Below are 477,671 nucleotides of genomic sequence, written 5' to 3' on the forward strand. Positions count from 1 at the left end.
CAGGAACTCTCTTTTAGAGGCTCATAGCCTAGCTACTCCAGAGACTGAGACCTGAAAACTGAAGTTCAAAGCCAACCTGGAAAAAAAAGAGTCCATGAGACTCTTATCTACAACTAAACACCAAAAAAGCCAGAAGTGTCTAGGGAAGGGAAAGAAAAATGAGGGTGTAAGATATCACAAGAAATGTATTAACTGCCTTAGTATGTACCCCCTTTGCACAATACCTTGTCAATAAAATTTAATTTAAAAAAAAAGCCAGAAGTGGAGTTATGGCTCACGTGGTATAGAGCTAGCCTTGGAAATTAATTAATTAATTAATGGACAGCACCCAGGCCCTGAGTTCAAGTCTCAGAATTGGCACAAAATGCAACCACCAAAAAAAAAAAAGGTCATTGTAAGAGTCTATGAGGCTGAGACTACTAAGAGAAAATCATCACTTAAGGGGTCTAGATGGTGAATATCTTAATCTGGATTTTCATAACAAAACACTATAGACTTAATGACTTAAACAACAGAAGTGCATTTTCTGACAGTTCTGGAAGCTGGAAGTCTATTATAAGAGTACCAACATGGTTAGATTCTGGTAAGGACTCACTTTCTAATTTGCAAGTAGCAGGTATCCTCAGATAGCAGACAGACAGACAGATAAAAAGAGAGAGAATTTTTCTTATTAAAGCCTGTCCTCCTGGTACTGGTGGCTCATACCTATAATCCTAGCTACTCAGGAGGCTGAGATCCAGAGTATCTTGGCTCAGTGTCAGCCTGTACAGAAAAGTTTAAGAGTCTCCTTTTCCAAAATAACCAGTAAAAAAAAAAAAAAAAAAAGCTGGGCTGGAAGTATGGCTCGGGTGGAAGAGTGCTACCAGCCAAGCAAATGAGCCAAGCAATCACGAGGCCCTGAGTCCAAACCCTGTACCAGCAAAATACAATAAAACATTCACATAGCCTATCCAATAGGATTAGGTGCGCACCCATAATACACCATTTAATGTCAATTACTTCCTGAAAGGCATACCTCTACAGAGACGTGCAAATCACACAGGGGTTAGCACTCTACCACTTGAATCACAGTGACTCTTCTGACTTTTTCTATATATGTGATGCTGAGGAATCGAACCTAAGCAAACACCCCCCCACTAGTCCTTGTTCCCAGCCCCTTAAGTTATAACTTATAGTTATAATGTTATAAGTTATCACTGTTAAAAGGTTCCCTGGAAGTAGACAGTGAGAAACAGCTGGGCAGGAACTGTTATGGGACTGTGAGAGTTCAGGTCTGACAAGTTGGAGAAGCCACTAAAAAGACTGAATGGGAGTGGTGAGCTAGGCCAGCTCATAATCTGCTAGTCTGAGTTTAAACCTGGCAAGCATGACTAGTTGGGCAAGTTTGAGGTTGCTTTCATTTCACCTTTTTGGGCAAACTGCAAGTAAGCAATATGATAGTTAGGGAAATGAGAGGGGAAAAAAAAAAAAAAGCAAGTGGATAGATTGTGGAGTCTGTTGGAATTGTGACCAAAGTTCAAGGGTCAGCACAGCCTCTTGCAAGTCTAATCCTCAGCTTACTGCTTTTCAGGCTAGGGACTCCAGAGTGTCTTAAGTTCTTCGGCTATGGCAGTTCCTTGCTGTGCCATAGGCACACATTTAAATATTTGTGTTCTTACTGCCCCTCTACCTGTATTATGCTCATCCATCACATATCCTAAGTTATGAGTTCCGTGGAAAAACAACACTAACAGAGGAGACAAATGTTAGGGAAGGAATTGTCAGCAGCAGCAGATGCAGTAGAGGTCAAGACTGAAGGGCTGAAAATTTCTAAGGCGATTGACAACCATGTATGTAGGGTTCCAAGCTTATGTTCCCACAGTTATTTTCACTCCCATCAAATAGAATACAAATGTTTATTTTAGTATCTCTGCTTGATTTTAAATTAGATTGTAGCACATTTTGCTACTCTTGTAGGCAAAGTGTTAACAAAGTCTGTTTTTAGATTTTTAAACAGTTTGGGATAAAAGAACTCCACAAGTACATGCTCTGTGTCATTGTAGAAAAACTTGATTACTGTGTGTGCCCTCCGGCCTTACCTACTGCTAAGGGTAAATGCAATACCTATAGCCATCCTTCAATCCATGATTAGAAGAAAGTCTGTGTTCTTCCTCTGAGAATCTTTGCCCAAAAGATTCCAAATAGGATTGGGGAAATCGAGGCAATGGGAAATGTGAAGTGGGAGGAAGGGCTCTGAGTAGTCAGACCTGTATCTCTTTGGCTTATATCTACTGCTTTTTATTACTTTTTTGAGGGGGTTGTTCCTGAGGCTTGAACATCAGGACCTACGCACTGTCCCTGAGCTTCCTTTGCACAAGGCTAGAGCTCTACCACTTGAGCCACAGCTCTAGTTCTGGGTTTTATTGGGGTGGGGGTTGGTAGTTGATTGGAGATAACAGTCTCACAGATTTTCCTACCTGGGCTGGCCTGGAACCTTAACCGTCAGATCTCAGCCTTCTGAATAGCTAAGATTACAGGTGTGATTCTCCAACACCTGACACATTCACTGCTTTTGCTCTGTTTCTGCCCTGAAATGCTTTCTTGTAAGGAAAAAAAAAAAAGTCAACATATTACTCAGAAAGTAAAATTGCACTAATGTATACGTACTGTTTTGTAAGGCAAATTTTTCTCTCCTTTTCTTCTTTTAAATTACATGTAACCTATACAAATAGAATACCAAGACTGAAATCTACTAGATTAGTTTTCATGCTGGGAAGTATGTTGATTGATTAGATTTTTGTCACTGTGATAAAAGACCTGACATAAACAACTTAAGGAGAGGAATTTTTGTTTGTTTGTTTTTTGCAAGTCCTGAAGCTTGAACTCTGTCCCAGGCTTCATTTTGCTCAAGGCTAGCACTCAACCACTTAAGCCACAACACTACTTCTGCCTTTTTCTATGTATGTGGTGCTGGGGAATCGAACCCAGAGCTTCATGTATACAAGGCGAGCACTTTACCACTAGGCCATATTCCCAGTCCAAGGAGAGGAATTTATTTATTTATTTATTTATTTTTATTTTTGTGTGCTGGTCCTGGGGCTGGAACCCAAGGCTTGGGCACTGTCTCTAAGCTTATTTTGCTCAAAGCTAACACTCTGTCACTCCAGCTACAGCTTCACTTCTGGTTTGAGCTTGATAAGGCAACTCTACTGCTTGAGCCATATCTCCAACCCTTTTTGCTCAAGTTATATTTGAGATTGGGATCTTGATTTGTTTTGTTTTGTTTTGTTTTTGTTGCCAGTCCTGGGGCATGGACTCAGGGCCTGAGCACTGTCCTTGGCTTCTTTTTGCTCAAGGCTAGCACTCTACCACTTGAGCCACAGCGCCACTTCCGGCTTTTTTCTACATATGTGGTGCTGAGGAACCAAACCCCGGGTTTCATGTATACAAGGCGAGCACTTTACCACTAGGCCATATTCCCAGCCCCTGGATCTTGATTTTTATCCCTGGGCCACAATATTCCTATTTATGCTCCCATCTTTCCTGGTATGACAGGCATTCATCAGTACCTCCAACTATTGATTGAGATGGGAGTCGTTCTCAATTTTTTTTTTTCTAGGCTGGCTTTGAACTTTAATCCTCCTAAATTCTGTCTCCTGGATAGCTAGGATTACAGGCATGAACCACCAGTGCTAGAGTCCCTTTTTTCCCCTGTGAGTTCAGAGTAGAAGCAGCCATAACCCTGTAATTTTTGTATTCTACATGCTTACAAAATGGGCATCACATGGATGATAAAGTCCGCTGCCAACTTGAGCAGTAACCAGACCCAGTTGGACCACAGCTGCAGTCGCCTCTGAGTGGCTTGGAATGGTAAGTAGATCTTAAGGAGAGACTTAGAAAGCCCCACATGAGCTAAATGCATGAGTGGAATCTCTCCTCTCCAAGTTCACACTTCCATCCCCTTGGCCTGCAATGGTTAGAGTCTTGCTGACTCCTCAAGGTGTCCTTCAAGGCAGTTTTCCTATCATCCAAGTGCCTTCTTGCCTTCTTTGTAACATCTCTAGTCTTGTCAGCAGTCACACTTTTTTTTTTCTTTCTCTTTTTTTCCTTTTTTATGCCAGTACTAGGGCTTCAACTCAGGGCCTGGCACTGTCCTTTTCTCTCGATTGGCACTCTACCACTTGAGCCACACCTCCGTTTCTGGCTTTTTGCTTGGAGATAAGTGTCTCAGGGACTTTCCTGCTCTAGCTGGCTTTTAAACTCGCAGTCCTCAGATCCCCACCTTCTGTGTAGCTAGGATTACAAGCATGACTTACAGGCACATGCCACACTTGCTTTGATCTCAATTTCACACTTTTTTTTTCCTGAGCAAACTACAAGTCCCAGACTTTTCTGCTCTACTTTTTGCTCACAGTTCTCATTTATAAATTTGGCTAATGCAGCTAGCAAATCCCATGTCACAGCCTGAATTACGGACTGCCTTAAATCTTCCTCTGTCAAATAAATTCATTAGTCTTCTTTAAAATTGGCTTTCCACAAAGGCTTAGGGCATGGACAAAATGTAGACAAGTTCTTTGCCATGATATAACACAAAGGACCTCTAGTGCAGTTCCCAACAGAGTCTTCATTCCCACAGGAAACCTCATGAGCCTGGCCATTACTGTCCATATTCTATCAACTTTCTGATCTTCTGAGTTTCAATCAGAATCAAATATTAAACCAACTTGTGGCATTCTAAGCATTTTCCAAACCATTTCTCCAAGTTTTTCCAAAAACAAGTCGAAAGGCTTCTGAAACACACATCCAGGTAGTTAAAGCAACAACTTTACTCTTGGTACCAATTTTTTGATTGTCAAACTTTTGATTGTTGTAACAAAATACCTCATGGCAGCCAAGACAAGACATAAAGGAAGCAAAAGGAGCTCCAGTGGCGCAATCGGTTAGCGCGCGGTACTTATAAAGGAAGCCAAAGATGTATATACCTTATATATACCTGCTATCCCAACAGTTGGGAGGCTGAGGTAGGAGGATAATGAGTTCCAGGCCAGGCCAGGTACACCTTATATGCCCTACTTTTTTTTTTTTTTTTGCTAGTCCTGGGGCTTGAACTCAGTGTCTGAGCACTGTCCCTGGCCTCCTTTTGCTCAAGGCTAACACTCTACCACTTGAGTCACAGCACCACTCTCCGGCTTTTTCTCTTTATATGATGCTGAGGAATTGAACCCAGGGTTTCATGAATGCTAGGCAAGCACTCTACCACTAAGCCATATTCTCAGCCCCATGCCCTACTTTTTATATTTAGTCTTGTATACAACTTTTCTATATTAAAAAATTTCCTGGGGCTGGGAGTATGGCCTAGTGGCAAGAGTGCTTGCCTCCTACACATGAAGCTCTCAGTTCGATTCCCCAGCACCACATATATGGAAAACGGCCAGAGGGGGCGCTGTGGGCTCAAGTGGCAGAGTGCTAGCCTTGAGCAAGAAGAGGCCAGGGACAGTGCTCAGGCCCTGAGTCCAAGGCCCAGGACTGGCCAAAAAAAAAATTTCCTCATCACTATAACAAAACATAGCATCCCATCCCATGAAGATATTATTTAGTTAGTCCTCTAATATTGCCACCTTTAAATTTGTTATATTCCTAATATTAAAAAATATGCAATTATATACATCTTTGTAAATATACCTTTGAGCAGGTTCATAATGTTTTCTCTAGGATTACAATGGCTAAGGCAATGAGGGTGCATATTTCCAAAGCTTTGAACTGACTGCCAAACTCTCCCCTAGAATTTATCCAATTAATATAACTCCATCAGTGGGTGTTCGTTTTAATGTACAAATCAGATTGCTACTGAAAATTTTGGGGAAAAAGTTGTAGGTTCAGCTGGGAAGGTGGCTCAGTGGTGGAGTGCTTGCCTAGTGTGCATGAAGCCCTGGGTTCAATTCCTCAATACCACATAAACAGAAAAGCTGGAAGAGGCACTGTGGCTCAAGTGGTAGAGTGCTAACCTTGAACAAAAGAAGCTCAGGAACAGTGCCCAGGCCCTGAGTTCAAGCCCCAGGGCTGACAAATATATACATGGGTTTAAGTATAGAAAAGCAGAGAAGATTCAGAAACAAGATTATCATAGTCATTTAGAGTCTTAAGTAGAGTTTGAGCTTGCTAGGGTCTTCAGAATGAACTGTGAAAACATCTAAAAATGCAAGTGGTTTCCTCAGTCTTTAAAGCAAATGCCATGCAAGGAAATAATTTTCATTTTCATGACTAAGTACTTAACAGCTTGCAGTGCTAATTAAGGATAATTATTTTTATGTTCACAAATAGTACAGTACTGCCAATTATTGAAAACTCTGGCTGATGAAAATTCCAGTTCACATACAAGAACATAAGTTACTAGAGTTCCTACAATTTTCAGAAAACTCTTAGTGTGTCATAGTGCTTTGAGTTTCTATTACATTCTTTTATATGTGTTATTTCACATCAAATAATTTTGTTTTGCTAGTTTTGATCATTTTGTTCAAGCTATGATATTGATATTTGAGGTTATTATTTTGTTTCTTGGTACATTTTATTTTTGTGCTGGTACTTGTTGTAGGAAGTAGAGCTGACTCCATCTTGATTAGGGAAACATGGTAGCAAATGTTGGGGGGAGTAGAGCTGACTCCATCTTGATTAAGGAAACATGGTAACAAGTGTTAAAATAAAGTTAAATATTAGATCAACCTGACCTCAAAATTCTGCTTCTGTAAATGGCTCACGTAACTTGTTGGTTGCTCTGTGCCATGCTTTTTCCTTTATAAACCCCAGCTGAGGACTGTTAGGGGTCGCAGTTTCAGCTCCAGAGTCTGTGCTGCATCCCTGGCCGTCAGTTTGCTTTTTGCTTCCTCAACAAATGCATCTTTTTGCCTGGCACTGTCTCTGAGTGGTGGACTCTTGGAGGGACGTGGAATTTCCTCCCTCAAACCCCGAACCCGTAACAGTGCTGGGGCTTGAACTCAAGGCCTTGCACTCTCATTCTGCTCTTTTGCTCAAGGCTGGTACTCTTATCACTTGAGCCAAACCTCCACTTCTGCCTTTCTGCTGGGGATAAGAATCTCACAGACTTTTCTGCCTAGTTGGGCTTCTAACCATGGTCTTCAAATCTCAGACTCCTGAGTAGCTAGGATTTCAGGAGTGAGCCACCAGCACTCAGCTCCTCTCTCATTCTTTATTACTAAATTATTTATTTCCCTGTCAGAAGTAGAATGATAGGGCAGGTGTATTGTGAGGTCTTTTGACCCAGGCAAGTAAGAATTGATGGTCTAGATGATTCAAAATCTCCCTTTCCCAACTCTAAGTTGCTTGACTAGGCTTAAGTGGTGGTTAACTAGCACCAAAGGTTGAAAAATTATTGTCTACAAGATGATGAGATGTTTGGTGGGAGGAATGAGCTGAAAGCAATCTTGAGGGAAGGAGACAGGGAGGATTAAAGATGTATCCCCTTTTCCTCCCAACTCTCAGTTTTTAAAACACTGGTTTTGTGTGACAGAAGAACATATGTCAGACTCTGTTTAACACTAGTAGGGCTAAGAAGTCTGAGCAAAATCCAACTAAATATGAACAGAGCTGTGTTTAGAACTGGATTAACACTTTTCTGTATGGGACCTGAGCTACCCAGCCAATGCTGGCAGATTCATAATACTCCTGATTTGAATATGAAAGACAAGCAGGAAGGAGGAGTGAGAGCTTCTCACATGAGTAACTGTCCAAGAAAATAGAGACATCTATACAACTGGTTCTAGCAATTGGCTCAAAGCTTCTTATTTTCCCATCAAGCCCCCAGGAAGCCGTGCTTTTAAAATGTATGGGATTTACCACAGCTTAAGGGAGGATATAGGAGTCTGATTTCTGCCAGCCAGCCTTGCATTTCAACAGGGATTCTGTAATGTTACCAGCCTGAGAAAGACCTGGATGACCACGGGTCAGTACATTTCCATTCCCTTATGAAGAAAAAGACGATAAAAGGGGCTAATCAGTCCTACAGATTCTGCTCGCATTTCTACTGCCAAGAGTAGCATGGTTACTCACCAACAGACACTAGAAACACCCACACGCTGAGACATGTACAGTCAGGCATTTGTTAGGCTTAATAAGCTTGCCATTTTCATTCATCTTGGACCCTGGTTCAAGTATTCAGCAGCACCAGAATTGGGCTCACTTCAACAACAGAATTTTATGTGCAACCCTAAATCAGTCCTAAGTTACAGACAATTACACTCCATTCACGACAAAGTTCCAGTACCTTTTCTCCATACGTCCTCTGAAGTGAGACTAATACCTATGAAGGTCCCTGGTAAAGGTAGAAAAGAATATACCATGATAGAGGAGGAAAGGAAAGAGGTAAAGAGAGCAAACAAAGAGAAACAGTGAGAAGAGAAAATCTAAAATGAATGAAACATTTTTAAAGATAAATGCAGGTACATGCTTGCAATTCCAGCTATGAGGAAGGCAGACATGGGAGAATCAGCCTTGGCAAAACGAACCTTAGTAAGACCTTGTCTCAAAAAAAAAAAAAAAAAACCCACAATACTTGTAATCCTAGTTATATGAGAGGCTGACGTAGGAAGGTTGCAGAGTAAGACAGACAGGCCCAGACAAAAGCACAAGCCCCTATTTGAAAAATAACTAAAGCAAAAAATGGCTGGAGTTGTGGCATAAGTGATAGAACTCTTGCCAAGTAAGCATAAGGCCTTGAGTTCAAATCCCATTACTACTACCACTACTAATAGTAATAATAAATCATCTTACTTATTGAAGTACTGAGTTTTCAGATTATATTATATGCCTCTGTGTACTGAATACAGTTCTAAGAAGATAATATTCTGTAGAGAACAAAAGAGATTAAAAACGCTCCCTTCTTGGAACTTGCATTTCAGTAGGGAAAATCCTATTTAGTTCAGTCTCAACTGAACATGATGGCATGTGCCTCGAATCCTAGCATTTGGGAGGCTGACACAGGAGGATATTGAGTTCAAGTCCAGCCTAAGCTACATAATGACACTTTGGCTCAGAAAAAAAAATAAGGGTTGAGGGTAAAACTCGAGTGTAAAGGTGCCTGCTGACTAAGTATGAGACCCTTATTTGTGAGTTCAAACCCAACTACTGCCAAAAACACAAAAACAACAAAAAGGAGAAGTTTCAGTCCTTGCCTCAAACCTCCAACATAAAGGTTTAGAAGGGGCTGGGAATATGGCCTAGTGGCAAGAGTGCTTGCCCCGTATACATGAAGCCCTGGGTTCGATTCCTCAGCACCACATATATAGAAATTGGCCAGAAGTGGCGCTGTGGCTCAAGTGGTAGAGTGCTAGCCTTGAGCAAAAGGAAGCCAGGGACAGTGCTGAGGCCCTGAGTCCAAGGGACAGTGCTGAGGCCCTGAGTCCAAGGCTCAGGACTGGCAAAAAAAAAATAACAAAAAACAAAATAAAGGTTTAGAAGGTCTGCTCCATAACCCACCCACTAAAAACTGACACGTGTTTCAGGAAATATCTTCCTACATTATGTCAAAGAGAGTGGCAATTCTGTGCAATCGCAACCCGGGGCTTGCTCCTAACCTCCGCTGTGTCGGTGGGTAGGATGAGGCCCGAGTCGCAACTCACCTGAATAAAGCCTTGCCTTGCTTTTGCAAAAAAAAAAAAAAAGAGAGAGAGAGAATGGCAATTCAGACTGCTAACAGTCTTTCTAAATAGAAATCTAGTAATTTTTTGCTTTAATAAATAAATTACATATTGGGAATAAATAATGTTCATTTTTACAGGTAACTTATTTTTCCCAGTCTATTGCGTGAAAGGGATTAAAACAATAATCTAAAAAAATGAACCAGATATGGCTGAATCCCTTACCAGAACCAATTATATTAATAGATACCACTTATTGAGAATTTAACTATTTGCTTCATAAAAACTCCTCCATGGTTTAATACAAGTGATGAACTCATTGCTTATGATTCTGTGGCCAGGAAGCTATGTTCTGGTCTGATATAGACTCATTCAGTCTGGGAGAGACTGTAGTCTGATAATGGGCTCTAGGACCCTGGTACCCTCATGTCTCTTTCTTCAGGTGATCTCTCATTATACAACAGTCTACTCTCAGGCCCAACATTTAGGAGGCAGACGCAGCAAGATCCAAAGTTCAAAGCCAGCCTTGGTTACATTATCAGATTCTGTCTTAAAAAAATAACAAAAGACTGGGTTTCTTTCCATGGTGGCAAGAACAGTACAAAAGAGCAAATGTGGAGGCTGGTAGGCCTCTCATGATTTACACTTAGAACTGTCCAATGACACATTTCTGTCACATTCTCTGGGTCAAATCAAGTCCTAAACCTATCCCAGATCCCACCTCTGGTCATCAGGAGTACAAGTAATCACTGACATGAGAAGAATTATTGGAAATCATTTTTGTAGGTCACTTTCCTCATTTGCCAGGTGTAGAAACTTTACCTTAGCCCAGTGAATCTGCACAGTAATTTTCACAGTAGCCATTTTCATCTGTACCTTATAATCAAGGAAAATTACTTCCTGAAAGGCTAAACATTCTTCTGTAAGTAGGAGGCAGATCTAGGACTAGATATGAGCTGCCTTGAGAGTTCCAGTTCACAACACTTCTTCAACATGAAGGTCAGTAAAGTGAGAGTTGTAGGACTGCATGTTCTTTTCTCTCTGAGGGAAGCAGGTTCTGAGATCCATGGATTCAACCAAGCACAGATAGAAAAGATTCAAAAAATGTGGTCTACGCTAAAAATGTACAGACATTGTGTTCATTATTACATAAGATTACTTACAGGCTGGGAATGTGGCTTAGTGGTAGAGTGCTTACCTGTCACACATGAAGCTCTGGGTTTGATTCCTCAGCACCACATAAACAGAAAAGGCTGGAAGTGGCGCTGTGGCTCAAGTGATAGAGTACGAGCCTTGAGCAAAAAGAAGCCAGGGACAGTGCTCGGGCTCTGAGTTCAAGCCCCGGGACTGGCAAAAAAAAAAAAGATTACTTACATAAGATTCATGTTGTTTTAGGTCCTATAATCCAACAAAGATTTAAAGTAGAGCCCTGGGGCAAGACTCAAGTGGTAAAGTACCTGCCTCACAAGCTCTCAGCCCAAAAGACAATTCAACCCAGAAGACAAATAATAGAGTATATAATATTTACACAATATCAGAGAAGAGTTTCTTTGCAAATAAATACAGTACGTAAATAATGCATCGTATTCAAAGACTTAAGTATCTTTGAAGTTTGATGTCTGCAGTGTGTCCTTGAATGAATCTTCAGCAAATCTAGAGTGACTGTCAGATTACTATTGTTTCGGGTATCTAAGTTAGTCTGCCCTGTGTCAAGCAGTTCTAGAGTCCCAAGACTCTGCTCTCCATGGATATGGCTTCCCAATACACTGGGCCCTCTTTACGTAACTTCATAATCTCCCTCACTGCTGACTCTGTTTCTGATTGCTTTTTGCCTCTGATGACATGGTACTATTCCAGTGACCATGACTGAGGGATCCTGCCCCATTGTTGACCCTGACTTCCTGCTCCTTTTTGTGGCTGCCACTTCACACTAGAACTGGACCTGGTGAGTCGACATTCTCTCTTGCCCGTGCCCTTTCTGTTCTTCGACAACAAAGGGAGGAGAGAAAAGAAGCTTCCTAGGCTTAGGACATTTGCTGGATTTGTTTCCAGTGCTAACAGTTCTTTTTTATGTTTTCTGTGCTTGGATAAGAGCTGAGCTGCATTTTAACATAAATAACCACTAGGGGGCAGGGATGTTTTGCTATCCAACTCATTACCTTTCCTCCCGTGGTGATCCCAATGTCAGGGAAGATGGAGTTCCTTTCCAAGTAAATGAATTGCGTTTAAATCAATATGAAATCAAAGAAGAACTAATAAAATTCACATTTCTCCTCCTGAAAATTCACTGTGTTGTCACTAATTCCATCCCCAGCTCTCACAGGGGTTATATTACTAAAGCAGTTTTACAGCCTTGGGCTTGAAAGAGCATGGGAAAAGTAAATAAGCCAGCATTTGTTTAGTGTACAGCCAAAGCTGATTGTTTTTTCTCTCTCGTTGTTAACACTCAACAGGACAAAGGTCCTTTGGGTTTAGGGTTCATGGACTCTCAGGCTATCATTTCATTAATAGGATTGTAGACACAGCTCTCATTTCCCAATGAGGTCCCAAAAGGTTTTCTTGAAGGAGATGGAATTTCAGCAGTTTATTAAGAGAGAAGCAGGTGTAGGCGCATCCCTTCTTTCAATTACATCCCCACAGGAATCCAACCTGCCAAGTGGGATCCTCTCTTAACAGGATTAGTAGGTATGCAAAAGGAAGAAGGCATAGAAGGGAGGCCAGAAGTATAATTTAAAAAAAAACAACAAAAACCCTCCTCTTACCATGTGAAGGATCAAGAAATGCTATCTATCATGGGTGGAACAAAAAGTTGCCTAATGTTAAGCTTTAAATGTAGCATCCACTTAAACTTTACAAAGGCAAATTTAATGTAGAGAAAGAAACTACACTGGGTTGTAATTGCAATGGCAGGAAAAGGAATGAGGAATAGGTGGTAATGTTAACAAGCTAACCCTAAAGGAAAACATAAAATCCACAGAAATCTTTCAGTTAAAAATTGAAAAAGTGGGGCTGGGGATATAGCCTAGTGGCAAGAGTGCCTGCCTCGGATACACGAGGCCCTAGGTTCGATTCCCCAGCACCACATATACAGAAAACGGCCAGAAGCGGCGCTGGGGCTCAAGTGGCAGAGTGCTAGCCTTGAGCAGGAAGAAGCCAGGGACAGTGCTCAGGCCCTGAGTCCAAGGCCCAGGACTGGCCAAAAAAAATTGAAAAAGTGGGGGCTGGGAATATGGCCTAGTGGCAAGCGTGCTTGCCTAGTATACATGAGGCCCTGGGTTCAATTCCCCAGCACCACATATACAGAAAATGGCCAGAAGTGGCGCTGTGGCTCAAGTTGGCAGAGCACTGGCCTTGAGCAAAGAGAAGCCATGGACAGTGCTCAGGGCCTGAGTTCAAGCCCCAGGACTGGCGTGGGGAAAAAAAAAATTCAAAAAGTGGGCTGGGAATATGGCCTAGTAGCAAGAGTGCTCGCCTCGAATACATGAGGCGCTAGGTTCGATTCCTCAGCACCACATATATAGAAAAGGCCAGAAGTAACTCTATGGCTCAAGTTGGCAGAGCACTGGCCTTGAGCAAAGAGAAGCCATGGACAGTGCTCAGGCCCTGAGTTCAAACCCCAGGACTGGCCAAAAAAAAAAAAATGAAAAAGAAAGAATCCTACCAGCACATTATTTGAAGGTATGGACTAGAATCAAGTGAATTAAAAACACAAATAGATAAAAGAGGAGACAAAGGGCTAGACATTAGACTTTCTAGCCAGATCTTGGTTTACATCTAAACTGGACTGGGTTGGAGTGCTGTTTTTTGGTGACAGGAGCCCAGTATGCAAGAAGCCATGAATTCAATCCCAGCACCATCAGTAAAGAAGGAGCAGAGTACCAGTGGTTCACACCTGCAATCCTATCTACTCAGAAGGCTGAGATCTGAGGATGGCCAGCCAGGAGGGCTGGGAATATGACCTAGTGATAGAGTGCTTGCCTCACATACATGAAGCCCTGGGTTCAATTCCCCAGCACCACATATATAGAAAAAGCTGGAAGGGGCTGGGGATTTGGCCTAGTGGCAAGAGACCTTGCCTCGTATACATGAGGCCCTGGGTTCAATTCCCCAGCACCACATATACAGAAAACGGCCAGAAGTGGCGCTGTGGCTCAAGTGGCAGAGTGCTAGCCTTGAGCAAAAGGAAGCCAGGGACAGTGCTCAGGCCCTGAGTCCAGGGCCCAGGACTGGCCAAAAAAAAAAAGAAAAAGCTGGAAGTGGAGCTGTGGCTCAAGTGGTAGAGTGCTAGCTTTGAGCAAAAATGAAGCCAGGGACAGTGCTCGGCCCCTGAGTTCAAGCCCCAGGACTGGCAACAAACCAAACAAAGCCAGGACAAGAAAGTCTGTGAGACTCTTATCTCCAACTAACCACAAAAAGCCAGAAGTGGATCTGTGGCTCAAGTAGCAGAGTGCCATCCTTAAAGGAAAAAGGTGAGAGACAAAGCTCAGAGTTCAAAGAGAAGGAAAAAGAGAAAAGGTGGGGGGAGAGCAAGAGGGGAAGAGAGAGTGGGAAGAGAGAGAGAGAGACAGAGAGAGACAGAGAGAGAGACAGAGACAGAGAGCAGGCAGCCAGGAAGGCAGGAAGGACTGGAAGAAAGAGAGAGAAAAAGAAAGATGACAAACAGGATATTTGTTAAAAACAGATCTAAGTTCATTGAAACAGGTATCACTGAGTTTTTAATTTGTGTCACTGTATCTTATGTGATTTATGCAATTTAAATATTTGCACTACTATAAGTTGGAAAGAAATCAACTACTTGTCCCAAATTGGCATGTTCTAGAAAGGATCCATTTTAGTTACTCTCCCCACACTTCCTCTCCTCCCCTTCCCACTCTCCCCCTCCCTCCTCCTTTTTTTTTTTTTTTTGGTGCCAGTCCTGGGGCTTGAACTTGGGGCCTGGGCACTATCCCTGAGCCCTTTTACTCAAAGCTAGAACTATACTACTTGAGCCATAGTTTCACTTCTGACTTTTTGTGGTTAATTGGAGGCAAGAGGACTTTTCCTGCCCTGGCTGGCTTCAAACCATGACCCTCAGATCTCAGCCTCCTGGAGTAGCTAGGATGACAGGCATGAGCCCAGCCAGGCTCTTCTAATACAATAAACTACTATTTCTGTACAATAACCAAGAACCCTAAAAGCCAAATGTGTTCAGTTTTATTTCCTTGTGTCATTTTGGCCCAAGGAAGGCATGCACCTACTACCAAAATGTGGCTATTGGGCTGGGGATATAGCCTAGTGGCAAGAGTGCCTGCCTCGGATACACGAGGCCCTAGGTTCGATTCCCCAGCACCACATATACAGAAAACGGCCAGAAGCGGCGCTGTGGCTCAAGTGGCAGAGTGCTAGCCTTGAGCGGGAAGAAGCCAGGGACAGTGCTCAGGCCCTGAGTCCAAGGCCCAGGACTGGCCAAAAAAAAAAAAAAAAAAATGTGGCTATTGTAGAGCAGCAAATCTATATATTCAGATTCATAAACTCACCATTCTTTATCTTTCCAAGCCCATGTCTAATCCATCAGCAATAATAGCTAATCTCTCGAAACACACCATAACCAGACAACTCTTGCCATATCTAACACTAATACCCTCCTCATCTCCCATGCGAGCCTCTGAAATAGCCCAGTACTGTAACTATTTCCAACCCTGCTCCAAGCCCTTCTTCAGGCAGCTTCCAGAGTTGTCCTTTTTAATTATAAAATACAATGTCATTTGTAAAACATTGGCCTATCAGAGGTATTGATCCACAAGTCTTCTGCCTCTGTCTCATTCATGCCTCCCTGGCCTCACTGGCCTGATAGCTATCCCTAGATTCTTTGTGTGTGTGTGTGTGTGTGTGTGTGTGTGTGTGTGTGTGTGTGTGTGTGTGTGTTTTGCCAGTCCTGGGCTTGGACTCAGGGCCTGAGCACTGTCCCTGGCTTCTTTTTGCTCAAGGCTAGCACTCTGCCACTTGAGCCGCAGCGCCACTTCTGGCCATTTTCTGTATATGTGGTGCTGGGGAATCTAACCGAGGGCTTCATGTATAAGAGGCAAGCACTCTTGCCACTAGGCCATATCCCCAGCCCCCTAGATTCTTTTGAGCATGATGCTGTAATACCTTCTTCCAGGTACTTCAAAGAGGCCTTGTCGCCTATGTCTCCAGAAATTTCTACATTCTTCCACACTGACCTTGCTCAGGTTTTCCTCATAAGGCTTAGGAATGCTGTGTATGTTTAGTGTATTCGTTATATTTTTATTAGAATATAGGTCAGATATTTCAAGGATTCTAGTTTCACTGCTGTATACCCAGAACCTAAAAAAAAAATACCTGACAGATAATGCGTGACATGTAATGCTCAATAATTTTGTTGCTTAAATGACAAATCTAACGTGATACTACTGGTGGGTAATAAGTGTTAGAATCATACTTCCCCTAAGAATGAGACGTGTTTATGGCACATTATTTTATAAAATGTGAAGTATCCATTAGATACGCATTAAATAACACTAAGTCCAGTGGAAAGAACATTTTCTTTTAGATATTTTAGTCCTTCTCATTAGGTCAAAGTCTTATTTACTGCTAGTTTTCCTCTAATACTTGATAATTTATCTGTAATAGACCATATATAGGAAAAACAACTATTTTTATAAGTAATATCTTTTGAGACTTAATAATTTTGTTTTCATACTAAATATTTATTTTGTTGGTGGTGATCAAACCCATGTAAGTACCACTGGGTTATGCTGGTGCCTGGCAACATATTAATATAATTTAAATTTCCCAACAACTCTAAGAGGGAAATAAAATTCTGCAGATGAAGAAAATGTAAATTAATTTCTCATGAGATCAAATATTCCTCTTACCTTTATCGAGATAAAATTCACATAGATATGCCACTTTAAATGTTTAATATGTATAATTCTATGCTTCTTAGTGTAATTGCTATCATGTACTCATCCTTACTAATTCCAGAACATTATTATCTCCTTCACAAAACTCATACCTTTTGCTAGAATTTCTCAATTCCTCCCAACCAATCGACCACTAATCTACTTTCTGTCTCTGAATGTTGGCCTATTTGAGGAATTATATACGAATGATCATGTACATGATTTTTTTTTTTACTACTTTCACTTCACATGTTTCCAAGATTCATCTATGTAATAGCATTGCTCTGTACTTCGGTACTTCCCATGACTGAATATTACTCTATGGTATGGGTATATCACATTCGTTGACCATTCATCAGATTGTAGACATTGGGCTGCTTTGACTTTAGGGCTATATGAATAATGCTACTGGGCTCCTTTGAGTACAAGTGTTTTGTTTTTGTTTTTGGCCAGTTCTGGGGCTTGGACTCAGGGCCTGAGCACTGTCCCTGGCTTCTTCTTGCTCAAGGCTAGCACTCTGCCACTTGAGCCACAGCACCACTTCTGGCCGTTTTCTGTATATGTGGTGCTGGGGAATTGAACCCAGGGCCTCATGTATACGAGGCAAGCACTCTTGCCACTAGGCCATATCCCCAGCCCTGAGTACAAGTTTTTGTTTGAACATTCTTCTGTTTCTCCTGAGTATAGGCCTCCTAGAACTGCAGGGTATATAGAAAAATTTGGGTAATACTAAATACCCTTACCACCAATGCTGTATGAGTGTTCTATTGCTGCATATACTCATTTAAAACTCACTTAAATTTGGAAATACTTAATTTCTGCTTTTTTAATTTAGCAGTTCAAATAGGTACCACGTTGTGTTCATTTACATTTAATGACTACTAATACTGAACAACTTTTCATGTGCTTACTAGCCATTTGAGTGTCTTAGAGAAATGTCTTTGCCTTTTTGTTGTTGTTGTAGTGAGAATTGAATGGACCTTGTGCTCACTAGGTATGCAATCTACAACTTGAACCACACCTGGGTTGTATTTGTTTTTGTCTTTGCCTATTTGTATGTGGGTCTTGAACTAAGAGCCAGAGCTCTTTCCCACAGCTTTTTGCATTCCAGGCTGGCACTCTTCCAGTTGAGGTACAGGTTCACCTTGGCTTTTTGGAAGTTAAATGGACTTTCTAGCCAAGTCTGGCTAAGAACTGGGATCCTCTCACCTCAGCCTCCTGAGTAACTTGTCTAAAAGTTAGGCTAGTCTCTGCCTAGTGTATAAATGGGATGTCTTGTTGTTGTTATAAAATTTCTTAAAAAAAAAAAAAAAAGCTGGTTAAGTGCTGGTTGCTCACACCTGTAATCCTAGCGACTCAGGAGGCCAAGATCTGAGGACCAAGGTTTAAAGCCAGTCCAGGGAGCTAAGTTCATGAGACTCTTATCTCTGATTAACGGAAGAAAAAGCTGGAAGTGGCACAGTGGCTCAAGTGGTAGAAAATGCTAGCCTTGAACAACAGGAGCTCAGGGACAGCACCCAGCCCCAGAGTTCAAGCAGAAAAAAAAAAAAAGCTAACTTTGAAGCTATAGGAAAAAAATTAAGTAAACGATGGTGCAAAAATGGCAAAAGCAATATAAAAGTCATAAAATAGGGATTGTGTGTGTGTGTGTGTGTGTGTGTGTGTGTGTGTTTGCCCGCATGGGCCAATCCTGGGGCTTAAATACAGGGCCTGGGTGCTGACCCTGAGCTTTTGTGTTCAAAGCTAGCCCTCTACTGTAAGGTTTATTAAAGTAGGTAGCCAATGAAGAAGAACACACGCTTATTCAGGCAGGAGAGAAAAGTTTATTCCTTATTCCCGAACTGCTGGCCTGTGGCCTAGATGAAGCATGGCCAAAGATAAAGGCTGAACCACCGCAGGCCCTGGCCTCACCTAGGGCAGGGCCGGGGAGGTGCGGCCAGGTGCGGCGAGGTGCGGGGAGGTGGTTGCCTCCAGGTGTGCCAGTTACCTAGGTACTGGGCAGGTACTGGGCAGAGACTTAAACTGGGGGTGGGGGGTGGGGGGTGGGGGGATCTGCATGGAGCCCTCCTGGGGGTGGACCTTACATCTACCAATTGAGCCTCAGCGCCTCTCCCAGCTTTTTTAGGGAGGGAGGTGGGGTGGGGGGGTGGGGGATGGCGTGTGGGAGGGATGTTTAATTGGAGATAATAAAGTCCCTCATGGACTCTAATTTGATCAACACTAGGAGTTAAGAGCAAGAACTCTCTAAAGTGGCATCCTCTGGGTTCAAGGCCCCATCTCCACGTCTAAATTGCAACCTATGTCATCTGAGGCGAGGAAGAAATATTTTTCATCTCTCGGAGGCACCGCTTTTTCTGGCTTTCAAAGGCGAGCCGGCCTCACGGGGCCTCACCACGGTGGAAGCAAAAGAGACTCGAGGATCTCGGGAAAACGCTTACCCCGCCCCGGGCATCACTAAGCACTCCACAGGCGTCACCATAGCTACCGCTGGGCGCGGCAACGCGCTTCACCATAGCTCCGGGCGGAGGGGGGGCACCGCGGCGCGGCCGGGCGGCTCTTCCGCCCAGCGGCTCTTCCGTCCAGCTCGCCGCCCCCCGCTCGCCCGCCCGCCCGCCTGCCTGCCTCACCGCAGCTCCACGCGCAGGCTCCGCCCCTTACGACCTGGTCGCGGAGCCCGTCCGCCCCCCCCACCCCAGCGACGGATTTCCGGTTTCGTCATCGGCTGCCTCGCTTCCGCTTCCGGGCAGAGGAGCTGGCTTCCGGTGGCGTGACCTGACTGCGCTGAGCCGGCGGGTGCTGGCGGCCGGTAAGCGGGCGGCGGTCGGGGGTGGCGGGAGGGAGGCGCTGCGGTCGTCTAGGGCGGGAATCGGAGTTCGGGAGTCTACCCGGGTGGGTCCCGCGGCGGAGCCCGTCCCGTCGTCTGTCCCTGGTCTGCACCTGCTCGGCGGGCCTCCTGTGGCCGCGGGTCCCGCGCGGGAGGCGGGGCCGAGGCGCTTGGGCGACTCGGTGCCCCGGCGCCGCCGCGCTCGGATCCCGGGCCGCACGCCGCCTCGCTGGCGTCGGCTGGCGTCTCGGGCCGGTGGGGGCCGGCTTCACCGTGCCAGCGAGCTCCTTCGGGACAGGAAGTGACTTCCTAGAGTTAGACGCCGATGCCAGTCCCTGGAACCGCCCCCCCCCCCCACGTTGGGTCCTCCACAAACGGAAGTTGTTTTCACATTCTAACTCTTTGATAACCGGATGAAAGCAGAGGACCCCCCCCCCCCTCCAATCTCCTTAACCCCTTCCCTGCCCCACTCAACACACCAGACCTGGTTGAGGACCTTCGTTTACTATTTCAGAGGTCTTTCCGGATGCCCCACGGAATGTAGCTGTTGGATAGTAGGTTGTGTTCACTGTCCACATGAAGAAGTTACATAGGCTACAGTATTTAAGTTGCTTTGCGGTGTAGGTGTTTGAATTCAGCGCCTGATACTTTCGACGCTGCCTGAGGCTACTCAGTGGCTTTCAGTCCTGTTTTTCACTAGTTATTTTTAGGATAGGATAGGGGCTGGAGTCCAAACTGCGATCCTTCCACTTTGTTTGGGCTTCCTGTCATTGCTAGGATCAGCAGGGTCCACAGCTTCCCTTCGGTGGAAATGTGGCGAGTCTCTACTTTTCTGGACTGCACCCAGTGCTCCTACTTTGAGCCACAAACCCTGGGTTGACAAGCAAGACCATTGTAGCCGACTATGAATTAAGAATGGATCTGGAAGAACTTTTCTGCTCAGGTCAGCCTCTAACTTTCCAGTTAGGTTTTTTTTTTTTTTAATTTTAATCACTGGTCCAGCACTACGCTACTCCCACTTAAATCCCTCAACAACTTTAGGAGAAGATTATTTAATTCCCATTTTCAGGTTTGGAAGAATTATCTTGCTTTAGGTTGCTCAACCTTATATGAGTAGTAGAGGCAAGAATTCAAACCAATATCTATCTGAAACGCCAAAGCCCTGTTTTCTAAAGTGCTAGATAAAAGGGAAATATTCAGAAATGTCTTTCAGTATTCTAGCATCCTCTTTATTGTTAAATGGTATAGTTATGAAATGGTTTTTTTTTAATCAACATGAATGAGTTCAAACCAAATACTGCATTCATGGAAATATTCCTCTATTTGTCTCCTCCTTTTTATTTATAGTACATATGGTGCTTGTTTTAGTAATGCCATATTTTACAACCTGCATTCTGCCTTCATTTATTTAATGTTGTGATTTTGATGTATACTTAATAAGGTGTGTTGACCATGTGTGTGTGTGTTTCCTTGTTTTTGTTCTCCAAAACAGGTGTTTTCATTATAAATGAAATAAATGATAATGTTTTAGTTTTTTTCTTTTCTGTATTACTTTTATAGAAATTGTGTTTGGGATCGTGAAAATATTGCAACATGGCTGATGTTAAAGAAGCTATTAACCAACTTGTGAACGTGAATCTTCATGTGAACCAGAGATCTGTACCGGTGACAGAAACTGATGTCAGAAGTGAGTCTGAACATCTCCACGTCACTATTGGAGCCACTGTACCAACTGGCTTTGAGCAAACAGCTGCAGATGAAGTGAGAGAGAAATTGGGGTCATCATGCAAAATCAGCAAGGACCGGGGCAAGATTTATTTTGACATTGCAGTGGAAAGCCTTGCTCAGGTTTGAAGTAATATTTAAAATTAGTAATTTTACACTTAAAAAAAATTTTAGGGGCTGGGAATATGGCTTAGTTAGTGGTAGAGTGCTTGCCTAGCATGCACGAAGCCCTGGGTTGGTTCCTCAGCACCACATAAACAGAAAAAAGCAGAAGGGGCACTGTGGCTCAAGAGGTAGAGTGCTAGCCTTGAGAGAAGCCAGGGACCATGCTCAGGCCCTGAGTCCAAGCCCCAGGACTGGCAAAAATAAATAAATAAATAAAAATTAAAACGCCAGTACTGAGGCCTGAACTCATAGCCTCAAGCTCTTAGCTTTTCCACTCCAGGCTGACACTCTACTTCTTGGAACCACGACTCTACTCTTGCTTTTTACTGAATAACTAGAGATGAAAGGTATCTTGGATTTGTTTGTCCCTCCAGGGCTAGCTTCATATATCAGCCTGCTGAATAACGATTACAGATGTGAGCCACCAGCACCCAGCTTTGCTTACACTTACTTTCTAGTTTACAGGTCCCTATGAGATTCAGTTTGCTTTGCTCCAAATCAAGTGATAAAATTACTGCTTTTTATTGTTACTGGGTGGTGATTTGTAATTTTGACTACTTACTATCTTTAAGTAGTTATACAAAGGAGTGTCAGTTTATGAGTACAACATAGCTTGATCAATGTCACCCCCTTCCATGAATCTCCCCCATCTGTCTCAACCCTACCTAACCCTACAAGTCACCTGCTTCCCTTTGTACATATGTACATTGAATATTATGACTCCATTCTCCCACCTTTCCCTTCTCCATTCATCTGCCCCTCTCCCTTTGACCTTACCTCCCCCTGACAAAACATATCTCAGCTTCTTAGTATTCATTTTGTTGATGCAAGCTTGACCACATTTTTAAGTTTGCATGCATTTATAATATGCATGTATTAAACAAAACAAATTTTATAAATACACTTTGTAAATATGCTTTCATTTGCTGTATTTTAGAGGTGTGTGTATGCATGTATGTACATGTGCCTATTGTGTTTACTGGAGCTAAAACTCAGAACCTGAGCTCTATCCCTTTTTTCCTCAAGGCTGGCACTGCATACCACTTGAGCCATACCTCCACATCTTGCTTTTTGCTGGTTTGTTGTAGACTGTCTCGTTGAGTTTCTGGCTTTGCTGCACTTTTTTGGAAAGTTTTTTTTTTTGTTTCTTTGCCAGTCCTGGGGCTTGAATTCAGGGCCTGAGCATTGTCCCTGGCTTCTTCCTGCTCAAGGCTAGTACACTACCACTTGAGCAACAGTGCTACTTCCAACTTTTTTCTATATATGTGGTGCTGAGGAATTGAACCCAGGGCTTCATGTATGTGAGGCAAGCACTTTACCAGTAGGCCATATTCCCAGACCCCTGGAAAGTTTTTAAATGCAGGTATTAGGTACTTTAAAACTATTGTGCCTAGCGAGGCTCCAGTGGCTCATGCCTGAAATCCTTGCTACTCAGGAGGCTGAGATCTAAAAGATTTGGATTTAAAGCCAGCATATGCAGAAAAGTCCCTGAGATTCCAGAACAGAAAGCAAAAAGCCTACCTGGAAGAACAGCTTGAGTGATAGAGCACCAGCTGGGCTAGTAAGCCTCACATGTGAGGGAGGCCCTGAGTTCAGACCACAGTACTGTGTAGGTGTCGCTGCTGGGGACCATTGGAGTCCTAGCATTGGGGAAGCTCAGGACAGAGGACTATGAGTGTGAGTTCAAAGCTATCCTGGGCTACATAGAGACATCCCAGGCCAGCTGGAGCTACACAGTGAGCACCCTTCTTAAACCGGCAACAACAAAAACTCTTCTACTTATATAGCTTTGGATAGCTTGTTTTTTTTCAGAAATTGTTTCTAACTTTATTTTTTCCTTCCCAGGTTCATTGTCTGAGATCAGTTGATAACTTGTTTGTGGTGGTTCAAGAATTTAAAGATTACCAGTTCAAAAATACAAAGGTGAGCTCTTCCAAATATGATGGTTGATATTTAGACGTCCGTTCCAAAAAAGTTTATTTCTACTTTTCATAATCTGCCTGTCATGTATTATTATTAGTAATAGTAGTAGTTTTAGCCAGGTCTGGGGCTTGAACTCTGAGCCCTAGGCATTTCCCTGAGCTCTTCTGCTCAAGGCTAGTACTCTATCACTTGAGCCACAGTGCCATTTCTGGCTTTTTCTGTTTATGTGATACAGCCTTCAGCATACTAGGCAAGCACTCTACCACTAAGCCACATTCCCAGCCTATTATTATTATTACTTTTTAGCATGCTGGGGATCAAACTCGTGACCTCTGCCCCTATTTTTATAATAAATACTGGCTGGCTCTTAAAATCTCGAGACTTCTATCACTAAGTCCCAAAGTTTGCTTTAAAAAGTCAATTTTGAGTGAGATGCTGGTGGTTATACCTACAATCCTAACTACCTGGAAGGCTAATTTTTTGCCAGCCAGGGCAGAAAAGTGCATGAGACTCTTATCTCCAATTAATTCAGCAAAAAGCCAGAAGCAGACGTATGGCTCAAGAGTAGAGCTCCAGCTTTGAGCGAAGAAGCCAAGCAAGAGCAGGCTCTAGGTTCAAATACTCATTTACAAGAAAAAAGCAGTTTTGTTTTGCTTATGAGGTTAGTTTTAAATTTCTTTGCTGACAGATATATGTGGTTCCAAAATAGAATTGCTTCCAGAATATAGCTAAAGAACAATGGTGCTTTCTGTGCTTTCTCACCATGCTGCTTTGCTATAGCTTTCCTTTCTTCTCTAGCTTCATTTAAATAAAGCCAGCATAATATTTAAATATTCCTTCAGTTGTTAGGACAACAGTTTTATGTCCAATATGTTTTGTTTTATGTCCTAAATAAATATTCAGCTGCTGCTGACGGTTGAAAATAGATCGCAGTATGGCTTTTAAGGTTTTGGGTTTTTTTAATTCCTTTTTAACCATGTTGCCAGAATCAAATGCTTAAGTTTGTTTCTATCATTGTTATGAATTCTCTCTCTTTTTTATGTTATTTTACTTATTTATTTTTTGTGTTGGTCCTGGGACTTGAGCTCAGGCCCTGAGTTTCTTTTGCCCAAAGCTAGCACTTTACCACTTGAGCCACAGCTCTATCTGCCAGCTTTTTGGTAGTTTTTTTTCTTGACGATAATAGTCTCGTGGATTTTTTTTCTAACTGGGCCAGCTTTGAACTATCATCCTCAGATGTCAGCTTCCTGAACAGGATTACAGGTGTGAGCCACTGGTACCTGACCCCATTGTATTTTTTTTTTGTTTTGCCAGTCCTGGGGCTTGGACTTAGGGCCTGAGCACTGTCCCTGGCTTCTTTTTGCTCAAGGCTAGCACTCTGCCACTTCAGCCACAGCGCCACTTCTGGCCATTTTCTGCATATGTGGTGCTGGGGAATTGAACCCAGGGCCTCATGTATACAAGGCAAGCACTCTTGCCACTAGGCCATATCCCCAGCCCCCCATTGTATTTTTTTAATGTCATTATATTGTGGCAAATTTTCTAGTCACTGTTCTTTCTATACTATTTATTTCCTCTTCATATTTTTCCCTTTTCCCTTTTATTGCTTTCATGTAGTCTCTGTGTTGATAACTTGTAATTGCTCATCCTTGAGCGAAGGGGCTTCTCCATCCTCCTTTGTGCAAGAGGTTCTTATGGTGGGAAAATCATAAAGGTACCCTAGACCAGCAGAAAACCTGCCTGATCTGACCTGACATGTGTTTGTGGGTAAATGGGTTACTTTTATCTTCTTTTTTTTAAAAAATAAGCTCTATTCAATTATTTCCATATCATGGAATGAATTCTTTTTACTTTTCCCCAGCCATAAGGGATCACCAACTTTAGTTATTCACAAAGTAGACCACATTTGCTCATTGTATCTAGTCAGATTCAACTAATTAGATAAAAAAAAAATTGAAAAAGTTTTTATCTTGTAGTGAATATGTATAGACTTTTTATTGTCATCAGTCTCTAAATAATACAGTATAACAGCTGTTTTCATAACATTTACATTGTATAAGTATAAATGATCTAGAAATGACATGAAAGTCAGCAGGTTTTAGTATCTAAGGGGGTTTCTGTAACCCCAGTACTGCAGAAATAAAAACAACACTTAGACTTTCCTTGCAAAGGATAGGACAGCTCTTTTTCTCTTCCTCATCAACAGGCTGTTTCCAGAAAATATGTAATATGTCTTTGAGAATCCTTATTTACCTTTCATTTCTCTCCCCTGCTATAGCTTGGTACAAAGGAGATCCAGGGAAGTTCCCTTCATTAACCTATATTTACTTTCCTTCTGTTGTAAACAAAGTTAGTCTGCTGCCTGCTTTATAAACAGTCTTTATACTTGAGAGCTGTAGGCCTCCTCCCTCTCTATGTCTTCCTGCATTTCTGTTTGACTTTTTTTTGTTGGGGGGATGTCATGGGGCTTGGTTGGACTCAGGACCTAGCCACTGTCCCTGAGCTTCTTCGTTCAAGGCTAGTTAGTGCTCTACCATTTCGAGCCAGAGTCCTGCTTCCAATTTTCTGGTACTTAATTGGAGATAAGAGTCATGGCCTAGTGGCAAGAGTGCTTGCCTCGTATACATGAGGCGCTGTGGCTCAAGTGGCAGAGTGCTAGCCTTGAGCAAAAAGAAGCCAGGGACAGTGCTCAGGCCCTGAGTTCACGGCCTAGGACTGGCCAAAAAAAAAAAAAAAGAGTCTTATGAGCTTCTTGCCTGGGCTGGCATTGAAACCATGATCCTCAGATTTTCAGCCTCCTGAATAGCTAGGATTTCATGCGTGAGCCACTGATGTCCAGCTTGACTTGTGTTATACTTGGGAATCCTTATGTTATAATTCAAGGTTACAAATATCACATCAGTTCAGCTAAGATACAGTTGCTATTTCTGTTTTTATTTTCTTTTAAAGTAGTTTCTGAAGAAAAGGGTGATGCCAGTGTTAGCCCATCATGTTTATGTAGGTGCCTTTTATAGGAAAGTTATTTGTAAATAAAACTGAATTAGCTAATCCTAAAGTTTCTTACTATTTCAGCAGGTTTCAAGTAGTAGCAAAGCCTTTACTTCCATTACTAAGTCTCATATCTATCAGTTAGTTGACTCCAACTGGGTACAGAGAACCACTGTGCTCTCCTTTGTGAATAACCCTGAAGTTAACTGATCCCTTGAGGCTAATGAAAAGTAAAGGTTGAAATAAAACTTTCCGTCTCGTGGAACTGGTTTTTTTTTTGGCCAGTCCTGGGGCCTGGACTCAGGGCCTGAGCACTGTCCCTGGCTTCTTTTTTGCTCAAGGCTAGCACTCTACCACTTGAGCCACAGCGCCACTTCTGGCCATTTTCTGTATATGTGGTGCTGGGCAATTGAACCCAGGGCCTCATGTATAAGAGGCAAGCACGCTTGCCACTAGGCCATATCCCCAGCCCCGTGGAACTGGTTTTGTCAGTATACATTAATAAGGGTTAAAGCACTGTTAATAAAATAGGAAAAGAGTGACTTAGACTTTTGAGCAGGCTTCTCAGAAAATATACCTTTGTAGTTGCTATTAAGTAATATGCAAGGGGTTTGCATGTTACTTAAATTACTCATATTACCATATGAACAGCAAATATAGAGATCAGAAATGAGACAGAATGATCTTGAATTGATGTAAGAGAAATAGGCCAGAATCATATTCCATTGAACTTTTGGGGAATTTAGATTGTCTGTGTGTAGTGGGAATCTCTCAAAGGGCTTAAGCTTGGGGAATCATCACTACATTTACCTTTCAAAAAGATGGCTATACTATTTAAAATTTAGAGATACGTTTTTAACTGTTTAAGGCTCTTTTCCTATAAGATATCTTTGCTTTCTCTAGGTTTATGATTTTCCATACATGGGCAGTCACTGCAGTATTTGGGGAGGGATGCCATCTGGTAACCCTATCCTATTGGTTAATAGAACTACATGCCCTGACAGCGCAGTTGGCCAGTATCCACCTGCCTGCCTCAAGGTGTACTTTGACTTTACTAATAATTCCTTGGTTTAAAAAAAAAATCCTGTTTTTAAGGTAGTTAATACATATACATACCCCAAATTAAAAAAATACAAAAAGAATTCTGTCAGTGAAGTGGAGGTTGTCCTCTTTTTCTCTTCTCTTTCATTCACCTAATTCTTTTCCTCAGGATTGTTTCTCACAAATTAAGTTTCTTTACTACTTTTTGGCTTCTTGCAGCTTAAAATTTTTTTTAATTCAATTTATTTATTAATTGAACACAAATTTTTTGACAAGGTGTTGTACAAAAAGGGTACAGTTACATAGTAGGGCAGTGTGTACATTTCTTATGATATCTTTCGCCCTGTTTTTCTATCCCTTCTCTAGGTCAGGTAGACATATATACAATATACAATGTATCAAAAACATATACAGTAGGGGCTGGGGATATGGCCTAGTGGCAAGAGTGCCTGCCTCATATACATGAGGCCCTGGGTTTGATTCCCCAGCACCACATATACAGAAAATGGCCAGAAGGGGCGCTGTAGCTCAAGTGGCAGAGTGCTAGCCTTGAGCAAAAAAAAAAAGCCAGGGACAGTGCTCAGGCCCTGAGTTTAAGCCCCAGGACTGGCCAAAAAAAAAAAAAAAACCATATACAGTAGCCATGTGGCCACGCCCAAGAAAGTTCGCCTAGGGCTTTAAATGCAATGTCGATATTAGACAATATGTCGACAGTAATCTTACATGAACGTACATACATAGCTTTTGAGCTATTGTATTCCCCTGAGAGGTCAATTTTTGACCTTTATGTGTTGAGTAATTGTTTGGTTTTAGTTACATACTGTTGGGTCGCTGCCCCAATCCTGTGGGAAATACTATTTGACAAACAAGTTTTTGGTTTCACAGACTTGGTCTCTACTGTCTCTCCATCTCCCTTTGTTAACAGTCATATATCAGGGAGATCATGCCCCTTTGTTTTCTGTGTTCTAGGCTTGTCTCGTTCAACATTATTTGTTCGAGTTCTGACCATTTCCCTGGGAATAACAATATTTCACCATTCCTAATCACTATGTAGTATTCCATTGTGTATAGGTACCATATTTTTTTGATCCATTCGTCTGTGGAGGGGCATCTGGGTTGTTTCCATATTTTGGCTATTGTGAGTTGTACCGTGATAAACATGGAAGTACAAATGTCTTTTTGATATCTTGGGGTTTGCTGTTTAGGATAGATGCCTAGGAGTGGTATGGCTGGGTCATAGGGTAGGTCTATATTGAGCTTTTTGAGAAACCTCCATACTGTTCTCCAAAGTGGTTGTACTAATTTGCACTCCCACCAACAATGGAGAAGGGTTCCTCTTTCCCCGCACCCTCTCCAGCATTTGTTGTTGCCTGAGTTCAGAGTATAGGCCATTCTGGGCTGGGGATATGGCCTAGTGGCAAGAGTGCTTGCCTCGTATACAGGAGGTCCTAGGTTCAATTCCCCAGCACCACATATACAGAAAATGGCCAGAAGTGGTGCTGTGGCTCAAGTGGCAGAATGCTAGCCTTGAGCAAAAACAAGCCAAGGACAGTGCTCAGGGCCTGAGTCCAAAGCCCAGGACTGGCCAAAAAAAAAAAAAAAAAAAACAACAGAGTATAGGCCATTCAAACTGGGGTGAGGTGGTATCTCAGGGTTGTTTTTATTTGCATTTCCTTTACTACCAGGGATGTTGAGCATTTCCTCATGTGTTTCTTTGCCATTTTTATATCTTCTCTTGTGAAGCCTCTCTTTAGCTCCTTTGCGCATTTCCTAGTAGGTTTATTGGGCTTGGAGGGGCTTAGTTTTTTGAGTTCTCTGTAGATGACAGATATCAGGCCTTTGTCTGTTGCTGTGCTGGTAAATATCCTTTCCCATATCGTTGGCTGTCTTTCTATTTTGGTGGCCATGTCCTTAGCTGTGCAGAAACTTTTTAAATTGTAGTAGTCCCATTTGTCGAGTCTTTCCCCTATTTGTTGTGCCCCTGGGACTCTATTCAGGAAGTTCCTTCCTGTGCCTATAAGTTCTAGCGTCTTTCCTACTCTGTCCTTCAGTAGTTTCAAGGATTCAGCTCTGATATTGAGGTCCTTGATCCATTTTGAGTTGATCTTGGTGCATGGTGATAGGCTTGGGTCTACTTTGAGTTTTCTCTTGCAGCTTAAATTTTTATCTTAGTTATATTTCTGATCTTTCTGTCAGATTCCTCATAACTCTGAATATACCCTAATTTGTCATTGAAACTTGTGTTTTCTTTTTTCTTTTTTGGCCAGTCCTGGGGCTTAGACTCTGGGCCTAGCACTGTCCCTGGCTTCTTTTTGCTCAAGGCTAGCACCCTGCCACTTGAGCCACAGCGCCACTTCTGGCCATTTTCTGTATATGTGGTGCTGGGGAATCGAACCCAGGGCCTCATGTATATGAGGCAGGCACTCTTGCCACTAGGCCATATCCCCAGCCCATGAAACTTGTGTTTTCTTAATTGCAGACATTTTATTTACTTCAGTAAATGGACTAGCACATTTTATAACTAAAACAAAAGCAAGGCTTTATTGGTTCAGATAGAGTTGTGAAAATAGGTTTTATTTTCTGTCCCTTACAGGAAGAAGTTCTAAAGGATTTTGAAGATTTGGCTGGCAAACTTCCATGGTCAGACCCTTTAAAAGTATGGGAACTTAACGCCAGTTTCAAGAAAAAAAAAACAAAACGCAAGAAGATAAATCAGAATTCAAGTAAAAGGAAGATGATTGATAATGGACAAGGAGACAAATTAGATGAGAATGATGTTAAGAAAGAGTTTTCTGACAATATGATAGGTTCGCACATCTTGGACTATTATGAAAATCCTGCCATTAAAGAAGAGATAATAACATTAGTGGGTGAGGACTTGGCATCTTGCAAAGATGAGGCTGATGAAAGCTCAAAAGAAACCGAGCCCCGAGTGCTGAAGTTCAGAGTCACGTGCAGCAGGGCAGGAGAGAAGCATTGCTTTACCTCAAATGAGGCTGCAAGAGATTTTGGAGGCGCTATTCAAGATTATTTTAAGTGGAAGGCTGACATGACCAACTTTGATGTGGAGGTAAGTACAGTCTGATGATTCAAGAACCACTATGAGGGACAATTAACTGGGACAATTGTAGGATGGGGTTAAGAATAGCATGGGCCAACAGACAGACATGCACATTTTAATTCTACAACTGTGTAACACTGGACAAGATTATCTTTCTGACCTTCTGTTTGAAATGGAGTCATTTAAAGCTATACTGAGGATATTGAGGTAAGACATTTGTAGTATGCTAAGTGTTCAACACATGGGAGCTTTTTTATTTTTTTATTTTTCTTGGGACAAGGTCTGACTTGGTAGCTCAGGCCACCCTGAAACCTTTGGCCTTTCTGCTTTAGCCTCTAAAGTGCTATGATTACATTGAAGGCATATATTGCCATGCTCAGTAAAAGATAAAGAAGATGACTGTTCTACACTTATTTATGGTGGTGCCAGTTATTAAACCCAGGTGCCAGTTATTAAACCCACTCCACAACTGATCTATATACACAGTCCTCTAAATCATCATCTGGTACTTTTTTCTATATTATATAGACTTTCAGGTTATAAAATTGCAGTGGCTCAAGTGGTAGTGTGCTAGCCTTGAAGCAAAAGAAGTTCAAGAACAGTGCACAGGCCCTGAGTTTAAAAGCTCCAGGACTGGCAAAAAAAAAACCCAAAACTTTTAATTCACTTAGAATTAAAACACTTGAGGGCTGGGGATATGGCCTAGTGGCAAGAGCGCTTGCCTCGTATACTTCAAGCCCTGGGTTCGATTCCCCAGCACCACATATATAGAAAATGGCCAGAAGTGGCGCTGTGGCTCAAGTGGCAGAGTGCTAGCCTTGAGCAAAAAGAAGCCAGGGACAGTGCTCAGGCCCTGAGTCCAAGCCCCAGGACTGGCCAAAAAACACTTGAAAATTGATTGCAACTAAAATATGATATACATTTTCAAAATAAACCTCAGCCTCAAGTCAGGATATCAGTGCTTATCCTCACTCTAGGACTGGCAGTCCTTTAAGATTCTGCTGTATTATCAAATCCAGATACCTCTTACTAGCATGCTCCTTTTCCTTGTGACTACTCATGTGATTGATGTGGGTAAGAGATAGTGAAATCTCTAAACCTCTTACATAAAAGTCCCTAGTAGCTGACATTTTTTTTTTTAACCAAGAAGTCAATTTCTATTGCTCTTAGGACATTTAAATGAGACAAGTCATTTGCTCTCTGTAGACATTTTTCCCCTTTGTCAGCTCAGAACAGTTCCTATCCCTTTTTTCTCATACAGCTTCCATGGGAATGATAATATGCCAACTAGGACAGTGATGTCCAAAAGTTAGTGAGGTGACTCAGAGGACAGAATGTAGAGTCCTGCTGTTTGCATTTAAATCTCAACTTGGGTGACCGGGCAAGTGAGCTGATATATTGTGTCTCAAGCTCTTTATCTATAAAGGAGTTAGTACTTACCTCCAAAGGAGTTAGTTTGAAATGGGGTCACTAGTGTAAAATAGAACAGTGCCTTGCATGTAGGAGTGTCAACTGCTGCTACTACTAGTAATCGTGAGGAAATGTTAGGTAAAAGACTGGGGAGTGTTGTACTTTTTAAATAGTTTGTGTGTTAGGAAAACTGGGACCAAAAAAAAAAAAAAAGCTGTATACCTCAGACATTCCTCAAATGAGTCAGATTTTTTAAAATCCTATAGAATATGACATGTGAACAAGTGCTTAAAATTTTTAAAGTAAATTTCACATATATAGAAAAACAAAAACCAAGTAAAAACCCAGCCATTAATGTCTCACTTCCTAAATGAAAAGGTGGAGAACAGGAAGATCACGGCTCCAAGCTCACTCTGGCAAGCCTATGCTAGACCCCATTTCAGAATGAAATACAGGGTAGCCTGTGAATCTGTCTCAGATTGTGCAGGAAATAAATAGCATGCCTCTCTAGGCTGGTTCACCCTGTCTCAAAAATTACAACAGCTGTCAGGCATCAGTGGCTTGTAATCCTAGTAACGTACAGCATTAAGATCCAGAGGACCATGGTTGGAAGCCAGGTCAGGCAGAAAAGTCCAAGACTTCCCAGAACAACTAGCAAAAAGCCTAGAGGCATGTCTCAAGTGATAAGAGCATCAGTATCAGTTGGGCAAACATGAGGCTCTGAGTTCAAAGTCCAGTACCAGCAAAAAATAAACCAGAGGGGCTGGGAATGTGGCCTAGTAGTAATGTGCTTGCCTAGCATGCATGAAGCCCTGGGTTCGATTCCTTAGCACCACATAAACAGAAAAAGCTGGAAGTGGCACTGTGGCCCAAGTGGCAGAAGGCAGCAAAAGAAGCCAGGGACAGTGCTCAGGCCCTGAGTTCAAGCCCCAGGACTGGCAAAAATAAACCAGAGCAAAAGGGCTAGAGGAGTGGCTCAAGCAGTTCCTATCAAGCACAAGCCCTCTGTTCATACCCCAGGACTGCCACAGACAATGCAAAACAAAAGAAAACCCTAAAGCATTTGTGGCATGGTGGTAGCAGTGGGTTAATTAGGGGAAAGGGCATATTTAAAAGTATATTGTGGGGCCAGGGATATGGCCTAGTGGCAAGAGCGCTTGCCTCGTATACAGGAAGCCCTGGGTTCCATTCCCCAGCACCGCATACATAGAAAATGGCCAGAAGTGGCGCTGTGGCTCAAGTGGTAGAGTGCTAGCCTTGAGCAAAAAGAAGCCAGGGACAGTGCTCAGGCTCTGAGTCCAAGCCCCAGGACTGGCAAAAAAAAAAAAAAAAGCATATTGTGAGCCAGGCACTGCTGACTCATGCCTGCAATCCTAGCTACTCCGGAGGCTGAGATCTGATTATTCAAAGCCAGCACCTGCAGAAAAGTCCCCAAGAAACTCTTAGCCAATTAACTACTCCAAAACCAGAAGTGGAGCTGTGGTTCAAAGTTGTAGAGCACTAGCCTTGAGCAAAAGAGTTCAGGGACAGCGCGCGCGCACACACACGAGAAGTACATTGTAGTAGTGGACTTCTGCTACTTCTGTAGGTTTGAAATTGTTTCCGTTATAAATTTAAAAAACCCTACAAACCTGTAAAATGTGTTTTATAAAAATTGCAGGATAATCTGGTTTTAGCCAGTTTACAAATAAAGTGAATTAAAAGAATAAAATAAGCTGGGCATCAATGGCAGATGCCTATAATCCTAGCTACTCAAGAAACTGAGATCTGAGGATTGTAGCCTGAGCCAGCCAGGCAGGAAAGTCCATGAAACTTGTCTCCAATAACCAAAAAGCCAAAAGTGGAACTGTGACCTAAGTGGTAGTGCTAGCTTTGAGCACAAAAGCTCAGAGACAGTTCCTAGGTCCCAAGCCCCAGGGCTGACACACACAGAGAAAATAAATAGATTTTAAGGGCATAAGGTGTGACTCAAATGGTGGAGCAACTGTTAAGAATAAGGCCCTGAGTTCAAATTCTAGTACCCACAGAAACAGAATAGGTTTTAAAATTGAATGAAAAGTATATAGGTGGTGATTAGATTAGTGACTGCTTTGGATGAGTACTGTCTATATTCTGATAATACTCTATAGGAGTAGTTACACAGTCTCACTGAGCTGAACACTTAGAAGATGGGTACTAATTAGATGCCAGTGTGCCTCAAAAGAGTACACAGTGGTACACACCTATAATCCCAGCACTTCGTTGACCATGAGGATTTCAAGTTCAGCCTCGGCTTTTAAGTGAGTTCAAGGCCAACTTGGGCCACAAAGTGAGAGCTTGTCTCAAACAAGTCTTAGCACTAAGTGCAGTTTGAACATTCCGAATCTTCAATCTTGTTTAACTTGATTATAGGTTCTCTTGAATATTCATGATAATGAAGTCATTGTCGGTATTGCATTGACTGAAGAGAGTCTCCACCGCAGAAATATTACACATTTTGGACCTACAACACTTCGATCAACTCTTGCCTATGGGATGCTCAGGTGAAAGAATGCATTTTTGCTGCCCTAATTAATATGGCACTTTGCATTGAATTTACTTTTTTTTTTGTCATAGGGCTTGAACTGAGGGCTTGAACTAGGTGCTGTCCCTGAGTTTTTTAGCTCTAGGACAGCACTCTACCTCTTTGGGCCACAGCACCACTTCTGCATTTTTGGTGGTTAATTGGAGATAAGAGTCTCATGGACTTTTCTGCCTAGTCTGGCTTTGAATTATGATCCTCAGATCTCAGCCTCCTGAGTAGCTAGGATTACAGCGTGACCCACTGGCACCCAGCTTGAATTTTTCTATTTAACGTATTATTTTAGAATTTAGTGTATCACAAAACTAAAAAGCTACTAATTATTTTCCCTATATCCAATATTTCAGAACTGTAGATTGGTGTTCCTTCATACTAGTAAGAGTTCTTTAATCTTGGAGCCTTATGAATTGTTATTGTAGAATTCTAAGCTTTTGATTATTTTCATGTTGGCTATTTTTTTTCTTTATTCCTCTAGGCTCTGTGCACCTCTACCCACTGATATAATAGTTGATCCAATGTGTGGAACGGGGGCAATACCAATAGAGGTAATAACATTTCTGTGTTTATTTTCTGATCAGATGATACATCCATAATGTTTCTAGACCTGATGTGTAAATTAGACAAACTAGCAAGGTTGAATTAGTGAACCTGAGTTTTAAAAGAATTAGAAGAGTAAAGTTAGAACTTTTGTGCAAAGAATATGACCATTTATTTCACAAAGCCAAGTGTCATAGAACTAGCATCTCTGTCTGTATTAAAGAGTAGGTGGAAAAGGAGTTTCCTTTCTACAGGAGGTAAACTGTTCATTGAACAGCAAAAGATAATTGAGCTATAAGCATGAGCTTGAGGGTAGTTTCATCTCTATATAGTGAAATTATGCTTTTTAGTCTAGGTAGGTTCCTGGGAGAGCAAGTGTAGTTGTTAAAGGGGAGAACTTCTGAGGTGTAGCTCAGTAGTAAAATGTTTGGGCTAGTATGCAAGAGGCTGTGGTTTGATTCATATAGCACTGAAGGGGAAAAAAGTTGTGAATATTTTTTTTATAAAGTTTAACAAGTCTGCACACCAAATGATGTTACATAGTTTTTAAAATTACTGTGGCATCAAGGAGACTCATTAAAAACCACATAAAACCAAGCAAGAAATGGAAAGATATTTTCTAATGAAAGAACATTTGGTAGAGTTTCAGTGAATCAGTGTCATCTTTGCATTTACAAATGATTTAGAGAGGGAACTAACAGTAAAATCCCTTAAATTTGGGTGAAATGGTAAGTTCTTCCACAAAGCTAGTGACAAAAAACTATAGGGAGATTACATAAATTCTTTTGAGTAGGCAGAAACTGGACAGCTGAGCAGGTCCAAAGCAATCCACAAAAGGACAAATAATCCAGACTCAAATAATCCAAATTCAAGTGGGAAATTATGTAGGCTACATGATTATGTTCTGCTAGTAACAGCGTTTAAAGAGACCTACGCAGAGAATACCTAGGTGTGATCAAGAAGAATGCTAGGGACAGAGCAGAATACCATCTTGCATTCAGCTGTGGGGTGTGTATGAAATGTTAAGTAAGGCCACTGCATGCCAAGCAGAGACAACAGATAATGAGACTCAAAGAAGGCTAAGAAAAAAAGAGAGCCATTTTTGGGCAAAAATAAAGGTGAAGGCACCCACACAGGAAAGCCTAAACTGGTATATAGTAAGATGAATAAAATTGTGAGTGAAATAGATGGTAGATATCCACCTTCCGCTGAGCACTGGGACCAAAATTAAGTGTTTTTAGAGTACCCCAGCTGCCTTTAGCAAAGCAACTACCCTACCCTCAGGCCAACACCCAGACCACCACTCCAGCTTCAGAAGGCACTGCTCTAGCAAGCACTTTGTTTTTGTACCAGACTTTTGCTACCATAGAAGCATTTCCACCCAGGCCACAGCAAAGCCAATTGGGCCCACAGAGGACATGGAATTGGTATAATGAGTCACAGGTCCTTCATTTTCATAACAGACTGTAGCATGGTTGGTGCTTTCTCCTTTTTGGTGATTTAACCAGCCCTTCTCAACTTATTTTGTAAATTGGTGAGATATTACCTCCCCATCCCCTTGTTCCCTCCCTCATGCCTACAAAATCAAATTTCAACAAAGCCTTTTTCTCAAGTGGCATCTATCTTTATTGAGCTAGTTAACACTTGAGACTCAGAACCCTAAAGGAACTTTTCTTGTCTCTCCGTGATTTCTACATGATAGAGCAAAAAGGAGGACTCCATTTACCTAGTGAGAGCAGTGGGGCTTCAGAAGTAGAGTATTGCATAGCAAGCATAAGGCCCTGAATTCACTCCAGTATACACACACACACACACAAATTAAACTTAGAAGTACTATAAAAGTACGTGCTGGGAGTCAATTGCTTGAGACGTTCATTAAATTCTGTGAGTTCCTTTTTCATCCCTCCCTACTCAAATGTAGCATACTTCATCATTCCTTTTGTTGGAAGTCATTGTTATAGATTCGAGCATGTCATTACTCTAAATGGACAAAATAAAAAGCACTGTATTCATGGTTGGGAGATGCATTCCTACCACTTTGTCAGTTTTCCTAATAGAAACCTATTAATCAGCACAAATCATTGTTCAGATTTCAGATTGTATGTCGTGTCATTCCAGAAATATGTCACAGCTTGGTATTTTCTGCTGATGTGTTTCTGACTTAAAATCCTTTCAGGGAACCAGTTGCTGGTGTCTCACCCCTGTACTCCTAGATACTCAGGAGCCTGAGCGCTCAGGATCAAGGTTCAAAGTCAGACTAGGCAGGAAAGTCAATGAGACTCTGTCTTCAATTAGTCACCTAAAAGCCTGAAATGGAGCTATCACTGTAGTGGTAGAACACCAGAAAAAAGGCTAAGTGACAGCACCTGGGCCCTGGGTTCGAAGCTCTAGTACCAGGATACACACACAAACTCACAATCTTTTCACTGGTATCTTCATTATCATTCAGACGTATTCTATTATAAAATGCTAAAATATTCCAGTAGATCAGATTGTATGAACTAGCACAAACCACAAGGATGTGGGTTTGGTTAAATTTGGTTAGATTTTTTAAACCATAAGCACTAAATGCTTTTAGTATAACAAACATTGCTGGGTGATAGACTGGATCTGTCCTTTGAGTTGCTAGATTAGTTTAAAGGCAGACGGGCATACACACAGTGAAAGCTGGAAAGGTACAGTGGCAGAAGCTGTACAGAATACTTTCAGAGGACAGACCTGAGGTCGCTTGAGAAGCTGGGATTGGTGACTATGTGACATTTACCAACTGAGCCGGCAGAGAAAAAACAGCAAGGCAAGTTACAAAGTTGGCATCATGCATAGTTTCATTTTTTTTGTTGGTTGGTTGTGGGGCTTGAACTTAGGGCCTAGGCACCGTCCTTGAGTCCTTTTTGCTCAAGGCTAGTGCTCTACCACTTTGAGCCACAGCTCCACTTCTGGTTTTCCGGTGGATAATTGGAGATGAGTTTCATGGACTTTCTGTCCAGGCTGGCTTTGAACCACGATCCTCAGATCTCAGCCTCCTGAATAGCTAGGATTACAGGCGTAAGCCACCAGGGCCCAGCTCCCTTTTATAATTTAGCTTGTTTGGTGTTTTTTGTTTGTTTGTTTTTGTTCTTTTGGTGTTTTTTTTTTAACTTGTTTTAATTAATACTCTTTCTATTTCAGGGAGCTACTGAGTGGTATAACTGTTACCATATTGCTGGTGATAACAATCCACTGGCTGTGAAAAGAGCAGCAAATAACATCTCATCTTTATTGACCAAGAACCAAATTAAAGAAGGGTAAAAACTTAACAGGTTTTTGTAGCATTTGTTAGATAATAACTTTTCATGCCGACTTAACATCATAAATGTATAGTAAGATTCCATTTCAATTTAAGGTTTTGAAAATAATAGGTTTGTGTTTTGTTTTGTTTTTGCCAGTCCTGGGGCTGTAGGAGTAGGTAGTGCTCAGCAGATTTGCTGAGTCTTACAGATGTTCTATATTCTGAATACAGCTCACCATTGACCCTAGAAGATCCAGAAGTGGCTCCTTCCACAGTAATGTGAGGTTTATGTTTTTAAGTAGTAGCCAGTTTGGGTTTTGTATTTTAATAAACCTGTTTTATTCAAATACTCTTATTTATTGTACATGCTATGCCTCATACCATTTTATGTTAAAATTCACTGTCTTGTCTATGCTCATATTGTTTGTCCCTATTTTGGTTAGGTTCATACTGTTTCTCCCTATTTTGGCCTAGTGCTTTGTTCTCTCTTACACTATTTATCCCTCAGTTTTATTCTGTGTAGATTTTTTAATATTTATTTCACATTAGCGTTTTGGGTTTTCTTCCTAAAAGTTTTAGGTAATATTGTTAATTAATTCTTTTAATGATAAAAGTTCCTATACTCAAGCTTTATTGTTTTGTTTTGTCCCAAGTATTTGGGAGGTTTTAATTTTTTTTTTTTTTTTTTTTTTGGCCAGTCCTGGGCCTTGGACTCAGGGCCTGAGCACTGTCCCTGGCTTCTTCCAGCTCAAGGCTAGCACTCTGCCACTTGAGCCACAGCGCCGCTTCTGGCCGTTTTCTGTATATGTGGTACTGGGGAATCGAACCTAGGGCCTCATGTATCCGAGGCAGGCACTCTTGCCACTAGGCTATATCCCCAGCCCCTCGGGTTTTAATTTTTTAAAAAACATTTTATTGTAATATACGTCTGTGATGTATTTCACATTTATTGATTTTTGTTTTTGTTTTTGTTTTTGGCCAGTCCTGGGCCTTGGACTCGGGGCCTGAGCACTGTCCCTGGCTTCTTCCCGCTCAAGGCTAGCACTCTGCCACCTGAGCCACAGCGCCCCTTCTGGCTGTTTTCCATATATGTGGTGCTGGGGAATCGAACCGAGAGCTTCATGTGTAGGAGGCAAGCACTCTTGCCACTAGGCCATATTCCCAGCCCCGATGTTTTTTGTTTTGTTTTGTTTTTGTTGCCAGTCCTGGGGTATAGACTCAGGGCCTGAGCCCTGTCCTTGGCTTCTTTTTGCTCAAGGCTAGCACTCTACCACTTGAGCCACAGCACCACTTCCGGCTTTTTTCTATATATGTGGTGCTGAGGAATCGAACCCAGGGCTTCATGAATACGAGGCGAGCACTTTACAACAAGGCCATATTCCCAGCCCCTATTGATGTTTTTTTGAGGCCTACTATATGACCAGTTTTTTCTTAACTACATAAATTTTTTTCCTAGCTTCTAAATATTCTATCTTAATTATTCAAATCTTCACTGTCATGTTTTGTTGATTTGCCTCATACTATGTTTATTAATTTAAGGGTAGCTTTTAGTGCTTCTTGGCTTTTTATTTATTTATTTTTATTTTTTGGCCAGTCCTGGGGCTTGAACTCAGGGTTTGAGCACTGTCCCTGGCTTCTTTTTGCTCAAAGCTAGCACTCTGCCACTTGAGCCACAGCACCACTTCCGGCCGTTTTCTGTGTATGTGGTGCTGGGGAATCGAACCCAGGGCCTCATGTATACGAGGCAAGCGCTCTTGCCACTAGGCCATATCCCTAGCCCTTGGCTTTTTATTTTTAGTGTTTGATTTATATATTTTTATTATTACGTTTTATTGTTATACTTTTAGCACCTGTGTTTACAGTTTTCAGTATACTGATTGCCTTTATTGTTTTTGGTGCCAGTATTGAGATTTAGAATTGAGCACCAGGCCAATTGATCTATCATTTCAGTAGTCATGCCTTCAGTACTTTCTGCTTATTTCTTGGATAGGGTCTTAAACTTTCTTCCCAGGCAGGTATGGACCAAAATTCAGTACCTCCTACCCCTGTCTCCTGTTTAGGTAGGCTTATGTGCATTCATCACCAAGCCTGGCTTCTATGAGAATAGGGTCTCACTAACCTTTTTGAATGGATTGCCCACAGACTTGATCCTGCTATCTCCACCTCACAAGTAGCTGGGATTCGAAGTATAAATCACTACACCTAGCTTGAATTTTTTTTTGAACAGTTCATGATTAAATACCTTAACAAGAGATTTATGCTTATAGTCTTCAGCCTATAATTTTTAGATTACATAGTATTGCTTCTGCCTTGTTTCTTAAAGTTCACTTTAAGGGAGATGTTAAAATCTTTTACATTATTATATCCATTCTGTCTTCTGTCATACTCTCAATAGTTTTCTTTCCTGGTTTTTTAAATATAGTGTGGCACATATACTTCTTTTTCTAATTTCAAAACAACTTAGTTATACATGTACCAGTTTTTTTCCTTCTTTTTTTTTGGTTGTAGGGCTTGAATTCAGGGCCTGGGCATTGTCCTTGAGCTTTTGTGCTCAAGGCTAGTCTTCTTACTATGTTGAGCCACAGCTCCACTTCTGGTTTTGTGGTGATTAATTGGAGTTCAGAGTCTCACTGACTTACTTTACGGCCTAGGCTGGCTTTGAACCGTGATCTTCAGATCTTAATCTGAGTAGCTAGGATTACTAGCATGAGTGATAAGCACCCAATCAAGTTTTTATTTCTTTAGGTTTCCTGTTTATACTAGATAAATCACCACACTTTGTCCATCAGGTATGTCACTTCATAACCTTGTGGGTTTTTTTTTCCCAGTTTAATCAATAACCTCCTGCATTTTAAATTTATGCTTCAGTGCTGTAAAGTTCTCTTAAGTTTTAGGTTTTTTTTTTTGGTCATGGGGCTTGAACTCTGGGCCTGGGCACTGTCCCTGAGCTCTTCAGTACAAGGCTACCCCTCTACCAGTTGAACCACAGCACCACTTCTGATTTTCTGGTGGTTAATTGGAGATGAGTCTCACAGATTTGAACAGTGATCCTCAGATCTCAGCCTCCTGAACAGCTATGACATGAGCCACTTGTGCCCGGCTTAAAGTTTTTTTCTTAAAAGCTCATTTTCTCTTAATTTGTAGACATAGATGTCTACATCTTTTGAAAACCATTTGTAACCATTTTTAAATTTACTTGACTTTCCATCTCAGTCATTTGTAAGTTTTTACTTGTGACCACATTTTCTTCCTACATGCTACTCTTAAAATTCTGACCTAAGGGGGTAGGGATATGGCCTAGTGGCAAGAGTGCCTGCCTCTCATATACATGAGGCCCTGGGTTCAATTCCTCAGCACCACATATACAGAAAATATACAGCGCCAGAAGTGGCGCTGTGGCTCAAGTGGCAGAGTGCTAGCCTTGAGCAAAAAGAAGCCAGGGACAGTGCTCAGGCCCTGAGTCCAAGCCCCAGGACTGGCCAAAAAATAAAAATAAAAATTCTGACCTAAGTTGATGTTCTCACTATTATTCTTAGCATCTTATACATTTCTATAGCAGTGTGCTCATAAGTCTTTTTAAACATTCCCTACTTCAGAATGTCTTGAAGTACCTCTCCTTTGTCCTCACAGGAAACCATCCTGGGGCCTGCCCATTGATGCCATTCAATGGGATATCTGTAATCTCCCATTGAGAACTGGCTCTGTGGATATCATTGTAACAGATATGCCATTTGGAAAAAGGTAGGAAATGGGATAAATGTTTTATTTTACCTGTTTGGCTTTTTTTGGAGAGAAAAAAAAACTTAGGCTCTTTTTTAAAACTTAGAGTACTGAATAATTTTAACAATAATGAACTCATCCAATTGTTTCTTGTGAGAATTCTGGAATACAGAACTGCATTCTCACCTGTGACAGGAGTTTCATTTCAACATTACCTATAATTTCCTAGCCCATTGCTGAATTACTTACCATATATCACATAAAAAGACAGGAAGACTTGATTGTTTCTTAAATGATTTCTACTCACTGGTTTGTATACAGTTTAAGTGCTACAATTTTGAGAACAAGCTATAGTTATCTAAAAAAAAATTTTTTTTGTCATGGGGCTTGAACTCAGATCCTTGGCGCTGTCCTTGAGCTCAAGGCTAGTAGTGCTCTATCACTTTGAGCCACAGTGCCACTTCCAGTTCTCTGGTGGTTAATTGGAGATAAGTCTCATGGACTTTCCTGCCCAGGCTGGCTTCGAATCTTCATCTTCAGATCTTAGTATCCTGAATAGCTAGGAGTACAGGTCTGAGTTGACAGTGCCTGGCTTTAGAAAAAAATTTCCTTTTCCTTTACATCAAAATTATAAACAGTTTACTAATTCTCAGTTTTTTCACTGAGATAAAATGGCAAAGCTCTGCTTCTAAAAGGTACCTTTTCAATGCCTCATGATGCACCAGATGTGGTTTTCATTTATTTGGAACAATAAGTAGTTAATTTGTTGGTCTTTTATAGGATGGGCTCCAAGAAGAGAAACTGGAATCTTTACCCAGCTTGCCTGCAGGAGATGAGCCGTGTCTGTAGACCAGGGACAGGCCGAGCAGTACTACTTACTCAGGATAAGAAGTGCTTTACCAAGGTGCTATACATTAGTGTAAAACTCTTAAAAATACAAGTGCCTAGACCTGTAAAGGATTTGTTTTCTCCCCCCTTGTCTTTTATTATTATTTTCTGCTAGTCCTGGGCCTTGGACTCAGGGCCTGAGCACTGTCCCTGGCTTCTTTTTGCTCAAGGCTAGTAAGTACTCTGCCACTTGAGCCACTTCTGGCCATTTTCTGCATATGTGGTGCTGGGGAATCGAACCCAGGGCCTCATGTATATGAGGCAGGCACTCTTGCCACCAGGCCATATCCCCAGCACCCCCCCCCCCCCAATCTTTTAAACTAAGATCACAGGCTGATTTAGAAACAGATGTCAGGCTAACTGCTTTTGTTTTGTTTGTACACAGGCATTATCTGGAATGGGACATGTGTGGCGAAAGGTTCATACAGTATGGGTCAACATAGGAGGTCTTCATGCTGCAGTTTATCTCCTAAAACGTACAACTCAAGCTTTTGTACATCCTTCAGAAAATGAGAAAGAGGAACTTCTTAGTAAAGCAAAGAATGAAGGTGATTAATACATTTGTACTTCAGAACACTGAATATGTCAGCATGAAGAGCTTCTTTGAAAGAAAAACAGAAGAGCAGAATGAAGCATTATTTCATCTCTTGAAGTTTACAAGATGAAATCTCTTAAGATCTATAGCAAGGTTTATTATCATTTGCCTTAAAAATTAAAATGTCTACTGATACAAGAACTAAGGGCTAGGATTTATTAAAGAAATTACATAGATATTTTATAGGATAGTTCTATTTGTAAATACTAGCAGCAATACTGGTAAATGAGTTATAGAACCAACAAGTTAACAGTTTTCCTTCAGCGAAGTATGCTGTATTTCAGACCGAATGGGAGCCTGTTGTGAACATGTTAAAAAAAAATGCTTGGGGCATGGCGGAACTGAGAGCTCTTCTCTAGGAAGCCTTGAACTTCAGAGCACTGCAAAAATAAAATCTTAGTTTGGGAGCCATATAGATTATTTGTTATTCATTGAGCTTGGAACTTTATAAACTTTCTCTTTTACCACTGCACTGTTTCTATGCTCAGATTCAAATTCAAAATACTTGCTTTCCCAAGGACATGCCTCTTGTTTTTACACTACAAAAGCATAGTAGTGAAGAATGACCAATAGTTCGCCACCACTGCCTTGAGTCAAGGAGCTAATTTTACAGCTGTCTTTTCACCATTAATGCACATGTCAGCACAACAACTTTTCAGGATAAACTACAAAATTAAAACACATTTCACACTTTTTTGTATGCATTTATTACCAAACTCATAGACAAGGTATTTGCTTAGTGATGGTGCCCAACAAACAAATCAGAACAGATAAAGCCATGTCTATACATTCATCCATTTGTAAGAAAGGCAAAAGTGCACTTTTACATATGAATTAAGAGTTCCAGGTCTACACACAAATCTTTAACATTATAGTTCTTTTGCTTTTCATCTGACAGAAACTCAGCACTATGAACCAAATGGCTTAAGTTTCTCAACTATTATGCCTGTTTTTCCAACCAATGTAATGTAGTGCTTTACCCTATAAATTCCTTCAGTAGCCTTTTTCTAGGTTGAAACTATTGGCTTTTTGTCCTTTCCAGGAAATACTAAAATGACTATAGAACATAACCTGCACTAACACTACTTGGCACTCTTTCCTATTGCTTAAGTGATGCTAAGTTAAACTTTCTTAAACCAAAGAGTCTTCATACTTTCATTCCAGTTTCTCTGGCCAATCTTGTATAGTATTTTTAAATGTAGACGGTCTAAAAAAGGATGAGCAAAGCAGCCTTATCACTAACTGGCTGGCTACCCAATGAAGATTATAATAGATGTAATTAATCTAATCCACTTTGATATAGTGGACCATCAGAAAAAAGGAACAGGTTTTAATCCAAATGCTATCTAGTTTCGGGTTTTGAATTCATTAGAAATTCCTTGAAAATGTTACTACTCAATGTATACACTGGAGTCAGAAGACCCACTAAATGGTCTTTTGGCCTGGTGGTTATCTGTATTCTCTTGGGGTACAAGTGCTCTGACCATTGTTTGCTTCTCTTTTTTCTCACAAAGACTCCCTGCCTCCCTAAATTGGCCTTGCTTTGCAGATCTTGTAACATTTTGGTAATGTCCAGCCAGACCTTGGTCACAAGTATGACCTTCAAAAAGCTATGTCCTATTCATTCTTTCAAGTCTGGGCCAGAATATTTTCTCATCTGTTTTTTTTTGTTTGTTTGTTTTAGAGCTGAAAAGGTTTCCTTTTCTTGTTGGGCACACTGGTGATCTGCATCTATTCTGGGCTTGGTGGTAGGGAACGTCAGTGGACACGGCCCCTAGCCCCGGGGGATGGTGAATTTTCCTGTGACCACAGCTGCATCTTCTAGTCATCTGTTTTTACCCTGTTAGAGGATATTAACAATAAACATCCTATCAGCTCAGGTATAAAACCTGGGTTTTTCTGAAAATTTCTAACCCGTTTGTAAGATGAGCATGAACAAATCTAGTTTTGCCTGCCCCCACTGGAAATGACAGGCAAATTATCTGCTGTTTAGAGGGCAAAAGAAAGTCTCCTAAGTTCTTTTTACATTGTTCTGTCTCCTCTGGTTTTTGGGTTGAATCCTGGCCATCTTGTACCTCAGTCTGTGTAATATGAGGAGGAAATAGGCAGGATAAGTGATCCCCGTGCTTCTCTTTGGGGCCCTCCCCTTTCTCTTAAAAGGAAACAAATATAATCTTGTCATTGTAACTCGGAAAGGGCATAATCTTTCTCTTCCTGTTTGGACAAGGTCATTTCACTGACAGTCTGGCACAACACTATCCTCATCTGAGCCAAATTTAGGTTAAAAAAAAAAAAACTTCAGCAAACTGGATCTTTAGGCCATATAAAACAAGCAATACAGGGGTGGGAAGGTGGCTTAGTGGTAAAGTGCTTGCCTAGCATGCATAAAGCCTTGGGTTTCATTCCTCAGTACCACATAACAAAAAGCTGGAAGTGGCGCTGTGGCTCAAGTGGTAGAGCCTTGAGTAAATGAAGCTCTCTAGAGACAGTGAACAGGCTCTGAGTTCAAGCCCCAGGAATGGAAAAAAAAAAAAAAAAAAAGCAATATTAGCTGGGTGCTGGTGAGATCTGAGAATTGAAGATCAAAACCAGTCTGAGCAGGAAAGTCCATGAGGTTCTTATCTCTGGCTACCCTGCCAGAAAACTGTAAGTGGAGCTGTGGATCAAGAGCCCAGGGACAGTTCCTAAGCTCTGGGGAGTCAAAGCCCCCCAACTCGCCTCCCACCTCATGCCCCCAAAAAACAATATTTGGATCATCTCATTTTTGGTTCAGGAATCATGCTCCCCCACATCAACATTCTCCCCTCAGTGGACTATAGAATATCATGGGATCTCCCTTGGCTCTTTCCTTGGTTTTCCTAGACCTATAGTAAATTTCCCATTCTCAGTAGGTCTCCTCTCCTTTGACTATCCTGTGCACTCACAGAAGGCCTAACTGGAGGTTTCTTAGACACCCTGAAACTCATTTGGTCCATGTCTGGCAATTTCTCTTGCAGGAGAAGGAAACAACTCAGAATTCAGGTTGTGTCCAGGACACACCTCAGTCATATTCAACCTCCAAAATACCCATTCTTCAAGGACGTACTTGAGTCCAGTTTTCCTACCCTAGCTCACACAATAAGTTGCCTGGTGTGGAGATGCCTGCTTTTTCCTCCCTGTTGTTCCTGGTGCCTTCAGGAACTCTGTTTCATGCAGGAAGTTGCCTGGTTGCCGACGTGCCTGCTTTTATCCTTCCTGTGTCATTCCTGCTGCCTTCAGGAACGCTGTCAAGAATGGAAGGTCATGAGTAAAAAAAACTTACGGAGAAGTATGTCTTCTAAAACATCATACCACTAGGTAAACAAACAAAACCAAGAAAACTCTACCTTTAAAGCCAAATACCAGACTCCTGCATTTGTTATCTAACAGTCTTCTATAATTAAGATCGGCTTGAAACAGTCAAAACTAGTCTTATCCCTGTGATCTTAGACCCTATCATAGTCTGTCAACAGTTGTAAACCATAATTATATAGTTATGCCAAACCTCCATTCACCAAAAAAGGAGTAAAGCTTGCCTAGTTCAAATGTTGCAAATTAAAAATTTTAAAACCTCAAGCACAGCTTTCACCAACTTTCTCATGCAAGTATAAAAATAATTTGTCCTAGAAGTACAGGAAAGAGTATGTATGGCACCACTACAGAGATGGAAAAAGGGTTTACTTAAATAAACCCAAAGGAAGAAAAACGTAAGAAAAGGAATACTGCAATGCTGACTACATGAAATCCAGGGAAGAGCCACTGGTGGACTATGTATTCAAGAGTCTAACAAGCAGTTTACTCCATGAATAGAAAATTAGGAAACCTAGGTCACTCCTATAACCTGCAAAGCATTACCTATTGCTCTTCATCTCTCAAAATGTTTTCCATTCATTCAGGGTTTTTGTTTGGAGAAAAAAACAATTGAAAAACTTAGGGACACAGGAAAAGGGACATTCTATCACAAGACTTAGTAACTATTTCCACTAAATAGCTAGGCAACTAATTTGCATATTGAATGGGTGTAGACAACTATTCTAAGGACCTAATCTAACATTTTAAATTAAATATCACTCCTAATGTCTTTTATAAAGGTGTAACTAAAAGTTGATGACATAAAAAATACTTCAGTATTAAGTAGACTGATTTATAGTTCCACTATGGGCTCCTCTCCTAATTTGTCTCCCAAAATAAAAATTTTCAGGACTGAAATTTAGGGTTGGAGTTTATTAACATCAAGTATATAGTCCATTTCCTCATCAAACTTGTCAGATTTCATTAAACACCCCTCATGGTTTAATGAAATTGTATCTTCCTCTTTTGAAATACAAACTAACATCTTGTTAACACTACTGTTGAAGGCAAATTCGCTTTAGTGGTGGTCTGTTTGATTTAGCTTTCAGGTAAGGATAGCTGAAGTATTGAAATGAAAAAAAAATAGATTGGAGACATGGTTCAGGTAGAAAAGCACTTGCCTATAAAGTGCCAAGCCTACAACTTCAAACTCTAGCACTGTTCCACTGAATAAAGAATAAAAAGCTGGGTACCAGTAATCTTACTCAATAGGCTGAGATCTGAGGGTAAAGCTTTGAAGCCAGCCCTGATAGAAAAGCCTCTGACTCGTCGATTAACCACCAAAAAAGCTGAAATAGGGCTGTGGTTCAAGTGGTAGAGCACTAGTTTTCAGCACTTAGTGCCCAGGCCCTAAGTTCAAGCCCCAGGATGAACACAAAAATAGTTGCTTAAATGAGACAGGTCCAATTTTTATTTTGCCAATGCTCAGTATAAGAGGAGATTATCAATGTTCATTCTAGGTATTCTGTAATCCATAATGCAAATTTGCATTTACTGCTATATTATCTGCCACATGTCCATGCTGAAACAATACAAAATGGAGCACAAAGCATATAAAGTGTGTGAACGTTATCATAGAGACATTTACATTTCACTCAAGTGTGCTATGTGTGAAGCAATAGAAGGAGCTTAGCAGTACAAGACTCAACAAGAGACTATGCCCTCAGCAAGTTCAGCATAAACACATTATGGCAGCAGCAACACAAAATGTACTGAATCGAGTACAACTGCTTAAAGGGGTCAGGAGGAGTAATGGCAAATTTTGAATATTAAGATCTAGCTCATGGGATAATAGGCCATGGAAGGCAAGATTGGAGGGAAATGAAATTTCCACCTTAAGGAAGATAAGGAGCAGCAAAGATGTATCAATTCCGGAAGGAACCACGCTAAAATTATATGACATCACTAGATGAGTTCAGCAATCAATCCTACTTGTAAGCTAAGAGGTAACAGTTGAGAGTGTATATGTGGAAAGTAATTAGCTGAGAACATGACACTGAGGTTATCAGTGTTGTGGCTGGAACTTGTAATTATTACAACACAGCAGGTAGGTTGGGAGGCCAGCCCAAGCCAAAGGAAAAAAGTCCCAATATCTCAATTCAAGCAATTAAAAATTTTAGGACCAGGAATGTGGCTTAGTGGTAGAGTGCTTGCCTAACAGGCATGAAGCCCTTGGTTTGATTCCTCAGTACCATATAAACAGAGAAAGCCGGAAGTGGCACCTGCAGCTCAAGTGGTAGAGTGCTAAGCAAAAAAAAAAGAAAGAAAGAAAAAGCTCAGGGACAGAGCCCAAACCCAGAGCCCCAGGACTGGCATAAAGAAAAAAAAAAAATCTTGCCTCATATCACATAAACACAAAAGGCTGGAAGTAGTGCTGTGACTCAAGTGGTAAAGAGCTGTAACCTTGAGCTTTGCTCAGGGATAGTCCCCAGGCCCTGAGTTCAAGCCCCAGGACTAGCAGAAAAGAAAAATGAAAGCATGAAGAGGTGGTGGTATGGCTCAAGCAGTAAAATGCTTACCTGGCAAGTATAAGTTCAAACCCAGTACCATAAAAGGGGGGGGGCAGTGGGAAGAAAACTGGGGTTCACCTGGGATGTTGGTGGATATCTAGAATTCAGCTGTAGTCCCAACTGGGAGGTTATCAGGAGAATCAATCATGCACACTGCACAACACAGTAAAATCCTGTCTCCAAAAAAAAAAATTGAGGTTACCCCACTGAGGGTCCTTTTGCATCATTCATAAGAATGGAATTCAGTCAGCAATTAGGAATCTTCACCTGCCATTTCATGATTTTTTTAACTTTAGGGCTCATGATGGCAACACGTACAATCAGAGAAAATGATATGTCAGAGTTTGGAGGCTGTTATAGAAGAAACTGAACTCAGTTACACAGATTGATAAGAACAGAAATAAAAGGCTCAAGTAAAAGGTATTCAGAAAAGAAAGGGACATGCTGTTGAACTCTGCATTCAATTGCCTATCTTTGGAAATGAAAGAGGACTAGGACCCCAGCGCCAAAAGGAGAAGATGAAAACCCAGGTAAAAGCTAAGGAAAGTTCACTAAAGAGGAATAAAAGCACTGCTAGGCAACAATGAGGCCCCTGTTCAAGCCTCCATTTGTGGTAGAACTAATCTGTCTGGTTTCGTGACTCACCAGGCTACAGGAGATCAGGAGAAAAGAGAATGTGAGAGCAATGTCTAGGGATGGGAGGAGCCAGTAAAACAAATGAGTAATGGGGCCAAGGTACAAGTGAGAGTGCAGAAGTGACTGTTGGAATGCAGAGGGAGGAGGAAAGTGGAGGGCGGGAAGCTTTGGCTTCTCAAACAAAGGCTAAAATCTCGTGACTCAACTTGGGTTTGCTTTGGTGGTGTAGCCGGGGGGCCCTAAAGCCTAAGACTCTTTATCAGGCCTTTATTTGCTGGAAAATAAAGGATCCTAAGAAATAGCTACATAAAATTAGCCCCAGGTGAACGCCCTAGGCTCCATCTCCTCCCCATTACACTTCCTTCCCCATACATAGGCAAATCGAGGCTAGTTTCTCAGCCCGACGAAAGTCTTACACCTGCTCACGGAGGCAGGACAACGCCCAGGAACCAGTTTACAGCCCTGAAACCGGGGTCGAAAAGAATCCCACCAATAAAACCGAGGAGCGCAGGCTGGGGTCTCGGGAGGCGGGGAGACCTTCCCGGCCCGGCACTGCGGCACTCCCCTCCCCCTGCGGAGCAGGGTGCGGCCCGGCCCGCCCCCGACGCCGCGGCTCCCTGCGGACCGCGGCGGCCTCGCGCCCACCTTCGGAGGGCGAGCACCGCCCGCCCCCATCCCAGCCCCACACCGATCTCCGTCCCTTCGCCCGCCCCCACGGAGGCCCAGAGCCGGTCGGTCTAGTCCGGCTCCTCGAGCGACGGGGAGAGCCCGGGGCGGAGCCACGGCCGCCACTACCCATAAGCCCGGGCCGACAGCCGCCCCCGCCTCCGGCGCGCGCTTCCTGCCACGTTGCGCAGAGGCGCCAGGCCAGACACTGCGGCGCTGGGCCTCGGGGAGGGCCGCACCAATGACCGCCTCCCCGCCGCCGGCCGGCCGGCCCGCGCAGCCGATTCGCTCGTTTGGGATTCGAGCCAATAGCAAAGATCCGTTCTCTGGGCCTCGGGAGCCAATCAGACGCCGAAGCCGAGCTGGCGGCGGGTAAAACGACGCCCCAGAAGGAAGGGAAGGGGCGGGAGGGCGTCCGCGCGGGAGCCACTTTCACTGACCCTCCCCTCTTCCCCCCCCTCCCCTCTACACTCCCCCACCCCTGCGCCCCCGCAGGCGGCCGGCCGCGCCCGCCCGTCCAGTTCCCCCCCCCAACACACCTACCCACCCGCCCCACCCAGGGGGCAAAGTGAGAATCGCCCCGCGGCTGCGCACTCCAGGGGCTGTAACTGACAGGCACTCTACTCCAACCAAAGCGCGCCATTTGTGTTTTCACACACGGCGGGAGGAAAAGCAACCAATCAGCGACGAGAGACAAGCCGGAAGCGCCCCTCCCACTGCGGGAGCAATGGCTCCGTCCGGTTTGAAGCCCTTTTCCGCTCCCTTCTCCCTCCCCCTCCGGTTGCCGCAGGGCGGGCCGCCCGCACGGTCGCCGGTTCCCAACGTCCCCTCCCAGCCTTACAAGCGATACGCTCCGGTACCCCGCCGACGAAAGCGAACCCGCCACCCACCGCCGGTCCACCTCAGCCACCCCAACCTACCCACCCCCCCAACCCACCGGACCTCCCTCCCGCCAGAGCCCCGATCCCCTACCTAGCCGAAGCTCTCTGAGGAGCTGGAGCCCCAGAGCACAGCCTCTTCTCTAGGCGGCCCCGGCGGCTTCCGCTGATTGGCGGCGAGCTGGCCAATGGTTGGGGGGCAGTGGGCGGAGGGGCCAATGGCGCGGCAGCGGGAGGCGTGTCCCGGGTGCCCCTGGCGCCGGCGTTGGGAATCCCCGTGCGGTCAGTGGCGTTTCCGCTCGGGCAGCGGGCTGAGTGAGCTGCCGCCGCCGCTGCCGCCGCCGCCGCCGGGGGAGGGGCGGCCGCCGCCCGCCTGCGCTCAGAGACTCACGCAGCCCCAGTCCCGCCAGTCCGCCAACACAGTAGTGCCGGCCCCCCTCCTTCCCTGGCCCTTCCCCCTCCCCGCCTTTGGCTCGCTCCGCCTTTCTGCCCCCCACCCCCACCTCACGGGTACGGGCCATTCCCGGCCAGGAAACGCCGTGGCGCCGCGTTGGGCCTAACTCGAGTCTTGCTGCCTCCCGGGGAGTGCCGTGCGCCGCAGCCCGGGCCCCAGGCCCCGGCAGCGCCTGGGACAAGGTAAGGGTCCGACAGGAGAGAGACCCCGACCCTCACGCCCGGGCCTCGAGGGAGGAAGGGTCACCTCCTCTGGTCTCTGTGCGCCCGCTCTCCGAGGGACGTGGGGCCTGGCCTTCCCCAGGCTCGGGGCAGGAAAGATGCTGCCCCTTTCCAGCCCCTCCACACCGTCGCACCGCTCTGTGCTAGGGAGAAAGGCTCCTTGTGTGATCCAGTCGACCCCACTACCCTTTCCACGTCTTTTCCTGGGTCAGGACGCTCCCCTCCCCCCACGCCTCTTCACCCCTTTTCCTGGGGGAAACTGCCTACTCCACGTTTACCTTTCACTCGAGGTTAGGCCTCTCGGTGCCCTGCTCTCAAAATACACGGGCATACTTCATGTTTTCCTCCGTCCCCAGCCACCCCCACCCGGGTTCTGGCTGCCCTGTGACAACTCTGATCTCTCCTGAGGGTCTCCAGGTCTCCCCGCCTCAGTCTTGGGAACGACTTCCCCCCTCTCCTTCTCGGATTCCCATCTCAGATGGCTCCTGCTTTTCCCACACCAAAAATTACCTTCGCCACCCCCCACCTCCCCCCCCCCCGCCCCACCAATCTCACATTCTTGAGCTCCCCGTGGCGTTTGCCCAAGTATCTGAGATATCCCTGTTGAATTTGTTGGGTTCCAGCCTGGAACTGAGCCATATTTGATCGCTTTCCCTGCCTTGGGCGTGGAGAGCGATCTTGTGAGAGAACGTCTTAAAAAGGCAGAAAATTTTTTATCCTTTATGAATTCTCCTTGCTTCTGCGTGCAAGCCCTGATATGAAGTGGACAGTGGTGAGAAAAAGCCCCGGTTTAAGGAGGTGAATCGCACGAGAGGGAAAGTTTTAACTGCTGAGAAATCCCCTTCTATGCTAATTTATTCTATAGAGTTCCTTAGCCTGCCTCACTCCTTGGGAATAAGCGGTCTTTTCTCCTGCAATGGGGACTGATGCTGCAGCCAGCTCTGCTGGTCTGGGTCAGGGGTGCGTGTATGACCTGCATTTTCTGCTTTCTCATGTTACTTGTGCAATGTGTTCACCAGTAACTCCTTTCTTGCCCAGAGCTCTGGATTACACTGGGCTTTGTCTATACCTGAAGTTATTTCTCCAATCTTCCCTGTGTTCCTAGTACTGAAAGAATCCCCAGGCTCCCTTGCTGTTTTCCTTCCTCCTTTGATTAAGTTGTTTTTAGGTGGCATATTTGTGACCAAGGTCATATTTACGTTTCTTCCTAGGGCATATGTTACATAGCTGTACTTTTTATTTGAAAGGAAGATCCAGATGAGTTGAGTCTTAGAAGATTCAGGAGAATGTGAGCCACGGATTTTTTTAAAGTATTTTTGACTGTTAATTTTATATTAGTATATTAATAAAGTGGCTGAGGAAAAGTTATAAGGTAATTTTAAATGTGTGGAATCTGAGCTAAATCTAAAGCAGGAAATACATAAGCAGAGGTTTCTGGGCCTTTTGGAGGACACAGGGGGGGAAAAATTACTGGGTTTCTTCCAGTTTTCTCAGGAGGATCATTAGTTTTCTTCTGTAGCCAAAAATGTTGGCCTGTTATGGGATTGGAGTCTTTAAGCTTTATTCAATCTGTCATTCTGTGTGGAAAAATGAATTATGTTCGTTAGTAGGACATGACACAAAGCTCTTGTCCCTAGCTGCACATTTAAATTTGACTGTTTAGTGCCTTCTAAACACTACAGCTTAATCTTTCACTCTGAAATTGCTGGCTTCATTAAAATGAGTGTTTGAAATCTAGTAAACGTTTTTGGGTTGTTGTTGTTTTTTTTCCCCCTAGCAAAAGATCCACATTTAAAGGGGTGACCTTAGGATTGTTTCTAAAAGCATTATTCCAACTCTCCTAGCATGGAGCACTGGTCTAAAAAAAAAATAGTGTAAGGAGTGGGGGTTGGGTAGAGAGAAGGTTGTTCCTGTGTTGGATCATAGGGGTGAGTATACCCAGGCAGCAGCAGCTGCTGGCTCTGGAGCTCTGGTTGCTACGTGAGAAGCTTGAGTAGCGCTGGCTGCCGTCTCCAGGGAAGGACAGCAGTGCAGCGTCCATTAATGCTGTTGGCTGCAGGGAGCTGCACTGAGAGGCCATGGCTGCTTCAGGACGAGGAAACCTGAGAATTTTCAAGGCTGAACTAGTTTGCCTTTTATTGGTGGGGAGAGCAGAATTACCAATTCATAGCCTTCTATCAAGTTAGGGATATCAGTAATGGAAACTGATGATTTCAGTTAAAGACTTGGGGGGAGGGTTGGTAGAGTTTTGGTTTTTATATCTGGTTTTTATTGTGAGGGATTTTTTTTTTCGGGGGGGTGGGGGGGGTAGGACTAAAAGTTTCATTTGAATCAATTTAAAGCTAAAGAAAGTAAAATGTAAAAATCTTCCTGAGAACCAGATGAAGAGGACACACACACACCCCTAGCATGTTTAGTTCTAAAAGAAATTGTTGCCTCAATTTTTATTTTTTGATACTATGTGTCCTATATTGGGCCATATTTTACCTTATTGAATAGAAGTTTGGTTGTGTGTGTTTGTGTGTGTGTGTGTGTTGCATGTAGTCTCCTGGTCACAAAGATGTATCTTTGGCTATAAGCCATCAGAAATAACAGTACAACCCAGACACAATTTTCAGCAATTGATTGAATCTATTTCACAATGTTGAAGGCAACCTTCCTCTCATTGGGTTGTGGTCTCCCATGACCTACAATCCTTGAATGTTAGCATTATTGCTTAAACTGAGTAGTCCGTCAAACATGGAAGTACTTGAAGGAGAACCACCACCCACCCATATAACACCACCATTGGAGGCCGTACCTGTGACACATATGCCCAGGGTGTTATTTTTCCCCAGGACTCCATGGATGAAACATCTACCTTTTTTCCCCTCAAAAATTTTTTTTTAATTTTCCATACATTTTGCTTAAATCCTACGAGCATCTGTAATTTGTAGTGTGACTAGTAATTTGTGGCAAGGAACCAAAAAAACAATGGAAAGCATTTTGTCTTTCACAAATATAAACATACTGTTTTCCTAGGGATAAAAGCAGAACTATAAAACAGAACCTGTAATGAATAATATTTTAAGTTGGTTCTCATTTTTATTACTATTACATATATAAGAGGCCATGTATACTTTCATTCTGATGGGTATACTGATAGTACACAATACAAATTTTTGTTGAGATTACTATGTAATAAAGAGATTACATTGCACAACACTTTTGAACTTTAATTTCCTATTTTTTAAAATAGTTGTGCTCTGAAGAAAGCCATTTTCTGAAGAACCATTGAAACCCTCTTCATAGATTAATTGAATTAATTATTTGAATTTGTTACATCTTTTGATAGTGTTTCGTGTGCAGGGACTTTACTTTCTGAAATTGTCCTGGCCATTTTGAGAAGAATGGCTATTTAATTTTTGCCTTTAAATGAGAAAGTCATAGTACAAATTCTAATGTGCAGATAATCCACTTTTTTGGTAGTCTTGAGCTCTACCTCAGACTCATGCACAGTAGGCAAGTGCTCTCATTGAGCTACAACCCCGGCCTTACAGATAACCACTTATTCCTCTCTATTGAAGTAACTTCAGAATAAAATATTACTATGTAATTCAGCTGAGCACTAGTAATTTATCACTTTCATTTGAAATTAGAAGGCCTAGCAGTGAGTTTTGTATATGAAAGTTGTTTCAAGTATAAAAACTGAAATTTCTTGACAGACATGACTTAAAATATAAGTTAACTTAGATTCTTGAAAGATGTCTGGCATGATGTGTATTTAATAATACAACTGGTAGACATTTATAATTTGATTAATAGATCACTTCAGAGGCACTCCTAAGAAAATAAATGTAGTATACTTATGAATGGAGTTGATACTATGTTGCACTCTTCCTTGCTACCAGAAATTCCAAAGTACTTGGTCAAATGGCATTTTAACCTTTCACTTTATGATTGACTTTTCTACTGGTTAAGATTCATTAATGGTAAAGACTTTCACTTATCTGTACATATGTGGTTAAATGACTTAGCCTTTTGAAATGTTTCCTATTGTATGTTACAAATTGGTTAAAGAGTTTCCAGTAACTTTGAGGAATGGTCCTGTTAGAAAGTATCACTAGAAAATTCTTATTCTGATAGAATGTGTTCAAAGTCTTAACACTTACTGAAAGGATCTGTGAAATAAAGAAACAGTGAAGGCTAAGTCTCAGACTACTTTATTGTGCTCTTAGTAAGCAAGAAAATTTCTAATCCCATCCTGCCTCACTCACTTTTTCCATCATATTGATTTTCTTTGCTAAGCACCTAGGGAATGTCTTACTTTAAGTATCTTTGATAGGAAGACAGAAGAAGTGAATTTTCTGCTTTTTAGAATTTTTGAATTTTGCTAGCCAGTTTTGTTTGGTGTGTGCCTGTAGCTTTGTTTTTCTCTGTGCCCTTGTCTTCCTTGTAGTATGAGAATTGTCAGAGTTTGGGTGGTAAATTGAAGTAATAATCATCTTCCTGGTCATGCTATATATACACACACCCAGGGCTAGGAATGCCTTTTGGCCTATATTGTGAATCACAACGCAGAAGCAGGTATAGGAACTTTTGTACATAGCTGTTTTGTACCTAAGAAATCAAGTTTTTTTTTTTTTTAATTTGTATTACCTGGAAAGAGAAAATACTGAATTCCTTGTTGCTGTGAGAAATAGATAGAAGCAAGGGAGGAGCCAGAGACCTCTGCAGCAGGATTTGGTGTGAGTAGGAAAGGAAGATTTTTGTTTCAAATTGCCAGCTGCTTATGTCAGACTGACTCCCTTATTATGCCTCCAGTGGGCCTGTCAATATGGCCAAACAGCAAGATAAGTGCGGGGCAGGACAAAGGGCTCTTTGCACAGCAGGGAGGCAGTGTTGGTGGGGGAGGGGCGGGAGGTAGGAAAGGCTGGGGAGGAAGGAGCTTCTTGGGAGACTATCCACTTGGCATACAATTTAAAAAATCATTTTTCATTCCCACTTGTGTAGGATTTATACAAAACACTGCTAACTCCAAATTTCATGTGACTCACAATATATGGTAGGAACCCCATTTTTTCTTCTAAAGAAAAATAAAGCCTTGTTTTGGTTAAAATATGTCTCATAACCCCCCCTCCCACCCTTACCATCCTAAATACAAGTCACCTCCTGAGTAGACTTAAGTCAAGAGCATTTGGCAGCCAAATTCTATTAAGAAATGAAAATTAATATTCTGTCTGAATAAAACTCCTATTTTAATAAACTGTGTATTTGGGTTGAGATTCAACATATATGTTTTCTTTTGTAAAATAGTCTCATCTCCAATTTTAGTAAGAGAACACTATCGTGCATTTATGTCAGGCCACTGTCATGTGAAATGCTTACTGAAGAAAAACTACTTGACTGTTTCAGGGTTATCCCTACTTCCTATGGAACCTCTCCCGCCATTTTTTAGTTTAAGTTCAACTCCAGTGTGTTTGTGTTATACCCCCAGAAAGTTACTAGAGTTGAAGGTGCTCTGTCAGTTATCCAGCCCTCTAAAGCAAAATCATGAAATATTTCCAAATCCCAGGTTCTGTTGAAGTTTTCATTAAAATGTTAACAATATGAATAACATTTTAGCAACTTTTAAAATAAAAATATCCCTATGCTAGTTTTTAAGTAAACAATTGAATTCACAAATTGGATAGAAATTACTTCGATTACTAAAGGATTTTTCTTCCATAAGAAAAACATACCTTTTATAAGAAAAGAAAGCATATCTCTTATATGCTTGATATATTTTAAAGAATTTGAATTTTAGTCATAATTAGCTTGAACTCAGTTTCTAAGAGCACATCTGTTGATTGAATGAGATGTATTACAATGGTACTAAACCCGCCTTGAAGTTTTCCCTTTAGTATGAAAAAGTAAATGAAACTGGAATGCCAATTTCTGTTTATGGTTTAACAAAGAGGACACTGTTTTAAGCTTAACAAATATCCAAAACACTACTTTTAATATATATATATATACATTGTACCATTAAGCAAACTTGACCAGTTACTTTTTATAGAAGATAAGGGTTACCAACTTAACGTTGAGTGTTAACCTACTTGACATTATGTATAATGTATAGTATAAAAGTTTCTCATGAGTAAAATAGCAAGAACATTAATATGAAATTTAGTAAACTAAATTATATATTGCTACAGAAATTTAGAGTAGTCATTTCACCTGTATCATTTCCACAGATTTGTAGGACTAAAAAAAAAAATCATTTGGTTCAAGAGGCTGTCTCTGTTTAGACAATATTGCTAGCATTAGGATAACATTCTTGTTACTCGTCCCAAATAACTAGAAAACTCTAAACCATGGATGACTTCTATTGCTTCTATGGCTTCTATTGCCAAATCCTGCTAGAGGCCCTAAAAAATTCTTGCCAAAGAGAAGAGGACCACATCTTGATCCCAAAGGTTTTCATAACGTGACTCCCCAAACAGCTAAATTTATTTTCAATAATACCTGCCCAGCGGTAGGATAGAATAGAGCTAAAACACAAATACTGTACTTCATCTTGCCTGTGCAGCTGCTCTACCTTATTTCCTGCTATTATTATCTCACTACGCCTCTTCCCAGCAAAAAAGAAACTAGGACAAAGGGGGAAAATTGAATGGGCTACTGTGATTTTTATTATGGTTAAGTTGTGGATTTGTGTGTGTGTTTAAATATAAAGCTCATTTGGCCTGTTCTTAAAAGTCTGTAGCAATAGAGAGGGATTTTTATAACTTTGGTGGCCTTTACTTTCTTGATAAGCTATTTCAGATTCTAAGCCTTAAAGAAAGCTTTTTAAGCATACTTAATTTTCATTAGCTGTTCACACAAGTCATTATCCCACCAGATCCCACTGTTTTTAGCTTGAAGAAAGATGAAATACCTTCTATAGATATTTGCAATTTGTATTGGAAAATACTAACTTGGGTTTATTTGGGTTTGTGACTAAAATAAGATTCAAAACATTAAAGTTTTATATTTGGCCCCTTTACCTTAATGGAAATGAAGTTAATTATCTGTTTGATATACTTTGTGCCTCTGAGTTCTTCAAGCTATATAATTTGGGTTCTTTAAGCCTTCTTAATCCAACACCACCCTCAAAACAAGAAATGTGGGGTTGTTTTTGTTGTTGTTGTTGTTTGCCAGTTCTGGGGCTTTTTGTTCAAGACTAGCACTCTACATCTTGAGCCACAGTGCCACTTCCAGCTTTTTCTGTTTATGTGGTGCTGAGGAATCAAACCCATGGCTTCATGCATGCTAGGCAAGCGCTCTACTGCTAAGCTACATTCCCAGCCCCAAGAAATGTATCTTTATCTTCTTGTTGTTATTGTCTTCTGACACAGACTTTCCCCTCCCCACTGAAATGAAAACTCAAAGCCCAGTAATCTAATAAGGTATGTGCACAGCTGAATACAGTAAGATGATTATTTCACAATTCTTAGATACTGTGATCTGATTAGGACCTGGTATCTTGTTAGTATATTCAATAATGTTGATATGTTAAGATTAGTACAAATCACAAAGGTTCATTATTTTTCTGAGGGGGATTGTTGTTGTGCTCCTCCCCGTGTCTGGTTTTTTTTTTCCCCTGCCCTGTTATGATCTTTGGCCCATACTGAAAATTTCTGTTTTCTGCTATTAACCTCAGTGCATGCCTCAACACATACAATTTGTACTTTCATACACTTTTATAGCTTCTGTGAAGGTGGTTGATCTGCAGTTAATAATCAACTGTTGGGCACTCTTAATATTCAAGTAAAGCTTTAGTTTAGAAGGACCTGTTGACAATTAGACCACCGCTTCATATAGTTATATTTTGCTTCATGTGGGTTGTCAAGAGTTGGTTGATTCTGAGAAACCAGAAAAGGAATAACCACAATTAGGGTTATTTTAAAACTAAATGTGGATATGTTCACTGGTGCCTCATGCCTACAATCCTAGTTACTCAGGAGACTGAGGTCTTTGAATAGAGGTTCAAAGCCATCCCAGGCTCACAAGCCTGCAAGACCCCAGTTAACCAGCAAAAAGCCACAAGTGAAGGTGTGGATGGCACAAGTGGTAGCACAAAAATGTGGGGTGAGAGCACAAGGCCCAGAGGGAGTTCAGGCCCCAGAACAGATGTACACACATATTTATTATAACATTTGGGGTTTAATAAAGGTGCTACTTTTGTGGGTAGCAGTTCTGAGCATTGAACTTCCTCACTGCTTTACTCATGTTAGTCAAGCACTCTACCACTGAGCTACACCTACAGCCCTAAACCTCCTAAAACAGAACAGAAAAGAGGTTTGAGCTAGTGAGATTACTTACATGTTGGATGTAGCACTAGATTGCTGTATGAATAAAATTTTCCTTTCTCAATTTTTGTGATACAGTTTAGCCACGAAAGTAAAATACGTTGTCATGGCCATGGCCTGAAAAATGTTAGCTAGAATGCCTTAAAAAAAAAGAAAGAAAGAAAGAAAGAAAAAGAAGAGGTCTAAAGAAAATGCTGGAGCAAATCTAAAATTTGATGTTCCTTTTAAAATATATTCTTTTTAGAAAAGTTAGTATTTATAGCAAGCAAAATTCAAGTGCATAGCTTAATAATAACATCAAGTTGGGTTGGGATGTAGCTCAGTGGCAAAGAGCTTGCCTAGCAAGTGCAAAGTCCTGGGTTCGAACCCCAGTACCAAAAAAGAAAGGCAAAAAATAAATAAATAACACCAAGTTGATGGTGTCAGGGTGCATTTTTGGATGAGACTAAATTTAGAGATCCTATATACCAAACTTACATATTAAGTATTTGTGCTGTTTTTATAGAAAAAGTTTATCCATTACTTTAAAAACAAAACAGCCCAAAATATTTGCAGATCATGTGGCAGAGCACGTAAGTTGTAATAAACCTAGATAGTAACTTAAAAATGAAATTGGTGGTAACATCATATATGGATCTCAAGTTACTGTAACCAAAATATTTAAAACAGTGCTAACTCTCAGGCTCTTAATTTGGATTCTTAGGTTTGGCTGATCTGTCCCAAATGTTTTTACTTCTCTCTTCCTTATTCAATCTCTAGGAAGTTACAATTTAAAGTGTTGCTAGGAATAATGTATCAGTTCACAAATTGAGTAGAAGTCTAGCTGGGCCATGTGTGTGGGAAGTCCATGGGAAGATGTGGTTTTTTTTTTGTTTGTTTTTTTTTTGGCCAGTCCTGGGCCTTGGACTCAGGGCCTGAGCACTGTCCCTGGCTTCTTCCCGCTCAAGGCTAGCACTCTGCCACTTGAGCCACAGCGCCGCTTCTGGCCGTTTTCTGTATATGTGGTGCTGGGGAATCGAACCTAGCGCCTCGTGTATCCGAGGCAGGCACTGTTGCCACTAGGCTATATCCCCAGCCCGGAAGATGTGTTTTTTGAGAAGCAAGATTCAGTTGGTGTCACCTTCTCATAATTTTTAGGAATAGTTGCTATCAAAAGGGTAGAAATTTGCATAGTGCATAAAGCAACAAGAAGTGGACACATTACACTTTATAAAGAGTCCATGTGTGCCAGCCAAGAGAGATGAAAAGTAATTTTTGTGTCATACCTTCGTTGTGTTTTATAATACTACTAACATGTTTCTATGGAAAATATTTACCCAAAGAATTGATCTTTGTGAAAATGATTTTCAAGTGAGTCTTGTTTGGTTAGCAATTGTATGTATCTTAGTTTTCCTGGGGCAGCCCTGCTTTATACCTAATATCCTAGCATAGTTAGCAATTGCACTCCTTTCACTCTCAAAAACGGTCACTGATTGGACTGTAAATTGTAGAGGGAACTTGAGGCTCCACCTAACAACCCAATTTTTATTCCTAGCATTCTGTTTTTGTTTTTGCCAGTCCTGGGCCTTGGACTCAGGGCCTGAGCACTGTCCCTGGCTTCTTTTTGCTCAAGGCTAGCACTCTGCCACTTGAGTCACAGCACCACTTCTGGCTTTTTCTATATATGTGGTGCTGAGGACTCCAGCCCAGAGCTTCATGTAAGCAAGGCAAGCAGGCACTCTACCACTAGGCCACATTCCCAGCCAGCGTTCTGATTCTAAAGTCAATTGTATGCTAGGATTTTTATTTATTCACCCCATCCCTTATTTCCAAATAAGCAGTTTTAGAATGCCTTTTCTTTTTTGTAAGTAGCATGAAAATGGGTAGAGATGGGTTGATTGATCTTTTAATACATTTGCCTATATTGGGGCTTGAACTCAAGGCTGGCACTCTGACAAGCCACTTCTCCATTTATTTAAATTGTTTAAATAGAAAAATCCAACTACAACAAAATAGAAAATAATGACTTACCTTGGCTCGTATTATAAAGTTCTACTAGTTTAAAATATTAAATTTGAGTCAGGGTCAAGTCTGTACTTGTATCTACTAGGGAGTTGGCAGTGAGATCTGGGGATCATGGTTTGAGGCCAGTTGAGCTTAAGCATTTCAGAGACTCCATCTTAAACAATAGTTGAGTGAGGTGGTGTAAGCCTATTGCCCAGCTGTAGGGAAGCACAGTTGATGGGTGCTGTTAAACTCCTGTCATCCCCAGTAATCTGGGGAAGCACAAGTGGTATCACAGCCCTCATAGCTCCTGAGCCTAAAATAAGAACACCCCCCCCCAACACACACACCTCAAGAATGACCAACACAAAGGGGGCTAGAGGAATGGTGGAGTACCTGAAACTCCTGTACTGCAAAAAAAAAAAAAAAAAAAAATCCTTTTGAAGAACAGTGGTTGAGCATGTGCTTTAGCACACCAAGACCCTGGATTCAGTATCTGGGGAAAAAAAAATGGATAGGATAGGATCCTACGCTAGATTTATTAAAAACTGCATTGTTTAATACATTCTACTATTATTAGATGACCTCTCTCTATGTATATGTCATGTAAATTAGTGGTTAGATAGATTGCAAGCATACGGTTTTTTTTGTTGTTGTTGTTTTGGCCAGTCCTGGGCCTTGGACTCAGGGCATGAGCACCATCCCTGGCTTCTTCCCGCTCAAGGCTAACACTCTACCACCTGAGCCACAGCGCCCCTTCTGGCCGCTTTCCATATATGTGGTGCTGGGGAATCGAACCGAGAGCTTCATGTGTAGGAGGCAAGCACTTTTGCCACTAGGCCATATCCCCAGCCCCAAGCATACTGTTTTAATAGTATTGTATACTACCATTGCATTTCGTGATGTTTACCCAGTGATATGTCATGTTAAGCAACTATTGATATTTGTTGTATACGTCAGACTTTGTGGTCTTAAAAATGGAAGATTCCAAGCATGAGACCTTGAGTTCAAAATCCCAAAGAGCTTTTGTTTGTGTCTATTGAGGTTTAAATTATTAATTTTAAAATCGGTAATATCCTGTTAACAACGTGGTTTTTATTTTTATTTTTTATTTTATTTTATTTTTTTTGCCAGTCCTGGGGCTTGGACTCAGGGCCTGAGCACTGTACCTGGCTTCTTTTTGCTCAAGGCTAGCACTCTGCCACTTGAGCCACAGCGCCACTTCTGGCCATTTTCTGTATATGTGGTGCTGGGGAATTGAACCCAGGGCCTCATGTATACAAGGTTAGCACTCTTGCCACTAGGCCATATCCCCAGCCTAACAACGTGGTTTTTAATTTTAAAAAAAATCACTGCATTGTTTTTTAAGTGACCCTTGTTATATATTTATGTAAATCAACACCTAGCTTAAGAGATTACACAGATGCTTTTTCAAACTTGCTTCTGCCTGTAGTTTGTTGTGGTATATGTTGTTTTAGTTGAAAACTAAAGAAAATCTGGACTTGCCTAGATAATGTAACTGGAAAAGAAGACCTCACATGCCCCTCTGAAAGAATCTAGAGGAATTAGGAGTTCTCAAGCCACACTTAGAAAATTACTTGCTGGGTGACATTGTCCAAAAGGAAATGCACTCATTACTTGACTTCTGTCACAGTAACCCCTCTGAACATCACACTGTTTGTAGAATAACAATAAAAAAAGAAATCACTGGCCTAAATCCATTCTTTTCCTTTGCACTTGTGAATTGTTATCTTAGCACTTCATTTATTATCTGGATTATTGCCCCTTGTTTACTGTTTGACTACTCTTTAAGTTATTGTTTAAATATAGAGTTAATTGTTTAAATATAAAGCAAGATAAGTGTTTTTCCCTCTTATTTACCAGTTTGAAAATAATAGATTGATAATTTAGTAACTTCCAGAGGTAATTAGTGTAGTGTTATGTGTGTTCATGGTTTTTGTGTTGTTGTTTGCCAGTACTGGGGCTTGAACTCAGGGCCTGGGCACTGTCCCTGAGCTTCTTTTGCTCAATGCTAGCCCTCTATCAGTTGAGTAATAGCGCCACTTCTTTTTCTGTTTATGTGGTACTGAGGAATCGAACCCCCCAGGGCTTCCATGCATGCTATAGGCAAGCACTCTACCACTAAGCCATACTCCCATGGCTACTGGCTAAGTCCTTTTGATTCATTCTGAATATTCTTCTCAGTTGTTTGTTTCCTTGCTTTCTAGTACAATAAGATGTTGCAGGATCATTTTGTAACCCAAACCTGGAATTGACCATCTCAGCAATTTCTTGTTACTCTTTACTTGGTTTTTTTATTTGAAACTGATTATCCTTCTCTTAATGGTCTTTACCTGCCAGAGTCTGGATGCTAGAAATGGTTTTTAGTCTTTCACTGGCCCTTATTTCTAAGCATTTTCAATGGTTAAGGCCTAAGAATGCTGCCCTTTTTAAAAACAATTATTGCCTGGTGCCTGTGGCTGTTGATTTAGTATGTTCAGTATAAAATAAGAAACATATTTTCTAGTGTGTCTCAAAATGCTAGATCATGTTTGTCTCTGGTGATTTTGTCAGTATTTGGGACCCTCATGAGCTACTTGTAAAAGCATTAATTAACGTTTCCTGAATGGTTTACTCTTAGGCCTGAAATTTAGATGTTATATGGAAAAGATGGCATCTTTTATAAATTTTAAGTAATCTTAAGTCTCTTAAAATCTTAAAACTTAAATCTGTTTTATTCTTGCTAACTAGCAACTTAAAATTACAATATATTTCAACAGTATGTCACATTCTAATATGTAATGTGGGCTTAAAACAGCAGATTAGAATATGTCAAATGGTAAAGAAATGGTGATTAATTGGAATTTCAAATTTAATTCTTTGGCCTACTACAATAATGTTTTACTAATAAAATTGTTATGACTGTTACATGAGCTAATGCATTTAAAATGATTAGAAATAGTGGTTGATTAAAAAAATAAGCATCCAGTAGATATTAGCTTCCAAAATTGGAAGTTGGTGTTGTTTATGAATATTTGATCAGTACTTTAAACTCCATGTAAATCTTAGAATAAATAAGGTTCCTCTGCTATAAATAGCACCTAATTTCCATTACTTCATTGGTTATATGCAAAAAACTAATTATTAACAAAGGAGTGATTGGTGCCAAGCTGAAATTTGAGATGTGTATATGTGTGGGAGTATAGGGGTTGAGCTCTTTTAGAACATGGAACATTTTAGATCTTAAGCTTTTTTTGGTTGTAGGCAAGTGCTCTACCACTGAGTTCTATACCCTTAATCCTTAATTTGAGCTCAATCTGTTGCTCACTTCTTTATCCTTCTGCCTCCCTTATGCTGAGATTACAGGCATGCCCCATCATATGCTGAGAGGCCACTTAATATTAAAATTTTAGTAAAGGAGTTTTAAAGAAACAACACTTCAGTTTTCAAACATTAGAAATTTAGAATACTTTTGGGCATCATGTATGTTGTCATGGGATTAACATCTACCTGTTAAGGTGTCTTCAGATAAAGATAAGAGAGACCAGGTTGTTCGTGATTGATGGTAGGTTTGTTTATTATGGATTTTTGTGGTGTTAGGGGTTGAATTCAGGGTTTTGCCTTGTTTTTGTTTTTGTTATTGTTTTTTTAATATTGGGGATTCAGGGCTATGTGCTTGCTAGGCAACTACTCTACCACTTTACATATCCTCAACCAGTATTTTATTATTTTTAATAGTTTTGAGATTAATGACATTGAAGAGTGCTCAAAATGGATTTAGATTGGATGATACTGTTTTAAATATGGTAATGAGAGTTGTAGGAAAGGGCTAATGGCAGACCCTCCTTCTCCCCCACTAAAAAGAAGGCTAAGATTGGAAATGATCACACCTGTAATCCTAAATACTCAGGAGGCTGAGATTTGCGGATCATGATTCAAAACCAGCCTGTGCAGGAAAGTCTATGAGACACATCTCTGATGAGCCACCAGGAAACTGGAAGTGGCACTGTGGCTCAAAGTAGCCTTGAACAAAAGCCCCATGACCAACCAGAAAAGGAGAAATGGTATTTTCTGGGATTTAGAATGGAATGGTGGTAATAATTGAGAAAAGATTGGAATTTATATTTGTTGAATAAAGTTCTGTATACAATTTTAGATTTGTTATATTTGAAATTTTTCATAAGAGAAAGTTTTAAATTATTTTAACAATATAAGTGTTGAAAGACTTTGCTATGGTTTGTCATGGAAGGCTATAGTAGTGACAAGCATATTTTAGTCCCTTCCTGTTGGTATTACTTGTCCTCTGAGTTCCTTTCCCTTTTTTTCCCATAATGTATTATCTATCAACAGAGAAAAAAAATTAAGTGGCCTACCTAAATAATTTTTCTATTTCATTAAGTAGTCATGTAAGGATATTACAATTCTATGTGCCAGATTATGAGAACAATGCATCTTGACCAATATCACCTCTTGTATATTTTAAATAAATTCTATTATTTTAAATAATTTTGAAATGATTTTTGGAAGATTGAGGAAGGAAAATGACTCAGAAAAGTTGTACCTTAAAAAGATAAAAATATCAGATCCATGCCAGTCAAGTTTTAGGAAAGAAAATTAAGCAGAGTATTTAAGTATGAGCTATTTTATTCTGCACTATTAGCAAATCTTAATGTTAACAGCATGTTAACATAACTGTAGGTTCCTTTTTTTTTTTTTTTTTTGCCAGTCCTGAGCCTTGGACTCAGGTCCTGAGCACTGTCCCTGGCTTCTCTTTGCTCAAGGCTAGCACACTGCCACTTGAGCCACAGCGCCACTTCTGGCCGTTTTCTTTCTTTCTTTCTTTCTTTCTTTTTTTTTTTTTTGCCAGTCCTGGGGCTTGAACTCAGGGCCTGAGCACTGTCCCTGGCTTCTTTTTGCTCAAGGCTAGCACTCTGCCACTTGAGCCACAGCGCCACTTCTGGCCGTTTTCTATATATGTGGCGGTGAGGAATCGAACCCAGGGCTTCATGTATACGAGGCAAGCACTCTTGCCACTAGGCCATATTCCCAGCCCTCTGGCCGTTTTCTATGTATGTGGTGCTGAGGAATTGAACCCAGGGCTTCATGTATATGAGTCTAGCACTCTTGCCACTAGGCCATATTCCCGGCCCTATAGGTTCCTTTTTTCTACTTGATAAATTGTCTTGGAAGTAAGAAAGTGCTATTTTGTCAGTATCCTGAGCTAATTATTTGAGTGTTCCTTAATAACACAAACGTTTTATCCCAAATACAGATAAAATATTTGCTGCATTTGGATCAGAAATTAGCATCTGTTTTGTTGTTGTTTTTTTCAAATACTTTTTTGTGTTAAAGTCTCCTGAAAAAGTCTGAATATTTTCAGCTGGTCTGGGAAAAGAGCTGGATCCTATACCAAGCCACTAGCTAACCAGGGATAACCATTTCAAAGACTGCATTTTACTCAGTAACCTGTAGCAAGAGGTTTTTTTGCTTAGCAAAACTTACCCATATGTTGATGTTCCTATGAGTTCTCATCTTCCATTACTAATACTACTTAAATTACAAATTCTGTTATATTGTACTCAATATCATTCATGATGCTTTACTTGAATAGTAGATATTGTTACTGGTATTCATTTGTTTGACCATACTTTGGGCTTGTTTTACAGTAACTGGACTTTAGGATACAATTTGCATTCCCAAGAATACAAGGAATTGTAACAAATTGGATAAGAAATGTACACACTGGACTGGGAATGTGGCCTAGTGGCAAGAGTGCTTGTCTCATATACATGAAGCCCTGGGTTCAATTCCTCAGCACCACATATATAGAAAAGGCCAGAAGTGGCACTGTGGCTCAAGTGGCAGAGTGCTAGCCTTGAGCAAAGAGAAGCCAGGGACAGTGCTCTGGCCCTGAGTCCATGCCCCAGAACTGGCCAAAAAAAAGAAAGAAAGAAAGAAATGTACGCACTGCCCTACATATGATGAAACTGTAACCGCTCTGTACATCACTCTTGACAATATGACAATAAAGAAATGAAAAAAAATTACCAAACTAAAAGAAAAATTGTATCAAGAACTCATGGTACAAAAATAATTATTTGCCATGATTTTGAGTCTGTGTGTTCACTTATCTGTATATGTATGTGTGTATGCATGTACACACATGCGTGTACCAGTACTGGAGCTTAAACTCAGGACTTGGGCCTGGACACTATCCTTACATTTTTTCCGACTTAAGGCTCACACCATATCACTTGAGCCACACCTTCATTTCCAGCTTTTTGATAGTTAATTGGAGATAAAATTCAGAAACAGAAAGTCTCACAGACTTCCTGCTCCAGCTGGCTTCAAACCATAATCCTCAAACTCTAATCCGGCAGAGCTAGGATTACAGGCATGAACCACCAGTGCTAACCTTGCAATAAGTTTTAAAAACTTTGAGTGATTGAAACCTTTTTATGTAACTACAGCTGTATAATTTTCAAACCTAAACATTACTCAGCAAGTCTAGCAGTTAATGAATTGCATAAGCTCTTTATCCATGTGAACTTTTGCAAAAGAATGATGACCTTTGATTCTCTACCACTAGCCATCTAGCAGTAAGATAAGCAGGTCCATTTATATATTCTTATCACTAACTGTTATATTAAATAAGGGGGAAACTAAATAAATAAGGGACAGGGCCAGTTATACTCAGGTTTGAATTTGCTATACCATAGTCCAGGGAAGGGGAGATTAAATAACATTATATATGAATTAGTTGTTGGTTTAAAGCCAGGTAAGGAACATGAGTTCACTACAGAGTTTCCTCTAATTTTATACTTATTTAAAATTTCTCAAAATAAAGGTAGGTTTTTCATTATGAAAAACAATACCAGACATGGTAAATGCTGTAGACAGAATTTTAAGAGAGAAAATGGGTTAATAGCTAATAAAGGAGGAGTTTGAACTACCCAGTAAATATTAAGGTAGTCATTGAAGATTTCTAATTAAGGGGGAATGGCTAAAGATCAAAGTTATGTTCTATGAGGGTTATCTAATAGAATAGATTGGAGAGTTGAGGCTCAGAGTGAAACCATCTTCATTGCTATAATGTAACTTTTTTTTTTACTTTGTATTTTTTACTTTTTAAAAAAATTGTTATAGAGGTGATATACAGAGGGGTTACAGTTATATAAGTCAGGCAATGAATACATTTATTTTGGCACAGTGTCTCCCCTTACTATAGTGCAACTTTAAAATCATAAGGAGATGAGGAGTATTTGAGTGCACTGCTAGATTCTGGCTAACGGTGGTATGTGCGAACCTGAAACCCAGCACCTGGAAGACTGAGTGAGGCAGGATCACAAGTGCAAGCCAGGCTGAGCTGCACAGTACAAACCTATGTCAAACAAAACAAAGCTTAAATAAATAAAAGTCTGCGAAACATTTCACATGAAAGGAATAGCTCTGTATCTAGGCTTTCAGCCAGGAGCTAGTGTCAGCACAACGAAAAGGAGAGTGTACACCCACATCTCTTTGGGCTAGAGCATATTATACCATAGGGGTATTTGAGTATCGTGGAGTATACCAAATGAATTTGTACATGTATACAAGCTAAGTCAAGATTTTGGCCCTTTCAATAAATCAGTACACAGGGACCCTCTTACTGTTTTTAGGTTTATGGTTTTCTCGGAGGTGATTAAAAAGGAAGCATCGTATTTCATATTCCTGAGTTAAAACTTCTAGGACAGTTTTGATAGTCTTAGAAAAAGAAGGGCCCAGATCTTCTCTTTTACTTGCATCTTCAGTCAGAATTCTACTGATGCCGGCTAGATTACAGATAGCTAGAATAATTGGTTGGATTTTCTTGTTATTTGGTCTTGGTTTGTTACTAGAAGAAGAAATAACTACCTCAAGGGACAACTATAGGAAAATACTTTGATTATGGAATACTGTTTCATGTAGGTCTTATTATGAAGATCTCCGCATACTCTGGGGCAAAGCAACTGAGTTACCTAGTTATTGTAAGTTTAGAGGACAGTAGAAATTCCAAATACTGATGGTATTAAAAGTGAATCATGGGCTGGGAATATGGCCTAGAGGCAAGAGTGTTTGCATCGTATACATGAAGCCCTGGGTTCAATTCCCCAGCACCACATATATAGAAAACGGCCAGAAGTGGCACTGTGTCTCAAGTGGCAGAGTCTAGCCTTGAGCAGAAAGAAGCCAGGGACAGTGCTTAGGCCCTGAGTTCAAGCCCCAGGACCAGCAAAAAAAAAAAGAAAAAAAAAGTGAATCACATATTGTTGAGAATTTGTAGAGTATTTTCATTGAGGGATTATCTTTTTTTTTTTTTTTGGCCAGTCCTGGGGCTTGGACTCAGGGCCTGAGCACTGTCCCTGGCTTCTTTTTGCTCAAGGCTAGCACTCTGCCACTTGAGCCACAGCGCCACTTCTGGCCATTTTCTGTATATGTGGTGCTGGGGAATCGAACCCAGGGCCTCATGTATATGAGGCAGGCACTCTTGCCACTAGGCCATATCCCCAGCCCCGAGGGATTATCTTTTAAATACAACTTTACACATTTGCGCGCACACATTTAATTTCTCAAAGGGGAACTACTAGAATGGTATTAATAAGTTTACAGATGATAAACCATCATCCAGAAAGTTAAAAACCTTTTTACATTTCCACAAACATTTGAAGATTTTTCTACTTTTTTTTTTGCCAGTCCTGGGGCTTGGACTCAGGGCCTGAGCATTGTCCCGATTTCTTTTTGCTCAAGGCTAGCACTCTACCTCTTGAGCCACAGCGCCACTTCCAACTTTTTCTGTTTATGTGATGCTGAAGAATCGAACCCAGGGCTTTATGCATGCTAGGCCACATTCCCAGCCTTCCTTTCTGTTGTTTTGTTTTGTTTTTTATGTGCTTGCAATGTTTACATTATCTTATAACAAGGTATTTAGAAATAGATGTTGATAATAGCAATTAACAATGGGGGAGCTATTTGTCCGTACTAGAATGACTAAGTTTGAGTGTCTTCCCTTCAGAATAAGAATTCTGAATAAAATCTCTGCTAGGAATCATAGAACGTGTATGATTAAGTTCTTTTTCCCACCATATTTTGAGGCATCTTCCTGTCCATTTACCTTTATTCTTAAAAATGTTTCTTGGAGATCAATGATAAGGTTTATCTAAACAGCTTAAGAGATTTATCAGGGAACTTGTTTCTAGAGATTGAGTATGGGAATAACTAAAGCAAGAAAGGTCTGGGAACATGGTTAAAGTGGCAGAGTTTCACAAAGGCCTCAGTACTGCCAAACAAATAAATAAATATTATTTCTGTAACAGACTACTTTCACCAGCAACTATGGAGTAGGTTAAAATCTTAGTTTTGTTTCTGGTTTTATAGGGTGGATGTTTCTTTCCTTTCCAAATTTGACTTAATTTTAACTCATATTTCAGGATTTCTTATCCTTCACAGTAGTAAAAATGCAGTACTTGGCACATAGGCAAAGCTAAAGAGTTTGGAAATCACCTGCCCTCTCATACTTTGGATAAAAGAAGGATTTTGAATATCACTTAGCCTAGTTTTTACATTTATAGTAGTTCATAATTGTTATTGAATGAATGATAAATGAAGGAGATGGGCAAACTTATGTAGTAAATACCCCCAAACACTCAAAAACTTTGCTCATTGTTACACCAGTTAATGATAAGTGCGTGTGTGTGTGTGTGTGTGTGTGTGTGTGTAAGTAATCCCAGATACTCGGGAGGCATAGGAGGAGTGCATCATTCAGAGGCAAAAAGAAATGGATGTAGGAATTGAGAGCTCTAGAGAGGATTACTAAAATTGTGGCAATATTTTTAAGTTAAATTCTAAGTTATGACTGTTATGACGGATATAATCATTGGTGCTCAAATTATGTCTCAATACTCTGGTAATATTGTTGCTGTCAGGAAAATGGACATTGTAAATAACTTTGTCTTCCTAACTAACTCGGTCTTCCTAACTAAGCAAGAATATGTAATAAATTACAATTCCTTTTTTCTATTTCATGGCATAGTTTTAGAAATTTAAAATATACCTTTCACTCTGAATTAATGTGTTTATGTTTACTTTGATATCTCATAATTGAGTGCTAAATTCCAAGCAGTTTCTTACTTCAGAGAAACCACTACCTCTCAAAAGCTTTACTGACACTGAGAAAAATGAGTATTCATTTAAAATATAAAGACCTTAAGTTGGGGGTAAAGACCCTTAATTCCAGCAATTGGAAAGCTGAAGCAGGAAGATTTCTAGTTTAAGGCCAGCATGGGCTATATATAGCAAGACCTTGTCTCCAATTAAGAAAGGGTAGGGGAGGAGAAAATACGAATATGTATATTCACCTAGGTTTTATCAAAGACTAAAACTGAAGAAGATTTGACATTGTGGTAGTTTATACAGTGGATGAGAGATTGCATCTTGGCTGAGTTGCTGTCTGCTTAGGCTGTTAACAATTGTTTCTCTGGCAGCAGATCTTGTTCATCAGGATTGCATCATTTCTGGGAGAACTGCCAAGGTCCACAGCCTCAGTACAAAGACTGTGTGAAGCATATGAGGCCTGTTCTCTTTCTGAAGCAGCACTCCTCTTCCTGCCAGTCCTCTTCACAGGATTACTGAAGCAGACTTGTTCTGAATTTCTTTCACTGGATTGGCCATTTACTAGACTGTTATCTCCCACCTGCTTCCGGCTCACCTGTCTGATGCAATTTCTTCTGAAATCTCAGTTGGAGTTGTTCTTCAAACAGCGGTCTTAGAGTGACTAGACAAATTGTAGTCTCAGTCTTTCAGCAATTCATAAAGAGAAAATACTGTCTAAATGGTAGAGATTCTTGGATTGGGAATGTGGCTTAGTGGTAGAGTGCTTGCCTAGCATACATGAATGAAGCCATAAGTTCCATTCCTCAGTATCACATAAACAGAAAAGGCCAGAAGTGGTACTTTGGCTCAAGTGGTAGATTGCTAGCCTTGGGCAAAAGAAGCTCAGGGACAGTGCCCAGGCCCTGAGTTCAAGTCCCAGGATTAGCAAAAAAGAATAATAGAGATTCTTGGCCTCCTAAGTCCAATGTAAAAGACAGGATAATTACAAACTTTCTGGCATATAATATGCGATACACTTCCCAAGAAACTAAAAGAAATTTTACAATGTGCTCTTTTGGAAGATAGGCTGATTCTTATTTATGAATCTAGAAATGATTAACATTCTGTCAATCATTAAAAAGAAAATAAAATTCTGGTGCATTCATTTCCCCCCTACCGTACACACTCATACTTTTTTTTCTTCTTGTCCTTTCTCTCTGCTTATTTACTATTTCTAAAGGATTCTGCTGCTTCTTCCTTTATTTCTTTCCTTTACTGTTACTTTATACCTTAAAAAAATAACTTTGGGTATAATTTTTCTAAAGACTAGCTTATTTTTCACTTTTTAAGAAATTCCATAAAACAAAATGAAGTTAATATCTACTGTGTTTGCTAACTTGAGTTCCATTCCCAGCTCTTTTATATTTATAATACAATGATACATTAGGCATTAATGGGAAATTCTGGCTGATAGTAGTCTTGACCTTTTGGAGAAAACACTAAGAATTTAAGGCATACTGATCATTTTCTCCTAAGAAAAATTCTTGATTATTTTCATTTTTCTAGAATACAAAATAAATTAAAGCTCCCTTTCCATTCATAAATGTTGGACAAGACCTTGTCTGCATGAAAACAAAATTTGACGTTTGCTTTTTAAAAAAATGTTCGTGCCTCTAATCCTAGCTACTCAAGAGGCTGAGATCTCAGGATCATGATTCAAAGCCAGCCTGGTCAGGATAGTCCATGAGACTCTTATCTCCAATTAACCACTAAAAAGGCAGAAGTGGCACTATGTCTCAAAGTGGTAGAATGCTAGCCTTGAGCAAATAAAGCTCCAGGACAGCTCTGTAGCCCTGAGTTCAAGCCCCAGGACTTGCACCAAAAAGTCTGAAATTGGAAGTGGTTCAGTGAAGAAAACCTTCCTAGAAGAAGAAGGGGGAAAAATACTACTCTCCCCACCCCCCCCCCAAAAAAAGGAATAATAAGCAAAGGAAACATAAAAGCACCCCTTGAGAAATGGGAGGTCTTTTTATTTGAAGAAAAGAGAGGCATTAGCCAACGTAAGTATTTACCCCTTCTTAAAAGTAATTTTCCTCCTCGCCCTTTATAGAAAATAGAACATGTAAGCTGTATTAAGGATTAAAATTGTTTTATTAAATGGAGAATAAGGTAGTTGACAAAACAGTATAAATCAGAAATAAGATTAAAATATTTGTAATTCCATTATATGTTATTTCCTAATGTACTAATTTATGTCTCAACTTTTTCTAGGTCTTCAGAGGTACTGACAGATAACTTTGGGGCACTTCATATTCAGAGGTGTATGTAAAGGTGACTGACCCAAATTCTTTTAATATATTTTATTTTTTACATTTAATGAATGCTGAAATCATATTGCTGTAATTGTAATCACAATTCACTCAACAGTTCTTTCTTATACCCCCTTTTATTTTTTAAGCATAGTAATGGCTACTGGAACTACATAAACTGTAGTGTCATTTTGTTTTATAAAAATAGAATATTAAAATATTGCATATAAACTGTTAAAGGTTGTTCAGTTAATATTGGGATAGATATATTTTACACAATTATGTATGAGAAGTTTGAATTTGTTATCAGAATTAAGAAACTTCTGGGCACTGGTAGCTAATGCCTGTAATCCTTGCTACTCGGGGCTAAGATCTGAGGATCACACTTCGAAGCCAGCCCCAGCAGGAAAATCAATGGAACTCTTATCTCTAATTAACCACAAAAAGCTAGAAGTGGACCTGTGGCTTGGGGAGTAGAGCCCTAGCTTGAGTAGGGATGCTCAGAGACAGTGCGTAAGCCCAGAGTTCAAGCCACAGGACCAGCAAAGGAAAAAAAAAAGACAAAAGAAATCTTATCATTACAAAAGCATTATTAATAATATGACCTGCTTGACCTATCAGAAGAATGGCAGGCTTATCTGAAACTAGACAAAATGGATTTGGAAGAATTTATAAAAGAGAAATTCTTAACTTTTTTATGTGTTTGTTTAAGCAATAGAAAGGAGGCTTTAGATTGCAGTGTTGGCAAATTTGAGATTTTCAGAATTCTAGTACCTCTGTTCTATCTCCTAACATGAGTTTTTCTTAAAGTTTCTTTAAGGTTATTTGTGAACTTGTGCAAAACAACTAGTATATCTCTTCATTCATGAGACTGGATTTCATTTTGTAGCTCAGTTGTCTCAAGCCCAAATCCTCTTGCCTCAGTATGTTAAGTGCTGGGATTATAGGCAATGTGGCACCATGCCTATCTCACGTCTAACACTCTACCACCTGAGCCACAGCACCACTTCCAACTTTTTCTTTGTATGTGGTACTAAGGAATTGAACCCAGAGTTTCATGCATGCAAGGCAAGCACTCTACCGCTAAGCCACCTTCCCAGCCCTACGGGGCAGGGGGGTGGGGGTCAGGATTAGCTATCAAATTATGTTTAAGTCTCTACATTTAATATTGTAGATCAGAAACATTGACTACTTTGCATTTCAGTCCTCAGTCTAGCTAAGTCACCTCCAAATGGGTAGGAATAGGTGTGGGGAATCCTAGGTCCATTGATAAAGATCGTTCAAAAAGTGACAAAAGGTAATAAGAACCAGTTGTAAACAGTCAAATACAATTAGCACATTGGTTTCTTCTTCCAGATTTAATTTGGGAGAAATACTATTTATGAGTGCTGGCAGGATTTGGTTTATCAGTGGCCTTGGCAGAAAATTTGAAGACTTGTTAAGGAGTTTAAGCTAGGGTATTTCTGATCCTGAATCGTTGAATTTATTGGATAAGCCTAGACTAATACAGTTTTCATTGAGCTGGCAAATCATTGCTTTCCTTTGAGGGAAAGTGAGTATAATTTATAGCTATTGTGCTTTGTGGAAGATTAGTAATAGTATATAATGAATGTAGAATTTATTATTCTTTAGAATTCAAAAATACAGAAAAGCGATTCTTAGATTTGGAATAGATGTAAAGTCTTATCTTGTTACTAGCTCTTTTCCTTGTCTGGCAGGATTCCTCATGTCCATATCATGTTGGCTGAGGCTCTGCAGCTCACCCCCACTCTTAGAGTGGTCAGTCTCCATTAACTGGACCCCGTGATTTCCATTCTCTGCTGTGTTGGACGTCATGAGCATTGCAGTCCCTCTGGGAGTAACTACACCAGATACATCCTACTCAGATATGGCTGCTGGATCAGAGTAAGTGGTAATCCCTGGTACACTACCAATTTTGTGTGCAAACAGTTTTCTTGTGGGTAGTAATAAGATATACAGTATGTTCTTGACCAAAGCCCATCCCACTATAAATGACATTAGACCTTTGCCCCTTTTCTCCCAGAGAATCTGGAAAGAGAATTATAAGTGGGGGGAAGAAGCTTTTAGAGAAGGATTTCTGGGTAAATTAGTAATAGAATCAAAGTTGCAAAGTAGTGATTACATTTTTCTTTTGTGTTCATGAATGGGAAAATTGAAATTAAGTAGGTGTCACTACCTGCTTCTATAGAGTTATGAATATTCTGATAGAGAGAGATAAGGAGATTTTCTTTCCAACTGATTTTCTTTGAAGGCCTCTTCCTAAGTACTTCTCATTGTTTTAAAGTAAAGGGGCTAAAACTTTTATGGGCAGATTGCTTAGATCTTCTGACTTTGGGGATAGAAAACATAAAGAGCAGTGCCAAACTGTATTTTATAATACTCATTGCCTAGAAAGAGGACCTTCAAAATCAGTGGTACCAAACTTTTTTTTCCTCTAAGAGCAGCATTAGGAATTCATTTTGTCAAAAATTCCAATCCCTAAAATAGACTCTTCAATTCTTGAAAAATGTAAAATAGCAAATGACAATGAAGGTAGGCCTTCATTATACAACTCTATATATTAATCCGTCTTTAAAATTTAGCCTTTTGTATCCCTTTTTTAAGTTGTCCAAGATTCCCCCTGCTCACAGATTCCCCCTCTTGTCCTTTTACCTCCCTTGTACCCAATCTTCCTTGCTTACAGAAAGGAAGTGGAAGCCCCCTACCTTTCAAGACGAAGTGGCACTACACCAGGATGTGAAAGTCCAGCGAAAGAGACCCAAGGGGCCTAGGGGGCAGCACAGCCCCAGAAGCCAAGTCTATTCCAGGCAGTACCAGGGATTAGGGTCTGGGCTGGAAAAATCCTGGTGTTTTGAATATGTTCAGGTCCAGTTCAGACTCTTGATCCCACAGCCACTTCTTGAGTGAGGTGGGTGTTGCTCTAATTCCCCTGTTTCTCTTGCCATTTTCATAGTCCCTGGGGGTTCTTCCCCCTTCAGCAAAGCAAAGCATCTGTACCAGAATTCTGGGTTGAACGGCATCCTTTATTAATAGGGCTTCTTTCTTAAAACTGAAACTATTATTAAAGAGCATGTGTATTTCTTCATAAGGCCACCTATTCACCATTACTTGTTTATTGGGTTCCTTGAACAATACTTAAAATAAAGCTACCCTAGGAAATAATGTATAATATTCTGGGGTAGTCTGAAACTGAGAAGAGTTTTCAAGCTTATCTCCATATTAAAATGAAGAGGGAGGGTGGGGAGATGGGGAGGGAAGAGTGACTTTATATTTCATTTAAGGCTATTTTTATTTTCTTGTATTGTTTGCATGACAAAGAAATTCAGTTAAACCATTAGCTGAGACTTCCAAGAATATAAATATTTACCCAAATAGATTACTTAAAAGTTTTCCTGCATTAGTATATATCCCAGTTGTATAGTGTTTATAGGTATTCATAAAGTCAGATATTTATCTGCTATGACCTAATGACAAGAAGACATATTAACATTTGTAAGACATTTCAATAGAGATTAAACCAATACGTATAAAATCAGTAAGAGAAGATCCAAAGCAGTTACTCTTAAAATTAGTATCTTTCCCAGTTAGTCTAGAGATAACTGACCATAAATGTTGCTAGGGAATCTAGGAATGGCTACAGAAGTGAAAATACTTCTGGTGTGCAGATTTGATTACACTGCCACATCCTAGGAGTTTCTGAACATTTTCTTCCATTATTTCCATAAATATACTGTAGTCATAACTAATTTCTGTTATTCTTTTGGTAGTTGTATAAAAGAAGAGACTGTCAATTGTTAGCTTATGTAATTACACTTTTCAGTGCTTCATCATGCCTATTCCCCTATTCTTAGCACATCTAAAGTTAAACTGCTCTTAAGAGCAACATATTTGATCAAGTAGAGCCCAGACCATACCTCATGGTATTTTAAATCTGATAGCAACAACATGCAATCTTCATTTTTTGATACTTGTAAGGAAACATAATAAAAGAAAGCTGTTTCTGGACTTACAACTCTGCCCTGAGAGTTTTAGTCATTTAAGAGGTGGCATTATAACATATTATATACTGTACTTTAAACACAATTGATGGAGTTTATCCGTTGTGAACCTGGTTTTCGCTGTTATGTGCCCAACTCTTACACAATTCATAGGAAAAAAGGATACAGTTATGTGTATAAATTGATTGTCTAATAAAGACATGTAACCTTAGTACTCCTTTTGTTGTTTTGTTTTTGTAGTGATGGGGATCCAACAAATGTGGGTCCTCACACCTGCTTGGGCAAGCACTCTAACTACATCCCCAGTTTCTCCTACTAATAATTTTTAATCCATATTTTAACATAGGTGAAAAATCAATGTATGTAGGGACTCCTATAGTTAGCTGTTAATATCTGTATAGTCAGAGTAGGCATGCATGGCAATGTGTTAAATGCTGTGCTTGACTAGATAATATTGAGCAGTAGGTTAGCCTGTTAACCTCCACAATATACATTTTATTTTTATTCCCTAGACTTGCACATGAAGTGCATATGTTCATATTTACCCAGTTTGGAGATGGGTAAGATATAATCAACATAGTTCCATCTCCATGGCCATCTTCTATCTCATGAAACTTTCCTTTTTCCCACCACCCCCAAGAGGGGAAAAATAACATGAACAGCTGTCACATTTCACCCCATGTGTTTAATGGTACAAAATCTCCTAAATAAAACATGTATAGCTGTTTAGAATATTTGTTTACCTAGTAATGCACCCAGTACATTAACTGTATAAATCCATTACTGTTTTTAACTATCCATCATAGAAGCTAAATTCTATCTTCATTTTATTAATGCTTGTCTACTTTTGGTTTCATTTAGGAAACCCCACCTGTTGCCTAAGACTCAGAGTTGATTGCCTCTCAGTGAGCCATGTTCAGATCATGTCTTTTTTCAAGAATACTGACCTGCATTCTTGATGTATCGTCCCCCACAGTTCCCATCTTACAGACACTATTAAATAATAAATGCATGCACTTCACTATTAGAGAATACTTTCCTATGTCTAAAATTCTTCTTCACCTAGAAATTACCTTTGCTGTTATTAATAAGATCCCTTCTCACAGTTTTGGAGCATAAAACTGGGTGAGTTGGATATGTACCTCAGAATTTTCATTTACCACACATTTATCAGTTGATGTGCTATATTGACTTGCACATTTTATTCCTGCCAAGTGCTGTAGGTAGTAAATCTTGAAGCAGGAAAAGCATTATTTGAAACAATATGTCTTATTTGATTCCCTAAAAGACCTAATGATCTTTAAGGCTGAATTATGCTAGTACTTGGAGTTTCTGTTTTAGTTTCTGTAAATTAGAACAAATCCATTTTTAGTTCTGCCAAGTCATACAATTAACATTCTTAATTATTTTTCAAAACATCCCCAAATCCATTTGACAATAGAGTTGAAGTTCTTTCTTCCAACAAAGCCTAAATTTTTATCTTTGACCATGTATGCCTTTTTATTAGCAAGCAAAGGCTTCTATGGAATGTACACACTTAAGTCCATTTATATTTCTTTTGTGTTAATACATTTTGCCTGAATAGTTTGTTTTCCTAAAGATACAGATTCTATACTAAGCTTTTTATTAATCTTGGTTAATAAAAGGTCTCAAATAATTTCTACTAAGGATAAAATATAGTGCAAAGTGCCCAGGCTTGCGAGTCAGACGTATTTGAAACCTTGGCTCTGTCAGTGTATCACCTTGGGGGGAGGGGGGAATCATGCAATCCTAACACCTCACTTTCCCCCTTTATAAAAATGGGGTACTGTTCACCATGTCTAATGGTTGCAGAAATTAAATGAATTATATGTAAAACATATGGCAAGTGATTTACACTAATAGCTGCTACTACCATCACTGTGTCACTAAACTAAGATAAGTTCCAAGCTCAGTTTTTATTATTTTAAGTCCTATGGTATTACCATGCAGCTGTTAAATAATTATATCCTTGATATGCTTGCATGTCATTGGTGGAAGGTGTGTGAAGGTGTTTGGGGGTTCATCGAGATGAGAGGTGTGATAAATATAAGATGCCATTGTTTTTACCTGTACTTTCTTCAGGGTATCCTGTCTTGGTAGTGAATGGAAGAGGGCCTGGTCCCTGGGGCAGTGCAGAAGGCACTTTCATCATCTCACTCACTGCAAATGTCATGTGAGGTTTCATGGAAGTATTAAGAGATCCAATTAAGAAGAATAGTTCTGAGTCTAAACCAGCCCAGAGTGGCTTCTCTAGGGGAAACTCCCCGCTCAGCTGGTACGTTTGTGTTTGTCATTAGGGACACCTTGTATCCCAGGTGCCTGCCTTGAGACATCTGCCTGTACTGGCTTCATGTTACACACAAATCCACATCAGTAACACTCCTGTTATTTATAGGCTTAGTTATGTTAATCAGATTGTTTCAGTGAGTTCTTACTCGAGTGGCTGGTGGTTGTGGAAAGAAAAGGGGTTAGGTGGGAAGTGAACTGTTAAGTTGCAAGGGAAGATTAGGTGTTATGCTATCATGCATTGCTTTTCGCCTTTGTGCAGCCCTGAATCTGTGGAGGCTAGTCCAGCAGTTAATGAGAAGAGCGTGTATTCCACTCATAATTATGGGACCACTCAGAGGCTGGGGTGTCGAGGACTGCCTTATGCTGTGAGTATGCATTTGTTTCTCTCCAGAGCAGTGATCTTCTTGGAGTGTAATCCATTCTTATACATTGTGACTTTCTTGAAATGTTTATATGCAGCATGACGAAGTTACCCCTTTTGCACTTCCCTGCCTCCAGCGGACGTCTAGCCCTGCATCATTGTTCTTGTTTTTATGTCCCAGTTGACCTTGGCATTTTGTTTTATCACTTTCCTGGTTGAAGCCAAAAAAACAAAGGGTACTACTTTCTTCTTTCTTTCCATATGTACCATACTTTAGGGGAGAGAGGGGCCAGTGTTTGGACACTGTTGATTTAAAAAATCTTATTTTCAGGATCATAATTACGGAGCCCCTCCTCCTCCGACACCTCCTGCTTCTCCCCCTGTCCAGACGATCATCCCTCGTTCTGACCTGAATGGCCTGCCGTCGCCCGTAGAGGAACGCTGTGGAGACAGCCCGAACTCTGAAGGAGAGACTGTCCCTACCTGGTGTCCTTGTGGTCTTTCTCAGGATGGCTTCCTTCTCAACTGTGACAAGTGCAGGTAAGATCCTGTTTCATCTAAACTCAAGCCTGGGTTGATGGGATTAGGGTTTCTTATTAGTAGGGAAAAGCTCAAAGTATTCTTTCTTGTGTTTGTTAATGTAGATGATTCCTTAGTGCTCCTTGGCTCGAATTCTCTGCACTAGGTGAGAATTGCTGACAACAAGGAATGAGAGATTGATGTTAAAGCTATTGAATTTGATATGAAATTTAATGTCCTGGAAACATTTGGTAGGTGGGAGGGAGGGGGTAGTATATGCAGAGATACTTCTCCCGTGTGTGTTATGATGTGCTGCATGCTGTTGGAAGGACTACTTTAAGTTTATTTTCCCTCTTTAGGGGAATGAGCAGGGGGAAGGTTATTAGACTTCATCGGCGGAAGCAGGACAACATATCAGGTGAGCTTAAGATGGCTAAGCCTACGTTTTGACATGTAAATGTTTTGTGGTTGAATATTCTCTTAAGTTGGAATCCCTGTTATAAGTTCTATGGTCTCCAGGTGTTTTCATGGAGAGAAGTCCTTTCAAGACTACTGTATAGTTCTTGGTGAATTAAACATAGGTGGAAACAACAGCTTAGTCCTGTAGCAAGCCAGGTTTTCTTTGTGAGCACCAAAACTACAAGAAAAAATAAATCCTTTTCCTTTGTATTATGTATCTCAGATTGTTATATTTTAAGGCAATAGAGCTTGGGAACTAGATACAAGGGAAGAGTTTGATGTAATGTAGAGCACAGTTTATATGCTTAATGCCAGTAACAGAAGGAGTCTTGTTTTCTTAAGAAAGGTGGGTATATGTATTTACAGATGATAAAGTTAATGGAAATAAAGTGATGTTAGGACAGTTTTGAGAGTGTTAGTCCCTGAACTGTGAAATCACCCTCTTTTTAGGTGGGGATAGCAGTGCAACAGAAAGCTGGGATGAGGAGCTTTCTCCTTCCACTGTGTTGTATACAGCAACACAGCACACACCTACAAGCATCACCTTAACTGTTAGAAGAACCAAACCCAAGAAGCGGAAAAAGAGTCCAGAAAAGGGTCGTGCAGCACCAAAGACGAAGAAAATCAAGGTATGGAGAGTAAGAAAAATCTAAAAATAGAAATATGTCTGGAATAATTCAAATTTTGGAGTAAGAATGCTTTTTCTCGAGGCATGACTCAGCAGTAGAGTGCCTATCTAGCAACTGTGAGGCCCTGAGTTCAAACCCCAGGACCACCAAAAAGAAAAGAATGTAATTCAAATGTTTAAAGCTTGAAGGGCTTACTTACAAAAATGAGCTGTGTTAGTGTGCATGTAGACCTGTATCTCTTCTGCCGCACCATACCATTACCAATGGCTTTTTTAAGTTTCTTCTGCTCCAACTCCCATCCCAGGTATGAAATTCTAGCCCTGTCTATATGTCTTATGTTGTAGCCTTGACTCTCAGCTTCTATTCTTACAGCAGTTCCCACCACTCAGTTCAAAGCCATCTGATGATACTCTTCTGGTTACATGCCTACCTGTGTCATTGGGTCAATAGGTTTTTTCTTCTTTCTAAAAAGCAAGACAAAAATCAGGAAACATCTCTTGTGAATGGTCTCAGCTTCTCTAGTGTCATGGTCACTTTTCTGTATTCTCAACTAAAGAGTCTGGAGGAGAAACCTCTTCTGTTTGATGTTCTTTCTTCCCCATCACAGCAACTTTGTTGCTCTTAGGTGACTTGCCCACCCCTTCTAAAGGGGAATGGTCTTTGTTTCCTTCTTCACTTGAAACTGGTAAATCTGCAATTTAAGGTTTTAAAATACTTTTTCTCGTAATGTCAGAGGTACCTGTAGGATTTCAGTTGTGCATGCTTTTTTTCTTGTGTTATCTAGCTCTATCACAGAACATATGAAGGTTAGAGTTCATTGGCCTTGAGCTGTCTGTATTCTTGGTAATAGTTTGGGGGAGTTCTTTTGGATTTGTTATGTAGAGAAAAGGGGACAGAATAGAACACTCGTTTATCACTTAGTTTTAATCTGAGGTAGATATAACTGTCATTCTTGGTACCAAGTTTTGTTTTGTTCTACTTGTTTTCCTCTTTGGGATAGGCATTTCGAGAGGGATCCCGGAAGTCCTTGCGGATGAAGGTAAGGGGTTAATCTTCCCTGATGCTGTGTTTTACTTCACTGTGATCTTGGATTTTGGTCAGCTTCTTTCCTGATGATGGTCTGGGAATCTTGGAGTCTGCTTTTCATTACTTTGTAATTGTTGCCATTCAGTTTTCATGGAGCTTTTTTCCAAAGTAGCTTTTCTTGACCATTTTCTGGAATGTTTTCCTTTTATATAATCAGCCTTAATTTATTGGGTTTTTTTGTTAGCTGCTTTTTGGTGAGGGGATAAGTGATATTTTGTCACACAAAATGAGGTGGATGTGTTTTGTTGCGTTGGTTGGGCTTACGCTCAGGAGTGAAGGTTTTCTGGTAACAGTATAGGATGTCTTGTTCACTCCATCCTAGCATCATGTGGGCTTTTCACCACCAGTTAAAAAGGTAACTCATTAGCAGAAAGTTGTATTATTGATAAGAATTGGCCCTATTGGAATTAAACTTTTTCCTGGAATATCTATTTGGTGGATGTAATGTTTGCATGTTTCTTCCATTATCAAATAAAAAGGCTTATAAGGCATGATTTTATAAAGAAGTTGGAGAATAGTAAAATTGGATGCAATATTTTAAAGGGACTTTTAGGTACTAGTAAATGAGAATGATTTGCTAAAAGATTTGATTATACTATCTGATGTCTTCTAGATAGACAGGCAGCATACCTCACAAAGCATTACTCAAGAGTTTGGAAGCCTTTGTTAGAATTGAGTTCTAGTTTAGTTCTGTAAGCATTCATGCAATAGTGGGCTTTTTGCAGTTGGCAGTTATACGGTATAAACATTAAAAGTTCTGAGTGAGAATTACCTTTATTAGGAGTACTTATGTATTTATGACTAATGTAATCAATCATAAGTAGCATTTTATCCGATCTGAAGGCCTCACCTGTGCAGGTAGGAAACTTAAATCATAATGTATCAGAGGTCTGGGTTATGTTTTAGAATATAACTTAAACATTGCTTCTTTAGACCTTGCAACTTCCAAGTATCCAAATATGCTTTAAGTATCCCTAACATTTTATCTCATTTGCTAAAGAGAGGGGCCCTTGTGTAGATTTGTGGTGTGGCTGTAGATTTGATCCCAGCTACAAAGCAAATTACTATAACTTTCTTTCAGGAGGTTCAAAACCTCTCGAAAGCTTATCAGCTGGCTGTCCCAGAAAGCTGCATAAATTCCATATTTTCCTCACAGTTTGGGGAAGGTGACAGACTGTTAACATTAAGATAAAGTAAAAATAATCTATGATTTTATTTTTGATGTTATAATTCTAAGTTGAATTATAAATTTTGTGCTAATAGAACTTCAGCAAAGATCTAGTTAGGAGTTATAAGGGTGGGGACATTTTGTCATTTGTATATTTAATATCAAAGTCAAGTTTTTTCCTATTAGAGACTTGACTCCATTGACATTTTGGACAGACTAATTCTGTGGACTGTCCTTTGGAAAGTAAGATACTTAGCAACATCTCTGGCCATCAACCCACTAGGTATAATAAAACATACATGCACAGTTGCAGTTCAGCTATGTATACTATTACAGAATGTCTCCAGAGGGCAAGTTGACCCCAGTTGAGAACCACTACTCTAGAACTACTAGTAAGGAACGTCCCTAGTGCCTGTGTGATGACAGAATAGCAGAATAAATAAAGAAAATCAGAGTAGTGAACAATGCCTACAAAATAGGGTAAGTTTAATAAGTCGCAGTGATTGATAATCCAATGCTTAAAGCTAGAAGTACTGTTTAGGCACTCCTAATCCCCAATCTTAAAAGCAGTCCCTTAACTCGAGTTTTATACTGTTCATTCACTCAGCTGCTACTGCATACAACAAGCTGTTCATTATATATTGGTTTTAGATGCTTCTTAGACTTCTTTACTTTTCTGTCTTTTTGTACTTGATGAAAAGTGCAGAAGATGTGATTCTGAAGAGAAAAACAAAAGGCATATATTATAATGGGCACGAGTGTTTTCTATTTTATTTCATTATGCTTAATGAAATTTTAATGTGGACATAAATTTTCAGGTAGCTTTGGTTACTGTAATGTCTTCCTTCTAGTCATCACTAGTACATTTGTCATTCCTATCAGTGTGTTAGTTTTCTGACACGTATCAGGCTTAAGCTGTATCTAGCTCCAAGCACAGGATATTGTTGCTTTGATTTTTTTTTTCTTGGCATTGTTGCTATAGAGGACAATGGTTTTCCTGTAGGGCTGTAGGACCTCTCAGATAATTTCTACATTCCCTCTACATACTTTCCTCTTATGTACCTCTTGAGATAATTTAGAATATCATGGTATAAATAATTGAAGATAAAATCCTCAAGGATATACTCCCAAGTAATTTTTTCTCTTGAGTAGTATGATAATGAAGAAATGTTACTTTGATAATGAAAATAATAAGTATACAAAAATAAAGCCCTTCCTGAGAATAGTAAAACAAACTAGACTATCACACTTAACAAAAGTGAGTTATTAAGTTGAAAATAAATGTTTTGAAATTTAAAAATATGGTAATTTGAGGTTTCTGAACTTTAGCTTTTTATGAAGATTTTCTTAGAAACTTAAATCAGTCTTTGGGTTAAAAGCAAAATTTGATTTTTTTTTTATCATAAAATCAGTAATGGGATGAAATAATGGCCTAGATTAATTTTCTTGCTTTGTAATAAGTGGGAAAGTTGAGTTTCCCCATTTAAGTTGTTCAGGCACTCACAGTTCATTGGTGATGAAACTGATAGAAACCACATCACCTAACTGCTCTTACACTACTCCCAATGCCTCGTGGGGGAACATGTTTTCTCTATGTCTTCCCTTCCTTGGTATACATGGATTCTACTAACCTACATACTTTTGATCTCTGCAGAATTCTCCCTCTGAAGCACAGAATTTAGATGAGAATACAACTGAGGGCTGGGAAAATCGAATAAGACTATGGACTGATCAGTATGAAGAGGCCTTCACTAATCAATACAGTGCAGATGTACAAAACGCCCTTGAACAACATCTGCATTCTAACAAGGAATTTGTGGGCAAACCTGCTATTTTAGACACTATTAATAAGACTGAATTGGCCTGTAATAATACAGTTATTGGTTCCCAGATGCAGGTAAGGACCAAAGGGTTAAATACTAAAACTAAGTGGTAGAGATTTAGAACCTAGGAAGAGAGGGTATGAATTGGACTTGCTGTGTCTTTCAAATGTATAGAATCTTAAAATAACAAATGAACTAACTAATGACTATCTTCAGCCAAAAACTGGCTATGTTCACTTGAGAATATTTAGATATGCATATTTTTAAGCTGCTTTCATTAAGCAAAAGTAGATAAATTAAGTTGGAACATAGCCTAGGTAGGAATTATGAAAGATTTTTAGAAAGCTAAACTCATTCTTGATTAGTTTCATAGAGCCACAGAAACCTTTACCATGTGTTTTTATTTGATCTTTTCTTGTCTTTTCTGGGGTGGCAGGTTCAGTAGATGGAGTTTCTACAAAAATTGAGCTTCTATCAATTTCAAAATTTTCTGGTCGTCAAGCTAAATAACATAACTTATAAAACCCACAAATGTTGGTGCCTTTTTGACAATTATGAACTATTTCAAGTGTCTCCTAAGCTGCTGTTGGTATCTAATGTAACATGTTGGTGTTATTCAGTTACAGCTGGGAAGAGTCACTCGTGTTCAGAAGCATCGCAAAATCCTGAGGGCTGCAAGAGATCTGGCTTTGGATACTCTTATAATAGAGTATCGTGGGAAAGTCATGTTACGGCAGCAATTTGAGGTCAATGGGCATTTCTTCAAAAAGTAAGCATCATTCATGAGCACTGAGGGCTAACCTGGTTCTGACTAGTATTGCTATAAATATCCTGGTTGATAAGCCACTCTTGGGAAAAAGCTAACAACTCAAATAAGCTTATATATCTTCTCTTATTTGTAGGAAGTGCAAATAAATCTGCTAATTGTTCACTGTATAAAGTGACAATGACTCCTTTCCAAATGTAGCATTCTTTGCTCTATACATGTTTTTTTTTAATCAAAAGCAGAAATGCATCAAGTTTAGGCATTGCAAAAGATTGCTGCTGCTTCTGTCAGCATTTGTATCATTTGTAGAGACATTGGGGTGGCTTTTTCATTTATCAAGAATTACAGGAATTTTAATTATATCCCTAGACCATATCCCTTTGTGCTCTTCTACTCAAAATTCAATGGTGTAGAGATGTGTGTGGATGCCCGTACTTTCGGTAATGATGCTCGGTTCATCAGAAGATCATGTACCCCAAATGCAGAGGTAAGATATCTGTAGTAACTTCTCTTTCAATGGAACCACCCAAGGACAAGTTTATGAAGAAACAATCTGAGAATTGCACCCAAATAAAGGTCTGTAGTTAATAGTTACAATGTTTCAATGAAAGAGATAGAATGCAAGGAATGAAATTTCTGTAGAGAAGGCAGAAATGGGAAAGATCAGGCAAACATTTGCTGAGAACCACAGCTAACTCATTAAGAAGTCAATAAGTTTATGTTAAAGAAATGATATTTTGGTTCACTTTTTAGGTTTTAGAAAAACTATTGTAAGAGATATTCTGGACATTTCTAGAGTTTGTTACCCAGTGCAGCCACATCAAATTCTTTATCAAGAGCTTTATTTATAAGCTAATGATTTTAAATTATTTTACAGAGCTAGAAACAACTTTTAAGATGTAAAGCAAGGGCACTGAGATCTGAGGCTCTTGTTTCAAAGCCAGCCAAGGCAAGAAAGTCTGTGAGACTCTTACCTTCAGTTTTAACCACAGAAACTGAAGTCGAGCTGTGGCTTAAATGGTAGAGTGCTAGCCTTGAACACAAAAGTGGAGGGACAGCGCCCAAACCCTGTGTCCAAGCCCTAGGACTAGCCCCCAGAAAAAGATGTAAAGGCAGTGTTTTTACCCTGGTTTCAAATATCTCTTTTATAAGAAGTCTTACAGATTTAGAAGTTCTCACTATGTAATAATTTCATGGGGGAATTGGAGTTAATAGTATATTGTAACTAAATCAGGAAAAAATTACTTGAATAAAGGGGTTCTTTTCCCTTTCATGGAAAAATGGCCTTTGTTTGTACAGGTAAGACACATGATTGCAGATGGGATGATTCATCTGTGTATCTATGCTGTATCTGCCATCACCAAGGATGCTGAGGTCACCATTGCATTCGATTATGAGTATAGTAACTGGTAAGACTTTATAAATCTTAACTAACATGAGTACATTAAGCTTTTCAACACTATATAACATTTGTACCCATTCTTAATTATTCTGTTTTCTTTGCTCAATCTTTTTATGCATGAGTAATTTTTTCCCCTAAAGATTGTGAAGGAAAAAGAAAAACAAGCACGATTTTCTTTTAAGAAGCTTAAGCACATTGTATGATACTACTTACAAGTCTCCTCATAAAGATATTGGGTAGCTGGGAAAATGACTTAGGGGTAGATTGCTTGCCTAGCGTGCATGAAGCCCTGGATTCAGTTCCTCAGTATCACATAAACAGAAAAAACTGGAAGTGGCTCAGGTGGGAAAAGAAGCTCAGGGACAGTGCCAAGGCCCTGACTATCAAAAGTATTCATAACGGAAGTATTGCTGTGGCTCAAGGAGTAGAGTTGATAGCCTTGAGCAACAGAAACTCAGTTATAGCTCCCAGACCCAGAGTTCAAGCCCAGGACTGGCCAAAAAAAAAAGGATTCATAAGGACTCTGTAATGCTTTGTTTCACCTATTCAAAGATTCATTGGGATGAACGATTAATATACCAGATATTGAACCAGGCACTTTTGGTTGTTGTTTTTTTGTTTTGTTTTGTTTTGTTTGGAGCAGTAATTATAAAGTGGACTGTGCATGTCACAAGGGAAACCGGAATTGTCCTATTCAGAAAAGGAATCCTAATGCTGCCGAATTGCCACTCCCACCCCCTCCAATCCTACCCACCATCGGAGCAGAGACCCGACGTAGAAAAGCACGACGGAAAGAGCTGGAAATGGAACAGCAGAATGAAGCTCCAGAGGAAAATAATGACCAGCAGCCTCAAGAAGTTCCAGAAAAAGTAAACGTATCCAGTGATCATGAGGTAATTTCTCCTAGTCAAAATGTTACGGTCTCAGTCCTCTCCAAATGAAGTAACTTCTAATTTGTCACATGTTTTAGAGAATCTATAATAATATTTAGTGGTTTTTATATCAATGAAACTGTCCATTTTCTTTTTGTAATACCAAGAACATGTTTCAATAGCTCAGTATACATGACTTGCCTGGTAGTGAGATGAAGCAACTGGGTCTTCCATTCGCAGCCTAGGGGGGAAAAAAATCTGTTAACTTTTTGGATTTAAGTCCAGTGAATGAAGGTAGGGTTATTATCTTTGCTTACCATGTAGCCTTACATGAATAACACTTCAAAAGTACTGAAAGCAGTTTCTAGGAAGTCATAAGCTACCAGAATAAAGCAGATTACTTTTTCTCAGGTTTTAATAATGCACCATGATATTGCATCTATCTTAAAGGAAGTAGACAATCCAGAAGAAAAAACAGAAGAGAAAGAAGAGGTTATTGATGACCCGGAAAACCCAGCTCATAGCAGGAGGGTAAGTATCATCCAACATCCCTTTGCTTCTTTTGAGTCCTGCTACCTACAGGATGTGAGCCTTTCTCTTCTTTTGAGTTTCCATCATCTCTTTTATCTAATTTGGAGGTCACAGTTTAGGCTTTTTCCATAAACTAGATTTTATTTCTTTTCCTTGATTTGTGTTTTGATTTTTAAAAAATAAAAGTCAGCTTTCTGTTGCTCTGACAAAATACCAACTTAAATACAAAGGCTTACTGTGGCTCACAGTTTGAGAAGTTGGTGTCCGTAGTTTACAGGCTCAAACTTAATTCTATAGTGACTTACTTCCTCCAAAGTAGCCCCTATTTCCTGTTGATTTCCTCCAGTTCTCAATACTGCTTCCACCTGGGGACCTGGGGATCAGGTTTTCAAACATGAGTAAACCTTTAGGGTACAATCTAGTCCCTAATCATAGCACCCTCTCAATTATGTCGATTAAAATACTTAAGTTTTTAAACTCTGATATACAGAAGAAAATTGGTTTTGTTGTCTTTTTAAAAAAAAGTTTAAGTAGCTGGCCTAGTTTTTAATCTCTTGTTCTCAACAATGTGCATCATTTTTTGGTAATTAAATGAGTACATCAATGATACTTCTGAAATGGCAGCTTCTGCTTTTTTTTTTCCTAGACCCGGGAGGATAGGAAGGTTGAAGCCATCATGCATGCTTTCGAAAATTTAGAAAAAAGAAAGAAACGGCGGGATCAGCCCTTGGAGCAGAGCAGTTCTGACATTGAAATTACTACCACCACCTCAGAGACTCCTACTGGAGAAGAGACAAAACCTGAGGCCCCCGAATCTGAAATTAGCAACCCTGTTTCAAACATTGCCACCCCAAGCACCCCTCAAACTATTGGTGTGAATACCCGGAGATCTTCTCAAGCAGCGGTAAGAAAAAGATTCTAGAATTTAGGCATCCTTATCTTTGCTAATGCCAGTTACCTACTTTTGAAATAGTTAAAATCAGGGATATGTGGCTTTGGTCTGTTAAAACACACTACTTAAAGCCATTTAAGGTTTTTATCAATAATTTGTGGGGTTCAGTCATATTTGATTGACTAGGCATCTTCAGACTAGCATAGAACTTTAGTATTGTTTCTGCCTAATAAACTGTTAGTGAAATTGTAGAAATCATTTAGTTTCTGACTTTGTGATAACTCTTGGGTTCAATCCATACTACCAACAAACAAATATCTTTTTTTTTTTTTTTTTGTCATGGTTCTTTGTATAGCCCTGTTATGTACCTGACCTTTCTTAGGATAGGCCATCTTTTTCTTCCCTTCCCAGACCATGAATCTAGCCTTAAGTTAAAATAGCTCACTATCTGGAAACGAAACACAAAGAATATTGTTCCCTACTAATAGCCCCAACATTAGGTAGCTATCTTTAGCTGACCTAGAAATAACCCAGATATTAATCAATAGCCTCATTAGCTGACTTAAATCTGTAATTTATCTTTATTCATTTTAAATGACTGGTTCTAATTTTTTTTTTTACCAGTAGGCATTCAGAATGTGTATGTAATATAGGTAAGAAACCTGATTGTAAACATTTAACCCTGATACTGTTACAGGATGTTGCTGCAGAAAAACCAGTCCCCAAACCACCTCCAGCAAAGCCTTCTAGGCCCCGACCGAAGAGTCGAATTTCTCGGTACCGGAGCAGTTCAGCCCAAAGACTAAAGCGCCAGAAGCAGGCCAGTGCACAACAGGCAGAATTATCACAAGCTGCATTGGAAGAAGGAGGAAATAATAGCTCAGTAACTCCTACTGAGGCTGGAAGTATAGAGAGTTCAGGAGAAAACAGACAGTTACCAGGCACTGACCCAACTGTGGTAACAATTACCGGATCCCATGTCAACCGTGCTGTAACTAAGTACCCAAAAACCAAAAAGGTAAGTCACAAATATATTTTTGTAAGTCTAGTCTGGCAAGGACAGTTTTAGCTAAAACAAGATGACTGCAGAAAATGTAATCTCTGTGTGTGGAGATTGAAAGTTTTAGATAAAATGTATTGGTTAAGACTTTGTCCATTATACTACTTTTTGTCATTGTTGTTGGGCAGAGCCTAAAGCACTGATAGCAAGAATTATTCCTCTGAGTGGGCATGGACAGGGTACAGGATGGTATGCTTGCGTTCTGAATGCCCAATTCATCCTCACTGCAGCTGCTTGTATCTGTCCTAGTTTCTAAATGAGGTTTGTCTTTGTGGTCTACAGTCCTGCCTCTGGCTGTTATATCTTCAGCATTAACTAACAGTCTCTTCTTTTTTTCTTTCTTTTAACCTTAGTATCTAGTTACAGAATGGTTGAATGACAAAGCAGAGAAGCAAGAGTGCCCTGTGGAGTGTCCTTTACGAATCACCACAGATCCAACTGTACTGGCCACAACCCTGAACATGTTACCGGGTCTTATTCATTCCCCGTTAATTTGCACCACCCCAAAACACTACATTCGCTTTGGCTCACCTTTTATGCCTGAGAGGCGTCGAAGGCCCCTTCTGCCTGATGGCGCATTCAGCTCCTGTAAGAAGGTATGTCTGTGTATATGTGTGGGTATCTGGGTTTGTTTGTTTGTTTGTTTGAGGTGGGGTTTTTTGTATTGTTTGTTCATTTGTTTTAACCTAGGGTGCCTATATATAGTTGTGATATCTAACCCGTTCTCTAGATACCTGTATGAGTTTATAATGAGTTAATCGCTCAACATGAACACTGGTACATCAGTAGCCAGTATGACCAAGGGGGGATGGTAAACTGAAGTTTCGGTGTTAAAATTTGTGAGTACTATCTGTTGTCTCTTCTGAGAACCCTTGAAGATACTGGGTGAGAGCACACAGCAGTTGCTGACCAAGTAGGAAGGGATATGTTTTGTGTATGCTCTTGTGATACTGGTTAACATGTCCATTGGTGACTATTGTGAGAGATTGGGCCCCTAGGTACTCTACCACTGTTGTATAAGTAAAACTTTGTAAAAATTGTTTTAAAGTAATTCAATTACTACTATCACTTGAAGATTAGAGGAAAGGCCCTACTGTAATTTGCATAATTCCTGTTTCTTGATCAGATGATAGAGAATATAGAACCTACTATTAAAAAAAATTCTCTGTCTCTCTCGTTCTCTCTGTCTCATTTAACCTCTTTTTAGTTATTTAGTGGTTTTGAATCCAGTGGCAGTAGTGTTTGTTGATGGTTTTTGGAATGTACTTTCTTAATTCCCAGAAGTCCTCAGTATTTTCCAAAGGTGTCCCTCAAGAGTAGATCACTTCTTAGGTCTATAATGTCCTTTCAGTGGTGTTAGAGTATAGCACACCCTTTCCTTTGGTCTTCCTTTGAGGTAGAGTTCTGTTCCCTGGAACATCCTTTTCTCTTATCCTCAGATCGGGATTCAGGCTGCCTTCCTCAGTGTCTGCCATTGCCCTCCTCCACTGGCATCACGTACATGAGGATGCTGCATGTAGATTATTTGATGTGATGAAGTCTCCAACTCCAGGCAGGTCTTCCCTGACTCCAACAAACTTAAAGCTTTTCTCTTTCCCCAAAGAACAGAAATCATTTCTTGGGGGTTTGGGAGGCATGAAAGGTGAGCCAAAGTGATACGGGCTATGGATGGGAGGAGGGCAACAGGAATATCTGTGTAAATGAAAGGCACTGCTGCTGCCTCAGCAGCATACAAAGCAAAGTCTTCTCTTACCTAACTAAGTATTTGAATTACTTGTTGGGTTTATTTGGGAAAACTCCCATGTGTTCAAATCTTTAAAGAAAGAGTTTATAGATAATGCAGAAATGTGAGTTACTTTCAGGTATCAGAAGTAAAACAATAAAAACTGTATTTATAAAACAAAATAGAATCAGGCACTGGTGGCTCCCACCTGTAATCCTAACTACTCAGGAAACTAAGATCTATGGGTCACAGTTTGAAGCCAATCCAGGCAGGAAAGCCCCTGAGACTCTCATCTCCAATTAATCACCAAAAAACTGGAAGTAGAGCTGTGACTCAAGTGGTAGAGCATTATCCTTGAGCAAAACAGCTCAGGGACGGAGCTCAGGCTCTGAAGTAGTGGCACCGAAAAAAAAAAAAAAAGATAAAAGAAAAATTGCACCAGTGGCTCACGCCTGTAATCCTAGCTACTCTAGAAGTGGAGATCTGAGGATCCTGGTTCCAAGCCAGCCCAGGCAATAAAGTTTATGAGATTCTTATAATCACAGAAAAGGCTGGAAGTGGCCCTGTGACTCAAGTGGTAGAATGCTAGTCTTGGAACAAAAGAACTCAAGGACAGCCCACAGTCCCAGAGTTCAAGCACCAGAACTGACAAAAAGAAAAAAATCTGCAAAGCCATTTTCGAAAGGCAATTTATCTCAGGAATGAAGAAACTGGGGGACTATCTTGTACCAAGTCACTTAGACTGACTAGATCTGAGAAAAAAACAAAAAACTTTGTGTGTTGAAAAAATTTTTATTTGGGGCTGGGAATATGGCCTAGTAGCAAGAGTGCTTGCCTTGTATACATGAAGCCCTGGGTTTGATTCCCCAGCACCACATGTGGCACTGTGGCTCAAGTGGCAGAGTGCTGGCCTTAAGCAAAAAGAAGCCAGGGACAGTGCTCAGGCCCCAAGTCCAAGCCCCAGGACTGGCAAAAAAAAGAAACACTGTATTTGATTTTTTTTTTTTTTTTAATAAATGAAAGTAGTTTCACTAGTATAGTGGTTCACATCTATAATCCCATCACTTGGGGTTTGAACTAGGATGAGCATTCATGACCAACCTGGACTACATAGTCCCTTCCTTGAAAAAAAGAAAAAGGAAGAAAAGAAAACTTAGTAATTTGAGAGATCTTGTCTCTAATATGGCATGCAAAACCGAAAATCTGTCTTCCTGCTATTGTTCGGGTCTTCGTTAAGAATCATCTTAAATACATGTTGAAAATTAGAAAGGATGTAGACTGGGGCTTTAGTCTAAAGGAAGAACAGGTTGAGAGATGGCAAAAAATATATGAAAGAAGCTTTTCTGTTTGACTGCTCATAGTAGTAGATTCTGAAGCATTTTATTGCGCCAGTAGAATTCTAGTCTTTGAGAAGGGGTGCCAATAATTTAGTATGTTTCTTGTTGTAACTATGAATTAACCTCTTAAAATGTTTTCTTGATAATTCTGGCGCTTAGTCATGAGCTTCTTGTTCCCATCTTGCTTTTCCAACTAGTGGAGATCTAGGAAAAACAAAAACATGTTTAGGGTTGTCACTTGAGGTTCCACAGAAAATCCATTCTTTGAACTCTTTTTACCTGGTTTTGGTTTAGGACTTCTATCTGTAGTTTGTCTTCGTTATCTCCATTGGCAACAGAAATCCCATTTAACTCAAGTCCCTATTCTCCATATATATCTGAACACTTTATTTAGTCTGTTTCAGTACTAGACTTTGCAAGTAGTAGACAAGCACTGTTACCACTGAACTATATAGATGCTCAGCCCTCATCTTTATACGCTTAAGTATTTTATGTATGTCATGATTGGTCTTGATATACTGAACTTCCTTATTATTTCAATTAAATCTTAATATTCGTAAGTTTGGATCTTTTTTTTTTTTTTCCTTTGTCAGTACTCAGGTTCTCCTGCTTGCTAGACAAGTGCTCTACCACCTAAGTCATGTCCCTAGCCCTGGACCTCAGTTCTTTATACTTTAATCTCTGTTTTAGTATTTGTTGAAAACAAATCCCGAATGTGCTATGTAACATTTATATGAGCAGAATAAATAAATTACATCTTTCAGCTAGAAATTAACATCAGTTTTTTCCTGGGTGGGAATGCGGAACAGTTAATTTTAGGTCAATTAGAAAAGATTTGCCCACTTCAAGGTGTAAGGATATTTCCATTACGCAACCAAATTCTGAAAACCCCTCAAAGTATATGTTAGACAAATAAATAGAGCAGGATAAGGTGCTCTCCATAGAACTAAACAATATGATATTCCTACTAATAGGTCATTGGTCTGTCTCTAATTAAAGGATAGAGGACTCATAAATTAAAATCAATATAAGACAAATTTAAGTTTTATCTGTACATTTGTTTATATAAATTTATAAAGGAAATTTTATTAATATCCCTGAAATGTCAAAATTGAGTCATAGTTTCCAAAAACAATTTCATGGTTTTGTCTTTTTTTAGATTTTTCTTTCAACACTTAATTTAGAACAGAAGCATATATAAACAGCCATGAAGCCGATCAGTCATGTGTTCCGGTGTTTTGTATGTGTAATGCAGTCTCCTAGGCACATATCTTAGAAGCACTGTGCTTTGCACTGATATTTTGGTAAATACACTGAAGGGTTATTAATCTGTGAGTCTTTAAACCGACCACTAATAGCTAAAAGTAAACTGCAGATTTGCTGTGCTTCTAGTACTGTGCTGTCAGCTTCCATTACATTATCTCACTTTGTCTTCAGGACAGCTTCATGCAGTTGAGATTATTGGCCATAGTTTGTAGGTTCAGAAGCTTTGCTTCAGAAAGGTTTTATTACTTGCCCAGACTGAGACACCTCGTAATGTAGTAGAGCCATGTTTCAATCCAGCTTTTTGGATTCTAAAAGCTGTATTACTCTCTTAATGTTTTGCATAATGGTACCCTTCCAGTCATTTTCATCCATCCATGAGCCTCCCAAAACATCCCTCTTCATGTTAAGGGGTGACTCAAGGAGTAGAGCACGACTTAATCAGACCTAATAAGTATAAAACTCCAAGATCCCCAGAGTTCAAAACCCCTCTCTACCTCCAAGCCATCAATAAATACATGAAACCAAAACTTTTCACTTAAATACTGTTTCAGAGAAGGGAGAACTGCTGTCATAATTTTAGTAACTAAGTCTATGCATAAGTTGAACAGATGATCAGGACAAGAGGGTTTTAAATTATTTTATAGGAGTTATTGGAAGCTCTTAGATGCAAAAATACATTCATGTTACCTTTTCTGAAAATGATTCCTAGTCGGGCCCCATCCCAGGCACTGCAAAATAAATCACTATGGTGCTGATAGTTCACACCTGTAATCCTTGCTACTCAGGAGGCTGAGATCTGAGGATCATGGTTCAAAGCCAGCCCTTGGCAGGAAAGTCCTTGAGACTCTTATCTCCAATTAACCACCAGAAAACTAGAAGTAGTGCTGTGGCTCAAGTGGTAGAGCTCTAGCCTTGAGCTGAAGAACTCAGGGACAGTACCCACAACCTACCAAAAAGAAAAAGAAAAAAATGATTCCTGAAATGTTATTAAATTCTGCAACCAGACAACCAGGCTTTTGATTATGCCCATTATATTTATAACCTTAAAACCAACTGTGGGGCTAGGAATATGCTTGCCTCATATGCATGAAACCCTGGGTTCGATTCCTCAGCACCACATATATAGAAAACGGCCAGAAGTGGCGCTTTGACTCAAGTGGCAGAGTGCTAGCCTTGAGCAAAAAGAAGCCAGGGACAGTGCTAAGGCCTTTAGTTCAAGCCCCAGGACTGGCAAAAAAAAACAAAACAAAAAACCTGTGGCAATGTCTTATTGCTGCAGTGCCCCTTTTCTGGTTTGATGTTCCTGTTTTGTAGTCATTAGCTACAGAATGTAAATTCTTTGGTGGTTGTATCCATTTGACAATGGGTATATATGTATATATATATATATGCATATACATATATATGTATATGTATGTATTTGTGTTTGTATGTATAATAGTTTTTGTTGGAGGAAATCTTGGCGACCTCAAGTTGTCATTTGCTTTGAGAAGAAATACTATGTCTGTTTAACAACATTTAACATTTTCAGCATTTTGTCTTTCTAGGCCTAATTTTTCCCATCTATGAAATTAATGTTTGAACAAGATGGCCTCAAAGGTCTCTTCCTAGCTCTAATGATCTATGCTTCTGACACTTCATCTTTATATCAGTGTTCTGTATTGGAGACAGTTCCTTTTCTGTCTTGGCTTTTCAGAGACCTGGTCATATATTAGAATATTATTGTGATTCAAATGACCCTTGATACTCTTTTTCTAATGTACCCATTCATTCTTGTCTCTTCCCATTTATATATTCTTTTTTAATTTGACAGGCCATAATGACATTAACATGATTTTTCTTGGTAAAATTACCCTGAATTGCCTCCTGAGTTTCGAAGAGAGAAAAAACTCTCCTAGGATTGCTTTCTTTGGTGAAGAAAATTACTTACCTGTAATACATGTTCTCTAGAGATGTCAACTTATAATAATTCAGCTTTACTCTTCCCATTTTGGGGAGGGCTTAACTCAGAAATTGATGTTTATCAAAATTCGATCTGTCTTATGTCAGGGCAGGAGAGCCACAGAATGGTGTGCAACCTACAACTGTGTATCTTAAGAGAACACAATTACAGGTAAGAAATTTCCTCCACAGGATGCATCATTTTACTATCATAAGTTTTGTAGACTTACAAGCTCACATAAATTTGTATCTCATCAATTTAGATTTCAGTATTCACTACCAAAAATTATAACTGATTACTTAGGTCTTTTTGGTTTTTATTTTGTTTTGATTTCTGCAAAGGGTCATTGTGATTTGCATTATTCATGCATAATTTAATCAAGCTTCTTGATAGGGGAAAGAAGTTCGTATTATATTCCACCTGAGAGTAAATTATAATCTTTTGTTATCTATAGTGAAGAGCTATTTTTTACTCCCATCCAATATCTTCTGTGAATCTTTTACTACTTCTGACATCCCCAGCAGAGGACAAATCTTAAAGAGGTCTTTATCTTTCTTGTTAGGGACATTTACTTACTAGTTTTATTGTATATGACCAGTCTCTCAAATAAATGCTAAAATTTTCTTCTTTACTTCTTCCTGTTTATCTTTTCCTAACCAGTATGAAAGTTAAATCATAATCTTTTTTGTTTTGTTTTGGTGTTTTTTATTGAGGTCTCAGTATGTGTGATCCTGACTTTTTCAGGACTCTGCCTGGTAGAAGGAATTGATGAGGCGATGTTTTAATGTGTTGAAATACAACCCTTGACCGTGGCCCTGAATGAATGTGTTGGATTGCATTTCTCACCAGTCGTTGTGTATTGAATGACCTGGTTGGTGCTTTTTTAAAATAGGTATACTAAATAGTTTGAAATGGTCATTGATAATTCTCTGGGGCTTTTTCCCCCCATTATAGCGCTGGATAAAGCAAGCCTTGGAAGAAGGGATGACTCAAACATCATCTGTACCCCAAGAGAGTAGAACTCCGCACCTATACCAAAGTAATGAGAATAGTAATTCTTCTAGTATCTGTAAAGACAATGCAGGTATGTATCTAAACCCCTTCTAATACATGAGCAACACTGTTTTGAGGACCTCATTTTAAAAATTCAGTGTTGGTACTCTAATATGAAAAAGCAGTAGTGTGTTCTCTAAGTAGTTCTACTTTCCATCTATCTTTACAGAGGAAGAGAAAGATCTCAAGTCAGGGATCAGTTTTCCCAGGACGACAAGAAGGAACTAGACAGTGTACAGATAACAACAGAAATGGTTATTTAAAAGGTTAGATATGTTTAAAGTAGTAAGTTTAGGAAATCTGTATTCACATTTATAAGTGGGGTTAAGAGAAAGTCGTGGACTATTAATATTCAGCAAAGCATTAAGATTTGTAAGTTGACAGGTCACCAGTGGCTCATACCTACAGTCCTAGCAACTCAGGAGGCTGAGGTCTGAGGATCATGGTTCAAAGCCAACCTGGGCAAGAAAGTCTATGAGATTCTTGATCTCCACTTAACTACCAGAAAAAAAGGAAGTGGCACTGTAGCTCAAGTGGTAGAGTGCAAGTGCTGGCCTTGAGCTGAAGAGCTCAGGGACCAGAGTCCAGGTCTCATGACCGACCAAAAAAAAGAGAGAGAGAGAAAAGATTTCTAAGTGGTTTTATGAGGCGGCTCCTGATTACAAGGACTGAAAGTAAATGAAATAAATGAGAAATCATTACTAATAGATGGTTTTCTAGAAAACCTTGTCCCAGCTCCAAATCTAATTTAAAATCCTTACTCTTGACTCACATCTAGAATTCTCACTCCTCAGAAGGCTGAGATTAAAGGTTCATAATTCCAAGCCGGTCAAGGCAGGAATGTCTGAAAGATCTTACCTCCAAAATCACCTATAGAAAGCTGGTATGGAGACATCATTCAGGTGATGAAGTACTAGCCAAATATATGTGAGTTGAGCAAACCATAAGGTCCTAAGTTCAAGTCCAAGACTAGGCCAAAAAAAAAAATTAAAGTCCTCATGAATTTTTAAAGCAGATGACTATTAAAAAATCTCCTGATCTATTCACTTAAATGGTGACCCGAAGGGTTTCTAATTGATACCATTTCTTTCAAAACTAGGGCCTCTGTGTAGTCCAGGCTTGCCTGAATCACGATACTTCTGCCTCTCAGCCTCTTGAATGCTGAGATTTACAAATGTACTGTGCCACACTGCTGATACCATCTTAATTTATTTGGGGAAAGCATTTTTTACCAGTGTTTTCCCTTTCAATATTAGCTTTGAAAAAGCACTTGCTTTTTAGCAAGTAGTAAGAGTAAGTTTGGGAGGTGGGCATGCTGTGATTTCTATATGTTTATTTATAAATCAGCTTTCTAAATACTAAAACAAAACAAAAATTTTAATAAGACGTTGAAGCTCATACATGACTACAACTATCATGCTACTACCTCAGATATTCATAAAAACCACTTCACTGTATTTGTTAACTTGCTCAGTAATTATAAACTTAAATTTAGGAAACTTTTCTAGTAACATCTGCTTTATATTAAAGCTCTGCTTTTGTTCTGATAACATTTTTCTCTTTTCTGAAGATTTTATTTGGTGAAATAGTGTGCTACCACTTTTTAAATTATTAACTTAGTTTCTCTTTCTAGATTGGATTATGTTCTATAAGTTCATGTGCATCTACACCCCTAGGATAATAAAATCCAGTGAAACAATTTGTTTAAAATACTCTGCTTATCAAAGATGAAAGAGATTGGGCTGGGGATATAGCCTAGTGGCAAGAGTGCCTGCCTCGGATACACGAGGCCCTAGGTTCGATTCCCCAGCACCACATATACAGAAAACGGCCAGAAGCAGCGCTGTGGCTCAAGTGGCAGAGTGCTAGCCTTGAGCGGGAAGAAGCCAGGGACAGTGCTCAGGCCCTGAGTCCAAGGCCCAGGACTGGCCAAAAAAAAAAAAAAAAGATGAAAGAGATAGAGTTCGTCAAGATCAACATAGTCAGGTGCCTGTGGCTCACACCTCTAATTCTAGGTACTCAAGAGGCTGAGATCTGAGGATTGCAGTTCAAAGCCAACATGGGCAGGAAAGTCCTTAACATTCTTAATCTCCAATTATCCACCAGAAAACCAGAAATGACACTGTAGCTCGAAGTGTTAGAGCTCTGGCCTTGAGCAGAAGAGCTCAAAGACAGCAGCCAGGCACTGAGTTCAAGCCCCATAACCAACAAAAAAAAAAAAAAAAAAAGAGGAGAAGAAGAAGACAAACATAAATCCAGGCCACTCTTGTGGCTCACATGAGTAGTCCTAACTATGCAGGAGGGTGAGATCTGAGGAATATGGCTCAAAGCCAGCCCAAGTAGAAAAATCCCAAGATACTTCATCTCCAGTTATTCAGCCAAAAACCTGGATTGGAGGAATACCAAAAGTTGAACCCAGCTATGAACCAGCAAAATCCAGTCAAGAACCCTGATACTGTCATACACACACACAAATATAGAACAAAAGCAATCCTGTACTGAGGGGCTGGGAATATGGCTTAGTGGCAAGAGTGCTTGCCTCATATACATGAAGCCCTGGGTTCGATTCCTCACTGCCACATATATAGAAAACGGCCAGAAGTGGCACTGTGGCTCAAGTGGCAGAGTGCTAGCCTTGAGCAAAAAGAAGCCAGGGACAGTGCTCAGGCCCTGAGTCCAAGGCCAGGAATGGCAAAAAAAAAAAAGGAAAAGAAAAAGTAATCCCGTACTGGGGACATAGTGAAAGACTCCTTGCCTGATATGTACAAAGGCCTGACTTCATCCCTAGTACCACAAAGAAGGAAAAAAGAAAAGAAAAAGAAATGCTTTCTTGGCAAGGGTGCCTCACACCTATAATCCTAGCTACTCAGGAAGCTGAGATCTCAGGATCTCAGCCAGCCCAAGCAGGAAAGTCTGTGAGACTCTTACCCTAGTTAACCACCACAAAACTAGAAGTGGAGCTGAGCTGTAGTAGAGTACTAACCTTGAGCCAAGAGCTCAGGGACACTGCCTGGGCCCCAAGTACTAGCCCACCAACAACAACCGAAAAAAAAGAATGAAGTATTTGGGACAAATTGCCATCAATACTATCAATTCACAGGTAACTTCTAAAGTGTAGTTGGAATGGGTTTGCTGATTGGACTTTTTATATGTCTTTCTTCCATGTAGGTGGTATATAGTCATGATTGGAGAAGAGACATTTTATAGTGTTTCATGTCTAGGGAAAGTACCTTTGTTACTACATGCCCTTATTGGAATGGAATTGAAATAGTCACGAACTAAATTGAGCTTCTGCACTAGTCTATCAAGCAATGAGAAACATTCACAGGATACACTTGCCCTTAAGTATCAACATAAACACAAGGGTGACATTTAATGAACAAATTAAGTAGTAATCAGATGAGTGACTTATATTGGTGAGAGATAGTATAAATCCTGAGGAATTATTTTGTTAATTTTCTGTTGTTTTTTTCAAGAATACCAAGGAGATAATAATCTCCAACAGTTGTTACAGTAGAAAAAAATCAGAGGGCTGGGAATATGGCCTGCTGGTAAAGTGCTTGCCTCATATATATGAAGCCCTGGATTCAGTTCCTCAGCACCACATATTTAAAAAAGGCCAGAAGTGGCACTGTGGCTCAAGTGGTAGAGTGCTAGCTAGCCTTGAGCAAAAAGAAGCCAGGGACAGTGCTTAGGCCCTGAGTTCAAGCACCAGGACTGGCAAAAAATAAATAAATAAATGAATGAATGAATGAGACCTTAATTTGTGTACCCACTCTACCATTTACTAACTATATGATATTAAGATATCTAAGTTTCACTTGTAAAATGAGAGCAATATTTGCTTTATTATGTCAATAAGACTTAACAGTGTGTTCAATACACACTAAAAGTGCTCAGTAAAATATCAGGCCCATAATAGAAGAGTATTCTGTCATGTATGAGTACTAATCTAATGAGTATAATCATAGCTACACAGAAGGTAAAAATCTGAGGAATATGGTTCAAAGCCAACCTGAGCAGGAAAATCAAATTATCTCCAATTAACCAGCAAAAGGATCGCAGTGGAGGTGTGGTTCAAGTGTTAGAGTGCTAGTCTTGAGTGGAAATCTAAGGGACCGCATATATGCCCTGAGTTCAAGCCCAAGTGTTTGGACATAAACAAAAGAAGTATGAATACTAGCAATAATAAAGAATCTAAATTTCTAGTCAGGGAACATACATCCCAGCACTTTAGAAGCTAACACCAGAGGATCTCAAATTTGAGGCCAGCCTATTCTGTAACAAAAAAAAAGTGAATAAAAATATTTTCAATTCCTAATTGTATAGAAATAAAGAGGTCAATACCTTTGAAGTAGAGAATGGACATAGGTTCATTTTCATTATTTGTAGATAATATGCACATATCCCTAGGAGCACCTCAAAAAATAAACTGGTATAATTAGAATTGTTATTACCAATAGTTAAATGACATCACTAGATAGCAGGTGAATATACAAAGCCCAGAGTTCAATTCCCAGTATTGTCACCACCACCCCCCCAAAAAAATGAATGAATGAATTAGATCTTTTGTCAAAGCAAATTGTAGATCCATTGAATTTATTAGTCTACTTTTATTCATATGGGGTTTTTTTTGCAGTTGTGGGAATTAAATCCAGTGTCTCAAGCTTATTAGGTTATTGCTCTACCACTTCAGTCAAACCAATCCTTTTTTGTTGTTGTTAAGCAATATTAACCATGTTTCTCTGACTATATGGTCTCTGAGTTACTATCCTGAGAAAAGAATTTTTGTTTGCAGTAAACATGGCAGAATACTAATCCCTACTAGTAATTTGGTTAGATATATCATGTGCTTTAAAGACATTTATAGTTCTAAACCTAGTACTTGTTCTTCTTGGTGCATATCTATCACACAAAAAGATACATAGAAACATTTTTAGCCAAGTACCAGTGGCTCATTGCCTATAATGCTGTCTACTCAGAAGCCTGAGATCTGAGGATCACAATTTATAGTCAGTGGGGAAGGAAAGCCCATGAGACTCTTATATCTCCAGTTAACCACCAAAAAACCATACCCAGACCAGTACCAAAAAAAAGTATCCAATTCAAAATTATTTTTCAATGTACAGGGTTTGTTTTTTTAATCCTTGAATTCACTCAGAATGTCAGTGAGTGATAAAATTTGTAACTTAAGCCACAATATTGACATACTTTTTATATAAATATAATTTTATCGCTATTAAGGTATTGTACAGAAGGGTTACAATTTCTTCAACATTGAATGTTTCTTTTTCTTTTTTGTCAGTTCTGGGGCTTGAACTCAGGACCTGGATGCTGTCCCTGAGCCTTTTTGCTTGTGGCTAGCATTCTACCACTTTGAGCCATAGCTCCACTTATGGTTTTTAGGTGGTTAGAGATAAGAGTCTCAAGCCCTTTCCTGCTCAGGCTGGCTTTGAACTGCAATTCTCAGATCTTAGCCTCCTGAGCAGTTAGGATTACACTGTGGACCACCACCTCCCAACGAGTACATTTCTTTTTTGGAGGGGGGAGAGTGTCACCCTTTCCTTTGCTTTCCTTCAGTTTTCCCCTCCCATTTCTGCCTACTATGTAACCATAGTGAATTCTGTGTATAGTGTATCTGAATAGCATGATTGCATTATTACCCTTCCTCCCCTCCCTTTCTGTGTCTCCTTTCCCTCCCCACCCCACCCCACCCCCCAAAAAAACAACAACACAAAGACATGTTTCCATTTCCTGGAATTTGTTTTGTTGAACAGTGTTTTGTTTTGTTTTTGCCAGTTCCGGGGGCTTGAACTCAGGGCCTGATCACTGTCCCTGGCTTCTTTTTTTGTTTGTTCAAGGTTAGCATTCTACCACTTGAGCCACAGTGCCACTTCTGGCTTTTTCTGTGTATGTGGTACTGAGGAATTGAACCCAGGGCTTCATGTATGCTAGACAAGCACTCTACCACTAGGCCACATTCCTAGCCCCTGAATAGTATTTTAAATGTTCAGAGAAGTTATACCTTTGGGTTCCTTCCCTAAGGGTATATCCTCCTTTGGTCTGACTGTGCATATGCATAAAGTACTGTATAGGTTAGCATGTCCAGTTATATATGAGAGAATATAACTACCACTTTTCTCTGTGAACTTGGATTACCTCTATTAGCACAGTTTGTTCTAGGTCCATCCATTTCCCTGCAAATGACATAATCTTATTCGTTATAACAGATAAGTAAAATTCCATTTTAAAAATGCCACTTTTTATTGATCTACTCATCTGTTATAGGGCATTTGGACTGTTTCCATAATTTGGCTATTATGAATGAACATGGATGTGCAAATGTCTTTATGGCATCCTGGCTTGTAACATTCTGGGTAGATGCCCAAGAGTGGTATGACTGGTTTGTAGGGAAGTTCTGTGTTTGTTTTTTATGCCTAGAGATGTTAAGTGCTTCCACATGTGCCCCTCTGCCATTGTTTTTCTGAGAAGTCTCTTTGGCTCCTTTGCCCATTTATTGTTAACTTTTTGAGCTTCTTGTGCATTTTGGATATTAGGCCTTTGGGGGATGTATTGCTTGTAAAGATTTTTCTCCTAGTCTGTTGGCTGTCTTTGCTGTGTAGAAACTTTTTATTTTGATGTCAAGTCTCTCCCCTATTTACTGTGTCCCTGAGACTTGAAAAAGTTCTACCTATGCCTATAAGTCCTAATGATAAAAGGGAAAGGGTTTTTTCTTTCCTTTTTTTTTCTTCTTTTGCCCATTATGGGGCTTAAACTCAGAGCCAGGACCCTGCCCCTGAGCCCCTCTTTTGCTCAAGGCTAGTGCTCTACCACTTTGAGCCACAGCTCCATTACTGGCTTTCTGGGGGGGCTAATTGAAGATAAGTCTCACGGACTTTTCGGCATGGGCTGCCTGGCTTCAAACCGTAATCCTCAGATCTCAGCCACCTGAGTAGCTAGGATTACAGGTATGAGCCACCCCTGCCCAGCTGAAAGGGTCTTTCTTAAGACATGTTTTTGACGCTGCTGGGAATTGAACTCCATATCTCATGCTTGCTTTGCAAGTCCATGTGCTTTATAACTTTTCAGGTAGGGTGTGCTGCTTTTGCCTCGGAGGCCTCAGATTGAGATTCTCCTATCTCTGCCTCCAGAGCAGCTAGGATTACAGACATGCACATCACACCTGGTCCTGTAAGAGTCTTGACCTCCTCTAAACATTATTTTTATACTGCTATCTTATTTAATGTACATTTCACAATTTGAGCAGTGTATTATTATCACCATCTTAAAAGTGAAAAACAAAAAAACAGGTTCAGTTGTTTTTGCCACTTGTGCCGTGTCACACAAGCAAGGTAAAGTCGGGAGTGGATGTTAGAAGAATCCATGTGAAAGCTGCCACTTCCTGTCTCCCCACAAGAGGAGCTCAGGCGCTGGGGAGGGGCTGATGTGAACTGTGGAGGCAGCCAGCATGCACCCAGGCCTCCCGAAACACCCTTTACAGATGCTTGGTGTGGGTTGCAGCCTGTCTGCCTCCTCACAGACCATCTGACCTTTGTCCCACTCCATCTTTTTCACTCCCTCTGGTCTTGTCTGTGAGTCAGTCCCCGACACACATTCCAGACACCTGTTGTCAGTCTCCATGTTATCCTATGGTTTGTCCACTTCATCTTCGTGCTTTACTAATCTTTTAGTGATATTTATTCATTGCTGTGTTACTTTGACTTTGATTTTCTTCTCAAGTAGTATGCTTCCCTTTAGATGCTTGAAGTGCTATTTTAATGTTCATGAATTCCTTTAGTAAGTTCCCTGATTGATTTTACTGCCTTAAAATTAGTTCTGTTTTCAGGGGGCTGGGAATGTGGCTTAGCAGTAGAGTGCTTGCCTAGCATGCCTAGCATGGGTTTGATTTCTCAGCACCATATAAACAGAAAAAGGTGGAAGTGGCGCTGTGGCTCAAGTGGTAGAGTGCTAGCTTTGAGCAGAAAGAAGCCAGGGACAGTGCTCAGGCCCTGAGACCAAGCCGCAGGAAAGTTCTGGGTTTGTTTGTTTTAAGTCCAGAGTTTTCGCAATAATGTGTCTAGAGGTATTTCTTTTCCGGTCCTGTCTGAGGGGCATTTTGTATGCCTCTATCAGATGGTTGAGATTCTCTTTCTTGAGCTGGGAAGTTTCCTGTTACGATTTTGTTGAATATGTACTAAATGCCTCTAGTTTTTTGTTTCATTTTGTTTTTTGCCAATCCTGGGGCTTGAACTCAGGGCCCAGGCATTGTTTCTGAGCTTCTTTTGCTCAAAACAAGCACTCTACCACTAGAGGCACAGTGCCATCTCCAGCTTTTCTGTTTATGTGGTATTGAATAATCGAACCCAGGGCTTCATGCATGCTAAGCCACATTCCCAGCCCCTGCCTTTCTTTATTTTTTAGTTCTTCTCCCTCATCTATCCCAATTACGCGTAGATTTGATCCTTTGGCCAAATCTGCTAATTCTTGAATGTCCCTTTGCCATGTTGTTATTTTTTTCCTTGCCTTTGACTTTCCTCTGCTTTATCTTCTGCTGCTGATACCATTTTCAACTTCTTTTGTGTCTTGTCTATGCTTTCAGCTGTGCTTTGTAATAGGGAGATAGAGCCTTTTGTATTTTCAAACTCCCTGTTGATTTCTTTTTCTCATGATCTTTATTGACGATTTTATAGGGTTTATCTTCTTGTTAATATCGACTTTCATTTCCTTCACTGAAATATTTAAAGTTTCTGTCTTCTTATTGATGTTGTCTTGGATGGTCCTGCATTTTCTTCATCGTTTTCTCTTTGTACTCCAGGTGTTCCTGGATCTGCTCTTTCATTTCATTGACTAATTTTTTCATCGTTGCTTTAATTATTCTTTTGTTTTTCCTCTCCTTCGTTTTCACTACAGTTTCCCCTGACTGGTTAGTTTTTGAAGTTGTCTTGACTGTTCATGAATTTCATGATCTTTCAGGATAATTTAATGCATCTTCATTCAGGGTTTGTAGAATTGGTTCAGTTTAGGTGTTAAGTTTAATCATGATGGGATGCAGTTTACTGGTACCTACTGAGAGCTGTGCCTACTGGTCTCGTGGAGCAAGGTACAGGAAGTTGATTAAGTCCCTGAAGGGCACTCTGCCCCATGGCGTCTCACACAAGAGGAAAAGACAGTGGATTGGTTCCCTGCCAGGCACTGTCCCCGTTGGTGTCCTGTGCAGTGATGCATGAGAGATTCACTAGGACACTGCTGCTTGCTGTGCCCGCTGGTGGCTCACACTGGGAGCAGGGCATGAACAGTTTGATGCGTCCTTGCCATTCACTATGACTGGCAGTGTCCCACCCAAAGAGATGGATGCAGTTGAGTGGATCCCTGCCAGCCCCCGTGCCAGTGGTGTCCCACACAGAGTGTCGGGGACAATCTGTTGGCATTTGGTTGAGTACCCTTTCCTGGGGGATGTGGGGCGCTGCTGAAAGGGTGTGGGGGCTCACTTGGACACTGGCCTAGGCAGCTGTGGCAGGCTCGAGAAGGGTTTCGGGCCAGACACTCTCCATTCCCAGCATTAGAAGTCCTGTAGCAGCCGTGTAGTGATGCTTTGTTTCTGGCAGTGGCAGCCCCATGCGGCTGCAGCCAAGGGGCAGGGGCTTCAGACACTCACTGCTGCCCAGTCCTTTCCCAGGCTAGTCGTGTAACGGCCACTTCTCCCCCACATACTTTTGATAATTACCGTGTATAGTGTATGTATGTAGTATTTATATGTATATATTACATATTGTGTATGTTTTATTTATATGTATAGTAGAGTATTTTTATTCTTCGGGGATTTATCTGAGCTTGCTTAGCATGTAAGACGCCCTGGGTTCATTTTCCAGCATCACAGAACAATGAATTATTGATTATTTTATCAAATTGGCTAAGCCTCTTAAAACATTGTAGCACTTCTTGTGAATTAGATTGGTGATTTTAATTAACACTTTGAGTCTGTATGAATACTAAGAATAATTATGATGACCAGTTCTCTTGGAAATGTATAAAATGATTTAACATTGGAAAATGGGTTAATGTAATTTGTTTCTTAGCATGTCAGATGAGGAAGAGAATGTAATAGTTTGGTGGCTGTTGTAATTTTAATAGAATAGCGTACTTTGAACTGAATTGTCCAAAAGAAGGTAGCAGTTATCTTCCTTGTGAAGTTCACTAACCCTTAAAATAGATTATTGTCAAGTTATCCCACTGTCACTATCATTACTTATTTTTTACTTGTTAGCCGAGGGGACTTTCTCCCCAACTCTTCCCCCCACCACCAACAAAAGCATAGATACTAATAAAAAGAATTATGTAAAGCCAAGCATGGCGGTATACACCTGTATTTCTAGCATTCAGGAGAGAGGTAGGAAGACCATAAGTTCCTCACCGGCCTGAGCTACACAGAGAAACCATGTGTGTGATGTACACTTATTTGATTCTTCTAGAAAAGGTAAGAGAAATGACAACAAAGACCTCATAGTGTAGCTCTTATACAAAATAAAACATTTTCTTAAGTTCATATTCAGATAGCATCAGTGGAGAAATGTGTCCTGTTCTCAGCAGAGAGAGGAGAGATAGGGACAGACACATTAGAAAGACTACAAAATCGTGAAAAGTTAATCTAATTAGCAGTATAGCATTTCAGTGAAGAGGCCTGTAAATCAAGGCTGAAGTAACAAGATCATGCCAGTGAGTTCCCCAGATTACTCATGAATTTCTTAAAACATCAAGATCTCAAGGGTTTGGGGGTTTTTTGGAGGGGAGGGGTGTTTTGTTGGTGTGGTATACACATGACTAATGGTTACTACGCTACATTAACATGAAAGTATATATTTAGAAATGCCAAAATATTGGGGAGCAATTAATATATCTAGAACAGCCCTAATAGTTTCATAAAATGTTGGTACTGCCTGGCATTTGGGTAGATACCTATTATGCAGCCTAAGCTACAAAGTGAGACCCTAAAATATGTCCTTACTGATACTATATTTCATGGTAAACTGACAGGCTAATATTTATACATAACCCAAATGTATTTAAGAACCTGATAAAATAGCTGATATTTTAAATTGTTGGTGATGGGATGATAATCCTATAACAACTAAAGATTTACAAAGAAAATGACATATGAATAGCAAAGAGTAGTCACTACCATATGCCTAAAATGTCAGCACTTGAAACTTTTGGACTAGACAATGCGACAGACGCCTATAACCCCAGCTACCCTGAAGATGGAAGATGGGGAGCATGCTTCAAGGCCATTTCGAACAAAAGCCCAAGATGTGATCTGAGGAACATAAGGAAAAGAGCTGGGGTAAAAGCAGAAAGTACCAGGCCCTGAGTTCACTCCCCTGTGCCGTGTTCCCAGAAAGAACGTATCCTAGTACTACAATATGTTACTTTTGAATTAAAATCTAAATTAGTGTTAGTGGTTAGTGATCTAACTCAGAGTGCTTTCTCTGGTTTTAGGGTAAAGTGTAAGTCCTCTGATTTCAATCCCTAGCACCACAAAAAGAAATACAAATTTATTAATAAAATTTAAACCTCTAATAAACTAAAAATAGGCTGGTGTTTTGTAGTGTTTTGTAAAATAGCATAGTTAAATATAAAATTTAGAGGCAGAGAGCAAATTGGGAGAGTTTATGTGTCAGTTTGGTTGTTGTGTTTGTTTTTATTTCTTCATTTCAATGCCAGGCCTGTGGCTTGAGCTAAGGATATGGCGGTTGTCCTTGAGCTTAACACTTGAGCCATAGCTCAACTTCTAGCTTTTTGGCGGTCAACTGAAGAGCCTCACAGATGCCTGTGAGCTTTGAATGACAATCCGTAAATCTCAGCCTCCTGAGTAGCTAGGATTACAGACATTAGCCACTGGCCCCCAGCTTGTTTGTAATGTTGTGTGTTTGTGATTGACTGGGGCTTGAATTCTGGCCCCATTGCACTCTGGCTCAGCTTTTTTGCTTACTGCGGTAACTCTGCTACTTGAGCCAAGCTTCCCCTTTTTTTCCTTCTTTTTTAACACTGGACTTTGAACTCAGGGCCTCATGCTCTTGCTTAGCTTTTTTTGTCTGCCCAGGCTAGCTTCAAACTTCTGTCCTCGGATTTCAGTTGCTGTGATTACAAGCCTGAGCCATTGTACCTGGCGAGTTTTTGTTTACTAACTGCAGGCCTGGGTGCCAGTGGCTCACACCTGTAATCCCAGCTATTCAGGAGGCTGAGATCTGAGGATTGTTGGTTCAAAGCCAGCCCAAGCAGAAAAGTCTGTGAGAACACTATTATCTCCAGTTAACCACTCAAAAATTATAAGTGGAGCTGTGGCTCAAAGTGGTCGAATGCACCTTTAGCAAAAGAGCGTAGGAACAGCACCAGGCCCTGAGTTGAACAACAAAAAGTCTGACAATTCTGTCTATCTGGACAGATCCTCTTATCTTGGCTCCTTGATACCTCAGCCTCCTGATTATTTAGGATTAAAAGCAGGAGCCACACGGGCCAGGCCAGACTATTGATAACATTGTTTAGCAACACTCATTAGGTATATTCCTTATAAATGAATAAAAAGATTAACATATTGGTAGAATGTAGTCTAATATAGGCAGGCGGTTCACACAAGAATCAGTACATAGCTGGATGCTGTCAGCTTGCTCCTGTAATATTCTCAGGAGGCTGCAATCTAAGTTTCAAAGCCCGCCCAGACAGAAAAGTCCATGAGATTTATCTGCAATTAGCAGCAGAAAAGTTGGAACTAGAGGTGAAACCAAGAGCATGAGGCTCTGAGTTCAAGCCCCACTACCAGCGTACGCGCACAAACACACACACCCCAAAAAGTGAATACATTCATAATCAGTCCTAAAAAAACAGTAGAGCAAGTATAGAAATATGTAGAAGCAACTTTTTTGTCATTAGAATATATAGGAAAAAATTAAAATACTTACATACTGGTTAAACTTTGGTAATATTAATTCCATGCTTCCATTTAAAAAGTGAATTATAAGTCAGGTGCTGTGGGATACACCTGCATTCCCAACACTCAGGAGGCTGAGGCAGGAGAATTCTAGATTTGAAGCTAGCTTCTACTGTATTGCTAGTTCAAAGCAAGCTAAGGCTACCAAAACAAGTCACTGCCTTAAAAACTAGAATACACACACACACACAGTGTATAGTATATCATGGGCTCTTATTCATTGTCAGCAATTTTTTTTTTTTCATGAATGTGTGACAGTCCTGGCTTGAAATCAGGGCCTTGTTATTGTCCCTGGATTTCTTCCTCAAAGCTGGCACTCTACCACTTGAGCCACAGATTTACCTCCAGGTTTGGGGTGGTTAATTGGAGAAAAGAGTTTCGTGGACTTTCCTGGATTTGAACCATAGTCTTCAGATCTCAGCCTCTGGAGTGGTTAGGATTACAGGTGCAAACCACCAGTGCCCAGCTGTCAGCTATTCTTGCATGTATTTCTGAGAGAATGTTACTGAGCACTGTAGATAAGACTGAGAGTCAATGAGGTCAATGTCATGTCATTCTAGAAAGAAGTCTACATAAAAATACACTTGGAGATGTGAAAATAGATTATAATGAAGTCCATTAAATCTTTTAAAAGGAGAGAGATAAGAGTATTATAAACAGGGTGAGTTTGACCAAAGTACATAAAATATACAAAAGAAAAGGTTGCTGGCCCACAGAACTTATCAGGTTGAATGGATTATTCTAGGAAGTCCTCAGCAAATCTATGTGAAATATCGTCCACATACATTGCCTTGTGGGTCAGTGTTCACTATGCTCTAGTGATGATGAACTTAATTATTTAATTGATGTTAATAATTACAGTTTTGGGGCTGGGGATATGGCCTAGTGGCAAGAGTGCCTCGTATACATGAGGCCCTGGGTTCGATTCCCCAGCACCACATATACAGAAAATGGCCAGAAGGGGTGCTGTGGCTCAAGTGGCAGAGTGCTAGCCTTGAGCAAGAAGAAGCCAGGGACAGTGCTCAGGCCCTGAGTACGAGCCCCAGGACTGGCCAAAAAATTAATTAATTAATTAATTAATTAAAAGAAAAAGAAAAACAAAAAAAATAATTACAGTTTTGAACTTATCAGGACAAAAGTACATAGGAGTTAGAGTGTCTTTTTCTTTACATACTATAGAGTCCTCCCTTTTAACATAGAAGGGATAATAATGGGTTTGTTCAAATTAAATCATATTAGTACAGTATTTTTCCTTGAAAGTGTCATGGACTTCTCTGCCCAGGCTGGTTTCAAACGTTGATCCCACATCTCAGCCTCCTGGGTTGCTAGGATTACAGGCGTGAACCACCAGTGCCCTGCTCGAAGTTTGTATTTGGCTCTTGGATAGAGAATATCTTCTCAGGCATCAGTTATTAGAAATGACAGGTTCCTTTGGAGTTTCTCTGAGACACAGTGCTTTGAGAATTATTTTCAGTGTAGTAACTAATTTCTTCCGTCTTTTGGTTTGGTTAAAGAGATAGAAGGTATGCACCATTAGACATTAGCAATTTAATGGTTTTAATATAGCCTGTCATTAAGCTGTGATTCAACTCTCATTCAACATTTGTATTTCCCAGATTTGTTGAGCCCATTAAAGAAATGGAAGTCTCGCTATTTGATGGAGCAGAATGTCACCAAGTTACTGCGGCCTTTGTCTCCAGTCACACCTCCTCCTCCCAGTTCAGGCTCAAAGAGCCCCCAACTGACCACCCCTGGCCAGGCTCACCCAGGAGAAGAAGAGTGTCGAAATGGATATAGCCTCATGTTCTCGCCAATCACGTCTCTTACTACTGCTAGCCACTGCAACACTCCTCTGCAGTTTGAGGTGATTTGGGTTTTGTTGTTGGGAGTGCCAGATAGAAACATTATCATTTGTACCTCCTCATTTCAAATACCTTTTCATCTCAGATATCTCTTTCCTGTCTTCCTTCCCATCTCACCACAAGAGTGGGAAACTTCAGGGTCAGTGTGGCCTCTTTGCCTAGTAGCCTCTCATCTTGGCAATCCCTGTATTTTCCCTAGTTAGGAACAGTGTTAGCGGACCTCACTCATCTGACTTCGGCGAGCAGTCAATCCCTACATGTCCTTATTTTTAGGTAGTAAACATGCTGAATCTTTGTCTTTACTGAATATGTTGGTCAAAAGAGGCTACTAAGGCACCTGTGGGTAACCCATTAGTGATACCAGCCTGAGAGCTCAGAGTATACTGATAGATTATCTTTTCTGTGTCTAGGCCTTTAAATGAGTGCAGCATCTTTCACAGGTTGTTCGGTATTTTGATTGTGGCCTCAGGGAGCAGAGGTTTGTTGAGGTACTTAAGATGAATGTGGGGGTTTTGTTTGTTTGCTTGTCTGTTTGTATTCCCCACTGTGTTAAGAATGAGAAATAGGCAAGAATCTAGCAAGGCAAACTTATTATCTATCAGTTTGGATTGTTAGAAATTATTACTTTAGTACTCATGTTTGGGTGACATTTTAATAGAATTCGTGTGTATTAACAAATTCATCCAGTCAGATGCATTTGCATCTGTAATCCAAGGTTATTTATGAGGTGGGAATTGCAATTCAAGGCCAACCTAGGCCAAAAAAGAAATTTGGCAATGCCCTGTCATAACCAAAGCCTGGCCAGTGTCATGCACCTATATATCATCAATGCAAAGAAGCCCAAACAGGAGGATCACAGTACAGGCTGGCCTAAGCATAAAGCAAGACCTTATCTTGGAAAAATAACCAACAAGCGAGGAGCTTGCACAGTAGCCGAAGTGCTTAGGACACTTGCCTAACAAATGTAAGACCCTTCAGTTCAGACCCATTTATTGCCAAAAGAAAAATCGATTACAAGTTGCTTTAAGTTGTGATTTAATTAAATAGACGCTCTTCTCAGTAGAATTTGTTCTGACCACTCAAAACAACCCAGCATTTAGCTGGGATGGCTTATGCTTGTAATCCTAGTTACTGAGGAGACTGAGATCCAAAGGATCATAACTTGAAGCCAGTCCTGGCAGAAAAGTCTGAGTCACTATCTCCATTATAACAAACAAAAGCCAGGCTGGAGCTATGGCTCAAGTGGTAAGAGCACCAGTAAAGCAAGTAGAAGGCACGAAGTTCAAATTCCAGTACTAACATTAAAAATACCTAAGTAAGAAAGAAACTAGAAGCAACACTAATAAGAGAGCTGCATGTTCTGTACAAAACTCTAGACATACATACTTGATTTCTGCATAGAAAAACAACCTTCCGGTTACCTAGGGAAATAACTTTGTCATAGTCTTTATGGTATTCTTTTTTCTTTTTAATTTAATTTTATTGTCAAGGTGATATACAGAGGGGTTACGGTTACATACGAAACTGTAGTAGTGAGTACAGTTCTTGTTAAACTTGTTGCCCCCTACCTCATTTTTCTCCCACGTTCCCTCCCCCCTCCTACCCACCCCCCCTTTTTTTTGTTTTTCAGTATAATTTTATTGTTACTGTTTGTTACTGTTATTAAGATGTTATACAGAGAGGTTGCCATTTCATAAGTCAAGTAAATGAGTACATTTCTTTTTGGACAGTGTCCCCCTTTCACTTTCCACTCCAGCCCTATCTACTGTATACTGTGGTATTCTTTTTAGCCAAATAATTTTGATTAACTGTGAAACGCTATACAAGGTTTTTAAAAGAAAACTGTCATTGTAATGACAATCCAAACACATTCATAGCATGCCAGATGGAGAAGAAGTTTATTCCACTATTGTAAACTTGTGATTTAAGGAAATGTGACCTTTTTCATCTAATAAAGAACCTCATCTCGTTATCGCCATTCTAATAGCCACACTTTTCTCTATATTCCAGTACAGAAAGATAGATAGCAAGCCTTTTTTTTCTCAAATCCACAACTCAGAGGAATGTCAAAAGGGTGTCAGAAGTAAATACCAGCTTCATATGAGGAATGATTTCTTTATAAAACCAGTCCTGGGCTGAACTCAGGCTTTGGGCACTGTCCCTGAGCTTTTTGCTCAAGGCTAACAGTCTACCACTTGAGCCACAGCACCACTTACAGCTTTCTCTGTTTATGTGGTACTGAATCAAACCCAAGGTTTCATGCATGCTAGGCAAGCATTGTTCCGTTAAGCCACATTCCCAGCCCCTGAAGAATATATTTTAATAGCAAAATATATTTAGAATATTGAGATACCTTCAGTGTTAAGTGTCAGGAGGTACACAGAGGAAAGCAAAATCTTCTGCAGGGGAAAGCATCTAGAAGAAGATACAACATTGACCAAACAGACAAAGTTATTCTCTCCTTTTCACCAGCATAACTCCTCCCTTCTCTTCCTGCTCTCAGTTCCATACTCAGCTCTGTCTGACACAAAGCATGAAGCAAGCACCATTCTCTTGCTCTGCTGAAGCAGCCCATTAATCCTACCCTGGCATGGTCTGCCACCAGGCAACAGTGGCATATTGCACACATTTGGAATCCTCCCCTTACCTCAGCCCTTTTCACATTCTTCGCATGTTGTCATTCTTACCTCTCCATGAAGAGCTCACTGTCCAGTCACTGTTTGTTAGGCACATGTTGCCTCAGGTAAAAGTTCTACCCTCTGTAGGCCTAAGGCACTCGCAAGTATACATACACATGCTTTTTTGTTTTTGCTTACCTATGTTCCCAAAAGTAGCAGTGTATGTTAGTCAAAAGAACCATGATAGGGGCTGGGGATATAGCCTAGTGGCAAGAGTGCCTGCCTCGGATACACGAGGCCCTAGGTTCGATTCCCCAGCACCACATATACAGAAAACGGCCAGAAGTGGCGCTGTGGCTCAAGTGGCAGAGTGCTAGCCTTGAGCGGGAAGAAGCCAGGGACAGTGCTCAGGCCCTGAGTCCAAGGCCCAGGACTGGCCAAAAAAAAAAAAAAAAAGAACCATGATAGAAGTGCTCAGTTTCAGTTACATTGTGCCAAGAGTCACATCCAGCTTGTGAATATGGATTCTCTCATTTGCACTTACTGTAACTGATTCATGAAGGTTTGGCCATCTCCTCCTTCGCTTTGTCAGTCCCCCAGCATGCTGAGTTATCTTCCAAAATAACTTAATGGTCTGAAACATGTAAGAGAATGAAGACATGCTGACCAGCAGAAGGATGTGGCTTGAAGGAACAGGGGTAACCTTCAATAACAAATACTGTAGGCTGCTAAACCTTCATCTACAAATAAGGAAATGTGACACTAAGCTTTCACCTAACCTTTCCTGGTTTATGCTTGAAATGTTTACTTACAGCATGAAATATTATAATCAATTTAACCTAAAATGCTTTCAAGACAATTAGGAAGCATTTTAACAAGTCATTCTGTCCACTGAGATGAGTTCTGCAGTTAAGCATTTCTCCAATGCATTCTTAATCCAACCCACCAACAAAAGTTGTGGCTAACATCTATGCTTGCTTTTGTTTTTGTTTGCTTTGTTTTGCTTCTTGACTTGGAGTAGATGAATAACAAGATGCTTTTCCCTCCTCTAGAACATATCCTCCCCTGAGAGTTCCCCTGCGCATAGGCCCGAGTCCCTGTCACCCGAGGTAGTTATCACACCATCTCAATCACACTTGGAGGCTGAGTGTGCGTGAGTGTGTGCCTGAGTGTGTGGGAGGGTTGGGGCTCTGAGAGAATCGGGTAATGGGCTGGAGGGTGGCCAATTAGTCCCTGAAAGATGAACGAACCTTCCTGTGTAACATTGGATTATGGACGTAGACAGAGGAAATAAGGTTTGTTTCTGTTGTTAACTGGGGAAGGGGCGGCTGAAGAGTTCTATGAAAGAAGGAATGGAATCTAGAAGTCAAGTTAGGCCGTTAAATATGTGAGTCTTTAACAAAAGGAAAGTTGAGGTAGGAGCTATCTTCTAGCATTAATTGGGCAGCTTACAGTGGTAGAGTTGGGCAGGGACTCAGGTCTTGTTTCAGGGTTAATGTGACAACTCTGTAACTGATGTTCTGACTTTGGTTGATAGATTGACCAACTTCTTCATGAACGCAAATCACTCTGCCTCACAGCTTTCCTATATTTCTGCTTCTTCATAGGTCTGACATATTAGAAAATTAAATCAGTCCATGGCTTTTGTGTCACACTCCTCCCTCTGTTCTGCAGTGGCTTGGTTATTTATTTATTTTTGGCCAGTCCTGGGCTTTGGACTCAGGGCCTGAGCACTGTCCCTGGCTTCTTTTTGCTCAAGGCTAGCACTCTGCCACTTGAGCCACAGCGCCACTTCTGGCCCTTTTTTGTATATGTGGTGCTGGGGAATTAAACCCAGGACCTCGTCTATATGAGGCGAGCATTGTTGCCACTAGGCCATATCCCCAGCCCTGGCTTGGTTATTTATAGTTGTACAATAAATAATATATCTTAGAATATCAACTGAGTACTACTGCTATGAAAATGCTAAATGCACACTTTAGCCCTGTGACTTGGATAAATATAGGAATTATTAATCCTGTTAATAATCTACATAGAATTTTTTCCTCTTGAAGAGAATGTTATAGTCTCCTTACCCTTCAGGAATTAATTGAACTTAAACTTCACTCACTTTTAACTTAAAATATATCTGTGTATGTACATGTATGTATATAGCACCATATATATAATGTCAAATATACATATAGATAGTCATATATATGTATATATGACTAAACTCCATGAGAAATCACCAAATTCTCTGTCAGTTGGATTTTATAAATCACTGTACCATAAACTTTAAACCGGGGTGAGTGTTCTTCCTTCTAATAGCTTACTAGAGATTTTCCAATCTTACTAGGAAAGTACAGCTCATTTTCTTCTTAGCATCAGTTGATTGATATGGTGTGGTATTTGTGTTTCTGGTACCGGCTTTGTAGTCTGGCTACAGTTGTCCTAGTAGTGGAAAAATCTCAGTTATGTTGTAATGATAACCAAATAGTAGGTGAAGTTCTAGTCTTGCAATTTCAGCATTTCACATGCTCTTCAGTGATGGGCAATAGTGGTCTTGTGATATGTGGGTACACTGGAAAGGATAAAGAGAATTGAATGGCCAGAAAGTTGTATGAACAACACACCTATTTCACAGTGGGAGTGAGCGAAGAACTGGTTGGTTGGTGTCTTTAATACCATTCTCTTTTACTGAACCAGTACTTTCCTTTCCATCTACCTTCTGTTTGTTTGTTGTTTTTTTTCCACCCTTTTTCTCTTCCACCTTCCATCAATATTAACCTGGATGTAAATAATTTCAGAAGCCAGTTATCCTAAGATCCCTGGGGTGTATTGTGTATGGGGCACAGGTAAATCCCTGATTATACCACCAGCCCCTTAGTATAGGTTCAGGGTGACTCAACATCCTGGTAAAAGGCCAAGCAGGCAATTAGTCACCTAATTCTGACTCCCCAATATTCTCATCCAGAAAGACATTAGAGCATTTTGGGAAATTGGCTGGGATTCTTTAGTAATCTGGCCATAATTATATACACTGTTGCTATATGGGACTTTCACAGATGTTAATGACTTTTCTCTCCTCTACTTCCATCCCTTTTACCTTTCCTTGTTCACCTTTGCCCCTCTTGCCCCTCCCTTTTCCTCCTCTGACTTTCTCCTTTCTCCCCTGCCCCTTGTCTCCGTTGATTTTTATTCTGCAGCTTTGTCACCGAAAAGACCTGGATTTGACAAAAGTAGGATATAATGACTCCAACACTAACAGCTGTGCTGACCGGCCTTCCCTGCTTAACTCGGGTCACTCCGACCTGGCTCCTCACCCCTCTCTTGGGCCCACCTCAGAGACTGGCTTCCCAAGCAGGAGTGGCGATGGGTCTCAAAGTCTCGTGAGGAACTCAGACCAGGCATTTCGGACAGAGTTCAACTTGATGTATGCCTACTCCCCTTTGAACTCTATGCCTCGAGCAGATGGATTGTATAGGGGGTCTCCCCTAGTAGGGGATAGGAAGCCTTTGCATTTGGACGGTGGATATTGTTCCCCTGCAGAAGGGTTTTCTAGCAGATATGAACATGGCTTTATGAAAGACCTCTCTCGTGGATCCATGTCACCTGGTGGTGAACGCGCCTGTGACGGAGTTCCATCCACCCCCCAGAACCCACCACAGAGGAAAAAGGTGAGTGCTGTGTAACGTGGACTCCCTCTTATTTTTTTCTTTTCCTTTTTTTTTTTTTTTTTGCCAGTCCTGGGGCTTGAACTCAAGGCCTAAGTACTGTCCCTGGCTTCTTTTTGCTCCAAGCTACCACTCTGCCACTTGAGTTATAGCACCACTTCTGGCTTTTTCTCTTCATGTTGTGCTGAAGAATCAAACCCAGGGCTAGGCAAGCACTCTACCACTAAGCCACATTCCCAGCCCATTGACCCCCCTCTTGAAGAACATTAACCAAATAAGAGATAACACCTTAGTCTTAGCCATGTGCAGTGAGAATCAGACTTTTAATAGAGTTTGGTGGGTTCTGTAAATAACCATCAGGGCAAAGATGTGTCTCAATGTTAGATAGACCTTTTGTACAGCATACTTAAAGCCTTGGATTCAAATCCTAGCACTACCCAAAGAAAGAAAATAAATAACCAACCAGGCGTGATGATGTATACCTATAAATAATCCTAGCATTCAAGTGTTGAGGCAGGAAGTGTACAAGACAAGCCTGGGCTATGTAGTTCAGCTCTCAAAGCTGGTAATCCTAGCTCCTCAAGAGGCTGAGATCTGAGGATCACAGTTCAAAGCCAGCTCAGGCAGAAAAGTCCCCATGAGACTCTTATCTCCAATTAACCACTCAAAAACTGGAAGTGGAGCTGTTACTCAAAGTGTTAGAGCCCAGGGACAGCATCCAGGCCCTGAATTCAAGTCCTACAACACCCTCCCCCCCAAAAAAAAAAAAAATGGAGGCAGCCGGGCACTGGTGACTCTTGCTAGTTAGTTTCTCAGGAGCTTGAGGGATATGATTCAAAGCCAGCCTAAGCTATGAGATTCTTTTTTTTTTTTTGTACACATTTAGTTTTATTGTAACAAAGCAACTTGTACACTTTTAACATTTGAAACTGAGCATTATCTTTCCTTTCCAGTGAAAACAAAAGAAAATTTAAAAATAAATGAACAAAATTACAATAGAAAATGTCAATTCCGAATAAGATCCTACAGGGTCTGCTGATTCTCCCGTAGTGGCGTGGCTCTCAAGTCATCATTAGGAGAGAATTTTATTTTAAAAGTGTCATCTTAAACTGCAAGGATGTCGGTTAAGCATCACAATTACACATGCCAAAGGAGAAGCCATGTTGTCTAAATGCCCACTTAACCCACCCAAACATCTCAAACCCACCCTTTCAGGCCATGAGATTCTTATCTCCAATTAGCCACCAAAAAGCCAGAAATGGAGCTGTGGCTCAGGTAGGTAGAGCAGTAGACTTGAGCACAAAAGCTCAGGGACAGTGGTAGAGTGCTTGCCTAGCACTCATGAAGCCCTGGGTTCAATTCCTCAGCACCACATAAACAGAAAAGGCCAAAAGTGGCACTAGGGCTCAAGTGGTAGAGTGCTAGCCTTGAGCAAAAGTTGCTTAGGGACAGTGCCCAGGCCCAGTCCAGTCCCCATGGCTGGCATGAGGGAAAAAAACAGATCAGGGACAGCTTCAGGCATTGAGTTCAAGTTCCAGAACTAGCACCCTAAAAAACAAAATTGGTGGACAAGAGAGTGCATTTTGTCTCCACAATAATCCTGTAATGTAGGGAAGTAAGTCATTAACTCCAGTGATGTTGGATGCTTTCGAGTTGTTTATACATGCTAAGAACATCTTAGCTGAGGACCCTTGACTTCAGGAGGCATCAGGCAGCCAGCAGATGAGAAGTATGTTACAGTGGAGAATAAATCTGCGATGCTTTACTAGGTAGGTAGTAGGAATGCAGCGTGGTGTAAACAGCTGAGGATGACTATTGTGCCAGGCAAAAAGAGAGCGAGATACAGGAGGGAAGTACGTTGTGAGGTGGGCAGAGTCTGGCCTTGGAGAGCTTGCTAATTGTCAGGCTTCTAAGTTGACCTATCCTAGACATCACAAAGTCCCAAGGGTGTGTGTGTGTGTGTATTTTTTTTTTTTTTTTTTGGCCAGTCCTGGGGCTTCTTTTTGCTCAAGGCTAGCACTCTGCCACTTGAGCCACAGCGCCCCTTCTGGCCATTTTCTGTATATGTGGTGCTGGGGAATTGAACCCAGGGCCTCATGTATACGAGGCAAGCACTCTTGCCACTAGGCCATATCCCCAGCCCGAGAGAGAGGAGATTTTGAAACCTACCTCTAGGGATTTCCAGGAAATGAACCTGGGAGGGCCTGCATGATGTTCTGTGCCTTTAATCTCCCAGCATTTGGGAGGCAGAGAGAAGAAAATCTTGAATTTGAGACCAAACAAAGGGCTTCCTAAAAAAGAGCTTCTCTTCTTTCTCCATTCCTCGAGTGCTGTTTCTTTTCCTTTCCAGGTATCCCTGCTGGAGTACCGCAAACGGAAACAAGAAGCCAAGGAGAATTCTGGAGGGGGCGGTGACTCCACACAGAGCAAAAGCAAGTCTGCAGGAGCTGGGCAGGGCAGCAGTAACTCTGTTTCTGAAACTGGTGCCCATGGTGTTCAGGGATCCTCCGCTCGAGTCCCAACCTCCCCCCACAGAAAGTTCTCCCCATCTCATTCCTCCATGTCACACTCGGAGGCAGTAAGCCCGTCAGATTCCAGGGGCACCTCTTCATCTCACTGCAGACCTCAAGAGAATATCAGCAGTAGGTGGTAAGTTTTAAGTTGAAGAAGGAAGTACACATCTAAGGTGGTTGACCATTTTATCTGTCACATGTTAGAAATAGCCTGAGAGAGCTAGGCAACAATGTAGGCTGTTCTCAGCTGATTTAGTGGAATGGGCCACATCCTCCAACCTTTCCAGAAGCAAAGGATTACCAGCAAGCTTGCAGTTCAAACAACATGTTTGTAGCTGCCCAAGGGCTATTATATTTGGTGGACACTCAGTCATCCTCTCTGGGCTGGAGACATGGTTCAGTGGTAGGTTTTCAAGTTTCACTTGAATTAGCAACAGATTTCTCTGTTTCCTGCAGCGAGCATAAACAGAGTGATGAAACAGTCTTCTCGGACTTGTCTGATTTAGAAGAGGTCATAAATAATACTAGAAGCAAGTTCTGAGTACCAAATGAGTAAAACATAGAATGAAACAGAAGTACAATGATCTTGAACAGAATACAAGTCTTGGGAAGAAGAGTCTTGGCTCAAATTATATTCACTAGACTAGGAAACGTTTATCAAGCTACAGCTTAGGTATCAGGCGCATCATTTCACAGACAGGATTTAGCATTTCAACATGGAAACTAATGAGCCAAAAAGCTATGTGATAGCATGAGATCCTGAGTTCAAGCCCCAGTACTAGCACCAAAAAAAAAAAAATAATCAATTGAAATTAACTTGGAAGATGGTGTGCCAGTCTAGGGCTTGAAATCAGAGTTTGGGTACTTGTCCTTGAGCTTTTATTCTCAAGGCTAGCATTCTACCACTTGTGCCACAACTCCACTTCTGGCTTTCTTGGTAGTTAATTGGAGGTAAGAGTCTCAGATTTTTCTCTCTGGGCTGCCTTTGAACTACAATCCTCAAGTCTCAGCTTCCTGAATGTCTAAGATTATAGCAAGAGCCACTTGGGCCTGGCAACAATGCCTTGCTTTACAGGTCCTGAAGAATATGGTGTTTGAGGATGTCGCAAGAGGGTATACTGTATAATCTTTATCACATCCTACTTTGTTTCAGACTCTTGGCTCTTCCGTCCTGTGGTTTAAACTTGTTAACACCTGGTACCTTTGCAGGATGGTTCCCACGTCAGTAGAACGACTCCGAGAAGGAGGAAGTATCCCTAAGGTCCTCCGAAGCAGTGTGAGAGTGGTCCAGAAGGGAGAGCCTTCTCCCACCTGGGAGAGTAACACCACAGAGAAAGACTCAGGTGAGCCCACGGCCCTCTGGCAAGCAGGTTTGGGGGTGCATGAGCTAGGGGCCACGTGACTCACATCAGAGGCTGAGGTAAGAAGAGCCCATTTCTGATGCACTTGGGCTTTGCTGTATGCTAGGTTCCAGCTCAGTGTTGTTCTTTGAGGCTACAAGTAAGATATAGCATTGCTTGCTGTCTGTCTGCTCTTTTTTCCCAAGGGATACCTTTCTATAAAATTCATCTCTCCAAAGCCCTGGAGCTCCACCTCAATGAAGGATGAAGAGAAAGAAGGAAAGGAAAATGAGATCAGGCATTTAGAACGTAGCAGATTTTTAACCACTCCTTTTCCCCTCCTGGCATGCTGCGTTCACTCAGTTTGTCACAAAGAGAGCAGCATGGGTTGGTGATGGTGTTGGTCACTTGAATGAACAAGGGCTATTTCTGGTTCTGAGAAGCCAGGTTGATTTTATAATACCTTCCAGACCCTGCAGATGGAGAAGGCTCAGAAACATTGAGCTCAGCGCTCTCTAAAGGAACCACCGTTTACAGCCCTTCCAGATACAGCTACCAGGTGAGTCAAGGGCTTGTGGACTCAACCCTAGCACCTTAACCGGAGTTCTGATGTTCTGTCACCCTACTCATTGTATGCCTTTGAGATGCTGGCATTACCTATAGTTTCCGGAGACTTGGAATTAAGTTATCACCTGCTTACCCTCAGGCAGATCATACTTGAAAAGTCAAATTAAGGCGATCACTGCCCCAGCATTCTTTTAGAAAGAAAAGAAAATGCAGAAGGAGGAAAATGGGATATTATAAAGACTTGCACACTGTTGAAGAGACCTATTCATCTCCTTATGCTTTCCTCCCAACCCTTTGTAGCTCCTGCAGTGTGATAGTCCACGGACAGAATCACAAAGCCTCCTCCAGCAGAGCTCCTCCCCCTTTAGAGGACATCCCACCCAATCTCCAGGATACAGTTATCGAACTACTGCACTGAGACCTGGAAACCCCCCCTCACAGGGTTCTTCGGAATCATCCCTCTCCTCCACCTCGTACCCCAGCCCAGCCCACCCTGTGTCCACAGACTCCATGGCCCCATTTACGGGGACACCAGGGTATTACAGCAGCCAGCCACATTCTGGAAACAGCACTGGCAGCAATCTTCCAAGGAGGAGCTGTCCTTCTAGTGCTGCTAGCCCTACCTTACAGGGCCCCTCAGACTCACCAACCTCAGACTCAGTTTCTCAGTCCAGCACAGGAACTCTGAGTTCCACCTCCTTTCCTCAGAACTCTAGGTCGTCATTGCCATCTGACTTACGGACGATCAGTCTGCCCAGTGCTGGGCAGTCAGCTGCCTGCCAGGCCTCCAGGGTACCTGCGGTTTCCAATTCACAGCACTACCCGCACCGTGGGAGTGGGAGTGTGCACCAGTACCGACTCCAGCCCCTGCAAGGCTCCGGAGTCAAGACTCAGACGGGACTTTCCTAGGGCTTCTGGATATGGGCAAACAGAACTGAACAAGCCCATAGCTGCTTCCTTCCAGCTGCCTCTGGAACCTAGGCCGAGCATATTGCTGGTGAAGGGGGTTGCAAGATGCCAGAGGATTGGGTCTGGTCTGCAAGAAACAAGACTTGTGGTCGCGACTGGCCTCTGGCCTTGGAGAACCATGTAAATCTTGTCTGACGCAGAGACTATAAAGAAGTTTCTCCCTGCTGTTAAGGGTACATTGTTGACAAGCAAATGGTGTTTCGGTTAGTAACGGTTCTAAGTGCAATGAGTTGTGTTGAAGCCTCTGTCTCCCATCCTTGCCTGTAGCCCATAGTCACTTGTGCAGTGAGGACATCTTTTTAAATAAATAATAAGAAAAAAATTCCTTTCAAAAGAAAAAATATTGAAAAGAGCCAATCTCAAAGCCCCAAGCCATTTGAGTAGTGTTAGGGTTTTATGCACTTGACAACAAAAGGTAGGTATATAAATGTCACCGTAAGACGACCATTCCAGAAGCAGGTGCATGTCCGAGGCATGTCCAGCAAGCATACTCCCTACCTTTGTCATAAAATCACCAGGGAAGAGCTCTTGCCTGGAGAGTAAAGCCTGGAGCTTGCTCTGATTGAAGGGTGCTTGGCTCTCTGGAGATCTCATGGTCAGTTCTTGGTTATTTGGGAGCAGATTATCTGAGTAGATTGAGGCCCGGCTGTTACCACCCGACTCTTCCTTCTCAAGCCATTTCAGAGTTTCGTAACCCATGAATTAAGCAGAGAAAAGTGGAATGAGAAACGAGGTGGTCCCATTGTGTTCACTGCGTTCCTACTCACCAGCTCGGGAGAGAAGATTTAATGAGAGAGGTCAGAGTGGTCTGGGAATGTTTGGAGTTTCATTTCTTTACTCCCAATGAATCAGGACTTAACAATCTCATGAGTAAGACTGCCTCCCTAATTGGGGAGTGTGCACTCGTGGCTGCAGGGTAAGAGTGGGCATATAGGTCTGTAGAGTGGCACCGACAGGACTGTGATTGTGTGTGGGCCTGCCCCACGTTTCTTTGGGGGGATGCGTCTGTAAGAGTGGGCCGGTGAGAGAGTTCCCAAGCCCCACCCATGCCCCTGACACTGCTCTGGATGAGGGATGAGAACAGACTGGCTTCTCCCCATCAGTGCGTTGTGCCTGTTGTACACCCCTGGAGGAGCCCTGGAGCCAGCCCAGGCGGGGTACACAATCTTTTTAAATTCCATATGGTTGCCAGCTTCTTTCTTTCACTTGTTTACTGTAATATCCGGCGTGTTTTTATTTATCTGATTTTGTATTCAGTTATAACCATGGTAGGGGTAGTGACTCTATGACAGGTGTAAACCCTGGTGCTGCAGTGGACCTTACTTCTTTTCTTTTGGACAAGACAATACTGTGAGTCTCCCTTCTACTTTCTCATTTGTTTTCTCCTTTTATCCCAAGCCTCTTGCATCCCCTTTTCTATCCTGTCCTACCACTATCATATGCACAGCCTTCTCTCTTTGTGTGTGACTGTTACAAAATTTCACTTTTCAAAATTGAAATCAGGTGTTTGCTCAAATGAGGGGAGATGTTATTATTTTATGCTGAGACCTCAGCAGAGTATCTTTCTTTTTTGTTTCCCCCACAAACCCATCAGTCTGGGAGAGCGTTGGGAGTAGAAATCATGTTGCCTGGGATGCCGGTTTCTTTGTATATTATATAAAACGTATGTAAATGTCTCTCCATTTGGGCTGGGGTTTGCATTCTCCCCTTGGCTGTTAGCCGAGGGGAGAGGCCAGCGGGCAGGCGGCCCTCACCCTGCCTGGCACGTGCAGAGACCCCAGCCACTCTGTGTGGGCAGGGTGCTGTCAAGACCAGACCTCTGGGGGGGGTGGGGGCGGGGGGAGGGGGACTCTTGGAAGGAAAGAAGTATCACTTCTTTCTCACGTGGAGTGTTTACACCTTGCTGTAACATTTGAACTTTCACAAGAGATGTAATAATTTTGATAATAAAATTCTTAACCATAATCATCATCAAGTTGAAAACTTCTTTGTTCACTCTGTGGCCTTACCTCGTTTGATTTTCCTGATGCTCTCTTTACGTGACCAAGGGTAAAGTGGACCTGTGTTCAGAATATACCCCTTTGGGACATCCGTAGTGAGATCACTAATACAGCTTAATCCTCCTTTGCTCTTGCCTTTTGATTAAGATCAAGCCAGTGTGAGGTCCAAAATTGAAAACATTTGACCTTTGAAAGCCGACTTGAACTCCAGTGATGTGGCTGACCGGCCTCATTCATTCAGCAATTCTTAATTGGACTTTCTCATTCAAAAACTGGGTCACACTAGGCACCTATAATCTGGAGCTTCAACTTGGGGCCTGGGCTCTACCCCCGAGCCTCCCACTTGAGCCACCTCGCCACTCCCGGCATTTTCTGTGTATGTGCCGAGGAATCGAATCCAGGGCTTCATGCATGCAAGGCAAGCACTCTACCGCTAAGCCCCTTATATTTATGAACCCATTGAGCTTTGTTAAGCTGTGCTAATCTAATGTTGGAAAGGGACACAAGACCCGGGCACAAATATCCCTGCTCATTTTTGTGTTCAGTTCTCCAACTTACAGATACCCTCATTGTCATTGCTGCTTGGCATATCTGGAATCAGGATGGTGCATCACAGTGCCAACAGAAGCTAGGCTGGTAACGAGGCCATGCCCTCTGCATAAATGTTCCTGTAGTCGAGTTAGCTAGCTTGTGACACTTCTCTGGCTCCTCATTGCTCTGCTCCTCTTCAGTGGCTCCATCCTGGTGGTTCTTGGGAGACACGTTGAAGATGATAATGGTAGTCAGTGCCACCACCAAGGTGCTACAGATGTTGCATTTGCTGACGATGATCTTCCCATCATCAAGGTATAGAGAGGGTATATCTCCATAGCCCACAAGACCAGCAGATAGATAGGGAGGCTGAGGTCTGAGAATTGCCACTGTTTAAAGCCAGCCTGGGCAGGAAAGTCCCTGAGAGCATCCGAAAACCAAAAGTGCAGCTGTAGCTCAAAGCGATAGTGTGCCAGCCTTGAGCAAGAGCTCAAGAGATAGCTCCCAGGCCCTGAGTTCAAGCCCCACAAAGGGAAAGAGAAATGAAGACTAACTTGCACGATTAGTTCTGTGTGGCTAGAAAACCAGAACTTCACTACTTGCGGGTGAATCAAGATAAAAATGGATTGTCTTGGGACCAGTTGGTCTCCCTGAAAGGGCTTGTCCTTTTAATAAGACAAATGAGTACACAGGAAAAATAAACATCTACAAACACTTTTAGTTATCAGTGAATAAAAATCACTGTATACTGTTGCTGGGAATATAAACTCGTACAGCCACTCTGGAAGTCAGTATGGGACCTCCAGTGAGCTTTATGATCTTGCCATACCACTATTGAGCATACAGCCAAAGGAGCATAAGTCAATATACAAGAAAGATAACCTGCATATTCGTATTTATTACCATGTTCACAATAACCAAATGAGTCAGCCAAGGTGCCCAACAGCAGGTGAATGGATACAGATGATGTGGTACAAATACACACCTTAGAAGGTTACACAGCCATAAAGAAAAATGAAGTCATGTCATTTGCAGGAAAATAGATGGAACTGGAGTACATCATGTTGAGTAAGATAAACCAAACAAAAAATTACATATAAAACATTTTGGTTTATATACCAAAGCTAAATGTAAACTATATTAATGGACATACACACATATATACTTAATATACATGAGTTTATATCCATGCACATGCATAAACATGGAACATGTTTCTATGGAACACCTCAGAGGGGGAGAGATAAATGGGGGGAACTGGCTTACAGTGGCTCACACCCATATTCCTAGCTGCTCAGGAGACAGATCCTCAGACCTCAGTTCAAAGCCAATTAACCACCCAAAACTTGAAGTAGAGGTATGGATCAGATGGTCAAGTGCCAGCCTTGAGCACAAAAGATAGATGAAGGTCTGGGAATATGGCTTAGCGGTAGAGTGCTTGCCTAGCATGCATGAAGCCCTGGGTTTGGTTCCTCAGCACCACAGAAACAGAAAAGGTTGGATGTGGTGCTGTGGCTCAAGTGGCAGAGTGCTAGCCTTGGGCAAAAAGAAGCCAGGGACAGTGCTCAGGCCCTGAGTTCAAGCCCCAGGACTGGCAAAAAACAACAACACCAAGCACAAGTATTTTTACTAATTGTACCAGTGGTGGCATGTCTGAGGACTTTGATGTGGGACAAAACAAAACTCATGATGATGCAAAACCATTTAATGTAAACCAACTGAACAACTCATGGGGGGAGGGGAGGGGGGAATGGGGGAGGAGGTAACAAACAGTACAAGAAATGTATCCAAGGGCTGGGGATATGGCTTAGTGGCAAGAGTGCTTGCCTCGTATACATGAGGCCCTGGGTTCAATTCCTCAGCACCACATATACAGAAAATGGCCAGAAGTGGCGCTGTGGCTCAAGTGGCAGAGTGCTAGCCTTGAGCAAAAAGAAGCCAGGGACAGTGCTCAGGCCCTGAGTCCAAGCCCCAGGACTGGCCAAAAAAAAAAAGAAATGTATCCAAGGCCTAACGTATGAAACTGTAACCTCTCTGTACATCACTTTGACAATAAGAAAAAAAAAAAGTTTTAAGGACTCAAAAAACCCCAAAAAACTCATGATGAGGCCTTGAGATTCAGTGTAGAGGAAAAGGAGATTGAAATGCTAACACAGAAGAGATTTAGCCGAAGCCCTGTGTGGATATTAACTCAGAGTATTCAATGACTGACAGAGATCCCTCATCTGTCTGCAGTGTGTGGCTTAGTACTTTAGGAAAACAATTTATTTTTGTAAACTACTAAGTATGGAGAAACTAAGTGTGGCATTTATTTTGCCTTTCTTATATGAATATAGGCTACGAGCTAGCTTGAGCAAATTAAGTTTCCCTTTATTGAAGAAACGAATGGAGACCAACAGGACGGGAGCATCGCGATCTTTCAGCCCCTAATGGGTTCAAATCATGTAAGCATTTATCATCATCAGTTACTGACAACACAGAAATAGAATTTATGTATTTCTTGGGCAACAAAAAGCTGTGACGCAGTCATTAAAATGTGTGTTGCACACTAACTTGAATCTGACTAAGCAACAGATCCAGTCACCGATTTGCGTGAAACAGAGAATAGAGAAACGTACTCAGCTACCCCACAACAGTGAAGTGAGCGCAGCTCTGCACTGGGGAGCACGACTTCCCAAGAACAGCATGCAAGCAGAGAAAGTGGGGTAAGACGTGTTCTAAATGTCACATAAATAGTTGAGAAGTGATTACCATAACCACCAAGATAGTGGAATTCTTAGCAATTAATGCAGGTAGTTGGCAGCACTTGAAGGATGTGGGGAATGGCAGGCAAGATCTTTTTTTTACGGCAGTAAGGAAGGTGATTTATAATTAAGTCAACTGTGGGTTTGGGGGTGCGGGGGGGTGTTCTGTGTATGCGCCAGTCCTATGGCTTAAACTCAAGGCCTGGATGCTGTCCCTAAGCTGTTTTGCGCAAGGCTAGTGCTCTACCACTTTGAGCCACAGCTCCACTTGTGGTTTCTGTGTAGAGTCTCGTGGTATTTCCTGCTGGGGCTGGCTTCCAACTGTGATCCTTAGATCTCAGCCTCCTGAGTAGCAAGGATGACAGGTGTGAGCCGCCAGCATGGGACTATGCTTTATGCTGTTCTCTGTATTTGTGTTATGTTTAAACAAGAAGAAGGACCTGCCTGGGCACTGGACGTAGGCCTGCGATGGTCCAGGGAGCGCCTGCGTGGTTTATTTTTGTATGCCTCGAGCCTTAGCAGCACCTAACCGGAGCGGACATGGAATGAACGCGTTGCTGAGTGATTCCATGACCTTTGCCTCCAGCCCACTCAGGCGGGTGGCACTGCTGCCTCTTCTGCTTCAGCACCTAACCAGTGTCCACCCTGCGGGGTGGAGGGGGCCCGGAGCCCGCAGCCAGAAGGCTGTCCCTCTGCCCTGCCTAAGGAAACAAACTTTCACTGCGGCCGGCCTCAGACTCCCATCTTCCTCCGTGACCTCGGCCTCCCCAGCAGCTGGGGTCACGATACGTTCTGCCCCATCGCTCCCATCTTATTTCGGAGGCGAGGTCTCGCAGCCGTTTGCCTAGGTCAGCCCGGAACTGTGCTCCTGCTATTTCGGCCTCCCGAGGAGCTGGGACTATACGGATGCACCATCCCACCTGGCTGCAATGTCTGTCTGATCTTCCAGTTCCCCGGGGCGGGCTGGCGCCCGGCTCTGGCCGCACTTCTTCTTCAGTCTGCTCTTCGGTTGCTCTTGCTGCCACCGCCTGTTAACATTTGGAACGCTCCCCTGCGCTTCCCTGGGCGGTCGGCACGGTTGTACGGGGAGAGCCCTCCCGTCTGTCTTTGCGTCTGTCTTTGCGGAGGGCCGTTCCCGCGGTTGAGGGAAGAGGGGGCCCCCTGGGTGGCGTGGTCTTGCCGGCTCACCGTGTTCATTACTTCTTCCTGACCCCCTTCTCTCTGGTTGGGTTTGGGATCCTCAGTCCTTACCCCGGCTCACCCCACACACCTCCCCAGCCCGAGCTCCAGCAGTGGCCTCTGGCGGTGGACACAGGCCTCCCTGTGACCAGTTCACCTTCCCTTTGAACACTCAAATCCGCCACACCTGAGCCTCCTGCCATAGCCTTCTGGCTCTTCCACACCTCCTGCCTCGGTCTCCCGAGTCCTGGGGTTCACAGCTGTGCAGCCACCAGGCCCGGTTTTGGTTGTTGTTGTTGTTGTTGTTTTAACACCATAGTAAAAATAAACTCTCATTAAGCCACGAGAGTAGGATCCTTGCTAAGAGGCAGCAGCGCCCATCGCCCTGGGGCCCGACTCAGACCCCCCCCCCCCAGCAGCGCCCATCGCCCTGGGGCCCGACTCAGACCCCCCCCCCCCAGCAGCGCCCATCGCCCTGGGGCCCGACTCAGACCCCCCCCCCCCCCAGCAGCACCCATCGCCCTGGGGCCCGACTCAGACCCCCCCCCCAGCAGCGCCCATCGCCCTGGGGCCCGACTCAGACCCCCCCCCCCCAGCAGCGCCCATCGCCCTGGGGCCCGACTCAGAGGCAGCAGCCAGCACAGATGTTACAAAGTGTTTCTTTATTTGAATGTCATTCCACCTGCACTGAAGCTCAAATCCAGCAGCAGCAGAAAAGGGTCAGGACCAAAATAAAGGTTACCAAATTGAACAATGAACAGCAAGGACACGTTCAGACAGAACTTACCAATGGGAACAGACGACACCAACTACCCTAACGTCACAGCACAGGCCCGCGGAGGTCTGTCGGTCAGAGCCCTGGGGAAGGACGGGACCCCCCCCCCCCAAAGCTAGCCCTGAGCCCGGCAGCGGCCCACCTTTTCCAAAGGGCAGGCTTCCCTTCCCCCGTCCCCCGGGGCTGCTCCGGCACCTCAGAAGGCCGGGGGGACTCCCACAAGCTGCCATCTCGACTTCTCCAGGGCTGAAAAGGGTGCTGGGCCTCCCGGTGACCTCATCCCTCAGGCCCCCAAAGAGGACTTCCCACACCCCAAGGCCCAGACTACCGCAGTGAGCAGCCCACGGGCCCCTCTAGGTCATGGCTGCTCTCCGCAACCAGGGGCAGAGAAGAGGGCAGCCAGGCCTGCAGCGTCAAGACCTAAATCCCCAAGGCCCTGGCTGGCACCCGAGGGCTCTCTGGGATCACAAAGAGCTATGTCTTCCCCGCCTGTCTCCCCAAGGGGCTAAAGCCAGGTCGCCTGCCCGGATGAGGATGAAGGCAGCCCCCCCCTCGCCCCGAGCTTGGGCTGGGCCAGGCCTCCTCTGTTCCCCAGCATCGCCTCAGGGACTGAGCTGCGGGCTGGTCCCCGCTCCTTCCACCTCCGACCTCCGACCTCCGACCTCCGTCCCTTCCCCATGCTGTCCCGGGGCTCCCCCAGACGGCAGCCCACCCAACCCTGCTTTCCTAACCCTCCACTCCCGGGGTGTGCCTCCAGGCCCCCGGCTGGGTGGGTGGCTCCCGGACTCGCCCCCCCGCCCCCGGGGTGAGGGCTAACCTCTGCACCGCAGCAGATGGGCCCGTCCCCCCTCTCGCTCCAGAGCAGTCCTGTGGCGGGCGGGCTCCTCTCTCCAGCCCCCTTCCCGAGCACACGGCCTCTCCCCTCCTCCTTCGCCCTCTGCCTCCCGGTACCCTCGGCCCCCACATCTTCCTCGTCTCCCCCCAGCTCTCCGCTGGCTCCCCCGTTCCTGGGGCCCCGCCCTCCCCCTCCAGCACAGGGCTTTTCCTGACTCCTGCCCCCCCACTCCTCCCCACCCCCACCTCTGTCCGGCCACCTCCCCCAGGCGGGGGAGTGGGGGCGGCTTCTGTGCTGTGGCTTCAGGTGGAGACAGGTGAGGGGGGCTCAGAGCTTCACCCCAAGGAGCGAGCGGAAGAGGCGGGGTCAGGGCGCCCCCCGGGACCCAGTGCCTGCTTCCAGTTAGGGTGCAGACAGGGCAGCAGGCGGGGGTGGGGAGGAGGCTGGCGGAGGCCGGGTCTGGGCTGACACGAGGGCCTGGCGGGCGGGCGGCAGGCGGGACCGGCCATCGGAGGGAATGAGCTGCCGCCCCTTGCCTGGGCGCCGACGGGGCCTGTCCAGGCCCGAGGGGGGCTCGCAAGGCTAGACGGCTCTGCCACCCAATCCACCCGTGCCCCTCACTCGCTCCCGTCCAGGGAGGAGGGAGAAACTCCCCAGGGGGAGAGGAGGCAACACACACACACACACACACATATGCACGCGCACACACACTTGCACACATACACACACACACACACACACACACGCCTCAGCTCCAAGCACTGCTCATTAGGCTGCAGACCTGGGCACATGGTGAGGTGACAGGTAGACAGGGCGGGGGGGAGGGGGAGAGGGGGTGACAAGGTGGGGACAGAGTAACAAGGCCTGGGGGCGGGGACAGGGGGTACCCTGTTCAGAGGTGACCTGCAAGTTCAAGTTATGCAGAAAAGTATCAAAGAGGCAAGACAGTCTCTGCCACAGGCAGAGGCCCAGGTGCAGGAAGCAGGAGAGGGGGGGAAAGGGGGAGGCAGCCCCCCCCCAGCAAGGCCCCTCTCCCCAACCCCCAACAGGACCAAGAAGTCTGTGCTGTACAAAACGGGCCGGGCAAGGGCGCCGTCACCGGCGAACGCGCCCGCCGCGCCCGCTCCGCCGCCCCGCCGCCTCCGTCCTCCATCTCTGGGGCGCCCGGGGCCCCGGTCCACAGCTGGCAGGAAGAGCCTGGGCTTGCTCCCTCAGCCCAGCTCTGATTCCTTTGGAAAGGTCCAGAAGAGGCTGGAGCCGGGGCGGAAGAGGCTGAGGGGGCTGGTGGCGCCTGGAGTTCTGTGGCAGGTGGGCGGCCCCGTCGGCAGCAAAACAAAAGAAACAACAACAAAAACCAGTAGGAAAGAGTCTGGCCCACCCAGGGCCGTGTCTTGAAGAAGTTTCCGTGAGAGACGGGGCTGGGGGAGGCAAGGACGCAGCGGGCCATGGCCCCTCATCTGCAGGTGGCTCCAGCCGGTCTAGAGAGGACAAGGGGGGCCCAAGGGACTGGGGCGGGGGGTCGTAGGGGGAGAAACCTGGTTCCCCCTTAGGTCAAATTGAGGCAGGGCTGGCTCAGGCCTCCCAGGGTCTGGGGCCTTTCTCCCACCCCCACCCCCCCAGGCTGCAGACGGGCCCTGTGTTCTCGTGAAAGGCTGCGGGTCCTCGCCGGCCTTCCACGCGTGGTCAGCCGGAGATCAGGGTCTTCCCTCAGACCTGAGTGTAGGGGTGAGAGGGCAGCAGACAGGAAACACTGAGGTCAGGCCAATTCCTGGGCTGCGATCCTGGCCTTAGGGTCCCTGGGAGTGAGTGACAGGGCAGGGCAGGACTCCCCATCCAGAGACGTCGCCGCCTGGTCGCAGCACAGAGCTTACTGTAGTGCCCACAAAATCTAAGGGAGAGAGAGAGAGAGAGAGAGAGAGAGAACTGGAGAATCAGAGGCAGCCAGGGCAGCGGGGAGACGTGGGCGACGAGAGGCTGGGGGGTCGGCCCTGGGCATGCCAGGCACCCTCCTCCAGTAGACCTGAACCCAGAGCCCCAGATTTCCACCTCCAAGGTAGCGAGGATTACAGACATTGCCCTGCAGGGACACAGAACAGCCCCGGTGTTGCACTTCTGGAAGCTACCACCAGAGGGCAGACCCTGACCTCACACCAGGACCATAGAAAACAAGTTTGAGGGGCTGGGAATATGGCCTAGTGGTAGAGTGTTTGCCTCCTATACATGAAGCCCTGGATTTGATTCCTCAGCACCACATATACAGAAAATGCCAGAAGTGGCGCTGTGGCTCAAGTGGCAGAGTGCTAGCCTTGAGCAAAAAAGAAGCCAGGTGGGCTGGGGATATGGCCTAGTGGCAAGAGTGCTTGTCTCGTATACATGAGGCTCCGGGTTCAATTCCCCAGCACCACATATATAGAAAATGGCCAGAAGTGGCGCTGTGGCTCAAGTGGCAGAGTGCTAGCCTTGAGCAAAAAGAAGCCAGGGACAGTGCTCAGGCCCTGAGTCCAGTCCCCAGGACTGGCCAAAAAACAAAACAAAACAAAAAAAAAGAAGCCAGGGACAGTGCTCAGGCCTTGAGTCCAAGGCTCAGGACTTGAAGAAAAAAAAAAAAAAAAGATAACAAGTTTGAGGGGCTCTTCTCAGAAGGAATCTCTACAGACAAGTTAGCAGGCCAGCATCTAAGAAGGGTCCTAAAGAGGGGACTCAAAATCTTTAGCCTCACTGGGCTGAGACAGCTAGTCAGGACATTTGGTGCTGCGTTCAAATGCTGACTCTACCAGTTAGGTAAGCTTGGGCAAGTTACTGGGCTTCCCTGACCCTGGGCTTTCATTCTCATTTCTGAAGTAGTGTCTGTGAGAGAACCACATTTCATGAAGTGCAGGAAACTGAAACACAAGGCTAAGTTGTGTTGAAGCTCAGTCTGCCAGCTGGGCGCCGGTGGCTCACACCTGCAATCTTAGCTACTCAGGAGGCTGAGATCGGAGGACCATGGTTTGAAGCCAGTCAGGGCAGGAAAGTCCATGAGACTCTTAGCTCCAATTAACCACCAAAAAGCCGGAAGCGAGCTATGGCTCCAATGGTAGAGCAGCAGCCTTGAGAAAAACAAAAAACAGCTAAGAGACAGCAGCAGGCCCTGAATTCAAGCCCCCAGGACCAGCACACATGCACAAAAAAGTCGCCTGCTTCCAAATTAGGTAATACCGTGCATGTATTATCTCATCTAATCCTCATGACCATTATTCCCGTGATGGGTGAGGATGGAATCCAAAGGATTAGCAACATTAATGTAAAAAAAAGAAAAAGCTAAACAGATCCTGCGCGTACTCTTAGCTCAAGGAAGATGTGACTTTGAAAGTCTTGGCTCCCATTCTCAGGAAAGAAGGCACACCCAGACAACCAGGGCCACAACTGGAAGGGCTCCTGGCTCCAGGAGGGCTGGGTCCGTGGGTGAGAACTCCCCTTCAGGAAGCTCAGTTGGTACTGTTTTTAGCCTGTAATTCTTCTTCTGGAGACCCCAAGAAAACCCTGAGGGTGTTGTTTTGTGGTGTGTGTGTGTGTGTGTGTGTGTGTGTGTGACAGAGAGAGAGAGAGAGTAGAAGGAAAATGTTAGCAGCAGTGTCAGGAACAGTAAAGACGCAGGAGAAGAGATAAACTCATCCCTCCATCTTGGACGAGAATGTGCGCATGCGTGCAGGGAAGGGCCTGTTAACAGCCGTGAGCCCTGTCGCTCTGAACTCCTGCTTACACTGGGTCTTGTTTTTGTCTTGAGACAAGGTCTCATGATGGGGGTTCAGGCTGGTTTCAAATCCAAGATCCTCCTGCCTCAGCCTCCCAACTGCTGGGATTACACATGGGTGTCACCACACCTGGCCTTAAATTGTTTATTGTGTTTTACTGCTACTCCCTCTAATGTAAACGCTGGTGACATTGCATGCTGAACTAAACACCTGGGATTGGGATCGTGCAAGAACTATAGCTCTCAGCTGGCCGTGGTGGTGCTCGCCTATGAGCCCAGCACTTGGGAGGCGGAAGTCTTTCATCCAAAGCCAGCCTGAGCTGCTTAGCAAAACCCATTCCCTTACCCTTTGCATTTCTTATTATTCCTGTGTTCCTTTTTGTTGTTGTTGTTTTGCCAGTCCTGGGCCTTGAACTCAGGGCCTGAGCACTGTCCCTGGCTTCTTTTTGCTCAAGGCTAGCACTTTGCCACTTGAGCCACAGCGCCACTTCTGGCTTTTTTCTATATACGTGGTGCTGGGGAATCGAACCCGGGGCTTCATGTATACAAGGCGAGCGCTCTTTGCCACTAGGCCATATCCCCAGCCCTGTGTTCTTAAAATCGAGTACCATGTGTAGACATTACACTGCTCAGGCTTGCTTGGCTTTGCGCTTAATAGAGATGATGGATGATATGGTCTGTGTGGCTGAAGTGGCAGAGAGCCTGAAGGTTAAACCCCACTACAAAAGAAAGAAAGAAAGAAAGCTGCCAAGTTTATTCCAGGGGAGTGCGGCTTGAATGCTGGGGCCCGGGTGCTGGGCGGCAGGAAGGGGCTGGGAGAGATTCCCGTCGCTGTGACTGGGCGAGCGCAACTCCACGCTCTTCTCTCAGTGCTATTTCCCAGGCTCGTGCGCCCGTTTGCCCGGCCGGGGAAATGAGTGGTGTGACCCCACCACCATCAGCCTGCCCACAGGGCCCCCCACACTGCTGTTCGATGTCCTAGCCCGCCCCACCCCCATTCCTGGACACGGCTCAGGGCTGTCATTTCTCTAATTTGGGGACCGTTCTCCAGTCATTTCCACAGAGCCCCCACAGGCTGCAAGCTGTCGGGTGTCTGCATCCCCTGGGGCCTGACACCACCGCCCCCCCCCCAAGCAGGCTCCTCGGCCCTCGGGCGCCCCCCCCAGCCACCCCCCCAACTCGCCTTTGTTCTCCGGCTTGAGCTCCTCCTGCAGCAGGTCCGTTTGCCGGTTGCCCAGCACGAAGGCGAGGAAGGAGAGGATGAGCGCGTTGAGGATGCCGATGATGGCCAGGATGTACGCCCAGCGCACCGAACAGTCCCCCAGGGAGTACTTCCCCGTCTTGGCCCCACACATGTCCCGGATGGTCTCGGCGTCCCAGCCGTCGGGGAAGATCATGCAGCCCAGAACAAGGCACAGAGCTGGGCACAGCAGCGGGGCCACCGCCGCAGGCGGGAAGGAAGAGAAGGGAAGGTTACTCCCCAGGCCTGGGGCGCCCTGCCGACCTCCAGCAGCGCGGGGCCCCCTGGGTGTGTGGGGAGGTGCTGCCCGGCCCCCAGGCCCAGTGCCAGCTCCCCACAGTGCCGGGGCCTGGCCTGTGTTCCAGTGCGGCTCCTCTCCCTCCTCCCCCCTCCCAGTGCCTGCCTCTGCTCCCGTGGGGCTCCCCGCCCCCTCAGGATGGAGGAGTCAACAGGGGCAGAGCCCTACGGGAAGGTGGGCCGGGCCAGCTAGACTCTAGAGTGGGAGCGTGGAGAAGCAAGTACCGAGTCCCCCCCCCACCCCAAGCCCCCAGGCTGCAGGTGCGAATCGAAACGGCAGGCGCCAGTGGGTATTTAAATTCCTCTCAGGCCTGGAGAAGTCAGTCCTGGGGCCTTGGGCATTGTAAGAAAAGAGGAGCCTGCAGAAAAGTCTAGACCATCCGTGCCCCCCACATACCCCTGAAGACCCTCCAGAACCCAGATGGAGAGGGCATAAGGGTCAAAGGCCGACGGCGGGGAGGGGAGGGCATCAAGCAGACCCTGCCCCCTCCTGGGGCATCCCCGGGACCTTGCTGAAGGGCTCCAAGCCTCCAGGGGGTGGGGGCTTGGGGAAGAGGCTGGGCAGGGGACACACTGCCCCTCCCTCCCCTCCCCCGCTTCCCCTCCTGGGGGTCCGAGTGGCTGGGCCAGCTGCAATTTGTCTTCACTCCCGCCTGGAGCATTCCTGTCTCCATGGAAACCACGCCTGCACCCCAGCGCTCCCCACCTTGCGGCTCCGTCACTGCAGGCAGCCTTCCCTGCAATCCCAGCACTGGGCTCTCCGCGAGCCTGGCGCCCATCTTCCCTTCCCCACTCCCTGGGGCCCTCCCCTCCCGTCTACCCCCCCACCCCCAGGTCTCTCCTGTCCTCCCTCCCCTCCCGTCTCCCCCCCCCAGGTCTCTCCTGTCCTCCCTCCCCTCCCGTCTCCCCCCCCCCCCAGGTCTCTCCTGTCCTCCCTCCCCTCCCGTCTCCCCCCCCCCCAGGTCTCTCCTGTCCTTCCTTTCTCCTCTGCCGCTGCAGCCCACTCAGCTTCCACCCTCCCTTTCCTCTCTCAGCGCTTAGCATTCATTTTGCAGGCCTCTTCTCCAGGGCTTTTTTTCCCCTCAATCTCCACGTCCCCCCCCCCACCCCTCTTCCCTCTCCTCTCCCCTCTTCTGAGGTCCTTTCTGTGGCCCGCGTGGTGCGGTTTTGCGGGTGCGCTGGGGCCCGGGCTGGGGAGGAGCGAAGCACCGCGGACACACAGACACCGTGGCCGCGCGAGTCCCCGAGAGCCCCGGGGATCCCACAGGGACGTGGGAGCGGAACGAGGCGGCGGACACGGCCGGGACCCTGCTCTGCCTCCTGGGCTCCGCAGGGGCTCAGAGGGCGGCAATGGAGCCCTCGAGGCCGCTGCGGGAGCGGAGGACACCCAAAAGTCAAACAAGCGCAGAGAAGCCCCCCCCCCCCCCCGCCCGCGCCGTTCCTTGGTCAGGAGGAGAAGAGGCCACCGGGAGAAGGGCTGCTTCCCACCTGCTGCGCGGGGCGCCCACTCCGGAGCCCCACTCCCAGGCTTTAGGGGAATTCGCAGTTGGCTGAGGAGCAGGGGCCACGGAGGCACACCCACCCACCAGGGCGGCCATGTGTCTCAGCCCCCGTGGGAGGGGCTGCGAGGGGGGCCACCCCGGATATTCTGGGATGGGAAGCACCCTGGCAGACCTCTGCTCACCAGCACAACATGGCCAGACACTGACAGGGCTCCCCGAGGTGTCACTACCCCCGGCTGAGAACCCCGGGGAGTAGGGGCGCCTGGGGAGGGGGCTTCTCCACCCCAGATCTTCCCATTCCACTGACCGCCCCTGCACCGGTGACCCGCATGCGGTACAGCAAAATCCGGATGAATTCTTTCAGCACGGGGCCGACTAGCCAGGCACATACTGGGTTCCACCCCCGGCACCGCATTGGCAGTAGGAAAACTATGGGATAAAGTTGTTTAAATAGTCTTGAGCCGAGTGCCCATGGCTGACACCTGTCATCCTAGCTACTTGGGAGACTGAAATCTGAGGATCACAGTTCAAAGCCAGCCCAGGCAGGAAAGTCCGGGAGACTCTTATCTCCAATGAGCCACCAGAAAACTGGAAGTGGCGCTGTGGCTCAGGTGGTGGAGCGCTAGCCTTGAGCTGAAGAGCTCAGGGACAACGCCCGGGCCCAGAGTTCAAGCCCCACCACCGACAAGAACAGCAGCAGCACCGAAGCTGAGCATCGTCACACATGCCCCAGCACTAGACAGGTGGAAACGAGAGGATCAAGAGTTTGAGGCCAGCAGGGAGGGAAGTCGGGAGGGGGAAAACTGGGAGAGAATGAGGGATGGGGTGACAATGTTCAATGTACTCACTACCTGGCCCATTTAGCTGTCACCCCTCTGCTCATCACCTTTACAATAATTTATTTCTTAAAGTGTGAGGCCAGCGTGGACTACACAGCAAACAAAAACAGTACCGAGAACTAACAGCCAGCAACGGACATTACTCATCGCATTGCTTCCTATTTTGAAAATCCACAAGATTGAGCCATGTCATTCACAGGTGAGGACCCTGAGCCTCAGGGAAATTTATTCCTATCTTACCCAGTATCACACAGATAGCAAGCGCTTAGTTCATATTTAGGAGCGCTGTTCTTAAAGTACCTTTCTAGCAAGTGTGGGGCTCTGAATTCAAACCCCATTTGGGGGGGGGGAAAAAAGCAAATTTAAATCACTTCCAAAGGAAAGGAAAGAAGGGTCGAGTGCCTTAAATAGTCAGACACCCCAAAGGAAATGACAATGAAATGAAAACAACGTTCTTAGACTCTAGCTAAAGATCCCTCCACCCTCCCAGGGCCGGGAGCCTGAGGGCGATCTGAAAGGTGCCCGAGGGTGGGAGGAATTGAGATTCCTTAGCACCAAGCTGACACTTTTCCCTGAAGTGATGAAGAACGTGGGAAGGAAGCCAGGTGCTCGGCAGGGCGGGGCGGAGGCCTCCCTGCCTGGGTTCTTCTACCTTTGGGAGAGGCCTCCACAGAGGCGAAGCCCGTTGGGCTCTCCAGGCCTCGGGTCCTCTCCCCGGAACAGCCGGCTCTGCCTGTCCCTTCCCTCAAGCAGGGGGGAGAATCCCATGAGAGATGAGGCGCAGGGCGGGAATTCCACCCGGCGAGCGTGGGGCGTGACGGTGGCACTCGGCCTCTTCTCAGCTTCTCCTCTAGTGACCCCCCCCCCAACCCGCATGTGCACTCAGAGGAGGGGGCGCAGGCCCTGCCGGCACCAGTGTCTACAACAGAAGCCTGAGCGGCATCTAGCATGGGGCAATTCCGTAAGCCACGATGGCGTACAGTACCCACGCTAAGGAACAGTATCGAGCCGTTATCATGAACCGGGTCCAAGTGAATATGGTGTCAGGGAACATCTAAGCTATTTCAGGAACTAAAAAGAACATCATCAGTGTACAAAATAATGGACTATGAACCCATCTTCTTTTTCTTTCTTGTGGTGCTAAGGGATTGAACCCAGGCTACTATGCTGGCTAGATCCTGCGTCTTTAACTCACAGCCTGGGCGCTGCTCCTGAGCCTCCCCGCCTCCCCCGCCCCCCCCCCAGACTACTTCTTTACCACTTAAGCCATAGCTTCACTTCTGGCTTCTTGGTGATTCATTGAAGATAAGCATCTCCCAGACTTTCTTACCCAGGCTGGCTTCAAATGGTGATCCTTAGATCTCACCCTCCTGAGCAGTTAGGATTAAGGTGTGAGCCACCAGCTCTTGACTCCAAGTTTTCTTTTCCTTCTTTCTTTCCCTCCTTCCTTCCTTCCTCCCTTCCTTCCTCCCTCCCTCCCTTCCTTCCTTCCTTCCTTCCACCCTTACCTTCCTTTTTTGTTTTTTTGTGCCCATCCTGGGACTTGAACTCAGGGCCTGGGCACTGTCCCTGAATTTTTTGCTCAAGACCAGCACTCTACTACTTGAGTCACAGCTCCATTTCTGACTTTTTAGTGGTTACTTGGAGTCTCAGACTTTCCTGCCCAGGCTGGTTTCAAATTGCCATCCTCAGATCTCAGCCTCTTAGGTAGCTAGGATAAGCCATGGCTCCCAGCCCTTCCTTCCTTCTTTCCTTGAACAAAGGATCTCACACACGGTGAACAAATGTTCAGCCACTTGAGCTGCACCCTCTACGCTTTTGTTTACATTTTGTTTTTTGTTTGTTTTATGTGTGTTTTATTTTGCTTTTTGCTTTTTGTTTTATTTTTTTTTTTGGTGCTGGACCTTGAGCTTGAACTCAGGCTTGGGTGCTATCCCCTAAGCTGCTCTTCTGCTCAAGGCTAGTGCTCTACCGCTTGAGCCACAGCTCCATTTCCACTTTTTTGGTGGTTAATTGGAGATAAGGGTTTCAGGAACTTTCTTGCCCGGGGTTGCCTTTGAACCATGATCCTCAGATCTCAGCCTCCTGAGTACCTAGGATTACAGGCGTGAGTCACCCGCGCCCGGCCTTTATGTTGTTTTTGAAACAGGGTCTCATTGACTTTGCCTGGGCTAACCAACCTTAAACTCAAGATCCTCTACCCCTGCTTCAAAGTAACAAGCACTACAGGTGTGACTACCATGCCTGGCTCCAAAACCCAACTTTCAGAACCCTCCATAAACCAAACCTAATGAGTTTTCAGGCTCACCCCACTTGATCCCACTTCTCAGCCTTTCTTTCCTCTTCACACAGACCGTCAAAATTTGGAGCCAAAAATATTTGATTCAGCCCATATAACTAAAAACTGAATCCAGGACCTTATTAATGCTAGGCAAGAGTCTAACATTGAGCTACATCCTCCTTCCTGTGATCCTAGCTACTCAGGAGGCTGAGATCTGAGGATCACGGTTCAAAGCCAGCTTGGGCAGAAAGGTTCCCATGCGACTCTTATCTCCAATTAACCACAAGTTGCACTGTGGCTCAAAGTGGTAGAGTGCTAGCCTTCAGAAAAAGAGTTCAGGGACAGTGCCCAGGATTTGAGTTCAAGCCCCGCAACTGACAAAACAAAAAGTAAAAGAATTTAAGGCCCGGTGTCTGGCATATATGCCTGCAATTCTCGCTATGAAGGAAACGGCAATGAAAGGATGGAAGTCTGAATCAGTCCCTGAACAAAAGCTAAAAACCTTACCTGAAAAATAACTAAAGCAAAAATGACTTAAGATGTAGTTCAAGTCTAAATTCAAACCCCAGTACCAGAGGAAGAGGGATGGCTCAAGCGATAGAGCGTTTGCCCACTAGGCACAGAGCTCTGAGTTCAATTCCTGGAACTGAAAGAAAAATCCATAGAAAAAGTCCAAAGACAACTTAAGTCAGATGCTGGTGGTTTGTCCTTGTAACCCTTGTAACCTTGTAACTTAGAAGGTTTAAATCCAGAGGACTATGGTTCAAAGCCAACCTGGGCAGAAAAGTTTACCAGCAAAAGGCTAAGCTAGAAACATGGCTCAAGTTGTAAAGCATCAGCAAAGCAAGCAAGCCAAGTGAATTACAGACCCTGAATTCAAACTCCAGCACTTCCAATTTTTTTTAAAAAACTGGGAAATAATATGTATAACTCCTATCACAAAGGGCTCACTTTCTTAATATATAGAGATCTTAACGTCAAAAAGGAAAAATTATAATTGACTTGTTAACAATATTCTTGAAATGACAGCTCTATAGAAAAATCTATATAAAAGCTGCTCAACCTCATTCATAAGAAGGAAAGTTAAATAAATACTATAGGACTGAGAGCTGAGGCTTCACCCACTAGATTTGGGGGGGAAAAATAAAGTATTTGATAACACAGTTGGCAAGGATGTGGAGAAAGGGGAACTATCACACTAGCTGGAGAGAAAGTAACTTTTATCATCTCTGTGGGGGGCACTGTTTGCAGATCTGTCACATCATCTGTCAATTATACCATTTCATCCAGCAACTCCTCCATGAGACTTTGTTCTATCCTATACTTGTATATGTGCCAAATTATATGTTATTCAACAAATCCTTATAGCAACATATTATAAATAAATTTTTTATTTTTCACTTTTTGAAGTTTATTTTATTGTAAAGGTGATGTACAGAGGGGTTACAGTTACATTGAATCAATATTAACTAAGCTGTATGCATTAATATAAAAGCTTTTAAATCTGTTAAGAAAGAGGCATTTTTTAATGTTCTAAAACAGAACAATCTCCAAGATGTATTATTGAATAAAAGAACAAGTCACAGAAACAAGTGTTTATGATATTATCTTTTATGGTAGCTTTGATATTGGGTCTCAATTGGATGTGGGCAGAATTTAATAGCTCACTTTCTTTACTTTTTTTTTTTTTTTGCCAGTCCTGGGCCTCGAACTCAGGGCCTGAGCACTGTCCCTGGCTTCTTTTTGCTCAAGGCTAGCACTCTGCCACTTGAGCCACAGCGCCACTTCTGGCCGTTTTCTATATATGTGGTGCTGAGAAATCGAACCTAGGGCTTCATGTATACGAAGTAAGCACTCTTGCCACTAGGCCACGTTCCAAGCCAATAGCTCACTTTTCTATGTGTATGATGGTCCCGGGGCCTGAACTCTGGGCCTCATACTATCACTTAACTTTTAAGTTTGAACACTTACTCTACCACTTGAGCCACAACACCACGTCTGGCTTTTTCTGTGTTTGTGGTACTGAGGAATCGAACCCAAAGCTTCAAGCATGCTAGACAAACACTCTACCACTAAGCCATATTCCCAGCCCTCTCACTTAAGTTTTAGGCCCAAGGTTAGTGCTGTACCGCTTGAGCAGCACCTCTACTTCTGGCTTTTGGCGGATTAATTGGAGATAAGAGTCTCTCAGATTTATCTGCTCTAGCTGGCTTCAAACCAGGACCCTCAGCTCTCAGGCTGCTGAGCAGCTAGGATCACAGGCCTGACCACGTTATCAAGTGCCCAGTTTAGTGATGCATTTCTGATAACAGTGTGGCAAAAGTGGTGGTGAGCGGTGTCTGTGGGCCTGTGACAGCCTGTCCACAAAACGAAGTGGAAGGACTCACACTCCCAGATGTAAAAACTACCTGCAATGTAGCAATAACCAGGGAAGTCTGGCACTGCCTGCCACAAATCTGTCTCACTGCCACAGAGCGGAGCTCAGAACTGGATCCAGGTGAGTCCAGTCAAGTGATTTTTTTTTTTTTTTTTTTTTTGGCCAGTCCTGGGCCTTGGACTCAGGGCCTGAGCACTGTCCCTGGCTTCTTCCCGCTCAAGGCTAGCACTCTGCCACTTGAGCCACAGCGCCGCTTCTGGCCATTTTCTATATATGTGGTGCTGAGGAGTCGAACCTAGGGCCTCATGTATATGAGGCAGGCACTCTTGCCACTAGGCTATATCCCCAGCCCCAGTCAAGTGATTTTTGACAAGGATAAACCATGATGTTTTCAATAGAGGGTAACTGGAGTCAGGCATGATGATCATGCCTGTAAATCCCAGTATTGGATTGCTGAGGAAGGAGGATCAAAAGTTCAAGGCTAGCCTGGGCTACACTGCAAGATCCTGTCTCCAAGAAGCCAAAAGTAAAAACAAAAAACCAAGTGGTGCTTAGCCAAGTGGGTAGCCACATGCAGAACAATAGCACATACCATAGTCAAAAATTAACTCAAGAGGCTGGAAGTGCCCCCTGGTGGTAGAGCACGTGTCTAGCATGTGCTCCTTCCCTCCAAAATAATCAACTCCAAATGGACCCAAGACTTAGCTAAATACAGGACCCCAAACTACAAAAGCCTTAGAAGAAAACAGAGAAGTAAATCATAGTGCTTTTGGATTTGGCAGTGTATTCATAGGCCACTCCAGCTATAGGCCACAAGGAAAAAAAATAGGTAAATTGGACTTTGCATAAAGTTAAAACTTGTACTTCAAGGATACTATCAAGAAAAGTAAAGGACTTCATTGGATATAACGGTATTGTTTGCAATCCTATAGTTGACAGGCCAGAATATATATTTTTTTAAATACTTACAATTTAATAATAAGACAATCACAATGGACTCTCCCCCACATTTACAATTAATGTATGATCATTTTAAAAACCAACAATTATTTGCCACGCATCAAGTCTAAAGTCCTTCTTGTGTCTTAGAAAGTCTCATGACCCAGCTCCTACATAACCACCAGTCCTCACTTCTGCCCTTCCTGGACTAGTGACTTAGCATCCCCCAAATCCAGGGTACCCCCACTTCCATGCCTTTTACCTTATCATGGCCTTGACCTGGTTTGCATTTCTCTTTTTCTGCTCATCCTCTAAGAGTCAGCTCAAACGTCGCTGCTCTTTGTGGAAGACTTCCCTGGCTGTCCTTAGCTGTGTGAGAAGTTCACTTCACACCCCAGAACACCCCGTGTGTGATTCAGTCATCTCGTGTGTCATACAGTGAGGATCTGGCTTGCTTCCCCACCCTCTCGTTAGACTGAGCACACACAGACTTAAGATCCCCCAAGGCTAGCACAGGAGACCTTCTGTAAAGGGTCACCACAAGAATTGAGATTGGGAGGATTGTGATTTGAGGCCAGTCATAGGCAGAAAAGTCTGCAAGATTCCATCTCAACAGAAAAAGCCGGTCATGGTGGTACATTTTAGCTACAGTGAGAAGCCCCAAATAGGCAGACAGCAATCCAAGAACATCAGGAGGTGAGACTCAAAAATATTAATCAAGCTGGGGGGAGTGGGTCAAATGGAAGAGCACCTGCCCAGAACTCAGGACACCCTGAGCTCAGGAAGCCCTGAGTTCAAATTCCAGTACACAAACAACAATAACACCTTCAAGCCAGACACCAGTGGCTCATGCAGTAATCCTAGCTACACAGGAGGCTGAGATCTGAGGATTGTAGTTGAACCAGCCCAGGCAGACAAATCTGAGAAACTCACAACCAGTTAATCAGTAGCAAAAAGCAGAAACTAGTTAGTAGAATACCAGGTATAAACAAAAAAACAAACACACACACACACACACACACACAACCAAAAGCCAAGTGAGATCTTGAGGCCCCGAGTTCAAGGCCCAGTACCAGCACAAGACAAAAACAATAATCAGCACAAAAAAAGGGACTAGAGATGTGGCTCGGCAGTAGTAGAGCACCCTCTAGCCCAAAGTTGGACTTGAGCTTCAGTCTCTGCTCCTGTCAAGAACCTCTTCTGGGTAAACCTCACCCAGCCTGCCAGTAACAGTTGGAACTGGAGCTTTCAGCTCTCACTTGTCATCTGTGTGTTTACTTCCGGGGCTTTTCTTCAGAGATGCACTTGGACTTTCACTGAGTTTCAGCTCCATGTGTGACCTTGAGCAAGTCGTGTGAACAGACGAAGGTTAGAGGACACGATGAATGTAAAGACATCAAGAAGCCGGTACACTGCACACACTCAACGAGGGAAGGGGCATCGGGATAAGCCCTCAGATGCGCAGCCCTCGTTCCGGTCATCTCTCCCGGCCTCTCTTCAACATCCTGCGCGGTCCTCACCATCCATCCTCCTAACACAGCCAAGGTCTTGGGCTTGGAGTTACAGGAGTGGGCTACAATCGCGGCTCCACCACTGACTACCTCTGTGACCTTGCACAAATGATGCTCTCCTCCTCAAGACTCAGGGTTCTGGTCTGTATCATAAGAATAACGTTATTGGGGCCACACAAGATCATGATGAGGATTGAGCCATATGATATATGGATTACATGCTCAGAAGGTTAACCATTTTTTTTCTTGTGGAGTAGAAACAGAGTAGCTGTTCAAAACCGGGCCTCCTTGACGTGGCCCCAGACATCCATGGCTCCCCCTGAATCTCCTCTCCTGGCTCTGTATGGATGCCACACTCAAGGCAGACATGGCTTCCCCTCCCCACCCATGATGCCCCTCTCCATTCAGAACGCTCTCCCTGCCCGCGCAGCCTCCCACCTGCCACAGCCAAGCTACCTCGGTGCCTCTGGATGTTCACAACACTAACAACCCAGCATGCATCACGGCTCAGCCTTGGGGGGGAGGGAGGGGGGTTCCACCTGCAGGCGGCTCTCCCACGGTTCCCCTCTAACAGTCATCACGCATGATCTGCTCTGCAGGAGTTGACCTTTATCCATGCTGAATTCACGTGCTGTTCCAGAGACGGGCACATGGCACAGGCAATAAAGTTCTCATGATTCATTAAGATGTGGACACTTGGCAAAAGCTGGGTCAGTAAGAATCAGCCCTAGAACTTTTCTTGGAATCATACTTTTTCCACAGCTGAAGTGATATAAATTCAGGGCTGCCAGTGCCCTGATGTGTCACCTTCAAGAGGGAAGTAGACTGAAAATGAGCCAATAAAGAGGAACCAAGAAATATATAGCAAGCGAGTGTCTGTGGCTCATGCCTGTAATCCCAGCTACTCAGGAGACATATCTGATGGTCATAGATGGAAGCCAGTCTGCACAGACAAATCTGAGAGGCTCTTAGCTCCAACCAGCCAGTAAAAAGCCTGAAGCAGAGCTGTGGCTCAAATGGTAGAGTGCCAACCTTGAGCAAAAAAAGCTGAATGAGAATGAAAGGGCCTGACTGAGTTCTAGCTCCAGTACTGGGACATACCCCCCCCCACACACACACACGAAGAAAAGAAAAGGTTTGAGGCATGGCTCAGGTGGTAGAGCACCAATCAATGAGTACAAGTGTCGGATATAAAGTTTGAGTCCCAGTCTCAGACAAAAAAAAAAAAAAAAAGAAAAGGAAAGAGCCATATTCTTCATAGTATTATTGGGTCCAACCATGCCTGACTTGCAAATTATATGAGCCAAGAAACCCAGTGCTCTTTATTTTAATATATTCAGGTAGTGTGAGTTGAGTTTCTGTCACTCATCTCTTCAAGACTGCTGACAAACATAGTGACCCAACTGGACAGCAAGCCTTGTCAGACTGCACTTCATCCATGCCAGCCTCTCAGCGATGCTGTCTTGGGTAGCTCAGTACTGTAGCACCTAACACAGGGATGACCCAAGAGCACGTAAGAAATAAAGACATATAAATACCTCCCAGCGGTCCAATGTTGACAGAACCAAAGTTCCCAAGAACAAAACCCTATGACAGGCACTTGGCCTTCTATATGACACAAACAAATCCCTCCGCTGCTCTGCAGTCCCTCTAGACATGACAGGCCGCTCACTTTCCGAACGGAACTATCGAGGGTCCCCACAGGGCTGAAAGAGATATTTTGAGTCAAGTAATCTAACCACTCTGGCATTCCCAGAGGAGGAAACAGACTTAAACAAACAACAACAACAAAAAAAGGTCTTATTGAGCCCTGTGCTGAGAGACAAAGATAGAATCAGGCAAGAACTTCCCACCTATGACAGGCAGTCCAGACCTCTGGCCTCTGGCCTTCCACTCTCCCAGAGAGCTCAAATATCCTCGAGTAAAATGCACTAAACTGGGCTGGGGATATGGCCTAGTGGCAAGAGTGCCTGCCTCGGATACACGAGGCCCTAGGTTCGATTCCCCAGCACCACATATACGGAAAACGGCCAGAAGCGGCGCTGTGGCTCAAGTGGTGGAGTGCTGGCCTTGAGCGGGAAGAAGCCAGGGACAGAGCTCAGGCCCTGAGTCCAAGGCCCAGGACTGGCGCCAAAAAAAAAAAAAAAAAAAAATGCACTAAACTTCTCAAGCCTGCCAACTTCCCCCCGAGCCCCAGGGGAGAGGCAGGAACACCAGGGAGATGGCTTCCCTGAGTCAGGGGTCACGAAGCCCAGCATTAGACCTGATGGCAGTGTGACTGGAGAAGCTCATACTCCTCTGTCTAAGACATAGGAAGGTAAGTGGAGGTGAAGGAATCATCGCTAGGACCCCTGAATTTTGCTGATCATGTGGAGGCTACCAGACAGTTAATCAAATCCCAAGATTAAACAACCCCACAGGGATTACAGAGAATTTAAAGGCCAAGAGATCAGGATCTCATCTGCAGACACCAAATTACAGTTGATGAACTGGGGGGAGGGGTCCAGCTAAGCCTATACTCTTTCCAGTTTGCCTTGGGGAGAAAGAAAAACAAAAAACAATGGGAACACACAATATCATTTCTCTGGGTACAACTGAAAACCATGGAGTCATAGCTCATACCCCCCAGATCTCCTTCTGTGCACTCTACAAAGAGTCTACAAGACCCACATCTAAGTTGAGTGGGGTGAGATGGATTTGAAACAGGACATTAGAATGTTCACATCTGGAGGTACCTTTCCTTCCTTATAGTAACTCTTTTAGAATTTTGGAGCGCTCTTCCAATGGGGCAGTGGGTCTCCCCTGCATTTGTAAAGGCCCCTCTTGGGGAGGCAGACCAGCCCTGTGGCCTTGTCCGCACACCTTGGCTGTCATCCCAAGTGCCATTCCCAATTTGATCACTCATCGTGTTCTCAACATGTGACCCTGAGCAACAGCAAGCCATTTCCAAAAATCACATTCCTCCTTTAAAAGATGGAGGCTTCCCATCAACAGAGATGCTCAAATTCCCTGCAGCGCTCTGAGTAGTGGAATCGCCAGGAAGTGATACCACACCTCCTCCGGGAGTCTCTTTGGGAGGGTTAAACACTTGTTGAGTATTCTGAGGTGCTTAGCATGAAAAGAAAAACATCTCAGATGCACGTATCAGATTTTCTCTTCTCCTTCTCATCCCCGGAGGGCTCCCCTTTTTCTTGGCCTCCACCCGTCTTTCGCCCCGCTGGCCTCCCTCTCCCCGTGTCTGCAATTAGGCAAGTGCCCAGGATGCTGCGTCTTCAAAATCAAGAATTCTTCAATCGAAAAATGGGCGGGGGCAGGGGACTCTAATGGATCCTGGAAAACTGTCTCAGCATTTCTCATTCCCCAAAGGTCCTTCTCTGAATCTGAGGAAAAGATGACTAAGTCTGAGACAAACATTCTGGAAGATCTAAGTGACTCCTTCCCATTGGGCATGGCCTGAGGCCCTGGGAAGGGTGGAGACCTCCACCTCCTAGGCCCCCTCGGCCAGGTGCTGCCAAGCCATGCACTGGGTGGACACCAATAGCTTCCTCCACCCTTGCTGCAAGACTCAGTACAGATGCATTCCTCGGTCCTGTTGTTGAGATCCAGCCTGATGTTTTACAGATGAGGGACCCAAGCTTCAAGAAAGTAAAGTGAACACCCAAGTTGCGTATGTTAGAGGTCCAAGTCATTCCGTGTGTGTGTGTGAGAGAGTGTGTTTCAGTATAACAGGAATTGATTACACTTAATTAAGCTCATCGATTACATTCAGAACAACATCTCCACAAAGATGGCTAACCGAGACCCTCCATGAGACTCCCAGAACGCTCACCCAACAACGAATGCACAGGGACCTACATGTCCAGGTCCCAGGCTACACACACACACACACACACACTCAAGGTGTCTCTCTGTCATTGAGTCTCAACCACAGCTCCCCAAAGCGCTGCCCCGGGCTGGCCAAGGAGTAGGACCCCACAGAGGAGAAGCCTCTTCCTCCGACTCCGAGGATTCTCCCCGTCTCCAGCGCCTTTTCCTGGGGGGCTGCGAGCGCGCCCCTTCCCTACCTGCCAGGAGCTGCATCCAGGCGCAGATCTTGTAGACCGTGGCGGTGTTGCAGAAGAAGAAAAGCGCGAAGCAGGTGATGCAGCCGAGGATCAGGACCATGGACAGCAGCACGAAGAAGGCGGCCGCCTTGAAGGCGCCGGACGGGATGGTGCTGAAGTCGGTGAAGGAGCCCCGGCAGGTGAGCTCGCGGCCCGCCAGCCCGGTGCCCACGCAGTAGTGGAAGAGGCCGAAGTAGCCGGGCTTGGGGGTGCTCACGCTGTCACCCACCCAGTAGGGCTGGATGAAGACCACCACGTTGATGATGGCGAAGCAGATGGTGAAGATGGCCCACAGCACGCCGATGGCCCGCGAGTTCCGCATGTAGTGCTCGTGGTAGAGCTTGGAGGCCTCCTGCGAGGGCAGCATGGTGCCCGGGGGCGGGGCGGGCGGCTGGCAGCGGGGGGGCCGCCGGCCCGGGACCCGCCGACCGCCGGGACCACCGAGACCGACCTGGGGCCGCCGGGAGCTGGGGACGGACGCACGCGAGAAGCCGCCCTGAGTCCCGGCACCGGCGAGGGCGGGGCCTGGGGCGGAGCTGGGGGCCGGGGGGCTGGCGCGGGGGCGCCCCGAGGGGGGCCCGGGGGACCGGCCACGACCTCCGGGGGGTGGGTGGGGGTGGGGGCGGGGGGGACGACTAGGCAAGGGCCGGGAGGAAGTTGGGGGTCAGGGGTGAGGCTGTGGGGGGCTGGAGAGTGCTCGCGGGAGTTGGAAGGGGGCTGGCGGCGGCCGGGGCGCGGGGCGCGGGGCCCGGGTGGAGGCCGGGGGCGGGGGCGCGGGGTCGGGTTCGGAGGGGGCGGCCGCGAGGCCGGGGGCCGGGCGGGGGCGCGCGCACCCCGGGCACGGCGGCCGAGTTAGGGGCTGAGGTGGCCGGGTCCGGACCCGGGGAGGGGCGCGGGCGCCCCGCACGCCCGGGGCTGGGTGCCGGCTGGGTGGGGAGGGGGCTTCGTGGGCGCCGGGGATACGCGGGGAGCAGCGGGGCGCGGCCGGGGGCCTCGGGCCGCGGTGGGCAGAGGCGGGCGCCCCGGGGCGCCGGGAGCGGCCGGGGCCGGGTGGGGGTGTCCGCCCTGCGCCCAGGCCGGATGCGCGCGGAGGCTGCGTCCGGATGGGGAGCGGCGCGGGGAGACCCACCTGGGCCCGGTCCGGAGCGGCAGGTCCGGGGCAGGCACGGCCTAGGCGCCGGGGCTCGGCGCGCGGAGCGGCGGCGGCTGCCTGGGCCCGGGCGGCGGCGGCGGCGGCCTCCGCGCGGCCTCCATCTTGCTCGGGCTCTCCCGGCGCGCGCTCCCGGGGCGAGGCGCGCGCTCGGGCCCGGCGCGCGCGCGGGGGCTGGGCGCGTCCCCGCGGGCCGGCAGGCCGAGCCGGGCCGACCGGGGCCGGGGCGCTTCAGCCCCGGGACCCTCCCCGGGAGCACCCGGGATTCCGGGGTTCGCCGCTTCCAGCCCGAGCTCGGGTCCCCACCAGGCCCATGGGAATGGAGAGTGGAGCGGGGACCCCACCTGACCCTGGGGGAACCGAACAGCTTCCGGACGACTGGGCCGTGGAGGTGTTGCCGGGTCCCAGAGTCTCCCCCCCCTCGGGGATCCCCCTCCCCGGGAGAGGGGACCCCCCCATTCCCACCCACCACCCCAAAAGAACCTTAGCGGCCAGCTCCTGAGCTGAGGATTCCTGGGCCGCCGGTGCGCGCAGCTGGGCCTGGGGGTCGGGACCAGGTGAGCACGGGGGGGGGGGGGGGAGTGGGGGTCGGGAGGGCGGGGGAGGCCGAGGGGGGGGACCCCCGGAGACGAGTGGCTCCCTCCCGCCGCAGCTCCCCGGGAACCGCGTGGAGCCCCTTTTTTTCCTTCTGGGGACTCACCTGTGGCCGAGGCTCAGTCCAGATGAGCGGGGGTCCGGCCGGCCGTGTCTGTGACCTCGCTCTCGTGCCTTCCACACCTTGGCTGCTGCTTCATCTACGGTGTGAGCAAATGGAGCCCCTCACTTCACCCGCGTGGATGTTTGTGCGTGGAAATAACCTGTTAGTGAGTTCCCAGACGCTGCACGCGCACAGGCAGGTCTGCCAAAACTTGTATCTCGCCGAGAAAACAGAGTCACGTAAGATTGCCTCGTGTCTTTTTCTTAGAGTATGACATTACTGGGGAAACCCGCTTCTTTTTAAGAAATAGTGGTGACAAGCCAGGCCCCGGTGGCCCAGGCCTGTCATCCTAACTGCTCAGGAGGCTGAGACCTGAGGATCGTGGTTTGAAGCCAGCCCTGGCAGGAAAGTCCCTGAGACTCGTATCTCCAATAAACTACTCAGAAAAAGTCAGAAATGGCCCTGCGGATCAAGTGGTAGAGTGCTAGCCTTGAGCAAAGTGCCCAGGCCCTGAGTTCAAGCCCCAGGACTGGCAAAAATAAAAGTTAATTAATCTTCAGGTAGTTGTACAAAGCGGTTTCAATTTAACGTGTCCATTTATGTGTACCATGCAGTTTTTTAAAAAATTAATTAATTTATTGTCAAAGTGATGTACAGAGGGGTTACAGTTTCATAATAAGGCAGTGCATACATAAGGCAGTGCATACATTTCTTTTTTTCTGTTTCTTTTTGGCCAGTCCTGGGCCTTGGACTCAGGGCCTGAGCACTGTCCCTGGCTTCTTTTTGCTCAAGGCTACCACTCTACCACTTGAGCCACAGCACCACTTCTGGCCGTTTTCTATATATGTGGTGCTGGGGAATCAAACCCAGGGCTTCATGTATACAAGGCAAGCACTCTTACCACTAGACCATATTCCCAGCCCTACATTTCTTATCCAACTTGTTACCTCTTCCCTCATTTCCCCTCCACATGCCCCGCATCCCCCCACTGACATGAGTTGTACAGTTGGTTTACAATATATAGTTTTGTAAGCATTGCTGTTGCATTGGTTTGTACTTTATCTTTTGTCTCTCCATTTTGATATTCCTTCCCTTCCCTAGCTCCAATACACATGTATACTATATTCAGGGTACCAAAGTCAGTTACAGTGACATCAGGGGTAAATCCATGAGGAAAAAAAACAAAAGAAAAAGGCATGTTTTCACATGGTATGTTGAAAATAACACCAACAATGATAAACCACTTGTTTCCATATCTTGGAGTTCATTTCGCATAGCATCATCATATGTATTCATTTGAACACAGCTATTGACCTACTGTGATCTTCTGCTAGGACTATTCTAGACCTGCACTAATTATTCCCAATGAGGGAAACCATAGAGTCTATGTTTCTTTGGGTTTGGCTCACTTCACTTAGTACAATTTTTTCCAAGTCCTTCCATTTCCTTATGAATGGGGCAATGTCATTCTTTCTGATAGAGGTGTAGAATTCCATTATGTATAGGTACCACATTTTCCTGATCCATTCCTCTACTGAGGGGCATCTGGGGTGGTTCCATTACCATGCATCTTTATCAGTCTCCTCTCCCACCATTGGCTCCCCACTGTCTGCCCTGTGCTGGGGTTTTTGAAATAAAAAAAATGTGTGGCCTAGTGGCAAGAGTGCTTGCCTCGTATACATGAAGCCCTGGGTTCGATTCCCCAGCACCACATATACAGAAAACGGCCAGAAGTGGCGCCGTGGCTCAAGTGGCAGGGTGCTAGCCTTGAGCAAAAAGAAGCCAGGGACAGTGCTCAGGCCCTGAGTCCAAGGCCCAGGACTGGCCAAAAAAAAAAAAAAGAAATAAAAGAATGTCTGAGTGAGTGAGCTACTCCTTATGTACTAAAACCAAAGACAATAATCTGAGGCCCATCTTCGCCATATGGTATAACTGCTCTTTTCCCACTCAGTGCTGTCACTCCGCCACTTAAGCCATACCTTCGCTTTTTGCTGGATAATTGGAGATGTGTCCCTCAGATTTGTGTGCCCAAGCTAGCTTCAAACTGTGATCTTCAGATCTCAGCCTCCTGAGTATCTAGAATTACAGGTGTGAGCCATGAGGCACCTAGCTTATGTGTTTATTCTTCTGTCAGCACCTCACTATCTTGAGGAAGAAATTACTTCATCCTTTTAAATCTTAACATGATAAGTTGTTGCTTGTGTGCAGATGTTTCATTGCATGTGAAATGTGGTCTGTTACATATCATCATCTTTCCCATTTAAGATCATGGGAATAAGGATTCCTTCAGGCAGGTCTGTTTCCACAGAGCATTTCTTTTCCTTCCTTCCTTCCTTCCTTCCTTCTTTCCTTCCTTCCTTCCTTCCTTCCTCCCTCCCTCCCTCTCTCCCTCCCTTCTTTCCTTCCTTTCTTCCTTTCTTTCTTTTGTGCAGGTCTTGGGGCTTCAACTCAGGCCTGGTCACTCTCCCTGAGCTTTTTTGCCCAAGGATAGCACTCTGCCACTTGAGCCACAGATCCACTTCTAGCTCTTTTGGTGGAGATATTATTATATTATTGGAGATAAGAGTCCCATGGACTTTCCGGCCTCAGCTGACTTCAAACCATAATCCTCAGATCTCAGCTTCTTGAGGAGTTAGGATTACAGGTGTGAGCCACTGGCTCAGAGCATTGATTTCTAACATAGATTACTGGTGGTAAGCAGGAAGTACCTAAATCTTATTTCTATCATTTATGTCTTCCCTTGTATTTTAAAAACATGCATAATTAACAGAAGAGCAGAAATACCCCTGCACAGAAATGGATACGACACTCTTCCATTTTTGCTATCATTGTTGACTATTTTCAGTTGCATCTTCTATTTAAAGCCCCTTAATGTGTAATGGTTTAGTTGGGCTTATTGAGGTATAATTTAGCTACAGTAAAACACACTTATTCAGCACTGAGAAACATACACAATTGTGTAACCACTGTAATTAAGATTGGAACAATTCCGGCATCTCATACTCCCCACTGTCTCTTTGAAGTTGTGTCTGCCTTCCACCTCAAGACCTGGGACACTATTTATTTGTTTCCTACCATTTAAACAATGTCATATAAATGACAAATGTTAATGTGAACCCTTTTTAGTCACTTGGCTAATGTATTTGGAGTTCAGCCATGCTGTATTACTGGTTGGTTCCCCCCCCCCTTTATTTTAGTAATACTGGGGTTTGAATTCAATATCTCACTTACTCTTGTACTTGAGTCATGCCTCCAGTCCCATTTTTCACTGGATTTTTTGTGGGTATGCCAATCCTGGGCTTGACCTCAGGGCCTGGGAACTGTCTCTTAGCTTTTTTGCTCGAGGCTAGCACTCTATCACTTAAATCATAGCTCTAATTTGGCAGTTGCTTCTTCTTCTTCTTCTTCTTCTTCTTCTTCTTCTTCTTCTTCTTCTTCTTCTTCTTCTTTCTCTTGTGGTAGTTAATTGGAGATAAGAGTCATGGATTTTTCTGGACAGGAGTCACTGATGCCCAGCCTGGCTTGTTTGTTGAGATGAAGTCTTCATAACTGTTTGCCCATCCTGGCCTGAAACTTCAATCCTCCCAAGCTCTACTTCTTGAATAACTGGGATTCTAGGCATGAGCCCCTGAGACTGGCCTATTGCAACCATTGTAATAAGTGTTTTAGCCTTTACCTCTAGCAAGAAACCAATTTCCTTCATAAGGAAAAGAACAAAGGAAGCCAAGCTGACATCTGTAATCCTAGCTGCTCACGAGGTCGAGGTCACAAGGATCACAGTCAGTCTCAGCAGGACAAAAAGTTCACAAGATCTCATCTGAGTCAAAACAAAATTGGGTCTGGGGGTACACACCTGTCATACCAGCTATGTGGAACTAGAAGATTCCATGCCAGCCTAGGCAGAGATGAAAGATTCTATTTGAAAAATAACTAAGGCAAAAGACTGGAGGCATTGCTCCAAGGCCCAAAGAAACCCTAGTAGTACCAGGAAAGAAAGAAAAAAAGAGAGGGAGGAAGGGAGGGAGGGAGAGGAAGACAGGAAGTAATGAAAGAACAAAGGAAGGGAGGAAGGAAGGCAGGCAGGCAAACCAGGTATTGGTGGCTCATGCCTATAATCTTAGCTACTCAGGAGGCTGAGATCTGAGGATCATGGTTTGAAGCCAGCCCAGGCAAGAAAGTCAATGAGACTCTTATCTCCATTTAACCAGCAAAAAGTTAGAAGTGGAGTTGTGCCTCATGTTGTAGAGCACTACTAACCTTGTGCAATCAAAACTCAGGGATATCACCTAGTCAAACCTCAGGACAAGCATGAAAAAAAGAAAGGGAGCAGGGAGAAGGAAGGGAGGGAGGAGGGAGAGAAGAAGAAATGAAAAAGAAAGGCAGAAATAAGAAAGGCAAGAGAAGAAAGGAAGAAAGAGAAAGGAGAGGAAAACATTTGTTTTTGCCTGCCTTGCATTGAGTCCTTAAAATACATTATTGCCACCGGGCACTGTGGCTCACACCTGTAGTCCTAGATACTTAGTAGGCTGAAATCTGAGGATCATGATTCAAAGCCAGCCTAGTCAAGAAAGTTCATGAGACTCTTATCTCCAAAAAGCCAGAAGGGAAGCTATGGCTCAATTGGTAGACTACTAGCCATGAGCAAAAAAAAAGATCAGGGACAGTGGCAGACCTTGAGTTTAAGCCCCAGGGCTAGCATTAAAATAAATATGTAAAAACATTATAGACTTTAATTCCTTCAACGATTCAGTAAAATAGATGTCAGTGGCCCCATTGAGACTCAGGGAACAGCACTAAGCTCAGAATCACATAGCCTGGAAGCAAGCCCAGCCAGGTCTGTCTGACCCTGGGGTCCGGGCCCTTTGTAGGAAGCCATTCTGCATCACAGCAGTCTCCCTGAGTAGCTAGAATTACAAGTGTGTACCACCACAACTGGTTGTACCCTGAGTCCTTTACGGAAGCAGCTAAGTAGAGCTTTGTGATTGTTGTTACAAACAGCTTTACTTCATGTTACTTATATAATCTGTGTGACAAAATACTCAAGAAAAACAACTTAAGGAAGGAGGAATTCATTTGACTCACAGTTTCAGAGGTTTCTGCGCATATCAGACGACTTGGTTGTTTCTTTTTTCTTTTTTTTTTTTTTTTTTTTGGCCAGTCCTGGGCCTTGGACTCAGGGCCTGAGCACTGTCCCTGGCTTCTTCCCGCTCAAGGCTAGCATTCTGCCACTTGAGCCACAGCGCCGCTTCTGGCCGTTTTCTGTATATGTGGTGCTGGGGAATCGAACCTAGGGCCTCGTGTATCCGAGGCAGGTACTCTTGCCACTAGGCTATATCCCCAGCCCCTCTTGGTTGTTTCTTGGTTGTTGCGGCAGAACATCATGGTGGAAGCCAGGAAGGAGAAGCAGGGGAGGGAGGGAAAAGAAGACAGGGAGGAAGAGGTAGTAGGCTTCTTCCATTCAGGTCCCAAGCCTGTGGGATGGTACCACCCGTACATCCATACTGCAGGGGAGTCTTCTTCCCTTCGTTCATCTTCCCTAGAACCCTCCTCCTCCTCCTCCTCCTCCTCCTCCTCTTCTTTGGATATGAGGCTTGAACTCAGGGCCTGGACGCTGTCCTGGAGCTCTTTTGCTCAAGGTGAGTGCTCTACCACTGCACCACTTCTGGTTTTTGAGTGATTCATTGGAGATTAGGGTCTCATGGGGACTTTTCTGCCTGGGCTGGCTTCGAACCGCAATCCTTAGATCTCAGCCTCCTGAGCAGCCAGGATGACAGGCGTGAGCCACTGGCGCCCAGTGAACGTGTTCTGAAAGACACATGCAGAGGCGTGCTTTCCTCATCTCCTAGAAGCCTCTCAACCTGATCAAGTGGACAAGACAGACCATAATGCTGGGCGAGTGGGCCCGTGCCTTCCTATTATCCCAGCGCATGGGAGACAAGGCAGGAGGACCAAGGGTTTCATGCCATCCTGGGACACCTAGAGAGACCTTGTCTTAACAATAGAAAAGAAAAAACAAAACAGTACAGCTGACTCACACCTATAATCCTAGCCACTCGGGAGGCTCACACCTGGAGAATTACAAGTCCTATCCAGCTCAGACCGAAAAATCTTCAAGGCCACCATATCTAATTAACTGGCAAAAAAAAGTCAGGGCTGGAGGCATGAATCATGTGGTAGAGCGCCAGCTGTGAGCAAGCCAGCCAAGTGGGCTCAAGGCCCTGAGTTGAAGAATGGGACTGGGAGGAAAAGAGCCAGGAGAAATATGGCAGGATTTTGCAGGAACTATTGCGTGAGGAGCAGGGCCAGGAAGCAGAGAGCTGACCCGGAGTCCCTGGGCACAGCCCCTGGGGTGGCTACACAGCCCAATTTGCTGTCAGTTGGATAAGGGTCCTCCAAGGGTCATAACTGAAGGCTTGGTCCTCAGTCCATAGCCCTCAGTGGAAGATTACGGAACCTTTAAGAGGTGGGGCCTATGGGAGGTAATAGGCTATCGGAAAGATTGTAGCATTCTGGTCTCCTCTTCTAGTCTCCTTTTCTTCCCCCCCCACCCCCCCACTTGGTTTCATTTTTCTTTCTTTTTGTGAAATTTAATTCTACTGCCAAGGTGATGTGCAGAGGGGTTACAGTTCCATATGTAAGGTAGTGAGTATATTTCTTGTTATCCCTCCCTCATTTTTCTCCCACCTTCCCTTCCCCCCAGTCCCCACCCCCCTGAGTTGTACAGTTAATTTCCAGCATATTGTCTTGTGAGTGTCGCTGTTGCATTGGTTTGCCCCTTATCCTATGTCTCACCATTTTGATGTTCCCCTCCCCATCCTAATTCAGATAAATGTATATACAATACCCAGGGCACCAAACTCAAATACAGTGACAACGGGGATAAACCATAGGAAAGAAAAATGAGAGAAAAACGAAGTAATTTCACATAGTACGTTAAAAATAACAGCCACAACGAAAAACCTCTTGTTTCCATATCTTGGAGTTTATTTCGCTTAGCATTATCTTATGTGACCATATGTACATAGCTACTGAGCTATTGTGATCATCTGCTAGGACAATCCTAGACATATACTAATTATTACCAATGAGGGAAACCATAGAGTTTATGTTTCTTTGGGTCTGGCTCACTTTACTTAAGTCCACTTTACAAGTCCTTCCATTTCCTTACGAATGGGGTGATGTCATTCTTTCTGATGGAAGCACTTATGTATATATACCACATTTTCTTAATTCTGGAATCCTCTCTTTTTTTTTTTTTCTGCTTCTTGCCAGGAGGAAGGGGCTTCTTCTGGAAAATTCTCCCACCATGATGTGCTGTTTCTCAGCAGACCCAGACATTATGGGTTAGCCAAAGGACTGAAGTCGCCAAAATTGTGAGCCAAGATGAACCTTTCCTCTTTGTAAATTGATTATGTCAGGGTTGTTTTGTTGTTTTGCAGTGATGGAGAGTGGAGTTTAACACTGTAGAGCTAAGGTGATGGAGTTCATTTGGGTATGCCACCAATCTTGTCTTCCCTTTATACTACCCCACTAGTATATTTAGGCCAATTTTTTTTCAAGTAAAAAGATGGATTTATTGGGGAAGTATAAAGTATACTGACTGGCCAGGGTCACCGCCCAGACTCCGGAGCTGGGACCCCGCGCCCCGGGCCATGCTAGGGGTCGAGTTATAAAGACAAACACCACATAGGCCACCAAATTTTAATGAGTGAGTTTCTGTCTAGTGTGCATGTGTTCAAGCCATACATCAAAATCCCCTGGGAGCCCCAGGAATGTGCAAGGCTCTTGGCCTGCGGTGGGGATCAATAATCTATCCTTATCGTATATATGCTTACCTGAACTAAGGAAGGGAAAGAAAAATGAGGAAGGGTTTAACAAATATGACAAGAAATGTACTTACTACCTTATTATGTAACTGTACCCCCTTTGTACATCACCTTGTCAATAAAATTTAATTTAAAAAAAAAGAATCTATCCTTGTAATCAGATGTTATTGGCTCACGCTTGTAATCCTAGCTAATCAGAATGCTGGGGTCTGCCAGCCCAGGCAGACAAAGCCAAGAGACTCTAACCTGCAATTAAACCAGCAAAAAGCTAGAAGTAGGGCCATGGCTCAAATGGTAGATTGTTAGCCTTGAATGAAAAAGCTAAGGGACAGACAGCATCCAGTTCAAGGCCCAGTAAGGCATGAAAGCGCACACACGCACACGCATGTATGCATGCATGCATGCAAAATCCGTCCTTTAAGCAGTCTTATGTCAATTTCATACAAGCATCCGTGTTCCAAAACAAGAAAACTCTTCTCAAGCTGGGTGCTGGTAGTTCCTGTTTGTAATTTTAGCTACTCAGGAGGCTGAAATCGGAGGATCGTGGTTAGAAGTCATCCAGGGCTAAAATGTCCCTGAGACTCTTATCTCCAACGAACCACCAACAAAGTGGAAGTGGAGGTGTGACTCAAGCGGCAGAGAATTAGCTTGGACTTAAAAAGCCGAGCCACAAAGCCCTGAGTTCAAGTCCCAGAACTGGCGTGCACACAACCCCCTACCCCCCCCACCCCTTTTTCATTTATCTATCGTGCATTGAACCTCCCCTAAGTGCTGGATTCTTCCCCTAAGGCAGATGCTGAGAGGAGGGAGAGGGAGGAGGGAGGATCTCTGCAGCCCAGGCCCCACACAGGACTCGTCACGGGACTGAAGAATGTCTGGCGCATACGTGAACCAAGATCCCCACCCAGTTAGCACTCACACCGGGGCAACGTGGCCCTGGGCAAGGAGCGTGGTTGCAGGGCTCAGCCTGCCTGGTTACAGAGACTGCCCAGCTCCTGCCTGCCTTGGTCCTCGCTCTGCCCCCTCCTCCTTGCCCTGGTGTCCCTCAACGCAAGCCAGAGTCATTACACTAAGGAGCAAATGAGTTTCCATATAAACCTGCTCCACATGATGCCTGGCATCCAAGGACATTCGAGACACCAGTGTGAGCGCTTAGTGTGGTGAGTCCTCTGTGCCTAGTTTCACCAGCTGCCCATTACATTGCCAGCCTCCTGCTAACTGATTTGCCGACATCACCGCCGCGTCCTCCACAGGCCTGCCCTGTGATTATTGTCCCACTCAGTGGGGGGGGGGGGGGAGAGGGGAGGCAGACCCAGGGGACGTAAATTGCCCATCATTTGATATTGATGAAGCCAAATCACTGCCTCCAGGGCTGTGTGGTAGCAGCAATTTTCAACCTGGAGTCTCAGAAATGCAGCCTTGGGCGCCCCCACCCCAACAGAATCAGAAACTCAGAGGGGAGCCCCAGCATCTTCCATTTTAATTAGCCCTGTAGGTGTCTGATTGAGATCTGATTCAAACCCCAAGATTAAGAAGTTGGGTGAATAGAGAAACAACAAGCTACGTTCCTCCTGCCCTCCTGCCTAGCAAGGATACACCAACGGACTGCCTCTGCACATTTTCAAAGCGAACCACAAGGCCCAGCGTGTGTTCTTGTGTTCAGGACCCACTGGCTCTAAGTCAAGAATCCCCTCCCACAAAGATGTTTAATCAATTCACAAGTATCGTTTATACCATGATGTCGGGGGGCAAGGCAGGGGCATAGAGCCTGTTCATGTTCAGGAAGCTTCCTCTCCGAAGCCTGTCCTTGGGGGATTTTATGCAGGTATCATTTTGTAGGCATGATCACTTAAGCTGTGGGCCATTGGTGACCAACTTATCCTTGACCTCTTCCCTCCCTGGAGCCTGTGAGAGGACACTGCAAGACCCAAACCACCCATCCTGCTCTGATTTTCCTGGTGACCAGCCCCAGTCCTGAAGCTACTACTTAAGAGCTGCCATCCACAAGTCAGCTCATCAGTATACAAAGAGACCGTTAAGGCTTTAGCAATTTCAAGATTTTAGTAGCTCTGTGGCCAGGAAACTGGGGCAAAGACCAAATATATATTTCACCATCTCTCTAGCCCTGTGGTGGAAGACTGGAGCAGTTCCAGCCAAAACTAATGATCTGTACTTCCATAAAGATTGTCAGAGGCTGGGAAGGTGGCTTAGTGGTAGAGTGCTTGCCTAGCATGCATGAAGCCTTGGGTTTGATTTCTCAGTACCACATAAACAGAAAAAGGCAGGTGTGGCACTGTAGCTCAAGTGGTAGAGTATTAGCCTTGCACAAAAAGAAGCTCAAGGACTGTGCCCAGGCCCTGAGTTCAAGTTCCAGGACTGGGAAAAAGGAAGAAGTTCAAAGTAAACAAAATGAATTTAGCAATCACATTGCTGATGACTAATATGTTAATTTTTTTCTTTTTCAGTTGTGAAGCTTGAACTCAGGGCTTGGGCACTATCTCTGATCTCTTTTTCTCAAGACTTGTGCTCTACCACTTTGAGCTACAGCATTACTTCCAGTTTTCTAGTGGTTAATTGGAGAGTAAAGTCTCATGGACTTTCCTGACTGGGCTGGCTTTGAACCGTGATCTTCAGATCTCAGCCTCCTGAGAGGCTAGAACTACAGGTGTGAGCCTATAGCACCCAGCAATAATATGTTAATCTTGGTGATCATCTTGGTATTATTACTCAAAAACAAACTCATATAGTAAGATATACTAACGATCTCAGGATATGAGATTTTCAGGATGAAATAAATGCACAGGTTAAAATAAAATCATAGGTTACTGAAAAGGTATTCTTGAAATATTGATATTATGCTGTCAAAGGAAAGAAATTAGAGTAATTCAGTTAAAGGTCTTGATTGACACTTTCTCTCTCTCTCTCTCTCTCTCTCTCTCTCTCTCTCTCTCTCTCTCTCTCTCTTCCTCCTTTATGCCAGTACTGGAGCTTGAACTCAGGGCCTGGGCACTGTCCCTTAGCTTTTTTACTCAAGGCTGATGCTCTACCACTTGAGCCACACCTCCACTTCCAGCTTTTTGCTGCCTAATTGGGATGAAAGTCTCATAGACTTTCCTGCCCAGGCGGGCTTCCCACTTAGATCTTTGGATCTCAGTCTACTCAGTAGCTGGGATTCCAGGTAAGAGCCGCCCGCAAGCACCCTGTGATGTCCTGTGACACAAATGCCCCTCCTGCACCAGCCTCTAGAGGGAAGGGTGCCGTCAGAACTGTACAGGGGAGAGAGAAACAAGTAAGACATTCAGGAAAAATGTTTGCAAGACTCCATCTCAACCAATAGCCAGGCATGATGGAACATTCCTGCAGTGCCAGCTACAGCAGGAAGTTAAATAGGGGTTCAATCCTGGCTGGCCCAGACTAAAAGGGAGAGTCTTCGCAGAAAGAACCAGAGCAAAAAGGGCTCAAGTACAAATGCAGCAGTGGTACTCACTAGACGCCACGTGAAAAGTGATCTGCACAATTTGTGAGTGAAAACAGGGTGGAAAAACTGGGAGAGAGCAAGGGAAGGGGCAACACTGTCCAAAAAGAAGTGCACTCATTACCTGACTTATCTAACTGTAACCCTCTGTACATCACCTTCAAAGGTCCAAGTAAGCCGGGTGCTGGTGGCCCACGCCTGTCATCCTAGCTACTCAGGAGGCCGAGATCTGAGGATCATGGTTTGAAGCCAGGAAAGTCCATGAGACTCATCTCCAACGAACTCCTCAGAAAAAGCCGGAAGTAGCACTGTGGCTCAAGTGGTAGAGTGCTGGCCTTGAGCACAAAGAGGCTCAGGGACAGCACCCAGGCCCTGATTTGAAGCCCCGGGACTGGCAAAATAAGTAAATAAAATTAAAGTAACAAGAGTGCTTGCCTAGAGTATGTACGTCCGAAGTTCAAACCCCAAAGCCACCTCACTTCCCAAAAAGGGTGAAGAGGCAAGCCACAGAATGACCAAAGCACTTTGTAATGTATGTATTTCTATTTCAATTCATATCCAGAATGTCCAAATGTCTTCTCCAAACCAGTAAAAACAAATCCTAACAAGTCCGTAGAAAAGGGGGCAAAGGGCACTCACAAGAAAAGGTATCTTCAAAGTAGCAATAGATGTAGCAAAAGGTGATTAACTTCATGAATCAGGGATATGCCAATTAAAACCGACATGAACTCTGCTGAAGGAGCCAGATGCAGAAAGCACACATTGTACGATTCTGTTTATAGACGTGTCTGGTGACAGAAAGCAAATCACTGGTTGCAGGGAACAGGGAGGAGAGGGGTTGACCGAGGGGACCGGAGGGAACTTTCTGTGGGGAAGTGATACAGATGTTTCATAGCGTGATTGTGGGCGTGATTTTATAATTTGGCAACATTCATCACATGTACGAAGTGGGTGCATTCTATTGCATGTACTCTGTATATCAATAAAGCCGTTTCTGGCTGGGTGTGGTGGTACATGCCTGTAGTTCCAGCTACTTGGGAGGCTGAGGCAAGAGATGGTATGGTCTCGAAGTTCAAGGCCAGTCAGGGCAACAGTGAGACCCTATCTCTGAAATTAAGAAGATCAAAAAGAATAAAAGTTGAAAAGAGTAAAATTGATGGTGTGGGGGGGGGGTGCGCACAGACACGGGCACGTGTGTGCTGGTTCTGGAGGTGCTACACTCAGGGCTTGGGCTCTTTCCCTGAGCTTTGATACTCCAGGCTAGCGTTCTGCCTGCTACTTGAACCACAGCTCCACTTCTAACTTTGTGGTGGATGATTGCAGGGAGATAAAGGCTTCAAGAGCTTTCTTGTCACACTTGTTCACTGTGATCTTCAGATCTCAGTTTCTTGAGTAGCCAGGATTACACTCATGAGTCACTGGCACCCTGCTAACATTGATTTTTAAAGAGCTCCATAGGGGCTGGGAACATGGCCTAGTGGCAGGAGTGCTTGCCTTGTTTGTATACATGAAGCCCTAGGTTTGATTCCTCAGCACCACACATATAGAAAAGGCCAGAAGTGCCGCTGTGGCTCAAGTGGCAGAGTGCTTAGCCTTGAGCAAAAAGAAGCCAGGGACAGTGGCTGGGAATATGGCCTAGTGGCAAGAGTGCTTGCCTCCTATACATGAAGCCCTAGGTTCAATTCCCCAGCACCACATATATAGAAAAGGCCAGAAGCGGCACTGTGGCTCAAGTGGCAGAGTGCTAGCCTTGAGTAAAAAGAAGCCAGGGACAGTGGTGCTCAGGCCCTGAGTCAAAGGCCCAGGACTGGCAATAAATAAATAAATAAATAAAATAAAACTCCCCACGATGGAAAGGAGGCAGAGCCTCTGAAACTCTCATATGCTGCAGAGAAGTTATTTATTTATTTAGTCAGTCTTGGGCTAGCACTCAAGGCCTGGGTGCTGTCCCTGAGCTCTTTTGATCAAGGCTAGCTTGCTATCATTTGAGCCACAGCACCACTTCAGGTTTTTTTCTGAGTAGTGTATTGGAGATAAGAGTTTCACACCAGTGCTGGTGGCTCACATCTATAATCCTAGCTATTCTGGAGGTTGAGATCTGAGGATCGTAGTTTGAAGCCAGCCTGGGCAGAAAAGTCTCTGTGAGACTATCTCCAATTAATCACTCAAAAACAGAAAGTAGCACAGTGGCTCAAGGGGTAGAACACTAGCCTTGAGCACAAAGAGGCTCAAAGACAGGTCCTGAATTCAAGCCCTATAATTGGGGGTGGGGTTGGGGGGAATCTTATGGACTTTCCTGTCTGGGCTGGCTTTGAAGTGTACTCCTCAGCAACTTCCTAAGTAGCTGAGATTACAAGCATGAACCACCAATGCCTAGGTTGTAAAATTATATTTATACTGACCCTGTCAATTCTACCCAGCTATATGTATATATGCCGGAGAAATGTCTGCGTAGGCTTGCCAAAAAAAAAATCTACTACGTAATTCAAAGTTGCACTATTCTAATAGCATAAAGTGGAAATATTTACTATATATATGATTTATTTAATGGAACAGCAACAAGAATAAAGAACTACTATTCTATTATGCAGAAACATAGACATTATGTTGAGAGGAAATGGCCAATAAAATAAAGTGTATATTGTTGGAGTTTAAAACCAGGTGAGACTCATCTCTAGAGTTAGAAGTCAAGAGAGTGATCTCCTGGTTAGGAGGTTGGGCAGTGATAGAATTGGCAGGTGTTGCCATTTGTACATTTTGGCCTCGTTAATCTTGTAAGTAAATGAGGTTTTCTTGTTTGGGGGTATATTGTAGTTTGATTTTGAATTTTGTCTTGTTATGCCTAGATTTCTGGTCCCCAAAGACCACCAAGGAGCCGATACCGATGCAAATGCAGGAGAGTCTTTACTGCAAGCTCAAGCCTGGACTCTAAACCGTCACCGACACAGCGGATCTGGATTGAGAGCCCCGACCCTCAGATAGACAGGGTTTTTGTTGTGATTACAACAGGGGCAGGGTATTTCCAACTTGGCAGATACTTGATTGGATGGCATTTAGCAAGCAAGCCTTGTCCTATTTCTATTGGCTACCTACCCTTTCAGTTATCTATTTTGGCTTTGATATCGGGAACTGGCCTCGATATCAGGAATTGACAACAGGTGGTCACGTAGCACTGATGCAGGGTGTTAGTGCAGGGGGTAGAGCAAGTCACAAATGGGTTAAGCAAGCCGTTTACAGAAGCAGAATATTGCGGTCAGGCTGACCTAGTACCAACTTTATTTTAACAATTGCGGCCATGTTTTCCCATTACCACTAAGCAAGCTTGAGCAGGCTAAAACAATCCAGTACTCAATCATAAGTAAACCAACCTGACAGTTACCATGGCATTTTTACTACTATTATGGTTATTTCTATAGTCTATGACTATGATCATTTTTACTGTCCATTACCATGGTTGCTACCCAGGTACAGAGGGGAACAAGGGCTCCCTACATTTTTAAATGTCAAACTACAAGAAACTAGTCTCACGGGTGGGGGTGCAGCCCTCTAGCATGGAGTCATCTCCAGGGTTTAGAAGCCGTTATAATTTTAACACTAAAACTTATGTTTAGTTACTCCAGTTTTCAGGTGAGCCCGAACAGTTTTGTTTCCTTAAAGACAGGGTCTCAGTGTGTACCTCAAGCTGGCCTCAAGCTCTCAATCTTCTTTCTTCATCCTCTCTACTGTTGAGATTTACAGCTGCATAGGTATGTACTATGCCTGCCAGTAGATGGGCATTCTAAATAGGATTAATGTGACTATGATTTGACAACACTACACTTTGAGCTTTACATCTTGTGTAACAGCCAACTGGCTGGCTGATAATCATGATTTTTGTTGTTGTTGGGCACTGTCCCCAAGCGATTCAGCTCCAGGTTAGCTCTCTACCACTTGAGCCACAACGCCACTTCTAGTTTTCTGGTGGTTAATTGGAGATAAGTGTCTCATGGACTTTACTGCCTGGGCTGGCTTTGAACCATGATCCTCAGATCTCAGCCTCTTAGGTAGCTAGAATTACAGGCACACAGCTGATGTTTTGTTTTGAGACCATGGTCTCACTATGTAATCCACGCTGGCCTCAAATCCCATATCCACCTGCCACTCAAATGCTAAGATTACAGGTATGAACCACCATACCAATTTATTTATTTTTTTGTCTTTTTCTATGCCAGTACTGGGGCTTGGACTTAAGGTCTGGGTGATGTCCCTTAGCTTTATCTGCTCAGGGCTGTCCCTCTATTTCCACTTCCAGTTTTTTGGTGGCTAATATGTGTCTCAGGGACTTTCCTGCTTGGGCTGGCATTGCACTGAAATCCCTAGATCTCAGTCTCCTGAGTAACTAGGATCACAGGCGTGAGCCACCAGCTCCAGCCCATAGTTACCTTGGACAACTGACTGATAGCTAAATGGACCACAGCACTTATACACAGTAGTTGACATCCTAGACTTTCTCCTCTACAAACTGACATTTTTGAGACAATATCTATAAATTGTACTACAGTACAATTTAAATGTATATTTATAGTACTATTGTACTATAAATCCCAGTGACTCCAGACTGCCAATGGAGACATCTCAACTCTATAAGTAGTCATGAGGAAAAGGCGCCAATGATTGGATCATCGGAGCTCTGACCTCATTATCTACAGACCAGTGATGGGTTCATAATTTGATGGGCATTTGGAAGGTAATGGGTCAGTGAGGGGAGTGGGCATTTGGGAACCTTCCCTTGGGAGCTATGTCTTGTCCTTGATGCCTTCCTCTCCCTGGCCTCTGTGATGTGAACAGCTTTGTTCTACCATGAGTACCTTACTGTGATGCTCTGCCTCTCACCAAGACCCTAAAACCACAGAGCCCAAGGACCCTGGCCTGAAACCCTACAACTGGGGGCCAAGGAAAACATGTCCTCCTTTCACTTGACTTTCTCGTGGCAAGGGAAAGGTAAAAGACACCAGACGCTCTGCCCTGGTGAGGAAAGTCCTTTAATGCATTGTTCCCAGCGGACGGCAACCCGGACCTGCTGGCATGTCCTCTTGAGAGGCTGGCCTCTGAGCCCCGGGAGCAATGTCCTCTGTGCACATCATCTTTGGTTCCTTATTAGTACCTTTGGCTCAAGTGATTTTCCTTTGTGTGTCGTGCAATAAACAGGTCCCTTCAGAAACTATCTTTGTCTCATGGTTTATCAGTTGATTAAAGAATAAAAGACTCTTATCCCCTCCCTTCCTCTCCCTCACAAAGTAACAGAATCATTGAAATGAATTTTTCACCTGGTATTGAGGAACAGTGTAATCAGCAGGTGGTGGTTTCCAGAGTACCTTAATAAAAATGTTTATCAAAAGTGCTTATCAAAAGTAACTTCAACTGTGATACAGTCTGAGAAAAATGCACCGCAGATCGGTTATTAGGATCACTCGTGAAGGATGGACCCTGGCCTTATTCTCCCAAGTCAAGCTCACTCACCTGCTTGCCTGTAGGCAAAGCAGCTGTCCTAGGCTCAGCTGAAAGTCCTGTCACCCCAGGTGGTGCATTCCACTGTGGGCCTGGCTGAGGACGCCACCCTCCATCCCCTACAGACCATAGCCCATTTTTTCCCCCTAATTTTCTGCTTCCTTGTTAAGCCCTGTATAAGGCCACCCCAAAACCCAGTCCCTCACACAACCTCCAAACCCCAGGGAAGGTCTGTGCTCCTCACTAGCAATAAGCAGCCCTTGCCTGTTGAGATTGAGTCTAGCCTGTTCCTTTTCCCTTCTCCTCCATTTTCCTAACGATATTAAAGAAAGGTATCAATCTTGTTAGGGTTGTTAAATAGCCTTGTGAATATATATGTGTACATATATATTTTTTTCCTTTTTCCTTTTGGGGCTGGTCCTGGAACTTGAACTCAGGACCTTGCACTCTTTTTTTTCCCTTCAAGCCGGGCACTCCACCACTTAACCCACATTGAACATTTTGCTGGTTAACTGGAAAGAAGAGAGTCATAAGAGTCTCCTACTCTGCTGGCTTTGAACCAGGATCCTCAGATCTCAGCCTCCTCAGGAGCTAGGATTACACAGGTGTGAGCCACCAGCCACCTGGCTTTTTAATTTTATTTATTTATTTTTACTTTTTCCCTAGTCTGTTAGAGACAGATACTTAAGCATTCACAGATGACATAACGTGGTGCTGGGGATTTGATTTAAAATAATTCCTTGGGCTGGGCAGGCTCGATTAAAGAGGAGCGAAGGGCGTACCGTAATAAGCCCCCGTCCCACGTCGTCGTCATTGCCACAGCCCACCGTGGAAGCCAGGGCGGACACAGAGAGCCACGTGGAAAATGGAGGCCCTCAGAGAGGGGAGAGGCCTGTGGAGAGGCCTGCGGACTGGAGAAGCCTGTGGAAAGGAAGAAAGGAAAGAAACTCGCCCTCTGGAGGCTGCAACTGCTCCCAGCTCTGGGGTAGCCCCCGGGGCAAGGCAATTGCAAACTGGCTAATAAAACCCATTCCTCACCTTGAACAGTGCTCGGTGCCCAGGATACAAGAGCACGGTTGATTGTTGTTGAAAACAGCCCTTAAGTGCATAGGCGTGGGACCATGAAACTATCATTTCCACTTCGGTGCGCGTTTAAAATAGTCTGCTAAAAAGGAACAGGGAGTAAGGCTATTAAAAAGGGACGGGAGTAAGGTTGATGGTGTAATGCACAGGACTGCAGTGGCCAGGAGCCCTGGAAAAGCGCTTTTGGAAACGCTGTCTTGCAACTCGTTCCTGTGGTTCAGGGGTTGCAAGCACTAAGTGATCGCCTCCCCCTCTGTGCAGTGGTTGATTCCACTCTCCCTCGGGTTCTTCGCGATGGTGCCTTCCTACTAAGTTCCCTCGCTGCCCCCTCCCGCCGGCAGCCCCAATGGTTTAGCCCGGCTTCCCCCGGGGAAACCCCGAGGGGCGGAGCGCGGGTGTCTGCCAGAGGCGGCGTCCCCCTCCGCGAGTCCACTTGGATCGTTCCGCGTCAGGGGGGGCGGGCCGGCTTTCGTGGGCAGGGCGCAGCCCCGGGCTCTGATTGGCCAAGTCCGGAGTAAACATCCGGCGGGGTGGGGCGGGGCCGGAAGTTGGAGAAGAAGGCGGCGGCTGAGGCGGTTCGGGAGCTTGAAGAGTCGGAGTCGGTGCCGCCGGGTGCCATGGGCCGGGCTGAGGCGCCTTGAGGGGCCGCGAGGCTGGGCCATGGCCGGCGCTAGGGCCGCCGCCGCCGCCGCCTCGGCGGGGAGCGCTGCCTCCTCGGGCAACCCACCGCCGCCGGAGCCGGGGCTGGGGGAGCTGCTGGAGGAGTTCTCCCGGACGCAGTACCGGGCTAAGGACGGCGGCGGGACGAGCGGCTCCAAGGTGAGCCCCGAGGGGCGCCGGGTGGGTACCCCGGGCCGGCCGAGGTCCGGAGGCAGAGGAGCGGGGTGGGACTGCCCGGCTCCGCAAGGGGCGAGAAGGGGCTGCTCCCGGGTGGACGCGTGGGGCTCCGAACCCAGGGAAGGAGGGTGGGAGGGGTCAGGGTTCCAGGAGGGATTTGCCCCTTTGGTTTGCCACCGGGGCTGGCGAGGTCGCGGGTCAGAGTTGAGGAGTGAGGTACAAGGCCCCGTAGAACAGGGCGAGAGGGAGATTGTATCCTGCTTCGAGTGCCGAGTGGTGGTGTCGGGACGAAACACCCCGAATCTAAGTGAAAACAGGGTGAGGGCAGGTGGAAGGGGCCGGGGGGTAGTGGGGCAGATCGGCGCCTGGACGAACCCGAGCGGGTCGCCTCCTTATAAGGTCCCCAGCGTGACTTGGGGCCAGCCCTCCCCTTTGCTCCACCCCGCAGGAAGACCGTTCACGCTCGCTCACTCTGCCTCTCTGTTCCTTTATCAAAAGTTCTCGATTCCTCTTTTCCCTCCCACTCCCTCGCGATTTCCGCCAGGCATCTATAATCACCTGACCAGCTGGGTATCTGGCCTAGGAAAACCCACCCAAGCGCTGGCTGGTGGTGAAATGGGAATCTCACTGATCCTGCCTTCTCTCCTTCCCACGTGGGTTTGGCAACTTTCATCAGATCCGCTTTCCAGTGGGACTCTCTTCCATCCTCGGCCGCAAAAGTTTTGATTTGGCTGGGACATACTGTAGGTGGTATCTGCCAGTCTTTGTAACTCAGGGAAGGGAGATGTCATTAAGGAAAGTGCTTCCTCGTTTTCCAATTAACCTAGTGTTTTTCAGAGCATCAGGTGGGTTACTTGTTGATTTTTTTTTTAAGAGATTCGGACTAGGAATGTGGCTTAGTGGTAGAATGCTTTCTTTCACATGCATGAAGCCCTGGGTTCAATTCTTTAGCACCACCTAAACAAAGTGCCAGAAGTGGTGCTGTGGCTCTCAAGTGGTAGAGCACTAGCCTGGAATAAAAAGAAGCCCAGGAACATTGTTCAGGCCCTGAGTTCAAGCCCCACGACTAGCAAAAACACACACACACACACACACCCCAAAAAGATTCCTTGGTCCTATTAAGTCTAAGTTAGAATTTCTGGGAAGGGGAACCTAGGACTGGCACTTTTTTGCACTACTGGGGTTCAGTTTTAGGGGGAACTATGCCTTCTATTTTATAAGCAGATGGTGTGTAAGATGGTTTTTACTGATTGCACTGACAAGAGCCTCAGGGTACTAGACAGAGATTAGGGGATAAGGAAGAGCCTACTGTCAAAGGAACATGATGGATTATTGCAAGTTACACAACCTACAGTAAGAGTAAGGGTTCTGTTTTGGTTTTGAGACAGTGTCTTACTGTTTAGCCCAGCCTGTCCTCAAACTGAGGATCCTCCTGTCTCAGCCTCCCAAGTGCTGGGAGGACAGATGTATGCCCGTGTATGCAACAAGAGTTGTTGTATTTTATAGGTTATCCACTCATTTGAAGTTAATGAAAGCTATAATCCATCTGGACGCCAATGACTCACACCTGTAATCCTTGCTACTCAGGAGGCTGAGATCTGAGGGTCACGGTTCAGAGCTATCCTGAGCAGACAAACCTGAGAGATTTTTTTTTTAATCTCCAGTTACCCAGAAAAAAGTTTGGAAGTGTGGGTGAGATTTGAGTGGTAGAGTGACAGCCTTGAGTGAAAAAGCCAAGTAAGAGCCAAGTAATAGCAAGAGGCCCTGAGATCAAGGTCTAATATTGGCACAAAAAAATGCTGAACACAGCGTGACCTGCAATGTGGAAGTTACTCAGGGTCCTTCTTGAAGCATATCACATGGGGTGTGATGGGCCTGCTACCCAGATTCATGTCTCTTCATAGCATTGAGTAATAATCACAGAGGCACATGTCAATCCTAGTTGACCTCTCCAGGTTAGGGGCTGCTTAATTCTCAAGTTCAGAACACAGGAATCTTTACACTCAAGTGTTCTCCTCTGTACAGGTTGATCGCATTGAAAAAAGATGTCTAGAACTGTTTGGCCAAGACTACTGTTTCAGCGTGATTCCAAATGTGAATGGGGATATCTGCGGCCACTACCCCCGGCACATCGTGTTCCTGGAGTATGAGAGTTCTGAGAAGGAGAAAGACACGTGAGCATCATGAGCCAAGACGCTCTCCCACCGCTGGGCAGGGTAGATTCACTTTCCCCAGGTGCTAACAGGGTTTGATGAGCTAGGATGCCAAGGTGACCTGACATAGGATGAGCACTGGGGAGTCACTACTCCTACTCCTCAGTTCATTGCCGGAAGACCGCTGACTCCAGTTTACCTCTCTGAGCAATCTTAGTGGGTTGGGTGTTTTTTTTATTTGCTTGTTTGTTTTTTATGGTGTGTGTGTGTGTGTGTGTGTGTGTGTGTGAGAGAGAGAGAGAGAGAGAGAGAATGAATGTATATGGAAGGTATCCTGTGTGTCTAAAGTCACACTGCTTGAGTTTACATCCTGACTACCCCATTTTCTGGCTGAGCAAGTTATTGAAACTCTCTGTCCTTAGTTTTTCTCATGTATAATTTCCTGCTTCATCTTAATTAATGCTTGCAACAACTAGTTAAAATTCTAGGTGGCGGGGCTGGGAATATGGCCTAGTGGCAAGAACGCTTGCCTCCTACACATGAAGCTCTCGGTTCGATTCCCTGGCACCACATATATGGAAAACGGCCAGAAGGGGCGCTGTGGCTCAGGTGGCAGAGTGCTAGCCTTGAGCGGGAAGAAGCCAGGGATGGTGTTCAGGCCCTGAGTCCAAGGCCCAGGACTGGCCAAAAAAAAAAAAAAAAAAAAAATTCTAGGTGGCTAGTTCAGTGCCTATTGCTAAATGGTGCTAATATATGCCATGTTTGTTAGAAATAAGAGCTACCTTTTTATTCCGAGTCTACATAATAGCTGATACCAGAGCAGATACTAAGCACCTGATACAACAGGTAGTCCATAAGTAGTCAGTAAAGGGACAACTGATCAAGCATTGAGGCTCCAGCAGCATTTTTTTTTGTTATTGTTGTTGGCTTGTTTTGAGACAAGATCTTAGCTATGTAGCCTTCAGGCTGACCTCAAAATGTCTCAGCCTCTCTAGGAGGCTGAGATTACAGGCATGCACCATTTAGTTATCAACAAGACCCTATCTCAAAATTGGTCAGCTCAAGCAATGCAATAATACCGTATCAAAAAGAGAAGTGGGGCCGGGGGTGGGTGGGGAAGAGAAGGAAAGAAAGCAAAAAGAGAAGCTGGAAGCTGGGTGTGGTGGTGGTGGTGGATGCCTGTAATCCCAGCACTTAGGAGGTAGATGCAGGAGGAGTGGGAGTTCCAGGCCAGCCGGGCTACAGAGTGATTATAGGCAAGTACCACCTCAGTTTAGAGTCATGATCATCAGGCCAAATACATGAGGACTGTGTGGGTGTTACTGTTTTTGAGCACTCATTAAGGTTATAGATTCTCGGCTAATTCTCCTGGGTCTTCAGAACCAGAATTTCCAGAATCTACGTTCTCAGCTCCCTAGCTCATCTAAGCAGCTGCAGGTCACTGGGAGCCAGAGAAGACTTAGGAGCAGAGGAACAACCTAACTAACTCTGAAGAGTTAGAGGGGAAAGCCTTGTTTTCCTTATCTGAAGTGTAGATAGGTCTCTAAAACAAAAGGGGCTTGCGGGACTGGGAATGTGGCTTAGTGGTAGAGTGTTTGCTTAGCATGCATGAAGTCCTGGGTTTGATTCCTTAGCACCACATTAACAGAAAAAGCTGGAAATGGTGCTGTGGCTCAAGTGGTAGAGTGCTAGCCCCTGAGTCCAAAGTCCCAGGACTCCCCCCACACACACACAAAGTGCCTTATGAGCTGGGTGCCCGTGACTCACTCACTCCTGTAATATTAGCTATTCAAGAGGCTGAGATCTGAAGATTATGATTTGAAGCCAGCCCCGGCAGAAAAGGCCCAGTGAGGCTATTATCTCCAACTAACCACTCAAAAAGAACTCAAGGACAGCATCCAGGCCCTGAGTTATTAAAGCCCCATGATTGACAAAATAAAAGTGCCTTGTGAGGTCATGCTGGGATTCCCTAAAAAATGAATGAATTAAAGATTATATGGAGGGTGGAGACATGGAAAAATAATTTTTATTTGTATAAGTTTAGTGTGTATTTGCAGACATAAATATATAAGCCTATATTCACTCAAACGCTCTCTGCTTAGCACTACAATAAAAAATTGTAAGAACAAATGGTAATAAAAATAGGAACTAGTTAGAAAACAGAGGTGGAGTTATTGGGGGTTTTGGGGAAGGGGAAGCCATAGGACTTGAACTCAAGGCCTGGGCACTCTCCCTGGTCTTTTGTAAAAGCTCAAGACCAGGGCTGGGAATATAGCCAGTGGTAAAGTGCTCGTCTCGTATACATGAAGCCCTGGGTTCGATTCCTCAGCACCACATATACAGAAAAAGCCGTAAGTGGCACAGTGGCTCAAGTGGCGGAGTGCTAGCCTTGAGCAAAAAGAAGCCAGGGACAGTGCTCAGGCCCTGAGTTCAAACTCCAGGACTGGCAAAAACACACAACAAAAAAAGCTCAAGACCACCACTCAACCACTTGAGCCACAGCTCCATTTTCAGCTTTTTGGTAGTTAGAGATGAGAGTCTCACAGACTTTCCTGCCTGGTGTGGCTTCAGAGATCCTCAGATCTCAGCCTCCTGAGATGCCTGTCTTGCCTCCCTTCTTACTGGTTTAATTACTTGCACCACTGGGAAAAATTTCCCCTCAAAACTTTTCTGCTTCTTGTTTCTCTTACTACCAGTAGCTCTCACTGACAGGGGGAGGCTTTTGCTAAGGGCTGGTTGGTGAATCTTTGAGCAGGACCTTTCATTTAGGGAAATGTGATTTGGCATGGGTGGGGCCTACTGGAGCTCATTTCCAAGCTGACTCTAGGAGTTCCCCTTTCAAACCCAGCAGCCCACTGCGACACCATGCAGTATCACACATAGCTTCTGTTTCCTCTCCTTCCCTGCCCTGTGACTGGACTGTTAAAGGTTAGGATGTCTTAGAGCCATGTCTACCACGACCATGTCAGTGCCAGACTTTGAAGTCAGGCCCCATTTTACCACGTGAACGCCATTTTACCACACGAACCACACTTTACCAGGCGAACCTGAGATAAGCAGGCCCTGTGAGCAGACCCAGGACAAGCCCATTAGGGCCCAGTCAGTCTAGAACTCTAACCGCTGGGAATGCTTAACTCTGACCACCCCTAGAATCGAACCCTGAGCCAATCAGATTTGTACCTGTATCCTAATCTTGCTTGCTTGAACACCTAATTGTTGTAACTTTGTTCTTTGCCTTTATAAGCCCTGTGTAATCACAGCTCAGGGCTCCCTCCTAACCTCTGCTGTGTCGGTGGGTAGGACGAGGCCCGAGTTGCAGCTTGCTTAAATAAAGCCTTGCCTTGCTTTTGCATTTCGGAATGTTTGAGTCTCGGTGGTCTTCTTGGTGGTGGTTTTGCGACTTGGCACAATACCATGTCAGTGCATTCCCTTATAGATCTCAGAAATGGCCCTGTGATTTCCAAAAGGGTTCAGGGGACCACAGATCTTACTCTGAAAATAAAGTGCTCTGGACACTCTAGACATAACCAGTGTTCAGCTTCCTGTGCAGCTCTGCCTTTTATTTACCATGTCTTCATTTGAGCTCATTAAAAAAAAAATCACACCTATCATAAATATTATGAAATCAGAATTCTGTTTGTGTGTACATGTGTGTACACACAGGCATTGGGACTTGAACTCAGGGCCTCCTGCTTTTGCTCAGCTTTTTTAGTCATGACAGACTACCACTTGAGCCACAATTTAGATTTTAATACTTAGGATTAGCACATTTTTCTTTCCTGAAAAATTTAATATACCAGTGACCTGAAATTTAGGAACTGATAGCATTCATTAAATTTCCAGTAAGTTTGTTGTTTTTGTTGTTGTTCATTTATCTTATAACCATAGTGGTGCTTGGATTCAGGGTCTTGAGCTCTTGTTTGTTTTTTTGCTCAAGGCTGATGTACGCTACCAATTGAGCCACACCTCCACTTCTTCCCAGTGAGTATTTTGTTGTTAGTGGTGATGGACATGGGGCTTGAACTCATGGCCTGGGTGCTGAACCTGAGCTCTTTTGCTCAAGGCTTGAAGTACTCAACCACTTTGAGCCACAGTGCCTCTTCCTGGTATTCTGGTGGTTAATTGGAGATAATAGTCTCATGGGGACTATTCTGCCCAGATTGGCTTTGAACTTCAGTCCTCAGATCTCAGTTTTCTGAGTAGATAGGATTACAGGCATGAGCCATCCGCACTCAGCCCAGTGGGTATTTGCATATATATTTTCAGACCTCATTTGGGGTCTATATGGACAAACACACATAGATGGAGTTCCTACTGGGAAGCCATACTGACCTGCTCTTGCCTGTGTGTTAGGTTTCAGAGTACTGTGCAAGTGGGCAAGCTGCAAGACCTCATCTACCGCAGCAAGATGGCCAGGTGCAGAGGACGGTTTGTTTGCCCAGTGATCCTGTTCAAAGGCAAGGTAAGGGTGTCCCCACAGCTTCATGCTCTAAGACCTGTTTGGACTTCATGCCCAGTATAGAGTTGTTTAGTTCTCTACTAGCCAAGGATCAGTAGTTGGTTCTTGGGTTTCTAGTGTTATGGGAAACAGACCATAGAAAACAGACGATGGTTTCTGCGAGGTAGGGGCGATTCATACCAGGGTACCCAGTTTTCCAATTCAGATCCTGGCTTCGGTACTTCCTGCCTGAGCATGGCCTTAGTTCACTGAGGAATAAAGTGGGAAGAATTTTATCTACATCAAAGGCTTACAAAATAAAATCTTTTTTCATTCTCTCTTTTTTTTTTTTTGGGTGGGGGGGTTGGTTGGTCGTGGGGCTAGAACTCTGGACCTGGCTGCTGCCCCTGAGTTCTTCAGCTCAAGGCTAGCACTCTGCCACTTGAGCCACAGCGTCACCTCTGGTTTTCTGGTGGTTAATTGGAGATGAGTTTCATGGATTTTCCTGCCCAGACTGGCTTTAAACCGTGATTCTCAGATCTGAGTGTCCTGAGAAGCTAGGATTATAGGCCTAAGCCACTGGGCACCTGTCTCTTTTTTCATTCTTCTAATCATTAAGTATTTATTAAACATAATAATCTATGCTAGGCATTGTTTCAGACATTGAGAAATAGCAGCATGTGAGGCAGACAAAAATCCTTCCTCTAGTGGAGCTTATTATTTTAGTATAGCTACTGTTGTTTTGTTTTGGGTTTTTTTTTTGTGGGTTTTTTTTGCCAGTCCTGGGGCTTGGACTCAGGGCCTGAGCACTGTCCCTGGCTTCTTTTTGCTCAAGGCTAGCACTCTACCACTTGAGCCACAGCGCCACTTCTGACTTTGTCCGTTTATGTGGTGCTGAAGAATTGAACCCAGGTCTTCATGCATGCTAGGCAAGCACTCTACCACTAAGCCATATTCCCAACCTTAGTATAGCTACTGTTGAGATAACTCCCTAATATGACTTTACTTTATCCATTTTGTCATCTTTTGGTATAAGGGATATTCCTTTAACATTAAAGGAAACATGGGTTCAGAGTAGTTGAACAACTTGCCTAAGTTAACTTTGCACAGCAAAACAGAGCTGGGATTTAAGCCAAGTGTGGGGGTCTGTAATCCCAGCAATTGGGAGGCAGAGTTAGGAGTATTGTGAATTCTAGATTAGCCTGGAATACATAGCAAGATCCTCTCCAAAAAAAAAGAATGAGAGAGCAGAGTTGAAGCTGTCTCTAACACTATGCTTTAGTTAAGGGTCACCTGTTACGGTGTAAGAATTACCGCAGAAGGCAGCAGTATGGACTGCTGGCTTGACCTGTTGTCTGCAGAAAGCTGACATGGCCTGAGAGTGCTGGAGAGCAAGCATGATGCCAATGGGCACAAAAGTGTACGGGAGAGGCACCAGGAGGCCTCCACAGCTAGTGAAGTGGGGGCGTGTCATCGTATCACCGTAGGTGACGGAGGAGGCGAGATACTTCCAGGGTGTTTCAGTTTGCCATGAAAGCCCTTGTGATTTTCGAGCAGTGAAATCCAGGAGGGAGGTGAGCAGGAGTGTAGCCTGCTTAGCAGGTATCTGAGTGTTGTGCAGCCTACAGTTGCAGTCACCCAGCTTGGATGGTGAAGGACAGAAGGGAAGAGAGGCTGAATATTGGCTCAGCCCCTGGTGTGCCTGCCTGCTTGCCTGCCTGCCTGCTTTCTTTCTTTCTTTCTTTCTTTCTTTCTTTCTTTCTTTCTTTCTTTCTTTCTTTCTTTCTTTCTTTCTTTCTTTCTTTTTCTTTCTTTCTTTCTTTATCTCTCTCTCTCTCTTCCTTTTTTTTTTGTCCTTTTTGGTACTGGGGATCGAACCCAGGACATTGCACTTGCTAGGCAAGCGCTTTGCCACTGAGCTACATCCTAGCCCATGCCTTTCTTTTGTAAAGGAGGACAACCAGGAAAGGCAAGGTAGGAAAGGAGACTGTTGAAGGCTTTTTGGGGGTACTTTTTGGTGAAAGTATGTTGAGATGCTAAGTTTCCAAATCTTCCTGTTCACACTTTGTGAAGTTTTCAAGTTCCTAGAGCACAGTGCTTGTCCTTAGAAATCGCATAAGAGGGCTGGGGATATGGCCTAGTGGCAAGAGTGCCTGCCTCATATACATGAGGCCCTGGGTTCGATTCCCCAGCACCACATATACAGAAAATGGCCAGAAGTGGCGCTGTGGCTCAAGTGGCAGAGTGCTAGCCTTGAGCAAAAAGAAGCCAGGGACAGTGCTCAGGCCCTGAGTCCAAGCCCCAGGACTGGCCAAAAAAAAAAAGAAATCGCACAAGAGTGCTGGGAATATGGCCTAGTGGTAGAGTATTTGCCTTGCAAAAAGAAGCCAGGGACAGTGCTCAGGTACTGAGTCCAGGCCCCAGGACTGGCTCCCCCCAAATATCGCACAAGAAATATTAGAATGTTTTGCCCAAGAGTGTTTCACAGATTAGCAGTTCGAGGATGGACTTGTGAAAAGCTCTCCTTGTCAAATCGGAACAAGAACTATTACTTTTTTTTTTCTTTTGTCAGTCATGGGGCTTGAACCTTGGGCCTGTGCACTGTCCCTGAGCTCTTGAACTCAAAGCTAGTGCCGTACCACTTGAGCCACAGCGCCACTTCTGGCTTTTTCTGTTTATGTGGTACTAAGGAATTGAACCCAGGCCTTCATGCATGCTAGGCAAGCATTCGCCCACTAAGCCACCTTCTCTGACCAGATCAAGAGTTTGAGGTCAGTCTGAGCTATATACTTAGACCATGTCAAAAATAAAGTGTTGGGTGGGGGGAGAGGGAGAGCCAGGTATTTGTGGCTTATGCCTGTAATCCTAGCTACTTAGCAGGCTGAGTGAGATACGAAGGATTGTGATTCAAAACCAGACCAGGCAGAAAAGTTTGAGACTTTGCCTCCTAAAATAAACCTAGCAAGAAAGGACTAGGAGCATGGCTCAAGAGGTAGAACACCAGTCAAGCAAGCTGAGCTCTGTGAACCCTCCCTAGTACCTCCGGGGGAAAAAAGGAGGGCTAATGATGTGGCTCAAGTAGTAGAGCCCTTCTTTTTTTTTTTTTTTGGCTGGTCCTGGGCCTTGGACTCAGGGCCTGAGCACTGTCCCTGGCTTCTTTTTGCTCAAGGCTAGCGGGCTAGCACTCTGCCACTTGAGCCACAGCGCCACTTCTGGCCATTTTCTGTATACGTGGTGCTGGGGAATTGAACCTAGGGCTTCATGTATGGGAGGCAAGCACTCTTGCCACTAGGCCATATCCCCAGCCCCTGTAGAGCCCTTCTTTAGCAAAGGATAGACACTGTTTCAGTCCCTAGTACCACCAAACTCTTTATCTTCCCCCAGTTCTTTCTGTTGTCTTACGTAGAAAAAGTAAAGTACATAGCAGGTTTAGAAGACTATACATGTAGACAAGCACATGCATGTGCACACAAACACAATTGGTTTCTTGGTAGGATTGGGGACATATTTGAGACTATGTAGCCCAAGCCTGCCTAAAACTTACTTTGTAGCTCAGGATGCCTTCCTCAGCCTGTCCAGTCATAGGATCTCAGGTGTGTACCATCCACCACACCCATCTAAGTAACAATTTTTAAGTAATTACATATTGCTAATATTTTGAATGTTGGGGTTAAGTAATATATTTCACTGAACATTTAAAACTTTGGCCAGGCATCCATGGCTCATGCCTATAATCTTAGCCACTCAGGAAGCTGAGATCTAAAGGCTCACATTCAGAGCCATCCCAGGCAAAAAGTCTGTAAGAGACCTTCTCTAATTAACCAGATAGGAGATAAGGCCTAAGTGGTAAAGCACCAGCTGTGTGGTGGAAGCAAGCTGAACAAAAGTGAGAGGCCCTGAGAGTTCAAGCCCTGGTATCAGCAAAACATTGATTAGCTAATTAGTTAAAATTTATAGTTCTAAAGGGTATGATATACTCCTATACCATTTTCTCTTAGTGTTTCTTTGTAGCCTTTGGTGTCACATAGACACTAGAAAGTATACTGAGGTTTGAACGCAGGCCCTATGTTTACTAGGCTTGTGCTCAACCCTTGAGCCATGCCCTCAGCCCTGTATGTGTCTTTTAGGCAATTGAAATGTGGGACAGTTCATCTTTGTTTCCTCCTTTAAGACATAAGAATCAGAGATCATTCACTTTTATTTACTTATTTCCTCGTTTTCTGCATACTAGGGATTGGACTCTGGGCTTTACCACTGGGCTACACCCCCCAGTCCACTTGTATTCTGTGTGCCAAGTTGGTCACAAGATTGGCAGATCCTGCTGAGGTGCTTCCACATATGGAATTGGAGTCATTCATAATTCGGTAACAGGAGAACATTTGGAGTGAGCCTTGCTAAGCTATAGAAGCAATGAATTACAATGTAGAGCACCAAGGCTGAGGAGCAGGTGTTGAGAGTTAGAATCAGTGATGGGGTTAGCCCTTTTGCCAGGCATTACCTGGGATCTTCTTGAAGAGTTTCATCTCCTAGTTGGGAACTTGGTCACTCATTCTTGTTTATTCAACTATAAATACATCTTTCCTAGTCCATCAAGACTCTGGGTTTAATCTGTAGCAGTGAAAACAAATAATCCCACACTAGTGCTTTGAACATAGGACCCCAGGCTTTCTGTGCAGGTGCCCTATCTCTAAGCCTTGCCATCAACCCTTTATTGCACTGTTTTGTTGAGATTTTTGTTTTTGGTGTAGTACTAGGGCTTAAATTCAGGGCATTGAGCTCTTGCTTAGATTTTTCACTTATAACTGGCATTCTGTCACTTGAGCCACACCTCCACTCCAGCTTTTTTGCTGGTTAATTAGAGATAGAGACATGTGGAGTTTTCTGCTAGGCTGGCTTCAAACTGCAATCTTCAGATCTTATCCTCCAGCTAGAATTACAGATGTGAGCCACTGGGTGTCCACCTAGGTTCACTGGTTATTTTTGGTCCCGCGCCCTGGACTGCAATCCTTCTGTTTATACTTTATGCAGTAAAGTACACATTTCCTTGGCCAGTCTGGGCCGCCCTCCACTCACGTGCTAATAAAGGACGTGCCTGTGGGGGAAAAAAAAAAGTACACATTGCTACATCCTACTTCTTCTCTTGAGATGGAGCCTAAAAGCTTTTTTTCCTGGGCTGGCCTGGAACCAAGATTCTCCTAATCTCAACATTCTGTGTGTCTAGGGTGACAGGCATGGCTACTCTGCTCAGCCATTGGTCGGGGAGAATGTCATAAATTTTTTGGCTAGGCTGGACTTAAACCTTGGTTCTCCTGATCTTAGCCTCTCAAGTTGCTAGAATTATAGTCATAAGCTACTGTGCCTAGCTGATCATTCCTTTTGAAAAAAAGGTCCAAAATGCAGCTGGACCCTGTGGCTCACACCTGTAATCCTCAGGAGGCTGAGATCTAAGGATCACAAATCAAGCCCAGCCTGCACAGAAAAGTCCACGAGACTCCTATCTCCTCTAATTAATCACTAAAAAAATGCTGCAAGTAGAGCTGTGGCTCAAGTGGTAGAATTCTATCCTTGAGCAAAAAAGCTTAGGGACAGCACCTAGACCTGGGTTCAAGCCCCAGGACCGGTACACACACAGAGAAAACCTGAATTATTTCTCCCTTAATTGTTCCCTTTGCCAGGCACTAGTGACCCATACTTAAATCCTAGCTACTCAGGAGGCTGAGATATGACAGTTGTGGCTTGAAACCGGCCCAGGCTGAAAAGCCCATGATACTGTTGTCTCCAGCTAATCAGCAAAAAGCCAGAAATGGAAATGTGACTTAAGGAAGTGTTAAGGGTGCCAGCCTTGAGGGGGAAAAGCTGAGCAAGAGCACAAGGCAAGCCCCAACACCAGCAACCCCTCCCCCCCCAAAAAAATGTGCTTCCTGAATCTCAGCTAAAACATTGCCACTTGGGATTTGTAGCAACTTCAGCTTCTCCTTGATTGTTTTCCTTTTCTCCATCTGTGAGCTGGCAGTGGTGGCTGGTGATGCCCCATCCTCCTTGTGCGCTTGTGAGAGTTCACTGAGGTGATGGTGCTACTTTGTCAGTACCATGCCCTACATGTGGCACCTGTGTGCCACCACAAATTTTGTCCACCACTTTTTAGTAACAATCAAATGCTCAGATTTGGGGGAGAGACTCTTCGGCTAATGGTGGATTAAGTGTTAAGCACCCATTAGACTGGCTGCAGTCGTGTCTGTGCTTGGACGTGCACTGAGGCCAAAGCTCCAGCAGTGCCAGGTGTGCCTCAGCTCTGCGTGCATCAGAAAACTGCCTGACTCTGAAAACACTGTTTGTCTTCCAGCATATTTGCAGGTCGGCCACTCTGGCTGGATGGGGGGAGCTGTACGGACGCTCTGGCTACAACTATTTATTCTCAGGTGAATATTGAGCAGCTTTCTCTGGGACTAAGAATGAGAACCTGGGGGCTGGGGATATAGCCTAGTGGCAAGAGTGCCTGCCTCGGATACACGAGGCCCTAGGTTCGATTCCCCAGCACCACATATACAGAAAACGGCCAGAAGCGGCGCTGTGGCTCAAGTGGCAGAGTGCTAGCCTTGAGCAGGAAGAAGCCAGGGACAGTGCTCAGGCCCGGAGTCCAAGCCCCAGGACTGGCCAAAAAAAAAAAAAAGAATGAGAACCTGGTCTTGGAGAGAAGTCCACGGCCACGGTGGCATTGGTGGAGGGTACAAGCAGCCTGGGTGGGATCAGGGCATCCCTGTCAGCAGGAGCCAGGAGACAAGAGTTCCCTTGAGAAGTCGAGAGGACTGCCATACTTAAGGCCTAGGATGCTGAAGGAAACATGAGGCATGTCTTGGGGTGGGGGGAGTGCTGGGACAGTGGCCCTGGGGGAATCTCCTGGCGGCTGGCCTCCGTGCTGATAGACTGGTTTCTCCGGCAGGGGGTGTAGATGATGCCTGGGCTGATGTGGAGGACGTCACTGAGGAGGATGGCACTCTCCGGTCAGTGCTGGGCTGCTGTGGGCAGGGATTGGGTTGGGGGTGGAGTGTGCCAATAGCCTAATGGATCCTGGTAGTTTGCCGTCATCAGGGTGCAGGCAAGTGGATTGGCTCTTCGTGCCTATCTCCCAAGTTTATGCTCAGGAAGTAGTGCCGCAGAAATCTGTCTAGCAGCCTCATCCCAACACTGACTGTTGAATACCTGGGCAGTCTGCAGGCAGAAGGAAGGCACATCAGGACCTCAGGGGGCCTCTGGATCCTACAGGCCCAAGATAGTGCCCCGATGTCTACATTCGCTTTAAAGTGTACATTGGATAGCTAGGATGCTAACTCCCAACCTAAGACTGAGGTATTGGGTGAAAGCCTAGGAGACTTAATCTCTCTCATCTGCATGATTGGTGTCACAGAAAGAGCTTGATGTAGCCAGGTGCCAGTGGCTTATGCCTGTAATCCTAGCTACTCAGGAGATTGAGATCTGAGGATTGTGATTCTAAGTCAACCTGGGCAGGAAAGACTGAGATTCTTATCCCCAGTAAACTACCAAAAATAAATCAGGAAGTGGTTCTATGGCTCAGTAGAGCACTAGCCTTGAGCAAAAGCAGCTCAGGTCAGCACCCAGGCCCTACATTCGAGGCCCAGGACAGGCACTAAAAAAAAAAAAAGAAAGAAAAAGCTTGATACAAAACAGTGTTATGAGCCCCTTTAACACTTTCTTCATCACATTTGTGCTGGAGATTGAACCCAGGGTCCTATACATGCTAAGCAAGCACTGTACCAATGATCCATAGCCCCACCCCAATTGTGTCAGCCCCTTTAAAGAAAGGAAATGGGCTGGTTTACAATTCTATACCCTTCCCATTTTTTTTTTTTCCTTTTTGCCAGTCCTGGGGACTGAACTCAGGGCTTGAGCACTGTCCCTGAGCTTCTTTTGCACAAGGCTACCACTTGAGCCACAGCACCACTTCCAGCTTTTTCTGTTTATGTGGTACTGCGTAATTGAACCCAGGGCTTCATGAATGTTAGGCAGGCATTCTATTGCTAAGCCACATTCCCAGCCCCCAAATGGTTTTCAAAACCAACACTAGGGTATTTTTCAAAGCTCCTTTGTGTGGTTGGTGTCACATGGAAGATCTTTTTTTTTTTTTTTTTTGGCCAGTCCTGGGCCTTGGACTCAGGGCCTGAGCACTGTCCCTGGCTTCTTCCCACTCAAGGCTAGCACTCTGCCACTTGAGCCACAGCGCCGCTTCTGGCTGTTTTTTCTGTATATGTGGTGCTGGGGAATCGAACCTAGGGCCTCGTGTATCCGAGGCAGGCACTCTTGCCACTAGGCTATATCCCCAGCCCACACATGGAAGATCTTTAACCTGAGTTGGGCATCTCTGGAATGCACCCTAGTAAGACCAGCTGCCCAAATCATGGCTCAGAGCATGATAGGATGTCTTACTGTGCTTGGGTTCTGCCACTTACTCTCAAAGCAGTGGTGCTGGCTTGCGCTTAAGAGTGGTTGGTTGGGGCTGGGAATGTGGCTTAGTGGTAAAGTGCTTGCCTAGCATGCACAAAGCCCTGGGTTCGATTCCTCTGCACCACATACACAGAAAAAGCCAGAGTGGTGCTGTGGCTCAAGAGGTAGAGTGCTGACAACAAATAAGTAATTATTAAAAAAGGGGGGTGGGTAGGCTGGGAATATGGCCTAGTGGCAAGAGTGCTTGCCTCGTATACATGAAGCCCTAGGTTCGATTCCTCAGCACCACATATATTAAAAATGGCCAGAAGTGGCGCTGTGGCTCAAGTGGCAGAGTGCTAGCCTTGAGCAGGAAGAAGCCAGGGAGAGTGCCCAGGCCCTGAGTCCAAACCCCAGGACTGGCAAAAAAAAAAAAGAATGTTTGGTTCTTCCCTCTCAGTCAGGTGACCACTGCCAGGTTATCTTCTGCAGCATATGCGGTTCTTCATGGAGACTGCTAGAAATGTCCAAGCATGGACATTTAAAGAAAAACACTTATCTGGGTGCTGGTGCCTCACACCTGAAATCCTGGCTTCTCAAGAGGCTGAGATCTGAGGATCATGGATCAAAATTAGCCCATGCAGAAAAGTCTTGATGAGACTCTTGAGCTCCAATTAACCACTTAAACACCGGATGTGGAACTGTGGCTCAAAGTGGTAGAGCACTAGCCTTGAGCAAAAGAGTTCAGGCACAGCACCTGAGTTCAAGCCACACAACTGCCCCAAAAGAAATCATTATGACAGCGTTTTCTTCCTACTGCTACCTATATCTATGTGGTGATCAATACCTATGTCTTCGTGGCTGATCAAAGGTAGCCTAGGGATTAGAACAATTTTATATCTTGACCCAGGTGCTGGTGGCTCATACCTGTAATCCTAGCTACTCAGGACACTGGGATTTGAGGACTGATACTTAGAGCCAGCCCTGGCAGGGAAAGCCTGTGAGACTTTCTATCTAATTAACCACCAGAAAACTGGAAGTGGCCCTGTTATTCAAAGTAGTAGTACAGCACCATCATTGAGCAAGAAGAGCTCAGTGACAGTGCCCAGGAACCAAATTCCAGGTTTGTCACCACCACCACCAAAAAATATTTTATTTTTCTCCTTGCCTCATAGGCCTACTAAGTAGAGGGAAATATAGAACTCTTAAAAAGTCTGTCGGGGGAGCTGGGTGTGTGGCTTAGCAGTAGAGTGCTTGCTTAGCATGCATGAAGCCCTGGGTTCAATTCCTCAGTACCATATAAACAGAAAAAGCCAGAAGTGGAGATGTGGCTCAAGTGGTAGAGTGCTAACCTTGAGCAAAAAGAACCTCAAGGACAGTGTCCAGGCCCTGAGTTCAAGCCCCAGGCAAGGACTAGCCAAAAAAAAAAAAAATTCTGTCCAAGAATTTCAATCTGTTATAAGTAATGCATGTGGCTAAAAATGGTCCTAAGGGGATGGGAGGGGGTGCCACAGAGTGGAGAGTAGCTTTAATGAGAGCTCAGAGACTCTATCAGCCACCAGCTAATGCTTTTTAGAACTGAGATTATCTTGAGTCTTCTGGCTTAATGTCAAGTCATGCCAGAAATCCCTCACCCGTTCCTACTGGAAATTGTGCTCTTCTTTGAAGTGTCCCAGAGATAGGGCTAATCTCTTAGAAAGTCACCTTCCCTCCCCACTACCTCACTCCCTATGCTCCTGGAGAAGAGTAATAAAAAGTTCTTGACAATGACTGCTGTCCTTTTCTGAAGGTGCTTCCCACCGCAGACTCCACATGCGGTTTAACTTTTCCCTCCGGCTCTGTGTTTCAGAAGTGGTGATGTGCACCTTTTTGATAAAGTCAGAGGCTATGATATTAGGCTGCTTCGGTATTTGTCAGTCAAGTACATCTGTGACCTGATGGTGGAGAACAAGAAGGTGAAGTTTGGTATGAAGTAAGTACAGGGTACCCACCCTGGAATGGGTTGGAGGTGGGGGGGAGTGCGTAGGGTTTTAGGGAACATAGCAGGGTTGTAGGGAACATACAGCTGTGTACTGGGCTTGTTCAAGGCCTGTCAGTGTGTCCTCTGCTGTGTCTTCAGATAGTCCTGAAGGGACTGAAGCACAAAGAGGCTATATAACTAACTCTAGGCTGCACAGTAGCAGCAGTGGATGTCAGGAGACTATAGCCAGTACCCTGCTGCCTCCCTTTAAACACTTTTACCCCCCTTTCCCATCTCAAAATTCTATGCCATTCCTAACACATGAGAATTTCTTCTAAGACAGAACCAACAACAGTGTTCCTGGTTTTGGTTCAGTGACTACTGTTACATAAAAATAACACATAAGGACTAGATAAATCTGTATATACTAATAAAAAGCTTAAAAACTGGAATCTGGGTTAGGGTAACAAACTTGTAGGGACTTTCTCTTTTGAGTAATATTTAATTTTCTTGAAAGATTGCCTTAGACTCAAGGGTGGTTGGGGGAGGGAGGAAATGAGAGAAAAAGAGGGGACAGATGATAGTGAGAAAAGGAAAGAAATGTACATACCACCCAACCCAAAAGAAATTGTTTTATTGTTAATGTTCAGAGAGTTGATAAGCTTTGTAGAGTAGAATGACGATGTCCATCGTTGGGAAGGTACACATACTGTGAAATGTATGTAGTTAGTCTCAGTAAAGGGGGGAGAAGGTTGCCTTAGAAAGTAGGACATAATGAGGCTAAAGTCAGAGCTCAGCCTGCTGTAGATATCTTTCCTGTGCCCTTCCTCCTTTTGTCAGGGTGGTCCCCAGTGCCTCTCAGGGGCTGTTTGTCTGCTCTGTGTAGAAATGGCCTCTGTGGCTCTCAGAGAATCACAGTAGAGCAGAGTTCCCCCAGAGGCCCCCATTTAAGTCATCTCATTAATTGGATCCTCCTCACTCCCCTTCCCAGGGTCAGAGTGACGGCACCGCATGTGTTTGTGGGTGCATATTGACAGTGGTCCTCCAATTTCAAGTTCCAGTTGAGTCTTGCTGTAGTGAAAAAGACCTGTGTCATTTGAGATGTTGGAGTAGGAGAAAGAGAAGTTAGAATTCTCCATTGTCCAAAAATAAGCACTGTTAAGGGAAGTTATTCTTATGTCTGAGCGATAGTTTTGTTTTTGTTTTTAGCAGAATGCATCATTTAAACATTCATTTGGGGAAGTGTGTGCGTGTGTGTGTGTGTGTGTGTGTGTGTGTGTGTGTGTGTTGAGATGCTCTAGCACCTTGTGTTCCTGTCTTAACAGTGTAACCTCCTCTGAGAAGGTGGACAAAGCCCAGCGCTATGCCGACTTCACTCTCCTCTCCATCCCGTATCCAGGTAGGAAGGCATTTTCTAGTCAAGTGACAGGCTCCTTAGCCTGGGAGACCTAGGGTCTAGGAGCAAGCCTATGCTCTAGTTAGCATGGACACTGGGGCTCCGGTTACTAGGTGCTCACTCTATAGGTGGAATGGCGTCTTGGAAGGGCCTTTCAACTTGAGGTTCCAAGGACTGAGAACTCTCACTGACACTCAGCCACAACCTTGAGCAAATTTTACCTCTCCAAGCCTCAAGTTTCCTCAGGAACAGTCGGAACTTGGAAAGCCTTAGCTCAGGGTTTTGTTGTGAAGATGAAATCGTGTTCATGCTGCTCTGGTCCATGTGTTGTGAGCCTTCGTGTGTGTCTTGCACTGATGAAGGATTTTGTGGACATTGATCCCAGAAGCTGTTCTGGGAGTGAAAGAAAATGTAATTTATGTCCCCAGCGACTGTACAGTGTTGCAGAGTGCTCTGATGGCCACTTAGCAGTGGATCGGCATACCCAAGTGCATGGGGCCTATGGCCAGACTCCTTTCTTGGAGCTGTGGTAGTCCTGCACAGTGCTCCAGCCCTCAGTCACCCCTGCCTGCTTGGCAGTGCCAGGCTTTGCTGGCCACAGCAGGAGGTGTACTTAACCTCTCCTGTTTCTCAGCACCAGCATCTGCCTTCAGTCTTGGCTTAGACATCATCTCCTCAGTGTTAGAGCCACAAAGCCCAACAGCAAGGGCAGGCTGGTGATAGCCTCATTGAGAACTCCAAGTCTTCCAGCACCTTGTAGGACAGAGTGTCCTTATCAGACAAGCTGATGGTATTCAGACCCACCTCCTGTGTGAACTGGCACCCTTACAGTGGCCTCCATCTTAGTCTTTTGTCCCCCTCCTCCGCCAGCTCAGTGTTTGATGTCCTATAGAGCTGGACTTAAAGTCATGTGTCCTTGAAAATTCCCTCAGCCCTTTTGAGCATCATTTCATCCATTATAACCTAAGGATAGTGACACTTAGGTAGGCAGACACTATACCAGCATGCCAAGATTTAACTTTAACAAGAGCTCTGTAAATAATGGCCTATTAAGGAATTGATGGATGAAAGATTCTCTTGCCTAAGAATATCCTGGGATAGCTGGGCAGTTGAGCTTCAGACCTAGCATCTGACTCCTTTGAGAGACCAGAACAGGAGAGGGCAGGTGGAGCACAGACTCAACTGAAGTGTGCTGCCAAAGGAGCCAGTATTTGCTGTCTTTGCCTATATTTCAGTCCAAGTAGGAGTGATTAGAATAGTTTTACTGTAAGTACCACTGCTATATTGGAATACTAACTCAATGTCCTTGATGCTGCAGTTTAACAAGTTGTTACCAGATTCCCCCTATGGTAACACTTTGACCATATTATTGTCCTAATAGTCCATCAATTAGGCTGTAATCCTGCTGATTTAGGATCGAAGATGTTTGTGGTGATGTGTCTAACAGCAAACCAGGGATGTGTTTTCACTAGACAGAATGAGGACTAAGTAAACAATGGTACTTTCTCCGTAGAATGAATATGATGTAATTGTAAAACAGTGCTCAAGATGATGAGCAGGATGTAAGATTTCTTTTTAGTACATTCCCATTACATGAAGGAAAAGGTAGCTACAAAATTTAGCAGAAAAGATGCCAAAATGTTATGATCTGTCTGATCTGTCCCATTCTCCGCCCCGACCCCCCCCCCCCCCAAGTCATGGAGCTTAAACTCCGGATCTGGGCACTGCCCCCTGAGCTCTTCAGCTCAAGGTTAGTGCTCTAGCACTTGAGCCACAGCGCCACTTCTAGTTTTCTGGTGGTTAATTGAAGATAAGAGTCTCATAGATTTTCCTGCCCCGGCTGGCTTTGAACCACGATCCTCAGATCTCAGCCTTCTGAGTAGCTAGGATTACAGGTGTGAGCCACCAGTGCCTGGCCATCCCTAATTTTTTTTTTTTTTTTTTTGCCAGTCTGGGGCCTTGGACTCAGGGCCTGAGCACTGTCCCTGGCTTCTTCCCGCTCAAGGCTAGCACTCTGCCACCTGAGCCACAGCGCCCCTTCTGGCCGTTTTCCACATATGTGGTGCTGGGGAATCGAACCGAGAGCTTCATGTGTAGGAGGCAAGCACTCTTGCCACTAGGCCATATTTCCAGCCCCTAATTTTTTAATGTATTTCATCTGATGGTTGTATGTGTTGGGGAGTGTCCAAAAGTTGTAAAAGCAAAACTGGAAGTAGAAAGAGCCATCATATAAGGAAGACAGGGAGACACATTTTTGTGTGGTTGTGCTAGGATTTGAACTCAAGGCCTTACACTAGGTAGGCGGACACTATACCACAGGAGCCATCCTCCACTTCTGCAGAAGCATCTTTTACTTGACTTTTTGCTTTTTACTTTTTTACTTGACTTCTACTTTTTCATGCCCATATTACTTTATAAAAAGGAAAAGCAAATTACCATTATCCCAATGAAGTCATGGAATGGCTTTGATGTCATATAAGGACATGAGTTGAGCCCTGTAAGTACCTTGAAGCCCAGACAGGAACTGTGACGCTATCAGTTCTAGCCCTAAGTAGGGCTTTGATGAAATGAGAAGTGTTCCCTAGTACTTCCTGCAGGCACCAAAATAGATGGGGCCAAACCCTGCCCCACAGTCGGGTTTCCTTCTGAATGAGCTGCTGCCATCACCTCCTTTTCTCCCCTCTCTGGTCTGCTGATGGGTTCTGAAGCCTGTTCTAGTAGTAGCATCGAGCACTGTTGTGGGTACTGGGTCTCTTTGCAGAAAGTGATCAGTTTCTGTGCCATGAGTGTGTCAGAACTCAGCCTGCAGAATTAACCAGCAGCCAGGGTTCAGAGAAGCAGCCTTTCACTGGGCCCTACGATTTCATTGATAGTTCCTCTCAACCTGGGCTCAGATGCTCAAGAGCTCAGTCTGGTATTTATAATTTTTCTTTCTCCTGGTGAAGCACCCTAGAAATAGGCTAAAGTGTTGTGTGACTGAAGATGTGTTTCCTGACTTGTCATTCAGTAGCAAGGCTGGCAGGTAGAGCGCAGGGAATGCAAGACTGCAGGGCCCATAGAGGGGGGATGTCTCCTCTCCACAGGGACCTTCCCTGAGGCAGGGGACTTCATTCACTGCTCAAACACACGCTTGGCCTGTAATCCCTTCTATAGAATTGAGACAGTGGTTTTCTTGCCTTCTGGGACCTCACTAGACCTTTGGCCAAAGCCCTGTGCTCTCAAGTCTGGATGGGCCCTTGTTGAGGAATTGAGAACAACTGTAAGGAAGCTGCCCCCCAGGTGCCCTCCCCTGCCCTGTGGCTTGACACTGAAGGAGCTGCTGACAACCCCACCACCACCACCCCCCGTCCCTGGGTTGTTCCTTATGCTGTGGTCACTACACAAAGACCGGTCATGGTCCTGGGGTGAAAGGCTTATCTCTGTCAACAAAACAGTTGATGGAGCCATGGAACTCGTGTTGCGGTGGTGGTCTGGTGATTGCAGTGTGCTGCCATTTGAGTGCTCCCTGTTAAATGTGTATTACTCTATTTTAGCCTTAAGCAACCATCCCGCAAGTAAGAAAGACCAGGCTTAGTGATGATGCAGCTTGTTCTCTGTCACAGGGCAAGGAGAAGGCCGAGATGTAAAGCTTGGAAGGGCTTCTCGAGCCCTCTTCCCTCCGCCCTCCCTCCCTCTGTTCCCTAGGACTCAGCCTGCTTGAGTTTCTCAGGAATTTTTAGTGAATGATGTGGGAAATACCTTTTGCCTGCTCACCTGGTGGAGGCAGTACCTCATGAGCACGTGTTGGATTGTAGGTATTGTCTACCACCTCTCCAGTAAGTTAGGAGTTCAGTCCTTGCTGAAACTATGAGGTTAGCATTACTGCGCTCCTGTTAATGTGAAGACCAATCCTCTGTAACTCGTGGTTGCTGAAAGTGTTGAGAGTACCACTGTGAGCCATGCTTTTTTTTTTTTTTTTTGGCCAGTCCTGGGCCTTGGACTCAGGGCCTGAGCACTGTCCCTGGCTTCTTCCCGCTCAAGGCTAGCAGCACTCTGCCACTTGAGCCACAGCGCCGCTTCTGGCCGTTTTCTGTATATGTGGTGCTGGGGAATCGAACCTAGGGCCTCGTGTATCCGAGTCAGGCACTCTTGCCACTAGGCTATATCCCCAGCCCCTGAGCCATGCTTTTGCACACTGAGGCTGACACTCAAGCTATTGGAACTAAGAACCCCTGCGAGTGGTGGGAAGTGACCAGAGCCCAGGGAGCGCAGATGGAACAGTGGGGCCAGGTGATAACTTGGGGCAAGTATGTAGCTTGGGATCCAGAGGTTACCAAGGACTTGCTCTTTGCTTCTTTCTGCCATTGCTCCTGCTAGGTGGCCTTAACCTTGTCTGGGGCAGCAGTGTGATTGTGTATATAAGCTGCTGGCCCCTTAGTCCTTCAGGACCAGGGCTGTGGACTGGCCAGGGGTGAGTCTTAGCCTTTGCAGTAGGACATAGGGTATCCTAACTCTGCCTTCTTTTCCAGGCTGTGAATTTTTCAAAGAATATAAAGACCGGGATTACATGGCGGAAGGGCTCATATTTAACTGGAAGCAGGTATGAGCAGCAATATTTAACCTGTGTTTCTTTGTGAAAGGAGACTAAGGAAGACAACTAGCTACATCTCTTTGAGGGAAAATAACTACCATTTTCCTTTATTTCCTTGCCTAAAGTAGTCTCATGATTTCTTTTTCTTCTTGTCTATACCGTTAGATTCTTAAAATACATGCTTTGGGCTGGGCATCAGTGGCTTACACCTGTAATCAGTTATTCAGGAGGCCAAGATCTGAGGATTGCCGCGATCTAGAGCCAGCCCAGGCAGGAAAGTCTGTGAGATTTTTACATTCAGTTAACCAACAAAAAGCCAGAAGTGGATCTGTGGCTCAAGTAGTAGGGCACTCATCTTGAGCAAAAAAGCTCCAGGATGGCACCCAGGCCCTGAGTTCAAGCCCTAGGACCAGCACAAAACAAAAACCAAAAAATACATGCTTTGTTCTTCCTGTCCCCTTTTTAGTTTGTGTGTGCTCGTGTTTTAGCTTTGTTTGTTTGAGACAGGGTCTCCCTCTAGCTCAGGCTGGCCTGGAATTCATGGTCCTCCAGTTTCTGTCTCCTGACTGCTGAAATTACAGGTGTGTCACCACACCCTGTTCCTCTTCCTTTTTAATGTCTGCCGTTGTGTAAGATAATTTTTCAGGGTCAAGGTAGGAAAAGTTCTTCCTCTTCTTCAGCTCACTTCCTGCATAGAGTGAGATCAGCATTGTGTTTGTTCTCTAATCAACAAAGCAGGTACAGGGAGCCTGCTGAAGGCTGGGTGCAGATGGATCTTGCTTATTACAGCAGCAAACACTACTCACTCGCAGTGGTCTGGTTACTTTGATTTTCAAGCTCTCAGCCCCAGAATAGCCCAAGCAGCTAGGCTGGAGAAGGCAAGCACTGTGGAAAGAGAACCTGCCTGTGGTAGCCACAGCTTCCGAGCTGTGACCTGTCACTAGAGCTTCTGCTAGTGGTCAGTCTACATCTCACAGTATCCTTCTGTTCCCAGGACTACGTCGATGCCCCATTGAGTATTCCCGACTTCCTGACTCACTCTCTGAACATTGATTGGAGCCAGTATCAGGTGAGGGCCTGATCAAGCAGGCCAGGAGGGTGGTGGGACACCAGGGGACTCTGGATCATGAGACTTTGATGCAGGCTTGGTACTGTGATCTCTCTCTTCCCCCCCTCCTTCTCCCTCTTTTTTCCCTCTCTTCCCCTCCCCTCCTTCCTCTTCTCTATCTTTCTTACTTCTTGCCTTTTGGCCCAGAACGTCAGCTTTTTGAATGTGATTCATTCAAGGATTTTCTTCCACCAGGGGGTTCTCTTTGCAGGGGATCGCATGAAGCCTACTTCATGACTTATTTCATTTTTCCTTTCAAGTTTGTGTCCTGCCCAAGAAAGTGCAGAGCTGTCTGACCTCATTTGATTATAGAAACTTTAAAATTATAATTCCATTGTGTTTTCTCCTGTCACTGTCTACCACGGGAGGGCCCTGTTGTACTGAATACATCCGTATATTTGTCCTACAGGCTTCCAGTGGTCTCTCTTGCCACTTATTCAAACAAGACAAGTAGCCTTATTCCTACCCCCTTCCTCACTTCCTGTTCTCTTTGCTTGGCTGCCAACTCTCAGCTTCCTCAGTTTCTGAATCTACACCCCCCCACACACACACATCTATTATGGAATTTTCCACTGATTCTGTGACCTCCAAGAGGATTGGGGGACCCATGGTTTATGTATGCATCTCCAGCACAGAAACAGGAATAGAGCCTAGAGCTTGAATAGCCAAGATTTTCCTCTGTCTCATCTGAACAACTCCCACACAACCTTGAGGTTTCCTTTGCTCAGAGAGGCAAGGCAAACCTACATTTGACAGCTTCTCCCTCTTCCCCCCAAGGGGGGAAGATATACTTATTATTATGATTATTATTATTTGCCAGTCCTGGGGCTTGAACTCAGGGACTGGTCACTGTCCCTGAACTTCTTTTGCTAAAGGCTAGTACTCTACCACTTGAGCCACAGTGCCACTTCTGGCTTTTTCTGTGTATGTGATACTGAGGAATGGAACCCAGGGCTTAATGCATGCTAGGCAAGCACTCTACCACTAAGCCACCTTCCCAGCCCCAACTTATTTATCTTATCTCTGTGTATTCAACCCTAATCACAGGATGGGTGCTCTGCAGCTATTGAGTAAGTGCAGAAGAGTAATGTCAGGCCCCCCCTGCAATGGTATTCTGAAAGAAGTACTAAGGGGAGAGCAGACCAGTGGTGTATTTGGGTTGGGTCTGGAGGCGTGGTGCAGAAACATACCTGTCCACTGGTCTCACATCCCAGGCTGTGCCTAGACAAAAAATCTCCAGAGGAACCTACAGGCCATGTCTTAGTCTGTTGTGTGTAGAGGTCTCAGCTAGACCCTGCCCTAAGCTACCCTCTGGTCCCTAAAACACCATTGTTTTTTCATTATGCAAGTACAATCTGAGGAACTACTTACCAAATAAGGTCTAACTATGAGCCCCAACATGGTCAGTTCTTGAGAGGCTCTGTGGCTTTGGGCAGAGGACCTCACTTCTCTCCTAAAAGTGGGGTTGGCAGCTCCTATTCTAGGCCCTAACAGGATCCCTAGGTACAGGTGTTCTCTGAATAAAAGTGCCAGGCAGGGTTTCATGAGGTATGGGCCACTGGCTAGAGTTTATTATGTCTTAGAATAATAATAAACACTGATAAAATTGCAGTCACTTTGGAGGTAGGCTTCCTCCCCTAAGGCCACCTCTTCAGTTTTGCCCAGCTGACTGGTCATCTTGAGCCAGGTACAGGCTCTGCCCTCCCCTGCCACACAGTATTGGGGTTTCAAGACCTCAGTCTTCATCTTCCTGGGTATTTTGTCTATTGTCCACTGCAGGTACCTCCTCTCAAGACATCTATACTTGGGAGTTTTGAGTCAGGTCTCTATGATCCACGCAAGTGTCAGTTATGTCAGTTATGCAGCCTGCTGTCCAAAATGATGTCAGGGTGGGCCACCGTTTATCCAGGTGCTCAGACCTGATGCTCTCTCTCCATCACCAAGCCCCAATAGTTCTCTGAATCTCTGCCCCTGGGAAACTCTCCAGTCTTTACCTCCATCCATCTCTGTGTACTGGCTTGTCCAGGCCATCACTTCAGTGCACCTCCCATGTGGACATGAGCCACATTGAGGAGTAAATGAAAATTGTGAACATAATGTGCTAATAGGAGAGCCTTGCAAATAACACTCAGAGGACAAAGCAGGCCACCTCTGTCACCCTGCCTTAAAACCCACAGTGGAGCTGGGCACTGGTGCCTCACGCCTGCAATTGTAGCTACTTAGGAGGCTGAGATCTGATGATTGAGGTTTGAATCCAGATTGGACAGAAAAATCTGAGAGATTCACTTCCAATAAACTAAACAAAAAGTGGAGTTGTGGCTTGTGGTTGAGTGCCAGCTTTGAGCGGAAAAAGCCAAAAGCAGAGCACCAGGCCCCAAGTTCAGGCTCTAGTATACACATACTCCTAACGTTCATTCGTATTCTCTCTCTCTCTCTCTCTCTCTCTCTCTCTCTCTCTCCCCCCCTCCCTCTCTCCCTCTCTCTCCCCTCTCCCTCCCCCTCTCTCCCTCTCTCCCTCCCTCTCCCTCTCTCCCTCCCTCTCTCCCTCTCCATATATATATATGGATATATATATCCTCCATGATCCCCAGCATATATTCCAAAAAGTACCTGGTAGACTTGCCAGCTCCATGCAGTTTTTTTGTTTTTGTTTTTGTTTTTGGCCAGTCCTGGGCCTTGGACTCAGGGCCTGAGCATTGTCCCTGGCTTCTTCCCGCTCAAGGCTAGCACTCTGCCACCTGAGCCACAGCGCCCCTTCTGGCCATTTTCCATATATGTGGTGCTGGGAATTGAACCGAGAGCTTCATGTGTAGGAGGCAAGCGCTCTTGCCACTAGGCCATATTCCCAGCCCAACTCCATGCAGTTTTGACTGTCCTGTTTGGACATCCTGGTCCTTTGCCAGATACACTGAAAGGCCTCTTTCCAACTCTTTGGAGAAAAAGTGCATTCCCCAAATTGGCACATGCTATTTTCTCCACCATAAGCATGTGTCTCCATCTACTTATATGCCCATCCACCAGTACTAAAGATCCCTTTCTGATGGTCCCCACTAATCAAGCTAGGCTCCCCAATTAATCACAGCAGCATTGGGTCACTTTGTCTTTTACTGCTATGACCCTGTAAAACGGCTAGAGTCTTCCTATTCACCATCTTGTCCCTAGCACCAGGCCCCCAAGAGCACACAGTGTGCTGCCCCTGAAAGGGGTTGGATAGATAGATGGCTGAATGGTGATGGGAATGTGTGCCTTGCCAGAACAGCCCCCTAGCCTTCCCCAGGGAGAGGCACCAACTTGTCACATGCGCATCATATAGAAAACAATCCGGGCCCCTGAAACGAAGGTAGGCGTTTGCTAGGCAGGAGAACAAGTGCCACAAGGGTAGAACGGAACCTAAGTATAATGTTTGTCCTGCTCTGCTTCCAGAGGCTTCATGAACATGGAGGATGAGTGGCAGGAAGTTTGAGCTCTCCCCAGGCCTTCCTGAGAAGTCCCTCAAACTTGTTTTTCACTCTGTGTTGTAGCAAAAGTCCCTACAGTGTAGCATATGACTAAAGATGTGGACTTATTTTCATTCCTCAGCTTGGCAGTGTGACCTTGGGCTGTCTCTCCATCACCCTCCCTGTCCTGTGGCTCCTGTCCCCAGCCCTAGGAATGTGCTTTCTCTCTCTGATTATAGGCACCTCCTTCAGAGCTGCCCGGCTTGCTGGCATTCCATAAATCCAACCTTGATCCCTGCCCCTCCCTGGCTGCTATGCTTCTCCTCAGCCTGCCCACCCTTCACTGGACTTCTGCTGGGAGGCTTCTGCCCCCACCCCTTCCGCTTCTCCCTATTCCTTGAATCCCTGCTTTGATGATAGATGTCTCTTGGCAGTGGTGTGCCTCCCATATCAAGCTCCACGCATTCAGAGACCCTTCAGCAGCTCTCTGGAGCTACTGAAAAGTGGGTCACAACTCTCTGGGGGTGCAGGAGGGTCAGGTAAATGAGCCTGCTTGAATTCCTGGGAAAACCATTGCAATTACAGGTACTGCCTTCCCCTCCCCTCCGGGAAGTGCTCTCTTACTGGCATGCCCAGCCCTCTGCACACAGCCCAGAAAGCTGATAGGCAGTTGTGTCTATAGAGAGCAGAGGCTGTCCCCAGCCAGGGAAAAGGGCTCTGCAGAACTGGGTCAGGCCCCTCCGTGGAATCCCAGATTCAGAGTAGGTTGCTTCACAGGGCTTGGTCTAGACCTCTCACTTGGGCTTAGAACAGGTTTTTCTTATTTCCTATTTCCCACCTCATGTAAGTCTCTTGTCTAAAAGATTTTTATCTGCCAAATAGACTGCATTTAATATTCATAAAAAATATATAATCTGGCATTGTGGTGCATGTCTATAACCTCAGCACTGATGAGGCTGAGGCAAGGGAATTACAAGTTTGAGGTCAGCCTGGGTTACATGGCAAGACCCTGCCCCCCCACCCCCCCAAAAAAGGAAAGAAGAAAGGTAGTGATGAGCAATGAAAAGTACCTCATACCTTTGCTCAAGAAGCTGAGGTCTGACTGTCCATTCAAAGCCAGCCCAGGAAGGAAAGTCCTTGAGACTCTTATCAAAAAAGCTAGATTAGGGCTGAGAATGTGAGAGTGCTTGCCTAGCGTACATGAAGCCCTGGGTTCGAGTCCTCTGCACCACATACACAGAAAAGGCTGGAAGTGGCTCAAGTGGTAGAGTGCTAGCCTTGAGCAAAAAGAAGCCAGGGACAGTGCTCAGGCCCTGAGTTCAAGCCCCAGGACTGGCCCAAATAAGGAAATAGATTAGCGAAGCATGGCTCAAGTGGTAGAGCACCAGATAGGAGCAAAAAAGCCAAATGAGAGCACAAGGCCTTGAATTCAAACTTTGTTATTGATAACACACAAAGTGTTAGAAAGTTTGGTGCTTTAGTTGGTTTCTGTGATGTGAAGATTGCAAGGAGAGGCAGAAAGGTCTCCTGGGGCCAGTGAGTCTCTGGAGAGTGTCTTAGGTTAGCTGAGGTTTGAGAGCAAAATCCTCGTCTCTGGCCCCAGAATAAGGCTTATCGATTTTATTTTTGGTGTTGGGGATAGAACCCAGGGGCTTGTCCATGCACAAATATATGCTCAACCACTGAGCTCTACCTCCAACCAACATTTTAGTTAGTTGGCAGCCCCTGCTGCTGTGGAGCTTTGTGACCCTTCTCTCTCCTGAGTGCTTGGATTAAAGGCCTGTGTCACCATCCCAGGCCAGCATTTTGTTTTCAGAATACTTTAAATTCCAAAATTTAAATCCCATGCATTCTTAACATTTATTCCTAGATCCCTTTTCTCTCTTTTGCCCCACAGAGCTGGGACCTGGTGCAACAAACACAAAACTACCTGAAACTGCTGCTTTCTATAGTTAACAGCGATGGTGAGTCTGTCTGTCCCCGAGCCCTCCCACCAGAGCAACACTAGGCAGGGACCTGGGGCAGGGCCATCTAAAGTTACACTGTGGGAGCGAGATGCCTTCCCTGAAGCCACAAGGACTGCCACCAAGAGAAGCTGCTGCAGCCAAGGCAGCTCCCACCAAGCCAGCACCCATTTGTGGGGCGAGGCTGGAGAAGAGAGGGCAGCAGGGAGGTTAGGTAGCCAGCATGGCGATGCTTCCCTTCTCATCAGTCCTATCTGCTTCTTCCCTGGGCGCCGTTGGTGGTGTGCAAGCAGATGACAGTGGATTGCTGGTGCACTGTATCTCAGGCTGGGATCGGACCCCGCTCTTCATCTCTCTCCTGCGCCTTTCCTTGTGGGCTGTGAGTATGGCTGGCCCTTGGGACCAGGGGGTGTTCAGGAGGCCCTGCTAAGCTCCACCCCTAGGGTACCTTCGGAGCACCTCCAGGGGGCAGAGATCTGGGGTGAGGGAGCCACTTGCAGGTGTCGTGTTGACCCCTGGTCTTAGGGTTCTTTGCCAGCCCGTGCCATCAGCGAGTCTGTGGATGGGGGGCACTCCCAGGGTGAGAAAGCTTATGGTGGGAAGGCAGCTCTCTGGTCTCTTCCAGGATGGGCTTATCCACATGTCCCTGAAGCCTGCTGAGATCCTCTACCTGACTGTGGCCTATGACTGGTTCCTCTTTGGGTAAGCCTTTGTGGGAAACCAGGACTTTGGGTGGCTGCCATGTCAGGGTCACAAGTAAGAAAAGAGTTTGCTCCCCTATCCCTTGGGAAGGACAGATAACTGACAAGCCTCGCCTGATACTGTGTGTCTTTGGTGTCCAGGTCTCCCTTCCTTCATTGTAGTACGGTTCCCTTTGACTTATGCATTCTCCTTTTTCAGGCACATGTTGGTAGATCGGCTCAGCAAAGGAGAGGAGGTGAGTGCCTCTTACAGGTTGTGAGCACGGCTCAGGGCTGGTGGAAGGACAGAAGGATGGACTGTCTGGGTGACACGCTGTGGGAGCTGCACCCAGTATGGTGGGAGAAACAGGAGCACAGAGCTCCCATCTGGGCCTCGGGGTCCTCCTGCACCACAGAGCCAGCCCTGGGCACCGAGCAGTTACCAAGCTGTCTAGGACCCCTCTGGACACTTCTCTTCCTTCTTTCCTGTGACCTGGTTTTCTATGCTCAGCTCTCACACCCATGAGCAGGTCCTTTTTGTGCCCCTCACAGCTAAAGCACAGAAGCACTTCTGACCTTCTGCTCCTTCTCAGCCCCAAGGCCACCCGTGCACCCATGGTCCTGGCTCGCTCCTTGCTGCTGAACTGCATCCACACCCTTTGCTGTCCTTCCTCTTTGCTGTGCCCGGCATCTTCTCACGCTGCTTCCAAATCTTTGCCTGCCTGATATGCTTGTTTCCCCAGCACACAGACCTGGAGTTGAGCCCAAGGATATCTGTCCCTACTTGTCCTGCCGCGGTGACCTTGAATGGCCTATTTTGAGTCTCTGACACCTCACTGAGGGACCCAGGTGCTCAGCATGGGAGTTGTTCCTCTTCCGTATCCCCACCCCAGCTCTGTGAAGCGTCTTTCTTCTCTCTCATCTTCCTGAGCCGGTCCCCTTCCTGGGCATCTTATCTCACACCTCCTCCTTCTGTTGCTGCTCAGCTGTTCCTCTCTCTTCCAAATCTCTTCTTCTGAGCACTTATCGCATCTGCCAGGACTGCGGAGCTTATAAGCCTGGTCCTCAGAGGCCTCTGTGAACTGTCAGAGACAGCAAGCAACTTTGGCATTAAAATTTGGGCAGAGAGTCTCTTTGTAGCCTCTTGTTTGGGGATTTTGCTGTTTCAGGACACTCTGTCCTCCACCTCATCTCCCTTGTTCCCCAGAGCAGACCAGATGCCACCTTCAGAGACTTGGAGCTGTGATAGAGTTGAGCTGAGTGGGGTCAGAGTTCCCGCCCTGAGTCCCTCACCATGTGCAAGAGTCTCTGTAGCTGATCCCCAGGGTGGGGGCTTTTCTCTCACTTCCCCAGACCTAGACAATGACCTGCAAAGCAGCAGACTAAAACGAGGTCTGTTAAGCAGCTTTGCTAGCTACCCTGCCTTTGAGCTTCACAGAGCACATTAGCACATTAAAGACTGAAAGTCCTTAATTTTATGTAATGCAACATTTTCATACTGACCTAACTTGAGCAATCCTCTGCTCTTTCTGAGAAAATTGGGGCCCTGTAGGATACCCAGTAGGTGCTTCTATGAACCAAGGGGTTTGTGGGGATTACGAGAGGCTTTTGTAGACCACACAGATGGAAGCCTTGAGTATACAGCCTGGAGTCCATTGGCCTGGGGCACTGGCTGGGGAGTTCCTCATGGCAGGCAGCGTGCCCACCTCCCAAGCTAAGAGGTGTGGCCCTGAGTTCAAACCCCAGTACTGCTAAAGACCTGGTCCTCACAGTTCTTGAGCAGGGCAGACACTAAGCCAAATAATGGCTACCTCCACTCCAGTTCTCTTGATCTTGTTTCTGAGTGACCTCTGCCATGCAATCCCTTTTCCTTTACTGTATGCTTTCTTGTCGTCAATCCCTGGTCTCAAGATCTCTGGGATCCCTGCTGCCCTCTGCCAGCTTCACTCCCTGGGCTGCTAATCTGTGGTCTTCATCCTTTAGGACAGGTTGAGAATGTGTATTGAATGTGAAGAGGGCTTGGAAATTCTGACCTGGGCTCTCATTTCCTTCCTCCTTTACCCCAGCCCAGCCCAACAGCATCTATCTACCAGACCCTGCTGAGCTTCCTCCAACCCCTACACCATTCCTGGGCCAGAATATCCAATAGAGTACCTTCAAGGCGGCTCCTTCTCTGGCAGAGAGATTTACCAGGACAACCAGCTTTCCACTGTTGGGAGTTCTGCCACCTCAGTCTTTCTCTCTGGGGAAGGTTGTCTTATTGTATATTGTTTTTTGTCCCTTTAGATTTTTTTCTTCTGCTTCAATTTTTTGAAGCATATCACCTCCGAGGAGTTCTCTGCACTGAAAACCCAAAGGTAAGCAAAGGCCTACTCTACAGCAGGTGAGTCATCACTTCTACCTGCCCAAAGTCTCTGGCACTCTCTCCCTCCTTCCCTCCCTCAGAGGCCAGGCCAAGCATCCCTGCTGGGGGTCCTTGGGCCAAGGGGGCAATGAGTGATCTCTAGTGAGAAAGAGAGCAGGCATGATACTGCAGGGAGAACTATTTTAGAACCCAGACCCCCAAGGACTTGAGAGTTTTTGCTTGCCTTCCTACCCAAGGCTTCTAGCACATTGGGCCAGACTTGTGTTCTCACAGGCCAAGCTGGTAAAGAGGAGGTGGGGGTGCCAACTTCAGAAGTCATTTATGTATGTGGCATACAGAAACAGAATGGAACCCAGACAGGCCTACCTCTAGGTAGCACCTCCTCTGAGTTGCCAGGGAGTCGAAGCTATCCTCCAGGATGGGCAGGGTTGGAGATTGGGAACAGAGGAAACCCCAGCTAGCACTGAGATTCCCTGCTTGGGTTCTTGCTCCAGGAGGAAGAGTTTGCCAGCCCGGGATGCAGGCTTCACCGTGGAAGATATCTGCATGCTGAGTGAGTCCATGGCCCCAGCGGGCTCCCCACCTCAGCACAGCTTTCTGAGTGTAGCCCACGCCGGCGCTGGCCCGCTGGCGTGGAAGAGGTGGGGGACTGGTGATGGGAGAGAACAATGTGCTGACCTGCGGCACGTTATGGCTTCTTTCAGGACGAAAAGACCGAGGCAGTACCACCAGCCTGGGCAGTGACTTCTCGCTGGTCATGGAGAGCTCTCCAGGGGCCTTGGGGAGCTTCACCTATGAGGCTGTGGAGTTGGTCCCGGCAGGAGCACAGACTCAGGCAGCTTGGTGAGGAGCCAGACTGGGATAGAGCTTACAGCTGTGGCGCAGGGCCATCAGCCCCAGGGAACCAGGCTGGAGCCCCAGGAACAAAGGGGCCCTTGACAGAAGGCCCAAGAGCACAGCTCTATCTCCTGCTGTCTGCACGGCCCTCGGAGGCCAGCCATCTGGTTGATGAAGGGCACTGCATGGTGGCCCAGGAGCATAAAGGGTCTGGCCTCCCGTGGGACCAAGAAGCAGCGGCCAGGTCTCGGAGGCTGCTGGCAGAGGAGCTCCCTGTACTCTGTGCCTGGGGGGAGGGGGAAGGCAACTTAGAAAAAGGCAACAGAATGTGAAATGATGGTTAATAACTGGGAACACCGTTGAGGAGTCCCTCCGTGGAGAATGTAATGGAATCGGAGGCCCTAATGTCTTTCTCCTGAGACAAATAGCAGTTTGCCAGCATTTGCAGAAAGGGAAGCAAGGAGTTACTATTATCCTAAGAATTCTTTTCTGGCATATAGTCTGAGGTTGGTGGGCCAGTGTAATTTGGATGCCACAGTCCCTCCATAAAGTTCCAGCCCTTGATGCCTGGGCCTTGGAGCCCTCTGCCTGTGGCATCTTCCCGGTAGACAGAAGGCAGGCCCTGGGCCCCCGTGCTGGGTCCTTCTGGGGTTCCAGCTGACAGTCCTACTCTTCCACCTCAGGAGGAAGAGCTGCTCATCCTCCCCACAGAGTGTGCTCTGGAACCGGCCACAGCCCTCGGAAGACCGCCTACCTTCCCACCCTGGGCTAGCTGAAGCCAAGTCTTCCAGCTCCTCATCCTCAAACCATTCTGACAACTTTTTCAGGATGGGCAGCAGTCCCCTGGAGGTTCCCAGACCCAGGTGAGGAGCCCCAGGGCCCCTGCTGGGGAAGTAGGTAACCTTCCGGCTTCCAAGGATGGAGGTAGGGCTCCTGCACCTGAGCTGGTGTCTCTAGCCATATCCTAGGTGGGATTCCTTGTTATGTGGCCTGCTGGGTTGTGAACCCAGTAAAGAAGCTGCCAGGTCCGCTGTTTGGAGGATGGGTTAATGCTGGAACACAAAGCCAGGGCTGATCTGTAGAGAAGTTTGAGAGTCCTTCCCGCAGCCCTGCCCAGTACAGGGGAATCAAGGAGTCTAGTGATTGTACTGTGGCACACTGGGAGTCAGGGCTGCCTCCGTGTGCTTCCTGCCCTCTGGGTACCGCATTGTGATGGAAGAATCAAAATAGATGGCTCTGAGTCCCTCTGGTTCTCACATTCCACGTCCACATTGGTAGGATAGAGCTAGTCACATGAGACTGTGGGGAACCACCGCATCCCTACACACCTGGAAACGCAGCACCTCAGCCAGAATGTGTAGGAGTGTGGCCAAGCAAGCTGGTTAAAATTGAGCATTAGGCCACAGACTTAGGAGTGGAGGATGGTCTGATCCTTAGGGCAGCATTTCCCGGCTGACCATACCACTTTTTCCATTTCACATCTGCAAGGAAAGAATCCTATGGATCACTGTGCTTTCTCACACTTTGAGAACATCTTGTCCTTCTGGAAAGAACAAAGCCGTTTGTGGCTTCCAAGATCCTCAGAGAATTCCAGGGTGTAAGGAGCATGGGTTCTGGGGTCCATCCCAGGTTGCAGCATAGCTCTGCCATGTAATGTTCATGTAACTTTGGGCTCATTCCTCCCCAGTAATAGACCTATTACAAAGAAAGACTTTCCAGAACTTCGGGAATCCTCTTCCTTGCTCTGGACAAAAGCAGGGAGTGAAGGAAGAAGGGCCAGATCATCCTCCATGGGGAGACAGGGCAGGTGAGCTGTAGGTATGCAGGAACTCCAGCTGCAATGGCCAGTCTGGGTCCTGTGCACTCCCCCCTGCAGGTGATTGTCCCAGTGCTGTCTGTGAGTACCAGAGCTGAGTCTGTTAAACCAAGATCAGGAGACTTCTGCCCCACAGGGGGTGTGGTAAATGCAGCTGACCAGGGACAGTGCCAGGCAGACAAACCCACATCCCTGTGCACCCTGCCTCGCCTCTTCCTCTGCACACCTGGCTCTCCTTGGGGCTGCTCAGGGGCTGCGGTGATGCTGTGGGACGCTTACTTTTCTGGCCTGTGACTGTCGCTCCGGGGTTCCTACCTCCTTTTCTCCCTGTGAAGTGTTGCCGGGCAAAGGGAGGAAAAGAAGAGTCCTCTTATCTCCTGAGCCCTGCCCCAGTCCAGTGGTGACAACGGCTGGGCACTCCCACGCTGCCCTTCGTGGGTACCCTTTCCCACACCCCACCTGGGCAGCCTCCCTTTCTTGCCTCAGATCCCACTTCCCAGGCCTAGGAAGTCCTCTCGTGAATGGTGTTTTTGCCTCCTTTGGGTAACTCGGGCTTGTGGTTGGTCTAGTCTTGACCACCAAGGCACCTCCTTCTGAGGCTGAGAAAAGTTAGGGGATCCACCTAGCCTCAAAGCACTGCACCTTGGGCTAGGCAGAGGCTGGCATAGCTGGACCCTTAAAGATAAGGCATGGGGCCTTGCTGTGAGGTGTCTGGTGGTTCTGCTCTATTCTGGGAGTGCCTGCCTAGAGTCCAGCCAACCAGATTCTTCTGAGTTTGATGTGTTTGCCAGAGGTTTTGAAAGACTAGATTATTCTGATTTGGAGCAGTCTAATTATGTATTTCTATTAACATTCAACTTAATTTAGTCTCTTTTATCTTTAAGTTCCTGAGGGATCCAGCCATTAGCAGCTCTGCCTCTTAGTAGCCAATCAGGTCTTTAATGTGGCAGGAAGCACTGTACGGAAATCAGCCCCTTGGGAAAGCCACCTGGGCCGGCCATAGGTCCCTCCCAGCCTTTGTGCTCTGGGTTTTCTATGCTCCACATGCCGCCAGCCTCTCTCTTGAAGCTGGACTCCCCTGTGCACAGACCCTGTGCGGTGTTGCCAGGCTGGGAGGGAAGTTCCATGGAGCCCCGGTGCCACCTCCCTCGCAGGAAGGACAGGTGGCTCTTCAGTACCATTCGCCACCGCTAAAGCATCACCGACAGAGCTGGCAGGTGCCCTGAGCTCATGTGCTCCCCCAGCTCTGACTAGGAAGTCACTCTGCTCCCGCTCGGCGTGGCCTCGGTCTCTGCTCTGGAGTCAGACCTCTTGTAGGGCAAAGGGGATTGCTTGCGCAGCAGCAGCCGTGCCCGAGGAGGATGCTGCCACCGCTGAGCTCAGCTTGAAGCCAAGGCTGCCTGCAGAGCAGATGAACTTGGCTGAGGGTGCCCAGCAGCCTGGTTGAATAGCTAAGTAGCAACACAGGAACCAACCGCCACTGCTCAGTTAGCTGCTCCCCCAGCCACTGCCACCTGCTAACTGCCTCATTAGAAGCAGGGAGTTCTGTCCCAGGCTGCCTTTCTTCCCCCCCGCCCTCCACTCCTGGGGCTTGAACTCTGGGCCTGGGCGCTGTTGCTGAGCTTTTGTGCTCAAGGCTAGTGCTCTACCACTTGAGTCACAGCTCTACTTCTGGAGGTAAGAGTCTCATGGACTTCCCTACCTAGAACTGAGACTCCTCAGATCTCAGCCTCCTGCGTAGCTAGGATTACTGCCGGCATGAGCCGCCAGCACCCAGGGTGTCTTTATGAGGCAGAGAAGCCGGCTCCTCTGTACAATATACACTTCCTGCCCCCTACCCGATTGTTCTGTGCTGGGGCCCCTGCCCCAGGCAAGCTGAGAAGCAGCTGGTGACATAGGAAACTGGAAGACCGAAGTCCTCAAGTAGAGGACGAGGTATGTGCTCGGGCTGTGATGGAGAGCCAGGCCTCATGCCTGGTACTGTCCACATCCACTCAGGCCTGGTGTGGGGCTGTTGTTGGGAAGCATCCTTCGGGAACTGTGCCAGTTGGCTCTGGGAAGGATTGATTTGGATTTGGTGACATACAGATCCCCTAAAAGCCTCATGTCACTCCAGTAACAATTCCTTTCATGACTTTATGCATGTCACTTGATGAATTTGGGTCTCTACTTTTTGTTTTTTGTTGTTTTTCACCAGTTCTGGTGCCTGAACTCAGGGCTTGGGCACTGCCCCTGAACTTCTTTTGCTCAAGGCTAGCACTCTACTACGTAAGCCACAGCACCACTTCCAGTTTTTTTCTGTGGTATCGAGGAATTGAACCCAGGGCTTAATGCATACTAGGCAAGCACTGTACCACTAAGCCACATTCCCAGCCCCTGGGTCCCCACTTTCTAATGTGTGTAATCAGAGACCTAAGATAGGCAAATTCAGGGTCCATCTTAACTCTGTATTTTCAAGTCTTCTACTGCAGACTGGCTGGCTGAGATACTTTGAAATGAAAGTACCAGAAAACACACCCAAAACTAGTTCAAGCTAGTTTAAGAGAAAGATATGGAAGAGTCCAACCGTCATGTGTAGTCTGATTCAGGTTCTCACTCCATTTCCCTGTGGTCGTCCTCTCCTCCTACCTTCTTCCCCGTGCCTGCTTGGTCTTCTGGCCATCTTCCTTCCTTGTGGCCAAACTGCTGTCAGCAGCTCCTGGGCAAATTTAGCAAGGCACTCTCTCTCAAAAACAAAAGAGTTGGAGAATGTAACTCAAGTGATACTATACAAGCCTACAACTGGTTGGAGGGAGCATCACTCTGTTCCTTGCTTTCACCTTCCCAACTGCCAGCCCCTCAGCACTGGTCATTAGAGACTGTTTCCTAGTCTCTGTAGTTTGATCCACAGGAGAAACTGTGGAGCCAGTCTCTGCCTCTAGGGGGTTTGGGCTGGCTGAGGGCCCAGCCCGGCCTGGAAGAAGCCCAGGGCAGGCTTCTCCTAGGAAGCTGTCTCTTTGATTTACAGACTGCCTGAGCCCAGCCAAGTTTCTCCATCTAGAAACAAGGAAGCCCTGCTCTGTCGGCCCTTAGAGGCTTCCTTCAGGTAGCAGACTGTGTCCTGTTCTCCACCCTAATGGTGCCATCACAGACCTTGAAGAGCGTAGGACAGTGATGAATGTGGCCAGTCTTTATGTCACAGGGGGTTCCAGTTCATCACAGCTTTAACGTAAGAATCCATCTGTTCTCCCTCATCTCAAGGTGGTTCTGTTTCAGGACAAATCTGCAATCAGACTTGAGTTTACCAAGCTCTTGCTCATTGGCTGTTGGACCTCAAGCAAGTGTTATAACTGGCGTCTTGGCTGCCACTTCCCTGTGTGCAGCAGGATGGTTAAGGATCACGGGGCGGGGTGGAGGGGGTGTCTATCCTAGGAGGTCTCGATGCCAGCCAGCTGGGTAGGCCAGGGTCAGTGAGTGTTTGCTCTGGAACCCTGCTAGGGCCCCTTCCACTGTTGTACATAATAGTCACACATCAAAGACAATGCACTCTGGGGATCAGGACCTGCAGTAGGTGATGGAAGCCCTTTGCCTGGTTCCTCCCTGTCCTCTCCCGACCTCCAGGCTGCTTGCTGTCCAGGCTGCTGCTGGGCAGAGGAGAGGGGCTGGCTGTGAGGAGGGAGGAGGTGGCAGCCCATAGAGTCCCAGCACAGCCTTCCTCCCTCAGACCTCCATCAGAAAAAGGCGTGAGGAAGCTGTCTGGTTGCCTGCCTGATTCATCCCTTCCCTCTGGGCATAGCCCATGCGTGTGCTGAGTGATGATTCTGAATACAAACTCTGGGCCCTAGAAGGCCCTGCAGAGGAAGGGGGACCTCGGGGCTGCCATCCACTTACTCTTCAATCTAGGTCACCACCCTTCACAGTTCCCAAGAGGCCTGTCCTCCCTCCCCTCGGATCAGATCTCGGCCTTAGGTTCTGCACTTCTCACCCTGCACATCTGCATGTCAGGAAGAATGGGGGCCCCGGGCCCAGCCTCCAGCCTTGCTCCCTCCTCGGGCTGCGTCAGCCACCAGGGCGAGCACGTCTTGCTCCAGGCTTTGGATCTCACTCACCTCTTCTCCCTGCTTTGCGTTGGTTCTTTTGCTTCTCTATTCTGCTCTACAGAGCACTATCTTTGTATCCAGGTGGACCTTACAGTCTCTTCTTTCTCGGGTACTACTAACCCGGCTTTGTTGGCACTTGTGAACGAAGTGGTTGGCTTGTAGATGCCCTGACAGAACCTTGCAGACACGGCCCAGTGCCACTGTGTCCCCCGCAGGCCTCCCTGTCAGGCACATGACTGACTGCATCATCTCCCCTCTCTCTCTTCTCTGCCCCAGATCAGTGGACCATCCCCTGCCCGGATCCTCTCTCTCCACAGACTTTGGCAGCTGGCAGATGGTAACAGGCTGTGGCAGTATTCAGGAACGGGCTGTCCTGCACACAGACTCCTCTCTCCCTTTCAGCTTCCCGGATGAGCTCCCTAACAGTTGTCTGTAAGTGTCTTGCTGGAGGAGGCAGGATGCTCCCCTGCTCCTGTCACGAGCCAGCGAGCAGGCCGGACTGGTCAGGAGCAAGGCAGAGGCCAACCCCAGGGAACCTTGGGGTCCCTGCTTGCAGCTTGCTGGACTTCCCATGGTGCCAAGGATGCTATGGGCCGCTGAGGAACTGCATTAGGGTTCACGTTCACTCTTCCCAGCCTCCAAAACCATCTAGTGTGTCAGGTGTGCCCTGAGGGAAAGCTGGCTGGACTGTAACTATAGAAGGTTCTATTTCTGTACAAGGCTTTGCCTGACATGAGAATCCTTTGAAGGCAGAACAGTGGGGGTAGCAAGGTAGGTGTGTATGATGGAGGTTATAGCCAGAGTGGCGCTCGGCCCTGGTCTGTGCTTCTGAGCAGAACCAACGGCGACTTCCCTGCCCCCTCCTCACACACTCACCTTGTGTGCCACTTTTGCCTCTGAGCAGGAAAAAGAATTGGATGACAATTCTAGATTGCATGACGGAAAAAATCCTTTCTCCCAGGCTCCACATCTGGGCTGCCAGATCTTGTAGGATGTAGACATTGATGTGAGCCGCTGCCCCCTGCCCGGTGCTGTTTTACAGATGTCAGGGCCCCCTCTGGTGACTTGGGAACAGGGCTTGATCCCCACATGCGCCCAGCGGCAAGCTTCTCTCAGCTCCACACCGAGGGCTGGAGACCACCCCTGCCACCTGCACCCGGCTCGTACCCGTGAGCGCTGTCAGTCGGGAAGCAAGGTTCCTCGGGTAGGTGGGTGGTCAGCCAAAGGCAGGCGGGGGCAGCCAGACCTTGCCGCTGGGAAGTCACCAAAGTGTCTCTGAGCCGACTGTGCCCGCACCGCCCCTGACTAGGCATCTACATCTGAAGCAAGAGAGCTTGGATTTTCAAAGAACAAAACCCATCTTGGACTTCTCACTAGGAATTTCCTGTTGAGCCAGAATGTCCCGAGAGCCATCTGAGAGCAGCACAGACTTCCCTGCCCTCTGTCAGCTTCCCTTCCCCCAGCTGGAAGCTGTGGCAGTGCCTGCCTCCGGTCACCCAGTCCAGACCCTGCAAATTGGGCCTCAGAGGTGACCATCTAGGTCTGGGAAGTTTGTAGGGAACAGCTGTGTAGTCCGTCTCAAGCCTCCAAGATGGTGGGTTGGGGTTCTGTCAGTTCTTGGTGAAGTCCCCCTCTGGCTTCATTAGCAGGGAAACTTAGTCCTAGCTACTCTGCCCACCAGCTGTCTTGAGATCTCAGCCTTGACTTCCCCAGACCTCTTAGCCCAACTCTGGATAGGGAATGGCACTCCGTTAGCTCTGTTGCCTGCTGTCTGGGCTCCGGTTTTCTATCTCCGGCTGGGTTGGTCTCTGTCCCTTCTCCTTCCATCATCCCCGGGGTGGGAGGCAGTAAGAACACGTGTGTAGACCTGTAGGTGTCCATTTCTTCACTCAGGCTGGAAGCTGAGGGACACACTCATGGTGCCAGCTCAAATGAAACCTAATAGAAAGTGAAGTTGCGGGGCCATGTGTCTTCCCCAAACACGGCAGGGACTTCAGGGCCACTCTCACGGCAGAGGAATCCCACACCAGCTCATTTTTGGTGCTGCTGCGGGAGCTGTTGGACTTCCCTTTACTCGAGCCTGCAGCTTCTCTCTGCTTCCCAGATCACTCCCGCTGACATACTTCCTGGGCTCCTGCCTGGCCTCTCCATGCTTACCCTGGTCCTCAGACCTCCATCTGCTCACCTATACCCTGGGCTTGGGAATGTGGCTGTGGCTGTCAGATTACCAGGGATCGTTTTGGGGGTGTGGAGGAGTTTGGAGCGGGTTAGTGGTCCTGGCTGCTCCTAGTGCCGAAGTGGATGAGAATTGGGGGCCCATCCACAGCCCTGGGAGGACCTCCAGCAGCGAATAGGAGACCTCATGCCAGGAATGACCTTGAGTCCACAGTGGGTGGGGCTGGCACCTCGGGCCTTATTTAATTTAAAATTATTTAGTTCCAGTCGTGGTGCTTGAACTCAAGGCCTAGGCACTATCCCTTGGCCTTTTTGCTCAAGTGGTGCTCTACCTCTTGAGCCACAGCTCCACCTCTGGCTGTTTGGTGATTAATTGGAGATGAGTCACATAACCTTGATCCTCCAATCTTAGCCTCCTGAGTAGCTAGGATTACAAGCATGTACTAGTCGCCCAACTTCAGGCCTTGCTATCAGCCAGCCTCGTATGGACTTGAAAAAGCATGAGTTTTTATGCTTCTTTGTCCATAATGCCAGATGAGGGGAGAAGAGAGGCTTCTATCAGTGTCCAGAAAGGCCAGGAATGGAGAAAGTATCAGCACACGTCCCCTGGAAAAGCCGACACCCTTGTCTTACCAGCAACCACAGGGTCAGGTGTAGCTAAGCCAGATGGTTTGCACCGAGAGCCCTGGGCTCTGCAGGCCAGAGCTTCCTCCCAAATAGTATCAGGTCCCCGCTTCAAGAAGGCTGAGTCCTGTTTCCAGATGCAGGGGCTTATTGGCAGGCATGGGGCGGGGGGGCTTGAACTGTAGCTTATACCTGAGGAATGGAAGCCAATAACGATTGCTTCCTCCCTCCACACCACCACAGAGATAGGCATTTTCACAACAAAGTTCAGGTCAGTGCTCCCTAACAGTTACTATCCTTGCTGAGTGCTAGAGATTCATGCCTATAGTCCTAGCTACTCAGGAAGCTGTGAAGAGGCTTGAGGTTCAAAGCCAGCCTGGTCAGGAAAGTCCGTAAGATTCTTAATTTCAGTTAATCACAGAAAAGAAAATGGAAGTAGAACTGTGACTTAAGTGGTGGAGCCCTAGCTTTAAGCAAAAGAAGCTTAGGGATAGTGCCCAAGCACTGAGTTCGAGCCCCAGGACTGGTGCGTGTGCGTGGTGGGGTGTTGGACCCTGTCTGGTCTAAAGCATTCATTTGCTCTCGCCCCTTTCTCATAGGCTCGCAGCCCTGAGCGATCGGGAGACGCGGCTGCAGGAGGTGCGCTCAGCCTTCCTGGCCGCGTACAGCCGCACCGTGGGGCTCCGGGCAGCAGCGCCCAGCCCCTCCGGTGCCATTGGGGGTCTGCTGGAACAGTTTGTCCGCGGTGTCGGGCTCCGGGGCACCAGCACCACCACCTTGTGAAGCGGCCAGCCCAAAGCTTCCTGCTCCTCTCTCAGCTGAGCCTTAGCGGAATCAAAGCCATGCCTAGCCAAGGGGTACTTGGAGTTCCGGGCAAGCCTCACACCCCCCTCTCCACTGTGCACATGGCTGCCCCAAGGCTGAGCAGGGCTCAGGACAGGGTTTTCTGACCCCGGCCTCCTGACTGGTCACCGCCGCCCCTGGTCACTGCCTCTTCCTACCCCACTCCGCGGAAGTCCATCAACTCAGAACGGGCGGGGCTTCCCTGGGGCCGGCGGAGGCTCTGACCTGCAGGAGCCCCCCCCCCCCCCCCATTCCTACTTCCCGGCGAGGAGGGGTCATCTGCACTGAGAATGAGGCGACTTGACACCAATCACAAAATAAAGCCAAGGTCTTTTGGAACTGCCTTTCTTACGCTTTCTCATTTGGTTACTCTCCAGCCACTTGACGTGTTCTCATCCTTGTGCTGGATGAAGGGGGGGGTTGGTGGGGCAAGAGGGGGCCTGGACTGAGAAGGTCGTTAGAAAGTCGGCTCTGTCCTTCACGAGCTTTGAAGGTGGCCACGCACTCCCGAAGCTGCGGTGGGAGGGGCGTCCACAGACTGGGGGGACCCTCGGTGGCCCCGTCACCTGTGGGTCTGCAGATTCCAGGACCGCCTGCGGCCTTCACTTGCCAGATGGAGGAACTTCATCTCTAACAGTGAGGAGCCTGCGCCCCGCTCCCCCCGGGGTGATGGGCCTGGCATTGGGTCTGGGAAGCAGTAGTTGGAGAGAAGGGCCAGAAGCTGCGCTTGGACACTGGGGCGTGAGCAGGCCGCATTGGGGGTGTCTAAAGGCCTCCAGGGAGGCTGCGCACTGGTGGCTCACACCGGTCATCCTGGAGCCTGGGAAGGCTTGAGAGTTTTTTTTGAAGCCATCCCGGGCAGACAAATCCTTAAGACTCCAGCTAACAAGCAAAAAGCCAGAAAGAGGTGTGGCTCAAGTGGCAAAGCTGCCAGCCTTGAGCGAAAAAGCTAAGTGCCCAGGCCCTGAGTTCAAGCCCCAGTCCTGGAACACACACACACACACACACACACACACACAGAGTCTTCAAAAGCCTGAGCAAGGTCTTCATCAATGGCCACTGATTTATTTCTCCTGTTGTTGGATTGCTGAGGATCTCCCAAAAGGCAGGTGTTCCGGGCCTCTCTCGGTGGGAGACAGCCCAGAGATGCTGGGAAACTTGCCCAGGGTCACCGGCCGACTGGAGCTGGGCAGGTAGAGACCCAGGTAAGGCAGGACCGGGGAGAGGGGAGGCCGCGGCCCCGACACCACCCCCCAGGTTAAGCCAGGCATTTCCGAGCCTCGGATTCCCGCCCTGCGGCGGAGTTGGGGAGGGGGGGTGTCCGGGTGAGGTCCCCAGCCCGCTGCAGCCTGCACGGGAGGGGCGGGGGCCGCCCGCGGGGCCGGGCGGGGCTGTGCTGCCATCTGAAGCCGCTGCCGGCGGCCGCACCGCCCCAGTCGGCCGGGCGGGCGGGCGGGCGGGCGGCGCGGCGGAGCCGGCGGGGCTGGAGGAGCCGCCCCTAGCCCGGCGGCCCCTCCACCAGCCATGTCTCTCGGCGGAGCCTCGGAGCGCAGCGTCCCGGCCACCAAGATCGAAATCACCGTGTCCTGCCGGTGAGCGGGCCGCGCCGCGCCGGGGGGATCCGCGGACGGGGCTGGACCGGGTCGCTGGCGGGGTCCGGGAGGGGGGTCTGCCCGGTCCGTCCGCGGCCCCCGGGGGGAGCTGGGCCCCGGGACGAGGAAGTTGTGGAGCCAGCCCCTTCCCACCGGGCACGGGGCACGGATGCATCCGGCCGGCCGGCCGGGGGTCCGCGCGGAGGCTTCCGGCGCTGTGCACGGTGCCGTCGCCGCCGCGGGACGACCCCTCCTCCCCCCCACACACACCGGGGGGGCCGGGGGGTCAGGCCGGGGGCCCTGGGGCCCCGCACGACCCCGGGGCGGGCAGCGCGCGCGCGCGCGCGGCGGGCTCCGGAACGGCCGCGCTCCGTGTCGCTTTCCCCAGGAGCCTGCTGGACCTGGACACCTTCTCCAAGTCGGACCCCAGTAAGCGGGCCGGGCGGGCGGGTGGGGTCGGGGCGCCCTGGGGCGCCGCCCGCCCTGACGCCCTCCCCGGCCCCCTGCAGTGGTGGTGCTTTACACCCAGAGCCGGGCCAGCCAGGAGTGGCGGGAGGTGAGTGCGCGGCCGCCTGGCCCCCGGGGTCCCCCCCCACGCCTGGCCCCCGGGGTCCTCCGCCTGTCTCCGAGCTCTCGAGGTCCCCCGCCTGTCCACGGGGTCCCCCACCTATCCCCGAGCTCCCGGAGCCCCCCCCCCCGCCTGCCCCCGGAGTCCCCCGCCTGTCCCAGCGCTCCGGGGTCCCTGACTATCTCCCTGGGCCCCCCACCTGTCCCCCAGGGTCCCCCGCCTGTCCCCGGGGTCCCCCACCTGTCCCCGGGGTCCCCCACCTGTCCCCGGGGTCCCCCACCTGTCCCCCGCCCCGGGATGACTCTCCTCGTCTCCCCACACGCCGCCCAGTTCGGCAGGACCGAGGTGATCGACAACACGCTCAACCCCGACTTCCTGCGCAAATTCGTCCTGGACTATTTCTTTGAGGAAAAGCAAAATCTGCGCTTCGATGTGTGAGGCCCCGCCCAGAAATGTGCCTTAGCCCCGCCCCCCGCCCTGGAGGGGCCCGGGATCCTGGTGACCACGCCCCCCGGCCCAGCTCGGCCCCAATCAGAAGGGCTCCACTTAGTCCCAGCCCCGCCCCACGCCCGGGCGAGCTCCGCCCCCCGGCGGCACCCAGCGCGCCCACCTCCCCGGCAGGTGCCCCCCTCCTTCCCCTCGAGGGCCAAGGCTCCCCTCCCCACACCCTCGCAGGGCCGGACTCCTTCCCCGCCTCTCCCCCACCCCGTCCCACCCCATGCTGGTTCGACTCTCTCCCCAGGTACAACGTCGATTCCAAAACCAACATCTCCAAACCGGTAAGCAAGCGGCCCCTTGTGGGCCGTCTGTGCCCACCCAGGTGCCCAGGTGTCCCCAACAACCTCCCCAGAACTCCACCCACCCCACCCCACCCCACCTCTCCAGGCCCCCAGCCCGCACTCCCCGGCCTCTCCTGCTTGCGCCCTTCCTCATGACTTCTCTTCCTTCTTGGCCACCGCTGGGACCTGCAGAAGGTGAGGCTGAGTGAAGGGGGGGCCGGATGGGGGGGGACAGTGTGGTGAGCCCCAGAAGCGGAGCTGGCCCGGGGACAGGGCAGAGGCGCTGCCGGACCAGGGCTGGGCCGGCCGGGCCCTCCTCTCCTCTCCACCCCGGGGCCTCACCGACTGTGTGTCCTGGCGCAGGATTTCCTGGGACAGGCCTTCCTGGCCCTAGGAGAGGTGATCGGAGGCCAGGGCAGCCGTGTGGAGCGACCTCTCACGTGAGCTGAAAGGGAAGGGATGGAGGGGGGGAAGGGGGGGCCCTCCAAGATTTTCCCTCCCAAAGATGGTGCTGTCCTGTATCAGTGGAGGTTGGGACTAGCACTGGTCAGGAGCCTGCCCTATGGCCCAAGACCCCCTGGGAGAAAGCTGGATCTCTAGGGTTTGCTCAAGGCCATCTCAGGCTGGGCAAGTCCCCATCTTGTCGCTCGTTCTTAAGTCTCACCGAACCTTTCGGGTCCACTTCCAAGCCCTAGTCCATGGGGAAGCTTTTAGGAACTAAACCAAATTCTCTGGCATGGCCATGACATTCCTCACAAACCACATTAGCCCGTTCTAGACACCTGTTCCAGGCATCAGGGAGCCACCTATTCTACCACCTGTACTGAGGCGGTACTCGGGTTCAAGGAGCCCGAGTTGAAGGGGTGTACATACAAAGCCCCGTCTCCCACACCCCCCCCCCACAACCTCCAGGAGCTAGTGTGTTATTCAACGGGATGGTCAGGAAGCACTCAGAGGCCGGCTTCACCGAGGGGGGAGGAGCACGCTGCAGGCAGAGCACAGCTCCTTTGAGAGATGGCAGGGGGGTGAGGTTGGAGGAAGGAGAATTACCAGTGAGGGCCTTGTAGCCGCTGGGGACTTGAGCTTTTACTCTGATGGGGGTCAAGGCGGAGGTCTCAGGCGAGGAGTGACCATACTGACTGCCGTGGGAACAAAACAAACCAAGGTAGAAGCAAGGAGCAATTAGAAGGTTAATAGAGTCCGGAATGACGGTGCTTGTCTGTAATCCCAACTACTTGGAGGGATTGAGGTTCCAAGCCACCCCTGCCAGAAGTTTTTGAGACCTTAACTCCAAAGCTAGCCAGTGTGATGGAATATGCCTACGGTCTCCGCTATCAGGAGGTGAAGGTAGAAGGATCTTGCTCTAAGCCAGATCTGACCCTGCCTGCAAACAAAAGCCAAAGGACTAGAAGATGTGGCTCAGATGATAAAGCACTTGCCTAGCAATCAGGAGGCTGTGAGTTCAATTCTGAGTCTACAGAAAAAGGTTATTATCCACTGCCACTGCACAGGTAGCATGCTATAAAGGAGTGGAGAAGTGGTCATTTCTGGATATATTTGGAAGGAGGAGCTGACAGGTTCCTGACAGAGTGGCTGAGTGAGAGAGAAATAGAGCAGCTGCTGTAGAGATCAAGGCCTTTGGCTTGAGAAACAGGAAGGAGAATTGTGCCACCAGTCTAAATGATCTTACAGGCTCACGTCTGAAATCCTAGCTACTTCAGGAGGCTAAGAATTGAGGATCCTAGTTCAAAACCAGCCCCAGCATAAGACTATTATCTCTAATTAACCACCATAAAGCCAAAAGTGGAATTGTGACTGAAGTGGTACAGCACCAGCCTTTAGCAAAAAAATAAAAAAAGTTCAGTGATAACACCTAGGCCAAACCCCAGTTCAAACCCCAGTACTGGCATGTACATGTGCACACACACACACACACACGTACACACACACACACGCAATGGAGGAGCTACCTGGGAGAAGGACTCACTTAGCAGTTAAGTCTGAATTTCTTACGTTCTATCATATGTCAAAGGGATGTATCAAAAAAACAGTAAGATACATGAGATATAGATGCTGAGGTGTTTTTCTGAGGCCTAGAGACTTTTTCTTTCTTGTTATCTTCTTAAAGGACACAGCTATTATTAGTGCTTTCTGTTGTTTTCTGAAAACATACACTGATGAACAAGTGTGGGAGTTTTATGTTTACCTTCTAAGTCTTGCAAGGCTAAAGATATTCTTCTTAATGTCAGCCATGATGGCAATCACTGTACAAAAGATCACCCACCCTCACAAAAATGGCCACATTACAACAAAAAAATTGTGGACTTTTTCTTTTAAGAATACAAAAGGGGGCTGGGAATATGGCCTAGTGGCAAGAGTGCTTGCCTTGTATACATACATGAAGCCCTGGGTTCAATTCCCCAGCACCACATATATAGAAAATGGCCAGAAGTGGCGCTGTGGCTCAAGTGGCAGAGTGCTAGCCTTGAGCAAAAAGAAGCCAGGGACAGTGCTCAGGCCCTGAGTCCCAAGCCCCAAGACTGGCAAAAGAATACAAAAGTTTCCAGGTGTGGTGCTATACACCTATAACCCCAGCACTGAGGACGCAGGGGCAGGATGAATCATAAGTTTAAGGCCAACCTAGGCTACACAGAAAGACAGTCTCAAAAAGATGACGCAGGCATAGAGCGGTAGCTCAGTGTTACAGCACATGTTCACCATGTGCAAGGCTGTGGGTTCAATCTCAAGACAGCAAAACACAGATGATCAACAGATAGAAAAATAAATGGATAATCTCCCTGCTTTTTTTGCTGGCGCTTTACCACTTGAATATCCAGTTTGGCATTTTGCTGGCTTGTTGGAGATGGAGTCTCTTGGACTTTTTCTGCCTAGGCAGGCTTGAAACCTCAATCATCAGATCTCTGTTTCCAGAGGAGCTAGGTGTGAGCCATGGGCTCCCAGCTTGTAATTTATTGGGTTTTTTTGTTTGTTTGTTTTTGCCAGTCTTGAGGCTTGAACTCAGGGCCTGAGCACTGTCCCTGAGCTGCTTCTGTTCAAGGTCAGCGCTCTACCACTTGAGCCACAGCGCTACTTCTGGCTTTTTCTGTGTATGTGGCACTGAAGAATCGAACCCAGGGCTTCATGCGTGCTAGGCAAGCACTCTACCACTCAGCCACCTTCCCAGCCTGTCTTCCTGTCACTGGCTGCGTGAGGGTGGAGGGGGCGTGGCAATGCCACGGAGCACATCTGTGAGGGTGGAGGGGGCGTGGCAATGCCACAGAGCACATCTGTGAGGGTGGAGGGAGGCGTGGCAATGCCACGGAGCACATCTGGTGAGCTAGAGGCCGTGGGCTGAGCAGCAGCGTGGCTCCCGGGCAGTGTGCAGGACCTTCACAAGTCTGTGGCTATGCATTTGAAAGCAAGGCCCAGTTCACACGAGGGTGTGCTTTCCTCTGGCCATGTTCAGGAGCTGTGGGCCATAGGGGTGAGATCGCATCTTCACTATGTGAAGCCCGGGCTGGCCTGGAACTTCTGATCCATCTGCCTCAAACTCCACAATCCCCAGATTACAGGCATGTCCCACCACTCCTGGCCCTTTGCCTAAATAACCAAATTTCACAAGCTTCAGAAGGCACAGACCTACCCACACTGGCCTCTTGCCTTGGGTCTGAACAGACTCCTGCCTACTGGCTTTGACATTCCACTCCCCCCGGGAAGCTCGCTGAGGGCTGGCAGCGTTGGAAAATCATGGCGGCGCCAGGGTCTGCAGTGAAGGATACACCTGTCATACCTAGAATGTTTACAGTTGCTCTTTCTTCTAATCATTGTGCTCCACCAAAGCCTTTCATGGGTAGTCTTGATTCCCATTTCATGGAGAAGAAAACCAAGTACCTTGCTGGGGGTCACACGGCTTGAAAAATCATCCAATCCAGTCTGAGTCCACTCGTTCTAAATTGCCTTTGTCACCCTAGCGTGAGGAGATTTCCTCTAGCCCCCTCCCAAGTCAACACTGGACCATTCTCCACTGGTACAGAAGGGGGCCCGCATACAGGACGGTCAATACATAGCCAACTGAGTCCCCGGGTCCACCCCACCCCCAGATTGGCTGCTCCAGCCCTTGTTGCCTAATTCCCCCCTCTTCTGCTTCCAGGGGTGTGCCAGGCAAGAAGTGTGGGACCATTCTGCTGACCGCAGAGGAGCTCAGCAATTGTCGGGTGAGTACGGGGCACCTGCTAGACTCAGGAGCTCCCTTCTCCCTCCCAGACTCCCTTCAGGGGGCCAGAGAAAGGCTGGGGGAAGTCTGGCTTTCAACACACTCGCTCTCCGTGCCTAGGACATTGCCACCATGCAGCTGTGTGCAAACAAGCTCGACAAGAAGGACTTCTTTGGGAAATCAGACCCCTTCCTCGTGTTCTACAGGAGCAATGAGGATGGCACGTGAGTCGTGCCCCGTGCCCCGCAGGCTACATATGCAGCCCATGCCTAGCCTGGGGGATCTTGGGACTCTACCAGAGTTGGGCTTCTGGGAGTGTGGCTTAGCCGTAGCGCTCGCCTAGCAGGCATGAAGCCCTGGCTTCCACTGCTCAGCACCACATACACAGAAAAGGTGGGAAGTGGCACGGTGGCTCAAGTGGTAGAGCGCCAGCCTTGAGCAAAAGCTCAGGGACAGTGCCCAGGCCCTGAGTTCAAACCCTAGGGCTAACAAAACAACCACAACCAAAGGGTCGGGCTGTCTACCTCTGTCCCAGTCCTCCCTCCAGGTAAGTTCCAATCTCGGGCTCCCTTCCAGGTTCACCATCTGCCACAAGACAGAGGTTGTGAAGAACACGCTGAACCCCGTGTGGCAGCCGTTCAGCATCCCGGTGCGGGCGCTGTGCAACGGAGACTATGACAGGTCTGCTTCAGGACCAGCCGCGGGGGAAGGGCCCCAGGGCGGCGGGGGTGGGGGTGGGGGGGCAAAGGTTGAACCTAGGCGAATGCATGTCTAAAAGGATCACTAGAAGTCGGGCACTGGGGGCTGGGAAGGTGGCTTAGTGGTCGTGTGCTTGCCTAGCACGCAGGAAGCCCTGGGTTCGATTCCTCAGCACCACATACACAGAAAAGGCCAGAAGTGGCGCTGTGGCTCAAGTGGTGGAGCGCTATCTAGCCTTAAGCATGGAAAGGCTCAGGGATAGAGCCCAGGCCCTGAATTCAAGGTCCAGGATGGGTGAAAGAAAGAAAGAGAAAAAGTTGGGCGCTGGTGGCTCACATCTATAATCCTAGCTACTCAGGAGGCTGAGATCTGAGGATCACAGTTTGAAGCCAGCCCAGAAAAGAAAGTCTATGAGACTCTTCTAATTAAACACCTGAAAGCCAGAAGAGGCGCTGTGACTCAAAGTGGTAGAGGACTGGCCTTGAGCACAAGAGCTCAAGGAGAGCATTCGGGCCCCAGGACTGACGAATAAATGAAGAATGAATAGATAAATAAACATCAGCTCCATCACTTACTAACTGCAATCTTAGCCACATTACCTTGGCTGTCCTTCCCTCCCTCCTTCCTTCCTTCTTTCCTTCCTCTCTTCTCTTCCTCTTTTCTCTTCTTCCTTCTTTCTCTTTTTCTTCCATATCTGATTCCTCATCCAAAAGTATCACTAATAGTACTTACTCCTTTTTTTTTTTGCCAGTCCTGCGGCTTCCACTCAGGGCCTGGGCACTGTCCCTAAGCTTCTTTTGCTCAAGGCTTGTGCTCTACCACCTGAGCCACGGGCACCACTTCCAGCTTTTTCTGTGTATGTGGTACTGAGGAATCGAACCCAGGGCTTCATGCATGCTAGGCAAGCACTCGACCACTAAGCCCCATTCCTAGCCCTAGTACTTACTCTTATAGAGTGAAATTGCTAAATTAAATGAGATAATCTTTGGAAGCGCTGAGAAAAAAATATCTGGAATAGAAAGGTCAATAGATGGTAGAAGAGTCATAGCTCTGATGGCAATGGGAATGAATAGAAGGAGGAGACAGGTACAGGCTGGACCATTGAATAAAAAGATGGAAGGAGGAAGGTTGAAAAATGAACCGGGAGATGGAAGGGAGGATGACCAGGGTTTGGTGCAAATGCCTCTAGGATTTATTATGCATGGTGGAGCCTGTGTTTATCTTGCATATTTCAGAACAGTGAAGATCGACGTATACGACTGGGATCGAGATGGAAGGTAGAACTGCCCCCATACATCCCCTTCTCCTGTACTTAACCTAGATACCTCCCCGTAAGTCTGGCACACTCACTAGGAACCCCCAAAACGCCTGGGGGACCGAGGGAGATGGTCGGTGCCTGGGGCTGGGCACCGCCATCCCGAGTCCCCCCCAGCACTAGCTGCTGCCTCCTTACAGCCACGACTTCATCGGCGAGTTCACCACCAGCTACCGGGAGCTGAGCAAGGCCCAGAATCAGTTCACCGTGTATGAGGTGAGAGCCCCAGCCCGGCCCGGCTGGCCCGCCGGGGGAGCCCGGACTCCGGCCTCCCGCCATGGCTGTCGCCCTCCTCCGCTCAGGTACTGAACCCTCGGAAGAAATGTAAGAAGAAGAAGTACGTCAACTCGGGAACCGTGAGTGCTCCCCAGAGCCCTGGCCTCCCTGTCCTCCCCCTTCTGCCCCCGCGACCAATACCTGACCGTGGGGGGAGGGGAGACAGCGGTACACATCGCCTGGCTACGGGAATGGCGGGCAGCAGGTGGCACTGTGGACATCGTTCTTTGCCCTTTTTTATTATTATTATTAAACTTTCACCTAGGAAAGATTTTTATAGAATTAAAAAAAAGACAACCTTAAGTTGCATTGCAAATGTAATATAGGTTCCAATTCCAAAGGCATTGCTGCCTTCCAGCTTCCCCTTCCAGAACTAAACGTGGTAGGCCGGACTGGCATCGAAGTAGAGTCCCGGGCCTCAGGCCGTAAGCCTCTCTCCCTGCGGCTGCCCCTCCCAAAGCGGCGGGGCGGCCTCCTCTGTCCCGCAGGTGACGCTGCTGTCCTTCTCTGTGGACTCCGAATTCACTTTTGTGGATTACATCAAGGGAGGGTTAGTCACAGACCCAGCGCTGACGGCCCAGCAGTGGGCTCTGTGTGCGTGTGTGTGTGTGTGTGTGTGTGTGTGTGTGTGTGTGTGTGTGTGTCCAGTCATAATCTGGGTGCTGTCCCTTAGCATTGTTACTTAAGACTAGCACTCTACCACTTGAGCTACAGTTCTACTTCTGGCTTTCTTTTTGGTGGTGAATTGAGAATGAGTCCCATAAACGCTTTTGCCCAGGCTGGCTTTGAACCACAGTCCTCAGATCTCAAGTCTCCTGAGTTGCTAGAATGACAGGTGTGTTCTACCAGCACCTGACTCACCTTTCTTATTTATCAAAGGTGTATAAAGCGCAAAATGTCATGGCTCTTGGTTCTCTTTATAGGGCTGCCTTCTAGCCCCCGCCCCCCCAAGATGGCTGCCGGACCAGTCGTCTTCAATGGTGGCCTCAGCGACCTGAATGGGGCCCAGATAAACGTTATGGCTGGAGCTGGGCACCGGTGGCTCACGCCTGTAATCACAGTTACTCAGGAGGCTGAGATCTGAGAATCATGGTTCAAAGCCAGCCCAGGCAGAAAAGCCTGTGAGACTCATATATCCAATTAACCACCAGAAAACCTGAAGTGGCACTGTGGCTCAAAGTGGTAGAGCTGAAGAACTCAGGGACAGCGCCCAGGCCCAGAGTTCAAGCCCCACAATGGACAAAAAAAAAAAAAAAAAGTTATGGCTAGGAGCTGGGTATATATAGCCAGTGGTAGAGCATGCACTCAATACCTTCAAGGTGCTAGACCCAATCCCAGCGCGCACACACACACATACACACACACACACACACACACACACACACACACACACACACACACACACACACAAAGTTATAGGTCGACAGGAAGGAGAGATCAAGAGAAATGGAAAGCAAAGCAGACTCTAATGGACATTTTTGCTTGGTAGTGTAGAGGCAGGCAGGCAAACTGCTTCTCTGCACCTTCCTTTTCCCCTGTGAAGAATGGAGATTTGAATGACTACTGCAGGGCTACAAAAAGGGTTAAGCGACCCATGATGCACTTGTCACAAGGTGGCATTTCATTCCTATCCCAACTGTGGCCTGCGCACCCGCAGTGTCAGCATCACTCGGGACATCCGTCCGTCCACCTAAACTGCCTGGATCAGAACCTACAAGTTAGCATGAGCTGTAGGTGGTGTGGATGCACATTTGTGTTTGAGAAATACTGTTGTCACCGCAACTGATCCCTCCCGACGCAAGCCATGTCCTTCCCCAACAGGACACAGCTGAACTTCACCGTGGCGATTGACTTCACAGCTTCCAATGGTGAGGAATGGATGGGGCATGGGGGGGTGGGGAGGTGGTTTCGGCGGAAGGGTGCTAAGGAATGCCTATCAGGGAATAAGGGTTTCCCACCCCAAGAAGCCCACATTTATGTAATGCCCCGCCAGGATGGTTCAGGTAGGAGAGAGAGACCATTGAGCGTAAGATGGAGGAGATAGATAAATCAAGCCAGGTGGAAAGGATAGGTAACTCAACTGGCAGAAGAGTAAGCAGATTTGGGAGAGAATGGGGTATTAGGAGAGGTGGGCAAGTGAACAGGAGGTAAAAAAGCAGTGGGTGAGCGGGTGAATACAATAGACTGGATAAGCAGATGCATGGATGGTGTGTTGGCAGACAGCTATTCTAAGTTGAGGAAATAACAGATAAGTAGGCAGAGGAACAGATCAGTGGACAAGAGAATTGGGCCTATATGAGAACAGATAAGCAAGTGGGTGAATGGAATGGACAGGGATGGCTGGCTGGATAAAATGATGTGACTATACAGATGGAGAGAAAAGGAAGATAAGTGGTGGATGGGTGGGTGGATGGCTTAATTCTTTTTTTTTTTTTTTGGCCAGTCCTGGGGCTTGGACTCAGGGCCTGAGCACTGTCCCTGGCTTCTTCTTGCTCAAGGCTAGCACTCTGCCACTTGAGCCACAGCGCCACTTCTGGCCATTTTCTGTATATGTGGTGCTGGGGAATCGAACCCAGGGCCTCATGTATACGAGGCAAGCACTCTTGCCACTAGGCCATATCCCCAGGCCCTGGATGGCTTAATTCTTAAGAGAATGTAGATAGGAAAAGAGATGGATGGGTAGATTGAAAACGGATTTATGGCCGGGTGAATGGGTAGATGGACATGTGGGTAAATGGTTAAGTGAGAGAACACATGGGTGGAGGGGAGATAAATGGATAGATGGCTGGATACATACAAGGAGAAGGAAATGAATGACCGTGTGGGTGATCAGGTGACCACAAGGCTGGGGCTCCTGTGTCCCTACAGGGAATCCCCTGCAGCCCACCTCCCTGCACTACGTGAGTCCCTACCAGCTCAGCGCCTACGCCATGGCCCTCAAGGCGGTGGGGGAGATCATCCAGGACTATGACAGTGACAAGCTCTTCCCAGCCTATGGCTTTGGGGCCAAGCTGCCCCCCGAGGGGAGGATCTCTCACCAGTTTCCCCTGGTACGGTCTGCCCCCCACCCACAACAGGACGGACGGGTTTCCCTTTCAAGGGCTACCAAGGGCAGCAAGCGGCGAGAGGGGGCACCGTGGGCTCCGAGGGAAGCTGGAAGGGACAGGAGGGGGATGGAAGGAGCGAGCTGGGATCAGAGCATTCCCGGGCGTTACCCTGCATGGCTCAGCTTGGCAGGACTCTTTCTCTTCCACAGAACAACAACGACGAGGACCCCAACTGCGCGGGCATCGAGGGCGTGCTGGAGAGTTATTTCCAGAGCCTGCGCACCGTGCAGCTCTACGGGCCCACCTACTTTGCTCCTGTCATCAATCAGGTGGCCAGGTATGGAGAGTGGGGGGAATTATCCCCAAAGGACAGTCCAGTCCACTATGGGTGGACTCGGGTCTAGCCACGCTCTGGTACTTAATACCAGGGAGGGCGTCAACCAGCTGCCCACTGGGAGAGACAGTCCAGCCTCCAGACAGCCTTGAGTTTCCATAAGAGAGAGAAGAGGGCACTGGTGGCTCCCACCTGTAATCCTCGCTACTCAGGAGGTTGAGATCCAAGGATTGCGGTTCAAAGCCCGCCCAGAGAGACAAATCTGTGAGGCTCTTATCACCAGTTAACAAGCAAAAATCCAGAAGTGGTGATGTGGCTCAAGTGGTAGAGCACCAGCCTTGAGCAGAAAAGCCAAGTGAGACACAAACCCCAGTACTTGTGCACACACGCACACACACACATGCACAGAATACACACACGCATACACACAAAGTAGTGAAATTGACTGGCACACAGTATAAACATATATATGGATGTAACAACAGAATTCCTCCCTCTAATCCTAGACCTGAGGATCAAAACCAGACAGGGCAGGAAAGTCCGTGAGACCCGAATCTCCAGTTCACCACACAAAACAAGCCAGAAATATAGTTGAGGATCCAGTGGTCAAGAGAGCACTAGCCTTGAGTACAAAGGCGCAGGGTTAGTGCTCAGGCTCAGAGTTCGAGCCCCAAGTTACTCTGAGAGTAACTCTGGATATAAAAGGAATCCTTGACAAGCTTTCCTTATATATCCATAAAATAGAGTCAGATTTCATGTAGCATGTCACTGCTGGTTTTTTATTACTATAAAATATATATTATATCACATATGATTATATATAATATTTATTCTAAGTAATCATATACAATTATATTATTATAATTATTATTCCATTGTACACACTGGTTTCACTGTGACACTTCTATACATTCATACAACATATCGACATCACCCCCTCTTTCTTCTCCCTTCTCCCCTTCTTAAAGTAGTATCAGCGGGTGTCCCTTCTCTATTTTCATGTATGTTCATCAAGTACCTTGACCACATTCACCCCGATCACCCTCCTGCTGTTACCCCCACAAGCTCCAGTTTCACTTTCTGGTCACTCATTTTTTTTGTGTGTGTATATTAACTGAACCAAGGGTTTTCAACATGATATTTCACACATGCATCATATAATATGTTTTATGTTTTATTTATTTATTTTGGCCAGTCCTGGGACTTGAACTCAGGGCCTGAGCACTGTCCCTGGCTTCTTTTTGCTCAAGGCTAGCACTCTGCCACTTGAGCCACAGCGCCCCTTCTGGCTTTTTCTGCTTATGTGGTACTGAGTTGAACCTAGGGCTTCATGAATGCTATGCAAGCACTTTACCACTAAGCCACATTCCGAGACCTATAAGCTTTTTTTTTTTCTTGGTTGTTATTGCTATTAAACATTCGTGTGTGTGCATGCATGTGTGTGCTAGTGCCAGTCCCGGGGCTTGAACTCAGGGCCTACGCATTGTTTCTGGGCTTTTCTTGGTCAAGGCTTGTACTTTACCACTTGAACCATAGCTATACTTTCAGCTTTTTGCTAGCTAACTGGAGATAAAGAGTCTCACAGATTTTTCTGCCCTGTCTGGCTTGGAACAGTGATCTTCGGATCTCAGCCTACTGAATAGCTAGTATTGTAGGTATGAGCCACTGGTGCCTGGTTTTAAATCTATCCAGCTATCTATCTATCTATCTATCTATCTATCTATCTATCTATCTATCTATCTATCTACCTATCTACCTACCTATCTATCTAGTCTTTCTTTCTATCTAGCTACCAATTTACCCACCTACCTACTTGTCATCTGCCTTTAACAATCTAATCTTTGACAACTGTACTTATTTATTCACACAATAAAAGTCCTGTGAGGGGGCTGGGATGTAGCTCAGTGGCAAAGCACTTGCCTAGCTAGTGCAATGTCCTGGGTTTGATCTCCAGTGCCTCCCCCCCCCCCAAAAAAAAGACAAGAAAAAATTCCGTGAGGGTTGTATATCATGAGAATGGACTCTAGAACTAAACTACCTAAAATAAATTGATACACTGATTCTGCCATATGCTAGCTGTGTGGATTAGGCCAACACAACCTCTCTGTGCCTGTCTCTTCATTTGTAAAATGAGAATAATAGAAACAACATCTGTATCACAAGATTGTGGTTGGAGCCAGCACTGGTGGTTCACGCCTATAATCCTAGCTACTCAGGAGGCTGGAGTCTAAGGATCATGGTTTGAAGCCAGCCCGGGCAGGAAAGTCCATGAGACTCTTATCTCCATTTACCAGAAAACCGGAAGTGGTGCTGTGGCTCAAAGTGGTAAAGGGGCTAGCCTTGAACACAGAGAGGCTCAGGGACAGTGCCCAGGCCCTGAGTTCAAGCCCATCACACACACACACACACACACACACACACACACACACACAAAAAGATTGTGACTTGTGTCAACACAAGACTAGCATGTAGAGTTGAACCTACCACATCCTAAGTCATGCGAGGTTAGCTATTCCTGTCACTGTTGTCATCATTGTCGCTATTTCGAGACCATCTGCATGTGCTGGTTCTTTGTTGGGACCCTGGAGACTCACAGATCAATAAGACCTCATTCCTGCCCCTGGGGGCTCTTGCCTTTTTGCCTGCGACAAAGACAGAAGTATAAATAAATCATGACCTTCTGTAGGCCAGCTCTTCCCAGACTTTTCTAGCAAGTTGCCTACCAGCAAAGGCGAGAGACTCCATCCCTCTGAGGGAACCTGAGGGCACAACAGAAAGCAGCTAGGCTAAGAACATCTTTGAAGTCTCCATAGTTGATCCTACAAACCCATGCAGATTTTCTCTTCTTCCCACTATGTTTTCTTTTAATTTTTTTTGTGCCCCTCATGGGGCTTGAACTCAGGGCCTGGGCACTGTCCCTGAGATTTTTTGCTCAAGGCTAGCGTTTTTGCTCTACCACCTGAGCCATAGCCCCACTCTGGCTGGCTAATTTGGAGATGTGAGTCTCATGGACTTTCCTGCCCAGACAGGCTTTGAACTGCAATCCTCAGACCTCAGCCTCCTGAGTAGCTAGGGTTACAGGTATAAGCCACTGGTGCCCAGGACTGCTTTAAAAAACATCTTATAGATGTTGTACGTGTAGTTATTGCCATCTAGCTTCACCTATGAGAAGATGAAGCACAGTGGATTCATCCTTGGGCTCCCCTCACTTCCTCCAGTGTGAGAATCCTCTAGGAGGTGCAGCTAGCCCAGGTCTGTGCACAGGGCTGTATTCCACAGGCTGGAAGGCCCGGGCCTGCTGTAGATGGAGGGAGGGTGCCGAGGCTGGGAGAAAAACCAGCAAGTCAGTGGACCGCGGCGGATCTGACTGGACAGTGCAGGAGAATCCAGAAAGAAGCCAGGTGTGCACAGCAGTGGGAGCAAGCCTTTTGTCTCTGTTGACTGAGAGCAGCTTTGAACTCAGGCTTCATAGCCCCAAGGCTGCTGCTTAATGTCTCATACGAAAACAAGCTGGGCACCAGTGGCTCATTGCCTATAGTCCTAGCTATTCCTGAGGCTGAGAACTGAGGATCACTGTTCGAAGCCAGCACAGGGAGAAAAGCCAGAGAGAGAGACTTTTATCTCCAATTAACTTTTTTAAAAAAAAGTCGCTGGGTGCCAGTGGCTCACGCCTGTGATCCCAGCTACTCAGGAGGAGGCTGAGATGTGAGGATGATGGTTCGAAGCCAGCCTGAGCAGAAACGTCCCCATGAGACTCTTATCTCCAATGAACCACTCAAAAACTGGAAGTGGCACTGTGGCTCAAAGTGGTAGAGCGCTAGCCTTAAGCAAAAGAGCTCAGGGACAGCACTCAGGCCCCAAGTTCAAGTCCCAGGTCTGACAAAAATAAAGTCAGAAGTGGAGTGGTGGCTCAAATGGTAGAGCACTACCCTTGAGCAAAAACACTCAGGGACAGTGCCCAGGCCCTGAGGTCAAGCCCCGGAACTGGCCAGAAAAAAAAAAAAAGGAATAAAGAAGCTGGGTGGCAGTATCTCACGTCTGTAATTCTAGCTACATCTATTCTAGGCTGAGGTTGAGGTTGGAAGCCAGCCAGGCAGATAAATCCGAGAGACTCTCATCTCTAATTACCAAAAAGCCAGAAGTGGAGCTGTGGCTCGATGTATGCAAAACCTAGACAACAGCGCAAGGTCCTAGGTTTGACTCCAGTTCCAACACACACACACACACACACACACACACACACACACACACACGAATGAAAGAGTACTGTCTGCCCGTCTCATAGAGAGGCAGGGAGGATTACACTAGACCACCGCCTCCAGCGCGCAGGGACGATTGTGTTTCTTACAGTGTAGAGGCACAGGGCACAGCCCGGCCTCCCCACACGGGTCACCAGCTCCTCGGCGAACTTCCCGGATCTCAGTGGCAGCACCGGGAAGCCAAGGTGGACCTCCCGGGCTCCCAAGCCTTCCCCCACTCCAACGGCTCCCCCTGACACACGCATCAGGATCGGCCCTCACCCACCCGCCCAGCCTCAGCTCTCCTCGGTCGTTCCTCTCACGTGACTCCCACAACACCCTTGCCTCTGCACCTTTCAGGAACACCGTCCTCCTTGACCTTCCCATCCCTGCTGGAACCCCACCCACCAGTCGCCTGGCTAAATGCCACTCCCTTTTCCAAGTCTCCATTAGCCGTCGCTTTCTCGGCGCCCTAACCTCAGCGTTCCCCTGTGTGCGAGCGTCTGTCCCCCGAGGACGACGGCCTGTCCCTTGCTCCGTACTCAGCGCCCAGCTTGCTGCGGCACGTAGCGGATGTACGGGGACAGTTTGCGAAATGAGTGAGTTGTGAGAGTAAGTTCTAGGCCAGGAAGATGGGGCCAGAATCCAAGAAAGAGGCAGGAGCTGCTGAGCAGGATCCAAAGGATCCTGACCAACTCCCATCCTGAGCCCGGGGTAGACTGGGTCAGAACGATCTGGTTCTGCTCGCTCACCGTTGCCCTGGGGATTTCGGAGAGCACTGTCTAGTAGGCCCTTCAACCGTCATGGAAACGGTCTGTCTTGGGACTGGAATTCAGGAGACCACGGTCTGCTACTGCCTGCACCCTTCCTACCTTGTTTTCCTGAAATGCAAAATTGAGGGACCATGTGCGTGCACGCGTGCGTTCATACCGGAGTTTGAACTCGGGACCTCGTGCTCTGGCTTGGCTTTTTCACCCAAGGCTGGTGATCTACCACTTGAGCCACACCTCCACTTGGACTTTTAGCTGGTGAATTGGAGATAAGTGTCACAGACTTCCCGCCTGGGCTGGTTTTGAACCCTGATTCTCTAGGATCAGCTAGGATTCAGGCATAGTAACACCTGGTAGCCCAGTATCTAGCTTCAAACGTCACTCCCTTCAAGAAACCTTCCCCGCGGTCACGGTCACGCGCGGCTCTCGGTGGTCATTTCCCACTGCTCCTTGTGATCTTTGGGCTCATCTCAGCAGGAGGGCTTGCTTTTCCCTCCTCCATGTCCGCAGTACCCACCCTAGAAAGTGCTGGATGAGTGTTAGGTCAGAGATGGCAGAGGGGCCAGCGCAAGGTGTGGGGGAGCAGCCAGGGCCGCAGAGGCCTCGGGTCTGCCCACAGCCTGCACTGGCTGCGGAAGGAAGCGACGGCCCCTGTGCTTTCAGCCAGCTGCCCACCTCGTTCTCCCATGCAGGGCAGCAGCCAAGATCTCTGACGGTTCCCAGTACTATGTTCTGCTCATCATCACGGATGGGGTCATCTCGGACATGACGCAGACCAAAGAGGCCATCGTCAGCGTGAGTCTGGGGAGGGACGCTCGGGGGCTGTGGAGAGAGGGCTGTCGGGCTGGCCATTCCAAGCCAGTGGCAACTGCTGTTTCTAGAGAGTTGGCATTTGCCCTGATTCTCCAAGGGTTGCACTGCAGGAGAGGAGCGCTGAGCTCAGAGAAGGCCGATCTTGTATTATGGGCAGGAAGCAGGCCTATCTTGTGTACCAGTGGGAGACCTTTTAAAAATTATCCTCGAGGCTGGGAGTGTTGCTTAGTGGGAGAGTGCTTGCTTAGCATGCATGAAGCCCTGGGTTCGATTCCTCAGCACCACCTATGTAGACAAAGCCAGAAGTGGCGCTGTGGCTCAAGAGGTAGAGTGCTAGCCTTGAGGAAAAGGAGCTCAGGGACAGTGTCCAGGCCCTGAGTTCAAGCCTCAGGACTGGCAAATTAATTAATTAATTAAAATAAAAATTATACTTGAGTCAGTAAATGTTCTGCTCTAGAAGACACTGTTTATCCTTCCACATTGCTTGATAGATACACATCTTTCAAAAGAATAGTCTGCGCTGCATGCCTGTAGCTCACACTTATAATCCTGGCTATTTAGGAGGCTGAGATCTGAGGATCATGGTTCAAAGCCATCTTAGGCAGGAAAGTCTGTGAGACTCTTATCTCCAATTAACCACCAGAAAGCCAGAAGTGGAGCTAGGGCTCAAATGGCCGAGTGCTAGCCTTGAGCACAAAAGCTCAGGAACGAGGCCCAGGCCCAGAGTTCAAGCTTAAGTACAGCCTGGAACAAAGACAACTGGGGACTGCTCACAAGATGTACACCCGACACACAGAAAGGATTCCAAGCCACCTCTTTTGTCACAGCTGCTCACCCCAATCCTTCCCCTCTTCCCACAGGCCTCCTCGCTGCCCATGTCCATCATTATTGTTGGTGTGGGACCGGCTATGTTTGAGGGTGAGTAGAATGGAGGGGACTAGGAACTGGGGAGAACGGGAGGGGACTGGGCACTCGGGCCTACCGCACAAGGTCAGGGTGGACAGACATCCCTGTGGGAATCCTGAGTAAGTGACACACCTCCGACCCGTTTCCTCTTCAGAACCAAAGCTCATGATACCAGAACTTTCCCCTTGTCAGATTTCTAGGAGGGCAGATTTACTAGTATTGACATAGGTAATTCCACAATACGAGTATCTGTAGGCATTCGCATGGTGGCTCTGGAGAGGAGCTAAGACGCGGGGGTGGGGGGGGGACGGCAGGGGTTGGGGAGGCCAGTCAATCCAGGTGTCTTTCCTGCAGCAATGGAAGAACTGGATGGAGATGATGTACGTGTGTCCTCCAGGGGGCGCTATGCAGAGCGGGACATTGTTCAGGTAGGCCTGACGCGGGGGAGGAGGGAGAGGCTAAGTAGCCGCGGCCCTCACTTACTTTCCCCGTCCTTCCTCATTCATTTGGCAAGGTTGCTTCTGCTTGGTGGCTCTAAGGTAGAGATCTCCAAGGTCCCTGCCCTCTAGTGGAGGCAACGGGTAATGGACAATCACAGCTAAACACCCGCTGTGTTTATGCTAGGGCCAATGCCACTCTAAGTGCAGCCAATAGTAGGGAACCTACCTTGGAGATCGGGGGAGGCTTCTGTGAGGAAGTGACCTGTGAGCTGAGTCCTGAAGGAGTTCTAAATCTCACAGGCAGAGAAGTGGCCTGTGAGAAGGCCCAGGGGCTCCAAGCAGGGTAGCGGATCTACTGAGCTAGAGGAAGGAGCCTTGACAGTGCTTTCAAAGGACTTTACAAGAATGGACAAGACTGTCAGACTTGCATGTTCAAGGAATCTGTCTGCTTCCTGGAGGGAAGCTTCCAGAAAGGCAGGAGGAAAATCATAAAGAGCATGGGGTAAGAGTGGCATGTGTTTACGATTATACTGAAATGTACTGGAAGACAAAGGAGAAGTCTAGCAACATTTTTAAAAAGACTACTGTGGGGCTGGGAATGTGGCTTAATGGTAGAGTGCTTGCCTAGCACGCACAGAAACCCTGGGTTCGATTCCTCAGCACCACATACACAGAAAAGGCCAGAAGTGGTATTGTGACCCAAGTGGTAGAGTGCTAGCCTTGAACAAAAGAAGCTCAGGGACCGTGCTCAGGCCCTGAGTTCAAGCCCCAGGACTAGCCAAAAAAACCAAAACGCAACTTAGCAATACGCACCTACGGATGACGTCGGCAGGAGTATTTCAGTGGACTGCACAAAGCGGGCGGAATAAAACAAATCCAGAGATGAGGGGAGAGGACAGTGCAGTACTTAGAAAGCGATGTGGAGGATTAAAGGCGAATCCTCCCCGCTACGCCTTCGCCTGACCTAGGGCTCACAGCTTCCCGTCTGGGTCTGTCCTAGTTCGTCCCATTCCGAGACTACGTCGACCGATCCGGGAACCAGGTTCTGAGCATGGCCCGACTGGCCAAGGACGTGCTGGCCGAGATCCCCGAGCAGCTTCTGTCCTACATGCGGACGCGGGACATCCAGCCTCGGCCCCCACCCCCCGCCAACCCCAGCCCCACCGCGGGTCCAGGCCAGCCGTGAGGAGTCCACCCATTCAACACCTCGCCATCTGCTTGTTTGCTCACCCCCTGCTGACAGCCAGCGGCGCCCCCCCGGAGCTCTGGGCCCCCCTGGGAGGGCAGTCCAGTGATCAGTGCTGGCTGGCGACGAGTCCACCCGGCCCACAGCGCAAGGGCCGGGCACTGTCACCGCCTCCTTGCCTTCATGCCAACAATAAAGCTGATCTTTACGCCGCCTCTGTGTCATGGGTCTCGGGAGAAAAAGACTAGGAAGACCACGAGAGCCACACTACGAGGGCGTGAGAAAGGAAAGGCTTCTGCGGGGTTACACACTCATCCAAGCACTTCGTCATGCAAGGCAAACATTTTTTAAATAATAAGAAATAGTGTGTGTGTGTGTGTGTGTGTGTGTGTGTGTATGTATGTGAGATTCTCAGGAGACAGATATATAACTTTCATCAGATTCTCACAAGGATTCCTGACCTGAGAAGAAATTGGCTTTATCAGAAAAAAAAAGGGGGGGGAGGCTGGGAATGTGGCTTTGGAATAGAGTGCTTGCCTAGCATGCATGAAGACCTGGGTTCAATTCCTCGGTACCACATACACAGAAAAGGCCAGATCTCAGCCTCCTGAGTAGCTAGGATCACTGGTGTGAGCCACTGGGGCCCCACAGAGTTGTGATTTTGCATTTCCTTTATGGCAGGGATGATGAGCATTTCCCCTCGTGTTCCATTGCCATTCTTGCCTCCTCTTCTGAGAAGTCTCTCCTTAGCTCCTTTGACCGTTTAGTGACTGGTTTATTAATTTGGGGTGGGGTTAGTTTCAGGAGCTCTTTGTATATTTTGGATATTAGCCCTTTGTCTGATATACTGCTGGTAAAGATCGTCTAGTCTGTTGACTGTCTTTCTAGTTTAGTAACTATGTCCTTTGCTATGCAGAAACATTTTATTTTGTTTTTTGCCTTTCCTGGGGCTTGGACTCAGGGCCTGAGCAGTGTCCCTGGCTTCTTTGTGCTCAAGGCTAGTACTCTACCACTTGAGCCACAGTGCCACTTCTGGCTTTTTCTATATATGTGGTGCTGAGGAATCGAACCCAGGGCTTCATGCATGCTAGGCAAGCACTCTACCACTAGGCCATATTCCCAGCCCCAACCTTTTTATTTTTGTTTTTGTTTTTGTTTTTTTTTTGTTGGCCAGTTCTGGGCCTTGAACTCAGGGCCTGAGCACTGTCCCTGGCTTCTTTTTGCTCAAGGCTAGCACTCTGCCACAGCACCACTTCTGGCCGTTTTCTGTATATGTGGTGCTGGGGAATTGAACCCAGGGCCTCATGTATACGGGGCAAGCACTCTTGCCACTAGGCCATATCCCCAGCCCCAACCTTTTTATTTTGATGTGATCCCATTTGTCAAGTCTATCTCCTATCTGCTGTGCCCCTGGGACTCTTTCAAAGTTTCTGCCTATGAGTTCTAGTGTTTCTCCTACTCCTTCTCATAGTAATTTCCAAGTTTCACATGTGACTTATTCCGAATTTTTATTTATTTATTTATTTATTTATTTATTTATTTATTTGGCCAGTCCTGGGGCTTGGACTCAGGGCCTGAGCACCGTCCCTGGCTTCTTCCCGCTCAAGGCTAGCACTCTGCCACTTGAGCCACAGCGCCCCTTCTGGCCGTTTTCCATATATGTGGTGCTGGGGAATCGAACTGAGAGCTTCATGTGTAGGAGGCAAGCGCTCTTGCCACTAGGCCATATTCCCAGCCCTTATTCCGAATTTTTAAAGTGAGCGTAATGGCTAGCATCTTCACTATGTACCCAACACTGTTATGTAAAATGTGCATTTTAGGATGTTGAATGCAAAGTTTGCATTAAGATGTAATAGGAGCTTGTACAGTCTAAGGACAAAAGTGTTCAAGCACTGTTGAGCAAGCATACCTTCCTGGCACCTACATTCTCAGCCACCCTCCCCCAAAACTGACAACAGTTTTTGAGTTTTACAAAAAAGGGAGAAACAATGTAACTTGTGGGCGAGAGAAAAACTGGAAGAGAGCAAAGGAAGGAGTGATATCATCATCCAAAAAGAAATGTGCTCATTACCTGACTTAAACAGTAAGCCCGACTGGGAATGTGGCTTAGTGGTCGAGTTCTTGCCTAGCACACACGAAGCCCTGGGTTCGATTCCTCAGCACCACATACACAGAAAAAGCGGGAAGCGGCGCTGTGGCTCAAGTGGCAGAGTGCTAGCCTTGAGCAAAAAGAAGCCAGGGACAGTGCTCAGGCCCTGAGTTCAAGCCCCGGGGCTGGCAAAATTAAACAAGGAAGAATTTAGCAACTCGCCTCAGTAACATAGCCGGTGAATGTGCAATCCAGAGACATTTTCCCACTTTGCCATCGCCTTTCTCAACCTTGCTGCGTTCTCCCAGCCCACAGGCTCCTAGGTGTGGAGCCCCACCATCAAACCTCCCCTCACGCTGCTGCTTCCCCAGCTCGGCCTTTCCCTCGCTTTCCGGGCCGGCTTTCCCGTCCGTAGCGCGGCTCGCCCGGCTGCTGGCCGGCCCACATTGTCCTGACTGGGCCCCGGCTTTCCCGGTAGCCCCGCCCCGTCGCGGCCGGCCCCGCCCCTCCCACAGCCCCGCCCCCGGCGCTCCAGCGCCAGGCCCCGCCCCCGGCCCCGCCCCCCGGGCCCGGCCCCGGCCCCGCCCCAGCTCGCCGCCTGCCTTCGAGACGCAGGCCGGGTCCCCCCACCTCAGCCTGGGCGCCGGCGGGGAGGGGGGGCGGGGAGGAAGTAGGAGGGAAGAGGCGGAGGGGGAGGGGAGAAGGGCGGGCTCTGCACGCCCAGCCCCGCGCTCGCACTCTGCGCCCGCAGATTCGCCACAAACGGCCGGAGGACGCGGGACCTCGAGTGCCGTCGCCTCGGACCCCGGGAGCTCGGCGGTGCGATGGAGGTGCTGGGCGCGTTCCGTGGGGCGTCTGGGGCCGCGCCGAGCGCCGAGCAGGGCCGCTCGCGCCTCCGCGGGCGGGCGGGGGTCCGTGGCGAAAGTGCTTCCGGGCAGCGCCGCGGCGTCGCGTTTACCTGCGCCGCCGCCGCCGCCTCCGCCGCTGCCGCCGCCGCCGCCGCCGCTGCCTTCTCCGCGACGGTCCCCGCCGCCGTCCCCGCGCCGCCTCGGCAGCCCCCATTGTTCCGGCGGCGCCGGGCCCCAGCCCGGGCCACCTCGGGGCGGACCAGACGGGCGGCGGCCGACGGAGCGTAGACGCTGGGGCGCCGGCGCGACCGGGAGCGGCCGGGGTCAGCGCGGGAATTCCGGGCAGCGGGGCCCGAGCGTGGGGCGGCCGGGCCCGCCGCGGCGAGCGCCGCCGTCTCCGGAGTGGGGGCACACCCCCGCCTCCGCCTTCCCGCCCCGTCTTTTCCCGCCGGCCTCCCCGAGCGGGGTGGGAGCCCCGGCGGGCGCCCCGGCGATGAACCCCGACTGGAGGCGGCCGGTGAGTGGGGGGCCGGGGGCCGGCGGGAGGGCCGGGAAGGGTCGGCTGCCTCGGCGGGGCGCCCGGGGCCGGCCTCCCCGGGGCCTGCCTGCCTCCCTCCCCGCCCCGCGGGAGCCCTCGGGGCGTCCGCGCCGGGCCGCCGTCCCCGGCAACCGCGGGCCCCCCGGGGCCGGCGGCGGGAGCGCTCGGAGCCTCCTTTAACTTTCCAACTTTGTGACAAAGGGGAAGCGGCGGGGCGGCTCGGCTCGGGCCCGGGTCCCCCCCTCCGCCCCCCGCGCTCTGGAGTCGGGGGCTCGCCCTGGGGCCTCGGCCGCCCGGCCCCGGCGGGCATCCCCGGAGCCCCGGCGCCTCCCTGGGAATCGGGGCCGCGGAGCCTGAGGCGCAGCGGTCACCCGGGACCCCGCTCCGGGGAGCGGCGCTTGTTTGTGTCTCTGGTTGGCTCGTGTTGGAAGGCTGAGCTGCGGGCGGTGGGCGGCGTGCGGAGAGGAGTTGGAGGTGTAGCTTTAGTCAGGGTCGTGGGAGCCGGGGGGTGGCCGACTCGCCCGCTTCAGCCCCCCGGGGGAGAGAGGCCGGGAAGGCTCGGCGTTTTCTCTGGAGCTCCGGCCGCTCCTTTCCTGCGAGGGTGCCAAGCTCCTTCTTGAAATCGACTAGGCCAAGAGAAACTGGGCCAGTCCCTGGCCAACTAGGCGTCGTGGGGGTTGAGGCCATCTGCTACCTTTTCTCACCCAGGCACGTTGGGAAGGAAACGGGCCTGGAGCTGATCCTGCCTAGATGGTCACGTACTTGTTTGTGTCCTTAGAGCCTGGCTCCTGGTAGGTACTCCCTTAGTATTTCAGGAAAAGGCAAATGGGGAACGCTGATGTTCTTTTGTGGTCCTCAGCTAAGTGACCTCAGTTTTTCTTTGGGCCTACATCTCTATCCAAAATCTGAAGTCCCCAGAAAGACCTCAGAAAATGACTGATTCTGTAATCCAGTGATTTCTGGAGTCCAGGACTAAATCACTGACTACTAGTTAAAGCTTCTACATGGGTTGATGATGGCCTTCACCCCATTCTTCTCAACCCCCGGAATCTGGAGATTCCCTCATTCAGTTATTCATGCAACAGGGTTTTCATTCATTTGTTAGGAACCAGGTGTTCGATGCATGGCTAAGTACTGGGGAGACAGAAATGGACAGACAGCTCTGGTGTCTATGGCACAGCCCTTAAGTCTGGAGGGAGGAGACAAAGAATTCCAGTGTGGCAAATGTGCTTGTAGGAGTGTCAGAGGAGTCATAACAGAAATCTTTCCGAGAATGAGTGGCAGCCCACCAGTCAGAGAGAATATCCACAGACAAAGTACTGTAACTAGCGAGAAGAATCTAGGAAGACAAGGGCCAGACAGTGAAAGGAGTGTTGTCATAGAGAATGTAGACTGTATCCTAAAGAAACTGAATGGCCAGGAGGCTTTCAGTCTGAAGATGGGAGTGAACATTGCTACTTTGTAGAAACATATCACCTCACATGATATGAGATTGGGATAAAGAAGCTGGACTTAGAGCAGAGTGACCAAGAGGTCTAGAGGGCCCAGACCAAGGCCCCTGGTAGAGTAGATGGCACTGCAGGTGCTATAAAGGTATGGCTTGGAAGTAGAGCTATGGCTCAAGTGGTAGCCTTGAGCACAAAAGCTCAGGGACAGTGCCCAGGCCCTGAGTTCAAGCCCCAGGACTGGCACAAAAAAAGCAAAAAAGTAGATTGGCCAGAGGTTGGTGAGCCTTGTGGAGAAGGAAGGTGAGAGAGCGGGACCTGTGGTGTAGAAAGTGGGAACTCTTTCTCAGCCTGTGCTAACTGGTCTGTGCCTTCCAGATGTGACAGCATGGGGGTGGACTTTGATGTGAAGACTTTCTGCCACAATTTGCGGGCAACTAAGCCTCCGTACGAGTGCCCTGTGGAGACCTGCCGCAAAGTATACAAGAGCTACAGTGGTATTGAGTACCACCTGTACCACTACGACCATGACAACCCACCACCCCCACAACAGACGCCCCTCCGCAAGCACAAGAAGAAGGGTCGCCAGTCACGCCCAGCCAACAAGCAGTCACCCAGCCCCTCGGAGGTATCTCAGTCACCAGGCCGCGAGGTGATGAGTTACGCACAGGCCCAGCGCATGGTAGAGGTAGACCTGCATGGCCGAGTCCATCGTATCAGCATCTTTGACAACCTGGATGTGGTGTCCGAGGATGAGGAAGCCCCCGAGGAGGCCCCTGAGAACGGCAGCAACAAGGAGAACACAGAGACACCTGCAGCTACGCCCAAGTCTGGCAAGCACAAGAACAAGGAGAAACGGAAGGACTCCAACCACCATCACCACCACAATGCTCCAGCCAGCACCGCTCCAAAGCTGCCGGAGGTGGTGTACCGGGAGCTGGAGCAGGACACCCCCGATGCCCCGCCCCGGCCTACTTCCTACTACCGGTAAGGCCACCCCTACCTCCCACCACCCGAGAACTGGTCGCGTAGGCCTCTAGAGCCTGAGAGCCAAGTAGATAGGAGAGCGGCAGGGATAAAGGATAGCACTGTCTTGCCAGGACAGTGAAAAGAACTGGCCCTCTGTGGAGGATGGCACTTAGCCCACACTGCCACGTGCCAGGTCCTGCATTCACCGCTGTTCAGTCACTCCCTCACTTCGTTCTCCCAGCTTCTAGGCAGGTATTGTTCTCCTTGCACAGATGAGGAAGCCATGGTCCAGAAAGTGTGCAGAGCTGTGGAAAGTCACAGGCCCGTAGATAGCTGGGCTGGAACTCAGAGCCAGTCCCCTCTGGCTCCAGAGATGTGCTCTCTCACTGCCCCCAAAGAGCACCTTCCTCATTGTGTGGCCTTGGGAATCGCAGCCAGAGACCCCATCTGCAGACCGGGCGGAATACTTTCCTGCCTCCCTAAAGGAGGAAGAGTGGTCACCCACTTGGCTGTAAGTCTGCAGACGCTATTCCCCCACTATTTGTTCTGTGACGTATCTTCTGTCTTCTAGTGTGCTTAAGCAGTAGTCCCATTGCCTATGTTTTATACTTCGCCAATGGCCCTTTGTTTCATTTAGTTTTGACTTTGTAGCTCATTCCTTCTAAAATCTTTTTTTTTTTAATTTTTATTGTCAAACTGATGTACAGAGAGGTTACAGTTTCATACATTAGGCATTGGATACATTTCTTGTACTGTTTGTTACCTCCTCCATCCTTCTAAAATCTCGATCACGGTAACTCCTATTTAAAAGACACAGGCATAGTAAGGCTTAAATTGCTTTAGCATAAGGTAAAAGAAGTGGCGGGGGAGCAGTGTGGTGGTGAAACTACATTCAGAAATCCCAGCTGAAGGAGGGCAAGAAGCTGAGGATTTTATTGTTATTATGAAGGTGTTGTACAAAGAGGTTACCGTTTCATAAGGCAGGTAATGAGGGCATTTCTTGTTGGGATAATGCTGCCCCTTCTTTTGCTTTCCTGCCATTTCCCCCTCCCATCCCTGTGCACAAGTTACACAGCTTATTGAAACCTCCTTCTTAGAGCCTTGGCCTCCAAGGAAAAGAGAAGATTCCAATGATTTAGTTGAGTAGTTTTTTTGTCCCTTGGTCAGAAGTTCCGATGTTTGAAGAGGATGTGTCATAAAGGTTCTCAGGTAAAAAGCAGGGTATTAGTTGGTTTGGTTTTGTTTTTTGCACCAGTCCTGAGGGTTGGAGGTACTGGGGCCTGGTTAGCACTCTACCACTTGAGCCATAGTTCCACTTCAGCTCTTCGGTAGTTAGAATCTCAGAGCTGGGAATGTCGCTTAGTGATAGAGTGCTTGCCTAGATGCATGAAACCCTGAGTTCAATTCCTCAATACCACACAAATAGAAAGGCCAGAAGTGGTGCTGTGGTACAAGTGGTAGAGTGCTGGCCTTGAGCAAAAGAGCTCAGGGACAGTGCCCAGGCCCTGATTTCAAGCCCCAAGACTGGCCAAAAAAGAGAGAGAGAGAGAGAGAATCTCAGCCTCCTGAGTAGCTAGGATTACAAATGGGAGCCACCATTGCCTGGCTTATGAAGTTGCTTTTACCAAATGTATATGATGTTATGACATCTCAGTTCCCTAAAAGCAGATAGATGTATAGGAACTTGGTGATAAGTGTGTTTCCTCTTCCTGTCTTCCCCACTCAAGTCTTCCTCTTCCTCTCTTTTTGCATCTGTTCAGCCCTGTTTAGTTTTCTACCAACTCTTTTCGGTTAGCATCATGCCCATTCTCCCATACCCCAAACATGGATCCTTTTTGGGCATCTGGTTCCTTTTAATGACTCTTTAGTGCTCCCAGCTTATTTATCTCCTTCTTCTTGTTCCCTCCACTCAGATTCAGTCTTCCCTCCTGGGGAGAAGCTCTGTTCTCAGGGGAGCAGGTCTTAGCTGGTGTGTTGCAGTTAGTTGGAGGGGTGTTGTATGGAATTACCACTGCTAGCAAAATTCTCCAAGTTTTGAAAATGCTTTACTTCATAAATTTGAGCTCACTTTTTGTTGTGTGCATTCTAATATGCTTCCTTAAGGGGGAGGAGAAAGTGACATGCTAGCTGGAGTGTCAAGAATTGTACGTGACACTCAGCCTACCTAATCTATGTCACAGCCTGTAATCTGGAATCCTGCGGGGTATGTTATACACCGTCACCTAAGGTCATGTGTGTCGTGGCAGAGGAAAGGGTGAGGCGTGGTACTCGAGAGTGGTGCAAGTCCTGGAAGGATGCAAACAGTTGACGCCAGTGCTGAGTCACACCGTTGCTCGGAGCACAGGTTGCCCTCGCCCTGGGGAAGGGGTGAAGGGCCGGGAGGAAGCTGCTTCCTGCAGACGCCTCCTTCTGTCTCCTCCTGCCACCCACATGCCTTCCAAATGAGCAACACTGAGCACTTGTATGTGGGGTGCAGACTCAATCCTGGTCCCTACCCTGTCGTGGAGGAGTTAGACACACACACACACACACACACACACACACACACACACACACACAGCCATACTGCAAGGCAAGGCAGGACAGGTCTATATGGAAGCTGATAACAAGGCTAATGTTTACTGAATACTGTTCCACACTAAGTACTTAGATTAAATCATTTCATGCTCACAAAGCAGTGTGAAATTGGTTGGCATTTGCCACTAACACTGTGCAGCTGATGAAAACGAGGCCCAGAGAACCTCAGCTCACGTACCTGCTGTCAGTCATAGATGACCCGGAGCCTCTGTATACATGGCCGGCTCAGCCCATTTCCCTCACGGCAAGTGGAGGGTAGGGACAAGAACTACATTTTGCTGGTGCCGGCTCTGTGCCACTTGTTTGAGGCTGTTTTTGTGATGCCATTTGATCCTGGAAGCATCTCTCGAAGTAGGTGACATTATCCCCGCGCTGTCAGTAAACAGGCTCAGAGACTGGCAGTGCTGTTTTAAAGATCACGAAGTGGCAGAGTCAGGATTTACATCCAGGTTAGAAGTTGAATTCCTGTGCTTCCGTTGCAGTTAGGAGTCCAGACGCCTAGGGCATGGCTAGCCTGTGGCTGCCACATTGTGTCGCAGCTGCCTGAAGCAGCCTTCTCCTCTGGGCCTGTTTCTGTATGAGTGGTGTAGGGTGGCGATGAGCTGTGTGAGGGCTGGAGATCAGATGCGGTGAAAAAGAGCATTGACTCCGTGGAAACTTGGTTTAATGCTTCGATTATAGTAACTGCTCATTGATTCTTGGCTATTACGATGGCTATCCCCCAGTGCTGTTCAGAAAACCAGCATAGTGCCTGAAGGTGGAGGGCGCCCTGAGCTGGTACCGACTGTGCTGAAACAGTGTGTGTGTGTGTGTGTGTGTAACTTGACAGTGGGAGATAGCCGCCTGTCACGTGGCCCTCAGCTGCCACACTGCCTGCTTTTCGGAGCCCGGCAGGCAGCGTCATGTGGCAGCTGTGGTGGCCGGCCTGAGTTCACGTGCGGCTCTGCTGCTTTCTCACCAGTAAGGTGGGCCAGCCTGAGGGCTCCTTTCCTCCGAGCTGCAAATGGCCATGGCACCTGTGGAAGCTGGGGTGGAGGCGAGGGAGGGGAGAAGTGGCGGCCGTGTGGTGCTGAGCCCTCGTGTGCACTGCAGGTACATCGAGAAGTCTGCGGAGGAGCTGGATGAGGAAGTGGAGTACGACATGGATGAGGAGGACTACATCTGGTTAGATATCATGAACGAGCGGCGGAAGACGGAGGGTGTGAGTCCCATCCCCCAGGAGATCTTTGAGTACCTCATGGACCGGCTGGAGAAGGAGTCCTACTTTGAAAGTCACAACAAAGGGGACCCCAATGCACTAGTGGACGAAGATGCCGTCTGCTGCATCTGCAACGATGGCGAGTGCCAGAACAGCAACGTCATCCTCTTCTGTGACATGTGCAACCTGGCCGTGCACCAGGAGTGCTACGGCGTCCCCTACATTCCCGAGGGCCAGTGGCTGTGCCGCCGCTGCCTGCAGTCACCCTCTCGAGCCGTAGACTGTGCTCTGTGCCCCAACAAGGGCGGTGCCTTCAAGCAGACCGATGACGGGCGCTGGGCCCACGTGGTGTGTGCTCTGTGGATCCCTGAGGTCTGCTTCGCCAACACGGTCTTCCTAGAGCCTATTGACAGCATCGAACATATCCCCCCAGCCCGCTGGAAGCTCACCTGCTACATTTGCAAACAGCGGGGCTCCGGGGCCTGCATCCAGTGCCACAAGGCCAACTGCTACACAGCCTTCCACGTGACATGTGCCCAGCAGGCAGGCCTCTACATGAAAATGGAGCCTGTCCGGGAGACAGGCGCCAATGGCACCTCCTTCAGTGTCCGCAAGACAGCCTACTGCGACATCCACACCCCCCCAGGCTCTGCGCGCCGCCTGCCCGCCCTGTCCCACAGCGAAGGGGATGAGGATGAGGATGAAGAGGAAGATGAGGGTAAAGGCTGGAGCTCAGAGAAGGTCAAGAAGGCCAAGGCGAAGTCCCGGATCAAGATGAAGAAAGCCAGGAAGATCTTGGCGGAGAAGCGGGCAGCCGCACCTGTGGTGTCGGTGCCGTGCATCCCACCACACAGGTATGTGGGGAGCGGCGAGCCAGTCAGGCGACGGGGAAGGAGCTCTGGAGAGGGGCTGCCGGGTTCTGGAGTGGAGTGGCAAGGCTGGGTTGTGTTCTTCCTATAAGAAGCTGCATTGAAGTAAAATTAAACTTTAAAAAGGTCATTATTATTACTTCTTTTTTCGTTTTTGCCAGTCCTGGGGCTTGAACTCAAGGCCTGAGCACTGTCCCTGGCTTCTTTGTGCTCAAGGCTAGCACTCTACCACTTGAGCCACAGCGCCACTTCTGGCTTTTTCTGTATATGTGGTATTGAGGAATCGAACCCAGGGCTTCATGTATGCGAGGCAAGCACTCTACCACTAGGCTATAGTCCCAACCTAAAAAAGTATTTTAAGTAAGTCACCGACTTTGACCTAGGAGCTTGAGCTTTTACTTGGCAGACCTAACATATGTTTTGAACCCCGTTCATTTTGACAGTGTGGTTTAAGTTAAGAAGGAAGGATGGAACAGCCACAATGGGGGGAAAAACAAACAGGTCTGATTATGGAAGAGAAACAAAATGGAATGTGGAGAAGACAAGGCTCAAGAATTGTGGCGAAGCTGGCAGGGTAGTCCTGTGGAAGAGGCATGCTTAGCATGTGCAAGGCCCTGGGTTCGGTGTCAAGCACCACCGCCCTCCAAAAGAATGGAATGTGAGCTGCTCTTCATTTGGGCTGTGCTCATGTCATGGTTAAGTCTTGTGCTATTTAGTAGATTCCCCCTAAGTTTCTTCTGTAGCTGTAATTTAGCTCATTTGATCTTAGCCACAAAGTAAAGTACACATACTTTACCATGACACCTTCAAAGGCACAGTCAGAGTGGGGGATCCCAGGGTCATATAGTTCCCTAGGCTGCAGTGACCACTACTGACCAGCATACAGGGCTGCAGACCTGACTCAGTGTTGAGAGCTTGGCACCATTCTGCTTTAAGGCCCCCCCTTCCCTGTTTGTCCCCATTAAGGAACTATCATTGGCCACAGATCCTTTTTCGGACAATCAAGACACAAAAGGTTCTTTTCTTTGTCCCTATCTCCCAGACTCAGTAAAATCACCAACCGTCTGACCATCCAGAGGAAGAGCCAGTTCATGCAGAGGCTACACAGCTACTGGACACTGAAGCGCCAGTCGCGGAACGGGGTCCCACTGTTGAGGCGCCTGCAGACACACCTACAGTCTCAGAGGAACTGTGACCAAGTTGGGGTACTGTGTCCCAATTCCCTGTGGACTATGGGAACCAGTGCCAAAATGATGAGGGCTGAGCCTCGGAGTTGTTGGGGCTTATGATATTTCTTCCTTAAGCTAGCCTTCAAATGGGGCTCAGATTGAAATCGTAATACATGTATCAGCTTAGTGGAAAGGTATTATTCCTATGTGTTCATTCATTTAACAAACACACTGAGCATTTACTCGTTGCCACATCCTGGAGACACACAGCTTGAGGAGCTACCAATAAATTCTGTGCTCTCCTTTGACTTGACCTGCTCTTGACCCAAGTTCCCAGGACAATCTTCCTCTCCTCTGGGCTGCCCTCGGGCTTTCAATTCATTTCCTGTTCCCCCTTTTTGCTTCTGCAGAGAGATTCTGAGGATAAGAACTGGGCCCTTAAAGAACAGCTCAAGTCCTGGCAGCGGCTCCGGCATGACCTAGAGCGAGCTCGGCTGCTGGTAGAACTGATCCGAAAGCGGGAGAAACTCAAGAGGGAGACGGTGAGAGTTCCTGGGCCAGCCCTGGTTTCAGAGCAGAGCATAGACATCAGAGGAGGGAGAGCATGTGTCCCAGGTGGCCCTGTGCCCGGTGCTGTCAGGTCTCCAGGAAGCAGCCTATTGCAAGAGGGTGCACAGAACCCTGGCAGGTAACCGTGGCGGCACAGGCTAGGAGCCAGAGAGGAGGCCAGGAACTGCGGGACATTTTCCTGCAGAGGGTAGACAGACCTGAGGGAGCACCCCCAACCTTGAGGGTGAAAATGAAGGCAAGTGTCTCAGCCAGCTGGAATCATCTCTTCAGACCTCTTTGCCAAGAGACTGGCCCGGGCCTGGCTCTGGCTGATCAAGTCTTTCCTTGTGTGTATCAGATCAAGGTCCAGCAGATTGCCATGGAGATGCAGCTGACACCTTTCCTCATCCTCCTTCGCAAAACCTTGGAGCAGCTCCAAGAGAAGGACACAGGCAACATCTTCAGCGAGCCGGTCCCTCTGTCTGAGGTAACCGAATTGGACGAAGTAAGAATCCCTTCCCCTCGCTCCGTCTTCTTTCTGTTCCTCTCCCAGTTGGACCCCTGCTGCAGGTCTGGGCCAGGGACTAGGTGGGGCCCTTGAGGAGAGGGGCTGGTGGCTCTGGGGCAGGAGGAACTGGAGCCACATGTATCACCTGGACTCTGTCTTGTCCCTGTCCCACCCCAAGGCCCAGAATGGGAGGCAGTCTGCATTCCTTCCCCAGAGGCAGGGCCTGAGTCTGCCAAATGAATAATCCCAGGGCAGGAAGACACTTTCGGGGTGCTGAACCCTAGAACGGAGACTTAAGAGGCTCAGCACCTAAAGAACCAGCTCTGAAGCCCTAGGTCCTGACTGGCAGACCCTTCTCTCTGAAAGGTATAAAATGAGAGGCCTGAGGCGGTGCCTCTTGTACGTTTTAACACTGAGTATAAAGAGCAGCAGGAATGCAGGTGGTGTTATTTCTAGAGAAGTCCCCTGGCCACTTAATTACTGAAGCCTCCCATGGTTCTAGGAGGCCGACTTGCTGTACTTTCATTATCCACCTTCAGGAGGAGAAAACAAGGCCCAGACAGGTTTAGAAACTTGCCAAGGTCACCCAGCTTGTGACTGGCAAAGTGAAGACTGGAAGCTGGCTTTCCTTTCCCCTGTGCTTCATGCCTGCCTCTAACTGGTGGGAGGAGGTTGCCAAATGCATCTTGGGGGGGTGTTAGGAGCAGGATTCAGGGAATGAGGACATAGCTCCACTTAAGATATGCCCACCCTGCTCTCCTAGGTACCTGACTACCTTGACCACATCAAAAAGCCCATGGACTTTTTCACCATGAAGCAAAACCTGGAGGCATACCGCTACCTGAACTTTGATGACTTTGAGGAGGACTTCAACCTCATCGTCAGCAACTGCCTCAAGTATAACGCCAAGGACACCATCTTCTACAGGGCAGCAGTGCGGCTCCGGGAGCAGGGCGGCGCTGTGCTCCGCCAGGCCCGGCGGCAGGCAGAAAAAATGGGCATTGACTTTGAGACGGGCATGCACATCCCCCACAGCCTGCCTGGAGACGATGCCCCGCGCCACACTGAAGATGGTGGGTGATGAGTCACACGCGCACACACACACACACACACACACACACACGCATAGGTAGAGGCCAGTGCCGGGGATGCACAGCTTTCCAAAAGGCCCCTCCTGGGAGCAGGCACCGTAGGCAGGGAACAGCAGGCTATTCCCAGGGAAGTCACCCAAGAAGCCAGACTGAATGGATCACAGATCCTGCCATTCTGCATCTGGGTGCTGCTATTTCACTGATACTTATTCCTGGTGAGAAACTGAGGGAGAAAGCGTGGGTTGCTTGCTGCCTGCTTAGGTCCAAGGGGCCGCATGGGCTGCCGTGAGTCTGACTTTTCCCTCAACCCTTGCCACAGCAGAGGAAGAGCGGCTGACCCTGCTGGAGAGCCAGAAGCACCTGCCGGTGGAGGACCAGCTGAAGCTGCTGCTGGAGCGGCTGGACGAAGTCAATGCCAGCAAGCAGAGTGTGGGCCGCTCCCGGCGCGCAAAAATGATCAAGAAAGAGATGACGGCCTTGCGGCGGAAACTGGCCCACCAGCGGGAAACTGGCCGGGACGGGTCCGAGCGGCACGGCCCCTCCGGCAGAGGCAGTCTGACACCCCACCCAGCAGTCTGTGACAAAGACGGCCAGACAGACAGTGCGGCGGAGGAGAGCAGCAGCCAGGAGACAAGCAAAGGTCTGAACCCCATCACGAGATAGACGACAGAACACCTCAGACTTGGGCTCTGCCATCCCTGGGCAGAGGTCCTTCCTGTAAGCTAGCTGCACTTTCTCCCTCATCCCCCATCAGGGGCCTCTTAGCCGCCTCCTCTGGCTGTTTGTAAGAGTCACTGTCTGAACTCCATGCCGCGCCCGCCCCCCCCCCCCCCCATCTCCCCACCTAGCTGGAGTAATGGCCTCCATCCCCACATCCTGCCCTGGACATCGGCCCCTCTCACATCAGGCCCTCACCAACTCTCCTTCTCTCCTTCTCTGCTCCAGGCCTGGGTCCCAACATGTCCTCAACCCCCGCACATGAGGTGGGCAGGAGAACCTCAGTTCTGTTCTCCAAAAAGAACCCGAAGACAGCTGGACCGCCCAAGAGGCCGGGCCGCCCCCCAAAAAACCGGGAGAGCCAGATGACCCCCAGCCACGGAGGCAGTCCTGTGGGGCCCCCCCAGCTCCCCATCATGGGCTCCCTGCGTCAGCGCAAGCGGGGTAGGAGCCCCCGGCCCAGTTCGAGCTCAGACAGCGACAGTGATAAGTCCACAGAAGACCCCCCAATGGGTGAGCCCCACCATCACCCAGCCCCACCCCAAGAGTGAGCAGAGCTGCCATTCTTCCCAGCATACTTCGGGCCACCCTCTCATCTTCCCATAAAAGAAACAGCTAGAAGTACCCTCAGCCATTCTTGGAATTCCATCCCCTCTTTCTTAGTTGGGAAAACAGGCCCAGACACTATGACCCGTCTAGACTTCTGTCCAGGGCCCCCTCTATTGTATCACTTCACCTCTTCTCTTCTCGCCTTCCTTGGGGAATCTCCTGCTGTGTAAGCCATTTGTGTTTGAAGGCCAGTAGCTGCCAAGGGAAGCGAGGGGTGGGGCAGGGCTGCGCACGGGCGTGGTGGTAGACACTGCCCAGTGCTCCTGCCAAGGATGGAGGACCCAAGCCCTCAGCCCCCCTCCCCCCTTTGTTAGCTCTGCTCTACATCTTCCTGACCGGTTTTCTTTCCTCCTCCCCCTCCTCCATCCAAGACTTACCAGCCAATGGCTTCAGCAGTGGAAACCAGCCAGTGAAGAAGAGCTTCCTGGTGTACCGCAATGACTGCAACCTTCCCCGGAGCAGCTCGGACTCCGAGTCCAGCAGCAGCAGCAGTAGCAGCGCCGCCTCAGACCGGACCAGGTACCAGCATTCTCCATCCACATCAAAGCGAGCTCATGGGGTGCCTCCCAGGGGCCACGGCCCCCTCCACATTTCTCTGTTCCCGTGGGGGAGGGAGCCTGGCAGCCGCCTCTGTCTAGACTAAGGTGCTTAAGCCTCAAGGTCTCTGCGAGATAAATGGGATAGGTCAGCAAAGAGAACTCTCTTGGATTAAGTTCATAGTTTGGAACTGCCTCATGGCATGGATTTGCCCTACAGATGGAGCTGGTCTGGCCAGCAAGGTATTTTATTTTTTGCTTTTTAATGATAGGCCACGTGAAATTTCTAGTCTTTATGCTCTTTAAAAATGAGAGAATCTGAGTCCACTTAGATGCCAGTGGCTCTCATGCCTGTAATGCTAGCTATTTGAAAGGTCAGGATCAGAGATGTTGCCGTTTGGGGCCATGTCAAGGGTAAAAGGTTTGTGAGGAAACCACCCCACCCCCGACCCCCGAACTAATAACTGGGCATGGTGGTATATAAGCTAGTGGAAGGCTAAAATCAGTAAGATCATGGTTCTAGATCATGGTTCTAGTCCAGCTCTGACAGAAAAGTCAACAAGACCCTCCTTTCAATAGAATTGGGGTGTGGTAGCACATGTATATCATCCTAGCTAGTGCAGGAAGCAGAAAACGGGCATAGCTGTGGTCCAAGTGGTGGAGCGCTAGCCTTGAGCAAAAAAGCTCAGTCCCTAAAACTGGCACCCCCTGCCCTGCCCCCAACACATACACCAAAAAAAAAAAAGAAAAGAAAATAGGGCTATGTAGTCCAGGTATGGGCCTGGGAAAGAAGTAAGACCTCTCTCAAGAATAAGCAGTGCTACAAAAGGGCTGGAGGTATCCAGTAACACACTTGACTAGCAAGCACAAGGCCCTGATTCAAATACCAGTACCACCAAAAGAGAAGGAAGAGGGAAAGGGGAATCTGGTCAGTATCACCTTTAGACAGGCATGCTTTCCCTCATTACTGAAGCTTCAGCTCCTGTCGGCCCAACCACCACCCTAGCCCCTGAGCGTGTGTGTGTGTGAACTTCTTCACACAAGTTTCTGCTTTCCAAAAGCCCAGAGCTTGGGAGTGTAAAGAGGAGAAAAGATACTACTGTGCCATCCCCATCCTTTGTTTTGCTTCCTTCAAATTGAATTCCCGTCATCTTGTCCACCACAGCACAACACCCTCCAAACAAGGCCGGGGTAAGCCCTCCTTCTCTCGGGGGACATTCCCAGAGGACAGCAGTGAAGACACCTCAGGCACTGAGAATGAGGCCTACTCCGTGGGCACTGGCCGCGGCGTGGGCCACAGCAGTAAGTACTCTCCCTCGCAGCCAGGGGTGCTAGGCACCCGGCGTCAGGGCCTTGCCAGCTCTCTAGCTGCTGATCCGCCCCCTCTCTCCCATTCCTGCCAAGTGGTGAGGAAGAGTCTGAGCCGGGGAGCTGGCTGGCTGTCCGAGGATGAGGACTCCCCACTGGACGCTCTGGACCTCGTGTGGGCCAAATGCCGGGGGTATCCATCCTACCCAGCACTGGTAGGCTTCTGCTTCCCTTGTTCTGCTCCTTGCTCTCCCACCCCAGCTTGTCTCCGCTTAGCTGCGGAGCACAGGGTTCCTTAGCAGATAAATGGTGGACAGATGCAGCTTGAGTTCCCCAGAGAGCTCCCCAGCTTCTGCAGCTCCCTTTACTTTCTCTTGGCTCTGTGGGCCCCGATGTAATTCAGCCCGAGAGGCAACTGCGGGTCAGCATTACAGCGCTGTTGTACAATGTTCCCTGTCCCCACTAGCTTCACAGTCTCACGGTTCCTGGATAGGGTAAGGGTATGCTTTGTGGAGGAAGGGAGCTGACCCAAACTGGGCTTGTGTTGTCCCCTCAGATCATCGATCCAAAAATGCCCCGAGAAGGTATGTTCCACCATGGGGTTCCCATCCCTGTGCCCCCCCTGGAGGTGTTGAAACTTGGGGAGCAGATGACCCAGGAAGCCCGAGAGCATCTCTACCTCGTTCTCTTCTTTGATAACAAGCGAACCTGGTAAGGAAGGGGGGGTCATGTGGTATAACTCGCAGTCACAGATGCAATCCTGAGTGGTTTGAGGGTGGGCTAAAGAAACTCCAGCCACAGAGCAGGCCGTGGTGGAGCCGTGGGGAGGGAGGGAGAACAGATCTTGAGCAAAGGGATTGTGTTGGCCACGAGCCTTAGTAGGCTGAGTGGGCACTGATGCAAAAGTTGTTGCTAGGGACCAAAGGGCCAGTGACAGTGACAAACCCACATGGCTTCTTTTGCCCCTTCTTCTGTGGTGACAAGATGATATAAAGTAGGCATAAACATGAAGCTGTAGATCCCTGCTCTGTCACATCTGCATGTGTAGTCTTTTTGTTAATAGCCCACAGAAGACAGTGAGGTTTGTCTGCGGCCTATGGGACAGGGCACCAATTTCTGCTTAAGTCAGAGCTCTGCCTTCTTACATGGAGATCCTAGTTTAAACTGTAGGCTCGGCTAATGCTCTCACAGCTGTCAGCAGTCTCTTGAGGAATGGGATTTGGGTCTTTTTATTGTAGAATTCAAACACCCCCCCCCCATTTTTGTGCCAGTACTGGGGCCTGAACTCAGGGCCTTATGCTCTTGCATAGCTTTCTCACTAGTGACTGGTGCTATGCCACTTGAGCCACCCTTCCAGTTCTTCCTGTTGGAGCTATTTGCTGGTTCTTTGGCGGCACTAGTCTCCGGTTTAGCTGCCCAGGCTGGTGCGGCAGCATGATTCTCAGATTGCAGCCTCACAAGTAGCTACAACTATAGATATGAGCCACCCTTGCCCAGCTCTTCATTTTTTTAGATAGTGTCTTGTACTTTTTGCCCAGGGCTGGTTTCAGGACCATGTAGCATCATTGCTAACTTACTGAGTTGAAAAGGGGGTTTTGCCTTCTCCATTGTTGGTGGGAGTGCAAATTAGTACAACCACTTTGGAGAACAGTATGGAGGTTTCTCAAAAAGCTCAATATAGACCTACCCTATGACCCAGCCATACCACTCCTAGGCATCTATTGTAAACAGCAAGTCCCAAGATATCAAAAAGACATTTGTTCTTCCATGTTTATCACGGCACAATTCACAATAGCCAAAATATGGAAACAACCCAGATGCCCCTCCACAGAAGAATGGATCCAAAAAATATGGTACCTATACACAATGGAATACTACATAGCGATTAGGAATGGTGAAATATTGTTATTCGCAGGGAAATGGTCAGAACTTGAACAAATAATGTTGAGCGAGACAAGCCTAGAACACAGAAAACAAAGGGGCATGATCTCCCTGATATATGACTGTTAAGAAAGGGAGACGGAGAGACAGTAGAGACCAGGTCTGTTAAACCAAAAACTGCTTGTCAAATAGTATTTCCTAAAGGATTGGGGGAGCGACCCAACAGTATGTAACTAAAACCAAACAACTACTCAACATATAAAGGTCAAAAATTGACCTCTCAGTGGAATACAATAGTTCAAAAGCTATGTATGTATGTGCATGTAAGACTACTGTTGACATATTGTCTAATATCGACATTACATTTAAAGCCCTAGGCGAATTTTCTTTGGCGTAGGCCACGTGGCTACTGTATATGTTCTTAATACATTGTATATTGTATATATGTCTACCTGACCTAGAGAAGGGAAAGAAAAACAGGGCGTAAGATATCACAAGAAATGTACACACTGCCCTACTATGTAACTGTACCCTTTTTGCACAACACCTTGTCAAAAAAAATTTGTGTTCAATTAATAAATAAATTTAAAAACTAGGCAAAAAAAGGGGGGGGGGGGTTTGCTAAGTTTGCCTAGGACTTCATACCAGTCCTCCTGACCTCTGCCTCCCAAGTAGTTGGGATTAGAGGTGTGCATTATCATGGCCAGCCAGGGCTGTCTCTTAATCTCCAAGAGGTCCTGACCAGTTACTGGAACCCAGGAGGTATGAGTGAATGCTTGCTGTCTCTCAGATCATTTATTTGCTCTTCACTTTGTCCTATAGGCAGTGGTTGCCCAGGACTAAGCTGGTTCCTCTTGGTGTGAACCAGGACCTAGACAAAGAGAAGATGCTGGAGGGCCGCAAGTCCAACATCCGCAAGTCTGTGCAGATCGCCTACCATAGGGCCCTGCAGCACCGCAGCAAGGTGCAGGGGGAGCAGAGCAGTGAGACCAGCGACAGCGACTGACCTTGCCCAGCAGAACGCAACCGCCAGTGCCCTAGGACCTCTCTTTCCCTTGCTGCTCACTGTCCTGGAGTGGCTCCAGCCTCTGCACTGACTCATTCCTGGTCTTGGGGCCAGTCTCAGGGGAAGCTGGGTTGGGGGAGGTCCCTCCTGCCCTGAGTGCAGCTGGACTGTACGGAACACTCCAAGCGCCTGTGGCAACTTAGTGCAAGGAGAGGGGAGGTCCCACAGGTCAGAAAGCGCTCCAGAGATCGTGGCCTTGCAAGCTAGATGGTGGGCCAAGGTTAGGACACTGCGTAAAACAGGACCTGCCACCACCTCTGCCTGCTCGTGCTAGGAGCATCTGTAACTGCCTAGAGGCCTAAGGCCCCTGCAGGCAGTGAGGTGAGCGGGCATCTACCCAGCATAGCAGTGGGATTGATGTCTGTCGAGCCCAGAAGAGGGGCACTAGGTGACCTCTCCCAAGCTGTTGTATATACTGTAATTATTGGAGAATTTAAATTATTCTCATTTGTAACTGCGTTTCCGGGTCGCGCCAGAGTCATTTGGTACTAAAAAGACAGGGGCTTGCCCCTACCTCCCTTCTCTTTCCCATAGATTGCCCTACCTTTCAAGCTGGTTTGTATTTATTTCAAAGGAAAATATATTGATTCTTAGAAAATAAAGTCTATTTACAACTCTGTTCTTATACCAGGGCAAAGGGATTCCGAGGAAGGGAGGGAGGTTCTATACCAGGAATGGTGTGTAATTGGGCCAGAGTGGTTCCTGGCCCCTGGGCCTGCTAGTTACAAGACACAGCAGGCAGATAGTAGGAACGTTCCCATTCCCAGTGTACTTCAAAAGCAGCATGTCCTGGGCTCTAAGCACCTTTAGACACCGTTTTGTCTGTACAATATCAATGGGTAGGTAAATAACAAGCTGGTTGTTTCCAGATTTGGAGGCTTCGAAAAATTAAGTGCACCTGCCTGTGTCCCCGCCACTAAGAAGCCTTAGTCCTAGGATTGAGCTCAGCTCCAGGTCTGGAAAGTTGCCTGTGGCTCTTCAGTGTGGCGAACCACCAAGCAGGGTCCACTGCTGCTTCCTTTCTGGACCATTCGCCTTTGTCTTTGCCAGAAGCAAGGCCCAGGTGCATCAGTTGCAAAGCTGGTACCCTGCCCCTCCTTAAAGCACCGGGGACCAAGGTAGGGGGGGTACAGGGTAGCTTTCCTTCCCCATCTTTGGCACCTTTGCCAACTCCAGCAGCTTGAAGGGATGCCACCTGTGGGTGGTGTTCCTTGGGTGACAGCCAGAGAATGACAAGATGGCCCCAAGCCTTGCAGCCAGTGGGGAATCAGCTGCAGAGGACGCCCTTGACGAGCCTGGGCCTAGATGCCCCCAGTCACTGCTGCACGGAGCCCCGCTTCTAACCTCCTCGCTGCTTGCTCGTTGGAAACTTACTTCGCCGGGCTACCCAGGGCAGGGAAGTCCATGGCACTTTTTTTCCTTTTGGGAGGGTAGGGGAGGGGGGCAGTCCTGGGGCTTGAACTCAGGGCCTGAGCACTGTCCCTGGCTTCCTTTGGCTCAAGGCTAGCACTCTGCCACTTAAGCCAACAGCGCCCCATCCGGGTTTTTGTTTGTGTGGTGCGGAGGAATCGAACCCCAGGGCTGGGTGCGCGCTGGGCAAGCGCTCCACACCACCTTCCCGGCCCACCCCGGGACACACTTATCTCCAGTTAACTACCAGGAGCCATTTCTCCGTGCCGCGGCCGGCAAGTGGAGTCCTCCCGCAGCGGGCCGCCTTCTCGGAGGTCCCCGGGCCTGGCCGGGGAGAAGCCCCACGCGGGGGAAAGGGGCGGCGGCCGGGCTGGAAGCTCCGGAGACGCGAGGCCCGGGGCCGGAGCCCCGCCCACCGCCGCGCTCCCGAGCCAGGAGCCCCACTTCCGGTCCCCGGGCCCGCGGCGCTCCGGCGGCCTCTGGTTGGTGCTGCGCCCTCACCTCCTCCTCGGATTGGCTCCCTCTCGCCGCACTTCCGGTCACGGGAAAGCGGAAGGACGGGCTCGCGCTCCCTCTAAAAGCTTCCGCCACGGTGGAGCCGCGGAGCGCGCGCCCAGGTTCCGGGGCGGGAGAGGCCGAGGGAGCGGCGGGCCGCTCGCGGGACGGGGGAGGAGGACCCACGCTCAGGCTCGCGGCCCTGCACGCGGGGGGCTTAGGCAGCGGCGGGGGGGCGTGCGCCGCCGTCCCTTCCGCCTGGCGGCCCATGAGGCACCGGACTCTGGCCTCCAGCCCGACCCTCTGGGCCTCCATCCCGTGCCCACGCTCCGAGCTGCGCCTGGACCTGGTGTTAGCCTCTGGACAGTCCTTCCGGTGGGTGACCGTCGGGGACCCCCTTCTCGGGGGTCTGGCGCGACTCCCCCACCCCCTCCCAGGGCTGCAAAGGAGAGAGCTGGGGATGGATGCTGGACGGGAGGGTCAGCCCGGGGGGGCCAGCCTGCTGCCCCTGTGTAAAGGAGAGGTACCCAGTGCGGGGCCGTCAGCACCGGGCGATAAAACCACTGAAAAGGAAAACCACTCTCAGTTTGTAATTAGTAAATCCGTTCTGCGAATGGGGCATCTGTAAGCCTGGAGGTGTACCCCCAAAGGGAGCACGAAAGGAAACCGGTGTTTAGTTGTGTCCGTCTGCACCCGGGTGCCCAGGTGGAGGGAGCATAGCCCTGCACACTGGAGTGGCGTGCTGGGGAGCAGAGTATGGACCCTGACTCAGACGGAAGAGGGGCTCCACTGCACTGTGTACCGAGAAGACGAAGGCAGGGGTGGCAGGCCGACTCTGGAGGAGCTGAGGACCATCCGAGAGTACTTCCAGCTGGATGTCAGCTTGGCTCAGCTGTACAGCCATTGGAGTTCTGTGGACCCTCACTTCCAAAAGGTGGCTCAGAAATTCCAAGGTGAGTGCAAGACCTGGGCAGAGGTTGGGGTTCTAGTGCATTAGCTATTTCTCTATCATGAAAGGCTTCACTGTCTGTAAAATGGAGGTTGTGTATACCACATAGTATCTTGAGGATTAAAGGACCTAATAAATGTTAATATGTATATATTATTCCTGGTACATTGTAATCTTTTTCCTAGGTGCTGTCCCTGAGCTTTTTCTGCTCAAGGCTAGCGCTGTACCACTTTGAGCCACATCTCACTTCCCATTTTGGGGGTGGTTAATTGGAGATAAGAGTCTCTTGGGCTTTCCTACCCAGGCTGGATCCATAGATCTTGAACTCCTGAGTAGCTAGGATGACAGGCACAAGCCACCCACACCTGGATCGTTATTGGTGTTCTTATTCTGTGTGGCCTGATATCGGTGACTCTATCCTGTAAACAGAAAGACAACATCTGCCATTTGACTGGAAATGTTAACAAAGAACAGTATGTAAATCCCTACCTTTATGGTGCTTTTAGGTTGTGTGCGTGTATCTGTCTATCGTGTGCATGCCAGTATTGGGGCTTGAACTCAGAACATGGGTGCTGTGCCTTAGCTTTTTCTTTCAAGGCTCATGCTCCACCACTTGAGCCACACCTCCGCTTCTGGCCATTTGCTGATTAATTGGACTTCTCTGCCCATCTTGGCTTGGAACCACAATCCTCAAATCTCAGCCTCCAGAGTAGCTATGAGTCACCAGCATCTGGCTCATTGGGGTTTATTGGTGATATGGGGTGGTAACCCTGACCTTCCCGGGTGCTGTGAGAAATGAGCGCTCTAGTGTTCCCTAGAGCCTTAAAGCCTAGGATCTGTTACAAGGGTGGGAGAAAGTCACTTCCAACAGCAGCTGCTTCCAACCTTGCCCAGGCGTGCGACTGCTGCGACAGGACCCCACTGAGTGCCTTTTCTCCTTCATCTGTTCTTCCAACAACAACATTGCCCGCATCACTGGCATGGTGGAGAGACTGTGCCAGTCCTTAGGACCCCGGCTCATCCAGCTTGATGATGTTGCCTACCATGGCTTCCCCGGCCTGCAGGCCTTGGCGGGTGAGTAGGTGAACCTCCTAGCTCCAGCCTGTTTTGAACAGGGAGAACTGTTTGATTCTCCTCCAGTCACCATCTCCCACCTTAAGGTTTCCTACCTTCCCAAACACGTCCCCATCCAGAACTGTCCCTTCTAAACAGATCAGCCCTAGTTTTACCTCATCCTCCTTACGAATCCCTGAAATGTCAGCACCACACTAGCCTGGGATGCTTGTTAGTAGACTCAGTACCTCCTTAGAGAAATATCTATACACAGTGTTCTGCACTTGGGGGTTCAGAGCGTGCATTCCGGAGATAAGACTTCCAGATGTGTCCTGCGTCTGTCGCTGGGGCACATTATTGAGTATGTCTGTACTCTAGTTGTACATCTGTGTGTACAGATAATGGGATAATCCTAGCACCTATCAAAGTTGTCATGAGGAGTCGGGCACTGGTGGCTCACGCCCGTAATCCCAGTTATTTTCAGGAGGCTGAGATCTGAGGATTGCTGTTTGAATCCAGCCTGGACAGGAAAGTCCATGAGCCTCTTTATCTCCAATAACCACCAGGAAACCAGACACAAAGCTGTGGCTCAAAGTGGAAGAGCTCTATCCTTGAGCAGAAAGAGACAGTGCCTGGGCCCTGAGTTTAAGTCCTACAACTGACCAAAAAACAAAACAAAACAAAAACAAAACTGGTCTTGAGTCTCCACTCTTAGCTTAGTAGTCATGAGATCCCCAAGAATTCATTCAGCCCTCTATACTTTCCTTGACATGTCTGTAAAATGGGAAAGAATGGTGAATAAAGCGGCCGGGACGTATAGAGCGCAATAGGTTAAGAGCATAGATAGGCATTTGGTATCCCAGACCTGGGGGCAAAGCGTCCCATCTTGAGTCTCTTCTAAGTCCTCCCCCCCCCTTTCTCCATGTGTAAAATGGTAAAAAGAAGCTCAGCCAGGTCCTCAAGAACATGAAGCAGGATACACGCGGCTAAGGGGCGCTACCAGTGCGTCCAGCGCAACGGCCGCCGCTGTCTTTATGAGCTTTCTTTTTGTTTGTTTATCGTGAGTGTGAACATTCTTGAGAAACTCTGAAGAACTGAAGTGGGGAACAGCCCCCCCTCCCCGAGCAGGGAGTCTTTCTCGGTCACTGTAGTCCACGTGAGTGGGTGCTCAGAGCAGAGCACCCACCCGTACGAGTGGCCCTGAGGGACGTTGAGGACCGGCCAGAGCTTCCACGAAGCAGCCTGGGGACGGAGAGCAGCTGGGGACGGAGAGCCGCTGGGGACGGAGAGCAGCTGAGGACCCCCGCCCCCGCCCTCCTGTCCCTCCCGCAGGCTCGGGGGTCGAGGCCCGCCTCAGGAAGCTGGGCCTGGGCTACCGCGCGCGCTACGTGTGTGCCAGCGCCCGGGCCGTCCTGGAGGAGCGCGGCGGGCGGGCCTGGCTGCAGCGGCTTCGAGGGGCCCCCTACGAGGAAGCTCACGAGGCCCTCCGGGCCCTGCCTGGGGTGGGCGCCAAGGTGAGGCTCCAGGGAGGGAGGCTCCGACGAGCGGGAAGGAGGCCTGGCTTCGTTTGTTGCTGCTGTTGTTGTTGTTGTTTCGCCAGGCCTGGGGCTTGAACTCAGGGCCCGAGCACTGTCCGTGAGCTTCTTTTGCTCAAGGCCACTTGGGGCCTTTTCTGGATATGTGGCGCTGAGGACTCGAACCCAGGGCTTGGCTGGCCCCGACGCCCTCCCTGTTTGCTTGTTGAAGGTGGCTGACTGCGTCTGCCTGATGGCCCTGGACAAGCCCCAGGCCGTGCCCGTGGATGTCCACGTGTGGCAGATTGCCCGGCGCGACTACGGCTGGCGCCCCACCACGTCGCGGGCCAAGGGCCCAAGCCCCCAAGCTAACGAGGAACTGGGTGAGGAGGGAGGGGGGCTGGGCATGGCTCCCACCCTCCTGGCCACCGTTCCCCCGAGCCCCCCTCCACCCTCCCCCGTGGGTGTGGTGCAGGTGGGGCCGCGTGCTGTAACCACTTGTGATTTAGGAAACTTTCTCCGGAGACGGTGGGGACCTTACGCTGGCTGGGCTCAAGCAGTGAGTGTGCCTCAGTTTCCCCTCCTCTCTCGCAGAGACCCTGACACCCTTCCTCAGCCCCGACCCAGCTCCACGAACCTCCCATTCCACCACTCTCCGGGGGACCCTAAAGGAGTCTGCGGCCACCCCAGCCCTGACCTCGTGACTCTGGTCCCCATCCCACCCCCAGCCGTGACCCTGCTGGAGCCCCTCCCCCACACGAGCCCTCCCCCGCACAGGTGCTGTTCAGCGCCGACCTGCGCCAGCCCCGCCGGGCTGCAGAGCCGCCGGCAAAGCGCCGCAGAGCGTCCAGAGACACACGAATTCCCAGCAACGCCGGCGGCGCACGCCCGTCGCCCTAGCCACTCAGGAGGCCGAGATCCGAGGATGCCGGTTCAAAGCCAGCCTGGGCGGCAAAGTCCATGAGGCTCTCATCTCCACCAGAAAACCAGGAGTGACCCCGTGGCTGGAGCGGTAGAGCGCTAGCCTGGAGCCGAAGAGCTCAGTGACGGCGCCCAGGCCCAGTTCAAGCCCCGACACCTCCTCTCCAAGCTCCCACTGCCGTCTCCCCCGTTTGCCTTGTCTCCTGTTGGGGAAGGGGCCCCGCAAGGAGAGCACGGACTCCTGGAGGCCACGGGGCTGACTGTGGTTTTATCTTCTTACCTTTATTACAAGAAGGAACAATAAAATAGAAACATTTGTATGGAAAATGCAGTGAGGGGGAAGGGGGGGGGTTCGGCGGGATGGGCCCGGGATGGGGGGGGGGGCGGGCTGCCTTCCACCCTAGAGCTGGGGGGGCAGCGTGGGGGGCACTTCCTGGCTGGGGTCCACACAGCAGTCTCGACAGCAGCAGCCAGCCACGGGGCCTGCGTGGAAGCCGGGGACAGCGTGGGCTCGGGGCGGTGGGGGGGGGGTGGGCCCCTCCACTCCGGGCCGCGCTCCCTCCCGGGCCCTCCCCGCGCCCCTCACCTGCGGCGGTGGGGGTGAGCAGCTCCCCGTGGCTGGCCGGGTGGCCCAGCCCCTCCTGGCTCGTGCCCAGCTGCAGCCTCCGCATGTGCCGCACCACGGCCGTGGCGTTGAACGCTTGCTGCGGACACGGGGCGCCCTGACGCGGCGGCTCGGGGGCCCGGGGCGGCAGGGGGGCGTCCGCGGTGCCCCGCGAGCCCCTCCAGGCCGCCACCGCGCTCTCGGCCGCGGCGGGCGCGTGGTCGTGGGGAGCCGCGTGTTAACACTTGTCGGTTTATAACCTTATGCGCGCGCAGACACGCAGCTCGCGCGTAGACAGCACGCGTTGCGCCGCGCCTTGCACGCGGTTCTGAGCACTGTGCGTGCTCATTCGGTATTTCTCAAACTGCGCGGTAGGCACCGTTAATGCCACGCACTCCAGGGAAGGACACAGAGGCCGAGAGAGGCGCCCGTGTGTCTCTCCACCTTCCATCTTTACCTCCTCTGACCGGTCCCTACGGGGCCCTCTAGCCCGTTACCCTGTGCAGGGTCCTGGCTTCCTCCTGAGGCCTTCCCGGCAAGTCGAACCCAGGGCTTCACGCATGCTAGGCAAGTACTCCCACTGAGCCACACTCCCAGCCCCCCCACGAGACCCGTTAGAACGTAGTGGCAGTCTATCATACAGACCACCGAGGGCCCGTGATGGGGGGCCGGGGGGAAGGAGTCCATGGAGACTGGGCCCCAAGCTGGAAACGCTGCTCACCTTCCACTTGCTCTTGGCAAAGTTCTTCTTGATCTGCTCGCTCACGGACTGGTGGATATTCTTATCCAGGGCCGTGTCTCCCGCAATCCTAGGTTGGGATGGTGGAGGGTTACCCAGAGGGCAGTCTTGGGGATGCCACGCCCCAGGGGGGTGGGGGGGCGGGGAGGCCGGGGGGGCGGGTCTCACCACGGGTGCTGCAAGGCCTGCTCACAGGTGAACCTCTTCTCCGGGTCCTTCTCCATCAAGTGCCGGATGAAATCTTTGGCTGCACAAAAGCAAAGTCGGCATGATGGTGCCAGTGGGCGGCCCCAAGCTGTCCCTCCCTCCGTTCCGGCCTGGCACCAGAGCAAGACAGAGGCCAGATCTGTCCATCTGCCACCCTACCCCACCTCGGAGGCCCTCCCAGCTCAGCCCTCAGGCTGTCTTAAAGATACGTTCATGGGGGCTCCTCTCCTGGTGGGTTGCTATTACCTACTAAGGGATACAGTGAAGACTGCATGAATGCCTACAAGTCTATCAGTCTGGGGGCCCAGTGGAGGGAATCGAGGTAGCCGTGTCTGATCTCAGACCACCCCTCGTCTGGGGCCAGGGAATCTGCTAGAAGGGAGACGGTAGGGAGATACTACAGACAAGAGGCAAGCTGGTGAGACAGGACCCCAAGGGAAGAAGGCAAATACCAGAGTCGGAGATGTCATCCCAGTAAGGAGAGTCAAACTCGTACTCGGCCTTCAGGATCTGTTCGAAGAGTTTGGCGTCGTTCTCGTCATAGAAGGGGGGGTAGCCGCAGAGCCTGGGCAGGGAAAGACCTGTGCTTGCTGACACCCCCACAGCTCTGGGGTGACGCGTGGGCAGTCCCAGGGACTGGGCAGGACCCACAGGAAGGGGCTTCCTCTGTAGATTCCCCCCTCCCTCCTGCCCCTCTCCTGCCTGTGGCCCTGGTCCTTCCAGCCCTTCCCCGGGGGCCTCCCGCCCTGCAGTCCTCTGGGCCCTGGCACTTGATATTCTCTGCGGAACCCTTCTTCCTCCTCCACGTAGGGTGCCAGTCAAGTGTCACCCCATCTCTCCTTCTGCCCCACTTCTCTTTATAGCCAGTCCTGGGGCTTGAACTCAGGGCTTGGGTGCTATCCCTGTGCCTCTTTGTGTTCAAGGCTAGCGCTCTACCACTTGAGCCACAGCGCCACTTCCAGTTTTCTGGTGGCTAATTGGAGCTAAGAGCCTCACGGACGTTCTTTCCCAGGTTGGCTTTGACCCACGATTCTCACATCTCAGCCTTCTGAGTAGCTAGGATTACTAGCCTGAGCCACGGGCTCGTGTTTAGACTCAGGGGTAGTCTATATTTAGGCTAATGTTTAGATTTCTTGTCAATTCCGTCTCCCCAGCTCGGCTGCCAGTTCCCCAAGGGCAGGTCCTCCTTGTTCTCTGCTAACTGTAGTGCTTGGCACAGTGCCTCAAAGCCTTTCCACGGGAGGAAGGGATGTTGGTAATTAATAAGTGGATGCTGGTGTGGATGGGAACAGGGGAGGAGCAGAGGGAGGCAGGACAGGGGCTGGCTGGGGAGGAGCAGAGGGAGGCAGGAGAGGGGCCGGCGCCGCTTACAGGATGTAGGCTATGACTCCGATGGACCAGCAGTCCACCGCCTTGCTGTAGGGCTTCTGGGCCAGGACCTCAGGGGCTGTGGAAGGAAGGGGGACATCTTGGTGGTAAACTCCCCCTTTTGCAAGTCCGAGCCCCCTCCCTGCCCCTCGATCCCAGCCCCCCGGGGCGCTCCGCACCCACGTATCCGGGGGTCCCGCAGGCCGTGGAGAGCACGCTGCCTGGATCCTCCATCTTGGAGAGGCCGAAGTCGGAGATCATGATCTTCGAGTCCTCGTCCAGGCTGTAGTAGAGGAGGTTCTCTGGCTAGGAGGGAGGGAAGGGGGAGGGAGAGATGACCGGAGTCACCTGAGAACAAGTGGAACCTCACTCCTCCACCTCCATCCCCACCCCACCCCCCCAAAAAAAAAAGCCCCATCGCTGCCAGCCATCTAAGACAATCAGGGAAGTCGGGGCAGCCCCTGGGGGCGGGCTGGGTGATGTCAGCCCTGCCACGTTCCCGGCCGGGCCAGTGTGAGCAGCCCTCTGTAGGGACAGGAAGGCCCGGTGACCCCCTGACCAGGTCAGCCTTGCCCCTGGGCTCCGCTCCCGGATGGGAATGAGGTGTTCCAGACACTGCGCACCCCGACCTCGGCCGGCAGTGTCGGGTCTGCTCCCCATGCGAGTTCTCTACACACTGCAAGTGTGACATTTACTATCAAAGATACAGAACATTAATGGGGGGGGGGGCGGTGTCACATGACAGCGCCACTCCCATTCCTGTCTTCAGCTAGCTGAAACTGGCACAGAAGGAGGCGGCTTAGGGGCCAGAGGTCTATTTTGCTCAGTGGGGGAGAAGAGTTACTGAAGGTCAGACTGCAGGGTTTGCAGAGGGCCCTGCCCCAGAGCCCCCCCCCCCCAAAAGCCCCACCTTGAGGTCTCGGTGGACAATGCCCAGGTCGTGCAGGTACTTGACCGCGTCCAGCACCTGGAAGATGAGCCGGCTGGCATCCCGCTCCGTGTAGAACCCCTTCTCCACGATTCGGTCAAACAGCTCCCCGCCTGACACCCTACGGCGGGGCGGGGCGGGGCGGGAAGGCGAGGTCAGGCCACAGGGGCAGCCTGGGAGGTGGGAGGAGGGGCGGGGCCACACACCCGGGACACCTGACTGGCCACCAGGTGGGGGGGGAGGGGGAGGGCAGGAGGGGCGGGGCTGCTCACAGCTGCATGATGAGGTAGAGGTGGCCCCTACTCTCATAGATGTCGTCCAGGGCTACAATGTTGGGGTGCTTGATCCTGGAAGGAGAACGAGGGGATTCAGAGCCAGGACAACCGAGCCACTTCCCCGTTGCTTGCGACCAAGAACCTTGAGCCCATTTGCCAGGATTTATTACAAATTCTTGGAAGGCAAGGAGGCAGAGGGGCGAGCACTGGGCTCCGAGCCCAAAGCCTGCCTCCGCCATATGTTCTCTGGGAACGCGGGAGGATCGATGGCTTCTAGGCAGGGCTGGCGCTTGGGTGTTGTGTTGTGGTGTCGGGGTTTGAATTTAGGGGCCGGCACTTGCTAGGCAGACGCCGTACCGCATCCCCGGCCCCTGGCTTTCTTGTTCTGGGGATGCTTGGGTTTGAGGCCCACCCCAGCCCCGAGGGAGGAAGACGGGGCTGTCAGCTTCCCCCCAGGATGTGCGCTCTCCAGAGCTCTGCCCTGCTCCCGAAAGCCCCGTCCGAGTGCCAAGTGCAAGCTCTTATCCCCACTCGACAGTGAGCACTGTGAGGCTCGGACAGCTTAAACGGTCCCTCCAAAGCGGGAGGAAAGGAAGGGCGGGAGCCGCGTGCCCGCGTGGCCCACGCACTTGTGCAGGACGGCGATCTCGTTCTCCATGCTGCCCTCTTTGCCTTCCAGGGCCTTCTTGGCGATGCACTTGATGGCCACCAGCTTCTGAGTCCTCTTATCTTCCGCAAGGATCACCTCGGAAAAGGCCCCCCTGTGGGAAGAGGAGTCTCGGGTGTTTCCCCTCTTCCGTGGATCATGAGGCTACCCCTGACCCCAGAGGTGATGGTGACCGGGGCCCCGTCAGTCTGTTGAGAACCAGGCAAGCAGCACTATAAGAATGAAGAGCCGGGGGCTGGGAATATGGCCTAGTGGTAGAGCGCTCGTCTCGTGAGGATGAAGAGCCGGTCCTGCCACGCTGCTAGAATGTAAGCCTGCAACAGGTGGCAGTCATTTTTGTCACCCCTTGAGAAGAGCCTGCCTGAGACCAAAGACAACGCAAAGGACAGCAGACCTGACCGTCTGATAACGTGACCCCTTTTGGGCTCTTGGATCCGAGCAGGCCTAAAGTCTGCCCCTGAGATTTCCAATTATGTACCGTCCATGGAAACTTCATTCCTTATTTCTGCAGAGGTCAACTGGAGTCCCGGCTCTTGAATACCCCTTTAGAACCTCGCAAACCCTTCGGCAGTACCTGAGGACGTTTGCGAAGTGCAGGATTTGAGACCCCACTCTATTCTAACGAGGTCCTTGGGTGATCTGTATGTTCCCTAAAGTTTACAAGATCCTGATTCGGGGTGTCCTCTCTACACCCGCTTCTCCTGAGGGAATAAGAAGTCATCAGTCACGGAAGGCCCGTCCCACGCTGACGCGCCTGTCATCAGGGTAACGAGGAGCCGCAGCAGTGGCGTCACTGGCTTCGTTTTGCCTTTCCCGGTGACTGTGCTGAATGGCAAACGTCCTCTAAGTCGTGTGTGCGTGTGTGTGTGTGTGTGTGTGTGTGTGTGTACGTGCCTCGCTGGTCTTGAGGCTTGAACTCAAGGCCTGGGTGCTGTCCCTGAGCCTTTTTTGCTCAAGGCTAGCAGCGCTCTTACCACTTGAGCCACAGCTCCATCTCCAGCTTTTTTGGTGGTTAATTGGAGATGAGTTTCATGGACTTTCTTGCCAGCCTGAATTGTTTTATATTTTATTTATATAGGCTATTTTTTTTCCAGTTAATTAGAGGTAAAAGTCTCACAGACTTTCCTGCCTGAGCTGGCTTCAAACCACAATCCCAAGTAGCTAGGCTCACAGGAGTGAGCCACCAGCGCCTTGTCTGCTCTAAGTCATTTTTTTTTTTTTTTGGCCAGTCCTGGGGCTTGAACTCAGGGCCTGAGCACTGTCCCTGGCTTCTTCTTGCTCAAGGCTAGTGCTCTACCTCTTGAGCCACAGCCCCACTTCAGCTTTTTCTCTATATATGTGGTGCTGAGGAATCGAACCCAGGGCTTCACGTGTGTGAGGCGAGCGCTCTACCACTAGGCCACATTCCCAGCCCCTGCTCTCAGTCTTAAGTGTCTTCCTGTGTCCCTTGGAGTCACATCTGGCCTCCCTAACCTGGCTGTCAAGGCCCTACGGGGACTTTTCTACCCCATCTCTAGCCTCTTTTTCTACTCTGGACCACAAAGATGCCTCCCTCAACACTCAACCTCTCCCCGCTCAGGAGTGGTCACAGGGGCCGGGCTGGCCAATCAAACTACCCTCATCCCCCCCCACCCCCCAGACTCCACTTCTTCCCGCCCAGGCCTCCCCTCTGGACCTTTGCCTACTACCTCTCCTGCTGCAAGGTCCCTCTCCACACGTGCACACCTACGCATCCGTCCAGCCCTAGATCTAATGCCCTTCCCCAACAGAGTGCCCCCAGACAGAAGCCACAGCGAGCCTCCACAGAGCCTTCGTCCCCAACCTTAACTAGCACAGCACACCCCCTCTTCTCCCTTTCCATGGCTCTGTCTCTTTTGCACGTCGAGGACCAATTAGAGGCACAGAAGCCAGGTGTGGGTAACATCTGAATTCTCAGCGTCTGGGGGGCCCCCTCGCTGCTTCCAGACCTAAGCCGGAGCAGCGAGCTCTTGGATCAATGATCGACCCTCCCTGCTCCTTGACTTCCAGCTCCTCATTAGGAACTCGTGGCGATACAAGAACAGCCCGTGTCCACCCATGAAAAGCGGGGCCCGTGTGGGCCCCAGCAGGGCTTCCTCAGTGCCTGTAAGAAACAGGAATCGTGCATCAACTAGCCACAGGAAGCACCAGCCCAGCCGTCCGGGCCCAGGAGTGGCGGGGCTCTTCCCAGTTCCACCCCCAACCCGGACAGCACTGCACCCCGAGACTCACGTGCCCAGAACATCTCGGAAGTCGTAAATGTCCCTGATGTCCTCTGCCTGCTTCCAGCTAGGGCCGTCCACTGCCCCGGGCATGGTCCACTGCCCCCCGGCCACAGCCAGGGCTCCTGGGAGGCAAACAAAGAGAGAGAAACTCAGCGAGCTCTAGCCTTCTCTCCGGGACTTGATCGCTAGGCCTCGGTCCGTGATTCAGCCCGCGTTTATTCATTGCTTCCTTCATGGGTGCAGTCATCCAACATTCATTCATTCACCGGTCATCCGCTCATTGAGTAACATCACAGAGAAAAATCTTTCATGGCAGCAGCAGAATTCTTGAGCAAAGCCATGCATTCCTTCGTTGCTTTGCTCGTCGCCCTCTTCGCAGCCCCCCTCTCCGGGTTTACATACCCAAGGAAACACCGGGGAGACGGGGAAACCCAGAGCAGCTCATAGGAAGAAGCCCAGGGCCCGGAAGCAGCCACCTCGCAGCGCCGCTCTGGAAATGGCCGGGATGTCTCCTCTCCCTCCTCCTCCCTGCCTTGGCCTCTCAGAAATCAGGTTTCCGGCAGTCTGGGCTTCCAGCAATATCTCAGCCATGTTTTTAAATAGCTCCTTCCCACTGTTACCAAGGCAACAGCAGCCACAGCTGGAGTTCCCCAGACCTCTCCCTCCTAACTCCCCATGTGGGTCCCACCCTGTCCGTCCCCTCCCGGCCTCCCCTCGTCCTGCCCGGCTTGGACCTTCCCTCCGCCGGGGCCTCTACTATCACCAAATGGGAAATGGGGAGATGACCCTGGGTATGGGTGGACCGGGGTCCAGGGACACTCAGCTGCCCCCCGCCAGGGGCTCCGGCTCAGGTTGCCACGCAGGGTGGTCTGTGACCGTCCTTCCGGCAGGCAGCCGGGCTGGGGCCGCCCAGAAACCAGTCCCTCGGCCACCCCAGGATCGCAGGGAGTGAAGCCAGCATGGAGTGCAGCCCAGCGGCTGGGGGTGCGCTCCTTCCTTCCCGCTTCCCTCTGTGGACGGCGGGGACGGCGTCCTGACCCCAGGGCAGTGCTCCACCCTGACCCCAGTGCGGTGCTCCACCCTGACCCCAGTGCGGTGCTCCACCCTGACCCCAGGGCGGTGCTCCACCCTGACCCCAGTGCGGTGCTCCATCCTGACCCCAGTGCGGTGCTCCACCCTGACCCCAGTGCGGTGCTCCATCCTGACCCCAGTGCGGTGCTCCACCCTGACCCCAGTGCAGTGCTCCGTGGGACTTGTTCCCAGGGGCCCCTCACTGCCCATCCCAGGAGCAGAAACAGCCAAGAAAGGAGCCTGCCGGGTAAGCGCCAGAGGCCGACCCTTCTTCAGCCCACCCGGACAACTGCACAGATGCCGCCAGTCCCCATACCTGGCACCAAATACCCCACCCAGCCTCTCCTACCCCCAGAACCCAAACTGCCCCGGCCCAGATCCCGCCCATCTGCGTCCAGATGCCCTGACACCGGCTTACACACCCATGAACGCACACGTGCAAACACCTTCCCTCCGGCGCCCTCACACCTTAACCCCGGCTCGTCCACCCCAACGCCCCCCCCCCACCCCCAGACTCAGACCACTCTTCACCACAAAACACAGCAGCAGAGCTGGTGCTGTGGCTCAGGGGTAGAGCACCTGCGCGGCAAGTGCAAGGCCCCGAGTTCAATCCCCAGCACCACACAAAAAATGTTACCCTACTGGAGGTGCCGCTCGGAGTGCAGAGCCGCGCCTGGCTTACCAGATCACCTGCACGCCTTCCCATAGAGCGGGCGTCGAGACGCGCCTCGTACGCCCCCCCAGCTCCTGGGCCCCCCCCCCAGGCTGCAGACTCCCTCAGCACACAGCTCAACACCCCAGCTCCAGCTTGCGGACCTGAGGGCCAGACACCCCCCCCCCAGCACCCCCCCCAGACACCCGTGTGCAACGGAACAGATTCCCAGCCATCCCCTGGCACGCCCTCAGACCAGAGCGCCCCTATATCTGAACCACACACCTGAACGAGGGCACCCCAGGTACCCGCATCTCCAAAAGCCCACGCCCTCCAGCTCCCGGCCCGCCCGCCGATGCGCAGACACCCCCAACGCCGGCTTCTACACCCACCCGTGAAGTCCCCCGCCCTTGCAGGACACCTGCTGGGCTGGGGCAGAATAGGGGGGGTGACAGGCCCGGCTGGCCCAGCCCTCCCGGGGCTCCCCTGCCGCCCCGGGGGGGGGGGCGGGCGCTACCTGCGCTGCCCCGCCGCGGGACTGGTGCGAGGCCCCGGGTGGCTGGCGCGCCCTGGCCGCTCCCTCGCTCGGTGGCCGGCTCCGCTCTCCACCCGGCTGGGCTCCGGCTCGGTCTCTCCTCCGCCCGCCCGCCCGCAAGCCCGCGGCTCTGATGTCAACGGAGGCGGAGCCTGCGGCAGCCGGGCCCGGGGGAGGGAAGGCTCGCGCCCCGCCCGGGGACAGGGCTGGGGGAACCGGGTACCCCAGGCATGATGCCAGCTTCCTGCCCCCGGAGGGACACATGAGGTCCAGGGAGAAGCTGGTCATGTGTGCGTGTGTGTGTGTGTGTGTCTGTCCATCCTGGGGCTTGAATTCAGGGCCTGGGTGTTGTCCCTGAACTTTTCTGATCGACACTGGTGCTCTACCCCTTGAGCCACAGCTCCACTTGTGGCTTTTGGGCGGCTCATTGGAGATAAGTCTCATGGATTTTCCTACCCCGGCTGGCTTTGCACCAAGACCCCCAGATCTCACCCCTTCCGGAGTAGCTAGGATCACAGGTGTGAGCCACCAGCACGGGGCTGCAAGCAGGATTTGAACCCACGTGTCTCCTGAAAGAAACTGGCCCGTTACACCCTGTGCGGAGAGACTGAGCTCCAGGGAGGGCGGTGTTAAATCCAGATCCTAAAGGAAGCAGGGCAAAGTGGACCAAGGTCCCATGTGCCTGGGTGGCTGCCAGGGGCCCTTGGTGTGTGTGTGGGGGGGGAGAACGGGCTGGAGGAGGGGGGTGATGAAGCCAGATCCCAGAGCCGCAGGCACGGGGCCAAGGACCTGACAGAGGGCAGCTTATGCAAGGCTACTCGGGGCTGGGCAGGGGGAGAGCTCACCAACAGGGACGGGGCCGCCCTGGGGCTGCTAGGAGGCCCCTCTCCTCACCTGGCGGGGGGGGGGGGGTCTTGCTTGGGATCCTGGCCTCTCCCTCCAAGAGTCCCGCACTTTCCAGCTAGAGAGAGCCAGGGGACCTTCCTGTCCCACCCACACCGCCCCCCCCCCCCCAGCAAGCTGGTTTCTACTAGCTTTGTTTGCCCTCCCTTGTTATAGGAGGGTCGGTGTTTATGCCTGTTTCCCAGCACAAGATGGCCGGGGTTCCTGGAACATCCTCCCAGCATGGCAATATGGACGACTGGTAGAATTCTCCTGAGAGATCTATGAGGCCATGGACGCGAGGTGCTTAGAGCACTGTCGCTCAAAACACAGCAGTGAGACTCCACATCAACCCCGGCTCAAAGAAAGGACCTTATTTGGCCAGAGATGGGTGGGATCTCAGCATGACAGCATACAGTCTCGCTCGAGTCCATAGGCTGGAGTGGAAACCCTCGGGGTTCAGGTGGAGCACCTGTTCCCTCCCCCCCCCCCCCCCGCCCCGAAGGGTTTTCCCCACAGACCCTGTCTTTCCCTGTGACAACTCTTGTGGAAGGATGACAAGGTAACCTCTCTCTGTCCTGCTGAGGATCTGTGCAACGTCTCTGTTCTGTGTTGCCATTGGACTGCTTTTAAGTCTTTCTGAGCCCACCCAGGCTTTTTCTTTTTGTTGTTCTTGTTGTGGTTGGTTGTGGGGCTTGAACTCTGGGCCTGAGCGCTATCCCTGAGCTTTTCAGCTCAAGAGAAGTGTTCTACCACATTGAGCCACGGCGCCACTCCCGGTGTTCTTTTTTTTTTTTTTTGGCCAGTCCTGGGCCTTGGACTCAGGGCCTGAGCACTGTCCCTGGCTTCTTCCCGCTCAAGGCTAGCACTCTGCCACTTGAGCCACAGCGCCGCTTCTGGCCGGTTTCTGTATATGTGGTGCTGGGGAATCGAACCTAGGGCCTCGTGTATCCGAGGCAGGCACTCTTGCCACTAGGCTATATCCCCAGCCCGGTGTTCTGGTGGTTCATTGAAGATAAGGGTCTCCATGGGCTTTCCTGCCTGGGCTGGCTTTCTTCAGATCTCAGCCTCCCGAGTAGCTAGGATGACAGGCGTGAGCCAGTGCCCAATGTGCTCGCTCTCTCTCTCTTTCTCTCTCTCTCTCTGATAGTAGGGATCAACCCTGATGCCTTGCATATGCTAGGCAAGCATTCCACCACTGAGCTACAGCCCCCAGTCTTGGTTTGGGGGGACAGAGTCTTGCTATGTAGCCCAGGCTGCCCTCCGTTTTGAGATCCTCCTGGTGCTGGGATTATGGACATGCCCTACCTCACTTTTTTTTTTTTTTTTTTTAAGATGGGATCTCACTGTTTTGCCTAGGCTGGTTGGTCTTGAACTGAGCTCAAATGATTCTCCTGCTCCCTCCCACTCCCAAGTACCCTGTAAAAATATTTCTACTAAACAAGGAGTACATGATCACTGTAGGAAAATTATATAAAATAGTCAAATCACAAAAAACGTTCCTTTCTTGCACTCGCCTTCAAGTGAAGGAATCTGACCTGTGCCAAGTAACCGAATCCCAGACTGAAGCAGCTCCAGCAGAGGGGAATTTATGGTTCGCCAAAGCTGGCCCAGGAGGGAGGGAAGACAAGGACCCGGGGCTTGGAGACCCGAGCCATGCACAGAGGAGCTGCCTGCCTTCTCTCCAGGCCTGTGCCCAGCAGCCTCAGGGAAGCGGCGGTGGCGGGGGGGGGGGGGGGGTGGGGGGGGGGGGGAGGGGAGGGAGACACTTTTGGCATATTATCTTCCCAAGACGCATACACTTGCAGTGGGCAAATTTCAGGGTGCTAACCCAAAACGAGTCAAGGAAAATAAACAGACACAGAAAAAGGAAATCACCGTCTCCTTTGTTTTCAAAAAGACGACCAGCTAGGTGAGATATGTCCATCATTTTCCCCTCGCCCGCAGTTCTGGTAACAGAAGCCCCGTCACTACATACCCCGCCAGCAGCTCTTGAATCTGATGGAAGCATAAGCCATTGGAAGAACAGGTGGTTCTCATAATTAAGGAAAAACAACGAAATTATGCAGAAAGGATAGATTATTTTTTTTTGTATGTGCTGGTCCTGGAGCTTGAACTCCGTGCTTAGGCGTTGTCCCTGAGCTATTACGTTCTCAAGGCTTGTGCTCTACCACTTGAGCCACAGCTCTACTTCCAGTTTACTGTTGAGGGGAGTTATTTGGGGATTAAGAGTCTCATGTATTGGCTTCAAACCACAATCCTCACATTGTGTATTCCTGAGCAGCTAGGATTCTAGGCATGAGCCACCAGCACATGGCCAAATTAAAGTATAAAACATAAAAAAAATTCTTTAGCTTCTGTTGCTTAACAGAAATTTAAAAAGTTTAAACTTACCCTACTCCAAAATCATGGATTATAATGAAGATAAACTTCAGGGTAAAGAAACATTTACTAGACAATGGGTTAATACTTTTATTATGTAAGCAGCACATAAAATTTATAATAAGCTAAGAACCCAATAAATAATCAAAGGACACAGATGAGAGAGGCAGTAAGCCTAGGACATTTTCTGTTTCACTTGTAATAGAAGAAGTACAAATCAAAAGAAGAGGTCGTTGACAGACTTCCAAATCTGAAGCTTAAAAAGCTGGTAACAGGGCTGGGAATGTGGCTTAGCGGTAGGGTGCTCGCCTCGCATGCATGAAGCCCTGGGTTCGATTCCTCAGCACCACAGAAAAAACCCAGAAGTGGCGCTGTGGCTCAAGTGGTAGAGCGTTAGTCTTGAGCAAAAAGAAGCCAGGGACAGTGCTCAGGCCCTGAGTCCAAGGCCCAGGACTGCACCACCCCCCCCCCCAAATAAAAAATCTCACAGTTTCCTACCTGGGCTGGCTTCAAATCATGATCCTCAGATCTCAGCCTCCTGAGTAGCTAGGCTTACAGGCGTGAGCCACAGGCACTTAGCAAGAGTACATTTCTTGGTTGGGGGTCATGGTTCAAATGATAGAGTGCCTACCTAGCAAGCAAGAGGCTCTGAGTTCAAACCTTGGTACTACCAAAAAAAGAGAGAGAGAGAGAGAGAGAGAGAGAGAAGGAGAGATCACAAGATCTCTGAGAGAAAGCATTGTAATAGCTGGGCGTTGGTCTGTGAGATTTTTTTTTTTCTTTTTTGCCAGTCCTGGGCCTTGAACTCAGAGCCTGAGCACTGTCCCTGGCTTCTTTTTGCTCAAGGCTAGCACTCTGCCACCTGAGCCACAGTGCCACTTTTGGCCATTTTCTGTATATGTGGTGCTGAGAACTCGAACCCAGGGCTTCATGTATAGGAGGCAAGCACTCTTGCCACTAGGCCATATTCCCAGCCCCTCTGTGAGACTCTTTGTTTGTTTGTTTGTTTTTTTGGCCAGTCCTGGGCCTTGGACTCAGGGCCTGAGCACTGTCCCTGGCTTCTTTTTGCTCAAGGCTAGCATTCTGCCACTTGAGCCACAGTGCCACTTCTGGCCGTTTTCTATATATGTGGTGCTAGGGAATCGAACCCAGGGCCTCATGTATACGAGGCAAGTGCTCTTGCCACTAGGCCATATCCCCAGCCCTCTGTGAGACTCTTATCTCCAAGTAACCACCAGAAAACTGGAAAGTGGCCCTATGGCTCAAGTACTAGAGCTCCAACCTTGAGCAGAAGAACTCAGGGGCAGCCCCAAGCCCTGAGTTCAAGCCCCAAGATTCATCAAAAACAAAATAAATAAAAAATACCTAAGATTTTCTTTTTTGAACAATGTCACCTTCCCTCACTCTCTCCCAGTTCTTCCCTCTTATTTGTTTATTGGTATGTGATCTTACTGTGTTGCCAGCGCTGGCGCCAAAATCCAGGGTTCAAGCAAGGCTTCTGTTTGTTGTTGTTTGTTTGTTTGCTTTTTTCCCCCACTTCTGGGGCTTGAACTCAGGGCCTGAGCACTGTCCTGAGCTTCATTTTGCTCAAGGCCAGCACTTTACCACTTGAACCACAGCGCCACTTCCAGCCTTTTCTGTATATGAGATGCTGAGGAATCGAACCCAGGGCTTCACGCATGCTAGGCAAGCTCTCTACCACTAAGCCACATTCTCAGTCCCACAGTGCTTCTTCCTGCCTCCGCCTCCTGCGTAGCTGGGGCCACAGGCATGCGCCATTCCACCTGCCTCGAAGCGCATGTCCACCAGCTGAACCAGTTTCTGATTCTGTACGTTCCAGGCCCGGGAGCTCTCCTTTGTATTAAGCTCCTTTTGAGAACCATGGTCCTGAGAGTCAAGTCCTGCTCTTCCGTGTCTCCCCCTGCCTAGCCCCACCCTACTTTCCAGCTCCTTCCCTCCTTCCCTCCCCCTGCTCTCCTGAAACACCCAAGTTCTCACCTCTCTCCAAGCCGACCAGCTGTTCACACCTCCCCAACCACAGCTCCTTTTGTCTGGAATGTCATCCGCCTGGAACCTTCCTCCTGGAGGCTTGTCTCCCCTAGGCAGGGGAAGGGAAGTCCCCCGGGCTCCAGGGCCCCGTGGCCCGAGTTTACTCTTCCATTGTGACTCTGCTGCCTGGGTTTGGATTGTGTCGGAGCCCCGCTCGCTTCGGCACTCAGAGTAAGCGAGAGAAGAGTGAGGGGGGAAAGGCCCGTGGTGGAGTCACAGCCGGGGAGGTGCATTTCTGAGTGCCTGGGGGGGGGGGTGTCTCTGCGGGTCAGGCCCTCGCCCCCTGCCCCGGCTCAGCTGCAGGCGCCTGGGACAGAAGGAGCAATGGCAGGCTGGCTGGCTGCCTCCCAGGTCCCACACGGCCTGGGGGGGGGGGGGCTCCTCACCTTGCATACAGGTGGGGAGCGTCACCCCAGACCTTTAAGTCCTGGAGCGTACCCACCTTCTCCTCTCACCGTTCTACCCCGCTCCCGCTGCCGTCCAGATAATCGGGCCTGGCCGGTGTGGAAACGGGGGGCTAATGAGCAGAGAGGGGGCTGCAAGCTGCGCTGCTAGGGGTGGCGGCGGAGGGTGGGTGCTGCCCCAGTGCCAGCATGACTGACTATTCCTGCAAGTTGCAATGGGCCCCGGGCCCCCGGGAGTTCTGTAAGGGAGAGGCTGCACCTCCCAGTCAAAAGGCCTGAGTTCGAATGCCGCCTCAACTACCCATCCGTTTGACCGAACGCCGCCTCCTGAGAGCCTGGGTTGTTCTTGTCTGTGGATGGAGCCCCGCGGGCCCTTCCCCTGGGCTCTTGGAAGGCGGGGTCGTTTAACCAGGTTACCACAGTACTGGGGAGCTGGCTAACTTCCACTGCGCGCTGAGCGGCACGGACACAGCTGCAGCTGCTGTCTCATTGGTGGCCTCTCTCTGGGGACAGCCAATCAGTGCAGCCCCAGCAGCAGCAGCAGCCCGCCCCTGCACTCTCTGGCTGGAGGCAGGGCCTCAGGCTGCCCCCGGCTCACGTGACTCTACTCTCTTCCCAAAATACACTTGAAAAACTTTTCAAGTGCCACTCTTGTTGGGGGTGGGGGGGTGGGGGGGCATAACCCCAAAGCCCGGGCTCTGTCCCTGAGCCTTCTTGCTTGAGCCACAGCTCTACTTCCGGTTTGAACCCAGGCTAGCTTCAAGCCACCGTCCTCAAGACCTCAGCATCCCCAGGAGCCCGGATTACAGGCCCCCAGCCACTGACGCCCGGCCCAAATACACTCTTCTTAGTCACGTCTTTGTTTTTTAATTTGTAAATGACTGAACTTCAAAGCAAACTAGCCTAAGCTAAAAAAAACCTCCCGTGGGCTACTATAACTGCAAAGTCTACGGGAAGATCTTGTGGCTTCAGGCACGGCTGGATCCAGGCCCCTGGCTTCATCATTAGGAAGGTTTCCCTCTCCACATGCTGGCTTTGTTTGTCCGAGCCGGCACATTCTCCCATGTGGGAGGAAAGGAGTTCCCGGGTTTACCATCTAAACGGAAGTAAAACTGCCCTCCTAAGAGCAGTTCTAAGTGGGGCCTCAGAGTGGCCCTGTTGTTTGTCACGTGACCATTCATTCCCCGGGGACATTTGTCCAGCTTAGTTTGACAGTGACAGTCTCATAAGAGGCACATGTGATGGGGGATGTATCCCACAGAGAGGTATCATCATTCTTTATGGCTCAGCCATTGCATGCTTCTTCTCCCCCCCTACCTTGCCCCCGTAAGTTGTGAATGACAGGGTCTGAGACCCATCTAGGATGAAGCGGAGGCACAGGAAAGCATCCGTTTGCCTGTAGCCCGCAGGCTGACTGTAGGAAGCCCTCGCTGGCTCTCCTGTCTTCTTCCTCTCCTGGCTCCCGTCTGGTGGGCTCCACCCTCTCTCTGCTGCCTTGGGTTTGGTGGGGCAGCAGATGCTAATAGGAAGTCATCTGTGGTCCGGTGGGCTCCACCCTCTCTCTGCTGCCTTGGGTTTGGTGGGGCAGCAGATGCTAATAGGAAGTCATCTGTGGTCCCAAGCCATCTTCACTGTTTCCAGGACTGGGGAAAGAGCGTCCTCTTCTGGGAGGTCACAGCGGAACAGCTGGCTCTGGTTCTCTCCAGTGCCGGGCAAAAACGAGGAAGCCTGTGGCTTGGTCCCTTCCTGCCAGCCACCCAGAGCGAGGGAAGCTGTGGCGGCCTGCCTATTAGGTGTGGTGACTCCGATCTGTAACCCGGCACTCAGGAGGCTAAAGGAGGATCAGAAGTTAGAGTCCAGGCTGGGTATGTGGCTTAGCTGTAGAGTGTTTGCCAAGCATGCATGAAGCCCTGGGTTCGATTCCCCGGCACCACGTACACAGAAAAAGGCAGAAGTGGCGCTGTGGCTCAAGTGGCAGAGTGCTAGCCTTGAGCAAAAAGAAGCCAGGGACAGTGCTCAGGCCCTGAGTCCAAGGCCCAGGACTGGCCAAAAAAAAAAAAGAGGCCAGCCCAGACGAAGTACATAGTCAGGTCCAGTCTTTAAACAAAAAGCTAGCTGAGTGGGTGGCTGGAGTGGGGAAGCGCCCGCCCAGCAAACGCAAGGCTCCCCAGCCAAACCCCGCAGGGCACCCGAGAAGGAGCTGTGTGCTGTGGACGGCGCTCACGCTCCCCGGCCCCGCCAGCTCCGCGCGTCACCCCGCGGATGGAGGGGTACCCTCCCCCCCACCCCCCCAGCCCCCTCCCGGCCCACGGGGACACTCACAGACACCCGCATACAGGCTGTTTTGTGAAAAACCACAGCAGTCACTTTATTCTTGAGTTTGCACTTTACAAAACCACAAGGGAGAAGTGTTTGAGGGGAACAGAGAGGGGTGAGGGGCGGAGGGGGGTGTGGGGGGGGATGAAGAGGACCCAGGAACGAAGCCCCTCTCGCCCCATCTCGGGGCCCAGGCCGGCCCCACGGGGCTCCTCGTGTCCGGGCTGCACAGGGCGAGGCCGGAAGAACGCAGCGGAGGGCTCAGCCCTCGGGAGACCGGCACCATTGGATGGGCAGCGGTCCAAGGCTTCCGGCCCCCAAAGCAGGAAGTGGGGTTCCCCCCTCCCCGCGCCCTGCCGGGGAAGGCAGCCGGGCGGGCCGAGGGCTACCCATCCAGCAGCTTCAGAATGCTCTCCCGCTCCTTCAGGGTCTTCCAGGCCTGGTCCTTCTCCTTCTTGGTCGGGGTCCGCTTCTTCTGCCGGGCAGCCATGATCTTGCGAAAGGCGTCCATGACCTCATTGTCCGCCATGCGGACCCGCTGCCGCAGCTCCTGCCGGCTCACCTCCTCCTTCGCCAGCCTGTGGGGGCCGGCCACCAAAGCCACGCGGTCACTCGCCCCGAGCGGGGACCCTCCCTCCTCCGGACCGAGCCCCCCCCCCCCCCCGACTGGCATTCCCTCGGGCCCTTTCACAGGGTCCCCATCAGAGCGCACCCTGAGCTGGGCGCTGCCGCTCCTCAGTGCTCCACTGACAGGAGCGGGGCGGTCGCCCGAGCGTGTCACCCCAGCTACTGGGGCAGAGGGGCTGGGGGAGGCGGGCGCGGACTCCGTCCCAGTCAAGGAGTGGGCGCCCCGGGGCGCCCGGGGGGGCGGGGGCTCACCTCAGCAGGTCGTGCTTCTTGGTGCGGTTGTGCGCGCTGAGCGCCTTCAGCTCGGCCTGCCGCTTGCGCAGCTCCGCCAGGACCTCGTCCTCCGAGTCCTCGGCCGGCCGGTCCTCAGACTCCAGCAGGCCCTGCGCGATCAGCTCCTCCTTGATGCGGCTCTCCAGGGACTTGGTGTGGGGCACGCTGTGGGCGAGCCTTAGCTGCAGGGGCGGCCGCGCGGGGGGGGGGGGGGGGGGGGGGTCCCCGCCCTTCCCTTCCAGAACGCCTCTCTGCCATACGTACGCGTGTTCTAGGTATTCAGTGCCACCTTTTGCTAGACAGCCCCACTTTACTCCCCTTCATTTACACTTTTAAACATTTCAAGTAAAAACAGGATTATCCCATCAGGATCAGGCCACAGTGAGCCTTTTCCCCCCGTTTGGTACTCTTACTGTGGACACATCTTTTCCTGTTAAATACACTGATGACTGATTAACAAGCTGGCGTCACGCCATCATGGGAGTTAGGGCACCTGAGCACACTGAGCCCCCACGGGCGGACGCGCAGGCTGTTCCCAGGAGCGCGAGGAACAGGCCTGGGCCGAGCCTGCGTGCGGAAGGGCTGGGCCAGCCTCCACGCGAGACCGCTGCTCCTTCCCACGCTCTCCTCAGCTCCCGCCGAGGCGGGCCGGGCCCCGAGGTGCAGACCCGACGCCACTCACCTGAAGGGCTTGTTCTGATTGCGAGGGGAGGTGCTGGCCCCGTCGGCCCCTGATTCTTTCCCAGACATGTCCGGAATGGGGGAGTCCTCCATAGGGGAAATAATATTCTCCTACAAGACCAGAGATGGGGCAAAGGAAGGAAGAGCGAGAGCATTCCCCTCCATTTCCTGCTCCTCTGTTTTATTTCCCACATGTGGACAAGGTATTACAATGTATCTCTCCCCTCCATCACCTTCTCTGCCTCCCTTCCCCCTCCCCAAAGGGTTTCCACAGGCTTACTTCCTTTTCATAGCTGTGAATAATCGATGTGGACCCCTTTCACTGCCCCCCCACCCCCCCATCCCCCAGGCCCAGAGTCCATTTCTCCTTCCTACCACCTCCCGAGGCCCCTATCCAATTTAAAAAAAAAATTTAATTTACTTTATTGTTGTCAACGGATTTTTTTTTGTTTGTATCTCCCATCCCACCTCTTCTGGGAAGCCTTTCCAAGAAGTTTAGATCCCGGTAGACATTCTCCCCCTTTTTGGTACCGATACCACAAGAAGAGGCCACAGAGGAGCGACAGGAATGCTCAGTGGAGGTCCCCGCGTGGGGCGGGGCGGTAAGGCGAGGCGTCATGGTGGGATCACTCCCCATCAATGCGGGCGTGGGGGGGGGGAAGGGACTGGGGGGGGAGAGGGGCTGGGGGGAGGGGCTGGGGCTGACCGCGCTCACCTCCACCAGGGCCTGCAGGAGGCGCTGCGTCAGGGCGCCAAAGGGGCACCCGTCTTCCGGCTGCTCGTGCTGGGCCTCCGACTTCTTCAGCAGGGCGTCCACATCTGAAGCAGGCAGGGGAGAGGGGGGCGGGTGGGCTGACGTTCTGGGGACTCAGCCCCTGGCCTGGAGTGGACGGGAAGGTGAGGGGCCTACCTTTAGTGTCCAGCTCGGTCAGAGGCCCCATGAGGCCTTTCTTCTTGTCAGCCACCGCGGCCGCCCGCGCCCCGTCCTTCTGCTCCTCCAGCAGGTCCTCCTGGGCCCAGCGCTGGGAGTAATGCTTTCCTAGGGGCGGGATCTGCGGAAGGAGGATCACTTGGCCCTGGGTGCCTAACAACGGCCAGACGCAGCAGAGGGGAGGCTCTCCTTGCACTTGGCATTGCCAATGCGCTTCTCATCCAGTCTCTCTGCGCGTCTGTGCGAGTGTGTGCAAGTGTGTGCGTGCACATGTGCACAAGCCCAGTGCCGCGGCTCCATGGGGGAAGCGCTTGCCTAGCACTCCTAGGCCCTATGTTGGATGCTCAGCACAAAAAAGAAGAAAACAGCACTGGTGACCCACGTCTATAATCCTAGTTACTCAGGACACTTTGAGACCTGGAGGACTGGAGTTCAAAGTCAAGTCAGTGAGATTCCACCCTTAATTAACAAGCAAAATGCTAGACTGGAGGTGTGGTTCAAGTGACAAAGTGCCCGGCCTGAGCAAGAAACTCAAGTCAAAGAACAAAGTTGCAAGCTCAAACCCCCATGTGGGCGCATGTGTGGGCGTGCACGCGCACGCGCACACACACACAACCATACACAAGCTGGGGGCAGTGGTACCCACCCATAGTTCTAGTTACTAGGGAGGTTGAGGCAGTAGGATCACTTGGTCCCTGGGCTTTGAGGACCACCTGAACAAACACCAGGAGTGCCCACCTCTTAAAAAGATGAAAATTAGCCGGGCACCAGTGGCTCACACCTGTAATCCTAGCTAATCAGGAAGCTGAGATCTGAGGATTGTGGTTCGAAGACAGCTCTGGCAGGAAACTCGTGAGACACTTTATCTCCAATAAGCTACTCAGAAAAAGCCGGAAGTGGTGCTGTAGCTCAAGTGATAAGAGCACCAGCCTTGAGTACAAAGAGGCTCAGCAACAGCGCTCAGAGTTCAAGCTCCAGGATGGGTGAAATAAATAAACTTCCTGAACTCAGGAAACTTAACTCAAAGGCAGGTATTCTACTACCAAAGCCATACCTTCAAGCTCAATATGCACATATATATATGTTTAAGGTCCACTCCTACGTATTTCTATTTTCTCCTCCATTCTTTGTTATTATACCCATGACGTGTCTATACATTGATTTTATCAGTGCAGACTTACACAATTCATTCTGGTGTGTGTTTGTGTGTGTGTGTGTGTCCCTTTATATATTAAAAAAAGAATGAGAACAGGTGCCTTAGAGGCCTATACACAGGAAGAGAAGGGGGAGAGGGCTTGAGCAAGGCAGAGGGCGGGAGGTGAGGGGCCAGGGCGGAGGTCAGTGAGGGAGAAGCCAGGAGGAGGTGGTACCAGCAGGAAGCAGAGTTTGAGGCTGGGTGGGTGGACGGGCAATGGGGCGGGCAGGAGGTGGGGTCTGTGGGGGTTTCTACCTTGTAATGCTCTGCCTCATCCTCGGGGGGCTTCAGAAGCTCCTCTAGCGTGCGCACCTCCTCACTGGTGATGTCGGCACAGTAAGGCTCCACAGAAGCCCAGAACCTGTGGGGAGAAGCAGATCCTGAGAGGGAATCCATGCAGTTCCACACTCAGTCCTGGGCCCCAGAAAGCCTTCATCACCAGGATCCCAAGGCCCTCCCGCCCCCCCGCCCCGCCTTCTGTGTTCTCTGGCCCACCACCTGTTGGGGGCATCGTTCTTTGGGATCCGTGGCACATCAATTGGGTCGTCAGTGAATTCATATTCCTGGATCTTGGGCTGGAGGTTTTTGGATTTGGGTCGGCCGGGGCCGGGGCCTGGCCCGTGTCCCTTCCCTTCCAGTTTCTGCTTCTTGGGCTTCCCATGTTTGGGGGGAGCTCCAAGCTCATGGTCTCGACCCAGCTTCAGAAATCGGCGGTCACCTTTCTTATCCTGCCAGTCAGTGAGGATCTGAAATTTACAGAGATTTCTCCAGTGAATAAATTAGGATCTGCAATCCAGATTTGTTTTGTTTTCCCCCCAGCTTCGTTTTTACTTAGCAAACTCCTACTCACCCTTCAAAACCCAGCTCCTTTTCCCACATGACTTTATTCACATACATTCCACCTCCCTATTTACTTGTTTGCACTCTGATTTAACACACAAGCTAGTCATATACAGTTCACCAGGAAGGTCATATAAATGACCACAAGCCAGTGCCTGTCAGCACTGGGAAAATCTGCTGGGAATGACTTTTTAGGTGAAGTCAAACAGGCCTCCCAGCAAGCCTTCGTTTTTATTTTTAGTGGGTCATAGGGCTTGAACTCAGGCCCTGGGTACTGTTCCTGAGCTCCTTTGAGTATTAGCTGAAGTCTTACACTCTACTACTTGAGCCCTAGCTCCACTTCCAGCTTTTTCTGTGATTGATTGGAGATGGTCTCACAGACTTTTCCGCCCAGGCTGGCTTTGAACCGCAATCCTCAGATCTCAGCCTCCTGAGTAGCTAGGATTATAGGCGTGAACCATGTGTGCCCAGCTTAAGCCTTCATTTTCAACATCATCCAGATAGCTAGCAAGCCTGCTGGGTACAAGTTAGCAAGATTTTTGGGTGCTAGAATGTAACTCATTGTGCCTCAGCCCTCCTCAGAACACTCCCATGGATCCCTACCCCAGGAAGCTAATGGTCTAGGCCTATGACCCGGCACGCAAGGCTCGGGAGTTCACAGTGACTAATAACAGTTGTATCAACAAATAACATTTGAAGTGCTTACTTAGTGTCAGACGCACTTTGCTGAGCCTTTGTGAAAATTCTCCTCTAATTCTCACAGTGGTTCTAGGGTAGGGCCTGTAATTTGGCTCGTTTTGCTGATAGGGAAACTAAGCTTAGAGAGAACAAGGTACTTTCTTCAAGTCACATGGGAAAGAAATAGCAACACTAGCAAGTGCTGAAGTTAAGATTCCCATCCAGGTCTCTCCATTCTCTATGTTGTCAAATCCCTAATGGCCAAAATTGTCCTGATTTACGTCTCTCTACTGACTAAGAGCATGTCGGTGGCAGGAGTGGAGAAAAACTCTTGTGATTGGTGAGGTCTGTCCATATTCGGGAGTATTTTACAAACTAGGCTCAGTCCTTCTGCTTACGCAGATGGGGCTAACTTAATGACTAATACCCTAACTTCAAAGTCCATCTCCGGCGATGTCCCCTCTCTGGGGCATCACCTGGGTTTCGGCCTCCAGCACCCGCAGGCGGCGGCTTGCAGAAGACAGCAGCGTCTCGAGCTCCAGCTGCAGAGTGTCCAGCTCCTCGATCCCAATGCCATCGTCCTCCGAGCGGGCTAGCACCGCTGTGTAGCGGGGACAGACCTTCAGGTGGTCCACAGACTTGAAGTCGTGGAACTGCAATGGGCAGTCCTTCAGCTCACTCATGGCCCAGGAGATGAGACCTCGTGGAGCTGGAGAGGGCCACAGAGGGGACAGCATGAGAAAAACCCCAGGGTGTCTTCAAGGTGGAGCAGCCTCAGCCCGGAAGCCATATTGGAGGAGCCTCACTGACAAAGTCTGAGGGCAAAGCTCCTACTTGGAGAGGACTCACTGGGTACCACGCTGGGGCAGAGCTTATGTCACTGGATTCCTCACCCAACCCCGAAAGCAGGAGCCACTCAGATCTCCACCTTACAAAGAAGGAAGTGCAAGCGCGGGGTAGGTGTGAGCCTAAGCTCCCAGGGTGCAATCTGAACGCGGGGGGTCTGGTCTCCCGCAGCCCCGACTCCCAAGGTATCACTGTGCAAGACGCTCCCCTTCCCATCTCCTGGTTTCTGCTGGGGCCTGGCGCTTCCAAGCCTCCCGTCCCGCCAGGGTCCTCAGGGCGCCCCAGCGTGTCACCCCATCTCACCACACCCCGTCTTCTCCCCCCTTCCCGAGGAGGTTTGGAACACGCGCTGCCCAGACAGAAAGAAGTAGGTCAAGCCCGTCCTCTCCCCACGCGCCCCGAGCGAACACGTTACCCCACCTGCCGCGGCCGTGTTCCCCTACGCAAGGTGGGGGCGAGAGACGGATGGGTGGGTCTGTCTGTCTGTCTGTCTTTCCCCTGCCAAGTGCGAGTCTGTAAACTGGGGGTGAGGACGCGTACCTACCTCCCCGGGATGTTCTGAGGATCAGGAGCTGACGCTCCGCCCGAGCCCAGGGGGACTGGCTTGGTGGCCGACCCCCACCCCGCGCGGGCGGCCCCCCGCGTCCCGCCTCCGGGGTCTCCGTCCTCCAGAGCCCCCAACGCGGCCCCCGGGCCTCCGACGGGCCCACCCCCCCCACCCCCCAGCCGCGGAGGGGGCGGGGAGTTCGGGTCGACGGGAGCAACCTCCCCGGAACTGGCTGATGGGCGGGCCCCCCGCGGCTGACTGACCCGGGGGCCGGGGGTGGGGTGGGGGTGGGGAGCCCGGCGAGCCTGCGGGCCCCGGGCTTGACGGCGGAGGGGGGGGGGCGAGGGCGACGGGCCCGGGGCTCAGCCGAGGGAGGGATGGGGGGGGGCGGCGGCGCCGAGCCCCCGGGGCGGCGGGCAGGCGGGGCCCGGAGAAAGGCCGTGAGTGCACACCGGAAGGAACGTGGGCCTCGGCGGCCTCCACTTGTCCTAATTTGGTGCCCAGCCTGAGGTCGGGTTGTACTATCGCGCGAGTGGGGGGGGGCGCGGAGGCGGAAGCGGTCCATGCTCGACGGCGCAAGCCCCAGGTGGATAGGTGGGCATCGGGGAAGCCATGGCACAGCTCGCCGCGGCAGGGCTTTCGAAACCCCAGAACGGCCCCAGCGTAGAGCGGGGCCGAGGAGCCCGGGCCGCTGGGGCTCGCCTCCTCCCCCCCCCCGCGCTGGGAACGCGGATGGTACCGCCCGGAAGTCAGGGCGGGGACTGCGGCTGCGCCGCTCGCCTAAGGTCAGGCGCCGCGGGGCCGGCGACTTCCGTACTTCCGCTTTCCGGCCCAGCCAGCCAGCGCCCGCGATGGTGAGAGCGCCGGGGCCCGCGGCGGGGACCCCCCGGCCCCTCCTTCCGTCCTGCCGCGCGGTTGTGGGTTTCGGGGAGCCGTTGCTTGCTTCGGAGGCCCGTGGCCGTGGCGGGGGGGGGGGGTCCCGTGGGGGTGGGGGTGGGGGGGAGCACGGCGAGGGTGGGGCAGGGAGACTCGCCGGGTCGGGGCCGGGCCTGCGGTCGGGCGCTTGGCAGGCGGGGAGGGGGACCGAGTAGCCCTGAAGCCGAGCAGCCGGGGAGATGGGGCTCTCGGTGCTCTGGCCGTGCCTCGGAGGCCCGTGGGGAGCCCCGTCGCCTGTACCCGGAGCCGGGACCTCACCCCCGAACACACCCCCTTCCCCTCTGGCTTCTCCACCCTGCGGTTCCCGGGGGCGAGCGCCCGCCGGTGGTGTTTATCCTGGGGTGGGCGCGCGTACGTCCTGCCTGGGCTTCTGCTGCGGCGAGGGGACCCGGTGCTGGTCCTTCCCGTCCCGGGAGCGCCCCCCGTCCGAGCTCGCGCGCTGGCCGGGACCCCCCAGCTCTCGGTGCTTTCCCCCGGGGGATCCTTATCCGGCCTTGGAGGCGCCGGGGACGCCTCCGTCCGCCTCATCAGCTCCCTGGGAAGGTTCGCGAGGCCGTCCCGACGCATCGTAAAACTATGGACATGGCTCGGAAGTCCTCTCCCTTTCGAAAACTTGTCTTCGCTATTACTGAGTTGCATGCCTCCCTTTGAAACCTGGCATTGTCCTTTTGAACTGGTTGAGGACAGGCCTTAACGGTTTTAAAGCTTGTAAGTTTATCGAGCTGGGTTTGGTGTTGTTGTTGGTTGTTTGGGTTTTTTGCTTTTTGGTTTTTTGTCTTTTCTTTTTTGGTACTGGGGATTGGATTTAGGATGTTGCACTTGCTATTAAGTAGGTGCTTTGCCACTGAGCTACATCCCAGCCCCTTTGAGCCTGTTGTCTTTTATGCTTGAAAGGGCAAGTGTCGGCCACATACAATTTAGATTTCTTGTTTTTGTGCCGCTACTGGGACTTGAACTGAGGGCCTGCGCACTGTCCCTTAGCTTTTTCCCTGCTCAAGGCTACCAATTGAGTCACAGCTTCATTTCCGGTCTTTTGCTGGCTGATTGGAGATAAGAGTGTCTCGGACTTTTTCTGCCTCAGGCTAGCCTCAAATCACAATCCTCTATTTCAGCTTCCGGAGTATCTAGGATTACAGGTGACGCTTTGCTCACTTTTAGGTCTGTTATGAATGAATGTTGTCAAAAAACAGTCATGTAACCACTACTTAGGCTCGGGACACATTGCCCTGAAGTTTTCTCCGGTCTCTTTGTAACCCATCCACTCCTGACCCCTTGCAACCCAATCTGCCACTAATTTTTCCTTTATAATTTTATCTTTTCCACTAGATCAAGGAAAAGGGAATGCCCAGCCAGCCCTTGGATCTTCTAAGGCCCTTGAAATCATTTGGTTGGAATAGACTCATGTGCTGCTTCTCTAGACCACTGTCCACAGCCATCTGCCCGTATGGATAATTCTGTGTGGCTGAGAACAATGTAAATGGCTCTTGACAGAGAAAAGGTTCTCTACCTCTGAGTGGATGGACTTGGTCAGTCCATCCATATAATGTTTTTATTTTTGTGTTGCCAAGGATCAAGTCTAGGGCGTCTTACAAGCTAGGCAAGCATGATACTTCTGAACCATATGAGCATACCAGTTTGTTGCTTTTTTTCCCCCATTTTGCATCAGTTGCCAGTCTAGCCCCTCTGACTGAATATCCTCTTTGCTGCCCCTGCATCGACAGTTCTTGTAAAAAAAAAAAAAAAACAACACTTGTATGTCTCACTTCCCTCTCCAATCCAGTCTTCAGAGAGCCACTATGCAGCCTTGGTGACGGAACTTCCTCCTCAGAAAGCCCCCAGGTTTCTTATCGTGTTAGGAAAAAAGAAAGCTGCTAACTCAGTATCCTGACATTCTAGGTAACCCATAATCTTACTCCAGCCCGCCATCACAGCCTCCCCTCATCTGTACAATCTAAAATGCTTCTTGGGTACATAAACTTTGTATTCATACTCCCTCTGGAATGCTTAATACCCTTTTGTTAGGGTATTAAGTAAGTTAATTCATGTGTTTCTTTCTGTAGAGCATTTAGTAGGAAACACTAAGTTAGATACTAAGCTAGCTGCAAGCTATGTAACTGAATAAAATAAACTTTGTGAATAAAATAGATGTGGCCTATAGGGGCTGGGAATATGGCCTAGTGGCAAGATCGCTTGCCTCCTACACATGAAGCTCTCGGTTCGATTCCCCAGCACCACATATATGGAAAACAGCCAGAAGGGGCGCTGTGGCTCAGGTGGCAGAGTGCTAGCCTTGAGCGGGAAGAAGCCAGGGATGGTGCTCAGGCCCTGAGTCCAAGGCCCAGGACTGGCCAAAAAAAAAAAAAAAAAAAGATGTGGCCTATAGACCGTGAGCTTTACAGTCTAGTGAGGAATCACTTTACAAACGACATGAAGGATATGTCACTGTAAATTAGAATACATGCAGTGAAGGGAGAAGTCAAGAAACACTTCTGAGAAAGGAAGAGGCCTTCCCTAATAAGCTAAGCTTTGGAGGGTTGACTTCAGTGAAGAGGGAGGAAAGCCTGCAGACAATTCAGCCTGTGTTAATTAAGTCTTAAGTTGAGAAAGAACCTGATTAATATAACTGACCAGTGTACTTGAAGCTGACCCTCTCCACTGAGAATGTCCTCCTTCTACTTTGTCTCCTGAAATCATCCTGATCCTGTTTCCTCAACACCAATTTCTTCGTTCGGTATAGGTTACTTCTAATTTTTTTACACTTCATCCCTCCTTAGACTATATCCCCTACACAAGTGAGCTATTTGTGCGTGGAGACGGTCTTTGAATTTGCACATCACTCACTCCGAGGCAAACAGTAGACTTGCGTACACTTTTAGCATAGCAGATGGCAGACCCTCAACTGTGTGCCTGTTCAGACAGGCACATGTGGCTCAGCCTCGGCGCCTTTGACATTCAAGGCTGAGTAATTCTTGTGCATGGTAGGATGTTTAGCGGCCTGTCTGACCTCCATCCACTGTATGTAAGCACATCTCCCCCTAATCACGACAATCAGACACGTGTTTGACCCATTGTCAAGCACCGCCTGGCAGGAATCGCTTCCTGTTGCGAACCACCACTTGAGACCAGACGGAAAGGCACCTTGAAGACGCAGGCTCTTGCGTGCACTTGGGAGCCTGGGTAGTACGTGGCTCTCTGGGAGCTAGAGTGGGAGAACTTGGGGGTTTGGTGAGGCGAGTTCTGACCCTCCCCACCGCTTGGTTTATTCCGGCAGACTGCCACTCTCCGCCCCTACCTGAGTGCCGTGCGGGCCACGCTGCAGGCTGCCCTCTGCCTGGAGAATTTCTCCTCTCAGGTTGTGGAAAGACACAACAAGCCAGAAGTGGAAGTCAGGTAGGAAAGTAAAAGGTCTGCGTGGGGGATGAGGGGTGCCGCGCACTGGGGTGACCGGTTTAGAGGGTGCCGTGACCTTGGAATTGTCAGCCTGGCTTCGGTGGACATGTTTTGTCTGGCTGCAGACGGACAGTGGTTTTCAACTTGAAGTGCGGAAAGTGGAGCCATGGGTTGGTGAGGGATGGGCCGTGGGAGGAGAGGAGTGTGTTGAGAGGAGAAGGTGTATTGAGCTGTTCCTCAAGTGTCTGCCATGGAATTGAAGCCACTGGCTCATCACAAAGAAAATTCAGTTATCTGAGACGCCATCGAACTTAAGGACCAAAGCTTTTTTTTTTTTTTTTTTTTACTTTTTTCGGTGGTACCTGGGGTTTAACTTGGCCTACCACCGGAGCCTTCCTCCAGGGCTCTCCTTTGAAATTTAACCTGGGCCAGGCCCATGGCTCTCACCTGTTATCACAGTGCCCAGCACTTGAGGCTGAGGCAGAAGTATAACAATTTAGGATCAGACTGAGCTATGCACAGAGACCCTGTACCAAAGGGTCTTTCTTGCCTAGGTTGGCTTTGAACCTCAATCTCCCGATCTCAGCCTCCTGAGTAGCTAGGCCTACAGGCACAAGCCACCAGCACCAGCCACCAAAAATATGTAAAGTAAATAAAAAGTAAAATTTAAAGGACTGTGTGTGTCTGCGTGTGTGTCTGTGTACACGCGTGCGCATGCACACCCATACTGGGGCTTGGACTCAGGGCCTCACCCTCTCTTTTTGCTTCTTTTACTCAAAGTTGTCACTTTACCTCTTGAACCACAGCTCCACTTTCAGCTTTTTTGCTAGTTAATTGGTGATAAGAGTCTGAGGCTTTTCTTCCCTGGGCTGGCTTTGAACTGGGATCCTCAGATCTCAGCCTTTCCCCCTCCCTCCAGTCTGGGGCTTGAACTCAGGCCTTGGGCACTGTCCCTGAACTCTTTTGTTCAAGGCTAGTGCTCTACCAATTTGAGCCACAGCTCCACTTCCGGTTCTCTGGTTGTTAATTAGAGATAAGAGTCTCCTAGTCTGGCACTGGTGGCTCATGCCTGTAATCTTAGCTACTCAGGAGGCTGAGATCTGAGAATCATGGCTAGAAGCCAGCCCAGGCAGAAGAAATCTGTGACACTTATCTCCAATTAACTAGCAAAAATAAATAAATAAAAATGCTGGAAGTGGAGGTATGCCTTAAGTGGTAGAGAGTAACAGCTTTGAGCACAAAAGCTCAGGGACAGCACCCAGGCCCTGAGTTCAAGCTCTACAACTGACCAAAACAATGAGTCACACAGACCTTCCTGCCCTGGTTGGCTTTGAACTGCGATCCTATCCTCAAGAGCTCAGTCTCCTCAGGAGCTAGGATTACAAGGGTGAGCCACCAGCACCTGGCTCTCTATACTTGGATGTCTTTCAGCGCTCACATGTGAAATAGGGTTCACCTATTTCACAGAAAAGGAGATGAGAGGGTCTGGGAATATGGCCTAGTGGCAAGAGCGCTTGCCTCCTATACATGAAGCCCTGGGTTCAATTCCCCAGCACCATATATACAGAAAAGGCCAGAAGTGGCACTGTGGCTCAAGTGGCAGAGTGCTAGCCTTGAGCAAAAAGAAGCCGGGGACAGTGCTCAGGCCCTGGGTTCAAGCTCCAGGACTGGCAAAAAAAAGGAGATGAGATTTCTAAAAGGGTTACATACCAAGGAATGTGGGACAGAAGTGGACAGATTTCACTCTGACTCTAGAGTGTGTGCTATTTTTGGCTGGAGAAAATATTCCCTGGCCTTCATATTGGAGGACCTGTGCTGGGAATCTTCTATTTCTTAGACTCTGACTTTGTGATTTCAGGAGTAGCAAAGAGCTCCTATTACAACCTGTTACCATCAGCAGGAATGAGAAGGAAAAGGTTCTGATTGAGGGCTCCATCAATTCTGTTCGGGTCAGCATCGCTGTGAAACAGGTGAGTAGCCTTGAAGAAGGTCTGGAGTTCAGAGCTCCATCTACACTAGGGAAGACAGGCAGTGCCCCGGAGCCAGTTTAACACCAGGTCATAGATCCATTCCTAAGCGTAATAAGTTCCAGCACATATTCGGTAGACCTGGGTTCTGAAACCACCACTTAATATAAAGAAGAAATTGCTAGCCAGCTGCCGGTGACTCGCGCCTAAAATCCAAGCTCCTTGGGAATCTGAGGTGGGGGGATTCCCATTCAAGGTCAGCCTTTGCAGAAAAGTGGCAAGACTGCTCAACTGAGAGCTAGGCACAGTAGCTCACACTGGCCCTCCTAGCTACCACAGGAAGCCCAGATAGGAAAATCGTGGCCTGGGGGCACACCTAGGCAGGAAATAAGATCCCTTCCATTACAAAAATAACCAAGACAGGGTTCTGGGTCAAGTGGTAGAACACCTGCCTAGCAAGTATGAGGCCCTGAGTTCAAATCATAGCACCAATGAAAATAATTCTAAAAATAAATAACCAAGACAGGATGTGTTAGCTCATGCCTATAATCCTAGCTACTCAGGAGACAATGATGATCCCAGAGGATCACAGTTCAAATCCTGTCTGGGAAGAAAAAATTACTTCAGCCATGTATATAATTTATTTTATTTATTTACATTTTTGCCAGGACTGGGACTTTAACTCTGGGCCTGTGCTCTGTCCCTGGGCTTCTTTTGCTCAAGTTTAGTGCTCTTACCACTAGAGTCACAGGACTACTTCCTGCTTTCTCTATGCTTCATTGGAGATTTTTAAGAATCTCATGGACTTTCCTGCCCAGGCTGGCTTTGAACTATGATCCTTAGATCTCAGCTTCCTGAGTAGCTTGGGTTATCGGCATAAGCCACTAGTACCAGCCTTAATTTATTTTAATTAGGTATTTATTTATTTATTTATTGGTGCTAGTATAGACTTGAGCTTCGTGCTCTAGTTCTTACTTAGCTTTTTCATTCACAGTTGGCATTACCATTTGAAGCACACTGATGTCTCTAGATTTTTGCTGGCTAATTGGAGATAAGAATCTCAAGTCTTGGGCTGGGAATATGGCCTAGTGGCAAGAGTGCTTGCCTCTCCTACACATGAGGCTCTCGGTTCCATTCCCCAGCACCACATATATGGAAAACGGCCAGAAGGGGCGCTGTGGCTCAAGTGTCGAGTGTTAGCCTTGAGCGGGAGGAAGCCAGGGACGGTGCTCAGGCCCTGAGTCCAAGGCCCAGGACTGGCCCCCCCCCCCCCCCCAAAAAAAAAAAAAGAATCTCAAGTCTTGGCCTCGTGGCAAGAGTGCTTGCCTCATATGCATGAACCCCGGGTTCGATTCCTCAGCACTACATACATAGAAAACGGCCAGAAGGGGCGCTGTGGCTCAAGTGGTAAAGTACTAGCCTTGAGCGAAAAGAAGCCAGGGACAGTGCTCAGGCTCTGAGTTCAAGTCCCATGACTGGCCAAAAAAAAAAAAAACCACAAAAACTCAAATCTCTTAGATTTGTCTGCCTGGGCTAGCTTACAGCTGTGATCCTAAGACCTCAGGTTCTTTAGTAGCCAGGATTATAGATAGGAGCCACTGGTACTGTGCTATCTGATAACAGTTTTTAAGTTTCACTCTTGGAAAAAATCTGTATTGGTACTTGTATTCTTGGCTTTTTTGCTCACATTTGGAGCTCTATCATTTGACCATTCCCCAGTACAGCTTTTTTGCTTGTCATTGAAGATAAATTGTCTTGTGGACTTTCTACCCCAACAGGCTTCAAACTGAGATCACCAGAACTCAGCCTCCTGATTAGCTCAGATTACAGGCTGGAGCCACAAGTACTCTGCTGATTTATTTTCTTTTACTTAAATTTGAAAAGAAACTCTTAAACCATATATGGAAAAACAGTTACCACTTGCCACAATAGAGGAGGACTCTAAAAGTAAACAGTGTTACTAAATTCAGACTAGATACTATTTACTACAGGAAGTTCCAATCCTGAAGCCTAAGAGAGGAGTTTGTTTCTTTTTAATTTGTTATTATAAAGATAATGATGTACAAATGAGTTACATTAAGTCAGTAAGGAGTACATTTCTTTTTGCACAGTGTCATCCCTTCCCTCCTTTATGAGGGAAGATTAACAAGTATCTGGAGACAGGGAGGACATCCAGTTCTCTGCTGCAGAATGGTTTTAGAACTATTGAGTTTAAAAGAAGGGAGAACGTTCGGGGTGGTCTGTTCAGCATGGCTGTGTCTACTCTGCACTAGTGACACAAGAATGGTAAAGGCAGCCTCCGTACAGTGCGCCTGAAAGACCCCTGGGGAGGGAGCGAGGGGGGACTGCGATGATGCCCATGGACTTAGGGGCGATGGAAAGTAGGCCGTGCGTGCTCACTTCCTGGCCAGAGCTGCTGCCTCCTGTGAGCCGGGGAGGGGGAGGGCTGGGCCAAGCGGTCACAAGCCCAGCTGTGGAAGCGCCAGCTTTTTCTCCTTCCTTCTCCCCAGGCTGATGAGATTGAGAAGATTTTATGCCATAAGTTCATGCGCTTTATGATGATGCGAGCAGAGAACTTCTTCATCCTACGAAGGAAACCAGTAGAGGTAATACCAGCCAACTGTGTGTTTATCCCTGCGATTCTGTCACGGCCTGGGGTGTGTGTGTGTGCGTGTGCGTGTGCGTGTGTGTGTGTGTCAGTCCTGGGACTTGAACTCAGGAACTGGGCTCTGTCCCTTAGCGTTTCACTCAGAAGGCAAGCAGTCTCCCACCTGAGCCGTAGTTCTACTTCCTGCCTTTGTCAGTTATTTGGATATAAGAGTCTGGCTTTCCTCCTCAGACCTCAGCCTCCTGAGTAGCTTGGATTACAGTCACGAGCCACTCGTTCTCAGCTGAGATTTGTTTTTCTCCCCGTTTCTAAGGCCTGAATTCAGGGCCTGAGCTTCATTTTGCTCAAGGCAAGTGCACTACCACTTGATCACAGTGCCGCTTAGGTCTTGCTCCAGCTCCAGACCAAGTGGGCTGCTGGCTGAAGGGCGCGTTCCTTGGGAGAAAGCCACCGCCAGCTGGGAACACATGATGAGGCCCGCTGCAGTGTTCCCTGTGGCAATTCTCACTTGTTCCCTGCTCCCCATCGCTTTCTTCTGTAGGGTTATGACATCAGTTTTCTCATCACCAACTTCCACACGGAGCAGATGTACAAACACAAGTTGGTGGACTTTGTGATCCACTTCATGGAGGAGATCGACAAGGAGATCAGTGAGATGAAGCTGTCAGTCAACGCCCGTGCGCGCATTGTGGCTGAGGAGTTCCTCAAGAACGTAAGTTGGGCCCTGGGCCCTGGGAACGCCCCCAGTCCCAGCTACTCAGGAGGCTGAGATCTGAGGATCACCGTTCAAAGCCAGCCTAGGCAGGAAAGTCCATGAGGCTTTTCAATAAACTACTCAAAAAAGTGGTGCTGGGGTTCAAGTGGTAGAGTGCTAGCCTGGACCAAAAAGAAGCTCAGAGACAGCTCCCCGGCCCAGAGTTCAAACCCCACCCTGGCAAAAAAAAAAAAGAAAAAGAAAAGAAAGGAAGAAAACAAAAAAAGTCAGTCATCCCTTACAGCTTTCCTGAGTTAGGAGGCGAGTTTCACATCCGCCCTGAAGAGCAGTACTCTCATGTCCTGAGGTCCATAGGACCTCTGGGGAACAGCGGGTCGGCCAGCTGCTGTAGAGGTTCCCCTTTAAGCCGCTGGGTATCTGGATGCCGTTCACCTATTAATTTCTCTGTCTTAAAATGTCTGTGACACCAGACACTGCTTACTCACGCCTGTCCTCCTAGCTACTCAGGAGGCTGAGATCTGAGAGGATCGCAGTTCAAAGCCAGCTTGGGTTAAAGTGTGTGAGACCCTATCTCCAATTAACCACCAGAAAACCAGAAGTGGAGCTGTATTCAAAGTGGAAGAGTGCTAGCCTTGAGTAAAAAAGCTCAGATAACAGTGGCTGGGAATGTGGCCTAGCGGTAGAGTGCTTGCCTTGCATGCATGAAGCCCTGGGTTCGATTCCTCAGCACCACATGAGCAGGAAAAACCAGAAGTGGTGTTGTGTCTCAAGAGCTAGAGTGCTAGCCTAGAGCAAAAGCAGCTCAGGGACAGTGCCTAGGCCTTGAGTTCAGGCTCCACAATTGACTAAAAGAAAAATGTCCATGACCGGCGCCATGAGGCACATGAAATACACTGTGAATCTTTTGGGAATGTGGAGTAGATAATCATCGTGTCATTCCATATCCAAAACAGACTTAAGTATTCTCTTCAGTGTCTGTTTCTCAGGCTTATTCATTTCTTTCACTTATTTCCTTCCCGTCACTGTAATGGCTTCCAGCTTCCAATTCCCTCTTAGATTGTTTATGCTCTCTACCCAGAGGACCGCAGGCCTCTGCAAGGAGGACTTGTTTATACCGAGGGACTGACGGCAGACTTGTTCTTGTTTAGATAGTCAGGACATGACTCTTTCTTTTTTCCTTCTTCCAAAACAACCTTTGGTTTGTTGACACATTCCACTCTGAGCTGACTGTGTCCCTGGATGGTAGGTTTGGTGTTTATTGCTACCAATATACAAGCAGCCCTGGAGGAGCCCAAATTCCTAAATACGGAATCCACCCACTTCCCTGGGGCCTAATTATACTGAGTTAGTGTGCCGGGCACCGTGCTGTGTGCTGGGACAGGCTCGCCTAGAGGAGGATGGTGTTAATCATTATCTCAGAGCAGCTGAGCAGTCCGTGCCGTTTGCTATGAAGGTGTAGCGCCTGGTGCCTACTGAGCCTCCCATGACTGGTGGAAGGCCAGGGCACTAGGAAGCCACCCAAGGGTGTTTTTTTTGTTGTTTGGTTTTTTTTGGGGTCAGTCCTGGGCTTGGACTCAGGGCCTGAGCACTGTCCCTGGCTTCTTTTTGCTCCAGGCTAGCACTCTGCCCCTTGAGCCACAGCGCCACCTCTGGCCGTTTTCTGTATATGTGGTGCTGAGGAATTGCACGTAGGGCTTCACGTATAGGATGGGAGCACTTTGCCACCAGGCCACATTCCCAGCCCGAAGGGTGGTTTTAATTCAGCATTTTGACTGCATTCAGTCCTTAACTGTTGGGTCCCAGCCTCTGTTGTAGTGTCAGGGCTGTTCCGGGCACCATGGGGAGATGAGGGCAGAAAACGCTTCTAAGGCTTGTTGGGGCAACCCCCGGAGCTCAGCGTGTGACATCAGATCCTGATTCCTCTCCTCTTGGCCAGCGCAGTCCTCGAGCCCCTTGGATGCGAGCCCCCTGCACACCCGACGAAGCCAGATTTGACCCAGCAAACGGGGCAGTGTCAGGGAGCTGTGGGGACGCCCCCGGCCCCTAGCTTTTCTGTTCTTGTCTATGACATAGGTTCCTGCCAAAGTCTAGCTGGATTTAAGAATGTGCCTCAGCCCCCCTCCCCCGCCCCCACAGACCTGAGCGGAGGGGTGGCTGTCAGGTCAGCCCACCTTCTCCGAGCAGGCCCACGGGGACACACTAGTAACCGTCACCCCCCGCTGCTTGGCTCTCTTTGCAGTTTTGAACCATCTGGCTGGATCTCACGGCCTCCCCTCAGCCTCCCTGTGTGTGTCTGCGTGTTTCTGCGAAGGCGTGCGTCCTGGAGTCACATCCTGGAGCGGCGGCGGCGGCAGCAGGGAGCCTGGTTGGGTGGGCACAGATGCGGGAGGGGGTGGTGTGCTTGCTAGCTGGGCAAGAAGCGGGCAGTGGACCTCTCCTGGGGCCACGCGTGCCTGGTCAGGCTGGCTTCTGATGTTCAGTCCCCTGGGCTGGGACAGGTTTTTTTTTAATGTTCTGAAACTTAAACTCTGTGCTTGTAGGAGAATGTAACCTTTTTGTCTCTCTCTTTTTTTTAAACAAATAATCTCCACCTCCAGTGGCTATGACTGGTCCCAGTGATTGTACCTTACTGGTCGCTGTGGGTCTGGGCGGGCCTGGAGCCAGAAGGCGACCTTTTTGTCTCCCTGTGTCACCCTGGTGGGGAGGGAGGGAGGTTCCAGACTCGCCTCTCTCCTTCGCTCTCCTGTTTCGAAGCCTCCCTGGGCGCACGAGCGGGATCCTCTGCCAGTTCCTGGGCTTTGCCTGAAGATAAGATGATCACCCAGCAGTGGTTGGGGACAAGGGCTGAACCCACGATGACCAGCCATGCCTGGGAGCTGGGGCCCCAAAGCTAGGCCGCCTCCGGCTGCCGGGCCCCTTGGGTGCCCTTGCAGCCCGAGAGGTGCCAGGCTCGCCTTGCCTGTCAGTGCAGTGCCTGTGCTAGAGGCGGAGAGGTGAGTCCTCCAGAGCTCCTGGCCAGCTCTCCAGCCCGCTCCGCCTCCTCCGCTCCCATGCGCGCGCTCTCTTCTGAGTCTCGTGGATCCTCCTTCCCCGATTAAAGTTTCTTTATGCCCCTTTGGGGCCGCATGAGGTCTGTGCTCTGTATGGATACATGAGAAGGGGGGCTGGGCTTCCTCGTTCCATCACCCCAACACACACACACACACACCACCCCCCCGCAGAGGGCCCCAGCCCCGAGACCACAGCTCAGGCACCGTCGGTTCTGAAAACGGCCACACAGCTTTGGTGCTCTTCACATAGTGACATCTGGCCCAGAAGGCAGCCTCAGAGAGAGATCCCATCTAGGATAGAGAAGCTGAGGTTCCACGGGACGTAGTAGGAGCCTGGGCTTCAAAAGATAGTCACTACCCACATGGAGCTTTTTATTTTATTTTTTTGATGCCAGTCCTGGAGCTTGAACTCAGGGACTGGACACTGTCCCTGGCTTCTTTTTCTCAAGGCTAGCACTCTCCCCACTTGAGCCACAGCGCCCCTTCTCGCTTTTTCTGAATAGTTCATTGAAGAGTCTCACAGACTTTCCTACCCATACTGGCTTCAAATGGTGATCCTCAAGATTTCAGCCTCTTAAGTACCTAGGATTACAGACATGAGCCACCAGTACCTGGCAATGGGTAGCTATTTAAATCAAACTTTAAACTTATCGTCCTACTGTTGACATTTCAAGTTGTTTTTTTCTTCCCGTTTGCAGGGCTTGAACTCTGGGCCTGGGCACTGTCCCTGGCCTCTTCACCTTACCACTTGAGCCACAGTGCCACTTCCAGCCTTTTCTGTTTAGGTGGTACTAAGGAATGGAGCCCAGGGCTTCATGCATGCTAGGCAAGCACTCTTAACACTTAAGCCACATTCCCAGCCCCTGCCTCAGTTTCTTAATCTGTAAATCAGAGATTAATGTAAAGTACAACAGCCCTCAGCCCTGTATCTAGGCTGTTCAACTTCCAGTGTGCTAAGTGTTAGTGGTGACAGGGACCTATAAAAGAACTAGGTAGGTAAATAGGTGCACCGAAAGGTTTCCTATTCGCTGTCGGGAGTTTGCAGGCCAGGGGCCCTAAGGGTTTCTTTCAGGGAGCGCTGGCTTGTGAGCCGAGTTTTCCCAAGTTTCCCTCATGCAGCCAGCTGGGTCTACTGAAGAGAAGTTCAAGTGAGGAGGAGCTGGGGTGGGGACGGCTTGAACAGCTCCTGGCCCCTTTGTGACACTACCTCTGTGACCTGGCCCTGCTGAACTAGTTGTGCCCTCTGGTGCGAGTGGCTGTGTTGCAGCTTTGCAAGGAATGTTAAAGGTGCTCATGGCCAAGCTGCACAACCCCAAGGGAATGACATCCAGTCGCTCAGCCCTTTCCGGACAGCATTGTTTGGGTGAGCAAACTAGAACCCTGGTTTGCCATAGATTTACCTTCCAGCATCCTAAGTCCTAAAATCAGATTTGCAGGCTGACCACGGAGTGAGTGTTGAGGCATCTCAGGCGTCTCCTGAAACATACCCTCTTGGGAAGCGCAGTTGCTGCCATCTGGCAGGTGGGAAAGTTCATCTCAGATTGGCTGGATAGGCCATTCGCCTTTTTTGTGTATATGTCCCTGTCCTGGGACTTGAACTCAGCCTTCTCAAAGCTAATGCTCCACCACTTGAACCACAACTCCACTTCTGGATTTTTTTTTTTTAAGTTTGTTGAAGATAAGAATCTCATGGACTGGGGCTGGGGATATGGCCTATTGGCAAGAGCGCTTGCCTCGTATACTTGAAGCCCTGGGTTCGATTCCCCAGCACCACATATACAGAAAATGGCCAGAAGTGGCGCTGTGACTCAAGTGGCAGAGTGCTAGCCTTGAGCAAAAAGAAGCCAGGGACAGTGCTCAGGCCCAGGACTGGCAAAAAAAAAAAAAAAAAAAAAAAAGAATCTCATGGACTTTCCTGCCTGGGCTGGCTTCGAACCATGATCTTCAGATCTCAGCCTCCTGAGTAGCTAGGATTACTGGTGTGAGCCACTTTGCTCAGCTAATGCTGGGTTCTTGGACAGGTTCTGGGTTCTTTTCCCTTATACTCTGCTTGAATAGGCAGTGCGAGAGTTTGCCTATCAAACTGCCTGTGTTAGGTTCTTACAGACCTCTGGGTGATGGAGTAATGTTTGTGGGGCCCTGGCATCTGGAGCAGGCTGTGTTCTGAGATTTGAGGCAAAGTATTTAACTGCCTTAGATTCTTCCTCTTTGTGTGAGTGCACTGGTCCTGGGGCTTGAACTCGGGGCTCAGGCACCATCCCTGAACTTTCTTGCTAACACTCTACTGCAGCTCCACTTGTATAGCTCTTTGGGTGCATGATTGGACATGAGTCTCATGAAAGCCTGCCCCGGCTGGCTTTCAACCTTGATCCTCAGATCTCAGCCTCTTGGAGAGCTAGGATTACAGGTGGAAACCACCAGAGCTAGGCTCCTCTGATTTATTATTTATTTATTTATTTATTTTTGCCAGTCCTGGGCCTTGGACTCAGGGCCTGAGCACTGTCCCTGGCTTCTTCCCACTCAAGGCTAGCACTCTGCCACCTGAGCCACAGCACCCCTTCTGGCCATTTTCCATATATGTGGTGCTGGGGAATCGAACCCAGGGCTTCATATATACGAGGCAAGCACTATTGCCACTAGGCCATATTCCCAGCCCCAGGCTCCTCTGATTTATACGAGGCAAGCATTCTTCTTCTTTTTTTTTTTTTGCCCAGTCCTGGGGCTTGGACTCAGGGCCTGAGCACTGTCCCTGGCTTCTTTTTGCTCAGGGCTAGCACTCTGCCACCTGAGCCACAGCGCCCCTTCTGGGCGTTTTCTGTATATATGGTGCTGAGGAATTGAACCCAGGGCTTCATGTATAGGAGGCAAGCACTCTTGCCGCTAAGCCATAGCCCCAGCCCCGGCTCCTCTGATTAGTGAATAGGGCTGGGAATATGGCCTAGTGGCCAGAGTGCTTGTCTTGAGGTTAGTGAATGGTCTTGGCCTAGGGACAGCAGCAGAATCATTCAGATATATTACATCGGTCCCGCAGTTGACTCAAATTATTTGATTCTCCCAAGTTTGGGGAGAGGGGAGCCCGTGGGTATGGCCTGAACTTATCTATCCCCTTGGACCTGGGTCCCCACCTGATGCTTTGTCCGGCTCTCCCCATCAGCGGCCTGAATGGACCACCCCTCAGCGGGCCGGGCTCCGGGGCAGCTCCTGACTTCCTTTGCACGCAGCCCTTCTTGTTTCTGTTGTTGTTTCTTGGCTGTTTTGTTTTCCCCATGCTGGGGCTGGGGCTGTGAAGTCCGTCTGGGCAGGAAGCCCGCCGGTCTGCCCCGGTCCAGGCTGGAGGCCCCAGACCGGTGCGCGGTGACCCTGGGGCCCCAGGGCGCTGCCCACGGAACGGCTGACCACCGGCCCTCGGTGTCCAGCCCGGAGCCGGGGCCCCGGGGGCCCTCGGGCGTTCGCGGGGTCCTCGGCCGCTCGGGGAGTGGGCGCGGGGGGGGGGGGAATGGTTTCCCCGGCGACAGCAAACAGAGGGCGGGGCCGGGGCCGGGCCGGAGGAGGAGGAGGAGGCCCGCGTTGCGAGCGAGGCCGGGCGGAGGCGGCGGGCCGCGGAGCCGCGAGTGCGAGGGGCGCATGCGGGGCTCTGGCGCCACGCTGCTCCTGAGCGCGGGGGATTTGCGGCCCGCGCCGCCCAGCTCGGCCGCCTGCTACGGCCCGGAGGGCGGCCCGGGGTGCGAGTGGCCGCCGCCGCCGCCGCCGCCGGGCCTGCGCGCCCGCAGTCCCGCCCCGTTGCCCTGGGCGCCCGGCCCCGAGTTCCCGCCGCCCGGGAGCCTGCCATGGCCGGCCCCCGCTCCCGCCGAGCCCGAGGCGGTCCGCGCCCGCAGCCCCGCCGGCGTGCGCCGCCTCCCCGCGAGGCCCGCCGGTCCCCGGGGCGCCGGGCACGCCCAGCCCTTGGCCCCCTACATCCAGGAGCCGGATGACCTCCCGCCGCCGCCGCCGCAGCCCGGCGGTGAGGCCCGGAGGGGCGGGCGGCCCGGTGGGGGCGGGGCGGGGGGCGGGCGGCCGGGGAGGGGGCGGGCAGAGGGGCGGGCGCCGGAGCCGCCAGCCTCCCGCCCCGGCCCGCGTCTCCTTGCAGGTTCCCTTTTCTGGCAAGGCTTCTCCAAGGCTTCTCACCACATGGGCCGGCTCAGAAATGCCAAGATCCACGTGGAGAGGGCTGTCAAGGTCGGAGGGGGCCGCGGGGGCGCGAGCGTGTGTGCGTGTGTGTGCACGGGCATAGGTGTGTGTGCGTGTGTGCGTGTGCGTGTCCGTTCCTCACCACCCCGCACCGCACCCATAGCTCTCCCCCAGCCGCTCCCCGCCCACCTTCCCGCCCCACTCCACCTGTCCGGTGACCCCTCCTCCCTCCCCAGCCCGGCCTCTGAAGGGTCTTGGCATCGTGGAGGTCCCTGGGCCCCTTTCCCCCCCCCCCACCCCCGCCTCGGGCGGGCTTCTGAGTCGAGGTGTCTCTGAACCTCGCTCTGATTTGCCTTCCTACCCCTCAGCTACTCAAGCCGGAGACCTGCCACTTCTTTCTTTAGCCCCTTGTCTAATCCCATCCATGCATCCCTGCCTCTAAAAAAACGAATCTTAACCCTGGCGCCTTCTCCCCAGTTCTGGGGAGAACTCCAAACGCAGGGCCTGGGTGCTGTTGCTGAGCTTTTCCACTCCATGCGGGCGCTCTGCCACTTGAGACACAGCTCTGCTTCTGGCACTCTGGCGGTTAATTGGAGATCAGAGTCTTAAAGACTTTCCTACTCAGGCTGGCTTTGAACGGTGATCTTCTGAGATTGCAGGTGTGAGCCAGCGGTTTCTGGCCTCACAACAGCTTTCAGGCGTTCAGCCACTACCTGTCCCCTACTGTATTCTCTATTAGCAGCAAGCTAGACTTCTAAACCTCCAGCCATGGACCGCCTCACCTAGACTTGGTTGCTTTGTGCAAGTCCTTGAATAAAACCCAAGTCCACGTTTCAGGACTGTACGCCCTACCTGGCTTGTCGTCCCCATTCCGCTCACCCTGGCCGCCTTTCAGTTCCTTCTGGCCTCCGCCCACCCTCTGCCCCTTTACGCATCGTAATCCCTTTTGCCTGGCCTGGACTTCCCCAGTCTGCCTTGTGTCTGGCATCTAGGCAATGCTAACCGAACAAGTCCCCGTCTCCCGCTTTATAGCAGAAGAAGATATTCATGATTCAAGGCCGCTACCCAGTGATCCGGTGTCTCCTGCGCCAGAGGGGCTGGGTGGAAAAGAAGATGATCCACCACACTGGCACTGCCCTGCCCATGCCCCAGAAGGATCTGGATAGCTCAGCCATGGGTGACAGCGATACCACAGAGGACGGTGAGCAGCTCCCTTCCTGACCAGAAGCTGCCCCCTCCCAAGTCATCTCCTGTGATCCCACCGCTTCGGGGCGGAGGCCCTGTGGGCCCCTGGATTCTCACCAGGTCTCGCCTGGTCTCTGCGTCCACAGACGATGAAGAGGAGAACGAGGAGCTGCAGTCCCCAGGCCTGTTCAACTTGGATGGTTTTCTGCAATTTAACGACCTAGACGGGACACACGCGTTGATGGTGAGGCCCCTGGGCGCCAGGGTGCGGCAGGGGGCTGACACGGGGCTCTCTACTCAGAGCGAGAGCACCCACGCCCAGCTGGGCAGCCTCACGTCCTCTGGGCCTTAGTTTCCCCATCTGTATAAAAGCCCTTAAGGCCAGAGTTGAGGACTCAGTTGGGCGCCGACAAGACTGGCGCTTTTTCCGTGTAAGGCGCTGCTGCTCTCTTTGCTAGGCAAGTGGAGAAGGCTTAGGCCTCTTGTGGCGCTGTGGACACGCGTGGCGTGCCCGTTTGCTTGGGCTCAGAGCTTGCCACCACCCAGACCAAGCGGAACTTGGCGAAATCTCGTGCTCCATTTCAAAAAATTAACTTGGAAAATTAATCTTTGAACTCTTAGTTCTTTAATGGAGTTAGTATCTAAATTATCTCCAATGAACCACCGGAAAACTGGAATTGACACTGTGGTTCCAAAAGCAGAAGAGCTCAAGGACAGCACCCAGGCCCTGAGTTCAAGCCCCATGACCAACAACAACAACAAAAAAACCCATGTAGAACGGGTCCCGGCTCCTGGGGCTGGTGGTGGTGAACAGTAAGCAGGATGGAGAGATGGGGCCCACAAGAGCCTCTGTGCCAGGCACTGTGCCCTCAGCTGGCACTGGGCAGGTCATGATGGCCATGGCTAAAGCAAGGTGTGAAGCTGTGTCCTTCCGTTGTGCATCTCAGTGTCTACTGAAGGCGGAAGACCAGCCTGCTCTCCCGCTCCCAGCCCGTGCTCTTCCCTGGGGGAGACATGGCTTTTCTTGCTTTGTGCCAAGATGGTGTGGGGTCCAGAGGAGGCCTTGGAAGCCTCTCCTTCCTGCCCAGCAGGGTGGAGAAACACTGCCCACAGCGCCCTCCCTGACTCGGTCCTCTCTCCTCCCTAGTCCCGCATGGTTCGGAACCAGGTCCCCTACCTCATTTGGACCACGAGGCGGGACGTTTTGGACTGTCGCTTCCTCTCCAAGGATCAGATGATCAATCACTATGCCCGGGCTGGCTCCTTCACCACGAAGGTGAGTCCCGGGGAGGGGCTCCAACCCCAGCCCTTGGGCTGCCAGCCCCGCCCTCTGCCCTGCGTACAGGAGGCGTAGGATTCAGTGAGACTCAGACAGACAGGCTTAGGTTGGAAGTCTACTCCTGCACAATATCTAGTATGTGTACACATGACTAAGTGAGCGCCGGGATTCAAATGTCATCTTGCCAAAAAAAAAAATAATAATAATACCAAGCCCACATCAGTGACGGAGCAAGGAGCTGGGAAATGGGTTCAATTCACTTGCTTGTCTCCTGGGCAGAGCAGCGCTAGCTGATGGCTTCATTCTGACCTTACCTGAGTTTCTTTCTTTTCGTTTTAATTAAAATAATTAAATTTTAAGGCTGGGAATATGGCCTAGTGGTAAAGTGCTCGCCTCATATACATGAAGCCCTGGGTTCGATTCCTCAGCAGCACATATGTAGAAAAAGCCGGAAGTGGCGCTGTGGCTCAAGTGGTAGGGTGCTAGCCTTGAGCAAAAAGAAGCCAGGGGCAGTGCTCAGGCCCTGAGTTCAAGCCCCAGGACTGGCAAAACAAACATAAGTAATAGTAAGTCTTATTGTAAAGGTGATGTACAGAGAGTTTAGTTACCTAACTTGAACTCAGAACCTAGGTGCTTTCCATTAGCTTTTTCTGCTCAAGACTGGCATCCTACTACTTGAGCCACAGCTCCACTTACGGCTTTCTGGTGGTTGATTGGAGTTGTCTCGCTCAGCTTTATCTTTGTGGGCTAGCTTCTCACCGTGACCCTCACATCTCAGCCTCCTAGCTAATGTTATAGGCAGGAGCTGCTGGCATCCAGTGCTTACCTGGTTTCTTAGCAAGTGGTGTCTCCTCTCCTTGCTTCCCTTGCCTCATCTTCAGAGAAGACGACCAGTAAGGCTTCCCTTGGAAAGTTCCTAATTGGGCCTGTCATTATATTACTGGTGTGTGCGTGGAGGGCTTCCCGGAGGAAGCAGGTCTTTGCAGTTATGAAAGATGGATGCTGAAATATGAGGGTCATTCTCTGTAGAGAGGAGCTCCCAGACACGCATGGGGACAGTTAGGGACACTGCCACCCTCCAAGGGGCTGGAGGCGCTCAGCATGTGAGCAGGGCCTTCCGGACTGTGTGGACTGGCGCTCTGGTGGGAGAGGAGCTTGGCAGCCTCTGGGCTCGCCCTTCCGGGCCCTCTCAGCGGCTGACTCCGCAGGTGGGCCTGTGTCTCAACCTTCGCAACTTGCTGTGGTTTGATGAGGCCGATGCCGACTCCTTCTTCCCACGCTGCTACCGCTTGGGGGCTGAAGACGAGAAGAAAGCCTTCATAGGTAAGAAGCCTCTCAGCTTCCCAGCAGATTTCCTTCCCTTCCCCTCCTTGATTGGCCTCCAGGGAAGATCAGGAAGCTTGGTGTATGTTGTAGAGCAGGCTCTAAAAGTTCAATCCGCTTGGAGTCCACAATCAGTTTCAGGCCCATCGTGAGCCCCCTTGGCTAGATGGGGCTCTAGGTTCCCAAAGCAGAGTAGGTTCAGAAGTGGAATCCATACCAGGATTATCGATACCAGGAGTAAAAATTATATTCCAAATTTGAAATCGATTTTGGGCCCAGAGCTGGTTCCTAGACTGTCTCAAAAGTGGATAAGGGTGAGAAGAAATGAGAAAATGGGTCCAGGCCAGATTCTGAAGACAGAATCTGTGCCAAGTCTGGCCACATGGTGGGTCTGACTACAGCGAGACTGAAGCCGGCTTCTAGAGCCAGGGTGGAGTCAGCTTCCAGATCCAGAGTGGGGCGAGTCATGGTCAGGTTCCAGAACCAGCGCAGGCCTCTAGCCTAGGGGCTGAGCAGGGTATCCCCTGCTTCGGGAGCAGAGGACTTTTGGCTGACAGCTGCCCGCAACGTTCTCAAGCTGGTGGTGAAGTCTGAATGGAGCTCATACTCTGCTCAGGAAGAGGAGGCAAAGGCCCCAGGTGAGTGCTGTGCTCCTTCTTAACCCCACCTGTGTGCTCCCAGCATTCACCCAGCTGTTCTCCACATCTGTGGACAACCCACACCCATAGGACCAGTCAGCACCCCTTTCTGCCAACCTGCCCAAATACACCTGCCCTCCTATCTGTGGACTCATCTGCTCATCCACGCACCTACTGACCAGTCCAGCCAGCCACCCACCCACCCGCCCCGCATCTATCCTTTCTTCTATCCATATTCACCTCCTTCAGTCTCTTCATCCTCCCTTCCTCCCTACATCTGTCCCCCTACCCACGTTTCTGTCCTGGCTGCCACCTGTCTGTGCCCCAGACCACACATGCATTCTGTGCTAGCCTCTCTCACACCTGTTGTCCTACCATTTCTTTCTCCTCCTCCTCTTTCTCCTCCTCCTCCTCCTCCTTTTCCTTCTTCTTCCTTGCCAGTCCTGGGGCTTGGACTCAGGGCCTGAGCACTGGCCCTGGCTTCCTTTTGCTCAAGGCTAGCACTCTGCCAACTTGAGCCACAGCGCCACTTCTGGCCATTTTCTGTATACATGGTGCTGGGGAGTCGAACCCAGGGCTTCAGGTATACGAGGCGAGCACTCTTGCCACTAGGCCATACTCCCAGCCCCCTTCCTACCATTTCTTTTTTTTTTTGGCCAGTCCTGGGCCTTGGACTCAGGGCCTGAGCACTGTCCCTGGCTTCTTCCCGCTCAAGGCTAGCACTCTGCCACTTGAGCCACAGCGCCGCTTCTGGCCGTTTTCTGTATATGTGGTGCTGGGGAATCGAACCTAGGGCCTCGTGTATCCGAGGCAGGCACGCTTGCCACTAGGCTATATCCCCAGCCCCCTTCCTACCATTTCTTAATGCCTCAGTCCTGGTGGGGCCGAGCGTGTAAGTGACATGGCTCATCTCTGGTCTCTGAGGAGTTGCCAGCTTACAGGTGTCCTGGGGACCCCTCCCACCTGAGCATGAGGAACACGGGGTACGGAGGGGCCACAGGAACCCTCAGCACGTTTGTCCTTTCTCTCTCTGGACTTAGCTCCTAAGCAACTCCCGTCATCTAAGCGTTCTTCAGCCAGGGGTCTGAGAGGGAAGTGGCAGCTGTAGGGGAAGGAGGAAGATCCTCAGGCAGACTGTCTGTTTCTGTCTCCTGGCCTAGGGGTGTTGGTCACAAGGAAGACTGTTGTGAGCCAGGTTCAGGAGCCCTGTGTGTCCAAAGGCCCTGCAATTAGGCTTCTAGGATGGCAGGTCCCGGGGGGAGGGTTTAGGGTCTCTGTTGGATAAAGTTTGGGACTATTGCAGATGTTGGGAGGGTGTCAGGGCCATAGATGTGCACCCCGTCCTTGAGGGCTCCGTATGTGATGCGCACTCTCAGTGTATGTCAGGACCTGTGATCTAGCAGCACGTATCTAGGTGACCGCGTTGCTTGAGGACTGTCAGCGTCTCATCAGGGTTCTGAGGTGGCTCTGGAGCTCCGCAGGCTCAGATGCTAGAAGCCGCGTCAGGCTCACCAAGGCGGAGGTTCCGGCTGCATTTTAGGCAGGAGCTCAGACTCCTGGGCTGAAGATGCCTTGGGGACTTTGGGCGGAGCCTCGGGAGGGCGCCGGGCGCGGGGCTCGGGTTGCCGGCCTCAGGTAAGTGGCTCCCATCCCTGGCCTGGACGCGGGATGCTGAAAGGCCCTTCCCTCCCCTCTGCAGGAGACAAGGAGCCTAAGAAACCGGAAAGAAAGCCGGCGCTGCCGGTGACCTCAGAGTTTGTGGACGAGGCTCTGTGTGCGTGCGAGGAGCATCTCAGCATCCTGGCCCACAGGGACATTGATAAGGAAGTGGAGGCGCCGCTCTACCTCAGCCCCGAGGGCTGGTCCCTCTTCCTCCAGCGCTACTACCAGATCGTCCAGTGAGTACCGGAGCTGGGCCATGGCTGCGGGCAGAGACCTGAGTGCGGGCCTCTCTACCTAGCTCAGGCCTTATTTATTCCCTCTCTTAAAAAAAAAAAATGCTTTTTCAATCAGTCCTGGGGCTTGAACTCAGGGCCTGAGCACTGTCCCCGGCTTCCATTTACCCAAGGCTAGCACTCTGCCACTTGAGCCACAGCTCTCCTTTGGCTTTTTGAGTAGTTATTGGAGGTGTCTCATGGACTTTTCCTGCCCAGGCTGGCTTTGAGCTATGATCCTCAAATCTCAGTTGCCCAGAATTATAGGCGTGAGCCACCAGTGCCCAACTTCTACTTTTTAAAAGCAAAGTCTATGTTTTGCCTTTGTAAAGGCCTTTGTAAAGGTTCATGTTCCACAAAAACTTGGCTAAGTATAAAAATAACAAATACACTTAAAAAAAACAAAAAGACTGTCTGTGTCTCTAACAGCACCAACATGACACTTTGAGAGCCCCTTCCAGGCAGGCTGAGCAGATACTCAGTGCCATGATCATGGGGAAGCTCATTAGGGTGTAGGTGTGGGGATTCCCAGGAGGCCTTGCTGAGCCCCCTCCCTCTGGCTATCCCTGTTCCTGGGGCTCCCCCTCGCAAAAGGGAGAAAAAGGGCTGGGAATGTGGCTTGGCGGTAGAGAGCTTGCCTAGCATGCGTGAAGCCCTGAGTTCCATGCCTCAGCACCACATACACAGACAAGGCCTCCCCCCCCCCGCCCCCACCCCGGCTCTGCCCTGTCTAAACGTTCCCACCGTCTCCTCACAGCCAGGGGGCCCAGCTCAAGCACCTGGACACTCAGGTCCAGCGCTGCGAGGATGTCCTGCAGCAGCTGCGGGCTCTGGTACCCCAGGTAGACATGGAGGGGGACCGCAACATCTGGATCGTGAAGCCAGGAGCCAAGTCCCGTGGACGAGGTGGGAGTCAGCCCCTGCTTCCCGCACCAGCACCCACGACGACTGTACAGCCCCTTCCGGAGTGTAGAAAGAGCCCTAGTGCTGGGCTTAGGCACGCGCGCGTGCCGCCAGGCGGGGTGTACACTCTTTGGTTCCCTCCCTCTCTTTTTGTGGCACTGGGGTTTTAAACGTGTGGCACTTGTTTGGCAGGCACTCTTAACCACCGAGTCATGCCTCCAAGCCCCTTGTTCCATTTAAAATGTTGCCCATAAATGTCTTCTCAATCAAACAAAAAAAAAATATTTAATTAGAAATTTCAAGTTCCGAGAGGGTTCTGGTTGGGAGTGAAGTCTGGCAGTTGGGTGAGAACGAGGGCTTATGATGGACGCCCCCCCCCCCCCAGTCCCCCCGACCCTCACCCTTCCCCCAGCCCCCGGCCCTCGTCTGACGGGGCCCCTGCCATCCCGTCCATCCCGTCTCCCGCAGGCATCGTGTGCCTGGACCACCTGGAGGACATCCTGAAGCTGGTGGACAGCAACTCCATGATGATCAAGGACGGCAAGTGGGTGGTGCAGAAGTACATCGAGCGGCCCCTGCTCATCTTCGGCACCAAGTTTGACCTGCGACAGTGGTTCCTGGTCACCGACTGGAACCCACTCACCGTGTGGTTCTACCGCGACAGTTACATCCGCTTCTCCACGCAGCCCTTCTCCCTCAAGAACCTGGACAAGTGAGTGCCCTCTTCCCCGAGCCGGCGCCCGCAGGCTGGCGGTTACAGAGCGAGGAGTCCTGCTGCGGTGCTGGGCTGCGCACACAGACGCGGGGGGGGGGGGGGCGGGCAGGGCTTGCCCCATCCCCCCCCACATCCTCCATCCTGTGGCTGCTTATCAGAGTGCCCGCCGGGGCTGACTGCTGTTCCAGGCCCTTGGCTCCGGTGGTGAACAAAGCACCATCTCAGCTCTCAAGCGCTTATATCCACCAAAACGCTGTGGGCTCGGGCCTGTAATCCTAGCTACCCCGGAGGCAGAGAGCTGAGGATCCCAGTGTGGAAACAGCCCAGGCACAAAAGTCCATGAGACTCCAATTAACCACCAAAAAGCTGGAAGTGGAGCCGTGGCTCAAGTGGTAGAGTGCCAGCCTTGAGCAGAAAAGCTCAGGGACAGCGCCTAGACCCTGAGTTTCAGCCCCAAGACCCGCATGAAGAAAAACAAAACCAAAAAGCCCCTCAAACCCTAAGCCGGAGGAAACACGGGCAAAGAGCACAATGCATCAAATCATCTAATAGGTGAGAGGGTGATTTGTAGTATGAGAACCAGTCTAGAGCTGGGTAAATGCACGTGAGAAATTTAAGAAGACAAAGGCAAGGTGTGTTGTTAACTCTAGGGGTTGAACTTCCCTTGTTGAGCCCTGGGTCAAGGCTGGTGCTCTACCACCTGGGCCACAGCTCCTCTTCTGCCTTTTTTTTTAATTGGGCATGGGGCTTGAACTCAGGGCCTTGAGCTCTTTTGCTCTACCACTTTGAGCCGCAGCTCTACTTACAGTTTCCTGGTGGTTAACTGGAGATAAGAGTCTCACCAACTTTCCTGCCTGGGCTGGCTTTGAACCACGATCCTCAGGTCTGTCTCCTGAGTAGCTAGGATGACAGACGCGAGCCACCAGCACCCGGCTCGGCCGTGGGACTCTAGCGGAGGGACTGGAGCGGGCCTCTTGCACACCTCACCACCTAAGCAGGGGAAGGGCTCGCTGGACGAGGTCCGAAGCGCTCGGTATTAGCGCCCCCTCGTTAGCGTGCTCAGGGTGGTCCCGAGATAGGATCGGCTTGGCTCTTGCGAAGTGTGGGAGCCAGTCCTCTTCCCAGGCGCCCCATCTCAGCCGCCTGAGCCAGGGAGGCCCCGCTTGGGTGGAGGACACTCGGCCTGAGCCTTGGCTTCCCCTCTGCCCTAGCTCCGTGCACTTGTGCAACAATTCCATCCAGAAACACCTGGAGACCTCCTGCCATCGGCACCCGATGCTGCCCGCGGACAACATGTGGTCCAGCCAGACGTTCCAGGACCACCTGCAGGAGCTGGGCGCCCCCGACGCCTGGTCCGGCGTCATCGTGCCCGGGATGAAGGCGGCCGTGATCCACGCGCTCCAGACCTCTCAGGACACCGTGCAGGGCCGCAAGGCCAGCTTCGAGCTGTACGGCGCGGACTTTGTGTTTGGCGAGGACTTCCAGCCCTGGCTGATCGAGATCAACGCCAGCCCCACCATGGCGCCTTCCACGGCCATCACCGCGCGGCTCTGTGCCGGCGTGCAAGCCGACACCCTGCGCGTGGTCATCGACCGGCGGCTGGACCGCAACTGTGACACGGGCGCGTTCGAGCTCATCTACAAGCAGGTGAGGTGGTGCACCCCACGTCGGGGCCCGGCGGGTCCGCTGTAGGGCAGGGAGCCCCATCATAAAGCACAAGGCTCAGCTGTCAGACTCCTCCTACCATACCCCTGATTAGGTCTGTGCCTTGCCTTTAAAGCAAGAGTTAGCACCTCGTTCTTGGGGTGTGGAGACACAAGTTTTAGCTATTTATTATTTATTGATGTACCATTTATTGACTTAAGCAGGTGGCTAGGATGGTCAGGACAAATGCCAGAGACTACCAAGTGGTGGCTGCTATTGCTATTATTACTATGGGTAATAGTGGTATTTATTTTGCTCATCTTGTTCTAAAAGAGATTTTAGTCTTCCAACATAGGATAGATTCAGAGTTTTAAAAATCATAGACTTGGAGCCTTGATTCTGGTGGTTCACATCTGTAATCTTAGCTACTCCAAAGGCTGCAATTTGAAGACAGCCCAAGAGACTCCAGTGAACTACCAAAAACAGGTTGGAAGTCCAGCTGTAGCTCAAGTGGTAGAGCACTTGCCTTAAGCATAAAAGCTCAACCCTGGGTACTGAGTTCAAGCCTCAGGACAAGCACTCAAAACAAAACAAAAAAAAATAATCAAAAACCTAATTTTAAGGATTTTCTGAGTTCTGGAAGTAATTTATTGTGGCAATTTAATTATCTTCCAGTTAAGATTCTGATCCTGCCCTAGTTTGGGGTCAGGGAGGGAAAGTGCCGATCGTATAAATGAAGTGGCCTTGGTTAAAGTTCCTGATTGTTCCACAGGTTAGCTTCACAAAATGTGTTGGCCCATGCTGGTGGCTTATGCCTGTAATCCTAGCTACTCAGGAGGCTGAATGACCGTTCAAAGACAGCCTAGGCAGAAAAGTCCCTGAGATTATTCTCTAATCAACCCCCGGAAAGGCAGAAGTGGCGCTGTGGCTAAAAGTGTTAGAGCGCTGGCCAGGAGGGAAAAAGCGCAGGAACAGCACCCAGTCCCTGAGTTCAAGACCCACGACCGACTACAAAAAAATGTATTGTTGTTTTCTTTTCCCCCCTCATGTCCGCTGATGTCTTTCGTTATTGATTGGCTTGGGGGTTTCTAGGCCAGTGTGATGAAGCTGCACGCCTTCCCTGGCGGCTGGCACAGCCCACTGCTTTCTCTCCATGCCGATCTTCTCAAGGGACCTGCCGTGCTTTGTAGAACTGCCCCACATTCGGGGTTTATCTGATTGCTTCCTGTGGTGGTGTTTCACTTGCTTTTCTGCCGTTCTGAATGCCCTGTACACTAGAAGTTAGGTCAAACAGCTTGAGGCGGTTCAGGTTAAACACTCTACTGGCAAAAACACCTCCGAGGGGACTTGAGTACCGCCTGACGTCACGGGCACATCCTGTGAGTGCCGCCCCGTCAGTGATGTGGGCTCAGGGGGCTCCCACCAGGATCCGGTCATCAGACGTTGCAGCCTCCCCTTTTGCAATAACGTACTTGTGTGTTTGTGTCTTTAATAACACGACAGCACGGCATGGGTACGTAATTCATAAGAAAGGGAGCTTCGCAAGCGGCAGAGCGCTAGCCTTGAGCAAAAAGAAGCCAGGGACAGCGCCCCGGCCCCGAGTCCACGCCCCAGGACTGGCGACAAAAACAAAACAAATCAACAAAAGAGAGCTTCGTCGTCGTGGTTCACGGCTGCGGCGGTGCCGTCTGTGGCCTTGCCGCCCAAGTCCTGAGGTTGGCACAGGGACGCGGAGGCGCTGGGGGATCGGCGCTCTACCGCTCCAGCCATAGCGCCACTTCTGGCTCCCCGCCTCTCCCCCCGCCCCGCCCCCTGCTTAACCGGCGAGGAGGCTCATGGACTTTCCTGGCCAGCCTGGCTTCAAACTGCAGTGGTCAGATTTCAACCCCCTGAGTAGCTAGGATTACGGGTGAGAGCCGCCAGCGCCCAGCTCGCTGTCCCTCTTTTCACAAAGCCACTGGGCTTCGGTCACGGGCCTCTGCCCTGATGTTTTTATCTGGTGCTGATCACATCGTCTCCTAAAGGCCCCCCCTGTCACACCTGGCGCTGGACGGTGTGCATAGCACGGGTTACCTGTTTGCGGGGCGTTGAGGGGAGGGGAGGTTGGAGGGGGCAGTGCTGGGGTTTGTACTCGGGGCTTTGCGCTCACCAGGCCGATGTTCTACCACTTGAACCACACCATAGCCCTTTTCCTTTCTTTTCTTTCTATGTTTTTTTTTTTTTACTATCCAGTTTTTTTTTTTTTTTTTTTTTTTTTTTTTTTTGCCAGTCCTGGGCCTTGGACTCAGGGCCTGAGCACTGTCCCTGGCTTCTTTTTGCTCAAGGCTAGCACTCTGCCACTTGAGCCACAGTGCCGCTTCTGGCCGTTTTCTGCATATGTGGTGCTGGGGAATCGAACCTAGGGCCTCGTGTATCTGAGGCAGGCACTCTTGCCACTAGGCTATATCCCCAGCCCCTACTATCCAGTTTTGATTCTTATTCCGTAGTATTTGAGTTGCCAGCTAGTACATTTTGAATCCTTTGGTTCATTCTCCCTTGGTGAGATGAGACTCTCCTGAGCTCTCCGCGATGATTGTGAACCGAGGCTGGCCAGGAGCTCTGCTAGCTGGATTTCTAGCAAGCTCCAAGTGATTCTGCTGTGCAGATGGACAGGGCTGGCCCCGCTCTAGGCAGTCCTTCCCCCATGAGGGAGCTGTCCGGGAGCATGGCTGGAATTTCCCTGCTCCTCTGGGCCACCGACCCCTAGGGCCCTGTGACTCTCTAGTAGTTTCCTTAGCGGATAAAGGGGGGGCTTCCTATCTCTCGGCCTAGACATGGCTCTTGGCCTGACCCATCCCAAAGAGAGTTAACACCCTTATCGATCGGAACTGACTCTTGCCTCCATGCCCCGAGTCCTGCCAGAGCCAGGGCACTGTCTGAGTGGGCCTCGTCTGTTCCCCGCAGCCTGCCGTGGAGGTGCCCCAGTACGTGGGCATCCAGCTGGTGGTGGAGGGCTCTACCATCAAGAAGCCGCTCTCGGTGTATCATCGGCGGATGGGGGCCCGCCCAGCACTCCCTCATCTGCTGACTCAGCGAAGCCCCGGGGAAGGCAAGAATTCAGGGACCCCTACCCACAGGTCAGCTTCTAGGAAAATTGCTGGGGCCAAGAGCAGCCTGGGGCACAGTGAGAAGCCAAGCTCCACTGCTACCACCACGGTGCCCGGAAAGGGGAAGAAAGGCAAGGCCAAAAGTGCCGCGGGCCGGGTCGGCCCCGCCCTCCGCAAGTGGAAGCCCTCCCGGCACCAGGGCCGGGCGCGATTCCACTCACAACCTTTGCCAGCGGGCGCGGGCCACGCCACCCGCTGAGCGTCTGAACAAACCCAGCCCCGGGGGTAGACCGTTCCCCCCAGATACCCTCCCAACTACAGGATTTGCCCTCCCACCAAAGACACACACCACCCCCCCAGCAAGTAAAAGCCATTACTCACAAAGGATTTTTTAGGTTTATTGCCAAATGCATACTGTCCCCACCCAAAGCTGCCACCGGGCAGCAAGATGGCGGACTGAAACCCAGGCGTCTCCAGCCTCTGCCGCGGCTCTGCTCCGCCTTTGCCGCTCTGCAGAGGGCGTGCCCAGCGCAGCCCCTAAGTCTCTCGCCCAGCAGAGCCCGAGCAGCCCTCACAACCACCCAGTAAGGTGGCTGCTCTTGTCCCCGTTTTCCAGCCGAGGTAGCAGAAAGTATCAGGAAGTTGCCCCTGGTTGCGCAGCTCAGAAGGGACCATGCAGAGATGCAGGCCCAGGTCTGTCGGGCTCCACACCCTCCACTCTTCCCTGCAGAGGAGGAACCGGGGAGGCTCCCCCCCACCTCTTCTTTTCCCACCCTCTTCTCCTCCCCCACCCCAGTCAGCCTGGGGCCCTTCCCCGGCCCTCACCGCGTTCCTTGCTCCCGCAGCCCCCCCCCACCTGCCCAGCCTCCACAGCGAGGCCTGGCTGCCTTCCCCCTGTGTGCTCCGACCCCACGCCGGGGTCCTCAGACTGCAGCACAAGCAGCTGGCGGGCTCTAAGGTCCTGTCGACTACAGGCAAGGCCTTGATGAGACTACCCACGGCCAAGGTGCTGATGTCCTTCCCACCCGCCCCTGACTTCAAGGTGACACCCAGCATCCTGAAGCCAAGAAAGGTGGGCCATGAACTCACTCATACCCCACGGTGGGCGTGGGGGGGCGTCGCGCTGAGCACTGGGGACAGGGTCGGAGAGCACAGAGGGCCCCCACCCCCACCCCCGTAGGCAGCCGGTGACTCTCAGAGGCCCCTCCCGAGACAGATCCCTGATCGTCTCTCCCTCTCCCCCTTCTTTCGCACCGAGGCCCGTGGTCCTCAACGCCTTCGAACCCCCCATTGTGGAAGTGTCTTGTGGCCTCTGTCCTTTGAAGTTGGACCTCTTCCTGGCCACCACAGGAAGGTCATGTCCAAAGGCAAGTTCGAGGCCAGACTCTCCAACAAACCCAAGGCTGAGGCATACCCTCTGGAGAGTCCCAGCCTCTCCTGTACCTGTACCCCTTGCTTTTACATTCTGTAGGCCGGTGGGGGGGGCATGGGCGATCTGAAGCTCTAGAGACACCCCTGTTCTGCACCCCACCACCCCGTCCCGGAACCCCGCACCAAATAAAAAGCAGTGACTGATGTATTCCAGGCCTGGCTCCACTGCTGGTGGAGGAAGAAGAGCGAGTGGGCGCCGCCCCTCCACCCCAAGGTGCAGAGGACTCTCCCAGGCAGCGAGGCCCTGAGTCCACGCCCAGAGGCAGACCCAGCTTCCTGGGCAGGACAGCGGGGGGCAGGGGGGGGACCCTCACTGTACAGATGAGGAAATATCCCCTTTGGAAAAGGTGATGCGGCTTGCCCAAAACCTCGGGGCAGCAAGCGGAAGGCCAGGCGCGCGGTCACAACCGCCCGCCACCGCCGCCACCGGAGCCCCAGCCCCGGAGGCCGAGCCGGGCTGGACGTGGGAAGGGCGTGGAAAGGGGAAAGAGACGCCTTTGTCTAGAGCCCAGCCCTTCTCCAGAGGGCGTAGGCCTGTCCCTTCTTCCAGAAGGGACCAAAGCCACCTACGAGTGCGTGCAATCTCCAGTGAGCCACAACCCTGTGAAGAAGTCTGCCCTTCCCTGGTGTGGTGTGTGTGAGAGATGGTGGTCCTCTAGAAACTGTCACCCGTGAAGCGTGTCCTTACTTGGAAAATCTTGTGCAAATGTTATTAAATTGACATCTCAAAATGAGACTGTCTGGGGTCCTCTGTGGGGGTGGTTAAGTCCAGGGACACCCATGTTGGTCACGACGGCACCCCGGAGGACTGGGAATTAAATGAGGCCCGTGAGTAGGAATCATACACATTTGTTTCATGTAAGGCTGACGCGGCGGGGCCCACACGAATGAAGACCCGGGACGGAGCTTCGTCCAGCACGGGGCCGGACAGAGAGAAGTTCATGAAGCAGCTAAGTTGAGGGGAGTGTTTCCATGCAGTGATTTTTTTTTTCAGCTGTGGGGCTTGAACTCTGGGCCGGGGCACTGCCCCTGAGCTCTTCAGCTCAAGGCTAGCACTCTACCACTTGAGCCACAGCACTACTTCAGGTTGGTTCATTGGAGATAGAGTCTCATGGACTTTCCTGCCTGAGGTGGCTTTGAACTGCGATCCTCAGATCTCAGCCTCCTGGGTAGCTAGGATGACAGGAGTGAGCCACGGGCACCAGGCTTGCAGTGATTTATTTTGCAGCGTTGGAGATGACTGAGCTTTACTGCCAGCCCTCACGTTCATTTCAGTAAGGTCTGCAGTCATTGTTGACTTTTTCCTTTTTGGTGGTTCTGTCTGCGGTTTGAACTCAGGACCTCACTCTTACTCCCTGAGACTCTGCCATCTGAGCCATGCCCCTGGCCTGAGTTTGGACTTCTCATCTTTGCACATGAGTGGGGTCTTTCCACTTCTGCATCTTTCCCAGGGAGTCTTACCTTTGGAAAACAGCACAGCCAGGTTGTAGTCCCAGAGCTGGGAGGCTGAGGTCACATCCTGGGCTGACTGTCAATGTGAACTACAGAGTTCAGTCCTCTGTGTGTGTGTGTGTTCCTACACATGTATGTGTATGTGTTCCTATATGCATGTGTATATATGTATGTGATGTATGTGTGTGTGTATATATTTTTATATACATATATTTGGAAGGGGGATGAGGTGGTGAGAAAAAAACAGCACAAGGGTCAAAGTGATTCTTTTCTTTGTGCTAGTGCTGAGGCTTCAACTTAGTGACCCATGCTCTTGCTTGGCTTTTCTTGTTTTGGTGCAGTATCTACTATTTGAACCATGCTCTAGGCTGGCATTTTGACAGATAATTGGAGTTACAGTCTTCTTTGCTGCCCTGACTTCAAACCACTATCCTTATGTCTCAGGCTCCTAAAGAGCTGGTATTACAGGCATGAGCCACCAGTGCCCAGGCCAAAGTTACTTTGTTGTTGTGTCCATCATCTCTATCTTTGCCAGTGTGCCAGAAAGTGCTGTGTGTGTGTGTGTGTGCGCGCGTGTGCACGTGTGCGCTGGTCCGGAGCTTCTCAGGGCCTGGGTATTGTCCCTGAGCTTTTTGCTCAAGAGCCACAGCTCCACCCCTGGCCTTATTGGGGGCGGGGGGGGGGAAGGTGTTGTTTATTGGAGCTGAGTCTCATGATTTCCCTGCCCAGGCTGGCTTTGAACTACCAGCCTCCTGAGTAGGTAGGATTATAGGTACAGGCAGGCGTGAGCCAGGGGCAGAGGCTGGGAATGTAGCTCAGTGGTGAAACACTTAGCATGCAGGAAGCCCTGCATTCCACTCCCTCCCCCCGCCCCCCACAGAATCTAGCAGCCCTCGGCGGACTGCTACTCCCACCTGGGTTTTGAACCTCAGGCCTTCTGAAGTGTGAGAACTCCTGTTGTTCTAAGCCACTCAGGTAGGTTGTAGCAGTTTGTTCCCACAGTTTACGGAAATGAATATGCTAGGAGACTGGTCAGAGGCACGCTTACCCACACGGGAAACTTAACAAAGCAAGGCCGCGCTGGCAGCTCACACCTGTAATCCTAGCAACTCAGCACAGGCAAAAAGGCTGAGGGCTGATCCTAACAGAAAAGGCCGGGGAGAGCGGCACAGGCATCTCATGTCAGCTTTGCAGGAGGCAGAAGTGGGGGTCATGGTCCAGACTAGTGGCGTAACAGCTCATGATAGACCACGTGCCCAGCGAGCTTCAAGTCAAGTCCAAACCCCAGTACAGCGCCCCTCCCCCCTCAGTGAAGCGGCGGTGTGGCTCGGTGGTAGGGTGCTTGCCTAGCGTGTTTGAGGCCTTGGGTTTGATCCCTAGCACCGGAAGAAAAAAGGAAGCCAAGAATTCTCGCATGACACGGCTAAACGGAAATGCCCTGGGTGCTTGCTCAGACTGCTGCGCTGCAGGTACAGCTCAGGTGGTGTGTTCTCGTGCAGACCCGAGGTCCCGTGTCTACCCCAGCACCACAGATGGACAGACAGTGCAGGTGGGAGGGAGGGTCTCAACTCCCCGAGGGGGAGGGGCTTCTCGTGGGTCAGGGTCAGGTTGATTCTATTTTGGAGGGGTGGTTCTGGAAATCACTTTGAGTACGGGAGGTTCTAGGCCACTTTTGTCTTTCTGATACATTTCACTCTGTGTATGTTTGCCCCGTGTGTGTGTACGGTACCCAGGGCCTTGCACATATTAAGCTACACTGTAGGCTCAATTTGTTTTTGTTTTTTTGCCAGTCATGGGGCTTGAACTTAAAGGCCTGGGCACTGTCCCTGAGATTTTTCACTCAAGGCTAGTGCTCTACCATTTTTGAGCCACAACGCCACTTCTGGTTTTCTGTTGACTAATTGGAGAGAAGTTTCCCAGACTTTCCTGCCCAGGCTGGCTTTGAACCACGATACTGAGATCTCAGCCTTTTGAGTAGCTAGGATTACAGATGTGAGCCACTGGCACTGGTAGGCAAATCATTTCAGTTTTTTTTTTTTTTTGCCAGTCTCCTGGGGCTTTGACTCAGGGCCTGAGCACTGTCCCTGGCTTCTTTTTGCTCAAGGCTAGCACTCTGCCACTTGAGCCACAGCGCCCCTTCTGGCTTTTTCTATATATGTGGTGCTGAGGAATCGAACCCAGGGTTTCATGTATGCGAGGCAAGCACCCTACCGCTAGGCCATATCTCTACTTGGATGATATACCTAGTCCATTTCCAAGATAAATCCAGCATGGTGGCCGGGAGCAGGGGAAATGTCGGGTCCAGGGCACAATGACTTGTGGGTACGACGTCAGCTGTGGAAGATGCAAGTTCAGGAGGTGGGCATGGTACTGGCTGCACACTGGAAAGTCACAATCTAAGCACACTTCATGCCACGCGGACCAGGGGTGCAGTGTACCCCTGCAGTCCCAGCTACTCAGGAAGGTTAGGCAGTAAGGCTTCTCGAGCCCAAGAGCTGAGGAGGAAAAAATGAGCCGGCACTGGTAACTCCCACCTATCATCCCAGCTACTCGGGAGCCTGAGATCTGAGGATGGCAGTTCAAAGCCAGCTCCAGCACGAGAGTGTGTAAGATACCTATCTCCAATTAAACACCAAAAAACAAAAACCAGAATTGGAACTGTGGCTCAAGCGGAAGAACACTAGCTATCAGCAACAAAACTCAGCACCCAGACCCTGACTTCAAGCCCCGGGACTGGCACCAAAAGAAGAAGAAAAAAACACAGGTGAAAATGGCCAGATTTCAAAGGAAGCCAAGAGCTGCAAACTGCAGGCCACGGTAAACCTCTGTTTACCAGCAAGTCCTCTGAAGCAGACCCTGAGGTAGGAATTTTTATTATCTCAAGTCGAGAGAGGAGTCCCTTCCCCAGCGGACGCAGCGAGCGCGGCCTGGCCGGGACTTGGTCTCAGGGTCCCCCGATTTGGGGCCTAAGACACAAACCACGCGGCGCTGACCCCGGGCTCCCCTCTGCACGGCAAGGCGGGGACACGTGGAGGAAGGGCGGCTACTCGGGGAGCCCCAGGCACTGCAGGGTCCTGGAGAAGTAGGGGGGCAGGGGAGCCAGGAGCTCCCCGGGGGCCCCCCTGCGGCTGGTGCTGGGGAGGAGAAGCCGGTGCAGGTGGAGGTGCAGAGGCAGGCGGGTGGCCTGGGCGGGGGTGAGGCGCAGGAGGCCGAGGAGGGCGTCGTCCAGGACCTGCACAGAAGCACAGCAGCTAGAGGGGACGCAAGGCCAGCGCCTCCTCCCCTGCTGCAGCTGTTTCGTGCACGCGCGCGCACACACGCACACTGGCTGAGCACACTTGTTGGGAATTCCCCAAATCGCTTTTCTCCTGGGCGCACAGCGAGGCTCCACGTCCGACCCCTCGTGCAGCTTGGCGAGGTCACGTGATGACACCTCTAGTCCCAGATGTGGGCGCTGGCAGGTGTAAGGACCCTGCCTACCACACACACCACCGGACTTGAGGCGGGGGGGGGGGGGGGGGCAGGCGTAGAGAGGGCTTTTGGAAGTCAGTCCCTTCAGGGTTCTCACTGGCCCGCGCCACACGGCTAGAGAGGGGTACAGAGTGCAGGAAGCCAGGGGGGCACCCCGCTCCCCACCCCACGCGGGAAGGAGGCGGGCGCGCGGGCCCGCCGGGCACCTGTGTCCGGGGCCTGGCGTCGGCTGGCAGGAGGAAGCGCTGGCCGAGGACGGTGCCCACCCGCGCGGCGTACGCGTGGTCCCCCAGCACCGGGCACAGCTGCAGCATCAGGTGCACCTGCAGCTGACACGGGAACCCTGGGCGGCAGAAGACAGGGCGTGGGGGGGGGCCCTGCTCCTCCCCTCGGGAGACCCCCCTCCCTTCCCAGAGGGGCGGGGGGGGGGCATGGGACAGTCAGAAGGGTGAGATGGGTGGCAGTGGCTCAGCGGGGCTGAGTCGGGAGCGTCCCCTGAAGCCGTGGGGCCTGCCAGGGGTCCCCTAGTCTGCTGCCGAGGCCCCAGAGGCTGGCCAGGACTCGGACCCACCTGTCAGTGGCTGCAGCTGGACCAGGGCACAGCCAGAGCCCGTAGCCATCACCCGGAAGTGGCTGAGGGTCCTCTTGACACCTTCCACAATGTCCTTTCGGGATGGGGACTTGACCGGAACCACCTGCGGTGCCAGCCAAGCGGGAACCGCACATCTTAAGAGCCGCACCCGGACCTGCGCTAGGGCTGCAGCCTCCCCCCCCACCCCAAGTCCCTCTGCAGACTCCTCTGGAAGGTCACAGGACTGGAGAGCCCCTTCCCCGCCCGGCTCACCCGGCTGACGTCATCAGTGTGAACCAGGGCCAGGGCCACGCAGATCTTCCCCTCGGAGGGGGTGGGGATGCCATCAGTGACGGCCCTGAGAAAAAGGCAGGAGAGATCACAGGGTGGCCTGCGGGGACACCCCCCCCCCCGCCGCGGCCCCCACTCCCCTCACCAGTAGGTGGCTGTGGGTCTCTGGGCCTTCCTGCAGTGGGAAAAGTACTTCTGCAGGCGGCTGGCTGTCTCGGGACAACTGGAGAGGAGCACGAGCCCCGAGGGCTCCCTGCAAGTGGGAATAAACCACGAAACACCCTGCGAGCCGGCTCACAGGATGGAACCTCTAGGAGCTGGACGCGGACGTCTGAGGATCCTGGTTCAAAGGCACCCCAGACAGAAAAGACCCCATCTCCAAATCAGCTAGCAAAAAAAAGCTGAAGTGGAGATACGGCTCAAGTGGTAGAGCTCCAGACTTGAGTGAAAAAGCTAAGCAAGAACATGAGGCCCTGAGTTCCAGCCCCCCCCCCCCCAAATACCCTCAGGAAGGAAAACTGTCCCACTTAAGACCAAACAGTAACACCAGAACTACACCCCAGCCCTCCTGAGGAACCAGTAAGGCTTCCCTTCCTCAGCCAACAAGATTAGGTCATTCATTCTACTACTAATTTTGCCCTAGCCCCCAGAGAGCTCATGCCCAAATGTCACAGCAACGATCAGCTGCTAAGTGTGTACCAGGGGCCAGGCGTGCAACCATGAATTTTTACGTACAGTAGCTGTGGGTCATTTCCCTCCCTAATCACTCACTCACTTCCCAGGTGCCCGGACCACTTGGAGCGGCCCAGTCCCCAGCGCCTGGCTCAGCTCAGGCAGCACAGACTGCAATGTCAGCTCTCCAGGTTTTCCTAGATGAGAGGAAAGAAGAGCATTTGCTCCGGGGGGGGGGGGGTTCCAGAGCTTCCTCCCCACCGCACCCCTCCCTTGGAAACAGCATCTTTCATTCATTACACACCCCTTACCTGACACTGGCAGTCCCGGGGGCTTGTTCAGCGTCACTAGAGGCCCTGAAACATCAGCAAAAGCAACAGTAAACCTCTATGAACTGACAAAGCACCTTCCCTTCCATCTCACCCCCTGACCCCACGGTGAACCCCAACCTCACACGAGCCCAGCTCACTGCCACCACGGAGCCTTTGCACTCTTGTTTCCTGTGCCCTCCCCCCCCCCACACACACACACCCCACAGTCACAGCGAAAGATCGCTAGGAAGGCTTCTTCCCGGGTGAACACGAAGCTGCTCCCGCCAAGCGGGTGGCGGACGGCGGGGCCGCCTGGGGCCGAGCGCCCGGTCTGGGGAGATGGATGCTCCTCCTAACGCGCCCTCCCGCCCGGACTCGGCTGAGAGTTCACGACCCGAGTCGTCGTCGAGCACTTCTCCGAGCCGGGGGGGACCCGGGCGGCCCGCGCGTGTGCACCGGGGCGGCGCACGGCCCCGACCCCAGCCGGGGGCTCCGAGCCCGGCGCGCCCCTCACCTTCCCGGTGCAGCTGCGCCGCCCGCAGCGCGTCCAGCAGCTCCTCCCGCCCGAGGCCGCCCGGCCGCGGCCACCCCGGGGCCCCCGAGGGATCCGAGCCGCGGGGCTGCGGCTGCCGCCTGGAGAAAGGTGGGCGAAGCGACAATGGAGTGTGTGTGGTGGTGATGGTGGGGGGGGGGGGGGGTGTCTCGGGTGTCGGACGGCCCGGTCCACCCCGGACCCCGCCCGCCCGGGGAGGTCCAAACACTGGGGCTCGGCTGGGTCTCCCCCCCACCCTCCCCACCCCCCCGGTCACGGCGCGGGGCGCGGGGGCTGCTCTCGGGCCCCACCGCACCGCAGGGTGGGAAACCGACGAGCGCATCGCCGGGATCCCTCACAGGCCACGCGAGGCCTCCTACACCCGGGCCGGGCCGGGGCGGCGGTGATTACCGGGCCCGGGCGTCGCAGCCGGCGTGCCGGGGCCGCGAGCAGACCCCCAGTCCCCGGCGCCATCCCCCCGAGACGCGGCCCCACACCCGGAAGCCTCCCATCTCCGGAACCGGGACAGTGCGCACGCGCCCGGAAGGGCGCCCCCCCCCCGTTCTGACTAGCGGCGCGCTGATTGGCCAGGCCGGCTGTCACTCGGCCTGCTGAGCGGGCGGGGCTCCGCCGTGGGTAGTTGGGACTTTGCCTGCGGCCCGGAACGAAAAGGCGCAAACTCGTGCTCGTGCTCGTGGGGAAACTGAGGCAGCGGGCTTTCTTCCCGGCGGAGTACTCGTCTTCGGAGGAAGCCGGGACCCGAGGTCGAGGCTTCGGCCGAGTTGGCCTTCCGCTTCTCGCGAGTTCCGGACTCAGGGCCGCCGGCGTGCACGATTTCGTAAAGCCAAGTAAGTGGACTAGAAAAAGTAATCCCACGCCCTTCGGCCCGGTAAACCGCCGCGGAAGCCCGACGGGGGCCCCATCCGGCCGCGGGCGGAGCGCCGGGGCCGCCCCGAGTGCCTCCCAGGTGGGGTCTGCCAAAACAAAGAGCAGCCTCGCGGCCGGGACGCGGCCCTGGGCCGAGGCCGGCGGGCGGGCGGGGGGGACCCACGCGCCCCTGCACATTGTCCCCGGCGCCGGGGGTGTCACGCCCTGGCCGCCCCGGGGCGGAAGCCCAGCTCCGTGCGTCCGGGACCCCGCCGGCCCGAAGTTCGGGGTGGTGGTGGGGAGGGGGGGGAGAGGAGGGGGGAGGCGTTGCGGGGCGCTCGGCGCCGCCGGCCTCGTGAGGAGAGCGAGACAGGAAGCCCGGGAGTCGGAATCCGCCGGGCCGGCCCCGGCCACCGAGGCGGCGCTCGGACCCCGCTCCCCTCCACGAGGGGAGAAAGCACGGGGAGGCGGTGTGTGTTGCCAGACCCGGGACCCGGGGAGTCCGTCAGGGAAGAAGGCGACGAGATCAAAGCTGTTGGCTGGAGGCCCGGCCCAGACAGTAGAGTGCGCCTGGCGAGCACAAAGCCCCGAGTTCAAACCCCAGCACCGTCCCTCCCACAGACAGGCATAATAAAAAAAAGAGAAAGAAAAAGTGCGATGTTGTGGGGAAAAGAGAGAGAGACCGTGAACAAAATGGATTCTTTGCCACTGCTATGTAAAGATCACGTGCAATGCAAAGCTGGGCCTGGTGGGGCAGGACTGCCACCCTCGCACCCAGCCAGCGGGTCCAGACCATCTCAGGCTCACACCTGTAATCCTAGCTACCGGGGAGGCTGAGATCTGAGGGTCACGGTTTGAAGCCAGCCGGGGCGGGAGGGTCGGTGAGAATCTTATCTTCAGTAAACTGTCCCAGAAAAGCCGGAAGTAGAGCTGTGTGGCTCAAGTGGTGGGATGCTATCCTTGAGCAAAAGAAGTTCAGGAACAGCGCTCAGGCCCTGAGTTATGACAGCCCCAGGGTCAGCACCCACACAAACACCTGCTAAGTACCCGTAGCTCACACCTGTAATCCTAGCTACTCGGGAGACCGAGATCTGAGAATATAGTTTAAAGCCAGCCCAGGCAGGAAAGTGCATGATGTGGCCTGAAATGGTAGAGTGCCCAGGTCCCGAGTTCCCAAGTGCCAGGACAACAACACAACCTCACAACACAACCTCCCCCTCACCCCCAAAAAAAAAATCTAGCAAAAGAGAAAAACCCTGTGTCTAGTAGTAACACAAGAATGGCCTGTAGCAAGTTCTAGGGATGCTTTAAAGAAGATGCACCTCTAAGGAGGGGAGGGAGGCACAGGCAAGAGATGGGGATTTCAAGCTGGCAAAGTTCTCAAAGCCTTAATCTTTATAAAAAACAAACAAAAAAAAGGGGGGGAGCTGGGAATATGGCCTAGTGGCAACAGCACTTGCCTCCTGTACATGAAGCCCTGGGTTCGATTCCCCAGCACCACATATATAGAAAACGGCCAGAAGTGGAGCTGTGGCTCAAGTTGGCAGAGTGCTAGCCTTGAGCAAAAAGGAAGCCAGGGACAGTGCTCAGGCCCTGAGTCCAAGCCCCAGGACTGGGGAAAAAAAAAAAAAAAAAAAAAAAACTGGCCCTGGTAGATAGCTAATACCTGCAATCCTAGCTACTCGGGAGGCTGAGATCTTAGGATCCCTGTTCAAAGCCAGCCAGGGCAATAAAGTCCGTGAGATTCTTATCTCCAATTAACCACCAGAAAACCCGAAGTGGTGGTGAGAGACAGTGCCCAAGACCAACAAAACAAAACAAAAAGTGGGGAGAGGAGGGTTAAAGTTATTCCAGAGGTCTTTGACTTCAGTCCTCAGTATTTGGGGGTAGGGAGGGAGCATAGGTCTTTTAAGTTGGTGTGAATCAGTCTCAATGTATTAAGTATTGATGTGTGTTAAGTAGTGATAATAGAATGTGTGTGAAACATATACATACACGCATACTCTCACTTTTTCCTCTTATAGGCTTCAAAACCACATGACACATAAACGATTTGTTTGTAAATTATTAAGGTTCAGGATTTTTTAGTGTAGAGTTTCTTGGTGCTGAAGAAGGAATCCGGGGCCAATACTCTACTGCTGAGCTGCACCCACAGCCCTGGTTAGAGCAACAGAAAAATTGACTAAGAAGGTGTGATGGTTAATGTTGCCAACTTGATTGGTTTGAAAGCTTAGGAGAGCATGCTTCTTGAGTTGTCAGATCTTGAGGACTCCAACCTAACAAGTGAATAGATCCATTATAAAATCTGTATTTTGTTTTTGGGTGTTTTTTTTTTTTGTTATTAGTCCTGGGCCTTGAGCTCAGGGCCTGAGCACTGTCCCTAGCTTCTGGCTAGCACTCTACCACAGCGCCCCTTCTGGCTGTTTCCTATATATATGTGGTACTGGGGAATCGAACCCAGGGCTTCATGTATACGAGGCAAGCGCTCTTGCCACTAGGCCATATTCCCAGCCCTGTATTTTGTTTCTTCCGTTGCATTTTGGTGGTGGTTCTGGGGTCTGAAACTCTGGGCCTGATCTTACTGGGGAAGCCTTCTGCCCCTTTAGCCACGCCCCCAGCCGGCAATCCCTAATTTGCATAAAATCCGGAGGTGGAACCAAGGAAGCTGGGCTTTGATTGGAAGAAGTGAGTCACGTGGGTGCGCTCTCGCGGACTATATATGGGCCTAGGCCCTTCCGCTTTGGCCTCGTCTGCTTCCTGTCCGGCCGTGGCGAGCGCTGCGCTGCCGGGCGCTCCCCGCCATGATGGCGTGAAGCCGTGAGCCCGATTAGCCCTTCCTCCTCTGTGCGGCCCTGTGGCTACCCACCCCCACGACCGAGGGGAAGATGATTGTAAACACTGTGGTTGACCCGTTTTTGCAGGCTTGACACCCCGCTGGTGGCGACGAGGGCGGGCCCGGAGTCATGAGCGACAGCGGCGAGCGGATGTTCGACGACGACGAGCGGGAATCCCGCTCGGCTTCCGGAAGTGGAAGCGCCCCGGCCCCCCGGAAGGCGGCGGGCCGCTCCCCAGCCAGGTCCCGCTCCCGCTCCCAGTCCCGGCCTCGGTGCCCGCGGGGCTCCCGGCGGCGCTTCTCCAGGTCGCGGTCCCCGCCCCGCTCCCGCCAGCGATCCGGAGGCAGGGACTACAGTCGGGACCGCGGGAGGCGGCGCAGCCCCAGCCGCTCCCCGTCGCCGTCCTCGCAGCGCCGCCACGGCGGGAATCGGGAGGACCCCGACCCCAACTGCTGCCTCGGCGTGTTCGGCCTGAGCCTGTACACCACCGAGAGGGATCTGAGGGAGGTGTTCTCCAAGTACGGCGCCATCGCCGACGTCTCCGTGGTGTACGACCAGCAGTCCGGGCGGTCCCGGGGCTTCGCCTTCGTGTACTTCGAAAGCGTGGACGACGCCAAGGAGGCCAAGGAGCGCGCCAACGGGATGGAGCTCGACGGGCGGAGGATCCGAGTGGATTTCTCCATCACGAAGAGACCGCATACCCCAACCCCGGGGATTTACATGGGAAGACCCACCTACGGCGGCTACCGGCGCTGGGATTATTACGACCGAGGCTACGATCGCGGCTCTGACGATCGAGAATACTACGGCAGCAGAGAATACTACGGCAGATCGTACCGGGGCGGGGGGTGGAGAGGCCAAGACCGGGAGCCCGTCTACCGGAGGCGGTCGCCTTCTCCCTACTATGCCCACGGCAGGTACACCTCGCGGTCCAGGTCTCCGTCCTACTCGCCCCCGCGCTACTGAAGCACCGAGGAGAAGACTTTCTGGAACCTGCCGTAGAGCTGCGGAATCTTGGGACAGTTTTGTTGTTGGGTTTTTTGTTGTTTTTTTTTTAATCGTCTCCCGTTTGAAAAGTGAACAGCGCTTAGTGAAGTTAGTAGGGAAATAACTGCTTTTGGTGGAAGGGAAAGGCTCTTTTCATTCTGCGTTTGTGTGCTTCGCTGCTTGCTTTGTTTAAAGTTTAGCGTTTTCAGAAAAGTCTGGTTTGCATGTTTTTGTTTTCTTTTACTTTGCTGAGAGATTTGTTGTACAAACTTAATGTAAAATGTTTTTCTACTAAGTCCTGGATCTTCTCAACATTGTGGCCTGTGTGTAAATACGCAACCAAAAGGCAAAAAGCCAGGACGAATCGTTCCTTTCTTTCTAGCATATCGATGCCTAGCACAAACTATTCACAGAAAATTGTCAGTAGGAAATTCAAAGACAGAAATGCCCCGTTTTCCTCCAGCACATAACTGTACCATATTTAACATACCTGGAAATAAGTTTTAAAAATATGCTCTGTAGCCTTTATTATTTTTTTCTCTGTAACTCTGTACTGCTAGTATTGGAACTAAAAATCTTTTCAATACAGCAAATGCTTAATGCTTATGTAAAAGTGGGTCTGTGAGTCTAATCTGTACATAGGGCGAGGAACAATATGAGAAATATGGATCAAGATCATATGCCTTAAAAGGGCAGGGGTTTGGGTTTGCTTTGGTTTGGTTTTCTTTTTTTCTTCTTTGGCCAGTCCTGGGTTTGAACTGGGGACTTGCTCAAAGGCAAGCATTCTACCACTTGAGCCACAGCTCCACCTCACTTGGGGCTCTTTTGACTAGCTTATTGGGGATGAGTCTCATGGGGACTTTTCTGCCTGGGCTGGCTTCAAACTGCAATCCTCAGATCTTAGCCCCCTGAGTAGCTAGGATTATAGGTGTGAACCACTAACACCTGAGTCAAAAGGGCTGATTACCAAAGCTAGTGTTATTCTAACTAGTTTCCCCAAGTAACATTTCACCACATGTGCACTTACTTGTTCCTCAATTCTTAGACTACATGGAAAAGGCTTGCTTTAAGACTTGGTTTTTGGGTTTTTTTTGGCAATACTGGAGTTTGAACTCCATTTCATGCTTGCTAGTCAGGCACTCATTACTGAGCCATGGCGCCATTCCTTTATTTAACTGGCTACTTTTAAGAGGCAAGCACTCTTGCCACTAGGCCATATTCCCAGCCCCACTTTAACTGGCTACTTTTGAGATTAAGGTCTTGTTCGTGCCTGGCACCATGATCCTATTTTCCCCTTCTTACCAAGCTAGAATGAGAGGTGGGTACCACCACACCCAGCTTCTTTGCATTGAGATAAGGGTCTCAAAGACTTCCTCACAGACAGTAGCCAAAATGCTCCCAGGTCTCATCCTAGCTTGGAGGACAGGTGTGCTCTACCATGCCCAGCCATTCACTGAGAAGGGCTTTCAAGTATATGATCAGGTTGGTCTCAAATTGCGATCCTACCAATCTCAGCCTCTCAAGGAGCTAGGATTATAAAGATTAGTCACTGGCACTTAGTTTGTGTGCTTTTAATTGTAGATTTGGGGGCTAGGGATATATATCTTAATGGTAGAGTGCTGCCTAGTTTTCATAAGGACTTAGCTTCAATCCCCACAACCACAAAGGAAAGGAACCATAGATTAAACTTGTTTATTTTTGCCAATCCTAGGGCTTGAACTCAGGGCCTGGGGCACTGTCCCTTTTTCTGTGTATGTGGTACTAAGGAATCAAACCCAGGGCTTCATGCGTGCTAGACAGGCACTCTACACCTAAGCCACATTCCTAGTCCTCAATTTTTTAGATGCACAGATATGGGAGGATGGTAAAACTTTTGACGACAATGTAAGTGGTTTCTTTTTATGAGGGATGGTAGTAGAGTTGTGACTCAGTGCCTTGAGCTTGCTGGGCAAGTGCTCTGCTTGGTGAACCACACCTCAGCCTTGCAAGTGATTTTGAGGCTCCACCTTGAGGGTGGGACAGCTTTGTCAGGTGCCTTGGCATTTTAGAATCCTGAAGACCCGCTGTATACCCCATGACCAGCTAGAGCAAAGACCAAGGTGTCTTAGCTGCAGCACCCCCCTCCGGCCCCTGGAAAGGCCCTTTTCCTATTTGGACCAGCCGCTGGGCCTGCCGAGGCTCTGCCTCCTTTGCTCTTGGGCATTTTCCCTCCCTACTTCATGCCGGCCCATCATCCCTGAGTCTACCCCAGGGTGACCGCTCACTCCCTTGGGCCGCCATTTGTGGAAGAAAAGGAAGAACTCTATTTTCCCTGGGCTGACAGGGCCCAGCGTCAGCACACACGCCTTGGTCAGTCACCACAGGCTCATTAGGGAACCTCCTGGCCTGAGGTAGAGTGGTCCTGAGGCAGAATAACCAGCTTGTATCACACACTCACACACACAAACACAGGAGCTGCTACGCCACAGCTTCTGCAGGGATAGGGCAGGAATGAAGCAAACATCGTGCCCTCTGGCCCGAAGACCTGCCGAGCCAGTCTCCAGCAACACCTGTAAGTGCAGGACAGTGGAGAATAGAAGGGAACTAACTCGGCTGGGTGCCAGTGGCTCATGCTGGAGTAATCTTAGCTACTCAGGAGGCTGAGATATGGGAATGATGGTGAAAAACCAGCCAAGACCAGAAAGTCTGAAATGCAGCACAAAGCCACAAGTGTTCCACAGCTGGGCTTGGCTGCAGGCAATAGCTTTCCAGACGAACTTGGGCAACCCAGCCCTTTGTCTCAGCATTAACTGAGGCCAAATAGGCTTTATAGTAAGAGTTATGAAATAATATAATTTTTGAAATTGAGGATTGCAAAGCACAGCCACCTACAATGCCAGCCTCTCGTGCGGCTTGTGTGAGCTGGCAGTTGATGAAAAATGCCAGCTTGCACTGATTAGATACTAATCCTCTTTGGAGCTCACTTTGTTTGTGAAGTGCTAGGCTAGCACTCTATCACTGGTAATAGCTCACTTTATAGTCTTGAGGTCCAGAAATCTGTGCATGAAAGGTAAACTGTCTAGCAAACTAATATGGGCATTGGTTAGTGGCCTTGTAGCTTGACTGGTATTTTCCCACCAAAATATAAATTGTGTTATTACAGATTGTGACACTGAAGTTGAGTACTGGTGACTCACACCTGTAATCCTAACTACTCCCAAGGCTGAGATCTGAGAACACTGGTTTAAAGTGAACCCAGGCAGGAAAGTGTCTCCAGTTCACCACCAAAAGGCTGGAAGTAGAGCTGTGATTCAAGCGGTAGAGCACTTGGGTTGGGGGCAAAAGCTCAGGGATAGGCCAGGTGCTGGGGACTCAACGCCTATCATCCTAGCTACGCAGGAGGCTGAGATCTGAGGGTCACAATTCAAAGTTAGCCCAGGCAGGAGAGCGTAAGACTCACCTCCAAGGGGCTGGGAATATGGCCTAGTGGTAAAGTGCTTGCCTCATATACATGAAGCCCTGGGTTCGATTCCTCAGCACCACATATATAGAAAAAAGCCGGAAGTGGCTCCGTGGCTCAAGAGGTAGAGTGCTAGCCTTGAGCAAAAGAAAGCCAGGGACAGTGCTCAGGCCCTGAGTCCAAGCCCCAGGACTTAACAACAAAAACAAAACAAACAACAACAAAAAAGACTCACCTCCAATAAGCCACCAAAAAGCCAGAAGTGGAGCTGTAGCTCAAGTGGTAGAGCACTAGCCTTGAGCAAAAAAAAGCTCAGGTATAGCACCCAGTCCCTGAGTTCAAACCAAAGTCCCTGCCAAAAACAACAACACTGTATTGGGAAAGTAAATTAGTCTACCTGATAGGCAAGTTTCATTTGGAATTGGCACTTGTGTTGATTATACCCTGCTCAGATCTCTTAATTCAGTTTTTCTTTTTTCAACAAACTTTTTTTTTTTTTGCCAGTCCTGGGCCTGAGCACAGGCCTGCCTCTGGCTTCTTTTTGCTCAAGGCTAGCACTCTACTGCTAAGCCACATTCCCAACCCAAACTTCTAAAATCAGCTTCAACTCGCTCTCCTTGTGGAAAAAGTACTATTTCCTTTATTTATTTTTTTTTTTTTTACTTTTTGCCAGTCCTGGGGACTGGAGTCAGGGCTTGAACACTGTCCCTGGCTTCTTTTTGCTCAAGGCTAGCACTCTGCCACTTGAGCCACAGCGCCACTTCTGGCCATTTTCTATATATGTGGTGCTGGGGAATCGAACCCAAGGCTTCATGTATAATGAGGCAAGCACTCTTGCCACTAGGCCATATCCCCAGCCCTACTATTTCCTTTAATAGGGAATGATTTGAGCACAGATTCCTCTCTCCCTGAGTCCTATGCTCAGAGAATACAAAGGAGCCGGGTACTAGTGGCTCACGCCTGTAATCCTAGCTACTCTGGAAGCTGAGATCTGAGGATTGCAGTTCAGAGCCAGCCTGGGCAGGAGAGTCTGTGGGATATCTCCAGTGAACCACCAGAAAACTGGAAGTGGCTCTTTGGCTCAAAGTGGTAGAATGCTAGCTTTCAGCAAAAGAGCGTAAGGACAGTGCCCAGGCCTGGAGTTCAAGCCCCAGGACAGGGAGAAAAAATACGAGAGATGTATCAGCACTAATAATTTATTGCAAACTCCAGTATCATGCATTCTTGGCTCAACGAGTCACGTGAGCATTCTGGGTAGAGAGCAGGAAGGACAGAGCGGAACGAAAGGACTGCACGTGAACGTGACGTAGCTTGCCAGTGGCCAACCTTGATCAGCTTAGCGACCTGAAGCCGGAAGGAAGGAACTGGGTCAGGTCAGGAACTAGAATTTCAGCAGTAAGGCCGCCCAGGTTCCGGGCCTGCCTTCTGCCTGCACGGTCCGGTGCGGTGAGGCAGGCGTGGGGAGGTGAGCTGTTCAGCTGCCGGGCTTGTGGGTGCTCCCAGCGAGCCGAGCACAGGGTGCCGGCTCAGGTCTCGGCCGGGGCAGGCCTCCCGGGCGCTGGGCCTTCAGGGTAGTATCTTCAGACAGGCGGGGATGAGGGAGGGCGCCTTGGCGGGCTGCCCCTCTTCCGTGGCATCCAGGAACTGTTGCATGTACGTGGAGGTGCCCAGCAGCATGTGGCCTGTGGCCTGCATGCTGAAGAGCACCCAGCGAATCACTTCCCTGGGAGAAACCACCACACGGGTCAGGAAGATGGGGAATAACCCTTCTTGTGCCCCCTCCAATGCTGCCTTCCCAGGGCCGTGCCAGCCTGCCGGAAATGGGGTCGCACTGGCCTTTCTCAGCGATACAGTCTCAATACCACTGAGATTTTGTTTTGTTTTGTTTTTTTGCCAGTCCTGGAGCTTGAACTCAGAGCCTGGGCACTGTGCTTGAGCTTCTTTTGCTGAAGGCCAGCGCTCTACCACTTGAGCCACAGCGCCACTTCTGGCTTTTTCTGTGTATGTGGTGCTGGGGAATCGAACCCAGGGCTTCATGCATGCTAGGTGAGCACTCTACTGCTAAGCCACATTCCCAGCCCTGGTTTTTGGTGTTTTGTGGTTTTTTTAGGTACCAGTACTGAAGTTTGAATTCAAGGGCCTCATGCTCAGAGCCAGCACTCCACCACTTGAGCCACAGTTCTACTTCTAGCTTTTTGCTGGTTAATTGGAGGTAAGAATCTCATGAACTTTCATGCTCAGGCTGGCTTTGAACTGTGTGATCCTTGAACCTCAGCTCCCTGAGTAGCTAGGATCACAGGTACACATTACCAATCACTACCCTGCCAAGGCCTTTTATGTTCTTCAGGCCAATCAGAGTAACTTCCTAGCATGGTCTTTCCCTTCGTGACCCTGTCCCAGAAAGACTGTCTGCTCCATGGGAAGTAACAGCGGCTCTGCCTTGGCTTCCTTCCCCGGCCCATCCCAGCTCATCCCTGGCTACTCACTTCACGATGCGCTTGGCCCGGTAGCAGTGGAGATCGTAGGACAGGGAGTAGGTGTCATAGAGGGTCGCCTTCACGTTCAGGCAGCCAATGAAGTCCTGCGGATGCAGCTTGTACAGGTCAAAGGTGATGCGGGCCACATCCATCTTCTTACTCGGCTTGTGAGAGCGGGCGAGTTGGTACCTAGTCCCCTGTGGCCAGACACACGTGTGATTAATAGCACTCGGTGATTTCCAGGCTCGAAGTGTTTCCTGTACACAGGTGAGAGCTCACCTTCTCTGACCGGGGCTGCCATTTCTGCCCCTTTTGGAGGAGCATGAATACTGTGTCCCCTGCCAGGGCTTGGAAATAGTCTTCTGTCTCTACCAAGGTGCCATCTTCCTCCAGCACCAGGGAGAAGGGCTTGCCTTTCAGCTTGAAGACGTCCCGGACCTGGAGAGTCAGATTCGAGAGGATTTGGCTATCCCCATGGGACTACAGAGCTGTTATGGGGGACCCAACCACCCCACATCACTTCAGCTGCCAGGCAAAGGTCAGGAGCCCTGGAACCCATAGGATGGCACTGGACCCCAGCTGTTTATTGTGTGACCCCTACCCCGCCCTTCTCTAGTGTCGCTTAGTACCAAGAGAGCCTGCTGATAACCCAACAGTCCTTTGCAGCTTTTTAATTTATTGGGTGTTGATGTCTCACACCTGTAATCCTAGCTGCTCAGGAAGCTGAGATCTGAGGATTGTGATTCAAATCCTCCTAGGCAGAGATAGAAAGTTCATAGGACTCTTATTTCTAGTTAATCATCTCAAAACTGGAAGTCCAGGCTGAGTTTAAACTCCACTACAAGAAAGGGGGGAGAGAGGAAAAGAGCGAGAGAGGGAGGAAGGAGAGAGAAAGAAAAAGTAGAGAAGAAGGAAGGAGGGAGGGAGGGAAGGAGGGAAGGAAGGAAGGAAGGAAAAGAAAAGAAAGCTAAATGCAAGTGTGTGGCCTGGGTTCAAGCCCCAGTACTGGCACACGCACACATAAAAAAACTTGTACAAGGGCTGGGGATATGGCCTAGTGGCAAGAGAGCTTGCCTCGTATACATGAGGCCCTGGGTTCGATTCCCCAGCACCACATATACAGAAAATGGACAGAAGTGGCGCTGTGGCTCAAGTGGCAGAGTGCTAGCCTTGAGCAAAAAGAAGCCAGGGACAGTGCTCAGGCCCTGAGTCCAAGCCCCAGGACTGGCCAAAAAAAAAAAAAAAAAACTTGTACAAATCCAGGCACCAGTGGCTCACACCTGTAATCCTAGCTACTAATGCGGCTGAGCTCTGAGGATCGTGGTTTGAAGCCAGCCCGAGCAGGAAAGTCCATGAGACTCTGATCTCCAATTAATCACAGAAAAAGCCAGAAGTGGCGCTGTGGCTCAAGTAGTAGAGTGCTAGCCTTGAGCAAAAGAAGCTCAGGGGGACTGGGGATATGGCCTAGTGGCAAGAGTGCTTGCCTCGTATACATGAGGCCCTGGGTTCGATTCCCCAGCACCACATATACAGAAAATGGCCAGAAGTGGTGCTGTGGCTCAAGTGGCAGAGTGCTAGCCTTGAGCAAGAAGAAGCCAGGGACAGTGCTCAGGCCCTGAGTCTAAGCCCCAGGACTGGCAAAAAAAAAAAAAAAAAAAAAAAAGAAGCTCAGGGGCCAGCAGCAATCCCCAGAACACACACACACACACACACACACACACACACACAAAGTTGTGCAACCAGAACCACTACCTAATTTTGCAATATTTTCATCACCCCCAAAAGAAACACTGTGCCCATAAGCAATCAAATTTTGCGTCTCCCATTTTCTCTCCAATGGCAACCTACGTCTACCATCCGTATGGATTTGCAGAACAAAAGGCAAAGAGAACACCAGTGCTGAGTGGAAAGACATCTCACTGGTCACGTCCAGCACTAGTAAGTGACCTTCCTCTCACTAGAGAGGCCAGGGTCTTCCTCGCCTTCCTCTGCTTCCCACATGGGACGGCTGGGAGCTGACCCCAGGACGGGACCCTCGGACCCTGTAGCGCCCGGGCACACAGGGCCTGGGAGGTGCGGGCGGCGCAGGGCCAGCTCCCCGCGGACGCTCACCTTGCAGAGGAGATCCTCCAAGCTGTGGGCCGTGACGCCTTTGCGCACCTTCCGATCGGCTGTGCTCACTCGGCAGGGCCGGGCCGGTGCCCGGGCCTCCGCGCTGTGTTCCGACAGCAGCTGCTGGGTCACCACCGCCGTGCTCACTGCCACGTGCCTGGGTGGCGTTTGAAACGTCAGCCCCCCTCGCACACCGGGCTGGCTTTATTCTGGGCCTCCTCTGCCCACCACGCATGCTCTGGAGAGCCTGACTCAGAGCCTGCCCTGGTGATGGCGTGCAAGTCACCTGGGAACGTAGCTCCCATACAGATTCTCCTTCAGTACTTCTGGGCAGGGCTTGGGGTGGGGTGGCGGGGGTACGTATCAAGCACCACAAGTGATGAGACCCACCTGTACCCCCATACCCACTTCCTCTCATAGTCTTGTTTATATCACCTGCAAAGTAGGGTATTTGGGGGCGCCGGTGGCTCACACTTATAACCCTAGGTACTTAGGAAGCTGAGATCTGAGGATCACGGTTCAAAGCCAGCCCAGGCAGGAAAGCCTGTGAGATTCTTCGTGTGTGTGTGTGTGTGTGTGTGTGTGTGTGTGTGTGTGTGTGTTCTGGGCCCTGTCCCTGAGCTTTTGTGCTCCCGGTTAGAACTCTAGCCCATGAGCCATAGCTCTATTTCTGGCTGGTTTTGGTGCATAATTGAACAGTCTCACAAACTTTCCTGCCTTGGTTAGCTTTGAACCTTGATCCTCAGCTCTCAGCTTCCTCAGTGGCAAGGATTACAGATGTGAGCCACCAGACTCTGGCTTCCATGAATCAATCTCTCTCTCTCCACAAAGACACACACACAGACACACACACACACACACACACACACACACACACACACACACACCATTCATCCAGCAAGAGGGGGAGCGGGTAGCCGAAGGAGCAGAGAGAACCTGGAAGTTGGATTCAGACAAACCCAAGCTTTTGGCTCTGTTACAGCTGCTCAAGGTGACTGCGTGCTCCGCTCCGTGCCTCCGTTTCCCTGTCTATTCACTCGGTCCCATCATTCCCGTTTCCCGGAGGATCAGGGCTGAAAGCAGCCAGCGCAGAAGCCCCTGCCCCTTCCTGCTCCAGGCGTGGAGATGGGTGGGGAAGGGGCAGGGTTCACTTCCCGCGGGAAAAGTCGGATTATGGAGGCCTCACTCCAGACCGCCCGGACCAGAGTCCCAAGGTGTGAGAAAGTCCAAGCACCTGCTCAGAGGTCTCCCCTCCCCGCTGCCCTTGCCCCCCTCACCTGTACAAGGACTTAGGGGACAGAAGGCTCAGGGACTTCATGGCATAGTCCATCCTTCTCAGCTGGACCGTATTGGACCTGGGAGGGAGGCAGGCAGAACTGGTCAGGGTGGGAAGGGAAGGGGGCACTGTCTGTTTGGCCTGTCTAGCAAGCTCCTGACTGCTGGTCTCCCTCCCGGTCACCCTCAGCCCCTCAGCTCTTTTCCGCTCCCCCTCCCCCCATGCCAACCAGGAGTGAGCTGGAGCACCCCCCCCCCCCCCCGCTCCCACCCCCCGCTCAGGGCTCACGCTCGGTCCCACTCACTCCATGTTCCTCTGCCGCTGGCGCCGGTCACACTGAGTGACTTCTGAGTCCAGCCGAGGAGGCCCTGCCCCCCCCCCCCCCCCCCCCGTCCCTGGGGGCAGAGTCCACTTCCCGCTGGCAGGAGGTGAGGCCCGCCCCAGACGTCGGAGCCTGAACCTCCCCTCTGCCATGGGTCCTTGAGCACCCAAGCCCTACCAGCCCAGAGACCCCTCTGGGATGACCAACGCGCTGCAGGTCAGTGCTCCCCGCTACGAGACGCCATCGACGGCGTGTGGCCGTTGAGCATGGGAACTGTCCTAGTAAAGAGGACTACAAAGCTGGCTGGGCGATGTTCTCAAATTTGAGCTGATTGAAATAGCCGTGGTGACCGCGTGCAGGGGGCTCATGCCCGTAACCCTTGCTACTCAGGAGGCTGAGACCTGAGGATCTTAGTTCTAAGCCAGCTCAGACAGAAAAACCTGTAAGACTCTTATTTCTAATTAACCGCCTCAAAAAGCCAGAAGTGGAGCTGTGGCTCAAGTGGTCGAGTGCCAGCCTTCCCTGGAAAAGCTAAGGGGCAGTGCCTAGGCTCTGAGTACGAGCCCCAGTACACAGGTAGACAGACAGACAGACAGACAGACAGACAGACAGACACACGTAAGCATGGTGGCGTTTGGCTCCCAGCACCCACACTGGACCGCATGGGACTGGCAGGAAACCCCAGCTCTCCCCTGCTACCATTTTTTTTTTTTTCCTCTCTGAAATCTCCAAGTCACGCAGAGGCCGGAGCTCCGCACCGCCAGTTGCCTCCACCTTGCTCTGCCTCGGGGTTCAAAGTTTGCTGCTGCAAAGCCCGGTCACAGCCTCTGCCTCCTTGCAAAAAGCTCTTCAGAGGATGTGCAGAAGGACGGAGCCGTCCTGCCTGCCTCGCCCAGGGCCTGGAGCCTGGAAGCGGTGAACGCGGAACGGGAGCCCCTCACTAGTCAGGTAGAACCACCGCTCCCCTCTCACAACGAGGCTCAGCCCAGGCAGCCCCCACAGAGGTCCTCTTCCCCTCCTGGCATGCCCCCTGCTTGGGGTTCACTCATTCTTCATTCCTCGCCTTGCCACACCTGCTCTCTAGGACCCGAAGCAGCACCCCAGCTCCTCACCTCCCCCTCACGGCCTCCTTGCAATAGTGCGGAGCCAGCGCCAGCCCTGGCCTCCCTCCTGCCATTATATTCCAGCTCCATAAAGCCACTCCCCTGGCCTCCAGCCCCAGCTGGGGAAAAGAGCAGCGGGCCGGGGGCTCCCCCGGGAAGGGCAGGCCGGCCTGCCTTCCAGAAAGGCCTGAAAGGAGGGAAGAAGGCAGATTTCCACAGCTGGGCAAAGGGCCACGGCCCACCGGGGTATCAGGCGAGAGGGCACAGAACGCAGCCCTTGCTGGCGCTGGTGTGGGTTGCCTGGCCTCTGGGGCCCTAGCATTTCTCAGCTGTATGAGGGGCAGGCTGATTCCTGGAATTTCTTTTTTTTTTTTTAACTGTTGAGAGAGAGAGAGAGAGAGAGAGAGAGAGAGAGAGAGAGAGAGAGAGAGAGAGAGAGAAAGAGAGAGAGAGAGAGAGAGAGATGCTAGTTCTAGGGCTTGAACTCAGGGCCTGGGAGCTGTCTCCGAGCTTTATCGCCCAAAGCTAGAAGTCTATCTACTACTTGAGCCACATCTACTTCCAGATTTTTGGTGGTTAATTGGAGATAATCGTCTCTTGAACTTTCCTGCCTTGGCTGGGTTCTAACCTTGCTCCTGAGATCTCAGCCTCCTCAGTAGCTAGGATGATAGGTGTGAGCCACCGGTGCCTGTTTTATATGCAGTTATAGTGAGAATTAGTGATAATCATAGTAAAGCCTTGGGACTGAGGATATGGCCTAGTGGCAACAGTGCTTGCCTCATATACATGAAGCCCTGGGTTCCAGTCCTCAGCACCACATATACAGAAAATGGCCAGAAGTGGCGCTGTGGCTCAAGTGGCAGAGTGCTAGCCTTGAGCAAAAAGAAGCCAGGGACAGTGCTCAGGCCCTGAGTTCAAGCCCCGGGACTGGCAAGAAAAAAAAAAAAAGTCTTTCCAGCTCAGACAACATGGAGGTGATTATTTGTATTATTGATTATATATTTAATGAATAATAGCAGAGACTAAGGCACACATACTTAAGAGAAATGAAAACTTGCATCTACATATCTATTTTGGTAATCGTCACACAATCCTGTAAGTATAAAAAAAACTTGAACTGTACATTTGAGTAGTTAGGTAATTTTTATTTTTTATCAGTCATAGAGCTTCCCTGAGCTATTGCTCAAGGCTAGTGCTCTACCACTTGGAGCCACAGTGCCACTTCCAGTTTTTCCTGGCTGGTTAGGTGAATTATATGTTATACGAGTTATAGCTTAGCTGGGTGCTGGTGGCTCACACCTGTAATCCTAGCTATTCAAGAGGCTGAGAACGGAGGATCACAGTTCAAAGCCAGCCTGGGCAGGAAAGTCTGTGAGACCCTTAACTCAATAAACCTCTCAGAAAAAGCCAGAAGTGGTGCTGTTGCTCAAGTGGTAGAGCACTAGCCTTGAACACAAAGAGGCTCAGGGGCAACATTCAGGCCCTGAGCTCAAGCCCCAGAATAGGCAAATAAAAATAAAACAAGGATTATTATAGAAAATGGCTGGAGAGAGAAACTGGCCTGGATTTAGCTTTGATACAGGTACCATCCAAGGAAAACACAGATTCAGTGCACAGCATTTGAGAAAGGAACCAGCAGGCCGAAGTGACAGGAGCCTAAGTAGCTTAAGCTTTCAGGCTGACCAGGAGCTAGGAGGAAAGTGCAGCAAAACACTTCAGGGAAGAAACACTGGGGAAAGGGTCACCCCTCCCCTGGACATTCATGCCTCAACACTTATTGAACATTCCGTGTGTACATGCTGTCCCATGACAGACAGACCAACGGATGACTCAGAACAGGCTAGCCCTGATTGATAAAGTGCATCACCCAAGGTAGGCACAGAAATCATGAAGATAAGCCACACCTTTGGCTCATGCCAGTAATCCTGGCTACTCAGGACGTTGAGATCTGAGGATCATGGTTCAAAACTAGCCCTGGGGGCTAGGAATATGGCCTAGTGGTAAGAGTGCTTGCCTCGCGTACATGAAGCCCTTGGTTCGATTACCCTGCACCACATATATAGAAAACGGCCAGAAGTGGCGCTGTGGCTCAAGTGGCAGAGTGCTAGCCTTGACCAAAAAGAAGCCAGGACAGTGCTTGGACCCTGAGTCCAACCTCCAGGACTGGCAACAACAACAAAAAACTAGCCCTGGCTGCTGAGTGCTGGTGGCTCATGCTTGAAATCCTAGCTACTCAGGAGGCTGAGATATGAGGATGGTGGTTCAAAGCCAGCCAGGGCAGGAAAGTCCATGAGATTCTTATCTCCAGTTAACCAACCAAAAACCCCAAAGTGCTGCTGTGGCTAAAATGGTAGAGTACTAGCCTTGAGCTGAAGAGCTCAGGAACAGCCCCCATGCCCAGAGTTCAACCCGGGGGGGTGGGAGTGGGAGTGGACTTGGGGTGGGGGGAATCTAGCCCTGGCAGAAAAGTCTTAGAGACTTTTATCTCCAATTAACCAGTAAAAAACTAGACACGGAGCTGTGTTTTAAGCAGTAGAGCAACTTCCTAGAGCAAAAAAGCTAAAGGATCACCAGGCACCAGTGGGTCACACCTGGAGTCCTAACTGCTCAGGAGGCTGAGGATCAAGGGTTCAAAGGCAGCCCAGGAAGGGAAGTCCATGAGACTTTACCACTTGAGCCACAGCGCCACTTGTGGCTTTTTTCTGTTGATGTGATACTGAGGAACTGAACCACGCTAGGCAAGCACTCTACTAGTAAGCCACATTGCCAGTCTCCAAGCGAACTTGAACGCACTTCAGTCACTCTGAGGTTGTTCAGTTCTTCTAACAGTGGAAACCATCATCCACTCGTAGAGTTGTCATCATCCCTAGCAACCTCTGTACTCATTAAACACACTCCCCACTACTCACCGCACTCCTCCCCACCATTCTACCTCTTTTCCTTTACAGATATTTGGATTTATTTTTATTTTTCCTTTCGTGGCCTTTCCAAGGAGCCCAGTCCACTGGTCTCGCAGGCTTCCGGAGTTGGGGCTTGAGGTTTCTCCTCCCCGCTGGGACTGGGCGGGGCCGCGAGGGCCAGGGCGCGTGCGCGGGGACGTGACCAACGAGTCGGTCCTCCAGAGACAGAGAGGCCGGAAGTGCGCTTCCAGCGCCCGCGGCCGCTGGGTAGCGAGCTGGGCTGAGGCGGCGCGCGGGTCCCCGGCGGGCTCGGCGGTGTGCGGGCGGGCGGGCGCGGGCCGGCACGGCGGCCTCCGGGGCTCGGATCCGGCACCACCCACCATGGCGTCTCGGGCAGGCCCGCGAGCGGCCGGCACCGACGGCAGCGACTTCCAGCATCGGGAGCGCGTGGCCATGCACTACCAGATGAGGTGAGGTGAGGAGCGAGGCGTGCGGCCGAGGCCTCGGGGCTGGGCCCGCCTGGGCTCGGTGGCCTGGTCCGGGGTCCGGGATCCGCGATCCGGGGTCCGGGGTCCAGGTCTGCCCCGTTCCCCGGGCCTTGCCCTCCGCCAGCCCCGCGCACCGCCCGGTCCCCTCCTCCCCGCCCCCCCCCCCCGCCCCGGCTCACACCTCGACTCTCCCCGCACCTTATTAAAGGACCCGGGGGAAATCACGTTCGGGGAAGCCCGGTAGGCCCGAGAGACAGGATCCAAACCCAGGACTAATTTACAAACATGTACGTGAGCACTTAAGAGGTGGTAGAAGAAAAAAAGTCGGACCCTGTCATCCAAGAACTTGATGAAGTCTAGAGGTGACATTTGTTTTTTTCTGTTTTCCACCTCTTTGAAAATGAGCATTTTAAAATAAAAAAATTAAAGAATTTCCTTTGTTAAATCCATTGAGTTCTCCCAGAATGTCCTTAGCGTCTTTCCAGAGTTTTGAAGAATGACGTGCTCTTTGGGGTTTCATTTCTTTCTTTTTATTTATTTTTGTCAGTCACGGGGCTTGAACTCGCCCTGGGCGCTGTCCCTGAGCTCTTTTCTGCTCTAGGCTGGCTGGCGCACTACCGCTTTGAACCGCAGGGCCACTTTCGGTTTTTCTGGTGGTTAATGGGTGATAAGTGCTCAAAGTGGTAAAGCGCCGGCCTTAAGCAGAAAAGCTCAAGGACAGTGCCCACGCCCAGGCCTCTCAACCAATTAAAAACAAACAAACAAGTTTTTTCAGTTTTATGCCTCTTTACCACCCCCCCCACGTGCTTTTGCCCTACTCAACCACTTGGTGCCCCGCTTATGCTTTTGTTTGTGCATGCTATTGTCCGCAGAGAATGACCATCTTCCTTCAGCCTTGAGAACCTAACTGAAATAGTCTCCTCCCGGATAACCTTCTGTGCTGTTTTTTTCCCTCTTGATTCCTTGTGCCCAGCCTCTGACAGAGTCTGTGCCATTCAAACTTGTATCCAGTACAGTTGCCTGGCATATGGAAGGACTTGAATGAAAGGTGCTTCTCCCTGTGCTTTGCCCCACAGTGTGACTCTCAAGTATGAAATCAAGAAGCTGATCTACGTGCATCTGGTCCTATGGCTGCTGCTGGTTGCCAAGATGAGCGTGGGACACCTGAGGCTCTTGTCACATGATCAGGTGGCCATCCCTTACCAGTGGGGAGTACCCGTATTTGCTGAGCATTGCGCCCTCTCTCTTGGGCCTGCTCTCTTTCCCTCGTAACAATATCAGCTATCTGGTGCTCTCCATGATCAGCGTGGGGCTCTTTTCCATTGCTCCCCTCATTTATGGCAGCATGGAGATGTTCCCCGCCGCACAGCAACTCTACCGCCATGGCAAGGCCTACCGCTTCCTCTTTGGTTTTTCTGCTGTCTCTGTCATGTACCTGGTATTGGTGCTGGCAGTCCAAGTGCATGCCTGGCAGCTGTACTACAGCAAGAAACTTCTAGACTCTTGGTTCACCAGCACACAAGAGAAGAAGCGCAAATGAAAGCTGCCTGATGGCCTGCTCTGGGGTGGAGCCTGGGCCCCCCCCACCCCCCCCCCCCCTTGAGCGGAGTGAGGTGGGGGAACTGTTCCCAGTCTCTCCTGGTGATTTGGGCAGCTGTCATGTTGGTGCCTAGTGAAGACTAGGCTCACATTTTGGCCTAGAGTTCCGTTGCCATCTGCGGAAGTGCAAGAATATATTTAAATTATTTCTGATTCAGCAGCTGGGTGACCTACTGCCATGCATTGAAGTTAAGGCCGTTGGGTGTTTCCTTTAAGACTGAGCCTCATCCTTGCCTCCTTTGGTCATTATCCCCATGTCTATTTCTCACCTCTTTACCACCCAGATGTCAGGAAGTAAGGAACAAATTAATTCTGCTCCAGTCTATTAGCAAGAAACACTTCAGAGATTGCGCCCCCTGCAGGCTGTGCTCTCCACTGCAAAGCATTAAGAGAAACTCAATAAAGTTCCTCAGACTGCCCTGTCCACCCTGTGCCTGTATTTGGGATTTGTTGGTGTGAAAAGTGTGTCGTGTGGTGACCTTAGACACTTGGAAATGAGTATCAAGTTCCCCACGAAACATGACAGTGACCACAGAAGAAGGACGGGGCATGGGGAACCTTAGTTCTACCCATCTCCACAACCCTCCTGACGATGGGCCTGGCATTTAACCTCCCCACCCACCACATGGTCTATTCATCTGGCTTGGGTCATAGCCTCTTTTAGTTGGATATTTGTGTTTAACAGTCACTTATATTCTTAAACCTGTATTGTAAAATAGAAAAGAATTTTAGAGTAGCTCTGAGATACTTTCGGAGATTTCAGGCCACGGTTGCTTAGCCTGTTGCTCTTGGGCCTGTGGGTACTGCAGCAAGACCCCTGTAGATTCTTGGTTCACTGGCGTGTAAACATGGGAGGAGCATGTGCAGAGGAAGCTGCCGCTCCCCCTCCCCCTCCCCCATGGAGTTCAGAAAGTTGGGAGGCCAGGCACTGGTGGCTCACGCCTGTAATCCTAGCTACTCAAGAGGCTAAGATCTGAGGATCACGATTCGAACCCAGCCTGAGCAAAAGACTCATCTTCAGTAAACTACTCAGAAAAACTCAGAAGTGGCTCTGTTGCTCAGGGACAGCACCCAAACCCTAAGTTCAGGCCCAGGACTAGCAATAAGAAGTGTGTGTGGGGGGAGGATAGGGTTCCACTATTCCTTCCTAGGGTCAGCCACTAGTAACTTATACTAGGCCTCACCTCTTCAAGGTTCCACCACCTCCCAGTGGCCTGCAACCCAGCCTTGAACACGCATTTAGGAGGAAATTCTCGGGAAATGTGCTGTAAAAGTAAAACAACCAAGGAACATAAGTTGTGGAACAAATTAGACTTGAGGGCTGACCAGGTGCTGGTGACTCACGCCTGGAGTCCTAGAAACTCGGCAGGCTGAGAGCTGAAAATCACAGTTCCAAACCAATCTGGGCAGGGAAGTGAGACTAGTGGGGGGGGGGAGCTAAAAGTGAAGGTGTGGCTTAGGTGGTAGAGAGGAGCAACAACCTTAAGCAAAAAAGCTCAGGGACCCGGCGCAACCCCTGAGTTCAAGCCCTGGTACCAGTATACACACGATAAAAGAAAAATCTGATGAAATAGATGTCCTTTCATATCTAGAACTCTGACAATGCTTTTCGGCATGAAAGATGTGTCATTGGATGATAGCCAGATAGTTAATTGCCTAGTTCTACCCTTGCCGTGGTTGTAGTGATTTTGCTTATACTGCCCCTCCGGTCTACTGGCAGAAGTTGTAGCTGCAGAACATTGGGTAGATGTCCTGTCGACCATCTCAAATTCACTGTCCCAAACTTAAACTTTGCCTTGTGCCTCTGATTGTTCCTCTGTGTCTGTTCAAGTGTGGCTGTAGATTACCAACCATTATCCATGTCTTTGAAAAACCTGAATGCTTTCATCTCTTTCCAGCTTGCTACCACATTGAGCCACAGCTCCACTTCTGGTTTTCTGGTAGTTAGAGATAAGAGTCTCACAGACTTTCCTGCCTGGCCTGGCTTTGTGTTTTTTTTGTTTTGTTTTTTTGTTGTTGTTTTTTGCCAGTCCTGGGGCTTGAACTCAGGGCCTGAGCACTGTCCCTGGCTTCCTTTTTGCTCAAGGCTAGCACTCTGACACTTGAGCCACAGCGCCACCTCTGGCCATTTTCTATATATGTGGTGCTGGGGAATCGAACCCAGGGCTTCATGTATATGAATCAAGCACTCTTGCCACTAGGCCATATTCCCAGCCCCAGAAGGGAGATCTTGGATCTCAGCCTCCTGGGTAGCTAGGATTACAACGTGAACCACCAGTGCTCCCCAAGTCCTCCCTTTCCTATGTGCTCATTTTCTTTTTTCTTTTTTGTTGGCTGTGGGGCTTGAACTCAGGGATTAGGCACTGTCCCCGAGCTCTTTTGCCAAATGCTAGAGCTCTCCCATTTTGAGCCATAGCCATACTTCTTGTTTTTTAGTGATTCATTAGAGATAAAAGTCTCTTGGGGACTTTTCTGCCTGAGTGGCTTTGAACCATGATCCTCAGATTTCAGCCTCCTGAATAGCTAGAATTACAGGCGTGAGCTACTGTACCTGGTATCCTTTCTACTTTTCATTTCTGCTTCTAGACCTTAACAAGGTTCAGGGTGAGAGTCCCCTCGGAGGATATAGAGGTTCTAGAATAGTATCATTGCTTGCTTCATGGCTTCCACACTTTAAAAACGGTCATGATTTGTACAGATGAGAGCTAGGTGAAGTCTGGGGAAAGGCTCTTTAACCCAGTCTTGGTGTGGCCTCCTCCCTTTCAGATCTACCGGAAATGCTTGCAGAGATGGACTTCAGGGCCGGAGAACAGGGGGGAGGGAGCCCTGGCTGGTGGCACTGAGTTGCTCCCTGGGCTACAGACTTTGACCTTGACCAAATCACTTTCCTCACTGATTTCCTTATCTCTCTAAATAAAATGGAAACAATAATTCTCACCTACCTGCCTCATAAGGTCCCGGTCATCCGAAGAATCAAACACTGGAAGCGCTTTGTGAATGAACATGAATCAGATGAACTACTTAGATAACGAACTGTTTCCTGAGCACCTGTTTCATGACTGCTACTGCTGGGCATTGGAGCAACACAAACAACAAGAAAGTCTTTGGTTTTTCTTTATCACACTCAAGCCAGATGGTATTTTTTAGGACAAAGAGTGGGAAGGGCCCTTCAGACCCTGGACCCGAAGACTTAGGAGTAGAAATGGCCAAAAAGAATGCTGTGGGACAGGCTACTGAAGGGTGGGCAGGATGGAGTGGCAGAGGGGCACTAGCCTTCTCTAGATGTCCTGGCCTGGTGGAGTGTCCCCAAATTTCCTTCCACCGTGGCCATCCCCCAAGGGGAGGGTGAAGAAGCGGAAATGTTCCACGGGGGAGGAAGCTGTGGAATGTGGCCAGGGTCTCCACCAGGCAAGAGCCTTGTCAGCCTTTTTCCTGCACCGGAAACCGCAGGAAACCAGGTCAGTGTGCGTGGCTCACTCTCTGCTCCAGGGCTCGGCTATGAGTTTTGGGGTTTCCTAAGCAGGCTGCACCCATGAACGGGGGTTTGAAGCTGACGACCCCTTTGCATCAACCCTTTGCCCAGGAGAACCAGAACAGGCTAAATGGGGGTTGGGGGGCTGAATCAGCCAGCTGGAGATAGGGACTAGGGTGCAAGCAGGAGCATGGGAGGTTTATGTACTTAAATTTATTTCCTTTAAATGGTGCACCAGTCCCTGGATAGAGAAGTGTTTCAGAGCTGGGTTAATTGTCTAGGTGAGGGGATGATGTTATTTCTAAGGGGAACCCAAGTTCTATCCCTGTGAGTGGGGAGGGGGTCAGATCTGTAGAGTGTTTCAGGACTGGGATGGGTTAAGTAATGGTTGCACCTCCCCAACTTGGTGCCGGTCCCTTTCCTGTCATTTCTCCCCACCAGAGCAAAAGAGCCCCTTGCCTTTTAGGTCCCTTAGTCCCACCCCCCCACCCCCCCCAGCCCCGTGCCAAAGGAATGTAGCCTGGCCTGCTGGTTAGGTGAAAGGAGGAGCCTGCGGGCAGGGCGGGGCCAGGACAGGATTAGGCAATTGCTCACCTTCTCATTCTGGCTGCCACTCAGCCGGGAGCTGCTGCCCACTTGCAGGCTGCCCTGGTCCTGTAAGGCCCATGGGGAATCCCCAGACTGGCAGCCCCGCTCCTGCTACTCGTTGGCCTCTCCGTCTCTGCTGGGATTGGCTGCCTTTACCGGCTGTCTACTGGCCTGGAATGAGGTACGGGGCCCCTGCTGGGTGGGGACACCTGCTTCAGGGCACAGCTCTCCATTCCTCTCCACAAGAACAGAAAGAGCCGGGTGGCGCTGGGGCTCAAGTGGTAGAGTGCTAGCCTTGAGCAAAAGAAAGCTCAGGGACAGTGCCCAGGCCCTGAGTTCAAGCCCCAGGACTGGCAAAAAGAAAAAAATAAGTTGGCAGTTTTGCTGGGGCTTCAGTGTGTATTCAAGAGACTAAGATCTGAGGATCACAGTTCAGAGCCAACCAGAAAAGTCTGTGAGACTCTCATCTCTAGTAGACTCTCATCTCTAGTTAATCACAAAAAAAAAGCAAGCAGTGGCACTGCTTCTTAAGTGGTAGAGTGCTAGCCTTAAGTAAAAGAAGCTTAGGGACAGTGTCCAGGCCCTGAGTTTAAGCCTCAGGACTGGCACCAAAATAAATAAGTTGGCAGTTTCTAAGCTTTCCCTGTTAGATATAATGCTACAGGGGCTGGGAATGTGGCTTAGTGGTGGAGTGCTTGCCTAGCACACATGAAGCCCTGGGTTCGATTCCTCAGAACCACATAAAGCCAGAAGTGATGGTATGGCTCAAGTGGCAGAGTGCTAGCCTTGAGCACAGAGAGGCTCAGGGACAGTGCCCAGGCCCTGAGTCCAAGCCCCAGGACTGGCAGAAAGAAAGGAAGGGAGGCAGGGAGGGAGGAAGAAAGAGAAAGAAGGAAAGAAAGCTACAATGCATACCTGCATGCCTTTATATGTAAGGGAATGGGTGCATATATTGCTTTAAATTTTATCATACATCATTATTGTCCTTGACATAAAATGATCTTCCACTCGCATCTCCTGATAGGGCGGAGGAGGCCTTGAAGGATTGGTAGGAAATATGTCCTCCCCTGTCCAGGCCTTTGGCGGGGCTTTTCCTTTCTTTTTTTTTTATCTGAATGCAGTTCACTGACAAGCCAGAGTTATGCCACCACAACCAGTGTGCAGCAGGGTGGAGCACCTGATGCCCCCCATGACACCAGCAGGAGTGGCCCCCTCTCGATGTGGTTGGCGAGGGGTACCGCGTGGGCGGGCGGCTCCTGATGCAGCCTTTTCTACCTCCTGGTGCAGAAATCCAAAAAGTCTGGCAAGGTCAAGTTCTATCAGAAACCCAGGGTGCCAGCAATGCCCCTCCCTGCCGATACCAGCCGCACCCCGTGTTCCCACCTCTCATTTCATTCTTCAGCTACGCCAGGGAGGCTGAAAAGGTGCAGACGGCACATTAAGGGAAACGGAGGCCCGCGGAGGTTGAATGACTTGCCTGCGGTTCCTCGGGCTCCAGTGGCAGAAATGGAAACTAGGCGTCCTGATCCCTGGCCTAAGGCCACCTTTGTTCTACCCCGACAGAGAAAGCACCGTCACATTTCCACTCCACAAGGCCCCAACCTTCAGCTCCACAAGATGCGGCGATCTCCTTTGAACTGCTGCCCGCGGCGGCACTATACGGGTGGCCGTTTCACCAGGCCCAAAGGCCAGTGCGTCTCTGTCCCCAGTGGGCCCTGGATGCCCGGGCAGGGAATGCTTCTGCAATGGCACGCCTCTGCAAAAAGCCAGATCCCTTCCGGGGCATGCGTGTTCCTCCTCACCCCCCCCCCATCCAATCCCCCTGGCTCCACAGAGAGCACCCCAGCAGATGGCCAGAGTGCAGAGCCAGAGGAAACCTCGAGTGTGTGGGCCACGTTCCCCGCGCCCTCCCGCCCAGCCTGGGCGTTTCCTCAGGTGTGTCTTTTTCTCTTCCTTTGCGGCTTCATCTGTAGACAGTTGTGTCCGGGGAGGCTGGGACTGCAGATCTGCCCTATGAACTCCTTCTGCCCCGCCCGGGCACAGAGGCGAGCCGGGGAAAATGTGGGGATGCACCAGTAGGTCAGGTTTGGAAACACCTAGGCAGGCCTGGCATGTGCGCGACCCTGGTTAGATCTCCAAACCCAAAGCCAAAGGGCTGGGGCTGCCCAGACGCTTAGGAAGCCTGGTGCAGCTGGGGTGAGGGGCCGGCCCGACACAGCGCCTCAGGGTGTCCCCCCCCACCCCCACCCCGAGGCCCAGCTCTTCCTGGACCAGGCCTGGCTTCAGCCCGCAGAGGCAGAATACATAGATAGCCACCATCATGGCGTGTTCTGCAATGTCCAAATTCTATATGCGCCCCAAACCTTCCCCTCCCCACCCCTGCCTAGACCTCCATTGTCGTCCTCACAAGACTGAAGTGCTTAGCTTAGAGTTCCACAGCCTACAGAAAAGAGGCGGAGGCCTTGTTACCTGGTGCCTCGTACGACTGCCCGGGCGGACACGGGTGGGCACTTGGGCAGTCCACACCGAGGGGCAACCCGGAGCTCTGGGCACTTGGAAATGGCTGGGAACAGAGGCCAGGAAAATCATAACGGAGGAGGAGTGTGGACTTCCCGGTTTCCTCGCTGGCTGCTCTCTCCTCAGCTCCCCAGTTCCTCCACATCCTCGCCCACAACCCTACACTGCTTCCCCTCGGTGTCCTGCCAGCCCAAGCAGCGGCACCACAGCGAGCCAGAGCCGCCGTACGTGTTAGGTCTGAGCAGTGCAGGGAAAGCCTTTCCCCTGCCCTCCAGCAGGCTTTCCTGTGGAGCTATGGCTCAAGAGCACCAGCCTTGAGCACAAAAATTCAGGGACAGCTGAGGCCTAGTGGTAGAGTGCTCACCTTTCATACGTGAAGTGCTGGGTTCCATTCCTCAGCACCACATATATAGAAAAGGCCAGAAGCGGCGCTGTGGCTCAAGTGGCAGAGTGCTAGCCTTGAGCAAAAGGAAGCCAGGGACAGTGCTCAGGCCCTGAGTTCAAGCCCCAGGACTGGCAACAACAACAACAAAAACAAAGTTCAGGGGCAGCACCCAGGGCAAAATGAAAGAGAAAAAAGAGGCTCTCCAAGTAGGAATTGTGCTGCGCTGATGCCCTGGGCGGGGACGGCATGATGGACGGCATGACGGAGCTGGGACAGGGCTCAGGGCTCAGCCTGTGATTGTGCCACCTGCCAGATGGCTAGGACTTGTGGGACTCAGTGCGCGTTACTGACGACAGCCAGCACAGCCAAATGGTCATGGCCCTGACGCTCCGCTGCCCGCTGAGGCTGGAGGCTTCCCTCTGCCAGAGGTTCGACCCGCATGCCCCCGTGAAGAGCTCCCCAATGCCGCTGCTCGGGAATCAGAAGGCATGAGGATAGCCCCCCCACCCCGTGGGCAGCGTTGGGGGCCACAGATCTTAGCCCACTCTGACTCCCCTCTCCCTGACAGTGGTATGCGTTGGAGAAGGTGGACTTGCACCCCCAGCTCTGCTTCAAGGCACAGACACGGGCAAGAGGGAGGAGAAAATGGACGACGGTGCCTGGAACTTGCTGACTTGCCCTTGTTTTGTATTTTTCAGTTCTCATTTGAAAACAGCAGCCATGTGGAATGCCCCCACCAGAGTGGTGAGCCCCTTCCCCTCCATTTCACTACCCCTGTCCTACTAAGCCCACCCCTGCCCCCACCCTCACCTCCCGTCCACTACAGCCCGCCACAATCACTGCCCCCACACAGGGTCTCTGGCCTCCTGGAATGGGAACATGGACACCCAGGCCCAGCGGCTGATTCGCCACTTCTCCTCGAGGACACAGGCCTCCTTCAGTGCCACCTGGAGCCACCCAGGCTCGGAGCTGGACACCTTGGTGGCCCCTGGGTACAGTGTCAGCCAGGTACGGCTAGCCAGGGCTGGGCCCTGGTCTCATTGGTCAGAACATGGCCCAAATCCCTTTGTCACCTCTGGGAGACACATGGTTCTGTCATCTGCTTAATGCATTTGCTTCGTCAGCTTTTGTGCATCTGGTCACCTGGCCGTCCGCGAGGCCCCAGCTGGCACAGTTGGCTACGTCTTTCAGGGCCTCAGCTAAGAGGGATACCAGAGGCTCGAGACTGACCTTCTCCATCCAGCTGTGCTGCGTATTGTAGAAGGCTGTCTTCCCTGAGCCCAGCTGTCCTCTGCCTCCTTTCCTGCCTCCTTAAGGCATCTGGGCAGAAATCCCCTCACTTGAGGAGGACGGCACCAAGGAGCTGCACTGTACTTTGGAGACTTTACCCTGTTCCACAGTCTAAGAACAGAACAGATTGGCTGACAGACTCTTCTGAGTATCTACATAAAAACCCCAAGCAGGTGTACCGCAAAACCATGGCACAAGCTGATTAAGCTGGAGTAGGTCTTTGCAGTTCCTACCTAAATGTTCACCTGCTGCTTGTCAATATTTTTGAATCCTAGAAGGCTCCCAAGCAGCGTTAACAGACTTCAGACTTCAGACCAAGTCATGAGGGGTAACCTAACCTCTGAGACTTAAATCTGTTGACTTGCTTGGTCTATGAGCTGGGAAGACTTCATCGAATTCAGCCACGAAGCTGGCTGGCGAGTGATGTCTGATACAGGCCACGGATATTAAGTAGAAGATAGAGGGTGCTTCTCAAGGATGGAGACTGGGCAACACCCTGTAAGTCTTCAGAACACTTGGGTGGGGGGGCCAGATTCCATCTGCGGGCTCAGCAGTTAATTCAGCAGTCTCTTCTGCCCGTGCTGTGTTAGGATTGTGGGAGATGCAAGAAAAGCATGTAGCAGTCAGGAGTTCACAATCCAATAATAGGTTCCCCATGTACAACTGAAGAAACTAAGGTGTGTGTGTGTGTGTGTGTACACACCCGTGCATGTGTGTACAGAAAGCGTTGAGATGTGGGGGAAGGAAGATCAGAGGGGACTGGAGGGGCTGGGAAAGGCTTCTCGTCCACGATGGCCCTTGGCCACAAGCCTGTGTGTAGGATGGCGGCGGGGCGGGGCGGGGCGGGGTTAGGCCCAGTCATGTTTGCCCGTGTGGGGACAGTCCTGCTCTTTGTTCCTACAGACTCAGGGCTCGGGCCCAGTGACACTAGACCTCATCATTCCTTTCCCGAGGCCGGGGGGGCGGGGGGGCTGTGTCCCGGTAAGGAAGCCCCCTCGTTCTGCACACATTCTTCTGACTTCTCCACAGGCAGCACGCGGGGGAAAATAGATTCTGCATCAATCTCTGGCTGACGAACATGTGTTATAAGCTGGAATTTGCTGTCTCCGTTTACACACGTTATTAAACTGCACTCCTAGGTTCTGGAAAATGAGGAGACCTAGAGCTTGTGTCCACTTGGGGGCGTGGGGACAATGGTCCGGCCCTCCATGCTTCCGCTGCCCGGTGCGCGCCAGGCCAATGCGTGCCCCTCGGGCAGCTCAGGCCAGCTGTGAGCTTCTCGTGTGTCCTTGCCACCCTTGGCCTTTTCTATGCCAAGCACACAGTCGCAGCTGGAAGATGTGGGGTCCCCTCCTCTCCATGCTCCCCACCCCCCCAGGCGTTTTTGGTTCAGCCTCCCAAGAGGAGGGGACGCTCTGGCTCACGGGTGGGGGCTCTGTCTCCTCGGGTGTGGAGATCCGACGTGCCGTTGGCTTGGAAGCACGGGTTGTGTCCCAGTGGTGAGTTCCTGGGCCAGGGGGAAGAGGGAGGAGGAGCGTTGAGAAGCCGGGAGTGGGCTCACCCTGCGCCCCTCAGCCCCTCACAGACGCCTGGGGCTCCTGACACTGGCACTGGTGGTGGGCCTCGCCATCCCACTGGGCGTTGGTCTCACCTTCATCGGCTGGCGCCTGGGATAACCTCCAAGCCTCCCTCCTACCCGCCCCCCACAGCCTGGGCTGGACCTGGGTGGGGAGGGGGGCTGCGTGCCAGGGAGAAGCTGGGTGGGGGGTGGCTTTGTTTGTTTTTGTGGCGCTGCGGTTTGAACCCCAGGACCTTGCACCTTCACAGGCCTCGCTCGCTCGGGGCTCCACATCTTTTTTTTTTTTTTTTTTTTTTGGCCAGTCCTGGGCCTTGGACTCAGGGCCTGAGCACTGTCCCTGGCTTCTTCCCGCTCAAGGCTAGCACTCTGCCACTTGAGCCACAGCGCCGCTTCTGGCCGTTTTCTGTATATGTGGTGCTGGGAAATCGAACCTAGGGCCTCGTGTATCCGAGGCAGGCACTCTTGCCACTAGGCTATATCCCCAGCCCCGGGGCTCCACATCTTGAGCCGCACCCCCAGCCTGGCTTTGTGGAGGATGGTGAGACTCTCATGGGTTTTTCTGCCTCCTCTGGCTTCAAACTTCCATTCACCAGATGGCAGCTCCTGGGTAGCCAGGGTTACAGGCATGAATCACCCCGTGTTGAACTCCTTCTCCATCATCTGGCATCAATTTCCTGAGGGCTGGGATTACGGGCATGGGTCACCACACCCAGCTTTAGAGAGGGTTTTCTCCACAAAGGAAAGGAGCTTTGACCCCGGTTGACCACAAGGACAAAGGTGGGGCAGGAGACCATGATTCAGAAAGATGAATAAAGGCCAATGTAATAACTGAAGGAACACGTGTACTTTCTGGTGTGGCTGGGCTGTGCGGTTGGGAGAGGGTCAGCAGAGCCTGTCTGGAGAGTGTTCTGGATCAGCTCATAGGCCAGCCCCCCCCCCCACCCCCCTACACCTGTCACATTCTCACCAGCCATGCCTGCAACCGGGAAGGCGCTGCCTTGCCGTCTCCCAGGTCCTAAGGGAAACGGTTCAGGTCAGCCAGGTGACACGCCCATCCTCTGACCACTAGGCACGGCATGGGCGAAGGGCCTTGGTCTGCCTGCCACCAAACTGGCCCCTCTCCAGCGGCTTCCACACTTGAGCCTAGGCCGGTGGCGGAAAGTCCACTGGGGCTCTGCCCTTAGAGCTGTGCCCCACGGGGAGTCACTGAGGCCCAGGGGTGCGGGTGAACCGGTCCTGAGGTGCTGGGTAAAGTCCCCGGGATTCGGGCCTGCGTGTAAGGGTCACACGGGAGTGGGAAGCCTCAGGTCCTGGACACCCAGAGCCCTGGGGGGGGGGGTCTTCCACACTGAGTAAGAACTCCCTCCCTCAGCCTGGATGCTGGCTGCCCGCCCCAGCCCCTCCCAGCCAGGTGTCAGCAGGAGGAGGGGAGGCGGAGGCTTCTGGCTGCCGGGCCTGGGCCTGGCCCGGGTGGGAGGGACCGGGCGGGAGGGACCGGGCGTGGGACGGGAAGAGCCAGCTGCCAGCTAGGAATCAAACCGAAAGTGCTCAGTGCTCCGGCTGGAAGTGGGCCGGGAGTCTGGGCTCCCAGGAGTGGGGAACACAAGCTCTCCCCGGCACCGAGATCCCAGAGGCAGATTCCAGCCCCCATCAGTGCCCACCGACACCGGGCTGGGTGGGGGCAGGTGGGCAGGGTCTGCCGCACCCATGGGGGGGCAGGACAGGGCCTCAGGCCTGGGTGCTGCCTAGCACCTGGAAAATGCCCGTGCCCTGGTTCCTGCTGTCCTTGGCACTGGGCCGAAGCCCGGGGGCTGTGGCTCTGGAGAGGCTTGTGGGGTCTCAGGACACAGCCCGCTGTTCTCCGGTGAGTCTGGGGGCCTGGGGGAGCCCGGGAAGGCGCTGTGGCCCATCCCAATCCTAACCTGGCTCCTGTCACTGCCACCACCTACGGAGGAACTGCCCGGGCTGGTTCTCCAGGTGCTGAGGAGGGCAGAGAAGATGGGGAAGGGGTGGAGGGAGGGGTGCGACTTTGGCAGATTGCGGGGGGGGGGGCATAAACTCTCCTTTCCCTCCTTCCCAGGGCCTCTCATGCCACCTCTGGGGTGAGTACTGTTACTTTTGAGAGAGAACATGGCCGATTGGCAAAGGGAGGGGAGGGGAGCTGGCGGGACCCACCCACCCCTCCCTCGTCCGCCCACCCTCAGCCCGGGAAGAGCCACGCTCGCTCCCTGGCCCTCTGGGGGTGGGTGGGGGGCAGGCAGTGTGGGTTCTGAGCGGCCCCCCCCTTCCCGTGGCAGGTGGCGATGTGCTCTGCCTGCCGGGGAGCGTGGAGCGGACGCCGGGCCCGGTGCTGGAGCCCGCGCACCTGCGCACCGAGCCGGTGCTGCGGTGCCGCGGGGACACCGACTGTGCCCTCTGCGTGCGCGTGGCCGTGCGCCTGGCCGTGCGTGGTGAGTGCGAGCGCGCGGTGGGCGGGCGTGAGCCCCGGGATTCTGCCGGGCAGGGTGGAGCAAGCACACTGGCCAAAGGCTGCCCGGCCCTGCGTGTCCTCTCCCAGGCCGCACCCCGAAGGGCACCCAGCGGGGGGGGGGGGGGGGCTGACCTGGGCCTCGACCTCCCATCCTTCCAGGGCACCGGCAGGAACCTGACGATGAGGAAGAATCTGGAGGAGCCCCTGGCGTGGAGCCCGGGGAGTCTAGGAACGGTGAGGGGAGGGAGCCGGCTCACCTGCCCCGTCGGGGCCTCGCCTGTGGCCTGGCTGACCCCCGCCCGCCGCTCGCAGCCCCTCTCCAGGCCCACGTGGTGCTCTCCTTCCAGTCCTACCCCACGGCCCGCTGCGTCCTGCTGGAGGTGCGCGTGCCCGCCGCCCTGGCCCGGGCTGGCCGGTCCGTGGTGAGTCCCTCTGCCCTGCTAGGGAGGAAATCTGCAAGGCACAGGGCCACGAGCGCGCTGTGGCTCCGTGCCGGCCGCTCCGTCCTTCGTGCTACCCCACTGGTGAGAAACCAGCAAGCAGCTCGGTGTGTTTAGCGATGGGCACTGTGGCGTTTGGGGGTGCCGATGGTGCTGGGGGCGGAACTCAGCCTGGTGCATGCTGGGGAAGAAATCTAAGACGGAGCTACATCCCTAGCCCTTGCTTTTGTGTTTTATGCTGGTCCTAAGCCTTGAACTCAGGCCCTAGGTGCTGTTTCTGGGCTCCTCTTGCTCGAGGCTCCCACTCTAGCACCTGAGCCACAGCGCCGCTTCTGGCTTCTTCTGTGATTAATTGGAGAGGAGAGTTTCATGGACTTCCCTGCCTGGGCTGGCTTTGAACCGTGACCCTCAGATCTCAGCCTCCTGAGTAGTTAGGATTACAGGCGTGAGCCGCCAGTGCCTGGCGAGCCCTTGCTGAAGAGGCAAATTCTACAAGACCAGCTGCTCCTTATGGCTGCTTTTGTTTTGTTTTGTTTTTGGTCAAAGACCAGGCCTTGGACTTGATATCTAATGATTTTGCTCATTGGCTGGCACTCTGCCACCCGAGCCACGCCTCCAACCCCGCATTATGACTTTCACAAGTCATATACCTTTTTACACACTTGTCATCTGCTGTGTAATTTCCTTTGTGAAATGCTGTTGTCACCGCTCTAAATAAAGGGAGGTCAGGGGGAGGGGCGCCGGGTTCGCTCATGGAGTCCCAGGCCGAGAGTGGGCATCCCTGCCTTGTTCCTGACTTTAGGGAAAGTGGTTTTAGGTTTTCCCCATTCAGTATAATGTTGGCTGTTGGTCTGTCGTGGATAGGCTTTATTATTTTAAGGAATGTTCCTTCTATTCCTAGCTTCTGCAGAGCTGTTGACATGAATGGTCGGTGTGTTATGTCGAAGGCCTTTTCTGCGTCTTTGAGATGATTATGTGGTTCTTGTATTTGGCTCTGTTGATGTGGTGAATTATATTTATTGATTGGCATATATCAAACTTGCATCTGTGAAATGAAGCCTGCTAGGTCATAACGTGTGATTTTTTTTTTATTTGTTTCTGGATCCTGTTGCCTAGAAGGGTGCATTTCTTTCTGGACCATGTCACCCATCCCTCACTCTCTTCCAGTTTTTCCCTCCTACCCTCACTCACAGGTGTTCATTTCTACATAGTACCTAGTGCGTACCACTGCTGCATTTGTTCACCCTTTGTCCCTCGATTACTGTGCCCCCCCACCCTACTAAAGACAGACCAAACAAACAAGACAAAAAAAAAAACCAAAAAACAAAAATAGCAACAAAGAAAAATATTTCTTGTTTTCATTTTCTGGAGTTAATTTCTCCCACCCCCTCCTTTTGCTCTTTCTGTGTATATATATTTCTGTGTATATATATATATATATATATATATATATATACACATATATATTTCTGTATATATATATAAATATATTGCTGGTTTCTGGGGCTTGAACTCAAGGCCTGGGCACCATCCCTGGCTTCCTTTTGCTCAAGGCTAGCACTCTACCACTTGAGCCATAGCGCCACTTCTGGCTTTTTCTATATATGTGGTGCTGAGGAATCGAACCCAGGCTTCATGTATACGAGGTGAGAACTTTACCACTAGGCCACATTCCCAACTCTCTCAATTTTTTTTTTTTTTTTTTTTTTTGCTGTTGTTGTTAGTTGTGGGGCTTGAACTCTGGGCCCGGGTGTTGTCCCTGAGCTTTTCAGCTCAAGGCTAGTGCTCTACCACTTTGAGCCACAGCGCCACTTCCAGTTTTCCGGTAATTAATTGGAGATAAGAGTCTCAGGGACTTTCCTGCCTGGGCTGGCTTTGAACCGTGATCCTCAGATCTCGGCCTCCTGAGTAGCTAGGATTACAGGCGTGAGCCACTGGCACCCAGCTTGGACAGCGGATGTTTTAACTTGGATTGGGGACCTGTGGAGGGAATTCTTCTGTGTGTGTGCCTGTACTGAGGCTTGAACTCAGGGCCTTGCACTCTCTTAGCTTCTTGGCTCAAGGCTGGCGCTTTCGTGGTGGGTTTCAAGCTCTGTGGTTACTGGTTGGAGATGGGGGAGGGCAGTAAGCACACAGAGGCTGGCTTTGAAGCCTCCACCTCCAGGCCTCCACCCCCGGCCTCCACCACCTCTCTCCTCCCAGGGCTCTGTAGTGTTTGACTGCTTTGAGGCCGCGCTGGGGGCTGAGGTGCGAATCTGGTCCTACACTCAGCCCAGGTACCAAAAGGAGCTCAACCTCACACAGCAGCTGCCCGGTGAGTGGCCCCAGAACCTTAGAGACCCCAGGCCCTGCCCCCCCCATCTTTGCCCCCCTCCCGGCCACCTCCCTCCATGTGGCAGAGCCTGAGCTGGCTGTCCCCCAGCCCCTGGGAAGTGCTGTGTGCATTGCAGAGGTGTGGGTGGTATTTAGGGGACAGGGGCCCCTTCCCAGTACCTCCCGCGGGTCAGTTTGCCCCCTCTTTTCCTTGACCCCCTGCCCCACTGGAGGCTTTTCTGTGATCTCTCCCCAGACTGCAGGGGTCTTCAAGTCCGCGACAGCATCCAGAGCTGCAGGGGTAGGGGTGGGGGCAGTGGGCTGGGGGTGGGGGCCGTGGGCTGGGGGGAGGGGGGAAGGACTGGGGTTCACCCCAGGGAGCCTAGGAGTTGGCTCCACCTCTTGGCTGCCACATCCTGGCTCACAGAGCTCATCATTCATTCATTCATTCATCCATCCATCCATCCATCACACTTCCATTTAAGTAGCTGCTAAGTCTCTGTGAGGCACTGAGAACATTAAGATAAATGTCTCCTTTTATTCCTTTTCTTTCTTTTTTTTTTTTTTTTTAACCAATCCTGGGGTTTGAACTCAGGGCCTGGGCTCTGTCCCTGGCTTCTTTTTACTCAAGGCTAGCACTCTGCCACTTGAGCCACAGCACCACTTCTGGCTTTTTCTGTATTTGTGGTGCTGAGGAATCAAACCTAGGGCTTCATGCATGCTAGGCAAGCACTCTACTACTAAGCCACGTACCCAGCCCTTTCCTTTCTTTTTGTTTTTATGCTGGTCTTGGGGCTTGAGCTCTGAGCTTTTTTGTTCAGGGCTAGCACTCTACCATTTGAGTCACAGCTCCACTTCCAGCTTTTTGGTGGCTAATTGGAGATAAGAGTCTCATGGACTTTCCTGCCCAGGCTGGCTTTGAACCACAATCCTCAGATCTCAGCCTTCTGAATAGCTAGGATTACAGACATGAGCCACTAGCACCTGGCTAGGCAAGTGCTTTTTGAAACTATGCACACAATATTTGTGTGTGTGTGTGTGTGTGTGTGTGTGTGTGTATGCCAATCATGGAGCTTGAACCCAGGGCCTGGACACTGTCCCTTAGCCTTTTGGCTCAAGGCTAGCATTCTACTATTTGAGGCACAGTTGTACTTCTGGTTTGTAGGTAGATAATTGGAGATGAGGGTCTCACAGATTTTCCTGCCCAGGCTGGCTTCAAACTGTGATCCTCCGATCTCAGTCTCCTGGGTGGCTAGGATAACAGGTGGGAGTCACCATTGCCTGGCTACATTTTTGTTTTGTGAGACAGGGTCTCTCAAATGTGAGACTGACCTTGAACTCCTGGTCTTCCTGCTTCTGCCCCCTGAGTAGTTAATGTTACAGGTATGCACCGTCACGTCCACCTTGTTTGCTTATTTATTTAGACAGAGTCTTCTTGCTGTGTTGTTCAGGCTGAGACTGATCACTTGCTCCTCCATCCTCAGCCCCCCAGTAGCTGGGATTACAGGTGTGCCCCACCCTGCCCACGCAGTTCAGTTAGCATTTACATATATGTACACTTGTGTAACTAGCACCAAGAACCAGATATGAACACTGTGATGTTATTTCAACGGTTTGGACTTTTCGCATCTCATTTTCCAAATTTCCAAATTCAAACTCAGCTTGCCAGCTTGGCAATCCATAAAGACCACCCAGCTTGGAAACACGGACACGTTGCTTCCCTAGGTTACTAGGGAGCGGTTACTAGGCATAGCCTTTAAAGGAATAAGCTTACAAGATGTTCCTTGTAGAGCTGAAGAGGGGTAGGTTTGGCGAGGGATGAGGGAGGGCACAAGAAACATGGAGCCATGAAGAATTCAGTAAGCCAGATGATGACTGGAGTTATGGGGAAAGAGGGGTGGGAAAGCGGGGTGTTCCAACAGGATGAAGACCTCCCATAGTAAAGGATGTATTGGAGAGACAGGGGTTCCATGCACAGAGAAGCCCGTGCAGAGGGCTTGTGTCTTGTGTAGAGGGGTAATAAGAAGGCCAGTGTGAGCAGGGGAGTAATCAAGCGCACTGGCTCTAGGAGAGGAATTCTAGGGAGTCGCGGCGGCTAGGGTGGGGAAGGCCTTGCCGGCTTTCGGGAGTCTGGATGGAGATGGGATCTGGTCTCTGGCCTCCAAGGGCCTCCTTGGGGCTTGATGGATCCTACAAGGGCTAGGTGAGTATGCTGCAGAGGGAAGGGAGTGTCACCGGCCCCTGTCCCTCCTTCCTCCAGCCCTGCCCTGGCTGCAGGTGGCTGCGGACCGCGAGGACGTGCGCCTGGTGCTGGACGTCTCTGAGGAGCAGCGCTTTGGCATCTTACTGTACTGGAATCAGGGCCAGGGGGCTTCCAAGCCCCGGTGGCATAGCAACCTGGTGAGGCCCCTCCCTCCCCAAGGGCGTGTCCATTCCAGGCCAGCGTCCATCCTCAGGATGCGTGTGCACGTCGTCAAAGAGGACCCCCGAAGACACACGCAAAGCCAGGGCGCGCGGACGGAGAACCCCTTCCTGCCTGGTTTCCTCGTCCTTAGCTTCCCCTTCTCCCTCTTCCTCATCTTCTCCAACTTCCCTCCTGCTTACCCCACAGACCGGGCCTCAGAATATCACTGTGAGCCATGCAGACCTGGTTCCCTGCCTCTGCATCCAGGTAAGAGCAGAGTCTAGCTGGGCACAGGGGATGGGGGTGGGGGGGAGGAGCCTGGGGCGATGGCGAGGGAGGGGGGTGGCTTCCGCCTTGCCGGTCTCAGCATTCCCCGTCTTCTCCTTTGAGGTGGAGACGCGTCTCCCTCAGGGGGCCAGCTCCCTTGGCCCTGGACATCCTATGCCTTCTGCCTGCTATCCACCTACGTGCTCTCCTGACCTCTATCCGTAGCACTCCTGCTTAGGACTCGGGCCCACTCCAGTGAGTCCTCCTCTGAGTCCCCCTTTGTGCTCCTGTGTGGCTGGCTTCAGTCCCCTCGCTTGCCATTTGCTAGGCATTTGACCTCTCTGAGCCCAGCTCCTACCTGTGAACTGGGGATGTAATATCACCAGCCTCGCACAGCGGTTAGGGGAGCTCTCCTACATTGGCTCACTTGTGTCTCTCTGACTATACAGCAGTGAGTCTTGATGTCCCATTCAGTCTCCGCATTATTGTCTTATTCTCTTTCTCCCTCCTCTGCCTCCAGTTAAGTGTGGGCCTCGCCCACCTCCTCTCTACACCTTCATTCCACCTCCCTTCCTATCACTTCTTTGGTATTCTGGGACTTGTTCTGGCTTCCTGGTGTTCCTTCTGCCCAAGAAGGAATAGTCTGTCCCCAATTAAACCTTTCCTACTGTATTTCCCCCCAGATTTCCTTTATGGGGGCTTTGTTATATCTGATGGGGCTACTGACCAAGTTACACTCACCTTTCCCTCTGCTCAGAGTGTTTCCACCATCCCAATGCCTACACCCCTTTTCTATACAGCCGAACCTCTCAACACATATTTCACCTCTGTCCTGAAGCCCCCAGCTCAAGCACTTGGACTAGCTCCTATCCCATACTTGTCTATTACTATTACTTCCTCTCATGTTGGAGCATCTACTTTCCTCCTTCCCTTCCCTTCCCTTCCCTTCTTCCCTTCCACCTTCCCTCCCTCCCTCTTTCCTTCCTTTCTTTTTTTGTCATAGAGCTTGAGCTCAGTGCCTGGATTCTGTGTTCAAGGCTAGCGCTCTACCACATTGAGCCACAGTGCCACTTCCAATTTTTGATTGTTTCATTGGAGATGAGAGTCTCCTGGGGATTTTTCTGCCCAGGCTGGCTTCAAACCACAGACCTCGGATCTCAGCCTCCCGAGTCACTAGGATTAGCGGCGTGAGCCACCAGTGCTTGGCCTCTCATTTCTTCTTGTACAAAATAGCTGTTCAATAAATGTTTGGGGCTGGGAATGTGGATTAGCGGTAGAGTGCATGAGTGATGAATTTGCTAATTCATTTATGTATTTTTAACTGTGACTTTGTGATTTCCCTAAAAGCAAGCAGATCATATGTACCTCAAAGGCACTAATTTTGCAAGAGCCTTACAGTATAGTGGGTGCTAACTGTTCAGTGAATGAATGAATGAATGAATGAACTTCTACTGCCAAGCACAATGGCACAACCCGGAGCACATGTTCAGGAAATGTTTACTGTAACTTAACTCTCATTGCCATGCGCAATGCCTCTTACGTAATATGTGTTCTGATTAAAGCTTTAATGAACCAATATAGTATCTAGAGTGCTTAGCACAGGGCTAAGCAAGTTGCAGGTGCTCTTAAAAATCTGACTGAAAGGTTCTCAGGGTCCCAGGTTAGCCCTTACATATGTAGCACATAGTAGGTGCTCACAAAGTGAGAATGAAAGCAGAGTGAATTAAGACCACCTACCATTCCTTGTGCCTACCATAGCAAGACACACAGTAGGCCCTCACAAAGCTGTTGCTAGTGCTTGGCGTAGTGTTTGCTGAAAGACTACAATTTCCATCCATAGGTCGTTGTAAAGGCTACGCCCTTCCCAAGACCGCAAGCCTTGGGAGACGAGGCCGAGGAAGGCGCCACTGTCCGGCCCAGAGCCGGGAGGTTGGATGGGTTGAGCTGAGCTGAGCCTCTTTCCTTTCCAGGTGTGGCCCTCGGAGCCCGACTCTGTCAGAACCAGCTTCTGCCCCTTCAGCAAAGGTGAGCGGATCGCCTCCCTTCCCGGGGACCTGCTGGCCGGGAGGACTGCCAGGCAGGGCCTTGACCCCGGCCCTCCGGTGCAGACCCCCGGGCGCTGGGCAACCTCTGGCGCTCGGCCCGTCTCCGCCTGCTGCCCCCGGGGAGCTGGAAGCTGGAGGCGCCGTGTTCGCTGCAGGCCGAGGTGGTGCTGTGTTGGCAGGCACCGGGCGGGGGCCCCTGCCGGCCACTGGTCCCTCCCATGCCCCGGGAGAATGTCACTGCGAATGTAAGTCAGGCAAAGGGCGGTGCCCAGGACGGGTAGAGGGCGGGCGACGAGGGCGCCTCTCTCACGCCCCACGCCCTGTTTTCCACAGAGGATCCACGAGTTCCCGTTGCTGAAGGGCCACCCCAACCTCTGTGTCCAGGTCCGAATGTGGGGCCGGAGCGCTGGGCTGGGGTGGGACCTGCCCGGACCCCCACTGGAGCCACAGGCCCCTGCACCCACTTTATTCTTGGGTCTCCCTTTCTCTTTGGGGATGCCACTATTCGCTTTTCTGGCACCAGCTGAACAAAGCCAATAAATGCCTGTACCCTCCTAGAACCCATGCTTCTAAGGGAGAAAGACAAATAACAGCACCACAGTAAGTACATGAAGTGGTGTGCCAACCTACTGTTAACCATGTTAACGGTAAAATTGAATACCAGCCAGGCCGCTGGTGGCTCACACCTGTAACCCTAGCTACTCAGCAGGCTGAGATCTGAGGATGAAGGTTCAAAGCCAGCCTGGGCAGGAAAGTCCATGAGACTCTTATCTCCAATCATCCACCAAAAAGCCAGAAGTGGAGCTGTGGCTCAAAGAGGTAGAGCACAAGCCTGGAGCATAAAAGCTCAGGCTCTGGGTTCAAGCCCCAGGACTGCCAACACTAAGATAAAAGGTGAAGGGAGAAGGAAAGAGAGAGTGACCTGCCATGGATGGTCAGGTGAGAAGAACTCTCCTCTTTGAGGTGGTGAGGTGGGAAGAGTGTCATGAGTGCTTGGCTACGACATGAAACGGTCTTTAAGGTGGCTAAGATTCATTAGCTCAGCTGAGCCTAAGAAAGATGAGGTGACCCCAATCCTAAACCTGAACCTACAGCCTCAGGTCCGGAGCACACAGGCAGCCCGCCTTCTGGACTCCCCTTGCCTGCTCCCTTCTGCCCTGCCGGCCCTGGCTCTCGCTTTTCCTGTGGCCCCTAACTCTCCCCCTTCTAAGCAGGTGAGCGACTGGGGGAAGCTGCAACTCCAGGAATGCCCGTGGGCTGGTGAGTGGGGCGAAGCATCACTGGGGGGGAGCTGTTATCATAGGGTGCACCCTGGAGGTCCCAGCGCCTGGGGGAGTGTGGTCAGGGCATGGGAGGAGGGAGTGGGCTGCTGGGTACTGGGTATGGCTCAGAGTGGCCTGTCTCCCTTTCCCAGACTCCCTAGGGCCCCTCAGGGACGATGTGCTACTGGTGGAGACCCGAGGCCCACAGGACAGCAGGGCACTCTGTGCTTTGGAACCCCATGGCTGTACCCCACTGCCTAGCAGCGCCTCCACGGTGAGAGCCAAGGAACCTTCCTCCATGGGCTTCCAGCTCCCAGCTCCCGTGCTGGGCCTTGAGGGGGGAGCAGGGGTGGCTGAGACCGGGCCCCTGCTCAGCGATCTCTCAAGTCTCCCAGCTCGCCCTGCCCCAGCCAATCCTGCCCAGCTGCAGCCCGGTGCTCACCTCACAGTGCTCCCCCGGGTGACAGCTCCCCATCCCTTGGCTTGGCAGAGGGCGGCTCGCCTTGGGGAGCAGTTGCTGCAAGACTTGCATTCAGGCCAGTGTCCGCAGGTGAGTGAGTAGGTGGCGGCCGTGCCCCAGCGCCCAAAGGCCAGAAAGCAGGACAAAACCAGGATTATCTGTGCTCGCTTCTTGTCTAAGACTGGAGACGTTAAAGGGGGGACTAAGCTTAGTTCCTGGCCCAAGGAGCTCAGTAAATGGATAACCACACCCACAGGCACCAAGGGTTGGGCTCCAGAGAGTTTCAAGGATCTCTTCCTGGGGGCTGATTGGACATGGAGAAAGTCAGAAAGAAGGACAGGCGATTGTTAGAGTAGGCGGAGCAGCTATGACAACCTGCTGTGAAAAAGTATGCGTAATTAGCCAGGCGCTGGTGGCTCGCGCCTGTCATCCTAGCTACTCAGGAGGCTGGGATCTGAGGATCTTGGTTCAAAGCCAGCTTGGGCAGGAAAGTCCATGAGATTCTTATCTCCAATGAACTACCAGAAAACCAGAGTGCCACTGTGGCTCAAATGGAAGAGCGCTAGCCTTGCGCTGAAGAGCTCAGGGACAGCGGCCAGACCCAGATTTCAAGCCCCATGACTGACAAAAAAAAGAAAGTGAGGGCTGGGAATATGGCCTAGTGGCAAAGTGCTTGTCTCGCATACATGAAGCCCTGGGTTCAATTCCCCAGCACCACATTTATAGAAAATGGCTAAACGTGGCGCTATGGCTCAAGTGGTAGAGTGCTAGTCTTGAGCAAAAAGAAGCCAGGGACAGTGCTCAGGCCCTGAGTCCAAGCCCAAGCTAATGGCTCTGAACTTGGTGTTTGTCTTGCAGTTGTGGGATGATGAGCTGGGAGCACTGTGGGCCTGCCCCATGGACAAATGTGAGTATTACAAGGACAGCTCTTCCTCTGCATAGCAGGAGCTAGAATCATGGCAGGCACCGTTCCTGGGGCAGTACATGCAGTGGCCTTTGTCCTTCTCTGGGCTCAGATAAATCAGAGGATCATTCCTTTATTTTTTTTTCTGGCCCTGGGGCTCGAACTCAGGGCCTGGGCTCTGTCTCTGAGCCTCTCTGTGCTCAAGGTTGGCGTGCTACTACTTGAGCCACAGCGCCACTTCTGGCCTTTTCTGCGGTACTGAGGAATCGAACCCAGGGCTTCATGCATGCTAGACAAGCACTCTACCACTAAGCCACATTCCCAGCTCCCAGGATCATTCCTTTATTCATGAAAAAAAAATACAAGGAGAGCTTGCAGAGATCTTGGAATCACCAAAAAGATACAATCCTGCCCCATTAGTAGAAGTCTAAAAGGATATAAACTGAAAAACATGTTGCATTTAGTAAGAATAAGCTACTGATGACTTACAAATTGTGCGAACTTATGGCAGGTTGAGCTCCTGAAGCCCCATAAAGTGTCCACTGCTGCCGAAGTGCAGGGGAACCTGACCCAAGTGGGGTGAAGGCTTCCAGAGAAGGAAAAAAAAAAAATATATATATATATATAATATTTTTCAGTCCTGGGGCTTGGCTTCTTTTTGCTCAAGGCTAGCACTCTACCACTTGAGCCACAGCGCCGCTTCTGGCCTTTTCTGTGTATGTGTTGCTGAGGAATTGAACCCAGGGCTTCCTGCGTGCTAGGCAAGCGCTCTACCACTAAGCCACCTTCCCAGCCCACCTTGGGATATATATTTGAGGAAGTCCAAGGGCAACAGTGTGGCTAGAGGGTCTTGGGCAGGCAGGCATGCCTGTCATGAAGATATGGGGAGACAGGCAAGGGATTAATTAGGGTTTGTGTTTAGAAGGAATTATTCTTTTTTTTTTTTTTGTCACTTGTGGGGCTTGAACTCAGGGTCTGGGTGCTGTCCCTGAGCCTCTTTGTGCTCAAGGCTAGTGCTTTACTACTTGAGCTATGGTGCCAACTCTGGTTTTTGAGTAATTAATTGGTGTTATGAATCTCCCGGGGATTTTTTTGCCTGGGCTGCTTCAAACCTCAATCCTCAGATCTCAGCCTCCTGAGTAGCTAGGATTACAGGTGGGAGCCACCATTGCTCAGCTTAGAAGGAATTATTCTAATTCCCTCTTGAGGAATTCAAATAAAACTTATACTTTGTGTGTGTATATATATATATATATATATGTGTGTGTGTGTGTGTGTGTGTTTGCTGGTAGTAGGGCTTGAACTCAGGGCCTCATTCTCTTGGCGTTTTTTTTCTCCTCAGGGTAGTGCTCTATCACTTGAGCCACACTTCCACTAATAGCTTTTTGCTAATTAATTGGAGAAAAGAGTCTCACAGACTTTTCTGTGCAGGTTGGCTTCAAACCTCCATCCTCAGATCTCAGCCTACTGAGCAGATAGGATTACCAGCACTCAGCTTAAAAACTGTACTTTTAACAGGTGTCTGGGACTGCCATTCAGTGCACGTATTGGAGGCTGTTACACTCATGCAAGATAACAAGGTCAAGGACCCAGAAACTCAAGGCTTAGCTGACATTTGAACACTGGCAAGACTTGGCGTTTTGCTAAGTGCAACTTTTACAGTTGGTTGTACTGTTATCCCAACTTTGCAGATGTGAGCCAGGCAGGAAGCAAAGTCACTTACCCAAGGCCACACAGATAGACAGAGCTGTTTATACACAAGCGGTGATGCTATGTGCTGTGGACTTGGGGAAAATCGCTTCATTTATCAGAACTTCCATTTTTTCTCCCCTGTGAGATGAGATTCAAGTGTAAGGTTTCTTTTTTTTTTTCTTTTATTATTTTGTTGGTGGGGAAGGAAGTATAGGGGCTTGAACTCGGGGCCTGGACTGTCTCTTAGCCTTTCTTCCTCAAGGTCAGTGCTCTACCTCTTGAGCTACCTACCGCTCTGCTACCGACGAGATAATGGAGTGGTCTTCCAACTGCGAGGATCCTGACGTCTCAAGCCTCCTGAGTAGCCAGGATGACGGGCTTGAGCCACTGACTAGCCTGTCCTCTTCCCCTGCGTCTCCCAGACATCCACAGGCCCTGGGCCCTGGTGTGGCTGCTCTGCCTGCTCTTTGCTGCTGTGCTTTTCCTCCTCCTCCTCCTCCTCCTCCGAAAGGGCCCTGTGAAAGGTGAGTGCAACCCGGTGTCCTGTGCGGGGGGGGCAGGCGCAGAGGGGCCCGGGGTGGAAGGCGGCCTCCCGGTGTCCTGTGCGGGGGCAGGCGCAGAGGGGCCCCGGGTGGAAGGCGGCCTCCCGGTGTCCACAGAGGGGCCCGGGGGGGCGGGGTGGAAGGCAGCCCCTCTGCCCAACCAGGGCGGCTGAGGCTCTGGAAGCAGGATGCGCGCTTGGTGTGTGTGTGTGGGGGGGGGGGGTGAGTGTGTGCCGGGGAGGGCGTGGGCACAGGCCAGCTCACGGCCCGCCCTTTCCTCCCTCCACGCCCGCCCGCCCGCCCGCAGCGGCCCCCGGGGGCCGCGCTGCCCTGCTCCTCCACGCGGCGGACGGCGCGGGCTTCGAGCGCGCGGTGGGCGCGCTGGCCTCGGCGCTGTGCCGGCTGCCGCTGCGCGTGGCCGTGGACCTGTGGAGCCGCCGGGAGCTGAGCGCGCAGGGCCCCCTGGCCTGGTTCCACGCGCAGCGGCGCCAGACCCTGCAGGAGGGCGGCGTGGTGGTGCTGCTCTTCTCGCCGGGGGCCGTGGCGCTGTGCCGCGAGTGGCTGCAGGATGGGGCGGGGGCCCCCGAGGCCCGCGGCCCCCACGACGCCTTCGCCGCCTCGCTCAACTGCGTGCTGCCCGACTTCCGGCAAGGCCGGGCTCCCGGCCGCTACGTCGTGGCCTGCTTCGACGGACTGCTGCGCCCGGACGCCGTGCCCGCCCCGTTCCGCGCCGTGCCCGTCTTCTCCCTGCCCTCCCAGCTGCCCGGCTTCCTGCGCTCCCTGCAGGGGCCCGGCGCCTCCCGCTCCGGGCGGCTCGCGGAGAGGGCACAGCAGGTGGCCCGGGCCCTTCAGCCCGCCCTGGACAGCTGCCTCCGGCCCCCAGGAGCCCCCGGGAGGGAGGCGGCACCCGAATAAAGCACAGCTGTCTTTGCATCACGGCGGCCCCGCGGAGTCTCTCCGGCCCAACCCTCGGCCCTCCAGCCCCGGGCCCTTTAAAGCCGCAGCCGGCGTAGGCCGGCCTTGTCTCTAATTGGCTAGGGCGGGGTGACGTCACGGCGCACGGCCAGCCACCATTGGCTGCGGGTGGGCCCCGCCCCGGCCAGCTGCGTGCGCTTCACGCAGGCGGCGGCGACCCCGGCGCTAGCTCGGGGCAGGGGGCGGTGCTTCCTCGGCTCCGGCGGGTCCTGTGGGCCTCGAGGCTGCGGCCTGACACCCCTCCTCTTCATGACGGGACCCCGGCTTCTCCTCCCGGGACCAGGGCTCCCTGCTGCTCCCCCCAGCCCATCCTTCTGGCTTCCCCTCTCCTAACACTCCACCCGCCCTCCCTGATTCCGCCCGCTTCGGCCCCTACGAGCTCCTTGAGACCCTAAGACATGGCCTGGCTCCTGCCCCCCGGCCAAGGATCCAGGCCACGACCCCTACGCCAGTGGGGATAAGGATGACGTATTTCCCTCCCGGAATTGCTGATTAAACTCTTTTCTCCACCAAACCCCGTCCCGCATCCCCAAGTTCTCTTACGGTCAGTCTGGTCTCTGAACCCACCCTTTCCTTTCCCACCCCCACCTCGAGCCTGGCTCCTAGAGAAGCCTCCCACCTCCGCTACCTGCAGGTCCCCAGCCTGGGAAGAGATGGCCCCACAACCTCCTTGGGGCCTGGGCCCAGCCCTGATCTGGGGCCTAAGTCTCTTCTTGAGCCTCCCAGATCCTGCCTGGCTCCAGCCCTCTCCTCCCCCCCAATCTGCTCCCCCACCTGAACCTCATCCATGTCATACCTGCCGGGCACTGGTGGACAGCTTCAACAAGGTGGGTGCACCAACAGCCGACAGAGAGGAGGCCCAACCACCTCTAGCCCAGCTGTGCAGAGCTGGGGGCCCTGGGCACAAATCTGCAGGGATTCAACGTCCATCTCACTTATTAGCTGTGTGGCCCTGGCAGGTGTCCTCTCTGTGTAGCCCAGTTTCCTGGGCAGTATAGTGAAATACTAGAATGTGCCAGGCTCTGTACTTAACTATTATTAGTTTCCTCCATGTCCAGGGCCTGGAGAGAACCATCCGGGACAACTTTGGCGGTGGAAACACTGCCTGGGAAGAAGAGAAGTTGTCCAAATACAAAGACAGGTAAGAGTCTGGTTGGGTGCGGGGTGGCGGGTTGGGGGGTTGGTGAGGTGTACAGGTGTACATCCCACCTCTTAATCCCTGTTCCACTGATTAGGGGGGTCTTGGAGCGCTTGGTGGGGATTTATTCATACAACCACCATCACTGAACATCTGCTACACAGCAATAAATAAAGAATCAAACTCCTATCTTCCTGGAACTAACATTCTAGTATAGAAACCAGGAGCTGATGGCTCATGCCTGTAATCCTAGCTACTCAAGAGGCTGAAATCTGAGGATCGAAGTTTGAAGAAGCCGGTCTGAGCAGACAAATCTAACAGACTTCTTATCTCCAATTTACCAGCAAAAAGCCAGAAGTGGCAGTGTGGCTCAAGTGGTAGATCACTACCCTTGAGCAAAAATGTTAAGCAAGAGCCAAAAAAAATTTTTTTTTCAAAGGATCAAGGTTTCAGGCAACGGGGTCTTTTTTATACCAGAAAAGCTCACTGGCAGCAGATCAAGTGGAAGAAGGCTGATGCACAGTGTAGGCATGAAGAAACCTGTGCTGGGGTGGTATGCAGTGATGGATAGGGTGAGAAGGGTGGAATTCTGGGTATATTTCATAGAGAGGACAGTAAAACGAGGTGGATTCATTAAGGGCTTGAGGAGAAGAATAAAAACCTGAGCAACTGTGTGAATGGCAGTTTTTGAAATAAGACTGTGGGGAAGGTTTTGGGGTAGGCGCAGTCTTGGGGTAGTGCTGTCTTTGAGCTGTGGGACCAAGAGTCCATTAAACATCCAGGTAACCTCCATCTAGGTCTGGAGCTCAGGGAAAAGAGGTCCAAGGTCAGAAGCCTATAATCAGTACCTAAAGCTATAGGAAAGATAGGTTTTCTAGAAGCTGAGGCCCGAGCTTTAAGCCTTGTGTATCTGGCTTCTTATCCTCCACATATTGTTTTCAAGGTTCATTCACATCGTGTGATACTTGTAGCATAGCACTTGGTTGCTTTCTTTTTTCTTTTTCCAGATGAAAACGTTTTAGTGTAAAGATTCACATGATAGCATGACAGACCCCATTCCTTTTTTATTGCTCAATATCTCATCTAATGGACCGACCACATTTTGTTTAAACATTCACCAATTGATGACTGGTTGGATTGTTTTCTAGCTTTTGGCTATTATGAGTTTTGCTCCAGTGAACATCTGTGTTCCAGTTTTGGTCAACTCCTGTTTTCCATTCTTTTGGGCATGTGCCAAGTGGAACTGCTAAGTCACGGTGGCTCCATGTTTAACTTTCCGAGAAGCCAGGCTGCACAGGGCTACTTTTGTACTCGCAATGTAGAAGGGTCCTACATTTTTAGGCGTGTGTACTGTGTGTTTTACATACAAACACACTTTCTCTTTTGATTGCTGATCCAGCCCTCACACACACATTTTTTGGCAGTACTAGGGTAGTTTGGCCAAGCTGCTTTTCCTCCTGAGTCGTGCCTTTAGCTTTGCCTTTTGCTGGTTATTTTGGAGATGAAGTCTCGTGGGCTTTTCTGTCCAGGCTGGCCTTGAACTATGACCCTCCAGATCCCAGCTTCCTGGGATTATAGGTATGAGGCTCTGGCGCTTGGCTCTTATTACACGTATGTATGTACAGCAAGGGTATATTCCATTGTTGAGATGTAGGAACTGCAAACAGGTACCTCAGGCAAGGAGGTGCATCTATATCAGCACTCGGGATGTTGAGGCAGGAGGATCATGCATTTAAGGCCAGCCTCGGTGACATAGTGAGATCCTGTTGCACCTCAAAAAGTTAAAAAGAAAAGAAAGACTACAGGGTGCTGACGCCTCCCTCATGCCTGTCATCCTAGCTACTCAGGAGGCTGGAATCTGAGGGTTGTAATCGGAAGTCCGTGAGACTCTGAGCTCCAATTACCTACCAAGAATCCAGAACTGGAGCTATGGGTCAAGTGGTGGAGCACCAGTTTTGTGAGGAAAAAGCTCAGGGACAGTGCCTGTTAGATTCTCAGAGCCAGTGCCCCTTCCCTTGTGTCTTTCATACCGTCGCAGCAGGGAGGGTGGAGGGAGACAGAGCGGGACTTGCTGGGGAGGGGCTAGGCCGGGCATTTCCCCACCCCTGTTTGGTCAGTGAGACCCGCCTGGTGGAGGTGCTGGAGGGTGTGTGCAGCAAGTCGGACTTCGAGTGCCACCGCCTGCTGGAGCTGAGTGAGGAGCTGGTGGAGAGCTGGTGGTTTCACAGGTGAGCGGCCCGGGGGTCCCCTGGGAGGTCCCGGGTGCGGCTCTGACTTGGCCAAGAAGGGCCTTGGTCAGGTGGCTTTCTGGGACCTGTGCCCAAGATGGGCTGAGTCAAGGTTCTGTGGGAGGTTGGCGGGAGCCCCGCCGACACCCCCTCAGTGGCCCTTCCCTTCCTGCCCACTCCTGCCCCGGCCTCAGGCAACACGAAGCCCCCGACCTCTTCCTGTGGCTCTGCTCAGATTCCCTGAAGCTCTGCTGCCCCTCGGGGTCATTTGGGCCCACCTGCCTGCGTGAGTTTTTCAAGTCCGTTCCTCTTGGGGGCTTGGGGGGGAGGGGTCTGCGGACGGTAGAGGACCTGTTGTAGTTCTGCCCTCCCTGTCTGTGTGAGCACGGTTACTCACGGAACCTCTCAGGGCCTGGGCTCTTAGCTGCCTCTGGGTGGAGATGAGCAAACCCGCAGGGAAAGGCAGAAGGGCGCCCCGGACAGCCTGTCAGATGGTGGTGCCAGGGGCTCACGCCTGTCCTCCTAGCTACTCAGGAGGCTGAGATCTGGGCATCGAGGTTCTAAGCCAGCCTGGGCAGGAAGGTCCGTGAGACTCTTATCTCCAACTAACCTCCAGAAAACCGGAAGTGGCGCTGTGGTTCAAGTGGTAGAGCGCTAGCGTTGAGCTGAAGAGCTGAGGACAGCGTCCAGGCCCGGAAGTTCAAGCCCCAGGACTGGAAAAAGAAAATAATGTATTAGACAAATGCTGATACCTTTCCCTTCGTTTCCTGTGCTAGACAAACTTATCACCTTGCTGAGGGGAGCAGGGGCTGCTCTGAAGCATCCATTGTCATTGTCAGGGGCAATGAGGCAGGGGCTCGTTTCTAGAACAGTCTCTCGTATAGCCACCGATAAAGGGGGAGTTACAGAGAGGGTCAATGCAGTCCTTAGAGAGAAAATGAATGAGGCGACCCAGTAATCCCAGCGCTCAGGAGGCAGGGGCAGAAGGATCATGAGCCCGAGGCCCCTAGTAAGGCCCTGTCTGGGAAGGAAGGAAGGAGGGAGGGAGTAAGGGAGGAAAGGAGGAAGAGAAGGAAGGATGGAAGGGAGGCAGGCAGGCAGGAGGGAAGGATGGAAGGGAGGGAGGAGGGCAAGAGCAAGCTCCATGCCAGTCTGTCATCCTAAGTAGGAGCTGGAGATTGAGACTGAGGTTCTGAGACTAGCCTGGGTAAAAAAGAACAAGCGGGGGGTCATAGCACAAGCCTTTGATGCCAGGTATGCGGGAGGCGGATCTTGGTTCTAGGTCAGCCTCTGGCAAACAGCAGACCCTCTGAAAAATAAACTAAAAGAAAAAAGGTTCAAGCGGCAGATGTCTTGTCCTGTAAGCACAAGGCCTGAGTTCCATCCCTGCTGCTACTGAAAGAGAAGGAAAAAAAGATGTATAAACCACCTGATTGTTCCACAACAGAGTATTAAGTAAGCTTCAAATCATGTTTATAACAAAGTATGTGGGCGCTAAAATTAACGTGTCTCTCAAACAACGTGAACTGGGAGCTCATTTGTCTTACGTGCCAACTTCTTGCACACAAGCGAGGTCTCACGCAGCCGGTGTCTGTCCACAGCCTGTCCTGGGGGCCCAGAGAGGCCCTGCGGCGGCTACGGGCAGTGCGAAGGGGACGGGACGCGAGGGGGCAGCGGGCGCTGCGACTGCCAGGCCGGCTACGCGGGGGAGGCGTGCGGCCAGTGCGGCCTCGGCTACTTTGAGGAGGAGCGCAATGCCAGCCATCTGGTATGTTCGGGTAGGTAGCCAGAAGGTGTGGCGTGGCCGGAGGGGCTGAAGGGGCACCGCCTGCCTATCCTCACACCATGTCGTGTCCCCCCACCCTCCACCCCCGTCCACCCAGCCTGCTTCGGCCCCTGCGCCCGCTGCTCAGGACCCGAGGAAGCCAACTGTCTGCAGTGCAGGAAGGGCTGGGCCCTGCATCACCTCAAGTGTGTAGGTGAGTGGGTTCCCGCCCGGGCCATCTCCCCTCCGCACCCACAGCCTGGGCCGGGGCACCAGGCCCGGCTCCGTGGGGATCCCAGCCCGGCCTGGAGGGCAGAACAGCAGCTCAGCTCTCAGAGCACCTGACCTGTGGGCAGTCACGAGGGGCACGGAGGAGGCCTGACAGTTGGGGTGCGGTGACGAGGCCCGTGGAGGAGCCTGACAGTCAGGGTGTGGTGACGGGGTCCGCGGAGGCCCGTGGAGGTGGACTGACAGTCGGGGTGCAGTGAGGGGGTCCGCGGAGGCCCGTGGAGGTGGACTGACTGTCGAGGAACGGTTAGCCAGAGGCGTGAGGAGCCTAAACATGGGTGAGGAGCCGGGTCTGGTATTGGGATTGTCGGGCCACGGTGCGGCCACTTGTGTCAGCTGGGGTAAAGGCTAAGCCCAGGAGACTGTGACACGGAGGGTTTTTTCGATCACATTCTTTTTTTTTTTTTTTTTTTGCCAGTCCTGGGGCTTGGACTCAGGGCCTGAGCACTGTCCCTGGCTTCTTTTTGCTCAAGGCTAGCACTCTGCCATTTGAGCCACAGCGCCGCCTCTGGCCGTTTTCTGTATATGTGGTGCTGGGGAATCGAACCCAGGGCCTCATGTATACCAGGCAAGCTGTCTTGCCACTAGGCCATATCCCCAGCCCTCGATTACATTCTTGACGTGAGTGGCTGGGGCTGGCAGGACGGCTCCGCTTGGGGGTCACCGGGACCGGGGCCGCGCGGTCACCCCTGGGCCTCGGCCCGGCACCCGGGCAGCAGCGAGGGGGCAGCTGCTCCAGCACAGCTAGGGGAGGAGCTGCCGCTCGGTGGTCTGCACCCTGTGGGGCAGGACTCCCACCCAGCCCTGGCCCAGGGGCAACCCCAGGATGCCGGAGTGGCCCCAGCGGCCCCACCCCACCCCGACGAGGTCAGGACTGACCCCCCTGCCCCCGCCGCAGACATCGACGAGTGCGGCACGGAGCGCGCCAGCTGCGGGGCTCACCAGTTCTGCGTCAACACCGAGGGCTCCTATGAGTGCCGAGGTCAGTGTCACCTCTCGCAGGGGTGGGGGGCGGGGGGGGGCCCAGAGCCTCCTGGAAGCCTGATTCCCCGGGGGGCAGGAGCAGCCCCCAATCCCTCAGCGCCTCTCCCTCCGTCCTCCAGACTGTGCCAAGGCCTGCCTGGGCTGCATGGGGGCCGGGCCCGGCCGCTGCAAGAAGTGCAGCCCCGGCTACCAGCAGGTGGGCTCCAAGTGTCTCGGTGAGTGGCCTGCCCATCGGGAACCGCGTGGGACTGGGGCGCCGGCGGGGCGGGGCGGGGCAAGGAAGGGGCCTGACAGCCCCGACCTGCCCCCCATCCCCCCCCCGCCCCATCCCTGCAGACGTGGACGAGTGTGAGACGGCCGTGTGTCCAGGAGAGAACGAGAAGTGCGAGAACACGGAGGGGGGCTACCGCTGCGCCTGCGCGGAGGGCTACGAGCAGGCCGAGGGCGCGTGCGTGAAGGAGCAGGTCCCCGGTGAGCGACGGCCTCCCGTCCCCCCCCACGGGGCTGGTGCCGGGCGGGCTCACGGAGTGTGCGCGGCCTCGCTCCCGCGGGGCGGGGCGGGGTTAACAGCGCGGTCCGAGCCGGGAGCCCCGCAGCGCCCCGCAGCGCCCCGCAGCGCCCCGCACCCCAGGCGGGGGGGGGGGGGGGGGGCGGCCCGGCGGGCGACGGGCTCCGTCCGCGTCTCCCCAGAGCCGGCGGGCTTCTTCTCGGAGATGACGGAGGACGAGCTGGTGGTGCTGCAGCAGATGTTCTTCGGGGTCATCATCTGCGCGCTGGCCACGCTGGCCGCCAAGGGGGACCTGGTGTTCACCGCCATCTTCATCGGGGCCGTGGCCGCCATGACCGGGTACTGGCTGTCAGAGCGCAGTGACCGCGTGCTCGAGGGCTTCATCAAGGGCAGATAATCCCCGCTGCCCCCCCCCCACCCGCCGTGAGGCGCCCCCACCCACCCCCCCAGGCTGCCCCAGAGGCCGGGCCGCTCTCGCTGGACACTCAGGACAGCTTGGTTCCCGAGAGCGGGCGGGGTGAGCACCCCACCCCCACCCGCCTGCAGGAGCGGCCTCTCCGGGGAATGCGGACTGGAAGCAGGAAGCCTTGAGAGGGCCGTCGGGGGGGGGGGGGGGGGTGGGGTGGGGGGGGCAGGGCCCGCCTCACGGTGGTGCGCTCTGGCCCCCCCCCCCCCCCCGCCCAGGACCAGAGGGCCCCCCCCCCAGGGCGGGGGCCACCGCCGCCCTCCCCCGCCAGCCGCATGCTGCCAGCTCCTGGCCTGTACTCACCCCATCCCCCCCCCCCAGCCACTTGACGTATTTATTCATCTCAGGAAATAAAGGTCTTAGAAACTGGAGAAGCTTCGGTCCTCGCACCTGCCCCACCGCCATCACTGCCCAACGCCCGCCACCCGGGCTCTACAACTGATGGAGTAGAGGGAGGGAAGACCGGCCCAGAGGCAGACTTAGAAGGGAGGCCGAGGCAGGCCTGGGGGCTCACCCCGGTAATCCTAGCTACTCAGGAGGCTGAGATCTAAAGACTGGTTTCAAGCCAGCCCAGGCAGAAAAGTCTGTGAGACCCATCCCTAACCACCAAAAAACGGGAGGTGGAGGAGGGGTCCAAGTGGCCTTGAGTTCAAGCCGCCAGTAGAGGAACCAACTTAGGAGTTGAGCTTTCTGGGTTATTTGCAGGACGAATGACTTTTATTTTTATTTACTTATTTGCCAGTCCTGGGCCTTGGACTCAGGGCCTGAGCACTGTCCCTGAGCTTCTTTTGCTCAAGGCTAGCACTCTGCCACTTGAGCCACAGCACCACTACTGGCTTTTTCTATATATATGGTGCTGGGGAATCGAACCCAGGGCTTCGTGCATGCTAGGCAAGCACTCTACCACTAAGCCACATTCCCGGCTCTGGAAACGCACTCCTCGCTCCTAAAATGGACAGGCGAACACTGGGAGTGACGGGATATCCACATCGGGGCTGGCGACCCTGAGCCACAGAGCCTTGGTAGATGCAGCTCCCCTCCTCCCCCCCCCAGAGGCCCCCACTGCCCAGCCTGCAGTCACTGTGGGAAGAGGCCCTCTGCACCTCTCTCCGGTGGTGGGGTACAGGATGCCGGCTTGGCAGGAGGGAGGTGTGGGCCAAATCTTAAACATTTATTTCTTTGGCACAAAAAAAAGACAGCCAGTCTGGACCACGAGGCTCATTCCCACGTGGAGGGCCCGCCCTGGGACACCGGGTCCCTGTCCCCCACGCTCAAATCCACGCTCCCTGCGCGTCCACCCTGTATTCCGTGAGAGTCACGGCCTCTGTGCAAAAGTCCTGCTGGGGGGAAAAAAATAGAGATTTTTAAAAAAACAAAACAGGGTGCGTGTGGGGGCTCGAGGTGAGGTGAGTTCACGTCGGGCTGGGCTGCAGTCGGGTGGAGGTCCAGGGAGGCCCGGCTTATCACTAAGTGTCCCGGCCGGGGCGGAGCGGGGTCCGGGCCTGGCGGGAGGCCGCGCGGCCCGCCGCCGCCGCTCACAGCTCGATGGTGTCGCTGGAGGCGCTGCGGGAGTCGCCGGGCTTGCAGCGCGGGTGGACCCGGGGCCCAGCCGGGGCGGGCGCTGGGGTCGGTGCCGGCAGGAGCTGCACGGTGCTGGGCAGTTCGTCCAGAGGCAGGCTGTCCACCGACGAGAGCCCGTGGCGCCAGGGGTTCCAGCTGATCTTGAGGGAGCCCCGGGAGAAGCTGTCGAGGGAGCTGCCGGAGCACGCGCCCGTGCGCTCCGTCTCGTCCGCCGCCACGTGCGGGGGCACGGGCCCGCGCACGCGCACGTCGCTGAGCGAGCGGCAGCGGCCGCGCAGGCGCAGGGAGCCGCCGCCGCCGCCGCCGCCGCCGTCGGGCTCGGCGTCGGGGTGGCTGCCCCGGCGCGGCCGCAGCGCGCCCCCGGGCGGCGGCGGGGAGGCCAGGCCGCGCAGGCCGCAGCGCCGGAACACGCTGTCCCGCACCAGGTGCTCGCGGAAGAGCGCCGCGTCGATGCTGCGGCTCAGGTTGATGGGCGACGGCGGCCGCAGGTCCAGCTCGCTCAGCGACGGCGCCGGCCCCACGCTGCCGCGGGACGGCCCGGGGCCCCCCGGCCGGCCGCGCCCCAGCGAGGCGGCCGAGCCCCAGGCGGCGGCGGCCTCGGGCGGGTTGCGGATGAGGCTCTTGCCGAGGTCCGGGCCGGCGAGGCCGCCGGGCCCCGCGGCGGCGGCGGCGGCGTAGCAGTTGTTGGGGCGCTCGGGCACCTCGCTCTTGCCCGGCGGCGCGGGGCAGGCCAGGCGCAGCAGCTTGGCCCAGCAGGCGTGCTCGGTGGGCGGCCGGGGCCGCGCGGCGGCCAGCGCGCCCAGCGCCAGCGCCAGCGCCCAGGCGAGCTCCAGCAGCCGCAGCCAGAAGTGCACGCCCCACCAGGCCCAGGAGAAGCGGCCCTCGCGGCCGGGGCCCGGGTACAGCCAGAGCGCGGCCGCCAGCTGCAGGCCGCTGGCCAGCAGCCCCAGGGAGCCGGCCACGGCCAGCAGGCGCGGGCCGGGCCGGGCGTCCCCGCCGCGGGGCCCGGCCAGCAGGCGGCGGCGGCACAGGCAGAGCGTGCCCAGCGCGGCGGACGCGCCCCAGGCGCACGACAGGCCCTGCGCCAGCAGGTTGAACAGCGGCCGGGGCGAGAGCAGGTCGGCGGCCAGCAGGGCCCCGCCGTGCAGCGACGCCGCGGCCCCCAGCAGCAGCGGGCTCCGCAGCGGCGGCGGCAGCCCCGCGCCCAGGCCCCGCAGCGTCAGGGCCGCCAGCGCCGCCAGCAGCAGCGGGAAGGGCAGGTTGTACAGCGCCAGGCCGGCCCGGACGCCCAGCCGCGCCTGCGAGCCGTACGGATCGGCCAGCATGTAGGCCGACCGCAGCCCCGACGCCGCGAGCACCAGCGCCGCGGCCGCCAGCGCCAGCGCCGGCCGCGGTCCCGCCAGCGCCGCGGCGGCCAGCGTGGCCGCCGCCAGCAGGGCCGGCAGCAGGAAGAGCACGCCCGCCCCGTACACGTGCAGCTCCCACGCGAAGCTCAGCACGCGCCGCAGGGGCCCCCAGCGCAGCGGCGGCGCGGTGGCGTTGGCCGGGGGGCTGGAGGCGGGAGCCGCGGCCGGGGCGCTGGCCGAGGGCTCCGGCGGCAGCGGCTGGCCCAGCGCGCGCTGAGTGGTCACTCGAATCAGGCCGCGGCGGGAGGTGGACGGGGCCTGGACCGGGGGCGCCGGCGGGTGGCTTTGGGGGCGCCCGGGCCACGCTTCAACCTCATCTGCAAGAACAGAAGTGCAGTGTCCCGTGGTTAGGTCAGTTATTTTAACTTCTCCCAGCGCACAGAGACGCCACCACCTGGCCACGGGAGAGGGCGGAAGGTCTGGCACGGTGCCCGACATCCAGCTAGGACGGGATGGAAAGAACTGCCCATTTCTATTCTATGCGTGTGTGTGCCTGGACTGGGGCTGGAACCCGGGGCCTTTGCTTTTTTTTGCTCAAGGTGGGTGCTCTCTACACTTGAACCAAAGTTTCAGTCCCAGCTTTTTGGTGGTTAGCTGGAGATAAGAATCTCACAGACTTTTCCTGCTGGGGCTGGCTTCAAATTACGATCCTCAGATCCCAGCCTCCTGTGTGGCAAGGATTACAGGGAAGAGACACTGCCCTTGGCCGAGCCAGTTGTGTGTGTGTGTGTGTGTGTGTGTGTGCACATGTGCCGGTCCTAGGGCTTGAACTCAGGGCCTGGACACTGTCCTTGAGCTTCTTTTGCTCTAGGCTAGCCACTTCGGGCCTTTTCTGTGTATGTGGTGCTGAGGAATGGAACCCAGGGCTACCTGCATGCTAGGTGAGCACTCTACAGCTAAGCCACGTCCCTAACCAGTATTTTTTTTTTTTCTCGCCAGTCCTGGGCCTTGGACTCAGGGTCTGAGCACTGTCCCTGGCTTCTTTTTGCTCAAGGCTAGCACTCTGCCACTTGAGCCACAGCGCCACTTCTGGCCATTTTCTATATATGTGGTGCAGGGGAATCGAACCCTGGGCCTCATGTATACGAGGCAAGCAAGCACTCTTGCCACTAGGCCATATTCCCAGCCCAGTATTTTTTTTTTGAAGCAGCTATTTTTCTTCACATACCCCTGGCTCCTCTCTCCTCTCTCTCCATGACAGTTTTTGGTGACTGGCAGAACCTCCCCAGGCCCCCAGCCATGCCCTCACCTGGCTGCCGTGCCCCCGCAGGGCTCTCTGTTGGGTTTGTGGCTGGGCTCCGGTCTGAGAGGTGGGGGAGGAGGGACTTGGAGGTGCCTGGGGGCTCCACGGCGCCTCTCACCCGCTGCGGAGAGATGGGGTCCGCTCCATTCACAGCTGCTATTGCTGAAAAGACAGAAGCAGTCACCACCTTGCCTGGCATGGCAGTGGGCCCCATTGCCCTCATAGGTCAGGAGGAGGAAAAGGGGACCCAGTACCCCACAGAAACGGGGCACCAGCTGCCCTGGACCATCTCCCCTCCTGCCATGTGCCCCCTCGCCGAGACACCCACCTGGCTTGGGTCCCCCACTGGGGGCCTGCGGGGCTGGGGGAGATGTGGGCTGGGGCTCCGCACCTTCCTGAACCTCAGAGGGGTCGGGCTGCTGGGGCCCGGGGCCCGGGGAGCTGGCGTCCCAGGTCTCTGCAGCTCCACCCATTTTGGGGGGCTCAAGTGGCAGCTCCTCGGCAGGAGGAAGGCTTTTGGCCAATGCTAGGTCTGGCTGGGCCCCAGGGCCCTGAGGGGGCATGGCCCCCGCTGGGGGTGCTGAGTCCTGCTGCGTGGAGAGGGGGGCTTGGGCCACCTCCTGGAAGTCCTCAGGCCCGCCCTGCGCGGGCCGCCTGGCAGTGTGGGGAGGGCCCTGGGGGCCCCCGGGGGGCGGCTGTGGGACCCCGGTCTTGGCTTTGGCCTTCAGAGCCTCCTCTCCGGGTGGACGCTGTGGCCCCGGGCCCCCCGGCTCCGGGGTGGAGGGAGCATCCGTGAGCACCCGAGGCTGGGGACTTGTGGGGATGAAGGCAGGGTTGGGGGGCCCCAGTGGGAGGGGACCCCGTGCTGCTTCTTCCAGAGGCTCCTGTGAGTCGGGAAGTCCCGTCCAGCCCTGGGAGCTGGGACCTCGAGCCAGCTGCAGGTCATCAGGCAGGGGGAGCCGTTCCCCCTGGCCCCTGTGGGCCGCTCTGGGTCCATGCAGGGCGGGGCCTGGGGGAGGCTCTGTAGGCCTCTTGGGATTTTCATCGGGGGCCTGGGGGGTGTCCACATGCCAGAGGCTCTCATCTCTGGGGTTCCGGTCAAGATCCTGGGGCCCGGACGGGACCAGGTAGAGCTGTGAGTCCTCAGGTGGTCCTCGAAGGCCCCTGCCCAGGGCGGGGCCGGCCCCCAGGGACGGGAGCAGCAAAAGCAGCAGGAGGCCGCGCGGGCGGGGGGCCATGGCGCGCTCCTCAACTTCCAGCCCCCGCTGGGTGAGTCTGCAAAAGAGAGGGTGACCCGCGTGGGCTGGGACCCCCGTGCTGTGCCTGGGGCCTGCCCTCCCCTGCTCTGGAAACCTTTACAACAATCTAGCCGGGCGCTGGCCACGCACACCTGCTGTCCTAGCCACTGGGGGGATCCTCAGATCTGAGGATCTGAGGGTCTGGGTTCAAAGCCAGCCCAGGCAGGAAAGTCCACGAGACTCTCATCTCCAATTAGACACCAGAAAGCCAGAAGTGGCGCTGTGGCTCAACATGGCGGGGCGCTAGCCTTGAGCTGAAGAGCTCCGGGACAGCGCCCAGGCTCGGAGTTCAAGTCCCACGATCCAGACAAAACAACAAAGCAGGCTCTCTCCCTGGTCATGAGACTTACCCTGCTTGAACAGCTTCCACGGCTCCTGGCTGCCCGTGGGAGAGAACACAGCCTCCTCTCCTGGCTGTGCCAGGCTGCTCACCTGCCCTCCAGCAGCCGCGGGACCCTCGCTCCCAGGCCTTAGCTCTTGCCATCCCCTCTGCCTGCAACCCCCTCTCCTTTCACCTCCACTTGATAAAGTCTGGTTGATGTCTGAAGGGCCAGCTCTAAAGTAAGAGGTGGACAGAAGAGGAGCACGGCCCTGACCTTGAGGAGGGATCTCCTATGGAATCCCCAGCTCCATTTCCTGGGTGCATATCTTCTTGCTAGTGTGGCTTTCTTGATGTAACTCAGGGATTTCTTGGTACCAAGGCTTAAACTCAGGGCCTTGTGCTCTTGCTTAGCTTAGCTGTTTTTCACTCAAAGCTGGTGCTCTACCACTTAAGCCACAGTTCCACTTCCAGATATATATATATATATATATATATATATATATTTTTTTTTGCTATTTAAATGGAGATGAGAGTCTCATGGACTTTACTGCCTGGGCTGGCTTTGAACCTCTATCCTCCGACCTCAGCCTCCTGAGTACCTGGGATTACAGGAGTGAGCCACCAGTGCCTGGCTAACTTGGGCTTCTTATGAAGCCCACTAGGGCCAGGCCCACAACAGCAGCCTAGTGTGATTTAGGGCCCTTGACTTTTCTTTTGCTCCATAAAGTTTTCCTTCTCCTTCCCCTTAACTATTTCATCAAATAAACTCTGTGTGGATACAATGAGGAACATGAGCCAGGCGCTGGAGGCTTCACGCCTGTCATCCTAGCTACTCAGGGGGCTGAGGTCTGAGGATCATGGTTCGAAGGCAGCCGGGGCAGGAAAGTCCATGAGACTCTTATTTCCAATAAACTGCTCAAAAAGCCAGAAGTAGAGCCGTGGCTCAAGTGGTAGAGCCCTAGCCTTGAGCAAAAGAAGCTCAGGGACAGCGCCCGAGCCTAGAGTTCAAACCCCAGGACTGGCAAAACAAAACAAAACAAAAACCAACAGATGCCCCCACGGAGCGGGCTTTCTATTCTAGGTAGGCGGCAGAGAAAGTAATTCTAGATAGGGAACCCTAGGAAGAAAATAAATGGGGCGAGGGGCTGTTTACCGGGGATGCCAGGGGGCCTCTGGGAGGTGACATTTAAATGCTGCATGGTAAGGAGAAGCCTGCATGTGAAGGTTTGAGGGAAGAGCATCAGCGGGAAGAGCAAGCGCGGAGGCTCTAGAGCAGGAGTGAGCTCCGCGGGCTGGAGCCCAGGCATGGGGGGGGGGGGGGGCGCTGGAATTCAGCAAGTGGGGAGGGTGAAATCAGGAAGGCAGGGGCTGGGTCAGAGGGGGCCTCGCAGGGGCGGCAAGGGGAGGGGCGAGCCCCAGGGAGCCGGGGATGGACTTGCCTGTTAGTGTTTCAGAAGGGAGGAGAGGCCACTGTGCGCTCCGCCAGGTAGTGGTGGCAGCTGGGCTCCTCCTCCTCCAGGAAGTCACTCCTGATCTCTCTGGCCACCCCGGAGCGCTGGGCCCAGGGAGATATTCCCCAAAGGCTCCTGCTCCCCAGAGTCCCTCCCTAAGTAGGCCAGGGAGGCAGGTGGGGCCCAGGCCCTGTCGCCAAGGCAGAGGGAGCTGAGGCCTGGCTGTGTTTGGGTCAGAGCACTTGCTCTTTTGTTCCGGGCAGTCCGTGTCCCCAGAGCTCCCTGACTCCTAGCCTACTTCTTCCATGAAGAAGCTTCAATTCCAACCGCGGTGGGGGGGCAGAGGGTGCCTGGCCTGAGCCCAAGGCACAACCGCTGGTCACTCACAGTGCCCCTCCCATACAAGCAGGTGTGAGTTTACCTAGCCCCGGGTGGCGCACAGGTTCAGAGAGGTTGAGCAACTTGTCCAAGGTCACACAGCGAGCCGAGTGCACGCACACGCACACGCACACGCGGGGAGTAGCCAGGCCCCGCGTCTCCTCCCGGCACAGAGCCCGGTCACTGCAGAGCAGGGGCCTCCGGAGAATAGCAACCAGCAACCATCTGCCTGCCACCCCCGCCCCATCCAAGAGGTGTGGGGGCGCGGGCCGGGGTGTGGGGAGACCTTGCGGCTGGGCTGGGGGCAGGGCGCGGGCTGCCGCAGGGCAGGGCAGGGCAGGGCAGCCCGCAGGAGCCGGCCCGGCTCGGGTTACCCGCTGCTCCGCGCCGGCCTCCCCTGCGCGGCCCGGCTCCGCGCGTCTTCCCGCAGCGCCCCGGCGGGGTGGGCGCCGCCGCCCCGGGGGAGGGGGGGGGCCTCGCCGCCCAGGCCCGGCCCTCGAGGGGGCTGCGTGCGGGTCGCGCTTCCCGCCCGCGTGCGCCCCGCGCACCCCGCGCCCCCCGCGGCGGCTCACCTGCGTCCGCGCCCGCCGCCGCCGCCGCGATCGCCGCGATCGCCGCGCGCGCCCGCACCGCATCCCGGGATGCTCGGGCCCCGCCGCCCGAGCCCCGCGCCGCCGACGCGGGGAGCGCGGGCCCGCCCACCGCCGGCCTTAACCCTTTCTCCCGGGTGGCCCGGGCCCCGCGCGCGGAGGGAGCCGGGGCGCTGGGCCTCGCCGCCGGGGGCCCGGCCGGGGGGCGCGCGTCCCCGGGACCCGGCGGCCCGCGCGCACCTGCTCGCGCGCCCAGGTCAGTCCGGCGCCCCGGCAGGTGCCGCCTTTGTGCCTTGTGCTTTGCGCGTGCGCGCGCCAGCCCTGGGGCTTGAACTCACGGACCCAGCGCTGCCCCTGCGCATCCTTGCTCCAGGCTGGTGCTCTACCATTTGAGCCACAGCCCTATTTACAGCTTCCCCTCCCCCCCCCCCACCTTTTTCTGGTTAATTGGTGATGAGAGCCTCACAGACTTTGCTGCCTGGGGTGGCTTCGAACCGTCAGCCTCTTGGGTAGCTAGGATAAGCGGTGTGAGCCGCCAGCAGCCACCTCTTCCAGATCTTTTCCTTTTCTTTTTTTCTCTGTGCCAGTCCTGGAGCTTGAACTCTGGGTCTAGGTGTTGTCCCCAAGTTGTAGTGCTCTGCCACTCAAGCCTGCAGAACAGCTGTAATTGTAGCCGTTCAGGGGGCTGAGATCTGAGGACCTGGTTCAAAGCCAGTTTGGGCAGAAAGTCTTGTGAGACTCTTATCTCTAATTAACCACCGAGAAAGCTGGAAGAGGCTGGGAAGGTGGCTTAGCATAGCGTGCCTGCCTAGCGTGCGTGAAGCCCCGGGTTCAGCTCCTCAGCACCACATTCGCAGAAAAAGCCAGAAGTGGCAGTCCAGCTGGAGAAGTAGAGAACTGGCCTTGAGCAAAAGCAGCTCAGGGACAGCTCCCAGGCCCTGAGTTCAAGCCCCAGGACTGGCAAAAAAAAAAAAAGAAAGAAAGAAAGAAAGAAAAGAAAGCTGTAAGTGGCCCTGTGGCTCAAGTGGTTGAGTGCCAGCCTCGAGCAAAAAGCTCAGGAACAGTGTCCTGACCTTCAAGCCCCAGGACCATCACACACGCACACACACACACTGCTGGAAGTGATGCAGTAGCTCAAGAGGAAGAGGATTCTCAGGGACAGTGCCCAGGACTGGCACAAAATAGATAATAAAAATACTGAAAGTCTTCACATATGCGCATACAGATTTCCTTTTCACGAAACTAGGACCACGTGGTGCATATTATCCTAGAGTATTATTTTCACTTCCACAATGGGTTAGGAATATTTGAAGGCGATACACGCACCTGCTCTGCCCTCTTTCAACTATCTGCAAGGTGTCCCTGGCAGCCATTTGCTCAGATTCAGCCCCTCCCCCTCCCCGGCCCTGCAGACGGGCCGTCAGGTGCTCGGATCTGCTCTGCAGCAAGTTAGCTCATTCCAGCAGCACTGCAGCACGGGGAGGTAAGGACTGGTTGATAGGATGTTAACCTAATTTTGCTTTTTTTCCTCTTTGCTAGTAGTCTACACACCATCCATTGCTTTTGTGATCAGAAGAATGATAAAGATTTCTTAAGCAGAGAAAAAGAGGTTGGGATGTGGCTTAGTGGTAGAGTGCTTGCCTAGCATGCACAAAGCTCTGGGTTCGATTCGTCAGTACTACATACACAGAAAAAGCCGGAGGTGGCGCTGTGACTCAAGTGGTAGAGTGCTAGCCTTGAGCAAAAAGAAGCCAGGGACAGTGCTCAGGCCCTGAGTTCAAGCCCCAGGACTGGCCAAAAAAAAAAAAAAAGGAAAAGAAAAAAGATCTGAGAATTGCAGTTACAAGTCAGTCGTCAGAAAAGGTTGTGAGACTTTTTTTTTTAGAGTGCTCAAGGAAAGCACTCTACCTCTTGAGCCACAATGGCCCTTCTGGCTTTTTCTATGTGGTGCTGAGGAATTGAACCCGGGGCTTCATGCATGCTAGGCAAGCACTCTACCACTAGGCCACATTCCCAGCCCCTGTGAGACTTTTATCTCCAATAAACCACTCAGAAAAAGCCAGAAGTGGTGCTGTGGCTCAAGTGGTAGAGTGCTAGCCTTGAACACAAAGAGGCTCAGGGACAGAGCCCGGGCCATTCAAGCCCAAGGACAGAGAGAGAGAGAGAGAGACCGACAGACAGACAGACAGACAGGAGTTGGAAATGTGGTTCACTTCAGAGTACTTGCCTAGTAAGTACAAGGTCCTGAGTTCAAACCCAAGTACTGCCTAAAAAAAAAAGAGTGTAAGACAGAGAGAGAGAGAGAGAGAGAGAGAGAGAGAGAGAGAGAGAGAGAGAGAGAGAGAGAGAGAGAGAGAGGCAGGCACTAGTGGGAGGAAGTGAGTCGCTGGAGGAGGGGCTAGCAGGGCACTGGCCCCTTCGTCGCTTGCTCTGCTCCTCAGTTACCAGCAGGTGGACAGGCTTTCTCCAGCTCACTCTCTGGTCACTATGTGCATACCAGCATGGGCCCAAAGCAACAAGACCAAGGGACTGTGGATGGAAACCTCTGAGACCATGAAGCAAAATAAACCTTCCCTCCTTAGAAGCATTGTTTCAGGTATCTCCTCATGAGACAGGAAGCTGACTCCTGCATGGCCTTACACTGAGTTAATGTTGGTGGCATCCTTGGTTGCCCAGTCTGCATCCGCTGGGTCTTCGTTGTCCTCCCCGTCCTCCTTCCCCTCCCCCTGCCCCTCCTCATGCTTCCCTTTTTTTTGGTTGGTCCTGGGGCTTGATCTTAGGGCCTGGTGCTGTCCCTGAGCTTGCAGGTGCTCTACCACTTACAGCCACAGCACCACTTCTGGTTTTCTGGTGGTTAACTGAAGAGAAGTGTCTCATGGACATTCTTGCCCCAGCTGGCTTTGAACTACGACCCTCAGATCTCAGCCTCCTGAGTAGCTAGGATTACAGGTGTGAGCCACCGGCACCAGCTAATGTCGTTATTTTTAAATCCTGCCAGAACACTAGCGTGTTGTGTTCTTGCTTTTCCAGCTGACCAAGCTCAAGCTCAGAAAGGTGAACTAGCTCAGAGGTTACACCGCACCTAAAAGGCCACAAGTAGGAGCTAGTGACGTGGCTACCTACCTGGCCCTCCGGAAGGCCAGCAGACGGGGGCGATGGCAGCGTGGGGCTCGCAGGTGGCCCTGGCTGTTCGTTCGTCTGTGCACGAGACCTTCCAGCTGGGTCTGTGGTGTGCGGGCTCCAGATCCACACGCCTGGGAGCTGCGTGCGCTCCCGCCAGAAGCACCGTGGAAGCGCCCAAGAAAGAGAGGAGGGAAGGGCTCGGCGCTGCGGGGAGCAGTTGGGGGGCGTCCCGGCTCTGGCAGGCATGACTGACACACAAAAGGCAGACCAGGTGGGCGATGGGGCAGGTCGGCGGCCCTGCTCCGCGCTCTGCCAGCTGTCCTCAACGTGGAGGGCACAGGCAGCCCTACTGGGCCGCTACCCGGCCAGGGAAGCGGGCAGGGTCCTGAGTCCCAGCGCGTGTGTCCTCAGCCTCCACAATACCAGCTCCACCAGCCTGAGCTCAGAGTCTTTTGTCATTGTTTGGTTTGGTGACAGTCCTGGAGCTATGAACTGAGGACCTGAGTGCCGCCCCTGAGCTCCACTCCTGGTGTTTTGGTGGCTAATTGTTCATTAAAGTGACCCAGGCTTTCCTGCCTGGGCTGGCTTCAAACTGCACCATGATACTCAGATCTCAATTTCCTGTTTTGTTTTTTGCCAGTCCTGGGGCTTGAACTCAGGGCCTGAGCGCTGTCCCTGGCTTCTTTTTACTCAAGGCTAGAACTCTACCACTTGAGCCACAGTGCTACTTCTGGCTTTTTCTGTGTATGTGGTGCTGAGGAATTGAACCCAGGGCTTCGGGTATGCTAGGCAAGCGCTCTACCACGAGGCCACATTCCCAGCTTTAGTTTTTTTCAGGTAGGGTCTTTTGTTTGTGGGTGGGCCTTGCCTTAGACAGATCTTCCTTCCTTCCTGTGATAGCTGAAATTACCCATGTGCATCACCATGCCTGGGCTAACGGCTGAAATGGGGTCTTGCTCATTTTCTGGCTCAGGCTGGTCTTGAACACTATGCTCCTGATGTCTGCTTCTGGAGTTGCTGTCATCAGAGGCATGCTGCGCACCTCACTCTTTGATGACAGAGTCTTGCCGATTTGTATGCCTGGTGGCTTTGAGCACTGAGGTTTCAAATTGTTTCCTGTTTCTCCCCAACTCTGCCTTTTACTGTATCATTTTCCGTAATCATTAGCAAATGCTCTAGTACCTACCGCAGTGTCTGTGAGCACCATTCACATACGAGTTGTCCCCAAAGCATGTCATTTGAGGCAGTAGGATGAATGTCCTGGTTGCAAACTGTGTATCTAGAATTCCACCACAGGGCTGGGGATATAGCCTAGTGGCAAGAGTGCCTGCCTCGGATACACGAGGCCCTAGGTTCGATTCCCCAGCACCACATATACAGAAAACGGCCAGAAGCGGCGCTGTGGCTCAAGTGGCAGAGTGCTAGCCTTGAGCAAAAGGAAGCCAGGGACAGTGCTCAGGCCCCGAGTCCAAGGCCCAGGACTGGCCAAAAAAAAAAAAATTCCACCACAGGGGCTGGGGATATGGCCTAGTGGCAAGAGAGCTTGCCTCGTATACATGAGGCCCTGGGTTCAATTCCCCAGCACCACATATACAGAAAACGGCCAGAAGTGGCGCTGTGGCTCATGTGGTAGAGTGCTAGCCTTGAGCAAAAGGAAGCCAGGGGCAGTGCTCAGGCCCCGAGTTCAAGGCCCAGGACTGGAATAAATAGAATTCCACCACAGCAGCGTTTCAGCAGTCCAGTGTGCGGGCTCGCACGCTTCCAGGATGCACTGACTCGTCACGAGATTGCCAGAGCGCCTCAGCTCCCGGTCGGCGTCGCCCCGCTGCGCGCCCCCGTCCACTCGTGGCAGCGCGGGGGCGCTCACCCAGAAGCTTCACTAACCCTCGAGGACGGCCAAAGCTTCCCTAAGTGGCTGCAGCATCGGATGCCTTGACCGAGGGGGAGACTGAGGCCCTGGGCGGGGCCCGGCTGCACGCAGAGCCATGCGTGCGTGAAGAAGCGGGTGCCGGTCCTCCACACGAGCTCCGCGCCACCCCCGGCCATCTCCCTCTCCCTCCAACACCCTGCCCACCTCTGCCCCTCCATCCCACCCCCCCTTCTCCGCCAGCAGCAAACCCCTCCCACCTCACCACCACCGTCAGGATCAGCTCTAAGACCTGCACGTCGCCCGCCTTCTGGCCCTCGGAGTGTCTGCGGGTCCCGGGGCCTCAATGAAGAGGACGAAGGAGTCACGAGGTAGTGCCTGTAATCCCGGCACTCAGTATTCTGAGTTCCAGGCCTGGGCTACACCGTGCTCCACTCTCCTGAGCTCGTTTATGTTTTGGGGCGCTGGGACAGACCCAGGCTCTCAGGCACGCTAAGGCCCCGGCTCCCCGAGCCGCCCCCAGCTCTCCTGTACTGGTCCAATTACAGACACGCCTCAACGCTGGCGGAGACCGTCAGCGACCCACAGAGGCAACACAGCCACAGGCAAAGGACAGGAAACGGGATGGTTTAATTTGTAGTCAAGTGTCGCCGATCTTAATACAGAGCTCAACATGCACACTGCGTATCCACTCCTGGTAGAGCGCTATGCCCTGCCTCCTCCCCGGAACGTTCATCCGGACAGAAGAACTCCTGGGCACCCTGACCTCGGTGTCTGCCGGCAGCTGCCCCCCCACCCCCCCCTCTGTGCAGAATAGCCAGGAACGAGGTCTTCCGGTCCGCTGTCTGGCCACGCACAGCGCAGCACAGCGCCAATGGCTGGCCAGTGGGTGTGCTGTCTTCTCAAGTCCAGATCAAGAGCTGGTATTCTGGAACCTGTCTGTGATGATTGCACAGGCAATCATAAAACCTGGAGGGGCCTCGCGGCCGGTCATTTTCACCGGCCAGTGTGAGGTCTACAAGGTCTGCGTGCTGGGTCTCCTGGCCCAGGGCAGTCGTGCTCAAGAGTTAATTTTAGCCAGTTTTGACACAGTTGTCCTGTGTGTCGTTCAGTAGGCTCGGTCGTTTATTTTGCTCATCCACAGTTTCTAAACTTTCGGTGCTGAAGATGTATTACTTTTGTAAAGGAAGTTAAACATTCTAACAAAATAAAAATTAAAGGAACAATGCAGGGTGTTTGGATCCCAAGAAAACAGGAGTTTACAGTGGTTAGAAGTCAGGCTGACGGAACAGAAGAACTAGTTATAACTGACGACGCTTCTTCCGGAGACTGGATGGCTCGGGCTACGTGTGGGTGTGGATTCAGTAGCTCTATTAGGTTTCCCCTTTCTCTGACTTCATTACTAGTCCCCAGCAGGAAAACGAAGGACACTTTTAACTAGCAGGTCAGCCCGCATACTCCTCTTTCCTCTAGTTTCCAACACAGGGGGAACCCAGCTCAGACAAGAAGGAGCCTTGCTGCACGCCCGCCAGCCCTCGCACCCTCCTTTTTATTCTCAGAGGCTCTGCAGCTCCTACGAAAGTTACAAGGTCAAGCGCTACTGCGAGTTCCTGGCACGGCCGGTCCCCGCTCGGGCCTCAGAAGATGGACGTCTGTAACTCCTTCTTGAACATGCCTTCGAAGTGCAGGTCCTTGGCCATGAGCTCCTCTTCCACGTCGTCCAGTGCCCACTGGTGATCTGTTAGCTCCAAAGCCTCCCACTCTGTCTGCAGAGAAGACGGGGGGGGGATGGGGGGGACTGTGACTGGACAGGGCGACCTGTGGCCTCCGCCTGCCCAGCCAGGAGCTGCGAGGAAACGGGGCCGGGGGGGGGGCGGTGTCATACGGCCTTCTGGGCCGCTGGGCTGCTGGCTCACTGAGCACTGCGTGTCACTGCGAGGATTCTGAGCCCTTGTCATTGGGCAGGGACTAAGAATACTTCCTGCAGCTCTGGCTCTACACACATGCACACAATTTCCTTATGCCAGTAACTTGGGGTTGTTAGATTCTGATGTATGTTATTAATACGTTGGACCAATCTGCAGAATTTTTGGAGAAATGTCTCCAATATTCTATCACTAGCCTGCTTTTGCCTGAGTTATTCAAGTATTCTTTATTTATTCTTGCTTGTTCCAGTACTGAGTCCTGAAACCAAACCCCACGGCAACAGGTAGCCAGCACTGGCCACCACCCAGGCCCGGTGCCCGCCCGGCTCCAGTGCACTCTGGGAAGGTGCTGCACAGCTCCTTGGTGGTGTTTTCTCGTGATTCACTTAGGATGGACGTGGCTTTGTTGTTTCCCTTTCACTTAGCATGTTTTCAAGGCTCATCATTGTGCAGCACGACTCAGTACTTCATTCCTTTTTTTTTTTGCCAGTCCTGGGGCTTGAACTCAGGGCCTGGGCACTGTCCCCGAGCTTCTTTTTGCTCAAGGCTAGCGCTCTGTCACTTGAGCCACAGCACCACTTCCGGCCTTTTCTGTGTATGTGGTACTGAGGGATCGAACCCAGGGCTTCATGCATGCTAGGCAAGTGCTCTACCACTAAGCCACCTTCCCAGCCCAAGAGTGCACTTCTTTTTGGACAGTGTCACCCCTTCCTTTACAACGGGGCTGTTTCATAGCCTCACTTCCATGGTAGATTAAATTTGGGTATTTGGAAACTAGTATTAAGTGGCAAGAATCTCCAATTAACTTAATAGACAAGCCTGTCTGGAGAATGAGACACACGGGCATTTTTCTTGTATTTAAATATTTCAAGTTCAAAAAACAGCGACACACTAGGCTCAGCACAGAGCTTTCTGTGTGAATGAAACAGGGTCTGGCCAAGATGCCAAGCCTGGCCTCAAATTCCCAGGGTAATGTGGTCCTCCTTTAGCCTCCTGAGAAGCTGGGACTACAGGCATCTACAGCTGTACCAACACTGCACGAGGGGTGAGCACGCATTGTTCCCGCAAAGCATTCCACTTTGTCCTCAGAGAGGACATGCCACGAGTGGACCTGCACCAGAAGGGGGGCGCCGTGCCTCATGCAGCTGTTTCTCTATGGTACATCCCCAACGTGAAGTTTACCTTGTAAGTCAGGGATGGTTAGAGGCTAAGCAATAACTAATAATAAAACTAAGTATGGAATAGACTGTAAGGAAAGTTATGTGACCTTGGAGTCTCTCAACTGCCATGGGCCCTGCATCAGAGGGAGCGGTGACTGGGTGCTGGGGATGGGGGGGGGGCGCGCTGGGGATGGGGGAGGGGGCGGCAGCGGCGGCACAGGGTTGTGTCGCACCACGCAACCCCACGCAGCGTGACGCCACAGACTGTTTACTTCGGGAGTCCTCCCCAGTGTGTCTGGCCTGCAGTTATGGCAGGTGAGGATCCACAGCTAGGGAAACTGAGGAAAGAGAGGACCAGGGTCCTTCTGGGGGCACTTGGGCGGCCCCCGCCGCTGGCGAGCTCGGGACACCTACCTTGAAGGCTTTGTTGGTGTCTGCGGGCATGGCCATGGCTGCTCCAGTCATCTGCTCCTGCATCATCCGCGACTGGTCTGCGGCTACGCGGGAGACAGGCCTCGTGAGTCCCAGGCAGCGCTCGGCACCGCGCCGTGGGGATTCTCAGAACGGCACCCCTGACTGGCGGATGCCACTCTAGCTCCCCTGAAAAATGGGGCTGACGGCTGCGGAAAGGCATCTCACGGAAGCTCAAAGGTTTACGCCACCCCCCGTGACTGGCACTGCCGGGTCTTGGGCGCCGCTGTGTGCTGGGACCCTCGTGAAATGCTCTGCGTGGCTACGCGTGCGCTTTCAGCCCCGCAGTTAAGGTGGACAGAGGGAGCAGAGCGAGTGGGTGCTGGGCTGTGTCTTGCAAACACATCAGAAGCTGAGCAAACCAGGGCTTCAGAGGGAGCCCCAGAATTTGTAAGATTTCCAGAACACCTCAGGACCTTGAAGAATCAAGCAATGTTCTTCTCTGATAACCAACAGCTACCTAACCACAAGGGCTTTTGTGCTCTAGCGTGGACGATTCCTCTAAGGAAGTATTCGCGATGATCAAGCCTGCTTGTTCTTACCGTTATCTTGGCCCAGAATCAGAGAGTAAATGCTCCGGAGCCCAAACACATTGAGGAAGTACCAGGATGCAGAACTCACCCTGCAAAGCCAAAGGACAGCATAGGTGGTTGCTTCAGAAATCAATATACGGTACCCTTCTGTACGCTTGGGTTAGGGCTGAAGCAGCCATATCACAACCAAAACAGAAATATAGGGTGTTGACTGGCAATATACTTCTTGCCAGGTGCTGGGGGCTTGCTCACGCCTGCAATCCTAGCTACTCAGGAAGTTGAGGTTTGAAGATCATGGTTTGAAACCTGCCTGAGCAGGAAAGTCTATGAGACTCTTATCTCCAATAAATTACCAAAAAAAAAAAAAAAAAAAAGCTAGAAGTAGAGGGGGCTGGGAATATGGCCCAGTGGCAAGAATGCTCGCCTTGTATATATGAAGCCCTGGGTTTGATTCCTCAGCATGACATACACAGGAAAAGCCAGAAGTGGTGCTGTGGCTCAAGTGGCAGAGTGCTAGCCTTGAGCAAAAAGAAGCCAGGAAGCCAGGGACAGTGATCAGGCCCTTATTTCAAGGCCCAGGACTGACAACAACAACAAAAAAAGCTAGAAGTAGAGTTGTGACTCAAGTGGCAGAGCAGTAACTTTGAGCAAAACAAACAAACAACAAAGCTCAAGGACTGCACCTAGGTCCCGAGTCTGGGCAATCAATCAAACAAAGGTACTTCTCTGTGGGGATGCAGGCTTTCTGGCAGACAGGTTTACTAAACAAGTTGAAAGGCCCCACCTTGAATGTGGTTCCCTGAGTTTGTGTGTTTCACACAGCAGAAAGGGCAGAAGAATTTCGGGAAGTGCTTGTGATGGTTGAAGACAGCAGGTCTGGGGAAAGCCTTTGGGTTTTGAACTTTATCTCTGAGTCCTCCTTTATTTTTTAGGCTTGCCACCCCCTGGCAGACGGGACTCCTCTGACTACAAGGCTAGCACCACACTGCCACCAAGATTCACTGGCACAGGCCAAAGTCATGGGACCAGTTGGCCATGGAATGAGGCCTCTGAAACAGCTGAAATAAACCTTTCATCTTAACAAGCTGGGTTGTCTCAGGTACTTGTTATAGTAACGGAAAGATGACAGGACACATACATAATAAGCTCCGTGATATTGATAAAAAGGTTTCTCTTAGCCAGGCATGGTGGGATACACCTATAACCCCAGCAGTAGTCTGGGGGGGCCAAGAGTTTGAGGTCTTCCTGGGCTACCTAGCAAGACTCTCATAAAATGAGGGTCTGGAGTTGTATAGCTCAATGGTAGAGTACTTGCCTAGAATGTGCAAGGCCCCGAGCAAGGCAAGAAGTATGTGATCAATGCCTAGCCCTAACACCTGCAAACAAACAAACAAACCCACCCCACAAAACTAAACTAAAAGAAAACAAAGAATAAAATAACAAAATCAAACTAGCAAGGAAATGCAAAGGATTGAGCGGTCAGAGTTCATCTTTTTTGAAGTCAGTACTTATGCCCCGGGGGGTGTTGGGGGGTAACACATCCCCTTCTTAGGCAAGACCCCCAAGAAACAAAAAACCATTCTGGGTGGATTCCAACTATTCAAAATAAAAAAAAAAGTAGCTTCAAATAAACCTATTCCAGTTAAACATTCAAATTGAGAACTCTGATATTTAGGTTTTGGGTCTCTGTTTTTATTAGATAAGCAAGTTCTTACCAGGATGCGTCTAAGGTGAGCAGTTCGATTCCTTGCTGTAGCATAGGCTTAAACCGGAGGGTCAGGGGAAACGGGACCTTGGCTGCAGAGAGGAGGAAAATGTTCTCAGCCCCCGGCTGTGTTATTTTTAGAGGGCTGAGGTGGGAACGCGCTTCTTCAGGAGGTGGGGACAGTGCCAAATGACTGCCGGAAAACGATTTCCACAAGGAAACCGCTGGCAGTTCCTGAAGAAAACACCAAGTGTTGCTCTGCTCCACTTTCCTTGAATAATACCAACTTCTAGATGTCCGAGCAGGCACTCAAACTGAGCTGTGGCCTAAAATTTGGAAAAAAAAAAAAATTGCCCTGATCCACTAAGCCCTAAGTGGAGTTTGTACAAGTAGCTACAGATCTGGGATGCCAGACTGATGGAAACCAAATCCACTTACAAGCTAATCAGGTTAAAAACTGCCCCTCAACACCAGGCAAAGAAAGTCAGGAAGGAGTCAGAACTCGCTTCCCCATCCTCCCCAAGAACAGACCCATCCAGCTGGCGAGTCTTTCTTGTGTCTCTTCCTTGGAAAAGGGCGTGCAGCTAGGGAACTTAGGATCAGGTTGGAACAGGAGGCGCAAAACTGTAGTCTAGTAAATGCTTTTATTCAAGAAGTACTAGCAGGGCTGGGAGTATGGCCTAGTGGCAAGAGCACTTGCCTCCTACACATGAAGCCCTGGGTTCGATTCCACAGCACCACATATATGGAAAATGGTCAGAAGGGACGCTGTGGCTCAGGTGGCAGAGTGCTAGCCTTGAGCGGGAAGAGCCAGGGACAGTGCTCAGGCCCTGAGTCCAAGGCCCAGGACTGGCCAAAAAAAAAAAAAAAAAAAAAAAAGAAGTACTAGCAGTTTCCACAAGAAAGCCTAAGGCCCAGAACATGATGGTTTCCACAGTGCTTGGATCTCTCTAGCGAGGGATGTGGGAAGGCGGTGCAGCCAAAGCAAATGCGAAGCGCGCTGGAGCTGGAACTTACTTGTGACAAAGCCAGAGAAAGTCATGTTGATCCATCCTCCGATGAGAATCATGGGGAGGACGTTTGTCACGTTGCCTTTCATCATGTCTGTGAGCATGGTGGGATCTAGGACAGAAGCACAAGGCACGATGGTTTCCTCTGTTGGCCATGCCCCCGTTGGGTAAATTCTTGTAACGCATGTGAAACTGAAGACTCATTCGTTGTAAAGCAGTTCAGATGGCAAAAATGGACCCAGGAGGAGCTCCTCTAGGCCTCTCCAGACATGCTCAACTGCCTGTGGCATTCTCTTTCACCTCTGATGAAGTTGATTTGAATAGAATGGGGTTTCATACTGACTATGATGTTTCTTAGTCTTTTAAAAACAATTCTGTGAGGGCTCCAGATGTTAACTGCAGTGGTAGAGCACTTCCTAGTGTACATAAGGCCCTAGGTTGATCCCTAGCCCCAGAAAAGAATAAACTAGGAAGTAGTGCTGTGGTTTAAGGTGGTAGAGCACTAGCATTGAGCAGAAGAGCTCAGGAACGCAGGCCCTGAGTTCAAGCCCCATTACCAAAAAATAAAACAAAATAAAATAACTGAAAGCTGGAAGTAATTTTGTGAATGTCATTTACACATTGGTATAGAATCTCTTTCTCAGGATTTTCAATGTCTAGGCACGTTCCACTGTGCGGCTGCAGCAATGGCTTTTGGATGGACCGAATGTGGAGCTCCTCTTTCAGGCAGCAGCAGGACAGCCATCTGCCAGCGAAGGCTCGGGAATGGTGGGAGATGCTGGAAAGTTCCCCAGAGTTCTCAAGTCCGCCTACACTGGTGTTCCCAGATTTATTCTAGCAATCTATGGCTTCCCATTGGAGATGATCTCTCTCTCTCTCTCCCTCTCCCTCTCCCTCTCCCTTTCTTTCTTTCCTTTTTTGCTAGTCCTGCGGCTTGGAACTCAAGGCCTGGGCACTGTCCCTGAGCTTCTTTTGCTCAAGGCTAGCAGCCCACCACTTAAGCAGCAGTGCCACTTCCAGCTTTTTCTGATTTTGTGGTACTGAGGAATTGAACCCAGGGCTTCATGCATGCTAGGCCGGCACTCAACCACTAAGCCACATTCCCAGCTCTGGTGATGATTTCTAAGATCCCTTACCATCTCCTACAATTTAATATTTAAGCAATCTTTTGTAATGGTTCAAGAAGGGAAGTGGACTTACCAGTCATAGGAGAAGGTGGCACAACCTTCCTTTTAGTTTTTTTGAAAAACCCATCCTCAGGGTTGTTGAAATAATACTTTCGTGTCAAAAAGGACTAGAAAAAGAAAGAAAGGGTTTTAAGAGGGAAGAACTGTGACACTGCAAATTGTCAACTATTCCCCAGAGGTCTGGTGAGAGGCCCTGGAATATGCTGTTACTCTTGGCACCGCCAGGCTCCTTGGCAGCCGGCCTGACACTTAAGCCGAGTCACATTTAACAACGATTTCCAAAGATGGGGAAGGTCATGATGACAGCAAATGCCACCAGGCCATGGCTTCATCACTAAATTGCTCATTTCCAAAGAGTTCTCTTATAAAACATTCAGCTGTGAATGACAGAGCTTCTAATAAAACATAAATGAGTACCTGTTTGGGAATGTACTTTCCATTTTCCCTGAGGACTCTGCTTCGAATTAGGACTTGACTGAAAAATACAACCAAGACAGACAATGAGTTTGTTTGTTTTTTTAATGGTGAAACATGAGGAGAAAACGAGAGAATAAAGTGGAGACCTATTTAAACACAAGAAAGGACCTATTTGACAACAGCTCTGCGTGGAAACTGGCCAAAATTCAAATATCCTAAAAACCAACGTAATACCCTCAGGCTAACATTCAGATTTTCAAGAGTAGTCTTCAGAAGAGACTGTGGGTCTGAAAAAAGAAAGATTTCTGAGGAAGGCACAGTTGGCATATTTAATGCTGGCTTTTCTTACTTCATAATGACACAAGAAGGAACTTTCTGAGTGTGAAAAGAGAAACAGTTGGACACTGCTCAGACAGTGTGGAAGGGAGAGGAAGGGGGAGGGGACAAAGAAGAAACTTCTTCAAGCACACCCAGAAATGAGGACAGGCCTAGTGAAGGCTGTTATCTGAGGAAGGACAGTCAGCCACTCTACCCCAGATTCAGACTAAACATTGAATAAATGAATCATGTAGTGATACCAGAGCTCAGTGCATCAGTGGATTGTTAAAGATAATATAGTGCTATACAGGGACTGGTGTTGCTAAGATACAAATACTAAACAAGAGAGATCAAAATACGGAATGTTTTCTAAAGCTGTTGAAGGATAGCAAAAAGCCCTGAAATTAATGGAATAGTGGGAAAAGAAAGAAAGAACACGAAAATATAACTGTGTTGGCGTTCTCTTTCCTGCTAGGGCTGCCCGCCATCCTGCAAGAACACCAGGTTGTCACTCTCCGCTTTGCCAGTGCTAGGCATCATGCTGTAACATCTGCACAAAATCCTCCAAGGCCCAGTGCCCTCCTAGATTTCTGCCTCAGGACTATACACCTGGCTTCTTTACCCACAGGCCTACAGAGGGGGGGCCTTCCTATAGCTGTTCTATTCCAGGAAGCTAGACTAACGCTACTTAGCGGGCGGCCAGCGTAGCCGTGCAGGTGGATGAAAGCCAAGTACCGCCTGGAAAACCAAGTGCCTCAGCCGCCCCAGAGATAGGATTACAGGCATGCAGCACCACACCTGGCAAAACTTAAGGGTTGTTTTTTTTTTTTTTGTCTTTGCATAGGTGTGTGCTGGGGGGTGGAGTGGTCCTGGGTTTTGAACTCCAGACTTGGGCACTGTCTCTGAGCTTTCTTTGCTCAAGGCTAGAGCTCTATCACTGGAGCCACACTTCCGCTTCCAGCTTTCTAGTGGTTAAATAGAGCTAAGAGTCTCACACAGACATTCCAGTCCAGGCTGGCTTTGAACTGCAATCCTGACATCTTAGCCTTGAGAGTAGCTAGGATTACAGTTAGGAGCCATAGCAACTGGCAAATGTTTAGTTTTTAAAGTTAGTACCTCGCAAACTGGACCCCCTCTCCCTCCTCACCTTCCCCCTCGGGCTTGGACTCCGGGCCCAAGCACTGTCCTTGAGTCTCTTTTGTTCAAAGGTAGTGCTGCTCTATTATTTGAGCTACAGCTCCACTTCTGGCTTTTTTGGTAGCTAATTGGAGAAAAGTCTCCTGGACTTTCCTGCCTGGCTGGTTTCAAACCCCACTTCTCAGGTCCCAGCCTCTGAGTCTCCATTCTTTTTTTTTCTTTCTTTAGTTTTATTTTTTGCCAGTCCTGGGCCTTGGACTCAGGGCCTGAGCACTGTCCCTGGCTTCCTTTTGCTCAAGGCTAGCACTCTGCTCCTTGAGCCACAGCGCCACTTCTGGCTGTTTTCTATATATGTGGTGCTGAGGAATTGAACCCAGGGCTTCTTGTATACAGGGCAAGCACTCTACTACAAGGCCATAGTCCCAGCCCCACATATTACTTTTGAGTACCTCATCAAACTGTTTTTAGCCTGGTGCCAGTGTTTTATGCCTGTAAACCTAGCTACTCAAGAGGCTGAGATCTGAGGATCATGGTTCAAAGCCAGCCCAGACAGGAAAGTCCATGAGACTCTTATCTCCTGTTAACCACCAGAAAAAACAGAAGTGGTGCTGTGGCTCAAAGTGGTAGAGCACTAGCCTTGAGCTGAAGCCTAGGCCCAGAGTTCAAGCCCCATGACCAGCAACAACAAAAAAAGAAATACAAAAACAAAAAAAAAAAACACCTCACCTGTTTTTAATTATCTGAGCCTCAAAGCCAAGTTAAATTTTTGAGGGACCCTACAGATTTTTATATCTAATAAATGTCTAGGTATGTAAGCATCCAGTAGACATATAGGAAGTGTTACTTTGTTTTGTTTATAACTTTATGAAAACTGGGGTGGTGTTTAATGCCTGTAATCCCAACACTTCGGGGGCAGAGGCAGAAGGATCATGAGCTCAAAGGCCTAGGCTACTTAGTGAAAGTCTGTCTCAAGAAAGAAGACTTAAGGCTTTAAAGACCCATCCTACTTAGGTGATTTTATAGCTATATGCCTGAATACATCTGCATTCTACCTTATAGGACAGATACACATACACACACACATGCACACACACAAGTACTTATGAGATATTTTATTAGAAGTCATTTTCCTTTTATTTCTCCTGATTATTACAACTAGAGCATTATTTTATTTAAAAAGAAGTAGTATACAAAGACTGTACCAACTGTGAAGATGAATTTTTCAGACAGGAATGACAGCGGTGGTCTGATATCATTCAGAACCATTGCTCTAGAATTCACACAGTTCAGGAAGTCATCCCATCACACAGAAAGGGCAGTTGGAAATAGTGACCAATCAGTGAGACCAATTTGGGTTCAAGCACAATTTGGAACTGTGGTTTCCCTGGGAAGGGTGCTTCTGCAACCATTGGAATAAGTTTACTATGACCTATCTCAGTGCTACTGTAAAGATGAAACAAAAATTAACTTTTAGGCAACAAGAAATGCTGAATGCCTATGCACTCTCCACTGTGCATCTTTCTATAGATTCCTTTAGTAGTACACTGATTTGTTAAAGTTAGTATCAGGGGACTAAGTAGGGTCAGTGCTGAGACATGTTACAGAAAAAAACAATCCAGCTTGCCACTGAGATGGTGTCTGGTTTAGGAACCAGAGACTTGGCTTAAAGTCCTAAATGTCATCATGTGCCACCCTAGAACTTCTTTAAGCCTCAATTTCTTTCTTTTTCTTTTTCATGTATATGAGGCAAGCACTCTACCACTAGGCCATAGTCCCAGCCCCACACACTACTTTTGAGTGCCTTATCAAACTGTTTTTAGCCTGGTGCCAGTGGCTTATGCCTGTAATCCTAGCTACTCAGGGGCCTGAACTCAGGGTTTGGGTATTGCCCCTGCATTTTTTTGCTCAAGGCTAGCACTCTACCACTTGAGCCACAGTTCCACTTTCGGCTCACAATCTTTCCTGCTTGGACTGGCCTCAAACTGTGACACTCAGATCTCAGCCTTCTGAATCTCCTAGGATTGCAAGCATGAGCCACTAGCACCTGGCTAACCTCAATTTCTACTAATGGTACAACAGTACCTACCTCACGGACTTGCTTTAAGTTTTAAGTAAGTCAACAAGGGCCAAGTGCTTAACATACTGCCCACTGCAGAGCAAGTGTTTAATAAAGTTGGTAAATTCTCAGCATAGTGGAGAGAAACAAGTGAAAATGACAAAGCAGTGTTACCTAAGCTTTACTCCTTTTCATTCACTCAATACTCAAACTAATAAATCCTGCATATATTTATATATCAAATTTTCTCCTACTGTGTTTTCATTTTATTTTTATTTTTTTTGTCAGTCCTGAGGCTTGGACTCTGGGCCCGAGCACTATCCTTGGCTTCTTTTTGCTCAAGGCTAGCACTCTACCTCTTGAGGCACAGCGCCACTTTGGCTTTTACTGTTTACGTGATGCTGAGGAATCAAACCCAGGGTTTCATGCATGCAAGGCGAGCACTTTATCGCTAAGCCACATTCCCAGCTCCTTTACTGTGTTTTTAATTTAAAAGAATCTTTAAATTTCCTGCAAATGGAGATCTATTGTTATATGCCACAATATTAGACATTATTATTACTACTATTTTGGTGTTGGTTCTAGGGTTTGAACTCAGGGCCTGGGTCCTGTCCCTTGAGATTTTTTTTCTTCTTTCAAGGCTAGCACTCTACCACTTAAGCTACAGCTTTACTTCTGGCTCTTTTGGGGCAGTTAATTCAAGATAAGAGTCTTATGGACTTTAATGCCTGGGCAAGAGCCACTGGCACCCACAGAAAGAAATCCTTCCTAATAAATACAATGAAATTAAACAAGTTTTCACTAGACATGGTCACCTGGTTAACTTCTGAACCCGAGGCTTGCTCTCTTTATTAAAACAAGAGCCTCCTAGGAGCCAGAAGGATTGTGAGTCTGAGGCCAGCATAGGCTGCCTATAGAGACTTTGTCACACACACACACACACACACACACACACACACACACACAGAGGGAGAAAGAGTAAGGGGGAGGGGAGAGAGAGAAATTGGCAAGTGATCAAGATAGCATTTCTTGAAATCACATATAATTAGAACTGATTAATGTGGCAGGGCACATATCTATGTGCAACTGAAAGCAATCTCAAAACCTGTCTCTGCAAAGAAATCCCCCAAGGAAGCATGTGAGGAAGAAGTGGCCACGACTTTAGTAGGAGAGGAAATGATCAATGAGAACCCATCACATTTCCCTGGCAGTTTTACAGTTTGCACAGTGGTGTGTGCTTTGTTTCCCAGCGACCCAGTTGACCATTACGAAAGTTTGTTTGGTAGAACGCCGATGATCACATCCACTTGACGGGGGTGTCACAATAACTAAGGGCAGTAACGCACCCAGAAGTCGGTAGAAACTCTTTCCCAACCCAAGGCAGGGATAGAACGGACTGTAGACAACCGCACTGGAGGTGAGCGAGTTGACTACCAACGTTCACGAGTATTGTGAGCCCGCACTGAGAGATTTAAAGGCATCCTCGAGTTGACACCCACCCCCCCCCCCCCGCGCCCAAGCCCAAGCCCGTTCTATAAAGTAGGTACTGCCATCATCCTCATTTTACAGACGACACAAGTGGAATACACTGTAACGACCGAGGCCAACCTACCAGCAGGGGCGCGCTGCGAACTCTGGCGAACCGGCAGAGCCTCGGCCCTTCTCCTGCCCAAGGTCACCGCAGGAGCGAGGTCGGCAGGCCGGGGACCGTACTCACCTGTCAGACACCTGTTCCTGGGTGAGCTTCTTGTCGCTCTGCAGCAGGATGGACACGTAGTGGCGGATCATGCCCACGAAGAACGTGATGATCACGATGGGTAGGACCACCCAGAGGCGGATGTTGGAGTCGAGCAGCAGCTCCGGACCCGCCATCTTCACCGAGAGCCGTCTGGCAGGCCGGGGTAGTCCAGTTCCGCTTAGAGTCCGCTTCCGGGCCCTCCCTCGCCCCAAGGCTACAACGTCGGCCCGGGACTCGACGGCAGTCAGTCGCCAGCCCCCGCGCTCCGCTTCCAGCTGGGCCGCCCGGCTGCCGACTTCCGGCGCCGGCTCTTGACGTCACTCCAGGGCGCGTTCCGGTGACGCCGCGGCGGCGTCACGCCGACGCGGGAAAGTCGAAAGCGAGGGGCCGGAATCGGCGTCGCGGCGGTTGAGTGCGGTCGCTGCCTCTGTCTCTCGAGCTTTCGAGTCCCAACGGCCTCTTGGCCGGGCCGACCCCAGCCTTCCCTCCCGAGGCCTCGCGCCTCGAGCCTCGGTTTCCTCCTCCGTCTCCTGTCTTGGGATAATCCCCACAGGTACCGCCCCGCGTCATTCCAATGACGGAGGGAGCGGGGCTTCCCTCTCCACCAGCTTCGGGATGGCCCGGCCCCGCGTGACGGCCTCACTTCCGTCTCTGCAGGACCTGGCGTCGCGCGTGTTAAGGTCTAAGGTCACTCGCCTGGACGTCGGGCAGGCGGCCCCGACTCAGGTTTTCCATCTGCAAAATGGCTGCCTGTGGTTACCCGGGCTGAGGAAAAGAGGGGTGGTGAGGGGTGGGGCCGGGCCTGGGGTGGGAGGTGGGGGTGCGCGCTGGGGTTCCCGACCCTCCTCCGCACGTGGAGGCTGGGAGATACAGATTAGACTACCTAAAATTCCAACCGAGAGCAAACTGGCTACCTGGGTGTCGTGGTGGTAATCCTATCTGCTCCAGAAGAAGCTGACATCTGAGGATAGTGGTGCAAGGCAGGAAAGTCCCCCAGACTCTTACCTCCAATTAACCACAGTGTGTGTGGGGGTGGAGGGGGAGGGTTGGAGCCAGAAGAGTATCTGTGGCTTAAGTGGTAGAGCTCCACACTTGAGTGAAAAAGCTCAGCGACAGCTCTCAGGCCCAGAGTTTTAAGCCCAGGATTAGCAAGCAAACAAAAAACCCAAACCGGCACCAGAGCCTAAGTGTTAAAAGGCAAGCTTGCCTTACAAATATCAGGGTCGTGAGTTCAAACCCCCCATGCTACCAGAAAATTACCCCGTCAAACCTGAAGTCATGGATAAATAAGAGATAAGTATGTATGGTAATTATAATTTTTAACCTTCATCGGAGACCGTTGTTATACTCAAAAGTATATTTTCATTGTTATTTCACTAATTTATCTTTTTTTGGGGGTTATTGTTACTGTAAAGGTGATGTATAAAGGATTGCAGTTACATAAGGTAAAGAGTACCTTGCAGGGCTGGGGATATGGCCTACTGGCAAGAGTGCTTACCTCGCCTACATGGTGCTGGGTTCAATTCCCCAGCACCACATATACAGAAAACGGCCAGAAGTGGCGCTGTGGCTCAAGTGGCAGAGTGCTAGCCTTGAGCCAAAAGAAGCCAGGGACAGCGCTCAGGCCTTGCGTCCAAGCCCCAAGACTGGCAAAAAAAAAAAAAAAAAAAAAAAGAGTACATTGCTTTTCAGACAATGTCACCTTCCCTCCCATCCCCACCCACAAGTTGTATAGTTCATTTTCAACAGTGTCCAGTGAGTACCACTGCTGCACTAGTCCTTCTATTTCTGTGCCTCCCCTTGCAGTCCTGAAGACATATAAATGAACAAAGAGAACAAAAAGAAAAGAAAAATAGCAAAAAGAAGAAATAAATGCTTTTGGTTTTTATTTCCTGGAGTCCATTTTTCTTTCTTTCTTTCTTTCTTTCTTTCTTTCTTTCTTTCTTTCTTTCTTTCTTTTTTTTTGCCAGTCCTGGGCCTTGGACTCAGGGCCTGAACACTGTTGCTGGCTTCTTTTTGCCCAAGGCTAGCACTCTACCTCTTGAGCCACAGTACCACTTCTGGCTTTTTTCTTTTTTTTTTTTTTTTTTGGCCAGTCCTGGGGCTTGGACTCAGGGCCTGAGCACTGTCCCTGGCTTCTTTTTGCTCAAGGCTAGCACTCTGCCACTTGAGCCACAGCACCACTTCTGGCCATTTTCTGTATATGTGGTGCTGGGGAATCGAACCCAGGGCCTCATGTATATGAGGCAGGCACTCTTGCCACTAGGCCATATCCCCAGCCCTTCTGGCTTTTTTCTATATATGTGGTGCTGAGGAATCGAACCCAGGACTTCATTTATATGAGGCAAGCACTTTACCTCTTTTTTTTTTTTGGCCAGTCCTGGGCCTTGAACTCAGGGCCTGAGCACTGTCCCTGGCTTCTTCCCGCTCAAGGCTAGCACTCTGCCACTTGAGCCACAGCGCCACTTCTGGCCGTTTTCTGTATATGTGGTGCTGGGGAATCGAACCTAGGGCCTCGTATATCCGAGGCAGGCACTCTTGCCACTAGGCTATATCCCCAGCCCTACCTCTTTTTTTTTTAATGGATTTTTTTTGTTACTATAAAGATAATGTACAGAGGGATTACAGTTAATTTTTTATTGTTTAGCTCTGAAGTAGGGCTTGAGATCTGGCATTGTGATAGCACCAGGAGGACACTTCAAGAAAAATGGCATTTGACAAGAGTTTTTAAGGATGACGAGCATTTCAGGTGCAAATAATGCCTTTGTGTAAGGATACTGGAACCAAGAATGTTCTAGTATATGGAAGAAATTAGAAGGCTATGCTCACTCTTTGCTGTTTCAAAGTGAGTTTTCTCTCTGCTTAGAATATTTTTCTTAAACACTTATGGTTACCTTCTATTTCAACCCTTAAATCTATGCTTAAAAATCACTTTCTCTAGCAATGGACGTAGCTCTGTGGTAAGAGTATTGCCTAGCAATGAGTGAGGCCCTGGGTTCCATTCCCAGAACTTCAAAAAAAGGAGGGACACTGCAAAAGGGAGATGGGGCAATAAAAAAGAAACTAGATTTAACTAGATTAAGTTTTCTTGCAAGCCCTATTTTTTATTATACTGTATAAAGTCCCTGAGGGCATGTCTATATTGTTAGTAACCCCCAAACTTGTTATAATCTCTAACATACAGTATTGAGTTAGTAAGTTAACAGGTAAATTGGTAGGCACCAGTGGCTCACACCTGGTTACTCATGAGGCTGAACTCTGAGGGACAAGGTTCAAAACCAATTTGGGTAGAAGAATGTGAAAGACCTCGTCTTCAGTAAACCAACAAAAAGCTGAACTGGATATTTTGTGGGCAAGAAAGCTGAGGAAGAGCAAGAGGCCCTAAGTTCCAGCCCAGATGCTGGCAAACAAACAACATCAAACCAAGTAAATTGAGGCTAAGTGATAAAGAATCTTGAATCTCAGGTCAAAAGAGATGTGGATTTTCTTTTAGCAAAAAGGAAGTGGTCTGGTGAGGTATGAGGGAAGGGCATGTTGGCCAGATAGAGGACAATTGAAATGTGCTCAGAACTAGTGAGAAGACTGGTTTTACATACTGCAGATTCTCTGAGCAATCACATTAACTTCTCAGAATTTAGCTAAATGGTAGAAAATAACTTGTTTTCTGATTTTACTTTAGGAAATAATTTAAACCAAAATGGTTTTCAAAAGAAGACTGACAAGATCTAGTGGTAAAGATAGCCTGACAGAAGATGAGTCTAGTAAGTATCTAGCCATTCATTCCTGTATTTGTGGTCTCACATGTAAGAGGTAGTTGAAGAGATGAAAAGTTGCTGTTCTTCAGGTGTTTGCAGTCATCAGGATTTAATGGATAGAGAGCAGGAGATTTGAGACTGAGCTTTGCCTTCATGTTTTATGAATGACTTTGGAACAGAGTCTGTCTCCATACTCATGAGAAAAATTAGAGTCACCTGTACATTATCTAGGAGCTGGGACACAATGAAAAGACAGCCCTTCCCCTTCAGTAAGCTTTTGGTCCCCTTTTTTCCTTTTTTTTTTTTTTCTTCTTTATTGTCAAAGTGAAGTACAGAGGGGTTACAGTTTTATATGTAAGACAAGTACATTTCTTATCCAACTTGTTACCTCCTCTCATTTTTCCCCATTTCCCCCCTCCCTACTTCCCTGCCCTGCCCCCCATGAGTTATACAGTTGGTTTACAACAATTGGTTTTGTAAGTACTGCTATTGCAATGGTTTGCCTTTTTATCCTTTGTCTCTCGATTTTGTATTCCCTTTCCCTTCCCTTTAAAAAAGGTTATAAATACTATAATAGTGACAGTTAAAGAGAAGGTGTATCAAAGCAAACACATCAGAGATAAAGAAATAGTGCAAAGATAATAGTCTAATGGGCTTTACTGCCCAGGCTAGATTTGAACCATGATCCTCAGATCTCAGCCTTCTGAGTGGCTAGGATTACAGGCTTGAGCCACCAATGCTCGTTTAAGGAAGGGAGTAAGTGATACTTGTTTTGTTTCTCTACGTCAGGTTTTTTTGTTTTGTTTTGTTTTTTGCCAGTCCTGGGGTTGAACTCAGGGCCTGGGCTCTGTCCTTGGCTTCTTTTTGCTTCTTTTACCACTTGAGCGATAGCGCCACTTCTGGCTTTTTCTATATATGTGGTGCTGAGGAATTGAACCCAGGGCTTCATGTATACGAGGCAAGCACTCTACCACTAGGCCAATATTTCCAGCCCTGCATAAGGCTTTTTGTTGAAAAAAACAAAAAAGCTGAATGAGAAAAGGAAAAAATGGAATTGTGTTATTAAAGGAAAAACATTTTCTTTGTTTGCTTCAAAAGCCCTTTGTTGCCTATTGTTAGTTGAAAGCTTTAGCATAAAAATTCTGAACTTTGTACTCAAACTTGTGATGCCAGAGAACCTGCTTCATTCTGTCTTGTTCTGGAATACAGATGATTGATTTTAAACTTTGGTGTGTCTCCGAATTACTGATAGAAAAGTTTGCCAAAAATGCAGACTGCTAGAAAAGTTTGCCAAAAATGCAGACTTCTAGGAATGAAGCCTAGAGCATGCAATTTCATAAGCTTCTTAGTGATTGCAATGTAATGGTTTGCAAACAACAGCCTGAATAAGTCACTCATTTACATTTCCATAGTTATTCTTGTTACCAAGCAATCCTAAGCTGCTGCCACATTTTGTATTCTTTGAGTGAAAATTCAATTGAAGATAATTTTATTTGTTGATTGCTTAGTTTATCTGTTTGTTTGGAAGTCAGATTTGTTGTTTACTGTTGGCTTTTTTTTTTTGGCCAGTCCTGCGGCTTGGACTCAGGGCCTGAGCACTGTCCCTGGCGTCTTTTTGCTCAAGGCTAGCACTCTGCCACTTGAGCCACAGCGCCACTTCTGGCCATTTTCTGTATATGTGGTGCTGGGGAATTGAACCCAGGGCTTTGTGTATATGAGGCAAGCACTCTTGCCACTAGGCCATATCCCTAGCCCCCACTGTTGGAAATAGTTCATTTCATTGCAGCACCAGTCCTAGTTCTATTCCTTAGAAACATACCAGTTTTTCTTCTTAGCACCGTTATTCCTGGGGTTATATTTAACTTTTTTTTTTGTCATCTTAAAAATTCTGCTTAGTCTCAGAAGACAGGATGCAGCCACTTTCCAAAACAATAAAGAAATCTCATGCTTCTAATCAAGTTGAAGAAAATGACACTGTTTTTGTAAGACTTCTCAAGACATCTGGACTTACTCTTAAAACTGGACAGAATCAGAATCAACTGGGTAACTTTTTGTTATTTTATAAGAATTAATTTACTGTTAAAGGTAATTTTATTATTACAAGTAACATTATTTTTTGGGATCGTGGTTTGAACTTCATGCCCCGAACTTGCTAGGCAAGTCCTACTATTCAGACTCAGTGCTTAATGTATTCCTCATCCCTTTTAGCTTTAGTTATTTTTTAGGTAAGGTCTCAAGGCAGCTTCAGACTTAGAGCCTTGTGTCTTCTGCCTCCCCTATAATGGAGATTACAGGCATAAGCTACCATGACCAACATTGAACTCATTGGCACTTAAACTCATTGCCTGTGCACTGTCTCAGCTTTGTAACCCAAGGCTGGTTACCTCTTGAGCCACAAACCCACCCAGTTTTTTGCTGATTAAAGCACAGACTGCCGGGTCTGTCTTTGAATTATGGTCCTCAGATCTTAGTCTGTTGAGTAATTAGGATTACAGGTATGAGCCACAGCTAGAAATGTAAATCTTTATGGAATAAAACTGGTAGATGTTATAGACTGGTGAACAGCTATCCTTCTTTCCTCATAGCTGTGGACCAAATAGTTTTCCAAAAGAAGCTCTTTCAGACCCTGAGGAAACATCCTTCTTATCCCAAAGTATGTATTATTTTCTTCATGCAGTACTCTGTAATTAGGAATTTAAAGACCTTGGGATACAGTTGAACAAGTTAGAATGATTTTTAGGTGACAGCACGTTAAGCTAAAAATCATACTCTTCTCTCTCTCTCTCTCTCTCTCTCTCTCTCTCTTTTTAGTGACAAAATAGAGTTTAATAGAGAGTATATCATTAAAGGAAATGGGGGGGCTTGAGCTAAGTGGCTCAAGAGCAGTCTTACCCTTCTCCTGTTTATTTTTTCATTCTACCTTATTTATTTTTGAAATCTGTTCATTAAGGTAATCGAAGAATTTGTCAAGGGCCTGGAGTCTTACATTGAGGACAGTGAAAGTTTCAGGAACTGCCTTCTATCCTGTGAACGTCTGCAGGATGAGGAAGCCAGGTGTGGAGAGGCGGCACCCAGGGACCCATTCTGTTTCAGTAATTGGGTTGGGATGGGAAAATGCACCTTTATACCATCTCACTTTTGATGCTGTGATCTCTGTTTCTCAAGCTAAGCCTAACTTTAAAATGATTAAATCTGTAGCTCTAAGTCTTAAGACCTAGAAGATCTCTTTTAATAGCATATGTCTTAACCTGTTTTGATCAAATTTCAAATCTCTGCTTCTTCATATTAAGGGTTAGGGTTTCTTGTCTAACAAGATGACACTGAACATAACCTTCAAGGGTTGTATATTTGGTTTATGGAGAAAAGATCATTACAAACAAGGGAAAATAGGAACCAATTGTTTTTTTACTTGTTGTTTTTTACAGCATGAGCACATCTTACTCTAAGAGTCTCATTAAACTACTTCTGGGGATTGACATATTACAGGTAAGGCTGCCATTTGGTCTGTGAACATTTGATAGATGGGATTTGGTGTGTACCCATCATAAATGACTGGGTCACAGGGTAGGGACAGGCTCATTGGAGAGTGTGGGTTTGCAGCAGCTTCCAAAGCCCTTTACTGAGATGAGTCTGCTAAGGGTCTGTGTGTTTGAATTGCTGTGATTATCCCTATCCATTCAATTCTATTTATTTCCCTAGCATCTGAGAACCTTGTCATTTTAGCCACATTAGCATCTGTATCATCTGTTCAGCTTTATAGTTGTTTATGTAACTCAGTTTTGCTCTTTATCTCTTTCTCTTCTCTTTATTCTCATTTATTGAGCATGTGGTATGCTGAAATACTTTTTATTATTATCGCTATTATTTTTGCCAATCCTGGGGTTTGAACTCAGGGCCTGGGCACTATCCCTGAGCTTCTCTTGCTCAAGGCTAGCAGTCTGCCACTTGAGCCACAATGCTACTTCCATCTTTTTCTGTTGATGTGGTACTGAGGAATTGAACCCAGGCATGGCTTCATGCATGCTAGGCAAGCACTCTACTGCTAAGCTATATTCCCAGCCCACACTGATATACTTTAAATAGCTCATATTGTAATACAAATATCCTGTCATATACCCTTATTCAGGGCCTCTGCCTCTTGAGCCATGGTCCCCAATCATTTTGCCTTTTAGTTTACTTTTCTGTTAGGAGCATGCAATAGCTTTACCTCAGCTGATATCAAATCATAACCTACTACCTCCTGAGTAGCTAGGACCATGGGTGTGCCACCATGAAGAAGACCATGTCTGGTCTTCTTCCCCTACCTCTTTCCTCCTGTTCATTTGAATTTCCTTCCCTGAGCTTCAAAAGATTATATAAGAGGAGTACAATTTAACATGTCCATGTAAGTGTTCAGTGCTTCTTGATCAGAGTCACTGACACCTATCATTCGGTCCAAGAAAATTATGAATATCATTTACTTAGTTTAATCATAGGTATTTCTTCTGGGTTCCGATGGCTTATGCCTGTAATTTTAGCTACTTGGGAGGCTGAGATCTGAGGATTGTAGTTCAAAGCCAGCTTGGGCAGGCGAAGCCGTGCAATTTTATCTCCCATTAACCCCCCAAAAGCTGGAAGCGGAGCTGTGCCTCAAGTGGTAGAGCACTAGCCTTGGGCATAAAAAAAGCTCAGGGACAGTGCCCAGATCTTCAGTTAAAACCCCAATACCAGCACACACAGACAACAATCTTGTAGCTTCCTTGTTCCTGTTGAAACTCTTTTCAAATCTGCATTTTATGGAATAATTGTTACCATATTTAATTGTATTTTTATCATGATTAATTTTACTGTAATATCTCTAGTGATAAATTATTGCTGTCTTTGTATTCTAACCCCTTAAACTCAAAACAATATTCATGTGAAGATTTCTTTAACAGGATTTCTTGTATATTTTGAGCCCATCTAACACGTAATTACTGTTTTCTTTATTTAGCCTGCTATTATCAAAACTTTATTTGAAAAGTTACCAGAATTTCTTTTTGAAAAGTAAGTGGAACTATTTTCAAATATTCAAATGCTATTCTTACATATCCCAGAAAAACTTGCTTAAAATAATGTACTTCTTTGTGGTCATTTGTGAGGCTTGATCTCAGGGCCTGGGTGCTATCCTTGAGCTTCTATGCTCAAGAATAGCCCTCTGCCACTAGAGCCACGGTACCACTTCTGGTTTTTGAATGGTTAATTGGAGATAAGATTCTCACGGGGACTTTTCTGCCTGGGCTTGCTTCTAACTATGATCCCCAGATCTTAGCCTCCTGAGTAGCTAGCATTAACAGACATGAGCCACCGGCACCTAGCTGTCCTTTTTTTTGTTTTTTTTGTAATGGGGATCGACCCCAGGATGTTGTATTTGTTAGGCAAGTGTTTGCCCCTGAGCTACAGCCTAGCTTTAATTATATTATTTTTAAGTGATAACTCTGTAATTCTTGTTTTCCTTTCTAAATCTTCCTGGCTGTTAACAATTCAGTACGTTTTCTTCCAGACATTTTCTCAAAGTAGTATGTTCATATGTCTACTTTTCCTGGTATGGCTTACGTTTCTAGCAAGTGCCTCATAACATAGTATGTGTGCTATAAATATCAATTGAATGGGTATGATATTTTGAGAATGGTAATGCTGTTGTATAAGTCAGAAAGATTATGTTCAGGAGTTGGGGATGTAATTCAATTGTAGAGACCCTGATTAGCATGTCTGAGGGCCTAGTTTCTATCTCCAGCACCAAAAAACAAAAGCTAGAAAAGCTAAGTCCTTTCTCTTCTACTTTTCTATTTTTAATATACAGACCAAACAGCGATGGAATCAGCATGCCTCGACTCATTATCAGTCAGCTGAAATGGCTTGAGAGAATTGTGGATGGCCAGGTAGGCTTTGAAACTATTACTTAAAGAGAGTGTTCCACGCCACATGTTTGGAATTTACAGCATTTTTTTTTCTTTTAACAGAAAATATGCACTCTTCCATCTGTCCCTTAGGTTTTTTTTTGCCAGTCCTGTGGCTTGAACTCAGGGCCTGGGTGCTGTCTGTGAGCTTTTTGCTCAAGGCTAGCACTCTTACCACTTAAGCCAAAGCCACTTCCATCTCTTTCTGTGTTTGTGGTGCTGAGGAATTGAACTCAGGGCTTCATGCATGCTAGGCAGGCACTCTCCCACTAAGCCACATTCCCAGTCCTGTCCATTAGAGTTTTTCCTTAGCTTTTATCATCTGAGAATCATGAGTACTTCATCTAACAAAGAGACTTCTCTGATGAGGAAATGAGAATGGCCAAGAGACATATGAAAAAGTGCTCTACATCATTGGCCATAAAAGAAATGCAAATCAAAACAACATTGAGATTCCACCTCACCCCAGTAAGAATGTCATATATCAAGAAAACTAACAATAACAATTGTTGGAGGGGATGTGGCCCAAAGGGAACCCTACTTCATTGTTGGTGGGAATGTAAACTGGTTCAGCCACTCTGGCAAGCAGTATGGAGATTCCTCAGAAGGCTAAATATAGAACTCCCCTATGACCCAGCAGCCCCACTTTTGGGTATCTATCCAAAAGACCACAAAGAAAATCACAGTAATGCCACCAGCACAACAATGTTCATCGCAGCACTATTTGTCATAGCTAGAATCTGGAACCACCCCAGATGCCCCGCAGTAGACGAATGGATCAGGAAAATGTGGTACATATACACAATGGAATTTTATGCCTCGATCAGAAAGAATGACATTGCCCCATTTGTAAGGAAATGGAAGGACTTGGAAAAAATTATACTAAGTGAAGTGAGCCAGACCCAAAGAAACATGGACTCTATGGTCTCCCTTATAGGGAATAATTAGTACAGGTTTAGGCAAGTCATAGCAGAGCATCACAAGAGCCCAATAGCAGGGGCTGGGGATATGGCCTAGTGGCGAGAGAGCTTGCCTCGTATACATGAGGCCCTGGGTTTGATACCCCAGCACCACATATACAGAAAACGGCTAGAAGTGGCGCTGTGGTTCAAGCGGCAGAGTGCTAGCCTTGAGCAAAAAGGAAGCCAGGGACAGTGCTCAGGCCCTGAGTCCAAGGCCCAGGACTGGCAAAAAAAAAAAAAAAAAGCCCAATAGCTATACCCTTATGAACACATAAGATGATACTAAGTGAAATGAACTCCATGTTATGGAAATGATCGTTATATCATAGTTTTAACTACTTTCAACGTGCCATGTGTAACTGTAGCTTCTATTATGGATGATGTTCTTGTATCACCTTCCAGTGGTTGTACCTACACTATCTCTGTAATCTTAACTGAGTATATTGGAAACCGTGTATACTGGTATTAGAAGTAGGAAATTGAAAGGGAATACCAAAATTGAGAGACACAGGGTAAAAAAAAAAGACAAATAGCTACAAAAGCAATACTTGCAAAACTGTTTGGTGAAAGTGAACTGAACACCTCAGGGGGGGAAAGGGAAAGGGGGAGGAGGGAGGGGGGGTATGAGGGACAAGGTAACAAACAGCACAAGAAATATATCCAATGCCTAACGTATGAAATTGTAACCTCTCTGTACATCAATTTGATAATAAAAATTTGAAAAAAAAAGAAAAAAAATAAATTTCTTCAGAAAAGAAACTAACATCAAGCATGGTGGTACATACCTGTAAGCTCAGGTCCTGGGAGACTGTAACAGGAGTATCACAAGGCCAAACAAAGTCACTCTATCTCATTTAGACAAAAAACAAAAAGAGAAGTTTGCAGGGTGCTGGTGGCTCACACCTATAATCCTTGCTACTACGTAGGCTGAGATCTGAGAATCGTAGTTCAAAGCCAGCCTGGGCAGAAGTTTTGTGTTAACCACTCAAAAACTGGAAGTAGTGTTGTGGCTCAAAGTGGTGGAGTAGTAGTCTTGAACAAAAATGCTCAGGGACAGTGCCCAGGCCCTGAGTTCAAGCCCCACAACCAACAACAACAAAAAGAGAACCTTATTCAATAATTAAGATTAAGCATTATTTATAACAAAGATAAATATTTATATTATACATTTTATGTAAAATAATAAAATGTGCATAGTTTAATACATAAACAATACTAAATATTACTTGCTTTCAAATTGTAGAGATTATTGTTTGTTTTTCAAAAGTAGTGAGATCCCCCAACTATCTTAGTTCACTGCAAGTGTTTTAATTTGATTGCATGTTAAGGAAAATTATAGGAAGTTTCTGTATTTACGAATTCATTACTTAAGCACCTTGGTAAGTTGAATCTACAAGAACCAAGTGCTTGAGGTCTCTTCAGTTGTTCCTAAAACCATTCTTCTAATTTTGGTAGAAATTCCAAGTTAGGGGCTGGGGATATAGCCTAGTGGCAAGAGTGCCTGCCTCGGATACACGAGGCTCTAGGTTCGATTCCCCAGCACCACATATACAGAAAACGGCCAGAAGCGGCGCTGTGGCTCAAGTGGCAGAGTGCTAGCCTTGAGCGGGAAGAAGCCAGGGACAGTGCTCGGGCCCTGAGTCCAAGGCCCAGGACTGGCCAAAAAAAAAAAAAAAAGAAATTCCAAGTTAAATGTTGGAAAGTGAGTTTTGGTCTTATCTGGGCTGGAATGTACCACTTAATTTTAGATCCTTGTATTCCCACATTTTGAAGATGAGGATAGCCAAGCAAACTCCATCATTGAAAAAACTAATGAAATAGTGTGTATAATAGAAGTACTGGATAATGAGCCATCTGCCCTGTTATTCAATATATGCTCGTTTGGATCTTTTTGTGTGCAATTTGCCTCTGAAGTTTGGAACTTGAGGCTATCATCATATTGTATGCATGGAAGTTTCAGCTCTGAATAGCTGTTATGCCATTTCTCATAATGTCTTCCATCACAGGACCTCACCACCAAAATCATGCAGCTGATCAGCGTTGCTCCAGTCCCTCTGCAACAGGACTTTGTCACCAGCCTTCCTGAGATCCTGGGGGATGCGCAGCATGCTGACGTAGCAAATGAACTCAGGTGAGGAAGCACCACCGTGTTATCTCAGGCATCAACAGGACTGCTTTTACACTGCAGCGGGGAGTCGTGACAAGGTCCTATATTAAAAGATAGTGGTATACCTCTTTTCCATACTTAGAGAATGAGACTTAACCTGTTTTTCTTCCTTTTATTTGCTGGTACAGCTTTGAATTCAGGATTTTATGCTTGCAAGGCAGGAGCTTGAACCTCTGATGCACACCTCCAGCTCCTGTTTGTACTGATTTTTTTTTTTTCTTTTGTCAGTCATGGGGCTTCAACTCAGGGTTTGGGCACTGTCCCTGAGCTCTTTTGCTCAAGGCTAGTGCTCTACCACTTTGAGCCACAGCACCACTTCCAGTTTTCTGGTGGTTCATTGGAGATAAGAGTCTCATGCATGGACTTACCTTCCTGGGCTGGCTTTGGACTACATGATGCTCAGATCTCAGCCTCCTGAGTAGCTACGATTATAGGTGTGAGCCACCAGCACCCAGCTGTACTCATTATTTTTTAGATAGTCTTGCTTCTGCTCAGGTGTGTGCCTGGACTTCATTCTCCTATTTTAGACTTCCTGTTGTGACTAGGATAATAGGCACACACCCTGCACCCAACTCTTGGTTGAGAAGGGGCTTGATAAAGGGTCTTTCTAATCTTTCTTCCCAGGTTGGCCTCAAACCACAGTCCTCCTAATTTCACCCTCTCAAACAGCCAAGATTAAAGGTGATACCCATCAGTGGCCAGCTTACTTTCTTTTTCATATTTATATATGTATATATGTGTGTGTGTATATTTTTATATATGTATACACATATATGTGTATATGTTGTTTTTTTAATATAGACATATCTACTTTTTTTTAAATGGTAAAGCTAAGGGTTGGGGACATGGCTTAAGTGGTCGAATGCCTGCCTAACAAGCTTGAGATAATGCGTTCGAACCCTACTATCCTACTCACTTCTCTATGTTCCTCTTAATACCCTGCCCTACATATATGTCTGTCTGTCATGCTTACTATAGTTAATTGTAAATGTAGTGGGTTTTAGAAGTCGTCAGAAAGGGAGCTAGACACTTCAGAAAGGGGCCTCACTCTGATAATCCTGGCTATGCAGGAATCTGAGAAATGAGGATTATATATAATTCAGAGCCATCCCAGGTAGAAAAGTCCGTGAGACTTACTTTCCTATTAACCACCAAAAAGCTGTAAATAGAGCTGTGGCTCAAGTGAGGGAAAGCTTTCAGTTCCTGAGTTCAAGCCTCAGTACTGGTGTGTGTGTGCGCACGCGTGCGTTTGTGTGCGCATATACACAAATATCAGTTGGGCTATGGTGGCTCATGCCTGTAATCTTAGCTATTCAGAAGGCTGAGATCTGAGGATCAGGGTTGGAAGCCAGTCAGGCAGGAAAGTTCATGAGACTCTTATCTCTATATACTTCTAAAAAAGCTGGATGTGGAGTTGTAGCTCAGGTGGTAAACTGCTAGCCTTGAATAACAACAACAAAAAGCTCAGGGACACTGCTCAGGCCCTGTGTTCAAGTTCCAGGACCAGCACTAAAAAAGAACCACAAGGGGCTGGGAATGTGGCTCAGTGGTAGAGTGCTTGCCTAGCATGAATGAAGCCTTGGGTTCCCTTCCTCAGTATCACATACACAGAAAAAGCCAAAAGTGGCACTATAGCTCAAGTGGTAGAGTGCTAGCATTGAGCAAAAAAGCTCAGGGAGTGTCCAGGCCTGTTCAAGCCCCAGGAGTAGCACTAAAACCCCAAAAAACAAAAATTACAAAACAACAACCCAGGAAGGATATGTATCAGGTTGAAAAGTAGTGACCTCAGTAGTAAGGATAGTGAAGGAGGGAATGATTCTTGCGTCCACTTTGGTCTACCTAACTATTTTAATTTTTATAATGAGCCTATAATGTTTATCATAAGACCTTTGTTTCTTTTTTTTTTTTTTTTCCTTGCCAGTCCTGAGCTTGAACTCGGCCTGAGCACTTCCCTAGCTTCTTTTTGCTCAAGGCTAGCACTCTACCACTTGAGCCACTGCACCATTTCTGGCCTTCTCTGTGTATGTGGTGCTGAGGAATCGAACCCAGGGCTTCATGTATGTAAGGCAAGCACTTTATTCCCAGCCCCAGGCTTTTTCTATATACATGGTGCTGAGGAATCAAACCCAGGGCTTCATGTATGTGAGGCAAGCACTCTACCACTAGGCCATATTCCCAGCCCAAGACCTTTGTTTTTCTTTTGGTGCTAGTACTAGGACTTGAACTCTTGGCCTCACTCTCTCCCTCACCTTTTTCACTCATAGATTGCACTCTTTATCACTTGAGCTATACCTCTACTTCCGGCTTTTTGCTGGTTAGAGATAAGAGCATTTCTGAGATTTGTCTGCTCTGGCTGGCTGTGAACTGCAATTCTCAGTTTTCTGTATAGCTGTGATTATAGGCATAAGCCACTGGCATCTGGCATGCAGATGATTTTTAATTAAGCATTATATACAGCAATGAAGTAGGAGATAAGCATAATTTGCTTACATATCTGTGGATTCCATTTTTTTAAAATTCAACTAATTACTGCTCAAAGATAGCTAGTGGGTCACGCTTATAATCCTAACTCCTCAGGAGGCTGAGGTCTAAGGACTACAGTTCTAAGCCAGCCTGAAGTCCATGAGACTCTTACCTCCAACTAACCACCAGAAAATAGGAAGTGGAGCTGTGGCTCAAAATAGTAGAGTGCTAGCCTTGAGCAGAATTGCTCAGCATTTAGGCCCTGAGTTCAAGTTTTATGACTGACAAATGTACAGACATTTCTTGTCTCTTCCTACATTGTACCGAATAATAAGTATTTGCAAAGTGTTTACATTGTATTAAGTATTATAAGTATCCTAGAGGCGATTTGAAATATTCTAAAGGAAGTGCAATGTCATGCTGGGTATGTAGGTCATATTCAAATAACTACACCATTTTATAAGGTCTACTTTAGTATCTGAAGATTTTGGTATCCATGAGACCCTGAACCTAGTCTGCTACATATGCTAAGGTATAACTATGAATCTCCCTTCCCACACTAGTGAGTGGTCTTCTCACATCATTATTTGCCTGCTGTGTGTAAACCATTAGACAGTTTCTTTTTCTACTGTTCACAGTGACCTGCTGATGGCGAACACGGCTCCACTTACTGTCCCAATCCTGGATGTCCTTTCCAGCCTCCGACTTGACACAAATTTCCTGTCTAAGGTAGGAAAGAATGTGCTTTCCAGAAATGGCACAAACCTTTCTGACCTCTTGGAACCAGTCAGTATCGACCAGTCATCAACTTGGGAAAATCATACATAGTGAAAATAGCGTTTTGAAAGCATAGTCTGTATTACTTGATCTCTCTCTCTCTCTCTCTCTCTCTCTCTCTCTCTCTCTCTCTCTCTCTCTCTCTCTCTCTCTCTCTCTCTTTCTTCTGTTCAATGAATCTCTTTTTTGTGTGTACCAGTCCTGAGGCATGAACTCAGAGCCTGGGTGCTGTCCCTGAGCATTTTTGCTCTGTCATTTTGAGCCACAGCTCCCCTTCTCATTTTCTGGTGGTTAATTGAAATGAAAGCCTCATGGACTTTCCTGCCTGGACTGGCTTTGAACCATGATCCTCAGATCTCAGCCTCCTGAATAGATAGGATTATAGGCATGATCTACCAGTACCCTGCTTGTCAGTGAGCTTTTCTTATCAAGGTATGATATACCACTTTGAGACATAGCTCCATTTCTGGCTTTTCTCACAGACTTTCCTGCCTGGGATGGCTTTGAACCACAATCCTCACATCTCAACCTCCTGAGTAGCTGGAAATAGAGGCATGAGCCACTTGTACCTGGTGCCAGTTTTTCTAATTTTAACTAACAAGTCATACTGGTTAAAGTGATGACATGAAAAGGCTTTCTCTTTTTTTCCCCACCCCACCTATCCCCTCAAGTTACATACTTCCATTTTTACATATACATCGACTATTACGAATGTATTCAACTTCCACTGAAAAGAAGTTCTTTGTGCTTTTTTTATGTTCAGATACGGCAATTGGTGATGGGTAAACTGTCATCTCTCAGATTGGATGATTTACCTGTGATAATGAAGTTTATTCTTCATTCTGCAACAGCCACCAATGCATTTGAGGTATTCTATTATTTCTCACCAAATCTATATAAAGATAAATTAGGATAAAGTACTTAATAGTCTCAATTGTTCTTCTCTGACCCCAGACTAATTGGTAATGCTGATTATTGCAGATGCATTCAAGAAAAGACTGGTGCTACTAGTTGTATTGATTATTCTGTATAAGCTGCTTCAGTTATATTTACTATTTCTGGTTAGTAGTCTCTGAGGAAACTTGGGATTCTGGGATGACATACTCTACTTGGTCTTATCAACTTTGCTTCAGAATTCTCACTCTGGCATTAAATTTTTTTTCTTCCTCAGTCTTTCAAGAGTTACTGTGGTTCTGTTGGGAGAATTAGCAGGACACATTACTAATACTTAGTTTCGCAGGTAATTACTGAACTTCGGAAGAAGTTTGACCTGCACCACTTCATGTTGCCTTCACAGTTTCTTGCCTCCCAAAACAAGTTGAAAAGTAAAGGAGGAGCAAGGTACAGTTTTTTGACAGTCGCCATTCTTTTTCCTGCATAAACAAAAGTTTTCTGACATGGGTCCTAAAGTCAAGATGGTTAGTGCTTACTACTCAGAACTATGAATATTGGCAGTAATTATTACATTCACATACAGTACTGTGCTGATAATTAATCTGTGTGTCTTAGACTGGAACGTAAAGACTTGAGCTCCTACTTGGCTTTTTATTTATGGCTGATAATTTATCACTTACCACTTGAGTCATGCCTCCAGTTCTATCTATGCAAAGTCTTATTATTCAGTCAGAATAATCCCTGATAGACTACAATATAAATTTTTGGTGGTGGTGGTGGTTTTGGTACTGGTGGTGGTGGTGGTGGTGGTGTGTGTGTGTTCTGTTCCTGGGGCTTCTATTCAAGGCCTTGGTGCTTCCCTGTTTCTGCTCAAGGCTAGCCCTACCATTTGAGCCACAGTTCCACTTCCAGCTTTTTGATATTTTATTGGAGGTAAGAGTCTTCTGGATGTTCTTACCTGGGCTGGCTTTGAACCTCAGTCTTCAGATCCCAACTTCCTGAGTAACTTGGATTACACATGTAAGCCAGCTGCAGTACAAATCTTTTAACTATTTGACATGTGAGGTTGAGATTTACTCAAGGGTATGTAGCTAGTAAGGAGGAACCCAGATTTTAAAATTTCTTCTCTGGTAAGCGAAAGATAATTTTCCTTTTGCTGTTTGTAGTTCTTCAGGAAGTCAAGAAAACACCAGTAAAGACTGTATTGTTCTTCTCTTTGATGTTATAAAGTCAGCGGTTAGATATGACAAAACCATTTCAGAAGCCTGGATTAAGGTGAGTATCAAGAAGAAAATGGGTGTCGGGGCTGGGGATATGGCCTAGTGGCAAGAGTGCTTGCCTCCTATACATGAGGCCCTAGGTTCGATTCCCCAGCACCACATATACAGAAAATGGCCAGAAGTGGCGCTGTGGCTCAAGTGGCAGAGTGCTAGCCTTGAGCAAGAAGAAGCCAGGGACAGTGCTCAGGCCCTGAGTCCAAGCCCCAGGACTGGCCAAAAAAAAAAAAAAAAAAAAAAGAAAATGGGTGTCAATTACTGACAGGTGTGTAACTAAGTCCTGGGGCTTGAACTCATTTCCTGGGCGCTGTCCTTGAGCTTTTTTGCTCAAAGCTAGTGCTCTACCTCTTGAGCCACAGCTCCTGAAATTCATTCAAGTATAAGGGTTAGATGATTGGTAAGTAGATGTGGACTTTCAAATAAAAAAACAGAGCATGCAGAGTAAGGCATGTTCCACTGATGAATGGTAATATGGTTGTCAACCTTGTTTTTTTTCCAGGCAATTGAAAGCATTACCTCTGTGGCTGAACACAAGGTAATTATAGTGTTGTTTGTACTACGCGTTTAAAATATTATAGTTGAAGTAGTGATATTGGCTAGCTTGCTTTCCAGACATCCATAAGTGCTTTCTTTTCTTTTTTTTTTTTCCTTTTGTCGATTGTGGGGCTTGAACTCTGGGCCTGGGGGCTATCCCTGAGCTCTTCAGCTCCAGGCTAGTACTCTACTATTTTGAGCCACAGCACCACCTCCTGTTTTCTGGTAGTTAATTGGAGGTAAGAGTCTCATGGACTTTCTTGCCCTGGCTGGCTTTAAACCAAGATCCTCAGATCTCAGCCTCCTGAATAGCTAGGATTACAGGCTTGAGCCAGCGGCGCCTGGCTTCCTTGAGTGCCTCCTCTAGCTGCTCTACTAAGTATTGGCTAGGAAGATGATCTAAGGGAGTCACTTGCCAAATGACCTACCTGTTCTTTTAATTAATTTTAGTAATTGCATGAGCCTCCAGTATTTAGAAGAAGTAGGAATATCCCAGACACATCATCCCTGTGTGGGCTATGGCAGGTTCCTGTGTCTTATCTGCCCTTCCTTCCACCTGACAGTATTGTCCAGATCAGAACATTCTGTGTTTCACTGCAATCTCTTCATGGAGTCCTGTACGCTCTGTACTATCAATGAAATGCTACAGGAAAACCTTTTCTTTTTTTCCTCCAGTATATAGGGGTTTGAATTTTATGGCCTTCTACTTCTTTAGCTGACACTCTTACCACTTGAGTTGACGCGTCCAACCCTTACTGTATTCTTGTGATAAATGTGAAGGTGTTCAGAATGATTCCTATAATATCACTTTTATATTTTCAGTGCTTCTATTAATAATTTGTATATGTGTGTGGTAGTAGATGCTGGAGTATGACTTCTACTCCTTGCAGTTTAGCTTATTCTTTTAGTTCATAGCCTGGCACTATACCACTGAAGCCACACTCCACTTCTGGCTTTCTGGCTAATTGGAGGTAAGTCTCAAGAAGAATTTGTCTGGTGCCTGGTGCTAGTGGTGGCTCACGCTTATAATCCTAGCTTCTCAGGAGATCTGAGAATCATAGTTCACAGCCAACCTGGGTAGAAAGTCTGTGAGACTTTTATCTCCAATTAACCACCAAAAAGCCTTAGAATGGGCACATACAAGAAAAAGCTTTGGGGCTGGGAATATGGCCTAGTGGCAAGAGTGCTTGCCTCCTACACATGAAGCTCTCGGTTCGATTCCCCAGCACCACATATATGGAAAACGGCCAGAAGGGGCGCTGTGGCTCAGGTGGCAGAGTGCTAGCCTTGAGCGGGAAGAAGCCAGGGAAGGTCAGGCCCTGAGTCCAAGGCCCAGGACTGGCCAAAAAAAAGAAAGAAAGAAAGAAAAAAACTTCCTGGTCTGGATTTGAACATTAATTCTCTCATTTCCACCTTTTGATTAGGTAGGATTGTAGCTATAGCTACTTTCAGTTTTTTTTTTAAAGTTTTTATTGTTATTATAAAGGTGATATGTAGAGGGGTTGCAGTTATATAAGTCAAGTAAAGAGTACATTTCTTTTTGGACCCATCCCACCCACAAGTTGTATAGTTGATTTTCAACGTAGTGTCTAGTTGTTGCATTTGTTTGCCCTTTGTCCCTCCATTTCTGTGCTGTCCCTTACCTTACCAAAGACATATAAAGAAATAAGACAAAAGGAAAACAAAACAACAACAAAGTAAAAAAAAACAACCCTTGTTTCCATTTCCTAGAGTTTTCACTTCAGTGTTTTCTTAAGAGATACTGTAGGTAATAGTTGTGACTATATATGTTCTCTCTGGGAGTATATGAAGCAAATGATTTCATCCCTCTGTTTATGGAAGAAAGGTGAAAGTTATTGTTTTCTTGCAGTAGATATACTGACCTAAAATACTGTTATTGTTGCCTATTATTGATGTAGATTTTTGATGTGGCGATGCTTCTGGTCATCTACAGCACCAGCACCCACACAAAGAAGTACATAGAGAGGGTGCTCAGAAACAAGGTTCGATTAGGCCACATTGAAAAGCATCTGCTAGAGAATACATTCTGTGTGCATGACCTGGTAAGTGTCAGAGAATCAGGTAAGATTATTTGAAAAAACAGAAAGATCACCTTAACTTTTTCAGACCTTTACTAAGTATTGATCTTTTTGGAGATCAAAGCATGTTTCAAGATAACTACAATTATTACATAGCTTGATTGGGATATTATGATGTTATGGGCATGGTGGTATGAACCTTCCCAATTTCATGGGAAGTAAAAGAGGACATTCAGACTTTTTCTGCATTAGCTGGCCTGGAGCCTGTCGTCTCAATCTCAATCTCCCACGTAGCTGGCGATGAGGAGGGCACACTACTACACCTAGGTACAGGTTGTGTAGGCTTCTCAGGAACCTTTCTGCCCTGGCTGGCCTCAAACCGAGATTCTTTCATTATCAGTCCCCCAAGTAGCTAGCATTGTAGATGTGAGCCACTGGTACCTGACTCCAGCTTTGTCTCTTGATTTTCTGTAAAAGGAATCACTCATCCCATGATTGATTTCCAAGGCAGACCTGGCCTTCCTAGGGAGGCAGTATGATTGAGGATTGATTTTTTTGTTTGTTTGTTTGTTTTTTGGTGCTAGCCCTGGGGCTTAAACTGAAGGGTTGTGCTCAGGTTGGCTTTGAATTGTGATCTTCAGGTTTCAGATTCGTGTGTAACTATGATTACAGACTTGAGTTACTGATACCTGGCCATATTAACCTTTTTTTGTTTGTTTGTTTTTTTGGTGCTAGTCCTGGGGCTTGATTGAACTCAAGGCCTGAAGATGCTGTCCCTGAGTTTTTTTCCCTCCAGGCTACCCCTCTTACCACTTGAGCCTCCATAACATTTCTGGTAGTTATTTGGAGATAAGAATCTCAGACTTTCTTGACCAGACTGGCTTTGAACCACAATCCTCAGATCCTGGCCTCCTGAGCAACAAGCATGACAGGCATAACCCACCCGTGCCTAGTTCTTATTAACCTTTTAAAATAGTTTTTACGTATCTGTGATATTTCATTTATCCTGGGGAAAAATTTTGTACTTGTGAAGGTTTATCCTGAATAAAGTAAAAATTAAGATTCCTTAAGTGAAAATGACAATTGGGGGTTGAGGACAGGCTAGGTGTGGTGAACACTTGCCTAGCATTCATGAAGGAAATTCAGAGAGTTGGGGGAAAAATTGGCACCCCAAAGGGGAGGGTATGCTCTTAAGAGGTTATTACGTGTTGTTTCTGTTATAACTAAGTTTTTTATTCCACATTTCTTTGCTCTCTTCCCTTCCAGGTTCTTAAGGATATTTGTCCATCCATTCTGTCATTGGCTCAAAGTTTGTTTCACTCGCAAGACCCAAGTATAATTTCATTTGGCAGTCTCCTGTATACATATGCTTTTAGATTTTTTGACACTTACTGCCAGCAGGTATGTTGACATGTTTATCTGAGAAAGGAGGAAATAAGGAAATGAAAAGATAAAGAAATATAATTCTAAGTGAGTTGCATGCGATCAGGTGACTATTTCTTGTCAGTTGGAAGACATTGAAGAGGAAAGAATTTGAGTTTTGAAACTCAGTTCTATTGCAGCTTTGAAGTGAGGAGATTGACCTGAAGAGGCAGACTTTTGTGTTCTGAGCAATTCTAACATTGTCTGGGGTTGTCCCATAGTTTCTACAACATAGGAAAGGCAATTACATTACCTGTAGATAATAAACTTCCAGTTGCTCCTAGAATTGCTCCCTAAAAAAAGTACAGTAGAAAATAAATCAGTGAGAAATGCTTGATGTCTAACTCTTAGGTTCACAAACACAAGACACAAAATTTAATATCAAATACCCAGAGAGGAAAGCAGATAAGAACCAGTGTTTTACTTTGTATTTTTATTTATACTATAGCTATTAACAGTATTCAAAAAACATTTGAATGGAACTTTTACAAATAACGACACATAAGACAATAAGTAAAATAATTATGATGTTAGGCATTAAACCTAGGGTGTTGGGCTGGGAGTATGGCCTAGTGGCAAAAATGCTTGCCTCGTATACATGAAGCTCTGGGTTCAATTCCCCAGCACCACATACATAGAAAATGGCCAGAAGTGGCACTGTGGCTCAAGTGGTAGAGTGCTAGCCTTGAGCAAAAAGAAGTCAGGGACAGTGCTCAGGCCCTGAGTCTAAGGCCCAGGACTGGCAAAAACAAATAAACCTAGAGTGTTGCATATGTCAGACAAGAAATACACTATTGCTGGTCCCCTTTAAAGTTGTTGGGTTTTTTTGTTTGTTTGTTTTGTGCCAGCCCTGGGGCTTGAATTCAGGGATTTGGCATAGTACTTGAGCTTTGTTGCTCAAGGCTAGCTTTCTACCACTTGACCCACAGGTCCAGTGTTCTGGTGGCTAATTGTAGATAAGAATCTCCCAGATTTTCCTGCCCAGGTTGCCTTTGTACCATGGTCTTCAGATCTCAGTCTTCTGAGTAGCTAGGATTACAGGCATGAGTTACTGGTGCCTGTCCTCTGTAAAAGTTTTTAAAAGTTGAAAAGAGAAACATTGATCAGACATGAGCTAGGCTGAGAAAACTGTGTGTCCCCATTGTGGAACAACTGAACTAATAGCATTCAAGACATTTTGGCCCCTCTTACTGTCTTAGAGGCACTGTCGTCCCACCAATGTTTCTTGGAAACATGGAAATCTAGCCAGTACTATATATAAAAAAAAACCTATAAAACCGTAATGCAGTCTTTTCAAGAAACCACCAGATTTAATGCAGTCAAAACCTAGAGTAAATGGTAGCCTTGCTAAGTTTTGCTTCCCCTTGTCCTGTAGGAAGTGGTGGGTGCCCTGGTGACCCACGTCTGCAGTGGGAATGAAGCTGAGGTCGACACTGCACTGGACGTCCTCCTCGAGCTGATCGTCCTAAACCCGTCTGCTATGAGGCTCAATGCTGTTTTCGTGAAGGTATCTATTGGCTGCACTGATAGACATCCAACTCTCCTTATTTGCATCATGCATGCATTATGCATGCATTATCTGATACGTTAGTAAACAGCAATATATTTGGTATTCTTTATATACTTAGCACTGTTATGTGGTGAGAAAGTTGGATAGGAAGTTGAATGATAAAACTTAAAAATATGACACACATACCAATTAATTTAGAAATATTCCTCTTTTTTGGCCAGTCCTAGGGACTGAACTCAAGACTTGGATATTGTCCTTGAGCTATTTCCCAAAGATTAGTGCTCTACCACTTGAGCTCCACTTCCAGCTTTTTGCTGGTTAATTGGCGATAAAAGTCTTTCAGACTTTTCTGCTAGGTCTGGCTTTGAACACAGTCTCAGATCACCTTCCTGATAGGATTACAGATATGAGCCTTTTGTGTGTGTGTTAGTTGTGGGGCTTGAAGTCTGAGCCTGAGCGGTGTCTCTGAGCTCTTCAGCTCAGGGCTAGTGCTCTACCACTTGAGCCACAGTGCCACTACCAGTTCTGGGGCTTGAACTTACTCAAGGAATGTGGCCTAGTGGTAGAGCGCTTGCCTAGCACGCATGAAGCCCTGGGTGCGATTCCTCAGCACCACATAAACAGAAAAAGCCGGAAGTGGTGCTGTGGCTCAAGTGGTAGAGTGCTAGCCTTGAGCACAGAGAGGCTCAGGGACAGTGCCCAGGCCATGAGTTCAAGCCCCGGGACTGGCAAAAAAAAAAGCCAGAGGGGCTGAGGATATGGCCTAGTGGCAAGAGTGCTTGCCTCGTATACATGAGGCCCTAGGTTCGATTCCCCAGCACCACATATACAGAAAACGGCCAGAAGTGGCGCTGTGGCTCAAGTGGCAGAGTGCTAGCCTTGAGCAAGAAGACGCCAGGGACAGTGCTCAGGCCCTGAGTCCAAGCCCCAGGACTGGACACACACACACAAAAAAGCCAGATTAGCTTGGCACCAGTGGAACACACCTGTATTCCAGCTACTCAGAAGGCTGGACAGGAAAGTCTATGAGACTCTTCTCATCTCCAATTAATAATGCAAAAGCCAGAAGTGGGCCTGTGGATCAAGTGATACAGTGCTACCCTTGAGCAGAACAGCTCAAGGACAACAATCAGACCCTGAGTTCAAGCTCCATGACCTACATTCACGTGTGTACCCACACGCACGCACGCATGCACAGGCAGCCAAATATTTAGGAGGCTGAGATCTGAGGATTATGGTTCAAAGCCAGCCAAGGTTAAAAAGTCAGTGAGACTTTCATCGTTATTTAGCAACCAAAAAGGTGTAAGGAGTGCTGTGGCTCAATTGGTAGTTTCAAATTTGATCAGAAAAGCTAAAGACAGTGCCCAGACCCTGAGTTCAAGCTCATACTGGCACAGAAGGAAAGAGGAGGAAGGGAAGGGAAGGGAAAGAGGAAGGGAAGAAACTAACTGCTCAATTCATAATAAGGTGTTGTAGATACAACTGAACAGAAAATTGATCATGCTGCCACATACCTATAATCCAAATATTTATGAGGCTGAGGCAGAATGAGGGAGCATTTGGGGCCATATTGGTCTACTTAACAGGATCCTGTCCTAAAACAAAGAAAATTACCAAAATGGAGAAAGCATAGTTAGATTTGATCTTCCTGGAAAGCTGGAAAAATCATCAAAGAGGAAATAATATTTTTTAAAAATTTATTTATGGTACTGGAGTTTTAACTCAGTCTTCTGCTTGCTAGTCAGGTGCCCTACAACTTAATCATGTCTCTGGCTTTTTCTTGCTTAATTTTTTAGGTAGGGTCTTGTGTTTTTGTATTTTGAACTGAAATCCCCTTGATCTCTACCTCCTGAATAGCTGAGATCATAAGTATCTGCTACCACTTAATCTAGGAGATAATATTTGAGGGGTTTTTTGTTTGTTTTATTGTCAGTCATGTGGCATGAACTCAGAGCCTGGACACTGTCCCTAAATTTTTTTGCTGGAATGTCAGTGCTCTACCATTTTGAGTCACAGTGCCACTTCCATTTTTCCAGTGGTTAAGAGTCTCATGGCCTTTTCTTCGTGGGCTGGCTTCAAACTGTGATCCTTATTTCTCAGCCTCTTGAGTAGGTAGGATTACAGGCATGAGCTACTAGCACCCAGCTCCTAACATTTAAGGTTTTTTGTTTGTTTCTTTGTTTTTGGTACCAGTCCTGGGACTTAAGTCAGAGCCTGGGTCCTTAGATTTTTTTCTTTTAGGTCTGAGACCAGGACTTGAACTCTATACCTATTGGTTTAACTCATTGGCTAGCACTCTCTATCATGCCCCCAAACCTCCTGAGATTTTTCTTTTTGCTGGTCAAGGCCAGTAGTCTACCACTTGAACCGTAGCTCTAGTTCCAGCTTTTTTGGTGATCAGTTTTAACAGACAAGAGTCTCATGGACTTTCCTGCTTAGGCTGGCTTTGAACGACAGTCCTCAGATCTCAGTCTTCAGAGTAGCCTCTAGGCATGAGCCACCAGCTACCAGTTTGAATACCCTTTTATAGATAGTAATGATCAACAAGAGAAAAGAAGGAAGTGTGTTCTGGCAGAGAACAGAACAGAAGCAGAGTCCACATGTATCTGAGGAACTGGGAGATTGGCGTGCATGACTGGAGATACAGTACAGTGGGGAGTGGTGGGCAGTAAGGCTGGTAGGACCAGGCCCAGAGTGTGAAGGCTTTTCAATTTGATTTTATAGAAAATGGGAGCCTGGTACAAGTTTTTATAGGGGTGTGAATTAGTTATGTCTGGGATTGGGTGGTAGATTGGAGATGGTTAAAATGGGGTGAGAGAATAAAAAGTAGGATCATAGGGCAAGAGGGAATGATGGCTTTAGACACAATTTGGTGTTAGGATCTATGTGACTTATAGGGATATGTATCTAAGATATATATATATACACATATGTATACACACACATACATATATATATATATATATATATATATGTACAAGTTTTCCAAAGTAGTTGAATACCTGTGCGATTTACATACCATGGGTGCATGGTGCAGGATAGTTGGAAGTTCCAGTTTGGAGTCCAGTGAGCACATGGAGTGAAAGGTTTGCTTGGATATCCATAGCCAGGTGACTGTGAGCCATGTGTGGGGAAGGTTTGAGACCATGGATATGCCAGGCGATATCCAATGTTCATGGAAGGGGAATGAGAAAACCCAACGAATAAGGTAGTATAGCACTTACTATCCCTATAGTAGGATGAGAAATTTGAGGTGTTGCTCAAGGCTGAAAAGTAGTTTTCTTGTGCCTCCCTTCAGATCTGGGGAAGGGAGAATTCATGATGTAGAAGCTGAAAGAGATGATACATTAATGAAATGGAATGAGAGACAATGTCATTTTTACTGAGAAACCAGGAAGCGAGGAGGTGAAGAATAGAGTGCTAGAGTATGCAGTGGAGTAACTGTCCACGTCCAGGACTGTGGTTCAGAATGCAAATGATAAATGAGTGTTCTCTTGTTTCTGGTGGTGCCTAGCTTCTGTGAAGAATGATTTAGTTGCAGTTGCCTTCTTAGCTAATTTCCAAAATGTCAAACCTTTAAATTCAGAGCACAGCTTTTATAACCTAAGCTTGGTTGTACGTGTGTCTCGTAAGGATTGTGTTAGACTTCTTGTCAATGATTAATACCTTAGAGAACAAGTTAAAGGAGGAAAGTATTATTGTAGCTCTTGATCTCAGTGGTTCCTATCCATGGTCAGCTGGCTCCAGTACTTTGGGCCTTAGGTGAGGCAGAATATCACAGCAGGTGGATTTGGCTGAGGCTGAGATAAAGAACAAGTCTTTGCAAGGCATGCTTCTAGTGACGTCCTCCAGGTAGGCCCTACCTCCTTTTCACCAGTGGCCAGTAACACCGCCACATGATGTAAGGATCTGTGGATTGGTTGCCAGAGCTCGCTCTCATGATTCATTCACTTTGCAAAAGCTTGTCAGCTGCCAGCCAGGACACCAGTACATGGGCTGAGGGCTCCATATTGAAGCCATAAGAAGGATTTTAATTTTTCTTTAATTTAAAGATATTAATCCGGGGGCTGGGGATATGGCCTAGTGGCAAGAGTGCTTGCCTCATATACATGAGGCCCTGGGTTCGATTCCCCAGCACCACATATACAGAAAACAGCCAGAAGTGGCGCTGTGGCTCAAGTGGCAGAGTGCTAGCCTTGAGCAAAAAGAAACCAGGGACAGTGCTCAGGCCCTGAGTCCAAGGCCCAGGACTGGCCAAAAAAAAAAAAAAAAAAGATATTAATCCTAGCTACTAACCTCATTGTTGACATTCTGTTTTCTTACAGGGCATTTTGGATTATCTGGAGAATATCTCCCCTCGACAAATAAGAAAACTCTTCTATATTCTCAGCACACTGGCATTCAGCAAACAGCATGGAACTAGCAGCCACATCCAGGTAAGAGAGAATGTGGAGAGAAATAATATTTATCTTTTTTCTTTTTAAATTGGTCATATTTGAGTTTTGGATTCAGGACCTTGTGTTTGCTAGCTCGAATACTTGAACCAAGCCTCAAGTCCTTTATTGCTTTAGTTATTTTTTGCATATGGTCTTGCATTTTTCCCTAGGGCTGCCTATGCTTCCTGGGTAGCTATGGTCATAGGCCTGAATCACCACCTCTGACTTGGTGGTTGAGATAGGTAGGATCTTGCTAAAACTAACATCTTGGCCAGGCAGGCTGGCATCAAACTGATCATTTGATTTTCTATCTCCCAAGCAGTTGGGATTCCAGGTGTAAGTCACTATGCTTAGTTGAGAAAGAATCTTTTAAATCTCCTTATTTTAAATTTTCTAGATAAAATTGCTTTAGTCTGTGTAGTAGTAGTGGAAATAGAATGCATACTCATATCCCAGCATTTTTTTTTTTTATTCTTTTCTTAACCACAGATAGTAAATGCAGGGCTGGGATGTAGCTCACTGGTAAAGCGCTTGCCTAGCAAGTGCAATGTCTGAGTTCAATCCCCAGTACCAAAAAAGGAAAGACAAAAAAAAAATTTTAGATAATAAATGCATACTGTGTGCCAGGCACTGAGATACTAGGTATATTAAATCTCCTTCCCTTATGTCAGCTTAGCTGGGTGTTAGTGACTCAGGTCTGTAATCCTAGCTAGTCAGGAGGCTGAGATCTCAAGACCACTGTTCAAAGCCTGGAGACTCATCTCCAATGAACTATCAAAAAAGCTGGGAGATGGTCTATGATCCACATACCTCATAAATGATAGAACCCTTCCTTGTATTATTTTCGTTGTTGTTGGTGTTTGTGATTCCAATATCCGTGTATTTGCTGCCATTCTAACACTTCATCTTCTCTGTCCTTGTCTCATTGCAGGATGACTTGTACCTGGTGGTCCGGAAACAGCTCTCTAGCACTATATTCAAGTACAAGCTCATTGGGATTATTGGCGCAATCACCATGGCTGGAATCATGGAAGGAGACAGGTACTTTGGCAGACCGAGTGACTTCTGTGGCACTAATAAACTAATAAAGTTGCTGTTATAGAAAAATAAAGTGTTATATTGTATAGACTTTTGTGGGTGCATGTGTGTGCCCCTATGTGTGCTGGGTATAGTGATGTGTATACCTCTAGTTCCTCTAGCACTCCAGAAGGCTTAGGTGGGAGAATCACTTGAGCCCAGGAATTTGAGATAAGCCCAGATAACAGTGCTACAGAGAGAGAGAGAGAGAGAGAGAGAGAGAGAGAGAGAGGCACACGCCATCCTTTGCTATAAACCATACTTTGTGTGGACAAAATAGGTGCTCCTTTATGCCTTCATGTTTATCTCAATCCTGTCTGAAGGAAAGCAGGATTCTTAAACTTATTGCTAGTTGTTGTAAAATATTACAAAAATGAAACTAAAATTTCTTGTTTCTAGTATTCCTAATTCTACCCAAGGGAGAGCTGACCTGAGCAGTGACAAGTGCACACAGGTGAGCCCATGTAATAGAGTCATGTTTTATGTGAGTGTGTGATCTCAAGATTGCTTTTTGTCATTGCTAATTCACCAGAAACAGTACTTTGTTTTCAAAAGTACGTTTTTGGCCTCCTCCTCCTCCTCCTCCCCCTCCTCCCCCCCTCCCCCTCCTCCTCCTCCCCTCCCCCCCTTCTTGTTATTATTATCATTATTGCTTGTCCTGGGGCTTAAACTCTGGGCACTGTTCGAAAGCCTCTCTGTGCCTACGGCTAGTGCTACCACTTGAGCCACAAGCCACTTTGGGCCTTTCCTGTTTATGTGGTACTGAGGAATTGAACCCAGGGCTTCATGCATGTTAGGCAAGGACTCTACCACTAAGCGACATTCCCAGCCCCTTGGCTTCCTTATACTCATTTTCTAATACTGAAGATTCGGTTTCTGTTATATTTATTTCTAATGTCTAATCTCTATAAGCTGTTTACTTAGAGCAGGAAAACTGGACTCTGATGTTAAAGAATTGCAGGTTTGAGTTGAGGCTGTCGGTTGGTGGTAGAATGCTTGTCTAGCATGCACAGCTTGGTTGAGCATAGGGAAAAACAGGGTAGTGTTAAGTTGAATGGAAAGTTCAGTCAGGGATAGAAAACGAAGGGCCTTGAATGTCAGGGTAATGTGATTTTTTTTTTCTTGTCAGTTATGAGGCTAAACTCTGGGTCTGGGTGCTGTCCCTGAGCTTTTTTACTCAAGGCTAGTGCTCAACCACTTTCAACCATAGCACCACTTCTGGTTTTCTGGTGGTTAACTGGAGATAAGAGTCTCACTGACTTTCCTGCTGCAACTGACTTGGAACTGTACTATGATCCTTAAATCTCAGTCTTCTAAGTAGTTAGGATTACAGGTGTGAGTAACCAGAGCCTGGCTTAGAGACCTTTTTGTACTTCACTTTTGAAGCGTAGGTAGTTCTTAAAGGTTTCTTAGCATGGAAATGGCACAATCAAAGTTTTTCTTTAGAAAAATCAATCTGGCTGCATATGTCTAATAGGTTTGGAAATGGCATGCAGTTGGAAAGAAACAGAGGAGATATGAGACTCAGGAAAACCTATGCGAGAGGTTTGCTGACAAGATTGCAAAGGGCTCTTCCTATGGAACAGGTGAATGGAGTTTAGGAAGGTTTGCCCCCCTACCCCCCAGAGTCATAGCATGTTTTTCTCTTTGGCTGCTCCAGGTCACCTCCTTGCTGCAGTTAGTTCACTCCTGTACAGAGCAATCTCCTCGGGCCTCAGCACTTTACTATGATGAATTTGCCAACCTGATCCAGGAAGGAAAGCTAGCTCCAAAAACCTTGGTAAGACAAGTGTCATGTCTTTTTCTTTTCTCTGTCTTCCCTCCCTCTCTCCATCCTTTCCAACGAAAATTGAACTTAAGGACTTGTTCTTACCAGGCAAGTGCTCTGCTGCTTGAGCCTATCCCCTGCTCTTTGTTTTGTTCTGTTCTGTTCTTCTGTTGTTGTTTTTTTTAGATAGTACTGGGGACCTTACATTCTTTGGTTTTTTTCTTTTGGCAGTCATGGGGCTTGAACTCAGGGCCTAGATGCTCCCTGAGTCTTTTTTGCTCGAGGATAGTGCTCTGCCACTTGAGCCACAGCTCCACTTCCAGTTTTGTGATTTCTGCCTGAGCTGGCTTTGAAATGGGATCCTTAGTTCTTAGAAGCCTCCTGAGTAGCTAGAATGGCAGTTGTGAGCTACGTACGTATACCAGGCAGTGATTTTGCATTTTTGCTTGACTTTTTCTCTCCAAACTGCTGCTCCATCACTTGAGCTATAAGTCCACTTCTGGCTTTTGTTGCTGGTTAATTGGAAATGAGAGTCTCGCCAGACTTATCCTTGGTTGACTTCAAATCTTAATTCTCAGATCTCCACCTCCTGAGTAGCTAGGATTTCAAATACAAGCCACTGTACCTACCCTATTTTTTAAAGTAGTAAAAGCATGAAAACTGCTTTACAATACAGTCTTCTGGCTTTACTTTTGCAGTGTGAGTTCCTGTAAGCTCTCACAGCTTACAACTAGGAAGGCTGTTCTTTTTTTTTTTTTTTTTTGCCAGTCCTGGGCTTGGACTCAGGGCCTGAACACTGTCCCTGTCTTCTTTTTGCTCAAGGTTAGCACTCTGCCACTTCAGCCACAGTGCTACTTGTGGCTGTTTTCTATATATGTGTTGCTGAGGAATCGAAACCAGGGCTTCATGTATACGAGACAAGCACTCTTGCCACTAGGCCATATTCCCAGCCCTGTTTATTTGATTTCTTTAGGAATGGGCAGGCCAGACCATCTTTAATGATTTCCAGGATGCCTTTGTGGTGGACCTCTGTGTTGTTCCAAAAGGGTAAGTGCCATTTGGTTGTACTAGTAAAGAAGTTACACTAATTTTGTTGGTATTTAATACAAGCTTAATGCTAAGCTTGACTTCATTCGAGGTTCCTATTCCCACAGCTTCTTCTAACATTAAACCTATTTGTTCCGCCAGGCGCCAGTGGCTCACGCCTATAATCCTAGCTACTCAGGTGGCTGAGATACGAGGTTCAAAGCCAGCCTTGGCAGGAAAGTCCATGAGATTCTTATCTCCAGTTAACTACCAGAAAATAGGACTTGGTGCTTTAGCTTAAGTGGTAGAGCACTAGTCTTGAGCTGCAGAACTCAGGGATAGCATTCAGGCCCAGAGTTCAAGCCCCACAACCCATAACAAACAAACAAACAAAAACTTATTGCTTCCCAGCTCCAGAAATGATCAAAGGTCCTCATTTGTTCTTTACTGTTTCTAACTTCTCCCTGTCATGGTTGGTTTGAAACTGATTTATTTTAGTGTTTTCCCCCATAGCCTTACTTACCCTTGAACTGAGGCATAAAGATTCTGGGTTCTCTTCACAGTGACTTTCCATTTCCTGTGAAAGCTCTCTACGGACTGGAAGAATACAATACTCGTGATGGGATTGCAATTAATCTCTTGCCATTGCTGTCTTGGACGTTTGCAGAAGATAAGGGTCAAATTGCTTCACAGGAACCAGGGCAAAAGTCAGTAGTTTGTTGTTGTTGTTTTTTCTTTTCTTTTCTAGAGTTTCTTTTTGCTATGAATGTTCACAGGGGATTACATTGTCTTTTCAACTTATGGGGAACTTGAATAAAAATTGTTTCTCCTAAGAGGATATTTGGAAGAAGTAGAGGGAAGGGGACAGATAGTTGGTATTTTTCTTGGATCTTAGGGTTAAGATTGGTGCTGCCTTTTGAGAGCCAAAAAACATCATGCAGGCTATTTCCTTTTCTGTTCCTTACTCTTTACTTCTCTCCTATGAACAACTTGTTCTGCCTCACCTCGTTCCCTTCCTCCATCCATCTTTTCTTCACATACATTCCACATACCTTCTGCCTTCTTGCAATTTAGGTTATTGTTGTTTCCTGAGAACTTACTATTTCTGGCCACTTACTCTTGGGAGTAAGTACTTGTTTGGGGCAAAACTATTAGTTGCAATGTTGGGCTCTGTGTAGACACATACTAATATTGTTTTGACTCTAAAGTGTAGTTGTAGCAATGCATTGTTTTTCTCTTTCCAGATTGGTGTCTGCACTGTGCCTGGCTCCCTATTTCCGATTACTGAGACTTTGTGTAGCAAGACAACATAATGGAAACCTGGAGGAGATTGATGGTCTTCTAGGTATATCATGAAACCCTCAGCTCTTCTCTTCCTTGTGGCCTGTATGGCAAAAATGGGCAAGGGCCGGACCAATTCATGGTGTATGTGAGAAGGAGTTCTCCAACTCCCTTAGTAGAGGAATAATAATGAATAATAATGAATAGCACAAACTAGTGTATGTATAACATCCCATTGTGCTAATCACTCAGCTTTTAACTGCTTACCAGTAGTTCTCTCTGATTCTTATTCAGACTTCTTAATTATATTTTTTGGTTGCTGCATAATATGGAAATATTTTTTGAGCCTAGTAAGAGAATATTTTTTGAGATTAGTCAAAGCTTAATCTGTAAGTACAAGCTAAACATGGAGGAACATGGTTCTAGGGGGCAACATCCAGCTTTCTTTGGCCTGAACTAAGGAGACCTGGGAAAATTTGTTTTTCTTCTCTTAGATTGTCCTCTATTTCTTACTGACTTGGAGCCTGTAGACAAGCTGGAGTCCATGTCGGCTAAAGAGCGTTCATTCATGTGTTCACTTATATTTTTTACACTCAACTGGTTCCGAGAGGTGAGCAATTACTGGAATGTTTCAAAAGTATTTTCAGAGGAAGTTTGTGGCTTGAATGAGCTCCTTCAATCATCACAGTTTTATTATGATATGGCCAGGACAGACATTTTTCTTATTTTCACATATGGAATTTGAAGTACAGAGTTCAAAGTCCTTAAAAGTCATAAAACACCTATGGTGTACCACATACTGGCTTAATTCTCTATTTATACTAGATAATTCAATAACAACTCTCTCCCCACTTTAAGAAATAAAATCTCAGGAAGGTTAAGGCCAGCCAAGGTCACAAAGGGTTATTAGTAAGAGGCAGAGGACTTGTTTCACTCAAGAGGGTGCCCTCCAGATGTTCTGACTTGGTGCATGACTAGTACTAAGTAGATAGGGATTAAAGGTAGTTTTCTGGGGCTGGGGCCTGGCTCAAGTGGTATAGTTGCCTGTCTAGCAAGTGCAAAGTCCTGAGTTCAATCTCCAGTACCACCCTTGTCTCTTCCCCCATCCCCTCAACAGAAAAGTTAGATTTTTTTCTACTTTGGTCCAGGGATTTTCTTTACCTACCACCTTACTGAGGGAACTTTTACATTGTCAGTTGGCAATGTAAAAGTTTACTGTCACTATAGCAAAATACCCAAGATGATTATCTTATAAAGTCAGAGATTTATTTCAGTTTACAATTTTGGAGTTTCCAGTCCATGATCAGTGGGCCCCATTGCTTTGGGCCTATGTTAAGACTAACAAGGGCTGGCGATATGGCCTAGTGGCAAGAGTGCTTGCCTTGTATACATGAGGCCCTGGGTTCAATTCCCCAACACCACGTATACAGAAAACGGCTAGAAGTGGCGCTGTGGCTCAAGTGGCAGAGTTCTAGCCTTGAGCAAAAGGAAGCCAGGGACAGTGCTCAGGCCCTGAGTCCAAGCCCCAGGACTGGTGGGGGCGGGGAATTAATAAATAAAAGACTAACAAATGACAGAGCACGTGGGACTGGGGTAGAGGAACTCTTTCTCTGGCAACAGCATTTGGACGTTTATAACATCATTTTCAGACTATACAAAACTTATCAAAATTGGCTGACAGATTATTGGGCAGCTAATGAGAAGCAAGTGTCTATGTCCTGTCATATTCTAGATTTCCTGAGCCTTATAGGGCCTGTGAGCTAAGACATTCCCACCCCTGATAGTGACAAAACCAAGTCACTTGCTAGGAGACAAAGAGAAAGGATAAAGACCAAGGTTCTACAATTCCCTTCAAGGACACAGCACCCACTGATCTAAAGACTCCCCTAAGTACCTATGTCTTTGTTTTTTGGTTTTTTTTTTGGCCAGTCCTGGGGCTTGAACTCTGGGCCGGAGAGCTGTCCCTGGCTCTCTTTTTTGCTCAAGGCTTTTCTGTGATTATTTAGGAAAAAGAGTCTCATACACTTTGTCTCCCAGGTTGATTTTGAACTACAATCCTCAGATCTCAGCCTCCTAAGTAGCTAGGATTATAGGCGTGAGCCACCAGTGCCTGGCAGGCCTCACCTCTTAAAGATCCAACCACCTCCCAGTAGCTAGAGATCAAGGCTTTATCATATGAGCATTAAGAGGACTTTTAAGATCTAAACCATAGTACATACTAAACTCACAGATAACTTGCTGAGTGACATCATTCAGCTCTCAGTGGGTCATGTAATAAGGCTAGAAACTGAAATGTCAGAGTCTAAGCATATAATTTGTACTTATAGGTTATGAATGCTTTCTGCCTACAAACACCACCTGAGATTAAAGGGAAGCTACTCTCTCGGTTAAAAGACATCGTAGGGCTGCAGGGAATCTTGGAAAAGTACTTGGCAGGTAAGAAGATCCTATCCTGATAACCCCAGTAATGTCCATGGTGAGAGGTAAATAATTTAACTTTGTGCCATATAACTTTGTGGGTGCGTCAGTCCTGGGGCTTGAATTTGAGGCTTGGCCTGCTGTTCTTAAGCATCTTTGGTTCAAGACTAGCATTTTCTCTTACTCAGTATTTTCAATCATATCTGGCACTCCATCACTTGAATAAGATAAAACAAAGGGCTGTGTGGCTCAATTGTGTGAGGCCTTGAGTTCAACACCTAGTACCACAAAAAACAAATTGAATGAATGAATGAATTAAATGGAGGAGGGAGAGAGAAAAGGAGGAAATGCTAGCTAATCTCCTGGAGAAAATGTGGACCCTCAAGTCTTCATCTAAAATAATGAAACAATCTACTGTGGCTAATGTTAATATCTTCAGATTTCAAATGCAAGTTTATTTTTAGTCCTTTTTCTGTTCAGTTGTTTTACATCATTTATTTATTTATTGGAATCTGTTACAGTAATACTCTTCTAAGTCTTCTGACTTTTTTGCTATGCAGAATAGTGTCCAATGACGAGTATATCTTCACATACAGTCATTCCTTCAGTTGGTAGTTTTGGAGAACTAGTTTTAGCCATTTGGGTGACTGCATCCCAGTCTGTGTGGTTGGTTCACACCAAGTCTGCTTGCTCTCTGTTCCAGTCACCCCAGACTTTGTCCCTCCTCTTGCACATTTTGATTTGGAAACTTTAAATGGAATACCTCATAGCAGTTCTGCCTCAGCAAAAAACAGAAAAAAAACAAAGTTAGGTGAGTATGTTCTTTTCCCTTTATCTCTGTCATTAATCTAAAAGATTATGTATGTATCAAGACATTCAATTGTGCACTTGATTCCTTTCTTTACCAGCTTATTCTATAACTTAGTTTTCGTGAAGTTTTGCCTGAGGGGTGCAATATTTAGCAAAACAGGATTATTAACTACTTAATTTATTTTTCCTTTGCAATACTAGGAGGAATTAAACGAAAAGCAGATGGCAGCAAAGTATTGTCCCCTGACAAACTTTCCAAGGAAGATGACACAGAATGTGACACTGAGCTGTCCGGTAGAAGCCACGTAGACAAGGTATTGGAATTTCAGCGTGTGTGTGTGTGTGTGTAACAGGCTGTGTGTGTGTAACAGGGTATGTGAAGGCCTGTGAGATCTACAGAAGGCCAGGCCAGCTTGATACCTTGCATTTTATGAAGCAAATAATTAGGGAACAGATCAGCAGATAGAGTCTGCTAATAGCAAAGTTTGAATGGGATTCTTAGTCTTTATCTCTGCCATGCCATTGTTTTTTCTAAGTACTCCTTTTTTATTTTATTTATTTTACTTATTTGTTTTGTGTGTGGTATTGGAGATTGTATGATAGGGAAGTACCTTGCCACTTGAGACACACTCTTAGCCTTATTGGTTATTTGCTTTACAAACTTTATGTTTTGGCAGTACTAGAGTTTGAGCTCAGAGCTTAAGTAGGTGCTCTACCACTAGACTGATACTTGTAGTCCTTTGTTGGATCTGTGGCTCAAGTGCTAGAGTGCTAGCCTTGAGCAAAAATACTCAGGGAAAGTGCCTAGGCCCTGAGTTCAAGCCCCAGACTAGCACCCCCTCCTCACCCCCATACCCAAATTAGGTTAACATAGAAAATTTACTTTTTCTTTTGATTGCTGCTACTTTCCTGCCAGGAGTCCACAGAGATGGAAGGAAAGACATCTGTGTCATTACAAAATTACCATGCTTTTTTCCGAGAGCTGGACATTGAGGTCTTCTCTATTCTACACTGCGGACTTGTGACAAAGGTCATCCTAGATACTGACATGCACACTGAAGTAAGTGACTGACTGTAATCTGATAGCCTAACCTTTCAGAAAGCTCCTTAGGTTCATTCTTATTATTAGGAAAGGAATGAGGGGAGGAAGGGCTGGGGGCTGGGTGCTGGGAGCTTACGCCTATAATCCTAGCTACTCAGGAAGCTGTGATCTGAGGTTCTGAGGTTCTGGATCTCAGGTTCTGAGGTTCTCGTTCTCGGTTCAAAAAGTTATGAGACTCTTATCTACACACACACACACACACACACACACACACACCACACACCACACACACACACACACACCACACACACACACACACACCACACACACACACACACACACCCAAATCAACACTGACTGGGGTATAGCTGAGTAGTAAAATACTTGTTCAGCATGTGGTCAGGACTGGGGAAGAGAAGGCGGAGGAGTCTCAGAGGCCAAGGCCTGTATATGAGGGAGGGAGGAGTAGTTATCTTCATCCTGATACTTGTAAGTAGTAAGTTTTTTATAGTATGTTAGACATTATAAAATGTACTACTGTGGTCCTTTAGATAAGAAATAGCAAGCTACTGTGCTCGCTTCGGCAGCACATATACTAAAAATTGGAACGATACAGAGAAGATTAGCATGGTCCCTGTGCAAGGATGACATGCAAATTCGTAAAGCGTTCCATATTTTTGCAGCACAATTTGTCATAGCTAGAATCTGGAACCAACCCAGATGCCCCGCAGTAGACGAATGGATCAGGAAAATGTGGTACATATACACAATGGAATTTTACGCCTCTTATCAGAAAGAATGACATTGCCCCATTTGTAAGGAAATGGAAGGACTTGGAAAAAGTTATACTAAGTGAAGTGAGCCAGACCCAAAGAAACATGGACTCTATGGTCTCCCTTATAGGGAATAATTAGCACAGGTTTAGGCAAGTCACAGCAGAGGATCACAAGAGCCCAATAGCTATACCCTTAAAGATGAACACATAATATGATGCTAAGTGAAATGAACTCCATGTTATGTAAACGATTGTTATATCACAGTTGTAACTACTTTCAATGTCCCATATGTATCTGTAGCTTCTATTATTGATGATGTTCTTCTGTCACCTTCCTGTGGTTGTATCTACACTCTGTATCTTATCTGAGTATATTGGAAACCGTGTATACTGGTATTAGAACTAGGAAATTGAAAGGGAATACCAAAATCGAGAGACACAGGCTAAAAAAAAAAAAGACAAACAACTACAAAAGCAATACTTGCAAAAATGTTTGGTGTATATGAACTGAACAACTCATGGTGGGGGGGGGAGGGAAAAGGGGAGGGGGAAGGGGAATGAGGGAGGAGGTAACAAACAGTACAAGAAATGTATCTAATACCTAATGTATGAAACTGTAACCTCCCTGTAATTCAGTTTGATAATAAATACTAAAAAATAAAAAAGAAGAAATAGCAAGCAACTTAGACTAGTTTTGTGGTGGGCACTGTTGTAGCTTCTTTCAGTCAATGCTGTTTTCACATCATGACATTTTAGCATCCAACAGATGCCATATTTTGTGTGTGTGTGTGTGTGTGTGTGTGTGTGTGTGTGTGTGTGTATGTTTTACTGGGTTTGAACTAAGGGCTTACACTTGCCAGGCAGGCAATCTCCTGCAGAGCTACACCTCCAGCCCCAGAGTAAATTTGGCACTTTATTATACTTATAAAAATCTAGACTCTGGCAGAGCAATATTACACACAGTATTGTGCTTGCCTTTTTATAGATTCTTATCTAATAGAAAAAGTAGACACACTTGACAGTATCTGCTCTGTGGATGTCCCTTACTTACTAATGATCTGAGCTAAATACTATCAAAATTTGATTAGAGAATGGTATTTATGATGAAGTTGGTAGTAGAGGACATTTCCTCAGGGAAAAGAGCTAAGAATCCAACCTCTGCAGTTAGTCCTTCTCATTTAGCCTCCCTTCAGTTCTGGGATTACAGGTGTGTGGTAGCTACCACACCTACAAAAGATATTTGTGGTTGTTGTTGCAGTACTGATGATTGGACCCAGGACCTCATGCATGCTACACAAGTGCTCTACAGCTAAGCCAAGCTATGCCTCTCTCTTATCTGTATTATTTGTTTTTGAGATAAAGTCTCCTTTACATTCCCTTGACTAGCATCAAACACTTTACCTCCTGATCCCTTTTCCTCCCAGGTAGCTGAGATTTCAGGCATATGCCTAAACACTTGATTAGAAGAAAACTTTTTTTTTTTTTTTGCAGTACTAGAGTTTGAATTGAGAACTCTATCATCTAAGCTATGTCCCCAGCTCTCTTTTTGCTTTAGTTCTTTTTAAGGAAAGATCATTTATATTTGTCCAGTGCTAGCCTCAAAACTCAGCCTTCCTACTACCTTCAGCCTCTCAGGACACTCAGGTCACGCTAACACTTAGGTATGATCTCGCTAACAATGCCCAGGCAGGCTTCAGACCCTCCTCCTCAGATAATTTGCAATCAGACTCTCCACATAGCTAGGATTATAGGCATGAGACACTGTGGCTAGCCAGAAGATATGTTTTTGTTTTTTTTTTTTAATGGTACTGGGATTTCAACCTGACCTAGTACTTGCTAAGCAAGTGCTCTTCCACTTGAGCCACTCTATCAGCCCATTGGAGATAATTTTTGAAAAGAGATCTTAGCGAAGAATAGAATTTCTCCAGATCAAAAACAATTGCAATATCATGAATTCTTACAAGATTATAGGCATACTTTGCTTTTGGGACAGGATCATATTACCTTTTTGCCGAAACAGGCCTCAAATTTGTGATCCTCCTTTCTCTGCTTCCCAAGTATGTGGGATTACTGGCAAGTGCCAAACTTACTTTGACTTTTGATAAATTGACAGAAAACTTATTCTCTATATGTAATAGAGAGATTTTTTTTTCCTCTTTCACATTAGAATTCAGGTTCTTGCTAAGCACTGGTGATTTATGCCTGTCAACCTAGTTACACAAGAGACTGAGACCTATAGGATTCTCAGTTCAAAGTCATCCATGTAGAAGTGTGAGAATCTATATCCAATTAACTAGCACAGTGCTAGACTGGAGACATGGCTCAAGTGGCAGTGAACCAACCATATGCAAGAAAGCCTGGCCAAGGTGAGGCTCTGAGTCAAGCCCTACAAAAGAAAGTCAAGTTCTCTACCCACCATCCATGGGTGAATGTTGTGAAATGTACCAACACTACAGTGTAGAGAACACACTTAGAATTAATCCCCCTTTCCTCATGTAACAGGCAACAGAGGTTATGCAACTTGGGCCTCCTGAGCTGCTTTTCTTGCTGGAAGATCTCTCCCACAAGTTAGAGAATAAACTGACCCCGTCTTTTGCCAAGAGAATTCCCTTCCTCAAGGTAAGTAGAGGCAGAGGACTAGGACTTGAGCTTATTGGATTTGGAAGCAAGCAATGTTAGTAATGAGTTAGTTGTTCCTTTTGTGTTTGGTCACTGGGAAACAGCCTCATATGTATAGAGTAGGTATAAATGTGCATCTAGCATGTAGGGGACAAGTGGGTGATGGGAACAGTAAAATATGACATTTGAACATTAATGCATCTGATTTCTTTCTTTTTTTTTTTTTTTTGGCCAGTCCTGGGGCTTGGACTCAGGGCCTGAGCACGGTCCCTGTCTTCTTCCCGCTCAAGGCTAGCACTCTGCCACCTGAGCCACAGCGCCACTTCTGGCCGTTTTCTGTATATGTGGTGCTGGGGAATCGAACCCAAGGCTTCATGTATACGAGGCAGGCACTCTTGCCGCTAGGCCATATTCCCAGCCCCTCTTCTTTTTTTTTTTTTTTTTTTACAGCCATTCTCTTTATTCCTTTGTCAGAATAGCATACTAGAGACCTGAGTGCCAGTGGCTCACGCCTATGATCATAGCTACTCAGAAGAGTGAGATCTGAGGATCTGATTTCTTGATTCTTTCTTTGTATTATTCAGTCAGTCCTATCAATCTAAGTACCTCCTGGTTCAGCCTGGATTACAGTGCTCCTATTTATACTCCCCGCATAGCTAAGGAATACCTCCTTTGTGTGAGCTTTGCCTCATTTGTTGTGATGGGTCTTCATCAAACACTATTATTACTCTACAAAAGCCATTCTCTCTCTTTTTTTTTTTTTGTGGCCAGTCCTGGGCCTTGAACTCAGGGCCTGAGCACTGTCCCTGGCTTCCTTTTTGCTCAAGGCAAGCACTCTGCCACTTGAGCCACAGCGCCACTTCTGGCCGTTTTCTATATATGTGGTGCTGGGGAATCGAAGCCAGGGGCTTCATGTATACGAGGCAAGCGCTCTTGCCACTAGGCCATATTCCCAGCCCCTCTTCTTTTTTTTTTTTTTTTTTTTTACAGCCATTCTCTTTATTCCTTTGTCAGAATAGCATACTAGAGACCTGAGTGCCAGTGGCTCACGCCTATGATCATAGCTACTCAGAAGAGTGAGATCTGAGGATCGTGGTTTGAAGACAGCAAGGGTAGGAAAGTCCTTGAGACTCTTGTCTGCAATTAACCACCAGAAAACCAGATATAGTTCTGTGGCTCAAAGTCGTAGAATGCTAGTCTTGAGCAAAAATCTCAGGGACAGTGCCCAGGTCATGAATTCAAGTCCCACCACTGACAAAAAGAAAAAAAAAAAGAATAGCATACTAGGCAACCAGCTCAGGTCTCCTGTCCACTCCTACCTGGTATCATAACTCTTTAGTGAACTCCACTTCTACTTTTCTGGTGGTTAATTGAAGATGAGTCTCGTAGACTTTCGTGCCCAGACTGGCATTGAACCATAATCCTCAGATCTCAGCCTTCTGAGTAGCTATAGGCATTAGCCACTGATGCCTGGCCATAACAAACTTTTGATTTCAGAGAATATGTCCATAAGTTTGATTTTTATTGTAGAATAAAGGAAGCTGGAATGTTGGATTCTCACATCTCCATCAGAAATCTACCCAGGAAGTTGTTCATTGTGTTGTTCAGCTTTTGGCCCCAATGTGTAACCATTTGGAGAACATTCACAACTACTTCCAGGTCAGAGACTATCTTACTGTCTTAGAGTAGAAATCACTAAGTCAACCTAAAGTCAGTTGTTGGTGATGAAAATTGTAATTGCTGGAGAACGTGTCCTAAGATCGTTTTTTTTTTAGTGCTCAGTTGCTGATAGGCTGGGAGGGAAAACTCCAGAATCCCACATCATGTCTTCCTGTTATCAGAAGCTACTGCAGATTTTTCACAGCCTTTTTGCTTGGTACGTATGGAAGGTGTACTAGTAGGTGGTGTTAAGTATGTACTTTACTTGATACTGAGTTATTAAGGTAGAGAGAAGCAAATTTTATGTAACTATCATGCTTTATTCTTCCTCATTTGATCTTACACCTACTTCCTTTTATGGAGCCATTATTATTAACTCCCTTAGTAGTCTTCTGACAATGTGTGTGTGACTTGCCAATGAGCTAATAATAACAACAAATCAGGGCCTCAAGCTTGCGAGGCATGTACTCTACTACTTGAACTATGCCCTCAGCTCATTTCACTTTTGTTATTTTTTAGATATGGTCTTGCTTTTTCCTTGGGTTAGCCTGAATCACAATCTTCTTATTTATGCTTTTCACATAGTTGGAATGACAAGCTTTAGCCACTGCATCGAGATTCTTACTAGTGAGGAGGAGTTTCACAGACTTTTTCCTAGGTTGTCTTTGAACCAGATTCTTTTCAATCTCTGCTTCCCAAGTAGCTGGAATTACAGAAATGAGCCACTGTATCTTCTTCTTAGTCTTATCGAATTGTATAATAACTGGGGGAGCGGGAGATAGTGAGATGTACTTGTAGTACTAGTTATTTGGGAGGCTGAGGTGAATGTATTGCTTCAGCTGATGTGTTTAAGACCAGCTTAGGTGGCATAGTGATACCCCATCTCAAAAAAATAACTAAAGAGACTTAAATAATTGAATTGTTTATTTTTTTGCTGGTTCTGGGGCTGGTACTCAGAGCCTTATACTCTTGTTCAACTTTTTTTTTAAATTAAACTTTATTGACAAGGTGTTGTACAAAGGAGGTACAGTTACATAATAAGGCAGTGAATACATTTCTTTTTTTTTTTTTTTTGGCCAGTCCTGGGCCTTGGACTCAGGGCCTGAGCACTGTCCCTGGCTTCTTCCCACTCAAGGCTAGCACTCTGCCACTTGAGCTACAGCGCCGCTTCTGGCCGTTTTCTGTATATGTGGTGCTGGGGAATCGAACCTAGGGCCTCGTGTATCCGAGGCAGGCACTCTTGCCACTAGGCTATATCCACAGCCCGTGAATACATTTCTTGTGATATCTTACATCCTCATTTTTCTTTCCCTTCCCTAGATCAGGTAGGCATATATACAATATCTAGTGTACCAAAATCATATACAGTAACCATGTAGGGTACGCCACAGGAAATTCATTTAGAGCTTTAAAAATAACGTCAACAATAGTCTTGTTCAACTTTTGCACTTAAAGCTGGCGCTCTACCACTTGGGCCGTAAGAGTCCACAAGAGTCTCACAGTTTTCTTACTGGCCTGGCTTTGAACTGTGATCCTCAGATCTCAGGTTCTTGATAAGCTTGAATTATAGGTGTATGCCACTGCCTACTAGTTGAGGCTTTTAGTTAAGAAATAAGTTGTAATTAAGTCTCAAATTATATAGCAAAGAGTTAAACCCGTTGTCAGCTAGAGTTTCTTGGAGCACTGCAGAAACATTGAGATTTGCAGACTTTAGGGATGTAGAAAGTTGGAAAACAAAGTTAGGAGAAAAGTAGAATAGAGGTGTGTCCTTTAAATCCTTCTATTCTTGAGATAGGCCCTGTCACATTTGTCTCTTTACACAGGTTTTCCAGGCAAGCTTTCCCAAGCTTAAATGTATGCTTAATTTTATATTCTGAGCTATAGCCATTTATATCCAGCTGACTGCTCAGTGCCTGCTTAGCTGTATCATCAGCACCTCATCCAAAATGAGTATAGCATCTCTTTTTCCAGCTCTGCATGGCTCAGTAAATGGCATCCCAGTTGTCCAAGTCAAAAACCAGGAGTTATGCTCTGGTCACTTTCTCTTCACTTTCTCTCTGCTGTCTACTGTTTCTCCTACCCACTTGGGGTCCCCAAGTCCTGTTGGTTCTTCTAGGTGACATTCTGTTAGTCATCTGTTCCTGTTTCTCTCTCTCTCTCTCCATTGCTTCTACCTCACCAGCATCTTTGACCTACACTATGTCTCTATGTCTCATTTCTTATCCCTCTGATTAATACAAGGATTTTCTTGAGTTTACAATCTTTTTTTTTTTTTTTGGCCAGTCCTGGGCCTTGGACTCAGGGCCTGAGTACTGTCCCTGGCTTCTTCCCTGGCTCAAGGCTAGCACTCTGTCACCTGAGCCACAGTGCCCCTTCTGGCCATTTTCCATATATGTGGTGCTAGGGAATCGAACCAAGAGCTTCACGTGTAGGAGGCAAGCGCTCTTGCCACTAGGCCATATTCCCAGCCCCATTGAGTTCACATTCTTGTCTAGCTTTTTAGGCTCCCTACTGTTTGACTTTCCCCCTATTGTCTTTCCCTCTGCCTGGGACCATAACCAGTCCTGGGGCTTGAACTCAGGGCCTGAGCACTGTCCCTGGCTTTTTTTTGCTCAAGGCTAGTACTCTACCTCTTGAGCCACAGTGCCACTTCTGGCTTTTTCTATATATGTGGTGCTGAGGAATCGAACCCAGGGCTTCATGTATACAAGGCAAGCACTCTACCACTAGGCCATATGCCTAGCCCCTGAACTTCACATCTTCACAGACATTTTCTCTAACCCATAGGCTAGCCCAGCTATTCTCTGTTAAGTCTCTTGTGATGAAAACTATATTTTGTTATGATTTCTCATTCATCTTTCCTGCTACACTATAAGCTTTAACTAGTCATTTTTTAGTCCTTTGTACTTAAAAGAAGTGGGTGATTGGAAGAGATCGTGTGTATGTCCATGTGTGTGAACAGGCACTGGAGCTTGAGCTCAGGGCCACACACTCTCAGATATTTTGTTCAAAGTTAACACTCTGTCACTTGAACCACGCCTCCATTTCCAGCTTTTTGCTGGTCAATTGGAGATAGTCTTGTAGACTCTTCTGTTCAGGATGGCTTTGCACTATAATCTTCAGATCTTAGCATCCTGAGTAGCTAGGATTGTAAGTGTGAGCCACTAACACCCAGCACTGAATACAGATACTTTATCTGGGAGATAACAGATGGCAATTTAAACACATAGAAGGAAAGGAAATGTGTGGTGAGATAGCATAACACGCCCACTAACATGGCTAAATGAGAGTATGCCAAGTGTTATCAAGAAGGTGAAACAACTGGTATACTCACATGCTGTTAGCAGGACTGTAAAAAATAGAGCTGTAGCTCTAGTGGTAGAGCGCCAGTCGAGCAAAAAAGCTAAGTGAGAACATGAAGTACTGAGTTTAAGCCCGAGTATTGTCACACATATACACACAAAACCCAGTAGTACCATTGGTGGCTTAGAAAATTTTTATGGAGGAAAAGATCTAGAAGTTAGATATTCCTGGACTTTGAAGGTTAAGCAGAAGAATGTGAATGTGTAGAAAAGCAATCTTAAGAGTTTTTTTCATCCAGCCAAAATACAATGAATGCTGTGCTTTAAGAAAATATTTTTGGTGGGGCACAGGTGGCTCATGCCTGTAATTCTACCTAGTCAGAAGGCTGAGATCTGAGGATTACAATTTGAAGCCAGATAGGGCAGGAAAGTCCATGAGACTCTTTATCTCCAGGTAACCAGCAAAAAGCTGGGGGAGTGGAGATGTGGCTCAAGTGGTAAAGTGCCAATTTTCTTTTAATCTATTTTTTTTTTACTTTTTTTTTTTTTTTTTTTGGCCAGTCCTGAGCCTTGGACTCAGGGCCTGAGCACCGTCCCTAGCTTCTTCCCGCTCAAGGCTAGCACTCTGCCACCTGAGTCACAGCGCACAGCGCCCTTTCTGGCCGTTTTCCGTATATGTGGTGCTGGGGAATCGAACCGAGAGCTTCATGTGTAGGAGGCAAGCGCTCTTGCCACTAGGCCATATTCCCAGCCCCTTTTAATCTATTTTTAAAATTGCTATTATAAAGGTGATATACAGAGGGGTTGCAGTTTCATAAATCTGACCAGTACATTCCTTTTGGGACATTGTTACTCCTTCCTTCCTGTCACACAGTTTTTCCCTCCTAGCCCTGCCTACAAGTTGTGTAGTTCATTTTCAGCATAGTAGAGTGCCAATCTTGAGTGAAAAAGCTAAAGGGACAGTGCCCAGGCCCTTAGTTCATGCCCACTATCAGCACCAGAAGTAAAGAAAAGGGGGACTGGGATTGTGACCTAGTGATAGAGTTCTTGTCTAGCATGCATGATTAGGTTCAATTCCTCAGCACCACATATAAGAAAAGGCTGGAAGTGGCACTGTGGCTGAAGAGGTAGAGTGCTAACTTTGAGCAAAAAGAAGCCAGGGACAGTGCTCAGGCTCTGAGTTCAAGCCCCAGGACTGGCAAAAAAAAGAAAAAACCTTTTTGGTAGACTGTATGAGATGAATTAGAAAGGAACACACATACACTGTTAGAAAATATTGCCATGAACGACCCATGTGACAATGAAAAGGGCCTTGCCTAAAGTGCTGGTCTAGACTCGGAGAAGAATAGGCAATATGAAATATAGTCCTCAGACAGAGCTTTCTAGACTTGTTAATGTAGAGGAAGGAATACTTTTTATTTTCAGCATATACCCATAGTGAATTTTTTTTTTTTTTTTGGCCAGTCCTGGGCCTTGGACTCAGGGCCTAAGCACTGTCCCTGGCTGCTTCCCGCTCAAGGCTAGCACTCTGCCACTTGAGCCACAGCGCCGCTTCTGGCCGTTTTCTGTATATGTGGTGCTGGGGAATCGAACCTAGGGCCTCGTGTATCCGAGGAAGGCACTCTTGCCACTAGGCTATAGCCCCAGCCCCACCCATAGTGAATTTTTATGTACATCTTTACATTGACTTAGCAATTTAACAAAACAGGGTTTGCAGAAGACTGACATCCTGGAAATGTAGGGAATGAGGAAATAACACACTGTTAGATCTTTAAGGAAAGACTTTTATTTGGAAGCTCTTCAACTCAGAGCTGTGACTGAATTTGATCCTTGAAACTTTCAGTTCTCTGAAAGTGCTGTTGCCTTGCTGCTGGCACAGGCTGGAGGCTAGGATCCTCCAGTGCTGTCCAAGTGATCTTTTCAAAACCAAGTAAACTACCTAACCACTTATCTTGGCTCTCTTTTAGGAGTGGATTTTTTCACATTGGAAATCGCAGTTTGCTATACTCAGGCCTTGAGGTCCTTGCTAGCCGGCTGAAGCAGATAGAACGGGATCAGCCATTGGAGGATCTGATCAGGTGGGTGAAACTATGTGTCCTAGAGTGTGTTTCTAAGAAACTCTCAGGAACTGGATTGGCAAAATTCCTTTGAGAAATGTTGAGTGTCAGGAGTTGTGAAGAAAATTTCTTTTTTCAGGTTTTTCTTACTGCATGGACTTTTTCACTTATGAATTCTGATAAATTTTGAAGCTTGAAAAAAAAACCTTCAGTGCTGGGAATATGGCCTAGTGGCAAAAGTGCTTGCTTCGTATACATGAAGCCCTGGGTTTGATTCTCCAGCACCACATATATAGGAAACAGCCAGTAGTGGCTCTGTGGCTCAAGTGGCAGAGTGCTAGCCTTGAGCAAAAAACAAGCCAGGGACAGTGCTCAGGCCCTGAGTCCAAGGCCCAGGACTGGCAACAAAATAAAAAATAAAATTTTAAAAATTAAAAAAAAACCTTGACTAGGGGCTGGGAATATGGCCTAGTGGCAAGAGTGCTTGCCTCATATACATGAAGCCCCTGGCTTCGATTCCCCAGCACCACATATACAGAAAACGGCCAGAAGTGGTGCTGTGGCTCAAGTGGCAGGGTGCTAGCCTTGAGCAAAAAGAAGCCAGGAACAGTGCTCAGGCCCTGAGTCCAAGCCCAGGACTGGCAAAAAAGAAAGAAAAAAAGGAAGGAAGGAAGGAAGGAAGGAGGGAGGGAGGGAGGGAGGGAGGGAGGGAGGGAGGGAGGGAGGGAGGAAGGAAGGACCTTGGTTAAATTCATGCATACCTCAGCCTATAAATTTTAATCCTTTTTAAGTAATGTAAAAAAAATCCATCCTACTTAACTTTTTATTTTTATTTTTTGACAGTCCTGGAACTTGAACCTCAGGGCTCAGACACTGTCCCTGAGCTCCTTTTGCTCAAGGGTAGCACTCTACCACTTGAGTCACAGTGCCACTTCTGGCTTTTTCTGTGTATGTGGTACTGAGAAGTCAAATCAGCCTTGGCCCTCAGATCTTAGCTTTCTCAGTAGCTAGGATACAGGCGTGAGCCATTGGCATCCACCTGGAATTTTGATGTCTTTGATTTCTCAAGCCAGGAGCTGGCTTCTGTTTTTGTTTGTTTGTTTGTTTTATGAAAGTGATGGCACAGTTTCCTAGGGAAGATACATACTTCGAGTAGACTGAAATGGGTCATATCTAGGGAAAGAATAACTTGTGTTTTTATTTATTTAGCATTACTAGGGGTTTACCCTATGTCCTTGCACATGCTAGTTAAAAGTTTTACCACTGAACTATTCTGTAGAACAGTCACATGTTACAGAACAAGTTTTGTTTTTCATTTCAACTCTAAGGATAGATCCTAGGGCCTTTTGCATTCTAAGGAAGTGTTCTACCTTGAGCTATATTCCCAGCCCCCTTGTTTTCTTTAAATGGCAAATTTGAACTAATTGTGATTCCTTGTCTTTCATCATTTTCTTGAATTGAAAGCTAAGCATGTATGATACATTACTTTAAAACAAGGAAAAAAGTGGTAAGGTTGCACGAGGCCTATAATCCAGGGAAGCTCAGATTTGAAGATTAGGGTTCAAAGCCAGCCCCAGTAGAAAAGTTCTGTGAGACTCTTAAGTTAACCAGCAAAAGGCTAGAAGTGATCTGTGGCTCAAGTGATAGAGCGCTAGCCTTAGGTAAGCCGTACTTAAGTCCTGAGTTGAAGCCCCAGGGCTGCTCATCCTAGTGAGGAGGTAGAGTAGAAGGATCAAGGTTGGAGGTCTGCTGGGGCAAGCAAGTAGCTAGACACTACACCTCTACCCATAAGCTAGGCCTAGTGGGCATGCTTGTGATTCAAGCCATGCTAGAGACTGTAGGTAAGAGGATTATGCTCCAGGATGGACCCGACAAAATAGAAGACCTTACTTGATTTTTTTTTTTTGGGGGGGGGGGTGCAGTCCTGGGGCTTGGACTCGGCCTGAGCACTGTCCCTGGCTTCTTTTTGCTCAAGGCAAGCACTCTGCCACTTGAGCCACAGTGCCACTTCTGGCCTTTTCTATATATGTGGTGATGAGGAATCGAACCCAGGGCTTCATGTATACGAGGCGAGCACTCTTGCCATTAGGCCATATTCCCAGCCCCAGAAGACCTTACTTGAAAAATAAGTAAAAGCAGAAGTGGTGCTGTGGCTCAAGTGGTAGAGCACCAGCCTTCAGCACAAAGAGGCACAGGGACAGTGCCCAGGCCCTGAGTTTAATCCCTAAAACTGACAACAAAACTAAACACATAAAAGAGCTGTGTTGCGTGTAGCTTAATGATTCAAGAATAGATAGGCTTTCTCTGATAACTTCCTTCCACATTGTTTCTACTGAGTCACTGGGGTTTGAACTCAGGGCCTCATGCTTGCGAGTGTTGTATTACTTGAACGATGCCTCCTGCACGGTTTTATGCTGTTTATTTTGGAGATAGTCTTGAGAACTTTTCTCCCCAGGATGGATTCAAACCTCCATCCTTCTGATCTCAGCCTATCAAGTAAGGTTAGTGGGGGCCAAAAGTGCTTGCCTTAACTCAGCTTTTAAATATTATTTTCATTGCTTCTGCCAAAGCCTTTAAAGAACAAATACTTTATCCAAGATTGCACAGATCAGCTTAGTAACTTGGGTTTCTTGGCACACGTGACAATTCAAGGTGAACATTCCATGGCATCTTTTCTGCCCTGGCTTCTACCAAGTTGCCTGAGAGAAAGTTGGTACTTAATCTCTTGAAAATGAGGGTACTGATTAGGCCGTGCAGTACACCTTTGTAGAGCACTGGCACAACGCCTGTGGTTTTCACTATGTCTTCAGTACATGTAATACTGTTGTGTTTTGTTTCTTGTCTCTCTACAGCCAGAGCTTCAACTACTTGCAAAATTTCCATCACAGCATTCCCAATTTCAAGTGTGGTCTTTATCTCCTCAGACTTCTGATGGTCCTCTTGGAGAAATCTACAGCTCCTGCTCAGAAGAAATTAAAAATTGGTGATGGGTCCAGATCTTCCTTCCTTTTTTGGGGGGTGGGGAGGGGTCAGGAATAGGTTAATATCTCATGTGTATAAACCTGGGACTTTTTATAATTTTGTCCTTTTTTTTCCTAGAAGGAGCTATAACATTTTTTTTTTCCTAGAAGGAGCTATAACATTACGCGGGGTAACTTTGGTTAGGTCAACTGACATTGTATTTTTACTTATTTTAATTGACTCGTTAGTTATACAGGAGGAGTGTTATTGTTACAGCTCCACATTTATACTGTATTCCAATGAGTTTCATCCCTCCCCGCACACTCCCTTCCTATCTCCCAAAATACAGCAGATTTCCTTGTTAGATTTTCATAGGATGACACCATCAACCTTTCTGTGAGTCTATCTGTCCAGGTTGTTTCTAAATGGGGTGAGGGAATTGGATATATTACATCTTAGACTAATGGTTCTACTTCTGGAAGAAGGGGCACTGCAGCAGGAAAATAGTCACTTTTTAAAAACTGCTTGTTAGACTAAGACATTCTTAGTAAACTTCAAGTTCTAATCCTTTTGGCTAAAAAAATCTTCCTTGAAGGCAATAGTTGGGTTATCTGGTCATTTCACGTTATTTACAGCATCCTCATTGATACAAGAGTAAGATACCTTTGTCTTGTTTTTCAACAGCTTCCATGGCCAAACAATTTCTGTGTCAGGTTTGGCCGCATGGGGAGGGAGAGAAGAATGCTGGCTTCAATGACCAACTCCATGACATGCTTTGGTAAGATGTTTGCTTTCCTCCAGTGAGCCCCTTGGCCTTTTTCCATTTTGCCACTGTAACAGCCCCTCATCTGGTCAGGGAGTGAGAAATGACCTTTGTTGGGCCAAGCTTGAAAGTAGTGCAGTAGGTTTCAGTTTTAAATAAACTCACATTGAAATCTGCAGCTGTTAAGATGCTCCAGTTGTGCTTTCTGCCCTCAGCTGTTTTCTTACTGTTCAGTACAGTCAAAAGTGAGTGGTAACCAAGATATGTCCACCACGTCCAAGGTGTCTAACTGTATTTCTGATTGAGTCTTTGTTTACTTGACCCCCGGATAAGTATTTAAAACCTTCATTCTTAAAAGTAAAAGCAGAAGGGGGCTGGGAATATGGCCTAGTGGCAAGAGTGCCTGCCTCATATACATGAAGCCCTCGGTTAGATTCCCCAGTACCACATATACAGAAAACAGCCAGAAGTGGTGCTGTGGCTTAAGTGGCAGAGTGCTAGCCTTGAGCAAAAAGAAGCCAGGGACGGTGCTCAGGCCCTGAGTCCAAGCCCCAGGACTGGCCAAAAAATAAAAAGTAAAAGCAGAAGTACTCAAAGCTTAGTACCTGGCAACATCTCAAGAAAGAGATGGCTTAGAAATTCTGTAACTTGTGTTCATTCTTCCTTAAATGACTCCCTGTGTAGCATCTACCTAGAGCACACAGACAGTGTTCTGAAAGCCATAGAAGAGATTGCTGGTATTGGAGTCCCAGAACTGATCAACTCCCCAAAAGGTGCATCTTCTTCCACGTTCCCTACACTGAACCGGTAAGGGAATGCTGCCAACTGCTCTTTTCCTACAATATAATCACAGGTATAGTTGCCTGATAGCCATCCTTCTCTTTATCTAGTTCTGATACAATTGCACACTGAGAGTCCACTGTACCTTCCTTCCAAGAGAAGGCACTGACCTTCTACCTGTATATCCTTTGGGCCGGATCATGTGGCTCAGTGTGATAGCACATGTGCTTTAACATGTGTGAGGCCTGGGTTTAATCGTCAGTTCTACAAATAAAACAAAGGGCAAGGTCATTATATATCTGATCATGCATGTTTTGATCAGTTATGTCTGTTAATAGTCATAGTTTTCTTAATCTCAGAAAGTCCAGTTTTCTGGGGATTCTTTTTTTTTTTTTTGCCAGTCCTGGGGCTTGAACTCAGGGCCTGAGCACTGTCCCTGGCTTCTTTTTGCTCAACGCTAGCACTCTGCTGCCGGGCCTAGCTCTCCCGCCCGCCCCCCCCCCCCCCCGCACCTCTGCGTGGGAGGGGGTCCTGGGCTTGTCTGCCTCTTCCGTGTGGGATCCATTCTTGCTCTCTCACGCCTCCTAGCCAGTAGAGGTTAATCGCAGAAGCGGGATCCCAATGTAGCCTCAGTTCACGTGTGGTTGCGAGACCCCATGCCCACCAGCCCAAGGAAAGACGCGGGCGCGTAGAAATCTCGGAGAAAGCCTCTGGGGCGTTCTGTTTATTCACATGAGGAGCCAACAGATATACCCCCAAAGGCGGGCACAGGAGAGGGACTGCTGGTTGGCTTTAAGGGCTGTCCCTCAAGTGATGTTAGGGGACTTCCTCTATGGGCGGAGACCCAGCCCCCCCAAGGCCTGGGTTCTGGGGTCCTGGCCATCAGACATGTGCTGGCCCCCAGGGGCGGGGGCTTCTCTTCCTGTTAAAGACAGAAGGGGAGGGGACGAGCTAAAGCCAGCTGTGGCCTCTTAAAGGCACAGCTGTCCCCAACACTCTGCCACTTGAGCCCCACAGCACCACTTCTGGCCATTTTCCATATATGTGGTGCTGGGGAATTGAACCCAGGGCTTTATGTACACGAGGCAAGCACTCTTGCCACTAGGCCATATCCCCAGCCCCTGGGGATTCTTTTTTTTTTTTTTTTTGCCAGTCCTGGGCCTTGGACTCAGGGCCTGAGCACTGCCCCTGGCTTCTTCCCGCTCAAGGCTAGCACTCTGCCACTTGAGCCACAGCGCCGCTTCTGGCCGTTTTCTGTATATGTGGTGCTGGGGAATCGAACCTAGGGCCTCGTGTATCCGAGGCAGGCACTCTTGCCGCTAGGCTATATCCCCAGCCCCTGGGGATTCTTTTTTAAGATAGAGTTTTGCCACGTAGTCCAGGCTGGCCTGGAATCATGGTCCTTCTGCCTTAACACCCAACTGCAGGTGTGTGCCAGCACACACAGTTTTGTCTTTCCAGTTTATATACCACTTTCACATCTTTTTTTTTTTTTTGCCAGTCCTGGGCCTTGGACTCAGGGCCTGAGCACTGTCCCTGGCTTCTTCCCGCTCAAGGCTAGCACTCTGCTACTTGAGCCACAGCGCCGCTTCTGGCCGTTTTCTGTATATGTGGTGCTGGGGAATCTAACCTAGGGCCTCGTGTATCCGAGGCAGGCACTCTTGCCACTAGGCCATATCCCCAGCCCCACTTTCACATCTTTTGTCACTTGATCCTTTCAGTAATTCTGGGGAGTCAGTATCATTACCTGAATTTACTCTTAAGGAAAATAAAGGGTTCAACCGGAACTTTTAAGTGTACATAGGCAATAACGAATGTGGAACCAGGACACATCTTCGCTCTTCTACTTCACTACTCTTTCTATACATACCATCAGACCACCTCCTCTCATAAATATATCCTTTCTAAATCTTTTTTTTTTCCTTTACCCCACACCTTAGTGAAGGTACATTCAGAGAGGGGAAGGAACTTACATTGTGTCCCTTGGCTTCTTCGTAGGAAGTTCTTTCTTTTTTTTTTTTCAGGCAGAAAAGAGTTTATTGGGGGGAGAGAAAACTGCCAGCCCATACAAGATGGAGGCACAGGGAGACAGAAGTGAAGGAAGAAGGGGCTGGGAATATGGCCTAGTGGCAAGAGTGCTTGCCTCGTATACATGAGGCCCTGGGTTCGATTCCTCAGCACCACATATACAGAAAATGGCCAGAAGTGGCACTGTGGCTCAAGTGGCAGAGTGCTAGCCTTGAGCAAAAAAGAAGCCAGGGACAGTGCTCAGGCCCTGAGTTCACGGCCTAGGACTGGCCAAAAAAAAAAAAAAAAAAAAAAAGTGAAGGAAGAAGAGAAAAAAGTGAAAGGAGACCCTAGGAAGTTCTTTCTAGGCAGTGCATCATCAAGTTGGCATGCACACTTAATTGTCCACTTTTTGTTTTGTTTTTTTTTTGGCCAGTCCTGGGGCTTGAACTCAGGACCTGGTCATTTTCCCTGAGCTCTTTTTTGTGTGTGTGTGACTTAAGAAAAAAAAAACTCAAGACTAGTGCTCTGTCAGTCGAACTAAACTACAGCCCCATTTCCAGCTTTTTAGTAGTTAATTGGAGATGAGTCTCACAGACTTTCCTTCCCAGGCTGGCTTCAAATCATGATCCTCAGATCTCAGCCTCCTGAGTTGGTAGGAATATATGTGTGAACCACCAGCACCGGTCTTTGTCCCCCTCTTTCAGAGACACCTTTGTCATCTTCTTCCGAGTGATGATGGCTGAGCTGGAGAAGACAGCGAAAGGTCTTCAGGCTGGCACAGCAGCAGACTCTCAGCAGGTGGGTCAGATGTTTCCCAAACAAGAAACACATTCTGGATTACTTAGAAGTTGCTGATGCTTTCATTTCTTGGGATAAGGGTTTGTCTTGAATGATTTCTTTTGAGTTACCAAGGTCTAGGAGTTTTTTCAAAGAGCACTTGGTTTGATTTCCTTTCTCTCTAGTGGAAGGTGAAAGCTGGGTTGTGTTTTCCCTGGCTCCTGCCCAGTTCGCCACTTGCCACCTGGCATGAGGTAAGCCAGCCCGTTTGAGATGCTGTACGCCTTTGCAGCCTGCTAACCAGATCTGAGGCAGCCTGCTGAGAATAAGGACTTCATATAGAATCAAGCTTTCAGAGAGGCCAGGTGCTGCCTCACACTTGTAATCCTAGCACTCAGGAACGGCATCCAGGCTTAGAGTTCAAGCCCCAGTACCAGCATACAGACACACACACAATCAAAAAAAAAGTTACAGAGATCTGGTGGCAAGTAGTTATGCTGCACAGGGCTTTTAACTACTTGTGTATTACTGAAAAGATTTCTAGACAGATGCCGGTGGCTTATGCCTGTAATCCTAGCTGTTCAAAAGGTTGAGATCTGAGGATTGCAGTTCAAGGTCTGGCTAGACTCCAAAGTCTGTAAGACTCCACTCCCAGCAAAAAGCTGGGTTGAAGACATGTTGTAACTCAAGTGGTAGAATGCTAGCTTACTCAGGTAAGCTCTAGGTCCTGAGTTCAAACACCCATAAAACTAAAAACATGGACAAATAAGCCTCCCTGTAGTATGCTAATGTTTTCACAATATATACAGAAGCGTTTTGGAAGTGCACTAAGATGCCACATCTCTTTGGAGGGATAATAGGAAACTGTAATAGTGAGAATACAATAGAGGTATTTGCTCCTTTCTTTGGCTATCTCCAGATTCATGAAGAGAAGCTCCTCTACTGGAACATGGCGGTTCGAGACTTCACTATCCTCATCAACCTGATAAAAGTGAGTACGGGGACTCCAGCTAACTGCAGAAACTGAGGATCCTTGTTCCTTCTCACCCTCCTTTGGGACCATGTCCTTTTCCCATATTGCCCTGCCCATTCCAGGTATCTACTTTTCTCCCTGGCCACTATCTTGTTCCTTCTCTTCTTTGCCCCACCTATGCCATAACACTTACCATGAGTCATTCCGCTCTCTCTTTGCTCTGAGACCTCAGATCTAAGTGCATTCTCATTTCCAGTACTGAGTACTCAGCTTTTCACACTCTAGGCTTCTGATTATACTAGCCTTTCAGCTTAGACTGTTATTCTCTCTTGTGCTCTGAAATTTTACCTGGAGATTCTTGGAGGCACGCCATTGACATGCCTTCTTCATTTCAGAATTTTCTGCAGTTCCTAAAGTTATAGTTTGCATGATGGGAAGAGGCTGAGGTGCTTGATGGTTTCTTTTTTTTTTTTGCCAGTCCTAGGCCTTGGGCTCAGGGCCTGAGCACTGTCCCTGGCTTCTTTTTGCTCAAGGCTAGCACTCTGCCACTTGAGCCACAGCGCCACTTCTGGCCGTTTTCTGTATATGTGGTGCTGGGGAATTGAACCTAGGTCTCCATGTATACGAGGTAAGCACTCTTGCCACTAGGCCATATTCCCAGCCCTGATGGTTTCTTATCTTTTGCTTCTCCAGGTATTTGATAGTCGTCCTGTTTTACATGTATGTTTGAAGGTAAGAAATTCCTTGGGTCCTGTTCAGTATTTTTCTTTCTGTGACTTATTATGGAGCATGTCTCAGCTGAGGTGAATTGCTTAAGACCCTGCCAACATGCCAGGATACGATCTGTGCTGACAGGTGGTATTTAGAGAAAAGAGTCCCTACTCCAATTGATGACTGCAGAAAGCAGTTTTCTTAAGAGTTTGAAAACTTGTGGTCAGAATCTTAGAATTAGGAGGAATGGCAGCAGCCCAGCTGAATTTGAGCCGTAGTCACCCTCCCAGCCATCTTATTACTACTTCTTGGGCCATGCTCCCGGCCCTTTTTTATGTTATTTTTCAGATATGGTTTTTATTTTGCCCAGTGCCAGCCTCAGAGTGTAATCTTCCTTTTTTATTCTTTTTTTGTTCGGGTACCCAGGCTTGAAATCAAGGCCTTACCCTCTCACATGGCTTCTTTGCTCATGGATGGTTCTGTGTAGTTTAGCTACGCCTCCAGCCACATCTCTTTCTATGTGTGAAAGTCTTTAGTCAGAAATCACTAGTGTGTCTCTTTTTTTCAGTATGGACGGCTCTTTGTGGAAGCATTTCTGAAGCAATGTATGCCTCTTCTAGACTTCAGTTTTAGAAAACACCGGGTAAGAGCTACACACAGGGAGCAAAAACATTCTCTGAAGCACAGAAAATAAGTCCATGATTATCCCAGGGTTGGGCTGAGGGCGGGAGCAACCTGTTGCCCATGTTCTGGTCCACAGTTCTCTAATGCCATGTTACCCTGAGCCATGGCTGCCCACGTGTGAGCATTCCAAAGTAGCCTGGTCTCCTCAGACCACTCTCTTCAGTCTCACCGTTCCTCTACCCCTGATCTGCAGGTGGCTGTTCTGGTAGATGAGAGATGGATAGATAGACAGACAGCCTGAAAGGGAGACCTCACGTGCTTCCTATGTCCAGGGGGAGTCCGAGGGGAAGCAGGGAGTGTGATAGAGGGGTGAAATTGATTGGAATACAGTGAACTGTGTGGAGATACAACAGTAAAATAAAAGAGAAGGGTCTGTATAACTGATATAAACCAGTTTTTTAAAAAAAAAGTTTGTCACTGTTGTGGAATTCTTCATTGTTATAGTGAAAAGTCTTCATTTCATTTAAGCCATGTGACATCCAGAACTACTGTAGTGAAGTAAGGATAGAAACATGAATTCTATTGGTATTTAGCAAATTAGGATTTGCAGTATACACACAATACTTACTTTGTTTCTCTTGATCCTGAAAGAGGGGGAAAAAAAGGTGGTTTATCCTAATTTGCAGATAGAAAAAACGAGGCATGGTAACTATTTAAACCTGCAAACCTAAGGCTGAGGTAGAAGAGGCCATCCTGAGTACTGATCCTTCCTCAAAGAAAAACAACTTTGTAGTCTGTGTCTTAAGACCTTCAGGTTGACACAAGGTACAGACAGAAGAGGGAGCTTGAGAGTTGGGAGCTGGCTACCACTCTCCTATTAGGCCACGTTAAGATGGCTGTTGACAGAGGCTGAAGCCTGCACTTCATCCTCATCCTCTTAGTAGCCCCTGGTTGCAAGGATGTCTTGGCACCTAGAATGAGAGAAGAACATTTGTATACAACATTATGGATATTGTTGGTTGTAGGATGATGTTCTGAGCTTACTAGAAACCTTCCAGTTGAACACAAGGCTGCTTCATCACCTTTGTGGACATTCCAAGGTAAGAGAGGAGCAGCTCATGCCCTTCTAGCATAACCTGCAGTTGCTCTTGGGAGGTCCATGGCTCTAACTACTTCTTTTCTAACCTTGTGTTGGTATTTTGATGTGTGTATGCCAATCCTAAGGCTTGAATTCAGGGCCTGGGTTCTGTCTCTGAGCTTTTATGCTCAAGACTAGTGCTCTACCACTTCAGCCACAGCTCCATTTCTGTGTTTTTTTGGTGGGTGCTGAGAGTCCCATGGACTCTCCTGCCCCAGCTGGCTTCAACCTCAGCCTCTTGAGTAGGTAGGATTACAGGCAAGAGGCGCCAGCACCCCTGCTGTAAAGCATTTCTTACCTGGAGACTATAGGATGCTGCTGGATGTGTCTGCTGTAAAATACTCTAGGTGGATGAGCCTTCCATTAAGTACCAGTTGCTGGAGGCAAGGTGTTCTAATGCCGCCTCCTGAGAGCTTTCAACTGTACCTGCATAGTTCCCAAGAACTAGATTTGAAACATTACAGGGCCTGATGCTTGAAGTGCTCTTACAACTGCTTGAACCACTGTCACCTCTGTCGGAAGGCATACAGAACCCTAGAGTTCTGTCCTTACTGTCACACCCTAGAATTTTCCAAGCCAGTTCCCACTACTCTCCCCCCCAGTCCCAGCTTCCCCCTGCTTCTAAGTTTAGAAATTGAGCAGTGGAACTTTAAGGACTTTCCAAGCCAAACACAACTACTTTCTGTTGTTGAACATTATTCTACTGTCTCACGAATATTTTAGGTAAATTCATGGGTGATGAGTCAACAAGAATTATAGAGGAACTTAGAAAGTGTTGCTGTTATGTCTTATGTCTTTGAGATTGAAGGTCTCGCGTAAGCCATGTCTCTGGCCCATCTTTTTTGCTTTTTTGTTTCTGCTTTTTGCTGTTTTGAAGGTGGAGTCTAGTGAATGTTTCTGCCAAAACTCACTTCAAACCACGATCCTCTCAAGGAGCTAGGGTTACGGTGTGAGCCATTGGTGCCCAGCTATGCTGAAGATTTTTAACTGGAGTACTCTTCCAAACTACTACTGTTTGGTGGACCTGTCTCTGGGCCACAGGGGCAGGTGTTTACTCTTACTGTTCAAAGGGGTGAGGAATTCAGATGTTACTTTTTTTTTTTTTTTGGCCAGTCTTGGGCCTTGGACTCAGGGCCTGAGCATTGTCCCTGGCTTCTTCCCGCTCAAGGCTAGCACTCTACCACCTGAGCCACAGTGCCCCTTCTGGCCGTTTTCCATATATGTGGTGCTGGGGAATCAAACAGAGAGCTTCACGTGTAGGAGGCAAGCACTCTTGCCACTAGGCCATATTCCCAGCCCCGAATTCAGAAGTTTCTTTGTAGAAAATGTGAACGTGTTCTCATAATCCTAAATGAGTGTATTTATGTCCATTCAGATTCACCAGGACACAAGACTCACCAAACATGTGCCTTTGCTCAAAAAAACACTGGAGCTGTTAGTTTGCAGAGTCAAAGCCATGCTTGTCCTTAATAATTGTAGAGAGGCTTTTTGGCTGGGAAATCTCAAAAATCGGGACTTGCAGGTAAGCCTTTGACTTCCAGTGGTCATCTTCCATCTCTTTAAGCCCTGTTCTCCCAATCAGACTCTTTGTAACAGGTCCTGCAGGGAGGGTGGAGGAGGGCAGATGGATAGGGTGACTGAGCACAAATGTGCTGAAGTAATTCATTTGCATATATGAAAACAGAACAGTGAAACCTGTTCAAGTAGCTTTAAAAGTGGGAGAGAGAAAAGGATGGTAGTAGAGGGAGTAAATCGAATCAGGATATGTTGAATGCATGTAAAGAAAAATCACAGCTGGGTTCCTGTGGCTCATGCCTATAATCCTATCTACTCAGGAGGCTGAGATTTGAGGATCTCAGTTCCAAGCCAGCCCGGGCAGGAGAGTCAGTGAAACTATCTCCAATTAATCACCAGAAAACCAAAAGTGGCTCTGTGGCTCAAAATGGTAGAGCACTAACCTTGAGTGGAAAAAGGTCAAGGACATTGCCCATGCCCTGAGTTGAAGCCCCAGGATGGACAAACCAGCAGCAACAACAAAAAAATGTCTCAGTGAAACCCCTTAAGTGTGTGGTCTTTGGGTCATAAATTCGAGGCACTTGGTATTGCGTAAGGGCTCTGCTCACAAGCCACAGCTCTCATCCCAGGTGAGAAAGGTAAGCAGGGGCACAGATAGAAGCAAGTGCCGGATCACAGCCACCTTTCTTTACTGCCAGAGGGGGGCACTTCAAAGCAGATTCATGATGACATTTTTATATATGAACAAACTTTTATTTGGTTATTTAGAATATTTCCCCTATATCAGTATCCCAAAATCAATATGTCTGCTGAGCACTTTTAGTTTCTCAGCTGTGTGAAGTCTTGTGTCACTTAAATAAATGCTCTGTAGTTATGACGTTTTCACTGAGGGCCCAGCTCCTTCTCATTCATGTGTGTAATGTCTGAGGATTGGCAGTGGAGCTGTGGCTGAAGTGTTAGAGTACAAACAGGCTCAGGGACAGTGCCCAGGCCCTGAGTTCAAGCCCCAGGGCCAAAAAAAAAAGTCATATCTGAGGGTGGTTTTTTTGTTTGTTTTTTTTTTTTTTTTTAACTGAGACAGACATTTAAACTCAGCCTTGAGCACTCTGGCCTTGGTTCTTTGGCACTCTACCACTTGAGCCACAAGACTCCTGGCTCCCCCTCATCTCACAGCTCCCCATTCTGGGGCTGGAACTCCATGATTGGTGCTCTGTCAGTTGAGCCATGCTTCTAGTCCAACTTTTTGCTGGCTAATTGGATGAGTGTTTTAGACCTTCCTACCTGGACTAGACTCAAGCTATAGTCCTACAGGCTGCAACCTCCTGAGTAGCTGGGATTACAGGTGTGAGCCGCCAGTGCCCAACAGCGTGTGTGTGCTTGCGTGCGTGCACATCTACATCTGCACGTGCCAATACAAGGGCTTGAAATTGTCCTGCGCTCTTGACTTGGCTTTTCTTACTCAAGGCTGAACCACATTGCCACTTCTGGATTTTTGCTCATTAATTGGAGATAAGAGTCTCTTGTATCTTTCTGGTTTGAACCACGATCCTTAGAGCTTAAGATAGGACTTAGATCTGAGTAGCAAGGATTACAGGCATAACCCACAACAAAGTTGTATCATTTTATATGTGGAAAGAGTAGTCCACAGAGATTATTTCCTTTCATCAACCTTATGATGTTGAATCTGTTTCCTTGAGAAAATTGAAACTTCGAATGTAGGCCATTTAGTAATGAGTAGAGCTAGTGTTTGCGTCCAGACAGCCCTAATCCAGAATTGGTGTTCTTGAGCAACTTCATTAGATTGTTTTTTAGCTTTATTGTTAGCTGTGTTGGTGCCTGTGTGTCTTAAGATATTAGGAAAATTTTAGGCCCATATTCAGTATTTACTAAAATTCTCCAGAACAATGTGGCCTTGTGAAGTCTAGTGTGATGTTAGAATAAATACACGACAACAATGGATCTTTTGCAGAACTGCATATTATGTGAGCATCACAGGCTGGGGTTGAACATGACCCCTTCTCGACAGGATGAACCATTACTTGGTGTCCGCATTTTGAATGTCTGTGAACTCACCACCACCTCCCCCTCCCTCTCCAGTTCCCTCTACCAAGTGTGCATATGTGATCTTTACATTGTGTTCATCTTTTCACGTTTAGGGTGAAGAGATTTTGTCCCAGAATTCCCAGAGGATCTTCACAGTGGAATGTGAAGATGGCAGGACAATCCGTATCTCCCAGAGCATGGAGGTTTGTCTGAAAGGGCATCAGGCTTTGATTGGTAGCAGGTTTCAGATGTAACCCTGTTCTGTGTCCATCTCCACCTGTCCATATCATCGACGGATGTCTAGAGTACAATCTGTTCTAAAATCTCTATATAAACAGTTATACAATCTTGTGATCACTTGGAATAAATAACTCAAGCTGTGACATATATTACATAGTTGAAAATTCTCTTCCAGAGAGGTGAAAGCTGGGTGCTGGTGGTGTACGCCTGTCATCCTAGCTTTTCAGGAGGCTGAGGTCTGAGGATCATAGTTTAAAGCCAGCCTGGGCAAGAAAGTTCAGAAGACCCTTATCTCCAACTAGCCACTCACAGAACTGGAAGTGGAGTTGTGGCTCAAAGTGGTAGGACAAAAGAACTCAGGGACAGATCCCAGGCCCAGAGTTCAAGTCCCACAACTGCCCCTCCTCCCCCCCCGCCCCGCACGCAAAAAAAAAAAAGATGAAATAGATGAAATGTAGCTCAGGATTAAAAAGAGAAAGGAGGAAAAAGGGAGGGAGAAAGCTAAATATAAATGTGGGTTTATATATTTTTTCCATAATTCAAGTGAGTTCTGGATACCGAGAAGTTCAGATGAAAGAACCTCTGCTAAGATAACAAAAGAGTGCCTCACAAGGCTCTAAGCTCAAAACTGTCCTACAAAGAAAAAAGCTATGCCCGGTGCTAGGGATTTAGTTCAGGGATATGAGTGCTTACATTTTTGCATGTTTGCATGTCTCTGGGTTCAACCCCCTGGGATTACAAGAAAACCAAAAATAAGGGCTAAGGGTCTAGCTCAGTGGTAAAGCACTTGCCTAGTTCGTGTGAAGCCCTAGGTATGGTTCTCAGCCACACAGACACATAAGCAGACAAAAACCAAAAATGAAATCCAGGCAACTTTGGTGCATTTGCAGGATGAGACTCAGTCGATGTTGCCGGCCCTCTGTGGCCTTGACTTACAGCTCAAGAAAAGTGACCGCTGGGCCTAGTGGCACACTTCTGTAATCCTAGCACACAAGTTGTGGTGCCAGGAGAATCAGCGAGTTCAAGGTCAACCTGAATAGCTTTTCAAGGTATTTTTGCCAGGCTAGAAGTGTGACTCAAGTGAAGGAATATGTGTCCAGCAAGTCAGGCAGGCCAAGTTCAAATTCAGTACCACCACTCCTTCAACAACAACTAAATGATTTATGTGTGTGTGTACCCGCGCACACACGCGTGCAGGTGCGTGTGCACCTGATCCTTGGGCTTGAGTACAGGGCCTTGGTGCTGTCCCTGAGCTGCTTTGTTTCCTCAAGGCTAGCGCTCTACCACTTGAGCCACAGCTCTACTTAACAGCTTTTTTAGTAATTTATTGGAGATGAGTGTTCATGGACTTTCCTGCCTGGGCTGGCTTTGAACCACGATCCTCGGATCTCAGCCTCTGGAGTAGCTAGGATTACAAGTGGGAGCCACCACTTGGCTATCATTGGTTTTTTGGGGTTTTTTTTGGAGGGGAGGCAGTCCTGGGGCTTGGACTCAGGGCCTGAGCACTGTCCCTGGCTTCTTTTTGCTCAAGGCTAGCACTCTGCCACTTGAGCCACAGTGCCACTTCTGGCCATTTTCTATATATGTGGTGCTGGGAAATCGAACCCAGGGCCTCATGTATATGAGGCAGGCACTCTTGCCACTAGGCCATATCCCCAGCCCCCATCATTGGTTTTAACAATGTAAACATAATAGCCATACATCTGTGAGGGGGGTGTTGGAACTGTGTGAGGTCACCCAGAGTAGCCTGTAATGCTCACTTTTCCTTTTCCGATAGGATGATGATGTTGACGTGAGTGATGAAGAGCCCCAGGGCGGTGATGAGAGTGGAGACACGTCTGACTAGCTAGGCTCAGGGAGGCTGCTCCTCCCCATCTCGGCTCTGTGCAATCTGCTTTCTTTCGATTTGGAAGCGTCTTGTTTGTCCTTCACGAGGATGTTTTATGTCACTAACTTAAGCGTTTCGTGGTTTGTCTAACCCCATCCGAGTTCTTGCCCAGTACTGCAGCGCAAGGTCACTGTTGGTTTGGATAAACAATGGCAGTACTGTTTGCAGATTAAAACCCTCTGGAGTTAGGGCTTTGGGCTTTGGGTGTTGGTGTTCAAACTGATTTATCCTAGAATTTAGGTGTATACCTGCTTTACAAATAAATGTTTTTCTAACTTTTACCTTAACTACCTCGTTCTATTTCTAGGCTTCCCTTCATACTCAAGGATTGAGTAAAATTGACTTAAAAGATTGTTCAGAAAGAAGCAAATGACTGGCGCTAACATAGTTCTCCCACCAACACTACTAGTTCCCTACTATCTGGACCATTTTCATTTGTTTGTGACCTCTCTAAGTCAGTGCCAAAGAAAGGCAAAAGAATTTTGACTGCTTTATGACTATTACTACTAGAAAATGAAGAAAATGTATCATAACGTTTATGCTGACAGTATCTATACATACAAATTTGTTTTTACATTATTTAGAGATGCACCTCCATTCTAGTTATAAGTGATCCTGGGACTTGAACTCTAGCCCTGGGCACCGTCTCTGAGCTTTATTGCTCAAGGTTAGCACTCTACCACTTGAGCCACAGCTCCACTTTCAGCTTTTTGGTAGTTTGAGAGAACAGTCTCATGGACTTTTCCTGCCTTGGCTGGCTTCAAACTGCTATCCTCAGAGGGTCTCCTGAGTACCTAGGATTATAGAAGTGAGCCACCAGCATCTGGCATGAGCCACTTGTGTGTGGTTTCATAAAGACTTTTGAACCCTTTATTATCTGGCAAACTAAAATCTATACATCCAGAAATGTATACATGTGGCTTAGTGGTAGAGTGCTTCCCTAGCATGTTTAAAGCCCTGGGTTTGATTCCTCCATACCACATAAACAGAAAAAACAAAAACCCAAAAACAGAAGTGGTACTGTGGCTTAAGTGGCAGAGTACTAACCTTGCGCAAAAGAAGCTCAGGGGCAGTGCCCAGGCTCTGAATTCAGGCCCCAGGACTGGTGGAAAAAGAAAAGAGGGCTGAAAATAATGGCTTAGCAGTAGAATGCTTGCCTTGCCATGTATGAAGCCCTGGGTTCGATTCCTCAGCACCACATAAAAGAGAAAAGGCCAGAAGTGGTGCTGTGGCTCAAGTGGCAGAGTGCTAGCCTTGAGCAAAAAGAAGCCAGGGACAGTGCAAGAAAAAGGCTATATATCCCTTTTCTTGACATCCTGTCCCCAACTCATTGTCCTTGGTGTTTGAAGTGAGATCACACTAGGCCTGTTGGTTTATATGGTTTAATTGCTGTCACACATACATATCAGTGCTAGCTTGACTCTCTTTTTAATGGTGGTTTGACTGTCCAGTAGAAGCGTCCTCCCTTGCTCTGTACCACTGGCCCTGCTTTTGGAGAGCAAGGGAGGAAAGGGGGCTCCTTAGTTGTCACTGCTTGGCAGAAAAGCAAAGCGTCTGGGGCGATATCACCATTTCATCCAGGTCCACGCCAGAGGGTGTGGTGTGAACATATGCGCGTCGGACGGGGCCCTTTACTTGGAGTGTTGCAAAGCAAAGGTGCACTTCTTGTAGGTTGCATACAGCAAGAGGATAGAGCGCAGCATCTGTTTGCACATCGTCACCGTCATCTGGATCTGAGGCTCCTTGAGGCCCGTGGGCCACTGGTGCTCCCTGCTGATGATTTTGCAGAAGGCTGACTTGTCTGAGACCCGGAAGGTCCCCGTCCACTTGGGTGGCTGGGCCGTGATGACCCTGCCAAAGACAGAATCCACTCCACTGAGCCGGACAGGCTGGGGCTTCCTCACCGGGCCCTTCTTGCTGTTGATGATCCGGAGCTCTGATGTGTGGCACGGTAACTTGGGACTGACTCCAGCTTCCAGGAATGGGGTGTCTAGCACTAGAGTGACCTCTTGAAAGCACAGCTGCACTTCCAGGTCAGAAGGGGTGTGCGCAAAGCAGGGGGAGCCTTTAAAGGGGTGCTTGGAGGAAGGGGTGGGTGTCGTGTGCCGCAGCCATTGGAAGCTCTCATCCAGTGGGGTCCATGGTGACCACAGCTGGTATCCTGCCATTGACAGTCCTAAAGGAGAGGAATCAAACATGGAATTGCCCTGCCGTGCTCTGGGTAGGGGCATGGCTATGAAAATGGATCTCCTGTTTCATGAATGATGCAGACTTTCGTGGTGGTTCCCCCTGAACAGATTCCAGGAGGTGCTACCGTAGTAGTGGGGAATGGTAAATGCTCTATGCATACAAAAGCCTCATTAAGCCACCTCACACCCGTTGTCCCAAAGAGGAAATGAACGTGTCTGCAACGGGCTGTCCCATTCACCCTTGGGACCTATGCCATGTGGGTAACTGCTAATGACAGCTCTGATGTCTCTGGGGTGGCAAGGTCTGCTGAGACTGATGAGAGACCAGCAGTTTGAGGTTAGAAGAAACTCCATGTCCTCGCGCCTCTTAACTCCACGTACCTCCCGTCAGTGGTTCCGCATGTCTGTCCTTTGCATTGGCAGCTTGCACATCATTGGGGAATTGAGTAGGAATGCAAATTCTTGGCTTCTACTTCAGGCCTACAAAATCAGGAAGGAGGGGTGTGCCCAGACATCTCTGCACCTAGGCCCCCCAGGGGGTTCTGTTGCACCTTACCTTTGAGGTAAGAGGTAAGGTGCAACGCTAGCTTTTGAGCAACTCTGGCTTTCACTGTTCATTATGGAGACAGTCTCCTGTTGGCCCCTGTGTTTTCTAACAAAAGACAGTAGCTCTCAGAGCCCTGGGCAACTTATTTTGTTCTACCTCAGGAGTTACATAGCCTTGGAGGAGAAGTTTACAAAGGCCAGTCTTCAAAACGCACTGGTTGCCCTTCTCCCTCAGAGTTTTGTTTTGTTTTTGGTGCTGTCCCGGACCTTGAACTCAGGGCCTGGGAGCTGAACTTTGTTGCTCAAGGCTAGCCATCTACCTGCCCCTTGAGCCACAGCTCCACTTTTCAGCTTTTTTTTTTTTTAATGCTCAATTGGAGATGAGAGTACCACAGACTTTGTTTCCCTGGCTGGCTTTGAACCAAGATCTTCAGATCTCAGGCTCCCGAGTAGCTAGGCTTACAGCCATGAGTTACTAGTACCAGGCCTGTTGTTTTGTTTTGAAATCTATGAGAAACCCAGTGGTTAGTACTTGGTAGTACTGCCTCCCTCTCCCACAGTTGCAATCAGTGCCTCAGCTGGCTTAGCAGGCACTCGACCAATTTAAGTTCTACTTCCAACCCTTTAGTTTGCCTGAGGCCTGCATCCTAGACCGTGATCCTTATTCTTCACATCACCCATGAAATTGGGCTGGTAGGTGTGCACCACCATCCATCCTCAGGTGTTGTTGTTGTTGAGATAGAGGGGCCTTGAAAACTTCTTTCTCAGGCTGGCTTTGAACTACGATCCACCTGACCTCGGCCTCCCTCTCTGGTAGCTAGGATTACTGGTATGGGCCTTGCTTTTTTCTTTCTTGCCTTCTTTGAAGAAAAAGGTCTGGGACAATACTAACTCAAAACTTACCCAAGTAAAAATGGAACTATCATTCTACTTCAAAAACCTCACGGGGCTGGGGATATGGCCTAGTGGCAAGAGTGCTCGCCTCGTATACATGAGGCCCTGGGTTCAATTCCCCAGCATCACATATACAGAAAATGGCCAGAAGTGGCGCTGTGGCTCAGGTGGCAGAGTTCTAGCCTTGAGCAAAAAGAAGCCAGTGACAGTGCTCAGGCCCTGAGTCCAAGGCCCAGGACTGGCAAAAAAACAACAACAACCTCAGTACGGGTTTCACTGAGTTCAGAAGCTAATGGTTTTGAGCACTCCCCAACCTATTACGTGAAGACACAGATCCATCCGGTTCCTTTGCTTTCCAGCCAAGTATGTTCCTCTGCCTCCTCACTAACACACAAGGCAACGGCAGCCCAGATGATCTCACCCCATCCAGTGATTTGTCACCATTAAAGAGTTGGCACCTCCACCGTGGTGAGCCAGAGAAGTTCTTTTTTTAAAACTGAACTGTTGGTGACATTTCAAACGAGAAGTGTACCTGACAGTGGTTAGTAGAAAGGAGATTTGTGGGGGTTTTTTCCACTTCTGGAATGTTTCTCGTGATCTGTGCCTTGGAAATCACAGTGTTCTAATAGCTGAGCAGCCTGAGAGCGAGGAACCGAGTTATCTATTCCAAATACCCTATGGGAGGCTCTGGTGGTGACTACCTTGACCTTGGCATGTATTTAAGGCTTTAGTATTCCTCCATGGGTGGAGGATGGTGACTTCCACAAACTCATGTCCAAAAGTCGCGCGTTACCCGCACGATCCTTTTCTTGGGGTCCCCTCTGCTAAGAGGACACAGTGCAGAGGCTGTGCAGGTACCCTTCCCCAATCCACATGGCTTCTCACAAAGTGACAATGCAACCGTCCCGGCACCCAGCCCTCCCCATCCATCCCAAGAGTGTGTAGACTTGTGCCTGTAATAGCTCTCCGATGAGGAGGACCTGGTTTTAACCAAAAACAAAACAAAACAAAAACAGGGGGGGGGGGCTTCCCCCTCACAGGCCCCTCCATTTCCCCACCTGGGAAAGAGGAAGGCAGCGCCAACGTGCAGCCGAGGGCCTCGTTAGTGTTAAACAGACCCTGGGTGTCTGGGGTTCCGTGGGGGCCCGGGCCCAGGCCCACCACCCCCATCCCGGCAAAGGCTCACCTGCTGAACACCGCGGGCCACGCGCTCCAGAGTGCTGGGCCCATCCTCTCCCCCCTGGTGCCTGGCAACCGCCTTTGTGACTCAGTCCTGAGGGGGGAGGGGACGGGGACGACCCACTCAGGACCACCCGGAAGGGGAACCGTCCCGTTCCCCCATACCCCCGGGCCCCAACGCTGCACCCTAGCTCAAGTCCCACCCACCCCGGGCCATCCCACCCCACGGTGTCTGCTATGTTTTTGACTGGAGCATGGAAGACAAAAACACCCCAGCTTCCCACCTGGCCACCCCTGCTCCTGTTGGAGGAGAGGGCCTGTGTTCCCTAAGACTCGTGGCTATGTTAGTGTGATCCAGAGCAACCATGCTCTCTCACCTGTCCAAAGGTACCCATGTCCCTTCTTGACCTCAAAGTGGTTTGGGCCGGACGCTGATGGCTCAGCCCCTAACAGTAGCTACTCAGGAGGCTGAGATCTGAGGACAGAGGTTCAAAGCCAGCCCGGGCAGAAAAGTCCGTGAGGCTCTTGTGTCCACTTGAGCACCAGAAAAGGAGCTGTGGCTTGGGGCTCAACCTGGTAGAGGGCAAGCCTTGAGCTGAAGAGCTCATGGGCAGTGCCCAGGCCCTGAGTTCAAGCTCCAGGACAAAAAGAAAAGCGGTTTCTTTATTCTGCCAGCCTGGGCGGCCGAGGGAGGAGGGGTTTTGCAGCTGTTTGTGCCGCCAGTTCCTGGGTCGTCCGTGCCTGGCCACAGCAACAACGGAAAGCGTGCAAGGATATGGAACTTGAGGGGGGCAGGGCTCCTGTGTGGGAGGAGCTAGGGGTGTGGGGTGGAGCTTGCATAGGTGAGGTGGTGACGCGTGGGTGGGGTTAGCGTGTGGGAGGAGCCCAGTGTGGGCGGGGCTTAGGCAGTGGGAGGAGCTGGTGTGGGCAGGGGTAACCTGGGGGAGGAGCCTTTGCAGGGGTGGAGCGAACAGGCTTTTCAGTGTTGTCAGGCTCTGACTGGCTCTTGGAGAGGGCCTGAGGATGGGGTCGGGCTGGGCTCCTGGCTGGAGAGACCACCGTGTCATCTTAAGGGACTATGCATCCGGGGGAAGGGTAGGAAGAGTTTGGAGGGGAGTCAGAACATGGAGAGGCACGGAAAATGTTGACAGTACAGATGAAAATGATCTCGAAATAAAACTTCATTCTTCCAGCTGATTTTACTTTAAAAGCAGGTGAAACTTTTTCTTTTCTGCACTGGATTCTTTCTTTAAATAATCAAAGTTTCCAAAGCAAAAATCACATGATTAACATTCTTGGACGAAGAGAGCTTCCTGCTGCTATGACATTGTGCACACAATCCTCCTCTGTGCTGGCTGTCCGGTTCTGAGGGGGTGCCCCAGGAAATATTCGCCTCCAAATCAGAACTCCAGCAAAGGCCACAATATCAGCTTTGCATCCCTACGGCAAAATACCCGAGCCCCTAACGAGGAAGAAAAGTTGTACCTCGCTAAAAAGTACAGACATGGATGGGCTGGGAATGTGGCTTAGTGGTAGACAGCTTGCCTAGCACGCATGAAGCCTTGGGTTCGATTCCTCAGCACCACACACACAGAAAAAGCCAGAAATGGCGCTGTGGTTCAAATGGTAGAGCGCTAGCCTTGAGCAAAAAGAAGCGCAGGGACAGTGCTCAGGCCATGAGTTCAAGCCCCAGGACTGGCCAAACAAAACAAAGCAAAGCGAA

General features: G+C 48.8%; 22 protein-coding genes, 1 long non-coding RNA gene and 1 other non-coding gene across 56 annotated transcripts; 15 read left to right on the plus strand and 9 right to left on the minus strand.

Moving 5' to 3' along the window:
• The first annotated feature begins 19,261 nt into the window (after positions 1-19,261).
• On the plus strand, positions 19,262-43,647 carry Thumpd3 (THUMP domain containing 3). The gene is made up of 10 exons (XM_048356250.1): positions 19,262-19,337; positions 20,916-21,203; positions 23,091-23,168; positions 29,791-30,267; positions 34,060-34,190; positions 34,704-34,773; positions 37,934-38,049; positions 41,664-41,774; positions 42,534-42,657; positions 43,027-43,647. The coding sequence occupies exons 2-10, from the start codon at positions 20,949-20,951 to the stop codon at positions 43,195-43,197; spliced, it is 1,533 nt and encodes a 510-aa protein (XP_048212207.1). The 5' UTR covers positions 19,262-19,337; positions 20,916-20,948; the 3' UTR covers positions 43,198-43,647.
• A 2,243-nt stretch (positions 43,648-45,890) lies between these two features.
• Positions 45,891-68,048, minus strand: LOC125358806. Its single transcript, XR_007212398.1, has 3 exons — positions 68,007-68,048; positions 66,107-66,110; positions 45,891-46,825 (listed from the first exon to the last, which is right to left on the minus strand). It is a non-coding gene; the product is annotated as an uncharacterized LOC125358806 (long non-coding RNA).
• Positions 51,580-128,389, plus strand: Setd5 (SET domain containing 5). Of its 17 annotated transcripts, none has more exons than XM_048356210.1 (25): positions 51,582-51,931; positions 74,644-74,703; positions 76,400-77,610; positions 80,804-80,996; positions 81,270-81,375; positions 81,703-81,911; positions 82,250-82,308; positions 82,800-82,978; positions 86,887-87,129; positions 87,676-87,824; positions 88,191-88,308; positions 89,121-89,230; positions 89,864-90,116; positions 90,546-90,626; positions 91,273-91,530; positions 92,216-92,536; positions 92,932-93,174; positions 99,801-99,930; positions 114,498-114,745; positions 118,414-118,470; positions 120,550-121,020; positions 123,368-123,666; positions 124,740-124,873; positions 125,341-125,429; positions 125,738-128,389. In XM_048356210.1, exons 4-25 carry the CDS (start codon positions 80,905-80,907, stop codon positions 126,344-126,346), a joined length of 4,458 nt encoding a protein of 1,485 aa, XP_048212167.1. In that variant the 5' UTR covers positions 51,582-51,931; positions 74,644-74,703; positions 76,400-77,610; positions 80,804-80,904; the 3' UTR covers positions 126,347-128,389. The 17 variants fall into 17 exon arrangements, 16 of the variants coding, with proteins under 16 accessions (XP_048212170.1, XP_048212180.1, XP_048212181.1 ...); XM_048356209.1 differs by having other exon boundaries at positions 76,400-76,586; positions 77,386-80,996; XM_048356211.1 differs by having other exon boundaries at positions 76,400-76,586.
• Positions 128,390-136,004: 7,615 nt separating this feature from the next.
• Lhfpl4 (LHFPL tetraspan subfamily member 4) lies at positions 136,005-153,668 on the minus strand. 2 transcript variants are annotated; one of them, XM_048356269.1, is made up of 4 exons: positions 153,254-153,668; positions 139,387-139,623; positions 136,342-136,358; positions 136,005-136,183 (listed from the first exon to the last, which is right to left on the minus strand). In XM_048356269.1, the coding sequence occupies exons 1-4, from the start codon at positions 153,657-153,659 to the stop codon at positions 136,178-136,180; spliced, it is 666 nt and encodes a 221-aa protein (XP_048212226.1). In that variant the 5' UTR covers positions 153,660-153,668; the 3' UTR covers positions 136,005-136,177. The 2 variants fall into 2 exon arrangements, with proteins under 2 accessions (XP_048212226.1, XP_048212225.1); XM_048356268.1 differs by having other exon boundaries at positions 136,005-136,358.
• Positions 153,669-173,562: 19,894 nt separating this feature from the next.
• Mtmr14 (myotubularin related protein 14) lies at positions 173,563-217,074 on the plus strand. 4 transcript variants are annotated; one of them, XM_048356244.1, is made up of 19 exons: positions 173,563-173,829; positions 175,873-176,021; positions 180,354-180,462; positions 186,782-186,857; positions 187,379-187,439; positions 190,727-190,849; positions 192,163-192,236; positions 196,742-196,812; positions 197,798-197,872; positions 203,246-203,312; positions 203,606-203,691; positions 203,938-204,014; positions 204,213-204,249; positions 206,279-206,349; positions 206,852-206,910; positions 207,062-207,200; positions 207,878-208,057; positions 213,366-213,521; positions 216,488-217,074. In XM_048356244.1, exons 1-19 carry the CDS (start codon positions 173,671-173,673, stop codon positions 216,669-216,671), a joined length of 1,953 nt encoding a protein of 650 aa, XP_048212201.1. In that variant the 5' UTR covers positions 173,563-173,670; the 3' UTR covers positions 216,672-217,074. The 4 variants fall into 4 exon arrangements, with proteins under 4 accessions (XP_048212201.1, XP_048212204.1, XP_048212205.1 ...); XM_048356247.1 differs by having other exon boundaries at positions 213,371-213,521; positions 216,488-216,624; XM_048356248.1 differs by having other exon boundaries at positions 213,407-213,521; positions 216,488-216,624.
• A 2,704-nt stretch (positions 217,075-219,778) lies between these two features.
• Positions 219,779-237,960, plus strand: Cpne9 (copine family member 9). Of its 2 annotated transcripts, XM_048356253.1 has the most exons (16): positions 219,779-219,865; positions 220,034-220,110; positions 223,821-223,884; positions 224,004-224,107; positions 224,460-224,564; positions 225,818-225,859; positions 226,038-226,113; positions 226,200-226,253; positions 226,662-226,723; positions 227,995-228,041; positions 229,042-229,223; positions 229,430-229,557; positions 235,255-235,357; positions 236,236-236,293; positions 236,636-236,709; positions 237,722-237,960. In XM_048356253.1, the coding sequence occupies exons 4-16, from the start codon at positions 224,016-224,018 to the stop codon at positions 237,905-237,907; spliced, it is 1,209 nt and encodes a 402-aa protein (XP_048212210.1). In that variant the 5' UTR covers positions 219,779-219,865; positions 220,034-220,110; positions 223,821-223,884; positions 224,004-224,015; the 3' UTR covers positions 237,908-237,960. The 2 variants fall into 2 exon arrangements, with proteins under 2 accessions (XP_048212210.1, XP_048212211.1); XM_048356254.1 differs by lacking the exons at positions 220,034-220,110; positions 223,821-223,884 and having other exon boundaries at positions 219,827-219,865; positions 223,934-224,107.
• A 3,049-nt stretch (positions 237,961-241,009) lies between these two features.
• Brpf1 (bromodomain and PHD finger containing 1) lies at positions 241,010-258,488 on the plus strand. Of its 5 annotated transcripts, none has more exons than XM_048356229.1 (14): positions 241,010-241,361; positions 243,206-243,814; positions 247,466-248,425; positions 249,483-249,645; positions 250,020-250,151; positions 250,517-250,663; positions 251,430-251,739; positions 252,077-252,397; positions 252,703-252,987; positions 253,455-253,602; positions 254,785-254,921; positions 255,024-255,142; positions 255,484-255,638; positions 257,631-258,488. In XM_048356229.1, the coding sequence occupies exons 2-14, from the start codon at positions 243,216-243,218 to the stop codon at positions 257,812-257,814; spliced, it is 3,660 nt and encodes a 1,219-aa protein (XP_048212186.1). In that variant the 5' UTR covers positions 241,010-241,361; positions 243,206-243,215; the 3' UTR covers positions 257,815-258,488. The 5 variants fall into 5 exon arrangements, with proteins under 5 accessions (XP_048212186.1, XP_048212187.1, XP_048212188.1 ...); XM_048356230.1 differs by having other exon boundaries at positions 250,517-250,645; XM_048356231.1 differs by lacking the exon at positions 252,703-252,987.
• Positions 258,489-259,953: 1,465 nt separating this feature from the next.
• On the plus strand, positions 259,954-264,222 carry Ogg1 (8-oxoguanine DNA glycosylase). The gene is made up of 7 exons (XM_048356258.1): positions 259,954-260,154; positions 260,485-260,732; positions 261,623-261,802; positions 263,114-263,295; positions 263,528-263,678; positions 263,805-263,854; positions 264,073-264,222. The coding sequence occupies exons 1-7, from the start codon at positions 260,048-260,050 to the stop codon at positions 264,193-264,195; spliced, it is 1,041 nt and encodes a 346-aa protein (XP_048212215.1). The 5' UTR covers positions 259,954-260,047; the 3' UTR covers positions 264,196-264,222.
• Positions 264,223-264,479: 257 nt separating this feature from the next.
• Positions 264,480-273,593, minus strand: Camk1 (calcium/calmodulin dependent protein kinase I). 2 transcript variants are annotated; one of them, XM_048356257.1, is made up of 12 exons: positions 273,488-273,593; positions 271,255-271,369; positions 268,967-269,098; positions 268,335-268,409; positions 268,045-268,183; positions 267,314-267,440; positions 267,138-267,213; positions 266,219-266,331; positions 265,728-265,806; positions 265,542-265,629; positions 264,803-264,920; positions 264,480-264,699 (listed from the first exon to the last, which is right to left on the minus strand). In XM_048356257.1, exons 2-12 carry the CDS (start codon positions 271,335-271,337, stop codon positions 264,617-264,619), a joined length of 1,113 nt encoding a protein of 370 aa, XP_048212214.1. In that variant the 5' UTR covers positions 271,338-271,369; positions 273,488-273,593; the 3' UTR covers positions 264,480-264,616. The 2 variants fall into 2 exon arrangements, with proteins under 2 accessions (XP_048212214.1, XP_048212213.1); XM_048356256.1 differs by lacking the exon at positions 273,488-273,593 and adding an exon at positions 271,650-271,898.
• A 7,973-nt stretch (positions 273,594-281,566) lies between these two features.
• Positions 281,567-288,417, minus strand: Tada3 (transcriptional adaptor 3). Its single transcript, XM_048356252.1, has 9 exons — positions 288,154-288,417; positions 287,240-287,472; positions 285,744-285,991; positions 285,501-285,606; positions 284,030-284,171; positions 283,835-283,938; positions 283,121-283,230; positions 282,418-282,603; positions 281,567-282,116 (listed from the first exon to the last, which is right to left on the minus strand). Exons 2-9 carry the CDS (start codon positions 287,444-287,446, stop codon positions 281,924-281,926), a joined length of 1,296 nt encoding a protein of 431 aa, XP_048212209.1. The 5' UTR covers positions 287,447-287,472; positions 288,154-288,417; the 3' UTR covers positions 281,567-281,923.
• A 501-nt stretch (positions 288,418-288,918) lies between these two features.
• Arpc4 (actin related protein 2/3 complex subunit 4) lies at positions 288,919-300,901 on the plus strand. The gene is made up of 6 exons (XM_048356275.1): positions 288,919-289,010; positions 292,364-292,482; positions 294,341-294,452; positions 296,960-297,055; positions 297,599-297,769; positions 300,012-300,901. Exons 1-6 carry the CDS (start codon positions 289,008-289,010, stop codon positions 300,015-300,017), a joined length of 507 nt encoding a protein of 168 aa, XP_048212232.1. The 5' UTR covers positions 288,919-289,007; the 3' UTR covers positions 300,018-300,901.
• Positions 300,902-304,697: 3,796 nt separating this feature from the next.
• On the plus strand, positions 304,698-319,783 carry Ttll3 (tubulin tyrosine ligase like 3). Of its 2 annotated transcripts, XM_048356241.1 has the most exons (16): positions 304,698-304,822; positions 304,949-305,037; positions 306,022-306,190; positions 306,321-306,418; positions 307,322-307,450; positions 308,662-308,776; positions 309,316-309,414; positions 311,114-311,312; positions 312,106-312,254; positions 312,720-312,963; positions 314,178-314,613; positions 317,554-317,726; positions 318,313-318,389; positions 318,542-318,768; positions 318,955-319,063; positions 319,282-319,783. In XM_048356241.1, the coding sequence occupies exons 2-16, from the start codon at positions 304,990-304,992 to the stop codon at positions 319,476-319,478; spliced, it is 2,469 nt and encodes an 822-aa protein (XP_048212198.1). In that variant the 5' UTR covers positions 304,698-304,822; positions 304,949-304,989; the 3' UTR covers positions 319,479-319,783. The 2 variants fall into 2 exon arrangements, with proteins under 2 accessions (XP_048212198.1, XP_048212197.1); XM_048356240.1 differs by lacking the exon at positions 304,698-304,822 and having other exon boundaries at positions 304,962-305,037; positions 306,025-306,190.
• A 1,332-nt stretch (positions 319,784-321,115) lies between these two features.
• On the minus strand, positions 321,116-326,954 carry Rpusd3 (RNA pseudouridine synthase D3). 2 transcript variants are annotated; one of them, XM_048356260.1, is made up of 10 exons: positions 326,839-326,954; positions 326,410-326,528; positions 325,896-325,940; positions 325,688-325,781; positions 325,058-325,165; positions 324,895-324,979; positions 324,622-324,745; positions 324,257-324,393; positions 323,592-323,811; positions 321,116-321,128 (listed from the first exon to the last, which is right to left on the minus strand). In XM_048356260.1, the coding sequence occupies exons 1-9, from the start codon at positions 326,937-326,939 to the stop codon at positions 323,623-323,625; spliced, it is 1,002 nt and encodes a 333-aa protein (XP_048212217.1). In that variant the 5' UTR covers positions 326,940-326,954; the 3' UTR covers positions 321,116-321,128; positions 323,592-323,622. The 2 variants fall into 2 exon arrangements, with proteins under 2 accessions (XP_048212217.1, XP_048212216.1); XM_048356259.1 differs by lacking the exon at positions 321,116-321,128 and having other exon boundaries at positions 323,393-323,811.
• Positions 326,955-327,072: 118 nt separating this feature from the next.
• LOC125358795 (transformer-2 protein homolog beta-like) lies at positions 327,073-331,728 on the plus strand. Its single transcript, XM_048356266.1, has 2 exons — positions 327,073-327,275; positions 330,216-331,728. The coding sequence occupies exon 2, from the start codon at positions 330,258-330,260 to the stop codon at positions 331,092-331,094; it is 837 nt and encodes a 278-aa protein (XP_048212223.1). The 5' UTR covers positions 327,073-327,275; positions 330,216-330,257; the 3' UTR covers positions 331,095-331,728.
• Positions 331,729-335,734: 4,006 nt separating this feature from the next.
• Positions 335,735-341,959, minus strand: Cidec (cell death inducing DFFA like effector c). Of its 3 annotated transcripts, none has more exons than XM_048356264.1 (6): positions 341,854-341,959; positions 340,421-340,498; positions 339,144-339,300; positions 337,311-337,469; positions 337,041-337,228; positions 335,735-336,277 (listed from the first exon to the last, which is right to left on the minus strand). In XM_048356264.1, exons 1-6 carry the CDS (start codon positions 341,916-341,918, stop codon positions 336,121-336,123), a joined length of 804 nt encoding a protein of 267 aa, XP_048212221.1. In that variant the 5' UTR covers positions 341,919-341,959; the 3' UTR covers positions 335,735-336,120. The 3 variants fall into 3 exon arrangements, with proteins under 3 accessions (XP_048212221.1, XP_048212222.1, XP_048212219.1); XM_048356265.1 differs by lacking the exon at positions 341,854-341,959 and adding an exon at positions 341,360-341,378; XM_048356262.1 differs by lacking the exon at positions 341,854-341,959 and adding an exon at positions 340,724-340,796.
• Positions 341,960-345,023: 3,064 nt separating this feature from the next.
• Jagn1 (jagunal homolog 1) lies at positions 345,024-347,255 on the plus strand. The gene is given in 3 exon segments (XM_048356273.1): positions 345,024-345,214; positions 346,309-346,441; positions 346,443-347,255. Coding segments are annotated over 3 exon segments (552 nt in total). The 5' UTR covers positions 345,024-345,125; the 3' UTR covers positions 346,773-347,255.
• Positions 347,256-350,113: 2,858 nt separating this feature from the next.
• Il17re (interleukin 17 receptor E) lies at positions 350,114-357,502 on the plus strand. The gene is given in 13 exon segments (XM_048354783.1): positions 350,114-350,289; positions 350,984-351,052; positions 352,157-352,229; positions 352,865-352,966; positions 353,535-353,643; positions 354,131-354,244; positions 354,247-354,290; positions 354,362-354,409; positions 354,492-354,537; positions 354,647-354,801; positions 355,987-356,060; positions 356,527-356,582; positions 357,342-357,502. Coding segments are annotated over 13 exon segments (1,140 nt in total). The 3' UTR covers positions 357,416-357,502.
• A 680-nt stretch (positions 357,503-358,182) lies between these two features.
• On the plus strand, positions 358,183-372,570 carry Il17rc (interleukin 17 receptor C). 2 transcript variants are annotated; one of them, XM_048356242.1, is made up of 18 exons: positions 358,183-358,526; positions 358,743-358,764; positions 358,960-359,112; positions 359,292-359,366; positions 359,445-359,554; positions 361,775-361,886; positions 362,142-362,186; positions 364,146-364,285; positions 364,497-364,556; positions 366,527-366,581; positions 366,665-366,846; positions 366,935-366,985; positions 367,816-367,861; positions 368,016-368,137; positions 368,354-368,413; positions 369,182-369,230; positions 371,342-371,443; positions 371,769-372,566. In XM_048356242.1, the coding sequence occupies exons 1-18, from the start codon at positions 358,422-358,424 to the stop codon at positions 372,374-372,376; spliced, it is 2,097 nt and encodes a 698-aa protein (XP_048212199.1). In that variant the 5' UTR covers positions 358,183-358,421; the 3' UTR covers positions 372,377-372,566. The 2 variants fall into 2 exon arrangements, with proteins under 2 accessions (XP_048212199.1, XP_048212200.1); XM_048356243.1 differs by lacking the exon at positions 362,142-362,186 and having other exon boundaries at positions 371,769-372,570.
• Positions 372,571-372,962: 392 nt separating this feature from the next.
• On the plus strand, positions 372,963-379,940 carry Creld1 (cysteine rich with EGF like domains 1). Its single transcript, XM_048356251.1, has 10 exons — positions 372,963-373,263; positions 373,495-373,577; positions 375,692-375,802; positions 375,997-376,088; positions 377,404-377,580; positions 377,686-377,781; positions 378,754-378,837; positions 378,959-379,054; positions 379,176-379,310; positions 379,530-379,940. Exons 1-10 carry the CDS (start codon positions 373,090-373,092, stop codon positions 379,742-379,744), a joined length of 1,263 nt encoding a protein of 420 aa, XP_048212208.1. The 5' UTR covers positions 372,963-373,089; the 3' UTR covers positions 379,745-379,940.
• Positions 379,941-380,965: 1,025 nt separating this feature from the next.
• Positions 380,966-385,299, minus strand: Prrt3 (proline rich transmembrane protein 3). Its single transcript, XM_048356235.1, has 4 exons — positions 384,372-385,299; positions 384,050-384,205; positions 381,353-383,117; positions 380,966-381,150 (listed from the first exon to the last, which is right to left on the minus strand). Exons 1-4 carry the CDS (start codon positions 385,279-385,281, stop codon positions 381,129-381,131), a joined length of 2,853 nt encoding a protein of 950 aa, XP_048212192.1. The 5' UTR covers positions 385,282-385,299; the 3' UTR covers positions 380,966-381,128.
• Positions 385,300-393,976: 8,677 nt separating this feature from the next.
• On the minus strand, positions 393,977-407,021 carry Emc3 (ER membrane protein complex subunit 3). The gene is made up of 8 exons (XM_048356267.1): positions 406,709-407,021; positions 401,481-401,538; positions 401,077-401,170; positions 399,884-399,988; positions 398,877-398,958; positions 397,171-397,250; positions 396,572-396,654; positions 393,977-394,838 (listed from the first exon to the last, which is right to left on the minus strand). The coding sequence occupies exons 1-8, from the start codon at positions 406,861-406,863 to the stop codon at positions 394,710-394,712; spliced, it is 786 nt and encodes a 261-aa protein (XP_048212224.1). The 5' UTR covers positions 406,864-407,021; the 3' UTR covers positions 393,977-394,709.
• Positions 407,022-407,169: 148 nt separating this feature from the next.
• Positions 407,170-471,421, plus strand: Fancd2 (FA complementation group D2). 2 transcript variants are annotated; one of them, XM_048356225.1, is made up of 45 exons: positions 407,170-407,282; positions 410,409-410,490; positions 412,381-412,527; positions 413,070-413,137; positions 413,435-413,538; positions 413,910-413,970; positions 415,457-415,509; positions 416,306-416,384; positions 419,371-419,495; positions 422,633-422,723; positions 423,535-423,639; positions 424,012-424,112; positions 424,832-424,940; positions 425,442-425,477; positions 427,396-427,539; positions 428,782-428,916; positions 430,313-430,444; positions 434,773-434,883; positions 435,815-435,924; positions 436,360-436,414; positions 437,621-437,740; positions 438,702-438,775; positions 439,318-439,461; positions 439,999-440,099; positions 440,530-440,645; positions 442,363-442,471; positions 443,157-443,264; positions 443,465-443,577; positions 444,180-444,323; positions 447,583-447,699; positions 449,230-449,358; positions 449,475-449,575; positions 454,628-454,738; positions 457,570-457,700; positions 458,363-458,456; positions 459,126-459,248; positions 461,936-462,029; positions 462,194-462,262; positions 462,928-462,999; positions 463,675-463,713; positions 464,261-464,335; positions 465,342-465,416; positions 466,830-466,976; positions 469,126-469,215; positions 471,030-471,421. In XM_048356225.1, the coding sequence occupies exons 2-45, from the start codon at positions 410,427-410,429 to the stop codon at positions 471,096-471,098; spliced, it is 4,395 nt and encodes a 1,464-aa protein (XP_048212182.1). In that variant the 5' UTR covers positions 407,170-407,282; positions 410,409-410,426; the 3' UTR covers positions 471,099-471,421. The 2 variants fall into 2 exon arrangements, with proteins under 2 accessions (XP_048212182.1, XP_048212183.1); XM_048356226.1 differs by lacking the exon at positions 462,194-462,262.
• On the plus strand, positions 444,877-444,984 carry LOC125358920. Its single transcript, XR_007212440.1, has one exon. It is a non-coding gene; the product is annotated as a U6 spliceosomal RNA (small nuclear RNA).
• Positions 471,422-472,771: 1,350 nt separating the features above from the next.
• Fancd2os (FANCD2 opposite strand) lies at positions 472,772-473,807 on the minus strand. The gene is made up of 2 exons (XM_048356274.1): positions 473,711-473,807; positions 472,772-473,316 (listed from the first exon to the last, which is right to left on the minus strand). Exon 2 carries the CDS (start codon positions 473,306-473,308, stop codon positions 472,772-472,774), a length of 537 nt encoding a protein of 178 aa, XP_048212231.1. The 5' UTR covers positions 473,309-473,316; positions 473,711-473,807.
• Positions 473,808-477,671: the final 3,864 nt, after the last annotated feature.

Source organism: Perognathus longimembris, chromosome 10 (genome assembly GCF_023159225.1).
Source record: "Perognathus longimembris pacificus isolate PPM17 chromosome 10, ASM2315922v1, whole genome shotgun sequence".
NCBI classification, from domain to species: Eukaryota; Metazoa; Chordata; class Mammalia; order Rodentia; family Heteromyidae; genus Perognathus; species Perognathus longimembris.

Excerpts from the sequence above, each read along its gene's own strand:
- Thumpd3 (XM_048356250.1), top strand. The coding sequence starts at position 20,949 with ATGGCTGATGTTAAAGAAGCTATTAACCAACTTGTGAACGTGAATCTT. Across the intron at positions 34,191-34,703 it reads CTTGCCTATGGGATGCTCAG|GCTCTGTGCACCTCTACCCA; the intron begins GTGAAAGAATGC and ends TTATTCCTCTAG. Across the intron at positions 41,775-42,533 it reads GATATGCCATTTGGAAAAAG|GATGGGCTCCAAGAAGAGAA; the intron begins GTAGGAAATGGG and ends GGTCTTTTATAG.
- Setd5 (XM_048356208.1), top strand. The coding sequence starts at position 80,905 with ATGGAAGTATTAAGAGATCCAATTAAGAAGAATAGTTCTGAGTCTAAA. Across the intron at positions 89,231-89,863 it reads GATTATGAGTATAGTAACTG|CAGTAATTATAAAGTGGACT; the intron begins GTAAGACTTTAT and ends TTTTGTTTGGAG. Across the intron at positions 123,667-124,739 it reads GAGAATATCAGCAGTAGGTG|GATGGTTCCCACGTCAGTAG; the intron begins GTAAGTTTTAAG and ends GTACCTTTGCAG.
- Lhfpl4 (XM_048356268.1), bottom strand. The coding sequence starts at position 153,659 with ATGCTGCCCTCGCAGGAGGCCTCCAAGCTCTACCACGAGCACTACATG. Across the intron at positions 139,624-153,253 it reads CTGGATGCAGCTCCTGGCAG|CTCTGTGCCTTGTTCTGGGC; the intron begins GTAGGGAAGGGG and ends TGCTGTGCCCAG. Across the intron at positions 136,359-139,386 it reads GCTCAAGCCGGAGAACAAAG|ATTTTGTGGGCACTACAGTA; the intron begins GCGAGTTGGGGG and ends TCTCTCCCTTAG.
- Mtmr14 (XM_048356244.1), top strand. The coding sequence starts at position 173,671 with ATGGCCGGCGCTAGGGCCGCCGCCGCCGCCGCCTCGGCGGGGAGCGCT. Across the intron at positions 192,237-196,741 it reads CCTCTCCATCCCGTATCCAG|GCTGTGAATTTTTCAAAGAA; the intron begins GTAGGAAGGCAT and ends CTTCTTTTCCAG. Across the intron at positions 196,813-197,797 it reads TCATATTTAACTGGAAGCAG|GACTACGTCGATGCCCCATT; the intron begins GTATGAGCAGCA and ends TTCTGTTCCCAG.
- Cpne9 (XM_048356253.1), top strand. The coding sequence starts at position 224,016 with ATGCAGCTGTGTGCAAACAAGCTCGACAAGAAGGACTTCTTTGGGAAA. Across the intron at positions 226,114-226,199 it reads ATCAGTTCACCGTGTATGAG|GTACTGAACCCTCGGAAGAA; the intron begins GTGAGAGCCCCA and ends TCCTCCGCTCAG. Across the intron at positions 226,254-226,661 it reads AGTACGTCAACTCGGGAACC|GTGACGCTGCTGTCCTTCTC; the intron begins GTGAGTGCTCCC and ends TCTGTCCCGCAG.
- Brpf1 (XM_048356227.1), top strand. The coding sequence starts at position 243,216 with ATGGGGGTGGACTTTGATGTGAAGACTTTCTGCCACAATTTGCGGGCA. Across the intron at positions 253,603-254,784 it reads GCCGCCTCAGACCGGACCAG|CACAACACCCTCCAAACAAG; the intron begins GTACCAGCATTC and ends TGTCCACCACAG. Across the intron at positions 255,143-255,483 it reads ATCCATCCTACCCAGCACTG|ATCATCGATCCAAAAATGCC; the intron begins GTAGGCTTCTGC and ends TTGTCCCCTCAG.
- Ogg1 (XM_048356258.1), top strand. The coding sequence starts at position 260,048 with ATGAGGCACCGGACTCTGGCCTCCAGCCCGACCCTCTGGGCCTCCATC. Across the intron at positions 261,803-263,113 it reads CGGCCTGCAGGCCTTGGCGG|GCTCGGGGGTCGAGGCCCGC; the intron begins GTGAGTAGGTGA and ends TCCCTCCCGCAG. Across the intron at positions 263,296-263,527 it reads TGCCTGGGGTGGGCGCCAAG|GTGGCTGACTGCGTCTGCCT; the intron begins GTGAGGCTCCAG and ends TGCTTGTTGAAG.
- Camk1 (XM_048356256.1), bottom strand. The coding sequence starts at position 271,692 with ATGAGCTGCTCTGGGTTTCCCCGTCTCCCCGGTGTTTCCTTGG. Across the intron at positions 266,332-267,137 it reads GGAGTCATAGCCTACATCCT|GCTCTGCGGCTACCCCCCCT; the intron begins GTAAGCGGCGCC and ends TTCCCTGCCCAG. Across the intron at positions 265,630-265,727 it reads CAGGCCTTGCAGCACCCGTG|GATTGCGGGAGACACGGCCC; the intron begins GTGAGACCCGCC and ends ATCCCAACCTAG.
- Tada3 (XM_048356252.1), bottom strand. The coding sequence starts at position 287,446 with ATGAGTGAGCTGAAGGACTGCCCATTGCAGTTCCACGACTTCAAGTCT. Across the intron at positions 283,939-284,029 it reads GACCGAGCTGGACACTAAAG|ATGTGGACGCCCTGCTGAAG; the intron begins GTAGGCCCCTCA and ends TGCCTGCTTCAG. Across the intron at positions 283,231-283,834 it reads TCCTGCAGGCCCTGGTGGAG|GAGAATATTATTTCCCCTAT; the intron begins GTGAGCGCGGTC and ends CTGGTCTTGTAG.
- Arpc4 (XM_048356275.1), top strand. Across the intron at positions 292,483-294,340 it reads AAGCCAGAAGTGGAAGTCAG|GAGTAGCAAAGAGCTCCTAT; the intron begins GTAGGAAAGTAA and ends TTGTGATTTCAG. Across the intron at positions 297,056-297,598 it reads TACGAAGGAAACCAGTAGAG|GGTTATGACATCAGTTTTCT; the intron begins GTAATACCAGCC and ends TTTCTTCTGTAG.
- Ttll3 (XM_048356241.1), top strand. The coding sequence starts at position 304,990 with ATGGGCCGGCTCAGAAATGCCAAGATCCACGTGGAGAGGGCTGTCAAG. Across the intron at positions 314,614-317,553 it reads TCGAGCTCATCTACAAGCAG|CCTGCCGTGGAGGTGCCCCA; the intron begins GTGAGGTGGTGC and ends TGTTCCCCGCAG. Across the intron at positions 317,727-318,312 it reads TCAGGGACCCCTACCCACAG|CCGAGGTAGCAGAAAGTATC; the intron begins GTCAGCTTCTAG and ends CCCGTTTTCCAG.
- Rpusd3 (XM_048356260.1), bottom strand. The coding sequence starts at position 326,939 with ATGGGAGGCTTCCGGGTGTGGGGCCGCGTCTCGGGGGGATGGCGCCGG. Across the intron at positions 325,166-325,687 it reads GTGGTCCGGGCACCTGGGAA|GGAGCCCTCGGGGCTCGTGC; the intron begins GTGAGTGAGTGA and ends TCCCACTTGCAG. Across the intron at positions 324,394-324,621 it reads CCAGCTGCAGCCACTGACAG|GGTTCCCGTGTCAGCTGCAG; the intron begins GTGGGTCCGAGT and ends TCTGCCGCCCAG.
- LOC125358795 (XM_048356266.1), top strand. The coding sequence starts at position 330,258 with ATGAGCGACAGCGGCGAGCGGATGTTCGACGACGACGAGCGGGAATCC.
- Cidec (XM_048356264.1), bottom strand. The coding sequence starts at position 341,918 with ATGGCAGGAGGGAGGCCAGGGCTGGCGCTGGCTCCGCACTATTGCAAG. Across the intron at positions 337,470-339,143 it reads TGGAGGATCTCCTCTGCAAG|GTCCGGGACGTCTTCAAGCT; the intron begins GTGAGCGTCCGC and ends CTGACTCTCCAG. Across the intron at positions 336,278-337,040 it reads CGGGCCAAGCGCATCGTGAA|GGAAGTGATTCGCTGGGTGC; the intron begins GTGAGTAGCCAG and ends GGTTTCTCCCAG.
- Il17rc (XM_048356242.1), top strand. The coding sequence starts at position 358,422 with ATGCCCGTGCCCTGGTTCCTGCTGTCCTTGGCACTGGGCCGAAGCCCG. Across the intron at positions 358,765-358,959 it reads CCTCTCATGCCACCTCTGGG|GTGGCGATGTGCTCTGCCTG; the intron begins GTGAGTACTGTT and ends TTCCCGTGGCAG. Across the intron at positions 371,444-371,768 it reads CCGAAAGGGCCCTGTGAAAG|CGGCCCCCGGGGGCCGCGCT; the intron begins GTGAGTGCAACC and ends GCCCGCCCGCAG.
- Creld1 (XM_048356251.1), top strand. The coding sequence starts at position 373,090 with ATGGCCCCACAACCTCCTTGGGGCCTGGGCCCAGCCCTGATCTGGGGC. Across the intron at positions 376,089-377,403 it reads ATTTGGGCCCACCTGCCTGC|CCTGTCCTGGGGGCCCAGAG; the intron begins GTGAGTTTTTCA and ends GTCTGTCCACAG. Across the intron at positions 379,055-379,175 it reads GGTGGGCTCCAAGTGTCTCG|ACGTGGACGAGTGTGAGACG; the intron begins GTGAGTGGCCTG and ends CCATCCCTGCAG.
- Prrt3 (XM_048356235.1), bottom strand. The coding sequence starts at position 385,281 with ATGGCCCCCCGCCCGCGCGGCCTCCTGCTGCTTTTGCTGCTCCCGTCC. Across the intron at positions 384,206-384,371 it reads CAGTGGGGGACCCAAGCCAG|CAATAGCAGCTGTGAATGGA; the intron begins GTGGGTGTCTCG and ends CTGTCTTTTCAG. Across the intron at positions 383,118-384,049 it reads TGCGGGGGCACGGCAGCCAG|ATGAGGTTGAAGCGTGGCCC; the intron begins GTGAGGGCATGG and ends CTGTTCTTGCAG.
- Emc3 (XM_048356267.1), bottom strand. The coding sequence starts at position 406,863 with ATGGCGGGTCCGGAGCTGCTGCTCGACTCCAACATCCGCCTCTGGGTG. Across the intron at positions 401,171-401,480 it reads GAAAGTACATTCCCAAACAG|TCCTTTTTGACACGAAAGTA; the intron begins GTACTCATTTAT and ends TTCTTTTTCTAG. Across the intron at positions 399,989-401,076 it reads GCCACCTTCTCCTATGACTG|ATCCCACCATGCTCACAGAC; the intron begins GTAAGTCCACTT and ends CTTCTGTCCTAG.
- Fancd2 (XM_048356225.1), top strand. The coding sequence starts at position 410,427 with ATGGTTTTCAAAAGAAGACTGACAAGATCTAGTGGTAAAGATAGCCTG. Across the intron at positions 430,445-434,772 it reads TCAATGCTGTTTTCGTGAAG|GGCATTTTGGATTATCTGGA; the intron begins GTATCTATTGGC and ends GTTTTCTTACAG. Across the intron at positions 439,462-439,998 it reads TCACAGGAACCAGGGCAAAA|ATTGGTGTCTGCACTGTGCC; the intron begins GTCAGTAGTTTG and ends TTCTCTTTCCAG.
- Fancd2os (XM_048356274.1), bottom strand. The coding sequence starts at position 473,308 with ATGGCAGGATACCAGCTGTGGTCACCATGGACCCCACTGGATGAGAGC.